The following is a 576716-nucleotide window of genomic DNA, read 5'->3' as shown; positions in this document are numbered from 1 at the left end:
CACAAGTTTAATGCGGCTAAGAGAAAAGTTCAAAGAGAGGTCCAAGGACAATGTACCACCTACATTCAATTTTATTTATAATAATTGTAATTTTTGCTAGGAAAGATAAAAGTAAGTTTCACTGGACATGTGTGTGTATGTGTGTAAAAATGTTGGGAATATGGAACTCCTCCTAGTGATTTCAATACATGGCTATGAGATTTTAAAATAAAGTCATAATTCTTCTGTTTCCACTTGTTAATTTAGAAATATTTGAAGAGCAATAAAATTGAGAGTCTAAGAACATGATATTTAAAGGGAAATGAGAAAACTACTAAAGAGACAATGGTTGTTCTCTATTTTTGCTGGACAAACTGGAAATATCAGTCAGGCCAATGGAAACTTTGGGTGACAAGTAGATAATTTTGTAAAATCAGCATATAAGACTAAAATATATGTTTCCTTTGAAATTATAAAACATGATAATGCTAGCACTAAGTCAAAATTATATCCTCCTTTTGTCCTAGGATTTGATAAAGATGCTAACATTTATAGGCATGCAATAAATATTCACTTGCTAAATTTGTTGAATGATAGGCCCAGAGAGCCAAACCTTCTTTAAGGATTGGAACTGATTCATAAGGTCTTTATTATCTATTGTATTTAGAGTTCTCTTAACCTAATTAGTATTGGAAGTTACCCATGGGTCAAATTCCCATGGAGAAAACAATTGAATTTTGAGCTGCTGTAAAAAACAATAGTTTTATTTTTTATTAAATACACTTGGGCAACATAGATTAATAAGATTATATAAACTTCAACTGTACAATTCTGTAATCCATCATTTGTGTTTTGCATTACCTGTTTACTACCCAAAATTTAGTCCTTTCATCAATATATCTTTAACCTCTTTTACTCTCTTCAACCTTCCCCATCCACCTATCTCTGCAGTAACCACCATACTGTTTGTTGTCTGTGTCTGTGAGTTTTTGTTTGTTTTGTTTGTTCATTATTTGCTTTCTGTTTTCTATCCCACATATGAATGTAGAGCTCTTGTCCTTTTCTAACTTATTCCACTTAGAATTGACCCACTCAAGATTCATTTAAGTTGTTTTGAATGGCAAAATTTCAGGCTGTCCCAGTAAGAGCCATACAATATTATTATACAGTAACGAATCCCACAGAAAATGGTATAGTGAGTTGAAAACAGTATTAAATGTCCTATCCACTCATAGCTTTGAAAGAACATATTGTGGGACTGTATCTCTAGCATCGTTATGTTTGTCATTCATATATATTCATCAAAATTCATAATAAACCACAGACTAAATTTATTAAGAATTTAGTATGTGATAGGTATATTGCTAGGCACTTTTAATACATTATCTCATTTAATCTTTAACATACAAACCCATAAGACAGATATCATTTTTATAATACCTATTTTACTACTGGGAAAACTAAGTCATGTAGAGGTTAAATAACACCCAGGAAATGGGAAAGCTGGGGTTTGAACCTAGATTATCTACCTCCAGAGATTTTATCCTCTGAACTATGCTTATATCTTAGAGTCCTGAAGGGTAGAGACAAACCATACTTAGTGAAATCCAAATCCCTACTTCCTCAGACTTCCTTCTGCATTCTGAAGTTAAGCATAGAACACATATGTATACATGAGAACACAAATATTGGAGTGAGGCTTCCTAGATCCTAATTCATGCTCTTCCATTCATGAGCTCATCAGCAGGATTTTGCCTTCAATGAGCTTCAGGGTTTTTCCATCTAAAGCACATGTAGCAATAAGAACTCTTCACAGAATTGTTTTAGAAATTGAAAGGGATCTTGCCCATAGAGCACTTGGCATGGTAACTTGACACATAGTAGGCTAACAATGTATTTTTTTAAAATATCAACATGGTCAGAGAAAATCTCTACTTATAATTTTAAATTTAAGCCACGCTTATACAATGATCTTTCTTTGATGTAGCTTTAAGTATTTCTTCCAAAAAGCAAAAAGTACTTATTGCTGCCAAATCACTGCTATTTTCTAACTTCAGACTCTCTGAGACTCTGAAAGCATCTTCAAGAGTATCTTCAGATGATTTGCACCCAGTCCAAATCTAGCTTTCATTAGCCATTGAAATCAAAGGCAACTTTAAATACAAGAATGAAAAAGACCTTTCCTAAATTTAAACTTATATTAGCATGTAAGAGATTCTGAATCAGCAAAAATCTTTTTTTAAAATCAACCTAAACCTCTGACTAAATTAATAAGAGACAAGTTTGACCTTTAAAATACTAAAAAATACAGTACTCAGTATAATTCTTATTCATCCCCAGAACAAACCATTCTCATAGTAAATTATAGCACTAACAGCTGGCTGCCAATAAAGTGAACTATTAATTCTATGCCTTATATAAATCAATATAAGTAATGAGCAATTGTCTTCAACCTATAGGTACATAGATCCTACATTGCAAAATAATTTAAGGATGGCTGTCAGCCCTCTCAGACTACATGTCATTTGGTCTTCACTAAAGACACAAAAAAATGAATGCACATTGAAAACCATCTATCCAGTGTCTATGCAGAAAACTTCTAGTCATCTCTATGAAAATGGCAGTAGGAATAACTTTTATTGTGTATTCCAAATAAAAACCTTCTTTATTTTTTACAAATCCCAGGGGAATCTGTAAAATGGGCTTCAGGGTCTCACTATTTTATGATCTCAAACTCACAAAATTCCCTCTCTGTTAATCACCTTCTGCTTTTCCTACTCTCTCCTTTCTACCAGGCTTGCTCTCCATTAAAGCCAACAGGCTTCTTGTTTTCTTTGTAATGAAGTATATTTTATTGATTTTGCTATTACTGTTGTCCCATTTTTCCCCTTTTCTCCCTTCCACCTGGTACCCAGATTTCCTCCAGGAACCCCTCCTGCCAGTTTACATCCATGGATTGTGCATATAAATTCTTTGGCTTCTCCATTTCCTACACTATTCTTAACCTCTTCCCTATTTTGTACCTACCAATTATGTCTCTTAATACATATACCTTTCCCTCACTTTCCCCCTTCCCTCTCCCTGCTGGAATTGTGTTGAATCTATAGATTGCTTTGGGTAGCATGGGCATTTTAATGATATTAAATCTTCCTATCCATGAACACGATATGTGATTCCACCTATTTGTATCTTCTTCAATTTCTTTCTTCAGTATCATAATTTTCTAAGTACAGGTCTTTCACATCCTTGGTTAGATGTATTCTTAAATATTTTGTTCTTTTTGGAGTGATTGTGAATGGGCTTGCTTTCTTAATTTCCCTTTCTGGTAGTTCATTATTGGCATATAAAAATGCACCTGATTTCTGGATATTAATTTTTCATCCTGCTACTTTGCCAAACTCATTTGTTCATTCTAGTAGCTTTTTGGTGGAACCTTTACTGTACCTAGAGTTTTCTATGTACAGTATCATGTCATTTGAAAATAAAGACAGTTTTACTTCTTCTTTTCTAATTTGGATGCCTTTTATTTCTTCTTCTCTGATTGCTGCAGCTGTGATTTCCAGCACTATGTTGAATAAGACAAGTGAAAGCAGACATCCCTGTCTTGTTCCCAATCTTAAGGGGAACACTATAGGGAACCAGTCTGCCTGACAATGGCAAATGCAGCATAACCCTATTGGAAAACCAGCAGATGTGAGTCAGCACTCAGGAGCCAAACCCACAGATCAGTTTTCTCGTGGGAAACCAGGCCTGCATTATACCTAGTCTACTTTGAGGCTTGCTTTTGCTAAAACTCGCTCACCCTGAATTGAAGCTGCAATTGTTTACTGCATATCTTTAAAGTGACTTCCTAAAGTCTGTGCTAATTCTCCCAAGGGCAGAGTGTAACCAGACCAATGACTCATATCATTCCCTTGCATTTGCAACATTTTTTCTTGTTAATCTGTACAAAGTAATCAGTAACATCCTTTCCTTTGTTAATCTGTAAAAAGTAATCACCTAAAGCAAACCTGAGCATAATGAATGAGAACCCCCTTTGATGTATGCTATTAGAAAGCAATAAAAGCCTCTCCAGGCAAGAGTCAGGTCACTCTCTCACCCAGAGAGTGGCCGTGCCATCCCTTTTTCTCCACAGGACTTCTGCAGTCTGTGTGAATTTGTTCATTTCATCCACAACATAGAGATCCCACTGGATGGAGTCCACATCAGAATACTTATATTTTTTGCGTTTTGAGTATGATACTAGCAGAGGGTTTGTCATATTTGACCTTTATTATGTTGAGGTATATTCCCTCTTTTCCCACTTTTATGAAAGTTTTAATCATAAATAGGTGCTGGATTTTATCAAATGCTTTTTCTGCATCTCTTAATATGATCATATGGCTTTTTATTCTTTGTTTTGTTTATGTGGTGAATCACATAAATATTATGCAGTATTGATTTGCAAATGTTGTGCCAACCTCACATTTCCAGAAAAATCCTACTTGGTCACAGTGTATGATCTTTTTGATGTATTGCTGGATCTGATTTGCTAATATTCTGTTGAGGCTTTTACCATCTACGTTCATCAGTGATATTGACCTATAATTTTCTCTCTTTTTATTTGTAGTTTCTTTATCTGCTTTTGGAATTAGCATGCTGGCCTTGTAAGATGAGTTTGGGAGTCTTCTCTTCTCTTGAATTTTAGGAAATAGTTTGAGAAGGAGAGGTGTTAGTTTATCTCAGAATGATAAAATTTATCTGTGAAGCCATCTGATCCAAGGCTTTTGTTCGTTGGGAGTTTTTTTTTTTTTTAATTACTGCTTCAGTTTCATTAAATGTAACCTGTCAAGTCACATTCTCTGTTTCTTCCTGATTTAGTTCTAGAAGATTGTGTTTTTAGGAATTTATTGATTTCATTCAGGTTGTCCAATTTGTTTCTATACAGTTGTTCATAATATTTTCTTACAATCCTCTGTATTTCTTTGGTGTCAGTTGGTATTTTTCCCTTTCATTTCTGATTTTATTTATTTGGGTCCTCTCTTTTTTTTTTAATGAGTCTGGTTAAAGTTTGTCAATCTTGTCTACCTTTTGAAAGAACAAAGCTCTTGGTTTCACTGATCTTTTGTATTTTTTTAGACTTTTTTGTTTATTTCTGATCTGATCTTTGTTATTTCCTTTCTTCTACTCACTTTGGGCTTTGTTTGTTGTTCATTTCAAGTTCCTTTAAGTATACAGTTAGATTGTTTATTTGAGCTTCTTCTTGTTTCTTACAGTAGGTCTATAATGCTATGAATTTCCCTCTTTAGCTTTGTTTTCTTCTTGTTCCACAGATTTGGGGTTGTTGTGTTCTCATTTTTACTTGTTTCATGGTATCTTTTTATTTCTTCCTTGATATTGTTATTGACCCATTGACTGTTTAAAAACATGGTATTTAGTTTCCTTATTTTATATTTTTGAGTATAGTGATGTAACCAAGCAAAGTGGGGCCCATGCACATGGTGCTTTGATGCATGACCCAACAATTAGTGTTGGAAGAAACAGGATTTTATTTACAGGACTGAAACTTTCATGGGTGGGGGGACTAGGAGCACTTTTTCTCAGAGCCCCATTCTCCCATGAGACCCAGCACTTCCCTTGCTCCCCACCAGGCTATAAGGCAAAACCAAACCCATTAGTTCCCCATATCCTTATCTGTTCTTAAAGGAGCTGTGCAAATAGGTCTCCGTGCCCTCTGGAAATACACTTGTGGGTTTCAAAGTTACCATTCTCTCACAGCAGCTCTTTCTTCAGGATCTGGGTTATGTTGTCCTTACCCCAGATCCTGGGGAATAGTCCAAGAAGACATGAACCATGTTACACTGTGTTGTGGTGAAGTTCAGGAGTCACAAGTCCCAATAAAGTGGCTTCTCTGTATGTTCTTCAGAGAAGCAAATGTCCACAGTCTCAGCATTCCTAGTCATAGTTCAGCATTCCAGGCATCTGCCACTAATCTGTGTTTGGTTAAGCAGGCCTTTGCAATTCCCAGCACAACAAGCCACGCCACCATGTTCTACAGGCAGGTTTCCCAGCAGGTCTCCTCTTTTTTACTCCAGCTCCCTCCTCATACATCAGGCTGCATGGTAGAAACCTGACTACAAACTGCATATCTGACTGCTGCTTTCTCTCTCAGATCTCATGGCTGAATCCCTCATGGCTCCTTTCTCAGGGTTGCATGTTCAGAGGAGCAGATGTAGCTCCTCCCTCACTACCAGCAGTATGGCTGAAACTCTCTCACATGGCTACCGTCTTCACTACATACCAACACAGGTGCTACCTACTCTTTCAGCCCTCATGGCAGACCAGCCTTCCAAATCACCTGGCTGCATTTTTATTTCTCCCATGATGGGCCAGCTCTCCTATCCCTGCTCACCTTTATTTTAAATCCTGACCCAGAGCTTCCTACATGACCTCCTATCCGGCTCTTCCCACAATGTGCTGCATTTGCCTGTTTCCCAGAACTTCTACCTTCTCTCAGCTGCCATCTTTAGTTAGGGCAAGAGTTCCCATGATACAGGGGCTTCCAGGGAGGGCATTCACCTCCCCTGGCTATGTCATGAGTCCCTGAGTGCTCAGATTCTTATAGACACCTTTCATGTTTTATTATGCAAAGTATCTGAAGCCATATCATCTGCTTCCCCCATTCCCCACCCCCAAACTATGGGCTGTGGGGAATTTTAGGGCACCCTCACTCTGCACCTCATTTCAGTGATATAAGTGCTTTAAAATCTCTGTTGAAATTTTGATATCTGAGATGTCTTATGATTGGTCTCCTTTAGTTGCCTCTTCCCTTGAGAGTTTATCATATATTCTTAATTTGGGGCATATATTGAGTACTTTTGGATTGCCTTCCAAATATTGTAGATGATACATTCTAGAAACCCTGAATTTTATGTTCTTCTGAAGACTATTCACATTTTATCAGGTACTTTACCTGGATGAACTCAAACTTCAGCTTCTTTTTCTTTCTGTTGTGGTGGCAGATTAAATTGCTATTAAATTTTCTTAAATGGGCTAAATGGAGTCTGTCTCAAATAGATATTGGCTCAAGCATCAGTCAAAGATTTTTAAATGTTTACACCAGATTTTGGGAATAGGGGTCCCCATTCACTGGCTCTCACCTCTCTGAAATTTCCCCTACCACTTTCCAGAAGGTATGGTTGTGCTGATCCTCATCTTCTGTTTCTTGAATCCAGCATGTCTGGGGGTTCCCATGAGTTTTAGCAGTTCTGTCTAGTGTAGACTGTGTTTGCTCTCAAGTTAAACACAATTTAAAAATGGGAAACTTAGTGCTATAACTTTCTACTAATTAATTAAATATTCCCATTTTCTGCTTATTTTTGTTCACTATTTCTTTCAGGGTTTTTTGTTATTATTTGGCTCATATTTATAGGAGTTATTTGTAAAGGGTTTTTTATGGTAGTTGTTCACTCATACCAGAAGTCTTTCACTCAAATCATTAATAATTGCTTATCTAAAGCAAAATAGTAATCATATATTGTGAAATTCATAACACCAAATTAAAATCTCGACTGTAGACTAGAGGATGAGATAGGCGAATTTTAAGAGTCTTTAATTACATATGAAGTGTAATAGTACTTGAACAGAAACTGTGGTAACTTAAAGATTCATGTTATAAGTCATACAGCAACAACTAAAATGATAAAACAAACAACTATAACCAATAAGCCAAAGTTGAAGATAAGATTAAATCTTATAAAATACTCAATTCATCTAAAACTAAAACAAGAAAAAAGTAAATATGGAGAAAAAGATGTGACAAATAGAATAAAAATTGCAAGTGGGTTGACTTAAGTTTAACCATATTGACAATTGACTTAAATGTAAATGTCAAAAGGCTGAGATTAGAAGAGTGGAAAAATAAAACCCAATTACATGCTATCTTCAGGAAACACACTTTATTAAATATAAAGACAGATAGGAATAAGGAAAAGGATACAGTGCAAACAGTTAATTGTAAGAAACTAAGGTGACTATGTTAATGTCATATTAAAAAAAAGAAATCAGATCAAGAAATATTACCTAAGATAAAGAGGGATATTTCATTATGAAAACATCAGTTCATCAAGAACGTATAGCAAATGTGCATCTAACTGCAGAACTAAACAGAGAAATAGGCTATCCATAATTATATTTGATAGAAGAAGCAGATGGAAAAATCAATAACAATAGAGAGGACTTGAGTAAATACTTTAACTGTCAACATAAGAAACATTTAAACTTGTAGAAAATTTTTGAGTTTATTTGAGCCAAACTGCCAGAATTTCTGGGAAACAAAATCTCAATAGATTGAGAAAATGCTCTGAAGAATGTCATTTTTACTACTTATTTTATGCATTACAATCAAGGGAAAGAGGTATAAGGGATTACATGAAATCCATTGGTGATAGATTAGGAAGGCAGGAAAAAACAAAGGAGGGGATCTTTTAGATTGGATAAAAAGTAAAATTAATAGACATGTACTTCTTTTATACTTATAGATATAAAAGAGTTAGCAGTTAACAATTAACACATTAATAACAACAATGAGGCATTTCTGTAATCTTGTGCTCTGGTGGGAGTTTGTGCCCTGAGGGGTCTGCACAAAGAAAATTACCCGGACATTCCAAACATATGTTATCAGATGCAAAAAGACAATAGACAGGTTCAGTTAAAGTAAATATTGACTTTTGTAAGGGAAGAAACTTACCTAGGACATTACTACCCATCATGATTCACTTTTAGTTAGGAAGTTTTCGTTTCAGACCATCCTCTATGATTACTTTAGGACTCTGAATTTATAAAACCCACCATGCAGGCTTCTGCTGAGTGTGTCAGGTTTAGTGTGTGGCCTCTCTTTTTTCCACATAACCAACAGTATTATCCATCAATTGAATTGATATCTGTTGACAATTATGCCACTTAAGGAATAGGTGAACATTAATTCCATTTAGTGGAAAAAGTCAGATTAGTGATTGCCTAACTGGGTAGACTAACTGCCAAGGGTCATGCGAGGATAGTGTAGAGTCATGAATTGTTATACCTCTAGATTATGGTGATGGTTGAATGAATGTATATATTTGTCAAAACTCATTGAAGTGATTTATAAATTATTACTCAATAAAGATGATTTTAAAATTTCAACTGAGACTTTTGTCAAAGATGGAGGCATAGGTAGATACCCTTCACTTCCTCACACAACCAAAAGAAGGATAACAACCAATTTAAAAACAAAAAAACAACCAGAACTGCCAGAAAATCAAACTATGTGGAAGTCTGACAACCCAGGAATTAAAAAGAAACATTCATCTGACTTGTAGGAGAGGCAAAGACTGGCAGCTGGGGCATAGAGGACATGCACCAAAGTGGCAGTTGGCAGACCAGTTAGCCCCACACTTGTATGCAGATAAACTGGGGGATGGGGACAATGAGGAGCTAGACAGACCACCCAACCCAGAGATCCAGTATGGCAAAATAAAGCCTCAAAACCTCTGACTGTAAAAACTTCTGGGGGCTGCAGCAATGGGAGAAAATGGCAGGCTCACAGGAGAGTATGTTGCAGGGATGAATGGGATCCTAGAATACACACAAACACACCCATTCAGGAATCAGCACCAGAAGGGCCCAATTCACTTGTGGGTAGCAGGGGAAGAAACTGGAAGCTGGGCAGGAGCTGAGCAAGTGGCATTGTTCCCTCTCTGACCCCTCCTACACAAACAGCACCATAAGGCAGCAAAGTGAGTTGCCCCACCCTGGAGAATACCTAAGGCTCCACCCCTTATGACATAACAGGTACACCGAGACAAAGCAATATGGTTCAAGTAAAAGAAAAGATCAAAACTCCAGAAAATGGCCTAAGTGACAAGGAGACAGCCAACCTATCAGATGCACAGTTCAAAACCCTGGTATCCTCACAGAAATGATTGAGTATGGACACAAAATAAAGGAAGAAGTAAAGGCTATACAAAGTGAAATAAAGAAAAATATACAGGGAATCAACAGTGAAAGGCAGTGGAACTCAAATCAATGATTTGGAACAGAAAGAAGAAATAAACATTCAACTAGAACTGAATGAAGAAACAAGAGTTCAGAAAAATGAGGAGAGGCTTAGGAACCTCCAGGACAACTTTAAATGTTCCAACATCTGAATCATAGGGTGCCAGAAGGAGAAGAGGAGAGCAATAAATTGAAGATTTATTTGAAAAAATGATGAAGGAAAACTTCCTCAATTGGCTGAAACCCAAGCAAGTCCAGGAAGCTCAATACCAGGCAGCTCAGAGTCCCGAAGAAGTTGGACCCAAGGAAGAACACAAGATACATCATAATTACATTACCCAAGATTAAAAACAAAGAGAGAATCTTAAAAGCTGCAAGAGAAAAGGAGACAGTTACCCACAAAGGAGTTCCCACTAGACTATCAGCTTACTTCTCAAAAAAAACCTTACAGTCAAGAAGAGGCTGGAAAGAAGTATTTAAAGTCATGAAAAGCAAGGACCTACAACCTAGGTTACTCTACCCAGAAAAGTTATCATTTAGAATGAAAGGGCAGATAAAATGCTTCCTAGACAAGGTCAAGTTAAATGAGATCATCATCACTAAGCCCTTATTACATGAAATGTTAAAGGGACTTATCTAAGAAAAAGATCAAAACTATAAACAGTAAAATAACAACAAACTCACAACTATCAACAACTGAATCTGAAACATCTAGAACAGGAAAAGAATCACAGAAATGGAGATCACATGGAGGGTTATCAGGAAGGAGGAGGATGGGAAGAATGGGAGAAAAGGTACAGGGAATAAGATGCATAAATGGTAGGTACAAAATAGACAGGGGGAGGTTAAGAATAGTTTTGGAAATGGAGAAGCCAAAGAATTTGTATGTATGACCCATAGACATGAAGTAAGGGAGGGGAATGCTCAAGGGAGGGAAGGTGCAGGACAGAGGGGGATAAAGGGGAGAAAAAAATAGGACAACTATAATAGCATAATCAATAAAATATATTGTAAAACATTTCAATTGAGCCTCTAAGATATAAAACAAAAAAGAACATGGTGGGTATCAGAGGAATAGAAGCAAAAGAGGTCCTATTTGTTTGGCTTGGTTATAGAATGTTCTAGGGTGAAATGCATTTGAAATGGGAAGATGATAATCACAGCTAAGCTTAATAGTATGAACAAAGACCTGGAGACAAGAAAGTATGGAGCACATTCAGGAAATAGGTTTGTCATGCCTAGAGTATAGGAAGGAAAACTGTGACAGGTCACAGGGAGTTAGATAGCTGGTTGAGAGAGTTTTCATGCTGGGTAAATGCTGACATGTTTGTGCATACAGGGAGTGTAGGGGAACTCACTTTAGATGCAATATGGCTCCAGTAACAAAGGCATCTGGGAAATGTTGGACTCTGTTTAATTATCTGATAACTGCCTGATGTTATCTGTTAGCTTAGGAATGCATTGTTCTTTCTGGCCGTCCATGTGATTATCCACCATATGGTTTTACTATTAACCCCCTATAAAAAGGGATGCTGTCCTGGGAGAGGTGTGGATTCTTCCTCGCTGGCCAACACTGGGAGTAGCTGCTATGCCAGTGAACATAAGTTTATCCTATTAAAGCTCTTATGAATTTGAAGAAGATGGCATGTCTGTTCTTCAGAATTAATCCCGAATTTAGATTTCTTGGGTTTTCCCCCAACAGGAAGGAAACCATGAGAAGGGTGTCAAGTGTAAGGAAGTGAGGGTGGCTGATGGAGGTTTCTGTAGATCAGATGATGGAACAGGGTCTCTAGATATGAGAGGGTGACTTGTCAGTGTGTACTTCCAGCACTTCCTCACTTCAGGAAAGGAGAAATAAAGAAATGAAAAGGGAAAAGCAGGGGAGCTGAGGAGTTCAGGTGAAAAAGTTATCAGCCTCCATGTAAATTAAGTCACTTGCTATAGCAGAAGAGGCAAGAGTTTTTTGGGTAGATTTCTGTGATATTGCGATTTATAAAAAAAATATATGTATTTGATCTTTGACCCTATTTGTGTCACACAGCTCCTAAAACCCCTAGAATTTTCTCAGCGTTGAGAGCAATAAAGTTATCTTTTGTTATATCAAGGAGGTGACTTTTGGAAAGTGCCTAATATTGGGAGCTTGTTGCTAATGGAGTTAATCATGTAATTAGAGGGTTGGAATTTTGAGTCTCAGTCCCCCAACCTCTGGGAAAAGGAGAGGGGCTGGAGGTTAAATTAATCACCAATGATCAATGAACTAATCAGTTATGACTATGTACATGAAGCCTTCATAAAAGTAGATGGTTTGGAGAGCTTATAGGTTTGTGAACATATAGAGGTGCTAGGACAGTGGCACATCTGGAGAGGGCACAGCTCTGTACTCTTTCTACATACCTTGCCCTATGCATCTCTTCCATCTGGCTCTTCCTGAGTTATACCTTTTTATAGTAAACTGGTAATACAGTAAGTAAATCATTTCCCTGAGTTCTGTGAGCCACTCTATCAACTTAATAGAATCTGAAGAGGAGGTCATGGGAACCTCTGACTTACAACCAGTCACTCAGAAGTATAGGTAACAACCTGAGCTTGTGACTAACACCTGATGTGTGTGTGATGGAGGCCATGCCATAGGACTAAACCCTCAACATATGGAATCTGATACTGTCTCTGAGTAGATAGTATCAGAACTGAATTACATTGTGGAACACCCAAGATGTCCAAGAATTTCTTGTTGGTGTGAGTACCCCTAGCTTTGGAATTGGTACCAGAACCTATTTAACATGGTTCAGAACAGCTGTGTTAATAGTTAAGAAGAAATGAGCTAATATAGTTTGCCTCCAACTTGTTTCACAGTTTACTACAGTTGTGGTTGTACTGTGAAAAAGTGGCTCACTAGGCAAAAATTAATCCCTGTCTGGAAATCCACAATGTACACCAGGCTCTACTATGTTCTAAAGAAAAGGGCTTGTTTAATCTTATTTAAGCCAGTGTTTTCCAAGTTACTCATATTTTTGTGGGAAAGGAATGTTCATTAAAGTTACCTTACATTAAATTTATAAAAGATATTTGTAACACTCCCATGAATATTGTTGTTAAAATTGTGTCACCATGTGATTAATGGGAAAAGATAAGAAATTAACTCAGAAGAAACAGGAAAAATGGGTGGGAATTGGTAAGTATGCCTTCAGTGAAACAGTTAGAAAAACATTAGGGGCATAGAATTCCTACAATATGAAACACCCAAGTTGTTGTAGTCACTATGAATTTTAAAATAGTGAAATAAATAACTGTAGAAAGTGTAAAAACTTTAGAATGATATCAGTGCATGAGTCAAAAGTGTGAGAGTGAAAGATAAGCTTCACTACAGCAAAACATCTCTATCATCATTTCACATGTTGAGGTGCAGAAATCCAGCATTCAACAGGCTGCTTGTTTTCCCTGAATACTCTCCAATTAGAGTAAACCTGATCTAGAAGAGAAGCAGTACTTCCATACATGGAAGTCGAACTTTCAATTATCTAGGTAACTAGAGCAACATTATAACACTTTTCATTTCCATTTAAATATAAAAGTAACTATCAAATTATTGATATAACAATGCTAAAGAATATTTTAAAGCATATATAATGCCCCAAATTCACATATATTAAATATCTAAATACAATTTAGTACTTATGCATTAATTTGTAACTGTAGTCAACTACTTTAGTTTATGCATGAATTGAAAAAAAAGATCCTGTCTAATTCCAGGTCATTAACTAGGACTCCTGTTCTTTCCAGGGGGCCAAGTCCATGGGCTCCAAGGCCTTAATCCATTTTGATAACAAATGTTTGTGAGTTTTTTTCTTTGATTGTTGTTGTTTTTCTCTATCACAAGAGAAAAGAGTCGTTTATTCATGATTTTTAAAGATAAAATAGTGGTTCTTTGACACCTAATTACCCTACTTTATACGGGAAAAAATCAAAAAAAAGTCATAGCAATGTAATATGTGTTCTTTTATATTTAACCCAATAATCTCTTTTTTTATTCAGTGGATTTATGTTTCCTTACCCAATTATCACTGCTCAGGTAGCTAGATAGCCTGCCTGAATCTGTCACTTGCACTTTCGAGGCCCCAGTTTCATCTCTAAAAGAGGAATTGGAATCAAATTACCTTTAAGATTCTCCCTTAAAGTTAATTAAAGTCTATAAAATACCAACCTAACACAAAACCTGATTTGGATCTCTAAAAATATCAGTTTTACTAGAAATTGTCCTCTAAAAGAGCTGTTACCTCTTTTAGAAAAAGATCACTTGCAAATAACATTCATATATAATATTTAACCTGGTTTTAAAGTGTATCGAATCCTATTATCACAACAGTATGTTAGGAAAAAGTTTAAATATACACAGAAGATACAGGACAAAGGGTCACCATCCAGCAAGTGAAACTACAAATCATTGTGAGCTTTTCCCATGATCCTGCTGCTGTCAAAATCAGGATAAATGAAATTAAGAAGCAGTATCTTACTTTTATATAAATTACAAATTATGTACAAAGTTCTGGTTTCTGGAGTTAAAAATAGGAGAGCCTTGGAGAAAGACTATTTCAATAATAATAAATGGGATAGCTGAAGCTGTACTCTTTAAAGTTAAACTTTTTAAAAGTAAGACTCTTTAGTTCTACTGACAAAGGATGAAGGGGACACAATAAAGTTATTATTGTTTTAAATAGAATGGACAGCTTAAAGATGAACTCATTAATCAAGTCCTAAAACACCAGGGTAACAACTACAATTGGAAATAGGTTTTTATAAAGCAAAGGAAGGAAGAGAAATAACATGGAAATTCCAGCTTTTAAGAAATGAGGGACTGTCGCCCAAGATGTAGGTGTAGGTAGATATACTTTGCCTCATTGCACAACCAAAAGAAGGACAATAAAAATTTTAAAAATAAAAAACAACCAGAACTTCCAGAAAATCAAGCTGTATGGAAGTCTGGCAACCAAGGAGTTAAAGAGGAAACATTCATTCAGACTAGTAGGAGGGGCAGAAATGGGCACCCCAGGGCAAAGAGGACATGTGGCAAGGCAGTGGCTGGCAGACTGGGTGGTCCCACATTTTCATGCAGATAAATCAGGAGGAACAACTGGGGAGCAAGACCATGCAGCCCAGGAGTCCAGAGCATGAAAAGAAAGCCTCAAAAACCTTTGGCTGTAAAAACCTGTAGAGGTTGCAGTGGGGGAAAAAACTCCCAACCTCACAGAAGAATTTGTTGGAGAGACCCACAGTGTCCTAGAACATACACAAACCCACCCACTTGGGAATCAGAAAGGCCCAATTTGCTTGTGGGTAGTGAGGGAAGTGATTGAAAGCCAACCAAAGGCAGAGTAAGTGGCATTGTTCCCTTTCTGACCCTTCCTCCACATACTGCGTGTCGCTGTAATGCAGCAAGGTAGGTTGCCCTGCCCTGATGAAAACCTAAGGTTCTGCCCCTTACAATGTAATAGGCATGCCAAAACAAACAAAAAAAAAAAATACTGCTCAAATGAAAGAACAGATCAAAGCTCCACAAAATACACAACTAATTGATGAAAAGATAACCAACCTATCAGATGCACAGTTCAAAACACTGGTAATCAGGATACTCACAGAATTGGTTGAATACGGTTGCAAAATAGAGGAAAAAAATGGAGGCTATAAAAAATAAAATAGCCCTGGCTGGCATAGCTCAGTGGATTGAGCGTGGGCTGCAAACCAAAGCATCGCAGGTTCGATTCCCAGTCAGGGCACATGCCTGGGTTGCAGGCCAGGTCCCCAATGGGGGCCATGTGGAAGGCAACCACACATTGATTCTCTCTCTCTCTCTCTCTCTCTCTCTCTCTCTGCCCCCTTCCCCTCTCTAAAAATAAATAAATAAAACCTTTTAAAAAAAAGAATGAAAAAAATGAAATAAAGAAAAATAGGGAACCAACAGTGCAGGGAAGGAAACAGGGTCTCAGATCAACAGTTTGGAGCAGAAGGAAGAAATGAATATTGAACCAGAACAGAATAAAGGAATAAGAATTCAAAAAAATGAGGAAAAACTTACAAATTCCCAGGACAATTTTAAATGTTCCAACATCCAAATCATAGGGGTGCCAGAAGAAACAGAGGAAGAGCAAGAAACTGAAAATTTACTTGAAAAAATCATGAAAGAGAGCTTCCCCAATTTGGCAAAGGAAATAGGCTTCTAAGAAGTCCAGGAAGGTCAGAGAGTCCCAAAGAGGTTGGACCCAATAACTAACACACCAAGGCACATCATAATTACATTAGCCAAGATTAAAGATAAGGAAAGAATCCTAGAAGCAGCAAGAGAAAAGGAGACAGTTACCTACAAAGGAGTTTCCATAAGACTGTCAGCTGATTTCTCAAAGGAATCATTGCAGGCAACAAGGGGCTGGAAAGAAGTATTCAAAGTCATGAAAGGCAAGGACCTACAATCTAAGTTACTCTATCCAGCAAAGCCATCATTTAGAATGGAAGGACAGATAAAGTGCTTCCCAGACAAGGTCAAGTTAAAGGAGTTCGCCATCACCAAGCTCTTATTATATGAAATGTTAAAGGGACTTCTCTAAGAAAAAGATAAAAAAATATGAATATGACAACAAACACAACTATCAAGAACTGAACTTGAAAAAAAAAAACAAAACAAAAGCAAACTAGGTAAACAACTAGAACAGGAACAGAATCACAGAAATGGAGATCACGTGGAGGGTTATCAGCAAGGAGTGAGGGGTGAGAAGAATGGGGGAAAAGATACAGGGAATAAGAAGCATAAACAGTAGTTACAAAATAAACAGAAGGAGGTTAAGAATAGTATAGAAAATGGAAAAGCCAAATTATATGTATGGTCCATGGACAGGAACTAATGGCAAGGAATGCTGATGGGAGGGTGGTACGTTCAGGGTGGAGGGAGAAAAAAATGGGACAACTGTAACAGCATAATCAATAAAACATATTTAAAAGAAAAAAATAAAAGCACCCTTATTTTTCTTAAAAAAGAAAAGAAATGAGACAGGCCATGTGTGTGTCTGTGTGTGTGATTTCAATACAGCTTGAGATAAATACAAATATAATTTAGTAAAGTTGTGTCTAGGATAGTACTAGATATGAAAGAAATGTTAAAAAATATAGACCTTCTCTTAAGAATGATAATCTATCTGAGAAAACTGTACATTCATGGATTGACAATTCAGTGTAAGCTGCTAGGGGAACAGTTATTCTGGGGACATAAATCTAACCTGAACTTTTAAAAAGGGATTATTAGAGATAAAAGTCTAATAAATGAATGATACTTGGCCCTATGATACTGTTCTTTATGTTATCATATTCTCAATGACTATAAAGAATATAAACTATAATTTCCTGTTTACCAATGACTTTATAATTCATGAGTCCAAAAAGTAACCTACATGGGAAAACAAGAAACATTAGCAAAAATGTAATTTAATATCATAAAACCTGAAGACATACATAAATCATAAAGTGACATGAAGCAGAGCATAAATGTGCACTTACAGCCAGTCCTTCCAGAAAGCCAGAAAAGCATGGGAAACAGTTAGCTTAGTGATAAAGAATATGGAATTTGGAATTGAGCTGCCACTGGTAGAACCTTGGCTTTACCATGGAAAAGTTGTTTAACCGTGATATCTCTCTATAAATGAAGATAGACATAATAGCAACCTCAGAGAGTGTTATGAAGATTAAATCAGACAATCCATGTAAAACACTCAACACACTCCCAGTTACATTGTGAACATTCCTTAAAAGACTAGCTATTACAGAACAGATCCCAGAGGCTAACTGGTATAATGTAAAGAGCAGTCCCAGCTTTTCCAATGACTGGCTGTCTGAGCTTGTGGAGTCCCTTCATCTTTAGGATAGGAGCATCAGTATGCATACCTACAAAGAGAGAATAACAATATCTGCCTCATAGTGAAAACTTGAGTGGGAAACAGTAAGAACATGTATGAAAATTGCTTTGTAAGATATAAACACATATGGATTATTGTAATACTTTCTTTTTGCTTCCTTAAGAGATTGACTGTCCATATTTTTGTCTGCTTTGAGCATGAATGTATCTCCAGCACTCAGAACTGTGACTGGCACATAGTGGTCAATTAAGATTATTGAACGAATAAATAAATATCATATTTCTATAATTCTGAAGTTCATTTGGTTTGATATTTTATCTCCCCAAAATCAGTATAGATGAAGAATCTGAAGGCATAATAGTAATCACCTCCACTGTATTAGTTTTCTATTGCTATATAACAAATTATCACAAACTTAGTAGCTTAAAATAACACCCATTTATGAGCTCGTGGTTCTGCAGGGCAGAAGTCTTCAGTGACATGGCTGGGTCCTCTGCTCTGCATCTCACAGAACTGAAACCAAGGCATCAGGCAGGCTGCATTCTTCTCTGGAGGCTGGGGTGGGAAAGAATCTACTTCTAAGTCCATTCAGGTTGTTGGCAGATTTCAGTTCTTTATGATTGCAGAGCTAAGGTTCCCATGACTTTTCTGGCTATCAGCTGAGTGCTCTCAACACCTGGAGGCTGCCTACACAACTTTTTCATGTAGCCATGGCCCTTCCATAAGCAGTTCACAACATGGCAGTCACTGAATTCTTCAAGGCCAGTAGTAATTCTCTTTCACAGTGAACCCTTCTCATGCTTCACATCTGACTTCTCAGGCTCATTGACTACAGAAAAACTCTCTACTAGAAAGGAAAACCTACATAATCTCTCTAGTGCTATATAACGTAACATGATCAAAGGTGTGATAGCTTATCATATTCAGAGATTCCACTCACACTTAAAGGGGAGGGATCTATACAAGGGTAAGTATCATTGAGGGTGGTTCTCCACACACACTATGTTGTACAAACAGGCATAGATTGGCATAATATGATGTTGAATTTTTTAAAAGCTCTTGATAGACCATATGTCTAGGGTAATTCTTTATTTTTTAATTAGTGTGTTTAAATATGCAGAAGAGCATCTAACAGCCTATACACTAAGCAGTTCATAGTGGTTATGCCTGGAGAGTGAGAATACCACAATAAGCACACACTGTCCTTAAAATTAAAATTAATAGAAAAAAAGAACAAGAAACTGACCTTTCCACTTTGTTTTTCATCTTTTTAAATGCAAATTTAAACTTGTTTCTCCTCCACTTTAATTCAGCTCACCAATAATGCAAGAGTCAAGTAAAATAATTTCTCCCCTCTTTAGGCACCTTTCCTCAAGAGTTTTACAGTAATTTCCTTACTAATCATCCCCAAGCTCTTACACCATACTTCTTTAGATTCTTTCCTTGAAGTTCACAAGGCTCTGACTTATTGGTCCTGAGGCAACAGGAGTTTCTCAGCTCTCTGCAAACCACACTATTCTACACTATGGACTCAACACCATCATTTCTATTAAGATAGGTCTCTTACTTTTTTCTGCCCAAAGAAGGAAAATAAAACCTCCAAGTCTAAAAAATAAAAACATTGTGCTGTAGCCAGGCATAGCTGCACAAACCATGTTTGCAGCAGTAAAATGGATTAGCTGTATATTGTACAGTAAATGAGTTAAAAATCCAAGCAGTAGATGCACTGATATTTAGTTGTAAAATGCATGTGTCAAGAAGTCTTTGACAAGCAGCATTTCCACACTTAAATTGAACAATAGATTGAAGCCTGAGAAAAAGCAAAGGATTAGAATGCATTTTGTTGTCTCTTAAATCGTGTTACCTACTGATAGTTCATTTTTTCCTATGGAAAAAGCAATCCCTTGAATATAGAGATCATAAGCCATGAAAACAAGTTCTAATTAAATCAGTTATGTTGTATTATATCATGTGAACAATGTGCATCCACAGAAATATTTCTGTGAAAAAAATTAAATGAAATATATTTATAATTCAAATGTATATATACATAGGCTACCTCATACATTGTCTACATTTGTTCAAGAAAGTTCTGAATTCTAAATATAATGGATTCTTGGCTGAAGCAAGAGATTTTGAAGAGATTTTATAACATATTTAAACTTGATCCTAATTTCTAACAGCCTCTCAAATAAGCTAGAAAAACTCCAGAATTACTGGTGTTTTGTGCATCAGTACCAATCTTACCTGATTATTTACTCTTATAGTTCAATAATCATTTTCTCATTGTGTCCTAGTATTAATCAATTTGTGTCCACAAATTTTTCACATGGCCATGGCCCCTCCACAAGCAGTTCTTTAACTGCCCACAGAAAACCTGATAGCTTCACATTTCTTGAAAACACCACAGCACCATCACATATAAATCAAAAGCAGTGTTAGCAGAGAAGAGCTAAACACCTTGACTAACTTTCCTAGCTCCTTACTAAGGTTAGGAATAAGAAACGTTTTTCAATGTGTTAGCAGTGTGCGATTTTTGTTGCTCTTATTACTGTGATGCAGATTTTTTTTATTTAAAATTGAACGTTTCAACTTTCAGTCAAGATTGAGGCATAGGTAAACACGCCTCCCCTCCACACACAACTATAGCAAAAAAAAAAAAAAAGGCTATGAAACAAGTATATCAGAATTATCAGAAAATTGAGCTGTCTGGAAGTCCAACAACCAAGGATTTAAAGCCACATTCATCCAAATGGGTGGGAAGGGTGGAGATGAGAAAGAGGGGTCCCACATTCACAAAGGTGGATAAAAAAATGGGAGGGAGCTACTTCAGGTCATGATGTTGGCATAGGCAGACATAAGGTGGCCCGGGTTCACCCCTTCACACAACCACATCAAAAATTACACCTAGGCCCTGGCCGGCGTAGCTCAGTGGATTGAGCGCGGGCTGGGAACCAAAGTGTCCCAGGTTCGATTCCCAGCCAGGGTACATGCCTGGGTTGCAGGCCATAAACCCCAGCAACAGCACATTGATTTTTCTCTCTCTCTCTCTCTTTCTCTCTCTCTCTCTCTCTCTCTCTCTCTCTCTCTATCTCTCTCTCTCTCTCTCTCCCTCCCTTCCCTCTCTAAAAATAAATAAATAAAATCTTTAAAAAAAGCTGGCCCTGGCTGGCATAGCTCAGTGGATTGAGCGCAGGCTGCGAACCAGGCATCACAGGTTCGATTCCCAGTCAGGGCATATGCCTAGGTTGCAGGCTATGGCCCCCAGCAACCACACATTGATGTTTCTCCCTCTCTCTCTCCCCCTTCCCTCTCTAAAAATAAATAAAAATCTTTTTTAAAAAAAGAAATCCAGCTGAATAAAAATCTAACAACTACAGGATTAAAGAAACCACATCCATACAGACAGGTAAAAGGGGCTCAGATGTGGAACAGGCGTCCCTCACCCACTTGTGCTGGATAAAAATTTGGGAGGGATATGTCAGGAGCAAGGAATCCCAGCCCAACACCAGTTGCCCTAGACCAGGGTTCGAGTGCCAGGAAGATAGGTCCCAAAAAAATCTGTCTGCAAAGACAAATGGGGATTGAGTTGGTGGAAGAAACTTCTGGAGCCCCAAGCAGTTCCTCTTAAAGAATCCATACATGGACTTACCTACTCAGATTCACTCCTCTGAGCTCCAGCACTGGAGTAGCAGCTTGAAAGGCACCAGTGGTATACAGGGAGAAACTGAAGTATCTGGATTCAAGGAAAGCAGAGACCACTGTCCCTTTTCTAAATACTCCACCAACAGAGAGGGTAAGCTGACATCATATGTGAGACTCCATTAAGATGACTAAACTGTTTGATGTGACTTTGAGATCCCCAGAGACATTTGCCCCACCCAACTTATGGACCCACCGAAGCTGCTTTTCCATATGAATGGCTGGTCTTGTCTCATGCTTTAAAACTTCCTAAATCCTATCGAACAGACAACAGCTGGCTTCTGTGAGTCCCACACATGGCACTAGCAGCAACCAGCCTAGATTCATAGCTTGGCTTCACCTGGGAATCTCCAAGCCCAGTACAGGTAGCAGCCATCTCAGATTGCTTTATAGCTCAGGATGCCCTGGGTAAAACAAAGTGGAGGCTGACCTTGGCCTGCACCACCTGGAAAATCCCAGGGCCAGCACACCCAGTGAACAGCTACAGATCATGTAGGAGCACCACCAACCTGCCCCTTCACAGCTGATCCTCCACAGAGGGTGGAGATTGACCTAGGTAAATCCCTCCCATTGATCTGCCAACAGCAACCAAGGCTCAACTACAAGAGGAGGGTGTACTCAGCCCACACAAAGGGTGTACCTAGAGTACCCAGCTTGGGTGATAGGGGAGGCTGTGCCCCTGGACCCTACAGGACTCCTACTATATTAGGTCATACTACCAAGACACAGAGTCAAAGCAGCTCTGCCTAATTCATAGAAAAAAACACAGGAAGCTGCCAAAATGAGAAGACAAAGGAACATGACCCAAATGAAAGAACAAATCAAAACTCCAGAAAAAGATGTAAATGAAATGGAGATAAGCAATGGTTATAAGGATGCTCAGAGAACTTATTGAGGATCTCAACAGCACAAAAAAAGATTCAGTCAGAAACGAAGTATATACTAATTAAAATAAAGAACAACTGTAGCGTGGATGAAGCTGAGAATCATCTCAATGATTTGAAACATAAAGACCCCAAAAAATCTATTGAACAACTAGCAGAAAAAAAGAATATACTGTCCTAAAAAACAAGGACAGTATAAACAGCCTCTGGGACAACTTTTGTACCATATGGGTGCCAGAAGGAGAAGAGAAAGAGCAAGAAATTGGAAATCTATCTGAAAAAATAGTGAAAGAAAACTTCCCTAATTTGGTGAAGTAAGTCCAATAAGTGCAGAGAGTCTCAGACAAGATAGGAGCAAAGAGGTCCCCTCCAAAACACATCATAATTTTAAAATCTCAAAAGTTAAAGGTAAAGAGAGAATCTTAAAAGCAGCAGGAGAAAAGCAAATAGTTACCTAAAAAGGAGTTCCCATAAGACTGTCAGCTAATTTCTCAGAAGAAACTTTGCAAGCAAGTAGGGACTGGCAAGAAATATTCAAAAAGTGATGAAAAGCAAGGACCTACAATCTAGATTACTCTATCCAGCAAAGCTATAATATAGAATTGAAAAGTAGATGTAGTGCTTCCCAGACAAGGTAAAACTAAAGGAGTTCATCTTCACCAAGTCATCATGAAATGCTAAAGGGAATTATATATATGAGAAAGAGGAAAACCAAAACAATGAACATTAAAATCACAATACATTCAAAACTATCAATAATTGAATCCAAATAATAAACTAAGCAAAAGAACAGAATCATAGATATGGAGATCATTTGGAGGGTTGGAGGAATGAGGAAAATGAGGGGAAAGGTACAGGGATTAAGAAGCATAAATTGGTAGGTACAAAATAGAGAGGAATGTGTTAAGAACAGTATACGCACTTCCAGCCAAGATGGAGGCATAGGTGGATACACCATACCTCCACGCACAACCAAGATTGGAACAACAACAATTTAGAGGCAGAAAAATGCCCAGAACTGACAGAAAATTTATTTGAATGGAAGTCAGACAGTCAAGAAGTTGAAATAGACCCATTCATCGAGACTGGTAGGAGGGGTGGAGATGAGCAGCCAGGAGCGGGTTACGGCTCCGAGAGCAGAGACAGGGGCACATAAGTCAATCGGGGGCACATAAGGCATCTGGGGCATGCAAGATCACAGCGGGTGGACCCTGAGTACACAAGTGGCAGCTGGCAGGCCGAGTGAGGTGACGATTGTGGAGCAGAGCAGAATGCACAACCCAGGATCCCAGAGAAGGGACTGAGGTCCCACGGAGAACGAAGCTACCACCATTGTTCCCTCTCAACCCGGCCCCCACATATAATGCCACAATCTAGCGACTGGGGTGCCCAGCCCTGGTAAACACCTAAGGCTCCACCCCTCACCATAACAGGAGTGACCAGACCAAAAACAAAAAGAGAGAGATGGCTCAAACAGAAAAACAAATCAATTCCCTGGAACTCATCCTGTTAAACGACTGAGAGATAGCTAACCTATCAGATGCACACTTCAAAACACTGGTGATCAGGAAGCTCACAGAATTGGTTGATTTTGATCACAAACTAGATGAACAAATGTAGTTTACCATAAAAGAAATGAAGGAAAATGCACGGGGAACCAATAGTGATGGGAAGGAAACTGGGGCTCAAAACAATAGAGTGGACCAGAAGGAAGAAAGAAACAACCAAACAGGAAAGAATGAAGAAATAAGAATTCAAAAAATGAGGAGAAGCTTAGGAACCTCCAGGACATCTTTAAATGTTCCAACATCCGAATTACAGGGGTATCAGAAGGGGAAGAGAAAGAGCAACAGATTGAAAACGTATTTGAACAAATAATAAAAGGAGAACTTCCCCATTCTGGCAAAGAAAATAGACTTCCAGGAAGTCCAGGAAGTTCAGGGAGTCCCAAAGAAGTTGGAACCCAGAAGAAACACACCAAGGCACACATCATTGCATTAGCCAAGGTCAAAATGAAGGAGAGAAGCCTAGAAGCAGCAAGAGATAAGGAGACAGTCACCTACAAAGGAGTTTCCATCAGACTATCAGCTGATTTCTCAAAAGAGACCTTTCAGGTAAGAAGGGGCTGGAAAGAAGTATTTCAAGTCATGCAAGACAAGAACCTACATCCAAGATTGCTCTATCCAGAAAAGCTTTCATTTAGAATGGAAGGGCAGAGAAAGTGCTTCTCAGATAAGGTCAAGTGAAAGAAGTTCATCATCACCAAGCCCTTATTTTATGAAATGTTAAAGGGACTTCTCTAAAAAAAGAAGATAAAAAATAACATGTATAGTAAAAGAACAGCAAACTCACAATTATTAACAACCACACCTAAAGCAAAACCAAAAGAAACTAAGCAAACAGCTAGAATAGGAATAGCCCCACAGAAATGGAGATCACATGGAGGATTAGCAACAGGGGAGTGGGAGGAGGAGAGAGGGGGGAAAAGGTACAGAGAATAAGTAGCATAGATTGTAGGTTGAAAATAGATAGGGTGAGGGTAAGAATAGTATGAGAAAGGTAGAAGCTAAAGAACTTACAAGTAGGACACATGGACATGAACTAAAGGTGGGGAGGTGGATGGGAAAGAGTGTACAGGGTGGAGGGGAGTGAAGGGGGGAAGTGGGACAACTGTAATAGCATAATCAATAAAATATATTTTTAAAAAAAGAACAGTATAGGTAATGGAGCAGCCAAAGAACCTATATACCTGATCCATGGACATGAACTAAAGGGGAGATTGCTGGAAGGAATAGGGGTACTGGTTGTAGGGGAGCAAAGGGGAAAAGATTGGAACTACTATCATATTGACTATGATAGCATAATCAATAAAATGTATTCTTAAAATAAATAAAAGAAGTGATTTCTATAAAAAATTAAAAATTAATAAAAATTCTGGTTTCATCTTCAGAAAAATATCTTATCTAAAATTTTCAAAGAACCAAGAAAACACGTATTATACTGTACATTATCATGTGGAAGTGTTTTGAAAAGTCAAAAGTGCTGTATAAGCTTTTTAAATTATCAATATTCCTAGTGTTTACTTCTGAAATAGATTGGGTGCTGAGCAAAGTTGACTTTTCTTGTTGTCTAGCTAACTAATAGGTTGAGTCCAGTCTTCTGTCTAGTATGAATATGCTCAAAAATATTTTCCTCAATGCTTAATTTATTATGAGTGATTAAAGAACTGGTTTGGATAATTGCAAAATGTCCCTTCAGGGAATATAATTTTATAGTAAAAGTGAGTCACAAAGAAGCCAAAAGATATAGCCATAAAAAGAAAATAAAGCTAACAGCAGAATGAACCATATATTTCAATTATTAAAGTCCCATTTCTCATGTTAAATAAAAATTTAAATAATAGCAGCTGAGTTTTTTAAACAGCACAAAATCTGGATAATATATGCCATTGAATTAGTTAAGATAATAGTTATTTATTATCTAGCTGCTTTGACCCTAAAAGTCTGAAATATCAGTGGGTTATCACAAAAGACAGTTATTTCTCAGTTAAGTTCAGGGAGAAATGGAGAGCAAGAATTCCATGCAGTCATTCAGGGACTCAGGCTCAGTCTGGATCTGGGCTTTGTCATCAACCACTAGCTGCTAAAGTTGCCCTAAGGGTACACATCCTGCCAGTAGATGGATCAAGAGGAGATTAGAACATCACATTCCACCTGCCTGAACTCAGTACTATAGCCACACCTAAATGCAAAGGAAGGTAGAAAACATGGTCTAACTATGTGCCAAAGCTGGAAGAAAACTAGCTTGGTGGACTGCAAGCCAGCTTCAAACTACAAATGCCCTCTTAACTCCCACCCAAAGAAAAAAAGAAACATAAAAAAATAATATTCTCTTTAGGCAGGGCAGTTTAGTCTGGCTTTTCCAAAAGTTTCAATTTTCCAAGCCACTCAAACCCCAATTCTTATTCTTCTATTGCAAGGCATATGTTCATTCATATAACACTCAATAAAAGAGGTATCATAAAATAGCCCTGGCTGGTGTGGCTCAGTGGATTGAATGCCAGCCTGGGAAGCAAAGGGTCACCAGTTGGATTCCCACTGATGAGGGCACATGACTGGGTTCTGGGCCAGGTCCCCAATTGGGGGCACATAAGAGGCAACCACACATCATGTTTCTCTCCCTCTCTCCCTCCCTTCCCCTCTCTCTAAAAATAAATAAATGAAATATTTTTAAAAAGAAGTATCATGAAATATGGAAATAAAAGGCAGAGCAAAAAACTTATACAATGTAGTGCTCAGAGGTTTGTGGACTAACTTAATTTGCAAATCCACAGTCTGTGCTTCTGGAGAGAAGAAGAAGGGGTAGTTCACAATCCGCAAACCAATTTGTGTTGTTTCTGCAACACTGCAAAAGTACGACTCATGAATATGCTAATAAAATTGCAATGAGAGTTTTGGCACTATTTCATCACCTCAACTAGATTAGAGAATAATAACACTATGAGTTTACATGACTTCAGAAACTGCTGTGGTAGTAGAAAAAAATTAAATCTTCAATGTTTATAATGTAATGAAAATTACAAGCATGCTACAGTCAAATAATGATAATTATTTTGCATGTAAGTAATAGTTTGTTGCACACACACAGTAATTCATTATTAAGGCTATTCACTGCTTTAGATGTTTCTGTTTTCTGGTGTTAATGTAAGTAAAGTAAGCACATGCCTACTTTCAAAGAGAAAAGAGATAAAAATGGCAATATTGGAAGGAAAATAATTTTTTAGTAAAGCAAGAATTTCCTTTAGAATCCTTTAGCACTTTTTTGATCATTAATTAGGGATCTAAGAACATAAAAGAACACAGAAAAATCTATTTTTACCTTTATATGCCAATTACTAATATAATAGTCAAGCTATGTCCTGGGACTGTCCCATGAATTCAAGCCTACTTAAGAGTTCATAAATACATTGTTTTAAGGCAGTGACCCATTCAACAGGTAGGAAATCATATAAAGGCCAAAAGATTGGAGATTAACTGAAGTCTTCAATGAAATCATTAAGGAGCCTAAGCCAAAAAGAAATGTCTGAGCATTTCTTCCAAATGGCATCCAGAGTGCCTAACTTGATAGTTCAGCCAAGCTCACTCCTCTGAAATATCAAAAATATACTTGGTCCCAAACTTTCCAGTGGTATTCTCATTAGGAACTACAAGAAGTAAAAGAAGATATGGAAAATTAAATCCATAGCCTCCCGTGTTTGGAATCCTCTCTGATCCCTAAGGGACAAGGATGCTGTTGGGCCCATAAACTCAGACAAAGCTGCTGCTTTTTCTCATTGTGTTCATGGGCTCACTATAAGAAAAGAAAATTGGGATTTTTCTTACATTTGTATAATCAAGAAAAAAGAAATATTTTTCCAGATTAGTGAGTAGTGACCATCTTTGTTAAGAGATATGTGAAGGCTGAATACTTTCACACACATTATCTCAAATAATGTCATCTGTCCCTCAGTAAAAGCCTAGGCAACCACAACTTATGGAAGATAATTATCCCAAAATAATAAAATGATAAGGCTATTAATATAAATCCACCATCCTTCTGCCGTGTCCATTCATTTTATAAATTTTTTAAATATTTTATTGGTCGTGCTTTTACAGCTGTCCCATTACCCCCACTTCATTCCCCTCCACCCTGCACACCCACTCCCACCCACATTCCCCCCCTTTAGTTAATGTCCATGTGTCACAAGTTCTTTAGCTTCTACATTTCCCATACTATTCTTGCCCTCCCCCTGTGTATTTTCTACCTACCATCTATGCTACTTATTCTCTGTGCCTTTTCCCCCTCTCTCCTCCTTCCACTCCCCTGTTGCTAACCCTCCATGTGATCTCCATTTCGTGGCTCTATTCCTATTCTAGTTGTTTGCTTAGTTTGCTTTTGTTTTTGTTTTAGGCATGGTTGTTAATAATTGTGAGTTTGCTGTCATTTTACTGTGCATGTTTTTTAATCTTCTTATTCTTAGATAAGTCCCTTTAACATTTCATAAAATAAGGACTTGGTGATGATGAATTCCTTTCACGTGACCTTATCTGAGAAGCACTTTCTCTGCCCTTCCATTCTAAAGGAAAGCTTTTCTGGGTAGAGTAATCTTGGATGTAGGTTCTTGTCTTGCATGACTTGAAATACTTCTTTCCAGCCCCTTCTTGCCTGCAAGGTCTCTTTTGAGAAATCAGCTGACAGTCTGATGGAAACTCCTTTGTAGGTGACTGTCTCCTTATCTCTTGCTGCTTCTAGGATTCTCTCCTTTATTTTGACCTTGGCTAATGTAATTATGATGTGCCTTGGTGTATTCCTTCTTGGGTCCAACTTCTTTGGGACTCTCTGAGCTTCCTGGACTTCCTGGAAGTCTATTTTCTTTGCCAAATTGGGGAAGTTCTCCTTCATTATTTGTTCAGATAACTTTCCCACTTGTTGCTCTTCCTCTTCCCCTTCTGGTACCCCTATACTTCAGATGTTGAAATATTTTAAAATATCCTGGAGATTCAGAAGCCTCTCCTCATTTTTTTGAACTCTTATTTCTTCATTCTTTCCTGTTTGATTGTTTCTTTCTTCCTTCTGGTCCTCATTGATTTGAGCCCCAGTTTTCTTCCCATCACCATTGGTTCCCTGTGCATTTTCCTTCATTTCACTTAGCGTAGCCTTCATTTTTTCATCTAATCTGCAACCAAATTCAGCCAAATCTGTGAGCATCCTAATCACCAGTGCTTTGAACTGTGCATCTGATAGGTTGGCTATCTCTTGGTCGCTTAGCTGTATTTGATGTGGAGCTTTGATCTCTTCTTCCATTTTGGTCTGGTTGTGCCTGTTACATATGAGGGGTGGAGCCTCTAGGTGCTCACCAGGGTGGGGCAATCCAGTCACTGGGTTGTGACGCTGTATGTGGGGGTGGGGTCCAAGAGAGAACAAGGGTGTTTGCTCAGCTCTCTGTCAGACTTCAGTCCCTTCCACTGTTTCCCCTAGCAAACTGGGCTTTTCTGGTGCTAATTCCTGGGTGGGTGGGCTTGTGCACATTTTAGGACCCCACAGATCTCTCTAATGAACTCTTCTGAGAGGCTGGGAGTCTCTCCCTGCACCTCAGCTCCCACAGGTGTTTTCAATCAGTGCCCCGAGGCTCTATTCCTGGTGCTGGGACTCTGGGTTGCCCACAGTGCCTTGCTTCACAATCTCAGCCTTGCTGGGTCTGCTGGTTGCCATTCCCCACCCAGGGTCTGCCAGCCACAGCCTGGGCACCCATGGTCCACCCGCTTCAGTCTTGCGGGCCCGGGATGCCTTATGAGCCCGGTGCCACTGCTCTTTGTGCCTCAACCCCTCTCTGCCCAGCTATCTGATTCTGCCCCTTCTACTGGATGAATGTGTCTGTTTTAACTCCTTTGTTGTCCAACTTTCATATCATTCAATTTTCTATCAGTTCTGGTTGTTATTCTATTTCTAAATTGTTGTTGTTTCTATCTTGGTTGTGCGAGGAATCACAGTGTGTCTACCTACACCTCCATCTTGGCCAGAAGTCTTCTCCCATTTTATAATTTTATTTAAAAATTGTGGCCAACTCTACTTAAACTTTCAGAGTATCCTGACCTAGAATACCTTCACTTTAAGGGTGATTAGATACTGTTAAATAAAGTAAATGATTTTTCTTATAAATTTCATTGAGATCCAAGAAGAGGAAATAATTCACTCTAACTCTACAGAAATAGCACTTTACACATTTGAGTTTTATGTACTTATATTTGTGTGTGTGTGTGTGTGCACAGAGACACACACAATCATAGGATAAAAAGGAAACAGACAAATTGAAAATTATCATTGAGTTAGTATGCATTGTGAATTCTGTGCTTACTTTGGTCCCAAACACACATCTGATTGCCTTTGGTGACATGGTATAATGAATAAGCTCTAGGTTGGGCCTTGAGTTCTTGTTGTCTTTTTTTTTTAATGTGGTAAAGAATAACTCAATAATGTCAAAAATCCCCTCCAGCTCTAAAATTCTGACTCTCTTGCCTTTGCTTTGAAAACCTGGCCTCTGTGGCCATTACATGTTTCCTCAGATTTATTTTGCATAGCTGTAAAACTATCTTATGTGTGTCTATCACATAGGGATAATCTAGACACATTAGTGTCCCTGTTACATTTGCCTATCTGAAATATTTGAGTAAATATTAGATTGATTCAAGAAGCCTATAATCTAGATAAAAAGACATTAGGAAGAAAATTAAAAAAAGGATGATCTCTATATACATTTATTTTTCCTTGTTCCTTTTTAGTCCTTTCCAGAATTATTTTATTGGACCAAAGCTTTCTGTGGCTTGATATCAAAAGTGACTTCAAGCATCAGCCTGTACACCAAAATGTTGTGGGTTCAATCCCCAGATGGGGCACATACAGCAAGCAGCCAATTATTGTTTCTCTCATCAATGTTTCTCTCTCTCTCTGTCTCTCTCTCTCCCTTCCTCTCTCTCTAAAATTAAGAAACATACTCAGGTGAGGATAAAAAATTATTTGAAGAAATAAAGATAGAAAATTTAAATTTCAAAAGCTACTGAAGGTAAAAGAGTAGTCTGGAATGGAAAGCAATGTAGAAAAGTTCAGGCATATAAAAGAGTAGGATTTTTTTAATTGATATACCTACAAAGCAAACTAAAGGATTCATTAAAACATCAAGAACTTTTAGTTCTCACTGGATCATAAATAAGTAGCAGATTTTTATTCTAATTAAGTAACACTTTCTGAAAAGCAGAGACTGTAAATGCAATTCAATATAATATACCCATCTAGAATATTTATACTATGTTATGGTGGTTAGACACTTTTGGTGTGAACCCCTTTGAGAATATAATGAAAATTATGGAGCTTCTCTCTAGAAAAATACACAGGCATACAATTTTGCATATAAATTCGGGACTCTACTAGGCCATGGACCACAGGTTAATAACTCATGATTTATAATGTTAGTACTGTTTATAAAGTACCATGCATGGCTCTTGGATCAGAAGAGTCTGAATTTGTAGGGTTATTTACATACATTTGCATTCTCTATTTAATCTGTTCTACCTCTAGGTCTGTAAGATAAATTATTTAGTCTAACCTACTACAAAATCAATATCAGTGACATGATATAGATAAGATCTTTTAGCAGATTTTTAAGCCAATCAATTTAATCACATCTAATAACCAAGACATAGCTAGGAATACCCTGGCTGCAATGAAAACTATTGCCCAATGGGCTTTCACATGGTGAAGCCAGGCACAGCTTAATTTGGTATTAGCACAAAAACAACACAGCTCCTTCTTAATGTTGCCTGTACCCCATGCAGCCCTAGAATGTGATCAAACTGCGGTTGGTAGTTTATTTACTAACCATCAAAGCTATTCTTCCATTATCTTCAGAATGTAATGGTTATTTTATGAAGATTCATTAAATTTAATGAGATACAGCCACATTTATGGCTGCTCCATAACAGGAGTGAGATGTGGGGAACCTGTCTTCAAATGACTCCTGCTTCTGTGGAGTGCCAAAATCAAGTGTCAGCCATTGCACTGCATTCAGAGCAAAGTGCTTCAGAATTCAGAAGTCATTCCCAAGACTCAAAATGGATTAGGATCATTATGCCTATTGTTCTTATTACAACCTGGCCTTATTTACAATAACAGCAAACTCATTGAAGGGGAACAAGGCTATGAAAAAAGAACTTCGTGTGATACCGCCATTTCATCTGCTTTTGGTTCCTCTGTCTTTCCCAGGGCTTCCAACAGCAGAACGCTGAGACAGAGCATTCAGAGGTTCACAACCTCTGTGGTCCGAAAAAGCCACTATGAGGAAGACCCAAGGAAGAATTTGCCATTTTCAGTGGAAAAGAAGTAGTTGTCACTAACTATGAAGACTTCATACTTTGATTTGGATTTGTCACACCTTTCTTTATAGTAAGACACTAAATGCTTAAAACATAGAGATATTTTAATTAATCTGTAAAACAGATATGGAGAGGAGCATTTTAAGAGGTGCAATTTCTTTAAAGAGTGAATTAAACTGTTGAACTCAACAAATGAGATGTGTTTGTAAATAAACTTATGGCATAAAAAAGCAATAACAGCAAACTCATAGAATGTAATATTATTCAGCCATAAAAAAGAAGGAAATCCTGCCATTTTGAACAACTTGGATAGAACGTAAGGTCATTATGCTAAGTGAGATAGACAAAAACAATGGTGTATGATCTTATTTATACATAGAATCTAAAAAAAAAAACAAACTCTGAAGCAAAGAGTAGATTGGTGGTTTAGGGGCTGAGAAGTGGGAAAAATAGAGAGATATTGGTTAAAAGGTACAAACTTTCTGCTATAAGATGAATAAATTCTGGGATCTAATGTACAGGATGGTGACTATAATTAACAATACTGCATTGTTTATTTGAAAGTAGCTTAGAGAGTAAATTTTAAAGGTTCTCACTGTAACAACAACAAAAAGTGGAAATTATGTGAGGTGAAAGGTACGTTAACTGGTCCTATTGTGATAATCATTTCAGAACACATACATGTATAAAATCATCACAATGTATACCTAAAGTTTACATAATTTTATGTGTCAATTATATTTCAACAAAGTTTGAAAAAACAAAACAGTGATAGTCATAGCAATAATAACATCAATAACAATAGGTTCCAATTATAGTGTCCTAACTTTCTTCAAGCATTATTGTGGCCACATTACATAGTATCTCAATTTATGTATGCCATGTCATAGAGCCAGTAGATGCTACATTTCCATGTGCCATCTGGACCCTGGGTACAGTTTAAAGATTGTAAAATGGAACATGGTACACGGCTACAGTACAAAACTATTGGGAACCACCCTGCCTGGTATCAGAAGCTGTAACCCCCGCCAAGGCTAAGGCTGAGGGAATGACCTTGGACTGTAAGCCAGCAAGGAGACAAAAGCTTATCTCCCTGGCAGGAGCACCGCTTCTGCTCCTTTTACTTCACCCTGCCTGGCCCCCAATGCTTGGTCGGTTAGCCAATGACAGGTAATATTCCCCAAGGAGGGAACTACCTAAGACAGGCACAATCATGTGGGAGGCCACCAAAGAAGGACTCTGGGGGCTACAAGCAAAAGGGGGTGATAGACCCTCGCCTCTCAGCTTTGGACAAAGCCTGAGTCCTCATTGTCTGAGAGAAAATCTCCTTATCTCTTGGCTGCCTTACTTCCTTTGCTCCACCTAAGCCTGAAACAATGTCAGGGTGGTGTAGCTCTGTGCTGGAAAGGGCAGGTTTCCAGGGTGGTCAGGCCTAAGAAAGAATATGTAAAATCCTGTGAAACCTGCTTTGTTTAGAATGCTCTCAGTTGAATGATAAGGGTCCAAGGAAGAAGTAAGTTTGTTCCTTAAAGTTTTAGAGCTCTTTGACTCTGACTCAAAATAGGCCCTCATACTTGCTTGTTATCTATTGTTTGATCCTTACTTCCTAGCAATGAGTAATGAGCTTTACCTGAATTCTTATGCAAACAAACCCAATAAAAAGCCTCTCCAGCGGGGAACAAGACGCCCCCCCCTAGAGAGAGTGGCCATTCCATTGCTACTTCCCCACAGGATGTGGTTGTCTCTGTGTATGTTTTTCTCGTGTTTCGAGGAGCCATCCGCAGTGTTCCACGGTCACTGCCAGTCGGTGGCCATGTCACAAAACCCCATAGGAAAGGCAAAAATGTAGGCCTATATCCTAAATTAGACCAACAGAAAAATCTAAGAAGGGACTCCAGACCCATTCTTAGGGGCAAGTCCTACCTTGTAACTTTATGGTCAGATCTCACAGTTGAAGCATGTTGCTTTAGAGGCATTCAGCCTGCCAAGTGTGACCAAGAGTTGAAAAGTAGTGGCCAAGAACCACTTAAGTAGGGTATGAATACATGGAATTTGGAGGTAGGATTTTCTGCTTCTGTGGCCCATCAGGTTGGAGCTGAAATCTTTAGCTGTCAGCAGTGAGTGGGAGATCATAAATTTTATGTGGCAGCCTTCATATTGAATTTTCCATTTTATCATATTCAATTTATGAGAATTAGATTCCATGTTAGAAACCATGATAATTCCAGATTCCAAGTGATAGGTACACTCATTACATTATCTTAATTTTGTCATTAATAAAGACAAAAAGAAAATTCCCTGGGCCCTGAAATTGTTATTTGTCTGACTGACCTTGCTTGTCTTCTCTTAAATATTTTTTTTAATGCTGTCTCAGAGGGTGTCCAACTTTTCAGGCATTCAAAGAAGGGCAAAGCTATTTGGAAGGCAGAACAGGGAAATTCCATTACTCTCTGAGCCCAGATTCATTCCGCTAAAAAATCTTCCACTCTGTATAATAAATATTGAGCATCTTGAAAATAGAAATATATCTATTTTTTATTTCTAAATATAATTCTAATTAATTCTAAATATAAGCTCATAAGAAGAATATCCCTGGCCTGCAATCTGTGGCCTGCAAGTATCCCAGCAATAAGCATTTCAGAGGCCAGGCAGCAAAATAACCTGGATGAAGAAAGACTAGAGGAGAATATGTACTTTCCCTTCAAAAGATTTAGTCTAGCTTACATGGGGAAAGCAAGTTAATAACCAAATGAAACAAATAGAAAACAATACAGTGCTGAGGTATAGAATCTGAATAACAAATTGTCCCAGCTACTAGAAAAAGGAAAAGTACCTCTAAATAGGATATTTATTTGAAAATCTCTAACTATTCCTAAATCACATTGAAAGTTACTTCTTGTCAGGGTTTTGCTCTGGGGGATCCCTCATGAGCTAATGTGATATAATTTACAGTCTGCCAGTCAATTTATTAGGAAAGAGGCTTCTATCTAGGAACTAGAATCCCACAAGAAACTTTCTCACAAATCTTTTTCTTCAGGAGCAATAAGGAATTATTCAGTAAAGTGCTTTTCCAGAGCATGAATAGGCATGCTGTAATCTGCTCTTACATCTCACTTAGTTGCCAGAAAGTAGTTCCTAATGGCGGAGACCAGGCAGGCCATTTACATTTTGTAGTGTTTACTCCTATACACACCATGGGACAGTTTTAATTAAACACCACTGATTTATCACTTTAAATAAGTGTTGAGACACTTGTTAAAGTGTTATGTGAGGTAAGGAGAAAAGTTGATTGTTTTTAGGCACTCTCCTTCTGTGAAACACGATAGCTACAAATTAAGGTAAGAAAGTGTCTGCAGTTTTAAAATATGTAATATGTTTCATGAAGGCAGCATGGCCCAGCAGTTTAATTTAGAAGCTGAGTTTGAATCCAGACTAACACGCCTCTTAATCTTAGTCAAGTAAGTAACCCCTCTGAGCCTCAGTGTCTTATCTGCAAAATGGGAATCATAATAATCGTACCTACTTCACAGGGTCATTGAGAGAATTATAGCAGATGATTTAAAGTATGTGAAGCTATGTAAAATATGTTACCCAATGCCTGGTACATACTAAGCACCCAATAAATGACAAATATTATTAAAATTTGGGAGAAAAACTTAAAAATTATAATTGCAAAAGTTACTTTTACCATTCCAAGAAATGAACTAGAATCTCTAAGGAAACGTAAAAGGTAAAGTAAGCTTTCTATGCTTATTTAGATGAAAGTGAGTATAAGTTTATTTCTGTTTTAATGCAGTAATCTAATTAACCTTTGCCAATATGAAAATGACCTTGAATTGGTCTTGTGACCTCACATGCTTCATGTTGTTGACTTTGAACAGGCTTTTTGGGATGGTCAGAAATAGCATCTGGTGAAATGGGCAAAAGGTCAAATTCATTTACTTTGTAATAAATAGTAAATATATTTGGCATTAGCTGCTTACAAATAAGAAGAAAAGCATAAATTCATTTGTCAAAGCAAGAAGGTAAGGCATTACATAAAGAATTTAGAATAAATGAAAAAATTCCAAAAAAGATCCAACATTGATTTTTTGTCTCATGCCACTTATTTTATACCAAGAAGTGATTAAATTATTCATTTTTATAAACTAAAGAAATACATTGCCAACTAACATTAAAATGAAGTAAAGATGAATCTAATTAAACAACACTGATTTATCATCATAAACATTCCTGTCTCAGGCAGAGAAATCACTGAGCTAGAGTGAAAGGGAAAAGATAAATGTACCTTGTGAAATGTCAGAACTGTACAACTGTATGATTTCTAAAACTCTTTCTTGTTTTACAAATTTTTATGCTTCAAAAATCAGAACTCTAATGATATCTTCCACTTTCTCCGTGTACTTTAAGATTAATAACTCAAAAATAGCCTATTCTACCAACAGAACCACGTTGGGAAGATTAGTTTCCAAAGAGAATCCCAACCATGAGTAATATGATATTATTTAACCAAATCAGCAAATAATGCAACCACATCTATATCTTAACAAAATATCAGTGGGTCTTTATGATACTATCCTTATAGCAAGTTTCTGTCCATTCCTGTCACTCTAAGCTGAATTTCATTGGTACCTAACAGTCATTATTACTCTTGTAACAGCAGAAGTAGCTGTATGTTTTTTTATTTACATACATCAATTTAATATCCATTTCCATTTCAAAAGGGCACCAAATGGAGGGCATGAAGCTGTTCAAATACATGTGTGCAGTCCAGAGTCTTTTTTGAAATGAAATCAAATTCAAACAGCTGCCTGTCCAGCATTGTTAAAAAAGACTTGTAAAGCATCTCCTTTTTGAAAATATATCCAGCTTCTCCCTCTTTCTTGTACTAATTGTTAAGCTATTTAATCAATATTTGGCTTCTGTGCATAGTTACCCACATTATGCAGACACACTTTATGCCTGGAGTGATCATGTAGGGCCATCACTCCACCTTGTATTCCTCTAAGTGCAAATGTTTACCTCTGCAGCAGTCTCATTCAGTTATTATTTATATCAGTTATCAGTTACAAACTGATCATTCCAATCCCTCAGTTATTAATTTTTTTATTGCACTTCATATCATGCCCCATTTTTCAAGTGCTGTGTCAGAGCCTAAATCGTTTCTTTCTGCAAAATCTCAAGCCATAAAAGCCAACTATTTGTAGTACATTATCATTTGTAATGTCCTAATTATTTTTACATAATCAATAACATCAAGTCCCTTTTCTTGGGCACTTTCTGTTTATTTACATTTTATTCTACACACGTCAGTTTCCATCAAGAGCAAAACCAATTTCCTTGTCCTGCATCTGCTCTCAAGACAACCTTAATTCACCATAAATCTATTTGTGTTCACTACCTAGTTAGACCCAGTTGGTTATGTTGCTATAATTCTGGGGCTAAACATGGCTTGCTCTGCAAAACAATACCTAAGATAACTCAGAATGCTACCCAGATGATGACAATGGTGACTGGAGGTAGCATTTTATTCCATTGTTGTTCTTTTTTCAGAGGTCTCTGTTTATGATGTGATGCATTTGGGCCTGAGCACATTAGCTGCATTATTCATTGGGTACATTTGTCAGAACATGCATGTGTATAAAGAACTAATGATCCATATTAAATTAATGGCACTATAAAAAAGAAAAATACTCCATACAAGCAGCTATGTCAGAAACTACAGACTTTGATAAACCATAGAAAGGACCTAATCAGATGAAGCATTGGACTGTTCTATCTCTAAAATTACATTTCTAGAAATATACTTGTACACAATGTTGGTTTTATTAAAACAAATTAATTCAGTCATTAAGGAATCATAAGGCAAGTGTCTCATAAGTCAGGACCTCCAGTGTAACAAATTGATTAAATGACTGTGTAATAGTCTCTTTAAACAAATCTAGTGTAACAAGTTAATAGATCTGCTCAATTACCATGCTGGGGTGATGAGGATGTGGGCGACTCTCTCATTAAATCCGAGAGATTGTTCGTAGTTTTTTTCCCCCTTTTCTCTCTATTTTTCTGAAAGGGCTGTGTTGTGTTTTGGATTTGAGGTTTATTTGGGGGCCTCTGGAAATTGATTCTTTTAATAGCAATTAAAAATAAAAACTAAATTTGGTGCTGCTGACTTCTCCAGTGGATTTGTCAGCTGCGGTTTGGGATGGCACTCTCCCCACCCATCACCTCAAACGAAGGCATCGGCAGAAGGAATGGCTGAAGGGATACCGACACCACCACCACCCGCACTCAGTCCTGTAACGCAAAATAGAAAAGTCGCTGTGAGATTAAACTAGAGCTTTTTTTTCCCCTAGTTAAGCCAAAGTTATAGCAAAACATTATAACCAGAGAAATGGGCTGCCCCGGGGGAGGGAAGGACGAAGGGCACCTATGTTTCTTCTCACCGGAGGGCGAAAGGAGACTTCTTAACTATTTAACCGTGGACTGATTTCAACAGAAAGTCTTTCCCCGCACCACCGCCATCCTCACCCCCCAGGTTTCAACATTTGAGGGGTAAATTTGCCAGCAAGTCCCCGGCCTTCCTGGGCCTCCTTCATTCTTCTCAATCTTCCAACAGAGAGAAGAGGATCTCACAAAATGCTCCAGGTGGGGCAGGGCTCCTGGTTCGCCTAGCAAGGACTGAGAAGTGGCCTGGATTGGGGTGGAGTGGGGGAACAGGGAGGGAGAGAGGGAGGGAGTAAGCGGGAGAGACAGAGAGGAGGAGAGAGAGAGAGAGAATAGTTTCAGCCATAAACCTTTCGTTGACACATCTCTGTGAAAGCTGAAATATTGGAACGGAAAGATGGAGGCCAGACACAGAGGAGCTCCGAAGCTGTCCCTCTCCCGACTCCGAAGCTGTTTCTGGGCTTAGGACAAAGCGGACTAACTTCGAGCCTCTCGCCTTTTCGGAACTGTTGATGCCCATGACACCCTCTAGCCAAAGGCCCTGGGAGAAAAATCTATTACCCTACTGCCATTTTGTTAAGTGTTTGCTCCTGCGATGTGACCCTGCCACTTTATCTGTTGGTTTTTATTTTCTGAGTGCATGTTGCCCATATGTTACTCTAATAGTTGCTATAATTCTTGAGCAATGGGGCTCGTATTTTACAGAGCTGAATTAAAAAGAATGCACTTTAATAAAATCCTGAGCAATACGCTAATGGCCTGACATTGATGTATTTGCATAGAGATGAATTATACAAGCCTGCTTGACACGACTTTTAATAAATGATTGAGGAGGTTATTATAGGGATGCACTTCGGTGTGTGTTAACAGGTTATTTTAGTACATCTGTAGCCAAAACTGGATACAATACAGTCCTGCATTCAGTTGTAGGGTACTTTTTTGTCTCATGTCTTGTGACATTTATTGGGACTGCTTCATCCCCATACTAAGGTTGCAAACTACATTTTATTAACCATTAGTAACGTTCACTGAGAATGGAATCCGGGAAATAAAAATGAAATATGAAACCTCCCCCTCCCCCAAATACTCTTTCCCCCATTAGCCATCAAGGTAGGTAGTCAATAATGAGCGTCTGATACAAGGAGCCCTCACTTCGGAAGTCAGGCAGGAAAGAGGGCTGCTCTCCCAGGAACGCAGGGCGAACTGCTGGTGAGCTGGGACGCCGAGAACCACCCAGTGAGAAATTGTCGACAGATGTGGATGACTCAGGAAACAGTTCTCCCGGGTCTGCGAGCACATGCCCCGGTGCTCACACGTGCCCAGAGATCAAAGAGCTCGTTCTTTCGGCATCCAAGAGGACATATTCAAATACCTATTTGCATGTGCATCCTTTTGTCCTGTTTGACTTTCTTTACACCACATGCAGTAATTAATACCTAGCAAAATATAAATAAACCACAAAAAGTTTATTTGTAAATGAAGGTGGCCTAGCCTTCCCCCACCCGCCCCGGCTCCCCTCCTTAGAAAGACGGCCAAACGCGCTGGTTTTCTGGGTTTCCGAGCGTGGGACGCGGACAGTGTGTGGCCGGCAGCGCCCAAGCTTTGCGCTCAGTGTGCAGCCACAGCGCCCGCCCTTCTATCCGCACCCGGCAGCCTCCTCCAGGGTCGGGGGCCAGGGTGCCAACCTTTTCCTCAGGCGGGCAAAGAGAGTGGAGGCGGAAAGGTCCCCACCCCGAGTCTAGTGGGGGTGGGGAGAGAACAAAGGGGGGGGGGCGCGTAGGACTCGAGGGACTGCGACACGCCCTCGCCGCCCTCATTTCGGGCAGCCTCACCTCGCCCTTCAGCCAGGGCCACTTGCTATCCCGAGCTCCGTTTGTGCCGGGCCGCGGTCCCATCTCCTGGAGCCTCGTCAGGGTGCGGGGCTTCCCCGCAGAGAGACACCCGCAGCGCGACACACGCCGCCTCGGCTTCTCAGCCTCTGCCCGAACAGATGTTTTTGTCCCTAGCGAAGATCTGTAACTGATGTTCAGGACAGCTGGTGGACGGCGCTGGCAACCTGTATCTGTTCTAGAACATAACCTGAAGGGAGCTTCGGAGGAAGGGGGAGAGGTGGGACCTAGAGATAGAATCAGGTGTATGAGGCTGTGTGTGGATACAAGTACACACGTGAGCACACACTTCTCTAAATATATCATTTAATACCTTTTTCTTTTTAATGGTGATGTTCGGCATAGCTGTGTTTGCCTTTACGGTTTCATGGTAATAACCAAGCAAGGAGAGAGTAGACGGAAAACTACTCTGCGGAAGAGAGCGCAGTGGCTCGGCGGGCTGGTGCCAAGGAGCTCAGAGAGGAGGACCCATCCTCTTCTACGAATTAGGAGACCGCGAACCGACCTCCGCTGTCACCGTAATGCAACTCTGAGACCTGGGAGACCCAACAGAATACACTCTTCCCAGCAGCGTGGGTGGAGGCGAAGGCACAGCGCGCTGGCCACGCCAGAGTCGCAAATTATCCCCCAGCCAAGGGACGAAATGCTGATGCCCTGTGCTCGCCAACCGAAGCGCGCGTGGGCGTCCGAGGCCCCTCCGGGCCTCCAGGGGTCACGCTGGACCTCTGTGCGCGCAGCCAGGGCTTGGAGCCCGGGCGCCAGAGCAGGTCCCGCCCGAGCTGCAGTGGGCTGCACGGTCAACCGCGGGCCTCCGAGGCTCAGCCTGTGATCTCGAAGCTCAGGCTACAACTCGGGGAGGTACGGAGGGAACGCAGAGAGGGCTATGCTCGACTCTGGCCTGGGCACTCGAGCTTCATTCATTCCTCAGCTAAAACGCGCGGTCACTTTCCATCAGGGTTGGCAGACAGCTTTGAAGGCCTCCCTTCCAGGGGCGATGGGAGGGGCTTCTCGCGCCCTCGACTTTCTAGGAGGGATGCAGTCCTAGGGTGGGGAGCCCGCCTGCCCCTCCCCAGCGGCAGCTGTGAGTGGAGCCTACGGGACCCCACCGGGCTTGTGCCAGGCGAGCCGGGCAGAGGCCACGGAGCCCGCCATTGGCCTGGAATCTGGGGACGGGACCGGCCTCAAGAAAGAGAGAAATGGGGCCAGATGTGGTGACAAGCGTCCTGAATCCTAAACAGACTTCGTTGGCTGGACTCAATAAGGAAATGTGCCAAAAAGCAGAACTAGGACTAGAGAAGGAAATAGGGTGCTTTCACGTCCAAACTCTCGAATTTCCTTCTCATCCCTTAAAGAAAATGGAGAATGTAGTAGGGAAATTATGATGGTGTGTGGAGATGAGTTCCTTGAGCCTCGCTGTACAGTGACAGGATTTTAGCTCAATGCAAACCGTGGAAGAGTCGCGCAGAAAAGAACACGAAAGGAGGGGTCTATAAAGCAAGGGGCAGCTGAACAGCCCTTTCCCCGCACTAGAGGGACCTTCTGTTCCTCTGTGGGTGTGCGCGCTCCCTGGGCAGGTGCCACGTGTGATGCAGGTGTCCGCAGAGGAGCCACCCTGTGGGCTTAAAGCTAAGCTGTCAATAAGCTAGAAAGGCAAACCCACTCTGTGGGTTCTAACGGCTTCAGTCCCGGCCTCGTCCACGCAGCGAGTATCACCTTGAAACTCACCCTACAGACAACGCTCTTGGCCTCCAGTCCCCATGTGCAGTCCTAGAGCCGAGGACTCAGACTTTGCCCACCGAAGAGAGGAGAGAGGACCCAGCCTGAGCCTGTACGTGGGATTCTTCTGTGACGAGACCCTTTCGGAGCAAACGATTTGACTCGGGCAAACAGAGTTTTTAACTCTTCTTCCCATTTAATCAAGATTAATTCCAGTTTGTCTCGTTGACCTTTGTAATTCAAACAGAGCTTCAGTCCCCCCAAATCCACATCTTTTCTTTCCAGGCCCTTTTTGAGCCGGGTGGGACTTCTGAGAGTGGCCCCACCTTCAGGCCCCGCAGGGAGTCCCCTCTCCCCTCACCTGGGCCGAAATTTCTGGAAGGCCGAAGCCAGGCGCAACCTCTCCAGACTTTGGGGAGATCATTTCAGTACTGCCTGTACGTGGAACCGCAGTGTACTTTCCGAACTTCGCCCCTAAGAACAGTTGTCCCGGTTCAGGAAATCTTCCCGCACCAGATGCGGGCCCTCTCGCCCAGAGCAGGCCGCGTTTCCTCATTCTCTGCTGTTATGCACACTCCGCTCTTTAAAGAGGACCGCCTTTGTGCCAGTATTACACGAGACACCGCCTGCCGGAAACAGACCCTTGAAAGGGGAGCGAGTTTTCTGCCCGGCTGAATAAGGCCAGGTAAAATGAGAGAACTTGGACTTTGGCTGTGGAACTGAGATCCGGGTGGACCACCACAACACTCCCGGGTGAAGGACACCCCGATTTTGAGGGAGCGAAGGCACAACATACGGCGGCCCTGGCTCCTAAGGGACAGTGGGTTTAGCCGTCGCTGTACAGAAGAAAAGGCGTTGAAAGATGAAGCCTTGACAAGTGGAAGACCTTGTACTCTTTGGGGAAAGGGGAGGTATTGCTAGTTTTATCATCCTATTTAAGAGGACTGAGGTCCCTTATCCATTCCTCCTGCCTTCTTCAACCCTAGATTTGTTCATGACCCTCTCTCTGGGGGTGGGAGTGGGGTGACATGTTTTTGAAACCTTGTTGAAAATAGAAGAGGTCATTAACAGTTGCCTTTTACAGAGACTAATTGGGAAGAGAAAACAAAGACAAGAACTTTTCCCTGATGTTCTAGCGGCAAGGAAAGGGAGTGGACTAAAGAATATAGATTAAACCTTGGCCAACAAGTAAAGGGCAAGTTGACTCCAGCCCCACCACTAGCTACCTGCTACAATCTCTGTGGCAGGCTTCTCAGACCTCACACAGCCTCCAACAATTGGTTCACCATAAAGGATCTCTGAAGATGCACAGGTCCCTCCACAATGCATCCAGATTTTTTAAGTACTGAGAGTAGCAGGAGACAGACATGGAGGGTGGGCAAGGGAAATGCTTCCAATTCTTAGAAATAGAATCCTGTAACAGGAGGAAAGCCCAGTTAAAACATGTAGCAGTTAGTTGTATTAATTTACATCCTCCCAAATTTTTGTCCCAAAGAAAACATTGCTGGAAATCTAAGTTCCATATTGAAGACTCTCTAATGGGATCAGTGAAAGAGACATGAATCTCAGCTGCAATGAGTATTTTAAATAGTCAGTAAGTCCTCTTCTTACTTATTTATTGCTTTATGCATAATTATAACTCACGTGCCTTGGAGAGTGACACATATTACTACAAATGTTGATTATGCTGAAGATTTTATTTCAAAGTAACTATGTTGTGAGGTGATATATGAATTTATTATAAACCTTTACTTGATCTTCCACTTCACCCAGAGAAAATCTTTACATTGAATTCACCCATTTGCTACTTAAGCTGTGCATAGTTGTTTTTACAGTAATTTATCAGATGTTTACATATGTACTCAGAATTAGAAGAGACTCGTTATAGCCTCTAAGCTTGGAAAAGGGAACTGGTTGCACTAAATATTTGTAATTTTCTTTAAAACCTTCATGAGAATGCAGTTCATTGTATGGTGTGTGTGTGTGTGTGTGTGTGTGCGTGCACATGTGCACACATGCACACATGTGTATGCACTTTAAAGAAATATTAATTGAATAACCTCTATGTGCCAGACACCATGCAATGTCCTGGGGATGCAACAGTAAACAAGGAGCATACAGTCCTGTGCCCTTGCAGTCTGACTATTTTGAGTTTCAGATGCAGCTCTATCCAAACTGTCACCCTCCTGGCACTGAGCCACTGTAACAAAAGGAGAAGAGTGGGAAGAGAAGGGAGGGGAGAGAGAGGGAGTCAGAAGTGAGGGAAGGAGGCAGGCAAACAAGCAAACTGTCCACCTGGAAACCATCATTATCCTTCCAAGTAGAGCATGGATCCCTGGCTGACGGAGTCACCTTAAGTATGCTGAAGGTGAGGTCCCTTGAAGTCATCAACCTCTGCCTTCCTCCTTATCTCATGTAGATTAATGACAATGTGCTGATTTCATGTTTTCATTTGAAGTCCTTTTTCTCTTTTCAATCACCTTTATCAGAATACCTATGCAGGCAGTGGGATTGCTTCCTACACCAGAGGTAAGGAAGCCCAAATCTTCAACTGTATTTGCTGTTTTTACTGATTCCATGGTGCACTGGCTCCTCTTTGCTTCTGCTGTATTGTGAGGAATGTACAAAAGTTAAGTAGACAAGCCAGGTAGAGAAGCCTTCTGCCCATCAACTTCAATTGGCAAGTATGTAATACCCAAACTCACACTGGAAGGAGCAAGGTCTACAGGAGCTTTCCTCTTAATTAAGAATGAGCTCTCCTGACTTTTTTTTAGGAGTTTGCTGCCTCCCTTTCTTCCTTCATTCCAAAAAGTCAATCACATATCACTCACTGCTTCTCTCTCCTGCCTACTTGCCCCTTGACTCTCTTGGAAACAAAGTCATGTTCCTATTTATCAAAGGAAAGTTAAAGGGAGAAATTCCAAACCCCAGTCCTAACTCTAAATCTAGGATTTCTTCACTCCTTTGTACATTTTTTCTTTCTCTGGGTTTTTTTCTCTCAGCTTTCCTAGCATCCAACCAACCAGAGTAAAGTTGGAAGTGTGTCTGTGGCCATGTTCTATGGGGACATAAATAATACTGTCCTGTGAAGCCAGATCCAGGTTCTTTCTATTTCTGAAATTTCTAATGGGAGAAAAACAGAATGACATGCTTAGCCAAACTATACTTCCCTAGTACAGGATACAGTCATCACCTCACACATTGGTGTGCTGCTTTATATTTTATGAAGGCCTTTTGCTTTTGAGTTTCACAACAACTTTGTGAAGCAGGAATTATTATTAAGATAATTTTATAGATAAGGAAATGAAAGATTATCCAAGTTAAGTTACTTGCCCAAGTTACCAGCAAGAAATGGAAACCAGCTCTAGAATGCAAGTTTTCTGACCTTAATGAAGTTAACCAGTGCTCCCTTCACACAACATGGGATCATCCTGTTATCATTTTCAAGTGACTAAGTAATCATGAAAAATGCCTTCCTCAAGAGTCTTTACCCTCAATGTGTAGGAGACCATTCTGTGTGGCATGGGCCCAGCTCCCACTCAGATATGCACAAGGACCCACACCCACGGATAGGTTCTCCTGTGGGAAATCAGGCCTGCAATGTACCTAGGCCGCTTTGAGACTTGCTTTTGCTAAAATTTCCTCACCCTCATTTGAGGCAGCAAACATTTGCTGCAAATTAACTTCCTAAAATCCATGCTAAACTTTCCAAGGATGAGTGTAACCCAGTTCAACTACTTTTCCCTTTTCATTTGCAAATATCCTTCTTCTGTGATGTGATTAACGGGCTCTGCTCCTTTGTTTTCTGTAAAAGGTAACCACCTAAAGTGAACCTGTGCATAGTAAATGAGGACCATCATGTAAGGTGCCCAGAAAAAGAAATAACGGCCTGTCATGGCGGAGGCCGCGGCTTTTGCTCCCCTTGAGAGAAAAGCCATGCTTGCCCTTTTCCTCCACAGGACTCAGTAGTCCATGTGAATGTCTCGTGCCTCATCCACAATGTGGCCAACCCCACGAGCCGGGGTCTCCATTATCAATGCACAGCTCTTAATCCGGAGAACAAAAGTAAGGTGTTAGATACTGTATCTAATACAGATACTTGTCTATGCTATGTAACAAATTACCCCAAATGTAATGGCTTAAAACAAACACTGATTATCTCACACAGTTGCTGTGGATCAGGAAGTCTGGAGAGTTGGAAACGTGAGTGATTCTGCCTCAGGGTCTCTCATAAGGTTTCAGTCAAGACATTGGCCAGGGCTGCAGTCACATGAAGGCTTGCAGAGTTGACTTACACTCCTTGCAAATTAGGACTGATTGTTGGCAGAGGCCTTGATTTCTCACCAAACAGATCTATGTCCCTATAAGGCTACTTGAGTGTCCTCACAAAATGGCAGCTGACTTCTCCCACACTGAGCGATCCAAGAGAGCTAACAAGGAGAAAGCCACAATGCCTTTTATGACCCAGTCACACACCATCACGTCTAGTGAATGCATGTAATGAAGTCACTAAATATAGCCATATTCAAGAAGAAGGGTATTAGGCTCCATCTTTTAAAGGAATATCAAAGATGTTTTGGAAACATTTGAAAACTACCACAAGTAGTTAAGCATTAAGTTTCATATAAAAAAAGCACTCTCGAGGAATTTAATTATCCCAACAACCCTATGAAATAGGTACCATTATCATCTTTATTTTACAGATGAGAAGATGAGGCACAGAGAGGTAGAGTCATTTGTCCAAAATCACATAACCAGTCAGTGATAGATCAAATAATCTGGCTCCACAGTCCTGCTCTCCAATGCTGTAAGATCTCCTGATTCTGGCAAAGACAAAAGATTTCTCAAATCTACTCATTCACTTGGAACTTTTCAGTTTTGGAAGAAAGTTAGACCAATAATTACAGACCAAGTAAACAGCACAGAGAGGGAAGAAGACAAACCCAGGGAGGAGAAAAGTTTTCAAAATTATTTTCAAGAGCTGAGCCACTGCTTCATGCACAAGGGTCAAAGCTATTGACGATGACTAGCAGAATCACTAAAAACCATGGACCCGCATATGGGGCTCAGATTGGAGGCATGAAAACTTATTGGATGCCCTTTGTTTGAAGGTGATTAGACCATCTGATAATAACTAAGTTAATGAATTTTCAGCAACCTTGACTTTCCGTGGTCTGTACAAAGAGATTGGTCCCAAACAACCTATTGATGACTGATAGTTTTTCATAACTTATGTACCTCCCAAAATAAAACTATATTATAGAACTATGTTGGTTTTCCTCCTCAATTTGATATATTTGTCTCCATTGTAATAACTAAATATGTAGCATAATTATAACTCGACATTTCTTTTGACTTTGCCAAGGTAGGCATAGGTAATAGCATAAGATAGGGGGTAGACTCCTCTATGACAATTATGTGCACCTATATAAATCATGTGGTAAAAACTCTTTCTTTCCCTAGAATGAAGGAGGGATCCATCTTTGAATATATCTTCCCCCCAACTAGCCATGATCATGCAAAGTATACTAAAATAGAAGCTCTGGATGAGGCTTGTACTTCAGAATTCTGGTCAGGCTCCAGAAGATACTAAATCCACAGAAATACAATTTCACTTATATGTCAAACACAAAAAAATAAAATAAACAAACAAGCAAAACAGAAACAAACTCACAGATACAGAGAACAAATTAATTGTTGCCAGACTGATGGGGAGGGTGGGAGTTAAAGAGATGGATGAAAAGGTAAAATGTATTAAGAAGTACATATTGCAGTAATAAAAATAGTCATGGAAATGTGAAGTTCAGCACAGAGAATATAGTCAATAATATTGTAATAACTATGTTATGGTGTCACATGAGTACTAGATTTATCAGGTATATCACTTTGTAAGGTATATAAATATCTAACCACTATGTTGTACAGCTGAAACTAATCTAATACAGTATGTCAACTCAATTTTAGAATAACTTTTAGAATAAATAACACTACAAAGACAGTATGCTCTACTTTTAAAATCTTTAAGTATGATATTCCATGGAAATGTCTGGTTGAGGTGGAGAACACATGATGCATATCTAGACATTTCATCTTGGGGTTTTTGATCTATTGGACCAACATGGAAGACAAGAGTGAACTGAGACTCTCAGTTAAACTTGCAGTCAATCCATGGAATGTCAAAGGCTAAAATTCAGGAATATACCCCATCTCTTTGGTCATCTTGCTCACATCATCACTCCATTTTCCAGTCAAGCTTTACATTTATATGGGGGGGGAGGGCTATATTATTGTTTTCTGCAGATCTTAAGAAGGACTACAGGGAGAATGAATTTCTATGTTAAGATCTCAGTGCAAATACTAGAGAACAAGATGCACAATTTCTTGTCAATAAAGGAAATGTACTGAGAAACTGGCCTTTCAAAAAGAGTCACACTGTGGAAGGAAGGAGTACTTTTTTGGAGTAATTGTGTGTGCATTAAGAAGGACAAAATCAGGGGGGAATGGGTAGGGATTACAGGAACAAATTTGGAGGACACATGGACAAAAACTAGGGGTGGGGGGTAATGGGGGGAAGGGGGGAGGGTTGGGTGGAGGGGCTGGAACGGGAGTAGGGGGGAGAAAACTGTACTTGAACAATGATTGAAATAAAAAAAAATAGTAAAAAAAAAAAAAGGACAAAATCTAGTGCAGAGAAAGCTATTCAAATTAGCCTAAAATAGAGTTTATAGATGAAATCTACCACTTCTGTTGTTATTATATGATCCTATTGTCAGTGACTACAAAATAAGTCACAGTGTCTTTAAGCTATTAGTTCTAGGCGCTCCCAAGCAGAATTTCACCTCTGCTGTGTATGTGCATGTCCCTCCCAGATGATGACCACCTTAAAGGACAGGCCAGTATGAATCTATTCAAGTTGGTACTGATCTAATAACATTCTCAAATACATGATATCAAACTCTAAATGGTTTCAAATGCACTTTCAGACTCCATTGTCTAGGATAGTATTTCCAAGAAGAGTTGGCCTTCAGTCCAAACTGCTTACACACTGAGCAATGAAAAAATACACATTTCTTCTCTTTCCAGAGAAGAATGAGTAATTTTCAGTTGCTCCTCTTCCCACTGTCTCCCAGAAAGGTAAAGGGAACATAGATTATAGTGTTTACAAGCTTGGAAAGATGCTCGATAAACCACAGCTTCTGGGAAAGAAAGTGTATAGCTTTAAGTTTCAGGATCCTCTGAATGTCAACCAAAGAAAAGGTTAACCACCAATTAGAACTGAGCTTGAACTGTGGGGTCTGGGAAGACATCAGAGTAGGAAGCTGCACATTGTGAATGCTGCTGGGCCATCTGAGAGACACACACACATGGCCCTTTCCTTTTACTCTACAGTCCTCACCCAACCTCCTTTTTAGGAAAGATATACACACACACAGTAAAACAAAAATTAAAAATTAAAAAACAAGCATTTTTACCCTTCCTTCACCACACACACACACATCTTGTTTTTCCCCTTTTGTTTTCCGTGTTGACATTTTGCTGCCTGTAAGTATTTTTAAAGTAATGGTTGAGTGCGAGGGGGCTTGAATCGGTAAAGGTGGTCAAAAGGTACAAATTATCTGGTGATGTCTTGTGTAGGATTGTCACTATAGTTAACAATACTGTACATATATTAGAAATTTCCTAAGAGAGTAGATCTTTAAAGCTCTCATTATAAAGAAAAAGTTAGAGCTGTTAACTAAACTTATTGTGATAATCATTCACAATACATACACATAATATATCAAATCATTATGCGGTACATCTTGAACTAATACAATGTTATATCAATTATACTTTAAAACTCAAAAAAATTAAAAATGAAAGCAGTGGTCCATCGGGTCATTTGCTGTTATTTTTTTTTTGTTTTAAAATTATGACCCCTTTATCTATAAAGACTGGCTGACAGCCTTAATCATATGCTTATGGCTGGTTAATGCCAAAAAATTTTGAGCCAAAATGAAAAATGATTCTTACTCTCTCTTGCTTGAGCTACATACAATGTTTCCTCAGCTTCCCCACCATGCTAACTCTTGTGAAAAACATCCTTCAGAACTAAACCAAACCAACCAGGATAAAGGGACACCTAAGAAAAGTATCTCCCACCCACTTCTACCTCACTCCCAGTTTTATGGGGCCAGCTGCAACTGGTGGCCAGCTGGAATCCTGGGTGGAAGTAAATTAACTGGAAACCTCAAGTCACTGCTGCAGTCAACTGGAAAAAAGGAGTGAATGCCAGTGCAGTATGGTCCCAGAGCCCAACTCAGGCTGCTGCCCACACAACTCAGAGCACTTCAGTGCCCAGACTGGCAATCATGCAGACTCTGTCTGCCCTCTGTGTACTGGCCTGCAGGGTGGAGGCCAGGCCACCAGCATTTATATTCCTGAGATGTGTATCTAAAGGTAAAGGTGAACAGTACAGAGGGAATTTTTACTAAAGGAATCAAAAGAGGTGTTGTTGCACATTTCTAACTTGAAATAAATACTCTAACTTTATTTACTTGAGAAAAAGCTTTAATCTCAGTTCCAAGTTTTCTATGAATGACACTACTATATTACTGCTAACAACAATTATAGTAATAATAGTTATTATTCCAAAAGTAGCATTCCTAACTACATTGTGAATTTTTCACAATTACATTGTGAAATTAAAAAAAAAAAGTCGTTTGCCTTTTCAAAGCAGAAGAAAGGTGGGTGAAAGTTAATAAAGTAGGTGAAAGACTTCAATTTTTTTAAATTAATAAAATTAAAGTGAAATATCAGGCTGGTAAACTTGCTCTTTCCCAGATTCTTTCATAGAGAGAGGGAAAGAGGAGGACAGGAAGAGAGGAGAAGAAAGGAGGAATAAAGGAAGGAAGGAAATTAGTTCTTAACATTCACAGCTAAGATTTAAATTATATCACTGCAGCAGAGCAAAGCCTCTTTTGAAATAGCCTCTCTATAGGACACAGACTTTAGTCTTGCTAAGAACACAGAATTTTTAAAGTCTGTTTATTGGGAACTTTACAGGTAACCTAGAGAACAGAAATAAGGAAGATTTGCATCCTTTATTTCCACTAAACAATGCCATCAGGAATATATTTTACAATAATTTCCTTCAGGCAGTTTCATTCTCAGTTTTCATGATTTTATTCCAAGTTTTTACAATGTTTTTTAAAATTATTTTCAAGATGAACAAAACAGGTCCACACTTTACTGAACACTAGCCTGAAGAATCTACTGAATTCTATTGATTTTTCTGTCTTTGAACACAAGCTCATTAACCTGAAACACTAAAGAAGTAACTATATTTCACTGAACTTAAAATTGAGGGTCTAAAAACTAAGGATCCCAAGAGAGTGATACCTCCCTCTCCCTGGGATTCCTAGTTCTCTCTCTCTCTCTCTCTCTCTCTCTCTCTCTCTCTCTCTCTCTCTCTCTCTCTCTCTCTCTCTCTCTCTCATGCAAATTTATCTGTAGAAGACTTTGCATTGCTTCCTTCGTCCTACAGCTTTCACATTAGTTAGAAGAAGCTTTCTTTAAATTCATCCTTTTTAATTGTAATGGTTAGCAAAATCAGAGTTCCTGTCTTTCCAGCTCCTGCATTATTGCAAGCTATAGCTTGCAAAATGTTAGCAACAAACAGCAGTTGCTGCTGGATCATCAAGCTTCGCTGCCTCCTCTAAGCTAAGAGATCTAGGCTTGCCTGAGGAGCTACCTTTGATATATGGAAATGAGGTCTTCCCAAAACTCCCTAGGGACTTCCTTGCAAAAGACAAAGCCATCAGGAAAAAAATTAGACAACACAGACATCAGATCAGTGTTTGAGACAAGTTTCTCCAAGAAGCCCTATGAGTGAGTCTGCATTTCCCACTTCCCAATCCAGGAGAATGAGAGATATGATGCCAGTCTTTAACATCAACAACAACAACACCAACAACAATGCAACTATTTTTATCCAAGAAACCAGTGTAAGATTTTTGTGGTCTTGACTTTTATTTGAGATCTCTGATGAGATCAGATTATCTGTACCCTTTCATTCAAGGCAACAGACATCTTCAAACTTTTTTTTAATTTGATTTATCCTTTGAAACAAAGTGCATTACATTTAACTGGTCTTGCGGGGGGGGGGTCTTTTCTCTTTACAACCCAAATTTCTTATATAAATTAATAAAAGTTAAAGATGCTAATATATCACCGTTATCAGCTTTAAAAAGAAAACAATTTACATAGTCTGTAGTATTCTTATCATACAAAACACTTCAAATTCAATTATAGCAACTAAATGGATTTTTATGTTTCTGACCCAGAGCAGTTGTAACGATTCCCACCATCTACTTTAACACGCATTTTTATCAGAAAGGAGTTAAATTAAATACAAGCTATGTAGCCCCTCCCTTCCCAATACTTTCTTTAAATCACTAATAAATAGCAACAAACGACTGTGCAATTTCAGAGAGGAACCCCCTTTCCTAGTTCCACGTCTTCTACTTCAAGTCCTGGAGGCAAAGAGGCTGGAGGCGGGCGGGGGGCCAGGGGTGGTCGGGAAAATCGAGAAGGGACGAGGGGGAAATGAGATACTACAAACCCAAACCCGGCAGAGTAGCTGGAGAGGGAAGCTGAGGATATTCTTTTCTATGCTTCTTCAATGACGTTCAAAATAAAAGGGGAACGTGTGGTTTGAACAGCTCTTAAGAGGGACAGAGAGAAGGAAGGATGTCCATCTTTTTATACCAAATTCCAAAAAAGCGTTTTACATTTTAAATATTAACAATAAAGTAATTTCTTGTCAGTGTGACTCACGATTTATTTACAAAGGGCCTTCAACAGGTTACTTTAGTCCGCACAGCAGTTTGTAGGGGAGAGAGAAACGTCCCTCTTCCCATCTGAGGCGGCTGCCCGCACGCTTAGCTCCGAGGTCCCCAACACAGTGGATGTCCGTCCTTCGAAAAGCCTTCCCTGAGCCCCCACCCCCGTCCCTGCCAAGCGCTGGGGCCTGGACACGTGAGTGGGCAGGGATGGAGGCCGCTCCCGCCGCGGGGCGCGGGGTGCGGGGTCGGGGTACCCAGCGGGCCTGGGAGAGGGGTCCAGAGGCTAGCTTCCGTTGCGTTCTTGACGCATCGCATCTCGTTGTCTTTTCTGCCTTCTCACCAACCCCAAGTCTCTCCTCCCCTCCTCCCTCAACTTCTAGGTTAAAAAAATAGATATGTACATCTCAAAATAGCAAAGGGCCCCGCAGGCGGGGCGGGAAGGCAGGGCTCGCGAACTCGCGGCCCCGCGGCCCCACGGCCCCCGGCGGCAGCAGGGCAGTGGCTCTCAGGACGCGCCGTCCGTCTCGGACCCGTGCAGCAGGAGGCCGCCGCCGCCACCGGACTTGTGCTTCTTCAGCAGCTGCGTGATTTTCTCGTCGTCCGAGTTGGGGTCCAAGGGCTTGTTGTAGTCGTCGTCCTCCTCCTCGTTCTCCGAAGCCCCCTTGAGCCGCTCAGTCTCGGAGTCTTGCTTCTTCTTGGCGGTGGCCATCTCCGCCGCGTGCTTCTTCCTCCACTTGGTCCGGCGGTTCTGGAACCAGACCTGCGGGCCGATCCCGGGGAGGAGAGGGGAAACAAAGGCGGCAGGAATTTAAAACGAGCAGATCCGAGCAGTGCTACTTCTCCCATATCCCGCGGGCTCTCCTGCGGGCCCCTGATGGCTTGCACCCTCCCTCAAAGATCTCGCAGGTCTGAGCCGTCAAAGTCAGTCTCGAAAGCCCCAGGTTCCTCTGAGTCACCCGCGCCAACAAACGGACTGCTGTTGCCATAGCGATAGTAACACAACTGTATTAAGGTTGTCTGTGAGCCATTTCTCAGAAGAGAAAAAACTTGGAAATGTAAAATGAATGTCCCTAAAAATAAGTGCACTTTCTTACTTTCTAGTTTAAAGTGGAAAAGTTTTCTCCTTTCAGAGCTGTCCCATAATGACTGTGATTTTATTCGTTATTTACTTTCTTAGATTAAGATATTCCAAATAACCTAAGTGTGCTGACACTCTAGTGTGATTTGTGGGACAAGGCAGAGCATTTGTCCTCCCCCCCTTACCTCCGTTCTCCCATTCACTTTTGGATCTGTGTCTGTTTCACTTGTCTCAGGTCTGAATATACACAAACATGGTAGTTAAAAACAACCCTCCCAATTTACTCTAGCAATCATGTAGTTTTTTTTAAATTTGCTAAAACTGAAACCTCAAATCACTAATAATAAGCCAACATAAATGCATGAACATATTTAATAGTTCAGTCAAAATCATCACAGTGGAGTGTGCGTGTGTGTCTGGTTTAATGTTTTGCATAAAATGAAAGTCAAGGTTAGAGCTTTCATCAGTTATTTTTTTAAAATAAAATGTTGCCAGTTACATTACTTCCCACTATTAACACGCCTAGTCTTTGAAATATTATTTTAACATTGTTCTTCCCCCATGCATTTATTTTATATAAAAACATTTTAAACATATTCACCATGTTTGACACCATACTTGATATACATATTTAAAGCATCAGCAATGAACAACCAAACATATTGTATGATCCTCTCTTTATGCTTCTCAGCCATTTTCTCATTCATTATGTATTTAACTAGAGAATCATCAGATTGTTATGAAAATGATTTTGATTTTCCTTATACAGCTATAATAATTCACTTCAAGCCACGCAGACATATTTACAGTGACAAATGAAGACCTCCAGATCACAGTGGCAGGCTCTGTACCAGTCGTTGCAAAAATAATCCTAACTGTGATGGTGTCCTAGTGGTCACACACAAAATCACTCCTGAAGTGTATTTCATGATGTGCGTCCGAGGGGAAACACACTCTAACCAGCAGGCACAGTTACTCCTGCTTAAAGAGCAACGACATTACTAATGAAAACAGACTTATATACAAACACACATACCCCAAAACCCAAATACAATGAATAAAAAAGAGGCTCAAAAGAAAATATTGGAAATATAAGAAGCCACTAGATTTAATTAACCTAGCTGGATCCCTTTATTTTTCAAGAAAGGATTTCTAAAATTTGAATCCCTGGAAATATGCTATACAACTCAATTATAACCTAAGTGACATTTTAAATTTAAGTTGTCGTAAACAGTAAAATATCTCACATGTATTGATAAACTTATTTAAAAGAATTCAATTGCGTAATAAGGCAATAATCCTATCAATTCATTTTAAAAATTACTATGCGAAAGTGATTGCCTTCAGCTAAACTAAAAGCAGATTCATCCATGCTAAGTGGTTACATCCTGTGGATTTATGTTTTTAAACCTGCAAGTCACTATACAGTAGCATTATAAAGATGTAGCTAAACTATATCAGGAAATTATATAATTAGTGAAGCCTGAATTACCAAACAAAAGCCTGAATATCTTTACAAATAGAATAAATATAAGCTATCTAACTGGTCTTATCTATTGTCGGGGCTGATATTTCGGTAATGCTTTTTACTCTCTAATAATCATGAGTTTCCCTAGCACATGCTGCTATCTAGATTAACCTAATTTCAAAGGAGGGGGCTTTATTCCTTTTGTTCAGCAACAGTTTGCCCGGCCCGGAGATCCCAGAGCCTTTACCGCTCCCCCTTCACTGACCCCATCTGCTCCGCAGACCCCTCAGACTCGCACCTCAAGAAGTTGTTTGTCAGACGAGGGGAGGAGCACTAACCCCTGAGCTGCGAGATCCACTCACCTTGACCTGACTCTCCGTCATCCCCAAAGAATAGGCCAAGCGAGCCCTCTCGGGCCCCGCCAAGTATTTCGTTTGCTCGAAAGTCTTCTCCAGGGCGAAGATCTGCTGGCCGGAGAACGTAGGTCTCGTGTGTTTTCTCTTCCCGTCTTTGTCCAACAAAATGGATCCTTGATCTGTGAGGACAAAAAAACAAAGGCAGCGGAAAAACAATCGGTTGCAAGCGGCTCCACCAAAACAAAACGAATTCACAAAACAAATGTTTGGTGGAAAAGAAAAGCTTATTCGGTGCGGGCTCTAAAAGTGTCGAGGCTCTTCCAGTCCCACCGCGCCTTGCTGCCTTTTGATGCGACCTGTGCTTCAAAAGCCGGATGTGTTTGGAGCAACAGTAAATAACCTTCTGCCTAACACCTGTGTCAGGTAGTCGGGCACCGCGTCGCTGAAGTTTGCAGAAGCCCTGCAGTCAGGCCCCAGTGAGCAGAGAGGGGCGCGGGGAAAGGCCGCTGGGCCCGGACCCTTGGCGTGAGGATGACTACTTTCTTGCCATGAACGCTTCCCTAACCTGTGTCCGCACAACAATGGGCTCCTTGGGTTTTGCATACAAGCGAGCGAAACCTCCCGCAAGTCCAACGCCGGTGGGCTGAGGGGGAGGAGGCGCCGCCTTTGTTGGCGGCCCCAACGTGGCCAGCAAAACGCGCACAATAGAGTCCCCGCACCCTCACGCGCGCGGGCCGCCCTCCTCCCCGGCTTCCCACGGGAGCCTCCGCTGGCTCCCGAAACTTCTCTCGGTTAGCGCCGTTCAGCCACACGAAAGCAGTCGGCAGACGTAGAGGAAACTTAGGGGACTCGGTTAAAAGCAAAGAACTGAGCGAGAAAAGGACCCGGGGCTCGGCCCTGGACGCCTCCTGAGAGGCTGGGAAACTCCAGGGCGCGGTTGCCAATTACACAGACTGGAGGGATCCCGGGGCAAGCGAGTTGGTTTCAAGCAAGGTTCCTGCGAGATGTTGCATTCCCCTGGTCCTTGTCCCGTCATCTCTTTTCTCCTCGGGTTCTTTCTTGTGTTAGCTCGAAGAGGGACACCACACCCTTCGCTATGCGTGGGCCCAAGGAGTCGCAACAACCCTCTGGGGCCAAGGCGGGTGGGAAAAAGCGAGGGACAAGCGGCGGAGAGCGGCCCGAAGTGAGGCTGCGCTTACCCTCTTCCGCAGGCCATGGGCCTGTCTTCAACGGGTTCGTGCCGGCCGAGTGTACTGGGGGGAGTGGGGACGAAGAAGTGAGGTGGGGACACCCTGGGCTGAGATGTACGTGCAAATACACGCGCCTCGGCTCACGGCTGTGGAGGGCTCGCGGCTGCCGGTCCCCACCGGTCCCCATAGAGGAAGCCAGTAAGAATGGCGAAGGCGGAGTGGAGGCCTGGACAACAGGCAGGAGCGGGAAAGTAGGGGTGCAGGTGGAGCTCAGTGGCCTCTCCTGCACTCCCACCTCTTTAACCCAGGGCCGGCCTGAGGTTCCGGCCGAGCTGTTCCCGGAGCAACCCGGGCCTCAGATGATACATACACACGCCCCGCACCGCGGTGCGCTGCACGCGGACGCGTGCTCACCCTCTCCGCGAGGCGTGCCCAAGGCTGCCGGAGAGGCAGGCGCTTGGACGCAAGCGCGGGAGCTCAGGAAGGAGAGAGTCCCTGGCTGGATACCCTGGCCTGGCAGCCTAAACTGTGAGGTCCTGGCGTTGCCAAACTACTGGGGAGGCGACAGCCACCAGGACCGACTCTCAACCACCAGAGGTCCTGACCCGAGAGCCGGCAGAATGCGCTCAACTGGGCGCGGGCGATCGTACTCACGAGGGGTGCAGGCCAGGCGCGCGTCCCTCCAGGGCGGACTCTGCATCACTCCCGGCCAGAAGATGGGCGTCCGGCCGGGCAGCTCGGCTAGTGGCTTGGGGTACCGGCCCACGGCGGCCACGGCTGCGGCACTGGGGCTGAAGTAGAGCCCGGGCGGAGGCGGCGGCGGGCTCAGGCTGCTGAAGCGGGGCAGGCCGGCCAGCAGCCCCGCTGGGGACGAGGCGGCGGCCGCAGCGGCTGCAGCCGCGGCCGCCGCGGCGGAAGCTGAAGAAGCGGAGGTGGACGAGGAAGAGGAGGAGGAGGAGGAACCCGAGGGCGAGGCGGAGGGCAAGGCCGCCCCTGAGCCCACGGGCATGGAGGGCCGGCTCAGGATGTCGTTGATGCCGTGTGGGGTGGCGGCCGAGAGCTGCTGCGGGGGGCTGCCCAGGGAAGAGAGCCCCCCCGCGGCCGGGGGCTTCAGGCCGCCGGGGTTGTGGGCGCCTAAAGGCGGGGAGGGCGACGACGAGGAGGAGGAGGAGGAGGAAGAGGAGGGGGGACCCGCGGGCAGCGGGGGGTACGCGGCGGGGTAGAGCGGGGTCTTCATTTCGGCCATGCTGTGGAGGGCGGCCAGGGGCGGGCTGCTGAGCAGGAAAGCGCTCTGCCGAGTGCCCTCCATCGCCCCCACCGCTAACATCCCACGGCCAGGCCGCAGCCCGCAGCCACGAAGCGAGGGCGCCGGCCGGTGCCCCCGGCGGGGCTCAGGGGAGGCAGAAGCGCAGAGGGCGCGAGCAAGGAGCCGCTCCACGCACCCGGAGGCGACCTGCCAACTGGGCCGAGCACGCTGCCGCCGAGAGTTGCTCTCGGAGCTGCGCGAACGAAACGCGCCACTCGAGAGGTGGCGGCTCTCCGAGACCTGCGGGCGTCCGGGCGGGTTTGGCGGTCCTTCCACTCCGGGGCTCTGTTGCGGTCTCTTCGCTCTTCCTCACTTTGCCCCGCCGCTCAAAGCGCGCTACTTCTCAGCTTCTCCCCCCCGGAAATAAGCAAAACAAACCCACGCCGGCCCCAGAGAGTTTGTAACAAAGTTAAGAGTCACCAAATATGCACTCTGATGTTGGGGGCTGGCTGGCTCTCTTTAGAGACGTTCAAAGGACGCCGGGTTCCGCCCGAGGAGCTCCTCTAATCTCCCTCGGAAGCCCCGCTCCTTCGGTCGCGAGGCGGCGGCGCACTCGGCGCTCGCCCGAGCGCACCCTGCCCGCGGGCGGACCTCGCCTCTGGGCGCTTCCTCCGCCGGCCAGAAGCCGCAGCGCCACCAGTCTCCACGGCTCCCCTCGGGCGGCGGGGCACTAGAGTTGCAATATTGAAAAGAAAAAAGGGGGGGGGGGGATACAGAAAAACAAAGACTAAGTGTGAGAAGTCTGACGACTTGGGTTACGGCTCCGCTGGACGGTCCACTTCAGCACAGCGGCCCGGCGACCCCGCCCCACCCCCCGGCGTCCTCTCACTCGCCGCTCCCGCCTCTCCTCTCTCGCATTTTCTCCGCGGCTTTGGACCCGGCTCCGCTCTCCTAAGCCCTGTCCGCCGGCCCCGCCGACCCTCTGCACCGGCCTCCGCTCTCTCTCCTCGGCTCTCTCCCTCCGGGCCTGACAGTTCCGATGAAGCTCTCAAAGGTAATAAAACATTTGCATCACTCCCTACCGCTCTTTAGAGGGGGGACCAGAGGGCGGGGGTAGTGGGGGTCCAAAATAAGAACTTTGGGGGACGTCACTCCGAGGCACCCAAGAGGGGCGGGGCCGACGAGTGGGGTGCCGGCGGGGGGCGTAACCACCAGCTCCAATAGCGCTCAGCCTCCGGCCTCGCGTTCCTTCTGGGGCGCGTCCGCTCCGGAGCGCCGCGCCTTCTGATTGGCTGAAGCAGCGAGAGGTGAAGCCGCGCCCGCCAGGTCTCCGCCCCTCCCACTTCCCTCCGCCCCGTGGGTGGGTCCAGGGGGCGGGGCCTGGCTAGTGGTGCAGTTCCGTAGGGGTGCCGGTGGACTCCTGGATTAATTGTGCTAAATAAAATGGGAAAGCTGGGGGTGGGGGGGAGCAGAGATGAAGAGGGTATTACTTTTTAAAGAGAAGAATAATGAAAACCCAACCCTTTTATGGAAAAACAGTTCATAGTGCTCCCGTGCCCCCTCCTTCTTCGGTTCCCGTCGCCCTATCCCCTTCCCCCACGCGCTCGCGGCGCCTCACCACGAGCAGAGTCTGGTCCCTTGTAAAACGGAGCTAATGGAGCAGGCAGCCGGCGCAGCCCTGGCCTAGCTCCTTCTTTTGAAGGGATTAATTAAAGGCCATCTGGGCTCTCCCAGAATTGTGCAAATTAATTTGTTGCTCCTTAAGCCTATAGATGTCCTTAATCCCCTTGTAGGCCGAAGGAGCGTCCTCTTCCATCTTTGCCACCTTCCGCTTTCTCTTTTCCTTTTCATTTCTGAGTTCCCTCTTGATCGTTAACATTCATAGTTTTACATAATTCGTTGGGAACAGAATCAGCTTAATGGAAATACTTATCTCTCGTGTGATATTTAGACTTGAGAGCAGTGAGCTTAAAAAAAAAAACTTTTCTCCCTTTTGACTATTATTATTTGTTTTGAGTTTACACGAGGGCAGAATCACCAAAATTGAGGAGCCGTTTTTTAGACACTGAAGTATCTGGGTAGGTGTCTCTGAAACTAGCCCATGCCCTCAGCTGCAGGGTTGTTTTGGAAGATGAAGATGTCCTCCCTTGTGGGCGGTGGCGATGGGATGGACGCCCAGGGGTAGGAGCTGGAGGGTGGTTTCCTCGTTCCCTCCCAATGTCTCCCATCCCTGGCGGGCCTTGAAATTTCTGCCGTGTTGAGCTTTGTGAGGAGGAAGACTCTTGCAGGTATTTTGCTTTTCAGGATGTTAAAGTGGCGCACTGTAGGGGGGTAGTCACTACAGCAATTTGGATGAGATTATCAAGTCCTAACTTGATTTACAAAAACAAAACAAAACAGAAACAAATTGCTCCAGAATAAAACTTGAGCGGCACCACCCATGGATGGAGTTTGTCTCTAAGTGCCAAAGCACTCACATGAGTCCAAGCACAAAAAGCTGGGAGGGGTGTTTTTTTTTTTTAATTTTCTTTGTTTATATTTTGCCACTTTTATTATTCACTTCTGAGATTTAAACATGTTACTCTTATTTGGTCTCCCTCTTCCCTCTCCACCTTTCTTCATTAACTTCCAGACTGGGCTAAATCCATCACTTCAATAAGACCTTCCATCTGACCTGGGAGAAGGTGAAGTCCTCCATCTGCGAGAATTATGCTGAGTCGGGCAAGAAGAGAGTTCCTGTGGGGACCATCCGCATTTTCCCGCAAGGGTGCTTTGCTGGGCTATGGGTGTAAAACCCAGCGCCCTGACACTTCGGCTGAAGGTTGCAGTAGGAGGGTGGTGCGTGGCAGACTGGCCCTGGCCTGTGTGCTGGGATCCCTCTGCCTCTCACTTCGTTGCAAACGAAACCTTTTCTCGCCTCGCCCTGGGAGACTCCCGCACTGCGGTGGCGCAGAGTCTCCCGCCTGGACCCCGCGCCGGGGCCACGAGCGGCTTCCTCACAAGCCCAAGACACCGCATTCTCGAGTTCTAGGTAGGAATGGAAAGCGAAGGAGGCTAGTGATCCCCAAAGATTCCAGTTTCAAAAAGCGACCCCCCCCCGCTTTATTTCATGTAAGTATTATGACCCAGGGAAGAATCGAGCGTTTTCTTGTTGTAAATTTAGTATCTGATATACGTTGGGGCGGGGACAAGAGACAGGGACTGGCTGATTGCTAAATACTTGGCAACTCTGCGTGTAAGAAGTCTCCGTCCTTTGCTTTTATTCACATTGCGAATTTAAAATAACAGCATTGTTCTCTATGGTGACAATAAAAAAAATTCTGGGCTCTATGTTCCTCAGTTTCCGGAAGTGAGCCCCAGGTGCCGGAATCCCGCGTGGGTCGGCGTGTGTTCCCGACACAGTGCGCGGCGCTGAAGGAAGGCCAGTGCCTCCGGCCTGGCGCTGCAGATCCTCGATCCATTCTGTCTGTCCACAGCTGGCAGCCGGGAGAGGCACGGGCATCCTCCGAGGGGTGGGGCAGGGTTGCCCCCGTCACTCCCCGGGTGAGGTGGCCCTGGCCCTGAGAGGCCTAAACCACCCTCGAGAGCCGAGTTCTGGAAGTGCAGATCTGTGTGCTGAAGCGGGAAGCGGGGTTCGGGCCGAGGTCTTACACCCCGCTTACAAACACCCTGGAGAGTCAGGACTTACTCTTCCTTCAGAAACCTTTAGCTCTCAGGCTTTTCTGTCCATAATCTAATAAAGGTGGACATTTCTAAGCCACCCGCCAGGAGTGGAAAGTGTAACAGCACGTGGTCGCAACGCCCGGGTCCCACTTCTGCACAGTACACATACTTGGGCGGGAAGGGCCTGTGTTTGAAAGCGAATGATTTGCATTTTAACTAAAAAATAAAGTGATTTGGCAAATTGTGAGACTGCATAAGAGACTAAAAGGTGGGGGTAGGAAAGGCAGAGCGCCCCTCAACTTTCTTGGAGCCTACGAACAACGCACCTGTTTGCAAGTTCCAGCTTTCTCCCTCGCGGGCCGTGTGACCACCTGCCCTGGGCTCACCCTTGACTCGGAACCGGCCAACCCTTTTGGATATTTATTTTAAATGGGAGGGACATCCACTGAATTCGGGGTCACTCATGGAAGAAAAGCAAATGAAATCTCAGCTAAATATACTAAAATTCAGAGGTCTGGGATGGATATTGTTTCCCCTCAAATATATTAACGTCAAATATCGGGATACTTAAATGCAGCCACAGGAAGCTAGTTCCTTGCTGGTGCTCGCAGAAAAAGAGTAAGGGGTAACGAGAATTACGCGGATGTTTCAGGCCAAAAACCTCTCCAGAATGTGTTCGCTTGAATTGTCTAGATGACCTGTTTAAATACCTCCACTTCTGGAGGTATTACTGGGGCCCACTTGGTGGAACCCAGAGGCCGGCTAGGTTCACACTAATGTTATAAAAGAGAGGTCCAGCGGGCGGCTAAGTAGAAAGTCAAGGAAGACGAGGGAATGTCCAGAAGCGCGGAAGAGCCCAGTCTCGGAGGAGAGCTGGGGAAGGGAGCGTGTCTGCCCTTTGCCTCCTGTGAACGCCGGGAGGGAGGAACTGGACCCTTGACCGCTGCTTCTTCTGATCGGAAATTAGTAAAACGATGTGGGAAGGGCTGAGGCAGAACCGGGAGAAGTTCTTCCTGGCGAAGAGACTGTAGGGTCCTGTGGCCGGCGCTCTCCCACGAAAGGCCCACACAAAACCTGGGCGGGAAGCGACAGCCCCGGCGGTTCAGCCTCGGAAAACATCTCCAACCTGAAGCGGACGTCCCTCCGCGGCGTCCGAGCGGCAGCAGGGCGCCCCGCCGCACAGCGCAGAGTCCCTGCCGAGCTTCTCCTGGGGACACCTGCCCTCGGAAGGGAGGAGTCTGAGAAGTCCAAGAAGATGGAAAATACTGAAGTCCAGAAATGCCTCCCATATCACAACCCGGATTCAGGAATGACAGCGAATGCAAGAAAGCACCAATAACCTACTAGAGAAAACTGGTCCTGAGTTTCAGCAAAACACACAACTTCAGCAAAGGATTCCCCCCAAAACACACACACACACACATACACACGCACGCACGCACGCACCAACTACGCATTTTCTGCAGAGATCCATTCGCTTCCAGAAAACCGACTTGCTTTAAAGTATATTCTGGAAAACGGGATCTGGCGTCGAATCAGGCGCTGGAAGGGGTGCCTGTGAGTTGCTACAACTTCTTTACAGAATACAATGCCAATCCAGTTTCATTCACCGAATGAACAGTATCTGATAGGAATGGCCATGAAAAACTCATACTCGGACGTATAAATAAGGGCCATTGAACATACTTGAGGTAATTTTTAACGAATGTGTGAACTAGTTTTCTTTATGCCCTGCTAAATGCTATTGCTTCTGACGTGAGTGTGCGTGAGTGTGTCAGTATCGGTTCTTCTGGCCGCCGCACGTGTGCGCCTCCTAATTCTTCGCTGAGGAAAGTTATTTTATTTGCCTCTCTGCTTCGCTTTCCTTCCGCCCCGATTCCTTTGTGGAGCATTTTAAAGAAAGCCCGAGCAGTTACCGCCCTCTTGTGGAAAAAGCTTTTCAGCGGTTGACTTGGGTCTAGGGAAGACAACCCTGCTAAGTTAAAAGTTATAAATTCTGTATTTATTCTCTTAATGAGGTGGTCGGCCTTTGTGTAACTGCCCTGCTCTTTAATTAACAGTTGCTTAATTTTAATATGAAATGCAAGTTTCAGAAAGTGAATTGTGGGCCTGACAGTTCTTGCTTTAATTCAGACAACAAAAGCTCTATAACATGAATGTTTAGATTTTAAATCTTTCTTCATCACCTATCCCTGGTTATTATACTCTATCATTTGATTCAATTGTGATAAAGCAAAATTCAGTTCTTATTGAAATTATTTTGGCTTTCTACTTTTGTTTGCTGATTATTAAAACAATACTCAGTACAGAACATTTTGAAAGTACAAAGATTTATAAAAACAGTCACCAAAATCCTACCGTCAGTGGCAAAGCTTCCAATATTTTGGGACATTTGTTTGCTGTCACTTCTCCAATCTTTATGTTTGTTTTAACCATTGACCTGATATTGAGTATATAATAATGTATCTTGAAGCACATTTTTCAGCCTGTTTTTATACCCTGTTTCATTCACTTATCGAAGCAAGTACAGACCTGGCATTGAAATCTCCCAGACTTAGCCTCCTATAACAGGAAAGGGGCCCCGCACATGTGTCGGAATACCTGTCTTCAATTTACTCCAATGAAAGGTGAGGTTGCAGGGAGGTGCTATGCTCCAGTGCCAAGGTCCTTGCCTTGATTTTTCCACTTACAGTTAACCCCTTTATGTCCTCACATACTTTATCACTAGTTCTCAGAATTTTATGACACAATAACAATAGCTAACACTGAGTGTCTACTGTTCTGAGTACTATACAGTATTAATTCAACAATTCTGAATTAGATAGTATAATTGTCCCCTTTATAAGAATGATGAAATTAAAATAAATTGCTCAAGGTCATATAGCTACTAGCTGGACAAGCTGGGATTTAAACCTAGGGTAGTCTGGCTCCAGAGGTCTTACTTTTGACCACTATATTAAACTACCCTTCTAATAATTGAAAAAAAATCAAATGACTATGAAAGCAGTAGGAATAAACACAAAGTGAATCTTTGCATATTCCATTATAGAAAAAATGCAGTTCACATTTTCTTAAGTAAAAAAAAAAAATGAAAAGGATCTTTAAGCTTTTTGATCCTTTATTAAATTATTCAGCTAAAAATGTAATTTCTAAAGATACTATTAGGCCTCTTTTGGTTGGAATTAGCCTGGATTAGGATTTAGGAGTCCTAAAATAGTATGGGTCCAGGTCAACTGGTTAACCTGCTGGGCATAATTTTTCTCATTTTCAAAATATTCATGGGTGAAGGAGAGAGTTGATTTAGGTCATTTCTGTGGTGCTTTTCAAAGCTCATATTCTGTGGGTCTAATAATTGACCACTCACCAGTGGCATTCAAAAGGGCAACCTAAAGGCAGTTATGAACCAGACTGTGGGGCTAGAATTTGGAAACCAGTGAGGAACCCTAGCAGACCCTGAAGAAGGGCACAAATGAAAACATTATTAACCAGCTGCTGTGGGTTGGCTTACAAAGGACTGGCTTTCTGGGATGTTGATACCTGCTGGCTGTATACAGTTTCTGTACTCGGAGCAAGGCAGCACACTTGTGATCACAGCCCATTTAGGCACTCAATTTTAATTTGACATAGTTTGTGTTATGTTCATTTATTATCACCAAATCATTTTGCACAACATCCATTTCCTCAACATTTTAAGACCCATAACAAGGGGTGGTTCATTCCAGAAGTCTCAACAGATTTTCTTCACAATTATTTATTATTTAAAAAGGTTTTATTACAGGCAACATATCACAAAGACTTACTAGAAGTATGGAATCATTGCCTATCCACAATTTGGATTATAAAGAGATATACTAGCAGATACAAAGATATTGAAACTATTTTGAGGAAAAAAATAAAAGTATATTCCTATATTTTGGATGCAAACTGAGTCCAGAAGCAGAAGCAATATGTGATACTGGAGTTTTAAAAATAACTTGTATTTCTAAAATTTCTGAAGAAAGAGTGCTTTATTAGAAATCAGAAGCCCAAGTTCTAGTATTCTAATTTTCCTCATTCTTAAAAAAATAGATTAAAGCATATGTCTATTTAAAAGTTTTACACTAGTGTTCTCAGCAGCATTATTCAAAATAGCCCCAAAATGGAAGCAACCCAAGTGTACATCAACTGATGAATGGATCAATAAAATGTAGTATATCCATATAATAGAATATTATTTGGCAATAAAAAAGGAAGTACTGATTCATGCTACACTATGGATGAACCTTGAAAACATTATGCTAATTAAAGAAGCCAGTCACAAAAGACCACATATTGTATGGTTTTTATTATGTGAAATGTGCAGAGTAGGTAAATCCATAGAACAGAAAACAGATTAGTGAATCCTTGGACATGGGATGGGGATGAGGGGAGAAGGAACAGGGAATGATGTAATTAGTACCAGAGGTTCTTTTGGGGATATTTAAAATGTTCTTAAATTATCTTATAATGATGGATGCACAACCCTGTAAATATATTAAACTTTACATTTTGCTCATTTATTTTTTAAAAGATTTTAGTTATTTATTTTTAGAGAGAGGGGAAGGGAGGGGGAAAGAGAGAAAGATAAACACTGATCAGTTGCCTCTCGCATGCCCCCAACTGGGGACCTGGCCCACAACCTAGGCATGTGCCCTTCCCAGACAACCTTTTGGTTTGCTGGCTGGTGCCCAAACCATTGAGCCATGCCAGCCAGGGCTAAACTTTACATTTTAAAAGGGGGAATTTTATGGTATATGAAACATATCTCAGTAAAACTACTTTTACAAAAGAGAGTATGAAAAAGCATTGAGAGCAAAATGCTCTATTGAGTAGGAAGAGGCACTGTGATCTTCACCTAAAGAAATTTGCTGGCAAGGAAATGACAAACTGCCAGGCATTATAGGAATAAGATACCAGAGGCAAAGACATAGTAATAAAGGGATGATTAAATTAAAGCATAATAGGGCAATATGAAAAAGATGACACTGATTTACTTATTTTTCCCTCCAAGTTTACCTTATGTTTCTTATGTAAGCACAATGTAATTGGATTGTAGAAAACAAAAAAAAAATATGCATTTCAGATACTTTTTATTGTTTCAGAATCATAGAGCCCATAAATTATTTCTCGTCTGTCCAAGAGAGGAAGAATAGATATGTAGAGGATTCAAGCCAAAAAAAATTTGATGTCCTACTGGGTGTTAATTCTACCTCTTAATCAAGATTCAATTACCAAAAAAGAAAACAGAACATAAAAATGCTATAAAGATTTAGAATTTTTTCACCCTTCTCCATAACTCACACTGTAAATGTGTTCATTACGACATTCACTAGAGCAAGAAAATTGAGATGTTGCAAGACTCCGTACAGCAGAATCTGCCAATTATGATGAATAATCCAAGTCCATATGCTTGCACTATAAAGCTCTTTAATATCAAGATACTCCAATCCTGCTCTGCTTCCTCAAAACACTATATCTAAAGAACAGTAAAAGGTAATTAAAAATTCTTAATAGCTTAATCACACTTAGTCTTATATATGTCCAATGCAGACACTGGTTTGCTGGTGATATAGCTATAAGGCATTATCTTGAGCCAAGAAAATGAATCAGATACTTAATGGATATGTGGAAACGGAAATTTTCTTGTAAAATTACAAAAATGCAAGCCAATGATACACTAAACTATAATAAAGTTTGTCATTTAAATTCTGAGCAGGGATATTAGGCACTGTATCCTTTTTCCCTGAAGGATTAGGTATTTTGCCAGAATGCCTGAATACCATGTTTGTTCTTTTATAGAGAAATACACCCCATAGGCTGCTCTGCAAGCAACAAAACAAATTTCCTCCATTTCATTATTTCTATACATTAAGGGCAGGGAACAAGAAATTAAACTCTAGTTGCCAACTAACCAGTTCTGTCTAGATCTGTAGATCAAAATTTAAAATGCCCCCATAGCAGACTATATCAGGTCAGAAACTTAAATCCCTATACAGTCAAAAGGAGTAGTTTATATTCTATATAGCACTGCACTGCTTTATCAATTATTTCCCTTTAAAAGTACATCTTGCCTTTGGTTAAAATTATAAATCCTTGGAAAGTCTGAGAGGTATGCCTCAGCAATCATAGAAGTCCTGATGCAATGAGTTTATCAGATCCTTACCTAAGAGCAAACTTTGATGATGCGAGCAGGGTATAGGACTCTGTGCCTACATTTAACATCGAAGGGCCAGGAAAGAGGACCATGATAGAGCAAGAGTATATAGCAAAAGATGGAGAAAGAATAAAGGAGTGGATTTCATAAGCTAAGATTCCAGAATAATAGAGTAAAGAATATAATAACAGAGCCTCCAGGTGCCACATCAGCCCACGTAGTAAAAGGTATACATAGGAATTAAGAATACAAAACCTGGACAGATGGAGGTGTAAGTAAATGTACTTTGCCTCCTCACACAACTACAGCCAATATTACAACTAGACTACAAAACAAATATCACCCAGATTCATCAGAAAATCAAGCTGTATAGTAGTTCAACAACCAAGGATTTAAAGAAGCCACATTCATCCAGATAGGTAGGAGAGACAGAGATGAGAGGAGAGGCACCGGGAAGTGGAAAGGTGGTAGAACGGTTGGTCCCACATTCATGTGGTGGATAAAACTTGGGAGGGATACCTCAGGAGTAAGGGATCTCAGCCTCAGACCAGACCACCCAGCCCAGGGTTCCAGCACTGGGAAGATAAGTCCCCATAACTTCTGGCTATAAAAACCAATGGGTGTTGGGGCAGCAGAAGAAACTGCAGGATTCTCAGGAGACTCTTCTTAAAGGACCTGCAAAGTTCTCAGGACTTATATAGATCCACTCCCTCTGGGATTCAGCACCAGGACAACAGCTGGAAGGGCACAAGTGGCAAATAGGAAGAAAGCGAAGTGACTGGAAACAGGGAGAGTGCCAAGAGACAGCTTCTGCCCACCCGAGCAAATCTCCAGAGGCTAAGCAGCAGCATTTTCTCCTCTCAAAGCCCTCCCCAACACATAGCCACAAAGTGGTAAAACAGGCTGCTCCACCCTGGCAATCACCTAAGGCTCTGCCCCACACAGTTTACAGTTGTGTGTTTCTATAATAGGCCACACTACTATGACAGGAAATCAAAGCAGCCCTACCTAACACACAGAAACAAACAGAGGGAGGCTGCCAAATTTAGGAGGCAAAGAAATACGGCCCAAATGAAAGAACAGAACAAAATTACAGAAAAAGAACTAAACAAAATGGAAATGAGCAACCTATAAGACGTAGAGTTGAAAACAATGATTATTAGGATGCTCAAAGAACTCACTGGGTATTGCAACAATAGAAAAAAGACCCAGGCAGAAATGAAGTTACATTAAGTGGAATAAAGAAAAATCAACAAGTAGACAACAGTGGATAAGATGAAGCTGAGAATTAAATCAACAATTGAGAGCATAACGAAGAAAAAAGCATTCAATCAGAACAACAAGAAGAGAAAAAGAATTTTAAAAAATAAGGATAGTCTAAGACGCCTCTGGGACATCTCCAAATATACCAACATCTAAATCATAGATGTGTCAGAAGAAGAGGAAGGGCAAGAAATTGAAAGCTTATTTGAAAAATTAATGAAAGAAAACTTCCCTAATTTGGTGAAAGAAATAGATATGCAAGACCAGGAAGCACAGAGTCCCAAACAGCATGGATCCAAAGACCATCACATCAAAACACATCATAAGTAAAATGCCAAAGGTTAAGATAAAGAGAGAATATTTTAAAATATATTTTATTGATTATGCTATTACAGTTGTCCCATTTTCCTCCTTTCACTCCCACTCACATTCCCCCCCTTTAGTTCATGTCCACTGTCACACATATGAGTTCTTTGGCATCTACATTTCCCATACTATTCTTACTCTTCCCCTGTCTATTTTCTACCTGCCATCTATGCTACTTATTGTCTGTACCTTTTCCCCCTCTCTCCTCCTCCCACTCCCCTGCTGATAACCTTCCATGTGATCTTCATTCCTTTGGTTCTGTTCCTGTTCAAGTTGTTTGCTTAGTTTGCTTTGTTTTTGTTTTAGGTGTGGTTGTTAATAATTGTGAGTTTGCTGTCATTTTACTGTACATGTTTTTATTTTCGTTTTCTTGGAGAAGTCCCTTTAACATTTCATAAAATAAGGACTTGGTGATGATGAACTCCTTTAACTTGACCTTGTCTGGGAAGCACTTTATCTGCCCTTCCATTCTAAATGAAAGCTTTGCTGGGTAGAGCAATCTGGGATGTAGGTCCTTGTCTTTCATGACTTGTAATACTTCTTTCCAGCCCCTTCTTGCCTGCAAGGTCTCTTTTGAGAAATCAGCTGACAGTCTGATGGGAACTCCTTTGTAGGTAACTGTCTCCTTTTCTCTTGCTGTTTCCAGGATCCTCTCCTTCATTTTTATCATGGGTAATGTAATTATGATGTGCCTTGGTGTGTTCCTCCTTGGATCCAACTTCTCTGGGACTCTCTGAGATTCCTGGACTTCCTGGAAATCTATTTCCTTTACCAGATTGGGGAAGTTTTCTTTCATTATTTGTTCAAATAACTTTTCCACTTGTTGCTCTTCCTCTTCTCCTTCTGGCACCCCTATAATCTGGATGTTGGGATGTTTAAAGATATCCGGGAGGTTCCTAAGCCTCTCCTCATTTTTCTGAATTCTTGTTTCTTCATTTTTTTCTGGTTGGATGTTTCTTTCTTCCTTCTGCTCTAAACTGTTGATTTGAGTCCCAATTTCCTTCCCATCACTATTGGTTCCTTGTATATTTTCCTTTATTTCACTTAGTGTAGCCTTCATTTTTTAAATCTAATTTGTGACGAAATTCAACCAATTCTGTGAGCATCCTGATTATCAGTGTTTTGAACTGTGCATCTGATAGGTTGGCTATCTGTTTGTCACTTGGTTGTATATTTTCTGGAACTTTGATCTGTTCTTTCGTTTGGGCCATTTTTTTTGTCTTGATGTGCCTGTTATGTAGTGAGGGGTATATCCATAGGTGTTCACCAGGGCGGGGCAGCCCACATGGCTGAGTTGTGATGCTGTATGTGGGGACAGAGTCCGAGAGGGAACAATTGTGCTTGTTCTGCTCTCTGCTGGATTTCAGTCACTTCCCCCATTTCCCACCAACAAAATGGGCCCTTCTGGTGCTGATTCCCTGGTAGATGGGCTTGTGTACATTCTAGGACCCTGTGGGTCTCTCCCACAAACTCTCCTGTAAGGCTGAGAGTTTCTCCCCCTGCGACCTCAAACTCCACAGGTGTTTTCAATCAAAGGTTTCAGGCTTTTTTTCCCCTGTGCTGGGGCCCTGGGTTGTGCAGTCTGTCCCACTCCCCAGTTTTTTCTCCTGGTTTATCTGCAGGAAAATGTCTCCACCAGCCACCTCCTTGCCAGTCAACTGCAGCCTTGCATACCCTGTGCCACAATCTGCCACCTTGCTGGGTCCTCCAGTTACCGCCTTGCCCACCCCAGTCTTCCATCCACCACGGTGCCACGAGTCTTCTTTGACAGGCCACGCTTCTCTGCCCCTCCTACCTATCTGGATGAGTGTGTCTTCTTTAACTCCTTGGTTGTCCGACTTCCATACAGTTCAATTTTCTGTCACTTCTGGTTGTTATTCTGTTTCTAAATTGTTGTTGTCCCTATCTTGGTTGTGTGAGGAGGCACAGTTTGTCCACCTACGCCTCCATCTTGGCTGGAAGTCAATGAGAGAATCTTAAAAGCAGCAAGAGAAAAGCAGATAGTCACAGGAGATTTCCCATAAAACTGTCAACTGATTTCTCAAAAGAATTTTTGCAGGCTAAAAAGGACGGGCAAGAAGTACTTGAAGTGATGAAAAGCAAGGACTTACAACCTAGATTACTTTATCCAGAAAAGCTATCAATTAGAATTGAAGAGCAGAAAAAGTACTTCCCAAACAAGGTAAAACTAAAGTTCATCATCACCAAGTCATTATTATATGAAATGTTAAAGGGAATTATATAAGAAAAAGAAGATCAAAACTGAACATTAAAATGGCAACAAATTCACAACTATCAACAACTGAATCTAAAAAACACACTAAGCAAATAAGCAGAATAGGAACAGGATCATAGATATGGAGATCATTTGGAGGGTTATCAGCTGGGAGGGAGGAGGGGGAGAATAGGGAAAAGGTGCAGGGCTTAAGAAGTACAAACTGGTAGGTACAAAATAGACAGGGGAATGTCAAGAACAATATAGGAAATGGAGAAGCCAAAGGACTTATACACATGACCCATGGATGTGAATGATGGCAGAGGGGATTGCTGGAGGGAATGGGGGTATGGGCTGTGGGGGGGGGGGTCAAAAGAGGAAAAATTGAGACAACTGTAATAACATGATCAATAAAATATATTTTAAAATACAAAACCTTTGTAAAACTTCCCAAAGTTAATCATTTAAGCATAGTGGTTTTTGTTTCCCCCCCTCAAAACCTAGTGGTCCTATGTGCTTATATTCAGGGAAAGCAAGAAAAGGTGATATGTGGGAAATTTCCTACCACTCTTTTTTTTTAAATATATTTTATTGATTATGCTATTACAGTGGTCCCATTTCCCCCCTTCTCTCCCCTCCACCCTGCACCCCCCTCCCACCCACATTTCCCCCCTTTAGTTCATGTCCATGTGTCATACTCATGAGTTCTTTAGTTTCTACATTTCCCGTACTATTCTTGCCCTCCCCCTATCTATTTTCAACCTACATTCTATGCTACTTATTCTCTATACCTTTTCCCCCTCTCTCCTCCTCCCACCCCCCTGCTGCTAACCCTCCATGTGCCCTCCATTTCTGTGGTTCTGTTCCTGTTCTAATTGTTTACTTAGTTTCTTTTGGTTTTGCTTTAGGTGTGGTTGTTAATATTTGTGAGTTTGCTGCCCTTTTACTATACATGTCTTTTCTTTATCTTCTTTTCTTAGATAAGTCCCTTTAGCATTTCATAAAATAAGGGCTTGGTGATGATGAACTCCTTTAACTTGACCTTATCTGAGAAGCACTTTCTCTGCCCTTCCATTCTAAATGAGAGCTTTGCTGGATAGAGCAATCTGGGATGTAGGTCCTTGTCTTTCATGACTTGGAATATTTCTTTCCAGCCCCTTCTTGCCTGTAAGGTCTCTGTGGAGAAATCAGCTGACAGTCTGATGGGAACTCCTTTGTAGGTGACTGTCCCCTTATCTCTTGCTGCTTCTAGGATTCTCTCCTTGGTTTTTACCTTGGCTAATGTAATTATGATGTGCCTTGGTGTGTTTCTTCTTGAGTCCAATTTCTTTGGGGCTCCCTGAGCTTCTTGGATTTCTTGGAAGACTGTTCCCTTTGCCAGACTGGGGAAGTTCTCCTTTATTATTTGTTCAAATATGTGCTCAATCTGTTGCTTTTCCCCTTCCGATTCTGGTACCCCTATAATTCGGATGTTGGAAAGTTTAAAGGTGTCCTGGATGCTCTTAATCTTTTCCTCAACTTTTTGAATTCTTATTTCATCATGCTTTCCTGCTTGGTTGATTCTATCTTCCTTCTTGTCCACTGTATTGTTTTGAGACTCAGATTCCTTCCTTTCACTATTGGCTCTCCTCCACGTATCTTCCTGCATCTCTTTTATGGTAACCTGCATTCTTTCATCTAAATTGCATCCAAAATCAACCAATTCCGTGAGCTTTCTGATCACCAGTGTTTTGAACTGCACATCTGATAGATTGGCTATTTCTTAGTCACTCAAAAGGATGAGTCCTGGGGGACTGATCTGCTCTGTTGAAAACATGGTTTTCCCCTGTCTGTCCTTTTTTTTTTTTTTTTTCGGGTCTGGTTGTTCTAGTTACGGTGGGGGGCAGAGCCTTAGGTGCTCACCGGGGCTGGGCACCCCAGTCGCTAGAATGTGACGTTATATGTGGGGGTGGGGCGGGAGCGGGAGCGGGACGGGAGAAAACAATGGCGGCAGTTCCATTCTCCTGGGCCCAGACCCTTCTTGGGATCCTGGGCCGCAAGTTCTGCCCTGGTCCACAATCGCTATCCCTCTGGGTCTGCCAGCCGCAGCTTGCGTACTCAGGGATCACCTCTGCGTTCTTGCACCCCCGGATGGCTGTAGTGCCGATTTCGCACCAAACTTTCCCCGACCTCCTTGCGCCGCCGACCCGAGCCAGCCCCACGCCCGCCCAGCTCGTCTTCTCCTACCAGTCCGGATGAATGTGTCTACTTCAACTTCTTGGCTGCCCAACTTCCATTCAGATAAATCCTCTGCCAGATTTGGGTGTTATTCTGATAGTAAATTATTGTTGTAAATTATTGTTTTTCTAATCTTGGTTGTACGAGGAAGTACGGTGCGTCCACCTATTCCTCCATCTTGCTGGAAGTCCTCTTTTTTTAAAATATTTTATTTATTTATTTTTTAGAGAGGGAGGGGAGGGAGATAGAGAGAGAGAGAGAGAAACATCAATGTGCAGTTGCTGGGGGTTATGGCCTGCAACCCAGGAATGTACCCTGGCTGGGAATCGAACCTGGGACACTTTGGTTCCCAGCCCGCGCTCAATCCACTGAGCTATGCCAGCCAGGGCTTATTTCCTACCACTCTTGATCAGGTCTTGGGGGGATATCTCCAACAGAGCATGTCACCTGGCATGTGTGTCATTATGTCTGTGTGTCTGTGTGCACTTGAGGGAAAGGTGTACAGTACTGGGAGGCTATTTGGCTGAAAGTCTCCAGACACAAAGGGCCTCATATTTAGGTTTTGAAAGTTACTTCCAAGAAAGGATGGGCACACAATCACAAACAATCACATACACTGGTCAATAGGAAGACAAAGACAACTAACTTTCAATATTAATCCCATATCTCATTATACAACCACATAGCCTATATAGAATCTACATTAATATTGTAATAAATACTATAATTACCTTGTGAATAACAACAATGCATATGTTAAAAGTGATAAATTATTTAAAACATACAGATCAGAATTTTCATAATCATACTTTGGAATTAATTTATCTTTTACTATACCAGGAACTCCAAAAAATGGAAGCAGCTTAAGACCTTCTCAGTTCTTCATAGGCTCTGATTCTAAGCAATTGGATGGGTGGTGGTTAATAAGAGAGGCAAATAAACTTAATTCCAAGGACCCACAGAAAAACGGGCACAAAGGACTGCCTTGGTCCAAGAAGGGACCCTGGAACTCTTCAGGAAGAGGTTCTTATGAGAGTCCCTGGTGTTACTGTTTTAGACACTCCATCACAAATCTACTTCTGCTTAAGGTATCCTAATATTTTCAATAAAACAACTTTTTTTTCTATGTCATCAAGTCCCTCTTGACTTTAAAAACATAGAATATAGCCTCGCTCTGAAATCAGTTAGATGCTGAGAGGTACAACCAAAAACTACTAAGTTCCTTCTTAAGGGATCCTACTGATAACTTGGTTCTTCCATGTAAAAAGATAGTGCGCAGTGCAAGGCAGAGAGACTAACTGATAAATACCATGCCAGTGACTGGGTAGATAAGAACTATGGCTGAAAGTTCATCAAGAAGTGAACCTCTGGTCAGAGAGAAAGCTGTGGGTAAGCCAGCATCTAATCTAAACTTGGCCTTTTCACTTCTGAGTATGTGTTCTTGTCTTTTCCCCTAGACCAGATATCCTTATGCCTGTTTGTACTAAGCCAGCAGGAAGAAAATGCAATGGAAGAGACTGGAGATTCTAAAGAAGAAGAGGATGAATGAATAAGAAATATCTAAGAGAATGAGAATAGGTGGAAAGGTAAGCCTTTCTCTATGGACCATGTAGGCAAGATTAGGTATAAAGAAACACAGGTATTTAGGGTAGGAGAGTAGAGGAGGTAAGGAAGTTTCTATCAGGTAACCTGGGAATATTTATTTGATAGAAAGAATCAGGGAAGAGTTGGTAATGTGAAAAGGAAGAAAAGTCCAGAAAGTTGTCACGATACATTTGTGATTGTATCAAGAAGAGGATTACTTAGTAGCAAAGTGGAGCTACCCAATTGACTACATGAACTTCTCAGGATTGGATGGCTATGACTCCAGCGGTTTCCACAGCATCACTCTTCCTTCACTGGGAGCTGACTGTTGAGTGATTCATAAATGGTGATACTCCAAAAGCAAAGAGGCCGGCTTTTGACTTCTTTTCCTTTTTGGTTCACTATTTGATTCCTATCTTCTTAGGGTGGAGACATGGGCTTGCTAAAATTAAAAAACAAAAACCAAAACCAGCATTTTCTGTGTCAGCTTGGCCATACCTCAAGCTTTATGGAGACTAAAGATAGCCCAATAAATGTGATTACTTTTATCTGCACTTCTTATAAGATATGTTTTGTTAGCAGCTTTATGGCTATGACCACCTTTTCCACCAGTTAAAGTACAGTTCTTATTTCTCACTTTCATTATATCAGCCTAGTTTAAAAGTAAAGGTGTGCTCCAAATTCAGAATGGCTGATAAAGAGTTACATTTAAACATTACTTGTGGCGGGGGTGGGGGGAACCTATTGGTTTCTCTTAAAGAGCTTTTTTACAATGGTGAACTGAGTTAGAAATTCCTAATATCCTCTCTGACTCATAATCAAGAATCAATTGACAGGAAGGAAGATGAAACATAAAATAGCAGCTCTATAACAGACTTGCATTGCTTTAATCTCTATACTTCATTGATGTGTCACATAATTTACCTCTTTCAGGCCCTGAATAGTTTACCTGCAAAAGAACGCCCCTGGGTGCTATGTTTGCTACACGGATCAGGATGCACAGAATTTTTTTAAACTAAAAAGAAACAGATTTACCCATTCTGTGTGACTGAAGCGGCCTCCTCTGAGATGTCCATTTACATAATTTCTTCTTGAACTTTTCTTCCAAGACCTGACTAAGAAAGCAGCACCCACCAATGGGTACTCCTTTCTACAGTTTAGGAGAAATAGCAATTATATGAAAAGACATATTTTCCTGTCAATTGATTCAAATGCATAAAAAATAGAGTCACCCAGATGACTACAGATGCCAAGTCACAAATGTGATTAAATTCTGAGTAAAGTGAAGTATTATTCAGGCATAAAATACACAGAGTCGAGGCCAGTCCTACTTCCCCCATCAATAAGTAGAGAACTATCACTGGAAATTTTACCTGGAGCCCTTGCTAGAGTCTCCAAGGAGAGGGTGATGTGATTTATAGTTTTAGCCCAGACTAAATGCCACAATTACTTGAAATATGGTATGCTTCCACACAGCATATAACTAATATTTTCCCTTAACAAAGATAAGATATAGTTCATATCATGTAACTCAGTTTAATGTTAGGCTTTGAATAAATTAGTTTTACAAATGGAATTTTAAGTAAGGGTAAAAGCATTGTAGGGGGGAAAGCACAAAGAGACTCCTGTACCAATAGAATAAAATTTAATAAAGGCAAGTGTGCACAACACACAGGAGGAGAAAAGCAGACAATATATACATATAGTGGTCCACCCTTATCCACTGGGGATTTGTTTCAAGACTCCCAGTGGATGCCTGAAACCATGGATAGTACCAAACCCCATGCACACCATTTTTTTCCACATACATTTCTATGATAAAGTTTAATTTATGAATTAGGCACAGTAAGAAATTAACAGCAATAATAATCATAATAATAAAGTGGAGCAATTACTGTAATAAAAGCTATGTGAATGTGGGTTTTCTTTCTACAAATACCTTGTTGTACTGTACCCACATTTTCAATTAAAGGGAGAAATTTACAGATTCTCTTTGGCATATCTGAATTGTCAACACGACTACTCTTACACTTTGCAGCCATTATTAAGTAAAATAAGGGTTACTTGAACATAAGCCCTGGGATAACCGTGTAGTTGATCTGAAAATGAAAGTAGCTACCAAGTGACTGGACAGGGAGCCTACACAGAGTGAATACATAGGACAAACAGATGATTCACATCCTGCGGGGATGGAGTGTGTAGTGAGATTTCATCACACTACTCAGAAGACCACACAATATAAAACAGTTTATTTCTGAATTTTCCATTTAATATTTTTGGACCACAGTTCACTGTAGGTAACTGAAAACCAAAATTGGTGATAAATGGGGACCACTATATAGACTAGCATGGATCAGAAAGGCACAGACACAGCCAAGACAGACCTGCAGGCATGAACTACCAAGATAACTCTGGTGCCTGCGATATACACACAAGGACCCTTGAGTAGCAGGGAACATGACAAGGTCACTCAGATTCATTTTTCCCACTTTTTTATTTTTGATTTTTAGAGAAAAGAGAAGGGAGGGAGAAAGAGAGGGAAAGAAACATCAGTATGAGAGAGATACATTGGTTGGCTGTCTTCCATGCGCACCCAGTCCAGGGATTTGCAACCCAGGCATGTGCCCTGACCAGGAACTGAACCAGTGGCCTTTTGGTTTGTGGGATGATACCCAACCAACTGAGCCATACCAGCTGGAATCATTTTTCCCATTTTTGAGTAGAAGGGGAAACAAGCTGCTCTCCTTTGAACTTTTCCTCAGTCCAAAGTCCAAATTCTCAGCTTTAGAAATTTTAACTGTTAACATTTTACATTGCAACCCAGGACATACATATATATACCCATAGAAATGATGTCCTGTGTTTTCTATTTTATCCTATCCTATTTTATTTTTAAAATTATGATGAAGACACATGTTATGGTTGAACTGTGTCTTCCCCAAAATTCATATATTGAAGTCCTAATCCCAAGTACCTCAGAAGTGACCTTATCTGGATATGGTGTCTTTACAGAAGTCCAGTTAAAGTGAGGCCATTAGAATGAGCCTTAATCCAATATTACTGATGTCCATATAAAAAGAGAAAATGTGGGCTGCTTGAACATGAGTTTCAGTGTCTTGCCTTCCTCCTTGAACAACATAAGCTTCAGCACCTGCTCCAGCTTCTTCACAAACTATTGCCCCTGGCTGGCCAACAGTGTGGCCAGAGTCTATGCTGGTCCTGGGGGTTCAGGCTCCAGGAATTCTATGTCTCATTTCACCAGTATGTGGTGTGTCTGGGGGTCTGGGGCCTGGCTGTGGGGTTGACCCAGGGTCTAGAGGGCATAAGGGACATCCAGAGCAAGAAGGAAACTATACAATGCCTGCATGACCACCTAGCCTCTTACCTGCGGAGGGTGAGAAGCCTGGAGGCTGATAATTGGAGACTGGAGAACAATATTTGTGAGCACCTGGAGAAGAAGGGATCCCAGGTCAGAGACTGGGGGCATTATTTCAAAACCATTGAGAACCTGAGGGCTCAGGTCTTTGCAAGTTCTGTGGGCAATGTTCACATCATTCTGCAGGTTGACAATGCCTTTCTTGCTACTGATGACTTCAGAGTCAAATATGAGATGGAACTGGCCATGTACCAGTCTTTGGAGAGTGACATCAATGGGTTCCGAAAGGTCATTGATGACACCGATATCACTCAGCTGCAGCTGGAGACAGAGATTGAGGTTCTCCAGGAGGAGCTGCTCTTCATGATGAAGAATCACGAAGGGGAAGTAAATGGTCTACACAACCACATTGCCCAATCTGGGTTGACCATGGATTTGAATGCTCCCAGATCTCAGGACCTCAGCAAGATCATAACGGACATCCAGGATGAGTATGACGAGCTAGCTCAGAAAAACTGATAGGAGCTAGACTGGTCCCAGCAGATTGAGGAGAGTGCACCACTGTGGTCACCTCACAGACTGCTGAGATAGGAGCTACTGAGATGCTGAGTCTACAGTCCTGTCCTTGGAGATCTACCTGGACTAAATTAGAAATCTGAAGCCCAGTTTAGGGAACAGCCTGAGGGAGGTGGAGACACTCTATACCATGCAGATGGACCAACTCAACAAGATCCTGCTGCACCTGGAGTCAGAGCTGGCCCAGACCAGGCGCAGAGGCAGGACACCAGGCCCAGGAGTATGAGATCATCAAGGTCAAGGTGGAGGCTGAGATCACCACCTACTGGAGGATTTAGAACCTTAGCTTTGGAGAACAGCCACTCCATACAATCCATGAAAAGACCACCATCTGCAGGATTCTGGACAACAAAGTGATATCTGAGGTCAATAACACTAAAGTTCTGAGGCAGTAAAGGCAGCCCCTTGGGAGTAGGAAAAAGTTCAGAAATCATTGAACATTTAAGAAAAAGAAAGCAAAAATGTAGATGCAGGACATGCACAGAGGGTAGACAATGTGAAGACGGCCACCTACAAACCAAAGGCAGAGGCCTGGAACAGTTTCTTCCCCCACAGTCCTTAGAAAAAACCAACCCTGCCAACACCTTGATTACAGACTCCTGGCCTCCAGAACTGAGACAGTACATTTCTGTTGCTTATGCCACCCAATCTGTGGTGCTTTGTTATACAGCATCCCAAGGAAAATTAATACAATACACTAAATTGATTTCATGACCCATAAATGGGCTTTGAAGAGCACTTTGGAAAAAATGAATCTGGTCCCATTGCTCTCTCCAGCATCATCTTTCCACCTTGAATAAGGCAGTAACAAGGAACTCAGTACCTCCCAAGGCAGGACATTCCACCTCTGGTCATCGATGGTAGAGCTAAAACCTGATGAGTGTAACTTTGTCCCACAATTTTACTGCCATATATAAAGACTCCTATATAGAGAGAAGTCAAATTCCTTCCCATCATGACAGTCTTTCAACCTGACATTTATATTCTGCAGCCCAAACCCTCTTCTACAAACTCTGTTTTCTTCCATATTGTCTTCCCTCAGTCCCTTGAACAGATACAGATTCCTTTCTTTGCCTTTTTGCTGACCTCTTTCTCCTGAAAAATGAAATTGCCTTCCCTTCCTCTGCTGCTGGCTAAACCTGTCCTAATTCCTACCTTCATCTTTGATGAAGCCTACCTTCGTCTTTACAAATCACTTTCTGATCCTGACAACTTGGAGCATTCTCTTCCTTTTCAAAATACCTAACACACTGTGCTGAATAGTAATTAAAGATTGGCCCAAACTTATTAGTACTTAGGAAAACTGAGTTGTTTTTTTAAGATTCTATTTATTTATTTATTTCTAGGGAGGAAAGGGAGGGAGAGATAGATAGATAGAGAGAGAAACAAACATCAGTGTGCGGTTGCTGGGGGTTATGGCCTGCAACCCAGGAATGTACCCTGGCTGGGAATTGAACCTGGGACACTTTGGTTCCCAGCACGTGCTCAATCCACTGAGCTACGCCAGCCAGGGCTAGGAAAACTGAGTTTTGACAATCTTTACTGAACTTCTCATTTAACACAGGGATCTTAATGAGGCACTAGTTTCAAGTGTCAGATCCCTGGTTGACATGCCTGAGTTGGTATCTTTGAAACTAACATCTAACTTTTTTCTTTCGTTCAAACTAGTTTTCCCCAAATCTCTTCTAACTGGTCTCTTCTTGAGGTTATAGGACCTCTGAATAAAAAGGTCAGGATGAAAACTGTGGATTCTCATCAATCTGAAAGTAGGCTGCTGACAGAATTTTGTAGTCACCCCAAAAGCCACTCTTCCCTTCTATATTTTCTTCTCTATTGCCTCCTCTATCTTTATTCTACACTCCACTTTGGAGGATCTCTGACATTTGTATGGTTGTAAATACCAAGAAGACTCTGATGATGCTCTTGCAGACTTTTTCAGCCCAAATCTCTTTCTTGAGCTCTACAGTTACTTAGCCAATAGCTGCAGTGAGAAGTCTCACAGACTTCTCAAAATCCATAGGGCTGAAATCAAAACCATGATCTTCCTACATTCTCCGGTATTTCCCACCTCCACTCACTTGTCCAGTCTCTGTCCAGTCTCTGGACAGACACAGTCAGACACAGTCAGACTCAGTGCTCCCACTCAATTTAGTACTCCTAGCTGCAACAAATCAAATGCAGAAGCAGACATGAGAGTCTAGCAGTCAAGCCAGAATTTAAAGAAATTTACAAAAATATAGAATAATGCCATTCTTCTCACTTGTTTTTGAAAACATGGTTATTCTTCATAAAAATATACTACCTATGTTAACATGTAATGGATTTATTATTCTTTCATTTATTTTAAGCATATTTTATTGATTATGCTATTACAGCTATTCCAATTGTTTTCTCCCCTTTATCCTCCTCTGCCCTGTACCTCCTCACCCTCCAGCACTCCACCCCTATTAGTTCATGTCCATGGGTCATACATATAAGTTCTCTGGCTTCTCCAATTCCTATACTATTCTTAACCTCCCCCTGTTTATTTTGTGCCTACCAATTATACTTTTTATTCTCTGTCCCTTTTACCCCCATTCCTCCCCTCCCCCTCCCCCTGCCCACTGATAACCCTCCATGTGATCTCCATTTCTGTGATTCTGTTCCTGTTGAACTTTCCCTAGTTTTTTGTTTTTGTTTTTTAGGATCAGTTGTTGATGTGAGTTTGTTGTCACTTTACTGTTCATAGTTTTTTATCTTTTTCTTAGATCATCCCTTTAACATTTCATATAAAAAGGACTTCATGATGAGGAACTCCTGTACCTTTACCTTGTCTGGGAAGCACTTTATCTGCCCTTCCATTCTAAATGAAATATTTGCTGGATAGGGTAATCTTGGATGTAGGTCCTTGCCTTCCATGACTTGGAATACTTCTTTCCAGCCCCTTCTTGCCTGTAAAGTTTCTTTTGAGAGATCAGCTGATAGCCTTATGGGCACTCCTTTGTAGGTAACTCACTGTTTTTCTCTTGCTGTTTTTAAGATTTTCCCCTTATCTTTAATCTTGGGTAACTTAATTATGATGTGTCTTTGTGTGTTTCTTTTCTGATCCAACTTCTTTGGGACTCTCTGAGCTTCCTGGATATGCATGTCTAGTTCCTTCACCAGATTGGGGAAGTTTTCCTTCATTATTTGTTCTAATAAGTTTTCAATGTATTGCTATTCCTCTTCTCCTTCCAGCACCTCTATGATTTGGATATTGGAATGTTTAAAATTGTCTCAGAGATTCCTCAGCCTCTCCTCATTTTTTTTTAATTCTTATTTCTTCATTCTGTTCTAGTTGGATGTTTATTTTTCTCTTTTGTTCCAAATCATTGATTTGAGTCTCAGTTTCCTTCCCTTCACTGTTTGCTCCCTGTATAATTTCCTTTATTCACTTTGTATTTGCAACTGAACTCAACCATTTCTGTGAGCATCCTAATTACCAGTGTTTTGAACTCTGAATCTGATAGGCTGGCTATCTCTTTGTTGCTTAGTTTTTTTTCTGCAGTTTTAACCATTCTTTCATTTGTGCCATATTTCTTTGTCTCGGAGCACCTGTCACATTGTAAGGGGTGGAGCCTTGGGTATTTATCAGGATGGGGCAACCCACTTTGCTGCATTGTGGTGCTGTCTGTAGGGGAGGGATCAGGGAGAGAACAATGCTGCTCACTAGCTTGCTCGGCTCTCACCCCACCTTCTGTCACTTCCTTCACTTGCCACAAACAGATTGTTCCCTTTCAAGTACTGATTCCCAAGTGGGTGGGCTTGTGTATGTTCTAGGATCCCAGGGTCCTCTCCAATGGACTCTCCTGTAAGGCTGAGAGTTTCTCCTGCTACTCCAACCCCCACACGTTTTTACAGCCAGTGGTTTTGAGGCTTTATTTCCCCATGATGAAACCCTGGGGTGCATGGATTGTTTCGCTCCTCAGTTGTTCCTCCCAGTTTATCTGTACTTGAATGTGAGAAATCCAGCCTCTGCCTGCCCCAGTACATTGCTGCCTTGCTGCACATCCTCTCTACCCTGGCTCCCCATCTCCATCCCTCCTACGACTCTGAATGAATGTTTCTTTTTTAACTCCTTGGTTGTCAGACTTCCATGCATTTTAATTTCCTGACTGTTCTGGTTGTTTTTGTGTTTAAATTGGTTGTTATTCTTCTTTTGGTTGTGCAAGGAAGGGAAGCATTCCTACCTATGCCTCCATCTTGGCCAGAACTCCCCTTAAAAGTATTACTGTTACCTTTTAATTGTTACTATTATTACTTGTAAAATTATAATTATTATCTTTTAAATGGACTAATAAATTTTTAAAATTTATGTACCATTTTAATATCTAATATGATATATTTTGATAGCTATAATTCACACAAACAAAGTTTTTTAAGGTCCTCAATAAGGTCCTGAGATCAAAATGTTTAAGAACTGCTAAAGTGGAGTAACTAGTGTTCCAGTGAAACAGATTAATATGTGATCTTTAAATCTGCACTCTGTTTATTGAACAGTTTGCCCCACCCTCTACTTACATTGGTCTTTGTTATGATTGTGACATTCTTGTGAGTGTCACTGGGTTGGTCACATTCCCGAGAGGCAAGTTTACTGGCTGAAGAGGAAGTCCTGCCACTTCATCAAAGCAGCAGAGGTGCAAAATAGATCAATTTTGTTCACAAAGTATACTAAGGGCATAAGAAGGTGAAGGGAGTAGCCTGGGTTACCTCTTGTGTCCCCAAAACGGTATGTGCAGGAAGAGGGCTACACCTACTGCCTTGCCAGATTCTTTTGGAGATTAAGATGGAGCACGAACCGTGAAATGACAGCATGACCGAACCTCTGCAGAACGGGCATCTCCCAGAATGAAAGCCCCATTTTAAAAAAGTGATCATGTGTGCAATGTGTCATGCCCATAAACCAAATGGTTCATATAAATACTTATTGTTGGATACTTGTTGTGTGATAGGTTCTTCCATATTTCTCACTCATTAAGTAGAAGATCAACCACAGTGAGCATTTTTAAACATGAAAGCGGATTGCTCAAGAAGACTCTGTGGAATTTTCTCTCATTCTAGAGGCTGTCAAATATATACATACTAGTTTCCCATTCCTCTGTGGTGGCCCCAATGTGGTCTGTATAATAAAGGGTGCTTTTTTAAAATTTTATTTTCATTGTTGTTGCAGTACAATTTTCTGTCTTTTACTCCCATCCCAGCCCACCCACCCAGCCATCCCCTAAAGGGTGCTTAATAAGTTTAATTTTGTTATTGTTGTTGCAGGCCTGTCAGAAAAATATCTGAGATAAACTACATGATATCTTGAGTGCCCTTGTAAAAATGTGATGGAAAATTCTATGGCTGCCTTCTCATCATAAGAACATAATGGATCAGTAGAATAAAACTACCTAGCCATAGTACAGGCAATATTTTGGTGTGATTTTTCATTTTCATTAGGGTTTGATAATGTCAGATATGCAAACCACATTTTTACCAATGCCTTATGGTATTTTAGTAATGCATTTTCATAGATAAGGACATAGAACTCAATCCCATGTTCTCTGTCGCAAATGCTGGGCTCCTTTCTTACTGTCTCTCACACCAACTATATGAAGTCTTGGGTCAATTCCTTAAACTCTCACAGCCCCAATTCCTTGTTTATCACTTGGGTACAGGAATACCTATCCATAAAGGTTGTTGTGAGGCTTAAAAGCAGCAATAATGTATATGGAAGGGCTCTTGGTAAACTGTCATGCACATGACAGAGCCAAGGAGGAACTCGATAAGGTGACTTTATGTCTCTCTCCCATCTTCCTTATTCCCACCCTCAATTCAACCCAAATACAACCAAAGTAAAATCATAAATTTTGTTATAAAAATTCAGAGTTAGCCCTGACCAATGTGGCTCAGTTGGTTGGGTGTCATCCTGCAGAGCAAAAGGTCGCTGGTTCTATATGCCTGGGTTGCAGCTTTGGTCCCAGATGGGGTGTGTGCCAGAGGGGATCTGTTCTATATTTTATTTATTAATATTTAGCAACATGATATTTACACAAGAAGAATTTGAAATCCTCAGTGACTGACTTGTGTGATCAGTTATTCATTCATTCCAGATTTAAGTATTCACTAAATGTCAAGTTCAGAACTAGGCCAGGAGGATATAGCAATGAAGAACAAACACAAATATATTTGCCTACATAGAGCTTATATTCTAATGGAGGGTGGGGTGGGAGTGAGATGATAAAAAATAAATAGGTAAAAATTAACACTGTGCCAAGGGTGACATGAGCTATAGGAAAAAATAAGAGGAGGAAGGAGGTAGAGAGTGCAGGCCATTGGTGAAAGAGTAGAGCCTGCAACTTTATATAGCCAGGGCAAGGCTTCACTACTATGATGTTATTCAAGTGAACATCTGATGTAGTTATTATGGAAAAGAAGATAGTTCAAGGTAGCAAAGACAGCAAGCACAAAGGTCCTAAGGCCTGGTATATTTAAAGGACACCAAGGAATCCAGGGTACTTGGGGAGTAAAGGAGTAGGAGAGTAGCAGAAAATGAGTAAGACATAGTGGTGAAGAGGAAATAGGCAAAATCCAGTGACTTCCCATATCACTTCAGAAGGGCTTTGAGCAGAGGTCTGCATGGCTGGATATAAATATTTAAAAGAACTACTTTGACTACTGGTTGGAGGCTAGACTCTTGAGCAGCAAAGATGAGTAAGGAAAGATTAGCTAGGAGGCTTTGGAAATAATATGAGGGAGAGAGATCAAAGTAGTAATCATGGAGATTGTGAGAGGTGAGAGGTAGACAGAGTTTAGATATATTTTGATGGTAGAAACAACAGGATTTGCAGAAGGGTTGTATATGGGTTATAAAAGAAAGAGAGGATGACTTTAGGATTTGGTCTTAACTACTGGAATAATGGAGTGGCCTTTCACTTAGATGAGGTGGACTGCAGATGGACAGGGTTGGGGATGGATGGAAAGATTAGAGGTTGTTTTGGATACATTAATTTAGAGATGACTTTTTACAGCCAAAATGTCAAGGAGGTAGTTGAAATTGATGGGGAGAGATCTGAGCTGGATACAAATTTTGCAGCATTTCTATTTATCTGACATTTAGAGCTAAGTTGAGGCTGAATAATATTATGAAGATAATGAGTATGGAAACAGAAGAGGAGGATTTCATAAACTGAGACCTGAGCCTTTAAAATCAAGAATCTGAGAATAAAACCAGCAAGAAAAACTGAGAAGAAATGACCAGAAATATAAGGAAAACCTGTAGACTATCATGACCCAAAAGTGAAGTGAAAAAGTTTATCAGTGAGCACTGAATAGCCAACATGGCAAATGCTTCTCATAGGCGAAGTCAGATAAGGACTAACCATTGACAGCTGGATATAGCAAAGGGGAAGTCATTAGTGACCTTGACAAGAATAAGGTGATGGTGACAAAAGTCCAAATGAGGAGAATTCAAAAAAAAAATACAAAGAAAGGAACTGGAGACAGGAATTACAGAGGATTTTTGAGAAGTTATATTGTAAAGAGAAACAAAAATAAAGGGGAAAAAGGAGAATATGAGGTTGAGAATTTTTGTTTTCTAGGTTTTTAATGGAAATGTTTGTTTAATGGAAATATTTATAAACATTCATTGTATTCATAATTCTTCATACGCAAGTAGACAAAGAACCCAGGCTGAGCATATATGGGTTCTGCTCTTGATTGCTCTTTTGATGAATACATACAACAAAAAAAAGAAAAAAATCCAAGCCTTACAAAGAGACAGATGCCCTGTCCTCCAACATGCAGTTAAAAAGCAGATCTTAATTGGCTTTAGACTTTTGAGTACAAATGAACCCAAATGGATTCAACTTCACTGAACTATGTATCGTTTATTTTGTTACTGAAATAAGAGTATCAGGCAACTGGAAATCAATGAATTGATTTAAATATTATGCAAAAGATGGAGCTATTACTATGGGCACATTTTTATGATTTAAAAATCACATTTCAGCATTTTCCTTATGTCAGGGGCTATGACAGGGCAGCATTGATTAACACATTCAGACCCAATCATCAAGAAAAAGACTTGGAACTGCAAATTTCTCTTGTAAAAGATGTCTTCTTAGGTCCACACTAAGTTCAAAGTTATTAAATAATGACAGTTGGGTTTGGCAGTTGTTTTGGCATGTGATTTGTTTTTAACTTTTTACTATGAAAAATTTTTTATTACGCAAAAGTAGAGAGAATAGATCATGATTCTCCCTCTCCCCTCACATACCCAAAACCCAGCTTCAACAATTAGCACCTCACAGCTTAGCTTATCTCATCTTTATCCTCAACCATTTCTCTTTCCCGTGCATGTACTGGATTATTTTGAAGCAAATCCTAGACATCATGTCATTACATCTATAATTGTTTCATTCTGCATGTCTAAAAGAAGAGAAGGATTCTTAAAAATACTCATATAACTTTATTATCACTTTCACACCTAAAAATCAGAGTACTTTCTTAATTCCATTAAATATTTTTCATATGTCCCATACATGTCTTTTTACATGTAGTTTGCTTGAATCAGAATCCTAAAAAGGTCCACAAATGTACATATCATTTTTGAAAGAAGCAAATGGGAGATTTAAGGTAGTTTTAGTATACAAGTAAATTACCAGAAGCTCTTTAGTATTATGGTATATTTTGATTGAAATGGGAACAGTGTTATTTTTAAAATGTAATTGAATAGGATCTGAGATATCTCCCAAATACTGAAAAACATTTCTCAAACAAAATATAGAGTAGAGATATGGCTCTGGCCAGGTGACTAAGTTATTTGGGGCATTGTCCAATACACCAAAATGTTGCAGGTTCAATCCCTGGTCAGGGCACCTACCTAGGTTGCGGGTTCAATTCCTAACACAGGGGCACATACAGAAGGCCACCCATTGATATTTCTCTGTCACATTGATGTTTCTCTCTCTTTCTTCTTTCTTCCTTCCTCTCTCTAAAATCAATAAACATATCCTTGGGTGGGGACTTTTTTAAAAAAGCATAAGGATATTATTTGCAGCTGCCAATTACAAAGGCATTCACAATTGATATGGGAGATGCAGTTGAAAATACCAAGTCTTATTCAAAGAAATACATATTTTTCCTATTGGGTCACCTGACTTTGTGTTGTAAATAAACCCCATCCATTCTTCCAGCCGTACTAATATAGCCACCTTAGACATTCTTCAGCTCAGTCCATCCTAGGAAACTATACTCTTACTCTCCAGAAAGAATCAGAACAAAACAAAAATTAACAATTACATGTTAGGTATTTTGCATAAATAATGACTCTGATTCTGGTTCCATGGGAGATTTGGCTAGAGCAAAACAAAGTCCATGTGACTATAACATTTAAATATTAAATGTTAAGGAAATAACTACCTTAAATATAATTACACTAATTTCCTGCTTTTTATTGTCAGCATCATAGCATATCAGAACTCAAAGGAGCCTTGAAGCTCCAGGTACCTCCCTTGAGAGGCGAAGCAACTGAGGCTGAGTAACCTCCCTGGAGTCAGAGAGCAGGAAAACTGGTCCCCACAGCCAAATCCCCCAACTACCAGACTGATCCTTTCCCCTGCTGTTACATCACACTAAGTCCCAACCTACCAGATTATTTCATTCAAATCCACTCCTTTTCTGTTAAAAGTCTCCCCTCCTCCTATCATTTGTCTTTATTTTACTTTCTACAGTCATTTCAGAGAATGTTGTCAACTACTTTAAATGGTTTCTTTTGTTGCACTATTTAATGGGAACCTAAATAACTATATAGCCCTATTGATTATTTAGCTCTTACAATTTCCAACTTTTGGCCAAGATACAATGAGATCTTAGCACAGTTTTCAAAGTTTAATTAATATTTATTCTCTTCAGATTATATTGTTTACCTTTTAAAACGGTTGTCATATTTATAGTCTGCACAAAAGTACAGTGTGATACTTATCACTTTTTATTTCACAGCAAAGACACATTATCAATAAAATATGAAAAGTATTTTTCAAAAGAACACTACATAATTTGTTATAATAGCTCCCCCTAGTGAACGTTTCTACTATTGTTTTCTGAACATGCTTTAGGATTATTCATTTCAATATTTGCTATAGTTTCTTGGAAATTTCCCTTCTATCTTACATGTAAAAAAAAAGTCATGCCACCAAAGGATCTTTTCAGTTCCAGATACACTCACGAGACTTAACTTCATCAACAGAATGGTTTTCTTTTTTTAATATATTTTACTGATTATGCTATCACAGTTGTCCTATTTCCCCCCTTCTCTCCCCTCCACCCTGCACCCCCTCCCACCCACATTTCCCCCCTTTAGTTCATGTCCATGTGTCATACTCATGAGTTCTTTAGCTTCTACATTTCCCGTACTATTCTTGCCCTCCCCCTATCTATTTTCAGCCTACATTCTATGCTACTTATTCTCTATACCTTTTCCCCCTCTCTCCTCCTCCCACCCCCCTGCTGTTAACCCTCCATGTGCCCTCCATTTCTGTGGTTCTGTTCCTGTTCTAATTGTTTACTTAGTTTCTTTTGGTTTTGCTTTAGGTGTGGTTGTTAATATTTGTGAGTTTGCTGTCCTTTTACTATACATGTCTTTTCTTTATCTTCTTTTCTTAGATAAGTCCCTTTAGCATTTCATAAAATAAGGGCTTGGTGATGATGAACTCCTTTAACTTGACCTTATCTGAGAAGCACTTTATCTGCCCTTCCATTCTAAATGAGAGCTTTGTTGGATAGAGCAATCTGGGGTGTAGGTCCTTGTCTTTCATGACTTGGAATATTTCTTTCCAGCCCCTTCTTGCCTGTAAGGTCTGTTTGGAGAAATCAGCTGACAGTCTGATGGGAACTCCTTTGTAGGTTACTGTCCCCTTATCTCTTGCTGCTTCTAGGATTCTCTCCTTCATTTTTACCTTGGCTAATGTAATTATGATGTGCCTTGGTGTGTTTCTTCTTGGGTCCAACTTCTTTGGAGCTCTCTGAGCTTCTTGGATTTCTTGGAAGACTGTTCCCTTTGCCAGATTGGGAAAGTTCTCCTTTATTATTTGTTCAAATACATGCTCAATTTGTTGCTTTTCCCCTTCCGATTCTGGTACCCCTATAATTGGGATATTGGAATGTTTAAAGGTGTCCTGGATGCTCTTAAGCTTTTCCTCGATTTTTTGAATTCTTATTTCATCATGCTTTCCTGCTTGGTTGATTCTATCTTCCTTCTGGTCCACTATATTGTTTTGAAACTCAGATTCCTTCCTTTCACTATTGGCTCTCCTCCGCGTATCTTCCTGCATCTCTTTTATGGTAACCTGCATTCTTTCATCTAAATTGCGCCCAAAATCAACCAATTCAGTGAGATTTCTGATCACCAGTGTTTTGAACTGCACATCTGATAGATTGGCTATTTCTTGGTCGCTCAAAAGGATGAGTCCTGGGGGACTGATCTGCTCTGTTGGAAACATATTTTTCCCTGTCTCTCCTTTTTTTTTTCCCCCGGTCTGGTTGCTCTAGTTATGGTGGGGGGCAGAGCCTTAGGTGTTCCCTGGGGCTGGGCACCCCAGTCGCTAGATTGTGACGTTATATGTGGGGTTGGGGATGGGAGGGAACAATGGCGGCAGTTCCGTTCTCCTGGGCCCAGACCCTTCTTGGGATCCTGGGCCGCGAGTTCTGCCCTGGTCCACAATCGCCGCCCCACTGGGTCCGCCAGCCACAGCTTGCGTACTCAGGGATCACTGCTGCGTTCTTGCACCCTAGATGGCTATTGCGCCGTTTTCACACCAAACTTTCCCCAACCTCCTTGCACCACCGACCCGCGCCAGCCCCGCACCCGCCTGGCTTGTCTTCTCCTACCAGTCAGGGTGAACGGATCTACTTCAACTTCTTGGCTGTCCAACTTCCATTCAGATAAATCTTCTGTTGGTTCTGGGCGTTATTCTATCTGTAAATTATTGTTGTAAATTATTGTTGTTCTAATCTTGGTTGTGCAAGGAGGTACGGTGCGTCCACCTATTCCTCCATCTTGCCGGAAGTCAACAGAATGGTTTTCAACTAGAGAATAGGTTTTTTTTCAGTCAACTTGAAACAGGAAAAAAAATAAAAAACAAGGAATCCAGCAAATATTGTTGATAAAGACAGCTGTGATTTCTTGAGCATTTGCTGTGTGCTACAGATTCTATTTAGTATTTACATGGACTATTCAATTCTTATGTCACTTTATGCTGTTAAAATTATTACTGATCTCATTTCACAAATAAAGAACCTAGCCCTGGCTGGTGTGGCTCAGTGGATTGAGTGCCCATCTGTGAAATGAATAGTTGCAGGTTTGATTCCCAGTCAGGACACATGCCTGAGTTGTGGACCAGGTCCCTAGTCAGGGGTTTGCGTGAGCCAACCAATGGATGTTTCTTTACACATCGCTGTTTCCCACCTCTCAATCTCCTTCCCTCCCCCTGTCTAAAAATAAATAAATAAGTAAATAAATAAATAAATAAAATCTTTTAAAACTTATTTCAAAAAAGAAGCTAAGTCTTTGATCTAAGGACATACAGCTAGCACGTGACAGCTGAAATCTGAATCCAAGTAGTCTGACTCCAGAGTCCATGCTCCAAGCTGCTATTGTATTGTTGACACAGCCAAGGGATAATATATGTGACAGATCTGTTTTTTCTCCTGATAAGAAACCTGTTTGCCAAGTTACTACATTATTTATCTGCTCTACTTTTCTTATGTCACAGAGAGACCCAAAGTCTTCAATGCTCCAGAGTTGTAATTCCCTCTTTCTACATAGCCACCTGAGTCTATAGCTGCCACCTACTAAAGAAGTCATTGTAATCAATTTCAGGGCTGGAGCAGGAGTGATACAAGAGGAGCCTGAAACAGCTTGTTATGTCAGAAAGTAAAGAGGTACCTCTCCTCACCAAAAAGGGAAAAAAAATAAGAGCAAGTCACAAGGGCACAGTTGCCGACTTGAAGAGACTTATCCTGGTCAAACCTGAGTTAATTTGAGCACCAAAATGATTCATTACAAACCACTGAAAAATTGAGAATTCATGAGTTCATACTAATGTTAGATCAATATATAGATAGACAAGCAGATAGATAAGAAAAAAGAGGCCTCCTGCTGACAGAAGAATGTTGAGAGAAGACCAAGAAATGTGGGGAGAACATAGGAGTTTTTTAAAAAAGATTGTTTTGCAACCATCACACTGATATTGCATCAGGCAAGAAATATCAACAGGTCTTAAAACTAGAGACAAATTTGATGAGGAATAAGATATTTACATGTTTTTAATTGTTAGTAAAAATATTAACAAATATTTTTAACATATTTGTTAGTTGCAGAGGAGAAAAATGCCAATTATGCAGTGGAGAAATAAGACACCTTGATCTGGTGATCAAATGTAACATCACCAATGAGGAACAGCTGGACGTGAGGTGTCTCCAGATGTGAGACCCTCAGAAGAACATATCATGTATGTAGTACTCCAGCTGAGAATGTATGATCTGACAGCATCCTTAAGGAAACATCAGAAAAAAAAACAAAATGATAGATGTTCTGTTCTTAAAAAGGGTAGGGGTATATACATTCTTTAAAATAGTCAAAATCATAGAAGACAAAGAAAGGCTGTGAAAACAATTAAGATTAAAGGGGCTAAAGAGACATGATGACTAAATACAATACCTGTTTCTAGACTTTATTCTGATGAAAAAAAATGTTACAAAGGGCAGTAGTGAATCCACTAACACAACTGAAATACAAAGGATACACTAAAAGTATTGCATTATTGCAAGCTCACTGAACTTGAGTTCTATATTGGGATTATATCAGATGATATGCCTCTTGTTGGAACATATACAGGGAAATTTCTAGGGGTAAAGGATGATGACATAATTTGCCCTGTCAAATGATTCAGATATCTGATAGGTGAACAGTTTCAATATTGCGAGATAAGATTTCTGTGGATAGATAGCGGTGGCAGGACAACAACATGAATGTACTTAATGCCACTGAACAGTAAACTAAAAAATGGTTAACATGAAAAGTCTTAAGTATTGTGTATTTTATTTCAATTTTCAAAAATTATATATATACAATAAATTGTTAAGAAAAGGTGAATTTGGATAAATAGCATTCAGGTGTTCTTTGTACTATTTTCATAGTTTTGAAATTTTTCTGCAACATTAAAATTTTTCCCAATAAAGTTTTATATGTAAATAAGTAATGATGACCAGTTATGGCCACCATGTGGCTCTGCCCACTTCTCCAGTAGAGCCTTCTCTTTGAGCAGCGGCAACTGGTCTCTGGAGGTTGCCATCTGTGCTGTCACTCTTGAACTTCATTCAAAGTCTCAGATGTGAAAAGCTGGGAGGGGATAATGGGTGGGGGGAAGGGTTGTCAGGAACATGTACAAAGAACACATGGACAAAACCAAAGGGGGATAGGATCAAGGGTAGGAAATGGGGATGGCTGGGGTGGGGGAAGTGATAGAAGGAAAGTGGAAACAACTGTGTTGAACAACAATAAAAAAGTGGAAAAAAGAGAATAAATTAAACTTGTGTTATAACAGAAAGAAAAAGTCTCAGATGTGAGATTTAGAAGACCCAGTAGACTACATTCTTTAATGAACTGCCTGGGGCCTGAAAAAACTCAGGAAGTGGGGGGCTGTTGAGGGTGTGTGTCAAGAGTGCTGGACAAGCAGCAGTAGAGCCTGCATATCTGGTTCTGGCTCTGTGGGTTAGCTATGTGGCCTGAGGAAGTCACACCACCTCTGAGAGATGAACACTCTGACCTGGAATTTATGTCAGGTCTCTTCTAGTGTTACCATTTTATGTGTTACATCTACTATTTCTCAGAACAAGGCCACTGACTAAGAAAGTAAACAATATGCCTCTAATGATATAGCCACAGCAGACCTGAAATCTTCCACATGTTACTTTTTCCTCTTGCTACTTAACTTTGGGTATTATATTATGTCGCATTCTAGGGCAACTAAAGGTAAAGATGTGTGTGTGTGTGTACAGAGAGTGAGAAGATAAGTAAAAAAGGAAGGGGGAAGGGAGAAGGGAGGGGAGAGGAAGGAGGGAAGGGAAGACAGAGTTGTTATTCTTTCTATCAGAAAGAACACATATAAATGGTGACATTTATTTATTTATTTATTTAGATTTTATTATAGTTGTTCTAATTTTTCCACCTGTTTCTCTCCCTTGCCCTGCCCACCACAGTCAATCCCCACCCCACTGTCTATGTCCATGGTTCCTTCATACATGTTCCTTGCTCCTTTCCCTTCTTTCCCCCCATCCCCCTCTTCCCACCCCTCTCGTCACTGTCACTTTGTTCTTTCTTTTCATGTCTCCAGTTCTATTTTGCCTGCTTGTTTGTTTTATTCATTAGGTTCCTCTTATAGGATAGATTTGTCTTTCACCTCCTGGCTTATTTCACTTAGCATAATACTCTCCATTTCTATCCATGCTGTCCCAAAGGGTAGGAGTTCTTTCTTTCTGCTGCATAGTATTCCATTGTGTAAATGTACCACAGTTTTCTGATCCACTCATTTACTTAGGCTGTTTCTAGCATCTAGCCATTGTAAATTGTGCTGCTATGAACGCTGCGGTACATAGGTTCTTTTGAACTGGTGTTTCAGGATTCTTAGGGTATAATCCCAGCAGTGGAATCACTGGATCAAAAGGCAGTTCCATCTTTAGTTTCTTTGAGGAAATTCCATACTGTTTTCCACAGTGGCTGCACCAGTCTGCATTCTCAACAACAGTGCACTAGGGTTCCCTTTTCTCTACAACCTCACCAGAACTTGTTTGTTGATTTGTTTTTGAGGGCCATCTGACCAGTGTGAAGTGATGCCTCATTGCCATTTTAATTTGCATCTCTCTGATGGCTAGTGATACTCAGCATCTTTTCATGTCTCTGGGCTCTCTGTATGTCCTCCTTGGAGAAGTGTCTATTCAAGTACTTTGCCCATTTTTAAATTGGGTTGTTCATCTTCCTGGAGTGTTGTCATGTGAGTTCTTTATATATTTTGGAAAACAAACCCTTGTCCAAGGTGTCATTAGCAAATATGTTTTCCCATATGGTTGTTTCCCTTTTCATTTTGCTGATGTTTTCTTTAGCCATGCAGAAGGTTTTTAATTTGATGTAGTCCCGTTTGTTTATTATTTCCTTTATATCCCTTGCTCTAGGGGGTATATTGGTGAAAATATTATTGCACTGAATATCTGAGATTTTCCTGCCTATGCTCTCCTCTAGGACTTTTATGATGTTTCGACATGTTTAAGTCTTTTATCCATTTCGAGTTTATTTTTGTGTATGGAGCAAGTTGGTGGTCAAGTTTCATTTTTTGCATGTCAGTAGCATCAACTCACAACTTAAAACAATACCTTCATTTTGTATAATGCCTTGCAGTTTTGAAGTGCTGACCCAGAAAAGAAATATACCTGTCAAAAAGGACTTTTTGTGATTAACTGTGTCCAAATTCTGCATATAACATCATTGTCTAGGTAGAAGCCTCACACACACTGCATATCTGGAAGAAGTTGCAGATAAAGCAGCCAAGACACCTGCACTGCTGCCCACTCTGAGCCCTTTCTCCCTTCACTGCACCCCAGGCTGGTGGCTCCTGTTGGCATTGAATCGATAGCAGTGAATTTTCATTGGCAGAAGTAATTCCATACCCGTTGTCTCATTTTACTTCACAAAGAATTCTGTGAGACAACCTGGCCAGGCAACATTATGCCGTATTTAAAAATGAGTAAACTGGTTCAAAAATTGCAAATGAACCACAGCTAATTTCTGGTGGGTCATCAATGAGAATCCCAGTTTTTGACCTTCTTTTAATGTTCTTCCCAATCAAAAATTTCAAAACCTATGAGACTTTTACAAAACAACAAGCCTGTGTACTTCAAAAAGTCATGATCATAAAAGGCCAAGAAAGGAGACTTCTGGACAAGATGGAGGTGTAGGTAGACACACTGTGCCTCTTCACACAACCAAGATAGAGACAACAACAATTTAGAAACAGAATAACAACCAGAACTGACAGAAAATTGAACTGTATGGAAGTCGGACAACAAAGGAGTTAAACTAGACAAGTTCATCCAGACTGGTAGGAGGGGCGGAGCCAGGCAGCTGATAGTGGGTCTCGGTGCAGACAGCAGAGAGCATTGGCACGGACCACATAAGGCATCCAGAGCATGCAAGACCACAGCAGGCAGACCCTGGGCATGCAGGCGGTAGCTGGCAGACCCTAGGCGTGGGGTGACAACCAGCAGCCCCAGCAAGGCCGAGATTGTGAAGCAAAGCACTGCGTGCAACCCAGGGTCCCAACACCAGGAAATAGAGCCTTGGGGCACTGATTGAAAACACCTGTGGGGGTTGAGGTACAAGGAGAGACTCCCAGCCTCACAGGAGAGGTCATTAGAAAGTCCCACAGGGTGCACAAGCCCACCCACATGGGAATTAGCACCAGAGGGGCCAAGTTTGCTTGGGGGAAATGGCGGAAGGGACTGAAGTCTGAAGGAGAGCTGAGCAAGCTCCATTGTTCTCCCTTGGACCCGGCCCCCCACATACAGCATCACAACACAGTGACTGGGTTGCTCTGCCCTGGTAAACACCTAAGAATCTGCCCCTCATATGTAACAGGCGTGACAAGACCAAAAAAAAATGGCTCAAACAGAACAGGTCAAAGCTCCACATCAAACACAACTAAGCAACCAAGAGATAGCCAACCTATCAGATGCACAGTTCAAAGCACTGGTGATCAGGATGCTCACAGAATTCGTTGAATTTGGTCACAAATTAGATGAAAAAATGAAGGCTACAATAAACGAAATGAAGAAAAATGCACAGGGAACTAATAGTGATGGAATGAAAGCTGAATCTCACATCAATGGAGTGGACCAGAAGAAAGAAAGAAACAACCAAACAGAAAAGAATGAAGAAATAAGAACTCAAAAAAGTGAGGAGAGGCTTAGGAACCTCCAGGACATCTTTAAATGTTCCAACATCCAAATTATAGGGGTATCAGAAGGAGAAGAGGAAGAGCAACAAGTGGAAAATTTATCTGAACAAATAATAAAGGAGAACTTCCCTAATCTGACAAAGGAAATAGACTTTCAGGAAGTCTAGAAAGCTCAGAGAGTCCCAAAGAAGTTGGACCCAAGAAGGAACACACCAAGGCACATCATAATTACATTAGCCAAGGCAAAAATGAAGGAGAGAATTCTAGAAGCAGCAAGAGATAAGGAGACAGTCACCTACAAAGGAATTCCCATCAGACTGTCCGCAGATTTCTCAAAAGAGACCTTGCAGGCAAGAAGGGGCTGGAAAGAAGTATTGCAGGTCATGAAAGGCAAAGACCTACATCCAAGATTGCTCTATCCAGCTAAGCTTTCCTTTAGAATGGAAGGGCAGATAAACTGCTTCCCAGATAAGGTCAAGTTAAAGGAGTTCATCACCACCAAGCACTTATTTTATGAAATGTTAAAGGGACTTCTCTAAGAAAAAGAAGATAAAAAACATGCACAGTAAAATGACAGCAAACTCACAATTATTACCAACCATACCTAAAATAAAAACAAAAGCAAAATAAGCAAATACCTACAACAGGAACAGAACCACAGAAATGGAGACCACATGGAGGGTTAGCCACAGGGGAGTGGGAGGAAGAGAGAGGGGGAAAAGGTACAGAGAATAAGTAGCATAGATGGTAGGTAGAAAATAGATAGGGAGAGGGTAAGAATAGTATGGGAAATGTAGAAGCCAAAGAACTTATAAGTATGATACATGGACATGAACTAAAGGGGGGAATGTGGTGGGAGGGGGTATGTAGGATGGAGGGGAGTGAAGGGGGAAAATGGAACAACTGTAATAGAATAATCAATAAAATATATTTTTTTAAAAAGGCCTAGAAAGTGTCTTCCAGCAATCCAAGTGCTTGTCTACACTTCTTTGTGCCCTGAGGCCTGCGGGAATTCAGTCTGCATTCAATTGCCAGTGCGGCAACCCTTAACTGATGAGGGGTCGTTTCTGGGGGATAAATACTCCCTCTTCCAACCTTAAGCAGATACATACTACTGAGGCTTCTCCATAGAAATCCTCAGAAGCTTCCAGAGGCATCAAGCCCTAGTCCAGTCATCTAGAACAGGGACTCAAAATGCAACTTAGTATCTGCTTTTCTTCACAGTTTCATTCTGACAGTGCCCCATATCAAGGGTCTGTACTCAAGCCCTTGTCTCAGGCTGTGAATCTGGGAGGTACCAGGCTGAGATTCCTGCTAACACTGGATGTTACATAGAAGGCTGAAACCAGCCTTACATTTTCACTACTTTGTGCATAACTACATTTTCTGGATGCTCACAGGATTTTTTCATCGTTTATGTTTTAAAATTCTGTCAGAATGCATTCAGATATGTTGCTTTTTTCCTGGTAATTTGCCTGGTATGTGGTACTTGCTCTTAATTTTCAGATTGGGATCTATCTTTGGATCAAGAAATCCATCTTCTTTGATTATTGTTTCTGCTGTGATTCCTTTGTTCCTTTTAGAAATTCCTCTTGCTAACCGATTTTATCTCTTCCATGCATTCCACTTAAAACTTGCATAATTTTCATTATTTTGTCCTTTTCTTCTGAATTTTGGACAATCGCTCAAGTTTGTTTTCTGCTTAACTAATTGGATTTTCAAGTAGTTTTTAATCTCATGTCTAATAAACCCTTTGGGGTGCGGCTACATTGGTTCTGGTTTCCTCCTCACTCTCAAAAGCAGAAGCGCAACCTTATAGATAACACACCACACTCTTGTACTTAGTAATTTTCTCTGCCCAGATGGAATTCTCTTCAGTGCCCAGGTGTTTGCTTGGAGTGGCCAAGCACCCTGGGAGCTCCATGGTGCTCCACTCCCACTGGTAGAATTGAGATGCTATAGGTGAGAAAGAGCTAGAGGTAAGCACATTCTCCACAGTCCCACAGATTGTTCTCACTTCCAGGCCTCAGGGTTGATGACATTGGCCTCACAGTGTTGTGAAGGTTACAAAAATAACATACATAAGAGTGCTTTGTAACATAAAAAATGCCCTTTAATTTAGAATCACCCAGTGGTTAAACCATGAAAACATTCCAGTTATGTAACAGCTTTGTCATCTATCTCCTCAGTACGATTTGGGAGTGGGCAGATTGTCCGAATGGCTGAAAAAATCTGGGGCATCGGTCCCCTCCCAATACATTTTTCTGAATTTCCCGATTCCTTGTAAAGACTGTGTTGAGAATACCTGCTGCCTTTAATCTATCCAGCCTTATTTCCCCATTTTTTACTAGTTCCAGCCCCCAAATTTCTCTTTCTAGATGAATGTCCTCATTACAAAGTGGTCACAGTACAGAGGGGACTAACCCCAGACTCACTCTAAGAGTAGACATTTTCCTCTCAGTTGGGGCCCATCAGTGTGAATCTCTTTCTGCTAGAGTTGGTAACTGGTAGAATATAACCTTGGAGTTATATGTGGCCATATTTTCCACCAGTGGGAAGAACTTGTCAGAGAATCAGATCAAAAGAAGAGTACAGAACCAAGACAAAAATCAAGAGAGAGATTTCTGCCTGCTAAGCACCTGGGTCCTGCAGTGTCTGGGCATGACCTACCCCTGCACCTTTCTATTTCTTAAACCTGCAAATTCCCCCTTTTCCATAAGTTTATTTGAGTTGATATTCTGACCTTTAACTAAAAGATCACTTATAAAGGCTAATATAAATTTGGTACTTCTTTGAGACTGTGCTTGTTAGTAGAAAGAAAAGAGGTACTTGAAATTAAGACCAGTTTAAGTTTAAGCTTTGCCACTTTTCAGTTGGTTGATATTGTTTTATGGTCTGAATGTTTTTGTTCCCTCTCAAATTCATACATTGAAGTCCCCCCACCAAGGTGATGTTATTTTGAAGGTGTTAGAATGTGTGGCCTTTGGGAGGTGATTTGGTCATGAGGGTGGAGTCCACCTAAATGGGACTGGTGCCTTTATGAAAGAGGCCTTAGAGCTTGTTAGGCCTTTCTGCCAGGTGAGGGTACAATGAGAATTCTGCAGTCCTGAAGAAGGCTCTTACCTTATCAGGGTGGGACACTGACCTCAGGCTTCCAACTTCTAGAACTGTGAAAAATAAATTTCTGTTGTTTATAAGCTACTCAGTGGTATTTTCTTGTAACAGCTTAGATGGACTAAGACACATTAAATAACTCATTTCTGAACCTTATTTGTTATCTTTAAAACAAAGTAAGTTCCTACTTACTTCATAGATCTATTTGAGCATCAATTGTGAAATCTATTTCAAAGTGATTTGTCATGTAAAGCACTCTGAAAAAGTAATTAATATTCAATTGTTATTTTGCTTCATTCGAAAGAGAGATACATTGCCTGTTTCTTTTGTTGTGGAAATGGGTGGCAATTGACTATTCTTCAAAAATCAATTTGTTTTCACCTTCTGGCTAAAATTTAGGTATATTTTTAATTTTTCCTCATTTGTTTCCCACTGATGTTTCTAACCAAAATAACATAAAGCATCATTATCAAAACATTCCTGAAATAAATGGTATGAAGTCTGGGGTTTGCAAGATATGGGGAGTGAGTGGCAGGTAGTAAGCAGGAGTGTAGATGCAAGGAAATTGCCTGTGAGCTGATACCTGTTAAAGCTGGACAATAACCCTATGGATGCCCAAACACTGTCTCCTCTACCTCTTTGGAGTAATCAAGACATCTCAGCTGTGCAGTATGTTTGTCAGACTGTGACAGACAAGTTCTTTCAGATGTTCATAAGTGTTTTACATAAAAGGGTTCAAGAGCTAAATTTGTAAAATATCATATAATTTGATGTTAATCAGGATTGTGTACCAAGAGACTTCTCAAACCTTTGCACCATTATACTATTATATTAGAAATTTAAGAGAAAGCAAAATGTCTGACCATAAAATCCTTATTTTAGTACACACACTCCACAGCCAGATGGCCTTTGTTCAAGTGCTCTCTGTAACTGTGTCATCTTAAACCAATTATTTAATTATCTTATGCCTTAGTTTCTGTATGTGAAAAGTTGAAAAATTAAAGTACTTACTTTACTGGGTTATTAGGAAAATTCAATGAGTTAAGAACATATGTGCACTGTTTGGAACAGTGCCTGGCTCATAGAAAACACTAGAGAAAGGTTTGCTGTTATTATTATTATTTTTATGTTGTTGTTGTTGTTGTTGTTGTTGTTCCAGGTGTTGTGCTAGAGGACTACAAATTAACCTTTCAGTGACCTAATCAGATGTAGCAACCTGAGAAAGTGCTCTGGGCCTGAAGTTAACCAACCTGGTGGATCTTTAAAGGACAGATCACCAGCCCCACCCCACTGAGATTCTGATGCAGTCGATCTGCAGTAGGGCCCAGGAATTGGCATTAATTTTAAAAGCACTTCAGATGATTCTGTTCATCACTCAGGTTTAGGATCCACTAATCATATCAGTGCCATTTCTTTACACTTTTCACTTAGAGCCTCTACTTCAAAACTCTAGAAAAGATCCCCCTCAACATGTACAAGACTTTGGAGATTTAATGGGAGACAGGAGAGACAGGCTAGAAATCCAGCATGTCTAGTGGACTTGTCTCTGGCACCATTGAAGCAAACAGACTTTTAACAACCTACTTAGGTATTTTAGTGGAGTAAGGCAGCATAAGGAAGCCTGGGTGAGGCCTCCCAAAAGGCTCTGCCTCTCACAGTACAGAGCAGTACAAGGAAGGGCAAAAAAATGAGTCAGGGTGAGGGAAAAAGGCAAAAGTAAAATGATTTGCAAAAAAAGATAAGTGCAGTGAACTGTTTGAAGACATGTGCAGTTTCCCTGCCACAAGTGTCAATTTTGCAGCCCAGCAGCAATGACTGATGGTAACAGTTTCATTAAAGTCTCTTCATAGGATGAATTATCAAACCTTTGGATTTTTATCTATCAAGGTGAAATATGGTGTGTCAGCACAGTTTTAATTTGCATAGTCCTGTTTTGCACATCTTCATATGCTTAGGGACATTTGTATTTTTTTGTTGTTGTTGTTAACTACCCAGCTTTGCATTATTTCCTTGGTCATTAGGGTAAGCTGCTCTACCTTACATTTACAAACCAATGAAAAAGTTACAGGAACAAGAACAAAGTGCACCTATTTCCATGATCACCTGCCCTTCCTGAGCCCAAAGCAAGCACAGGGCACCAAGGAGACCTTACAGCTGTTCCTAACTGCAGCAGATCAGGCTGTTCCTGGTTTACTCCAGGAACAACAGCAAATGTTTCTTCATCAGCTGAGCCAAAACGTTATGTTAAATCCCCTTGTTTGGAGAAATACACTTGGTCTTCATCTCTAAGGAATCTCTATTACCTTTTCTGTCATTCCACTAATCTTTGATGGGACTGATATGAAAATGTTATTTTTGTTCCCACACATTAACAAAAAGAAATGTCATATTGCTTCAAAAGACTGGCTTCACACCATTATGCTGTTTGGTAAACCCAATATGGCTGCTTCGCCTATTGTGAAAATTAAATTGATTGTGGCATATAGATATTGAATTAATTGAAATTACTCTAGTTCAAAAAATATTCATCAGCAAAACATATCATGTTTTTTCAAGGTTTAAAAATGATTGTCTTTGTTTTTAATTCTATTTTGTCATTATTGTGCTAATTACATTGCCCAACAAAATTAACACTCAGTTGTCAAACTTTATGGAGGAGCATATATTGTTTAAAGCATCACTGGAATTGAACCCAGCATCGGAGTAGTCACTGGCTTCTGCTAATATGGAATTACTTTATCCTCTGCAAAGCTTACTAACTAGAAGGTACTTGAAAATTATTATATTGATTATAATATCATAAATAACTGTAAAATAATGGATTTTTTTCCCTGACCACACACATATTTTCTCTCCCTTTTATTCCTAATGCTAGGGCAAGCAGAAAGGACACTTCCATTCAGCCACTCCATGTGGGCTCTCATCCAATAAAAGGGACACAGACACTAAAGAATGATCATACAAAACACTAAATATATCATTTCCCATTAGCACAGCACACATCCTATTCCTGGTAGTGGAAATTAGGCCATGCTAATGTAAGAGCCCACTAATGAGAGCATAAAAATTAATACTCATCTCTAAGATGAGCCACAAGTTTCCAAGAATCAACCTAATTCTCTTTTTATTATGCTAACTGGTAGAAGAAGTCAGGCAGCTTTTGGTGAAAGAAGAAAAAAGAGTGTGGTAGTTAATTGTACAAGTCTACTCGGTTAGTTCTTGACACCCAGGTATTTTGTCAAATATTATTCTAGATATTTCTGTGAAAGTACTGTTTAGATGACATTAACATTTAAATCAGCAGACTTTGTGTAAAGCAGATTATTCTCCATAATGTGGGTGGGCCACATTTAATCAGTTGAAGGCCTTAATTAAGAAAAAAGATTGTATTCCTCCAAAGTAAAGGCAATTCTGCCAGCAGACTACTTTTGTACTTGAACTGCAGCATCAACTCTTCCCTGAATCTTCAGTTGCAGATTTCAGACTTGCCAGCACCCACAAGCCTATGAGTCAATTCCTTAAAATAAATTTCCATCTATGTATCTAATCTGTAGCTGTAGCTAATATATATCTATAACTATCTATCCTACTGATTCTGATGATAGATTTTGTTTCTTCAGCTTAGTCCTTGGCAATCTTCCATGAATATAATTTGACATGTGTCCTCTAGCTTTATCCACTCTTGATATTTCTCCTAACAGATTCCAATTTCCAGCCCCATCCTTAGGATGCTGACCATTCATTAAGGAGAGACAGATCTGCTCACTTAATCTTAGCAGCAGGTCATTCTTTATAGTAGGCTGGCTAGGCACTCTCAGTTCAGGGTTCTCATCTTTAATAATACCCATAGAGATTTTATAAAAGAAACAAAGATATTACTTCTAAAGATGTAAAGCTATAAGAGGGTATTCATAAAATGTTGGGAGCCACCCTGCCTCACTCCAGGAGCTGTAACTCCCCATGGCTAAGGCTGAGTGAGCGACCTTCAGACCAGAAGCCACTAAGGAGACAAAGCTTATCTCCCTGGCAAGAGCGCCATTTCTGCTCCTCTTTTCATAACTGGGCCCCAGTGCTTGATCAGTTAGCCAATGACGGGTAAGATTCCCCAAGCAGGTAACAACCTAAGACTGGCATGGTCACTTGGAGGCCCCAGGGAAGGACTTGGGGAGCTAAGGAGAAAGGGGGTGGTGGACCCTCACCCCTCGGCTTTGACAAAGCCTGAGTCCTCATTCTGCCTGAGAGAAGTCTCCTATCTCCTGGCTGCCTTACTCCCCTGCCTGACTTAATCCTAAAACAATGACACAGGGCAGTGCAACCCTGTGCTGGAAAGGGCAGGTTTCCCCTGGTGATCAGGCCCGAGAAAGAATACATAAACTCCTGTGAAACCTGCTTCGCTAAGAATGCTCTTAATTAAATGATAAAGGTCTGGGCAGGAATGAGTTTGCTTCCCAGAGTTTTGTAGCCCATTAGCTAACAGACCCTGACTCAGAAAAGGCCCTCAGAGTTCTTTGTATTCTATCTATTGTTTGATCCTTACTGCCTGACAATGATTAATGAATTTTACCTGTATTCCTGTGCAAATTAAAAGCCAATAAAAACCCTATGAAGGAAAGATCAGGGTGCTTTCCTTTGAGAGAGTAGCCAGGCTGCTCCGAGGCGCCCTCCCCTGGGGAGGGTAGCCATGCTGTTCCTTTTCCTCCACACAGGACTTGGGAGTCTGTGTGAATGTCTCATGTCTCATTCATGACGCCTCGGACACTGTGGGCGGGTGTCTGCGTCAATAAAATATAATTTACTAGATAGCTAACTAAAGTGTGTGTGTGTGTGTGTGTGTGTGTGTGTATCAGATTCCCGAGCTGATATTCTGAAACACTATAGAAAACTGTCTTCTCAGACTCTTTACAAGAATGTGATTAAAAAAACAAATGAAAACACTCCAGTTATATTAGAGAGTTGAAGGGAATTTGGTATCCTTATAAGCTCTTTTGGATGACTCATGGAGATGCATTTCATTGTGCAGAATATACAAGGCATTTGTTAGTAACAGATAAAACCAGAAAAGCAAAAGCAGTCACTTTTTCATAAGGACTGTCACTGCTGATGTGTTTAATTGTATTGAGAGTCATGTGATGATGAGGTGGATCATATGATTTAGTGCAATTTGTTCCCAGTATGAGTTCTGAGAAACAGCAATCCTGAGAGATTCTCCTTTCCAAAAGAATTCTAGGGTTAAATACAATTGGAAAATATTTCATGTTTTTCTTTTAAATTAGAAAAGCACTTCAGTATGCAAATGATCTTGAGAAGTTCCACAATAAGGGCAGGCATTTTACTGTTAATCCAATATGTCCCAAATTTATCTGACTGTGAAATTTTTTAATAACATTTTTTTCCTTTTTTTGAATCAATATTTTATTGATTATGCTGTTACAGTTGTTCAATTTCCCCCTCTTTATTCCCCTTTTCCCAGGCCAGCACACCACCTCCTACCTGCATTCCCCCCGTTTAGTTCATGTCCATGGGTTGGTTGTACATATAATTTCTTTGGCTTCTCCATTTCCTATACTATTCTTACCCTCCCCCTGTCTATTTTCTACCTACCATTTATGCTACTTATTCTCTGTACCTTTTCCCCCTCTCTCCTCCTCCCACTCCCCCACTGATAACCCTCCATGTGCTTCTCCATGTTTGTGATTCTGTTCTTGTTCTAGTTGTTTGCTTAGTTTGTTTTTGGTGTTTTTTTAGGTTCGGTTGTTATACTTGTGAGTTTTTTGTCATTTTACTATTCATATTTTTTACCTTCTTTTTCTTAGAGAAGTCCCTTTAACATTTCATATAATAAGGGCTTGGTGATGATGAACTCCTTTAACTTGACCTTATCTGGAAAACACCTTATCTGCCCTTCCATCTAAATGATAGCTCTGCTGGATAGAGTAATCTTGGATGTAGGTCCTTGCCTTTCATGATTTTGAATATTTCTCTCCAGCACCTCCTTGCCTGCAAGGATTCTTTTGAGAAATCAGCTGATGGTCTTATGGGAACTCCTTGATAGGTAACTGTCTCCTTTCCTCTTGCTGCTTTTAAGATTGTCTCCTTATCTTCAATCTTGGCTAATGTAATTATGATGTGCCTTGGTGTGTTCCTCCTTGTGTCCAACTTCTTTGGGGCTCTCTGAGGTTCCTGGACTTCCTGGAAGTCTATTTCCTTTGCCAGATTGGGGAAGTTCTCCTTCATTATGTTTTCAAATAAGTTTTCAATTTCTTGCTGTTGTTCTTCTCCTGGCACCCCTATAATTTGGGTGTTGGAATGTTTAAAGTTGTCCTGGAGGTTCCTAAGTCTCTCCTCATTTTTTTGAATTCTTTTTTCTTCATTCTATTCTGGTTGACTGTTTATTTCTTCTTTCTGTTCCAAACCATTGATCTGAGTCCTGGTTTCCTTCCTGTCACTGCTGGTTCCCCGTACATTTTCCTTTATTTCATTTAGTATAGCCTTCACTTTTTCCTGTTTGTGACCATACTCAACCAGTTATGTGAGCATCCTGATTACCAGTGTTTTAAACTGTGTATCTGATAGGTCAGCTATCTCTTCGTTGCTTAGTTGTATTTTTTCTGGAACTTTGATTTGTTCTTCCATTTGGGCCATTTTCTTTTTTTCTGTTTTTGGTCTCAGCATGCCTGTTACATAGTAAGGGGTGGAGTCTTAAGTGTTCACCAGGGCAGGGCAACCCACTCCACTGCATTGTGACACTGTATGTGGGGGAGGGGTCCAAGGGGGAACAATGCGACTTGCTTAGCTCTCTGCTGGCTTTCAGTCACTCCCGCTGCTACCCACAAGCACATTAGGCCCTTCTGGTGCTGAATCCCAGGTGGGTGGGTTTGTGTACATTCTGGTATTCTGTGAGTCTCTCCAACGATCTCCCCTGTGAGGCTAGGAGTTTCTCCTGCCACCTCAGCCCTCACAAATTTTTTCAGGCAGAGGTTTTGAGGCTTTTTTCCCCCATTCTGGAATCCTGGGTTTCACGGTCTGTGTCACTCTCTATTTGTTCTTCCCAGTTTATTTGCATTCAAATGTGGAACTGACCATTCTGCCAGCTGCCACATCTCCCGATTCTCCAGTCACTGCCTTGCCTCAGGTCCTCTCCACCCGGCTGCCCGTCTCTGCCCTCCTACTGGTCTAGATGAATGTTTCCTCTTTAACTCCTTGGTTTTTGGACTTCCATACTGTTCGGTTTTCTGTCAGTTCTGGTTGCTTTTTGTTTTTAAATCTGTTGTTGTCCTTCTTTTGGTTGTGGGAGGAGGCAGAGTGTGTCTACCTTTGCCTCCATCTTGGCTAGAAGAAGATATGCCCTCTTTTATAACATTTGTTATTCATTTTTTGTCTTATTTATTTATTTTTTAATTTTATTTTAATTGTTGTTCAAGTACATTTTTCTGTCCTTTACCCCCATCCCAGCTCACTCTGTTATCGTCTTTTAGGATTCGTGTCCATCAGGCACATTTTGGAAAATATGAAATGAAGGAAACAAAAGCAACAATGAGTACTGTCATTCACGTTACTTAATCCTCATAACAACCCCAGGGCTGGAATTACTGGATTTGGGCTAATCATTTCTGCTTGAGATTTCATTAAATGATCCTTAAATTTTCTACTCAGGTAGCACCTTCACCACTTGAGCATTATACATATTGCTATAACTAATTGCTTATGCAAGGATTTGCTTCAACTGCAGTTATGGTAATTGAATTATTATCAAAAGTTTGGAGACTCTTCCTGGCTGGCGTAGCTCAGTGGATTGAGCGCGGGCTCTGAACCAAAGTGTCGCAGGTTTGATTCCCAGCCAGGGCACATGCCTGGGTTGCAGGCCACGGCCCCCAGCAACCGCACATTGATGTTTCTCTCTCTCTCTTTCTCCCTCCCTTCCCTCTCTAAAAATAAATAAATAAAATCTTTAAAAAAAAAAAGAAAAGAAATTGATAGTTCTTTAAAAAAAAAAGTTTGGAGACTCTTAAGGCAATTCAAAGAAATTTTGCAATGTCTTCAAACAAAACTAAAGAACAGCAACTAGAAGTCTCATAGCCTTGGGGTTGATATTGATGGCTGTTATGGGTTATAATAACTGGATTCTTATCTTTATTCTTTATCATGTCTTTATAGAGAGCCTTTGGATATCTCTGTCATAACAATTCCATGTTAACATTTTCTCCCCTTGAAGTTTTTGTTCTCTCTCCTTTCCTTCAAAATCAAACTTCTGAAAGGAATAATCTCCACTCCTCGTGCTCATTTCTTATCTTTTCTCCTCAACCCACTGCAGTCTGGTTTCTGTTCTAAACCTCTAAAAAATTCACTCTGACAAGTCACCCATAATCTCCTAAAGCAATTTTATTATGGCCATTTTGAAGCTTTTCAACATGAGATATTTCAAACATGCACAAAATAGACCAACTAATATAATTTACTATTTGTCACATACACCGACCCCCCAGTTTCAACAGTCAACCATTCATGGTCATACATGTCTCATCTATACCACATTTCTTTCCCCCTTATAGTATTTTGAAGCAAATCTCAGACATTGTGTCATCTCACCCCTAAATATTTCAGCATCTACCTCTGCAATATAAGAACACTTTTTAAAAAGCATCCCATAGCATTAATGGCCATTTTCTATGTCTTCTTTTGCTCAGACTCTCAGCAAAATTTGATAATATTTCCTTTCTTCTTGATGATTCTATTAGTCATCTACAGCTGCACACAAATTACTCCAAAATTTAGCAGCTTAACAAAGAATGTATTATTTCCCATAGTTTCTGAGGGGTCAGGAAACCTGGAAGCTGGATGGTTCTGTCTCAGATCTCAAACAAAATTGTAGGTAAGTTCTCATCCTCTCAGGACAAGATACAGTGCCACCATTTACACAGGTGTTCGAGTAACGAATCTGAGTCAATGACTCCTTCTGCATCACCTTTATTTAACTGATCAGTGCCCCAGTCCTGCATCTTTTGCCTTCTATTTCCCTTCCTCACCAATCTCATTGTTCTGTCCTTAGAAATAAACTGATTAGCCTTAAAAACAATTTTTCTTAATCTAATTCAACTGATGCTCAAATTATTTGCATATTCACCTAAAATTCATTTTTAAAGCATTCTATATATTGTAGGAAAGTGTCAGCTCCTTTTAAGAATTTTTGCATACTTTCTCTCTGTTTTTTCTATTTCACCTACTATTTAATATTAAGTATTTTTTAAAAACACATTTGTCTTTGGTCACTCCTAATGAATATCATTCTTCTGTTATAACTGTATCATATTAATGCATTGTATACACACTATGATGTTAACTTCATTCTCAATGTTTATAGTTTTGTTCTATTTTGAAAATTTCAGACTTGTAGCCATCCAGTGGTACTTCTATTTCATTTTCAAATTTTTCATGCACTTATCAAATCTATGGTGCTCGAATCTGATATCTCAAATAGTATTAATATTCTTGCTTTTTAAAACCATTTTTCTTTCTGATTGTGCATATCTCTACCCACAAAAAAAAATGGATTTATTTCACAAATTTTCACATGCTCAATGTTCATTCCTGGTCACTTCAGCCTACTATTCTGAGAGTAAGAGTAAGAAGGTATTATGGATATATCCAGGGCAACTTTCATGTGTTCTATTATTCATACTATCTAAATCATAAAGTAATGCTGAATTTGAAATTTCTTTTTTTTAATTTTATTTTAATCATTGTTCAAGTACAGTTTTCTGTCCTTTACTCACATCCCAGAGAATCTGAAAATTCTTACCAATGTAAGTAACAGCATCTTTTAACCTAGCTTTAAAAAATATTTTTTAAAAATAAAAGTATTCAATTTCTTTTTTAAAATTGGAGAAACACACACATGGTAAAAAAAATCAGTCATAATTGGGGTCAGATTATGAACATTAAGAGCTCCAAGCATTGAAAAGGTTACTTATTCACTCCCCATCTAATTATATCTTAACCACAAAAACAAAACTTACATATCCGTTGATATTGAACAGGTTATTTCTAGATTTTTCTGAAGTACTAATTTGAAGCTGAATTTATCTCTCCTTCCCTCTTTCTTTTTTAAATATATTTTATTGATTATACTATTACAGTTGTCCCATTACCCCCTTCATTCCACTCCACCCTGCACACCCTCTCCCACCTACATTTCCCCCCTTTAGTTCATGTCCATGTGTCATAAGTTCTTTAGTTTCTACATTTCCCATACTATTCTTGCCCTCCCCCTGTCTATTTTCTACCTGCCACCTATGCTACTTATTCTCTGTACCTTTTCCACCTCTCTCCCCATCCCACACCCCTGTTGCTAACCCTCCATGTGATCTCCATTTCTGTGGGCCTGTTCCTGTTCTAGTAGTTTGCTTGGTTTCTTTTTGTTTCTGTTTTAGGCATGGTTGTTAATAATTGTGAGTTTGTTGTCATTTTACAGTACATGTTTTTTATCTTCTTTTTCTTAGATACATCCCTTTAACATTTCATATAATAAGGGCTTGGTGCTGATGAACTCCTTTAACTTGACCTTATCTGAGAAGTGCTTTATCTGCCCTTCCATTCTAAATGAAAGCTTTGCTGGATAAAGCAATCTTGGATGTAGGCCCTTGCCTTTCATGACTTGGAATATTTCTTTCCAGCCCCTTCTTGCCTGCAAGGTCTCTTTTGAGAAATCAGCTGACAGTCTGATGGGAATTCCTTTGTAGGTGAGTGTCTCCTTATCTCTTGCTGCTTCTAGAATTCTCTCCTTCATTTTTGCCTTGGCTAATGTAACTATGATGTGCCTTGGTGTGTTCCTTCTTGGGTCCAACTTCTTTGGGACTCTCTGAGCTTCCTGGACTTCTTGGAAGTCTATTTCCTTTTCCAGACTGGGGAAGTTCTCCTTCATGATTTGTTCAATTTCTTGCTCTTCCTCTTCTCCTTCTGGCCCCCCTATAATTCGAATGTTGGAAAATTTAAAGATGTCCTGGAGGTTCCTAAGCCTCTCCTCACTTTTTTGAGTTCTTATTTCTTCATTCTTTTCTGTTTGGTTGTTTCTTTCTTTCTTCTGGTCCACTCCATTGATGTGAGACCCAGCTTTCATTCCATCACTATTGGTTCCCTGTGCATTTTTCTTCATTTCATTTATTGTAGCCTTCATTTTTTCATCTAATTTGTGACCAAATTCAACGAATTCTGTGAGCATCCTGATCACCAGTGCTTTGAACTGTGCATCTGATAGGTTGGCTATCTCTTGGTTGCTTAGTTGTGTTTGATGTGGAGCTTTGACCTGTTCTGTTTGAGCCATTTTTTTTTTGGTCTTGTCACGCCTGTTACATATGAGGGGCAGATTCTTAGGTGTTTACCAGGGCAGGGCAACCCAGTCACTGTGTTGTGATGCTGTATGTGGGGGGCCGGGTCCAAGGGAGAACAATGGAGCTTGCTCAGCTCTCCTTCAGACTTCAGTCCCTTCCGCCATTTCCCCCAAGCAAACTTGGCCCCTCTGGTGCTAATTCCCATGTGGGTGGGCTTGTGCACCCTGTGGGACTTTCCAACGACCTCTCCTGTGAGGCTGGGAGTCTCTCCTTGTACCTCAACCCCCACAGGTGTTTTCAATCAGTGCCCCAATGCTCTATTTCCCAGTGCTGGGATCCTGGTTGCCCACAGTGCCTTGCTTCACAATTGCCACCTCAGTGGGTCTGCTGGTTGCCACTCCTTGGCCGGGGTCTGCCAGCTGCCACTTATGCACTCAGGGTCTGCCAACTGCGGCCTTGCATGCCCCAGATGCCTTATGATCCCCATGCCAAAGCTCTCTGCTGTCTGCACCGAGACCCACTATTGGCTGCCTGGCTCCGCCCCTCCTACCAGCCTGGATGAACTTGTCTATTTTAACTCCTTTGTTGTCCGACTTCCATGCAGTTCAATTTTCTGTCAGTTCTGGTTGTTATCTGTTTCTAAATTGTTGTTGTCTCTATCTTGGTTGTGCGAGAAGGCACAGTGTGTCTACCTATCCCTCCATCTTGGCTGGAAGTCTCCTTCCCTCTTTCTCCCTTTGCTCTCTCTAGTTTTTGTGTCCTGTTTTGCTGCTATCCTAACTTTGGATTTACTTTACCTATTACACAACCACCACATTCCATGGCTCCACTCCTTCATTTAATAAGTGTATATCAAGCATCTGCTATAAGACAGGCAGTGTGTTAGGCACTAAGAATACAATGGTTAGCAAAAACAAACAAACAAAAAACTCAACAAACAAAACAAACAAAAAAAACAGTGCCTGTGCCTGGAACTTATAATAAGAAGAAGGAATCTGTTGTTTAAGTAATGATCTCCTGAATAAATATAGAATTTCAAAATGTGATAAGAGCCTTAAAGGGACAAGGCAGGGTTCAATGACAGCTGACTCCAGCTAATTTAGGGTGTCAGAAGACTGTGCTGTCCTGAGAAGGAGAAAATTTTAAGGAGAGGTCTTAATAGTCAGTAGGAGCTAACTATGCAAAGAAAGGAAGGACTGAGAGCAGCCTGGCCAAAAGGAACTGGATGTGAAGCCCTAAGGCATGAAGGAGCATGTTGCACTTGATGGTCAGAATGGAGGATGGTGTGGCTGGATGAAATGGAGGGAGAGCTGAGAGGCAGGGGTACAGAGTCTTCCACAGCTTTTAGGTCTCAAAGAGGATCTTGGTCTTTATCCTTCATTAACAGTTGAGAAACTGTGGAAGAAGTTTAAGTAGGGAAATGAAAATAACTGTGTTTTTAATGTATGGTTCAGGCTACTGTGTCATGAATGATTTGGAGAAATAGAGAATCAGAGGGACCCTTTAGGTCCATACTGAGCAGACATGAAGGCAGCTTGGGCTAGGATGGCAGCACCAGAAGGGAGATGTAGGACACGATGTCTTGTCAGGAGATACTGTAACATTGGATAGTAACTGATTGCATAGGGGGGTAGTGAAGAAGGAGGAGATCTCAGGGCATAGAGTAAAAGAGTGGTCAACTGGGGAACAGGGTTTATCAGAGTCTAGTGTGTAAATATAACAATAATTTGAGTGTCAATTATGTGTGAAGCATTTTCTCAAATCTCTCACACTTTGGAAAGTAGGTATCATTATTTCTTTCTTCTTCTTTTAATCAGATTGTCCTCTGATTTGTTCACTTTCTGAAGATGACCTGATGACCTCCATCTTTGAGAAAACAGAGGGCATGATTTTTGAGCTCTCTAAATTTGCTTCATGTCCTCCAATGAAATACCTTTCTCCTTTTTTATTCCCAAATCCCTTCTCTCCTTCCCTTGGGCAGCCATCAGCTTGTTCTCTACATCTATGTGTCTGTTTTTATTTTGTTTTGTTTATTATTTTGTTTTATTATTTTTAGATCCCACACAGAGGTGAAATTATATGGTATTTGTCTTTCTCTGTCTGACTTATTTCACTTAGCATAATAACCTCTAGATCCATGCATGTTGTCACAAGTGGCAAGATTTTATTTTTTATTATTGCTGAATAACATTTCATTCTAAATAAACACCACATCTCTTCCTTTCTTAATGAGTATTTATTGATTCTTAGAGAGAAAAGAGAAGGAGAGGGGGAAACATCAATTTGTCGTTCCACTTATTTATGTATTCATTGGTTGATTCTTGTATGTAATCTGACCAGGGATCAAACCCACAACCTTGGAGTATCAAGATGATGCTCTAACCAACTGAGCTACCCAGCCAGGGCCCCACAGCTTCTTTATTCATTCATCTATCAATGGACATCTAGATTGCTTCCATTTCTTGACTACTGTAAATGGTGCTGCAATGATCACAGTGGTACACATACCTTTTTGAATCTGTGTTTTTGTTTTCATAGGATAAATACCTAGAAGTGTAATTGCTGGATCATATGGCAGCTCTACTTTTTTTTAAGAATCTCCATACTGTTTTGCATAGTGGGTGCACTAATTTACAATCCTACCAACACTTTTCGAGGGTTCCCTTTGCTCCACACTCTCATCAGCATTTGTTATTTGTTGATTTATTGATAATAGTCATTCTGACAAATGTAAGGTGATGTCTCATTGTGGTTTTAATTATTTCTGTTTTTAAGAGAGGAAACCAAGGCTCAAAGATTTTTTGTGCTGCTCAGTATAGTAGCTATTAGCCACATATGATTATTTATTTTAGATTAAACACAACTAAAAATCAAGTTCTTCCTTCAGCCTAGTCCCACTATAAGTACTCAATAGCCATATGAAGTTAGCAGCTATTTTTTTTGGACAGTGACAAATTACAGAACATTTCCAATATTGCAGAAGTGCTATTGGAAAGTCTGCTTTAAGTAACTCCACCTGATCCCGTAACTGGTAACTCATGGAGAGGTGGTTGGAAAGCAGATCTGTTTGACTACAAAGCTTGCTCTTTCTGCCAACATGAGAATGGGCACCAAGAGCACTGCCTGATTCTCAGCTAACAGTGTCTTAGACAAAGACTCACTGAGGATGGCCTGATCAGGCCATAACCGACCTGAGAATGCAGATGGATTTAAGACTTACTTAAGGGGCCAAGTAGGTAGCTGTGGTTGAACTGGAAACTGATGTAGGACATACGCAGTTACTAATCTGTTGTCTTGGTCGACCCACAATGGACATATAATTCATAGTCTACTTTTGAGAGTGAAAAAGAGCATTATTAATAATTATGCCGACAGCAGGCAAAAAGCAGGACTGCACAGAGCATACCTGGTCATCCTCCTATCGAGGCACCATGTATAATACAGATACACAAAAGTCATTCTAAATTTATCTTATTTTTTAGCCCTAGCTGGTGTGGTTCTGTGGATTGAGCACTGGCCTTCAAACCAAAGGGTCACCCGTTCGATTTCCATTCAGGGCACATGCCTGGGTTGTAGGCCAGGTCCCCAGCAGGGTAGGGGGGTGCTCAAGGGGCAACCCCACATTGATGTTTCTCTCCCTCTCTTTCTCTCCCCTTTCCCTTCTCTAAAAATAAATAAAACCTTCAATAAATAAATAAATTCACCTTCTTAAAAAACATCTTATGTAATTATTCTCTTAGAATAATTAAAACTGTAAGAAAACTAAAAACACATCTGTCCTTCATTGTCTAAGGAATAATGAATAACTTTAAAAATTAAAGGTATAACAAGAGTCTTTTTTATGTCATTAACCCAAACAAAAAATGCCATTATAAAGCAACCAAGAATATGTGCTACTGATAAACAATATAAAAATTAGAAGAAAATATACTATGATATTTACTTAATAATGCCACTTGTTTGCTGAGTATTAGTGGATGACTCACTTGACTTGTCAGTACCTCAGTTTCCTCATCTGTAAAAGTAATTTCCTATTGCCACTCAACAAATTACCCCAAACCTTAGGTGTGGTTTAGCCATGTAGATCTAACCCAGGGTCACTCAGGAGGTGGCACTCAAGGTGTCAGTCGGGGCTATCTCAAGCATGGCTTGGCTGAAGGATCTGCCTCTAAGCGGGAGGCTTTAGTTCTCACTCCATGGCAGGCCTCTCCACAGGGTTGCTCTGACATGACAGCAGACTCCCCCAGAGCAAATGATCCAAGAAAAAAATAGATCAACCAAGATGGAAGGCAGAGTGCCTTTTTAACACAATCTTGGAAGTGATACCATATGATTTCTGCCATGTACTGTTGGCTACACAAACCAACTGGCACAGTGAGCAAGGGAACTACAGAAGAGTGCAAATACCAAGAGGCAAGGATCGGGTACTATCTTGGCAGCTGGCTATCAAGTGCAAATTTGTTTTGTCTGGCCTTTTGCTTGGCCTCAAAAGTATAGAAAAAGCAGAGTGGAGAATTACCAAATGATTGATGAGTGGATTCCAGATAGATGTCTGCAGTAAGAGGAAAGGGTCCTGATAAATTATACATTATGTTCTGTGTCTTAGAGAAAGAAGTCATTGCGTGAGAACAAACTGCCACTGCCATTCAGTTATAAATCATACTTTGAGGAATCATTTGGGGATGCAAAAAGGAAAGAAAAGAAGTAAAGCAATATATGGTACTTGGACACATTTCATTTAGCTAAAAAGTTAACTCAAAATAATACCTCAAAAGAGCCTCACAGAAGGCTGGGCCTGTCTCCTTTTGAGTGAACATCACACAGAAAATCAGAGAGATGACCAGGATCCAGAAGATAATCTTGTGCTGGTCCAAACTCATGATCATCAGATTCAGAGAGTTTATGAGGCTTATTCAAATCATATAACTGGTTCACAGCAGAAGCAAAAGGAGAACACAGCCTCCTAATTCCCAGTGCAGAGCTTATGTACCTGTTACCAGAAGGTAAACTTGACACATTTCCTTCACTTCTGCTACCCTAGTGTCTTCATCTACGAAATGGAGATAATATTAAAGCTTACCTTCTTAAGGTTGTTGTGAGGATGAAATTAGTCAAGGCAAGTAAATGTATATTCAAAAATACTTCTCCTCACTAATATTATATTATCCACCATTGCAAATGTAAAAAGAGCAAACAGAATTCTTCCTTAGCAAGGAAGTATATGGCCTGGCTTACTTCCAAGCCTGTTGTCTGATCCTCTGTAGGGACAGCTGAGCAAGGACCTTACCTGGGTCAGTCAGGTGAAGTGGAGGCTTAAAGGAGGTTAAGGTCAAGCTAGAAAAGCATGTCCAATGCAGGACTCCAAATCAAAGGAATCTGAGAATATCAGGAGGCATATAGGATGATGAAGAGAAGCAGATTCAAGTGGGCAAACAGGAGGTAGGTTTGTAATCATTGCTGAGATGGGTATAACTTTCTGCAACAGGCATTGCATATTTCCCATTCATGCTTTTGTGGGAATTATGGGGGGTTTTCTAATTAAAAAAATTATTATATTTGCACTCCTTTTACTTTTTCATAAATAAATATTATATGTGAAGATATTGGTTTTTAATTTTGAGTAGTGATATTAAAAGTGATTTCTGATTTCAACTATATGATGTTCTAGAAAAGGCAAAAGTCTGGAGATGGTAAAAAGATTAGTGATTGTCAGGGGTTAGTGGGTTAGAGAGAGACATAAGTTGGCAGAGCACAGAGGATGTTTAGGGCAGTGAAATTATTCTGTATAACATTATAATGGTGGATCATGTCATTATACATTTGCCCAAACCCATACAATGTACACCAAGAGTGAACCCTAGTGTAAACTATAAACTTTGGGTGGTAATAATCTGTCAATGTAAAAAATGTACCACTCTGTTGTAGGATGTTAGTAATGGGTGAGGCTCTCTGAGGATGGAACAGGGGAGACAAGGTATATATGAGAACTCTCTGTATTTTCCACTCAATTCATACCCCCAACTGGGGACTTGACCCGAAACCCAGGCATGTGCCCTGACTGAGAATTGAACTTGTGACATTTTAGTTCACAGGCCGGTGCTCAATCCATTGAGCCACACAAGCCAGGGCAACACATACCCAGTCTTGTTACTCAATTCCCTCTACTCACTCCACTGGGCTCTTTTTAAAACCAATCACTATTTTTTTAAATTTATTGATGAGAGAGGAAGCATCGATTTGTTGTTCACTTATTTACGCATTCATTGATGGCTTCTTGTATGTGCCCTGACTGGAGATCAAACCTGCAACCCTTGGCATATCAGGACGATGCTGTAACCAAGTGAGCTATCAGGCCAGAGTCCCACTGGGCTATTTTGAAACAAATACCAAATATCAAACCATTTATCAATCCAGGTTAATTTCAAGGAGCTGAGAAAGACTGAGCTAAGCAGAGCAAGAATGCAATGTAACAAAGGGTCTCAAAAAGCTTCATCATTTTCCTAATTATATAATAGTGGAAAATGGAAATTTCATACATTCAGTTCATATTCAGTCACCTAGACTAATTGTGTGAATCAGTTGGACCTGAGTTATTGCACTGTTTTTGCCTTTAGATTTCTTTCTTTTATATCTAAACATTTCTGGATAGTTTTCCCCTAAATCCACAATATCTCCCTCATTCCCAATGTTTAAATTTAATTTTTTTCTATGTCCTCTAAATAAAATCTGTTGATAAAAATTGGGAAATATCATGACTACTGTACCAACAAAGTGAATAATTTATAAAAATTCTAAAAGAAAAAAAAAGAACACTACAAAATAGTGTCTAAGTTTTCTTATGACTCCCTAATAAATTTTAAGAAGTAAAGCCCATGTTTTTATCACCATACTTTGTTTGACATCAGGACATCTCTTTACAGACAGGGTTCTTGTTTATCACACAATCGAGCTATTATAAGGCATGGCTTGGCCAACAGTCCTGGAATGAAGTCAATGACTTTAGCTTCCTCAGGGACTAGCTAAGTAACTTCATATAATATGCTTAGGAACATTAACAACAATATCACTTGCTAAAGGTGGGCAGAGCTGGAAATCTTCTTTTTGATAAATATTATTTTAGGTCATATTGCAATAGGGATCTCCCTTTAAACATGGTATTTTAACACATGTTTATCACCAACCTACCGGACTCCATTAAAACTACAGTAAGGGAATCAAAAAGATATATAGCCAAAATAATAAAGAAAACAGGAGATTAAAAAACAAAAAGAAAGAAAGAAAATTTAGATGAAAAGACAGTAGCTGAAATGCCAACAAAATTTTGGAAGCTAGAAGGGAGATAGATAAATAATTGTAGCAGATCAGAGAAAGCTGAAATTGAATTCATGGCAGAGAGAAAAGCCAATAAAAATAAGGTATTTCTCATTACAAGGCAGCTAGGCACCTTCCAGCTCTTATCCTTGCCACTGAAAAGGCATGGAAGCACCAGGACCATCTGCAGGGGAAGATATTAGAAGTGGGGCTAAAAACTGGAGGATTAATTGAGATTCCATATGAAAAGCAAACATAATTATAAACATCAAAACCCCCATGCTCTGTGGAACCAGGCTAGTACCATTCCCCACTCTGGCAGAAGGCAGGTTGTATCTCTTTGGACCATAGAGTCCATGGACTTAGAGACATTAGACACAGCTGTAGCAAGGGACTGAACTGATAACAAATATGGAAATCTTCATCCTCAAAAGCGAGACTTCCAAACCTGCTCCCCTCCACCACCAACCTCCACATGGCTTCCACAACAGGAGAGGAAGACTTAAACCAATAAGAAGATTGGAGAATTTCTGCCTGGAGAAACTGATCAAATTGAGAGGAAAACAAAGAGAGGATATTGATATTCTGGAGCCTCCCCTTGATCATGCAGAGATGGAGTCCACTGGTGTGCAAAGCCTGGTATGCACAGGCATTCTGAACAGCTTTTTAGGAGTGCTGTTGCTGGCTGCAGAGCTTCAGAGACTGGCTCTTGGATTGTCCTGGTGATTCATTTTTTTAAATTTTTCTAGACTATATTTTATTGATTATGCTATAACAGTTGTCCCAATTTTTCCCTTTGGCCCCCTCCACCTGGTACCTCCCTTCCCTCCAGCCATCCCCCCCTTAGTTCATGTCTTTGAGTTGCACATATAAGTTCTTTCCCTTCTCCATTTCCTGTACTATTCTTAACATCCCCCTGTCTATTCTGAACCTACCAATTTTGTTTCTTAATCCATGTACCTTTTCCCCCATTTCCCCCTTACCCCTCACCCCTGTTGATAGCCCTCCATGTGATCTCCACTTCTGTGATTCTGTCCCTGTTCTAGTTGTTTGCTTAGTTTCTTTTTGTTTTTTAGATTCAATTGATAGTTGTGAGTTTTTTTGTCATTTTACTGTTCATATTTTTCATCTTCTTTTTCTTAAAGAAGTCCCTTTAACATTTCATATAACAAAGTCTTGGTGATGATGAACTCCTGTACCTTTACCTTGTCTGGGAAGCTTTATCTGCCCTTCCATTCTAAATGATAGCTTTGCTAGATAGAGTAATCTTGGATATAGGTCCTTGCCTTTCATGACTTTAAATACTTCTTTTCAGCCCCATCTTGCCTGTAAAGTTTCTTTTGAGAAATCAGTTGATAGCCTTATGGGCACTCCTTTGTAGGTAACTGTCTCCTTTTTTCTTGCCGCTTTTAAGATTCACTCTTTATCTTTTATTTTTGGAATTTTAATTATGATGTGTCTTGGTGTGGTCCTCTTTGAGTCCAACTTGTTTGGGACTCCCTGTGCTTGCTGGACGCGTATGTCTATTTCCTTCACCAAAATAGGGAAGTTTTTTTTCATTATCTTTTCAAATAAGTTTTTGAATTCTTGTTCTTCCTCTTCTCCTTCTGGCATCCCTACAAATCAGATATTGGTGCATTTGGAGATATCCCAGAGTCTTCTTATTCTCTCCTCATTTTTTTTTGGAATTCTTATTTCTTCATTCTGTAGTAGTTGACTGTTTATTTCTGCCTTATGTTCCAAATAATTAATTTGCATGCTAGCTTCCTTCCCTTCACTATTGGTTCTCTCTGGATTTTTCTTTATTTTGCTTAGTGTAGTCTTCATTTCTTTCCTTATACATTTGCTATACTCAACAAGTTCTCTGAGTATCCTTATTACCAGTGTTTTGAACTCTACATCTGATAGGTTAGCTATCTCCACTTCACTTAGTCCTTTTTCTGGGGTTCTCTTCTATTCTTTCATTTGGACTATACTTCTTTGTCTCTTCAAATTGTCAGCCTCCCTGTGTTTGTTTCTGTGTACTAGGTAGAGCTGCTTTAACTCCCTCTCTTGTCACACCTGTTGCATTGTAAGGGGTGGAGCAACCCACTTAGGTGTTTGCCAGGGTGGGGCAACCCACTTAGCCATGTGGTGGTGCTGGATGTAGGTAAAGGGTCAGAGAGGGGACAATGCCACTTGCTCGGCTCTCACCCCATTTCCAGTCACCTCCCCACTATCTATATGAGACTGGCACCCTTCTAGGTGCTGCTGTGGTGCTGAATCTCAGTAGGTGAGTTTGTGTACATTCTAGGACTGTGTGGATCCTTTGAACAGACTCTCCTGAGAGACTGGCAGTTTCTTCCTATGTCCCAAACCCCAGTGGTTTTTACAGCCAGAAGTTATAAGGCTTTATTTTTCTGGCACTGGAACCCTGTGCTGTGCGATTTGGCCTAGGGCTGGGATCACCCCCTCTCCAGGTGCCCTTCCCAGTGTTAATGAGCCACATGTGAATGTGGGACCACCTGTTCCACCAACAGCCACGGCCTCACCACTGCTGCCTTGCCACTGCCATACTTTGTCCTCTCCACCTTGGCTCCCCAGCTCTGTCCCTCCTACCTGTCTGGGTGAATGTTTCTTCTTTAATTCCTTGGTTTTTAAACTTCTGTAAACTTCACTTTTCTGGCAGTTCCAGTTGTTTTAGTTTTGAAGTTAATTGTGATTGTTTTTATAGTTGTGCAGAGGTGAAGTATGTCTACCTACACCTCCATCTTGGCCAGAAGTTCTGTCCTGGTGATTTATTAAGCAGCTCAATAAACTTCCACAGATTTTCTTCTGTTTAAATCAACCAGAGGAAGTTTTGTTGTTCACAACTAAGACTTCAGACAAATACTATGCAATGCAAAATAAAATACTACCCAGATATTGAAGTTATGAAGTTCATTGATGTGTCCTCATATACAAAGAGCTCCAAGGTATATTGTTAAACAAAAGAGAAAGATGCATACTAGTATGTGGTATTCAAAAATAAATAAAATATATAAGAAGATCTCTTGATTTTAAAGAAATAAACTAACTTGATAGGCCTCCAAAATCACCACATATTGGGAGTCATATCGTCATAGTAGAAAGAACAAAACCTTAACATGAAATAGACCTGTGTTCTAACCCTAGTTTTGATGATGACAAGCTATTAGGTCTCTGTCAAATCTCTTATCCTTACCTTCTCTGAAGCTCAGTCTAGGTGTATTTACATAATGACAATATCTGGAACTGTCACCATAAGAACTAAAAGAGAATGTGGGTAAAGTTCTGAGTGCAGTGCCTGACCCGAAGTAGGTTCTCAGTAAGTGGCACTCCACTTAGCTACTGGTATTCCCTCCTCTCTTACATGGATGGAACACCCTAAACCCTCCCTTCTTTGGTTTGAATTGTAGTGTGTGTGAAAGAAGTAGAGGAAGCCTGGAATAAGTGATGGGAATGGTTGTCCATCCTGCATCAAAGCAGTGTGTGGATAATTGGCCATTATGTTCTGAGCTGTGGGGCCTTAATATTATGGAGGAAAAAAGAAACTTGGCTGGCATACCTTTCCTCCATTTTCTTCAGCCCTAAGAAGATCTGGCAAACACAACAAAATGGACACTCCCACCCAATAATGTGGGTAGGCATGGATGACTGGTCCAATGAGGATGGAATAGCCAAGCCAACCAGGATTGAGGCTGTGTGAGTCTAGTGCCCATTTAGGATGTCAATGTGTCACTGGATAATCTGGGAAACCAGTAATGAGTGAGTAGGTCCCACAGATACTAACAGACTCCCTATAGCTGAGCCACAGATTTGACACTGCCACATCAATCCAGCTGCTTTTGAGTCTGCTTCACAGGCAGGTGGACTTAAGAGAAAAAAATTCTATGTACTCCAATTCTTAAGATTGTGCTTGGAAACATGCTTATGAAATACTATGAAATGAAGGGGAAGAGAAGATTAAAATGCAGTGAATAGAGATGTACATGTATATCATATATAATCTCCACAAAAGACTCAAAGGGAATATGCCAAAAAAAACAGCAATAATTTGAAGTTGAAAGCAAGATCTCAAAGAAGTCCAAATCCTGGGGAAAAAAATAACCATTATGAAGGGTAAGAGGTAATAAATAAACTAACCAAAACCCCACAAAATTCACTTCAGTATTGGCCAGAAAAAAAAAAATCAAAGTAACCATCCTAACAACACTGAATAAATTACCCTAAGTCTGCTGATTGGTAGAGTTTGATTCTTGGTTTAGATAAGGATCTTTAGGATTGTTTCTGGGTGTGTCTGAAAAAAGACAGCAGGGTAGTGAAAGTTTGAACTCCAGAACCCTACAACTCTTACTTTTGTTTTTCCTTTACACAGAAAGCTGATACTCTGGGCTCAGTCTTTCTCTTTGAATTGCAATGTTCAAGAAGAAGAAAACAAAGAAAAGTTTTGCCAGTGAACATATGGAAATGAGGTGGGAGAAGTTAGGCTATCACTATCTGCTTTTAGCTTGCTCCTGGAAAGAGATGCTGTTTGTGCTTAAGGATTTTTTCAGAGCAGCAAGTTACTTGCAGTATTGTAGGCTGCCCGTGAAAACAGGAATTACACATTTAAGTGGTAATATCTTACTACCTATAATTAAAATGACACATTCTTTTTCTGCCCAGAGGAGCCAATGATATTCATAACTGGAATGCTTGAATAAAATTGCTAGTGAGAATAGTAACAAGTCTTAAATACTAGAAGAATATTAATAGAAAGTATTATTTTATAAATTTCACAACAACTCTATGAGATTTATAGCATTATTCATTCCATTTTAGAGGAGGAAATGGAATTATGGGGATAAATAGCTCACCCAAGCCACACAAACCAAGGCAGCCAGACAGGGAAGCCCAGGGTCCTAATCACCAGATGATGTGGACTCTCCACAGCCAGCTGTATGACTTCAAACACCCCAAATGGCTGAAATTGTCAGGTCACCTCTTCTTCCCACTTCACAGTCTCCCGATCCCCGCCCTCCACCAGCTCCACAATTGACTGCTACACACTGATCATGATGGCCAGACAGGGCAAGTTTTATTCTGCTGAGGTCAGACAGACTGAGGTAAGAAAATAGATACTTTCTTTAAAGAATTCATATTTAGAACATGATTTTAAGTAAGCCAGAAAGAAATTAGTCTTTAAAGTAATATTATTACTTAAAAATGGGCAGAGGACCCACACAGATATTTCTCCAGAGAGCACTCACAGATGGCCAATGGGCATGAAAAGATGCTCAACATTGTTAGCCATCAGAGTAATACAAATTAAAACAACAATGAGATATCATCTCATACCTATTAGAATGATTATCATCAATAAATGAACAAGCAACAGATGTTGTGAAGATGTGGCAGAACAGGAATTCTCATGCACTGTTGAGAGGAACAAAGATTAGAGGGGCCACTGTGGAAAACAGCACAGGTGTTCCTCAAAACACTAAAAATGGAACTGCCTAATGACCCAGTGATTCCACTTCTGGGCATATACCTGAAGAAATGCAAAACATTAATTTGAAAAGATATATGCACCCCTGTGTTCATTGCAGTGTTATTTGCAATAGCCAAGATATGGAAGCAACCCAAGTGTCCATTAGTAGATAAGTAGAGAAAGAAGATGTGGTACATACATATAATATATATTACTCGGCCATAAAAAGGAATAAAATCTTACTATTTGTGACAACATGGATGGACCTAAAGAGTACCATGCTATGTGAATAAGTGAGACAGATAAAGACAAATACTGTATGATTTAACTTATACATGCCATCTAAAGAACAAAATAAATGAACAAACAAGGTTGAAACAGACTCATAGACACAGAGAACAAACTGATGGTTTCCAGATGGGAGGAGGGGTAGACAACTGGGTGAAAAAGGTGAAGAGATTAAGAAGCACAAATTGCTAGTTACAAAATAGCCACAGGGATAGAAAGTACAGAATAGGGAATATAGTCAACAATATTGTAAAAACTATATATGGTGTCAGGCAGGTGCTAGAATTATCAGGGGGATCACCTTGTAAATTACATAATTGTCTAACCACCATGAAACTAATATAATATTGAATGTCAAATAAATAATAGTAAAATAGTAATAAAGTAATGCCATAAATAATTCACTTATAAGGCAATATTTGTGAGTGTGTGCATGTGGGTGTACTCATATGCATTGTCTATTTGGACAAATTTTGCTTTCCTGATATTCAGTTTGGATTGGTACATAGAATACATGCAAAGTACATTTTAGAATTAGGCAGTCAGAAAATACAGAATGAAAACAAAATTAAAAAACCCTGTTGGACTTATTATGAAATAGAGAATATTTTATTTAAAAAGAGTAAATGGAATGAGACAAAGCCTAAATTTACCTATAAATAAAAAACAGGAAAACTACTTTAAAAGGTCTTGATACAAAATGTACAGGGGCATCTGACTAAGATGGTTATTCTGAAAGGGATGAAATGAATTCTTCTGTGTAGACAAATAACCAAGTAGTTATGCTGTATGACACATCCAGACAGGCATTCAGTCCACCAGTTCAGTTGCTTTGGAATAAGTGGGTTTCTGAAAAGTAGAGATATGAATTCTAAGAATCCTTAGCATGGAAAACAAGTGGGTAAGTGATAAGTTATGATTTAGTAAATTACCTTAAGCTTTTAACTCACAGATATTTGTAAAATGTTTTTTTTTGCAAAGGTTCTGCAACTGTAAGAACAGTTTCATAAAAGCTCAAATTGATTTGTATTCCAATATCTTTTTAGATTTTTGTTCATATTTTATAAATAGGCATAATCAAGTGTAAACATGTTAGACTAGACTATATTTGCTGAGTATTTTTATGAATATCTGTTTTTTAAAACATTACTTCTCCATAATGAGATGAAAAATAAATGCTTGCAAACATATATTCATGTGCTTTGAAAGTTACTGGGTATATTTGCCTTTTTTTAATCAATGTTAGATTTGGCACATAGCATATATATGTTAAAGAAAATAACATCTGAAAATACCATGAGCTCTATAAGAGCAGGAACCATGCCTGTTTTGATCACTGTTAAGAGAGTTGGGCTTTAACACCAACTGCCTGAGTTTCATCCCATCACTGGCACTTTTTACAAATGTGACCATGGGTGAGTTATTCAACCTTTCCTTGCCTATCCAGGTGTGATTTTCAGATTACCCATTTGTAAAATGGGTGATGATTACTGAACTATCTATTCACAAGAATGCTGTGAGAGTTAAATGACTGACATGTAAAGCACTTGGAACAGTGAATGATGCAAATAAAGATTAGCTACCATTCTTCCCAGGGGTATTTCTAGTCAGATTCAAAGTAAATATTTGTGGGCTGAATAAATTAATGACCACGAATTTATTTCTCTTTTGGATTTGTTAACAGGTATAAACTCTACAGCAATTCCAAGGTGCTGACATACAGTAGGTACTCTTTACTATCAAAATGTATAAAGATATTAAACCTACCAGAGTAAAAGATGCCTGAATTAGAAAAATCACACATGAGCACATAATACTCTATCTAACTCAATTGCAATTACATTTGTTTCTGATCAGATATCTTTAATAATTTTACAGACAAGAAAATGGCCTGAAGTTAGTACAGTACTATAGAAAGTGAGAGAGTGGGTAAGCCAGTAGACAAGTAGGTTACCTCAAAACATACACCAGACATTTAATACTAAACAAGAGAGGATTTTTTGGGGGGGGTACTGTTCATAGTTATTTATTTTATTTAAATACACTTGAAAACCACAGAATTGACACTAATTTTCAACTGGATAGAGGTTTAGCCAATGAATACTCAAATTCAGTGTGATACCAGATGAAACACCTAGACTCATATTACAGTATAAACAAAATTTCCTTCAGTGTTAGTACGGCTTCATACTCCATTTCCTGGGGAGTGTGGACATCCCGTCTCCTGTTGCCCATAGTATCAAAGTACTCAGGAAGTCTGGTTTATAAACATCTTCAGGTGAGTTCAAATGGGACAGATTCAGGGAACCTTTATCTACTGCTGGTAGGGATGTAAACTGCTACAGCCACTGTGGAAGAAACAGCATGGCGGCTCCTCAAAACATTGACAGTAGAGTTACCATATGACCCTCTGATCCCTCTTCTGGGAATATATCCAAATAGTACAGATTCTCAGCAGAAACAATTGGTACCATTTCTCATCTTGTGTCACTGAACTCACTTGAATTGTCAAGTCAGAAAAAAGATGATGTGAACTCAGTCTGGTACAGTCACGTACATATATGGCTGTATATTTAATAGAAAGGTCACTAATCGCTTTACTAAAAGGAAGAAAAATACATGTAATTGGGACCGCCTGAAAAAATCTAAGACATGTGATCTTAGGAAGCTAACCAACAACAGTCAATCCTTAAAGTGCTATACTACACTGACTCAATTAAGCCATCATTTTAAAAATGTGCCATCAACTTCCTGCCAAGATGGAGGCATAGGTGGATGCACTGTGCCTCCTTGCACAACCAAGATAGGGACAACAACAATTTAGAAACAGAATAACAACCAGAACTGACAGAAAATTTATCTGAATGGAAGTTGGACAACCAAGAAGTTAAAACAGATGTGTTCATCCAGATCGGTAGGAAGGGCGGAGTCAGGCAGCCAGGTGTGGATCACTGCACAGACAGCAGAGAACATTGGAACCAGGTGTGTAAGGCATCGGGGCACAGAAGACCGCAGCAGGTGGACCCTGAGCATGCAAGTGGCAGCTGGCAGACCCTGGTCTAGGGGCGGCAACCAGCAGACCCAGCGAGGTGGCAATTGTGAAGCAAGGCACTGTGGGCAACCCAGGATCCCAGCACTGGGAAACAGAGCCTTGGGGCACTGATTGAAAATGCCTGTGGGGGTTGAGGTGCAGGGAGAGACTCCTAGCCTCACAGGAGAGGTCCTTGGAAAGTCCCACGGGGTGCACAAGTCCATCCACATGGGAACTGGCACCAGTGGGACCCAGTTTGCTCAAGGGAAGCAGTGGAAGGGACTGAGGTCCAATGGAGAGCAGAGCAAGCACCATTGTTCCCTCTTGGACCCTGCCCCCACATACAGTATCACAACGCAGAGACTGGAGTGCCCTGCCCTGGTGAACACCTAAGGCTCCGCCCCTCATACACAACAGGCATGACCAGACCAAAGGTGGGGGCAGGGGGAGATGGCTCAAACAGAATTAAAATTTCCCCACTCTGTACTTTTAAGCAACCGAGGGATAGCCAGCCTCTCAGATGCACAGTTTAAAGCACTAGTGATCAGGATGCTCACAGAGTTGGTTGAATATGGTCGCAAGTTAGATGAAAAAATGAAGGCTACAATAAGTGAAATGAAGAAAAATGCACAGGGAACCAATAGTGATGGAATGAAAGCTGGGTCTCACATCAATGGAGTGGAAGAGAAGGAAGAAAGAAACATACAACCAAAAAAGAAGGAATAAATAAGAATTCAAAAAAAAATGAGGAGATGCTTAGGAACCTCCAGCACATCTTTAAACGTTCAAACATCCAAATTATAGGGGTATCAGAAGGAGAAGAGGAAGAGCAACAAGTGGAAAACTTATTTGAACAAATAATAAGGAGAACTTCCCCAATCTGGCTAAGGAAATAGACTTCCAGGAAGTTCAGGAAGCTCAGAGAGTCCCAAAGAAGTTGGACCCAAGGAGGAACACGCCAAGGCACATTATAATTACATTAGCCAAGGTAAAAATGAAGGAGAGAATCATAGAAGCAGCAAGAGATAAGGAGACAGTCACCTACAAAGGAGTTCCCATCAGACTGTCAGCTGATTTCTCAAAAGAGACCTTTCAGGCAAGAAGGGGCTGGAAAGAAGCATTCCAGGTCATGAAAGGCAAGGACCTACATCCAAGATTGCTCTATCCAGCAAAGCTTTCATTTAGGATGGAAGGGCAGATAAAGCGCTTCTCAGATAAGGTCAAGTTAAAGGAGTTCATCATCACCAAGTCTTTATTTAATGAAATGTTAAAGGGATTTACCTAAGAAAAAGAAGATAAAAACATGTACAGTAAAATGACAGCAAGCTCACAATTATTAACAACCACACCTAAAAAAAAAAAAAAAAGAACCACAGAAATGGAGATCATATGGAGGGTTAGCAACAGGGGAGTGGGAGGAGGAGAGAGGTGGAAAAATTATGGAGAATAAGTAGCATAGACGGTAGGTATAAAATAGACAGGGGGAGGCAAGAATAGTATGGGAAATGTGGAAGCTAAAGAACTTATGACACACGGACATGAACTGAAGTCGGGGAATGTGGGTGGGAGAGGTTGTGCAGGGTGAAGGGGAGTGAAGAAGGGGAAATGGGAGTGAAGAAGGGGAATTATTGAGTAATAGCATACTCAATAAACTATATTTTAAAAATGTACCATAATTATATGTACTGCTAACAAAAATAAAATGGCCAGGTAAAATATGACAATGTTTATTTTTAAATATTTATTTATTTATCTTTAGTGAGGGGAAGGCAGAGAGAAAGAGAGGGAGAGAAACATCAATGTGCGAAATAAACATCAATTGGTTGCCTCTTGCACATGCCCTGATGGAACACTGAACCTATAGCCTAGGCATGTACCCTGACCAGGAATTAAACCAGTGACCTTTCAGTTCACAGGCTGACACTCCACCAATTGAGCCACATTGGTCAGGGATGACAATGTTTCTTATCACATAGTAAGATACACTATGATTTCAGAGAGGTTAAACTGTGAATAAAAACGGGGTCTATGATAGAAGAAATATGTATTTGTTGTATCTTCCAACAGACATGAACTATAGCTTTTATTTTTCTAATCAGTAAGAATTTTTTCAAAAGAGGTTTCTATGGCTGTATTGCATCTTATAAGCAAACTATTCCTATTGTTAGAGTATAAGAAAACAAGAGTTTGTGAAGAAAAACTTCAGTGGAAAAGGGTCTGCAATGGCAAATGTGGCATGCAGTGGCTTGTATCCCCACAGTGATGGTGCAAGCTGTGGTGGCCTGTCCCCAGTTGGTCTGGCAATGGTGGCCTCAGTTGGCTGGTTTGAGTGATGACTTTCACCATGGTTATGGGTTTCTAACAGTTTTCCATGCTGGGTACTACAGCTTTCTCAAGAGTTCTGTGACCTTCTTATCAATCTTTGAATAAATTCCTGTCTGCCTACGTCAGACAGATTTGTATCCAAGAACTTTGACTGATATCTCTGGATTTCAGCTGTTTGTTGATCAGAGATAACTGATATAATTTGAAGCAAATAGTGATTCAGTGCTTCTAAGGACAGTCACCAGTCTCTTCCATTTCTCTAAATGACCACCTCCAAACAGATATAAGTCCAGCTTTGTTTAACATTAACAAAATAGTTGATCACTCAGTACCAAAAGCACACATATACCCATTTTTAGAACATAATTTATAAAGTCATAGAAGGACAAAACTGCCTATTTTACAAAGGAACTAAATCACCAAAATACAGTTTGCTAAGAATTACTATGATTTTAGTATATTTTATTGATTATGCTATTACAGTTTTCCCAATTTCTCCCCCTTCACCCTCCCTGCACTGCACTCCCCAACCCTCCAGAATCTCCCGCTTAGTCCATGGGTTGTACATATAAGTTCTTTGAGTTCTCTGTTGCCTATACCGTTTTTTATCTCTTCCCCATCTATTTTATGCCTACCAATTATGCTTCTTCTTCCCTGTACCTTTTCCCCCAATTCCTCCCTTCCCCCTCCCCACTGAAAACCCTCCATGTGATGTCCATTTCTCTGATTCTGTTCCTGTTCTAGTTGTTTGCTTAGTTTTTGTTTTTGTTGCATGTGTTTTTTTTAGGTTCATTTGTTGATAGTTGTGAGTTTGTTGTCATTTTACTGTTCATATTTTTATCTTCATTTTCTTAGATAAGTCCCTGTAAAATTTCATATAACAAGGGCTTGGTGATGATGAACTCCTTTAACTTGACCTTATCTGGGAAGCACTTCATCTGCCTTTCCATTATAAATGAAAGCTTTGTTGGACAGAGCAATCTTGGATGTAGGTCCTTGCCTTTTATGACTTTGAATACTTCTTTCCAGCCCCTAGTCACCTCTAAGGTTTCTTTTGAGAAATCAACTGATAGCCTTATGGGCATTCCTTTGTAGGTAACTCTCTCCTTTCCTCTTGCTGCATTTGAGATTCTCTCATTATTTTTAATCTTGGGTAGCTTAATGATGATGTGCCTTGGTGTATTCCTCTTTGGGTCTAACTTCTTTGGGACTCTCTGGGCTTCCTGGACTTCCTGGAAGTCTATTTCCTTCACCAGATTGGGGAAGTTTTTCTTCATTATTTGTTCAAATAAGTTTTCAATTTCTTGCTGTTGTTCTTCTCCTGGAACCCCTATAATTTGGATATGGAAATGTTTCAGGTTGCCCAAGAGATTCCTCAGCCTCTCTTCATTTTTTTTGAATTCTTGTTTCTTCATTCTGTTCCAGTTGGATGTTTATTTCTTCCTTTTGTTCCAAATCATTGGTTTGAGTCTTGGTTTCCTTCCTGTCACTGTTGGTTCCCTTAATATTTTGCTTTATTTCATTTTGGGTATCTTGCATTTGTGTTTTCATTTTTCAACCAAGCTCAATCAGTTCTGTGAGCATTTTGATTACCAAGGCTTTAAATTCTCCATCAGATAGGCTGGCTATCCCCTCATCACCTATCTCTCTTTCTGAAGCTTTGCTCTGTTCTCTCATTTGGGCCACATTTCCTTGTCTAGGGGCACCTATTAAATTCTAAAGTGGTAGGGCCTTAGGTATTCACCAGAGCAGGGCAACCCTCCTTGCTTCACTGCAGTGCTGCCTGTAGGGGAGGGGCCAGTGAGGGAACAAGGCAGCTCACCTGCTCATCGCTAGCCCACTTTCCAACAAACTCTCATATGAGACTGGGAGTTCCTCCAACCCTGGCAACGTAGTCCACAGTCAGTTCTGAGTCTCAGTTTCCCATTTAGCCAGCCCTGCCCACCTGGTCCGCTGCCTCACTGCAGTCTCTTACTGGTCCATTTGTTCTGGTTGACTGTTTCTTTAATTCCTTGGTTCTCAGAGCTCCATGCAGTTTGATTTTCTGGCACTTCCGGTTGTTTATTGATTTTAGATTGGTTGTTATCCTCCTTTTGGTTATGCAAGGAAGTGAAAGGTTTCTACCTATGCCTCCATCTTGGCCAGAACTCCAAGAGTTATTATGATTTAGTGGATGAATTCTGTAGTCATCATATCATATACAAGATATATGGTAGTAATCAATTCTATCTAATAATAGGGAATGCCAATTTCTCTCATCTTACTACTGCTAGCAAAAATTAATTTGATTGGCTGATGATTTTATTGTACTGATTTGCAAAGGTGCCCTACCCTATTTCATAATTTCAGAGCAATGCCAGCATATTCTTTTTTCTTCAAAGTTTTGTGGGGTGTTGTAGCTTCAGTGAGTTTAGAAGTTGAATATCATTCTCTAAAGAAATGAGGCTTTCAATAATATAAATGGTTGCATAGGTAAACACAGATTGTCTCTTTGCACAACCACATCAAAATTACAACTAAACTATAGAACAACCATCACTCAGAACCATCAGAAATCGAGTTGAATGCAAGTTCAACAACCAAAGAATTAAAGAAACTATATACAGCCAAACTGGTAGGGGGGAAGAAGATGCTGAGGTGTGGATATTTCCCACACCCACATGTGGTGGATAAAATTTCAGGAGGGATATTTTGGCCCTGGCTTGTGCAGCTCAGTGGATTGAGCGCGGGCTGTGAATTATAGTGTCACAGGTTTGATTCCCAATCAGGGTACATGCCTGGGTTGCAGGCCATGACCCCCAGCAACCGCACATTGATGTTTCTCTCTCTATATATATATATCTCCCTCCCTTCTTACTCTAAAAATAAATAAATAAAATCTTTTAAAAAAAGAAATGAATGATACTCTAATTGAAATAAAGAACAATTTACAGGGAATCAAAAGAGTGGATGAAGCCAAGTATCAGATCAATGATTCGAAACATAAGGAAGCAAAAAACAACCAATCAGAACAACAAGAAGAAAAAAGAATCCAAAAAAATAAGGATAGTATGCCCTGGCTGGCATAGCTCAGTGAATTGAGCATGGGCTGTGAAACAAAGCATCACAGGTTCAATTCCTAGTCAGGGCACATGCCTGGGTTGCAGGCCACATCCCCAGTGGGGGACACGTGAGAGGCAGACACACATTGATGTTTCTCTCTCTCTCTTTCTCCCTCCCTTCCCATCTCTAAAAATAAATAAATAAACATCTTATAAAAAAATAAAAAAAAATAAGGATAGTATAAGGAGCTTCTGGGATATCTTCAAGCATTACAAAGATTCATGTTATAGGGGTACCAGAAAGAGAAGAGAAAGAGGAAGAAATTGGAAATCTGCTTGAAAAAATGATAAAAAACATCTTCCCTAATTGGTGAAGGAAATAGACTTGCAAGTCCTGGAAACACAGAGTCTCAAACAAGATGGACACAAAGAGGCCCATTCTAAGACACATCATGATTAAAATGCCAAAGATTAAAGATAAAGAGAGAATCTTAAAAGAAGCGAGAGAAAAGCAGTTACCTACAGGGGAGTTCCCATAAGACTGTCAGCTGATTTCTCAAAAGAAACTTTGCAGGCAAGAGAGGACTGGCAAGAAATATTCAAAGTGATGAAAAGCAAGGACCTACATCCCAGATTACTCTAACCAGCAGAGCTATCATTCAGGATGGAAGGGCAGATAAAGTGCTTCACAGGTAAGATCAAGTTAAAGGAGTATATCATCACTAAGTCCTTATTATATCAAATGTTAAAGGAACTTATCTAAGAAAAAGAACAAGATTGAAACAATGAACAGTAGAATGACAACAAAATCACAAATACCAACAACTTAACCTAAAAATAAACCACAAAAACAAAAATGAACTAAGCAAACAACTAGAACAGGAACAGATTCACAGAAATGGAGATCCCATGGAGGTTTACCAGTGCAGAGGGGGAGACAGAAGAATGGGGAAAAGGTACAGGTAATAAGAAGGATAAATGGTAGATTCAAAATAGACAGGGGAGGTTAAGAATAGTATGGGAGATGGAGAATCCAAAGAACTTATATGTACAACCCATGGACATGAACTAAGGTAGGGGAATGATGGTGGGAGGAGGTGTGCAAGGTGGAGGGGAATAAAGGAGAGAGAAAAAATGGAACAACTGTGATAGCATAATCAATAAAATATATTTAAGAAAAAGAAATACAAATAGGCAGTTACAGAATAGACATGGGGGTGTAAAGTACAAATAGGAAAAGGAGTAGCCAAAGAACTTATAGCCATGACTCATGCACATGAACTTATATGTATGACCTTTGTGGGGATTGCCTGAGGGAGTGGGGTGTGCTGGATGGAGTAGGGTAAAGTGGGAAAAATTGGGACAACTATAATAGCATAATCAATAAAATCTAATTAAAAATACGTAATGATAACAATCACAATATTTGCATGGTGCATAACCATGACTAGGCACTAGGTATTTTATGTATATTAACCTTAATATTCATAAGAATTGTGGGAGGAAAATATCATTACCCTTTTTCCTAATTTTTTATACAAGGACACTGACACACTGAGGGGTTAAGTTACTTGACGAAGGCACAGCCAGTAGGTGGCAGAGCTGAGTGTTGCACGCGGACAAGTTGGCCCCAGAATTCCTGTGATTAGTTATTATCACAAGTTGCCACCTCTTAGAAGTTATGTGTTTTGCTAGATTTGCAGAACATAATAGACTGGCAGAATTTGAGGTAGAAAAATGCAGGTTTCAATTTCCTCTGCTAACTTGGGCAGTTTACATACTGATGTTTAGATTTTTTTCCTTGTAAAACAGAAATAGTATTTGTCCAGCCTACCTCATCGGTTGTTGAATAAAATGAATAAAACAATGTATGTGAAAGTGCTTTGTAAAGTGTCATGTACAGAGTCACTACATAAACTTTGAACAGGTGTGTCAGCTGGGCTGTCACTTCAGCTGTGTGTGATGAAGTGCTCCATAAAGTAAACTGGGTCATAGCTAGAAGACAGCAAAGCTCAGACTTGAACCAACCCAAAGGTTGCCTGTGTATAAAAGCTGTGCTTCTAACTACACCAACGCACTCACTCCTGTGAGAGTTGGTTACTATGATATCTGATAGTGCACCATCCTGTGCAGTTTCATTAAAAATAATGTAAACATAATTTGTCCTTCAAGAATTTCCCACAAAGTGTTTTTCTGGTAGGACTAAATCAGAAATTCCTACCTCTGACTTACAAACTGAACTAACTGAGAGCAGCAGAGAAAGATAGGTCAAGTGATTAAAGGTATCAAGTGGGTGTCCAAGCAACCAGAAATGCTTGTCGGAGGAAGATTTCTTCTTACCCTGGCACGGTGGGGACATTCCAGACAGGCGCCTCTGAGACTCTGATTTGGAAAGCAGCTCAAATTCCCACACAAGAGCAGAATGTTTATCAGTTTGGAAACATTCAGAGAGTACTCAGGGAAGAGAATGATAACAGGTCTCTCCATCACATATTTACTACTTCAAGCAAGGTTTCTCCATCTTGGGGCAAGAGATGGTTAAAATAAATCAAACAAAAAGAAAAACCATTATAAACAATAATGTTAGCACTGTACTTCTTTGTCCTCTAGCAAATCCCTCACTCAGAGTTATAAATCATTGCAATATTACTAAGGTAGAAAATCTATTAATCAATCAAGAAGTATTGGCCAGGTGTGTGCCATGTGACTAGCCTATGCTTGAGCCTGGGGTTAGCAGATTAAATGCTTGTAGAATCTGCAATGTAGATCTAACAGATGAGGTTTTAGAAACCACTATGTGCCAGATTTTGTGTCACTGAACATAAATATAACAAACTTCAAGAATGCAGGTTCCCTGAAAAAAGACTAAAGAAAGGTGAAAATGAAAAAGAAAGAATAAAAAAAAAAGACATTGAGAAAGTCTGAGAACACAGAGCTCAGTAAGGCCAGTATGGTCAACTATATCATAATATATCTAAAGTAACGTGCAAGTCATTACTAGAACCTCCTTTTAATACATATTAAAATCAATCTTTATTTCACATAAAGTAAAAATGAAGACAGTGGATACTGAAGTCTAATACAGACCTTTTAATTTAAAAATCACAAAATTATATATCTTCCCCTGGTTATGCTGTACCTCTGCCATTCTCCCATTTCTTCCATCACTTCCTCATGAGTTGATTGTGGGGATGGGGTCCAGCACTGTGACAAGGGCTTGGCTATTGAAGATGAATAAACTGGAACCTGCTGTCTGGGCTCAGTGTAATCACTCAACAAGCGGCAATGACTATACTATCATGAAGACAGAAAGAAATTACTACCTTTACTACCTCAGCTGAAACATAGGAAGCAGGCAGAGCTTAAGGTAGGGTAAGGAAAGTAGTAAACCACTCTGTTTTGGCAGTCTCTGCTCTGATCCCACTTTTCTCGGGTCAGGGAATATTTCTTCTGTCATGCATTCATGTCCTCTCTTGTTCCCTTCTTCCACTTCTCTCACTATCTTTTTTTTCTCCTACAGCAAAGGAAAAGAAAGTCAAAGGAACTACGGGGTTGACTAGGGGAAGGAAACAGAGGAAACCATTCTAGCACCTTGCTATGCTACATCCCCTTTTCTTGAGTCATGGGGGAAAGGAAGGGCTGGCTTCTGATAAAGTGAGGTTTTTGTTGCAGTCGTGTGTGAGCTGTAAGAGGCCAGAGAAGCCATCCTCCTTCCTTTCTATTTTACAGTTGGGGACATTGAGGTTTAATGACTAACCTAAGGCCACAGAGCCAGGTAGTGGCATTGGTAGGACTAGAACTCTGACTTAACGTCTACGAAGGTTTGCATGGACCAATGGAAAAGTGCCCCTTTTTTATGCTGAATAGGTGAGGCAGCCAGAGATGGAAATTCCACTACCTTCAGCAGTCTCTTCAAACATGTTTTCAACAATGAGGCAGTCCTTAATTTCTGGTCCTCCAAAGAAATGGAGAACAATTGATTAACCTAGTCGTCCCACAGCCTTCTGTTCCTTAAGGCAAACCACACCATGACCATCACTCAGAAGACCTATATTCATATCTTTTAACATCTTTGTTACTCTTCCCCAAGCCTGACTTGTTTCTCTATATCCTTCTCAAAATATGGAGACTCAGTCTGAACCTAGAGCTCTAAAGATTTGTTTGGGTGGAGTAAAATGATGTCCTCGTGCTCTGTTTTTTAATGCATCCTACTTTGATTTTTTTGTTTTTGCTTGTTATTACATTTTCAAAAAAACTGATTTTCCATGTGTTAGTAACGACTTGAAGATATTTATATTATTGATTTAGTTTTTCTTTTCCTTCTTTTTCTCCTACCATTTTTCAGCTTCTTTCTAGTGACCAGGTGGCAGATGCGTGTCAAGAAAACTAATCGCCTTCTAACAGGATTTGGAATAGAATTAATGCGGATCTTGGGCCCTTCCTGTTCCAGCTTTAGCAGCCCAAGGTCCATGACTCTTCAGAAAGATTAGCTGGCTGGGAAACTGAACCTCACGGTATCTCAGGGCCTGGGTTCTGTCTTTGAACCCTAAGGAAGTGAATTTTGTGAGATTTAGTACTCTAGTTTATCAGAGACAGAGCCTGGGTTTGTAATCGACGCTGGCCAACCCATCCCGGGACGTCTAGTGAGGCAAACGCATCTCTTATTTTCAGTGTGATGCCTCGAACTCAGCCAGTGCATCCTGCCAGACAAGTTCCTGCTTCTGGACGCCTCCGAGCCTCTGACACGCCGCAGTCAGTGGAGCTGGTGCGGCAGCGGAGTCATTTGAAGGGGTACTGCTCACTGCAGTCACTACATGCCAGGCGTCTTCCAGTCCTACCAGCTGTTCGGTGACAAGTCTAGCTCTTACCCGGCACTTCGCACTTCCAAACTCAGAGCTCGTCCCTCCTCCACCTCCCTCCCAGTCTCCAGCCCGCCCAGGTCGCACCTTAGCTCTACTTCCCCACCTTTGAGCTCGCAGAGATGGGGCGGAGCCTTGGGGGGGGGGAAGGATCGTGACGTCACTCCTCGGCTTGGGAGGCGGGGCTGTGGGAGCCGCAGTGCAGCGCAGAGGGGCGGGGCGGGGAGGGGCGGGGCCTGCGGCGCGTGACCTGGCCGCGGTGGGCAGGGGCTGCGAGAAAGGTGTCGGGGGGCCGGGACCGGCGGCGTCCGGAGGCGGGGCGGGGAGTGGCCGGCCCCGGCGGAGCTCTAAATCGGGTCACGCTTCCTTCTTCTCTCCCCTCCCCTCCTTCTCTTCCCACCTGGGCCTCTGCGTGGAGACGCGCACCTGGCAACCAGCGGCCGCGCTCCGCCGGGTCTCCGCCTTCTCCGCTCGGGCCGGGCGCCCCGGAGTCTGCCCCGCAAGCACCGGAGCCGGTTCTTGGCCCTCGGAGCCCGCCCCTGGCCCCTCTCCCCTCGGCCGGCGCCGGGCTCGCCGGAGGCGGCCTCGAGCGCTCGCTCGTTGATGCCGTTTTGGGGGTGACCCGCCGCGGCGGCCGCGCCTCCAGGGCGGGGGCGTGTTAGTGGTCTCGGCTCTGCTGGACGTTGAGCGCGCTGCTGCGGGGTGAAGGGGGGGCAGCCGGCGAGACCTCGCGCGCAGTTCGGGTTTCGGGGCGCTGGAGGCCGCCGCGGGCGCGCTCGAGCGGGAGATGTTGGAGCTGAGGCACCGGGGAGGCTGCCCCGGCCCCGGGGGAGCAGTGGCGCCGCCACCGCGCGAGGGAGTGGCGGCCGGCGGCGACCACGAGAACGAGAGCACCAGTGACAGAGTGAGTAGGCGCGCGGGAGCGCACACCCACGCCGCAGCCGGGTCCCGGTTTGGGCGGGACGCCTGGGAGCGAGGGTGGGGCGCTCCCAGTGCAGGTGAAGCTGTGGGCTGCCCGCTGCGCCTTCCTCCGGCCTGGCAGTATTTCCTCCTTGCCGGAGTGGGGTGGAGAAACCGGACCCGGGATGGTGCGTTTCCCGGGATGACCGCGGTCGTTGCCGGGACAGCTGAGTGATTCGAGTTGGCTAAAATGTAGATTCTCCCCATTCCAGCCCCTCGCCCTCCCTAGGGTCTGGGGTCGACGCTGCAATGTGGATGGAACCTGCAAGCACCCTGGCAGCTGGAGTTTTCTAGTAGCCGCCACCTCACACCTCTTCTCGGCAGAGAAACAAAGTTACCAAGGACTAAACTTAAGACGAACACCTTCGGTTCTAACATGTCATTGGATCCTGACGCGGGAGGCTTGGCTTTCTCGCGCTCCCCCATCAGCACTTTCGTTTCCTTGTCCTTTTTCAGTGTGATAGATTTTGAAGGTTGAAGAGTGCCATACACATGACACAATTGAATCCTCCTGCTTCTTTTGAGTCCACGGAAGACGGTGCAAGTCTTCTGTCTGCCAGTAGATTTTATTTGACCTGACAGGAGACTCCTTGAGGACTTTTAACTCCCATTTCAATGGATTACTCTTCTTTCACATTTAAGAATAAGGAGATGTAATACCCCTATTCTATTTAATGGTAGAAAACGTTAACGTTTAGCTTATTCATTAATACAGTGGTGCAGGTAGGGATTTTGGAAAAAAACAAACAAATGCAGTGTTATGACCTTTTAGACTGGATGATTTAAGTAATTGGGCCAGAGAATAAATTGTTCTATAAACTGTTCTGTAAATATAAGTTCATTTTATTTTAGAAGCTCAAAACACTTAAACTGTTCCTAGAAGCATTCGTTTTGGAAGTAGGTATTGCAGTTTGAATTACAGAAGTGAAATGTATTCCCCAAGGTCAAGTCAGTGGCCTTTTGGAACTAGAACCTGTTTCTTGATTCCCTTTCTTGTGGTTTGTACTGTTGCTGAGACTCACTGGCAGTTCTGATTTGGGGAGGACTCCACCTGGAACTTGATGTTGATGTTGATATAATCCAAATTACAAAGTCCTGGTAAGAACATATCACATGAATATCATGAAATAATTAACAGTGATTTCAGGAATGAAATTTTAGAATCAATGGATTCTCCTTTATTTCTTTTCTACCTTTTATAACTGGTGGAATAAGATGAGAGTCAGTGATAGAAAAAACCTACATGTCAAGGAATTACACAAAATACAACAGTTTCCAGCTTCTGCAGATTGATGTTACAAAGCTAGAAACAGTAGGCTAAGAATAGTCTTTGTGAAAACTGCCTTGGAAACTAGACCAAAAATAGAATTAATTAGGTTGGGATTTGTTTTGTTTTAGCACTGGTATAGTTTAGAATCAAGGAAATACCAGCTCCCCCTGTGTGTACTTCCTTAACAAGAAGAAGCTAACAAGCTTTTAATAAGAGAAAACATGTTCAGGAAGCCATGGATAAAATAACTTTTGAATAAACTTAGTTTCTTAACACCCCAATATATTTAATGTGGAAACTATTTCTAGGGTTTGATTTGACTCATTAGCACTGTTGTCTCAGTGACTAGGTCACCTCACTGCTTATTTATTTATTTATTTATTTATTTATAAACAGTGCACTGTTGGTTTTTATGAACACAAAGCCAGCTGCATTTTCTTTTCTGAGAGTAGATGTTGCCATATGTAATCTTGTAAGATTTCTTCGACAAGGATGAGCATTTTCAAATTGTGTCTAAAATATTGCTGTATTTTTAGGCTTTATCATAAGGAACTCTTGTCTTAGAAAGCTTTGTTTGAGACATTGAACTCTACTGTCTCTCCTCTCTTATCAGGATGTATATTTGAATGCACCTGTATTTCCAGGTCAAGGGCTATTTTAAAATCATTTTGCACATCAGAGGCTGGTTAATATTTGGTTCATTTAATTTCTTCTCCATTCAAGTTGTGGTAAAGGCAAAAACACTTAGAGAATTAATGAAAAACGTGGAGAAAAGTGCCTTGTACTCTATTATGGTACACTCCCATGCCTTTTGTAGTCTTTTACTAATGGTGTTATTAATGTGACATTCTCATTGTTCAGGACCTGGTGACTTATGCTGGGCGAAGGCTCTGTGCTCAGGAGAATTAGCAGGTGAAAAGTGCTTCTTACCTGCAAGGGGATGTTCCCTATGTTAAGTGCTGGAGAAATACTTGAGAGATGACAAGACCACCCCTTCAAGGACTCCTCTTCCCCCGGGAGACATGTATAAGTTAGATTTATTAGAAGTCTGAGCAAGGTTCATTGTTCACATCAAGGGCATAGTTGGACTCTACATGGAGACAGCAGAAAAAGCTTCAAAGAGGAGGTGAGAGTTGAGCTTGGAACTGAAAGATGCCTGGGGACTCACTAGGTAGACAAATGTTGGGCAAGGACATTCTAGGCAAAGGGCATGAGGAGCTGTTTATTTTGAGTCAGCATTGTAGGCACAGGGACCTGAAATTAGTTTGGTAATCCTGGATCACATGCTGTGAATTCTTGGGAGGTGGGGTTTGGGGGTTGAGAGCTTGAGAATCTGGTAGAATCAGTTAGGCTTTATTCCATAGACTTTGGGAAGCCACTGAAAAGTGTTTGCAAAGGCAGTAGCTTATCACTCAGCAGTCTGGAGAAAGTGTTGGAGGGTGGAGAGACCTGCCACAATGAAACCAGATAGTGGAATAGTACAAGTGTTATAGATAAGAAATGATGAGGGCTTGGAGTGAGTCTAGTAGGGGAAGAAGGGTTGGGAGAGAAAATGTATGTGTTTGATAATGCCAATAGGACCTAGACTAGGATGATCAAAGTAAGACTAAAAAGAAGAGCCTGCCAGGAGACACATTTTAATCCACAACTTAAGAGTCTTTTAGGAAAGAAGCAAAAATTACTGGGGATTTTTGCAGGGAAGAAGTGAGCATGCGTGAGCTGGATTGGACAGGGTATGTCATTCTCTAAAATAGAAAGGTGGCTCAAGGAGGTGGTGGAAACTGAAATGAAAGGCTAGGTGTGGAGATGGCAACTTTTGACTATGATGGTGGGGCTGGGCGGAGAACTAAAGACAGAACCTTTGGAAGGTGGCCATGTTTAGAGAAGGTTTGCAGATGTAGGGAAGGAACTAACATTGTGAGGTCCTGGGGGCTAGGGGAGAGGGAGTGCTTAGAGGATGTCATCAGGAGTGTTTAGGAGAGAGGGTGAGTTTGGCAAAGATCTTACTTAATAGAAGCCAGGTTTTAAGGCGAGGAATGTGAGAGGTGAAATACTGGTAGTTATTGTCAAGAAGGTCCAGCAAAAGGAAATGCAGGATAGAAGCTGGACAGGACTGTAGGAACGTGAACATTTCCTTTATCATGGGAGGGAAGATGAACATTTGTGTGAAAGAAGTCAAGAGGGAGTGAAGATGCTGATGAGGATGGGCAGGACCCAGAAAAAAGAAAGCAGACATGGTGTGAAGAATTCAGAAGATTGGGGTATCTAAGGAAAGGAACAAGGAGTGGAGGGTGGATGCAGAAACATTTTGAAAAGCAGAAGAGGGAAGATCAAAGTGTTTGACTGATGCTTTCAGTTTTCTCAGTAAAGTGAGGTCTCAGAACTATAGAGCTGCAAGGGATCTTAGAAACAGTGTATTAATTGTTTAACGCTATATATATTTAAAAATAATAAACTTGCTGTAGAATGTGGTTGTTATTGCCCAAGATGATCAGAGCAAGTGGCAGGACTGAAACTAGAACACATCTCTGCCAGGATACTTTCAGAATGTTGTGTTAGGGAGTATGATATGAAATGACAAAGAGGCAACTAGTCCTTAACTCAGTAGCAGCAACAGTCATAATGGTTGATGTTTGTAACGATTTAGAGTTCAGAGAGTACTTTTACATCTTACTTTATTTGCTCCTCATAACAAGTATGTGAACACGGAGAAGTGTTCCAAAATGAAGAAACACAAGTTCAAAAATTAAGTTTATTTTAAAAATATTAGAGTATTGATGAAAGGAAACTACACACATCTGAAATGGGAAAGGACAGAAATTAACTGACTTCTGAATTCTTTCACCCTCAATTTCACAAACCAAACTCTGTGTCAAAAGAGCGACCCCGCATATAAGCACAGCAGGGACACTGTGCTGAGGTGTGCTTCCCTTTACTGGCCACAACTTCCATGTGTACCCACTGTTCTCTCACTCCGGTCCATTGAATAAGTTTTTAGCATCATCTGCAATTGCTCAGGCCCTTTAAGTACACACAGAGCTTCAACAACCCACTCTGGGCTTCAGTACTTCCCTGCCCACCTTAAGTCATGGTCTGCCACTTCAAACCCAGCCTCACTGACTCCCTCATTCCTTTGGCATCCTTCCTTGCCTTGGAATTCCCAGACTGAAATCACTCCTATTGCCTTTCTTATTTTCATTTATTAAATGGTGAATATTCCTAACACACATACTTGTTATGAGGAGCAAATAAAGTAAGATGTAAAAGTACTCTCTGAACTCTAAATCGTTACAAACATCAACCATTATGACTGTTAGTGCTACTGAGTTAAGGACTAGTTGCCTCTTTGTCATTTCATATCATACTCCCTAACACAACATTCTGAAAGTTTCCTGGCAGAGATGTGTTCTAGTTTCAGTCCTGCCACTTGCTCCAGATCATCTTGGGCAATAACAACCACACTCTACAGCAAGTTTATTATTTTTAAATATAGATAGCGTTGAACAATTAATACACCGTTTCTAAGATCCCTTGCAGCTCTATGGTTCTGAGACCCCACTTTACTGAGAAAATTGAAAGCATCAGTCAAACACTTTGATCTTCCCTCTTCTGCTTTTCAAAATGTTTGTCTTGGTGCCACCTGCATGTGTAATAAATATTTTCTATAATTTTTATATAAACCTAGGCCATTAATAAAACACTAATGTTTATACCTAGACTTCTAGAATATCATTTTGGCTGATACTTCTGAATTGTTGATCGATTGCCAGTCAGTATTAACACCTAAACAATTGTCCATGATTCTTTGTCATTTGCAGCATATTCATTTTGTTATTTAACAACATGTTTTGAATGCTGCCTCTCCAAATACCACCAACCATCCAAATTATAAGACAAAATTCAGTTTATGGCTTCATGTGGTGAGAGAGAACACCCTGACAATTTTGGCAGAGTCTTGGAGGGAGAAAGGCATTGTTAGATTTTTTGAGAATTGGAAATAAAATTCTGGGGTCTTTCAGTGCAGAGGCTTGATTGAGATTGATTAAGGATCACAATGTAACAGTTTTGGATTGGTGGCAATAGCCAAGCAAGGATTTTTAATCTTTTTTTTAAAAGATTTTATTTATTTTTAGACAGGGAAGAGAGGGAGAAAGAGAGAGAGAGAAACATCCATGTGTGGTTGCTGGGGGCTGTGGCCTGCAACCCAGGCATGTGCCCTGACTGGGAATCAAACCTGCGACGCTGTGGTTCGCAACCCATGCTCTATCCACTGACCTACGCCAGCCAGGGGTGGATTTTTAATCTTTGGAGAAAACTTATTTGTTGATGCTTCCTATAAAGTGGTGATGTGTCTTTGACAAGTTTTTGTGATGAACCATGCACTCCAAAACAAGACTCCAGGAATAGTAAAGTTATGCTAACAAGTCAGTCAAATTCTAAAGTCATATTGATTTAGGCTGTCAGCTATGTGGGGGTAAGGGTAAATAGTTTTTTCTCCTGTCTTTAAAGTATGTTTTATATTATACTTGAAACTTATAAAAAATATTCAGGTGTTACTGAGTTTTTACTTACTGTTTGTGATCTTGACTTTAAAGAGTTTGTTTTCTTAAAATTTTGAGAAATTTTACCATAGGATGTCATCAGCTAGATCAAGCTTTGGTCTTTTGAAGTTTTTGCAATGGGCTTTTTGATGCAAACAATATGCATCAAAATAAATGTACTAGGGAAAAGTGGGACAATTTAAAGTGGTACTACTATGGAAAATGATATTGTAAAGGGAAATTATAAAATATATATGTGTAGTGTGATGATTCTTTGTATTTATGTCTATACATAGATACTTTTATGCATTTTTGTAAAACAGACTTTTACATGTTTTTTTCAGGTGAGCACAGCTAAACACTGAGGTTTTGTGTTTGTTTTCCTTTAACTATTATGTGTTTGAGTATCTTTTTTATGCAAATTTTAATTCAGTATAGGGAAAATAGGTCATTTAAGAATTTATAGACAATTTGGGGGAGGCTTGACTTGGTTCTGTGCATTCAGTAAATGCTTGTTGGGTGACTATTATATCTGAAGTTCTGATTGAATGTCACCTTTTTTGTGGCTCTTTCTACAATATACTAGAGAAAAGGGTTGAGACCAGGATATGTTTATTGCTACTATGTTTGTTGCAACAACTAATGAAAGAATGTACTAATCATCATGGATTATGGACCTTAACTGCATGGTGTTCAATAAAAATTTTTAACGTTCATAGCTGAAACTCTTTTTAAAAGAAAGGTTTATTAGGCCACTGCTAGCAAAAAGAAGGAAGACTGGTCTTCAGGTATGGAGTCTAAACCACCAGCAGCATGGCTAGGTAGGAAAGACAATATGTGCATCCATGTCCTTCACCTGGGAGTTTGCAGGTGGCTTTTATACAATAAGTAGGGGGAAGGAGGAAGAAAGAAGTAAATTATTTGAAAGAATTAACATTAGCTGTAGGCAAAGGGGTGGGAGAAGGTGAAGCAGGCTGGGCCAGCTCTGGAATAGGCACAGGGTGTGCACAAAGAAAAGGCCACTCCTTGGTTGGCTGCGAAGCAGTCTGCCAGGTTCATGTGTAAACAAGTGGAGGACCCTAGTTTGATGGAGCCTGGCTAAAAACAATCTCTGGAAATAGTCACCTGGGGTTAATCTGAAGTTCTGATAGATACACAGGAATGTGAGCAGTCTGGTCTACAACTATTAACAGGCTGTTGATTCTCTCTCCATCCCCCTCCCTCTCCTTCTAGTCATGGTAATTTTAATTTTGAACATCTAAGAGTTTTCTCCTTGTCAATGGAATAAAGATAAGAAACTAGCTAATAGTTTGCAAAATACATGTATATAATAACAATTTGAATCTCTTTAATAATTGTGTAGACAAGGGGAAAAGCCAGTTTACACTTGAGAAAAAAGGTTTAAAAACTGTCTACATAAGAAACATCCACACCTGTAAGAATTTTTATGAGTTTATTTGAGCCAGAGAATGGCAGTTTTGCACCTTATTTTATACATTAGACATTAGAGTAAAAGGAGAAAACATAAGGGGAGTCACATGAAATCTATTAGTGATAGATTAGGGAGGCGGTAGAAAGCAAAGTGGGGGGAGGGTGTGAATCTCTAGGACTGGATAAAAAGTAAAAGGAATAGACACATAGTCCTTGTACCATGGTAGGTATAGGATACTTAAAAGTCAACAAATTAACATGGTAACATACAATGAGGGATTTCTATGGTCTTGTGCTCTGGGGTGCCCTAAGGGTTCTGAGAAAAGGAAATTACCCTGACACACCCAAAGGTGTGTTATCCTAGATGCAAAGAGAAAATAGACAGTTTCAGTTAAGATAAAGATTGAACTTTGTCAAGGAAGGTACCAGCCTAGGACGTGATTACCCAAGATGACCTGTTTTTGATGAGAAAGTTTTAATTTCAGACCATCTGGGGTGGTTCCTTTCAGTCTCTGAGTTTGTGGGGCCACCATGCAGGCCTCCCCTGAGCTTGTCAGCATTAGTATGTAGCCCCTTTTTCCTCCACAAAACCTAAATTCCTTTCTGACTAAAATAGTGTAAAGGAGAAGTTAGGTATGTGGTCCAAAATTTATAAAATTAATGAACTGTTTACTTAGAAACTTTTAAAAAATTCATTACTATGTGTGATTTTTGAACTATTTTGGCTTTTCTGAAGTTGGCTAAAAACTTTTAGCTGGAAACTTCTGTGATTTCAGGCACTTGGATTTAAATCAAACAAAATTGTTTCTACTATTCCCTTGATTATTTTATGATTGATTAGGATGAAATAGCATTGGTTTTTATTTTAGAGCTGTTCACATTTTGATTAATTTAGTTGGGAGGTGTTTCAGAACCTGTTTAATGAGAATGACATCACATTTAGAAGTGACTCCAGAAAAGCAGAGGAACTAATTTCCTTAATGACCCGTTGGGTTGTTGATTGTTCCTGAGATATGCCAAGTTTAGTTACCTTTCTAAATGTTTTCCCTCTTATCTACAAGGAGAGGTCCAAGTTATTTTTCATGTCATGTCTTTGAATGCTTCCTTAAGACTTTGTGAGAACTATAAAGATTTTTAAGCTTTCTTTTAAACAGAAAATTGCGGTGCACAGGAAAGGAGAAGCGAGAGGCTGGCACAGTGAGAGAAGGTCGCCTCTATGGAAGTTGAAAGCTGATGTTTGCAAACTCGGTGGCTAGGAAAGCACTGCTGCTCCTCTGCTTCCTGGCTGTGCTTGCGATTCCTTTTCATCTGCCAGGACCCATGTCCGGCTATTTAACAGCTTTATGTAGCACCTGGCTGGCTCCAGCGGGGCCAAACACTTTGGTGGTTAAGATCGGGCTTACCGCCTGTTCCAAGCAGGTGATCTGAAAACAACGTGGTGGTGTGGTTGGGGCAGCAAATGTTTAATAAGCTGCCCCATGGGCAGCTTATCTGAGGCTTAGCATTTTATCTTGAAATACAAAAATTGAGATGTGGAAAGCAAAATTAGACTCATGTCTCTTGAGGTTTTGGTTTTTATTTTATTTTCACCCCACCCGGCCACTGCCACTGTGTTTGTACATGAACTAACTGTTTCTGTTTCTGGGTTGAGGCTTTAAACGACTCTGGTACACCACACTCATGTAGAATTCAGTGTAGCTGGTACCCCTGGAATTCTGCATGTGGTAGTACTACTTATAATAATTTATATTGCTATTAATAAATATGGATCGGTACAAAAGGATCATGATACAATGAACTCCTCAGGCACCTAGGTAATCATAGCTTGAATTTTATTCTCAATATTTCCTTCCCTCTCTTGGTAGGTTTATAACATATTTGTATTCCCAAACAATGTATTTGTAAGCTTTAAATTTTTCCTGAGTGTCATATTATAAGAGTTTTTAATAACAGAATTATCAAAAGATTTAGTACATCCTGCACTTAGATTTGACAAATGTGAAGAATATGCCAAATTTGCTTTATCTTGCCATATATGTATATTCAAATATTTTGCTGGTGAACCATTTAAAAATAAGTTGCAGACCTCAGCATTAAGTTGTAGGCCCTTCATTCCTAACACTAAAGTATGCATCTTCAAGACATTCTCCTAGGGAGCCACACTGACATTTTCCTATCTAAAAAAAATTGTAACTTTCTTATCTACAAACAATCTATATTTTAATTTTCCCTATTGCTGCCAAAATGTCTGTTGGAGATCTCTTTGTCTCCCTCAAACTAAGATCCAGTCAAAGTTCACACATTGCAGGTTTAATCATTCTTAGTTCATAAACTTGTTTTTCCCTCCAAACTGGGGTATGGCAGAAGAGCAGTAAGCATCATTTCTCTTTGCCCTGGAAAACTGATGTACCTACCTGTGGAGAACCCAGCTCTCATAAAATCTCAGATAAAACAAATTTGTGATGACAGTAGTATTTCACAAACGAATATAACTTCAAATTTCTAAGTTTTTTTGTATTACCCCTTGTATTTTTGCCTTCAGGGTTCTTTCTTTCTAATTTGGAATTTAACGCTTATTTACATGAAACTGTAAGACACAGTACAATTTTAATATGTCATAGAATTGTGTGTCACTGGGGAAAGATCAAAAGGAGCCCCCAATTTAGGAAAATTTTAAAACAGGCTTTGAAATCAGATAGGATTTGAATATTGTAGTCAGCATTAAGGATTGGCCAAAAAAAAAAAAAAAACCCAAAAACAAAAAACCAAACAAAAACAGTAAAAGCAGTAGTGTCACAGATTGGGAGAGTTAGCTTAATTCCATTTGGGGATCAAGGGATGGCTGGTCATCACTCAATATGTCACAGGTGTGCACAGGTAACCAGGTTCTTAGTGATTGAGGACAAAGAATTGAACTGAACACACAAAGTTTATAGCATAAAGAAAGAGGGAAGATTTATTAAGTGATAGTACACTCCACAGGACATGGGAGTGGGCCAACTCTGAGCAGAGAAGAGACACGTGGGCTGGGGGGATTCTATTCTTATAGGGCAGAAGCCCCCTTGCTAATCTTTGGCAGGCTTTTCCTGCACAGGTACAAGGAGTTGGATTTCAAAGCTACTGCGCATGTGTGGTTTCCCATGATTTTCTTGATTGGCTACTGGAGAAGGGAGTCCCACAATGTTATTTCATTATAATGATATTATAATGAATCAGGGGTAGTGCGCAGGTGCATGCCATGATTTCAGAGTTATCCCAGAAAACAGGAACAACCCATCTTAGGGGGTCTTTGTCACGTATAGATGTTTTCTACCTCAGCCCTGCGGGGCCTCTGGAGCTTCCTTCCTGACTATCTCCTGCCTCAAATATATACTACTTAGTGAGCTCCATGGAGGAAGAGTGTTACTAACTCTAAACTGTAGAGATGTTAAGACTGTTTTCACTCTGGGTAGTCCAGGAAGTTCACTTCTGCAAAAGACAAAGTGTCAGGGTGGGCATGCCAAGAGCCCTGGCTGGAGAGTAAGAGGAGGTTGGATTTGAGCAGTGGGAAGCTCCTGGAAGATTTTAAATGGATGATTAACTAGTCAGGTTTGCCTTTTACAAAGGTATCTTGTGTACCACTGATGCACATTGGGTTTCTTGGATCCCTGCATTGGACTCCACTATATAGTGTGATGCCTGACAAGAATAGTATGGTGGCGGACTATACAGGAAGTCACTCTTCACTCGGTGGGGATTAGAAGAGGGCTGCAAAGGAAAATTTAGAGGACCAATTTTTTTCCATTTCAATTTAAATTTGGAAAAGATAAAAAGGCTTTATCAATCCTTTAATCAATAAGCAAAGGATAGGATCTGATTATCCCTGAGATAATCAGATTTCTATCTATAGAAGTTAATTATGAATTCCATCATCACAAAGGTCTTGAAGACTCCTGTGCCTTACTCTTGGTGCACAACATGGTTGACTCAGTAGTTAGTAAACCAGCTTAGTCTCCCACCCCAGCTCAGTCAGAGTTCTGCCCTCTGTTCACTTCCTGTCCTGGGAGAAAGAGAAGGAATCTGTGTCTATATGAAAACAAAGAAGGAATGGAGAGAAAATGGAATCAGGAATATAACCTAGTGTGCAAGTAAGAACTGTTTAGCTTGAGATTTTTTAAAGGCTTCCTTTTTTTAGGTACAGAGCTATGTGTCAGTTGAGGGTTTTCTTTTGCTCCGTTGCAGTTTTAATGTTGAATGAGGTACAGGGATCAGTGTGAACCAAAAGGGACTCACAGTGGGGAACATGACCCTACTTGTCTGACTCAGGTTTGTTGAATTCTAAATGACTGCTTACTTTCACCAGCTTAGGAACTTTTCTTTGGAGCCATCATCTTGAGTGGACTAGAGCCCCATGCCTATGTTCCTATCTTTACAGTATCCAATATTGGGAAGCACTTCCATCCTCTTACCCTGATTACTGGCTCCAGTCACTCTTCAGGAGTCACCATGAGCTATAAGTGACTTACACGGCTATACACTGTGCAATTTGATAAATTGTGATGTATGTACATTCATGAGTTCATCCCTAAAATCAAGATAATGAATATATCCATCACCCCCAGAAGTTTGCCCATTTGTAATTCCCTCCTCATTCCCAGATCTGTTTTCTGGCACTATAGATGAGTTTGTATTTTCTAGAATTTTATGTAAATGGAATACTATGCATACATGTATGTATATGCACATGTACATATATGTATCTATACTATATGTACACTTTTTCTGTCTTTTTACTCAGCATAACTATTTTGACCTTTATTCGTATTGTTGTCTGTGTTAATAGTTCACTCATCTTTTTTGCCGAGTAGTATTCCACTGTATGAGTGTAGCCCAGTTCATCCTGTTCCCTGTTGAACATTGAGTTATTTCCAGTTTGGAGCTATTATAAGTAAAGCTGCCACAAACATTTGTATAAGTCTTTGTATGGATATATACTTTTATTTCTCTTGAACAGATATGTAGGAGTGGAATGACTGGGTCATATGGTAGATGTATCTTTAACTTTTTTAGAAACTTGAGAAAAGGTGATTGTACCATCGTACATTCCCACCAGCAGTGTGGAAGAGTTCCAGTTTCTCTACATTTTCTACAACACTTGGTATATTCAGTTTTTAAATTTTAGTTGTGCTAACAGATACATAGTATCTTATTGTGGTTTTGTTTTGCTTTTTGCTTTTCCCTAGTAACTAATGATGTTGAACATTTTTTCATATGCTTATTTGCCAGATTTGTATTGCCTTTGGTGAAAAGTCTTTTCAAATATTTTGCCCATGTATTTTTTAATTCCTCACCCAAGGACATGTTTTCATTGAATTTTTTAGAAAGATAGGGAGGAAAGAAGGGAGGGAGGGAGAGAGAGAAACATCAGTTGGTTGCCTTCTGTACACACAGCTGACTGGAGATCGAGCACGGTATGATGCTCCAACCAACTGAGCCACATGGCCAGGGCTGCCCCTGTATTTTAATTTAGTTGTTTTTAATTGAATTTTAGAGTTCTTTATGTGTTCTGGATGCAAGACATTTATTTGATATGTGACTTGAAAATATCTTTTTCCAGTCTATGGCTCATTTCCCATTCTCTTAACAGTGTATTTTGAAAAGCAGTGATTCTGATGTTCCAGTTACCAATTTTTTGTTTTATGGGTCATTCTTTTGTTATATTTAAGAAATCTTTGTCTAATACAAGGTCACAGAGACTTTATGGAAGTTTTATCATTTTACATAAATGCCTATGATCTATTTTAAATTAATTTTTTTGTAACCAATGTGAGGTATGGATCAAAGATATTTTACTTCCTTATTTTTGCATATGGATATCCATTGTTTCAACATTGTCTGCTGAATTGCCTTTTAAACTTTATTGAAAATCAGCCAACCATATTTGTGTGGGTTCATTTCTGGACTCTACTCAGTCTATTTTCCATTGATCATTTTTCGTTTTACATCAGTACTGCAGCTTTACTGTAGGTAGTGTAAGTTCCTCAATTCTGATCTTTTTTCCACTGTTTCAGCTCTTCTGGGTCCTTTGCATTTTCATGTATTTTTTAGAATCAGCCTGTACATTTCTACAAAAAAAAAAAAAAAAAGCCTATTTATTTATTTATTTATTTATTGCCATTGCACTAAATCTAGAGATCAATTTGGGGGAGAATTGTCAGTCATTTTAATCACGCTCCTATGTGGTTTCAAATCCCAGCCACATTGCTTAGAGCTCTGTAATCTTGGGCACTTAATCTTTCTGAGGCTTAATTTTTTTTACCTACAAAATAGAGGTGATTATTTAACTTATCAACACAGTAAAATGAGGAATAAATAAATCAATATTTATCGAGTGCTTTTGCTCTTATTTTCTAATCGCTTTCCCTTAGGGATTTGATTTGTAGTGTAATACAGAAATTTATTTTTTCGGCTTTCAGCCATTATTTACCAGACATTTTAATTTTATATTTGGACAAGAATCAGTAATCCCTCACTTTACGTAAGTGGAACTAAGGTCCCAAACCAAAAGTGACTTTGTAGAGACTACTCAGGAGCAAGAACAAATGAGAACTTCTAATTTTAATCTTAAATGTTATCATGAGTTGACAAACTCAATTCATTTGTCACATTTATGTTTGCCTCATAAATGCCAGCCACTGTACAAGGTCCTCTGCTGATTTCTTGGGATTCAAGAGTGAGGCCAATGGTCTGTATCTCCTCTTGTCACAAAGTTTGTGGACTACTGGAAAATACAGATAGCAATAAAGCAAACAGATACCTTTAATATACACTAATAGGTAAAAATTTAGGGAAATTGTGGAAACACATTTGAAGAGCAGCTAACCTGAAGCTGAGGTTCAGGAAAGACATTTGTAAAGGAATTGACCTTGAAACCAGGGCCTGAGAATGAGTGGGCAGTAGCCAGGTTTTAGCAATGAGGTAGGGAGGATTGGAATTAGAATGTGGGCAACAGAGGAAATGTACAGTATGCATTTTATAGAGAACAAACATCTGGATGCAAGAGCAAGAATGGTGTGGTGTAAAAGCAGGGGCCAGAAGAACAAGGTCTCATCATGAACAACAGTAAAAGCAGTGTTGAGTAGTTTGACTCTGTCCTCTGGTTTTAGGCTGAGGAGTGTTAAGGTCAGATTTGCAGTTTAGAAAGATTCCATCTATGTTGAAAATAAAGTAGAAAGGGCAGGAGGATGAAGTACTCAGGTACCAGAGAGAGGATGGTGCTCAGGAAAGGTAGAAGCTGTGGGTGAGGATGGACATGGGGAAAGATGAATGATAGCTGATGCTAAGTGGATGTGTTTTGGTGGAAAGAGATGAAGTGTTAAGTTGACAGCCAGTTTCCTGACCTGAGTTCATTGGTTAACTGTGGTTGTGGTGGTGTCTTCACCTGAGTAGGAAATACAGCAGGGGCAGCAAGTTTGGTGTGGAAAAAGAGAGGTCAGTTTTCATATGTGAGTTTCATATGCTAGTGAAAAATCCACCTGGAGATATGGTGTGTTGGGAGCTAGAGACCCAGGTTTATGGGGAGTCATGAGTGTATAGAGATGTGAAGGGAGCTATGAAAGTGTTTATCACCTGGCAGGTGGTGGGAGAACATGGGCTTACAATGGAAAGTGGAGGATTATTGTATTTAAATTATGGCCTGGAGAAGAAGCTCCTAATTTGATTTCCTTAAACATTTCAAGTACCTTCATTCAGCATGCACAATGCTGCATGGCTCTACTTGCTCATTAAAGTACTGCTTCCTTCTTTCCATTATCTCCAATCAAACTCCTGTCTACTTGTCTGATCTGGCATCTTTGTAACAGGATCCATATGAGAAATGCAGGAACACAAGTTTCTGCTTCTAATTCCAGTAATTGAGTAAAATTGCTCTAAAATGCCACTTTTTTAAAGATTGTATTTATTTATTTTAGAGAGGGGGAAGGAGGAGAAAGAGGGAGAGAAACATCAGTGTGTGGTTGCCTCTCACATGCCCCACACTGGGGACCTGGCCTGCAACCCAGGCATATGCCCTGACTGGAAATCAAACCAGCGACCCTTTGGTTCGTAGGCCAGTGCTCAATCCACTGAGCCACACCAGCCAGGGCCTAAAATGCCACTTTTTAAGAATTATCCTTTATTCCGTAGTTAGTAGCATAAAATGAAGAAGTTCAGTTAAATCTTAAGTTTTTCATTTTGTTTTTCCAGGTGTATAAAATAGAAAACAGAAGCCTGAGTAATAACAATAAAAGCAGGACCACCTTCTTCAGGGTGTAGAGAGAGGGGTCTTAATACATCACCATTATTTCCAAGTGGACTTTGAAGAGGCTTTAACATTTGGAGAAGCGCAATTTGAATTCTGGTCCAATGCTTTTATTTTATGAGAAAACCAAAGGCTGACTTCTTTTAGGGTTAAGTGATTTACCTTTTGTTACTCTGCTTGGCAGAGTAGAGGTGGCACTCTGGGTTATTAAGGTAGAAAAAAAGAGTAGTAGGGAAAAGGGGAAAAAAGTGATGTGTCCCATTGTTCTAGAAGTCAAAGACTAGGTGGTGGCATGTCACACTGACAGTTGGTGCCCCAACATTCTCAGGGCATGTTTTGTTTGGCGCTTTATTAAGTCAACATCTCTTTCTGTTTAAGCTGTTTTGGGGCCAGCTGACTCTCAGTGTCATAGTGTCATTAGACATGCCTGTTTCATTTGTCATTTTTTGGTATAATGTCATTTAAATTCATGATTGTAGAGTTAGAAAGTTACAGTTAGTAAACAAAAGTTTATCATTACTTTATGAAAACTGAAAATATTTCCTCAAGGCTAAAATTTTAATTGGTAAGCTACTTATGAGGAATTAGAAGACTTGCTTCAATCATGTAATAGCTCACTTCTTTGATTTTACTAAGTCCTTGGCATTATATTAATATTATATATTGATATTAAAAACTCCCGTTTTACGGATAAAGAAACAGTCAAAGGGGGTGATGAAATCTGCTGATACTTTGGCACTAATATGGACTGTTTGGTTTGAGATTCCTGAGCCTTCTGAATTCCTAAGCACTTTCATTTCTAGGGTCACTCCCTACCCAATGTTCTGCTCAATGCTCTGCCTGCCTGTACTCACCTTCTCTGAACATTCTCATTCCTGTCCTCCAGTTCAGCACCCTTGCCCCCAAATTTTCCCCCTCTGTAAACCACTTTCCCAAAGTCTTGAGTTGGCCAAAAGTCTGTTTCGTTTTTTTCTGTAAAATACAAGACACCTTTTTCATTTTCAACAATAACTTTATTGACTTGTATATTTTGAGTATGTCAGCTATCTCCTGCTATTGGCTTCTAGTGGGTAAAGGCCAGCAGTGCTGCTAAACATCTTCCAATGCATAATACAGTCCCATAGCACAGAATTATTTGGCCAAAATGTCAATAGCGCCAGGAAACTTCATAAACCACTTTTGACCATTTGATCAGTCACAGCACCTTCTCCGCATACTGCACAAATCTTTTTGTGCATTTTGATTATATTTTTACCTTTCTTGAAATAATAAAGCATAAGATGCTGAAAATGTTGTATACTGTCTTCAATCTTCAGTATTAAAATGGCTGCACAAAAATTCACCGATTTTGATAGGTTTTTGTTAATGCATGCTGATAAGACAGCTGTCACAATACAATCTAACAAAATTGTTTCCAATGAAGTTTAAGATAACTAAGCACTACTAGAGCCATCCCATAGAAAAAAAAACTAAATGAACTTTTTGGCCAATCCAGTGCATGTGTGTGTAGCATTCTTTACTGAAGGTTGCTTGTGTGGTGGGTTAGGGAGGGGAGGACATAAGAGTGGAGACTGTTACATGACAGCATAGTGAACAACTTCAAAACTGAGTTATATGTACTTTATATAAAATGTTGTGCCAGTGTAAGATATTACTCTTGTTGATGTTTGATGGTAATCAAATAAAAAGAGGGAATCTGCATAGCTGATCAGAATCTACATGGAATTAACATGATGTTCTCCCAGTTAAGTAGCAAAAGAATAAATATTTGCCTTTTGTGGTAAATTTATGATTTAGACAATATAGGAATTTCTTTTTGTATCTCTTCTAAAATGAATTCCTTATATTGATAGATTTTAGCAAAGATAACCAAACTTTCCTAATAAGGAAGTACAACAGAGCTGGGGCAGTCAAGGTAAGCTAATAGTTGTTTCTTTGTTTCAAGTTATGTAACTGAGATTTCACACACATCAATAAATAAATGCATTGGCAAGTGTGTGCTTTTTTTTTTCTGTTTTACAAAGTGATCTTCTTGCTCTTTAATTTTAGGAAACAGATATTGATGACAGATATGGAGATTTGGATTCCAGAACAGATTCTGATATTCCAGAAATTCCACCATCCTCGGATAGAACCCCTGAAATCCTCAAGAAAGCTCTTTCTGGTTTATCTTCAAGGTATGATTGCATGAAGATGAATGGGGGCACAAGATAAGGTGTGATGTTATCTGGGTCCATGTAATAAGTTTTACCAGTTCCAAGTTTGGGGGCTCTGAAAGAGAAGGCTTATACTTTTTCATTGTATATTAGACATACATGGTATTAGATGCTTAATGTGTATCCTTTTATTTAATCCTTAAAATTTTGTGAAGTATGAGAAAACCAAATTAGAGAGGTTAACTGGGTGAAGGTTACAGAGCTAGTAAGAAAGAAACCTGGGATTCTTGTTCCAGTATGTCTGATTTCCCAAGCCAGTGATCTGTGTACCACAACAGATTTCCTTTCCTGGTGTTAGAACATTCTATATCCTCTGTTGCCTTTTTTAAAAAATGCCAGACAGAAATACGTCTTTTTTTTTTTTTCTTTTAACTGAGTTTAAAATAATTGTCCAAAACTCTACAACCCTTTACCATTTCATATTTGTCCTATATTTTAAAATGTGAAATCACCAACAAATTGAACCTAGTTTTATATTGCCTTCCATTATATACTTTAATAATATAAACTATAACATTTATAGAAGCAATATAAATGTAAGCTTTTATTTAGATTAATATGAAATCTTAAATATTGGTATGGAACAGTTTTTACATCTTTTTTGATGGTGCCACGCAGTAAAAGATACATTTTACACCATTTCCCAAGAGATGCATGAATGTCTATTTTATTATTTTTAATTATATTTTATTGATTATGCTATTACAGTTGCCCCAATTTTTCCTCCTTTACCCCCCTCCACCCAGCAGCCCCCACTTCCTCAGGCATCCCACTCCCCCCCACCATTGTTCATGTCCATGGGTCATGCATAGTTTCTTTGGCTACTCCATTTACTCTACTGTACTTCATATCCCATGGCTGTTCTGTACCAATTATTTGTACTTCTTAATCCCCTCACCTCTTTACCCATTCTCCCCTTTCCTCCTCCTATCTGGCAACCATCAAAACACTCTCTGTATCCATGATTCTCTTTCTGTTCTTCTTGTTTGCTTAGTTTGTTTTTTTAGATTCACTTATTGATAGATATATATTTATTGCCAGTTTCTTGTTCATAGTTTTGATCTTCTTTTTCTTAATTAGTCACTTTAACATTTCACATAATAATGGTTTGGTGATGATGAACTCTTTTAGTTTTTTCTTGTCCAGGAAGTTCTTTGTCTGCCTTTTGATTCTACATGATAGCTTTACAGGGTAGAGCAATCTTAGCCATAGGTCCCTGCTCTCCATGACTTTCACTATTTCTTACCAATCCCTTCTAGCCTGCAAAGTTTATTTTGAGAACTCATCTGACAGTCTTATGGGGATGCCCCTATAGGTAACTAACTGCTTTTCTCTAGCTTCTTTCAAGATTATCTCTTGATCTTTAACCTTTGGCATTTTAATTATGATGTACCTTGGAGTGGGCCTCTTTGCATCCATTTTGTTTGGGACTCTGTGCTTCCTGGACTTGCATGTCTATTTCCCTCACCAATTAGGGAAGTTTTCTTTCATTATTTTTTTCAGATAGATTTCCAATTTCTTACTCATTCTCTTTTACTAATGGCACCCCTATGATGTGAATGTTGGGATACTTGAAGTTGTCTCAGAAACTGCTTACACTGTCCTCATTTTTTTGGATTCTTTTTTCCTCTTTTGTTCTGATTGGCTGTTTTTTTGTTTCCTTATGTTCCAAATTGTTGATTTGACTCTTGGCTTCATCCACTCTACTGTTGATTCCCTATAAATTGTTCTTTATTTATTAGTGTATCTTTCATTTCTGACTGAATCTTTTTTATGCAGTTGAGTTCCTCACTAATTTCCTTGTGCATCCCAATTACCAGTGTTTTCAACTCTGCATCTGATAGATCACTTATCTCCATTTTGTTTAGTTCTTTTTCTGGAGTTTTGATCTGTTCTTTCATTTGGGCCATATTCCTTTGTCTCATCATTTTGTCAGCCTCCCTGTGTTTGTTTCTATGTATTTTATAAAACTTCTATGACACCCTGTCTTGGTGGTCTAATGTAGTAGGTGCCTTGTATGGTCCAGTAGCACAGCTCCCCTATCACCCAAGTGGGCTGAGTATACCCTCATTTTGTAGTTGAAGCTTGATTACTGTTGGCAGGTCAATGGGAGGAATTACCCAGGCCAGTCAGCTGCAGTGACTGGCTGCGACCATTGACCCCCAACTTCTGTGGTGGATCAGCTGTGCAGCGTCAGGGTGGTGGTGCTCTGATGTGGTCTGTAGCTGTCCACTGGTGCAGAGGATCTGGGGTTTCCTGGATGGTACAGGCCAACATCAACCCCCACCTCTGTCTGCTCAGGGCTACCCTGCATGAGCTATAAAACAATCTGCAGCTAGCTGCTACTTGTGCTGGGCTTGGAGGTTCCCAGCTGAATCCAAGATGTGAGCATAGGTTGGCTGCTGCTAGTGTCGGGCCTAGGGTCACTTAGCAAGGGATATGAGCACGGAGTGCTCACTGAGACCAGCTGTTGCTTGTTTGAGGGGTTTTAGGAAGTTATGAAGCATAAGCCAAAACCAGCCTTATATATGGAAAAGCCACTATTAACAGCTTTGGTGGGCACATAACTTGAATGGGATAGAACATCAGGGCATCTCCAGGGTGGGGCAAACAGTGTTAGCCAGGTTGATGGAGTCTCAGATATGGCACCACCCACCTGCTGGCTCTGTGGCTCTGTCGGGGAAGGTCAGAAAAGAAGCAATGGCGTCTGCCCGCCATTCTGTTAGGGAGAGAGCTTTCCCCTAGGTCTCTCCTTTATGTCAGACACTCTAGTTCCTCCCTGTATGCTACTGGTGCCTTTTAAGCTGCTTCCCTGGTGCTGGAGCTCAGAGGGGGTAAGCCTGAGTAAGTCTATGTGTGGATTCTTTAAGAGTAACTGCTTGGGACCCCAGAAGCTTCTTCCACTGATTCAGTCACTGCTGGTGTTTTACAGCTAGAAGTTATGGGGATCTATCTTCCTGGCAGTGGAACCCAGGGCTGGGAGACCTTGTGTGCAGCTGGTACTCCTGGTTCCCAAGATATCCCTCCCAAATTTTTGTCCACTACACATGGGTGTGGGACCAGCCCATTCTGCCTCTTCAACCCTCCTACCAGTCTGGATGGATGTGGTATCTTTAATCCCATAGTTGGACTTCCATTCATCTCAATTTCTGATGGTTCTGAGTGATGGTTGTTCTTAGTTTACTTGTAATTTTGATGTGTTTGTATGAGGAAGCAAGCTGTGTTTACCTGTGTCACCATCTCGACTAGAAGTCCACAAATGTATGTATTAAGTGCTGCAAAAATGTTATGAAGCAATTCTTGCCATTACTATGTGATGTCCCTTAATTTCTTTACTGTTTGATAATATTGTTATTGAACAAAATATGTTGGATGTAACTTACTAAATTGGTTTTTACTACCCCTGAGTCATAACAAAAAAGATGGTTTACTCATATCTACTGAATGTAATATGAGTTTTTCTATTTTTAACTTCTAGGAGATAACTATATTAGAATTAATTCCTTCAATGCAAAATTTTTATAGTTTTTAACCAATAGAACATATTTTGTGTCCATTATTAAAAGCATGATTATTTTAATAGTCTTGATCCCAGTTGTTTTCATGACCTAATTGACAACTGTATCTTTGCATTAAAATCTTATCAGGTCTATCTCAGTTGTGAAAATTTCTTATATATATTTATATTAAAATGATGCTGGATTCCTATGTTTCCTTAATAATAATTCCTTCTTTATATAATTATGTTTTTAATAATGTTTTATTATTTATGCTGTTATAATTTTTCCAATTTTTCTCTCTTTACCCACCCGGCACAGCCCACCCCCAACTTCTATACTCCACCCCCACACCGTTGTCCGTCTCCATGGGTTCTTCATATAAGTTTTTTGATTAACCCCTTCTCCTAAATTCAAACAGTCCCTATATCCCTCCTTCCCTCTTATCACTGTTAGTCTATTACATGATTCTATGCCTTTGGTTATATTTTGCTCACTAGATTTCTCTTATAAGTGAGATCATATGGTATTTGTCTTTCACCAACTGGCTTATTTCACTTAGCATAATGTTCCAGTTCCATCCATGCTGTCACAAAAAGGAATTCCTTTTTTCTGCTGTATAGTATTCCACTGGGTAAAAGTACTACAGTTTTTCAATCCACTCATCTGCTTATGGGCAATTAGGCTCTTTCTGAAGCCCTCCTTTCTGCATGTAAAGTAACAATAGCAAATAACATCAACTGATATTTATTGAGCTCTGTGCTGTGCACTGCTCCAGGCCCTGTGCATGTATAGACTAACTTATCCTCACAGCAACCCTGTAACACAGATATAGTTACATACATATTTTAAAAATAAAAAAAGCAAGGCACAGAAAACTTATATATCAAGAGGCATGTAGCTATTAAGCAATAGAACTGCATTCTGAACCTAGACATTGTATAGGCATGAATTCTTATAAAAGAATTCATTTTTCAAATTTAACAATAGATGGTATGTAACTGCTTTCAATCTTCTCATGAAAATTCACTATAAAGACTACATGAATGTTTCAAAATGTGTATCTTACTCATTTTAGGCTCTTTATTACCTCAAATAATCTGCCTTGCAGTGATGTAGGAGTTGTAGATACATAAGATTAAAAGTACTCGGCAAGATGGAGGCATAGGTAGATACACCGTACCTCCATGCACAACCAAGATTAGAACAACAACAAGTTAGAGGCAGAATAACACCCAGAACTGACAGAGATTTTATCTGAATGGAAGTCGGACAGCCAAGAAGTTGAAGTAGACCCGTTCATCCAGACCGGTAGGAGGAGCGGAGACCAGTGCGGGCCGCAGCACTCGGAGTGCGGGGAGAGCTGGGCGCCTAAGGCAACCGGGAGCGAGTAAGCCATCCGGGGAGCGCAGTGGGTGGACCCTGAGTACGCAAGTGGCAACTGGCGGGCCCAGTGAGGCTGCGATTGTGGACCAGGGCAGAGCATGCAGCCCAGGATCCCAGGGAAGGGACTGAGATCCCAGGAGAGTGGGGCTGCTGCCATTGTTCCCTCTCGCCCCCGCCCCCACATACAACGTCACAACGACTGGGGTGCCCAGCCCCGGTGAACACCTAAGGCTCCGCCCCTCACCATAACAAGAGTGACCAGACCGGAAAAAAAAGAGAGTGATGGCTCAAATAGAAGAACAAATCAGAAGAACTCATCCTTTTGAGCGACCAAGAAATAGCCAACCTATCAGATGCACAGTTCAAAACACTGGTGATCAGGAAGCTCACAGAATTGGTTGATTTTAGGCGCAAATTAGATGAAAAGATGCAGGTTACCATAAAAGAGATGAAGGAAGATACACGGAGAACCAACAGTGATAAGAAGGAAACTGGCACTCAAAACAATAGAGTGGACCAGAAAAAAGAAAAAAGAAACCAAACAGGAAATAATGAAGAAATAAGAATTCAAAAAAACGAGGAGAAGCTTAGGAACCTCCAGGACATCTTTAAATGTTCAAACATCCGAATTATAGGGGTACAAGAAGGGGAAGAGGAAAAGCAACAGATTGAGCATGTATTTGAACAAATAATAAAGGAGAACTTCCCCATTCTGGCAAAAGAAATAGACTTCCAGGAAATACAAGAAGCTCAGAGAGCCCCAAAGAAGTTGGACCCAAGAAGAAACACACCAAGGCACATCATAATTACATTAGCCAAGGTAAAAATGAAGGAGAGAATCCTAGAAGCAGCAAGAGATAAGGGGACAGTCACCTACAAAGGAGTTCCCATCAGACTGTCAGCTGATTTCTCAAAAGGGACCTTACAGGCAAGAAGGGGCTGGAAAGAAATATTCCAAGTCATGAAAGACAAGGACCTATTACCCTAGATTACTCTATCCAGCAAAGCTTTCATTTAGAATGGAAGGGCAGATAAAGTGCTTCTCAGATAAGGTCAAGTTAAAGGAGTTCATCATCACCAAGCCCTTATTTTATGAAATGTTAAAGGGACTTCTCTAAGAAAAGAAGATAAAGAAAAAACATGTATAATAAAAGGACAGCAAACTCACAATTATTAACAACCACACCTAAAGCAAAACCAAAAGAAACTAAGCAAATACCTACAACAGGAACAGAACCACAGAAATGGAAACCACATGGAGGGTTAGCCACAGGGGAGTGGGAGGAGGAGAGAGGGGGAAAAGGTATAGAGAATAAGTAGCATAGATTGTAGGTTGAAAATAGGGGGAGGGTAAGGATAGTATGGGAAATGTAGAAGCTAAAGAACTTATGACACATGGACATGAACTAAAGGGGGGAATGTGGGTGGGAGAGGGTGTACAGGGGGGAAAACAGGACAACTATAATAGCATAATCAATAAAATATTAAAAAAAAAATTTCCCATAAAGTGCTAATTATATAAGAAATGTCTGTAACTTATAGGAAAAAAACCCCTATAATCCTCTCACCAAAATGTTTATATTTAAAATATTGTGGTATTCACTCTGAAACATTTTTTCTTCTATGCATTGTGTGTGTGTGGTGTAAAATAGTGTTGTGCCATTCCCTGCCTTTCTATTTTTATTATAATTCTTTCATATTATGAGTAAATACCTTTAAATATATTTAAATATTTTGAATGGCTGTATGATATATTCCTTTGTATAATTGTAGTTCAATTTACTCAACCAACCAGCTGTTGCTGGGTATTTAGCTGATTTATAAATTCTCACAATCAAAAACAACTCTGCATTAAACATTTTTCTTTACAGATGTTTTCATTTAGCATCTATAATTATTTCCTTAGGATAAAATCTTAAAAGTGAAATTCTTGTTGAAGATTTAAGCTCACTTTTGAGGTTTTAATATATAATGTCAAAAAATCTTAAGTTGTAGAAATCAGAGGGGGTCTGAAAGGTCTTCAGTCACTTGGCAAGTTTTCCCAATCTGTTTCTTGACCTGTGTGTGTGAATATTCATTAGCCATTTAAGCCTGGCTTTATCCTTTAGTGCACCTCTTTAGCCACAGTCTAGTTTAGAAGTTTTCATCCAGAGACAATGCCCTGGATTTTGTCCCCACCTCCCCTGTAGACACTTGGCAATGTCTGGAGACCATTTTTGGTTGTCACAATGAGAGACAATACTGCTAGCATCTAGTGGGGTAGAGGCCAGGGAGGATGCTAAGCACCCTGCAGTACATAAGAACAGCTCCTCACAACAAAGAATTATCTGGCACAAACATACTAGTTCTGAGGCTGAGACACCAAGGAAATATCCAGGTATGTAGCCTTACTGGTGCTCTTATACTGCATGAGCCATCTTCCTTCTTTTCTGGGAACCTGCAGACTTCCTGTCCACCTTCTCTAAGGGCGGTGGATAGACATTCTCAAATCGCCCTCTATTTGCCAGATGGCCCGCTGAGCTCTTGTTTACTTTTGAGGCATGCCTCTGCATCACAGTTCTTAGCTCAGGTGAACTGCTTGCCAGCCCAGGTTCTTGATGCCTCTTGATGCTTTTGGCAGTAGTTTTTTGTTGTTGTTGTTGTTGTTGTTGTTGTTTTAACTTGTCATTACTTTTGAAATAGAAACTAATTAATAGTGGTAGTCACAGTAAGTCATTGTACATATCCAGATTGATTTGAACAATGTGTGTAACCACTTTTATGATCACTTTTAAGGGTATTGCTTAATTATATACTTTTTGGAAATGTCATTTCTAGCTCAGGTAGCTCCTGGAGACACGAAACTTGAATGAAATTCTCCTCTACTAATTCTAAGTTCCTTTTTATAGAAACAGTCTGTGAGGCGATGACTTGGAATCAAAATTGAGGCTTTTTCTAATGTAATCATGGAAGTGTGGTAAAGGAAATTGAGAATTTTAAATTCAGACTCAGACTCTGATTTTTAGTAACAATGATTTTATGTTTTTTTTTTTCATGTTGTGTCAAATTCAGTGCTTCTCTCCTGAAAGATGACTTTTGGCTACTATATCAGTGGATACATATGTTATGTTTAAGTATGTGTTTAACTTTGTAGTAGGTATTTTGGGGGAATTTGGGGAGTCAGTTAAATTAAAATAAATAAGGAAAGTAAGTCTTTGGTCTTATTCGGGGAAGGAAATTTTTCTCAGAAGGGAAATATCCATATCAAAGACAGCCAGACACAATATGTTCCTCTAGGATCCCCATTTTCAGTTATTATGGTATTTTGGGTGATATGAAGAGAGTAGGTTCCCTGTTTAAAATCTCTGGTTCTCGGTGGCTACCATTTTCTGAAGATCAAAGCCAGGCATCTAAGATAGGTAGACTCAGACATTGGCAACATCTACATAGGGGCTGATTTCCAATATGCCGTGTCCTCTTGACTAGAATAGGTTCTCGATAATCCTGAGTCTGAGGATCAGTTATAAAGAAGGACTAAGACATGTCTGGATTTTGTGCAGGCAGGTCAGGATTATTATCAGGGGACTGGCTTATGGTCCTTTATTTACCTCTGATCAGCTCTGTGACGTAGCCCAGTTTCCTAATCCATTCATTAATCAATAGAGGGTTATATCTGTAAAACTAAATAGAACCTTTCAGCTAGAGAATTTTTGACTCTACATTCATTTCAGTTCAGCCCAGTTCAGTTCAGCCCCAAAGCTTACAGTCTGTGAGAAATTAGGAGTCTACACAGTTTCTTAAACAATAGAGGGAAATAAAGTTGGGTAAGTACAATTTGACCACCTCTTGAAAAATCTTGGAAGCTAGATAAAAGAGTTTAGACTAAATTTTGGCATTTTAGATCTTGAGTGCAGAAATGACATGACAAAAGGGATATTTTAAAAGTATCTGGACTATGTTGATATTTGACAAATAGATAAAATTGGCAAATATTTCATGGGAAGGATAATAACAGACTTGCTTAAATATTGTACGTATATGTTATATTTAAAAAGTTGAATACAGATCTTTTGTAACTAATTTAGATACTATCATTAGTATTAATAGAAATCAGAAAAGTCTTGAAGAAAAAGACTTCATTGTGAGTGTAATATAAAATGCATTTAGAATGAATAAAAGCAGACGGGCAGCAATTTTACATTCAGAAATCATCATCCATGTAGAGGTATTATTAGAATCATTTTAAATGTTTCATACAGCAGCTGCTGGTGACATTTTTATGACATGGCCTCATAAAGAGTGACAGTATTTGTCAGGTACACTGGAGATTGACATGAGAGTCTCTCGGGGGTGGAGAAGCAGTTGGGCACCCCAGGCCCTGCCCAGGGATTGGGGGAGATCTGTTCTCAGCTGGCCAGGAACTAGTTGGGTGTACCAATAGGGTTGCTCTGCTCTAAGGAACAAGAAAGGACCCAAGAATAAACCTAATCAACAAAACAAACAAGCAAGCAAAATATAACCAGAGACATTGAAATTAAGAACAAACCGACAGTGACCAGAGGGAACATGGGAGGGGACAATGGAGGGAAAAGGGGAAGGGCTGTCAGGAACATGTATAAAGGGCACATGGACAAAACCAAAGAGGGGTAGAATTGAGGGTGGGAGGTGGGGATGGCTGGGGTGGGAGGGAGTGATGAGGGGAAAATGGAGACCACTATACTTGAACAACAGTAAAAAAAAAAGAAAATATTTTTCTGCTTCTGTCTCTAATCAAGGAAAGTAGGCAGCACACTCAGCAATAGAAGGAAGTGACTTTCAATCTGGCCTTGTCCTCTGGGGCTGACCTCTTTGCACCTTCTTCATTTCACAGAAATCGCTCTGTCCTCCAGTTTAGGTTCTGTGTCAGCCTCTCCTGAGTTTTTCTCATTAAAAGGTCATGCTTTCTTTCTATACCTCCTTAAACTCATCTGGTACCCCAGATGATTGGCCATCTTTATAGAGGGCTTTTGCACCCTGTTCTTTCTTCCCTTCTGAATCACCATGACAGAACACATATCCACACTAACCACTTCATTGCCTAGCCTCATGATTCATCCTTATTCAGAATAAATAAAAATCAGGGTTTTATTTTTCTTTAACTAACATAATTTTTACATATAATTTAGCTCTCAGTGAGTGAACAAATGTTCTTTGGTTGGTTGGGTTTTGTTTTTTGTTATAAGGTGAAGTAAGGGTCTTAAAGTATAGTTGGGGAAAATCCTTAGGTCTAGCAACTGGATACTGAAACCACACACAAAAAAATACTGTAAGAACACATTAAGTGCTGACTTTATGACTTTATAAACATTTTCTTTGCAGGTGGAAAAACTGGTGGATTCGTGGCATTCTTACTCTAACTATGATTTCATTGTTTTTCCTGATCATCTATATGGGATCTTTTATGCTGATGCTTCTTGTAAGTGTTTTACATTTCCTTAAGCGTCTCTTGCATTGTTTTTCAGCATTGATATTGAAGTGATTTGAGCATGTCATGAAAAAGAAAGTAGTTTAAGACTTGGTAACAGCAAATTTAGTTCCTTTAAGCATTTTCTAGTTCATGAAATGAACTGGGCTAATTTTGTCTGTTTGAAAAATGTCCATTGAATGTGTTCATTTAGCAGAGATCAAGTTAATGTCTCTTTGTCAGACATTGTGCCAAGCATGAGATTAACACATACATGGCTTCAACATATGTGACCGTTAGCTAGGTCCCCAACTTCAAGGAATTCAATCAAATGGAAGAGGCATACAACCAACCACCAACCTTATAAATCAATAGGATAGCCAATAAATGAGGTAAGTCTCATGATAGAACTTGGGAGAGCACAGTAAAAAGTGCCTAAAACAACGTGAGACAGAGATGAAGGAAGACTTTCAGAAGAGGTGATGACAAAGCTGAGTGCTGAAGGAGGGACTGGGCAGGGGAAGGCCATCCAGGGTGGAGCATCCTGGGCAGGGCAGAGGCAGAATGAGAGCATGTGGTCTGTGTGGGGATCTGCTAGTTGTACATGTGGAGGGCATCTAGGGATGAACCACAGAGGCGAGTAGAGGCTGTTCTGGGAGTTGGAGATTTTGTCATGTATGGAAAGCCCAAGAAATCTGAAAGCCAAACAAGTATTTTAAGCTTTTAATTCATTCATTTTGCAGATGCTTCTAGGATGCCTGCTATGTGCCAGGCATTGTGCTTGTTCTGGGGTGTGGTACAGTGGTGCTGAGAAAAACGCAGCTGCCTGTGCCATTCTGGAGCTCATTATCTACATTACAAACAATTGATCAGACGTATAATTACAAATTGCTTTGAGCATTTAATTTTTTAAAAAAAGGATTCAATGAAAGCAAAGCGTGATCTGGGAGACTTCTCAGAGACATGAGCCCAGCATGTGCATTGTGGTCTGAAGACAGCGTGGTGACAGAGGGAGCTTGGGGGAAGGAGGGTCACAGTGGAGGACTCCTGTGTGTAAAAGCCTTCTGAAGCAGCATGAAGCATCTGAAACCCCAAGTGGCAGGAGTGGAAGGAGAAATGCATCTGTTTAATAGATTCATTACCGGGTGCTCAGTGTGTTTAGCGGTGAACAGTGAGAGCCTGCTCTCAGAAATATGCAGAGCGTATCCCTTTATTATTTCTTTTTCTTCATCCCATCTCCGTTAGGTTAGCCTCCTCGTATGTACTTGCCTTCCTCTTTCCTGGTTGCTCTTGCCCACTTAGAAGTCTGTTTACCTATTTCACCTGGCTAACCCCTCCCCCACCATGCTCAGTCCTGTTCAGAGCACTAAGCTGCAGGCAGTATGATATGGTTTTCTTCTTAGTCTACGAAAGAAAACATGTTGAACTGAAAATAGACACTATTAGAAACAAATTCTGTCAAACCCTGAAACCACTTAAAAACCACTTAAAGTAGCTCTTCTAAGCACCACAAAGCCCTTTCACTTTTCTTTTTGTCCTGTGATTAACTTTGTACTTCCTTGGGATATCAAGGTCACAAAAATGAGTAAGAAATTTCTTTGTGTTCTTTTAATTTGATGACATCTTGAAGAGTTGTTTTTTTTCTAACAAAGAAAAGTGAATAAGGGATAAGGATGAGTTAATATGAGGGCAGAAGATGCTAAGTCCGAAAGGCAGGTAGGTAGTGTGAGCACTGTGCATACGTGATGGGAGAAAAGGGCCCCAGCTCCCAGTCTTCTCAGTCTGAACCCACTGGGGGCTATGCTGAATGACTGCCACTGGCCCGGGCATAGGCATTTAAAGAGTGAGTGTGTGCAAAGTGCATCTCAGTGCTGTGTGAGTGGTGGAGCTCGGGGAAGAAGGGGTTAGATAATGGCAGGCAGCTCATAAGGCTTTGTGTATGAAGGAACCTTTGAGTGGACCTTGAGGCTCTATCAGGGTGGAGTGAGTGCCTGGTGTGAGCAAAGGTCCTAACAAAGGTCCACACAGTGAGGTGTGTCAGGAAAAGGCAGGTGATGCCCTTTTCCTAGAGCATAGGGCCTTTGAACCTGGAAGAATAATTATGCATCAGATTCTGTAGACCTTACAATGCTACGTGAAGAAGCTTGGAATTTAATTGTAAAGTATCGAGGAGCCATTGAAAATATTATGGATTATTTCAATTTTGATTCTCCTTTAGAAGATCATTTTGATCAAGATATTACAAAACACCCACATCCTTGATACCCTGGCACAGACTGATTTGGCAGGCTCCCTGTGAATGAATGACATTGTCTTCCAACTAAACTGTCTGGTGTGGTAACTAGGGCCAGAATTTGTAGATAGAGGCTAGTTTTTAACTACTCTTTTATGACGAAATTCAAAACACCTTTAAAGACATCCCTGCATGTTTGGATTCTGATTTTTTAAAAGAGAATCATAAGTATACCTAAAGCACTTGGGCTTTTTTGTTAATTTTTTTCTACCGTGAAAGGAAAATACTATTTTATTACAAGTTATTTCTTTGACCTTAATCAGAGAAGAATATAAGAGTATTAAAGCATATATAAGAATATTAAAGATTTGAACATTTATTGCTCTGAGGTTTATAGCACATGCATGCACACACATGTCTGCACACACCTACACCTGTATACATACATGTGCTGTATTTATGATATTATGTTAAGGGAATATGGATGCATATACACACAGACACACATGCTATGAGTACACAGTTGACATTACTTTTCTGTGTTTTAAAGCCTTATTTACATTTATATCCCTAACTACGTCACTTATATTTTGAGTCATATACATTGTATCTAGCTTGCATTTGCTTAGTAATATTGGCACTTAAAAATGACTAATTCAAGAGAATATTATTAAAAACTTACTTCTAGGAAATGATAGCTACTATTTTAAGATGGAACTCATACTCATGTTCCTTAAAGCGAGCTTTTTACCTTCACACTTCTGTTTACAGCACTTTGATTATTGTATTCACAGCTTGGAATCACACTTTCTAAATGACGGAGTTATTAAAGCATATTTCGATTTAAAGCAGATGTGCAGATAGAGAAGATATTGTAGAAATCCCTCCCCCACACCTTCTTAGAAATTCCTATAATAATTATTTTAATATATATTATATAAATTACTTTTTAATAGTATATTTAAATTTTTCCCCATTGCAATAGTATAAAAGTATATTAAGCTTACTTTGGAAAGTAGATAATTTTTAAAAATCACCCAACCCAATCATTAACCACCAAAACCCAATTAATACTGCCATTTGATATGCCTCTTTTAATCCTTTTTTCTTTTGTGTTTTAGAAACCATGGTTGTAGTCATAATATGACTAAAATTTTGTATCATGCTTTGTAAATTATGTGTTGTATCAAATATTTTGTGTTACTCTACAGTTTTTACAACCATCAGCTTTAGTACATTAATCTGCTCAATGGAATGGAGCCCTCATAAGTTATTTAAGCCATTGTGTTATTTTTAGATATTCAGGTTATGTGCTGGTGTTTCTTTATTGTGACTAACACTATCCTAAACATATTAGAATGTAAAACCTTTTCATATGCGGTATAATTTTCTTTGAATAGATTCCCCCAAAGTGAAAATAGGTACTTTTTAAAAGATTTTATTTATTTATTTTTAGACAGGGAAAGGGAGGGAAAAAGAGAAGGAGAGAAACTTCAGTGTGTCTTTGCCTCTCATGCACACATGCCCCTAACTGGGGACCTGCCCTGCAACCCAGGCATGTACCCTGACTGGGAATAGAACCAGCAACCCTTTGATTCGCAGGCCGGTGCTCAATCCACTGATCCACACCAGCCAGGGCTGAAAATAGGCACTTTTATTTGGATAACCTTCAGGTACCATACATAGTTCAGACTCAACATATGCAGACCTGAACTTCTATTCCAACCCCAGCCATTCTGCATAAATCTATTTACCAAGCCTTTCCTAGTGTTATTCTGTGCTCCTCTCTCTCCTTTAGGTCCCCAATTTCCTCAACCACCAAAGCCTGTTGGTTCTTCCTCCTCAATGTCTCCTATTCCTGTACTTCACCCTACTGCCACTGTTCCAGTAAGATGTTTGTCCACATTCCTCCAGATGCCGGGATCTTGCCTCTCCAGTCAGTTCTTTCCACTTCTGTGGTCCCCATACACTCACGTCTAATCGTGTCCTTTCACAATCAGCACAAACTCTTTTGTGCTATTTCCTGATTCTGTGACTAGGTTTGTCTCTCTCCACTTCTTACCCCACCTCAGTGTGCCAGCAACTCTGAACCACATGCCTTGTCCTCTCCTACAAACAGAATTCTGACCCTCCCCCTGGGCCCCAACTGGGGCCTATCCCCACCCCCTTCCACAGTTTTTTGTTTGCCTGTGCTCATTTATACCCATGTGCCTGTTGCCACATGGTGTTACTTTATAGTTGTGTGTGTCCTCCCGGACAGACAATGCCTCTCTGAGAACGGATGTCCTATATTATTTCTGTGAATTGTCAGTAACTAGCAGAATAGGCACCTATGTAATAGTTGTTGTTTTTAACACATTAACTGGGCCAACAGAGTTCTATCAATATGCATTGCTACCAGTATTGACGGCATGGAGTGTCGGTTTCTGTGTATTCACCCAGCCCTGGAAAACATACATATATTTTAAGGATTTTAACTCTAGTGTTTGAGTCCTCTTTTCTGTTTTGCTAGCAGTTCTATGTCAATTCTACTTGTAAGCTATAGTTGACAATCATATAAATATATGTATGTGCTATTAAAAATACTTTTTTTCCTCTCCGTGAAATACCACATATAGAGCTAATGGTTTTTGAGCAAATGTATTCATAGAAATTGCATCAGTGTGTTTAATATTTTAATAGTCCTTATTTCTATAAACAGCATGGCTTTGCTATTTTATCTTAACATCTAAAGTTGTCTGTGATTATTTTGTTTAAAAATTATTTTGGTGTTATGTACAAAGTTTATTTGAAGGACAGTATTTAAATTTCCTCTTGTCTTTATAACACATTTATGGCTTTTTCCTTAAAATAACTATTTATAGTAGTTCAGTATAATTTCTTATCGTGTGGCTGATGGGACACAATGACTTTTTTATGTATGTGGTTGAACATGTAGTAGGTATAGTGGGGGAAATATTCTGAGCAGTAGGTGTGGGGATGCTAATTTGTGGAGATCATATAAGAAATCCCAAAGTATGTTCTTGGGCAGAGTTTGGTAAACTTGTTCTGTAAAGGACCAGATAGTAATATTTTAGGCTTTAAGAAACTACATACAAGAAAGACCAAAAAAAGGTACAGATGTCTCTGTCACATAATCTTTGATTTTTTTTGTTTAAATTTTTTTAATTGTTAAAAATATTTTATTTATTTTTAGAGAAAGGGGAAGGGAGGGAGAAAGAAGGGAAACATCAATATGTGGTTGCCTCTCGCATGCCCCCTATTGGGGACCTGACCCACAACCCAGGCATGTGCACTGACTGGGAATCAAACTTGCAACCCTTTTGGTCACAGGCTGGTACTCAACACACTGAGCCATACCATCCAGAGCCTGTTTGTTTGTTTTTAACTCTTAAAAGATATAAAACCCATTCTTAGCTCCAGCACTGTTCAAAAAGCCCTTTGGTGTACTCTGTACTCTTAAAAGTTTAAAAGAGTTAGTCTGCTATATTCCCAAAGATTTAATCTTAGTTCACGAGAATAAGCCTTCCACTTACCATTTACTCTGAGTCTTGGAATTGATTTAAGCCAAGCATTGTGTATGCTGCTACATTTTCAGGACTACGTTTACCCAGATTGGTGGATCCAGCAGTTTGAAGGACTATTAAATAGACCATCAAAACAAGGGACTCATAAATATAAACTGATTTAGTAGGCATTTATATTTTAAATTGTGCAAATAGAACAGCATAGACATGATTAATTGGCCAAAGTGGCTGCAAATATACAAAGCTGCTCATAATTTGCCAAGGTAGCAATGCCTGGTGATCAGAGATGTGTGTGGCTGGCTATGGGAGAGTCAGCACAGCTGGAAGAGTGAAACGACCATGCCAAGCCCCTGGATGACTGGGTAAGTGTGTCAGCCATTTTTCCTGACAGTACCTTTATCCTTGGTGAGTATTCCAGAGTGTATGGTTCAACATGAATATAATCAGGAAAACTTTCACATATGATTTTTTTCCTCGGGTAGCTCAAGAAACAAAATGGACAAAAAGATTGTCCATCTTGAGATGGACAACCTTAAGAAACAAAGTTGTGATGAGTGATAAAGCCTAGTTACCTGTGACCAAACAGATGATACCCCTCACCTCAACCTTGAACCACCCTGCACATCCGGCCCCAGGAAGGGTCTCTCAATAAAACTTGTTTTGCTTACCCCTATGGGGCATCACTTGAGTTCAGGGATGTTGAATATTGAATTTTTGCTACAGACATTTAGAATAATCAAAAATGGATAGGCTAAAACACATACAATAAGCTACCTACTAAACAGTTAAGCACAAATGTAAGCTTTGAGGAATGCATGTCAGTGCTTTCTCTTGTCTTCAGGTTCTAGGCATCCAAGTGAAATGCTTCCATGAAATTATCACTATTGGTTACAGAGTCTATCATTCTTATGACCTACCGTGGTTTAGAACACTAAGCTGGTAAGTAACTTAAGACTCTCAGGTATGAAATGTGACTCTTTTCTAAAGTTTATAAGAGTGGCATCTGATCAAAGAGTGTTCATGTAGTTGACCTTATAGATTGATTTTGGAGAATGATAAATTAAAAAATGCAACTGAATTTTGATAAGCAGAAAATCACTTTCAACTCTCCATTCCAACACAACTATTTTTATATCTCATCTTTCACTTTTTATAGAGATAGCCAGTTTATATTGAATATATACACCATTTCTGTCCAGTAAAAAAAAAATCCCCTTATATTGGACACATTTTATATCCTTTGTAGTTAAAATTTTAACAAAAGTTTAATTTTGTAAAATGTTACAATTGTGTGATGTTTTGCTTCCCTCCTTCAGTTGACATGAAACCACACACAAAATTAAATATCTACAAAGAATGAAAGATGAGATATAAAGATAGTTGTTTTTTATTTTATCCTCATCCTAGGACATGCTTATTGATTTTAGAGAGGGGTCAAGGGAGGGATAGAGAGCGGGAGGAAAACATTGATGTGAGAGAGAAAAATCCATTGATTGCCTCTTACACACCCTCAACTACACCCCAGGCACGTGCCCTGACTGGGAATCGAACCAGCAATTGCCAGCGGGATTTGCTGGGAATTAGGTTTGCAGGATGACTCCCAAGTAACTGTGGCACACTGGTCAAGGCAGTGTTTTTGTTTATTTTTTGAATGATCAGTGGTTTATTCAGGAAGAAGAAGTCCAAGCTGAATGTTTGGACTTCCTTCTGCAGTCGGGCCCACTGTCTCCACAGCCATCATAGGCCCAGGGTGGGAGAGGGGAGCAGTGGAAGGAGGGGTAACCCCACCTCTGTTGCCTGGTTCAGTCTCCTCTCCAGGCCCTTGGCCCCATGACTGGTGATACGAGAGTAGATGGGAGAGAGGAGGGCTCTGATGGGAGCAGTGTAGAGGCACCCTTGTAAACAGTGCTGGCCGAGTTACCTGCCCACGACATATTGCATGTGCACAAATGCATGTAAAAATTAGTAAAATAAAATATGTAATGGTTTTAATATTTAAACTTTTATATATTTTACATACTTTTCAGGGACAATCCTTAGTTATCAAGAACTTGACCAGGAAACATGATAATATGACATCACATGATCATATGATTAGCCTAATTAGCCATGCATTTGAATATAGTTCCTTGATTGGTATCAGCCAGAGGGGCCAGTGTTTTTTAAAACAAATTATTGTTTTTGTTTGGAATAGGCAAAAATAGTTTCTTGATTTTTGGTAATAGCTGATTTTCATGAGTGGCAAAGTATATGGGAAATGTTAGGTAGATTAATTAGTTGGAGAATAATTAAGTGTGAAACCATTCAGGACTGATTGTAAATGTAGGGGAAAACCATTCAGGACTGATTGTAAATGTAGGGGAAAACCATTCAGGACTGATTGTAAATGTAGGCTCCAGTGATTGTAGAAGGCTTCATGGAGAAGATGAGAGAAACCCTGTCATTTGAAGTAAAAGCAAGCTTTTGATTGAGGAGTGTTCTAGTTGGGGAAGCAGCCGTCATCACACTCTAGGCATGGGACTGAGGAGGCATGTGCCCCACTTGGTGAGATATTCCTGGCCCTCCTGAGCAGAAGGTATTCATTAGGCAACAGAGGGCAAGAAGTTGTATTGGTGGGTTAGAGTAGGCCCGGATAGCCTTACAGAGGAGTCAGAGATAGTTTCCAGTGTGGGAGAATAGAAAAATGATAGCACAGCTGATACAAGTAAAAATACTTACCTCTTTACTTTGAGAACAGTAGGACCTGATTCTGGCCGTGAGATTCGAGGGAAGCATCCCTTTCCTCTTTTGCTCTCCTGGCTACCTAGGAGCCTGCCCTTCCAAGGACACACACCTAGGAACTCTAGGACAGTGTTCCTCAGCCTTTTTTCCAGGCTCACACGCACTCGCATCAACAAAATCTTGTGGTTCCAACCTTTCCCTGGGGGAAGAGATAAGCCAGAGCTCTCTTGGAGGAGGGAGTCCATCTGGGGCACTGAGGAGAGGAGAAAGATGTCAATATGTGCAGGGCAGGTGGGAATTTGGCTTAGGATCTCTACTATGAAAAAGCACTAGAGCAGTGAGTAGTTAAGAGACTGAGAGAAAATATTTTCTATATAGTTTTTTAATTATCTGTCTCTGGCATTAGATTTTGAGCTAAGTAAAGGCATGAACCATATTCAGTAAACTTTTGTTGACAGATAATTTTTAAATTAAGTGAAAAGCATTTGGTGGAATATATCCTGACCAGTCTTCTGAATTTGGTTTTGATCTTTGTATCATCATCAAAGTGTATAGTTTTAAGGTATTTGAGGGGAAAAAGAACACATACTTAAAAAATTCATCATTTTTAAATTACAGGTACTTTCTACTTTGTGTAAACTACTTTTTCTATGGAGAGACTGTAGCTGATTATTTTGCTACATTTGTTCAAAGAGAAGAGCAACTTCAGTTCCTCATTCGCTACCATAGATTCATATCATTTGCCCTCTATCTGGCAGGTAAGTTAAGGAAAATACTTTGTACTGATAATGCAGCTAATATATTTTACATGTTTATTTTTACTATGTTATTTAAATTCATAACATCTTATATTTGTTACATTTTATTTTTTAATTTTATTTTAATCATTGTTCAATTACAGTTTTCTCCTTTTTACTCCCAATCCAGCCCCCCTATTTGTTACATTTTAATCCAGCTTCTTTTTTTTCATTTTCCCAGGTAAAGAGCTATTCATTTTCATTAGAGTCTTAAATAGCAATTATTCTGCAATGGTGGTTTTAAAAAATACATTTTTAATAGTCATTCCATACATTTGAAAGTTGTCTTAGCAAATTGTAGTAAAGAAACTTCTATAAATATGTAGATTGATACAACCAGGTATAATTTACAAAGAAACTTTCACATTTATATTGCTTTATTTGTTCCTAGTTAATAGGGTTTTCACGTAGAATTAGTTGGGGTACTTGGTTTTCCTGACATGATTTATTATATATTCACAATATGTATATTTATATGTATTATCTTTGTTTATAGTATGCAGTGACACATTTTTTAATGATTTTTATATTAAGAATCAGATACTTAGGATAAAGTTGGAATTATAGATTTAAAGTTCCTCATCATACAAAAACTTTTAAGAAATTGATTTAGACATGTGCTTTTTAAAAGTTGGATTTGCATCATTAAACAAGTGCCTAAAATATCACTTTCTATATAGCATTTGTGATTAAATCTTCATTCTTGTACAACATATTATTTTTCTAGAACTTAATAACTGCTTTACCTTTTCTCCACATTTGTAAATTTTTGTGCAGCAGTCCTTAATTTTTCCATTGGATCTGTTTCACATCTGTTGGTAGCTTTTTCAAATGTGCACACAAATCAGATAGCATATCAGTTCTCTCTTTTTTCCTAGACGCCTCTGTTCTGGAGACGTCTGTGGTCCTGTTCCTATTTGAACTGGCTGCTCGCAGGCCTACTGCTTACCTGCCCACACGATTTGGCCTCCTCATTTCTTCTGTCCTGTGCCTTCCAATTTCTGGGTTTATACCCTCATTTTGTTGTAAGCATGGCCTCCAATGATTTACTATGAAATGTGATTAGAAGGTAAATATAAAAATACATTTATTCTACTCACAATTTACTACTCTGGCCGGGGCTCCACTTAGTAGATTTTTTTTCAAACTTATTTTAATTTTTAGAAAGAGGGGAAGGGAGGGAGAAAGAGGGGGAAAGAAACATCAGTGTGCCAGAGATACACCACTCAGTTGCCCCTTGCATGCTCCCAGTTGGGGACCTAGTCTGCGACCCAGGCATGTGCCCTGACCAGGAATTGAACTAGCAACCTTTGGGTTCACAGGCTAGTGCTTAACCCACTGAGTCACCCCAGCCAGGGCTATTAATAGATTTTTATTTAATACTCTAGTTTAGAAGCCCAGGCCTCATCCTTGCCTTCCACTGAGCCTTTTCTGCTCAGTTTTCTCTGGAAAATACTACTAGCTGTCCCTGATTTCTTAGGTCTGCTAAAAGTTAGGCAATCTGTTTCCCAGCTTCCAAGTTCTGCAGCTATTTCTCCTCTGTTTTCCTTGACATTTCTGCAGTTCTCTTTGCTTTGTGGGTTTTTCTTTACTGTTTTCTTGCTCTGTGGGTTTTTACCTTAAAAAAATTTTTAATGTTATCTTAGTGGGCTACCAGAACAGAATTAGAAATCAATGCATGAGGTCAAACTGACATTTTAAGACAGAAATCCTAACTAGTTTTATATTTTTTTCCTGTGACTTTAAACAACAATTTAATATTTTCTCAGATAGTCCTGGGAGTTGACTGGGCTTCAGTGGGCAGTTCTAACTGAAGGCCTTTCCTATGGTGGCAGTCAGATGGAGGTAGTGCCAGTCATTTCAGTCTTGGGTGGATGGCTTGCTCTCAGGCCACAGTCAGTGCTGGCTGCTGACTTGAGCATATACGTTTGGCCTCTTCATGGGGCTTGGATGTCTCCAAGCTCATGGATGGGTTCTAAGTGTGACAAATGCCAAGTGTTTCAAGCATCCTTATCTAGGGTTACTTTTTTTATTACTGGTTTTCAAAAATGAAAACATGATACACGCTCATAGTAAAAATTATTGCTAAAAGGAAATATTCAGTGAAATTTCCCTCTTACCTCAAAGCCTTATTTACTACCTCTAGGGATTCACTAGAACTATTACAGGTATATTTTTTATTGTTCAAGCTTACAGGTTTTTATCTTCCATTCCTCCTCTTTTTTTATACAAATGAGAGCTGATTGTTCTGTACCTGCTTTTTCCCACTTAATGTAGCTTATGGATGATTTTATCTTGACACATCTAAATCTATCTCATTTCTTCTGTATGTAGAGTTACATCTATATTAACATACATACAAGAACCTCTGCTGGGTAGAATGCCAGGAAATAATGTGACTACCGTTGCCATGGCTTTCTTTCCCTTTGTTGTTTGCTATAACTTATACTTACGAATAATTTCTCAGTTGAGTAGTGTAGAAGATGTACTTTGTTTTCTTTACTGTTCATTTTATACATTATATGCATGACAGCCTCCCAAGCAACCTTTTTTTAGTAATTGTTCCATACACTACTTTCCAACTCTTCTTTTTAAAATAAAACCAATATTCCTTCTTTCTTTTTTTCTGACTAACTTCTGTCAAAGAAATAGCCTACCACTTGCAATGTAGGCTCATGGACTCAGAGCCTCATTGAGGGTCATCAGTGCTATTCTTCCAACAAACACTGGAGTGCTTTCCAAATGCTAGGTACTGTGGATGGTGTTGAGGAAACAAAAGGAATTATGGCTGCTAGTGTGCCTTCCAGAATTTTAAAACGGGTGAGACATGAGTCCCCTTGTGCATTGCTAAAGCATCCTTAAGGACCCCCAAGAGCAGGCAGATGGGGAGGAAGGGCTTTGCTCTGCTAGGGGATGGGAAGGTCTTTGAGAAGAGAAGACAGGAGTCATGAAGAGTAAAGAACAAGCAGGCATTTGCCATGTGGATAGTGGGCAAGGCATTCCAGGCAGAGGAAACAGTTGTGCAGGGTTTGGAAATGAGAGAGAAATCATATTCTGGGCTGGTGGCAGACATTAAAGGTTAGAAAGGTAGGCAAGAGCCACATCTTGAGAAGCTTTATATATAGGGTTTGGAAACCATTGAGATTTTAATCTAAGAGATGATATAATCAAATTTTTAATTAAATTATGAGTTGGAAGACATTAATAGATTGACTGTAGGAAACTGCTGCTGTCATCCTACTAAATGGAATGAGGACCTGAGCCATTTAGATTTGTATTTAATTCCAAGAGTGTTATAAATTACATAAAAAATACTATGGGCCGATCTTAGACACAATTTCTGTTTGTGGCAGTGCATGAAAAGTTGTTTTTTTATCTAAGTTAAAGGCTCAAAATGTATTCTTTTTTGACATAATTACGTCTTTACCTGCAGATGTAAGAAATATAGAGATATCCCCTACACACTTTGCCCAGTTTCCACCAATGTAATAATTTGCAAAACTACAGTATAATATCATACCTGGATATTGATGTTATTACACCCCTACAAATGTACTTTTAAGATGCAACTGTGTAGTAAGCTAGGAGCTACTGGGTTAACTGACAAAACGTCCAATATCAGTCACCAGTAGTATTCTTTATCTACTATTTTACATGTGGCCTAAATATGCTCCTATTAGACCACAAACACCAACTTGTGTCTCTCTTGTTTTTCTAACTCCCAGTGCCTAACACAGGGTTTGGAGTTTAAGTTCCCAATACAGATTTACTGGATGAATGATGCAGAGGCTGAGAATATGCATATGCACACACAGTGCTTCCTAGAGGTGTTTTCCCAGCACCGGCATTTTGTTTGCTGAGTTTTGAGGCCTTATCGGTGATGAAGTGGTTAACAACATTTGTGAGCTTGCTCTAGCAAATGGTGTTAGACTTTAAAACAGGAGTGAGAAAATGGAAAGTGTACTGCCAGTATATTGAGAATTGTGTACCTTTCTCTCAAATTTTGCTTTGAAAACTTTTTTTTTTAATATTCCAAGGATCCTGTGAAAATTTTAGTTCTGACTTTGAAAAATATAGGTCTTAGCAGATTTAAAAAGTAGAGACAGCCAGTCTATTTCATTGACACTAACTTTTATTAAAATAAAATGTAGGTATCTCAGGCCTAACACCCTCACCATAGCTCAGGAGATTAATGATGCCTTAAAATCCAGGAAGACATTCTGACACTTACATACTTTTGTTGTAAAATAAATTTAACTGATAACAAAGAGAAAATTGGTGAGACAAAGTAATAGGACAGACATTTTTCTAGAGTCTTGATATATGTTTTTAAAATCTTGCTGATTTGGATACAGGGCTCTTTAGAAACCAGAGCAGCTATGTGATTACATGTCTAGTAATGATGAGTGAATAAGCTTAAGTTGTTTGACCCCTAATATAATTACCTTACCATCTCTTTAGCCAACCATCGATTTTGTGTGTAAGTGTATTTGTATTCATGTGTGGCTAAATCTTTTTTAAAAATTTTATTGATTTTCCTATTGCAGTTTTCCTGATTTTTCTCCCTTTACCTCCCTCCACCCAGGCACTCCACTCCCTCAGGCAATCCCCACACCATTGTGCATGTCCACGGGTCATGCATAGGTTCTTTGGCTACTCCATTTACTATACTGTACTTTACATCCCCATGGCTATTCTGTAACTACCTATTTGTACTTCTTAATCCCCTCACTTCTTTACCCATACCCCCACACCCCCTCCCATCTAGCAACCATCAAAATACTCTCCATATCCAAGATTCTCTCTCTGTTCTTGTTTGCTTAGTTTGCTCCTTTAACACTTCATATAATAATGATTTGGTGATGATGAACTCCTTTGGTTTTTTCTTGTCTGGGAAGCTCTTTATCTGCCCTTTGATTCTAAATATCTTTGCTGGGTAAAGCAGTCTTGGCTGTAGGTCCCTGCTTTTCATGACTTTGACTATTTCTTTCCAATCCCTTCTAGCCTGCAAAGTTTATTTTCAGAATCAGCTGGCAGTCTTATGGAGGTGCTCCTGTAGGTAACTAACTGCTTTTTTCATGCTTCTTTTAAGATTGTCTCTTGATCTTTAACCTTTGGCATTTTAATTATGATGTGTCTTGGAGTGGGCCTGTTTGCATCCATTTTGTTTGGGACTCTGTCCTTCCTGGACTGGCATGTCTATTTCCTTCACCAATTAGGGAAGTTTTCTTTCATTATTTTTTCAAATCGATTTCCAATTTCTTGCTCCTTCTCTTCTCCTTCTGGCACCCCTATGATGCAAATGTTGGAACACTTGAACTTGTCCCAGAGGCTGTTTACATTATCCTCATTTTTTAAATTCTTTTTTCTTCTTTTGTTCTGATTGGTTGTTTTTTGCTTCCTTATGTTCCAAATCATTGATTTGATTCTTGGCTTCATTCCTTCTCTTGTTTCCCTGTAAAATGTTCTTTATTTTAATTAGTGTATCTTTCATTTATGTCTGGATCTTTTTTATGCTGTTGAAGTCCTCACTAAGTTCCTTGAGCATTTACATAACCAGTGTTTTGAACTCTGCATCTGATAGATTTCTTATCTACATTTTGTTAAGTCTTTATCTAGACTTTTGATCTGTTCTTTGGGAAATATTTCTTTGTATCCTCATTTTGGCAGCCTCCCTGTGTTTGTTTCTATGTATTAGGTAGAGCTACTTTGACTCCATGTCTTGGTGGTGTGGCCTAATGTAGTAGATGTCCCGTAGGGTCCAGTGGCACAGCCTCCCCTATCACCCAAGCTGGGTACTCAAGGTATGTCCTTCATGTGGGCTGAGTACACCCTCCTTTTGTCATTGAGCCTTGGTTGCTGTTGGCAGATCAATGACTTACTCAGGCCAGTCAGCTGCAAGGACTGGCTGTGACCACTGACCACCAACCTCCACCCTGCGTGGAGTATCAGCTGTGTGGGATCAGAGTGCTGGGGCTCTGTTGTGGTCTATAGCTGCCCATTGGGTGTGCTGGCTCTGCGATTACCCAGGTCGTGCAGGCCAAGGTCAGCCACTACCTGTGTTTTGCCTGGGGCTACCCTACCTGAGCTATAAAGCAATCTGAGACGACTGCTACTTGTGCTGGGCTTTGCAATTCCCCAAAGAAGCCAAGCTGTGAATCTAGGCTGGCTTCTGCTAGTGCCATGTCTGGTGACACTTAGCAAGAGGTACTGGGTCTAGGAGCTCCCTGAGGGGATCTTGCTTGTTTGAGAAATTTAGAAAGTTGTGAAGGATGAGGTAACACCTGCCATTCATATGGAAAAACAGTTTGGTGGACCCACTTCACCAAGGGAAGTTGGATGGGACTGGGTCTCTGGGTATCTCCTGAGTGGGGTAGCGTTAGCCAGGTTGATGGCATCTCAGATATGGTACCCACCTGCTGGCTCTGTGGCTCTGTGTAGGAGGGTTTCCAAAGAGGACAATAGCCTGTACCTGCATTTCTGTCTGGTAGAAAGCTGTCCCCCAGCTTTCACCTTAATGTCAAACACTTCAGTTCCTCCCTGTGTGCCAATGGTGCCTCTCAAGTGGCTACCCTGGTGCTGGTGCTAAGGGGGAGTGAGTCTGAATAAGTCTGTCTGTGGGTCTTTAAAGGGAACTGCTTGGGACTCCAGAAGTTTCTACCACCAACTCAGTCCCTGCTAGTTGTTGCAGCCAGAAGTTATGGGAACTTGTCTTCGTGGCACTGGAACCCAGGGCTGGAGTTCCTAGTCTGGAACTGGGACTCCTCACTCCTGAGATTTCCCTCCCAAGTTTTTATCCATCCCATGTGGATGTAGGACAAGCCCATTGTACATCTCTGCCCCTCTTACCAGTCTGGATGGACGTGGTTCTTTAATTCCATAGTTTTTAGTCTTCTCTTCTGAGTGATGGTTGTTCTATAGTTTAGTTGTAATTTTGACGTGGTTATGCAAGGAGGCAAGCCGTGTTTAGCTGTGCCGCTGTCTTTACTGGAAGTTTATCACTGGCTAACTCTTGATTTCCTTTTTAAAGCCCTTGAAGCTTGAGTGTGATATTTTGAATTCAAAAAAACCAATGGACATATAAAATTAAATTATAGAAAAATTGATGTGTAATTAAGAATTTCCCCCCAAACATCCTGAATATCTGTTATCTCAAAGGATGTTGATGAATCCTTAAAAGATGTCACATCTAAGATGGCGTCGGAGTAGGAAGGAGCAGATTCGGCTTTCCTCTGCTCAGGGGAGAAAATCCTGACCGATCTATGGAGTAGAAAGGCAAGCAACCAACATATTTCAGCATTTTTGAAAACAGAGGACCAAGGATTGTGGCAGAACCGAAAGAACAAAGAACAGATCCTAAGGGGAGTGCTGCAGCAAGGTAGGGTCCCAGGACTAGTGTGTGGTCCTGGGGCTGCAGCCCCAGGCCTGGCCCAGGGCCGCTGCTGGGTTTACCATAGGGTTCTTGGGAGAGAGCCAGGTCAACTGCTCCCTCCCCAGCCAAGCAAGGTCTGAGCGGCTCTGGGAGGAATCCAGGTGCTGGCAAACACACAGGGGCGGTGAGCACCTTTTGGAGGCGGTGGACACCGGAGGGGCCGAGTCGCGCAGCGGACCCGGACTCCCACGGTCACCAGTCTGGCTGGACCTTTGGCGGTGGGAGAAGCCAGGCCACGGTGGGAGAAGCCAGGCCACTGTGGGGAGCGGCGGGCTTGAATGGGAGGAATTTCTCAAGAGGAAGGAGTGAATAGGCACAGACACTGTGTGGGGAATTCTCCTAAAGTGATCAGTGGCTACAGCCTGTCTGCTACCCAGCTGTGGGCGCACCGGCAGCCGGGCGCGCCTGCAGGGGGAGCATCCCGGCACACCAGCCCACAGCAGTAACCCTGGGGAAAGACCTGATTCCCATACCCAGGGCCCAAAGCTGAGGAGCCAGTGCGAACTCCACTGGCCAAGGAAGAAAAGCCAAACAAATCATCCTTCAGCGTGCATCAACCAGCAAGAGCAGAAACCGGTTTGGCCACTTTGAAATCAAGAGACTTTTTAATTTGATTCTATTTTTTTTAACAATTTTTAATTTTTTAAGTTTTATTGTTTTTATTCTCTTTTGATTTCTTTTTCCTCTCTTACCTGATTTCTTGTTTTATTCCTTCCTCCTTCCTGTCCTCCAATTTTATCTCTTCTTCCTTCGTCTGCCTTTTCTATTTTTTACTTTTTTAAATTTTTTCCTAAATACCTACAAGTGAGACAAAATCCTGGATCTGTGAAAAGACCAAAGTTGAACCCAAAGAAGGGGCATCACAACAGCTGGGACAGTGAGATAAATGTCACTCTGCTATTACAGAGAACCTGCAAGTTATTGCATATTTGTATCATTACTATTTTTCCAGTGTTCCTACATCTTTTTTTAACAGTGTTTTTATATCCCTCTTCTTTTTGTATAGCCTGCTTTGCTAGGCTGGATATATTGTATGACCTGACAGCTTTCCCCTGATATCTCTTTCTATACTGTATTACTAATCTACTGTCCTTTAACTCATCTGTGTCCCATCAGCACACTACTCGATGTTCTGTACTCCCTATTCTTGTTACCTAGATCTCATAGACTCTGCCATATGAATGTTGCCATAATATTATTGTAAATAACTGCTGTTCCATGCAATTGTAATTACTTCACAACACCCCCGCCCCCAAGATCTTAGCCCATTTCAAAGTTTCCTGAACTCTATTACTGTAGTGGTTAACTCTATTCTCTCACACACTACACCTATTTACTATCCTTTACTCTCACCTTACCCCAGAATCTGACCACCCACAACCTCCCTGCTTTATACATCCAACTCACAATCCTTCCTCCCCCAACAAGAGTCTTATCTTCTTTCCATCCTTTCTAAAAATCAGCTAGCTGGGTGGAAGACCACGGTTAACACTATACATAGTGAAAGGATCTCCTATATCTTCCCTACTTGCTACTACTGTAAATAGCATAGAATTCTCTGTTGCTGTCTTAAACCATTTTGCCTTCCCCCTCCAACTGATGACAAAAAAGAATAGGTGGAGGAGGTGAACACCAGGATACCCACTGGAAGAGGAAACCCAACAACTAAGGAACCACTAACAGATAACAGCAGAAGAAGGTGAAGGAGGGAGTAGTAACCACACAAACCTCAATCCAGGACTTATCTGGAAATACAACTAAACAGTAGAGACAGTACCCAATACAAGCAACTGAATAAGATTTCTTTAAACCTTGTACACACAGAAGAACCAGCTTCAACACAACCTGCCCTCACCAGCACAACAAAATACAGAAGGTGGTGGACAGAGTGACCCACATTTAACCAGCTGGTGGGAAGGAACCACCAAAGAAAGACTCAACAACAATCAAAATCCAAAGGCAAACACAAAGCCAACTTAAACGACAGCCCAAGACCAGTGATCTTGGGAGATCAAGGAAACAGCACCACTGAAACTCACTGCTATTCTACTAAAGAAGTTCACAACATAAACCCAGGGAGCCAGAACAGATCAATATAAGAAGCTGAGGCGAACAAGAAGAGTCTCACAAACAATGGGAAGACAAAGAAATACTCCCCAAATGAAAGGAAAGGAGGAAGCATCAAAAAGAATGCTAAATGAAATAGAGGCAATTCAACTATCAGATATTGAATTCAAAGCAGTGATTGTCAGGAAGCTCAATGAGCTCACAATGAGCTACGAGAACCTACAGGGAAGCTACAATGAACTCAATGAAAACTACATCAGCATAAAAAAGGAAATAGAAACTCTCAACATGGGCCAAGAGGAAAAGAAGAATACAATTTCTGAACTGAAGAACACCGTAGAAGGAATGAAAAGCAGGATCGATGAAGCAGAAGATCGGATCAGTGAGCTAGAGGACAAAGTAGAAGAAAACACCCAGAAAGAGCAAGAAAAGGAAAACAAGCTCAGAAAAAATGAAGAGGGATTGAGAGAAATGCAAGGTAATATGAAACATAATAATATCCGTATAATAGGGATACCAGAAGGAGAAGAAGAAGAACAAGGGATAGAAAACCTAGTTGAACAAGTGAGGATGGAAAACTTCCCTAATTTGATGAGACAAAAAGTCACACAAATCCAGGAAACACAGAGAGTCCCAATCAAGAGGAACCCAAAGACACCCACCTCAAGACACATCATAATTAAAATGGCAAAATTTCAAGACAAAGAGAGAATCTTAAAGGCAGCAAGGGAGAAACAGGAAGTAACATACAAGGGGGCCCCAATAAGGCTAACAGCTGACTTCTCAATGGAAACACTCCAAGCCAAAAGAGAATGGCAAGAAATAATCCAAGTAATGAGAACCAGAGGCCTGCAACCATGACTACTTTACCCAGCAAGGCTCTCAATTAAGATAGAAGGCCAAATAAGAAGCTTCTCAGACAAAAGAAGTCTAAAAGAATACACCTCCACTAAACCAGCTCTGCAAGAGATGCTAAAGGGATTGCTTTAAGGAAAGAAAGGAAAAGACAGAGTGAGAGAGGATCACACGTACATAAAAGGCAATGAATAAGTATCTATCAATAATAACCTTAAATGTAAATGGATTAAACGCTCCAATCAAAAGACATAGAATAGCTGATTGGATAAGAAAACATGACCCACACATATGCTGTCTACAAGAGACCCACCTCAGGATAAAAGATCTGCACAGGTTGAAAGTGAAGGGTTGGAAACAAATTTTCCAAGCAAATGGACAGGAAAAAAAAGCCGGGGTAGCAATACTCATATCTGACAAAATAGACTTCCAAAGAAGGTCCATAAAGAGAGACCCAGAAGGTCATTTCATAATACTCAAGGGAAGAATCCACCAAGAAGACATAAATATTGTAAATATATATGCACCCAACATAGGAGCACCCAAATACATAAAGAAAATCTTAGAGGACTTCAAGAAAGATATGGACAGCAACACAATTATTGTGGGGGATTTTAACACCCCACTATCAAAACTGGACAGATCTTCCAAACAAAATATCAACAAAGATATTGTGGCATTGACCAATACCCTAGACGAAATGGGCTTTACTGATATTTACAGAACCCTCCATCCCAGAGAAGCTAAATACACATTTTTTTCAAATGTACATGGAACATTCTCAAAGATTGACCACATGATAGGACACAAAACAAGCCTCAACAAGTTCAAAAAAATTGAAATCATATCAAGCAATTTCTCGGATCACAAGGGACTGAAACTAGAAACCAACCCCAAGGAAAAAAACCCAAAACACTCAAATTCATGGAGATTAAACAGCATGCTATTAAACAATGAATGGGTCAAGAATGATATTAGGGAAGAAATCAAACGGTTTTTGGAAACAAATGAAAACGAACTCACAACAACCCAAAACTTATGGGACACAGCCAAGGCAGTCCTGAGAAGGAAGTTCATAGCGATACAGGCCCACCTAAAAACATTAGAAACATTTCAAACAAACAACCTAACCCTACGTCTACAAGAACTCGAGGAACAACAACAAAGACAGCCCAGAGCAAGCAGAAGGAAGGAAATAACCAAGATCAGAGCAGAATTAAATGACATAGAGACTAAAAGCACCACATTTCCAAAGATCAATGAATCCAAGAGTTGGTTCTTTGAAAAGATAAACAAAATCGGCCAGCCTTTATGCAGACTCATCAAGAAAAAAAGAGAGAAAACTCAAATAATCACAATCAGAAATGAAAAAGGAGAGATTACAACAGATACCACAGAAATACAAAGGATTGTAACAAATTACTACAAAGAGCTGTATGCCAAGAAATTTGAAAACCTAGACAAAATGGACAAATTTCTAGAAAAATATCTTCAAAAACTCAATAAAATGGAAGCAGAAAGCCTGAACAAACCAATAACAGCAAAAGAAATTGAAGCAGTAATCAAAAAACTCCCAACACACAAAAGCCCTGGACCAGATGGTTTCACAGGAGAATTCTACAAAGCATTTAAGGAAGAACTAACACCTATCCTTCACAGACTATTTCAAAAAATCCAAAAAGATGGAAGACTCCCAGACTCCTTTTATGAGGCCAACATCATCTGAATTCCAAAACCAGATAAAGACACAACAAAGAAAGAAAACTACAGGCCAATATCGCTGATGAACATTGACGCTAAAATCCTCAACAAGATACTGGCAAACCGCACCCAACAGTACATTAAGAAGATCATACACCATGACCAAGTGGGATTCATTCCAGGTATGCAAGGATGGTACAATATTCGCAAATCAGTAAATGTAATACATCACATAAACAAAAGCAAAGACAAAAACCACATGATCATATCAATAGATGCAGAAAAAGCATTTGATAAGGTACAGCACCCATTTATGATAAAAACACTCAGTAAAGTGGGAATAGAGGGAGCATTCTTCAACATAATAAAGGCCATATATGAGAAACCTACAGCCAACATTATACTCAATGGGCAAAAATTAAAATCTTTTCCACTAAGAACAGGAACAAGACAAGGATGTCCACTTTCACCACTTCTATTCAATATAGTACTGGAAGTTCTAGCCACAGCAATCAGACAAGAAAAATAAATAAACGGAATCCAAATCGGAAAGGAGGAAGCAAAACTGTCACTGTTTGCAGATGACATGATAGTGTACATAGAAAATCCTATAGACTCCACCAAAAAACTGCTTGACCTAATAAATGAATTTGGCAAAACAGCGGGATACAAAGTCAATATCCAGAAATCAAAGGCATTTCTGTACACCAACAATGAAACAGCAGAAGCAGAAATCAAGAAAAAAATCCCATTTGAAATAGCAAAAAGAAAAATAAAATACCTCGGAATAAACCTAACCAAAGAGGTAAAAGACCTGCATTCAGAAAACTACATAACACTGAAGAAAGAAATCAAGGAAGACACAAACAAATGGAAACATATACCGTGTTCATGGATTGGAAGAATTAATATCATCAAAATGTCCATACTACCCAAAGCAATTTACACATTCAATGCAATACCTATTAAAGTACCAATGGCATATTTCACAGACATAGAACAAACACTTCAACAATTTATATGGAACCATAAACGACCCCAAATAGCTGCTGCAATTTTGAGAAAGAAGAGTAAAGTAGGAGGGATCACAATACCTGACACTAAACTATACTACAAGGCCACTGTAATCAAAACTGCCTGGTACTCCCTTAAAAACAGGCACATAGACCAATGGAACAGAACAGAGAGCCCAGAAATAAACCCAAGCCTCTACAGTCAATTAATATTTGGCAAAGGAAGCAGCAACATAAAATGGAATAAAAATAGCCTCTTCAACAAATGGTGTTGGGAGAACTGGACAGCTACATGTAAAAAAATGAAACTCGAGCACCAACTTACACCTTATACAAAAATAGATTCAAGGTGGATAAAAGACTTAAATATAAAGTGTGACACCATTAAAGTCCTAGAAGAGAACGTAGGTAGGGAAATCTCAGATATTTCACGCAGAAACTTTTTTACTGACTTGTCTCCTAGAGCAAGGGACATAAAGGAAAGAATAAACAAATGGGACCTCATCAAAATTAAAAGCTTTTGCACAGCTAAGGAAAACAGTATCAAAATAAAAAGAGAACCAACTGTATGGGAAAACATATTTGCCAATGATACCTCAGACAAGGGTTTAATCTCCAAAATATATAAAGAACTTACACGACTCCACTCTAAGAAGACAAGTAACCCAATTAAAAAAATGGGCAAAGGACTTGAACAGACACTTCTCCAAGGAGGACATACAGAAAGCCCAAAGACACATGAAACGATGCTCAATATCGCTAGCCATCAGAGAGATGCAGATTAAAACCACAATGAGATACCACTTCACACCATTCAGAATGGCCATCATAAACAAAGCAACAAACAACAAGTGTTGGAGAGGCTGTGGAGAATGGGGTCCATAGTGCACTGTTGGTGGGACTGCAGACTGGTACAACCACTATGGAAAGCAGTTTGGAACTTCCTCAGAAAACCAAAAATGGATCTGCCTTTTGACCCGGCAATTCCACTGCTGGGACTCTATCCTAAGAATACTAAAACACCAATTCAAAAGAACCTATGCATCCCAATGTTCATAGCAGCACAATTTACAATAGCTAGGTGCTGGAAGCAACCTAGTTGCCCATCAGTAAATGAATGGATCAAAAAACCATGGTACATTTACACGATGGAATGCTATGCAGCAGAAAGAAAGAAGGAGCTCCTACCCTTTGCAACAGCATGGATGGAGCTGGAAAGCATTATGCTAAGCGAAACAAGCCAGGCAGTGAAAGACAAATACCACATGATATCACCTTTAACAGGAATCTAAACAACAAAACAAAACAAAACAAAAAAAACTAGCATAATATAACCAAAGACACTGAAATAGAGGATAGTCTGACAGTGACCAGAGGGGAGAGAAGAGGGAATTTCAGGGGGGAATGGGTAGGGTTTACAGGAACAAATTTGGAGGACACATGGACAAAAACTAGGGGTGGGGAGTAATGGGGGGGAAGGGGGGAAGGTTGCATGGGTGGGCTGGAATGGGAGTAGGGGGGAGAAAAGTGTACTTGAACAATGATTAAAATAAAAAAAAGATGTCACAAATAACTTTAGACTGTATCTCCAAAATCACTTGTAATTTTTGATATAAAGGTTATTAGAAACTATATACATGCTACTATTCACCATGAAGATTAATAGAAAACTGTTCTTAGCTGATATATCTTAGCTAATAAGTTTGGTTTGTGTGACAATTTTTACAATGCAAAATCACTTAGAATCATTTTTAAATAATTTAGATGTAGCCTAATGTCTGAATGTGGGTACACATAATGTGTGCTTATGAGTTTATTTAACATAGTGTTTGACACATTTCTGGCATATGGTTAGTTATGTAAGTTTAATGAAAAATACAGCCACATGAAAGAATGAGGGATGAATCAGTGGGCTCCACCATTTAACCCTATGTCTATCTTACTGTCTGTGTTTTGAATTAAGGACTGTGTGTGTTTACTGAATTGGTTAATTACCAATAGTAAATTTAGAAACAACTTTATTATTTCTTTTGTATTTTCTTTCACTTCAACTAGATGATGAGCTCCTTGAATGGGAATGCCTCTTAATTCAATTTTTGTATCTTATATCTAGTTCATTTTAAGTGCTCAACAAATATTGACTTAGAGAGAGAAAGAGAAATTGACTGAGATCAAGATTGAGATTGATTGATTTGTTGTTCCACTTATTTGTGCATTCATTGGTTGATTCTTGTATGTGCCCTGACCAGGGATCAAATCCACATCCTTGGTGTGTTGGGATGATGCTCTAACCACCTGAGCTATCCGGCCAGGACCTCAATAAGTATTTTTTGATTGTCCATTTTTCTGAAATTTACTCTATCCCATCTTTTGGACTTTTTGATGTCTTTTTTCCCCTTTATTTCTCTTGACTACTTTAGAAATCTCATCCTCTTTTGTTCTTTTTGAATATCCCTCCCTTTAGTCCATTGGGTAGGTGGACTAACCCCCAGAAACTCCTTGAATACTGTGTATCAGGATGTACACACATTTATGTGGACAGCACCGGGCACTGTGCCGTGTGCATACGTGGTGCTCGATCAGATAAACATAATTATGTATGAAGAGCTGTATGTTAGAAAGTGTTTTTTAATGAATACTTTTATTTATAATACTGTAATAAATAGTATGATTTTAATTGGAAGTATTACTATACAAATACTCCTTGTAATGAGGGGAAAAGTAAACCTATGGATCCAAGTGTACAAAGTTATCCTTCCATAGATTATTGAAATATAGTGTATATGTATTTTTAGCCATTTAAATATAAAATATACACACAATTTTATTATTATGAATAAGAAAGTAAATTCATGTGTTTCTTTTTCAGGTTGTTTTCTTTTTCTTCTTTTTTTGTCCTTAAAGGAAGAGTTTTTTTTATTTTATTTTAATTTTTGTTACAGTACAATTTTCTATCTTTTACTCCCATCCCAGCCCACCCACCCAACCCTCCCCTCCTCCTTCCCATTTCCACTTTCCCCTAGTTTTTATCCATGTGTCCTTTATACTTGTTCCTGTAAACCCTTCCCCCTTTCCCCCTGAAATTCCCTCTTAAAGGAAGGGTTTTGAGCCATATGTTAGCCTGGAACATGCAGTGCAGTCTGCACCACCTGCAGCAGGGCTAGATCGGGAAGACCACCATGTCCCCAGATTGCTTTTCTTTAAAACGAATATTAACCTTAGCTATGCTAGGAAAACATTTTCTATCATCCCTCCCCATCCCCGCAAATTGAGAGAACTGTATTACCTTAATATATCTAGGAGTTATATAATTATGTATTCTATTAAAGCACCCTGAAAAGTGGAATGTTACCAATTGAGTTAATGGTGAGACTGGATCAGGTGAAAGTGAATTGCCAACAGTGTCCGGATAAACTCTCTATTAGGACAGTATCAAATGATCTTACTGGTAATTTTGTTTGAAGAAACACTTAAGAGTGAGTGGTAGTATATAACTTAAAGAAAGAAAAATACATGCCATGCATGTTGCAGTAGTATTTGTGAGGAGATAAATCAGAGTTAATGATGCCAAGAGGTTCCAAGGTTTTGCTGGGAGAGTCAGAGGGGTCCATTTGAACAGAACATCTGTCTTGTCTCTGCTGTTACACCATTAGGCTCTCTCTGAACTAAGTCTAATCTAACCATGGACCAATGGCTTAATACAACATAGAAATTACATTATTACTTAAGCCACAAAATAAGTCTACCTGCTATAGAAGAAAAGCTTAAAAGCAGTCATTTTGAAAAGGTCTTTTAAACTGCTGATTTCAATGCTATGAATTCCATGTTTTAATCCCTCCTCTTCCACTTTCTCTCCTTCTCTCAAGAAAGTGACATAATGGCTTTCAGTTGTACCTCTACACACAAAATGTTTCTGTATTTCTTTTGTAGTTCAATCAGTCAGACTACTCTGTAGGTGTTGAGTAGGAGGTGTGGTAAGGTCTGGGAGCCAGTACAAATTCTCTTCCTTTATCACCATCCTTTACACTGATGTCATCAAAGTGTACTAAAGGCAGCTGTGGTTCAGTCCATGGCTCTGGTCAGAGTAGTGTCCACCTTGCTTACTTTAAAGTGGGTAGACTTGTCTTGGTAGGTATAACTCAGATGTGCTAAGTATAATATTTATTTCAAATAGGATGGGCCAGTTGACAATTTTCTATTTCAGAATTTACTTTCTAAAGACATTGCAGAATAGAATGCCTTAGTGACTATTTATCTGAAATTAAACTTGGTGTGTGCATTGCCAGTATCTGCCTCTGTAAAACAAAATAGTTATCTTTAGAAGCTTACTGATATATTGGGCAAAAGGTGTTTCATATTGCTTCCCATTATTTGATACATACTAGATTTCATTTGATTAGGTAGGATTTTTATTTAGTAAAATTTTATTAAAATAAATTTGCTCTTTGTAAACCTTGAAATTATTATTATGTTTTAGTGTAATTATTATAATATGGTTCTGAAAAATTTCAAATCCCCTCTTAACCTGACTCTTGCTGATAATGGTTTGTGGAACCACCAACTTTTAAGGGTCATTGGGATCTGAAGATTTAACTACTTTTTTAGCCCTGTGTAGATTAATAAAGTCCTCTGTGCATTTTTCTTCATCTGTAAAATTGATTTAGTAATTGGTACCTGTATCGTAGAGATCCTGTAAGAATTAAATGAGTTAATACGTATAAAATATTTAGACAAGAGCCTGGAACTTAAGAAATAGTTAGATGTTAGCTGCCATAAAAAGAATTAATTTTTATATTTTGTAGAGATTAAAACATTCTTTACATATAGTTGATGGATTGGTTTAGCAAATAAATTTTATTCAACTGAAATTCAAGATCTATTTTTCCATGTCTACATATTAGCAAGAGGCTAGTACACTTAACTAATTAAGGGGATGTTTACTAAATTCATGCATTGGAATGTATTAGGCATTTTGGAGAATACAAGATCATTTCTCTCAAGAAACTTTTACTCAAAACACTTAATGTAAGAGAAGGAGAAATGCCATATGAGTAAGTGGCTAGAGTATATCAGATGTGGTATGGAAAACTGGCTTATTTGAACTCAGTGAATCTGACACTTGGTAAAAATTGTATGACAAGCACATTATTTTTCTTGAGCAGGTTTCTGCATGTTTGTGCTAAGCTTGGTGAAGAAGCATTATCGACTACAGTTTTATATGGTACGTATTAATCATTATTCTGTAGGTATCATAGAAACACTTTACTTTTTTCTGTAGTAAGAAGATAAAATGTAACCAATTTCTAACACCCAAATATGAAGGATATTTCAAATTTTGGATGACTGTTAAGTATAAAATGTTGAAGATGAAACATTTTTGAGAATTTTAAAAGTTTAACTGTTTTCAAAGTTTCCTTAAAACCTTTTCTTTTAAATATTTTTAAAGGCTATAAAATTAAAGCCAAGTATTTGGATTCCTAAGTTTGTAGAAATATAGGAACCCAGAGATTCCTAAATAGTAGATCTGGGAAGCATTTATTTCTTGCTATGGGAGGTAACTATGCTTGACTTTCTTTTAGTTGACTACAACAAGGAACTAAGCATTTATAATCTTAGTAGCTATGGTTAGTCATAAAACTGAGTAATTCTTTTTGGCCTAAGGTATTTTATCCAGTTTATCATGGAACAGTGTTCAGTGTTTTTTGAAATTTATCATGTGTATGATGAACTTTTCTTATTTTCTTAAAAGATAGATACTTAAATGACTAAAATGAAAAATATAGCATTTAGATGTGAATTCATGTATTAGTAAGGCTTGTTTTGGTTTTGGTATATATTCCCTATTCGTTATGCTTTGTTTTTCTCCATTAAGACTCTCTGCTGAGCATTAGTGTTGAGAAATTGTAATGTATCTTACCTTTCTAATTTCTGGAGATCTTGAGAGGAAAAAGTAAAATTCTCAATGAAAAATCTAGCAACCATCAAGACAAATTAGAAATAATAGGATCTCCTATGAAAATGGAAATGGTGCCTGTTGGAAAAATACCATTTTTGCACTTTTAAGCAACCAGGATAAAAGACAATTGGATCCTGTAAGCAGATAAATAAAATGAAACACCAATATAACATATTATTTGCTGAAATAGAAAAATAGGTTTATTTTGAAAAAGCACTTTATAAATTCCAAACTTATGACACTAGTACATAGAAATGTTAGCCTTTTTTAATTCACATTCTACTCATACCTGTGACGCTAAAAGTCACTGAGGTGGTATCTCTCGGGCTAGATGAAACTGAAGCACAGAGGGCTTTGAAAGTTTGAAATTGTACCATTGAACAGAGCTGTGAGGATCAGCCTTCAAGTATCAAAAGATGGAATTGAAGGGCAGTTGATTTCTGCTCATTTGAATCATTTGAATTTAGAAATAACTCTTTATGGGAAGAAGTTACCATACCATAATGAATTTGGAAAGAAAAATAGAGTTTCACATTTTTAATAACTGGAGAATGCAGCTAGAGTAAAATGTTCTTCCCTAAATGCCATAGCAGCACCAGAGATTTCTCATTATCATTTTAATCTGATGGTTCAAGATTATAGTTTATCTTTATATGATTTTAAATTTATCTCAGTGTTATAAGTATTCCATTTGTATATAAATTAAGATTGCTTTTTAAGATGTTTTTATGGTTTTAAGGTTCTAGTAGACACCAAAATGAATATAATTTGCTAACAGCATTTATTTTGTATGACCTTATCTTACAAAATTTAACCAAAAATCATGCTAGAAATTCATGTTTAAAAATTGTTGTTGCTTCCGGAGCCATACTGATCAGTCGTGTTCACTAACTGTTGTGTTGTTGGGCTATTAACAGTTCGCATGGACTCATGTCACTTTACTGATAACAGTCACTCAGTCACATCTTGTCATCCAAAATCTATTTGAAGGCATGATATGGTAAGGGAACAGAATTGTGCTGCTTTATATTTATGTCATAGCATTTTTAAGGCTCTTTAGCATTGAACAGTGTCATAAAGATTTCTATTAAACTGTGCTATTTGTTGTCGCTCTATTCCATTAAAATTCCTTACTAACTTTTGTTCATTTTAGTATTTGACATCCAAAGACAAATGGATAGTTAACTGGGAATACTCCTTATCAGGTTCCAAATAAAATGAAGAATGTCCTTATAAACATTCCAAACAATTAATTACATTTTCAGGTTTTACTACATTTTAATGTGACCTTTTTTTTTACAAAGTATAGCTTATAAAAGAGCATATTATTTATGTGGAATGCAGAAAGAATGTGAAAGTTTGCTTGCCAATAGTGTGCTGGCAATGCATTTTCTCTAAGTGAAAGTTGGGCAGGCTCTCCTCTGCCTGCAGGAGTAGCTGTTCAGATTTCAGATGTGTGGAGTTACTTGCTGTATAGCAGTGGCTTGCAGATTCAGAAAGCATTTTTGTAAGTTAAAATTTAGTTTAAAATTATAAAAATTATTACTAGTTTAAAAAATAGAGTGGAGAAAATGATTTTAAGAAATCTGGCCATATTTTCCCCACATTTTAAGAAAAAGACATTAATTAAAACTCTTTACGAGCGGTTTTGTAAAAATAGTTTCCTTAACAGCTTCATGATTTTTAGCCAAGTGTGTGTGTATACACACTGTTAATCATTGGGTGCAAGTTACAAGATTTGTGGATTCTGTATAATCAGTAGGGTTTAATGCAACAAAAGGCTAATATAGAATTTAAATTTTTCCTGAAATAGAATTTGTATTAAGAACTTGGTATTAATTTTTCAGATTACACTCTATCTAAATCAGATGACTCATTTCCATTTTGAAAGGCTGCTTTTAAAAAACTCTTTATACTATATACCTTGGTCCTCATAAAACTGAAATTTAAAAGTCCATTGCTATAGAAGTTAATTATTTAATATTAAAATTAGGTTGACTAATGTCTCTCATAGTACTATTCTTCTACTGTGTTTATTTATAGATTTTGCTCTGCTTCAATGCTAAATGAGCAAATTTAGTTGATATTTGATGTTTTTAGTAATGCTTTGGCAAGTGTTACATTCTGAACTAGTATACAGTGTAATTCAAAGGGTTATTGTGCTGGTTCATTGTGAGTCAGAAACTGTATATCTATCTATTTGCCACTTAATCATATGAACTTTTCTGACTTTTTTTTAGGTTCCTTGTCCCAATATCAAGTGTTATCTGCAACGACATAACTGCTTATCTTTTTGGATTTTTTTTTGGGAGAACTCCATTAATTAAGGTAATTAAAAAATATCAGAAGCAAGCCACTGCCTTAACCATAAAGATTAACCACAGGAGAGAATTTCCAACTTAGAGCTGATGTTCATTTTCTATTTCCAAGGGGCTGGGATTTCCCTGAGCTGTGATCAGCAGTCAGAGGGCAGGGCCACATTTCCTGTGCTGTTGCCTGGGTTCTCCAGTAAGCTTTCTGTTGGCTCCTCAATGTGCCCTCGACACCATCAGTTACTGTCTCCTATGAAGGCCCAGTGCCTCTTTCCGCTGGCGTCTTCCTTTAGCTATTGTGTGGTTCTCCAGAAAAGCCTTTCTTTGATTCTGCTTCCCCTCAGCTCTCTCATCCGTTTGCTCCTTTACCAAACTTTTTGAAAGTGTACATTATACCATCTATACCTATTCATGTCCATCTGTAAGACTTTTACACCCAAACTTCAAAAAAAAATTGAGGCTCTACAAGAAAATATTGGTAACATAAGTAATAAGGAAAAGTACACGTGAGGAGACCATGTTGTTTTGCTTTAGATTTATTTGGTTCTTTTGACAGGAGGCAAAGAAGGAAATGAATGAAGTTATCAGTTCTCATTTGGGGGGAGAAAGAAACAAACCAGTTCTTTAAAACCCTTCCATAAATTCTTTACCACAGAGCAGCCCAGCACACGGCCTCACGCTGAGCACTAGGGGTACAAGGAAACTATTCTCTCAAGTTTAACACTGCTTCAGCGCAAGAGCAAGTGATTAAAGACTTCTGCACCAGCTGTGCAGAGTTTGGCTTAGGAAGCCTTTGGAGAGGCTGTTGACAGCTGTAGAAGACTCTCATTGTCTGGTTTTGAACATAGATTTCTAGTGAATTTACAAGGCTGGATTAGTTGCATAATATCTTCTGATGTAATTAAGTAAGTTCACCCCTAAATCAATATGCTATGGAACAATTTAATTTCATAAACTATCTTTAAAATAATCAGACACTTTTGAATTTCAGTGAACACTCAGTTCATGACAATAATACTGAATTGTGTTAAGAGAAAGTCTATGCCATCCCTTTGCGATGTCAGGATGTCAGGAAACCATTTCTGCCAACCCTCTTGACTAGGAGTGTTTTGAACATCACAGGAGGTCTAGAAAGAGCTCATGTAGCTCAGCTATTACCCATTTCTGTTTGCAGAAACTTCCCTGGGATATTCATTTGGCTTCTGCCACTCTTGTTCCACTGAAAGGTTCGTCACAGGAGCCGTCAGTGATCTGATGACCAGCTGCCTGTGCATCAGTGCTTAGGCTTTTCCGGGCACCCGAGGCAGTTATGCCGCCACTCCTCCATGTTTTCCTCCTGCCCCTGCATCACCAAGTTCCAGGCTTCTCTCCAGATTTCTCTGCCTGAACGCCTCATTGACTGAGAAACAGTTGCTCTAATCTGAAACTAACAGTCTCTATTCTTAGAAATACATTTTATTTCTTCATGGAGACATAGATTGTGACCAAAGGAAGGATATGCAAATACTTGTGGAGCAAATCTGTATCTGGGCCTGTGGACCGTTTTGCCATTTCAGAAGGAACTCTGTTGTCCGCATGATCTTAGGAATACATGGAAATCTATGTGTTGCAATGTCTGTGTTTAGTTACCCTCATTCTATTTTTGCTGTACGTCTAATGTTTGAGGGCCTACTATATGCTACGTACTACTAGAGAAACTTGCAAATAAATTAGCATCATGGAAAGAGGGAAAAGGGTTGCAAAGCCATTCCAAGGAGAAAAAAGCAAAGATGTACAAGGTACTGTGGGAAGTCACTGAACAGAGCTTGCCATGAGGATTGTGTGTTTTGTAAGTGCAATAACTCTTTTTAACTTTATTTGCCTTTTCCAGTTGTCTCCTAAAAAGACTTGGGAAGGATTTATTGGCGGTTTCTTTTCCACAGTCGTGTTTGGATTCATTGTGAGTTTAAGATTTTTATTTTATTTACATTTTGAAAAATGTTAGTAAGTTTATCAGTCTATCCTAAACCTGAAAAAATTAAATCACAAAATGCTAATGTATTTATTGAAACCCACTACACAGTCTATTCTGTACCCCACTAACTCTCCAAATGAGAACCACCTGGGGAGCTTAGTCAACATCTCTGTTCCAGCCCTGGCCCAGGTCAGTCAACTCCCCCAGGTGGTTCTAATGTACCACTAGGCCTGAGGACCTTCTGCAGTACTGTTGGGTTTTAGCAGTTTTGAGCAGCTGTTCCTCCTTGTGGGGGACACAGGTACTGGGCCAGGTGGTGGCCTTGAGTAAAAGGAGAGAATACAAATGATGGCAAAGAGCTCTACCTCCTTTACACCTGGTATTACTGACTTAGCAAGTGTTTCCTGCTGTGAGACCAACATGCAGGAAAATTGATTAAAAATAATTGATACTCACTTTTAGCCATGAATAATAGGTCTTGTTAATGTTTTAAAAATTAGTTTACAGTTATGGTGTGTAGGTTTTTGTTAAAAGGCATCTCATAAGACTCAATAAAGTAAAATGACTGGATATAAGATAAATATATATTTTAAAAATTACTGTTGGGAAGTTTAAATTTTTAAGAGTGTACTCCCTGACAGTTCTAGAATGTACGCCATAGCCAAATACAGAGTAACTCAAAACAACATGGAGTTCTGAAAGAGAGCAATTATACAAGTAAATGAAAATGTATCAGGTTCCTGGATGGGAAACTGTCATAATTTCTCTTTTTAATTTGCTAGTTTAATTCATTCTCAATGAAAATTCCAATAGGATTTGATAAAGTTAATCAGTGTTTATGTTGTAGAATATTGATAGATTAATATGTTTATACATTACAAAACAGGGATAATTAGAACATTATTAAGTTAAATAATACTATAAGAACTTGGTATTATTAAAGACTAACTTAGAAATACCACAAGAATAGCCATATCATTGGAAAAAACATGAATAGCTACCCTGTAAGAATATAATACATGACAAAAAATATGAGGAAGAACATGATACATTTTTTAATAAATAATTTTGAGGAAACTGGTTAGAAGCAAAAATCAGTTTATTACCCTTCCTTGTGTCAGTTTGCACTTCTGTTAACCATTCTTGAGCAATATAATGGGGTGAATGGCTACAAATGGAGAGAGAATAGACTGTTGTCTAACAATTTCAATTTAAAATAACATATTTTGATTTATGTATTTTCTTCCATGGCTAAGAACAGCTACATTAAAAATTTCAGTGATATGGTCAGGAAAAGAATAAAGTTTAGTCAAAGTTTTCTAGGTCAGGTAAGAACAATGGTGTAAGAACTTCAGTCCTTACTCTCCCATACCTCAATAATTGGTAGCTTCTACTAACATTAATGATGTGTGCTTTAGAAAAGTCAAATCTTGCTGTAATCCTTGTTTGAATGTTTAAGTCAGCATCTTTGTCTCTTTCCCTTTCCTTCTTTTTGTTATGGTCGCATAGAGATAATCTCATTGATTTCCAAAATGCCTTTGGTTTTCCAATGACTTTTCATAGTCTTTTATTGGATCAGGTTTCACTGTTGAACTTTGAGAATACATAGCAGAATGTGAATGCAGAGAAACTTTGGCATTCTATTTCTGACCTTTGTGTTGATGCAAAACACACACACGTACTTTTTCATTTAATGTTTCATGAACTCTTGCTTTGTTATTCAGGCCGCCTATGTGTTATCCAAATACCAGTACTTTGTCTGTCCAGTGGAATACCGAAGTGATGTAAACTCCTTCGTTACAGACTGTGAGCCTTCAGAACTTTTTCAGCTTCGTAGTTATTCACTTCCCCCCTTTCTGAAGTCAGTGTTGAGACAGGTAAGATAAATATGGGTATGGATCCTCTATCCCCCAAATTAAGATTTTTATAAGAAATTGATTTCTGTAGAATTTTTAATTATATAATACGTAAGTAGTTTCACTATCTGCTTAGCATCAATAATATATTTTAGCAGTTTGTAAATTCCCTTTCTTGAACATAAAATGAATATTACTGTCATAAACCTATTGTTTATTAAGAATTTACTTGCCTAATGGTTTGAATACTGATGATAATTTATCTTGTATTTGTTTTGAAAATATTTAAAAATATTTCTTAGATCTCTAAAACTTGAATGAATTCCAGTAAGTTTCACATGTAACTGGCAAGAATTGACTCAATTTAAAAATTAATTAAACTTCCAGCCAACAGGGAGGCATAGGTAGACACACTGTGCCTCCTTGCACAACCAAAAGAAGGACAACAACAAATTTTAAAACAAAAAACAACCAGAACTGACAGAAAATCAAACTGTATGGAAGTCTGACAACCAAGGAGTTAAAGATGGTAGGAGAGACAGAGACAGGCAGCCAGGTGGAGAGGACTCTTGGTAAGTCTGCAGCTGGCAGACCCGGCCAGGTGGTGGATTCCGGACTGAGCAGTCCCACTTTCCCTTGTAGATAAACCAGGAGGAACAACTGGGGAGTTAGACAGACTGCACAACCCAGGGCTCCAATGCAGGGAATTAAAGCCTCAAGCCTCTAATTGAAAATACCTGTGCGGGTTGAGATGGCAGCGGGAGAAACTCCAACCCTCACAGGAGAGTTCGTTGGAGAGATCCACAGGGTCCTAGAATGTACACAAGCTCACCCACCAGGAAATGAGGACTAGAAGAGCCCAATTTGACTGTGAGTAGTGGGGGACGTGACTGAAAACCAGCAGAGAGCTGAGCAAGACCATTGCTCCCTCTCGGACCCCTCCCCCACATGCAGTGTCACAGCTCAGCAGTGTGGGTTGCCACCCATTGGTGAACACCTAAGGCTCCACCCCTTACTACATAATAGGCAGGCTGAGACCAAAAAAAAAAAAAAAAAGTGGCCCAAATGAAAGAACAGATCAAAGCTCCAGAAAAAAATATAACTAGGCGATGAAAAGATAGCCAGCCTATCAGATGCACAGTTCAAAACACTGGTAATCAGGATGCCTACAGAATTGGTTGAATATGGTTGCAAATTAGATGAAAAAATGAAGGCTATGAAAAGTGAAATAAATGAAAATGTACAGGGAACCAACAGTGAAGGGAAGGAAACTTGGACTCAAATCAACGGTGTGGACCAGGAGGAGGACAGAAACATTCAACCAGAACAGAACGAAAAAACAAGAATTCTAAAAAATGAGGAGAGGCTTAGGAACTTCCAGGACATCTTTAAACATTCCAACATCTGAATCATATGGGTGCCAGCAGGAAAAGAGGAAGAGCAAGAAAGTGAAAACTAATTTGAAAACATAATGAAGGAAAAATTCCCCAATCTGGCAAAGGAAATAAACTTCTAGGAAGACCAGGAAGCTCAGAGTCCCAAAGAAGTTGAACCCAAGGAGGAACACACCAAGGCACATCATCATTACATTAGCCAAGGTTAAAGATAAGGAGAGAATCTTAAAAGCAGCAAGAGGAAAGGAGACAGTTATCTACAAAGGAGTTCCCATAAGACTGTCAGCTGATTTCTCAAAAGAGACCTTACAGGCAAGAAGGGGCTGGAAAGAATATTCCAGGTCATGAAAGGCAAGGACCTACATCCCAGATTGCTCTATCCAGCAAAGCTATCATTTAGAATGGAAGGGCAGATAAAGTGTTTCTCAGATAAGGTCAAGTTAAAGGAGTTCATCATCACGTAGCTGTTATTATGTGAAGGGTTAAAGGGACTTATCTAAGAAAAAGAAAATGAAAAATATGAACAAATGGCAACAAACTCACAGTTACTAACAACTGAACCTGACAACAAAGCCAAACACAAATTAAGCAAACAACTAGAACAGGAACAGAATCACAGAAATGGAGATCACATGGAGGATTATCAGTGGGGGAGTAGATGGAGGGAGAGAGAGGAGGAAAATGTACAGAAAATAAGTAGCATAAATGGTAGGTAGAAGATAGACAAGGGGAGGTTTAGAATAGTATAGGAAATGTAGAAGCCAAAGAAGTTATATGTACAACCCATGAACATGAACTAAATGCGGGCAGGAGGGGAATAAAGGGGAGAAATGGAACAACTGTAGTGACATAATCAATAAAATATATTTTTAAAAAATTAATTAAAATTCACAGCTCAAAAATTTCCTTGATTTTTTTCTTTAGGGGACCTTTACTAGTATAGAAAGCTACTGCTTCTAAAAATCAGTTTCCCAGGTAAAGGGATTAAACAAAACAAACAAACAGAAGGAAAAATCTAAACTCATAAATGGACACAACAGTGTGGTGATTACAGGAGGGAAGGCAGGTGGAGAGGTAGAAGAGGGTAAAGGGCGGACAAATGGTGATGAAAGGAAATTTGACTTGGGGTGGTGAACACACAGTACAGTGTACAGATGAGGTATTATAGAGCTGTATACCTGAAACCTATATAACATTTTTAACCAGTGTCACCCCGATAAATTCAATAAAAAAGTCATTTTCCCTTCCAAAAGCACACCGCTGGCTGCCATTTAAAGGCAAACTTGAGGTCTCTCACTAAGAATGGCAACATGCTGACCTGCAGAGCCCTGCTGAGGGATGCTGTCAAGACTGGAGGGCACTTAGAATGAGGAAGCAGATAATTGTGTGTACACATGTGTACATGTGTATATCTGAAACATCTTAGCTAAAGTCCATAACTTTTGAGAAGAGGTTAACCAAAAATTTTTCTCTCCTTGAGTACTCTGTACATGGATCCTAAGAATTTTCTTTTAATGTCCAAGCCATCTGCTATCTGCTGTAAAACTTGATAGTGCCAGTCTTTGGTTAGGTCTGGAAACAGGTCCAAAGATTGGTGTTCTCAATAATGGTTATAAAACCACACCCGCTGTGCACTGTCTACACTTTGTAGTTTCAGTTTATTTAAAGTGGAGCAAGAAAAGAAAAGTGGAGGAAGAACCAAGAATTTAGAAAATGACTGCAGAATTCTCAGTTTTTATGATCTCCACTAGTCTTTCATAATTGTCTTATGGATGCACATTTTGGTATACTTTTAAAAGCAACTAATTTTCCAACTTATTTTCATGTGTTTCCACAGCACTTAGTATTAAGAGAAAGATCAACTTTTCCCTCACTTTGTTGTATAAAATTAAAGTGAAATAAAATACAAAATTTAACATATAATTACAAAAACAAAGTGCTGCTGGTAAAAAACAAATTCAGAAATTGACTTAACTGATTCTTGATACGTGTACAACCCAAATGCTGTAGAAATTTCTGGGTGAACTGGGAAGCAGCCTGTGGGCTGCAGGCTTTCCGGGCGCCAGGCCCTGTGAGCGCGCAGGGGAACACAGTGGAGTGCTGGCTGAGGGGAGGGGGGCTGTGAGAGCTCCTGCTGTGTTTTTCTCCCATGATCCTGAAAGGTTGTGAAAGTAACAAAAATGTGGTAAACGCTTCAACTGACTGTTCATATCATGGTTCCTACTGGAGGTGGCATACTCAAACAAATCTTAATGCACTTACCCCCAAGCCCTCCCCTCTTTTGTGCCCCTTTAGGAAACAGTGAGCCTGTACCCCTTCCAGATCCATAGCATCGCTTTTTCAACATTTGCGTCTTTGATTGGTCCATTTGGAGGCTTCTTTGCCAGTGGATTCAAAAGAGCTTTCAAAATCAAGGTATATTTTTTGTTACATCATTAAAGAATATAATTAGATAATGTAATATAGTTAGAATTTGGTTCTCTATTGGTCTCACACATTAAGCCTCTGGGCAAAAACCATTAGTTTCAGCCTCACAGAAATGCTTCCTGGTTGATTTGAGTGTATTCTTTCTTGTTAGGTGTTGGTCAAGCTATGTCATGTCAGCCTCTTTTATAGAAATGGCAAAATGGCATGCGTTACTGAATGTTGGGACAGGCACACAGTCTTGGTCCTTCAGTGCTCAGCCAAGAATCCAGCCAAGAATTGTCTGAAGATTAGTGCCAGTGTCACTTGGAGGGACGGACAGGGGAACCTTTGAATATGTAGTCTTCCATCCTCCTAGATCAGAGGCCAGCAAACTTCTTTTGTAAAATTACATTTATTAATTATATCTTAACTACTCAACTCTGAACTCTGCCATTGTTGTATGAAAGCCTGGCAGACAATGTGTCGATGAGTAAGTGTATTATTTACTTTGTAAATAGGTAATAAAACTTTATTTATGAAAACAGGCAGCAGACTTAATTCAATCTGTGGGACATAGTTTGCCGATCCCTGTCTCAGATACTTAAAATTACCCCCGTGTTCGTCCTGGCTGGTGTGGCTCAGTGGGGTGAGTACTGGCCTGTGAACTGAAAGGTCTCTGGTTTGATTCCTAGTCAGGGCACATGCCTGTGTTGTGGGCCAGTTCACCAGTTGGGGGTGTGCAAGAGGCAGCTGATCCATGTTTCTCATACATCATCGATGTTTCTCTCCTTTCTTCTTCCCTTCCTCTCTCTCTAGAAATGAATAAAATCTTTTAAAAATTAAAATTGCCCTATGTTTTAAGTTAGATTCTCATAAAGTGACACATGTTTACCCTATTATCTCAGCTTTCCTCACGTGGCTTCTTTAAGTTGACTCAATGTTGTGCCATTAGAAGTTAGAGAGGGCAGGCCTCTCTGAGGTGGCATTTGAGCAGGGATCTGAGAAAAGGAGGAGAATGAGTCCTGCAGAGAAATTTAAGGAAGAGCATTCCAGTGAGTTGCAAAGGCACAGAGGAACTAAGTTGCATGTTGAAAGGAGTAAGAACAGTGGTGCTGATCAGACTGCAGAAGCTGGTGGGGCCAGATTACGTAGGGCCCCAGAAGCCGGGGAAGTAAGTGAACTCAGTGAAGACTTGAAATGGGGCAGATAGTATGTAAAGTGAGATGCAAAGGTGTGTAAGATGATGTCCCTGTTCTCAAGATGCTCACTGCCCACTAGGGCAGTTAAGACTCATCTACAAAGAACCACAATAACAGTCATGCATGGCTGGTGTCCCATAAGGGCTGCACACAGCAAAGGGGGACTGAGTTACCCTGGCTCTCTGTGCTTTGGTTAGTAGAGAAGAGAAGGAAGAAAATGTGTTGGCAAAAATTAACCAAAGATTTCTCAGAAATTGTTTTAAACAGAAAAGTATTATATTTAGAATGGTATTTTCTTTAATGGTCTCTAGTCCAAGGTTTCCTGTTGAATAGTGAGACTTTTTTGCATGTCTGCAATGAAGGTGTAATTGCTATGGAAGTTTAGATATATTTTCAGGTTGTCTGAGTAAACTGGAAGAGGGAATTAGTCACAGCCATTTCCTGGACACTAAGAAATGTGCATATATCTGTACAATCAATTTGCAGAAGCTTACTAACCATTCCCTCAATTTAATGGACTAATGTGTCCCAAATGAATTATCTATTTTGATTTTCTTTTTACTTCAACACTTAAAAAAAGAAGAAACATTTATCATAGTAATAAAGTATTTATTTCAGAGTCAGAACTCTTAGGGTAAATATGAGTTAGAAACAGATGTACATCTGTCAATAGCATTAAAATAGCTCCCCAAAGACTATCTGCTTAAACAGAAAATAGACCATAAAAATATTAGATTAGTAATAGGTGATGGCTCTTTTGATTTAGAAAAAGTTTTATTAAATAAGTGCCAGATTTAATTAATATTTAATTAGTGTTATTTGAATGTTTCTGGTTAATTCAGTAATTATTCTAATGTGGGCACGTATTCGTAAGATGTGGTTTTAATTTGTTAGACATGTTCTAAGAAGTTTGTACTTAGTGGGAAATTCCAATAGTAAAGTATTTTCCTTAGTGTCCATGATGCCAAAAAGACATTTTCAGCTAAGAGTTTTATAGCAATTGATCTTTTTGAAAATTTGCTAATCTGTTGGTTTGTTTTTGAAGGATTTTGCAAACACCATCCCTGGGCATGGCGGGATAATGGACAGATTTGATTGTCAGTATTTGATGGCAACGTTTGTGCATGTCTACATCACAAGTTTTATAAGGTACTTTTAGATTTTTAAAAAATGTTTTCATACTTGGTTTCTTGAATCTCTCATTACATAGGCATCAGTTTGAATGAGTTATTTTTTCTGTTAGTGCTGATTGATAATATTGAAAGGGCACAGTGACCCCTGGAGCTGTGCCAGTCACACTGGAGCCTGAGCAGCATGGCTAAATTATAACTATTTTATGTACATTTGAACTGAAAAAAGTAGTATGTCCTATGGTCTGTATAGGGCCAAGTTAAATCCATTTGCTATGGATGGTACTAGATTAGAACATCAGAAGATTTAATTTCTTAATTGTGGGTATGGCAATGATGGTGAATATAAAGAATTAAAAAGGCAGATATAGTACTTCACGCAGTTCACAAATTATTGCTTGAGGGCCTGTATATGTTGAGTAATGTTCAAGACATGAATATAGGTAAGAGGAAAACAAACCAAGTCCCTGCCCTCAGAGCTTACATTCTTATTGGAGAGTTGGAGAGAGGGGACAGAAGTGGTCAATAAACAAATAAATGTAGCTTCTTATGTGGTTACAAGTGCCACAGAGAAAAATAAAACCAGCCAAGGGATTATGGTTGTGTGGGTGGAGTGGGGTAAGTGGAGGGGTATTGCTATTTCCCTAAAGGGTGGTTTCTTCTTGTTTTTAAAACTTAATATTTTAGGTCTGCCCTGAAATGCCCCTTTGGGGTGTGGAAGCTAACCACACATTAACTTCATTTTCTATGTTTTCTACTAGTGCCTAAGAAACCATGGATTTTCTTCATAGACTCATTTGAAATGAAACCCATATTTATATATCTCTAAATACACATTTTAAATATATACCGATAACAGCATGTAAATTTTTGTATTAAAACTTCTTATTTTCCATGAGTAGTGTTTTTAGGAATTTATGTATTTTTGCATAGTTGTTAGTTTATCTATTTCATTAATCTTTTCAAAGAGTCAAATTCTGGCATTGTGAACTTTATTGTATGTTTTTCATTTCGCTGATGTCTGTTCTCATCTTTCATTCCTGAATCTTTCTTTAGGTTCAATTTGCTATTCCTTCTCAAGATTCTAGAGATGAAGCTTACATTATTGATTTTCAGCCTTCTTGTCTAATATATTCATCTACGATTATAAATGTCCTTTAAAGTACTGCTTTATTCTCATCCTAGATGTTGTATTTGTATTTTCATTATTCCATTACAAATGTTTTCTGATTTCCAGTATTATATCTTCCTTGACATGTGGATTATTTAGAACTATATCGATTCATTTCCAAACAAATGGAGATTTTTCTCATTCTCCTTCCTTTGTTGGGTTTTGCCTTAATTCCACTACAGTCAGAAAACACTCTATTATTTCAGTATTTACCATTAGTTGAAACTTGCTTTACACATCAGTATATCGTCTATTCAGGAAGTTGTTCTGTGCGTACAGGAAACAAATGTGCATTCTGCCGTTTCTGGTCTGTGCATCATGTGTGTCAGTTGGGTGAAGTTTAGCAAAATCCATACTGATCTTGTGTTTTTTTTTTCTGTCCTCTTACTCTCTCAGTTTCAAAGAGAGAGAGCTTTGTCAAAAAATCTCCCACAATAATTGTAGATTTACCTATTTCTACTTTCAATTGTTTTTACTTTATATATTTTGAGTTTGTATTAAATATATACACATTTAGGCCTGTCATATCTCCCTGTTGAATCACTCTGAATGTCATTATAAAATGTCCACCTCTATAAACTACTTGCTTAAAACTATTTTGTTGGCTATTAGAGTAGCTACATCAACCTCTTTTGGTTAGTGTTCGCATATATTTCTCTGTCCATCATTTTATTTTTTAGCACTCTTTTATCCTTATATTGAAAGTATGTTTTTCTTCTCTAACAAGCATACAGCTGGATTTTATTTGCTTTTTTATAGCCCAGTTGACAACCTTTGTCTTTTTATTTGGAGTATTCAGTCTGTTTCTGCTATGTATTAACTGATATATTTGAGTATTAGCCATTGGTAGTTAAGCCCTCAGGACTCTTCAGCAGATGTCCGCTTTTAGGGCATCAACTTACACCCTTCCCCTCCCCGCCCCTCCTCTCCTCTCCTCTTCTTGAACCTTTGTTTCTCCCAGGAGAGAGAAGTCATGCTGAGCCATGCTGTGTGCCATTTGAAAGCAAATATTTAGACTATTAGAAATACAATGCTAGTGCCAGAATGCAGCCAGCTGGGAGCACCTGCTGACAATTTTGCATTTAGCTGAACTTGCTAGAAAAGCCTTCCTTTTCTCTGTGGGTCTTTACTTGGGGTTTATGTTATGAAGTTGCTGAGTCTTTTAAAGAAATATTAGACAAGCTGTGTCCTGACTTGAGAAGACTGGGTCTGTGAAAGACACGAGGCCACAGTTTCCTGGCATCTGCAGGAAGGTGGCCCCTGGGATGGCTGCATCTGAGTCCTGTGAGATTTTTGAAATCCAATATCCTCCTTGTGAGATCACTATGTAGCAGGCATTTCTGTTTTGCTAGGTAGTCTACTTCCCATGATTCCATTTGAACTGAACAGTTCTTATTATAAGTCATAAATTTAATTACCCGTGTAAATGCCTTTCTGTGTACCATTCTGCAAATGTTACTTACGTCTTTTTCCCATTGGATTTTACAAGCTGCTCTTCACAAAAAAGTAAACCATACTCTTCTATTCCAAGTGAACTGTAGACATGTCAAAGGATAATGCACATACATTGAAATCTGAATTAGGTTCATTCTGAATTTGACAAAATAGCACTTCAGAAGATCACACAAGTGATCTCCAATTTATAAGTGGAGAGCCCAGGGGGTGTCGTAGCAGGGAAAGGTGAGAGGGTAGGAGTCCTGTTCTGGCCTTTTCTGACTCAGAGTGCACCAGTGAAGGGTGGGAAGACAAGGGCTGGAGCAGGAATACTGGAGGAGCCCACCTAAAGGGAACCCTCAAGGACAGGTCCCTGTGCTGGCTGCAGAGAGTGCATCACATCACTGGCCTTGGACACTTCGATTAACCTGGGCTTGTCTCCTCCCCACCGGGACTACTGGGGGCAATGGGTGAGGAAAGCAGACTGTCCTCCTCCTTTCATTTAGAGCAGAGCCCTGTTCTTTTGTTTCTTATAATGGAGTTTACCTAAGACTCTCTTTGAACATTGGTTGTGGCACCTGCTGGCGATGCCAGGTAGGAATTCAGGGCCAGGCTCAGAATCCATGCCTGCCTCTTGAATCTTCATAGTTCCCTGGGGTGTTTCTTCAACAAAATACCTTCCACTTCTGAAATTTCTTTTAAGCTAACAAGTGAAAGAATATTTTCATACCAACCTCCCCACTCCCCATGCCCCCACCCCCCGCAGAAATTTCACTCCTTTCCTTACAGGATAGTTTTTGTGTCTTGGTCAATTTCAGGATTCGTTACCCATCCCCACCTCTAATTCGCAGGTTGCCCTTCTAAGGCTTTTTGTAGAGCCCAGATCTGCACCCCCTGTATTGCCTAGTATTGTTCCTGAGTTTGTGTTTGTGCATTTTTACCATATCTAGACTGTGTGCCTCTGAATGGAGAATCATTTGTATTTACTTTCCTGCTATTGACACTATCATTGGGCATTCAAGTGAGCTCTGGATCAAGAGCTGTTTCAATTCTGTAAAGACTGATCCTCTACAACTTAAATGCAGGGTTTATTTTAAATTGTGGGTATATGCTTTCTTTGGCTCTTTTAAAGTAGCATGAACTTTCCTTTTTGCTTTGTTATCAGGGGTCCAAATCCCAGCAAAGTGCTACAGCAGTTGTTGGTGCTTCAACCAGAACAACAGTTAAATATATATAAAACCCTGAAGACTCACCTCATTGAGAAAGGAATCCTGCAGCCTACCTTGAAGGCATAACTGGATCCAGAGAGGGAAAGGCTGAATCGATAATAAAGAATTCTACAGAAAAGCTCTGACTGATGAAATTTTGTAAATATATGGAAAAGGGTTGAAAAGGAAATAGATTGAAGATTTACAGATATGAATGTTTCTTCTCTGAAATGACTGTGAATACTGAACAAACACTTACTTGATCTAAGTTATGAAATATGTAGCAAATCATCACCAAAATATCCTGTACTTTTTCTAAAGTGTATTTTCTGATGTGAACTTCCTTTCCCTTACTTGCCATTTTCATAATTCAAAAGACTTGTTTTAAAGAGTCAAATACTATAAAATGAGTACATTGAAGAGGTCTTAAGAGTGCTTCTGGTAGTGTGGCCTTTGCACAAATATTTACTTTTGCACTTGGAGCTGCTCTCAACTTTAGCAGAATGTTTTACCTAAGGCACAATAGGAAGCTAGCTCTCCTCTTTTAGTTTGAAGTATTTTCTGAAGGGCTGAGTTGTACCCCCCAAAAAAAAAAGTTGTCTACTTTTCAAAGTAAGTAAGTAATCATTTGCTGAAGGAAAACTTTCCACTTCAAGTAGGTTTGAAATTCAAGGGAGGTAGGCTGAAATTTCTAACTTTATTGGCTGACATCAAACTCTACCTCTGATAAAGTTGTTTGCAAATGTAACATCACAAAAACTTTTCAAGGGGAACAAAGGAGAGCTCTGCTATGAAGAGCGTAATGTATGTATCCTCCACAGATTATCAACAGATGACAGTAGCTCAGGAGACAGCATAAGACAATGACATATGGCACAGGCTACCTCTTGGTCAAGTTCTGCACTTTTCCTTATGAACTGGTTTCTGTAGGTTTTGTAGCCACGAGCACAAAAGATCAATGTATAGGGGAGTAAGTAGGGGTGCGGCTGAGGCAGAGAAGAGGGTGCTCAGCTCATCGAATAACCCATCTCTGGATAAGGCTCTGCATGTTGGTGTCCTGGGTGCCTCCCTCCCAGTTTCCTATGCAGCCCATGGGACACTCACCTGGCAAGAAGGGAGACCCACCTGGAGACCCAGCCTCAGACTCACTCCATGGTAGCTGCTAATCTCTGACCCTTTCCTCTCTCTCATCATGTCATAAAACCTGAGGACATCAGCTGATGATATTTTTCTTCCAAGAATGAAAATCAAGCAGGAAGTGATACCCACCAAGAACAAAAGCACACGAATGCCAAACCCTTCTCTGATGGACTGGACACTGTAACTGGATGAAAACAAGTTTCTTGGCAGTGAATGTAAATAAGCTAATGTTGCTGTGCATTCTTTATAACCATACTTATTGTATTGAAGAGTCAGCAATAAACCTTTGAAAATTGCCTATTGTTCCTTAGCTAAATGTTCAGAGGAGAAATAGATATATTTTAAAGAATGTTTTACTAATGAAAAGAGTAAATATTTTTGTTTAAATCAGAAACAAATTTCAATTATTTTATATTTCCGTTCTACTATACCTGCAATCAAAGATTGTAGCTATGCCTGGGCTCCACTATATTCCTGGGTTGTAACTATAACTAGCAGCTTCATCATGTGCAGTACATGATTATAGTAGATATAGTTAAACTCAGTACCGAGAGTCTGTTTTCTTGGTTTGGCATGCATTCAGTCAATTCATCACAACTGGATGTATTTAGTCAGCATTATTTCACACTATTCCATAAAAACCTAGAATTGACATCAGAAATGTTATTACAAGAGGAAACAATCACTTTTAAAATTAGGCTACCAACAAGTTAATTTTCATCATCTCCCATTATTTGCCTCATAAAAGCTGCACATGTTGATCATAAAAGAATTTAGCATACCAAAGTTTAAAAGTAAAATGAAAATTTTGTAATAGTAGCTCACGTTGAAAACTTGGTGATTTGCACAATAAGAGCTCTTTGGAGATACACAGTTTCCTTGCATTTTCTTTAGAGTAATTGGTGAGACACTGCAATGCAGAATTATCAGAGAGCATCACTGAATACATGTTCAGTGATAAAATCAATATTATAATCTAGAAATATTTGGGGTCACAGTAATAGCTTTCCTCAGATGTACTTTTAGAGTTGGGTGTACATTATTCTATATGTAAAAAAAGTAAATTCTTTTAGCAGAGCTCTAAAGTAACTTTTTAGTGTACTTTTATAACATGTATATTAAAATAGAAGATATTTTATCAAAGATAGCCATAAAACCCTGAATCCTTTCAGGGTTTTGAATCCTTTTTATATTTGCACTGTGAGGAGGGCTTGAATTCTAGTATAGCAACATGGTGACAAAAATGAAAGACTAGGAACTTCCTTCAAAGTAATGACTAGTTGTTCCAAATTTGCTATTTTCAAAGGGACTCTAATGGTACTAATCGCTTAACATTTTAATCTGTGGATGAAAATGTTTCCTCGGTGTTTTTCCTTTTGTGGTGGTGGGTATACATTTACTGTCTGAAAATAAAAAGACCACACCCATCCACCTTTTTTTATTTACTTTGATTTGAACAAAGATAGTATCACCTTGTTCAGTGAAAAAGTCAAAACAATGTACATATATTGCGTATGGACAGGAGATAGCTTATAATATGTGTCAATCAGTTCTTGAATCTTTTACTGAAACAGGAAAATAAAACAAGTAAATCACATTTTGACTTTGTTGTGCCATTTTGTCATTGGAGAAGAAATGTTTCAAGCATTTACAAAATAATGATGGATAAATATAAATACTGTATATTGTATATTTTCCATCACCAGTACCTACAGTGACATCTTCAGGGATGGGGATAACTAAGTTCTGGTGAGGACTGAACATGTGTGTTTTTCGAGAGGTGACATTCTTTTAATAGAGTAAGTACTGATTTTTTTTTGAAGATAAGAATTTTATTTTTTAATTATATTTTATTGCTTATGTTGTTACAGTTGTCCAGTTTTTCCCCCTTAATCCCCCTCCACCCAGCACTCCCACTCCCTCAAACCATCCCCACATCATCGTTCATGTCCTTGGGTCATGTGTGTAAATTCTTTGGCTACTTCATTTCCTAGGCTGTACTTTACATCCCCATGGCTATTCTGTAAAGAGTAAGTACTGAATTTCTATGTCATTTGCCACAGTTTATACATGTTTACTTTTGTGACTCCGATCCAGTCCCCACTAGATCCAGTCCCACTAGAGCTTTAAATTGTGTGGATGCCAAATGGCACCTGTTTTGACTGGCTATTGCGTTCTCTGTGTCTGGATGAATCCCAGCACTCCCTAGTCCCTCAAGCTTTGGAACAAACTAATGGGTTTGGAGTCTGAAGACTGTGCACATTCCCACTTCTGTCTCTTGAACAGCCTTTCCCTGCCCAACCCATTTTTTTTAACAAAGCTTTGAGATTGGCTTCATAATTCTGATTGTAGGAGTCACTTTAAGGGTTAAGTAAAAACTTATGAGTGGGCCTTGATTTGCATCCAGCCTAGAGGAACTGATTAGTAATCCTGAGTTTCCTTTCTTGCTCTCTCCTCCTCTCTTTTTGCCCATCTGCTGTGGGAAGTGGCAGGTTGGTAGAACCGAACAGAAAGGTTGCAAACAGAGGGGATGTAACGGTGCAGCCAGCACCCCCCTCCCAAACAGGGATTTGTAACCAGGTCTAGAACTTGGTATCCTGGAAATACAAAAAATGTAGGATATCCTCACCCCCACAAATCTGAACCGAGAGATGGGATACATGTAGCAGGGCCATTGAGAGTTATTTTGCGTATCAGCAGTTGTCCAGCTTCCTACCTGACATGCAGAAATGGTTACTGTACCTATCTAAAACAGCTGGCTAGCTTCATAGGTATGTTAAGTAGATGTGGCCATGCTTTGAGCCAGGGAGATGGAAGTGACTTGGACCTGTGATATAACTGGGAGGCAGCTCCCCCTGGTTACAGAGCCTGCATAAAAGCTTGGCGATCGTTGGCTCCATGCCACAGGGCCAGGCTTGCCCGGACTTACTATGGCAACCCAGAAAAGCTGGAATAGTATGGGAATGCTGGCAGGTATAGGCAATTGTGGGAGGAGTCGGAAATGGGGCTGCAGAGGAAGATTTGTGCTGGAATTTGTGCAGGCATGGCAGCCATGCAGGTGGGCCACATAGGTTTGGGGGAACCATATGGTTTTGGGGCTCCCTTAATTGTGCAGTTTAGGAAGCAGGAAAGCAAAATGTAGTATCCATGCAGAGCTCTCTCTCTCTCAGCAGTTAGGAAAAATCCAGGAGAGAGTTGCAGGAAGGTAAGGGGTGAAAGGACTCATGCTGGTGGGCCATGAGAAAGTGCCATGTGGTGTTGGACTAAGAACTAGAGATCTCAGTGACACAGCTAAGGGTGCTGGGAACTACAGGAGGCCTGCCAGCCAAGCATGGATTACTGAGAAGAACTGTGGGCTAGGTGAACCACAGACTTCCATTTTTTCCCTGAGATATGGTACCCTTGACCAGGCAAAGTGGGGAAGGAAGGACTGTGTGTTCCTGGGTGTTTTAAGGGACTTTGGAATTATAACAAAGACATTAAGTCATTACTCTAAGTCTGTGTAACTTTTGAATAAATAGTTCCTTTTCACCAAACTCTGACATTAAAAGCTATAATTCCTAAGGGCAGTGGGCAAGGTCAACCTAGTACAGGAGAACCCCAGGATAGAGCGGGGTCCATTTGGTAACAGTATCTTGTCCCCCCCTCCCCATGGGTCCATTCTGTAACAGGGAGAACCTTAAATAATCAGGTAACATTGAGATTCACTGAGTGAGGGTTGACGAATGGGTAATTATCTGATGGTGATAAAGGTCGTTTTCAAAAGCAGCAGAGAGAATACAGCCTGGTTCTCTAATGTGTACAAAGGACGTGGATGGGTAAAGTAAGAGCCATGTTGCTCAGAGGGAAAATCATTGAGGGGCAGTCCAGCTGAAGGTATCTTAGTGAGTGAATGAAATCTCAAACTTATAGCACAACAGGGTATGGGATTTGGAATTTAAGTCCTCAGACCCTCCTCTCCACTGTGCACTCAGCGGGAGTTTAAGGAATCCAGGTGGTTTTCTATTCAAGAATGTACAATACCAAACTTCTGACAGAACCTAGAAGAGTAATAAGTTTGAAGAACATATTTGAATAATCTAGTATATTTTTACCAGTTTTCATAAACCTCAAAATCTTATGAAAGTAAACCAGAGGCTTCCCCTAGTATAGTAAGACACATTTGAGGGATGAGTCCAAGATGGCAGCATAGGTAGCCACCGAGCTTGCCCCCTCCCAGGAACACGTCAAATGTACACCTATAGTTAGAGGAATTCCTCCAACAGACAACTGGGAGTCAACTGAACAGCTGCACAAGAAGCAAGAAAAAGGGGTGCATAGAGGTCGGGAAACCACAAGAGCTCTCCTGGAGTTGAGGGACCCAGGGTCAGAGGAACTGGTGAGCACCACTGTTTACATTTCCCTGGCACATGGATAAAGGGCAGGAGCTGCATCCAGTTTCTCTTGCCAACCTGCAGGGCACTGTAGTGTGTCCCCAGCCATCCGTCTGTAGCTAGAAACAGGAGGGAGCCATAGTGCACACAAGGTGCCCCTCCACCTGAAAACTGATTCAGCAGGCACAGCAAGGTGCTGCTGTGTGCACAAGGAACTCCCCAGCTAGAGAGAATGTGGAACTAGAAAAATGCTGTGATGCTTGCAGGGGATACCCTGCCCAGATAGTACAGAGATAGTGGGGCCCTATGTGCTTATGTGGGGCTGACCCTCCTAGAGAGAGTGTGGAACTAGGAAAACTTTGCAGTACCCACATGAAGGGCTACCCCTTGTAGAGTAAGTGGGGTATTGCTGTGTGTATGCAGGGTTGCCCTGTCTGGAAAGCATGAAAAACTATCACAATACAGTTTAGCCTACACTCAAGACTGCTCCACCCAGTGAAAGGGTGGAGCTGGTAGGGCATTGAAAGGAAGGCACTCAGAGTGGCCTTGCCCATACCCTGTTCTGACTGTGGACATTTAAAGCAGCGCAGCACTCACACAGGGCTGCTACTGCGGACAAGGGCACAGCTGAATGCACGAGGAGCTGCAATGTCCAGATGGGGAGCAGAGGTGGTAGCATGTTGAGAGGCAAGCATACAAAGCAGCCCTACCCAGACCTTGTTCTGATCACAGACAGTTAAAGCAACAGTGCATGCCATGGGCAAACCAAACAGCTCCATCTATACTAGGTAGTCTGACCCAGATTAGAGGGCAAGAAAGCATGCACACACCAGACTGCCCCACAGAGTTAAAAGCCCCAGAGCCAATTTTGTTAAGCAACCGAGAAATAGCCAACCTATTAGATGCACAGTTCAAAGCACTGGTGATCAGGATGCTCACAGAATTGGTGGACTTTGGTCATAAATTAGATGAAAAAATGCAGATTGCAATAAGTGAAATGAAGAAAATGCACACAGAACCAATAATGATGGAAAGAAAACTGGGTTTCAAATCAATGGAAGGGACCAGAAGGAGGAAAGGAACAAACAAACAGAAAAGAATGAAGAAACAAGAATTCAAAAACATGAGGAGAGGCTTAGGGACCTCCAGGACACCTTTAAATGTTCCAATATCCGAATTATAGGGGTACCAGAAGGGGAAGAGGAAACACAACAAGTGGAAAAGTTATTTGAACAAATAATAAAGGAGAACTTCCCCAATCTGGCAAAGGAAATAGACTTCCTGGAAGTCCAGGAAGCTCAGAGAGTCCCAAAGAAGTTGGACCCAAGGAGGAACACAACAAGGCACATCATAATTACATTAGCCAAGGTAAAAATGAAGGAGAGAACTCTAGAAGCAGCAAGAGATAAGGGGACAGTTACCTACAAAGGAGTTCCCATCAGAATGTCAGCTGATTTCTCAAAAGAGACCTTTCGGGCAAGAAGGGGCTGGAAAGAAGTATTCCAAGTCATGAAAGGCAAGGACCTACATCCAAGAATACTCTATCCAGCAAAGCTTTCATTTAGAATGGAAGGGGAAATAAAGTGCTTCTTAGATAAGGCCAAGTTAAAGGAGTTCATCATCACCAAGCCCTTATTACATGAAATTTTAAAAGGACTTATCTAAGAAAAAGAAGATAAAAAATATGAACAGTAAAATGACAACAAACTCACAGTAAACAAAAGCAAACTAAGCAAACAAAGAGAACAGGAGCAGAGCCAGAGAAATGGAGATCATATGGAGGGTTAGCAACAGGGAAGTGGGAGGAGGAGAGAGGGGGAAAAGATAGAGAGAATAAGTAGCATAGACATTAGGTAGAAAATAGGGGGAGGGCAGGAATGGTGTGGGAAATGTAGAAGTGAAAGAACTTATGACACATGGACATGAACTAAAGGGGGGAATGTGGGTGGGAGGGGGTGGGCCGGGGGAGGGGAGTGAAGGGGGAGAATGGGACAACTGTAATAGCATAATCAATAAAATATATTTTTAAAAAATCTTAATGAAATGGAGATAAGTAATTTACCCAATAAGGAATTCAAAGAAATGGGACTTCTGTTGAAGATGGAGGTGGAGGTAGATACACTTTGCCTCCTCACACAACCAAAAGGACAACAAATTTAAAAACAAAATTAACCAGCACTACCAGAAAATCGAACTGTACAGAAGCCTGACAACCAAAGAGTTAAAGAAACATTCATCCAGACCAGTAGGAGGGGCACAGATGGGCAACTAGGGTAGAGAGGACTCATGGTGAGGTGGTGGCTGGAGGACGAAGAGAGGCAACAACTGATAGACTGGGTACTCCCACATTTGCATGCAGAACAACTGGGGAGCATGACAAATCACACAACCCAGGGTCCCAGTGCAGGAACATAAAGCATCAAAACCTCTGACTGAAAAAACCAGTGGAGGTTGCAGTGGTGGGAGAAACTCTGAGCCTCACAGGAGAGTTTGTTGAAGAGACCCACAGGGCCATAGAACACACACAAACCCACCCACCTGGGAATCAGCACCAGAAGGGCCCAATTTGCTTGTGGGTAGTGGAGGAAGTGACTGAAAGTCAGTTGAGAGCTGAGCAAGCAGCATTGTTCCCTCTCTGACCCCTCCCCCACAAACAGCGCCACAACACAGGGATTGCCCCACCCTAGCAAAGACCTAAGGCTCTGCCCCTTACTACATAACAGGCATGTCGAAACAAAAAAAATATGGCCTGAATGAAAGAACAGATCAAAGCTCCAAAAGTAGAACTAAGTGATGAAGAGATAGCCAACCTATCAGATGTACAGTTCAAAACACTGGTAATCAGGATGTTCACAGAATTGGTGAGTATGGTCACAAAATAGAGGAAAGAGTGAAGGCTATGCAAAGTGAAGTAAAGGAAAATGCATAGGGAGTCAACAGTGAAGGGAAAGAAACTTGGACTCAAATCAATGGTTTAAACCAGAAGGAAGAAATAAACATTCAACCAGAACAAAATGAAGAAATAAGAATTTAAAAAAAATGAGGAAAGGCTGAGGAACCTCTGGGACAACTTTAAATGTTCCAAAATCTGAATCATAGGGGTGCCAGAAGGAGAAGAGGAAGAGCAAGAAAATGAAAACTTATTTGAAAAAATAGTGAAGGAGTACTTCTCCAATCTGGCAGAAGAAATAGACATCCAGGAAGCTCAGAGAGTCCCAAAGAAGATGAGCCCAAGGAAGCACACACCAAGGCACATTATCATTACATTATCCAAGATTAAAGATAAAGAATCTTAAAAGCAGCAAGAGAAAAGGAGAGAGTTACCCACAACAGAGTTCCAATAAGACTCTCAGCTGATTTCTCAAAGGAGACCTTATAGGCAAGGAGGGGCTGGAAAGAAGTATTCCAGGTCATGAAAGGCAAGGACCTACATCCAAGATTACTCTATCCAGCAAAGCTATTTTTTAGAATGGAAGGGCAGATAAAGTGCTTCCCAGATAAAGGCAAGTTAAAGGTGTTCATCATCACCAAGTCTTTATTATATGAAATGTTAAAGGGACTGATCTAAGAAAAAGAAGATAAAAAATATGAACAGTAAAATGACAACAAACTCACAAATATCAACAACTGAACCTAAAAGAAAAACAAAAACAAAAATGAACTAAGCAAACAATTAGAACAAGAACAAAATCAAAGAAATGGAGATCACATGGAGGGTTATCAGTGGGGACAGAGAGGGGAGAGAATGGGGGAAAGGGTACAGGGAATAAGAAGCATAAATGGTAGGTACAAAATAGACAGGGGGAGGTTAAGAACAGTATGGGAAAAGGAGAAGCTGAAAAACTTATATGTATAACCCATGGACATGAACTAACATGGGGGAATGCTGGTGGGAAGGGGGGTGCAGGGTGGAGGGGAACAAAGAGGAGAAAAAAATGGAACAACTATAGTAACATAATCAGTAAATATATTTTAAAAAGAAATCCAACTAAAGGTTAGAGTTTAGTTACTAAAAAAAAGAATTCAAAGAAATTATCATAAGGATGCTCAACAAATTTGAGCATACAATAAAAGAACTCAGAGAACACTTCAACAAAGAGATAGAAAAATGTAATAAAGATCTAATTAGAGATGAAGAATATAATAACTGAAATGAAGAAAGCATTACAAGGGATCCACAACAGACTAGTTAATACAGAAGAATAGATTAGTGAACTGGAAGATAGAATAGTGAAAATCATCCAATCAGTACAAGAAATGAAAAAAAAATTTTTTTAAACAAAGATAGTAAAAGTGATCTCTGAAATAACATCAAGCATCCTAACATTTTTATTATAGGAATTCCAAAAGGAAGGGGAAGTGGATGAGGAGGAAGACCAAGGAGGAAATCAAAGAGAAAGTGAAATACTACCTTGAGACAAATAAAAATGAAAACATAACTTTGCAAAATTTACAGAGTGCAAAAAAAGATGTTATAAGAGGAAAGTTTATAGTTATACAGGCCTACCTCAAGAGACAGGGAAAATCACAAATAATCTAAACTTATACCTGAAGAAACAGAAAAAGAACAAACCCCAAAGTAGAAATAAATAACAAAAATCAGAGCAGAAATAAACAAAATAACAAAGGAAAATGATATAAAAGATTAATGAAATTTTGAAAGGATAAATAAAATTGACATGTCTTTTACAAGTTTCATCATGCAAAAAACAGAACAGAAAATCAAAAATGAAAGAGAAGCGATTACAATCAACACCAAGAAATACAATGGATTGTTAAACAATGCTATGGACAATTAATTATACACCAACAAATGAAACAATCTAGAAGACATAAATAAAATTTGGGAAACATGCAACCTTCCAAGGCTAAACCAGGAAGAAGCAAAGAATCAATTAAATTGAAGCAATAGTCAAAAAATTCTCAACAACAAAAGCCAAGAACTGGGTAACTTCACAGGTGCATTCCACCAAACATTTAAAGAAGATTTACCATATTTTGCCATGCATACTATAGACTTTTTTTTGCCCAAATTTTTGAGGGAAAAATAAGCATGTGCATTATACATGGGTAATACTAATTCTGTATCTATGTAAATGTTTTTAATTCTTTTATTTATGCTTATGTGTTAAAAGTGTAACCCTGGAAAGCAATAACAATATCCACATGAAAAATAATAACCTGTAATATGATCATCAGTTTTGTTTCAAAATATAAATAAATAGTTGAATTAAAAATTAAAACAAGTTTTTTCCTTAAAGTTTGGGCCCAAAATGTCGGTGCACATTATACACAGCAAAATATAGTAGTACCTGTCCTCCTTAAAGTATTCAAAGAAAAATAGAGGCAGGAGAAACATTTTCAAACTCATTCTATCAGGCCAGCACTACTCTGATAACTAAACCAAAGACTGTAAGAGAGAGGGAGAGAGAGAGACAGAGAGAGGGAGAGGGAGGGAGAGGGAGGGAGAGAGAGGGAGAATTACAGCCAATAACTTTGATGAATACAGATACTTCAATTCTCAAGAAAATACTAGCAAACAAAATATTGAATGAAACATTAAATGGATTATGTACCATGAGCCACTGAGATTTATACCAGGAATGCAAGAGTGGTTCAATAAATGAAAAATAATAACCTGTAATTAACAAAACAGTTAATGTGATGCACCACATCAACAAAACTAAGGATAAAAATCATGATTGTCTCAATAGATGCAGAAAAACGTTACACAAAATTCAATATCCATTTAAGACGTAAACTCTCAACAAAGTAGGTAAAGAAAAAAATTACCTTAACTTGACAAAGACTATGCATAACAAAGCCCACGGTTGATACAATAATTAATGGTAAAAAGCTGAAAGCTTTTTCTCTAAAATCATGAACAAGACAAGGATGCCCACTCTCACCACTGTATTCAATATAGTATTAGAAATCCTAGCCACAGCAAGCAGGCAAGAAAAAGAAATAAAAGGCATTCAAATTGGAAAGAAAGAAGTAAAACTCAATATTTGCAGATGACATAATCTATATAGAAAACCCTAAAAATCTACCAAATATTCATAGAAGTAATGAAACAATTCTGTAAAGTAGCAGGATACACAGTTAATAAACAGAAATCCACTGTGTTCCTACACACTAATAACAATCAGGAAAAATTAAGGCCCTGACTGGTGTGGCTTAGTGGATTTGGCATCATTATGCAAATCAAAAGGTCACCAGTTTGATCCCCACTCAGGGCAAATGCCTGGGTTGCAGGCCAGCTCTCTGGTTAGGGGTATGTGAAAGGCAACTGATTGATGTTTCTCTTGCACTTCCCCTCTCCCTAAAAATAAATAAACACAATCTTTTTTTATTGTAAAAAAAAAGGAGACATTAAGAAAACAATAACATTTATAATTACTTCAACAATAAAATACCCAGGAATAAGTTTAATGAAGGAGATACTCTGAAAACTAACAGGGGTGTCCAATCTTTTGGCATCTCTGGGCTTCACTAGAAGAAGAGTTGTCTTTGGCCATTAAATACATTGCTACATGTAATCACAAAAAAATCTCATAATGTCTTAAATAAATCTACGATTTTGTGTTGGGTCACATCCATAGTCATCCTGAGCCACATGCAGACTGCAGGCAGCAGGTTGAACACCCCTGCATAGGACATTGAACAAATAAATTGAAGAGGACACAAATAAATGAATATCTTTAAAATGAACATACTACCCCCAAAAAATCTACAGATCAATGCAATTATTATTAAAATAACAATGACATTCTTATCAGAATTAGAACAAGTAATCCAAAAATTTATATAAAACCACAAAGACTATGAATAAGCCGAAGCAATCTTGAGAATGAAGAATAAAATGGGAGGTATCATATATCCTGGTTTCAAGCTATACTAAAAAGCTATAATAATCAAAACAATATGGTACTGGCCCAAACAAAACAAAAGACACATTGATCATTGGAACAGAATGGAAAGCCAAGAAATAAATGCTCACTTATATGGCTAACTAATCTGTGACAGAGGACATAAGAACATACAATGAAATAACAGTCTCTTCAATGAATGGAGTTGGGAAAACTGGACAGATACATGCAAACAAATGAAACTGGACCACTCTCTTACACCATATATGAGAATAAACTCAAAATCAAAGACTTAAATGTAAGGACTAAAAGCATAAAACTCCTTGTAAACAACTTGATATCAGTCTGCGTAAAATTTTTTGGATATGTTCCATCAAGTAAGGGAAACAAAAGCAAAAATAAACAAATGGGACTTCATCAAACTAAAAAGCTTCTGTATAGAAGGAAACCATCAACAAAATGAAAAGACAACCTACTGAATGGGAGAGTATATTCACAAACCATTTATTGGTAAGGGGTTGATATCCACAATACAGGGGTGAGCAAAAGAAAGTTTACAGTTTGAATGGAAAAATACTCACAATAATTAATTAATAATACAAGAATAATCTCTGTGTTTCACGTACTCACAACTGAAAGCCTACCTTTGCCCACCCAGTATATAAGAAAGAAGTCTGGTTAAAAAGTGGGCAGAGGCTATGAAAAGACATTTCTCCAAAGAAGACATATAGATGGGCAACAGAAATACGAAAATATGCTCAATACCACTACTCATCAGGAAAATGCAAATGAAAACTCCAATGAGATGTCACCTCACACCTGTCAGAATTACTATTATCATAAAGTCAACAAATAGATAACACGTGTTGACAAGAATGTGGAAAAAAGTAACCTTTGCGCACTGTTGGTGGGACAGTAAATTGTTGTAGCCACTATGGAAAACAATATGGAGATCCTCAAAAAATAGAATAGGTCTACCATATGACCCAGGAATTCCATTTCTAGGTATTTATCTGAAAAAAATAATATCCCACACTAATTCAAAAAGATATATGTACCCTTATGTTCTTTACAGCATTATTTACAATAGCCAAGATATGGAAACAAGTCATCTGTCCGTTGAGATGAATGGATGAAGATGTGATACCCACGTACACCCATACACACACAATGGAATATTATGTGGCAATAAAAAATGAAATTTTGTGTTTGACAACATGGATGGACCTAGAGAGTATTATGTTAAGTGAAATAAGTCAGACTTAGAAAGACAAATACCAATTCTGCCATGTATAATGTGCACCCATGTTTCTGGCCCAAACTTTCAGGAGAAAAATCTTTTGTTCTAATTGTTTAAATTCATTCATTTATTTATTTATATTTAGACACTTGTTTTCTGTATTATAAAGGAATGTTAGCATTTATTTTTGAACAAATTGTGTTATAAGAAATTTTATGAACAAATAATTAGAAAACACAAGAACAGTTATATTTCAGGTACTACCCATATATACTACACATCCTTATTTTTCCCTCAAAAATTTGGGCAAAAAGTGTGCATTATACATGGCAAAATATGGTACCTTATGACTTCACTTATATGTGGAATCTAAAAAACAAAACCAGATGACAAAACAAAAAACAAAACAAAGACTCATAGGAACAGAGACCAAAGGAATGGTTACTGGAATGGAGTCAGGGGTGGGGAGAAGTGAAAAGGCTAAGGTGAGTATAGTTGATAATGTCATGACAAGTTTGCACAGTGACGGGTGGCTACTAAAACTAGTGTGGGGGTCACATTGCCTGGCATAAACATGTCGAATCACTATATTGTGCACCTGAAACTAATATAACTGTATAATATTGCACAGCAACTGTATTTAACTTTATAAAATTAAATTAAAAAGACATATATTTGAACTGTTGGCAGCTCTATGTTTTCAACAGTTATACTGAGAAAGAGTTCACATACCATTACTTTGTGCAGTCACCACCACATCTAGTCTGAGAGCATTTCCATCATTCCTCAAATTCCCTGGGGCCCATTTGCAGTTAATCTCTACTCCAACCCCCAGCCTTAAGGCAACTACTGACCTGCTTTCTGTCTCTATAAATTTGTCTTTTCTGGACAACTCATATAAATAGAACTATACAATATGTAGTGTTTTGCATCAGGCCTAATATTTTTAAATGTATCAGTACTTCTTTCCCTTTTATTAATACCATATTTTGTTGACCCATTTACTAGATGATAGACATTTATTTCCAATTTTTGGGTTTTATGAGAAATGTTGCTATGACTATTTGTAGTCATGTCTTTGTATGGGTATGTTTTCATTTTCTCTTGGACAGAGATCTAGGGATGGAATTGTTGGGTTATGTGATAAATTTATGTTTAACTTTATTTATTTTTGAAAAGATTTTATTTATTTTTAGAGAGAGGGGAAGGGAGGAAGAGAGGGAGAGAAACATCAATGTGTAGTTTCCCCTTGTGCTCACCTGCAGGGGTAGGGGGAGGCTCTGCCCGCAGGCCCCCCACTACTGCCCCCAGCCACCCCAGGTGAGTGTAAGCCTACCAAGAAGTGATCTGCTTGGGGAGGAAAGGTGGCTGATCTTTCAAAGGAGAAGGGCCAAGAGACTTTTCCTCAATGGGCTTTTCTTGGGTTCATTTGCACAAGACTACAGGTAAAGCTCATTAATCATTGTCAGGCAATAAAGATTAAACAACAGATAAGAAAGAACTCTGAGGGCCTATTTTGAGTCAGGGCCAGATAGCTAAAGAGCAATAAAACTTTTGAGGAACAAACTCACTTCTTGCTTGGACCCTTATTTAATTGAGAGCACTCTAAACAAAACAGGTTTCACAGGATTTTACATATTCTTTCTTCGGCCTGATTGTCTGGGAAACCCACCCTTTCTAGCACAGGGCTGCACCACCCTCTGTCATTGTCTCAGGCTTAAGTCAGGCAGGGGAAGTAAGGCAACCAAGAGATTAGGAGACTTCTTGCAGACAGAATGAGGACTCAGGTTTTGTCATAGCTGAGGGGCAAGGGTCCATCACCCCCTTTTTCTGTACACCCCAAGTCCTTCCTTGGGGGCCTCTCACATGATCATGCCTGTCTTAGGTCATTCCCCCCTTGGGGAATCTTATCTGTCATTGGCTAACCGACCAAGCATTGGGGACCAGTTATGGATGAAGTAAAAGGAGCAGAAGTGGTGCTCCTGCCAGGGAGATAAGCTTTGTCTCCTTAGTGGCTTATGGTCCAAGGTCATACCTTCAGCCTTAGCCTTGGGTGGTGGGAGGGCGGGGCGGTGACAGCTGCTGAAACTGTTACAGGGTGCAGCCAAGAGGGGGGACCCCAAATAGGCATTTGAAATGGGGTCCAGAACTTAAGGTGTCCAGGAGATTTTGAGATTTTGGGATGTCTCCAACCGCCCCCCCCCCCACCCAGGGTGTGCATTGGGGGGAAGGGACAAATGGAGCAGGGCCATTGAGAGCTGTTTAGCATAGCAACAGCCTTACAGCTAAGCTCTGGCATGGTCGTTTGGCATATCTATAACCTTTGACTGGTTGCATAGATATGTTAAGTAGCTGTGATCAGCTCTAAGCCAGGGGAATGGAAGTAACTTCCCCACCCAGATGTAACTGGGGGTGGGGGGTGGGTCCCCTGAGTTACAGCGCCTGTGTGGGAGCTCAGAGAGGATTGGCTCCAGGACATGGGGCCACACCTGCCCAGACTCATGATGGTAGTCCAGTAAAGCTGGAAGGATATGAGTTCTGGCATGTGAAGCTGAGTGTGGGAGGAGTCAGAAATGGGGCTGCAGAGGAAGATTGGCACGGGGATTTAAACTGAGATGCAGCAGCCATTGGAGAGAGAGAACCACAAGGCTTTAGTAGAGTGAGGACTCCTGCAGCCCTGCGAGAGAGAACCACACAGCTTTAGCAGAGTGGGGACTCCCGTGGCCCAGGGAGAGAGGACCACGTGCCTTTGCCAGAGTGGGGACCCCCGCAGCTTTAGGAGATACGGTACTCTAGACTGGGCAAAGGGCGAAGGAAGGAAGGACTGTGTCTGTTTGTGGGTGTTTTAAGGGACTTTAGGATTTTGGTGACGACATTAGGTCACTACTTTAAGTCTGTATAGCATTAAATAAACATTTCCTTTCCTTTTCACAAATCTCTTGCATTGAGAGACGTCTTTCCTCTGGTGGCAGACATAATGGACCTGGGGGCTTCTTTCAATAATAGTATATCGTCCCAGGCCCCCCTTTTTTGTTCTGTAACAAGATCACGTGGTATTTGTCTTTCACACCACCTGGATTATTTCACTTAGCTTAAAATTTTCCAGTTCCATCCATGCTGTCACCAAGGATAGGAGTTCCTTCTTTCTCTCTGCTGCATAGAATTCCATTGTGTAAATGTACTAGTTTTTTTGATTCACTCATTACTGGTGGGCACTCAGGCTGCTTCCAGCACTTAGGCTGTTTCCATCACTTGGCTATTGTAAATAGCACTGCTATGAACATAGGGGTGTGTAAATTCTTTTGAATTAGTGATTCAGGGCTCTTAGGGAATAAGCCCAGCAGTGGAATCACTGGATCAAAAGGCAGTTCCATTCTTAGTTTTTTGAGGCAACTCCATATTGTTTTCCATAGAGGGTGCACCGGTCTGCATTCCCAACAACAGTGCACTAAGGTTCCCTTTTCTCCACACCCTCTCCAGCACTTGATTTGCTAATGATGCTCATTCTGACTAGTGTGAAATGGTACCTCATTGTGGTTTTAATTTGCATCTCTCTGATGGCAAGTGATGCTGAGCATCCTTTCCTATGTCTCTGGGCCCTCTGTATGTCATCCTTGGAGAAGTGTCTGCTCAGGTCCTTTGCCCATTTTTAATTGGATTGTTTGTCTTCCTGATGTTGAGTCATATGAGTTCTTCATATATTTTGGAAATCAAACCCTTGTTTGAGGTGTCACTGGAAATTATGTTCCCTTTTCATTTTGCAGATATTTTTTTTGGCTATGCAGAAGCTTTTTAATTTGATGTAGTCCCATTTGTTTATTTTTTCCTTTATTTCCCTTGCTCTAGAGAATGTATCAGTGAAAATATTGGTTCTTGGGATATCTGGAATTTTCCTGCTTATGTTTTCCTCTAGGACTTCTATGGTGTTGTGGCTTATGTTTAAGTCTTTTATCCATTTTGAATTTATTCTGGTGTGTGGTGTAAGTTGGTGGTCTAGACAGCCATTCCAGTTCATGTGTAGAGGTACCACAAGGTGGTTTTAGTTTGCATTTCCCTCATGGCTAATGATGTTGAGAATCTTTTTGTGTGCTTATTTGTTATTTGTACATCTTCCTTAATGAAATGTCTATTCATATCTTTGTTCATTTGTACATGGGTTTTTTTCTCCTTGTTGAGTTATAAGAGATCATTATATAAGCTAGGTACAAACCCCTTATTAGATACAGTAAGTCTTCACTTAATGTTGTCATAGGTTCTTGGAACTGAAGTGAAACAATGTATAACAGAACCAAGTTTATCATTGGCTAACTGATATAAATGAGACTTAATTTCCTCTGGTATTTCATCAACATTATAACAAAATGACACTGAACAAAACAACTTTATTTGAGAACTTGCTGTGTTGACTTGCAAATATTTCCTTCCAGGTTGTAGCTTTTTTTTTTTTTTTTGGTCCCATTCTTAGACTTTTTTTTTTTTTTGTTAAGAACAATTTCACAGCAACACTGAGGGAAACATACAGCAGATTCACATATACCTTCTGCTCTGGGACCCCCTACCCCCAGCCACATGCTTAGCCTCTTCCACATCCTCAACCAGAGGTGTACATTTGCTACAATTGATGAACTTATATTGACACATCTTAATAACCCCAGGAACATAGTTTCCATTATGGTTCATTCTTGGTGGTGCACTTTTTGGGGGTTTGAACATATGTATAACAAGTATCCATCATTATGGTATCATACAGAGTATTTTCACTGCCCTAAAATTCCTATGTGCTTCCCCTATTCATTCCTCCCCCTACCGCAATACCGGATCTTTTTATTATCCCCATAGTTTTGTCTTTTCCAGAATATAATATAGTTGGAATTATATAGTATATAGCTTTTTCAGATTGGTTTCTTTCACTTACTAACATGCATTTATGGTTCTTCCATGTCTTTTCATGACTTGGTGGCTTAGTTCTTCTTAGTGCTGAATGATATTCTATTGTCTGGATATATCACAGTTTATTTATTCACTCACCTACTGAAGGACATCTTGCTTGCTTCCAAGAGTGGCAGTTATGAGTAAAGCTGTTGTAAACATCAGTGTGCAGATTTTAGTGGACATAACCTTTCAACTCGTTTGGGTAAAATTCAACAATTATGGTGACTGGATAGCCATACATAGATGGCAAGTTCATGTTTGGTTTTGATTTTACTTAGCTATTTTTAGCTAATTATATGCTGGCAAGCTATTAGCTATTTAATTAGCTATTTTTAAAGATCTTTTATTGATTTATTTATTTTTAGAGAGAGGGGAAGGGAGGAAGAAAGAGGGAGAGAAACATCAATGTGTGAAAGATATATCGATTGGTTGCTTCTTGAGTGCCCCCAACTGGTCACCTGGCCCACAACCCAGACATGTGCCCTGACTGGGAATCAAACCAATGATTTTTCAGTTGGCAGGCCAGCACTCAATTCACTGAGCCATACCAGCCCCAGCTCATGTTCAGTTTTGTATGAACTTTATCAAATTGTCTTCCAAAGTGGATATACCAATTTGCATTCTGACCAGCAATAAATGAGAGACCCTATATTTCCACATGCTTGCCAGTATTTGATTTTCTCAATGTTCTGGATGTTGACCATTCTTATAGGTACCTAGTGTTTGAACTTGCATTTTCCTGATTCCATATGATATGCAGCATCTTTCATATGCTTAGTTGCTCTTTTATATCTTCTGTTAAGATCCTTGGCTCATTTTTAAAACAAAACTATTTCTTTACTTTTGAGTTTTAAGAGTCCTTGGTATATTTAGAGTAGCAATCCTTTCTTAGATGAATCTTTTGCAAATATTTTCTATAGATCTATAGCTTGTCTTCTCATTCTCCTGACATTATGTTTCATAGGACAGGAAGTTTTAATTTTAATGAATTCCAGTCTATCAATTCTTTCTTTCATGAATCATGCCTTTGACGTTGTAATGATGATGTAGTTACTATGGAGTATGTAGTTACTATGATGGAACAACTTTGATGTTGTCAGTCATTGCCTAACCCGAGGTCATCTAGGTTTTTTTATGGTCTAGTTTTATAGTTTCACATTTTACATTTAATTTATGAACTGTTTTGAGTTATATTTGTGAAAGATGTAAGTTCTGTTTCTAGATTCACTTTTTTTTGAATATTGATATCTAGTTATTCTACCAAAGTTTGTTAAAAGACTAATTTTAGCTCCATTATATGGCCTTTGTTCCTTTGTCAAAAATCAGTTAACTGTATTTATATGCTTCTATTTCTGGGCTCTGTATTTTGTTCCATTGATCTATTTGTCTATTGTTTTGCCAATACCACACCGTCTTGATTATTGTAGCTTTATGGTAACTCTTGATGTTGGGTGGAGTCAGCGTTCCAACTTTGTTCTCCCACAACATTGTGTTGGCTCTTCTGGGTCTTTGCTTCTCCATACAAACTTTGGAATCAGTCTACCAGTTCCCATGAAGCAACGTGCTGCAGCTTGATTGGGATTGAATTGTGTCTGTGGATATCATGTTGGGAAGAGCTGACATCTTGTTTGACAATTCTGAGTCTTTAACAGAAATATCCAGGAACATAAAATACCTGTTTATTTAGTTTTTTTTTCATTTCATGTATCAGAATTTTATAGGTTTCCTCACAGATATCTGTACATATCTGGTTAATTTATAGGTAAATATTTCATTTTGGGGGTGCTAATGTAAATGGCATTGTTTTTAACTTCCAATTCCACTTATTCTTTGATGTTACTTAGGAAAGTGATTGACTTTGGTATATCATGCTTTCTATCCTGAAACTTTTCTGTAATTAGTTTGAGGTTTTTTTGACAAAAATTTTAAAAATGTCTTGCCTAAGATTATGTCAGCTGTCAAAAAACATAAGTTTGTCTTTCTTTCCAAGCTGAATACAAACCGTATACTTCTTATTTCTTTTATTTATTTATATTTGTCTTACTGCATTAGTGTATAGAACTGTCAGTATGATAATGAAAAGGAGAGGTGAGGACATCCTTGCTTTGTAGCTAATCATAGTGGTAGAACTTTGAGCTCCTCACCAACGAGTGTAATGCTAACTGTAATTTTGTGTAGGTAGTCTCCATAGAGTTGAGGAAGTTCCCCTCTATTACTAGTTTACATGAAGGGGTTTTGGATTTTGTCAAATGTTTTTTTTTTTTTTTTTTTTGGCATCTATTGATATGATCGTGTGACTTTTCCTGTTTAGCTCATTGACGTGGTGGAGTACTTTGATTTTCAAATATTGCACCAGCCTTGTATATTTGGGATAAATCCCATTTGATTGTGGTATAGAATTATTTTTATACATTGTTGGACTTGATTTTCTAACATTTTGTTGAGGATTTTTGCATTTATGATCATGAAAGATATTGCTCTACAGACTTTTTTTTTTTTTTTGCAATGTTTTAGCCCTGTATTGGTATTAGGGTAATGCTGTCCTCATAGAATGAGTTAGGGAGTATTCCCTCTACCTCTATCCTCTGAGAGATTGTACAGAATTGGTATAATTTCTTCCTTAAACATTTGGTAGCATTCACTAGTGGACCCATCTGGGCCTGGTGGTTTGTTTTGGAAGGTTATTTATTAGTGATTCAATTTCTTTAATATATAGAAACCTATTGAAACATTTTATTTCTTCTTGTGTTAAGGCAAATTGTCTTTCAAGGAATTTTGATTTATTTCATCTAGGCTATCAAACTTATGGACATAGAGTTTCTTTATTATCTTTTAACTCCCATATAGTCGATAGATGTCTCTTTTCTTTTCTGATATTAGTAACATGTGTCCTCACTCTCTTTTCCTGTCCTTTTAAATGTAGCTTGGCTAGAGGCTTATTGATTCCATTGACCTTTTCAAAGAACTTTTGGTTTCACTGATTTTTCTGCATTGATTTCCTGTTTTTAATTTTATTGATTTCTGATCTAATTATTTCTTTTCCTCTGTATACTTTGTATTTGTTTTCTTTTTCTGGTTTCCTAAGGCGATAGATTATTGATCTTTGATCTTCTTTTTCTTTTCTGTAAAGGTTTTATTTATTTTTAGAGAGAGAGGAAGGGAGAAAGAGAGGGAGAGAAACATCAATGTGAGAAACATCTATCCGCTGCCTTTCATACATGCCCCAACCAGAGACTGAAGCCACAAACCAGGCAAGTACCCTGACCAGGAATCAAAATGGCAATCTTTCAGTTTGCTGGATGGTGCCCAATTGAGCCACACTGGTCAGGGTGATCTTTCTTCTTTTTTTAAAGATGTGCATTGCTTTCCCTGTATTCTGCAAATTTTGATAAGTTGTGTTTTCATTTTCATTTAGCTCAAAATACAGTATATGGAGATTTTTTAAAAATATATTTTATTGATTATGCTATTACAGTTGTCCCATTTTCCCCCTTCACTCCCCTCTACTCTGCTCACCCTCACCCACCCATATTCCCCCCTTTAGTTCATGTGTATGTGTCATAAATTCTTTAGCTTCTACATTTCCCATACTATTCTTGACCTCCCCTATTCTATTCTACTATTCTATTCTCTTCTATTCTCTTCTATTCTATTCTATTCTATTCTATCATCTATTCTACTTATTCTCTGTACATTTTCCCCCCTCTCTCCTCCTCCCACTCCCCTGTTGCTAACCCTCCATGTGATCTCCATTTCTGTGGTTCTATTCCTGTTCTAGTTGTTTGCTTAGTTTGTTTTTGTTTTTGTTTCAGATGTGGTTGTTAATGATTGTGAGCTTGCTGTCATTTTACTGTTCATATTTTTTAATCTTCTTTTCTCAGATAAGTCCCTTTAACATTTCATGTAATAAGGGCTTGGTGATGATGAACTCCTTTAACTTGACCTTATCTGAGAAGCACTTTATCTGCCCTTCCATTCTAAATGAAAGCTTTGCTGGATAGAGCAATCTTGGATGTAGGTCCTTGCCTTTTATGACTTGGAATACTTCTTTCTAGCCCCTTCTTGCCTGAAAGGTCTCTTTTGAGAAATCAGCTGACAGTCTGATGGGAACTCCTTTGTAGGTGACTGTCTCCTTATCTCTTGCTGCTTCTAGGATTCTCTCCTTCATTTTAATCTTGGTTAATGTAATTATGATGTGCCTTGAAGTGTTCCCTCCTTGGGTCCATCTTCTTTGGGACTCTCTGAGCTTCCTAGACTTCCTGGAAGTCCATTTCCTTTGCCAGATTGGGGAAATTCTCCTTTATTATTTGTTCAAATAACTTTTCTACTTGTTGCTCTTCCTCTTCCCTTTCTGGTACCCCCTATTAATTCAAATGTTGTAATGTTTCAAGATGTCCTGGAGGTTCCTAAGCCTCTCCTCATTTTTTTGAATTCTTGTTTCTTCATTCTTTGGTTGTTTCTTCCTTATGGTGCACTCCATTCATTTGAGACCCAGTTGTCTTTCCATCACTATTGGTTCTCTGTGCATTTTCTTTAATTTCACTTAGTGTAACCTTCATTTTTCCATCTAATTTGTGACCAAATTCAACCAGTTCTGTGAGCATCCTGATCACCAGTGCTTTGAACTGTGCATCTGATAGGTTGGCTATCACTTTGTTGCTTAGTTGTATTTACTGTGGAGCTTTGATCTGTTCTTCCGTTTGAGCCATTTTTTTTTGTCTTGTTGCACCTGTTACTTATGAGGGATGGAGCCTGAGGTGTTCACCAGGGCCAGGCAACCCACGTGGCTGGGTTGTGACACTATGTGGCAGTGGGATCCAAGAGGGAACAATGGCACTTGCTCAGCTCTCTGTCAGATTTCAGTCCCTTCCACTGCTTCCCCCGAGCAAACTGTGCCTTTCTGGTGCTGATTCCCATATGGGTGGGCTTGTGTACGTTCTAGGACCCTATGGGTCTCTCCATCGAACTCTCCTGTGAGGTTGGGAGTCTCTCCCTGTGCCTCAACCCCCACAGGTGTTTTCAATTGGTGTTTTGAGACTTTATTTCCTGGCACAGGACCCTGGGTTGCACAGTCTGTCTCGCTCCCCAGTTTCACTTAGTTTATCTGAGCACGAATGTGGGACCGCCTGGTCGGCCAGCTGCCTTGCGTGCAGTGCCTCTCTTCACAATCACCACCTCGCTGGGTCTGCCCATTGCCACCCTGCACCCGGGGTCTGCCAGACATGGTCTTGCGTGCCCAGGGTGCCTTGTATGCCTGGTGCCACCGCTTTTTGTGCAGTGACCCCTTTCTGCCCAGCCACCTGACTCTGTTCCACCTACTGGTTTAGATGAATGTGTCTTTTAATGCCTTGGTTGTCAGACTTCCATACAGTTCAATTTTCTATCAGTACTGGTTATTTTGTTTCTAAATTATTGTTGTCCTTATTTTGGTTGTGTGAGGAGGCACAGTGTGTCTACCTATGCCTCCATCTTGGCCGGAAGTTAGTACATGGAGATTTTGCACCATATTTCTAAATAACATGAGTCAAAACAGAAATTTCAAGAGAATTTTTAACATTTTTCTGTTACCCATTTCTATTTTGGGTCCTTTCTGATAAGATAGCAGACATTGTATGATTTCTATTCCTTTAAATTTATTAAGATGCATTTTATGGCCCACAATCTGGTCTGCCATGGTGACTGTTCCAAGTGAGCTTGAGAAGAATGTGCATTCTGCTGTTGGGTGACGCTGTCTGTAGATGCTAGTGACATCCAGTTGTTGAGTTCAGCTCCTCGCTGACCTCCTGCCTGCTGGATCTGTCCATTTTTGATGGTGGTGTGTTGAAGTTTCCAACTATGATAGTGCATTCATCTGATTTTCCTCACAGTTCTTTTCATTTTTTTCTTTGTCTCAAGTAGTTTGATACTCTGCTGTTAGGTAGGTGCATGGCTTGACTGTTTTCTTAATGGTGTCTTTTGAAGTCTGACAACTTTTAATTTTGATGATATTTGACTTACCGGTTTTTTGTCTTCTGAGGACTCTGTGGGCAACCTCAGGGTTGGTGGGAAGCATGTGGGTCACTCCGACCGCCCTCAGATCCCACTCTGTATGTGTACCACCTGTCCCAGGAATACACTTGTCTAATCACACATTGCCAGGCCTATGGGGCATTAGCCCACCCAACTCACTCCCTGCTGAGACTGTCACTTCTGCTGACAAATTCTCTGTGTACAAGTGTCACTGTTTCCAATCAAGTGAGCTCTCTTTGATTGTTGAGGTCCTCACAGTCCTGTCCTGCCCAGACCAAACGAACTGGCAGGGGAATGAAAGCAGCCCAGGGGAAAGCTCCCCACAGACACCTACTGTGCAGCAGCTTTCTGAGCATAAATGCTTCTGATGTTGCTGTGCACATTTCCTGGATTTCTAGAGTACTGAAATGACTAGTGTTGTCTGGGTGTAGAGACCCTCTTGGGAGAGAAGCTGTGTTAACCTCTTCCTTTGGCCATAGCTGGGAATCCCACCTTGGCAATTCTATTTTATAGGAGGAAGAGAAGGGATAATCATCCTTAATCCAAATATGCCACCCTCAGCTGAAGAGGCATGACCAAGTGCACACACTATCAGAAATATAAAAATAAAACCACAGCCAGAAGAACTTCATGGAGGTTCTAGGTGAGCACCTTCAAATACACCTTCCAGTCCTCAGAATTCCCAGGCTACCTGGGGCCACATTGTAGAAGTTGCTGTGACTGTGGTCTGTGCAGAAGAGCCCTTGGGTTTGGCTGGAGCTGGAGCTGGAGCTGGAGCTGGAGAGGAGGGAAAACAGGCGGGAAAGGCCCCAGCAGCACCCTGAGGCTGCTAGTGCAGGCTGTTCCCATCACAGCTACCTTACCAGACACCTTTTTGAAAGTACATATATTGGAAAGAAGCCTGTCTCTAAATCGAAAAGGCATTTTAATAGGAGCCTGTAGGTGACACAGAGAGGGAACATGAGTTGGTTTGTGCTGTTCCCTGAGAATAAAAATGGACTGGATACATTGCTGGAGGGAACATAAAGTTGTGCAACTATTCTGGAAAACAGTTTCGCAGTTCCTCAAAATGTTAAACATAGAGTTACTATAGGATCCAGCAATTCCACTCTTATTATATATCCAAGAGAAAGAAAATGCTCATCCACACAAAAACTTGTACATGAATGTTTATAGCAGAATTATTCACAATAGTAAAAAAGGTAGAAACAATCTCTATGTCCATCAAGTAGGGAATGGATAAAAACATGGATTGTCTAACAATTGACCGAAGTATTGTACTTGGTAATAAAGGGAACAAAGTTCTGATGCATATTTCAATATGGATAAATCTCAAAAATATTCAGTGAAATAAGGCCACCATTATAAAAAAATGTCCCAGATAGGCAAATCCATAGGTAGAAAATAGATGAGTGACTGCCAGGGGTTGGAGATGGGGAGAAAAGTGACAGCTTGTGATATGGATTTTCCACTGGGGTGATGAAAATGTTCTAGGATTAGATTGTGGTGATATTGCATACCTATGTAAATACACAAAACCCTAGTGAGTTGTACACTTTAAATGGGTGAATTTTGTAGCATGTTAATCATATCTCAGTAAAGTTGCTAACAATCTGACAATCTGAGCATCTATAACAACGGGATCAGCAGGGGACAATATTCCGGGCTTGTGGAGGGTCAGGGAAGGGCTGCTAGCTGACTCCACAGCCAGGGACCCCACAGCTGGTCCAGCTGCACTTATTTAAATGGTCTGATGGGCACTGTTGAGGGGTGGGGCTGCGCTGGAATATTTAAGCATCCTGGGTGGGGTAGACTAGAAGGAGGACAGGCTTTCTTCTCTGGCATTGCTGCAAAGACCCTACAGCTTCTGTGCAGGCCTGGCAGGCAGGTGGTGCCCCTGTAAGGAGAGGATGCCTTTCTCAAGGGTGCCCTCAAGGGTTAATTAAGCAATGGGATGTTTAAGATGAAATCCCAGTTAAAGTTCGAAACACAGGTATATGTGGTATATAAAAGCCCAAATTCAGCACAAGAAAGAGGATGTAAGATTCCCACAAAAACATAGTTCATTAATGTTGAAGATCCATTACATCATGCAAAGTGAAATGGGTAAGCACAGAAGAAAAGACACTGTATGATTCCACTCATGAGGCATCTTAGTGAGTCAAACTCTGACACAGAGAGCAGAATGGTGGTTGCCAGGGGCCAGGGGTGGGGGACATGGGGGAGGTGTTACTCAATGGGCATAAAATTTCAGTTGTGCAAGAAGAGCAAGTTTAGAGATCTGCTGTACAACACTGTACCTAGAGTTAACATTATATACTTACAAAAATCTCATGCTAAAAGTTCTTATGATGATGATAATGATAACATGAAAGTGGAAGCTTAGTAAGTCCAGGGGTCACCTCTCATTCCTTCCCTCAGCATATTCATTGAGCAGCTACTCTGTCAGGCACAGTTGTGACCAAAATAGGTACAAATATCAGCCTCCAGTTAGCCTGCACTTTACTGGGGAGACACTGCAAGCAAACATTATATAGTATCTCATATTATGGGGAATTGATAGGCAGACAAATTGCAATTGTCAATGGTGCAGGGTGGTCAGGGGAGGCTTCTCTTCTAGGTGACCAAAAGCAAGAGAAAGAGGGAGAGCACACTTGTGTTAGGCTCTTCCTGGGCAGAGGTAATAGTCAGGGTCAGGTCATGTAAGCATGCATGCAGAGCAGACTGTAGGAGGGGGAAGAGGCAAGGAGCTCTGTGGGGTTGTAAGCAGGGACTGGTAAGATCTGGCATCTGCAAGCTCACTGTTGTTGCTGAGAACTATCACTGGCAACAGCAGAAGTACGAAAATCCCAACAGGAGTCTTCAAACTAAGGGTGAACACTGTTAAGGAGAATTCACTCCACCCTACCTGAGTAGATATAAAGTCTAGGTAGCAGTATCCACTTTTAGAAGGAAGATGAAAATGGCATGTCACCTATACAAAAAGGCAGGCAAGAGGGAGGCAAATATTTGCAAAAGGACCAAGAGGCCAATCTGGGGGAAACAACCCATATAAAAGAGAATTTCTGGGAAGACTTTGTAGAATATAAATTAGTAAGAATAAAGGATCAAAAGTAAGATGATAATATACATATTGCAGAGCTAAGAAAACAAAATTGTGAATTAGAAACAATAAAGAATGTAATAGATTTGCTGATAATTTAGTTACAGATATATACAGGAATGCAAGCCTCTCATTTACAGGCTAGAAAGTTCTTGAAGAGGGCAGTTTTGTCATTTTTGTATTACCCTCCTAAGGCCCAGCAGACTATGTATCAGCATGGACATATTAATTACTATTTCAAAAGGAGAAAGAATCCCTGGCTGGTGTGGCTCAGTGGGTTGAGTGCTGGCCTGCGAACCAAAGAGTTGCTGGTTCAATTCCCACTCAGGGCACATATCTGGGTTGTGACCAGGTTACCAGGAGGGGGCGGCGCGTGAGAGGCAACCACACATTGATGTTTCTCTCCGTCTCTCCCTCCTTTCTCCTCTCTCTAAAAATAAATAAAGATCTTAAAAAAAACAAACAAACTTGAACCACAAGCCTACTCAATTACATCAGCCTGCAGAACCTGACTGTGATGATTCTAAGTTTATAGCCAAAGACTCCTTACGTTGACCTTTGCTCCCTGATTTATTTCTCTCTAATTTGTGGCAGAGCTTGAGGGCAAGATCCTAAAGGAGTTGTTTTCCTTTAAATACCTCTGTCCTTTGCTCTTAAACGCAACTTTCCCTTGTCTTTGTTGAGCAGGAAGCATGATAGCTGAAACCCGAGGTTGAAGTTCTAATCTTTATCTTCTTGATAAAGCAGAGCATAATTATGCATAGATGGTACAGAAATAACAACCTAAGTACATTTTCACTGTAGTTGCAGGGCGGGGGGGGGGGGGGGAGGGAGGGAGAGGGAGAGAGAGAGAGAGAGAGAGAGGCAAGCTCACTGAGCAGCTACTGGAAGCTGTAACAAGCATTGGCCTGGGAGTCATGGGGATTCAAGTTAATGGTGATAAGCAGCATGGCTTTGGGATCACCAGATCCCATTTGCTTTTGTGTTAAATGAGGGTTTGGGTGGGATGATTTCTCAGGGCTCTTTCCAGACTAACATTCTGCCTATTTTGTTTTTGATGTAGATGAACTGTGTGAATGGCTTTATTAAATGTTTTAGTGTATCATTTCTATTATATTCACTTCTAAATCAACACTCCAGTATATCGAGAACACACATTTGAGGAACCTCAGATAAGAACAAGTTGCCCAGAATCACACATATTAATTGGTAGAAGGGGAACTTAAACTCCACAGCAGCTCTCTGCAGCCAAGCTCCTGACCAGTGTATAGCAGTAGGAAGAACTGTACCTTATATAAAAAGTTTACCATTAGTAGTTTTTTTACAGCAGCAAAATTTTAGTCTTGAGTAGAACAACGTGATTTAAAAAAGACCATAAGATGCACTCTTGCTCTTTGCATGGCTTTGAGTGTGGAGTTGGTATTCCAAGAGCTGGTGTAGCCACCACCTGTGAGCCAGCCTGGCAGGGCCTGCTCCAGCAGGTGGCAGGTGCCAGGTGGCAATGGAAGCCCAGCTGAAACCTAAGGGCCCATGGTTAGGAATCTTGTTCCCAAATGAGGTTGTGTACAGGCTATGTTATACTTTAGAAGGCATGTCACACACCTTCTCCTTGGAACATTGCTTCTCAAGGTCTGGTTCTCAGACTCCTGGGAGGCCTGAGACCCCTTCGTGGTCTATGACTATGAAGACTATTTCCATAATAATACTAAAATGTTATCTGTCTTTTGCTACTGCACTGATATTCATACTTAACTGAAGTACAAAAGCAATGGTGAGTAGAACTGCTGGCATTTACGCATGAATCAGGCCAGTGGCACCAAACTCCTGGTAGCAGTCATGATATTCTTCATTGCCAAGTACAAATAAAAGACCTGTTTCACTTCAGAATGTCCCCTGAGAAGCAGTAAAAATGACTACTTTTATTAAATATTAAACATTAAGTTGTGTGACAAAATGCTAAGTGCCACAAGGCTCCCGCATCCTGTAGTTCTGAGCAGTGTCTCAGAAGAAAGCACTGAGCTGTGGGCTGAGCAGCTGCCTTGTGGGGCGCACCATCATTGCCTGAAAGCGTGACGGACAAACTATGGTTTTTGGCAGCGATGTTCTTGAAATGAACAAAGTGAGCTTCAAAGAAAACATCAAACAGTATTTATTGCCAGTGATAACATCTTAGATTGGAAGCAAAATTTCTAATTTTGAAAAACTTGGATCCACCACTGTGAATATGACTTAGAATTTCCTGAGACTTCTGGTGACATTTTGATACAAATGATGTGATTTTCTGACATGACACATAATGAAATATGTCAACACTTGTGAGATCTACATACACTACAGTAGTGACGTAGCTCATGACTACATTAAGGAAGCATTATTTTCTACATGACCAATGCATACTATAAAATTATGCATGGGTAAAAGATACATACAAAATGCAAGACGGACCAATTGATTTTAAGGTAATAGAGTATGAAAAAGTCATCAATGTAGTTTCAGATGCCACATCATAGGCAATCTTTAAGAAACTGAAACTATTATCTTTAAGAAACAATGACCTGAATAGGCTTTTAAAATATGCCCCCCTTTACCAACCACCTACCTGTGCAAGGCTGGATTTTCCTCATATGCTTCAACCAAAGCAAACTGTCACCAGATTAAATGTAGAAGCAGATATGAGAATCCATCTGTGTTTAATTAAGCCAGACATTAAAGAGATTAGCAAAACTATGAAATAATTTCACTATCTTCACTAATATTTTGGGGGGGTTTAGACAAGTTTCTTGCTCATAGACATATGTAATTGATGTTAATATATCATCAATTACATCATTATTTAAAAGTGAATATATCTATTTTAAAATGTTTTGATTTCTAATACAATGACTATTTGATGGATGCAAACCACACAACAAAAGCAGTTGGGAGTCCTTGATAGATTTTAAGGATCCAAAGGTCCTGAAACCAAGAAGTGGGAGAAACACCACCTCGCACCCTCACAGGCAGCTCCAGACACAGGCAAACCTGGTGCCCTCAAGGCGGAAGTTCACAGCTGGTGACTGCCACAGCCTCAGTCTCTTCATTTCCATTCCAGAGCTCTGTGGAGCACCATGCTGTCCCTGGGTGTGACAGGCCAGCTTGGTGCCATTTCTAGCAAAAGTCAAAAGGAACAATAAATAACGTTCCTTTTTACCATGGGTGGGGGAAAATGACCATACTGATAAAGTGAACAGGACTGCTCTAATGCTGCACTAACTCCATTGTACTGCTCCCTGTCTGAGGCCTCAAATGGACCCAAGTGAGGGGCAAAGAGGAAATTTTAGTGGTGATGGGGAGTAAATGGCAGAGAGGGGACTTACTTAAGATCACTTTGTCTGTCTGTCCTTCCACACCCCTCGGCAACGCCCCGCATTGACTGCAGCTCTCCCTGAGGCCATCAGGCGGCAACATTACATCCAAGTAATAGGAACTGCCTGTTTTCTTACCACTGTTTTCTTTTTTTTATTTTTGAAGAAACAGCTATTGTCTTAAAAGTTCTTTTGGCATTCTTGTATCTTCTGACTCTAAAGTGGAGTTGTATTTAGGTGGAATTTGTAATAAGCACAATGTGCTCAAATTTGGGGCTTTGCTGTTCAAGATGAAAATGAACTTTTTTTTAAATTAATACAATACCTTTAAAAAGAGGGAAAGTCAAGTCACTGAAGTACTGGGAAGGCAGTTTACAACCAAAGAAGCTAGTAACTGTGAACAGGGGCTTGTGAATCCCAACTTCTCAGATTGAAGTCTGTGATGAAAGACTAGCCAGTTGATGCCAGTGGGGGCAGTGCTCACAGAAAAGGGGCAGGGCACCAGGATATCCCTGGTGTGGATACAGCGGGGTACATAATTTACTTTGCTCACTTCTCACAGTATGATGGATACAGAACAAGGCTCAGGAAAAAAGTCAAAAGCCATCGTGTCTCCCAAAAGTCACTTGCTTCTCCCTGAGGGCTGTCCACACACACTCCCTGGCCCAGCCATCCAGCACAGCAGGGGCACTCAGAATGCAGAAAGGCTGGTGTGTACAGATGGGCCAAACTGGAACCTGAGCCAAAATTAACAGCCACTATCTCTGCAAGCAGAGATCTTAAGCAGGTGCTTCTGATAGATATACTGAACACTATTAAAAAGCTAACAAAGTTTAGGGAATTATTAGACCTCAGTTTTCCTTTCTTTTTCCTTCCCTGAAGAACTGGCTTAAAAACTTTTTTGGGAATGATACATAGTAGGTATTTATTTGAAATGAAAAAGAAAAGTACCTGGACTATTGCATTTAATCATGTATTGTAATTGTGTTACTCTACCTTTTTGCATCAGAGACAGATATACAATGAACATTCGGTTATCACAGATTGCACACTAGGTAGTAATTCTTCAGGCCTTTACATAACCACCAAAGAACAGATATTGGATTCTGCAATATAGTACAAAAGTCCACAATGAATCCAGTCTTAGCCAGTATCTTCAATTTACTTCTGTTGCTGTACAAATAATTAGCCAATTTCTAGGGCTTACAAGTTAATAACAGGACAAAAAAAATATACATTGCACTGACACAAAAAGTCAGCCATGTTAATAATAGTCATGCAACAAGTAACCAAACTTGCTGAAATTAAAAATACTTTCTAAAAACAGTTTTAACGGCATAAATATTTTATACACAGTTCATTTACCAAAAACAAAATGTATTTAAATGATACAAAGAAAAAATAAGTTTCTACCAACTTTATACATAAGAAAGTGCAAAATAACTTATCTAGAGTGTTTTGCTATTATCCAGATGGATGGCTGCTATGGGCAGCTGTTCTCCTCTCCTGAAGCGCGGCATTACAGTGGCACACTACACACACGTTAGAACATGGGGATGAGGAGGTGAATAGGTGGAAGGATGAACAAAGGAACTACAAAGGTCAGCCAGGAGCCCTGTGAGGTACTCTCAGAGAAAGAGTCAGACCACACGAATGTGGATGTACATGCTGAGAATATAGGTTGGTAAACAAATTTACATGGACCAAAGAAAGACATTCAGAGCAACAATTAGTTTATGTATATGAGTGTACTTGTATGTGTGAGTGATTGTGATTTCTGCATTAGAAAAAAACAGAAAACCCCACTAAACAAAACAGTTGCCCACAGCACCAGCTGCCAGAGGAAATACTATCATGAGGGTTTTGGTTTCCACCTTCTGGTCATGGAGGTTGTGTCGGAAGTTTAAAAGTGTTCATCCCATGTAACTTATTACAAAGAGGAATTGAGGAATTACCTTTAAGTAACTACATAACACACATTCATATATTCAAGTCTTTAAAGAACACCTCTGCCACTGGGTTTGGGGTAGACATGGTTCATGGACACAAGGAGGACGCTTCTTTTCAAAAGTGTAGAATAACACTGCTACAGCTCATCTACAGGGCTGGACAGGGGCAGAGCCCACGGCTGTGTGACAGCACAACTCCTGCAAGTGCCGAACACCCAGTACTATTTATCAGAATTGAAGAAAGATGGGGAGGGGCAGGGAGAGCGTGGGGAGGAATAAGACACAGAAAGGAAAACAGAACACAACTTCTCTTCAAGTTAAAGTATTAATGCCAATAATCCTTTTATTAACAAGTATATTTGAACTTTTAGAAATGGAAGTGTCTTAATCAATTTTGATATGTAATCATAAGAGACTGTAGGCTCAAACCTAGGTAAATAAGGTTTAAATTTAGTAAGCATAAGGCACTAAAGCAGCCTTTATATTTTCTCTTGGAGACCTAGTTATCAGGAAGAACGTATTTGTTCTTAAGCTGGTTTCAGCCCATTAGGTACAAGATTACTATTGTACCATTGCCTATTTTTGAATGCATGTGCATATATGTGCATTTTAGTGCATAAGGGTGCCTGTCACCAGGGCCTGAAAATGCACGGTGGGGAGAGCCAAAGCCACTGTCCTGTGTGTGGGCCTCCACGGGCTGTGGAGGCCTGTCCTTCCTTTCTGGGCCATCAATGATTCTACCTTTTTCAATCACCGGGCTTTTAGAATTGTTCATAATATTATCACTAAATATCTGAAAATGTTAAAATCTAGATTAACTGTTTCATTTGTTTATATATATATATACACACACATACACACATATATATGTACATTACACACATTTTAAAAAATCCCTTCACCAAAGCCATTTTTTCTGTAAACTTATCTCTTAGACTCTACCAGCTTTAGTCTCCCTGGATTTGTGTGTTCTGTTACCAACTAGTAGAACAAATTAAATAACTAAATATTAAAATACTGTAATTATATTCATAGCAAAAACAAAAAAATAGACATTGATACAGTATAAATCTCACTGTTTTCAGGTAGATGGCATTAAATGGTAAAGGTTAATTATAAGCAGTTCTGACATGTTCCAGTTTTATAACAAGGTTTATATGTTAACTCTGTACATTGTTTTTTTTTTCACCCTTTTTTGAAAATAAGCTATAGTAGAACTTTTAGTGTCAGCAAAGACACATACTTACTATGTTCTATGCAAGAGAAGCTAATTTGGGTTACATGCAATTCTATTTCCCTTAGTTGAGGCAGAGCTGCTTCCTGCATTGCGCTGGTCTCCGGACCACCTCCGTGCAACGCTGAGAAGGTATGCTATGGCCAAATGGCAGTCCCGATAGCAGTTTACAAGGGGCCCTGTGACACCAGAACATTGAGGTGGTGTGTAGCCAGGTGCAAGATGCCCAGATATTTCCAGGGTATCTTACGGCTGGACTCTTATTCTCCCACGCTGTTTCTGAAGAAGGTCTGCATTATTTTGGTTACTAGCCTGGTCGGAGTGGAGATACTGTGGGCAACGTAAACAAAAGAACATCGGGCACATGGGCTGGGTTTGGGAAGGGGTGGGGGAAAGACCACATATAATGTCTTTGAGGATTTAAAAAAAACATATTTATAATTAATTGGTGAGAGATGTCAGACAAACCATAAGAAGTTCATTGAGTTAGTGGTTAAGTTTGAAGTCTCATGTTACAGGCGGTAAAGTCCTTATTTAGAAAAAAGGCCTTTAACCTATTACAATATACACAGTTACTTGCAAGAAGTCTGATTCACAACCATTTTCTCAAAGCCTTTTGTTGTTGTTGGTTTTTCCAAATAAGGATGAGTAGCTCTACAAAAATGAGACAAACATACACAAAAAAGATGGTTAATAAGTGAGGATTTTCTCTTGGAGACAGCTATTGTTAGCAGGGAGAATCGGATATTGACACTGTTGCTGAGGAACCACCTCATGTTCTTCTTGTGCTGTTCACCCGAATAGTGTCTGTTCCATTACTGTACTCTACACCCATTTATTCAGTGATCCCTTTGAATGCAACACTGCAAACACGCGGCATGAAGAGATGTGTAAACGGAGACTGATGCCTTCCGAGCTCTAACAGGGAACTGGGAATGGGGTCTGGAGACCATGGTCTCCATCGGCTTCTGGAATCTTCAACAATTTCGAGGCCCATCTTCTGAAGCCCTCTCGTGCTGTAAGTTGTAGTAACAGTTCTGACAAACACGCACTGGGGACGAGATTTTCAAACGTTTGATTTCTGACTGAAACCGACTGCACCTAAAGGAAAGGCAAAAATCAAGCAGTTACAAGTCCTCTCCATGTTTGACCACTGGCTGAGAAATACTCATTCGAAAATCAAAAGGGAAGCTTGCAGCACAGTGCCAAAGGCCACACTGAGGTACAAAAGGAATGCCGTATTTCTTGTTTCAGTCTATGAAGAAAAGGAATATTAAACGAGGCAGGCTATTTATTTGACTGTAGAAAATTTAAAACAACGTCGAGATTCCCCTATAGGATGAAGCCACGGGGTCTGGACAGCCATGGCCACCCTCCCTGTGCAGGCCGGCTCCTCAGGCCCTACGAACTCATGGGTATGCCAGCATCTCTACTGGAGCTTGACTTTTTTCTCTTGGCAGAAGACTTATTACACATTTCAAACAACATGCTGGTCACTACCAAGTTCCTCTGGGCTTTTATGCTTTTGTAAACACTTGGTTTGATCCTCAGTTGTTTCTTAAACAAGTAGTTTGGGTCCAACGTTTTCATTTTGTTTATTTTGATAAATTCCTTGAAGTAGACAATACTTAAGAGATGTTCAAATTCTTAAAAAGTACTCCTATTACTGGAATAAAGCAGGGTGCAACCTTGGACACAGCACTTAATCACGTTAAGCTTGGCTTCTCACAAGACTGAAATAGAGAATTCTATCTCTTTGATTAATCTACGAGTAAAAGTGCTCAGCGAATAAATAAGTGTTCAGTGAAATAATAAATCTCTTATGCTACCAGTGTAAGAGATTTAAAGGACTGTTATTGACTTTGAGGAGACCCTCAGGAGTGCTGACCAGGTGTTTCTGGTGATTATTACTGCACTTTTCAGTATGACAGAAATATATCACAATTGTAACAAAAAAGGACAGAAGTGAAGACTGATTTAGACTGACACAGCATTCTGGAGTGGGGGCCCAGAGCAAATCAGAACCTATGTGTTGGGCATAATGAATATCCTTAGAGTTTAACCACAAAGAAACTCAAAAAGCTTGCATCTCATCTACTTTTGGCAGAAGAGCTGACCGCAGTTCCTGCAATGGTGCGCCTTTCTGTGAGAGAAAACCGCACGGATCAGCCTGAGCAGTCTGTCACCTCCTTCGTCCTTCACCCAGTGGTCTGCAGCAGAACGGCCTGGCTGGTCACTTACAGACCAGCTGAAGAAACTCGGCCTCGACTGTCGCCAATGAGGATCCTACTGTGATCCCTGCAGGAGACACAACAGAGTCACCTCAGGGGCAGCCTCAGCACAGCCTTCTGCTGAAGGGCTCTTTCCGTTAACCCTTGAGGGTCTCCAGTTTTCAGTGGGGATATGTGCTGGAGTGGGGGTTGTGTCCATGAAGATACAAAAGGAACTGAGCCCGAATTTACACTTCCATCTCAACTCTCTTTGGATCAAACCTTGCTGTATCTCTGAAGTAAGAGGAAGGCAAAGTTGCTTTTTTTTTTGTTTAACTTGGAATTAAAATCTACACACTGCCAGGTCTTTTGATTTGTCTGTTTGAGACACATAAGAAAATGAAATCTGTTTTCCCCAAAGACAGGCTTAGAGTATGCGGCCCCGGGCATAGCTGATGGATGACTCAGTTGTAAGAGTAGCTGGAGAAGGTCTGACACTCACTTTGAGACGCCCAGGGCGGTGATCTCTGCCGGGTGTGCGTTGTCCTTCCGATCGAAGGCCGTGTGCATAGTTAGCTTACTCCTGAACACCAGCTGCCGTTCCCACCGGTACCCTGGAATGGAAAAGTGCAAGACATGGCAAATGGAAGTGAGGGAAGCCAATGTTTGGTAGGTACACCCTAATATGGTGCTATCCAAAGTTGGGGTAAAATAAGATACAGTTATTACAACTTTTCTACTTCTCAGCAGCTGCTGCCTCAGTGGAAGGTAAAGCAATCTAGCTTAACATTTACCATGGGCCAGGTGGGAGAATGTCTCCTACCATGGCCAGGCGAAGATGAATACTGACAAGGGGAAATCATCATGCAAGAACATAAAATTTTTCCAGTTGAGAACCTTGCCTCTATCTCAAAGTTACCTGTGAATAGTTTATTTTTATCTGTAAACAATAATTTGTCTATTTTCAAAAAACTTTCATGATTTGTGAGTGAAGTTATGGTTTTGAGGCATCTCTCTTTAAAAAATGCCAAACATATTGCAAAGACTATTGTGGGGTATAATCTCTAAATCCACTTTACATAGAACATTTCCAAGGCTTTCTCTGTGGGTGGTCCAGGTCACAGGGATAGGCTCAGGGAGAGCTAGAGCCCTTTGCCCCCTCCACCAACCTCACACCACCCACAAAGGACCCGAAGGACACCATACTCCAAGTTACCAGGCTTCAGTCTGCTGTAATTCCGCACTTCAGTGGGATTGGGGTGAGGGTGGTTAAGGGGACCCTGCAAATGGGTTCTGGTCTGCCCCTCTGAATAGTTCACGAACACGAAGCCATCTTTCTCATCTAGACTGAGCTGGTCAGACCAGCGCCTGGAGTCATCGGAGCCACTGTCAGTACACCAGGGGGCTGTGGCTCGGCAGGAAGCTGCCCGGGGCCTGTGGCCGGCGCTGCTGGGTTGGCTGAACGTGTCCTTGGGATCCTGGCTGCTGCTCTGCTCATCTGCCTCTGAATCACTGCTGTCCTCATCCTGGGCTTCCTGTCCTGGGTAATGCATTGGGAGAATCAGAAAACACATCTACAACACAGATCTAGCTTTGTTCCACTGGTATTTTTCCTCTATCAGTTAAGACAGATTAGACATAGTATTTTAAGGTAACTATAACAATAAAAAATTGCCAGAATTTTCAGCTAGATTACATGTAGAAAAAAAAACAGCAAAATTTCTGAGTTCATAAAATGCTTTGGCCAAAACATTCATTTTTTCAGAGTCTGGTCACAACCGTTGCAAATCTCTCACTATCTGCCTCACTACCACTGTTTAGCTAGATGGTGCCAACTCTCCTCCATGTAGCCTGGCCCCTTCTCATGGAAAATTTTGTGCATGCTGTTAGTTCTACTTAGAGCCAACTTCCTAATCTCTGTGCATTCCCATGTTACGTATCTTTCAAGGCACAGCTCAACTACTTCCTTCCCTAAACTCTTACCTAGTTCCTGCAGCAGAAAGTAATCCTCTCTCGTGGACTCCTTCAATAGTTTAATGCCTTTTGTGTATTTGTAACTCTCACCCAAACTTACTTTTGGACAGTCTTTCTAAAGACAGAGGTCAGCTTGAGGGAAGGGGCCCCAAACACAGTGCCTTCCATGTAGCAGTCAATATAAATGATGACACAGATGAATAAATTACTGATGAAAACTTTAATTTAGGATTTTGGGTTTTCTTTCTTCTTTCCATTGTTACTTTGTTATTTCCTCACATGAATCCCTACTCCCCTACAATAGTGGTAAGGGAAATTATGAAAAACAAACACATATAATTGGAAAAAATGAGAGTAAGAACAAGGGTGCAAGCACCAGCCCACTAAGCATACATATTTTTTAGTAAGACCAACACTTCATTTGCCTCCCTCTACTCAGTAACACTAGCAGTAGGTGACTAATTTGAGTGGACTTTTTTCACCCTAATGGCTTATGAGTATGAGCTTTAAGGTCTTCACACGAGCAGTCTGGGAAACAGTTCTAATTTCTGAGGAACTGCCGGCTTGTTTTCCCTTTCACCCAGGCAACTGCCCTCAACCCCAACGTCCACACTGCCCAAGGTCAACCCTTCCTGGGGGCTGCCCTCCCGTCTGCCACTTCTGCCAAACCCTGTCGACAATATGAGTGCACAAGCAGGAAGAAGACCAACAAATGTCTCTCCTCCCGCAATCTGACCCCTTCTTTGATCTCACTTATTCAGCTCATCTTCCACTGTTATTTACTTAAAATCTTCGTTAAAGGAAGGGAAAGTGACCCACTTCTTACTGGAATTAATCCAATGTCTGCCAAACAACTGAACTGTTACATCCTGAAACACCCAGATGACCTTTTCAGTGGAGCTACAGTGGACAACGTAGAAGTTTACACACATTAAAGTAACAGAAGCATTAAGATGCCCTGTCCATCAGATCATTGCTATTTCATGGCAAAGTAAACACCACTTTTGGCTTACAAAGAGAAGCTATTTGTGCCTTTCTGATAATAAGTCTTTTCCCTTAGTAATCCCCTCTTAACTGTCCAACTCAGACAGAATTCTCAATGTACAAAAATTAATTACAGAGAAACAATCAAAAGGCCAAACTTAAAACCCTTTCCAGGAAGACTCTTGCAAAAACTGTTCTAAATCAAATGGAGTTAAGTTCTCTGTACATCAGCCTGGTTTTATGGCCAATCATTCTGTACAGAAACCAGCTATCTCTATAGTTCATTTTGAAGTGCTTCACAAATAACAGACACCAGGCTTCAGTTTGAATGATGCCCTTCTTGAGCAGGCCCAGGGTGGGGACACTGGCCCATCTCTGAAGAGTTTACAAGCACGAGGCCAGCCTGTCATCCACACTGAGCCTGCCAAGTGATGGGCAGACAAGCCATGAGCCTGAGGTGCAGGCCATCTGACTCATCCAACACTGTGCCCTCCAGATTCTGCTTTGTATTTTTACAACTGAAAGTCCTAGCCTTTGATACTCAAAGAAGCTAGTAACTGTGTTTACAATGGGATGTGGAAGCCACTCCAAGATGCTCACCCCGCCGACTGCTGCTCAGTGAATCAGAGAAAGCTCTGCACACCCACCCAGCTACTTTACATACCAGGTGCCTAGCAAGCTTCTAGCAGCAACGCCCAACCAGACTTAGGCTCCGGTTTATTGTTTGATGTAAGTTTATACATAATGACTTAAAAATATGAAAACTGTCAAATAACATTTTAGAAAATATTAAATACCTATTTGTGCTTCTGGACAGTCTTCCTGCATTTCTAGGGCTTCAACGGGCTCAGGAGCTGGTGTTTCAGGAACTTGCAAAAATTCCATTCTCCAAAACTGAATTTAAACAATGGACATGTTACTGGATAAAAATGAGTTGTCAGGGTTAAACAGGTAACTTGGTTTCTGTCACTACGTATAATTAAATTTCCCTGTATCTTGAAAAATGTGTCCAGGGACTGACTACACATAAACAGTGCTTCCCACACTGTGTTCGAGGAGATGCCTATGAGTGTTTCTTGGTGGAGGGAAAAGGACTGTGGTTGAGAAAGTTTGGAAAACATGGTCTAACCTAAGACACTGTTTTGCTTCTACAAAAACATCTGACAGCCTCATATATACCAATACATACTCGGGATCTCAGAGAAGGCATTCAGGGAGCGGGATCCCCAAACGTATTTGGCAATGGAGCTTTTCATGAGGCCTCAGAGATGAAGCCACCTCCCTCTGGGAGAGCGGCTCTGGCTGTGCCTACTCTCTAAGGTGCCGGTGTGGTGTGGGAACAGCTGCACTGTGGCTCTACTACATGTCACTGTGACTAACATGGTAGCAATCGGCTGTACTCTGCCTTCCACTGGAAGCAGAAAACTTGGTGCTACAGAAAAGGAGCACCAAGTAAATCTCAGAGAAAAATCTCCAAATATTAGAACAGACTACAAAGTTAAACACTCTGTGGATTCCATTTTCTGTAGCGGCCCCACAGAGAAAGCTAAAACAAGGGTAAACTATCTAGGATTCAGGGGATCACCTAGGACTGTAGCGAGGGAATGAATGACCTCAGGCCTCAAATGTTTTCTAGCTCTTTGATTCTAGGTAGAAAAGAGATAGTCCCAGTTTTCTCTAAGAAGTCGCTTGGTAAGCCGAGACCCATTACATGCACATTTATATTTCTACCAATCCCAAGGTGACATGGAAAATCATGTGTAAATGACTTGCTTGTGTCCAAGCTGCCAGGTGCTTAGTAGCACTAACAGAGCTACCTGATGGGAAGAAAAGAGGCTGAGTCACTGACGTGCTCCACGTCTGAGAACACAGTGGCCGAGGTCTGTCTGAATATGAGAGAGAGTTTGACGAACAATATGACAAACCTGTTCAGGTGTCCTTCAATGTGGACAGCTGCACGAGTTTCAGGAAAACTAGGGCAGTGGATATCTTGTGTGTTTCTCATACAGCTGACTTACCCGAACCACACCATCCGAGTGTCCTGTTACTATGACGTTCTGTGTGTCCCACTCGTTCATCTCTGACACGCAGCAGCAGACAATCTGCTGGCTCCTGCCTGTGAATGTGTTCACACTCACGACAGGGTTCCCGTTGATGCTCCATACGTGGATATACGTGGCCAGCACAGGACACAATGTCCCCCTGGGGAAGGCAGAGAAAAACTCCTCACTCACTTTGTATTCATTCCAGTTTCAAAGTAAACTGAATCCTTGGCCTGGCTCTCAAGGAGAGAGAGTGGGTAATTTCTGAGGAAGCCTGGAATTCAGTGCTTGCTAACTTAAAAAATACCTGAACAGAGGCCTCTTTAAGAATTCAAGGTTGAGAGGAGGCTGCAGCCAAGGTGATTTCAAATGGTGCCAAAGGCAGGACTTTCATGTTTTATGCTTCCGCATCTTGCTGAATAATGGAGTAATGGTTTCTTCCATGTCAAAGCTGTCTGAGAAGTGAACTACTCTTCTTCTCCCCATCATTTACAAAATCTATTTATACCCTTCATTTAGAGGAGAACCCACCTCCACTTCATTTTACAAATGAGTCTAAACACAAAAACCATAGGTTCAAAGATAAATTCTTCAGTTCAGTTGCCTCTCTCTTCAGTAAAAGAAAAGATGAGATCTTGGTAAACATTGTAATATCCTATTTTAAAGTTTGTATTCACAGGAGGTGGGGGAATGAGATGGCAAAAAAGGTAAAACCTGGTATACAAGTCACTTGGTAAAGAGAATAAACCCTAAGTCTCCTAGAAGTTATAATTCAGGTTTTCATGAGGTCCAAATACAGTAAAGAATGAGCTTTCCCCTCAAATTCTACCAGGCTAGGCTCCACCCAACCTAGTGAGACTATAAGTCCTACTGTTAAGGGAATTAAGATGCTTCCTGAAGCATCTACTGTGTCAGTTCCTAGCTACTGTGGTGGACCCTTAGACTCTCCATTTTCAACCTTGTGAGGTTAGCTAGTAGAGGTCCTGCTTTAGAGAGGATGAAAGTGAAGTATAAAAAGCTTAAGTAACTTGCCTAATATCAGAGAGAGAAGATCTGAACCCAGCTCTTTCTGGCCCCAAAGCTTATATACCATACCACAATGCCTCTTCTTATCCCTAAGACAGCCTGCCTGTCATGATGCTAGCTACTGAATTTAGAAACCCTCCTGCCCTTCTTCTTTCTGCTCTTCTTCCACCAAGATGGCAAGAATCAAACCAAAACCCAAACAAAAACAATACCTAGCAAAGCATTAGTATGTCTACCTCTATTGGTCACTGAGTCATGTCTGACAATGAGTATCAGCAGCGGAGCTTTAATTAATAGCCTCAGTTTCTGCAAGAGATGAGAGACAGCCTGTCCATCCTGCACTGAGCAAGACTTTCTTCGATGGCTCCAGGGAGCCTCCATGAGAGTGCATTAGAGAAAATACACCCTCCAGTGGACGTGAGGGCTGGGCAGTAAGAGGAGGAGCTGAAGGGCAACAGTGAGGTTCCTTAGGCCCAAAATGTAGGCTGAAGTAAGCAGACTTAATATTGGCTGCAAAAATATAACTGAATAGAAATCTTTTCATGAGGCTTTTCCTCATGTGTTATTAAAAGATTACAAAAGCATCTTACCAGAAAAAAAATCACTTTCCATAGTGTTTGCAGCAACTATTGCAATCCAATGGGTGTATACTGGCTCAAATAACAACTAGCAATAAATAAAATCCTCAGTAGTTAAATGAAGAACCCCAAACAAGGTGCTTGAAAGAGTGATCAAGAGCCTGACTCAGAGCAACACTGCATCTGAGAGGTTCTGTTGCACTGACATGTTGGTAAGGCTCTCTGCACAGACATTTGCATGACCAGCCCTATGTGCTGTTCTGAAAATATCTTAAACCCTTCAAATATACCAAAAAGCAAATTTGACTCTTTATCCTGCATAAACCCATTCACTGCCAACTCTGATTACACTTACTGTAATCGGACAATCTAAGCTCCATTCACTAGAACTGAATCTGTATCTTTTTCTTTTTTCTTTGAATGACTACAAGGTATCTGACTAAAAGCATCAGACTTAATATCTTCTGGTAGAAATAAAAGATGTAGCACCCCTCAAAAGGAAAGATGTCTGTGTGGGTGATGATATGACGTGGCTAGAGCTACTCTGTGTCATGCAAGATTGATCTTCGGGAGGGGCTAAGGGTAGGCAGGGGTGAGAAGCAGGTACAGCTAACAAGTGAGGAGGCTTGGGGACCTCTGGTTGGTTTGCAAGACTGGTGTGTCTATGTAGGCATCTTCCACATATGGAAGTGATAACTTGTCCCTTGGACACAGAGACCTTGACTTTTATAAATCTACACCTATCTTCTCTACTTATCAACATACCTTATGGCAACAATGAGTATCCTCGCCTGGCCCCTCCCCAGGTGGGCTTGGTTTGCACAAGGGGCTCCTAGGCTAGTACATTCATTTTATCTGTCTGTATATAAAATATTAATTTTAGACAAGTGATAATATCCTTTGATAACCTTGAGATGTTTTAGAAATAGTTCTGTCACAATTTCTCTCTTGTTTGGGTACCCAAATGTTACTTTTTTCACTTTACATAATAAACAAACAAATAAAAATGTATTCAATGCAATTTTTTCCTGATTTCTGTTTCTGATATTTCGATGTTGGTGTAAATCAAAATGCCTTTGATTTCTGAATACTGACTTTGTATCCCACTGTTTTGCCAAATTCACTTATTAGGTTGAGTAGTTTTTTTGTGGAGTCTATAGGATTTTCTATGTACACTATCATGCCATCTGCAAACAATGATAGTTTTGTTTCCGTCTTCCCAGTTGGATGCCTTTTATTTCTTTTTCTTGTCTGATTGCTGTGGCTAGGACTTTGAATACTATGTTGAACCAAAGTGGTGAAAATTGGACACCCTTGTCTTGTTCCTGATCTTAAGGGGAGAGCTTTCAGTTTTTGCCTGTTCAGTATGATGTTGGCTGTAGGTCTCTCATATATGGCCTTTATTATGTTGAGGAATGCTCCCTCTATTCCCACTTTGCTAAGTGTTTTTATTCAATGCCATTTTAACATCCTGAAGAAATCATACAAATTCTGTTTTTAAAAATGCCTATTCTAGAATGTTTTGTTTTGAACCAAATTTTGCTCATTAAAGTATGCAAGTAGTGAATGAATTTTAAGACAAAATGCTGAGTTACAAACTTTAATAGCCATCTGCTTTTGCAAACAACACAAAATTCAAAGAAATGAGTCTTTATCAACTAGTCATTTTGTTCTTATGTTGGCTAGACCTTCTTGTTTTCCTAGACATAAACCAAAAGGGCAATTTACTACTTACTGTTAATTCATTGATACAAAGAGCAGAAACTGGAGCTCGATGGCCTCGGAGCTGGGTTAGAAATGATAGCTTGTTCAGGTCCCAAATGATGCAGGTTCGGTCACGGGACCCGCTGACAATTATGTGATAGGCTAATGAAGCTGTGGCACAGGTGACAGTATCAGTGTGGCCAAGTAAGGCCTACAAAGTAGAACAGAAAAACCCACGCTGATCACAGTGACAGTACTGGTTAAGGGACAGCAAAGATCCTGGATGCACCAGGAAACAAGGGGTATGTGCACTGGGTGTACGTGCCTCAGGCAACAGTCTGTGGGGAGTTTTCACTCTCCTCTTCCCAACTGTCCTTGCCTCACCCCCTGACTGAAGGAGCAGTCCTAGAGGACTCTGGAGGCTCTAGTCTCCATTTTTTAGTACTTCTGTCTCTGTACTTGGGCCAGTGTCTTAGAAGGAAGAGAACAGCAACTGCTACGCAGCTTGGGTTTCTTCCTACCATTTCTATGTGGAGATGTGTCGATTATGGCCCCCAAAATATAGACTTTATACTCTGCATCTATTCATTTATGCCACCAATTCCTGTTAAGTCCATTGTAAGGAGCTACGATTGGATGGATTTTTTAAAGTGCACATACTGTGAGAGCTGCATGTCTGTGGTACATGGTCCTGGGAAGATAAAGGGAAAATGTGGTCCTTATGTGTCTGTAACCTCCTGTCACTGAACTGGAGACATCAGGACATTTGTGTCCAAGAGGGATTCTTTCTTCAAACTAGAATAAGACCTTTCTTGCTAGAGTATGAAGAGAAACAGGACCCTTGGAAATGGCAATGAGGGAAAATAAGTATTTTGAAGAAAATACTGTTAGGAGTTCCTAACAATAATCTGAATTTACTATTTAAATAGTGAACTGACTTAAAATTTGGGACATAGAGATATCCTTGTTGTTGCTTAGTTAACTCTAGAAGGCTGTTCTTAATAAGAAATACTTTCTAGAGTTACTGGCACACTAGCTTCAAAGTCCATTTTCTAAATGGACAATATTGTATGCAGGAGTTTGGATCAGCAAGCGCACCTTTGGCCTTATATGTATCTGCTCATGTCAAGACCGTATCTCTTTATGTGACTTACCTTTGGACCTTGCACCCAGTGAAGTTCCTGGCCTACAGAGATGGTTCTTGGTATGTAAGTACAAGAGGTTCAATTCTTTCCAGAGATATTTTGTTTGAGTTTGGCTTTGAAATAAACTTTGTAGTCACACAGAACTCAATTTATATCCTCACTTTACATCTAAGTGTGACGTCGCCACGTATCTTAACCTCTCTAAGCTGTGGTTTTTTCCAAGTGTAATTAGAGCTAATAACTATCTTGTAGAATTCTGAGGACTGTAATTTTACATTTCTAAATCTTCACCACAGTTCCCTAAACATAGTAGGTGCTCAATAAATGGAAAATATTGTTGTACCAATTTTCAAATTTGTATAACAAAAGTATATGTATAGTCCACTAAAAAATTGTATAATAAATTCACTCACAAACCAAATACTAAAAGGTGATCACTTAATCATAAAAGGATTTTTGCTTTAAGTAAAAATTTATAATAGAGTTGGCATGTAAGTGATGAAAAATACTTGTTAATAACATCATCAATGGTTCTACTGAATATATACATGAATTTGTTATATCTTTAGGGATATGATAAATGAAAAAAGAGAAAGACAAAAGAATAAAAGATTTCATGTTTAGCTGAATGAAGATCATCCAGAAAGGCAATTAATATGAATCAACAGCATTAATATAATCTCGTTTGTAAAAACTCAATTTACATATAACTTTATAGAAACATTTATAGTACTTAAATATAATTTAAAATGTATTTCCTAAAGACAGTTTGCTTCAGATTTTTAAAAAAGACCAGCTTCCGTCATTTTTAGAAACAATATCTCCTGATTTCATTTCTTTTACATTTGAGACCCTTCCTAGCAAAAGAACACATATTTTTTGGTTTTGTCCATTATGTCTCAAGCACCTTGAAATTAAGGAGGTTTTTTCATTTCTCTAGAGTGTGGGCAGCAGAGACGGAATATTTTCCACCTGTTATGTTACCTGTTTGAGAGAGAGGGTCTTGGCCTTTTCCTTTGAGGTGCCCATCTCCCACACACACACAACTGTGCTCGTTCCACCTGTGATAACCAGCTTGGGATTGGGGCAGATTGCACAGAGAATCTGGCCCCACTCAGACAAACATTCATAAACAGTCACTGCCTATAAAATAAAACAGATGTGAGACACACATACCATCAAGTACTAAAAGTCTGAAATACAATGAGCATACTGTGTGAAGAACAGAGATCTCTATGCAGGTACAAATGACTGAGTACATTCTGGGCTGGTTCCAATTTAGCAACTTTTCCACTGAAGCTCTACTCTGAACTACCTGCTATAGACCCCTAACTATGGTTGCTGCTAAAAACCTTAATGGAGGTCTCCGCTTTCTCTAGTCCAGGTAAATGGGGTTCAGATTGTATGATGCTCTGTAAGGTGCAGTGGGATAATTCGGTAAAAGGATGTGTTTGCCACAGCCAGTTAAAATATAAAAGGAAAACATGACTGCTGCTGATGAAAATGTTAACTAAATTTGTTACAGTACAACACAGAGACCTGCACAGACTACATCCATCTTGCTTTCAGGAGGGGAGTGTCAGAGGGCAAACACAGGGCACTAAAGGATCATTACACAAGGTCTTGCCCAAGAGATACTTACGGGGCTGCTAATACTTGGGGGATGGGGTGACAGGTCTTCTGTTAGCCATTTAAGAGTCCTAAAATAATAAATGGGCCAGGTGATGACTCACCAAAAGGAGGCTCTTCTGGTTGGAAGAAATGCTGACTACTGGCTGGCTAGGTTCTTTTGGAGGAATTCTCCGAGTAGGGGGGAAACTGCTTGCCCTAGAATACAACTTCCCAAAAAGCTTCTTTCTTTTATAAGAAACGGGACTTGTCCATTAGCTCCTTTATCCTGATCTAAGCAGACAGCTCTCCCTTCCTCTGGGCCTTGGAGAAACAGCTGACAAGCCGTTGACCTAGGCTCGCCCTACCCTCTTTTTAAGCAGGATATCCAGCCACGCAAGGGTGAGACAAAATGAGTGAGAAATGATTCAAACCTTGTCTGACTCATAGGGGCCCAGCCTGCAGCTGAGGTCTGCGTAGCCCCCAAGCGAAAGTTTATTCCAGGTGGTGGGATAAGCCCTTATTCTGTTCTACTTGCAAGAGGCCTTTAATCGGTGCACACTATTTGTCCACAGGTTCTTTGAGTTCTACACAAAACAAATCATCACATACAACAGGGACAGGGAAAATGAACTTCATTATTCTGTGGGGGATAGTAAAGTAATCTCAGATATTCATACAAATCAAGCACACTGACACCCACGTTAAGACATATAACCTTAGTGGCAGAGCTTGGCTTTTCAGTTCCCACAGCCCTGCTGGAGTGATGGTGACCCTGACCGGTGTTCTCCAGGCTTCCCTCTAGCCTCACTGTCTCCGAGTACTTGCGTTTGGCTCCTAGCAATCAGGCCTGCTTTCCTGATCTCTGGAGCTGCACAGAGTAACATGGGTGCTCCCCAGCATGCCACACAGAGACTTTCCACCAATGTAGTCCTTCAGCACCTCTCAAGTTACAGCCAATCCTTAGACTTCCAGACTAAAGGCCATGATCTCCTCTAAGAGGCCCAGATTCCCTGCTCTGTTCCAAATCTCTGCCGACCAAAACAGTCCTCCAGCACCACGGCTTGGCGGTGACTGTAGCTAGCACAGGTGAAGTCTGTGTAACAAGGCAGATGGCCTAGAGCTGGCACCCAGTCCAATTTACCAGACTCTGAAGCTCCAATATTGGGATTTTTTTCGATGTCAACTTCAACACTTTGCAAAAATACATTTTTTAAAAAATTCTAAGGGGGAAAATACACTTGACAAAGTACTTTTAGATATAAATGCTTTTAATTGGCATATTAAAAATACAGTCTTATCACTATTTCTAAAAAGGCAGAATATGTATAAATGAAGGCGACAGAAGTTTTTTACCTATATAATATAAAAGCTGAGCTACAAGATTTGGTATTTAGAGTTTTTGTTATCTTAGTGGGGAGAAAATGTTTCAATTCTTTTTGATACAAAACTCAACAATCAAAAAAAATCAGAACAGAAAGTAAAGAAGACAATCTAATGAGTATTTAGTGATTTAACACAAAAAATACAGTACCTATTATAAATTACATGAATATAAAAACACAGTTATGACTGCTCAATTAGGATTAATAAATGATCCCACAGAATCATGGATCAGAAGTTTATTCCCTATCTTCTTACCTTTTACAGGTGTTAGAGAAGGCCTCAAGTTGTCTAGGTGATGGAAAAAGATCTTGTCACTTGTAGATCCTGGTGGGACAGAGATTCCTGCACTGTCTCCATTGAGTCTACTCCTTACTCGCTTTGGTGGATGAGGTTTCTTAAATAACTGATATGAGAAAAGATGACACATTTTATAATGAAAGCTAACATTTATTAAGCCCCATTATAGGTCAGGTATTACGTTATTTCACTCATGCATCATAGCAACCAGTCGGTGCAGTATAACTGCATTCTGAGGGAAGAAATCCAAAGCGGCTCGGAGGCTGCCCGGTATCTCAGACCTTCATTTAAGTATGGACAGGGCTACACCATCACAGCTTGAATTACTGTGTTACACTGATTTCATAATAGCTTTGACAATGAACTCAGACTATAGTCAATTGACGATCATTTTCCAATGATACTTAAAAATTAGCCAGGCTGTGCCACTAAGGGAAAGCAGACATCCTGTTTAATTGGGCTATTTCTGGCATCAACATGGCCTTTCTTTTTCTCTGCAACATCATTTTGGTCTCTTTTAGGTGTTACTAATTTGGTGCAAGTCTGAACTTTGTTGCCTTTTTACTTTGCCATGCTGTAAAGAAAAATAAAACAAGAAGAAAGTCTTTGGCATCTCTGTTCATTATTTCTACAGGGCTAAAAAGTATTATTGTACATTTATGATTACTATTTTTCAAATATTGTTCACCTTCAAAATACTCATTGAGTTATTTCTGTTGGAGAACTGAAATCAGAGGAAGATATTTGGGAAATCTTAGACGAAATAAGCTTTAAGATGAATATAATACAATCATACTTTGTGAATCTGACATTCTGGATTTCCAGGAGGAAAAAAATGCTATGTATAAAGAAAGACAGACATTTTAGTCTCCCAAGCTTCTACACATGTTCCATATTGTTCTTATTTTATCTACCTATCAGAGTTCTGTTATTTTCTACAAAAGTTAATAATGATATGAGCCTCTGAAGTTCTATAAAAAGACCCCTACATTTTAAAGCACGTACATGGATGAACACTCACTGAAGAACTTTTATATGAGGGCCCAATGGGAGCCAGGACAGGGGACAGAGAGGTGTGGATATGGTGGCCCTGAGGCTTATATTTTTCTACGGTTGCTATACTTGGCAGTACTCTATATTAGTCACTGGAATATTCTAGGAATATATTATTATCCAGACTCTTATCTTCCAGACTGCTTGTCTCTTATACTCAAAAGTGGAACAAAAACCCTGCAATAGTGTATGCATCTTGACTTTTCTTATTCAGAATATTTTTCCCCAAGGGAATGAAACAGTTTCTGTGCAGGTAACCCTTGGAAAATAGAAAGGTTTAACTAAGATCCTTCAGCCTGTGATCAGTGTTTATCAATAGCATATCGTCCCTCTTTAATTCAAACCAGTATCTGTTCAGTGAACTACTTACTGTACGAGTTCATTAGGTGTTTCTCTGCTCCTAATTTGGCTCTCCTACAGATAGTGTGTGTGTACGCACATGACTACATGTGTGTACATGACTTAGCCAGAATGATCCTTAAAGTCTAGATACGGCCAGGAAGTTTCTCTGCTTTAACTCAGCAAGGTATTACTGGCCTCAGGATGGAACCCCACCTCTGTGCATACTAAGGCCCCACAGGTACCATCTGCTTTCCTGAGTGTGCTCTTGACCCCCTGCCAGGTCTTGTGCAGGTGTAGGAAAGCACACCCTGCACTAGTCTGCGAGGGCAAATTCTCTTTGAACGACAACATTTCATTTATTTAGTTGTATGTAAAGGAAGGAGAAAATAATACTCTTGTAACCTGCTGGGTGATATTTACAGCTCTTCATGGAAAACTCAGTCTAAATTTAAGTATTATATGGTCACTGATCATCTAAAGAAATATTACAGTGTTTAAAAAAATGAAACAGGACAGTGATCATAAGACTATCCATACCTGTTTAGGGATCTGACCAAAGTTATTAATGAACCCTATGGTGGCTGTCTCCTTTAGTGGGTCATTTATGTTGTAGATATCCACTTGACCCTCGTAAAACAGATGATGGAAGACATTTACAGCTTCTACTGCAGCAGGACCTTGCTGTTTATAGCCAAAGATCAAGTCAATCCATTCATGCAGGTGGGCACTCACATAATCACATTCCAAAGCCTATAATTTCAAAACAAAGGTTCAATCACTGCCTGACATTGATTAATTCCTCAGAAAATAAAGAACTGGCCACAGGTTGACAGGAACTAAAATAACTAAAAATCATAAAAATCGTATTAGTAACTTGACCAAATGGGTGACACATTGCTCAGGGTCCTCTTTGTATTGCACAGTCAATGACCCAGTGAAATCCAGTTCAACTGCAAAGTGTACTCTCATTACCTCTCGGTGGACTCTGATGAATTCTCTTGGGTCCCCTTTTGCCCAGGGTGGAAGGATAACATCTCCAAGCTTGGTGCCATTTTGTTTACAGCCTGTGCAGTTGGATACATGAAAGAAAATGAAAAAATGTGATAAATAATAAGTTCATATTAAGTAACAGGGAAATAGTGGGTTTAAGTGCACTGTCAGAACTATGAAATCTTACCACCTGGAAGGACCCTCAGAAATCATCTACCCTGTTACTTCCCTAACACTTCTTAGTTCACTTCCTCAGAGAGATTTAACTACATATAAGCAAAACTGAGGGGTGCTGATAGTCAAATGACCTCAGAAAATGATGACTTATGCAAAGTTGAACATGTTTCTTTCCTGCAAGACTCCTCAGAGGTACTGCTAGGAGGTGCATTAGACAAAATGCCTGAAATTTAACTGACCACAGGAGTCTTTAATGAAACATTTTATAGGGCTACTGTTTTGAGTTTCAAAAAAACCCCTCAGATTCAATCCCCTTGGGATGGGTGGCTCATTTGACGGACCATTAGCATTTCTCTAAACTCTTCCTTTTGTAGGCTTTTCCAGAAAGCTTACAGTTTGGTGAGTCATCAACAGTTAACTAGTACCAAATTTCTATCTTAATGTTTTGACAAAATTTGCCATTCACATGGAGGAGGTTATTGAAAGAGTACCTAACTCCTCAGTAACTTTCAGTTTGTTCTCTTTGCATAAGAAATGAAAGTACAAATGTCTTCTTGACATATTTGGAATATATGTGGTTTCTCGTATTTCTGATTACCTTAAATTCTTCAGAGAGCACTGTAGAACTGATACATATTTTGCTGTAAAGATTTTCATTAAAGAAATAAAATCTAAAACCTAAAGAAACAAATTAAGGAAGACACAAACAAATGGAAGCATGTATTGTGTTCATGGATTGGAAGAATTAATGTCATCAGAATGTCCATATTACCCAAAGCAATTTACGGATTCAATGCAATCCATATTAAAGTACCAATGGCATATTTCACAGATATAGAACATTTCAGAAACTTATATGGAATCATAAATGACCCCAAATAGCCACAGCAATTTTGAGAAAAGAACAAAGTAGGAGGGATCACAACACCTGACATCAAACTGTATTACAAGGCCACTGTAATCAAAACAGCATGGTACTGGCATAAGAACAGACACACAGGCCAATGGAACTGAATAGAGAGCCCAGAAATAAACCCAACCCCCCAAAATGGGCAAAGGACTTGAACAGACACTTCTCTTAGGAGGACATACAAAGGGCCCAAAGACACATGAAAAGATGTGCAGCATCACTAGCCATCAGAGAGATGCAAATGAAAACCACAATGAGATACCACCTCACACTGGTGAGAATCACCATCATAAACAAATCAACCAAAACAACTGCTGGCAAGGATGTGGAGAAAAGGGAACCCTAGTGCACTGTTGGTGGGAATGAAGACTGGTGCAGCCACTGTGGGAAACAGTCTGGAGCTGCCTTTTACTCAGCTTCCACTGCTGGGATTATACCCTAAGAACCCTGAAACACCAAGTTAAAAGAACCTCTGCATCTCAATGTTCATAGCAGCACAATCTACAACAGCCAAGTGTCAGCAGCAACCTAAGTGCCCATCAGTAAATGAGTGGATCAAAAAACTTTGATATATTTACACGATGGAATACTACGCAACAGAAAGAAAGAAGGAGCTCCTACCCTTTGTGACAGCATGGATGGCTCTGGAAAACATTATGCTAAGTGAAATGAGGCAGGCAGTGAAAGACAAATACCACATGGTATCACCTGTAAGTGGAACCTAATCAACAAAACAAACAAGCAAGCAAAATATAACCAGAGATATTGAAATGAAGAACAATCTGACAGTAACCAGAGGGGAGGTGAAAGGGGATAATGAAGGGGAAAGGAGGAAGGGTTGTCAGGAACATGTATAAAGTACCCATGGACAAAACCAAAGCAGGGTAGGATCAAGGGTGGGAGGTCCGTATGGCTGGGGTTGGGGGGAGTGGCGGAAGGAAAATGGAGACAACTATACTCAAATAACAAAAAAAATTGTAAAAAAAAAAGGGCAGTTGAGACAAAAAAAAAAACCTTACTCTCATAGTAAAAAAAAAAAAAAAAAAAAAGAAAGAAAATCTAAAATGTAACATTTTTGCTGTTAGTGTATCATTTAACAGAAAAAATGTTTGGGAAGACTATGGGGCTACCTGGCCGAAACAAAAACATCAAGTTGTGATAGCGCACATCAAGGGATATTAATTCCACACAGTTTTGTTATTTTAATGTATTATTAAAATAATGTATTTTGTTATTTTAAGTCATAGCCAAAGATAATCTTTAAGATATTAAATAAATCATTTGCTATGAAATCTATCCACAATGAAACACATTAAATGGGACTGGCATCTAAGGAAAATATGTTCTTCTTTTTAAAAATAACACCAAAAAGTTAACTTTAGCATACAATTTTCTTAGGTACAAATCAGATGATCATTGTAAAAAGTGACTCTATAAACAAAAATGTTGTCTCACTAGCTTAACAGTAGTTGGTTAGATAAATAGATTAGAAATTTTCATAGAGAAGTGCAATTGTTCAAATTTTGGAACACAAAGGCATTCCAAGTAAGGGCCAATAAAAATATTTCCCTTAGAAATAATCTTGTTTTCATCACTGTTATTTCATGGCTTATTTGCAATGTGATATTAAGTGAGAGATATAAAAATCAGTTTATTGTTTAAAGGAATGTCCTGACTTGGTTAGAAAAATGACCATAGGATTTTAAGAAAAAAAAATAATCAAGTTATTGTAACCACTCCCCTGATCATACCCTTACTCCAGCCCTGCTGATGTGCCCTCCAGGACTAATTTTTTGAGAATGAGGAGTGAGTAATAATTTCCAGGCTATTTCAGATATAATCTACTCTTCAAAATTTTGCTCATAATCCCTACATAATTATGTGACATAATTGTATTTAATGAGCACTATCTGCAGTTTTAAAATGTCTCTTCAAGGAAAAAGGTCGACAGAGAGCCTGTGGCCTATCTAATCCTGCCGCCCTGCAGCTCCCCTTCATATATGTCTACAGGTCTGAGGACAAGACAACCAGGGGTGAATGCTCCTCACTCCAGAAGTGGGGAAAAACCCAAGTGCTTTTTCTTTTAAATCATTTACTATCTTTTCTGTGAGAAGAGGCAAACAGTGTTCCAATGCTTTGTATTTTATTGGGGCAAAATCCACATAACATAAAATTAACTAATTTGAAGTGTACAACTCAGTGGCATTTAAGTATGTCGACAATGTTGTGCAACCATTGCACCTCACTAGCCCCAACATTTCATCACCCCAGACAGAAACCTTATTAACATTAAGCAGTTGTTGCCCATTCCTCTCACCACCCCCCCACCCCTGGAAACTACCTATTCTGGATATTCCATATACATGGAATCATATATTACATGACCTTCTGTGTCTGGCTTCTTTCACTTAGCATGTTTTGAGGTTCAACCATGTTGCAGCATTTATCAGTACTTCATACTTTATTGCTGAAGTCCTTTATTATACATATATTCCACAATTTGTTTATTCATTGACAGGCAGGTGGGCTGTTTCTACCATTTGGTTATTGCAGACAGTGCACCTTTGAATGTGCAAGTACATGGACTTAATTCCCTGTTTCAGCTCTTCTGGACATGTACCTAGGAGTAAAACTGCTAGGTTATATGGTAATTTTGTGTTTAACTTTTAGAAGAACCACCAAACTGCTGCCCACAGAAGCTGAACTACTTTCTATTCCCATCAGCAATGCACAAGAGTTCTAACTTTTCCACATCTTTGCCAGTCCGTGGTATTTTCTGTGAGTGTGCATTTTTTTTTCATTCTAAGTCATATTTAGATGTAAGGGACACTTCATTGTGGTTTTGATTTGCATTTCTGTAATAACTATTGATATTGAACATCTTTCATGTGCTTATTAAACATTTGACTAATTTCTTTGGAGAAATGTCTTTTTGGGTCCTTTGCTCATTTTTAAATTGGGTTATCTTTTTGTTGTTGAGTGGTAAGAGTTCTTCATATTCTGGACACTAGGCCTTTATAAAATATATCATTGCAAATATTTAAAGGTTTTCTTTTCAGTTTCTGCATAATGTCCTTGAATGCAGAGGTTTACATTTTGATCAATTTCAATTTATCTTTCTTTGTTTCTGTTATTGTAGCTTGTGCTTTTGATATCCTATCTAAAAATCCATTGCCAAATGCAAGATCATGATGATTTAACTCTGTTTTTCTCTTAGAGTTTTATGGCTTTAGCTTTTATATGATTCCATGGGAGAAGGATGATTTGTTATGAAGGTGAGCATGACAAATACACATCCCTTATTGCTTTCATTGCTTATTTAAAAGTGGAGCATTTGGTTGGATTTGTCAGTAGTCTGGCTAAAATATTTCTGCAACACAGATTATTTTAACAAATCTAGTGTTTCTGAAAGATTGAGGGTATCTTTTCCTTTCTGTACCTTTCTATATTTGTCTCTCTGAAAGTGGTGTCTCTAGGGAAAAGAGTATATTCTCCAAAGAAAAACTGTAAGTGAACGTAATGCAACACTAATGTGTAGCCATATTCATATGCTGTGTACGCATTCGTTGTTTTTCCTTGTTTACCATATATTCTGCTCCTTCCAGGAACCATCACTCCTTCCAACTCTAAATCCTATACTTTGGTGTCTTTAGCTACTGGAGGGTGAGCTCCAGGTCCAACCAGAGGTAATAAAACTCAATTTCAGGACTTCTGCTGGGGCTACTGAGAGAATCGTACTGTCTTTCCCATTAGATCTGCAGCTATAACTTCATAAGGTTAGGACTGCTGATGGGTAAACTAAGGAAAAAATATTTTTAAGAAATTTAAAAAGAAGAATCACTCAAATGATTAGACATGAGTAGTTCCTAGAAGTTTCTATTTATAAAACATCTTGAGGTAATGCTGTAATGATTTATATGTTGAACTCTAACTACAGTATAAAGTATGAGGTATAAAAAATATAAAACAGTACTGGCTGGTGTGGCTCAGTGGATTGAGTGCCGGCCTGAGAACCAAAGGGTCCAAGTTCCATTCCCAGTCAGAGCACATGCTTGGGTTATGGGCCAGGTCCCCAGTTGGGGGTGTACAAGAGGCAACCACACACTGATGGTTCTCTCCCTCTCTCTCCCTCCCTTCTCCTCTCTCTAAAAATAAATAAATAAAATCTTTGGTTACAGCATGACACTCCATCCAACTGGGCCACACTGGCCAGGGCTGAAATTGTAATTTTAAAACATATTAGCATATAAACTGAGAATGCCTCAAGCAATACATAAGATTAAAACAAAACATAAAAATCTGGGTACACCACTCGACTACTAATGGGTTTCAATTGGAATAATTTTCAAAGAAATTTTGCCTCACATTTGTTTTAATTAAAATAACAATATTCTTTTTTTTAAAGATTTTATTTATTTATTTTTAGAGAGGGAAGGGAGGGATGGAGGGAGGGAGAGAGAGAGAGAGAGAGAGAGGGAGAGAGAGAGAGAGAGGGAGAGAGAGAGAGAGAGAGAGAGAGAGAGAGAGAGAGAGAGAAACATCAATGTGCGGTTGCTGGGGGTTATGGCCTGCAACCCAGGAATGTACCCTGGCTGTGAATCGAACCTGGGACACTTTGGTTCCCAGCCCACGCTCAATCCACTGAGCTACGCCAGCCAGGAAAATAACAATATTCTAACCAGTAGATGTAATGTGTGTCAGTTTATAAATGTTTCCCAGATCTAGGTTTGAAACAGCTATTTCTCCATTTTTTAAAAGTTGGATTTCAAACTAGTAAAGCCTTTTTTCCTTTAAATTTACATTTTAAATTTTATTGAATTTACTGGGCTGTGAAACAGCTATTTGAAAAAAATATTTAATCGCAGACATCCAATTATAGTAACTAGCAGCAGCTGAAACCACAAGGACATCTTGTCAGTGTACACTGCAGACAATCTTCAGAAAAGTCACTTATTTCTACCTGTCTCTTCTTGGACAACATTTCTAAGATAATGACATAGCTCTACGTACCCAGATCAAAGTTGTTGGAATTCAGCAAAAACTCTGGTAAGTAAAAAAATTCTGGGATCAGTTCTTTGACATCTGCCATGTTGTGCTTTGATGCAGAATACCAGGCTTCCCGGACACTGTGGAACATCCGGTCAGCCAGGTCAAAGTGGCCCCCCTGTGGACAGAATGAGAAGGCACCTCTTTGTTAGAGAACCACTCCCACCTCACAGCTTCTGTCAAGCTCAAGCAAAGGCTTGAACACCCTGAAGAAATTTTGGGTGATATTTCCACTTCCCATCATCCTATGTCAAATATGCAACATTTTAAATGACCAATAAAAGAAAATTCTTTTTGGGATATTCCTTACAAAGGGTACTCAGTGCATTTGCTTTGTAATCAAAATAAAATGCAAATGTAAAGTCATTTAAAAAATAGTTTTTAGAGAGAGAAAACACAATAAGGAATATGAATTCTTCCACATTTTGATGATGCTCTCCTAAAGACTGTACTGTAGTCATTTATAGTTGGATATGCTCAAGTTAGATATGTGCTTGACTGGTTTAATAAATAATATGACACTGAAGTTCTCATACCAGTAAGAATTAAATGGAGAACCTGAGAGGTGACAGAAAAGATACAGATTGATAAAACAAACTCAAACAGAAATGGGATTTCTTTTGCTAACACAGCTTCACAGATACACCATCCTCTTCCTCAAACTCCCTGTGCTATGTTTGAAGAGAAGGCAGAGTATTTGTCTCTATGATGCAGTTCACTGTGGGAAAATGCCAACCTCCACACGATGGCCATCAAGGCTTGCCACAATCCTGACTTTTCCCCACACTTACTCTGTTCCACACACTCTGGCCTTTGTGCTGCTCCTCATACATCTCAGGCATACACCACACTCAGGGTGGTCACATGGGCTGGTGGTCCCTTTGTCTAGAACACACTTTCTCTAGATATTGCCATGAGTAACAACCCCCTCACCTCCTTCCAGTTTTTGTTCAGATGTCACCTTTTCAAGGAGACCTACTCTGACGACTCTTTAAAACTGCATCATAACCTCCCTCACCTCTAATTCTTGTACTTTCCATTCCCTTTTCCCTGATCTATAGTGTTCTGATAGCATTTACTGTATTTTAAAACGTTTGACAATATATTTATTTATTTTGCCTGTCTATCTCCCTCAATCAAATAGTATGTAAGCTCCACATGGCAGGGCTTTTGTCTTTATTCAACGGAAGTCCTCTAAGCACCTAGAACACTATCTGAATAAATGAAGGAGAACATGGAGGAAAGCAATTACAATAAAAAAGACAGCAAATGTCTTTTTAAGAACTGTTTATTAAATCCAACCAGTTCAGGCTGAATTCCACACACATGGTGAGAAAGCATATGAGGTCCATCCAGAAGGTTTCCAGCTATGTACTATGAAAAAGAGACATTTACTGAAGAAACAAGAAACATTATACATAAGACAATGACACTTTAGTCCCCTTCAGAGGCATTTGCGGACCTCAGCTGCCCCATTGTATTTTCTTGAATCTCACTGACAGCCTGAAATCTCTTCCCTTTCAAAGGTGATTTTAGTTTTGGGAAAAGCCAGAAGTCACAGCGTGCCAAATCTGGGCTGTAGAGGGCCTGAATCACCTGGGTGATTTTATGTTTCTCTGTCGAGTTTTTGGTGCTGCATGAGTGGGTACATTGTCATGATGAAACTGCCAATTGCCAGATGCCCATAGCTGTGTCCTTTTCAATTATCTTAATAGTTTCCATGGAGGAATGTTCAAGCCTAATGCAAAATTTCATGCAGATTCATTACTCTACTTGCTCAGTCATTTTGACTGTGATGGCCACACAGCACACATGCTCATCACTCAAGGGCATCTACTGCCCCCAGTGACTAGACAGTGAAGTTGTCATTGTTGACACATGTGCATCCCAGTCCCCTCTTTGGCTCCCAGGCTACATCGATGTCACACAACCTATTCTCGTTATATAAACAATAGCTGGACATTTTCCAGACAGACCGCACGTACTACTTGCTTTTTTGGCTAAAGGACCGTGGCACTTTATTATAAATAAATTCTAGTTCATTCATTAATTTTGGCCCAGCAATGTTTCACTTTAATTATATTTGATTACTTTTGAGATTGAAACTTCACAAGCCTTCTTGTGAAGCAGGATAACAATATTTTAAAATAAGCAACAATTTTAAATAGAAAGAAGGCTTGTATAAAATGAAAAATTCTAAATTCAGAGTTCTACCTGTAGCCTTAAGAAGATCTGTGTGAAAGGCTCCATCCTCACTAGGTATGAAGCCACAATCATTGCAGATGAATAGTGGGTCCCATAGTGGTAGGCTGGAGTTTCTCCTGCTCAAAAGAAGATTAAAGCATAATTGAAAACAACAGAGTAAATATTAGAAAGTCGGTATTAATAGGCTTGAAAATGCTAACATGTGTGGTAACTGTGACACTAAATACAGTAGTGCTGGCATTTGTACCATGAAAACTTTATGCTGACACTGCTACTGCTCACATATGTGGTAGTAATCAGAAGTAAATATGATTCAATGCCTTTCCCCCAAAACTAAGCCTATCTAGCAATTCGTGTTTTGAGGCTTTTATATAATAAATAACTCTTAAAAGCAAACCATCTCCACTGAAGCAGAATATTTATTGACTTACAGATACTGTTCACTAGGTTCTGGCTTTGAAAATCTGTATTTCTCTAAATTGTCTACAAATATTGTACAAGTTTTATACTCTCCTTGACAGGGGGAAAAGAGTCCACATAGGGAATACTGTTAGGCTTAGGGTTTTCTTTTCTTTTTCTTCTTTTCTCTCGTTGTTTTGCTTGTTTGTGAGGCATGCATGACAAACATTAAATATAGTAAATTTAAGTACACTGAATAGTATTTCAGAAAGTAGTCAATTAATTTTTTGTAATGCAACAGGGTTTGAAAAAGAGCGTTAATAAATGAAAAAGTATAGTTCCTGGCCTAAATATGATTCATATTAAAGACATGTTATGATAGAAAATTTTGGCCCTATATGAAGCATACATACTTAGATTTCTGTCAGTACCTGACAGGCTATCTAAAAAAATCCCTTCTAGGCAGGGCCTTAAGTCGTCATATAAAACCTGATTTTCTACTCTGATAGTTGTATAGATATATGGATATATAACATAGACGGATGTAATGATATATAAGCAATTTGTGGAAAGATGCACAGATGTCAGACCACTAAATAATGGCTGACTTTTGAAATTAGGTACAAAGTCTAATGACAAGAAAAGTTATTTACCATTAGGATCTTCCCAGTCTTTATATCGCTTCTTATATTGAGCTAATCGTTCATCTGTCTGTGCTCCCATCGGCTTAGCCAGGTTTCTAAATGTCTTGGGGTTAGTAAGATCTACCTCCTAAAATACAGAACAAAACACAGCACTATACATCCTTTATCCTTACCATCATAGATACATATGGCAGCAACAGCAGACTATGGTGACTCATAAATGTGCTAGCATATGTGAGGTCACCTTGGCAGAGCTGGACTCCAAAACAAGGCTATGTACCTACTGGTCAGTCTCACTTTACAGAGAGGCACATGGCAATTTGTGAACTGATTCAATTTGGAGGCAACTACTTTGGAAATTAAGTGTTCACAGAGGAAGGCACTCAGGATCCATGTTTGGAGCAGAGGAGGAGGAGGGAAAATCCTTCCCATGCTTGGCAAGGACACAGGAGGAGACTCTGGACACAAAAGCTCCAATTCATCTTTATCCCCCATCACCCGCATAACTGGAGGATCAAATCTCCTTGCTGTTCTGTTCCCCTCTTCCTCTGTTTCACTCTAACTTCACTTCTGAGCATTTCCTTCTTAGAGGTGATTGGGAAGTGAAAATAGAGCAGTCAGTAGTTCGTTCACATCTAAAACACAGCATCAAACAAGATCAAGTAACTTTCCAACAGAGATGGAATCTTTCAGACTACCCTGCCACGGATTATTTCAAACACTCATCTCTAGTTGACGTAATTCACATATTTGAAAGGAAACCGAAATTTACCTCCTGAAGGATTTAAAAGTAGAAATTTGAAATATGCACCTGTGGGATATTTAATTTGTATTCCTTTTATAAGGCATAAGGCTGACCAATTTTGCCAAACTTGTATTTTAAAAGCCTTGGGCAGGAGAAACTGATCCACATTTATGAATATAAGTCAAGTTAGTACATTTGTCCCCTCAAATTCCATATGCAAAATACTTCATTAATTGTTTTTGTTAATTCAACAAACATTAAAGCATATACTAAGTACCAGGCATTACTCTAGATGTTGGGAATTAAGAGACACAAAAAATAGTCTTGGCACTCAAGGACCTCAGTCAAGTAGGGCCAGACACAAGTCATGATTATGACATGCTATGAAACAAAATACCACAATACATCTTCAAGGCAGTGTGTGAATCCAAGAAGAGGAGAGGACAGAAGGCTCCCCAGAGGTGATACTTATGTGTGTCTTGCAGGGTGAAATGGAGCTTAGCCAGGTGAATCTGTAAGTGGGAGAGCTGTGCATGAGCACTGGGGAGAATTCCACACCAGGAGCATATAGCGGCTGCAGAGCTACTGGGGGCATACATCAGGAGACTAACAGGGGAGCCCAGAATAGCAATCCTGGGAGTAAATAAAGGATAGATTTGTAAGAGCTACTTTGTAAAGGGAATGCTACAGAGGTTTTTAAATTCTCTTCAAATTTCGATGATGACTCACTGAATTAGTTTAAACAGGAAGATGACAATTAGATTTGTGTTTATGAAACTGGCTGCAGTGTAGATAAGAGAGAGGCATCCACCAGTGGATACAGATTGATTAGCACTTAAGAAACCAAACAGAAGTTGTGAATTAATGCCCAAGAAGTTTGTTAATTATCCACATTCTGTATAAGCCCAAGCTAAAGTTCTTCTCATCCTCTTGGAATAAGTGCTGCTGAGAACTTTAAACTATAAAGCAAATAAAACACTGGAGCCACTGCATTATCTCTTAATTACTTTCAAATGTGTTCCACTTGCACAAAATGATTTGAGATTTACCTCTGAGTCGTAATCTGCCAGGATCCAAGGAAAAACAGGATATTGCATGAGATCATTATATGATCTGCCAGCCAAAGTGTTCAAGTGCATCAAATACTGGAAGTTACTTATTTCACCTCTCTTGAGAAAGATAAATAGAGGTTTATTTTAGAGCAATCAATGATCTCCACTATGTTCACTTTTAAAAATGATATGCAAAGTGAGGTAAAGGACAATTTCTTTTCTTATAGATTTCAGAACATCAACATTTTTTTCTCCAAAGAACAAACACTTTTCTTTTTGCTATGGAACATATTTTATGGGTTATTAAAGTGCTTTTAACTATATGATTTACACTATCCAACTATAAATTATGAAGGAGGCTTACCTCCCATCTCTGAGTGACAGACTTTTCTCCAACCAAAGTGCTAAGCAACCCAGATCTGAAAACAAAAAATATTAAATTGTAGGCAGCAGCATTTTATTTTTAAAAAGATTTTATTTATTTATTTATTTTTAGAGAGAGGAGAAGGGAGGGAGAAATAGAGGGAGAGAAACATCGATGTGTGGTTGCCACTCATATACTCCCACTGGGAACCTGGCCTGCAACCCAGGCATATGCCCTGACTGGGAATCAAACTGGCAACCCTTTGGTTCTCAGGCCAGCACTCAATCCACGAGCTACACCAGCCAGGGTGGCAATAGCATTTTAAATCTGACTAATGATAATGTTGAAAATTTTAAGTCACCATGTCCTGGAATTTTTCAAACTATGGAGGACCTGATTTTATTAGGTCATAAAATCAGTTTAGTGGGTTAGTTAGCATTTGAAATATGAAATGACATGGAATCAAACAAAAGGAAATAGAATATTGGAAGGCAACACAGATAGTAATGGAAAGTATTTTCAGCACATTTCATCTTAGTTTTTCTAATTCAATTTGTGTCCTGGGATGCATTGTAGAATATACAAGGTCTGTCCGGAAAGACTCCAGCCATTATTTATAAAACGAGAATGGTTTGCACAACATTGATGTAAATTGGCAGCCAAGGAGAGTGGACTGGGATGTGCATGCAGACAATGATGACCTCACTGTACTAGTGAGGGGGGGACAGTAGATGCCACTGAGTGAGCATGTGTGCTGTGTGGCTGTCACATTCAAAATGACTGAGTAAGTAGAGCAAAGAATGTACATCAAACTCTGCATTAAGCTTGAGCATTCCTCTGCGGAAACTATCTGGATGATTCAGAAGGCTGCAGTTATAGGCAACTGGTGATTGGCAGCTTCACTGTGGCAACACAGCGCTCACACATTATGTCTCCTGCAGAGTTTTTTGGCGAAACATCAAATCACCCAGGTGGCCCAGCCCCTCTACAGCCCAGATTTGGTGCCCTGTGACTTTTGACTTTCCCCAAAACTAAAATCACCTTTGAAAGGGAAGAGATTTCAGACTGTCGATGAGATTCAGGAAAATATGATGGGGCAGCTGATGGTAATCAGAACTACGTGAGGTCCCAAAGGTGCCTACTTTGAAGGGGACTGAGGTATAATTGTCCTGTGTATGTTTTTTGTATCTTGTGTCTTGTTTAATAAATACCTCTATTTTTCATATTACATGGCTGCATACTTTCTGGATAGGCCTCGTATTTTTTACTGTGGGTTATGGCCAGAGTTTGAAAAACATCCATCTAGTCCAACCTTCTACCTTTTCCAATAATCATTACGTAAAAGGATTTAAATACATTATGTTGTAATAACTGAAATAGTACACAGTATTTTGTACATTGTAGTTGCACTGCATATTTCCTGAGATGTCGATAAGTGAATGAGAATATGAATATACTGACAGAAAAGTCATTCCTGCTCATGTCATTCAATATTAAGGACTTTTTTTTTAAGATTTTATTTATTTTTAGAGAGGGAAGAGAGGGAGATAGAGATAGAGAGAGAGAGAGAAACATCAATGTGCGGTTGCTGGGGGTTATAGCCTACAACCCAGGCATGTACCCTGGCTGGGAATTGAACCTGCGACACTTTGGTTCGCAGCCTGTGCTCAATCCACTGAGCTACACCAGCCAGGGCTAAGGACTTTTTTTTGATAGTAGCCTTTTCTAGAATGCTATAAAGCCCTTCTTTAGGCTTAACAGCTCTATAATACTGCTAATTAATATTTTGAAGATTATAAAGTAGTTACTGAACCAGTAGGCAAACACTTAATTATATATTTTATTGTCTGAAAGGAAATTAATAGACTCAGCTCAATGGTAGAGACACTCTTTGCACTCCTGGACAAATTGTTCCCATTAGGAAAAGCGGAACAGAGGGTACTTTCCCTTAAAAAAAGAGCTACGATCACTCCTCAAGTTTATAACAAAGGGAACAATTAGAAGATTAAAGCTGGAAACAAATATCTGCTTCTTGCCTCTGAGCTTTTAGAAGTTCTTTAAGAGCTGCCAATTCACCACAAACAGTAGTAGAAATAATATAGCAAGCTAAGATTATCCAGGCAGTAAAAGTACTAGCAATTTGATCACAAGTAGAAAAAAGGCTCACTGTGCTCTAAGGGAACCTCCACTTTCTGTGTTTATATTAATAATGCAGATGACTAGAAACAGAACATGTTTCTGAGGCTGACAAAAGCATATATTTAGCATTTGTATTTGCTAAATCTCAGCTAAAGAAAAATAAAAGTAACAACCTAAAGAGAAATATACGAATTTAATATTTTTAGACATAATACAGACCAGGACTCAAATTTTATGTACAAATTGCAGAATCTCCACTAATGTTTTAAGTCATTTTCCTGCATGCTGCAATAATTCATTGTAGCCAAAAGCAGTGCTTCTCTTCCAGTGGATTATAAAGGACATGAAGTCCTGAGTGACTGTAAATTGAAGTGGGTATATGGATTCTTAAAATGGCTGCATTACCTAAAAGGACTTTCTAAAAGCAGCAGCAGCTGAAAACAGCAAAAGGATCCATTGATAGGTTTGAACACATAAAAGTGTAAGTTTAAATTTAAATGTTAAAAAAATTAAGAGGAAAACTAGGCAATTTGCAACAAACATGACAAGCATAAGAGTAACACATTATTTTAGAAAAATTCCATAAAAATTAATAGTAAAAACTCAAGAGGAAAGGTTAACTATCTAATTACTGTGGTGGTTACTTCAAAATATACAAAAAACATCAAATCATCATATTGTATACCGAAACTAATCAAATGTTGTATGTCAATTATATCTCAATTAAAAGAAAAAGTAATCAAAGCACCATCACCACCACGAAACTCAGAAAAAAAAAGGTCAAAAGTTATATATAATTCACAAATGATGATTTTAAGTGGCTAACAAACATTTATAGAGCTCTAGTACTACTAATAAAAGAATACACATTTAAAAACTAAAGAAAAACATTTTATAAAATCAGTAAAAATTTAAAAAATATAAAAATTTGACAAACATGTTATGGAAATAATTAAACTTATTCACAAATAGTGGAATATAAACATGTATAATTTTTATGGAAATTCAGTTGGTTTTATGTACCAAAACCCTTCAAATTCACACCCCTTTATTTTACTAAGGGGACTTTCTTTACTCTAAAAAATAATCAGGAATCACATTTCCACTATTATAAAAAAGGAACATGATAAAAATGAAATATCCACAAATAAAAGGATGTTTTATACATATGATGAATAGGCAGCAAATACAGTAATATTTCTGAAGAATTTTTTAAAGCAGGAGAAATATTTACATAAAACACTGAATGGAAGAAGCAGAACAGAAATCTGTATAGTAAGTACTCAATTATGCATATAGGCATATATGCATGCTTAAAAGACTCCAAGGAAATCGATCAAAACATTCTAATTTTACTATTAAATCGACCTACCCCTGCTCCACACTTGTGTTCGGTCGTTGTCCAGACACTGACTCTGAACTGTCCGTTAGAGATGGCACTACAGCCAAAAACCTGGGAAATTTAAAAACAGCATAAAATTGGAAATGAAATCTCAGTTAGAATCTAGTGGGAGCTTAAGAAAGGAAGACTATTTATTAATGATGGCCACACTGGCAGTTGTGGGGTGATATCTCATTGTGGTTTTAATTTGCATCTCTCCAAGGGCTAATGATGCTGAGCATCCTTTGCTGAGCATCCTTTCATATGTCTTTGGGCCTTCTGTATGTCCCCCTTGGAGAAGTGTCTATTTAAGTCCTTTGCCTATTTTTTGATTTGATTGATTGGATTGTTGAGTCATGTAAGTTCTTTATCATTCTGGAGATTAAACCCTTGCCTGATGTATCATTGGCAAATATGTTCTCCCATACAGTTGGCTGCCTTTTCATTTTGATGATGGTTTCTTTAGCTGTGCAGAAGCTTTTTAATTTGATACAGTCCCATTTGTTTTTTTCCTTGATTTCCCTTGCATGGGAGATATATTGTCAAAAATACTGCTTTGTGTGCTGGTGAGGTTATGGAGAAAAGGGAACCTTAGTGCACTGTTGGTGGGAATGCAGACTGGTACAGCCACTGTGGAAAACAGTATTGAGTGCCCTCAAAAAACTAAAAATGGAACTGCTTTATGATCCACTGATTCCACTGCTGGGAATACACCCTAATAATACCAAAACACCAATTCAAAAAACTTATGCACCCCAATGTCCACAGCAGCTCTGTTTATAGTAGCCAAGTAGGAAACAGCCTAGGTACCCATCAATAGATAAATGGATGAAAAAACTATGGTTCATCTACACAATGGAATAGTATGCAGCAGAAAGAAAGAATTTCTACCCTTTGTGACAGAATGGATGGAACTGGACAGTATTATGCTAAATGAAATAAGCCAGTAGATAAAAGACAAATACTATATGATATCACTTACAAGAGTAATCTAATAAAAAAAAATAAACTAATGAGCAAAACAGAACCAGAGACATGGAAATAGAGAACAGACTGACAGCTGCCAGAAGAAAGGAGTTGGGGGGAATGGTGAAAAGAAGGGGAAGGGACTAGTCAAAGAGTATGTATGAAAGCTCCATGAACACGGACAATAGGGTGGGAATATACTGTGGGAGTGGGGGTGGAGAGGAATGGAGGAGGGCAAAAGGGGAAAATAGGGACAATTGTAATAGAATAAACAAGAATAAAATAAAATAAAATAAAGGATGGATAGTTCATTTACATCTTATTTGTTGCATTTACCTCTCCATTTTCCAGTAAATGGCAGGCAACAGGGATACATGATAGTTAGAATACTGTTACAAAAAATAGATAAGATGGTGCCTTCCAAAGCCAAGTAACAAAGGTCCACAGCAAAACCAGTCATTAGGGATTTTTACTTATGCTGCCATGTTACCAGAAGAAAAGGCCTTGCAACACTAATTCACAGGAATTGAGCCAACCTAATGAAGTCCCAGAGTGATTAACAGCTAAATATGCACAAGACATGAAAAAATCATGATAGCTAAGCAAATGACAGAACAGACATGTCATTGAACAAATGAAGGTACACACAGATAAGAAACTTATGTGATACTCTAAAAAATTTTTTCAGTTGCTTACAATGTCAACATCGATTTTTTTAAATGCAAAGAGAATTATGTGGAAATTCTTGGAATGAATGTGGACACAAAAATTTCTCAGAGAAACTTATCTCCTTGTAATGGTGTCTAGTTATGAAGAGTAAATAATTTCTTAGCGTTGAAAACAGTATCTCCTTTAGAGATTAAAACCAGATAATTAAAATTTCAGTCACTTTATTAGTTCTTCCCATATGTGAGCTACCAATCCACATGCACAACCCCTTGATTCAAAGAACCACCCTACCCCCAGGTGCTTGCTGGTAATATTACTGTAGTGTAATGATAAGCAATGTTGCTTGATATAAGTCATTCCTCATGGCAATCACTTAAAATACAAAACTTCCCTTACTAGAGGGCCGGCTGCAGCATCTATACCACCCTTCAAATAATAAGAGAAGGTCTCTCATATCTATAATCAGTTCATAAAAGCCTTACTATTCATACATCTAACAGAAATATCTTTGAGTGCTATGGATATATACTGCTTTTTACAATGTAAAATTGTAAATATATTTTACCAAAAGTAAAATATGTTTACATTAGATTGACTGCTTTATTTTGCTGTGCTACTTTTTCAGTGATGAAGGCATCCAACTTCCCTTCCAAGTTCAGAGAAAGTCTCATATGAATGTAGTTTCCAAGGAAACTCAGTCCCTTTATTCAATGTGAAGAAAGCCTATTTTGAACCTAGAGTATAATTTTTAAAGCTACAGTTTCAGCATCCATTTTTACATCTGTAGACATAGGAGTTAGTGATGAAAGTAGCTTTTGATGATAACTATAGTTACCAGAAGAAAAAAAGGCATTTCAAAATAAAATAGCATCATTATAAAGCTAGTTAGAAAAACATTGTTTTAAGAGGTTGGCAATAATGAAACATTTTTTTCAAAGAAGTTAATTCACTGATCTAAATTCTAGATTTTTAAAAACTACCTAAACTAATAATAGTTTCCCTTGCATCTCTTCCCAGCATAGCATTATGAAGTATCTGTAATAAACAATACCTTTGATAGACTTTATTTCTAATTCCTTTTTGAAAAGCAAGGAGGTAATTTCGTCCATCTCCAGAGAAAACTTCCACAGCAATAGGCTGAAATGATCAGAGAAAAAAACATTAAGAAAAACAAAAATAAGGTTATATATTAACTTTTCCACTACCAATTTCTACAATGTTGAAAAAAATTAACTCACTGAAGAACACTGAATCATAAATTCCTAGCAGATTCAATTACAAAATAAACAGAGACAATTTGTTGTGAATGCGTTCTCAATTTGCTTCTAAAATATTTAATAATAGAATAATGGTAAAATAAAATAATTATAAAGTTATAATTTTGTAAAATTATAATGAGGGTATAAATTTTAAATTAAAAGGCAATTATAATGTTTTAAGTTGTACTTTTTTAAAAAGATGCATTATTCAGAGTTATGTGTCCATGTAATATGAATTTGCTAATCACATAACCAAATTTAAGGAATAACCTAAGAAATACTCTAGAGGATAATGCAGGTCCTATAGAGGGTTTTCATGGCATGTGCCAATTTTAAAATAATACATCCTCTGAATGAAGGAACATGACAAAACATTTAGTAATACTAAATCAACCCACCTGCAGAAGATACCTCCTCTTATGTACCTCCTTGATATCTTCATATGCAAAAATGCTGCATGTTCTCTTGAGCTGACTGGGGCCTTGCCTGGCTCCTCTAGGGATAATGGGCTCATGCATACTACAGGCAGCCAAGAGAAAGGATGTAAACAAAAACACAGCAAGAGACAAATTTGCAGTCCAACAAAAGCTGTTATTTTCAACATATAAACACGGGAATATATTTAACCTATATACTAGGGAACAGTATATCAGAAATTTCAGTTCAAAAAATATGTTTAAGAGAATAAGTTGTCAGCTACTCCGCATATAAACCACCTCCTTTGATGAAGTTAATTTAAAAAAATCCCATTATTGCTATCAGGGTCAACTTATCTTATCAGGCAGAGTGCCCAGGTCTAAGTACTAGGAGCTCAAGAAAATGTTTTAATGTCTTTAAAATCAGAAAAATAATAACTAGGCGAAAGAAAATATTTTAATATATGATATAAATATATTCATCTTTAAACCAACAGTCATAAAATACAGTTTTTATTATTTTTATATGGAGAAGAGGCCCATGAAAGTCATATGTGGCCCTGATTGTTGTTGAAAGTAATTATTTGAAATATATCCTGGGAATGAACTGCAGTGCCATGTCTACTTCAACAGTGTAAGGTGTTCAAAATGTCAAAGGAAGAGAAGAACATGTTGACTTTCTAAGCCTTTAGCTTTTTATCTTCCTTCTAGCTTTGTCTGGCAGAAGAAAAGGAAGATGGATAAAACTTACTTAATTCCTGCCTGTGCTGCAGTCACACTGTTTGTAGGGCACTCAGAGGACATGGATGCTCTTTCCTCTGTTAGAATATTGTGCACCTACCTGCATTTTCTTTATAACTGTGTTTGTACTGACATTTTAGTGCTGGCGAGGATGTGGAGAAAGGGGAACCCTTCTGAACTGTTGGTGGGAAAGCAGACTGGTGCAGCCACTGTGGAAAGCACTATGGAGATACCTCAAAAAATTAAAAATAGATCTGCCTTATGACCCAGCAATCCTACTTCTGGAAAGTTATCCAAAGAGACTCGAAACACTAATTTGAAAGAACATAAGCACCCCTATGTTCATTGCAGCTTTTTTTTAAATAACAGTTGAGATTTGGAAGCAGTCCAAGTGTGCACCAGCAGATGAATAGCTAAAACAACTACGGGACACTTACACAATGGACTACTACTTGGCCATAAAAAAAAAAAGAAGTTTCACCCTTTGCGGCAGCATGGATGGATCTGGAGAACATTATGCTAAGTGAAATAAGGCCAGTCAGAGAAAGCCCAATACCACATGATTTCACGCATTGTGAATCTAATGAACAAAATAGAGACAGACTCACAGATAGAGAGCAGGCTGACAGTTCTTGGTGGGTGGGGTTAGAGGGTGGAGGGAGTGAGCAAAAAAAAAAAAGGATTCATGGACGTGGACCACAGTGTGGTGACTGTGGGGGTGGGGCAGGTGGAAGTGGAAGAGGTATAAGGGGGATAAATTGTAGTGGAAAAAAGGCAACAACAAAAAAACAGGTCCAAAGGAAAAAAATGAAAGAACAATTTGAAATATAAGGAATTAAGTGTCTAATGTTATTCAGCCATAAATTAGTTTTCATTGATATAAAAGGAAATTTTTTTCTTTATTATCAGTAAATAACAATTACCCTTGTGAATATTTGATAACAGATGCATACCAACTGAGAGGTAATATTATTTAAAACACAATTTTTGGATGAACAAATCTATTTGAATATGTTGTTTTCTAGGGATAGCTGTACTTTGTGTCTCTTCATTCATTTACTTACTTTGGAGGTAAAGTCTCAATATCTCTTATTTCCCTTGTTGCTGTCATTGTAAATCCATCAATCACATAAAAATGCTCTTTACCAAAAAGAAGTAGCCCCTCACTAGTATCTAGGCCTTGTACTCGAGCACAGCGGTACATGTGTTGGATCTAGAAAGAAAACCATATACATTCATTAATACAGATTTTTTAAAAATCTGAGATAATTTCTTTTTTGATATAACTGAAGCAAAAGGTTTCATGGGTAAACAGGTCTTTACTGAGTTATTGCTCTGTGATGGCATCCCCTGAGCTAAGCATATGAAATCTGAGTTTAAGCATATTGGGAAGAATCTGCTAAGACAATAGTCTGATTTGCAGTTGATCTCAGTAAAAGGAAACAACCAATCACTCCTATCCACCCATGTGCATCCATTCATCCTTTTCTTTCAATATTCACTGAGTACTCACTATAAGCCGGGCACATATGTTTGAGGTTCTACAAGTGATAAACAAGTTAGAAACTTGGCAGGAAAGGGTATTGAGGCATACATGTAAACAGATCAGAATTGTGCCTTTTGTGAGGCAGGAGGATACAGAGTGAAAAAGGTCTGCAACCCTGGCTAGGAAGCTCAGTTGGTTAGAGTGTTGTCCCCATATTTCAAGGTTGAGGGTTTGATCTACGGTCAGAGGACATACAAGAATCAACCAATGAATGCCTAAATAAGTGGAACATCAAATCAGTGTTTTTCTCTTTCTTAAATCAATAAATAAAATTAAAAAGAAAAATGAAAAAAGAAAAAGGTCTGCAGAGCCTAACAATCCTGAGTGAATTAGCAGTTGTTACTTATAGATTTAACCAAGTTTCCTAATTTCTCTGGACTTCTGTGTCTTTGTAAATTTCAAATGTACACTGGTCATGAGAGCAAGATAATGTACATAACCATGTTAGCAGTTGTTGTCTGTCTTGTCTTCCACACAGCTCACTTCCTTTTCCCATAACAATATTTGGAACTAGAGCTGGGGCATTTGTCCCTCTCTGCTCCAACCTGGATCCTGCCTGCCTGGCAGACTGTTTGCTGTGCCTTTATAACAAGCCCAAATTGGCAGTAGTAGTCTTTTCCTCACAGAAGGAAGGAGTTGCTAAACTTCTCAATGTAAGTATTGTCTTCTTTCCAATGAGCAGGACATGTCCTTAGTAACAATTCTTTCTTGTTTAAACTCAGTTCAATATGAATCAAGGAAAAAAATCAACAACTAATCCAGAGGCAAACAAATGTCAAATGAATGTCAGTTTGAATACACTTCCTGCACTATTGAAACTTAAAGCAATTAGAGAAAAAAGTGTACTCATGAGATTAAAAGTTTAACAAATAACAGCACTAGAAAATAATTTTCTCTAAAATATACAAATATGAGTCAATTTTCATAGCCACATTTGAACTACTTCTATAATGAAAATGTAGAATGTTGCAGAAAAAATACTGATGTGCTTTTTAAATAGCTTTATCATAGTGTAACATACATAAAGAAAAATGTTTTTCATAAATACACAGCTTGAATTTTCAAATGCTAAATATAATGCAACCAGAATCTAAATCAAGAAACAGAAAATTTCCTAAGACCCCAGAGCCTTTCTTGTGCTTCCTTCATACCTAATATACTTTTGATTTTTAAAAATATTCTCATTCTAGATTAACAAGGCCATGCATTCAGACAGAATTTTTGAAGTTATATTCTGATTTCTGGTTACTACTTCTTAGTGGGTAAAATTTCAAGGGTTATTCTAAGATCTAATATAACTGGCAAAAAGACCATCCTTTATAAAGAGGATAATCACTATACATTTAGTCATTCCTTATTCATTTATCCCTTTATCTACTCAACCAATCACTCCTTCATTCAAAGATTTATTGGTGTCTGTTAGGAGACTGGAGCTGTGTGAAACAACAGGACAGAAATAACAAACAGCGCCTGTCTGTCAGAAGCTCTCTTTCTATGGGCAGAGACAGACACAGGAACAAATCATCATGATGTGATAAATCACAGTATATACGCAAGGTATTATAAAAGCATACAGGAGGGGTAGCTAATCAAGACTGAGATGGCAAAAACAGTCAGGAAACACTTTTTACATTTTGAGTATTAAAGACATTCAAATCAATGAGGCTGCATCAATGGGAGTTGCAAGGAGAGGTTATGCAAACAATGGAGAGAGGGGCATTTTAGCAAAGGTGACAATGAGTTAAGTACAGAATGAGGAAATAAAGATGCTGGAAACTGCAAGACACACAATACTGCAGGGGGCACAGGCTACAAAAAAAGAGTCAATAAAATGAACTTGGAAAGATGGGCAAGGTTTAGGAGGTTGAGAGAAATGGGAAGGCAAGGTAATATTCTATGAGTGAAGGAGAGTAGGGGTCAAGTACAAGGCTGCAGGAGATAGTACAGACTGGATGAAGCTTCTTGAATGTGTTTTCTGGAATTACAGAGGTGTAGAAAAAAGTATTAATACAATGCCAGAATGGGATGTGTACATGAGTTTGGAATAGAGAATTATAGCAAGAACTGCAGCCTAATAAAGGCTGTAGAGGAAGATAGTGAACTACGTGCCAACTGTTAATATTGTATCTGGTGAAACTTCACACTGTTTACTGTGCTCTGCTAGGTCAGACAATCCTGAAAATGGCATGAACAGAGTACTGAACCCAAAATGTTGTTTAATATTGTATTTCATCACAGAGGCTGAAATATTCATCTTCTGCCACCCTATCAACTAGTCTTGTAAAATGGAAACAAGTTACTTAAATACAATCCTTACTTTTTAGAAGCACAATACCTTTTCTCCTTCCTCTAACAGACGCAGGAGGGTGGCATTATCTGTCTTCTCCTCCTCTTCTATCGAGCTGCTCTCAGCAATCTGGTCTTGTAACTGCTCCTGGTTCTCCTCATCTCCTCCATCAGGTGCAGATCGAGATCGTTTTAGAGGAGGCTTCACCAGACCTATAGGACAATGACCAAGGAGGCCGTGTGAGCTTGCAGGAGCCATTTGGGAAGCATTTCAGTCTCATGCGGTCCCTTGTATACAGTTCCCATCTGATAACTCCACAAGGTAGATGGAGACAGCACAGCTCAGCAGTCTAAACAATACAGACTCTGGAGTTAAACGATTGTGTGCCCTCGGAGAATCATTTGCCATCTCTGAACCTCAGTTTTCTTATATATAAGACAAGATAAAAATACTATCTTAGAGAATTGTTGGAGGTATGAGGTAATTATGTAAAAAACACTTAGCATTATGGTTAATGAACAGTAAATTCTAAATAAGTATCGGATAATGATGATAGAGAGTTTAGCATAATTAATGGTAAGAATGGTGTTGCTTATGGACAAATGTCACTGAGGGGGTACCATGAATAAATGATCAGTTACAATCAGAAACAAGTAAAAATTACAATTTACAAACATGACTCCAAGAGAACCCACCTACTTAGAGGGCCCACAAGGGCTATTTTAAGACTAATGTCACAAGCAGTAGTATGGTCATTCATACATGAATGAATCTGATCATATCATCAGTTCATAAAGAATACGAACAGACCAGTCAGGACACATGCCTGGGTTATAGGCCATGGCCCCCAGCAACTGCACATTGATGTTTCTTTCCCTCTCTCCCTCCCTCCCTCCTTCCCTGTCTCTCTCCCTCTCTCTCTCCCCTCTCTAAAAATAAATAAATAAAATTTAAAAAAAAGAATAAGGACAGATTTTTTTTGTAAAAAAGATTTATTTATTCTTAGCGAGAGGGGAAGGGAGAGAGAAAGAAAGGGAGAGAAATATTGATGTGTGAGAGATACATCAATTGGTTGCCTCTCATATGCTACTAACTGGGGACCTGGCCCTCAACTCAGGCATGTTCCCTGATTGGGAATCGAACAAGTGACCTTTTGGGTCACAGGACAGCAAGCACTCAATCCAGAGAGCCACGGCAGCCAAGATAGAACAAGAACAGAATTCTTTATGTTACAGGGACAAATCATTTAATTTGCAGATTAAGGAAACATTTTACTGCCTACATTTTGATAACTTTATTAATAGTCACAGGAGATGACATTAAAATCAGCTGATGAGATCCTAAAATATAAGCAACACTCAAAATACACTCTAAATCCCACATTTCATTAAAGTAATCATCTTAGCTGTACCAAAAAAAAGTCATGTTACACCTATGAATGACAGTTGCTCTAAGAATTTTGACAAAGTGTAAGTCAGCCTGTTAGAATCATAAGCTTTGAATATGTGTTACCAGATGTTCTGCTTTACCATGGGAAGAACCTTATTTTCACATATAAAAGAGTATAGTCAGTAAACAAGAGAGATTGAGTCCTGCTGAGGACATCCACAATGGGGGAAAGCTTACAACTACATTACTTTTGTCTGGTGAATCAAAACCTCCAACTCGATGTCTAACATAACACTTTGAATATCAGAGTAGTGACACCAGTATTTGTGGGGTTAGCTCAACTAGAGAGTGGGAAAATGAGGCCCAGAGAAGTGAAGCACCAATGACCCAAACACTGGTAAATAACGTGACCCAAACACAAGTCGTCTAACTCTGGGAATTACACTTGGGGGGTTTCACCCAGTTAATACAGCTTTGGACCCATCTCAATAATTTTGCTGGTGCAATGGTCAAGAAAATTCAAAAGGTCGTAAACTCTGTTATATCAATTATGAAATGTTTAGTAAGTCAGAGTCATCATGAGAGGACAGGTATACTAGAATAATAGGAGAAATGAATCACAATTTTCAAGGTATATTTTGTTGAGATGGTCATATACTATTAATTTAATCTACAGAATGTAGAACTCATTTTTACTTTACAGTTCTTAATTTATAATCTGGGGCTTTATTTATAAAATATGCCAAGACTTTTGCATTTATGGTGAATCAGAGAATTAAAAAAGTTAAAACAATGGATTGATTTATTCAGTAACAACTGAATCTCCATTTTCAGATAGCCAAGTGCCAAAAGCTATAAAATGAAATGAAAAATAATCTCTGCCTCTGACAAACTTATAATTCAGAAAAACATGAAGCCAAGAAAAATCACTGAAATTGCTGTAAGTAATATGAGCAAAGTGCTATTTTTGGTGGACAGAGAAGTTGGAAAGGCTTCAGAGAAAGATGATTGATTATTTACCAGTGTCTTTAAGACTGGGGAGGGGTTAAGGTCCACATCATGGAGAAGCTGTACAAAGGTGGCAGAAAGCACATATATGTAAAAGAATCAAAAAGCCCATCCATGGTGGAGGACTCAAGAGGTGGAGAAACAAGTAGAAACTACACTAACTTCCTCCTAGGACCAAATTGGAATTACAACTAAATTACAGAAAAATCATCCTGAATAACCAACCAAACACTAGCTGCAGAGAAGCCTTATAACCAAGGACAGGCAGAAGAAACCACTTTATCGCAACATGACTGGTAGGGAGTGTGGAGGAGACAAGAGAGGGCTGGCTGGGGTCCCAGCAGCTGAAGTTCTAGAGGGATATTTCAGTGGCCAGGGGTTTCCCCCTGAAAAGCATGGGGTTTAAATCCCAAACTGGGTTCCCCAGCCTACAGCACCAGAACAAGGAAAGGAACCCAAGTATCATACAGCTATGGAAAGCAGCAGGGTTTCTGTCTATCAGGGAGAGACGGCTGGAAATGGAGAGCCTTTAAAAGGGCCAAAGCACAAAAATTCCATTTCCAGCCACTTACCCTGGACTGTGGCAGAGAGAGGGAAGAGTAGACCAGAGACATGTGAGGAGAGTCTGAAGCTGGTGGCTCTGGGGAGAGAACTGAAGGGTCAGTGGCCAGGATCCCTATGCTGAGTCATTTCCATACTGCAGGAGCCATCTTTCTCAGGCTGAGCACTCCTCTCTGAATGGTGTGAGCCTGAGGGGAAGCAGCAGCCCTGACTACAGGAATTATTCTGCCCCACCCTATGGGGCTAAAGCCCTGCTGCTGAGGAGTACAGCTGAAGATATTCACTGATTAACCCTACAGAAAGCCTGTAGGCAGAGGTGGATTACTGGGAGCTCTGAGACTTCAGCTGACACTCTCCCAGGCCTGGTGCTGATGAAAAGCTAGCCTTGGTGGGCAGCCTGGTTCTTTCTGCGCACACAGGCCCACCAGAGGGAGCCACACACTATGGATCGCTGATAGCTCCAAACAGGTTGCTCAGGGCTGGTTACAGGCAGGGTTTGACTTAGGCTTGTACTAGAGTCTTGTAGATCTACTTAATACATAGAAACAAATACAAAGAGGTACCCAAAATGGGAAAACAAAGTAATACGGCTCAAATGAAGAACAAGAAAATTCTCCAGAAGAAGAACTAGATGAAATGGAGGCAGAGAATTTATCAGATTTATGAGAGTGTTTAGGGTAATGATTCTAAGGATACTCAACAGCATGAAAAAATACATAGAACCCATAAAAAAGGACAAGTCAGAAATAAAGAATGCAGTATCTGAAATAAATAATACACTGGAAGGAATAAACAGCAGGTTAGATGAAGCAGGAGATCGAGTCAGTAATTTGGAAAACAAGGTGGAAAATAAACACTCAAACAGAGCAGTAAAAAGAAAAAAGATGAGGAGAGTTGAGAAACCTTTGGGACAACATGAAGCATAACAACATCTGCATCATGGGAATACCACAGAGAGTGAGCAAGGGACCAAGAACCTATTTGAAGTAAGGATCAAAAACTTTCCTAATCCGGTGAAGGAAAAAGACACACAAGTCCAGGAAGCTCAGAGAGTCCCAAACAAATTGGAACCAAAGAAGCCTACCTCAAGACACCTCATAATTAAAATGGCAAGGCCTAAAGACAAGGAGAAGATCCTAAAAGCCACAAGAGAAAAACAGGGAGTTACCTATAAGGGAGCACTAATGACTATCATCTGATTTCTCAACAGAAACATTTCAGGCCAGAAGGGAGTGGCATGAAATATTCAAGGTGATGAAAAACAATGACCTACAAAACCAAGACTAATTGCCCAGCAAGGCTATCATTTAAAATTGAATGAGAAAGAAGGAGCTTCCCAGGCAAGAAAAAGCTAAGGGTGTTTGTTAATACCAAACCAGTACTGCAACAAATGTTAAAGGGCTTGCTTTAGGAGAAAAAGAGAATGGAGAAAAAAAAAAAAAAGAAACAGAGGAAAATAGTCTAAGAAATAAAATGGCACTAAATACATATCTATCAATAATCACTGTAAATGTAGATGGCTTAAATGCTCCAACCAAAAGACATAAGGTAGCTGAATTGATAAGTAAATGAGACCCATCTATATGCTGCCACCTAGAGACCCACCTCAGATCAAAAGATACACACAAACTAAAAGTAAAGGAATGGAAAAAGATATTTCATGCAAATGCAAAAGAAAAAAAGCTGGGGTGGCAATACTTTTTTATGACAAAATAGACTTTAAAATCAACGCTATAGTAAGAGACAAAGAAGGACACTATTTCTTTATAATGATAAAGGGAACAATCTAAGAAGATATGACCCTAGCAAATATTTTCATACCCAACATAGCAGCACCTAAATATGTAAAGCAAATCTTTTTTTTAAAAGATTTTATTTGTTTATTTTTAGAGAGGGAAGAGAGGGAGATAGACAGAGAGAGAGAAACATCAATGTGTGGTTGCTGGGGGTTATGGCCTGCAACCCAGGCATGTACCCTGGCTGGGAATTGAACCTGGGACACTCTGGTTCCCAGCCCGAGCTCAATCCACTGAGCTACGCCAACCAGGGCTGTAAAGCAAATCTTGATGGGCATAAAGGGAGAGATTAGCAGAAATACAATCATAGTTGGGGATTTTAAACACCGCTTTAACTTAAATAGATAGATCTTCTAGACAGAAAATCAACAAGCAGACAGTGGCCTTATATAATTAACTGATATTTTCGGAGCATTTCACCCCAAAGCAGTAGAATATACATACTTTTCAAATGCACATGGAATGTTTTCTAGGATAGACCACATTTTTAGGACACAAATAAGTCATAATAAAATTAACAAGTGTGAAATCATATCAAGCATCTTCTCCGACCACAATGCTATGGAACTAGAAATCAATCACAAGAACACTGAAAAATGCACATGGATGTTAAAGAATATGTTATTTACAACAATATAAATAATATCTAAATAAATGGTATGTAACATAAATAATATGTAACAACGAGTGGGTCAACAACGAAATCATAGTAGAATCAAAAGATACCTCAAAACAAGTGAAAATAAGAACACAACCAACCAAAAAAATTTGTGGGTCATAGGAAAAGAAATTCTAAGAGGGAAATTCATAGCATTACAGGCCTATCTCAAGAAACAAGAAAAAACTCAAATAAACAATCTAACATTACACTTAAAGGAACCTGAAATAGAACAACAAATAAAGCCCAAAGTGAGTACAGAAAGAAAATAATAAAGATTAGAGCAGAAAAAAAAAAACAGTCTGAAAAAATGATACAAAAGATCAATGAACCCAAAAGCTGGTTCTTTGAAAAAATAATCATGATGGACAAACCTTTAACCAGATGCACATACAAAGGACCCAAATAAAATCACATATGGAAGGGGAGAAAATACTGACACCGAAGATATACAAAGCATTATAAGAAAATATTATGAACAACTACATGCCAACAAACAGGACATCCTGTACAAAATGGATGAATTCTTAGAAACATAAAATCTTCCAAAACTAGGTCAGGAAGAATCAGAGAATATGACTAGCCAGATTACACCTAGTGAAATTGAAGCTGTAGTAAAAAAATTCCCAACAAACAAAAGCCCTGGGCTAGATGGCTTCACAGGTGATTTTTACCTAACATCCTGAGAAAAACTTACACCTCTTCTTCTCAAACTATTTCCTAAAATTCAAAAGGAGGGAAGGCTGCCAAGCTCATTTTATGAAGCCGGCATTATCCTAATTCCAAAACCAGATAAAGACAATACAAAAAAAAAAAAAGAAAGAAAATTATAGGCTAAACTGCTGATGAACATAGATGCTAAAATCTTCAACAAAATATTGGCAAACTAAATACAGCAATGCATCAAAAAGATGATACACCATGATCAAGTGGGATTTATTCCAGGAATGCAAGGTTGCTACAATATTCCCAAATCAATTAAGTGTGATTCACCACGTAAACAAAATGAAGGATAAAATCCAACACCCATTTATGATCAAAACTCTCAACAAAGTGGGAATAAGGGAACATACCAAAACATAATAGAGACTCTATATATGACAATACCACTGTCAGCATCATACTTGATGGGCAAAAACTACAAGCATTCCCCATAAGATCAGTAACGATACAAATATGCCTGCATTCACCTCTTGCACTCAACATAGTTTTGGAAATCATAGCCACGACAATCAGACAAGAAGAAGAAAATAAAAGGCATCCATACTAGAAAGGAAGAAGTAACACTGTCTTTATTTGCAAATGACATGATTCTGTACATAGAGAACCTCAAAGATTCCACTAAGAATCTACTAGAACTGATCAATGAACTTAGTAAAGTAGTAGGATACAAAATTAATATCCAGAACTCAGCTGCATTTTTATATGCCAGTAATGAACAGAAAGGGAAATTAAGAAAACAATCCCATTCACAACCTCTCTAAAAAGAACGAAAAAGCTAGGAATAAACCTAATCAAGGATATAAAGGACCTATCCTCTGAAAATTATAAGACACTGAAGGAAGAAACTGAAGAAGATACAAATTAAGTAGAAGCATATACCATGTTCATGGGAAGAATTAATATCATTAAAATGTCCATACTACCCAAAGCGATCTATAGATTCAACACAATTCCTATCAAGATTTCAATGACAGAGTTCATAGAACTAGAACAAATATTTCAAAAATTTATATGGAACCACAAAAGGACCCACACAGCAACAAGGATCCTGAGAAAGATGAACAAAGTTGGAGGAATTCAGCTGCCTAATATCAAACTATACTATAAGGCCAGAGTAATCAAAACAGCATGTTACTGGCATAAAAACAGACATATTGATCAATGGGACAGAATGGAAAGCCCAGAAATAAACCCACACCTTTATAGTCAATTAATATTTGATAGAGGAAGCAAGCACATACATTGACTAAAGATAGGTTTATTCAATAAATGGTGTTGGGATAATTGGACAGATACATGCCCCCCCTCCCAAAAAAAGACGCTAGACCACCTTCTTACACCACACACAAGAATAATGGAGTAAAGATTAAATGTTAGACCTGAAACCATAAAAACTCTAGAAGAAAACATAGGCAGCAAAATCTCAGACATAGCTTGTAGCAATATTTTATTAGCTATATCTCCCTAGGCAAGGGAAACAAAAGAAAAAATAAACAATTAGGACTACATAAAACTAAGAAGGTTTGCACAGCAAAGGAAAACATCAACAAAATAAAAAGACAACCCACAAAATGGGAGAATATATTTTCCAATACATCTGATAAGAGGTTAATATCAAAAATTTATAAATAATTTACAAAACTCAGCACAAAACAATAACAAAAAATAAAAAATGGGCAAAGGACCTGAAAAGACACTTCTCCAAAGAAGACATACAGAAGGCCAACAGACATATGAAAAAGATGCTAATCATCTGTCACCAAAGAATGAAAATTAAAACCAAAATGAAATATCACCTTAAACCAGTCAGAATGGCTATCATCAGTTAATCAACAAACAACTAGTGCTGGAGAGGATGTAGAGAAAGGGGAGCCCTTTTGCACTGTTGGGAATTCAGACTGGTGCAGCCACTGTGGAAAGCAGTAAGGAGACACCTCAGAAAATTAAAAATGGATCTGCCTTTTGAGATAGCATACACTTCTAGGAATATACTAGAAGGAACCCAAAAACTAATTCAAAAGAACATAAGCACCCCTATATTCACTGTAATGTTATTTACAATTGCCAAGATATAGAAGCAGCCCAAGTGTCCACCAGCAGATAAGTGGATAAAACAACTATGTGGAATTACACAATGAAATACTACTTGGCTGTAAAAAAAGAAAATTTTAACCCCTTGTGACAGTATGGATGGACCTGGATGACAGTATGCTAAGTGAAATAAGCCAGAGAAAGCCAAATACCATATGATTTCACACATATGTGGCATCTAATGAACAGACTGAACTCAGATAAAATAGAGACAGACTCATAGATAGCAGGATGATAGCTTAGCTGAGGGTAGTACAGGGAATGGAGGGATTGAGCAAAAAGGAAAAAGACTCATGGGCAGGGACAAACAGTGTGGTAAATGCAGAGAGGAGTGGTGGTGAGGGGAGTAGAAGAGGACTAAATAGTAATTGGGAAAAAATACATTAAAAAACCCAAAATAACAACTAAAAAAGCCCATGGCCATTTTAGCACTATTCACCACCGTATGTTTGCTATACTAAGCTCCATGAAGTAGAGATTTGGAATAATCACAGGAAGAAAGACCCTTATTGCTCACTGTTGGCTAACATGCACTAAATGGCACATATTTAGTGGTTGTTTAAATTTTACAAATATTTACATACTTATTAGGGCCTTATTAGGGCACTGAAGTATCAGGTGCCACTGAGAATTCTGCACAATACAATAAAAAATTATCAAGCCAACGGGTATAATACATTCATCTGTAGGCAATAAAGAAGAGCCAGTAGCTTTAATTTCAGTACATAAATTAATTTTTAAGTAGGGTCATAGGGTATAATATTTATGGATACCTTTAAGGGTTGGCCCCACCATTTACAGCTGCTCACATTTTCCTGTAAGTTCAAATACAAGGACTGCTCTAATGATTTTAAACTAAAATCAAGAAGGCTGACCTTTGACTTTGGCAATGGTGTCTTCACCATGCTCTGGTTCTTGCTGAGTAGCTTCACCTTCTGAAGTCTCTACGATGGCATCTTGTACAATGGTTGGATTGCCAGAGGCTAGTCTCATGTAGTATTCTTTACTGTCATAACTTATGGCTCTTCTGTACCTAGCAGGTTTCTAAGAAGTAACAAGAGGAAAAGAACTCAAATAATTATCTTCAAGAATTAAAATATAAAGTTTCCCAAGGGAAGGCATGGTCTCAAGACCTCTTGTGTGTCACCTTTTTTTTTGTTATGGGATTTTTAATAAGTTTTTAAATACACAGTAACTCCATAGATTTTGGTGTTGTGTATTTTTAAATTCCCTTGATTTGGAAAAGACATATAAAACAATATTAGCAGTTTTGTTCTTCTTGAAATAGAAATAAGTCATATCTAGCCAAATAACTTCATGTTAGTATAGTACCGCCTCACTGCTGTATCAGAAAACTTCCCTATCCAGGAAAGTGAAGAAAATGCCCACTATCGGAGAGCATCAGGTTCCAAGGAGATGTTTAACCTGTGGGGGGCCTGGAAGTTTGCTTCCACCCCAGTAAAGTATGTAGGTCAGGCCTTAAGGGCCAGCCGTTCAGTTGGAGTCATCCATATGACTGTATATTTCAGATATTTGGAAGTACAGATGCAGAATTGCCCTGTTCTTTCGCATATTCCCAGGTCTCTCTGGAACTCTGGAATGGTCCAAACCTTCAGAGAGTCCTGACCTAACATGGAATCAACAAGCTTCTAGCCAGATGGTGCTCTCTGGTTGGTCTGCCATTCCGAGGTGGTATCTCCAATTTGTTAAAACATCCTCATTGTTTATTGTGCAGAAGAATGTGACCCATAATCTTACTAACTAAAAGTATATCAAGAACATATGCACCATATTTTTCGGACTATAAGATACACTTTTGTACCACATATTTTGCCTCAAAATTTATTTCCCCTATGTTCCTTCTCTGAAACCTAGGTGCATTTTATGGTGTGGACCCCAGACGCACCTAGGTTTCAGAGGAGGAAATAGGGGAAAAATTTTGAAGCAAAAAATGTGGTAAAAAAAAGTGCTTCTTATAGTCTGAAAAATATGGTATAGTTCCATTTCAAAAATAAATTTATTACCTAGGAACATTAGAAAAAATTTAACTTTTTGGCATGCTATAGCATTTTTTTCAGAATAACTAACATTTACCCCTAAAAACAGTTTCCTCCCAATTGACCTAAGCCTGTTTTTTAAAAATATAATACAATAAAAAAATTGTCTAAAATTTCTGCAGAAACATAAAGCCAGAGGAAAAAGTTTATATGTACAAAAACGTTCCTCAACCAGAATTAGACTCAGATTTAGGATTAACAATTTAAAAAAAAGATGGAGTTTGAAACAAGCTTTAAAATGTTGCCTTTGTAAACATTATTTTACTTCTCCTTTCTTATGAATAGAGCATGTAATTAAAAATATTCTGTCGGCCTACTCTTCAAGCTCAGGTAGTCAGTATGTATTGTCTGTGACAATGATTTCAAACCGGAAATGGAGCACAAGTGTCCAGTTGGCTGGAATATAAAATAATAAATCAGTTTTGAGATAAAAAGATACCTATCTAGAGCTACAATGCCCTTCTTTTAACTTCAGGCAGAGCCAGGGAATAAAGAGCGCCACAAGCTAACTAAAGAGTAATATGCCCAAATGGAAACTGAAATCTATTACATAACATAGGAAAGTATTAAGATGATATAAAATAATATTACAATTGTGGAAAGATCAATCTGATGAGCAAACTAGTAAGAATATTGTAATATCTGTAAAGTGAAAGAAAGGTAGTAAACTTTATACTGTCACAAATCTCCTACATAAGGTATAACAGTTATCTTCAACTCAAAATTATTCATTTTTAAAAAGATGAAAGCAGAGTTAGTGATGGGCAAGACAGTGAATTAACACTTGGGACCTCTCCAGATTTAAACTTGGAACCATAAGCATTTTACCCTAAATATTTTGTGGTATATTTCTTTGTTTTAAAGGACTGTACTTTGCCCCCACTGAATTATATATAGAATCTTCCAGAAACAAAAAGAAATTATAAATTTTTTTAACAAATTAAAATAAACTTAAATTGTATTTTGAAAAGTGATTATTATTCTTAGTATATAATTTTAAAAGACAATACTCTTGCATTCTCAAAATATATAGTTTGTTATCTAGAAAAATGAGTAATTGAAAAAAAGTTGAAGGTGTTAGGCTGCCCATTACTAACATGCGTCAGAACTTGTTAGTGTACGTATGAAGCCATTCACATTTTACGGTGAGAGCAGTGAATATTCTGCCTGTTAGTGAGCAGCACAGACCCTAGGAAGCCAATTAGAGCAAAGCCAAGAAAGACTACAACTGTTCTCAGCATGAATGAAACCAACTTTTCAATTCTAAGAAATTTACAGGAAGAGCAAATTCGAAGTCAATCTTTCAAGTTAGTCTAATCTACCATGCACCAAAACAAAAGGAAACAACCCCCAAAATAAAACTGCAAGTGGTTTGCATTCTTTTATGGTAATTTGTATTTTACCTTTTGAGGAATGATATCATCAGGTGTCTCAGGCTGTTTACTTGGGATCTCAGACTGAAAATAGGGTATTAAGTATAAACACATCAGAAAAAAAACAAAGAACAACACAAAAAATAAATTCTTCTTGAGGATTGTATGGAATATGGAACATGTACTTGCTCAGATAAAATGAACAGGATATCCTAAGCTGCTTGAAATAATCACTGAGCATCCTGTGACTGTTTCAATTATCAAGAGTAGTTTTAGAGTGAAACTAAAATACAGTAAAATTCTCAAAGCTACTGAACAAGACATACGTAAAAATCACACAGACATGACTTCTGCGCATGTGCCACGGTAATAAATGATTTACAGGCAACTCTTTATATGGCTTCAAAAGGAAAATATTGGACAACAGAATCTAATGCTAGCTATTATCTCCCACCTACCTCTCACTGTGCCTATCCCCCAGCTCTGTTTTGTAAGAGAAGCAACTGGTGGAATTATATATGGTACCCTCACACCACAGAAATCACTAAATGCTTGTTGTTAAAAAAAACTCCTCCCATAAAAGCCTAACATCCTACTACTTCCTTCAGTACCTGCACAGCTGTAAGCCCAGAAAGGCTGAAAACAGAAGGCAGACTGGATCATCAGCCTCCAAACCAAAAGTTTTTCATAAAGAGTACCTTTAAAGATTTAGGCAGCTGCTTTATATTTTATTCTCAGAATAAAATCCTGATTAACAAGAAGGAAATTTCTATTGAGCTGTAGTGTGTGGCATATGCAGGTAAACACACAGAGAGCTAAAGATAGACAATAATGCACCGAAGAACTACTGCCAATTTTTCTTGCTTTTCATGGTTTCTATCTGAAGATGACTTCTACCATCTTTCCCTACAGTAAACATGAGCAGGCAAAATATTTTCACAGATGTTTGCTTCCCTGAGCAAAACAAACACTAGACTACTGGGCATACTTTGAAATACCTCACATGGTTTTAAGCAAACCCTCTGTTTTCTTTCAAAGCAAACTTTTAAAAGCATATCTTATATTGAAGAATAATCTTTAAAATATACATGCATGTTCTCTATCTTGATTAAGAGTTTGGGTTACACAAGTGTATACTACACATTAGTTAAAACTCACTGAATGGTACACGTAAGATTTGTGTGTTTCAATGTATGTAAAATTTACATAATAAAAAATTATAAACAAATATTGAACTCTACTGATATGCATGTGGAGGATTCTGCAACTCATTTGAAATTCCCAAAAAACCAGACAGAATGCTGGATAGATGTGTGATAAGCCAATATAGCAAAATGGACCAATAACTACTGTCAAAACCAACACTGATATCCACTATATATCCCCAACCTGACTGTGGGCAAGGTCTGATTTGTATGCTCTTATATTTTTTCTGCAGCATATGATTCAGCGCTGCTGGTTCAATAACATACGTGTTCATTGACTCAATGATGAAGTAAAATTCTTATTTTACTAAAAGTAGTAAAGCATTCAATAGCTTAGATATGTGTTATGCCAATAATTTTAGTATTTCCACAGCTCTTATTTTATGTATTGTTACAATTATGTTTATATAGAAATCTCAATTTCTCAATGTCAAAATTTCTAGAATAATTTTTCAGTTCCTTTACTTCAAATTTTTCTATAATGCTGGCAACAGAATTTCCTGAATGAGTTGCTTAATTTCTGAGTCCTATGACATCTATATGTCATATAAAAATGTATGTGGAGGCAGCCATAACAGACTCCCTTAATTAGAAAAGGAACCTTCCAGTAAGTTTTTTACCCTTCTGCCCCGAGAAGCCCAACATTAATAGGTAGACGCTGAGGATTTTATTCCAATGATATTTGCAAGAATAATAAATTTTGTACAAGATTATTATTCTGTGAAAATAAGGGGGTTACGGAATTAAAACCTGGTTTTAATGGTTAAATATTTTTTTAATTGCAAGACATGTACTCTTCCTTCCTTCCATAGGATTCAAGGTAATAAGACAACTGTTTTAAAACAACCCGATTTTATATTTTCATCATATCCAAGGCTCACATCTTAACAATATCTATAACTGATATTACCACTTAAATGTGGAATTATACTGTAATTTCACTTAGTTGTTTCAGTTATGAAAATATCCTCCAAGGAAAGTCATGGTGCAAAGAGGATAAATTATTTTCATGTAGAATATAGGATTTTCCACATATGCCAATTCTTCTCAGGACATAATCATTATCACTGTTACTTTTTTAAAAAAATAGTTTTAGTTGAGAAATTTCCAAAGCTTTTGAATCTGTGGCAAATAAAACACTAAAATATGTTCTATATTCTATAAACAGACATCCAATTCAAAAATAAGAAATGAAAGTTCAAAACTTAGAATAGGTACGTTATTTTTTATACAGTTTGTAATATTATCAAGGTTTATGAAAAACTTTAGTGACTAAAAAAATCCCTTGTTTCATTTCTAACACATCAAAGATTTTAAACAAGAAAATAACTTTTTAATCATCATTGTATTCTTTCAGCTTAAGCAACAGAAGTATGAAAATTAATGTTACTTAGAAACAGTAATTATTGTTAATCAATAAGGCAAATAATCAAACCACTTGCCCTTACTCCAGATAAAGCCTACTTACCCATCAAGAGGCTTCAAAAGAAATTTTTAGGTTGGCACATATCCATTACATTGCAAAAAGTACGGGCTATATTTAACAAAGATTCATGCAGGAGGACACCACATTTATAGAAGCCGATAGGCAAGAAAGATTAAGCTGTCCTCTGGGAGGCAATATTTTAATATAATACAGTTCAGGGTGGAGGTGGATTTATTATGAAGCAAATAAAGCTTAAACTTAACAGCCCTCACTTCCCACAGGCTCCCTTCAAAACCTTGGAAACAGGGCTGACCCTAGTAACTTTGTACTCATACCTTTGTACTCCTTTTCTCATAGAGCCCCCCCGCACAGTTGTATAAACATCAGGCCCCATAAAATCTGGCTTTAGCTCTTTTTAGTGTAAAAATTTCAGAATTAGAAAAATTCTACAGAATGAACAAGAAGCAATGGATAAAATCTAAAACTCAGGAAGAGTGAATGCTGGTAGTCAACTCAGTCAAAATTTATTAAGTTCTAGGTACTCTGCTAGCATCAGAAAGACAAAGCCTAATATGTGGTTTCTGTGAAAGAAATTCACTATTTACAGATAATGTCACAAAACCGAGAACATCAGACAGAACCTTTTCTTTTTCAAAAATTATTCAACTTCTGAAGAATTGTCAACCTACACTCATTGCATATACTACTCCACTACTTGGTAGCTGTGACCTCGAAAGATTCCCTTAACTTTTCTAGGTTTCTACTCTTCATTTGTAAAATTGGGATAAGAATATTGACTATAGTTCAAGGGCTGCTAGGGATGTAAATAAAACTGCATCTTTAAGTATTCGCTCTTCTTTTCTGATTTCACAACATAAGTCAGTGGGATAGCAGTTGCTTCTAGTTTTTGGAATTTCTTTGCTGTCAATGTTGCCAGATTGCATATTCCATAAAACAAAAGTGCATATTTAATGTCATGTTATAGCTACAGAAGTTTTTAAACTAGCAAAAGCAAACTACTCTTTTAGAAAACTTCATCCTAGCAGACAAACCTAGACTTGGGCATGAATTCTGCGTTCTGTAGTAATCTCCTCTGTCCATTTGCTCTTTCCTATTTCAAAATGTATCTCCTACCTTGGTTCTCCCATTATGTAACCCATCTGGTTAAACACTAAGTTCCATACGGTACATGCCTATTTCTGAGATTGTCTGTTTAGATTTCATAGGCTGGTGAACTCCTTTGCATAGGTAAAATGCTAATGATATATTAAGGTTGTAAGTGTAAACTCTACATAGGTCATTTTGATTTTATCTGATATAGAAAATCAAATGTATGTCTGTAAAGTAAATGACACTATATAGGACTGGGTACAGTAAAAAAATACGGTTATATAACTTAGAAAGTATATACTTCAGTGAACTATAAATAGTTATTCACATATTTAAGAGAGTATACTTATACAGGGTTTGGCAAAAACAGGTTTACAGTTGTTCATATGGAAAATAATACAATAATTAATAAGTACTAATACCAGAATAAACTGTTTCACATACTCGCCAAATGTAAACCTACTTTTGCTCCACTCTGTCCTTTAGTATTCTTGAATAGATTCACCTTAAACAAGTATCAATTCAATAAGAAATATGTTATCAAATCAGGCTTAAATTCTTAATGATTTATTTGGGGGGAAAAGATTAAAAACTAGAGAAAATAGTGCTGGTTTGCTCTGACTACAAGTAGGTGCCAGTAAAAAGCTGCAAAAATATGGGTTTAGTTTTCTCACAATTATAGTTTTCTGGTATTAGAAATTATGTAGCATTTTAAGCTATAGCTGTACAACATATGACATTCTTGACAACACTGAATAGCTTCCAGAACAGTAGACTTTAGGGAGCTATCTTGAAAAATTAGAAGTGACTATATATTAGCAGGTCTACAACCTACACTGGAAATAGCATCAGGACAGAGGTGGAATCAGTGAGTACAAGTAAATGAAGCTAGGGCTTTGGCAGAAGAAAAAAATTGGAACAATGCAAATTGCCTCACATTAGATGATCTGAGCTACTTATTAAAAGACCCATGTTTCAAGTCACCTTTATAAATCTTAGTTTTGAAATGAAGTTTTTAATAAAATATAATAAAATGTTACACTGGGCAAGTGACTGAACTTTATCTCTCAGATTTCTATTAACCAAATATCCAAGAATAACCATTCCAATATGTTCTTCAGTGGATGATTCTTTGTAGTGATATGAGTTCCTAACTGGGAATAGGAGTTGCACAAGATTTATTTAGAATACTTTGTTTTAGAGCCAGCTAAAAACTAGGGCTGAAACAAAATATGAAAAATATTCCCTAGTAACCTTCTGTCTAGGGATAGTTAAGCATAGGGTGTGGTCAAGTTCTTGGGGAAGGGGAGAATCTTAAAATATGTTTTTCCAGACTTATCTTTTTGAAAAGTCAGATTTTTTTGAAATTTTAAACGACTAAAGGAAAACATGAGAACCTTATGTTTATCAATAAGAAATATGGATTTTAAAAAGAAACCATGAGACACTAAAGTCAGGACGTTCTCTGGAGCAGCCCTGTCCATGACAGTAGCCACTCTGAACAGAGAGTGCAGTTAAGAAGGAAATACACAGACAAGGTACAAAAATGTAAAATGCCCCATAAATGATGTTTTCATAATTCATCACACACTGACAGGATAGAATTAGGAGACTGGATGAAATTACCGGTGACATCTCCTTCCAATTCCCAAAGCTGTGATTCTATGACAAAAGTGAATTCTAAGGAGGGAGCCACTATTCATTTTGTAGGCAAAGGATTATTTTTGGACACTGACGAGCTGAATTGCTACTTAGAACTGCTATGATGATTCTCACAATTAAATTCAGTAGATGTTATAGTCCTGTGTTTTCTCTTCTTAAATTTGTAGTGACTTTATTGGGAAAGACAGTGTTTTCTCATAGGTAAATACATGACTCCTGTATCATTATCAGCTTACACAAATGTTTTTTTGTGAAAAGTACTAAATGAAGGTTTGGGAAGGGTAATTTGTCTGTGTAACAAGGAACTTGGGCAAATACTGTCTTTTAAACCCATGGAGTTGGTGATGAAGCTTCTTAACATAACTGTAAAGATCTGTATGTTCAGACTATTGTTTATTAGCTGCTCTTGACATTTTGTCCAAGAATATTGCTTAGTACCAATATTCATTTTATTCACTTAAAAAATCCTTCATGTAGTGATCATTTTATGCCAGGCACTATTCTAAGTACTTTACTAATTTTAACTAACTCAATCCTCCCTTCTAACAGCTTTTGAGATGAAACCCTTATTTTCTCCCCATTAGGCATAAGGAAACAGAAACTGGAAGAAGCTGAATGACCTGTACTAAGTCACCTGGCAGGTGGATGGACAGAGGAAGGTTTTAAATCCAGGCAGTCTGGCTGCAGACTCTGTGATCTAAACCACTCCACTATGATGTCTCCTTCTTTCACTGCTGCATCTTTTATTCCACTGCCACCACCCTGATGTTATCAATTTAACATAATATATTGAATTTTCAAAATTTGATATTTTAGGTAATTGACCTAATAAGGAAAGATGCTTACAAAAAAGAAAAAAATAACTTGAAAGCACGATTACAAACATTTAATTCTGCATACTCACCGCCACATTTGTCTCTTGCTCCGTTTCTGGCATGTAAGGGTAATGGTTATAAAACATATCATTTCGCACCATTTTCTTCCTCATCCTGCAGGGCCCTTCTGTCATCTCCAACATCCATTTGTCTAGATGGGAACCGATGGGGGGCCCCCACAACCCTCGCTCCCGCAACAGCTCATACTCAATTTGGCACCACTCTTCTGTCACGTACTTCAAGGCATTTTGCTGACGCTAGGAGGAAAGGGTCCAGGTTGGTTTTTGAGTAAAAGCAGGAGTAACAATTAAAAGTCTACAAACACCTTAAAACCAAGTTAATATCTGTAAAACCAGTCCTTATCATTTATACTTGTTCATGGTTAAAGCACACCAATTTTGTGAAAAGATGGAGTTTTGTGGTTGTACAAGGTGATTGTTTTAGCACCAAGTAAACGACCAGGCATGTATGGGGTCGGACGTGAGTGCAGCTGAACTGCAAGTTGAAGGAACTGAGTGACCAGTGCACAGGGAGATGGCAATATTACCTATGAACATATGCTGAAGTGGTTAGTCCAGTGCGAGTAACTAAAAAAACATGGCAATTTAAGGATGAGTCCACTCCCACCCCAAAACTGCAAAGCAGTTACCAGAATAGGAGAAAATCTAGGAAATCAGATTAAAAAAAAGTATTGCCAATACACTAGATTATTGACAAGCTTTGTATCATTTCCAAATATTTTAGGTAAAGAATATAAACATGCAGCTCTGATAGGGAACTTCACCTCAAATTTTTTAACAGTAGATGGTTATAACTTATTTAATGATTTGTTCAATATATATATACAACCTAAGTCTAAGGATAAAGATCTCTTTATACAACCAATAATAAATCTTACTGAATGAATAATCATAAAATTATAAGACAACACAGTAGTACTTATGCATTCAGGTTGGGTAGTGGAATTCCCTATAATAATTAATTTAATGTTATGACCATAAAATGTTAGCACTTTATCATTCAGAAATCTTTAATAGACCCCACAAACAGTGGTATTGGAAATAAAATATTTAGGATTAAGTTGCATACTAATAATCAATTCACCAACAAGCTTTCATTGAATTTATTTTTTACTGACATTATCACCAAGTCCCTGCAATAAAAAAACTTTATTTTTAGTACTTTAAGTTATTAGAATTTTAAGAGATTTCTCAGTAACTTTGATGTATATTTTCACAATCTCCTTGATAAGTCTGAAAGACAGGGATCTGTATTTTATTTTACTATTTATTGGAACAATGCTGTATGTCACTCTTGAATGTCAACAGGATCCAGCTGTGCTGATTTCAAATTTGCTGATTTTTTTTTAATGCAGTTTGCCTTTAGGAAATTCAGAATTTGTTTCTTAAAACCAATAGCCACAGTAGCTATTGGCAGGGGTAATTAAAATCATCTAACAATGAATGCAGTTTCACAGCTTATCCTTCAAATGGGTAGGAAAGTATCAGGAGAAACAGAGTCCTGACCCACTCAAGCAATGCAAAACAAAACATTATTGTGATTCTGAGTTCTTACCTCCTGATATTCCTTATACTGCGTGTCCACTAAGTCACGAACAACAGCGATATGTGTAAACATCCACTGAGAAATCTCCTAACGATGGATGGAAAGAGAAGTTTAATAACACATGTATTTCCTGGAAAAAAAATAAGTTAACTGACCTTGAAATTAACGCTGAACAATTAGTTAAAAATTCTGTGAAAGGCACCACTACAAATAAACACAAAAAACTCTGGAAGATTACTTACATGATGAAACTAATGGAGAATGTGTGCTGAACACAAAAACTCACACTCTGTCCCCATCTCAATGCCCCTTCAAGGACATGCTTGCTGCCCAGCTTGCAGGAATGCTGTCAGTACCTTCAGGGATCATCTCAGCTGCAGAGAGCTGCGGGCCACCCCATATCCGATGATTGCTTCATTTGGGGGTAAACAGGATCAGCCATTTCAGCCCAGTCCAGATCAAATAGGTCTGACCATTTTGACACCTAAACATCTATTTAGGGTGGCTGAGGCTGCCATGGACCTGCACTGTAGCTTGACACTTCCCCATGACCAACCCTGCTTCCATCTTCCTCACGTAATGACCACAAAGGCACCCCTAATCAACTCCTGCACACTAGACTCTGTCTCAGAGTGTGCTTCCCGGAGAACTCAGGCTGACACATGGAGTGACAGATACATACTGTTTCTCTCAGGCCCTTTCCCACTAAGACTCTGGGATGGCAAAGGAAGTATGATGAGGAAGAAATTAACACTGAAGTAGATGAGTTAAAAAAAATCAGTCAGAGGTATACACAATTAGATTCCTTTTTGAAAAGCCATTTTGTTCTGCCACTGCTTTAAATGATAATTATCAGTAACAAATTTAGTGCAAGTTTGTAAAAATTATCAAATAGTCTGATCATATATCAATATCTGAATCTCATCTTATGTCCATTTATAAAAGGGATGTAAATCCACAACACACATCATGCAATTTTTTCATAATAATATGGGAGAAGTTCCCACAATTATTTTCTTTTAAAGCAAAAATGTAGAAAAGTTCATTTCAAATCATTTGCTTGTATATGTTAAGTGTATTCTAAACAATGTACCTGGGTGGAAAGACTATGTTTACTGAGACCACTTTCTTTCCGGTTCCTTCTTGATCCTGTCAACTTGGAAAGACCAAAGCCACTGCTGACGCGGGACAGCTTGGATTGGGTGGTGGGGGATTAAAGCTTCTCCTCGACTTATGCATTTCTTTTCATGGGCTATGAAAGTAAAATTAGATTATTTTACAATTTATCCATGTATTTATTAGTTTTATTTTTAATTCTTTTGTATCATGGTGACAAACTACAATTCTGTAGTAATCAAAAGCAGCTTATAGCACAGACGCAGACGGTCTCTTAGCTATTATACATTTACTTAGCTATTATATATTTACTTATTGGTGATCTTGGATAAGGATAGCTGCTTGACAATTATTATAGCAGTTGAATTTACACTTGGTTGCAACTTAGCTCTCCAGTAATATGCAAATTTAATGAAATCAGTTTCTGTATTCATAACAATTCACAGTCCCCTGACTAAAATCTTTGGTGCTGGGTATGCTTTGGAATTTAGAATGGTTTGAATTTTAATAAGACAATATGGTACACTCCTAAATATTATATAATACTACCACAGGGTCTAAAGTGGTGAACCATAATTTAACATGTTAACATTTCTGTACAAAATGCATGAATATTCATACCAAGTAGAATAAATAAATATAGGTGAATTTTTGCTACTAAGTGAATTTTGGGGCCAAAATAATGAAAAAATTGAGTTTTCGGGGTTTTTTGAACTTGAGAATTAAAGATGGGGAACTGTAGACTTTATAGCCAAGATGGTGAGCATACTAAAGCTGCACAAGCAGTGTATTATTTTCCAAACTCATAGATGCCTAATATATAACACACCTTAGATTAAAAAAAAATCTAAGAAAAACCCTGTCTTGGTATAACCATTCTACAATGGATTATATTGTATTGACTTTTACTTCTGCTGTCAAAATAGCCTTTCAGAAAGTTTTCATTACAAATCCAAAGTGCACCCATATATAACAGCCATGTGTAAATTTCTTGGTCATAAGATCTCTATAGACTTTCTCACCCAAATGATTCTGCCAGCACTTCAAACCAGCCTCTTCAATGAGTGGCCTTGCCATAGCTATGTCCACATGGCCCCTTTCATTCACAGGTAGAGTGACTTTGAAAAGCTCCTCCAAGGCTTGTTTCTTACTATGTATCAATTCAGTCCAAACTCTGTTGACAGCTTTTATGAGAAGCTGACGCCCTAAGAAGTGGAAAAAAAAAAAAAAAAAAAAAAGCAACTGATCAAAAACACAATATAAAGTTAGTATTTTTCTTCATGAATTTCATCTAGTATTTATAGTACTTGTTAAAAGAAAGAAGAAAGAAAGAAAGAAAGAGAAAGAAAGAAAGAAAGAAAGAAAGAAAAAGAAAAAAAAGAGAAAAGAAAGAAGAAAGAAAGAAAATGCTTCATATCCTATCCAGATCAGTAAAAGGGATTATTCAGGAACCAAAAATGTGGCTGGCTATTTGGACAACTAAAAAAACCCAAAAACAAAAAAAATTTTATGTTCATGCAAAGACTGTATTTTTATTTATAAAATTGGAAATTTATTCATATTCATTATCTAGCTTCTTTTATATAAAGAAAAACATATCCCTCATTAAAAATTTTTAGACCTCAATATTTAAGCTCAAAACTAAGTTGTTCTTTTTTTTTAATTTACTTTTTTTGTTTCATGAAGGAATATAATTAAAAGGGTAAAAGGCTTTAAGCTGAAGGTTCGTAATGCATTAATTCATAACAGTGTATAGTATTATGATTAAAATAAAATACCTAATGAAACCACAGAAATTTTCATTCTCACCCTTCTCATTATATGTATGGGGAGTTCTGAGACCTTGGTGGGGTGCAGCACAGAGCGGCTATCGCAAGTGAACACTGCTTAGGAAGCTGCAATGGGAGTTTTTTTTTTAAGTTGTTCTTGAATATTTTCCAAAAGGAAATAAATATTTTTAAAAAGTTTTTACTAGTAAATTCTCTCTTGCTTTGGACTCCTTGCTAATTTACCCCTGCTCTAGACCAGTCAATCTTCAGCAAGCATCAGGGTCAGCTGGAGGTCTGACTCAGTAGTTCTGAGTGAGGTCAGAGTCTGCTTTTCTAACAAGTTCCCAAGTGATGCTGATGTTGCTAGTCTGAGAACCTTGCTTTGAGAACCAATGTTCTTAACTGTTAATTCCTTGAGGGGTACAGGGGAGGGGGTGAAAATAATCACTGTGTCCTCAGTGTCTGGGGTTCAAGAACTTTTTGTGAAAGAAGACAGAATAAGTTAATGCTTAAATGATTGAAAGAATGAGTGCTGGACTGCCAAAGCATAAAATCATATGCAAAACTACCACACTGTATTGCTGCAAAGACAAATACAACTGTAATGATCTCATCTGTTTTACTAAACAATGTGGTAATAAGAAATCAACCCACCCAAAGACTTTCATGCATAATACAAAATCAGCAGAAAACTAAATGAAAAATAAAGAGAGAATAAAAATAAAAATGATAGTACTGACAACCTGTCTCAGGCAACATTTACCTCTGATGTAATATGACTAACTCTACCAATAGGCAGCTCTCTTCAGGGTAAGTGCCAAGTTAGTATCTGCACTATTAATTGTGCAAATATGAATATCATTAAGTCTCCCAATGTTACTACAAAATGTTGAGGTATAGCAAGATCAGTGGTTAGTGGTTTTACCACCTTGGCATAGGACACACACAGCCACATGATGGTATATGTTGGTAGGCATATCAGTGTATGTACAGGTATGTTCTACTGGGAGACTGGATGTCAATGTTGTTAATTAATGAGTGAGAAGGAAAGGGGAAAAAAGTTGAGGTACTAACCTTCACTAATATCTTGGCTGTACCCACCATCTGGTTCAATGTCGGAGGGGATCATAATGTGCCATGTAGTCATGCGGGCTTCTGCTTCCAGTCCAAATCCATCCACGTTGCTGAAAAATTAGTCAGTTTAAACTGTATGAAGAAAATGACGGTAGCTAAAAAACTCTAATAACTATTCTTTGCAGATACAAGGCTGGCTCCCTTACAAAGCTCCATAATTGACAGACATACACTCAGCAGATGCACAAAATGTCCAGTTTTTAATAAAAATGCCATGTTTAAGGGGTGTGCTCACAAATCCACTTGACTAAAAGTAACTAAACTATAGCATCAAGATGAACACCCTAATATTCAAGATGCTTTTTGATGAACATTTTTACCTAAAAGTTACAAAAAGTTCATTTAAGAACATTCTCCTCCTAGGCCGGTGCATCCTGCCCCCTCTCGTCTCCCATTGCAGCACTCTTGCCTCCAGCAGCAGTGAAGTACTTGCAGTTTCCCAAACATGCCACATACTTCCTTCCCTCTGGGCAATCACATAGATGGCTCTTTCTTTCTACATCGCTCTTCCTTGACCTGCTAAGAGGGTTAACCACCTCCTTGACCATTTTCAAGATGCAACTCAGCAGGTGCTTCTTCCAGGTTAGGGACACCTGTTACAGGCTCCCAAAGCACCTTGCTTCTAGCTTCTAGCTTCTAGCAGAGCACTGAGCACACCTGACTGGGCTTGCTTAGTTAACTGCCCTACCCTTGAAGACTGCATGCTCCAAGACCCTGACACAGGGTCCCTCTTGATCACATCCTGGTCACTAATTCAATGCCTAAACACCAGCAGACACTAAAGAAGTATCTGTCAAAACAATCAATGGAAAAATACTCATTTCATTCAGTTAGTATATGCCATTGTGTTTATTCACTGCATTCTTTTCCTTTTAATCCTCTTAACTTCTAACAATGTGTATGTTATTTACTTTAAAAGCAAACTTACTTTTTAAAATTATAAATGTGACATATGGTGACTAATGAAAAATTTAGAGATACAGAAAATTAAAGGAAAATGCTCATTTCATTGCAAAAATGCAACACTAGTCTTACTTTTTGCATGAAGGTTTAAATAAAACTGAGATTAATGGAAAAAGAAATGTTGCTATCGATAAAAATAAAACAAAGTTCTGGTGAAGTAACATCAAAGACAAATTCAAGGTCACAAACTGAAACTAAAGGAATTACCTTCCAACATGAAGATTAATAAGGCAGTGAGCTAGACAGCTGATGAATTCTTGATCATGGTTCCCAGGTCCCAGGATTAAGTTCCTGTTTACAGTCAGGACCCTGAGTGAATCAAGGAGAGCTACTTGCTGTGGGACAGTTTTGTGTGCCCGTGAAAACTGGTACAAGATGGTCCTATTGAGGCAGTGATAAACAGCATCCAGCGACAATCCCTGTGATCTTCTCTTTGACTAAAGGTATGAAAGATATTTTATTCAGTAAAATGGCCAAACACAAAAGATCTGCTTATCATTCACACATGAATGAGGTGTGAAATTAGGGTGAATAATCTACTAAAAATTACTAAAAAAATTACCTAAAATTTTTAGTAAAAAACTTTGGATATTCCAGTTTCATCCCTTTACTTGAGAGCTTTTCTCTTTAGCTTCAATATAAATTTAACTCTTAAAAGAATTCTTAGGCGACACACAAAAAAACCTATGTACCACATGCTAATAAAACATGATAATAGTATTGCCTACTTTCTAAATTAAGTATTGAATAATATTAATCACTCTTGCCAAACCAGGCCAATATTCCTTAGTCAAAACTACCACCAACACACATTAAAATAACATCTTTAAAGGAACAAGAACCACATGGACTTTGTAAAGATTCCATTACAAGAGAAGATTCCTTTGACATCAACTCTTTCATGCTGTTAGCCTTTATACACAGATGTATCATTCAGTAAAAAACTTACCAAATTTTATTAACTTAAATTATTTAAATTAAAAGGAAACTAGCTATCTGGGCAGCAAACAGCAATACCTGTGGGGAGATAATGAGAGCCCACAGCTTGAGAAAACCAGACACTGTCACAAAGGACACACTGGTGCCAGGTATAGTTAAGGGCAAAAGGGTTACAGGTCTACCATTTTTACTCACTTTTAATAAGCTGAATTTTTTTGTTAAATGTTAACATTCATTATCTTATTAATTTTTCAATCAGAAAACATGTAATCTATAAGTAATAGTGACAATCGATTACCTGTGCAATTAGTTGAATTATAAAATCTATGAGAAGTTTAGATTCTTTGTTGAACATGCCTTGCCAAAGCTTGTCCACCACACGTTGTGTGAAGTAAAACACATTGTTCACCAATACCTGGTAGCTTCCTCCACTGGTAATAGGTAGAGATGCATCTTCCCCTAAATTCCAACAGAAAAAGGATGCCTAAGAAAATTGGTATCTACCAGCATAAGGCCAGATCCTCAAACAAATCAGGCTAAGGCAAAATGAGTATATCTACTACACTGAGAAGTACACAGTTCTTATGTACTACTCTCATAAATGATGTTCATGGCTAGAAATCATGATAAATGTTGGATGAATAATGTCTGCAGGATAAAAGTGTTATAGATTGAGACAGTGAAGTCTATTGCCTTAAGACAGTCTATGATAAGCAAACAGTCCTTCAACTTAAACTGTGAGTGACAGATGATCTTCATTTCAGAGAAAAGTTAAGGCAGTTTATTAGCTGTAAATTGATTTTGTAAACTAATAAAGGGTAAAACAAACCATTAAACAAAACCCTTGATTTTGCAGTAAGTCTTTAATAGTGATGAAGCAATGTAGGCAGAAGAGAGGCTCAGATTTGTGAATAATGAAGTGTAATTAGTGTGGTGGTCCAAGGGCTGCCTTTCACCCCCTCCATGTCTGCCACAAGCAATGTCTCTTTTGTAAAGCTATCACAGCTTCTTCAGGTTCTTGCTAGTACACACTGCTTCTACTGCTTCAGGACTAATTCTTCAAGCTTCTCTCCCTTACCAGAATGCCCCCTCTAAGCCCATTGATTCTAGAAATTCTAGAGCCTCTGATAAGTCCTCTGATTATTTCTACCACACTCTAAATTACCACATTATGCAAAACTCTTCATTTTGTGTCTTGACGTAGTGAAATAAAACTACATAAATAGTATCACAAGTGATAAAAACAAAGGTTGACTTCACACAATGATTTGAAAGTTGCATGTTACATCAATACTAAAGATTTCTTGGCAAATTACTTTGCAAAAGACTAGTAATTTAATAACATGGAGGTTCTATGATTAATATTATTACCAGGAACTCAAGTAACAAATACACTAAATTGTTACTTTTCCTTCTTTAAATTTAATCCTTATTTTACATATAAATATTAGCTCCACTGTAAATGTACAGATTTTATACTTTTATTGTAACTAGATAGAGACATTGAGAAAAAAATTAATGTGTTTTCAATTTATGTCCTGGAAGCTATCCTAAAGAATTATATATACATAGTTATGACTCAACAATTCCATTCATAGATATATACTCAACAGATATTTATAAATGTTGTACATGCAGAGTGGGGAAATATAGGTTTACAGTTGTTCATATGGAAAAGAACACAATGATTAATAAATAATAACACGAGCTTAAAGTGTTCCACACACTTGCAACTGTAAAGCTATTTTTGTCTTGCCCTGTAGATGTAACCCATATGAACAAGAATGTTTACAGCAGCTTTATGTTTAATTGTCTTAAGCTGGAAACTATCCAATATCCATCAATAGTAAAATGGATATATTTACTATTTATAGCAATGAACTCTTGCCATGTGAACATGAATAAATCCAACAGATACAACATTGAGTGTAAAAAACTAAACTAAAAAGGATACGTACTTTGTGATTCCATTTATACAAAGTTCAAAAGCAGGCAAAAATGAACCTGTTCTAGAAGTTGGGACAATATAGTGAGTTGTAACTGGTCAGGGAGAAAGGGAGTTTCTGAGGGTACTGGTAACACATTTCCGAGAGGTTTTATATAGGTATGTTGTCTGGGTGGTAATTCATGGAACTCTACCTTTTATAAGTATTATAATGAAAAAGTTAATCTAAAGTCTAAATGAATGAATGAATGAGTCTATGAATGTCTAAAGTATTAGACATTCATAAAAATTTAACAGTTCATGTAATACTGTTTTTAAAACATTTTTTTCTCCTTGTCCTCTTCCTGCCACCTGGGAGTGCACAGGTGTATGGACAACCATCTTAAGTACTTCCTAATGTTGACCTTTATCCCAGACTCAAAGGAAAGAGCTGTATGGGCCTTTTCTTCATTATAGAAAAATATCAATAAGAGTTGAAAATGAATAGAAAATACATAAACTTAGAAAGGAGGTACACTTGGGGTTTAGAGAGAGAAAGTGGTTATAAATACTTTTAAAGTGAAAATACAACATACCCAGTAACACATCAGCTGCAAGCAAATGGTCCATCACACTATCCAAAATGTAAGTCTGAAATTCTTTTTGCTGAGTTCTTGTAGATCTTTCAGGGGAAGCCTAATCAATTAAGTGTAGAATTAGAAACAGAACCAACTAAATAAAGATAAGGGCTCAACCATAATTATATTACTAAAATGTAACAAAGGATTAAAAATCTTACTGATTAATAACAACATAAATATTCTTAATCCCTTTGTCTTATATTTCTGTCCATAGAATAAAAATAAAATGAAGCAAAGATGAAACATCATCTTCTTTTGAATCAGTTCTTCCAAAAGTAGTATTCTAAATATTACAAATATAGAATATCTGATAGTCTATTACATCTTACTTTATTTTTAAAGAATAAGCTATCACTAAAGAGTTTTTCTTTGAAGATTTTATTTATTTATTTTTAGAGAGAGGAGAAGGGAAGGAGAAAGAGGGAGAGAAACATCGAAGTGTGGTTGCCTCTCATGCACCCCATACTGGGGACCTGGCCCGCAACCCAGGCATTTGCCCTGACTAGGAATCAAACTGGCAACCCTTTGGTTTTCAGGCTGGCACTCAATCTACTGAGTCACACCAGCCAGGGCTCCATTTTAGAAATAAGGTAATTGAAGCTTTGAAAGGTTAAGTTACTTGGTCAAGCCACAAATAGGATTTCAAACCTCAGTTTCTTTGATGTCAAAATCCACGGCCTCCCCTGCTGTACCATACTCTTTTAAGACTACTAAAAAAATCTCCATTTTAAAGTTAACCAATACACAAGGGCAACCGTGCTACAATCTGCTCACAAGTTTTAGATAAATATGCTTGGTCTGCCTGACAACCAGGATGAGTTCAGAGCAGCATGAAGATGTGGTAAACACTATGATCTGCTCCGGCCTCTGGCTGTTAGACCTGTCTTCCTTGTGAAAACAGTGAAGCCAGTCAACATTAGTCCGCAAAGAATCAAAGCCTCCTTTCTGAGGCCTGGAATACTATGCAGAACCTTCCTGTACACAGTCCAACAGCCCATGGGTGTCTTCTGCCCACGGGAGAGCACTTCAACTCTTGGAGGAAGGGTCTTTGATATTCTGGTTCCGTAATGGGCTGAAGCCTTGAAAAAAGAGGGTGTTGAGCTTTTTCATTCTGATTCCAATATTGCAAACTCCTCAGGCTACAGAAGCTTGCTTATCGTATCAGATAGGACACCCCAACTTGGCCCCCTTAGTTTATCTTTCCTTTGAATACTTTGTGATCTGTTTTTATGCACTTTCCTTCTGCTGCCATGGTGGTGTTCACATGCAGCAAATCCATTTGACCCTCCCTAAGATGCCTGGTGGTGACAGCAGAGGATGATGGTGAATGGAAGCTGGGAGAAGACTCCCTGAAACCCTTACAATAAGCTAACACCAGCCACTTGATTGTGTATGTCTTATATGCCAGGCACTGTATTAGAGCTCTTACATGTATCACCTCATTTCATTCTCCCAACAGTCCTTAGAGACAGGTTCTATTTTTATGCCTTTTAATGATGGGCAAACAGTAAGGGATGGAAAGAACTGATGTTGGCCAAGGTCACACAGCTATAATCAGCACACATTCAATTTCTCAAAATAGTTTTTGCTGGGTAATTTAGACATATTTAACTTTCATAACAATCATGCAGAGAAGATGGCATATAGTATCATTTCCCAGAGAATGAGTTTAGCTCAGTGAGATTAAAACACTCACATAACAAACAGGGCCAGAATTCAGACCAGTCATTTCTCACTCCAAAACCCGTGCTTTTTCCGTTAAACACACCGCCTCTGAACTTTCTTGTTATTTTCATTCTGCATAGAATGCTTTAAATACTTACCTGATGCACTAAGATGCTGGCCATCTCTTTTCTTATTTTTAAAGTTTCCAAGGGCATGTCCTATTAGAAATGCTTTTAAATTCTACCACAGGGATTACTGATGAAACTGACTATTTTTCTGACAATATTAAACACTGTGGTCCTAGTTAAAATACTTAACATGATGGAATCTAAGTTATATTAATGATTTCTTTTAATTGACCAGATTTTTTCCCATGAATCAGATAAAACATCTGCTGTGGTTTTAGTGTTTCAAATAAAGAGTTAACTGTATCAGCCACTAGAGGGAGCACATGAAAGTGCTGTTTTAGTTGCCATTCTGCTAAGAGCCAGTAGGAAGTTCCTCAAACAGAAAAGCAGTTAGTCTTCTGCACTGATTGTATCTTTCATAAAATGTGTTTTTTTTTCAGAGCCCTGGTACACTAAAACTGTGCTGGGCCAAATCCAGCCTCTGCCTGTTTTGGCAGATAAAATTTTACTGCAGCATAGCCAAGCCCATTCGTTTATGTCTGTGGCTGCTTTCTAGTGCCAATGGCATCGTTAACTAGCTGTGATGGAGACTGTACAATCTGCAAAGCTTAAAATCATTACTAAGTCATAAAGGGAAAAATCATAAAATTGTAACAGGAAAAGTCTGTCAATTCCTGGTGTAGGGGTACAATGATGAAAAGTGATAAAGGGACACACCTGCAGAGATGAAAAGGAGAGAAACAAATTGATAGGGTATATAGCCCGTTGAAATTAAAAATTTTCATAGCCCATGACATGTTCTATCTATACAACCCAGAAGAATTAGAAATCTGAAAGGCATTTGGCATAAAGCTTTCTTGGTTATTCATGTTCTAATTATAAAAACAATGCAAAACAGATGTGAATGTATTTCTTTGTATTTACCTCCAACAAAAGATCAATTAATGGAGTCTGCTTGCTCGCAGGGGTAAGACAGAGGTTGTCTATTATTAAGACCCGCATGAAGTCAAACACAAACTTTTTTGCTGGGTGGTTGGTCAGATATGTCTTGGCGCCCACATTGCAGTACTCAGACTGGCTTCTGTTCATCCCTGTGTCTGCTGCAAAGGCTTTAAACTCTTCCGCTGGAGATCCGACTTCATCATCTAGATCTGTCACCTAGTAAAATTAAGTGGAAATATATGCTAGTCTCATTCAGTTTTATTTGATGTTTTCACTTCCACGTTTCTAAAAAACTAAACTGTAGCAGCAATGGTATTTTTCTTCAACACATACCTCTTATTAAGCTATTCAACCAGCACTTCATTTTGCTTTACTCGGCCCCTCTTTCAAAGGCAGTGGTGATTGGGTGCTATGTGTCACCATGGGCCATGGCTACCCTACACATCTCTTTCTAATATGAAACTACTCACTGCCCACTAGCTGTGTACCTGTTTTACGCTGAATTTTATCTCTTCTGTCGATAACTGCACTTAAAATAAATGAAATAAAATGAGAATAACCACATTTGCATATTTAAACAAACCTGAGAACTCAAACATCATAAAGTTTCAGATAAAGACCTGGCATAATGGTGGCACCTAAAAAACCCAAATAAATAAAAATACAAAACAATGAAACTAGTGCCAATTTGAGCCAAAGAAAAGAAAAAGGGGGCTAGAATACACTGTACGAGATGCTGGACGAGGCAAGACACTGAGGTAGTCGCTTAAGTCTATGTTTACCAAAAATGAGGATTTTAAAATTATAAACAAAGCCATGGTGGTTAGTCATGTGCTATACCTGTGTTTATCCTACAAATCCCTACAGTTGTAGAATGAATAGTTCACCTTTATACATGAAGAAAAATCAGTATGAAGAACTTAGTTTATTCCAGGCCCAGAGTAAGGGGTGGAAGTAAGAGGAACATCAAGAACTTTGGAACCACTATGGAGGAATAACTGTCTTTTGGGCTTGTTTAAAAGGACAAAAGAAGTATCTATATTATAAGTGATTACAGTCTAATAATTTTCTATTAAGCTCAGTACAAAATATGAAAACTAAAAGTTGAAAGAAATAAGAAAAGCTGAACAAAAAGGACAAACATGGGATTTCCCGGCCAAGATAGAGGTGTAGGTGGACACACTGTGCCTCCTCGCACAACCAAAATTAAGGACAACAAAAATTTAGAAACAAAAAAAAACCCCAACCAGAAACAGACAGAAATTTGAACTGTACAGAAGTCCCAAAACCATTCATCCAGACCGGTAAGAGGGGTGGAGTTGGCAGCCAGTGGAGAGGGGTTGCAGCAGGAAAAAGCAGTGGCTGGTGGTCCTGGGTACGCAGGGCACAGGTGGTGACTAGCAGACCACAGTGGCAGACCCCAGGCCATGGGTGTGGGAGGCAACAAGCAGACCCAGTGAGGTGTCCACGGCAGCTGGCTGTCCGCAGTCACACATTTGTGCACAGATAAACAAGGTGAAAATGGGCAGCGAGACAGACCTCGCAACCCAGGGCCCTAGCGCTGGGAAATAAAGCCTAAAAACACTGATCGAAAACACCTGTGGAGGTTGAGGTCCGGGAGAGACTCCCAGCCTCACAGGAGAGTTCGTTGCAGAGGCCCAAAGGGTCCTAGAATGTACACAAGCCCACCCAACCGTAACCAGCACCAGAAGGGCCCAATTTGCTTGTGGGAAGTGGCAGAGGGGACTGAAATCTGAAAGAGAGGAGCAAGCGCCATTGTTCCCTCTCTGACCCTGCCCCCACATACAGCATCACAACCCAGCAACTTGGGTTGCCCTGCCCTGGTGAACACCTAAGGCTCCGCCTCTCACTACGTAACAGGCGGGACCAGACCCTAACCCCCCCAAAAAAGGCTCAAATGGAAGAACAAATCAAAGCCCCAGAGCCAATACTTTCAAGTGGCCAAGAGATAGCCAACCTACCAGATGCATAGTTCAAAGATGCACTGGTAATCAGGACGCTTACAGAATTAGTTGATTCTGGTCGCAAATTAGATAAAAAAAATGAAGGCTACACCAAGTGAAATGAAGAAAAATGCACAGGGAACCAATAGTGATGGAAAGGAAACTGGGACTCAAATCAATGGAATGGAGAAGAAGGAAGAAACAAACACCCCAACAGAAAAGAATGAAGAAATAAGAATTTTTTTAAAAGTGAGGAGAGGTTTCGGAACCTCCAGTGTATCCTCAAATGTTCTGACATCCGAATTATAGGGGTGCCACAAGGAGAAGAGGAAGAGCAACACGTGGAAAACTTATTTGAACAAATAATAAAGGAGAACTTCCCAATCTGGCAAAGGAAACAGATTTCCAGGAAGTCCAGGAAGCTCAGAGAGTCCCAAAGAAGATGGACCCAAGGAGGAACACACCAAGGCACATCATAATTGCATTAGCCAAGATTAAAATGAAGGAGAAAATTCTAGAAGCAGCAAGAGATAAGGAGACAGTCACCTACAAAGGAGTTCCCATCAGACTGTCAGCTGATTTCTCAAAAGAGATCTTGCAGGCAAGAAGGGGCTGGAAAGAAATATTCCAAGTCATGAAAGGCAAGGACCTACATCCAAATTGTTCTATCCAGCAAAGCTTTCATTTAGAATGGGAGGGCAGATAAACTGCTTCTCAGATAAGGTCCAGTTAAAGGAGTTCATCATCAACCAAACCCTTATTATATGAAATGTTAAAGGGACTTATCTAAGAAAAGAAGATAAAAAATATGAAGAGTAAAATGACAGCAATCTCAGTTATTAACAACCACACCTAAAACAAAACAAAAGCAAACTAAGCAAACAACTAGAACAGGAACAGAACCACAGAAATGGAGATCACATGGAAAGATAGCAACAGGGTAGTGGGAGGAGGAGAGCGGGGGAAAAGGTGCAGAGAATAAGTAGCATAGACGGTAGGAAGAAAATAGACAGGGGGAGGGCAAGAATAGTATGGGAAATGTAGAAGCTGAAGAACTTATGACACATGGACAGGAACTAAAGGGGGGGGATGTGGGTGGAAGGGGGTGTGCAGGGGGGAGTGAAGGGGAAATGGGACAATTGTAATAGTATAATGAATAAAATATATTTAAAAAAAAGGACAAACATACTTCATTTTTTATGAAGACAAAGAACCCTCTAACTAACTTGTATAGCCTAAATCTAGAAAATGCCTTATTTCTGAGATAAAGTAGAGATAAATTTGGTTTGACCAGAGTTCTGTAACCTGGAACAACATTTCACAACTACATAGCTATATTATCACATAAAATAAGAATTGGGTTCATAGCTACTGGGAGAGGGAAGTTACTAATAAGGAACTTACAAAATACGGTAAATGAGAACAGGAAGCAGAGTTCACTGTTATTTTGGGGAAAGCAGGAGAGTGTGGGGAGCTAGACACCACATAATGATGTAAGAGGTAAAGTAGAAAAGTTATGAAACTCTAACTCAGCCAGAAGCTTAAAAGATTGGCAGAAAAAAAAATCTGCTAACCACTGAAACAGACTAATTCCACTTTGACATTTTCCTCCCCCTTTCCTACCATCTCGGAGTAAGGGCGAATGTTGAAGGGGAAGACTGTGGCTGCTAATGCACACAGGAAGTCCGGGCTCATCCACATGGAGGCCAGGTCTGGAACGTTGTGATATAAATATCTAAAGAACTGCATGAGGGTCACAGGATATTCTCGGAGCCAAGATCCCTCTTCTTCTGATTGCCAAGGCTATCATAGGGACAAGAAAAAAAAACAGTATGTTAGAAAAACTGACACTATTAGAAACTACTTTTACAAAATGCACTACTCACTACTCTTCTAAAACTAGATATGATAGTTCATAACTCTTTTACAAAACACACACAAGAACAAAATTTGAAATAAACTAAAACAACCCCCCCCAAACAATACCCCTAAAAATGACAGGATGTTTGTCTCATCATTGGAGTGCTCACAGCACAGTAATGAGTCAGTGGTTTAGATTATTCACCACTTATCAACATGAACACGGCTGCTGACAATAGTGGCTGAATTATCAAGAGTTGTCCCACTCTCCATCATGTCAGAGTTGGGAGTAAGATACAAGATGGGGAAGTTAAGTTGCTTCACCTTTCTGAGCTTCTTGCTGTCATAAGTAAAATGATAATTACAATGCTTTTAACCACTATACAACTGTGATACTGTAATTTATAATAAGATACATATATTAGGTCTTCATTCCATTCTTGGCACATCGCTTCTAAAACCCTTGGCATGTCCAAAGTGATAACAGGTGTAAAAGTGTTCTGTTAATCATAATAAGGCCCTTTCAACCACAGCTGAGTTTATGTTAATGAGGTGCCTTTTGGAAAGGCTCTAAGGATAGGGGCTGCAAAGGGAACCAACCACATGATGAAAGGGTGGAACTTTCAGTCCTGAAGCCCTCCACCTCTCAACTTCCAGTGAGGCTGCAGACTGAGCTCATCACCAGTGCCAATGACTTAATCAATTGTGCTATGTAATAAAGCCTCCCTGAAAACTCAAATTCCAACAGCTGCTGGGCTGGGGAACATATAGAAGTGCTGGGGGAATGGCAGGGCAGATACAGAATAAAGCTCTATGTCCCTTCCCGCATATCTTGCTCTGTACATTTCTTCCATCTGGATGTTCCTGAGTCATATCCTCTTATAATAAACTGGTAATCTAGTAAGTAAAACATTTTTCCAAGCCATGAAAACCTCCAATTTATAGCTGTAGGTCAGAAGCACAGGTAACAGCTTGGACTGGTGACTGGTGCCTGCAGTTGTGGGGCCCATCTTGTGGGAATGATTCCTTAACCTGTGGAGTCTAATGCTATCTCCTGGCAGACAATGTCAGCACTGAATTAAATCGTGGGACAGCCACCTAGTGTGACAAAAGCCCCCACATACTTGGTGACTAGAGTTAGAGCACAGGAGACATACAGAAGTGTGTTTTTTCTTAACAGCAATATAGTAACAATAGCAATAATGATGATAAAAAGTAACAAAAACATAATATACCTGAAGAATGCCTATCCTTTGATACTTCCCCAAAGACTTAGAAGTTTATATTTGTTTATGAAGAGGAACCAAAACAAAAATCCCAAAGCATTCTATATTAATACATGTGATAGTAATGTTCTTTTCTAAAATGACATGAGTAGTTTTGACTAAAATTAGACCTGTTATATACATGTAATCCTAAGATTCTCATTAATAATTCTTCTTACAGTGTGATCCTAAATTATGTAAACAAATTAAATTACTATTCACAGTATTCCTGTTAAGACAGACAGAAATATACATTTTGTCATTTACTCTTTAAATTCTTCATATCTAAGATAAAAATAATTAGAGTAGGAAAAACAAATACAAACTTGTACTGATTTTTAACCTCTTAATAAAAGTAATTTTAAAATTTTAAATAACACTATCATAAGGACATATTACAATATATATTATATTAAATATATAAAATGCACACATTGTAATATATATTTTAGCACTAATAATATCAATTAACACCTATGAAAGACCTACTATATACCAGCCATTCTTATAAGTGCTTTGTGTATACACTGTATTTTTGCCACATATAATGTGCACTTTTTGCCCAAATTTTTGAGGGAAAAATAAGGATGCACATTATAAATGGATAGTACTAATTCTGTATTTATGTAAATGTTTTAAATTTTTTATTTATGCTTATGCATTAAAAGTGTAACTCTAGAAGGCAGTAACAATATCTGTATGCAAAATAATACCCTGAAATACAATAATCATGTTTTGTTTCTAATATAAAGAAATAAAACATTGAATTAAAAAATTGAAATGAAATATTTTCCCTTGAAAGTTTGGGGCCAGAAACGTGGGTGCACGCTATACACAGCAAAATACAGATAAATCATTATATCCTCATAATGACCCTAATAGATATATTCTATTATCAGCAGCAATTTATACTGAGGAAAGTAGGGTACACAGAGGCCAGTGTAACTTAAGTATCAAAGATGGGATTTGAACCTCAGACAGAGTTCCAGCCTTAATGATCTTAACAACTGCATAGTTTGTTTATTACACTAAAGATAACAAAACAGAAAGGCTGAGGTTCCAGAGACCATGCTGTAAATACACAGCTATGTTTCCAAAAGATCCCTCCATTTTTTAAAAAATATCACAAGCAAGAGAACTATCAACAGGTGTATCTCAGTAAACTTACTGAATTCAGCATCTGCGGAGCATTCCCGTAATAAAAAAGCAGCTTCAGTGCACACATTATGAATAGAAGAGACCACAGTTCCACTGGAGGCAGGAACTCCAAAGATAAATGTCCAAATGGAATCTAAATCAAACTGCAGAAGTGAAAATGAAGAATCAGCCACCAACAATTTTTTCAGCAGATATCCTCAGAAGTTCTAACATTCTATATTCTTGAAACTAGTTTTTTCAAAGTGAGCAATGATGAAGAAATAGAGACCTAGCACTTCTCCTTCCTATATTTTTAAAACTCATTTTTACATTTACAAAGAAAAGTGAAATTATGTATCTTCTCTATCTTAGGTCCCTATGTTAAAAACGTTGTTTTTTACTTTTTTCTCCATAGGAAATTAAAAAAAAAAAAAGAACACATGCTAATTAGCCAGGAGATCTAATTCACTTTTGGATGATATACAGATAAGATCTGACAAAATAAAAATCAGTTGAGGAGATTTATTCATAGCAGTTTTATATAACACTTTATGACTATGGTGTCATGGTTATTTTGAAAAAATTATTAATCAACCAAAACTCTGCTAAGTATAAATCTTATCTTGACTTAATGTAAGGGGTATAGATATAGGACTCAGTGGTTTCACTTAAAAGGTTTTGTCAATTACTGGAATTGATTTTAACTGCACACGGCACTATGACACACATACAGTTGAGTTTAAAACTAAATTCCTAAGTCTTGGCAGTGCTACACACATAGTCTGTATATAAATATCCATAAGTCTTTGACTAGAAATAAAGCAAAGCCTTACTGTTTGCCTACCGTGGATGTTTTCACCATGAAGAAATCAAAAATAGTTTTCTAATCAGACTTGCACTAAGAATCCTGCCATGCCTACCCAGTTAATTTATGGTATACATATCACTCCCTTCTTTAATTCTACAGAAATGAACTCATATTTTTAAATAAAATCACACAACTTAAAAGAATTCTTTATATCACTGTTAAAATGTCATCTAAAGTCTTTACGCATATATAATCATGTAACCATAATGAAAAAAAAAAAAAAAAAAAAAAGACCAAGTAGAGATAATGGATTTCTTTTTTGGACAGTTTTCTATGATACTTGCAGATTATTTGGTCCCTGAACCCTAAATGTGAAAATAATATGGAATCAGTGGTGTTACTGTGACTAACCCATTGCCCTGTGGTGATTTGGGGGCACACATAATTACGCTTACACCTTACTAGGTAATTCCTACCTGGCAACCCTGCTTACATCGGCTGCTGATGACAGGCGCACTGACCTGCAGGTTCTCAGGCAGCTCACTAACTGGCTGCTGCAGAAACAATGCCATGAGCAGAAAATAGAGGGCAGGGACATTAGTGTGTTTAGGAAGAAATGACTGCAGAACTGGAAAACCAGGAAAATGACAAGCATCCCGGTTAATCTCCCTAACCGTCGATCTCCCACCAGCACTCCTGCCCACATTGAATCCTAAGAGAAGAGGAAATAAAACAATAAGCACAAAATTAATAATTGATTACTCTGCTACATTAACAAAGACATGAGTAATTCAGTATGTGTGACATTTCCACCAGAACATTCATATTAATATAAGCAATTAACTGTTCAATAAATTAATCTTTCAGTCAAGTTCTACTTCCCTCTCTTTGACTTCAGCAAGCCCGCCTATTAGGATCCAGGTCTTGAAACATTGCTGAGATAATCAGATACAAGAAGTAATATAAACTCTGCTCATTAAAAGAATGACTTCAAAAGAGCTCTAACATTTCCATAAGAAGAAAGTAAAATTTAAAATACAGCCTGAAGTGCAGGATGTTACAAAAATGTAACTTAAAAGTATAATTGCTGTCCTGCCTGGTGTGGCTCAGTGGACTGAGTGCCAGCCTGGAAGCCCAAAGGTTGGGGGTTCATTCCCCATTAGGGAACATGCCTGGGTTGCGGGCCAGGTCCCTGGTAGACAGCGTGTGAGAGGCAACTGATTGATGTTTTTCTCACACATCAATGTTTCTCTCACTCTTTTTCTCCTTCCCATCCCTTCTCTGTCTCTATACAATTGGCCTAATTTAGATAATATATTATTTGTCATGAAAATCATGATAAACTACTTAACCTTACATTATCTACAACTTCAGAGGTAAGACTAAACAAAATAATCTTTCCTTACAACATGATCTGTAATTCTGCAGGGAAGTTGCCCAGCAGCAGGGCAGCAAATCTGAGCCTGCTTGTACTGTGGCTATTTGAACATCCAGAGTCCTTTCTAGAAATAGGGCTCTGCCAGGAGACGGTCATTGCTTATTAATGTAGCTCACAGCATCAGCCTTCAGGATATAACTCAAACACTTATTTCTTTTGCCACCCCAAACCCAAAACAGTGCGCAGCACAGAATGAATGTTAGTTGGCGTTTCAATGGAAAACTTTTGCGAACAGCAACCAGGAGAGGAAGGACTGATTTTACTCTGAACCAATTTCATTTCAATGAATATACAACCTTGTTTTTCTAGGATTAAGCAAGCATATACCTGCTTCTATTTATAGTAAAAAAGAAATCTGTCTAGGTGGTTTTTTTAAATATTTCATACTAACTGCCTTTTCCGTATGATATGAGTTAATCTTCTGAAGTATGCTATTCTAATTAACAAAAAATTGTACAACAATTTACCAACCCCTTTAATACATCTCATCTCATTGCTGAAACACAATGAACATGTGGGTCAGAAATGGCTATTATCCTTTTCACGACACAGAAAATATGTGACATGCTCACAGTTATAAAGGTACTGGGTGGTGGCACTAGGAACAGGAGCCCCATGACTCCGTTTTAGGGCCTGTACAGTCACGTCGTCTCTCTGGGCTTTCTTAATGGCATTGCCACATTTCTGAAAGACTGTTTGCATTAGGAAACTGGGTGAATTTTGTTTATAGTGAATTCTAAATGAAATTATGAGTATAAAATCTTTAGCTTTAAGAAATCAAAAGATATAAAATGAAATTTTATATTTTAATAGGAAAATAAATTTTGATTAAACTACAGCTCCTAAATGAAAAGCAATACTAGGGATCATTTTCCTTTCTACATTCTCACACTCTCTTTTTCCTTATAATTGACCTTAAGGAATACTTAATATGTTATTAACAATTAAGCATTAATTTAGGTTCAAATTACAGCTACATAGATATTTTCATAACGAAAAATTTGATATAAATAAATGTGAATAAAACACTCAAAAACATTAAATTGCTCATCAAAGAGAAACAGAATCAAATGAGATTATATATATATATGTATCTGTATGCATATACATTTATATGTATCAGAGAGATATTCAGGAAAAATTAAAAATTAAGTTGAATCAAATTTAAATATAAATACCTAGCTTTCTCTTTTAGAACTAAAGCAGCCTGTGCTATGCATAAGCAGTTATCAGTGAAGGATATACTAATTCTAAAGCATACACTCGGGTAGGTCAGATGTGCTACAACCACCTGTTCCTGACATCACCGAAGTCACACAGGACAGAAAAAAGCACAGGATCAACAGTCAAGAGGGACACTATTACCGTTTTACTCAGGAACCTTGAGCAATTAACAGTCTCACTTTCTTAATTAGAGAAATTAATCCTTAATTTATACTTATTAGGTTTATTTCCTATAAAATGTACCATATATACCATAAAATATGTATCCGTCTCCAGAATGATGAAGGTCAAATGAGATGATATTAAAGAATTTTGCAAACCACAATGTGCTACACGAATCTTAGGTGTCATTACTACTGGAGTTCTCGGCCTTCAGCGAGAAGCAGGGCTGAAGACTAGCATTAAAAAACTCCCATTAAGTTGTGTCTTTCATTATTTATTCCCTTAGCAGCTATGAGTAAGGCAAATAAACTAAATTTTTTGCTACCAAACGATTTCTAATAATAACATTTGTTGGCTATATCCCTTCCCTGGAGTCAGTTCAAAATAGTGATTATTTTTTTAGATCATAAAAGTATCTAATGATAATAATTTAAAATTCATATTGTAAAGCAGAAGTTCTCTCAAGAAATCATTTTACAGTGAATTTCGTTCTTCAGCACACACAAAGTTTCTTCAGACATTTTCCACATGTAAAATTACAAAAAAACCCTATGTAAAGCTGCCTTCTTGTCATTTGCTTTAATATTTGAGAAATTAGTACAGGCAAGGCCTACCTATTGATATTTTACATTTCTTAACAGATAAATTACATACTCAATTCTGATCTTGAGAGTGTGCATGTGGTTTGCTGTGTCTGTACACACTGAGTTGTAACCCTTTCTTTTTCTCGAATAAATCCTATTGGGTGACAATCAATCAATCAATCAATCAACAAACAAACAAATTAATTAATTCTGGTCCCCAATTTCGCCACTTGACAAGGTAAATAGATATTCTTGATGCTTGTTGCAGAATACAATTACATTGTTTTAAAATAGAATGTTATCAAGACATATATTTTTTAAAACTTTAAAAATTGAATGATTATAATTGTCAATAAAAACATTATCTTGAAAATGTATTTTCCAAAGTAAGATCATTAATACCAACAGAAATAAAACAGTTTAAATTAATCTAGCATAGCAAACTATAACTTTCTAGTATTACTTATATGCTCAGTTCCACATTGAAAACAGCATAAAACTGGTGAGCAAATAAGAAGCTTTGGATAAAACTCTGAGCTTAATTTAAATCTTTGAGTGGCAATATAACATAGCTGTTAAAAACAGGGGCTTTGGCTCTGAGTAACCTGGATTCAAATTTTGACTCTTCCTGGTTGACACATGTCTTCTTCGCCCCTATGCCTTGGCTTTCTCATCCATAAAATGGGTATGACAGCATTTATACCTCATAGGGCTAGTGTGAAAATGAAGGTTTTAGTTAACTGGCACAGAATAAGCACTCAAAATATTATTGTCATTGATTCCGTTCTGATAACTTGCTAGTTATTTACTTACAGATCATAAAGGGAACTATGCAACAAGCAGATCATAAGGAAATCCCTTGAGTTTTCACATCTCAATACTGTCCCTGACTTCAGTTTAATTTGCAATTAAAAAAAAAACTAAGTTTGAAACCTTCTAAGCTTTTAATTCTGTCATTAATTAAAATTCAGACTCTTCATGGTTAGTATAAGCTTACATTAAGATTCAAAAACAAAACAAAAACAAAACAAAACACAAATAGCTTATTTTAAAGTAGTTGACTACAAAAGTCTCATACCTAATACAGTTCCAATCTTATTAGTCAAGACAGAATCTGTTTGTTCCAGCCACCCTCCACCACTGAGTCCTTCTTTAAACTTGATGAGAACAGACTGATTACTCAGTAGGACAACAAGAATTCTCATGGCTGCTGTAACTGTGCTGGAATGCAAGTGCTCTTCCATAAACATCATAATCCAGTCAAAACCCAGTGTCTTGACCAGTTCTTCACAAGCTCTATTCAAAGAGAGATGGATCAGAAAGAAAACATATTAATTTCAGTGATTAGGATTTCAAGTTATAAAGAAAAATAAGACTAAGTTTTATTCTTGAGATACTATAAATTTCAGGTTTTAAAAAATATAAAAGTCAGTGGAAATTCTTTCTTTTGTAACTAGTAATAGGAATCGGTACCATCAACTCTAAAAAGATTTTACTTACTGCAAATTAATGCTTGTTTTTTCTTTAGATGTGTAAACTAGTTTTAGCAAGATATCTAGAAGTCTGTTCCTCAAAAGTATAAGATTAGCAGATACGAGACCTCCAAACTCTTCTTCAGTTCCTACAATAAAAATAAATACATTAAATTGCCCTAGCAGATAAATCAGGATAAAATATCCAACACTGTTGGACAGAAAATCTCACTGAAATGTGTATCTTTTAGAAAACAGTTTCTCCAGAAGTACTTGCCACTAAAGTGGACAAAAATAAAGAAAAGAATCTGTTAAATCAGCTCTTTTTAAAATCCTGAAAATTGTTTATTTACATTTGATATAATCTAAACAAGTGATAATAAAGGCTGTGAGTTCTTTTTTACATTAATATTTCCCTACCTTACCAATGGGGGGAAGTAATCAAATAATGATCACATGAACAAAAATAACAATCAAATTCCTTAATTTCCAGTTTCTTTTTGATGGGCATAAACAGTTAAATTAACCCGATTTAAAAATGGAAAAGAATAAGCATACACTATTTAATAAACATAATACCTAAAGAAAAGTTAAAACTAAATAGCTTAGAAAAGAGGCAAAGGCACACAGATGCACAAGAGAAACTGGAAAAGAAAGGGCAGAAAAGAGAAAGCTTATGGTTCTCAATAGATAATGCTGGGCACACATAAGACTGGGCATCAGTGGCCTAGTGTTCTGGGTGCAGCTCTGCTACTAATGAGCTATGAGTTCATTAAGTCACAAGCCACATGATTTTCTTCATTCCAGTGTTGCAGCTCAGGCTAAACTTTAACTACTATGGGTATATGCTTTTACTAGTTTGGGTAAGGGACTATTTGTCCCCTTAAACATTGTTCTTTTAAACATTAACTTAGTGCTTAATCATTGGGAAGGGTAATTCAAGCTTACCAAGGGGAACGAAAGATTTGCTCGCCTTCTCAGAGGCACAGGGCTGGTAACTCACAAATTACCAGTGTGTCTCAATGAAAGCATGACATACAACTGAAATTGATACAGGAGTTATTTCCTTTCAATTATTTCTTTTCACTAAAATGACAATCCACACAGAAATTTAAAATTCTCCTTAATTTTTATATCTCATTTTCTTGCGGTCAGTAATGCTTCCCCTAATTTTCAAATATAGTTTAAAACAATGAACTCTGAATTTCCAGATCAACTCTTCCCACTCGCACTGGTGCTTTATTTATTCCACACTGCACTGCCCTTCCATGCTTCTTATTTTGCATTGATTATTATATCACTGTTTAGCATTATTCAAGCCATTTTCTTCTTTGTAGCAGTATCCTGTATACTGTGTAAACTATTTGAAAGAAAAAAAAGTATGTTTTACATTTTTTGGAACATATTATACTTAATACAGTCCTTATCCATAGCAAATACACAATGAATGTACTAATGTCAATACTAACAAGACCAGTAAGGCGCTTCTAACTTTATTATTTCAAACAGCAATGAAGTGATGAGAATACGAATGAACTTCGCAGATAATGGAAAAATTAGCTAATTTATACATCTCTACTACTGTGTTCTTAAAGTTTACATTAGTTATGATTACTGAATTCAACACCAACCTAGAAATATGAAGACTAGAAAAATATTTTTCCCATGTCTTTTATACTTGAAAAAAATGTTATGCATTTCCAAAGATTTTTAAAGTACTTTCACTTCTAACTCCTATTTACTTAGCTTATATTAATTCAGAACCTAGAAATAATCCCGGTATATGATAGAAAAATATAGTGGTTAGAAAGTTAATAATGTTTGTTTGGACTATCTGGGTTCACATGCAGTAATATGACTTCAGGTAATTTTCTTTTACTTAAGATTAAGTTCTGGGCCTCAGTTTCCCCCCTTATAAAACTGAGATAACAATAATACCTATTTTATAGGGTTGCTATAACATCACATAAAGTGCTTACATAGTGCCTAGCAGATATAAAGCACTCAGTAAGTTATTTATTCATTTATCTTCCTGCTTCTCATCCACTACTAATTTGATTTACCAAAGAAATCAAATTACTAGTAGTGTTCCAAATGACCAGCAGTAGATAAGTGGTCAGGGTCTTATGTTCTGCCGCTCCGTGATTCGCAGGAAGTCACTTAATCTCTCAAATCTCTTGGCTTCTCCTTTCAAAAACATGACTGTACACCACTTTCTCTTCTTATTCATAAAGCACTGGAGAGTCTGTGCTCCAGATGGCAGAACCAACACGGACACTTCTCTGTGAGACAGTGATACTGCAGATACTGAGAGCATTTCTCCCTCTACATTCTAGGTGGATGTTGTAAGGGTTTGAAGGAAATCATTTATGTGATATGACTTTGGAATAATTTAACAGGATAATAATGTAATAATGTTGGACCAATATAAGATATTGTAAATTTGATTACAGGTCCATCTAAAAGTTTCCTCCAATGCTTTGCAAACAAATCTCCTGTCGTAGAATATATAGGAGAAAAAAATATTGAAACAGAGGTGAAAAATATGCACCAAATGAGAAAAGTTAAAAAAAAAGTTGCTGTCATGGGCCCAGAATCTCACAACTTATGAAACTGTTTTTATTTTATATTTACACAAAATGATTCTGGTGAAAAGTTCCTTCCCTAAGTCATTACTAAATATTTAACAGGAAAATGAAAATAAAAATAATACAGATATAATTCACATTAGCAAGCATCTGTGTTTCTTAAGAGATATACATTAATTTAAAAAAAAAATCAAACAATGTTGCCCTGACCAGCATGGCTTAGTTGGTTGGACACTATCCTACAAAGCAAAAAGGTCACTAGTTCGAGACAGGGCACATGCCTGGGTTGTGGGTCTGTCACTGAATGGGGCATGGAAGAGAGGCAACCAATTGATGTTTCTCTCCCTCTCTCTCACCTCCCTTTTCTTCTAAAAATAAATAAATAAAATCTTTTTTAAAAAATCAAATAATGTTAAAATATCACCCTGGAAGAGTTTGCTGTTTGAAAGGAACGATGTTGTAAGTCCTCTAAAAATGGGAAATACTTTATTTTTAAAGTAAAAGTCACATCTTATTAAATTCTGTGGGTAATTCTGAACTTCTGCATATTGTATAGGCTTGATTTAAGGCAAATACAACTGTAAAAGACTAAATACAGTAATGTTAGGAGACAAGAAAAGCATCAGACCTCATGCAGGCCTAACCTATGCCAGAAGAAGAGGGCACAGTAATTAGCGGTCAAGCTCCAGAATCCACTCACCAGTGTCAAGCTTCTCTTCATTGTTTATTTCCATAACTACAAATTTCTCACAAACCGCAAAGGTTGGCAAAGTAGAAGAAATAAACTGGCCAAACCTTTAAGTACAAGGAAAAAAGGTTATAAGTTTTATTTTTTCTCTACCCCAAACAACAAAATACACCCCCCCAGAAACAAACAACCCCCCCCAAACAAACAAAGGAAAAACGAAATAGTACTTCTTTATTTAAGTAATCTATAGACCTGCAGGTGATTACATTCGGTTTACTTCCCCTAGGACCTTTGCAGTGAACATTATGCAGGGTGAGGGAAAAGTAGGTTTACAGTTGTGAGTATGTAAGACACAAAGTTTATTCTTGTATTATTGCTTATTATTATATTATTTTCCATACAAATGACTGTAAAGCTGTTCCTGCCCTACCCTTTATATGTTAAAATGCTTTAAAATATACTTCTCTAGAACGGAGCCCTTTAATGCACTAAGCCAAATGATTTCATGAATCAAACAGCATGATCCAAATTAAAATGTCCTAATATCTATATGCATACACTGTAGTAGTTAAAAATTCAGGTTTTGGAAACATAAGTTAAGGTTAAAATCCTGGCTCTTACCAGTTTTTAATTGTGGAACAAGTAGCTTACCCTTTCTAGGCCTCAGTTTCTTAATTTGTAAAGAAAACTAAAAGCTTAATAGGTTTCAGTGATAATTTTAGCAAAGAGGTCATTATAGTACCAGGATAAGATTGAAATAAATATTGTTAATAATAGCAACAATCACAAAAATAATTTTTAAACTTCAGTTTTAAATCTGTCATTAAGTTTTAAAAATGCTTTCAAGGTAAACTAATATAAACATGAGTGATTTATATGTTACACAGATTAGAGATTAGTTTACTGGGAATACTTGAGTAAGCAGGCATGATTTCAATGCTGCCTAGAAGATTACATGAAATGTGCTGGCCAAGATCAGTTTAAGTAATTCTTTACTTGGAAAGTACTTTAACGGGGTAGTTTTTTCCTCCCATTTTCATTTAAGATGGGAATTCTCATACAAATGTTAGAACATTTCTAAAGCCCATAAATAGGCCTTAAGCCATATTCTCATTAGCAGCAAAATAATACTCACATCATATAAAAGATTTGAATAATGAAAAAAAAAAACCCTATCATCTGTTTTGGATAATAGTGAATAAATATAGGATGAGAAGACACATACTCATTATGGGGGGGGGGGGTGTTTGTACACAGAGAAGTTAACAGGGCTTGGGGAAGAGGGACAGAGAATCCCTATACTGAACACTGTTATGTCCAGGAAAATCAATCCACTGGATTCTTTCCTATATCTTTTCTCAGCAATATTATATTATTAACTAGTGGCAACAATTGGCTTTGTGTTACAAAGGCAAGACACTGAGACATCCATGCATTCTGTACCTTACAAAGATCTTGAATAATATTAATATTACAGGTATTAATATATACACGCATAAGAACCCATTACAATCATTTCATTCATTTTAAACTCACTGATATTTTCAGTTAATAAACAGACAAATACAGAAGTTTTCCCTACCTGAGCAGATCATAGCTGCTGGGAAAACCTTGCAGTAAGAAGCTCAGGACATTACTAATAGCAGCAATGGTAGGCTGGGATAAAGACATATCTCGAAGAGTCAGTAGCAGCTTTGGGATTAGCTGGAATTCCCTCATTAATTTGGCATTCTTTGAAGCCTCACTGTAAGAGAAAGAAGACTTTATACACTACACTTTCCTCTCTCCTATAGGCAAACAACTGACTACACAGGTATTAACTAATACCTGGATTCTGTGAGCAGTTCAATGAAGTGTTCAAATAAAGAAAGATGAAGTTCATATGGTGCATGGAGCCAGACCTATAATAAAAATAAATAGTAGTATACTTCGGGTTAAAAAACACACCAAATGCCAAGTCAACGAACATTGCAATACAAACGCAGCACATAAAAATTATTTCATTCATTAACTGAATTAACCACTTTTATTATACTTTTTATTTGGGGAAGTCCTTTAAAACCGCTTTTGTAGCCCTGACCAGGGTGGTTCAGTTGGTTGGCTGTAGTTCCCCAAAACAAACGGTCGCTGGTTTGATTCCTGGTCAGGGCACATGTCTGGGTTGTGGGTTTGGTCCCCAGTTGGGGGTGCATACAAGAAGCGATTGATTGACGTTTCTCTCTCCCATCAATGTTTCTCTCCCTCTCTCCCTTTCTCTAAGAATAAATAAAATCTTTTTTAAAACCTGCCTGTATATATGACTTCTGCTTCTGTTTATAAATAAAGAATTCCTATTGAAATCACCCTACTAGAGTAATCAACTGAAAAGACGAGATTTACAGAAAGTTTCTCTGGAATCAATGACTGGATATTATTTTGTCAATACTGAATACAAAGACTGAATGACTGGAATCTTGTGTGGGGTCCAAAACTGCAATTAACCAGTCTAAACACAGTGTACCAAAGAATTCCTGGAACCCACACAGAGCACCCCACCAACGAGACTGTAGAGATTTCCTCATACATAGGGAATTAAGAGTCTCAGAAGTGTAATATTTTAGTGTGGGGCTAAATCAGTTGTAGACTAAAGGTTTTTCTAGGTTCACCCTAACAAAGCTTAAAAGCATGTCTCAAAAGGATCAAGATAAGTGCAAAACCAGAGCAAAGTTCAATATTCTTTAAAAGGAATACAAATGAATCTAACACTCACTAATGTAAAATTTATCATGCAATCAAAATTTGCCAAGTACTCAAATAAAAAGGAAAATATGACTCGTAAATAGGAAAAAAATCAATTTTTATAAATAGCCCAGAAATGGCAGAGATGATGAAATGATCAGAACCTTAAAAAAGCCATTAAATATGTGATCCATATGGTAAAGTATATAATAAAAAATATGAGCATGATGAGGAAATAGAAGATAACCAAATCCAAAATACATTTCTACTGATGAAAAACAAAAATATACTAGATGAAACTAACAGCAAGTTAGACATTACAGAAAAAAAATTCAGTGAACTTGAAGACTTGAGAACACAGACTGATCAAAATGAAGCACGAGATAAAAAAGGCTGAAAAGGAATTAGTAGACAGAGCATTAGCAACTTTGGGACACTATCAAGCAACCTAAGTTATGTGTAACTGGAGTCCAGAAAAGGTGGGGGAAGGCACCAGGAAAAATAGTTAAAAGAAATAATGACTAAAAATAAATATCCAATTTGACAAAAATGACAAATTCACAATCTCAAAAAACCAACAAATTCCAAGAGGAAGATACTAAAAATGACAATGACTGATATCTTTAAAGTATGAAAATAAAGTCAATGAGACTTATTGTATATGCAAAAATATCCTTCAAAAAGAATAGATAAAGAGTTCTTCAGACACAGAATTTAGTATCAGAAGACAGCACTGCAGGAAATGTTAGAACAAGTTCTTTAGGCAGAGGAACTGTACCCAGTGGGCATCTGGAGCTACGCAAAGGAGTAAAGAATGCTGTAAAAACTACATATGTGGGAAAATACAAAAAAATTTTTAAAATGTCTTTAAAAGATAACTGTTTAAAGCTAAAATAATACAGAGTATTGTAGGGATTATAAACAACAGAAGTAAAATGTCTGATAACAATGACACCAAGAACAGGAGGGAAAAATGGAAATATATGTCACAAGGTTTTTACACTGTAGGTTAGGTAGTAAAATATACATTGAAGATAGACAAAATTGTTACACATGTATGTATATTATAAATTCTAGAACAACCACTAAAAGGGAAAATGCTTGATGCCATTTCAATTATTTTACTTATATTTGTCAAATTGCTGTTCTAATAAAATAGGATGAATTATATATTTATAGATAACTGTGGTTTGAGCTAATTAGGAATGCGATATAAAGCCCAAAAGTGGGCAAGGTAATATAAAGAAAGCCAACATCTGTCAAGCACCTGAAGTTCTGATGTTTACGTAATAGATTTTAATAAAAAATCTGAAACTAAAGATAATCCGTGATTTAAATGTCAGTTACTAGATAAAAACAAAGCTAAACTTGGTTAAGCGGGGCGCCTTAGCTGTCCCATACTTCTTTCTGCATAGCTTTGTCTGTTTCACAAGTTGTTAATTGTTTATTGATTTGTGTTTCTTTTCTAATGGACTAAATGCCTTGAGGCATGAACTCTATTTTTACATCCTTAGTACCCAATACAATGCCTAGTTCAAAGACGCTCAACAGACATTTGTTGAAAGAATAAGAGGTTTGTTTTCAGAACTTTGAGGGTCAGGCTGAGAAATGTATACTTAATTGTGTAGGAAGGAGAAATCACTGAAAGTTTTTATTTAAATAACTGATATAATTATGTCTTAGAAAAAATGAGATAAAAAAATATAGGATGGAATGAGGAAAGGGAAAGCAACAGATGTGAGATAAGGAGAATTGATTAGGACCTAGATTAGTTAATAACAGTAGAAACAAAAATGGTGGACTATATAAAATATAGAAGTAGAATTTATACAACTTGATATTGAACTGTTTATAAACAGTGAGGAAGCAAGAAGCTGATTTTTCAATTTCAGGCCTCTGTGACTGGGGGAATGGTGCTGTTAATAATAGAAACAGAAGTTAGAGGGAAGAATTAATTTAGGGAAGGATGTTAAGGTGTTGCTGGGACATAAAAATAAAAATGTTGAGCAGGAAGTCAGAAATAACTCTGGCATTCAGATGTCAAACTACAGACTTAGATTTGAGAAATAACTAGAGATGAGGCTGCAGAACTGGGTGAGAATCTAAAGGAAAGAAAAACAACAAATAACAGAAAAAATAAGGGTGTGAAATTGGACACTTTTATCTAAAATAATAAAATTTTCATGCCATGCAATTGTGGGGAAAGTAGTGAGAAAAATTAGAACCAGGATAGTGATACCTGAAAAGGAGCAAAAGAACTAGGAAATTCAAGAAGAGGGAAACAGGCTGCGTCACATGTACCTAGAGCTGTGCGTACTGAGAACTGAGTCCATTGTACAGAGTACAAAGGCCAGGCCGCTACAAGCTTTCAAAGTAAAGTTTCAGCAAAGCAATTAGGGCACACAGCCTTCTTGTGAAGGATTCAAAATAACTGTCAAGACAGAGCTTACAGATAGTATGAGAAAGAAGAGTTAGGGCCTAGACACTATAGTTAGCCAATATTAAGTACGAGATACCATTCTGGATGGTAGGAATATAAAGAAGAGAAACTAGATATGATCTCTGCACTCACAAAGCCTATTGTCTCATGGGGGGAAATACATATATATACAAGAGGGGCAAAAATAGGTTTACAATTGTTCCTATAGAAAATTATACAATAGTTAACAAATAATACAAGAATAAACTGTTTCACATACTCACAACTGTAAACCTAGTTTTGCTCCACCCTGTACTTATAAAATATATAGTGATGGGAATAAACAATGCTGGGAATAATAAGAACTTAATTGACAAAGGATATGGCAAGATTAAGTGTTGCTTTGAGAAGACAGGGTAGAAGTGGTTTATGATAAGACAGCAGAAATAAAAACCTGTTACTTTGGCAAAATGAATGATGTTTCACTATGGAGCTACTATTAACCAAAATTCTACAACTAGGTCCTATTTTTTAAGGAAAAGTTTCTATCAGAATTATTTGATGAAAATATGTCTGCCTTTTGTAATGCCAGAGGAAGCAGCACATTAGCTCAAGTTAGGTCTGTGTGTTGTGCCATTTCACTTCTCCTCTAGTTGGGAAGGTCGTCCTCTTCGACCGAGCGCGCAGCTTCGGGAGGGACGCACGTGGATCGGTGAGGGAGAAGGGGGCACCGGCCTAGCCAGCCAGATCAGCCGAATCAACCCTGGCGATCAATGGGGTGACAGATGTCGCAGCCAGATCGCCCTCACATCCCCATTTCACTTCTATACTGATTGTAAAACTGAATCTCCTCGGGGAGAAGGAATCCCATCACTACCCCATTTTTCATATTTTACTAATGATATTAACATGAGAATCATAAAATTATAGAACACATCTAAGGGACAAAACTGTTTAATAGTTAACTCTGTCAATATACAGAATAAGAAATGGGTTCACTGATTATACATTAGCAGTCAGTATTTAGGTACATACTTCAAAATCACAAAGTAGGTCCTGGAAAGCAGTTGAATTGGGAATGATGGAGGTCTCATGTCCACTGTCAACAGTTCCCACCAAGGAAAAAGTTAGATGAAGAATATGGCTGTTAAGAAGGGAACGTTTCTTCTTAAGCAGCATTGCCAGCAACTAAAAGAAAGCAATACCAAATGCTTGTTATCAATCAATCATACTATATATACATAAACATACACATCAATATACATATATCCACTTTTACATAAACCCTTTTAATCTACTTATAAATTTTTAAACTGTTGTTGTCATCATATGTATAGTTTTCTATTTTTTGTACATAATGTTGTAGCAAAAGAATTTTTTCTTTTGTAACATAGTTTTCATAATTACAGTTTTAAAAGGTTGAATATGTTGTTATATGGAATGGTTACAGTATTATTAGTCATTCTAATACTACTGCAACATTTAGGTTGTTCCTATTTTTTTATGATAAACAATGCTGCAATGAATTATTATAAGAGTTTTACAAAACAAAACACTTATCAAAACGGTGTGATTAAATCCACAGAAAACCCATGTAATAAATAGTTCATCCGCTCCCAATCACCTATTGGCTAAAGCTAGAGAAGGCATTTGTACTTCATTTACACCAGAGGGATTTAATCTTCTCCAAATACCTGTTTCTCTTCTTATAAGTAACTTGCTGCTTAAACTTATTAGCAATCATGGATATATGAACATTGCATATTTTTAATCCAAGACTAGCATTGGCACACCTATTACACGGGGGCTCTCAACTCCTCTAGGTAAGTGAGGGACTGGGGGTAAAAGATGACTGGGTGTGGGGGCAAAATAAGGAAAATGGGGAGAGCTCTGGATCTATTACTGATCTGGCAGTCTCTAGGGCAGGTGGTAGTATGACCCTATTTAATTTTATTCTTATTTCCATAAAGAAAAATAATTCCAAACTACCAAACCATTGTTCTGAAAATACATTCAAATATATCAAAGTTATAGTGAAATATCATGGCCTATTACAAAGGTTGAGTGGGATTTGATGAGACAGGAGAACAAGGATAAACCACAATAAAGAAAACAATTCATATACTCATTTAATAAAAATTACTAACTTTTAAAGGTTACTTGGTAACATAATTCTTTAAGAGTTTGAAAAAATAAGAGTAATAAAAATTAGATTTTATTTGTATGAAAAGTAAAGTGAAAGAAAAGCTTTATGGTTACAAACCTGGTAGCCCTTGATTCTTTCCATTTCCTTGCTGGCTAGTGGGTTACTCTTGACCACACAAACCAGGGCCTTGACGGCTGCATAGAGCCCTTCCACATCAGAAGCCATGGCCACCAGGCCCAGGATGGCTGCAGCTCCACCAATGTACTGCAAAGTAGTGGCAACAGGCTTAGGGACAAATGTTCTTACTCCTGATTAAAAGACAGTGAAAAATAATTAAAACAAAATCCCCAATTAAACAAGAACTGAATAAGTCATCTTAAGAAAATTTAATTAATTATAAATGATACTTAAAAAAAAACAACTATTCAATCCTAAAATAAAAATTCTAAAAAAACCTTCATGGTAGAATTTGGGAGAAGGCAATAAACGAACACTTACACTCTCAGAGAAGAGTGGGAGTGAAGGAGCAAGTAGAGAGGAGCTGGGTTTGAGAGAAAGCACAAATGTTTCTACGTGGTGTTGGTAAACCTAAGACTCAAAAGCACAGACGTGTTGGGAATGCATTTCTGAGAAAAGTAAGAATGCCTCACAAGGAACTGTTGGGGAATAAACTTGAGGGGAACAAAGCACTTTAACTCTGTGAACTGGGCAATGGGATAGAGAGGCCATCCTTGCAAGGATGATGTATTCTCTACAGATAAGCCATGCGAAGCACATTACTGACCATCGCTCAGGGCTTCTCCCAGTTATATAATCCAAGCAGTGTCTAACAGTGATCCCAGAAGAGCATAATTGTGAGGAAACAGCACTGGAACTAACTTTTTGTCAATTAAAAAAAATTTCACATCTACATTCCTAACATTTTTTTAGAAAGTCACTGTTTGAATGTTGTTTGCTGTCTGATCAAGATTGAGATTTTTAAAAATAAAACTAATATGCATTTTATATTTCCATGTGCTTTGCAGTATTCACAGTACTTTCATACCTATAGCACTGGGTTTTGAAAACTACCTTCTAGGGTAAACAGGGCCTGAATTACTAGTTTGTAGGTATGAAAACTGAGGTCTGCAGAACACAAATGCCTGGCATAATGCCAGACACTGATAGAGCAGGGGCTGGAACCTTAATCTTTGAACTCTTCCATCACTGCTCTTTCTGCTGTACCATAGTACTGCTGTCATTCTGCAAAGGACATGGAGCAGAGCTCAGTAAGGATTTGCTGATGTGATAAAGAAACCACCATGTACTTCAGCATAAAGGAAACTGTTCTACCAGTATAACATGATCAGAAAAGAAAAACAAAGTTACGTGCACATCATTGGGACAATAAAATTTCATAAGGATTGCTAAACAGGTAGGATTCTGGCCCGCATAACACTAGCTCATTAACTGTTCTTGTTAACCTAAAAAGGAACCAATATTATGAACTGATGTGCACATTAAAATGTATAATCACTGGCTTTGAATTTTGGAAGGCGTGATTGGATTATGTCTCAAGACACTATCTAACCAAAGAATAACCAACTCTTTTTAAGCAGACATCAGGTACAAGGCTCTGCAGAATTCCTACCAGTTCTGATTTTTATTAGAGTTGGATTCTCAGTGTTTTCACTCTGAAGCTCTTACTTCTAGCTCATTTCCAAATAACAGAAGCACTCATGGGCGCTACCATGGCTGCACCAAATCTTGGAACGACCATCAATATCTGTCTCTAAATGTACTTATTACATTTACCTTCAAATTATACAGAACTATGTAGTCAGTGCTCATCAGTGCTGATAAGAGAGGAAAAGTTAATGGGATTTTATAGAGGTTACAATTTTTTTAAGCAGACTGGAGTTTAAGATAATTACATTAGTGTCTAACTATTGCAAAAACAGTATAGGTCAGCACTGTAGAGATGAATCACCCCTTAAGTGAGGAAAGTGAACGCAGATTTGAAGGTAAATAAAGCAGTTTGGAACAATAAAGGTCATTACTCACCCAAGTATCCAATCAGAGTAGCTCCAATTGTCCGTGCAGGCCCATTAAGATGCCCTGCTGAATTGTGTATCAGCTTGACAGGAGTGGCGTTTTCATGGGAGGAAATGCCTAACTGGAGAATGGGAAAGGAAAAGGAAATATAACTATAGAAGAACAGTCTGAACATTTTTAAAATTTAAACTTAAGTACAGCTGACACACAATGCTATATTTAGTTTCAGGTATACAACAATGACTCGACGTTTATATAACTTATGATAGCTCACTACACTAAATCTAATAGCCATCTGTCATGGTGCAAAGTCACCACACTATTAATGACTATATTCTCCCTCACCTTTTTTATTCACCCTCCCGACCCAGGCAGCAAACATCAGTTTGTTCTTGTCTCTATGAGTCTGTTTTTGTTTTGTTTATTCATTTGTTTTGACTTTAAAAAAACTCAACATATAAGTAAAATAATGTGGTATTTGTCTTTCTCCCTCTGACTTAGTTCACTTAGCATGATACCCTCTAGGTCCATCCATGATGTTGCAAACAGCAGGATTTCAATATGAACATTTTGATTGGAAAAAAAAAAGAAATGAATGATAATACATATTCTCTCTCTCCTCTTAAAAACATAAGCATTCTTTCTTTTAATGTGCAAATACTTTCAAAAGTGTGTCAATTCACAGAAACTTAGCTACTGAGAAGATGGTGAGGGGGTCTTGGGAAACACAGCTTCAGGGGTCTTTTTGAATGAAACTCAATTGTGGTTTAAAGGTTCTGATCACTTACTGCTGCTGCACAGTATTTCTGATAAGTGAACATAATTAGCTTTACTCCATATCCAAGTAAACGTCACATAAATTATCCAAGACATGCACATACACAATGTGCTTTCAAGCAAATGCAATCCTAAGACTTTAATTTTATTGGTACCTGTAGAACTAAATTTATGCACTGTTTGTGTTCCTTAGAAGATGGTAAATATATTCACACACAAACCTCAACACAAGAGTTGTCAATAACTACTGTTCCCAAATCCCTGCCTTGATTCCCTTCCCTTTGGGCTTTATCTCCCCTTATCAACCAGAACAGCTGGTGAAGCACACACACTGAGAAAACCCAGCTTATGAAATCCAATGATCAGTCCTCCTAAGTTTTCCTCCTTTTTTGCTGGCTGCTACTCTTTAGTTTTCTTGGCTGGTTCTTCTTCAACTCTCCAACTCCATAACACAGGAATATCCAGGTCTCACTCTGAAAACCTTTCCTCTCTTCTGTCTACATCTGCACTTTGGCAAATGTACCTAGTCTCATGGCTTTGAACAGCATCTATGAATATCCAGGACACTCAAGCCCCTCCCCTCAGTTCCAGATTCCTATGTGTCCAATGTCCTTTAAGATGTTTGATATGCTTCTCAAACTTTTCCAAAATACAATCTTCAATATCCCCTCCTATTCCCAAATTACTCTTCCTGTAGTTTTCTCCAAATCAGAAAAAATGACTCCATCTTCCTCATTGTTAGAGCAAAAAACCTTGGAGTTATCCTTAACTCCTCTCCTCTCACAATTAAGAGCCAATCTAGCATAAAAAAGTCTAAGCTTGATCTTCAAAATATACCTCAGATCTGCTCATGGCTACTGCTATCACCCCAGTTCTGACCACCATCACCTCCCACATAAATTATTATTGCACTGGCCTCAAAACTGGTCTCCCTGCTTCTATCTTTGTCTCCCTTCAATTTATTCTCAATAGAAGTCATAGTAATCCTGGTTTAAAAGTTGTAACATTTCATTCCTGTGTCTGGAACCCTACAATGCTTTCTACCTCACTCAGTTAAAGCCAACACCTTCACAAGTGCCTATACATTCTAAACAACAGAATCCTCACTACCTCTTTGAGTTCCTTCCCTGCTGCCCATGCCTATTTTCACTATCTCTAGTCACCTGGGCCTCTGTGCTAGGCATCCACTTTCCTCATGGCATTAGCATTTGTATTTCTGGAACACACTACATCCCCACCCTACACTTACATTATATCCATTACCCATATTCTCACTGCATGCTGCCTCATCTTTTTCCAAATCTGTTCAAATTTCGCGTCTCCGTGAGGCCTGCCCTGGCCATCCTATTTAAAACTATAATCTTATTTCTTATTCCTTCCCTTCTTTGTTTTTCTGCATAGCACTCTTTTCCTTCTAACATACTCTATCATTAAGTAATTTCTTTAGTTATTATTGTCTCTCCCATGAGAATGTAAAAACCATAAAGGCAGGACTCTTCTTTTTATCCACTGCTGTGTTCTGAACAAAATAATGCACATAGTAGGTGATCCAGAAAAACCTTAAGTTGTAGTCTTAGAAATAGCAATTGTGTTCTTTAGTTTTCTAAGTTCAATTTCTCAAATAACCAATAAGAACATAAGAATATAAACCATGCAGTTAGAAGACTATTCTTACTTTCCCAAATTAAGCTAGTATCTAAACATGTTTTGGCTTAAACTCAAAGCCAAAGAAACCAAATACAAACAATACATGAAAGGCACTGTTTTCAGCATCCCCTCATCCTTGGGTGGGACTCGTCATGAAGTTCTGGAACATCTCTCCAGAATCAGGCACAGCTTACTGGGAAATCATTCTACTTACCTGCTTAGCAATGGCTTTGCTGTCCAATTTGTTGTACACCTTCCGGATTCTTGCCACCGTTAGGGAAGACACAGAGAGTGCATAGAGGCCAAATGACACCTTCTCCTCTGGTACTAACACCACAGGAGATGGGACTATGCCTTCGGATTTTGCATCTTTACCTTTAAAAGGAAAATAAACCTTTTCAAAATCATTATTCTAATAAGTATTTATTTTTATTTTTAAATATAAAAAAATATTTATTTTTATTTTTAAATCCGCTTCTAAAATGGAACCGAGCTAAACTGGAAAACTTTTATTTAATTTTCAGCTCTTCATTTATTTCTTTAACTAGAAAATCACATAGCCACAGAGCTTATACTCCAAGTTTTACTCTGAAAATATGCTTAACATATAGCATAGTATAAAGGAAGAGTTTTAATTGGTACAAAACAAATCACAAAACACTTCCCCTAGTTTCAAAGGAAACGAGAATTAAGATGAGTGTAATGCCCAAGAGCTCTGTAGTGCTAGGCTTCCTCCCCATTGAGAACCCTGATTTATGCCTCTCTGTGTTCTTATACAGCATAGCAGTATATTGAGAACACAAGTTTTGGAGCTGTATGGCCCAAGTCTGAATCTCTGCTACATCACTTAAAAGCTGTGTGACAGCCCTGGTTGGGTGCTTCTGTTGATTCAAGTGTCGTCCTGTACACCAAAAGGTTGTTACAGGTTCAATCCCAGCAGCGGTATATATGGGATGCAACCAATCGATGTTTCTCTCTTACATCAATGTGTTTTTCACTCTCTCTTTCCATTTTCTCTCTCTTCCTAGCTCTTGCTCTAAAAATCAATCCTCAGGTGAGGATTGAACAAAAAAAGCAGTGTGAACTATATATTCCCATGCCTCAGTATCCTCATCTATATAAAACAGGAATGATAACAACAGCACCTAACTCCCAGTATTTTGAGGAGATGAATGTGAAAGGCTCAGAACAGCTATGTCCTTCATGCGTATTAACTTACCTGGCACATATTAAGTGCTCCGTAAGTGTTAGCTACTATAGTGCTATCTAAATCAAGGGCATGAGTGAAAGACAAATTACTTAGCCATAGGGTTATTACCATTTACAATATACTTATTCTAACTTCTGAGAACTTTGGTAGAATGAGAAAAAGGGGATGGAAGACATTATTTGAAAAGAATACTACAAAGGAACTCTAGCTTCACATCAGTTCCTTTGATTTTAAATTCTTTTTGGGAGAAAGGATAACAAGAAGTGAACAGCTGGAATAAAGGGATGAGAAAAACTGATGTTAACTGCTCAAACCTAAAGAATATATGGGTGTGTTTTCTGGGTACACTTTAAACTGTTTCATGTAATAGGAGAAATTACAGAAAATAGAAGGCTGAGGTTAGACTCTCAAATGAGAATGTACACCAACATCTTAGAATCAATAAGAGAAACTGGAAAATTAGTGATTAGGTAGGAAAAATAAAAACCAGGAAAGTACACTGTGACTGGTAGAGGAGAACACTATTGAAGAGGAGTGAGTGGTCAACAGCATCATGTTAGAAATGTGGAAGAGAAGGTCCCTTTTATTCTTTTTAGAGAAACAATGTATAACCTTATATACAACACACATGCACTTAATTCATCCATCTACACTGTAGGAGTTCAGTTTTATACAACTTTAAGAAGGAAACAAAGTTACTCACATGGCATACATACAGCCTGAAAGCTTCCAACATAATTTGGTCCTAGCTCATAAATGGTGGTAACACTTGAAGAAGGTAAAACTTCTTCCAAAAAATGCGTGGGTCCTAGGCGCCAAACCAGTGCAGCAATTTGGCGCTGGGCAGGTGGAGTACCAATGTACCCATAGACTGTGCTGACCACAGGTGGATTAGCAGAGCCTGAACCCCCAGGAGTACTGTGAACATAATGAAGCTAGAAAGAAACAAAAGCCAATGTGTAAGCTATGACAAAAAAAATTCTCCCCCAGGAAAATAAGCATTTTTGGTATTTTCATTATCTCAAGGTCATACAACCTTATAAATGTACAAAAGCAGTTGGGTCAAGAAACACAAGGGCAGACCAATATTCTGGAACCTGACGTGGAAGTTGGAAATGTGTCACTCAACTCTCTAATACAGATAAACTAAATAATGCTACAAAGGGCGATATTCAAAAGGGATACTGTTACTGGTTACTTCAGCTCTTGCCTCTCTCCTGACTACTTCAGTATAGCTATCTAAAGTAGTATTTATATACTCATTCATTCAACATACAATAATACCTATTATTATTAATAGGGACTAAGCTGGGTGATCTGAAAGCAAAGATGAATAAAAACAACTCCAGCTCTTATCTACTGGACTGCATAAAATAAAAACAATGAAGTGACAAAAAATAGTGTATTCCCAGTTTATTTAGGTATGCTTCAACTGGTTTCTCTATTGTAAAAAAGCACTTTGCAGCCTGGCTCAATCACTGACACATTCACTAATTCTTGGCTATTTTGTAACCCCTCCTTTTCATTCTTCTCTAATAAAGTGATACGAACTAGCTAGCCGCATGCCTCTAACATATTGTCTGAATGGGTACTGAAGGTCAAGTTAAAATGAAGACAATTTAAAAAATACCCCTGCAAACACACATATGTACACACCCACAAACACACCCTCTACTTCCTTGTAAAGCAGGTTGAGATTTCTAAGCACAGGCATGCTTACCTTCACAGTGCTAACGAGCTGTCCATCAAGGTAGAGGGCTGCGGTGCTGTTTTTCAGCATGCCTTTGCTCATCACCAGGACCAGGTGGTGCCACTGCCCCTCGACTATAAGTTCTCCACATCGAAAGCGAGCACAGCATGGGAGAATCTCATAAAAAGAGGATTCTTCACTAAAATCATCAACTAAAACAAAGGAGGAAATTAAAAAAAAAAACACCTCATCATCCTTATTGTAACAATTCATCATCTGTAGACCCTGACTTTATGTTAGGATAATATGATGATGGTGTAAATGAAAATACCCTATCTGTTCAGTAATTTTACCTGCAGTGAAAAGTAAAACCTGGGATATACTTTTGCTTTCTTCTGCTCAAAATACATGTAGTTATAACCAAACAATAGTATGTAAAATAAAAATAAATAAAATTAAACAAAAAGAGACTAGTCCATTATTACTTATTGTCTGTTAAAAAAGGTCTTTCTAAATTGTACTTTGACATACATTTATTTATAGCATTGATGAGAAAAAGAACCAAGAAAATTAAATATGTGATTCTTGCTATATGCACTGCTCAGTGATACCAGGGGGCAACTGTCTGTTCTTCGCTTATGCCTGTACAGTCCTGACCCTCACCTGACAACAGTTGGTAGTAAGAAGGTGATATGGAATGGAAAAGTATTTGTTTATCCAAGTTTCCTGCTTCTCCAGATAATTCTGGTGATTTGCTAACATTCTGCAATCACTTCCTGACTCCAATCTGGCTTCCCTGAGCTACCCAGCATGTTGCCAGATCATGCTAGGAAATAATGGGTTATTATTAATTTAGTTGTAATGTTAAGTTAACTAAACTTAATTTACCTTTCCTAACTATTCAAGAAGGGGCAGGGTAACACTGAAAATCCAGATGTTAAAAACTCATTGCCCCTCAAAAATTTTTTTTTGTAAAAGGGCGAATCCATAACCATGTAACTTAGAGAAGACCCATCATTTTTCAGTATAAGTGGCACATACAAGTAAATATACTGGAAATGAAAAGTTTGAATTATATGCATAAAAATACTAATTTCTATTTTTTAATCTTAAAATATCTGCATATGTTAAAATGCCAAGATTATATTTTAAAAACAATTCAGAATATATATCTGTTGATGAGTTAAGACTAGTAAAAAGACAATCTTCTCTGTAGGTGACCTAATATAGGAACAGAATTAAATAAAGTAGGTAAAAATCAGGGTCAAACAGCCTTGAAAGGTCTAATTGGATACACCAAAGGATGCAGAAAAAAACAAAAGGCCAAAAGTATAGACAAAACCAGGAACCCTTCCCTCTCCCACCCCTATTTAACAGACTGTAGAAAATATTACTAATAAAAATTTTCTCAGTTCCATTCTAAATAACAGCTTTGCTGGATAGAGCAATCTTGGATGTAGGTCCCTGCTCTTTGATATTCTGACTCAGGCTTAAACTAAGACATATCCAGCATTCAGTGGTATCAGGATGTCTTGGTGAGCCAACTGGTTTCTCACAACTCTTAACTATCTAGGCATCTCAAAGGGCCACAGCTGTTCAGAGGGTGGATCCTGGTAGTAGTAAGATGATATGTATAACTAATATACATGTTGTTATAATTTCTAGCAATATATGGACTACAGAAGTCTTGTAATTTACATTTAATGAAAATACAACAGAGTGAGAAAACATTTTCCTGGTTTACTGAAATATCCCTATGTCTACTCTTTAATTTTTCCATTAAATTTTACAATTTTTCCAAATCATTCATGTATTTTTCACATCTCTCCCCTTATAGCTATCCATATTTTTGAAAATGTTTTATTCATTATGCTATTAGTTGTCCAATTTTCCCCTCCTCCTTCCACAACCCCTCCCAACTGCATACCCCCTGCTTTAGTTCATGTCCATGGGTCATATATATAAGTTTTGGCCTCTATATTTCCTATACAATTCTTAACCTCCCCCTGTCTATTTTCTACCTACCATCTATGCTACGTATTCCCTATACCTTTTCCCACTCTCTCCCCCTCCAATGCCCCCACCAATAACCCTCCATGTGATCCTTATTACCTGATTCTGTTCCTGTTCTAGTTGTTTGCTTAGTTTTGTTTTGTTTTTTTAGGTTTGGTTATTAATACTTGTGAGTTTGTTGTCATTTTACTGTTCATATTTTTTACTTTTTTCTTAGATAAGTCCCTTTAACACTTCATATAATAAAGGTTTGGTGCTGATGAACTCCTTTAACTTGACCTTATCTGGGGAACACTTTATCTGCCCTTCCATTCTAAATGATAGCTTTGCTGGATAGAGCAATCTTGGATGTAGGTCCCTGCTCTTGATGACTTTGAATATGTCTTTCCAGCCCCTTCTTGTCTAAAAGGTTTCTTTTGAGAAACCAACTGATAGTCTAATGGGAACTCCTTTGTACATATCTGTCTCCTATTCTCTTGCTGCTTTTAAGATTGTCTCCTATCTTTAATCTTGGGTAATGTAATTACAATGTGTCTTGGTGTATGTTTCCTTGGGTCCAACTTCTTTGGGACTCTTGAGCTTCCTGGATGTCTATTTCCTTTGCCAGATTGGGAAGTTCTCCTTCATTATGTTTTCAAATCAGTTTTCAATCTCATGCTCTTCTTCTTCCCCTTCTGGCACCCCTATGATTAGGATGTTGGGATATTTAAAGTTGTCCTGGAGGTTCCTATGCCTCTCCTCATTTTTTGAATTCTTGTTTCTTCATTCTGTTCTGGTTGAATATTTCTGTCTTCCTTTTGCTTCAAACCACTGATTTGAGTCTCAGTGTCCCTCCCGTCAACTGTTGGCTCCCTGCATATTTTCTTTATTTCACTTTGCCTAGTCTTCACTTTTTCCTCTATTTTGTGACCATACTTAACCAATTTTGTGAGCATCCTGATTACCAGTATTTTGAACTGTGCATCTGATATGCTGGCTATCTCTTTGCTGCTTAGTTGTATTTTTGTGGAACTTTAATCTGTTCTTTCATTTGGGCCATTTTTTTTTGGTCTTAACACACCTGTTACGTAGTAAAGGGCAGAGCCTTAGGTGTTCATCAGGGCGGGGCATGTCACGTTGCTGTGTTGTGACACTGTCAGTGGGAGTAGGGTCTGAGAGGAAACAGTGCCACTTGGTCTGCTCTCTGCCAGCTTTCATTCACTTCCCCTGCTACCCACAATCAAATTGGGCCATTCTGATGCTGATTCCTGGGTAGGTGGGTTTGTGTACATTCTAGGACCCTGTGGGTCTCTCCAATGAATTCTCCTGTGAGGCTAGGAGCTTCTCCCGCCACCTCAACTTCCACAGGGTTTTACTATCAGAGGTTTTGAAGCTTGTTTCCTCATTCTGGAACCCTGGGTTCTGTAGTCTGTCTCGTTCCCCAGTTGTTCCTCCTGGTTTATCTGCACCCAAGTGTAGGACTGCCTGCTCCGCCAGCTATCACCTTGTCCGAGCTGGTCCTCCAGCTGCTGCCTTGCTGTGAGTCCTCTCCGCCCTGACTGCCTATCTCCACCTCTCCTACCAGTCTTGGTGAATGTTCCTTCTTTAACTCCTTGGTTGTCAGACTTCCATACAGTTCAATTTTCTGTCAGTTCTGGTTGTTTTTTGTTTTTTAGTGTGTTGTCTTTCTTTTGGTTGTGCGAGAGGGCACAGTGTATCTACCTCTACCTCCACCTTGGCCAGAAGTCTATATAGCCATCCATATTTTTTTTCTTTTTCTTTCTTCTTGTCCATTCATTTGTATATTTAAATAACACTTATGGGCCTAACCTGTGCTAGGCACTGCTTTAGGAGGCAGGGTGGCCTAGATTACCAAGGTAATATAGCACTGTATGCAGGACCTTATAGTTCTTGTAAGGTAGACAGATAAAAATGAAGAATTAAAAATCTATGAAGACCAGATAATTGAGAACCGATCTTTAAAAAAAAAATACCAAACAAGCAACCTGCTTTCCCTAGCAAAAGCTGTGATTTCTTGGCAAGTAGAGATGAATCCTTATATTAAGGATTCTCTCCATTGTTTTTTTTTTAAGATTTTATTTATTTATTTTTAGAGTGAAGGGAAGGAGAAAGAGAGGGAGAGAAACACCAATGTGTGGTTGCCTGTAGTGTGCCCCCTACTGGGGTCCTGACCTGCAACCTAGACATGTACCCTGACTGGGAGCTGAACCAGAGACCCTTTGGTTTGCAGGCCAGCGCTCAATTCACTGAGCTACACCAGAAAAGGGAGATTCTCTCCACTGTTTTTCTAAGTCTCTTTTATAAGTGCCTTAAAATTCACTGGTAAACAATACGTTCAAAATTTCATATAACCTGTTCCATAATTTAAATTGGAAAAGAATTACCAGATGAGCCTTAAAAATGAATATTTTAATGAATTTTAATACTTTTAATGATCACAAGAAGCAATGAGAAAAAGACAGATACTGACCATAGCTTTGGAGCAGTTCCTCTTTGGTGGAAACAATCAGAGATCGGTCTTTTGCTGATAGAACTATGGCAAGGCACACATAATGCTGCTCAGAAGAATTTGCTCGACGCACAACTGTCAGAAGTCTGACAGGATGGTTATTTGGAGGAGAACTAAAGTGTTCAATACAAAACCAGCTGGAGTAGCTTAAGCCAGATGGAGGGGGAAAGAATCTTTCACCTAAAATAAAAATATGAAAATAACAGTGAAAGAGTTTGTGTTGACTCATGTTTACAGTTAAAAACAAACAAACAAACATTAAAAGCAATCAACTTGAACTACAACGTAATCTACTGGAAAAAAAAACCCCAAAAAACAACATTCTTAAAAACAAAGGAAGTAATACTTACCAGAACCAATGCCACTGACCACAGCCCCATCCGTAAGGCCTGTTGTAACAGCACTGTTTGTAGGGGCGTTATGAGGGGCCAAACTGGGCAGGAACAGGCAGCTATTACAAAAAGATGATGTACATATTAGAGTTCAACTGTTTTTTCGTGTGTTATCACTATGCACTTACCACAATGAAATAAACTGCCATTATTTAAGGAGTACCTAGGGATAACAGATTAGGGAATAAATCTGCATGCCTAACAAACTTCTTCCCTTCTTTTAATTATGTGAGAGCATGGAAAGATACACTTTAAAAATCTTCAACAGCATCATTTTTCATTTAAACTTTATAAAAAAAACAAGTATAAATTGCATATGGTAAAGGTGCCAATATATACCCCTGTTCAAGACACTGAACAATTTCATTACTGGAGAAAAATTCTCTTGTGTCTCTGTCCAGGGAGTCACTCTCTTCTGTTGCCACTGTTGTGGTTCATTTTGCCTATTCCCAAATATATTTTAATACACTGTTAAATAACCCATTACAATCTTCTTAAAAGATAATTTATCATTTTAGATCAATGTATAAGAATCCCACAAATAACTGGACAAAGATCTATTCTATTAGTATGTGTGTCCATTTCAAGAAGACAGACTTTATAAACTCTTCTATATTCTCTATAGTTTACTTATTGTTGCTTCTGCTACTATTGCCTTTTCTGCCACTTGAAAGTATTCACCCACTGGATGTGAGAGTCATTGGATATTATTAATGCATAAGAGACTAAAACCTAGGTATTTTGAGGAAAGGATGATGATATAACACCCAAAGAGCTTCTACCTAGATTTTAATTTGCATATTATCTATACATTTATTATACTAAATCAGAGGTTGGCAAACATTTTCTCGAGAGGGCCAGACCATAAATATTTTATACTCTGCAGACCAGACAGTCTCTTTCACAACTACCCTACTCTGCCAGTCTAGCATGAAAACAATTGAAAATACATACATAAATGAGTTGGCTACACTACAGTAAAACTTTATTTACAAAAATAAAATTTACAAAATAGATCTGAACTTTGGGCTTTAGGTTAATGATTTTAATACCATATATATTTACTTGGTATAATAAGTAAATCTAAAAATCTTAAAATAACATGGTCAAATAACTCAATAATTTGAAAATATATAACAGGTAGTATATTTTAATCAAGTAGATTTAAAACCAAAGATCTATTTTTCAAAAGCAAGCGAGAGTCATAAAATAATACAGTAAGGCTTGACTATCTTACAAATTCCTTACCCAAACCCCTCAAGGGATGTGTCAAATTCAACAAAAGCCGGAGTAACTGATGACCCATGAAGTCTGATGTCATGTGGAGTTGTCATGGAGACCAGACACTTTACCCGGGTCAGAGGTACAGTACTTCCTTCTGCACATTTTACCAGGCTCTTGCATATCCGGTAATGATTATCTTCATGTAAGCTGAAAACATTATCAGAACCCAGACCATCCACAGATGTGATCATACTACCTGTAAGTCAAAGAAAAATAGCATGTATGTTTCTATAATAATGACTTTACAAGGCTGATTTATGTTTAAATATCACACTTCAGTTTATATAATTTTATTATAAACATCAAAGCTTTTATCCAGTTAAAGTACTTATTTTAAAACTTAAATAGCATGTATTTCCTTTTTTACTTATTATTAAAGTAATAAACATATTTATAGAAATGTTGGAGACTAGAATATAAATAAAAACAAAAATCACCAACAACCACTATCTAAAGCCACTGTTACATGTAATTTAATTATAAATTATAATTAATAATTTTTATAAAAACAGGTTATACTTTTATGCCACAAAATTATTTATTATTTCTCTTTAAGAAAAGAAAGCAAAATATGCTAAAAGCATTTATAATAGAAACAAGTCATCTTATGAAAAAAGTCAGAGATAAATAGCAGAAACTTCTCTCATTTTCTGTCCCATTTTTAATTCTTTTCTTACAACTATTAAAATTAAATATGTCACCCTGACCAGCGTGATCAGTTGGTTGAGGGTTGTCCTGTAAAACAAAAGGTCTCCTGTTTAATTCCCAGACAGGGCACATACCTGGGTTGCGGTTTGGTCTCTGCTTGGGGCACATGGGAAAGGCAAACAATCAATGTCTCTCTCCCTCTCTTTCTCCCTCTCTTCCCCTTTCTCTAAAAATAAATAAATAGCCCTGGCTGGCGTAGCTCAGTGGATTGAGCGCGGGGGCTGCAAACCAAAGTATTGCAGGTGCAATTCCCAGTCAGGGAACATGCCTGGGTTGCAGGCCACGACCCCCAGCAACCGCACATTGATGTCTCTCTCTCTCTCTGTCTCTCTCTCTGTCTCTCCCCCCCTTCCCTCTCTAAAAATAAATAAATAAAATCTTTAAAAAATTAAATATGTGATCATAAAAGTACTTGAATTGAACAATTCCTATATGAATGGAAATAATTTCAAGAAGGAAAATACAAATTTTAAACAAACTTCTATTTTTGAGAAATGCATTATAAATGTAATGAAAAAGATATTCTCTTGAGATAAACTACATGAATGTAACTGTTACCCTCTTAAATATGCTAAGCTTAGGCAACCATAAAAACAGTTCAATATTCTCTGAGAAAAAGAAACTATTTTTGTTTTTATTTTTTACAAAGGAAATCACAACTCAATTCTAAGGAACTGTGTAAAGTACAATAATAACTAACAAAAATATACATACACGTCTAGTATATTAATTGATATAAAAACTGCAATACTTTTTGTTTTCCAATAAAATTATGCTGAAACTCAGAAGATCTTAAAGTTTTATAGGAGGAAAAAATCCAGATTGAAATAACGATTGTTTATTCTGATTCTCACCTGGAAAAAAAGGGCTGAACTAAGTGATCACTACATTCTTGCACAGCAGCCATTCTACTAAGTTTTCTAAGTTTTATTCTTTCCTGCTTCAATAGTAATGGTCACTTCAATCCATGCCTTATCATTATGGCTAACAGGAATACCAAATAAATTATAAAGTGATGGACCAACAAAACTACAAAATTAGCAATGGGAGGAAATCTAGTGCAACTGAGGTGTCAACTGAGAACACTGCCCATACCCTTGAGTGGATGGAGTCTGTTGCTTCTCCAGGATCATGCCAGATGAGTCAGCAGTGCCTGCATTCTGCTACACCTCAGGCTGCCGTCATCCTTCCATTAGCCTGATGCAAAACTTCTCCCTGGAGGCTCCCTCATCAGTTGCCCCCTCTCTGTATGAAACTGCCAGTTCCTATTGCTGGCACTTCCTTCTCAGTCTTCTTCTCTGTATGAACTCTTGCAGTGCACTGAGGATATTGAGGTCCACATGAACAAACCACCTAAAACCTCACTTTCAGTTGTATGATTATGTTTCCTCCAATGAGCTTCACCTCTACTTAACACCAGTCACAATTTGGGCACAGTCCTCTTTGCTTGTTTCACTGCTCCAATTCTGTTTGCCATCGTCCCACCCCATTCCTCCAGTTTTCTCATTCCTGTTCTCTGACTACATTTGCTTTTTGACTGAGCCATTATTCTCCAGTCCAGTGATCCGTCCTTTTCCTCCCAGCCTATCACTAGCTGCTTGGCTTCACTTCTTTTCCTATCTAGCCTATACTGCTTGGTGTATCTCAACTACTTTTATTAGCATTTTAAAATTTCCTGCAGCAGCTGTCTTGCAAACCCACGGCCTATTAATATTCCAATCAACCACTCTTTAGTCCAGGCAAGAAGGACCACTAGAGAAATGCAAAGTAATTATGGACCCTCTGGGAAAGAATACTATCCTATCCAAGCCCAGGGTTATTCTGGAGACAATTCTCATCTCCTCTGGATCTCACTTATCACATCAGTGAACCCTTCCCTACCTACATCAGTTAATCAACCAGCTCTTGTGTCTCTCCGTTAAGCGACAGCAGATAACAACAAACTCTTCTACTTTCTTTTATCACAGTCAAACTTCTTGAAATAATATTTATCCCTTACGGGATTTTCATTTTTAAAATAAACCAAAAGAAGGAAGTTCAAAGGTCAACTTACTTCTCATCTCTGGCTCATAACTCAGGGAACTTGGTTTGTGGACCCTATATTGTTTTAGCAATTTTTTGTCCCAGGCACCACAATTTAATGGACTGGCCAAACGCAAAAACTCCCTAAAGAAAAAACAAAATTATTTCTTGATTGAGAATGTTACATAAATCATAAACCAAATATACAAAATATTTGATTTAATAAACCACAACACATTACTTAAAATACAAAAGTAATCCCAACAATTATTTTAAAATAAAATACAATGTTAATTTTACGTATTAAATACCAAGACTGAAAAAACAGAATATTGTGAAAGGCTAGAAAATGAAATCTAAGGAGCATGTTTTTCTGGAATATGACATGTCCTCTGCTAGCTTTTCATGTAGAATGCAATGACATGCAATTAGTTTATCACCTATGGCTCACTAGCACTGGGTTACCAGTACCATCATGTGACCTTCTGAGAATTCACTAGCTGTGAAAACTCAGCAAGTCCAAATGGCTGCTTTCCGTTGCTTGCTGTTTATCTAAATAGGCAATTTAAGTCACTTAGTAAAATACTACAACTGGGTATGAGACAGTCTCTCTCCCACTCATTCTCTACTTTTAAAGTAGCAGATTACCAAAAAGCATCAGAGGAAAATACCCATGCTATTTTCAATATTTTAGGATTCTGATCATATCCATAACACGATGGAAGGAGTAGGGACTGTCTAATTCACCTTGGTGTTATCAAGGCCTAGCCAACTAGCTGATACAACATAGTTTAATTGTTTACTGCATAAGTTTTTAAAAAATCTATCATTAGTTTGGAGTTACTTAAAAAACATAAATTACATATAAAGTACAACCATTTTTAAGGAAGTTCCTTAAAAAACAATGAAAAAGATGTACTTTGGTAGCAGAAAAAAATTTATCTTACCAAGAGAGCTACTAATATTTTAAGTGACAAGATATGTAAGTGGTAAGTGTATTTTTATAAGGAGGGACAAGATGACATACATTAAATCTGTTTGGCCAAGTAATCTTAAGAAAAATACTTTTAAAAATGTTGTTTCATCCCTTAAACACAGAATACTGTTTGTCTTCCATTTAAAGGTTATTTAAAAATCAATATTTCTTGAAAGCTTAAACTACATAAGGTTTATCTATACCATGGTATACTACTTGGCTACAAAAAGAAACAAACTATTGGTACACAAAAAGTTAGATGAATTTCAAAGGTAGATCAGTGAAAAGACAACCTCAAAAGTCACATACTATGCTTTTATTTGCATAGCATTCTCAAAGTGACACAATTATGGAGATGGACAACAGGCCAGTGGTTTGTGGGGGCGGGGGCATGAACATGACAGTAAAGGGGCAGCACCAAGGAGATCTCTGTGGTATCTTGTGTGGTGGTTACATAAACCTACACAGGTAGTCAACATCAAGGAACCAGAGCATACGCGGTTACATTGTGCCAATGCCAATTTCTTGGTTTTGATGCTGTGCTATAGTTACATAAGCTGTAAGCACTGGAGGAAACTGGGTGAAGGGGACACAGAACCTCTCTGAGCTGACTTTACAACTTCCTCTGAATCTATCATTATTTAAAAATAATAAAGTGAAACAAGTATTTCTTAAAGGAGTTCTTACATATAAAAAGTTCTTAAAGTAGATGCAAGTCATAGACATAGTATGACTTTATTTTTAAGGCAAAGTGAGTTTGCTGAATTCAAGTGGAAGAAAAAACCAACAAACAGAAACATCTTCTGTTCATTAACAACTAGACTTACCTGTTTATATGTGCTATTCTTTGAGCATTTTGCCCATGTTTGTTGTCTGTTGGTTTTTCCCACAGATACTTGAATATATGTCTATTAAAGCAAGAACTCTTGCATATAAAGGCCCTAAGAACTACTATTACTAATGACTAATTGTGGATATTACAATGTGAAAAAGAGAACTACTGACCTCAGCACCATGGGCTCCAGAGCCTGAGAGGCTAATCTTTCAAACATCCGCTGGAGGGGCGGGTGCAGTGCATGGTCCTCATCAGCCAGTGCAGCACTACACCGCTGCAGCAATCGTGCATGAAGACCAGCTTCACACATGACCTGCTGATTTCTTTCTGTGTGCACCAGGGATTGTAAAATATTTGCCACAGCAAGTTGAAGGTCCAAAGCATGCTAAAGTTAAAGAAATCCACACCACCAGGGCATTCTTAATAAGAGAGGTGACAGTTCTCTGCACACGAAGTGCACCTTTTACTATGAGGTCTCAACATGATGCAAATCACATTCAGATGCTTTAAGCAGCTGGCTTAGAGATACAGCAAGTCCAGAGGAGATCGAGGCACACAACTCCTATCCACATTTTACAAGCACAGCCAGCTGGACTCCATTCTATTTCAAGTCTTTTATATTACATGACCATATACCTAATAATAGTATTTTTATTTTTACAGAAATAGTGGCTGCAGAGCCCTTCCACAGTGGGTAAATAATCAGTATAAAGGAAGTCCTATTATTTACATTTGTGACACTTTAAGCCTTAGAGGCCATATATTTTAACAAAATTTGTCAACCAAACTCTAGTTCATCCAAATTCTTGAGTGCTACAAGTCAAAACACATTAAATAGCTTTAAAGTGGTATCTTCAATCATTTTTCTTTCTGTACTACTTATTAATGACTTCCAGTGTGAAGCAGGATTTACAAGGAAAAACACAGTAATTTTCACACTAGAAAAGAATTATATTCTAGAACATTCATAGCTATCATTAAGACAAGTAATAAAATTAATATAAATTAATGAAAATTAATAGAAAAACTCTCTATATTTTTTCCTTAACCCACTTTGGTATATGAAACAGATGGCTTCATATTACTTTCCATCTTTCTGGGCCCCGATCCCTTTCTCATGCAGTCACACTCACAGCCTGTCACTCAATGAGATGTAAAGGAGCTAACATATACAAGCTTACTTCTGGCTGTGCCACTGACCCCACAGAGGCCAGGAGGTCCAACATAGCAAGCATGGCTCCAGGATGGATGATGACAGCATCGGAACTCTGGAGAGATGAAGTTGCCACATGTAGTTTCGGGTCATTTTTAGGAGGGTATATGGGAGGAGTTGAAACACAATGATATGCATGCCTATGACAAGAGAAAGAAGGGTAATTTGGTATTTAATTCCAATCACATTCTCCATTCATTTTCTTCATCTGTTTCCTTTATCCACTGATAAGCAAAAAGCCTTGTAATTCAAGGCTGGGCTATGACATGCCTTAAGTTTGGGATATAAAAAGGCACTATACTGTCAATTCCCAATGAGTCACATATAGACAATTCATTGGTCACTTTCTTTAGGCTCTTATATGTGTTTACCATTTACTCTTTGGATAGTTTCATTAAAGAATGGCACATGGTGACTAGAGTTAACACTGCTCTATGATATATTTGAAAGGTGCTAAGACAGTAGACCCTAAAAGTTCTCATCACAAGGAAAACATTTTTTTATTGTATCTATATGAGATAGATGTTAACTAAATTTACTGCGATAATCATTTCACCATATATGTAAATGAAGTTATGTTGCACACCTTAAATGTACACAGTGCTATATGTCAGTTATATCTCAATAAAGCTAAAAGGAAACAAAAAAAGAATGGCACCTGTACCAGAAGATGTAAATAGGTGAATCTATAGTGAATAGGTGAAATCATAGCTCTAGGAAAGGTGACAGTTCTGATAATAGGTGAGGAGAGTGCAAGTTAAGTTAAATCCCTCAATAAAATTGTTACCTTTTGAATGCTTATGTTTTTTTAACCTGGCTTTAAACCATAGGTAACAGAATCAAGAATAAGACCAAACTGGCCTACTCCATAACTGGGTCAGTGGAGCCAGGGTTGGCTCAGAATCTTAGCCACCATTAGCATCAGGGAGTTTTTTCCTTTAGCTTATTGGGAACTATACTCACCGTCTTTTACATTCTCTCTCCTTCCACTGAAAATAAGTTTTTAATTTTTAAAAACTTAGAATCATACTTTATATAACAAGCTCCTGTGAATTAGAAAGCCTAGCCATGTCCTAAATATACAACATTTCTTCTCATCAATGATCTCTACTTTCTATTTCGTACTATTCTCCTACAATTCATAAGTCTTGTACATTTTGCATCTCGGCTCTAGAAAATAGATGCTTGTGGCTTTAGCCTATGGAAGCTCTTTGTTTCAATGAATTGGTTTCAGCATAATCTGTCTAGTGCTGAGCTGTGTCACTGAGAGCAGTGCAGTTTCAGCTCTCTGGCACAAGAGCAGCTTGGGAAACAGATGCTTTAAGTCAGTGATTTAGAAGCAAAGAATTGGCACTGCCAGGTTTCTTTCTTTCTTTTTTTAAAGTGCCATTTTCTTTTTAATAGAGACTACGAAAGTATTCAGCTTCATGTATAAAAAAAGCACAGGGACTCTCTTAGTTTATTTAAAGTCAGAATATCTTCCACCCACTAATTTTTTCAACTCCCTGTTTTTTGGATTTTGTTCAGAAAGATTTAATTTCTAAGTTAAGATACATTACTAAATGCTTATTATCAATAGTTATCCTCCTATGTTACTCCTTTTTGTCTTTAAAATATTTTGTCCCATCTAGAAAAAGATTCCTAATTCCTCTATAGTATAATAAGAATTCCTAACCATTAAGAATTTTCATAAAGACTGTTTTCATTACACATAAAACAATAACCCATACTTGAGGAAAAACATAGATTCTAACTGAATATTTAAGCTATAGGCCTTCCAAAATTATTTCTGAATTTCCAGATTTAATATAGATTTGAGTTTTAACTATGAATATACTCAAACTCTTTACTAATACATAACTATTACAGTAGTAAGCCTTTAAAAAAATCTTACATGAGGAAACAATATTCTGATACAGAAATCCATCCATTTTTCTCAAACTAGAAACATATTTCAAGTATTGTATAAATCTAAAACATGGTATTTATTAACTAAAATTAGGTCTATTTTTTTAAAAAAGACTTTATTTATTTATTTTTAGAGAGAGGGGAAGGGAAGAGGAAAGAGAGCGAGAGACGCATCAACGTGTGGTTGCCTCTCATGCACCCCCTACTGGGGGACCTAGTGTTCAACCCAGGCATGTGCCCTGACTGGGAATTGAACTGGCAAGCCTTTGGTTTGCAGGCCCAGGCTTAATCCATGAGCTACACCAGCCAGGGCTAAATTAGGTCTATATTTATAAGAATTACATAGCATTAATTCTTACTAAGTCACTTAGTTATCAACATAAGTATTGCCACTTTTTAAATTTAGAGATTATAGTAAGCTTATTAAATGGATAATTTCCAAGCAAGACCTAATAATTTTCAAATACAGAATAAAATGAGTTACTTAATTTTTATGTTGCAGTTTCCTTTAAAACCTACAATAGTTGATTGCTGTTTCATATTTCAAACTAAGCTCATACACGCATGCACGAGCACACACACACACAAATGATCATTTAGTGTGCAGAGGCACTAAGTAATGGGTACCATGTTTAATGATAACTAGTACTTGCCACCTCTTTCTCCATTCCAGATAATTCTGGAGTGTCTTGGTTATTATTCTGCATTTTGTTTGTACTTCCTCTAACTCTGATAAACACTGTTCAACTATATCCTATTCCATTATTCCTTCTGGATAATAAAAAAGATTATGAGTTTTAGTTTTCAAAATATATAGTTTCCTAGTTCCTTTCCCCCCAATTCTTAAACTAATTCGAGAATATTCTCTTTGATTTTATATGTCAGACAAGTCTCACAAGCTCAAAACTTCCGTAGTATCTGAATACTCCACAAGCCATAAAAACTAATACAATGTTGGTTTCTCCTTTTGCCAACAAAAATATGTTTTGCCACAAGATACCCATTAGCTGATGTAATTTGTTATGTTCTTGAAATGTTCTAATTTGGAAAGTTACTATATTGTATTTGTAAGATAAAAAAACTGTTTTTTTATTAGCTTATGGTTCTTATCACTGAACAAAATTTATGTAACCTAGCCAGAATGGCAAATGTAAAATGTCAACACTGGTCTTATTAGCATGAACATTTTCAGGAGCTTCTCTGAGGTGACATCAGCGTGTAAGCCCGATTAGAATTCTAATAGACAAGATCCACTCAACCACTGATGCTGATTCAGGGACAGTTTCCTGTTACACCAAAGACAAAGAATCCTTACAGATGGCTATGTTGCAAATGATGACAAATGTTTTTGATCTAAGGCTTTCAATAACTCTTTATGGTATGAAATAAAATGCTGTTTTCCCTTTATCAAATTACCATTTACATAAATGGCAAATTCTGATAGATTTCTTTTTTAATGTGTTCCTTTAATCTGTAAATTGCTATTAAAATATTGTGTATTTTTAATAGTTTAAAAGGATTAAATATTTTTAAACAGTGCTTTGTAAGCCTTTACATTTGTGACAGAATTATATATGTGATTTTTAAAAATTATAACTAGTAACAAACAATTTTCTAACATTCAGTAGTTCTGTGTAATAGTGAGAACACATGAATCTTCAAACCTGAAGAATAGCTTTTGCCTCATTCATTTTAGCAACACAAGAAAAACACTAAATCAACTCATATTGATGTTATGGTCTCTTGAATTAAGAAGAGCTCTTAAAAAAATGAAAAGTAGTAGGTTTAAAACACAAATATGTTGAACAATACTAAATTCACTTAAAACTATTCTGAATTATGCCATGTTTTACTGGAAAAAAATGAGCTGTAAGTCCCAGTGTAAATTTAACAGAAGGGAAACATTAAGTCTATATACCTAATGAACATTACTACTGATATACATTAAAATACAGAATCTGTAACAAATACTTTTAACATAAATACTCCAATTATATTCAAGATCAATGTCAGAACAATAGCAATAAAATTAAACAACACAGGAGAACTTCAGGATTCATTTTTAGGAAGCCATATTAATGCAAGCCTTGAGGACTTATATATACTTCGTCACAAGGAAAAGAGGAGAAGGTAGAGTACTTGGTTCCAAGTGCACAGAATATGATCATGGATCGTACTTACGGAATATGGACCTTAATTGGACTCTTGCCAATCAACTGCTGGTTCTTTATACCCCATAAACTTTATATATGAGACTTTAGTTAGAAAGAGATTTACACAGAATTGATGAAAGCAAGAGCTGGGACAGGTTTTTTATTGTCTTTTTCACTGGTTAGCTGTGACAAATCTCCATAATAGCATCACATTTCAGCTGGTTGAGAAAACACACATTTCTTTGCCAGTGCTGTGATGTTCACTGGAGAGCAATAGTAAAAACCAAAAAACCTGATCCCATGGCACATTTAAAGTAAAAAGAAAAAGCAGGAAAGTACTCTATGTAAAGAGGCATTAAACCCTCATTTCTACAGTGATTTTAATAAAAAAATGCTGCTCTATAGCAAAATGCATATTTTAGTCTAAATAAGAGTTGGATGACATGTCCTCCCTATCTTCTCAGCATCAACACAGTTTACTCTCATAAATATCCTCAGAAGTTGAGTATTTTGAAACCTAAAAACAATCAAATAGCCCCCAAAATTGTTACAAGGTACAATCACACATTAACATATAATTAAGCACAAAAGAAAAAAGCCCATGTAAATAAAGATCAACTTCTGTTATAAGATCAGTACCTTTTCCTGGACAAGGCTGGTGTACCCCAAGGAGAGGGGAGAGAAGACTCACTTGTCAGGCAAGGAGGGATCTGTTCTGCACGACTACAGACAACAAAACAGACAAGGTGGTTTAGAGAGGTTAGAACAGAACACCAGGTGGCAGTCGGTTAGTTTCACAAGAAATACCAGTAAAAGTTTTATAAGGAACATCCTCCATACTTAGCAGGAACAAGGAACAAGACTACCACACACACACTGAGAGAAAGCATGCTTAAGGCCGATGCTTATCTATTAATGTTAACATTTAATGCATTTGTTAAACAGGGTGCTATAAGCCTTGTTTTTGACAAAGGAAACTAAAAATGAGGCACATCAACTAAGAAAAGTAGAAAACAAGGAAAAAGAGGTTGAATCTAAAATGTATAAAATTCAATTTTAAATAGCTTATTCCATGAACACAACTATCCCGTGTTTCCTATGAATATATATTATATGAATTTTTACTTTCAAGATAGGAAAAAAATTGAAAACCAATTTTTCCTAACATCACTTTTATTTTCTTATTTAAACATTAGGGTCTAAAATATTATTAAGAAACAAGAAACAGCTAGTAGACATTTCATAATAAAGACAGTAAAACCTAACAGAAACTCTATCTATAAAGCAAGAGTTACTTGCTTTATTTATGGGGGCAATATAAAAACAATTCATTTATTTCATGAAATAAAACTATGGTAACTGTCAAAAGTGATAATGCTTGGGACAATTTAGCAGCATGATCACTCTTACATTACTCTCAAAGTGAGGACTTAACTGAAAACACAGTTTAAAAACTGAAGTGAGTGACTAGGTAAGTGGCACTCCTATGATCTCTCTTAGACTCTGGGTTTCCCTCATAGATTTCCCCACGCTCTATTGTAATTATTTATGTGTTTGAATTTAAGCTACAGAATGGCCATGACCTCAGCAGTCTTGTGTTGAGCTGAACCCACAATGCCTAGCACAATGACTTGGCACTTGTTTAACGAAGAATGAGTAACTGAGTCTGAATTATCTCTTAACCTATCAATGACTCTTAGGGAGCTTTCCTCATTTTTTCAAGGAGTATGTTGAGAGTATACCATGTGCCTAGAAATAAATACAATCATAATCATATTCTACTGTTGATGACTAATTTCACTCAGTCCAGATGTACCTAACATTGTTGACAATAGATGAAAAACAGAACAATAATAAACATTACCATTAAAGAAAACTTCATAGAAACTGTTTCATTAAGTGCTTCAAGAGTTAACTGACCCTAGATTTACAAATAATACACAGATGTCCATGTTGAAAAACATAACATCAAAGCAACAGTAATATTCACAAATAAAGTGACAGACAAGTAATTAAGAGAGAAAATTCATTTGTTTTCATCTTCCTTCAGGTTACCTTATAAGTCAAGCCTTAATGATGAAGTCATACATAGTATACCCTTTAATTCAGAGCACAGCAGAGCCATACCTGTCAAAAGAATCTGTGGCTACTTTGTAGAGATAAATAAAGAGTTTACTGCAGTGCCGTAAAGTGGGTGAAACTGAGTCCACTGAAATTATGTCTTCCTCTAAAAGTCTTTGAAATGGCTGTGTATTGGAGGGGAAGACATTCATTGGACTTATTTTTCTTAGGTCTGAGAAGCAGCCAAGAAATCGAACAGCATCTGCCAACTTCTCATACTGAATCTCTGTTTTGAAGAAATGAGAGTTGGCTGGCTCATATCGCATTGCTGCAGTCAACGTACAGAACACAGTGTGGAGAAGTTCAAATACTTGATTCTGGTTCACTTTCTCCCAGCCATTCTTCGGTGGCAAGCTCAAAGATCTTTCCATAGCAACAAGCAAGGACGTTATGTACACAAATCCTCCAACTTTCCTGAAAACTGTTCTTGACCGATGGCTTTCTCGAAGGACTGACAGGAGGGCCTATGGGGGACAAAAAAAAAAAGAAACAAAACCAAAAAACCCACATAAAAAATCTTATAATTCAAATAAAAAAATAGCATACTGGAATATCCAAAGGATACAACACCATTCTGTGAACATCTGACATTAATGTTTTTGTCATTTAACCAATACACAGTCCTGTGAAGCATATCAAATAGTTTCCTAATTAAAAACTGCCATAAAATCAGAAGATATTTTAGGAAACACTAGACACATTCCTTTTGATAAGTCTATATCCAAATCATGGTTGAAAAGATTTTCCTATATCTTTGATAGCATCAATGAATTCAGTAATTTTTACAAAGTTGCATTGGTAAATCAGTTAAAATACTTAATCTAATTTTACACAATCATGAAAACTTACAAATGTGTGTGTACATAAACTGATTTATTTTAGAAAGGGTCAGGGCAGGCAAGACCTTAAGAATTTCAATTCATATGAAGTTGCCATATACTGATGCTCTGGAAAGAGGAGTCAACTCACATTTCTTATCCGACATTCTTTCTTGCAAAGTGAAATGAGCCTGAGGGCCCAAAGAATTCTTTTTTCTGTAACAGGTGTAAGCGCTAAGAAATAAAACCTGAAGTTCAAATAAATAAAACCTATTTTATCACCTATTTTCTGAAATGTCATACTTTTCATCTTAGTTTAATATTAAAAATAACATTTTATAAAATTACATAACAATTTATGGGGCACTATGAAGTGCTGGGCCCTTACTATGTACTAGGCACTTCTTGAGTCCCACAAACAATGGGAAGACAAAGAAATAATCCCCAAATGAAAGGGAAGGAGGAAGCCTCAAAAAGAATGCTGAATGAAACAGAGGCAATTCAACTATCAGATATTGAATTCAAAGCAGTGATTGTCAGGAAGCTCAATGAGCTCACAATGAGCTACGAGAAACTACAGGGAAGCTACAATCAACTCAACGAAAACTACATCAGCATAAAAAAGGAAATAGAAACTCTCAACAAGGGCCAAGAGGAAATGAAGAATACAATCTCTGAACTGAAGAACACAGTAGAAGGAATGAAAAGCAGGATCGATGAAGCAGAAGATCGGATCAGCGAGCTAGAGGACAAAATAGAAGAAAACACCGAGACTTCCGGCAAGATGGAGGAATAGGTGGAGGCACCGTACCTCCTCGTACAACCAAGATTAGAAAACCAATAATTTACAACAATAATTTACTATCAGAATAACACCCAGATCCGGCAGAGGATTTATCTGAATGGAAGTCGGGCAGCCAAGAAGTTGAAGTAGACGCATTCATCCGGACTGGTAGGAGAAGACGAGCCAGGCGGGCACGGGGCTGGCTCGGGTAGGCGGCGCGCGGAGGTCGGGGGAAGGTTTGGCGCGAAATCATCGGCATAAAAGCCATCCGGGGGCGCAAGAACGCAGAGGTGATCCCTGAGTACGCAAGCTGCGGCTGGCAGACCCAGAGGGGTAGCGATTGTGGACCAGGGCAGAACTCGCGGCCCAGAAGCTCAGACAAGGGTCTGAGTCCAGGAGAACGGAACTACCGCCATTGTTTTCTCCCGCCCCGCTCCCGCTCATGCCCCGCCCCCACATATAACGTCACAATCTAGCGACTGCGGTGCCCAGCCCCAGTGAGCACCTAAGGCTCCGCCCCCCACTGTAACAAGAGCGACCAGACCGGAAAAAAAAAAAAGGAGAGACAGGGGAAAAAAAAAAACAACAACCATGTTTTCAACAGAGCAAATCAGTCCCCCAGGACTCATCCTTTTGAGCGACCAAGAATTAGCCAATCTATCAGATGCGCAGTTCAAAACACTGGTGATCAGAAAGCTCACGGAACTGGTGGATTTTGGACGAAATTTAGATGAAAGAATGCAGACTACCATAAAACAAATGCAGGAAGACACGCGGAGGAGAGCCAATAGTGAAAGGAAGGAATATGAGTCTCAAAACAATACAGTGGACCAGAAGGAAGATAGAATCAACCAAGCAGGAAAGCATGATGAAATAAGAATTCAAAAAATTGAGGAAAAGATTAAGAGCATCCAAGACACCTTTAAACGTTCCAATATCCGAATTATAGGGGTACCAGAATCGGAAGGGGAAAAGCAACAGATTGAGCACATATTTGAACAAATAATAAAGGAGAACTTCCCCAATCTGGCAAAGGGAACAGTCTTCCAAGAAATCCAAGAAGCTCAGCGAGCCCCAAAGAAGTTGGACCCAAGAAGAAACACACCAAGGCACACCATAATTACATTAGCCAAGGTCAAAACGAAGGAGAGAATCCTAGAAGCAGCAAGAGGTAAGGGGACAGTCACCTACAAAGGAGTTACCATCAGACTGTCAGCTGATTTCTCCAGAGACCTTACAGGCAAGAAGGGGCTGGAAAGAAATATTCTAAGTCATGAAAGACAAGGACCTACATCCCAGATTGCTCTATCCAGCAAATCTCTCATTTAGAATGGAAGGGCAGATAAAGTGCTTCTCAGATAAGGTCAAGTTAAAGGAGTTCATCATCACCAAGCCCTTATTTTATGAAATGCTAAAGGGACTTATCTAAGAAAAGAAGATAAAGAAAAGACATGTATAGTAAAAGGACAGCAAACTCACAAATATTAACAACCACACCTAAAGCAAAACCAAAAGAAACTAAGTAAACAGTTAGAACAGGAACAGAACCACAGAAATGGGGGGCACATGGAGGGTTAGGCAGCAGGGTAGTGGGAGGAGGAGAGCGGGGGAAAAGGTGCAGAGAATAAGTAGCATAGACGGTAGGAAGAAAATAGACAGGGGGAGGGCAAGAACAGTACGGGAAATGTAGAAACTAAAGAACTCATAAGTATGACACATGGACATGAACTAAAGGGGGAAATGTGGGTGGGAGGGGGGTACAGGGTGGAGGGGAGAGAAGGGGGAAATGGGACAACTGTAATAGCATAATCAATAAAATATATTAAAAAAAAAAAAAAAAGGTTTCCAAAAAAAAAAAAAAAAAAAGAAAGAAAACACCCAGAAAGAGCAAGAAAAGGAAAAGAGGCTCAGAAAAAATGAAGAGGGATTAAGAGAAATGCAAGACAATATGAAACGTAGTAATATCCGCATAATAGGGATACCAGAAGGAGAAGAAGAAGAAAAAGGGATAGAAAACCTAGTTGAACAAGTGATGATGGAAAACTTCCCTAATTTGATGAGACAAAAAGTCACACAAATCCAGGAAACACAGAGAGTTCCAATCAAGAGGAACCCAAAGAGGCCCACCTCAAGACACATCGTAATTAAAATGGCAAAATTTCAAGACAAAGAGAGAATCTTAAAGGCAGCAAGGGAGAAACAGGAAGTAACATACAAGGGGGCCCCAATAAGGCTAACAGCTGACTTCTCAATGGAAACACTCCAAGCCAGAAGAGAATGGCAAGAAATAATCCAAGTAATGAGAACCAGAGGCCTGCAACCACGACTACTTTACCCAGCAAGGCTCTCAATTAAGATAGAAGGCCAAATAAGAAGCTTCTCAGACAAAAGAAGTCTAAAAGAATACACCTCCACTAAACCAGCTCTGCAAGAGATGCTGAAGGGACTGCTTTAAGGAAAGAAAGGGAAAGAGAGAGTGAGAGAGGATCACACGTACATAAAAGGCAATGAATAAGTACCTATCAATAATAACCTTAAACGTAAATGGATTAAATGCTCCAATCAAAAGACATAGAATAGCTGATTGGATAAGAAAACATGACCCACACATATGCTGTCTGCAAGAGACCCACCTCAGGATAAAAGATCTGCACAGGTTGAAAGTGAAGGGCTGAAAACAAATTTTCCAAGCAAATGGACAGGAAAAAAAAGCCGGGGTAGCAATACTCATATCTGACAAAATAGACTTCCAAAGAAGGTCCATAAAGAGAGACCCAGAAGGTCATTTCATAATACTCAAGGGAAGAATTCACCAAGAAGACATAAATATTGTAAATATATATGCACCCAACATAGGAGCACCCAAATACATAAAGAAAATCTTAGAGGACTTCAAGAAAGATATGGACAGCAACACAATTATTGTGGGGGATTTTAACACCCCTCTATCAAAAATGGACAGATCTTCCAAAGAAAATATCAACAAAGATATTGAGGCATTGAACAATACACTAGATGAACTGGGCTTTACCGATATTTACAGAACCCTCCACCCCAAAGAAGCTAAATACACATTTTTTTCAAATGTACATGGAACATTTTCAAAGATTGACCACATGATAGGACACAAAACAAGCCTCAACAATTTCAAAAATATTGAAATCATATCAAGCAATTTCTCGGATCACAAGGGACTGAAACTAGAAACCAACCCCAAGGAAAAAAACCCAAAACACTCAAATTCATGGAGATTAAACAGCATGCTATTAAACAATGAATGGGTCAAGAATGATATTAGGGAAGAAATCAAACGGTTTTTGGAAACAAATGAAAACGAACTCACAACAACCCAAAACGTATGGGACACAGCCAAGGCAGTCCTGAGAGGGAAGATCATAGCGATACAGGCCCACCTAAAAAAGTTAGAAACATTTCAAACAAACAACCTAACCCTATGTCTACAAGAACTCGAGGAACAACAACAAAGACAGCCCAGAGCAAGCAGAAGGAAGGAAATAACCAAGATCAGAGCAGAATTAAATGACATAGAGACTAAAAGCACAATTCTAAAGATCAATGAATCCAAGAGTTGGTTCTTTGAAAAGATAAACAAAATTGGCAAGCCTTTAAGCAGACTCATCAAGAAAAAAGAGAGAAAACCCAAATAAACACAATCAGAAATGAAAGAGGAGAGATTACAACAGATACCACAGAAATACAAAGGATTGTAACAAATTACTACAAAGAGCTGTATGCCAAGAAATTTGAAAACCTAGATGAAATGGACAAATTTCTAGAAAAATATAACCTCCCAAAACTCAACAAAATGGAAGCAGAAAGCCTGAACAATCCAATAACAGCAAAAGAAATTGAAGCAGTAATCAAGAAACTCCCAACACTAGGCACTTCTTTAACTGCCTTTATGCATTAAATGTATTAGGCAGTACTATTATCCCTGCTTTATATAAGAGGAATTGAGGCTGAACATGGTAAAAGACAGGATAGCTTACACAACAGCGAGGGACGATTTAAACCCAGCAGTCTGACTGCCCTACTTAAGTACTTAACCTTGACCTTACTGCACCCAACAGTAATCTGAAATGTTTGCAGATACAGGGGCTCCTTTCCCCCCTGTTTAGTCATTGGAACACCATGGGTATTTAATATTATTTCAGACCAGTTTATAATCATTACATGTGAAAAGTCCATTTCATTAATATCTTTCACACATTTCTAATGACATCTGAAGAAAGGAAAGGCTATACATTAATATATATGATTATCTTTTTTTGAAATATCCTGCTTTAGAAATTATTAACACTTCATTATACATACCTATACTTTATTATTTAAAAGATAGGAAATATGTGATCTATATATGTAAATAAAACTAAAAAACACAGTGTATTTCTTCCTTTACTCTGCAACTAATAAACTTCCATTTTAACAGGATATGGTAATAATGAAGTTTCCATATCATGTCAAATTTAATTAACTGTACTCATACTTGTAATATCAATTCATATTGACACAAGATTTTATAACTTAAAAAAATTGTATAACCAAGCATGGAAATTAAATAAAGGCCAGAGTAAGTAATGCTTGGGTTGAAATTGACTCCAACATTAAAAAGTATTTTGCCACGGTCAGTTACTTAACCTTTCTGTGCCTGAATTTCCTCTTATGTAAAACTAAGACAATAAACAAGATGATAGCAACAACTTACTTCACAGGAAATTCATGTAAAACCCTTAGCAAAGTGCCTGGCATATAAACCCATCACTATCATAATCTTCAAAAACACATTGGTGGAAACCAAGTATTATTTTATACATGAAGAGGAATGAGTTCAGAGCTGAAGTAAGATGTATGAAGTCATATCACAGGTTAGAATGATGACAGGAGTTAGAAAAACTGTGCTTATTAATCTTTAGTCCAATGCTCTATATACTATGTACTTCCTAGGTAAGTCCATCTCCTACCACCTCAGAACTGGCACACTTAACATTATCAGAGCATAATCTCAATATTTGAAAAATTTCAAATACTGTGAATAATTTAACATCCTGCTGAAATCTGTAACTAATGAGATGTAGCAAACACCAAAGTTAAAATGAGCTGTGGATGCTAGGTGGTTAGACAAAATCATGGGCTATATATTACCTACATTTGCACAAATATAATGCATACAATTAAAATTTGTGCATTAGCAGAATTATAAAATACTACATCTCATGAAATGTTGGGTTTGTGCACAAACAGCTGCAAACTAAATTACAAAGGTCTGTGTCTGTCTATGGAATGGGGGGTACGGAGAAGCAGTTCTAAATGTAGCAAAAATGGAAACTGAAATTGGGATTCCCCAAATGCTCCACACTGTCTCCCAACTCTACTTCATGCCCTCATAGCAGTGGAATGCTGGAACTAGCTCATACTGACTCTTGAGAACGAACTGTTTTATTTTTGGAACTTTGCATGCCAGTTGTTAAAACACAGCCATAAATAAAAATTAAGTTCTATAATTTCACAACTAAATAACTTTAAAAACAAAAGTAATAAATACCCAAAACTCCTGCTTCCTAGTTATTTTCCACATTTTGCAATTAACTGTTTTCTTGATATTGCACTGGTCAAAAAGTCCGTTACACTTTTTCCATAAAATAAGACACCTTTTTCATTTTCACCAACTACTTTACTGATTTGTATATTTTGAGTATGTCAGCTATCTCCTGCTATTGGCTTCTAGTGGGTAGAGGCCAGGGGTGCTGCTAAACATCTTCCAATGCATAAGATGGCTCCACAGCAAATACTTGTTTGGCCAAAATGTCAATAGTACCAAGAAACTTTGCAAATCACTTTTGACATGTTTGATCAGTCACAGCACCTTCTTCATACACTGCATAAATCATTTTTTGCATTTCAGTTCCATTTTTACCTTTCTTGAAATAATAAAGCATAACATGCCAAAAATGTTGCATATCTTCTTCCATCTTCAATATTAAAATGGCTGCACAAAAATTCACCAATTTTGTTAAGCTTTTTTTAATGCACACTGATATGACAGCTGTCACAATATAATCTAACAAAAATGTTTTGAATGAAGTTAAAGACAACTAAGCACTACTAGAGTCACCATACAGAAACAAACCATGGACTTTTTGGCCAAACCAATACTATATAATGGGGTGCTATTGTGTATCTTTTTTCAATCCACATTCAGTAACACATTAGTTGCCTGAAACATGTCATAGTGTAAATATTTACACCATAGAAATTAATAAATGTAACACATCAGGAATTCCCCCCACCCCTAATCTGAGTCAGTTATTATCATTTACCAGAACAATACTGCCTTAAAAGTACAGGGCAGCCAGCTAATTACCTCTTAGTAACTTAGCTACTAATTTTTGCAAATCCAATCAAAAAGGAAAATCCAATCCAAGAAAAGAGGAAAATGTATGTTAAAAACACTGGCAACCTTAAAATCTTTTGAAGACACTTGTTTTGTTCCCCCAATAATCCTTTCAAATACATGTATGTTCCCTAATATTAACACTTATGTAGATTTCCTTCTTGTCTAAAAGAAAAATTGTGGTCAGATTAATTTTGCTTTAAAATAAAACACACACCCAAAGTGTCATTATGCTCCATCAAAACAGGATAAAATATATAATAGCACAAAGAAAAAATGCAAACTTCTCATTATTGACGAGAAAGTAACTGACTAAAGCAAAAGTAAAAAGAAATACATGATCCTCAAAAGTAGCTATTACCATATTTTGCTGTGTATAGTGCATTCCTTTGTGTAGTGCACACCCGTGTTTTTGTGCGCATTATACATGGGATTAGGGTGCCCATTATTATACCCATGGCATGTAATCATTATACCCATGTATAAATAATGCATATCCTTATTTTTCCCTCAAATATTTGGGCAAAAAGTGTGCATTATACACAGCAAAATACAGTATTTCTGTGATGTCTGTGGCAGGGATGGTGTGAAGATACAAGAAGAGGGTGTCAGAGGGGAGGAAGACGGCATCCTGAGGTCCTTAGAGGCAAAGTTAAAGACACTGCCTTTTCTTCTGCTATTATGCCAGTATACTGACATAATTTTAGAACAAAAATGGCAAGAATACTTCACAATAGTTTTAAGTCACTTAAAAATAACCATGGATTTTAGTAGTAAAAGAGTAGTAACAACACACTTATCAAACTTACCTTTAAAATGTCAGTCTTCAATTGTAGTTCTGTTGGTGGGGCTGAATGCATCAACCCCAGGAGAGTGCCCATGTCATCATCCCCGTTTGGAGAGAGCACCAGCTGCTGGATAATCATCAGGGCATGCTGTCGGCACTGAGGGTACTTCACTATATTATGTGCACATCTTGCACCTCCAAATTCTCGGAAAATTCCTGGAGAGAAAAAAATTAAGTTTGATATTTTTGTATGAAGAGTAACTCAAAAGAATGCACACAAAACCTATACAGCTATTTTACCTGTTAAATTATAATAAAAAATTCTACTAGGGATAGTGTCAGCAGAAAAAAAAAAGCACATTTTCTCTAGATTTCCTTAAATGCAAAATTAATATTCACCATGTCCTTATTCTCCAAAGCCAGAACATTAAAAAATTCCAAAGGTAACAATGAAGAGACCCATTTTTTTATGTTAAGTCTTTAAGCTGAATAATACTTGAAATCAATTTTCATAAAAAGCTTTCAAATGAACAATACCCTCAAGTAAATGAGATTTAAATTGAACAAAGCTTCTAAAATAGTATTAAAGAAATAAATGAAATATAATTATTCTATGATGAGAAAAATTACAGGGAACCAAATTTTTTAGTTAGGCAAAGCACTCAAAACATCACCATAATGCTCCAAATGCTTTATGCAGTTGATTTACTTAATCCTCACTACTGTACAGATGAGATTTAAGACATATAGAAGCTGAGTAATGTGGCCAAGATCACACAGCTAACAAAGGACAGAGTAGGAGTTATGCCTAGAAAGCCCAGCTCCATAGCCTGTGTTCCAGTCCACAAGTGATACTGTTCTCACATCAGATATCAAGTATTAAAAAAAATGGACCAACTGATCTAAATCACCAATTAATATTTTCTCCAAACTAATCATTCTATCCTTTATGCTTTTAGGATACCTTGTATATGCCACTATTATAATACTTTATATATCAAATAGTCTTAGTATTATTTGTTTATATGTTTGGTCTCCCTTTAAACTTCTGGCTTGTGTTTCATAAATATTTCCTGAGAAAATAAATGTCAGCATTTTTTGCTGTAGCAGCCACTGACCTCTTTATTTAGTGACTTTCTATTTCTTAACTTTTTAAGAATTTTATAACCTTGAACTACATATAAGTTATTACGTGCTTGAGATTTTGCACATGGAAGACCATGTTTACTTCCTGGTTGCCAGTTGGTGTCCATGAAATAATCATAATCACTAATGTTTTTTAATAGTTCTATGAGCACAGCATTGTTTTAAGTGCCTGAAATCACAGGGCTCATAACATCTTTTACTTTTAAAACTGATCTTAGAGAGAAAGGGGGATGGAAGACAGGATGTGGGGAGAGGGGCAAAGGGGGAGAGCGAGAAAGAGAGAGAGACAGAGAGAAAGGGAAAGGGAAACAGAGAAACATCAATTTCTCAGTCCACTCATTGATTCTTGTGTGTACCGTGACTGGAAATCAAACCTGCAATCCTGGCACATCGGCATGACACTCTAACCAACTGAGCTAGCCAGCCAGGACAGTAATATCTTTTGTAACAAGAAGATAGTTGATGACAAAAGAATTTTGTGAAAATGTCTGGTGGTCTGAGAGATAAAGTAAGTGACTTTTAGTCATACAGAATAAGCTCTTCACTCTCTTATATTAGAACTATTCAGGCCCTCCCTGTGGGCCATGCCACCAAAAGCTAAGTTGTCAATAAATTCTTGTTAGTATACCCTTATTATGTTTCTGATTATTTTAGCCAACTAGACCTAGTTAGTGGAAATAAGGAGATTATGCATTATATCTTGAACGAACTGTTAAAATCATGCCCATTAAACCTCACCATACTCACTGTTTGACTTAACTATTAAATTCATTCAACTGTATCTTGCTTGGCATTTGCCCCAACTGCATTTACAGAATTACTTATATGGTTACGTTTCCATCTTTCCCCCATCAGTTTGTAATTCCTTTGGGGCAAAAATTATATCTTTGTAGCTTGAACACCTGGTATTGTGTAAGGAACACAATATATTTCATTTTTATTATTATTATTATTCTTAAAATATATTTTAATCATGTTGAATACTGAGTTCTTCTGCATTCAGGCAAACAGGCATGCACTTGTACATTTGCTTGTTTGATCAATCATTTCCGTTCATTTGTTTGTTCATTCTTGGCTATCCAAAACTCTTAAAATACAATTCAAATTCCTCAGCATGGCCTAGAAAGCTCTCTATGACCTGTGCACAACCTACTCATCTGGACTCACCTCCCTGTCACTTACTCCTCTCTCAAGTTGTATTGACATTGTTGTCTGACAGTTTTCGGATGTTGGTGAAAATCTCAAGTATCTTTCTTCAAAGCAAGAGTGATATTTTATATAATACAGTTGGACTGTCTATTAATCACAGGTAGAAAAGGACTGAAGACAAGTTGAGCCCAAATATAAAGTAAAAGACTTAATAAATCCAATTTACCTAAGAGAGGCAAGCTTTATTAGAGAATCATTTTTCAATATTTCCCAAGGTTGTAAATTGTAATACTCTAACCTGAATATTAAAAAATTAACAAAACCACCATATGAAACAGCTATGTTGGAAACCATTTTTATTTTTTAAAGTATATTTTATTGATTTTGCTATTACAGCTGTCCCATTTTTCCCCTCCCCTTTATTCTCTGCCCCGCACCCCCTCTCCAACCAGCATTCCCCTCCCTTAGTTCATGTCCATGGGTCATACATTTAAGTTCTTTGGCTTCTCCATTTCCTATACTCTTCTCAACCTCTCCCTGTCTATTTTGTACTTACCATTTATGCTTATTCCCTGTACCTTTTCCCCCATTTCCTTATCTTCACTCCCCGATGATAACCCTCCATATAATCTCCATTTCTGTGATTCTGTTTCTGTTCTAGTTGTTTGCTTAGTTTGTTTCTGGGTTCAGTTATTGATAGTTGTTAGTTTATTGTCATTTTACAGTTCATATTTTTGATCATTTTCTTTTTCTTAGATAACTTCCTTTAACACTTCCCATAATAAGGGCTTGGTGATGAACTCCTTGAACTTGACCTTACCTGGGAAGCACTTTATATGCCCTTCCATTCTAAATGTTAGCTTTATTGGATAGAGTCATCTTGGATGTAGGTTCTTGCCTTGTATGACTTTAAATACTTTTTTCCAACCCCTTCGTGCCTACAAGGTTTCTTTTGAGCAATCAGCTGATAGTCTTATGAACGCTCCTTTGTAGATAAATGTCTCCTTTTCTCTTGCTGCTTTTAAGATTCTCTCCTTATCTCCAATTTTGGATAATGTAATTATGATGTGCCTTGCTGTATTCCTCCTTGGGTCCAACTTCTTTGGGACTCTCTGAACTTCCCGGATGTCTATTTCCTTTGCCAGATTGGGGAAGTTCTCTTTCATTATTTTTTGAAATCAGTTTTCAGTTTCTTGCTCTTCCTCTTCTTCTTCTGGCACCCCTATGATTCAGATGTTGGAAAGATTAAAGTTGCCCCAGAGGTTCCTAAGCCTCTCCTCATTTTGTTCAATTCTTGTTTCTTCATTCTGTTCTGGTTGAATATTTATTTCTTCCTTCTGCTTTAAATCATTGATTTGAGTCCTGGTTTTCTTCCCTTCACTGTTGGTTCCCTGTGTATTTTTCTTTATTTCACTTTTCATAGCCTTCATTTTTTCTTCCATTTTGCGACCATACTCCACCATTTCTGTGAGCATCCTGATGACCAGTGTTTTGAACTCTGCATCTAATAGGCTGGCTATCTCTTCATCACTTACTTCTAATTTTGGAGTTTTAATCTGTTCTTTCATTTGGGCCATATTTCTTTGTCTTGGTGCACCTATTATGTTGTAAAGGGTGGAGTCTTAGGTATTCGCCAGGGCACAACCACCCAGTTTGCTCTATATGGGGGAGGAGTCACAGAGAGAACAATGCCCCTTGTTTAGCTCTTGGCTGGCTGGCTTTCAGTTACTTCCCCTCTGCCCTACAAGCAAATTGGGCCCTTTAGGTTCTGATTCCTGGGTGGGTGGGTTTGTGTATGTTCTAGGACCCAGTTGGTCTCTCCAACAAACTTTCTTGTGAGGCTAGGAGTTTCTCTGCTGCTACAACCCCCACAGGTTTGTACAGCCAGAGGTTTTGAGACTTTCTTACCCTGCGCTAGAACCCTGAGTTGCTCAGTCTGTCCTGCTCTCCCAAGTTGTTCTTCTCAGTTTACCTGCAGGCAAATGTTAGACTACCCAGTCCTCCAGCTGCTGCCTCTCCTGCCCTAGTCCTCCAGCCGCCACTTTGCCACGTGTTGTCTCTGCCCTGGCTGCCTGGCTCTGCCCTTCTTATGGGTCTGGATGCTTCCTCTTTAACTCTTTTGTTGTTGGACTTTCATAGAGTTTGATTTTCTGGCAGTTCTGGTTATTTTTTGTTTTTAAACTTGTTGTCCTTTTTTTTGGTGTTCAAGGAGGTAAAATGTATCTACCTACATCTCCATCTTGGCCAGAAGTCGGGAAATATTTAAATAAGCAAAGTTATTTGACTAAGAGTCTGTATTACCTAAATAAAAAAATACAGAAGAGAATACTTCAAACACAAGGCACATTATAAAAAGGAATAAAATATGAGAACATACTTTCAAATAATAGCGCTGTTATATATTTTGTCATTAATATACTGATAAAGGTCAAAAGCACGGCATTTCTAGAGATATGATAATACCATCACTAAATCAATACTGTTTTTTCTTACACGATAAGAGTATTTTAGAAGCAAGAATAATTAGAGAAGATATAACCAGAGGTATGATCCCCCCAAAGCACTTGCTAATAGCTTTTCTAGTTACCTGCATTTGTGTTGGATCCTTGAAGAAGCACTGTCAAGGTTTCCATAACCAACAAAGCCAGGTGTTTTTGGTCTTCAGTTGAACTATTATTTCTTGTGTCCCCTAGAAAAAAGGAACAAAGATCCAAATCACAAAGTTATAAGCTTGTATTTTGCTTGGTTCAGTTTTCTTTTAATAATTTAAAAAATATTGGTTTAATGTTCACTTTTACCACTAATACAACTGACATAATACAACCTTTAAAAATGATACACATGTCCGCCAACTATCAAAACTAAGGTCAAATCCATGTTTACATATTTTATTTTGATGAGGCTAGAAAGTTACAATTATCTAACAAATACTAAAAAGGAAAATGTCAATCAAACTTAACTGTATTCTTTTTACTACAATTTTCCTTGCAAAGAGGCTCAATAATAGAATGCTAGGTTATAATGCACCAAAGATAAAGAAAAGTTTAGGAACAGTGCTATCTGTTTAACTTGTATTAATTCATTCAATGCACTTAATGCTTAACTAAGTGCCAAGTACTACTGTGCTTTTATCAGCTTTATCAAAAAGGACAAAAACCATAAAATTTGATAATACTGTGTGCATACATATCACAAGAGATATATCTACTCACTCTCTGTAATTAATAAAAACATTTTGAGACACCTAAACATTCCAACTGTTTCTAGAAGCTTTTTGAATTCGCTCTAAAAAAACTAGTAGACACTAGTCATATGGATCATAAATGTCTTCCTCAGCTGTTACCTTAAATTTTCTTTCACCATGGTGATACATTTCTAGGTGCTACCCACTCCTTCCCCAACTCCCCAACAGAGGTTAAATGAACAAGTCAACTCTGGGAAATATTCACAAAGATGTCATAAAACACACATCAGTAAGTCATTCAAGTCAATAACCAAATGAAAGGCAAAACATGAACAAAACAACCTGCCTAAAGCCCTCTGTCAAATGAAAATAAAATTATGGAAAATGCTTTACCTTGTTCATTTAGTGCCTGAGCTGGATCCTTCAGGAGGGCAGCATATTTGTGCAAAAGGTTTACCATGACCTCTAGAAGGCCCACCTCCCTGAACACATCCTTAAATATGTAGTCATGTCGTGTAAACTTAAGAAGTGTTTTCATTGCAATAATGCTACACTGGTAAGAAGAACTAGATTTTAAGAGAATACTAACACTAATAAGTTCTTTACAGGGGATATAATTTAAGCTAAACACGACAAACTCCAACATCTCAAAGTATTTGTTTTGTACTTCCGGGAGTTTAGAAATCTTCTCTGCAAATTGTGACAATGTGTGCTGTGACTCTAGGATGAAATAATTGGCATTGTCAGCCATGTAAATATTTGTGATGGCATCAAGGATGATTTGGGCAAGGAAGCTGGTTTTTGCTTTCAAAAATGCATTCTGAAGAACTGCAAAGGCCTGAACGTTTCTCACACTGTGACCTAAAATAGAAAAAAGAACACAAAGTAGGTGCTATGTGATATTTTAATCATGGCAACCTAGTCTATTTAGACAGATCATAACATTTATCCACTATTTACTGATAACACATACTGTTTTTCAAAAAACTCTATTTTTCTTCATCAGGTTCAGTCATTTATTAAAAATAAGTAACAATACTGAATAAACTTTCAATGCATCACTGAAAATATTCTGGTTCAAGAATAGCATATGTTGAAACAATAGTTAGTTTTAGAGAATAAAGCATATCATATAGGTCCAGGCTTCAGACTATGAATGTTTAAATGCTCCAATGAAAAGATATAGAGTAGCTGAATGGATAAGAAAACAGGACCCGCACACATGCTGCCTATAAGAGACCCACCTCAGAAGAAAAGACCTACACAGACTGAAAGTGAAGGGCTGCAAAAAAATATTCTAAGCAAATGACAGGGGAAAAAAAGCTGGGGTAGCAATACTTATATCAAACAAAATTGACTTCAAAACAAAGGCTATAAAGAGAGACACAGAAGGACACTTCATAACACTCAAGGGAAGAACTCATCAAGAAGACATAAACATTATAAACACATAGCACCCAATAAAGGAGCACCCAAATATATAAGGAAAATCTTGGAGGACTTCAAGAAAGACACAGACAACAACACACTTATACTACGGATTTTAATACCACACTGACAAAATGGATAGATCTCCTGAACAAAATATCAACAAGGACATTGCGGCATTAACGTTCTAGATCAAATGGACTTAACTGATATATATAGAACCTTTTATTCCAAAGAAGAAAAATATACTTTCTTTTCAAATGCACATGGAACATTTTTTAAAAATATATATTCTCTTTTTAAAAGATTTTATTTATTTATTTTTAGAGAGGGAAGGGAGGGAGAAAGAGAGAGAGGAACATCAATGTGTGGTTGCTGGGAGTCGTGGCCTGCAACCCAGGCATATACCCTGACTGGGAATCGAACCTGCAATACTTTGGTTTACAGCCCGTGCTCAATTCACTGAGCTACGCCAGCCAGGGCTGAACATTTTCAAAGACAGACTACATGATAAAACACAAAACAAGCTTTAACAAATCCAACAAAACTGAAATCACAGCAAGCATTTTCTTAGACCACAATGGTTTGAAACTAAAAACCAACCTCGAGGAAAAAATCATTAACACTCAAGTTCATGGAGATTGAAAAGCATGCTATTAAACAATAAATGGCTTAAGAATGAGATGAAGGAAGAAATAAAAAATTTTCTCAAAACAAATGTAAATGAACCCACAATAGCCCAAAACTTATGGTAGATGGTGAAGGCAGTCCTGAGAGGAAAGTTCATAGCAATACAGGCCTACCTAAAAAAGATAGAAACATTTCAAACAAACAACCTAATCCTACATCTATAAGAACTGGAGGAACAACAACAAACAAAGCCCAAAGTGAGTGAAAGGAAGAAAAAAACAAGATCAGAGCAGAATCAAATGACATAGAGACTAAGAACACAATTCTAAGGATAAATAAATTCAGGAGCTGGCTCTTTGAAATGATAAACAAAATTTGCAAGCCTTTAAGCAGACTCATCAAGAAAAAAAGAGAGGGGGACCAAATAAACAAAATCAGAAATGAAAGAGGAGAGATTACAACTGATACCACACAAATACAAAGGACTGTAAGAAAATGCTATGGACAATTATATGTCAAGAAATTTGAAAACCAGGGTGAAACAGACAAATTTGTAGGAAAATATAATCTTCCAAAACTGAATGAAGAAGCAGAAAGCCTGAACAGACTAACAGTGGATGAAATCAAAGCAGTAATCAGAAATCTCCCAGCACACAAAAGCTCTGGACCAAATGATTTCACAGGAGAATTTTATAAAACATTTAAGGAAGAGTTCATCCTTATTCTTCTTAGACTATTCAAAAAAATCCAGGAAGATGGAAGACTCCAAACTCTTTTTATGAAACCAGCATCATCCTAAACCCCAAACCAGATAAAGACACAACAAAGAAAGAAAACTTCAGGCCAATATTGCTGATGAACATAGACGCTCAAATCCTCAACAAAATATTGGCAAACCACATCTGGCAATATATTAAAAAGATCATACACATGACCAAATGGGATTCATCCCAGGAATGCAAAGGAGGAACAATATTTGCAAATCAGTAAATATAAATACATCACAACAAAAGCAAAGACAAAAATCACATGATCATATTAACAGATGCAGAAAAAGCATTTGATAAGGTACAGCACCCATTTATGATAAAAACACTCAGCAAAGTGGGAATAGAGGGTGCATTCCTCAACATAATAAAGGCCATATATGAGACACCTATAGCCAACATCATATTCAATGGGTAAAAACTAAAATTTTCTACTAAGATAAGGAACAAGAGAAGGATGTGTACTTTACCACATCTATTCAACACAATACTGCAAGTCCTAGCCACAGCAATCAGGCAAGAAAAAGAAAGAAAAGGCATCCAAACTGGAAAGGAGGAAGCAAAACTGTCACTGTTTGCAAATGACATGATAGAATGCATAGAAAATCCTACAGACTCAGCCAAAAGACTGCTTGACCTAATAAAAGTGAATTTGGCAAAACAGTGGGATACAAAGTCAATATTCAGAAACCGAAGGGATTTTTTGTACACCAACAATGAAATACCAGAAACAGAAATCAGGGGAAAAAAATCCCATTTGATATAGCAAAAGAAAAATAAAGTACCTAGGAATAAACCTAACCAAGGAAGTAAAAACCTGTACTCAGAAAACTACACAACACTGAAGGAGGAAATTAAGGAAGACACAAACAAATGGAAGCATGTATCATGCTCATGGATTGGAAGAATTAACATCATCAAAATGTCCATACTACCCAAAGCAATGATAGATTCAACGCCATCCCTATTAAAGTACCAATGACATATTGCACAGATATAGAACATTTCAAAAATTTATATGGAGCCATAAACGATCCCAAATAGCTGTAGCAATTTTGAGAAAGAAGAATAATGTAGGAGGGATCACAATACCTGACATCAAACTGTATTACAAGGCCGCAGTAATCAATACAGTTTGGTACTGGCACAGTACAGACACACAGATCAACAGAACAGAACAAAGAGTCCAGAAATAAACCCAGGTCTCTATGGTCAATTAATATTTGACAAAGGGGGCAGTAGCATAAAATGGAGTAAAAATTGCCTTTTCAATAAATGGTGTTGGGAGATCTGGACAGAGACATGCAAAAAAAAAGAAACTCAACCACCAACTTACAACATATATGAAAATAAACTTAAGATGGATAAAAGACTTAAACACAAATCACAATAAAATAAAAGTCTAAGAGGAGAACACAGGCAGGAAAATCTCAGATATTCTACACAGCAATATTTTCACCAATATGTCCCCTAGAGCAAGGGATATAAAGAAAAAAGAATAAACAAATGGGACTTAATCAAAACAAAAAGCTTCTGCACGGCTAAAGAAAACATCAGCAAAATGAAAAGGGAACCAACTGTATGGAAACATGTATTTCCAAATGATATCTTGGGCGAGGGTTTAATCTCCAAAATATATAAAGAACTCACACAACTCCACTCCAGGAAGACAAACAACTCAACTGAAAATTGGGCAAAGTACCTGAACAGACACTTCTCCAAGGAGAACATAGAGAGTGCCCAGAGACATATGTAAGGATGGTTAGCTCAATAGCCATTAGAGAGATGTAAATTCAAACCACAATGAGATACCACCTCACACTGGTGAGAATGGGCATCATTAACAAATCAACAAACAAGAGCTGTTGAGCATGTGGAGAAAAGGGAACCCCAGTACACTGTTGGTAGGAATGCGGACTGGTGGAGCCACTGTGGAAAACAGTATGGAATTTCCTCAGAAAACTAAAGAAGAACTGCCTTTTGACCTGGCAATTCCCATGCTGGAATTATACCCTAAGTATCCTGAAACACCAATTCAAAAGAACCTATGCACCCCAATATTCACAGAAGCACAATTTACAATAGCCAAGTGCGGGAAGCAACCTAAGTGCCCATCAGTAAATGAGTGGATCAAAAAACTATGGTACATTTACACAATGGAATACTATGCAGCAGAAAGAAAGAAGGAGCTCCTACCCTTTGTGACAGCATGGATAGATCTGCAGAGCTTTATGCTAAGTGAAATAAGCCAGGTGGTGAAACATGAATACTATATGATCTCACCTATAAGTGGAACCTAATCAACAAAACAAACAAGCAAGCAAAATATAACCAGACACATTGAGATAAAGAAGAAACTGACAGTAACCAGAAGGGAAGTGGGAGTGGGGGGGGAGAAAAGAAGGAAGGGTCATCAATGAACATGTATGAAGGACCCCTGGACAAAGCCGAAGGTGGGTAGGATTGAGGGTGGGAGGTGCAGATGGCTGGGGTGCGGGAAATGGTAGGGGGAAAATGGAGACAACTATACTTGAATTGTAGTTAAAAAAAAAAGAGAGAGAGAAAAAACCCAGTAAGTCTTATAGTACATGTAAAACTCAATCATTCTGCAACTAATCCAGAAAAAGAAATTTTCTATTTGTAATATTTTTAAATTTAGTAGTTCTTATATACAATGGAACCAAACAAAATCTGATATTTTGGGTTTCTATCATAAAATGCACCTAAAAAATGACTGAATAATAACACCAAAATAAGTAGTATACAAATTTGAAATACATTTTGAATGCTGTTGTTATTCAGGACTGTCTTAACCACTAAATTCGTACAATATTTAATTGGGGAAAGAGATTAATAGTTAAATCTAAAAGATAATTAAGATACTGCTCTACCTATATGAATGAAAAATATCCCTTAAATATTAACACATAAAGGTTCTAATATTTTACCTAAACAATCTATCCTGTATAAGTTTCAAATTTGGCACTGACTTCAATCTGTTTAGTACACAAATAACTAAAAGAAATAAAGGTTAAGTGAGAAAGTCATTCTAAAAGATGACACCATCTTATTACTTTCAAGTCTATACAAGCAGAAACAAACCAAAATGAATAAGGTTTGAAAGGATGTAAGTATATATAGCAAAAAAGATCTTTCTTATTTTCAGAATATGTTGTAAAAGTTGCGTGTTTGAAAAAAAGAACCAAAAGGATACAGGTATAAGCAAAATAAAATGAGACTGAAGGTCTAATTAAGAGAATGCAAGTATTCATTCCCCAGTGAGACACTAAATATCACTATTTTTTTTTTTAGATTGGAAGTCACCATAATCATACAACTCTGTCAAGGATGGATGTGAAGAGGTGAGATGAACAGTTAACAAGACACTTAATAATCCAGGTGAATGATCTATAGAATCTCAACTAAACCTGTGGCAGCAGGGCTGGCAAAGAAGGAAAGAAATCAATCAACATTTAGATAGTATAAAACACTTAGAAGTTATGAATGAATGAAATTTGCGAATGACCAGCAAGAATGGAGAATGGCTAAACCATCTACAAGGTTACATTCCAGCAAGCTGATGTCAGCCCTGGCCACATGTGCATTCAGTACAGATAAAGTGGACCAAGGGCTCTTCAAAGTAAGTTCATGATAGGGACTGCAAGGCATTTCAGGTATAAGCTTTAACAAAAACACATACACAAAAGAAAACAAAATATTCTTAAGAAGAGAAATATCCTTTATTAAAAACACTTGCTCTATTCAGCAAACAAATTTAGAAGCTATGGAGAGCTATGAATTATGAAGCACAACCTCACAATGGTGTTTCTGGAATAATTAAGATAAAAAAATCACCATTGAGTTGTTATTAAACAGTAGGAATATTTCTTACTTAAAAGAAAGGACTGCTACATTTTTCTTTAATTTCCTTTAGAAAAATCTCTCTGCTGGTAAGGATACAAAGTTTTATAAAAGCTTCTGCTATTAAATATAGAAACAGAAGTCATTTTCAAGCTTTAATATATAGAAACAGTAAGTTTACCACCCTCATTAATAACTTAATTTTTTTCTTTTAAATTTTAGATTTCTATACTCTTTCACCTGATCTAAAAACAGCACTAAAAATAAGGTTGGTAAATTATATCTCTGTGGAGAGAGCAACTAAGGTACATATGTTCATGTTTCCTTTCTTAAATGTAATTATCAATAAATGGGTAAGAATTTCTTGGTAATAGAAAATTTCTTTTCATAGATGATAAAATCAAACAAAATATCTCTCAAAGTACCCTAAACAAATAGCTGACAGAAACATAAACAGCATCAAATATATCACAATGTACACAGTTCCAACTTATAAGTAGTCCAAACCACAGTTGAAATTTGTAAAAGACTCACTGCCTCATTGTATCAATGCTCCACATGACATCATCACTATTGCCCTCCTAATTTTCATTCCTGTACAAACAGTCCATCATATCTTAACTAAAACTAGACTGATAAGAAATGTACCCTCCCAAAACCCACTAAAACTAATAATGCAACTTAACAGTCATAGGTAAAGAGATATTTTAAAAACAACTGTATTTATATAAATTAGCACCAAGCAATCCAAAATAAAATAAGGAAAACCATTTCATTCACAAGAGTATCAAGAAAATATTTTAAAACTTTTTACTGTTGTTCAATTACAGTTTGTCTCCATTTTCCCATTGCTCTCCCCTGCCCTGCCTCATAAAAATATTTAATAATACATTTAACAAAATAACTGAAACGCTTGTGCAATGTACACTACAACACATTGCTGAGAGAAAAAAAGACGACCGAAATAAATCAGAAGCTGTATCTTTATGGATTGGAGGACTTACTGTTAAGAAGTCAATTCCCTCCCCACCCAAAACATTGTGATCTACAGTCAATGTACTCCCAATCAACATCTCATCAGGCTCTTTATGTTTTCAATCATTCCATAATTAAATTTATACTGAAGTCCAAAAGACCTAAAATAGCCAAAAATAATTTTGGAAAAAAAGGAACAAAATTGGACAACTTGACTTTATTTCAAGACTTACTTTAGAGTAGTTAAGATTGTATGGTATTGGCCACACACATTAACCAAATAGAGCAGGGAAAAAAAGGGTCCCAGATTTATGCTCATATATGGTCTTTTCAACAAAGGGACCTGGCACAATTGGATATCCGTATTAGAAAAAACCTAGCTTCTTAGTATATATAAAAATTAACATATTTAAAAAAAAGATATTCTATATTCCCTCTGTAGAATAGAACTATATCCTTTAGTCCATGCACTACAAAATAGGCCATGAGAAACACTACAAAGTAGGCCAAAGTAGGCTATAAATTTTGAGTTTCATTTATAACTCAAAATTATCTAACTTTATCTAAATATTTATTCTACAGAAATTACATCAATTTTTCAGAAGAAGAAACTGATATTTAGAAAGGTTAGGTCACTTGTGGTCCCCTGAATTCAGACTCTTAGGGCAAGACCCTTTTTAGTTAACCTTGCTTCCATTTACACATGTCACTGAATTCTCAGAACGAGCCCAGGAGATGCTAGGTCATACATTTATCATCCCTGTTATGGATGAGACAACATCAGGGTGACAAACAAGGAAGGGTAATTTTGCTGCATTGATTCTCTCATTTCAAAATTATACCTTTGTAACTCATTATGATGCCAGTGTCATGATCAAATTGACCAAATGAAAGAACAAAAGTCTAAAATAGGAAGTACACTGCTTAACTATTTTTAAATCAACGCAAAGAAATAGTTAATTGTGGGTACTCAAACTAGAGTCTATAAATTAGAAGTTTTTTGAGACCCCTATGTTTTAATATTAAATAAAATGAAGCTTAAATTGCTCAGAAGATATTCCTGGATTTCTACTTCTTGCACAGATTACAACCTACACACTGAGGGTGCATCTTACCTCAGTAAGTCTGATGACACCAATCTAAGTCATGACTTCTCAGTATAATTTTCTCCAGTAAATCACATTTAGGATTTTGTAATAAATTCATTGATTCTCAAAGACTTAAAAACTTGTGACCCTGGTTGGTGTGACTCACTGGATTGAGCGTGGGCCTGTGAACCAAAGGGTCACCAGTTCGATTCCCAGTCAGGGCACATGCCTAGGTTGTGGACCAGGTCCCAGTGCGGGATGTGTGAGAGGTAACCACACACTGATGTTTTTCTCACTTTCTCCTTCCCTTCCCCTCTCTCTAAAAATAAATAAATTAAATCTTTAAAATGACAAAAAACCCTTTTAACTGCTAACTCCCATGTCATAAAATACATAGATAACTTACTGCGAAATTTAAAGACATGCTGTTTTCTTTACTAATTAAATTCTACATGCACATATAACTGTACTGAATATTTACTTAGTGACAATCATGTAAAATAAACTATTAGAAGCTCCCAGGCTCAGATTACTTCAGAATGGTTATTACACATTAAAAAAATGAAACAGCAAAACCAGCTTGTACCCTTTTTTAAAGTTGACATTCAATTACGGTTGATATTTGATATTATTTTATATTAGTTTCAGGTGTACAGCATAGTGGTTAGACATTTATGTAATTTTTGAAGTGATTCCCCCCAATAAGTCTAGTACACACCTGGCATCATAGTTATTACAATACTAAAGACTATACTCCCTATGCTGTACTTTACATCCTGTGACTATTTTGTGACTAATTTGTACTTCTTAATCCTCTCACCTTTTTCGCCCAGTCCCCCAACCCTCTACCATCTGGCAACTATCAGTCTGTTCTCTGTTTCTGAGTCCATTTCTGTTTTGTTTGTTTATTTTGTCTTTTTAGATTCTACCTAAATGAAAATCACATGGCATTTAAAAATAGCTTGCACTCTTAATATAACTAAATGTTATTAACTATGCAATAAGTATTCTTAGTAAGAGATCACTAGATGAGAAGCCAAAGTTAGGAAATTTGAATTACAAAATTTATTTTCTGACATGTAAGAAATAATGTAACTTATTTGTACTTAGGTATGCTGAGTTTTAAATAAAATATAAACATTTACACTTTGTGAGATGTACACACACACACACACACACACATACACAAACACACAGAGAAAAGCATAGAGAGTGTGTGACTCTCAAGGTCCACCCATATAAAGTGGAAATGCGTAGAGTACCAAGATCAAAAGAGGAATGTTTGGATCATTACATTATTTATATGTTAACATGAAATATTAAAATATAAATTTCACTGTTTTGATATATTTTAATATCATTTTCAGTACTTGATCTGTAAAGACTGTCACTCAAAAAATTTATACCATAAAAAGCATGACCTTTTTAGTGAAAAACAGTAGATTACCTATATAGCTGAGTAAAAATGGGAAAAAAAAAAAAAAAGACTCACCTTTGCCTGCAGGCTGAGGTACTGCAAATCCAGGTAATAGAAAGGGTGCCCCTGTGGTAATCCCAGCTGGTTTCAGTTCACTGACACCATATGTTGTTAGGGAAGTTATCAGATTAACCAGATCTTTCAAGGCATCTTTGGATTCTGCCTCTTTTGCTTGTTCCAATCTAGGAAAAGAATAATGTAGCAAATATTTTTTGTAGTTATAGTCTCAAATTTAACAAAGAAATTTTCAGTATTTATATGCAGTAAGTAAATGTATAAAGTGCACCAAGAAGTTTCTTCTTACAATTTTTCCCATATAAAAACATTTTTTTCAAACCTACACATTTTAAGACATTATGGTATATTTGAAAAAAAAGCACCAATAGTTAGAACACCTTATTGATAGTAAGTGCTGATTTGGGCACTAGCAGTGTTATTTTAGGTAAATAAATGAATGATCTTTGATAGACAGTCTCTATAAAATAAAAGAAACAGATTAAATGTCTCTTAAATTCCCTACACGCTCTAAGGTCAACAAAAATCCTTATTAACCATTTCTTTCATAAGACATTTTCTGTTAATAATTTTTAAAAATGAATTCCTTGAGGAGGGTTCTAACAGTTTTATCTGTATTTTGTTAATTTATTCAGATACTCATTAGAGTACATTTAAATAAAGCTCTGAGAGTCTTAACAATTTTTGGAAACAATCTTAATTCGTTTAAAGGAACACTGTAGTTATTATGGAATCATCTTTCGACTGTGCTTTACTGAGAATACAAAATGGGGTGCAAAAACACATTTTTAAAATAATATGATATACTGGTGTTTTCCTCAACAGAAGTAATTACTCCCATTAAAATAAATTTTGAAAATGAACAAAGTAAAATAAAAAAGTATGGTTAGCTTCACAACTCAAAGACATGGTTAATATTCTGTTATATTATTTAAACTTTCTTTTTTTAATGTGAAGGTTTTGTTTTAATAAATTTTTCATACCATACCCAGAATTTTGTAAACTGGTTTTTTTTTTTCATTTGCTAGTGTTATACGCATTTCTCCATGTTAGTGTAACTCTCTATAGATATGCTTTTAATAGTCAGGGAGAGCCAACCACAGATTTGGGGATAGGGAAGTGGGAAAGCTAGAGGAAATTGTAACACAGGAGCACTAACATACATAAAATTTCATCTAAATTTAAGATTATAGTTTTATAATATAACCAAAAGTGAAGCTGTTGTGTCAAAGTATTAACATTTCTGAAGCTCTTGATAACATCTGGTCAACCTGTGTTCTCAAAGGTTTGCACCAATTAATATCCACCTAGGAATGTGAAATAGTTTCTTCATCAACTATCATATGTTGCTTGTAAATTATGAAAAAATATGCAAAATTATATTCTTGGGGATTGCCTAGTACTAAATAGCAACTAGGCTAAACTGGTGTTCGAAATAAAAAGTTTAAAAATAGTGCTGGTTTACAATACATCAAATGACTTAAAAATAACTGATTGCTCAGGGAACAACTAGTGAGGCATGAGCATCTTTTTCCTAATAAATCTGTAACCAGCCACTTTCTGTACATGCACAAAACATTTGGGATAGAAAATGGGGCTAGTGAAACATTTTAGAATAATTTGTTTTACACGTACATTTGTAAGGTCTCAATAAATCTACATAATTATTCTTGTTATTAACTACATTAGTAACGCTACTGAATTACTAATAAGTAAAACCAAAAATACAATTAAACAAGAAGACCTTGTACTTTCAGAGATATTATTTAGTAGATAAACTCTACTTCCTCATCTACTAACTGTTTCACATCTAACCTCTGATTCCACCACATCTGCAGCCTGCATTTGACAACTTAATTCTAAATTCACTATTTGTACTCTATTGGCAGAACAGGAATAAAAAGAAGTGATTAAATCCAAGAGTAGAAAAAGTATACATTAAATAAGTGATTGCTTCCTTTTTTTTTTCTAACCACAAACTACACTGTTTCCTTTGATGTAAAACACCGAGTAGACATTTAAAATATATTCTCGAATTGTGGGATTTTACCTAAGCAAGAGATCACAAAGGAAATTATATCCTTGCCATATCCGAAAATCATCCAAAAGAGTTTGGGAAACATCACTGGAATCTTTGAGAAAACAAGAAAGCCCAGCAAACATTTCAACAATTTCTAGGGGAGACAGGTCATCTGATTGCTGCATATTCTGAACACATGTAGATAAACATTCTTTTTCTGTAAGAATAAATAAATAAATACATATTATTTATGTCAATTGCTTAAGAAAACTTTCTTGAGTTTCTGAACCATTGTTTAATGAAACATCAAATTTTAATATATCTATAAAATACTGTAAGATAAATGTTACACATTCTTAAAGTAAATGTAAAATTCAAATTCCTTTGGAAAGCTCTGCCACTAAGTAGTAAACAAAGGGCAATGAAGGAAGTGTGGAAAGATAGCTGCATTTTATTATATTTTTACATCATTAAACAAAATGCCTGTCTGCTGCCAAATGATATGTTTGATATTTTTACATTAATACAGTAAAAGGATGTAAAGAAATTAAAAAACTCTTAAGTTTAAGAAGACAAATCCAATAATTAGCTTACAGTTCAAATTAGAGTGAATATAGACCAATGAGATACAGAAATACTTCAGGAAACAAAGTTTTAAACATTGTGTTTGTGCTATATATTACTAGTTTAAAACACAGTCAGACATCACCACTGACTTTGGTGACTTGAGTCATTTGAACTTTTCCTCGCCTGTAACGAAATGCATTGGTCTAAAGTAACCCAATTTCACATAACAAATGCAACAAAGACTGAACACAGGAATGGAGGCAAGAATCACAATGGACAATTTCTCTTTAGTGATGCTAAAGAATCCACCTTATTTCAATTATACTGCATTAAACAGACTATTATCTGTCTACTTATGAAATATCTTCAGAAAGACTTTTAACTATAGCATCTCAAAAAACCTTTTCCTTCTCTTCAGTAAAAGAGAAGGGAAGAATAGGATGTGAAACAGAATTTACATTACAATATAAATGAATATTTATACAAAAATGAAATTATCTTTATTTTTGTATCCTTGCTTGGACAAAAATTTCTGACATTTGAAATGCCTCACAATAAAAAATAAATATTTTTCTCTTGGTAAATACAGTGTTTAATTTAAAACAGAATTTTTGGAAAAATAAGAGATAAAAAGAAACATGTCATCATATGAGGAAGAGAAAAGTGAAAGAAATTTAGAGCACCTAAATAAATAAAGAGATATTCACCATGAATATACTTCACTACATTGACACTAAGACCATGGCGGGATATGGTCATAAGGACTTCCCCAGCACTCTTCCTCCAAGGCAGGTTGTAGGGTGGGCACCAAGAGGTTATTGCACTGAATAAAAGCTGGAGATCATCTTTCTGAGCCAGCTCCTCCGCTGGGGAAACAAAACTGCAGAGTTTCACTAAGATCTAAAAAATAAAACACAACAAATGTGTATATAAATGAAAGGTTGGGGAAAGATAGGAGCCAGAACAGGACTACATCTGATCATTGAAAATTCTGAAAGTTTGGGGTTAGTACTGAGTGATACCATTAAACCCACAATGATGAGTGCTCTACCTTAAGCAGCATTAACAATAACAACTATAATTTAGAAGTGGGTTATGCTAAGACAGTAAACCAGACCTACTTTGATCAATTTATTAAAAGAAATATTCTATGTTTACCATACTCTCTTCATCCTGGTATTTTGCATACCTTATCCTAAGTGGCATAAATCAACAATAACAATCAAGGTCAATATTTTATATTTCTAATTTAGTTCTCTAATTCTTAGTTCATCATAGGTGAAATGTAACTGTCTGCTCTAAAAGGGCAGTTTTAGAGAAAAGAGAAAGTGAAAACAATAAAACTTAAAAACGAGTATTTTCAAATTGGTCCATTTCTCTACAAGTAGAAGGGGATATTAGAATAACAAAATCATCTTAATTCATAAGTAACTTTTAATTATGTCTAGTGGCCAACATTCTTCTAAAGTCTAGCTTTCAATACTTCCTAAACTCTGGAATGAGAACTCTTTTCTTAACTGTGAATTGCAAGATATATAGTGCACAGTGCTCACAGCACCAAGCGCCAGCTATTTGGGGAGTTCAGCTATGGTTCCTATACCTCAAAGGGTTTTCTCTTCAAACCTCAAGTCAGTGGAAGGAAAGGTTAGCTTTTCTTCTCTGTGGTAAATTATCTCATCTACCTAAATATTTTAAAATATATATAATGTAAATAAAATAACTATAATTTATTAAGTAATTTTATTCTCTTGAAAGAAAATGCTTCAGGAAATTTAATTATTTCATTATCTGCGGGGAAACTGCTACATAGAAAAAAGTATTTGGTACAGCACAGGGGATATAATCAATAATACTGTGATAACTATATATGGTGCCAGGTGGGTAACTGAAGATATTGCAGGGAACACTCTGTAAAGTACATGACTGTCTAACCACTATGCTGTACACCTGGAACAAATACAAAGCAATACTGAAAGAAAGTTGTAACTGAAAAATAAAAAGTAGTTGAAATATCATGTTTTGTCTGAGAAAGCTAAGTCTTGCTTTTTACTATCTCCTTCAGTGCAAAAATTTAATTAAATATAAGAGCTTTCTAAATCACAGATGCCAAATATCAGGAAGATAAAAAAGGATTAAGAATTCAGACAAACAACAACACTTACAAAGTCAGTAATACAGGCATTCCCTCTCAAAACAATGCCTGGAGATCCTACTGGATACTTAATGTGCATTAACATGTGTAATATGTGTATTTTTTCTCATATGTATCATATGCAACATATAGCTATAAGAAAATAGTTGCAACAAAAAGATATATGCTCAGAAGAGTGTCTTGATTTTACTTTTCCTGGGTTCTCACACTTTTTTCCAAATCAAATCTGTGTGCTCAAAAATAAATTGAATTTAATTTCTTGAATTTACTGACTCTTAAGATAACCATTCTGTTCTTAATCTTTCGAGGCAAAAGTATTCTTATAAATAACCTAGTATAAATCTTTCATTCTATAAACTAGGAAACTGAAGCATGCATCTCATTCCTCTTCTGCCCATCTACTACCACTTCTACTTGTAGGGGCTCTATTACCAAGTCCAGTCAAGTGTGGCAGGGCAACAACTGGCCACATCAACACAAATGAAAAATAAAAATAAAAACCAAGAACTGAATGTCTATATGACACAATACCGACTGCTAAGGTCCCAGGAAACCATCTGTCACATAATATAAACACTGGGATTTCACCTATCAAAAACACTTTGTGTTCAGAAAACACTAAAGTTTAATTTTCTAGACAAAATGATGAGAACAAAGTCCAGCCTGTGCTGAGAAAGTAAGAGAGAGATGATGTGAGGCACTGAAGGAGAACAGGGAGAGGCAGTGGGAGAGCTTGTTTTTTGTTTTGTTTTGTTTCCTTTTGGGTTTTATTTATTTTTGGAGAGAGGAGAAGGGAAGGAAAAAGAGAGGGAAAGGGAGCAAAAAAGAGAGGGAGAGAAAGATTTATGAGAGAGGGAAACATCGATTAGTTGCCTCTAGCAGGCACCTGGACCGGGGACCAAACCTGCAACCCAGGCATGTGCCCTGACTGGGAATCGAACTAGTGACCTCTCATTTTGTGGATGACTTGGGCGACATCCAACCAACTGAGCCACGCCAGGCAGGGAAAGCCTGGTTTTTTAATCACTGCCCTACTTCTGCTGTGCATCACAGCCAGATTACCAACTTCTTGTAAATGGGGAGTTTCATTTAATTCTCTTGGAATTCCTCTTGGCTGTCACATTCAATGATTCCAATATGCTAAAATGAATCTTACATTTACTCGAAAGTTAGTACTCACTGTTTTCAAATACAGAAAAAAAACCTAAGTTTTAGAAGAATTCTTTGCTATACTTATTTAGAATTAAAAATATACAATTCAGCTTCCATTTATTGCCTAAATATTAATTACTTCTTGAGAAAGGCTTTATTGAAATAGGGTTTCTAGTCTAATCAGCAATGTCCACAAGCAGCTTTAAATCCTATGAGATTTACTCCTTTACTTATTCCCATTGCTTTTCTCATCCAATCTAATTCAGGAGTCTGACAAACCTGAATTCTAATCCTATTTCTGCCATTTGCTCACATCACCATTTGAGGGAAAAAGCAAGTGTTTTAAAGTCTTGGGTTGTTTTGAAATAAGAGGTAAACCACTTAGGTTAACCACTAGCACAAAGGAATCCAATAAATCAAGTGTTCAATAAGTATTTGCAAAACTAGTATTTTATTGATTAACCTGCCTTTTCCTTTTTAAAACTGCCTTAGGCTCCTTCTACCCTCCTTTCATTGCCAGCACCTCTACAGAGTTGAGTCCTTTCTGCAGAAAATGTCCTGGTTACAGGAGGTGCAACTGTTACCTGTACCAACTCCACCTCATCTACTGTCCCCTCGCCTGGTGACGGCAATGGCGGCAATCACAGCCACTTCATTTCCTATCTACTATCTCCTAAGCAGAAAGCTGTAGCTTTGTATATTATTTCATTTAAATCCCCATAAAAACCCTTTAGGTAATTATGATTATCTTCATTTTAGAAGTGAGAAATCTGCATCTTAGGTTACGTAATTTCAGAGACTGTATTTAAGGAGTTTTTTTTTACTGAGGTGAAAACACGTGACATAATTTACCATTTAATCATTTTTAAGTATAGAGTGTATTAGTGTTAACTGTAAGCACACTGTTACACAACAGGCCTCTAGAACACTTTCATCTTGCAAAACTGAAACTCTATACTAACTGAAAACAATTTCTTTTTCCCCACTCCACAGCCTGTCAACCATCATTTTATTCTCTAAGTGTCTGACTACCTTAGATACACATAAGTGAAATCATACACTATTTGTCTCCGTGTGTCAAATGTGTTTTCTAATACTTTAATAGATCTGATAGGTGCATTTACTTTAATTATTTTTAATTTGTTTGCTTTAAAATTTTTCTCCCCCAAAAAGGATTATCAAAATGATGACAGTATTTCCAGGCTGGGTAACAAAGGTCTATTTAAACTTTTGTTAACTGCTAATGCTATTAAAGGAATGGTGCAAGGGTGGACAAGAGGGATTTACAGGCAAGGAACACAGGAGGTTGCAGCAGCCACTAAAACCATCTTTTCTAAGTGAATTATTTATAGACTAGGGGCTTCCTGTATATAGATAGCAACAGAAGAGAATTTCTTGACATTATAAGAAATATTACTCCAAACTTAATGATTATCAATAGTTTTCCTTGCTTAGATCATTTCACAAATGTTATTGCTATATCCAAGGTAAACTTAATAGTTAAATCTGTCAGAGAAACAAACTCAATGCCTCACTCAAATGTTCCTCAAAAGGAGTGTGCAAATTCAACAAATGTGACAATTACATGAGATAAGGACAATTTATATTAAACAACATGAAATACTATAGAAAATGGAATAGGGAAGACATCTATTTAAGGAGTGCACCTGTCTCACTTTAAACAGAGTGGTACAGATGGCCAGGTGAATAGCACCATCCATACCTGTACAAAAACTTTCTGGAGTAGTCCACGACGTTCTGCTAGAGGTAGCTCATTCTGTGCACCTCCCACTGCCTCAGGCACATGTGGAAGGTCAAAAAACAGATACAAACATTTAACCAGGGTGGAAGGCACTGACATCGTTGTCATGCAGTCCACAGTTTTCTGGAAAACAAACCAATAAATAACTGAATAGGTAGATAAACAGAAAGACAGACATAACTGTAATTGATACAGCTGAGTAAGCTCACAAATTTTAAGCCAGAAGCAAAATCACAAACTCTAATTTTAACCCAGAAAATTATGTATCAAAATAACATTGTAAGTGCCTGAAAAAATTAAAAATGAACACATGCTGACAAATACTCATTTCTCATTTGGACAAATTTGCTTTAATTAAATATTAAAATGTGTCTGTTATTAATTATTTCATAATTTGCTATTTATTTATTAAGAGGTAACATGTTTCAAAGAACATAAGCTTTAGCATTTAGAATAAAGGAACTTAACGATGAATCTGGCAAACTAATTTTGTTGGATCTTTTTTCTCCTATAAAATGGATAAAATGGTACATATTTCTTAGGTTAATATGAGGATTATATAAGATAACAAATGCATAGACATATTAAAAACTAAATTATATATTAGTCATCACTTTACTATCACTTTTATGTTATTTTTAGTATAGATCTGTGGGGCAAGAAGGGCATTTGAAGAATATAGCCATCACTGACACACACACACACAAATCTCTATATTATTTTCAAGGATTTCTAGAGGAAGAAATTCCTGACCTTCTTATGGTGAACATCTCAGTATTTTTAAGAAGCAGGCTATAATAATTATCCATTTTTTTCCATGGTACAATTTGTAATAAAAAGTTTAACCATGCTGGAGGTCAATAGGTTGGCACTGTCTGTTGATTAATTTATTAGCTTTTTCAACATTTACTGATGCGTAGTGTGTACCAGGCAGTGTGTTGCAAGCTGGGCATGCATCCCTGTCCTTCAGAATACTGTAGTTTCCCAACAGAAGCAGGCTCATCAATAACCAATTTAATCTCTTAAGTGTAACAGTGGTAATGTAAAAGGGAAGCATTAACAATGCTAGGGGTGGAATGAAAAAGTGTAAAAATTAAAATAAGAGAGGAAGGTACAAAGAAGGTTAGGTCATATGATACAGTATGTTTCGGGAACCTGAATCCAAAATTGCTGACTCCCAAAAAGTCGTAATAGTAACGTGTAAAGTTTAGTAAGTGTTCATTATATATTGTAACAGTCATAAGGCTAAACATTTTATACTATCTTATCTTCTCCTCAAATCATCCCTATGAGGCAGATTCTATTACATCATGATTCTTACTGTACAAATAAAGGGATTGAGGCTCATCACTTACACATCCTGCCTTATTTTAGTGTTGGTTAAGTGGTTCACAGTGAGGTAGGCATCCTGTCCCCCATTCTGACTTAATTTTTATTTTGCTGGCATCGGAGACTCAATGAAGTGAAACCAACAAAGAAGTAACAGAACTAGATTTCAGAGAATTAGCGGTGGTAATGTAGATCACAAGTTAACTTATACAGAGAAGGAAGGCTGGTCTTATGATTAAGAAACAAATACGAAAAACCCTTTGAGACAGGGACTGCACTAATGCAGTAGCAAGATGGAGGAGACAGGGAGCCTGAAGAACAATCTGTCACAAACTCTGGCCCCCTTCCACAGAGTCAACATCATTTCCTATCTCTAATATTCAAAACCCTCTGCTTTTCCTACAATTTGTTCTTTAGACATCCATGTCTCCACACACATCTAATGTTTGGTTTAAATGTCTGCTCATGTCCGAAATTTTTGTTTATTCCTCATCTTTCCTCCCTCCCATCTTCACCTACAACATTTATAACTCTCACATTTCTACTTTCACAGCACTACATATACCCCACCACTGCATTTTATAGTATTATCTTCATCCACTTCATCTGTCTGTCATCTACATGTTGACGCAGAACCATGTTTTATTTGTCTCTGTATTTCACAGCTGCCAACACAAACAAAAATGTCTGCTCAAGACACAACACAAAATTTTTTTAAAGGTCTCTTTTTGCAGTTAGATTATCGGTAAGCTTTCCCTTCCTGTTAAGCAAAAAGGTATAATTTTTCAATTCTCATCTTATAACTGATAGACTGAAAGTACAACTTGGAATTCGAACTGGTAACTGGCAACATTGTAATTTTATTTTATTTTTATTTATTTTTTAGAGAGGGAAGGGAGGGAGAAAGAGAGAGAGAGAGAGAAACATCAATGTGCTATTGCTGGGGGTCATGGCCTGCAACCCAGGCATGTACCCTGACTAGAAATCGAACCTGCGACACTTTGGTTCGCAGCCCACGCTCAATCCACTGAGCTGCGCCAGCCAGGGCTGCAACATTGTAATTTTAAAAGAGTGATTAGGTTTCTCTCCTGATTCTTTTCTTATACTTTTAAGGCAATCTATCCATTCATGCATATTTTAATTAAACCACATTTAATTATTTTCTACTATGTGTTAGGTATTATGGTTAGGACATAGTCTTGGCTCACAATGAAGAGAGAAAAACATAGTATCTACAGAAATAATGAATAAAACAGAAATATGCCAATTGAAATTATAATTTTATATTTTATATTTAAAATATTTAAATATTTAAAATATATAAAATATATTTTATATTTAAATATAAAATATAAAATTATAATTTTATACTAAACCAAACCAAATTTTGGTACAGTAATATAGAAGCATTTATAACTATCATCAACAGCAAATAAAATTGGTATATTGATAGTCGTCTGATATGGTCATAGCTACATGAAAATAATGGGCCACTTTAGGGCTATCTGAAAGTTAGCTATTTAGGGTGAATAAACATCTCCATTTGCCCAGGACTGAGGGGGTTTCTTGGGATGAGAGGTTTCTATCCTAAAACTCAGAAAATACTAGGTAAATCAGGACAAGTTGTTCAGATTCTTTTTCTGATTAAAAAAGAAAAAACAAACCAGCAAACAAAAAAGGGAAATGATGCATTCCAAATGGGAAAAAGTCTAGTTGCTACTTACTCTGAGCTAGTGACTAATTTCAGAATATGGTTACTAAGAACTATACATTGTTTCTGTTATGACAGAGTCACAGTCACCTTCATGGAGTCCATTATGAGATAAAGCGAGGTATATAAAAGCCACTCTAATTTAGACAATAGCCATTCTCAAATGTATTGACTTTGATATGTAATTAAACTCTGAAGGTTAATTCAGAAGGTTGAAAAAATTTCCTTCATCCCAAAAATATCACAGGTCAAAAATCTGGTATCCAAACAGCTCATAAATGAGTAAAAGCAACATATATCCTGACAGATGTTAAAAGCAGACTGAGAGGGGGAAGAAAAAACAATCTCCAGAATAAATCAAGTGGTAAGTGGCTATATATTATACTGAAAATGGCAGCATTTGATTTTCCTTAAAAATTAGAAATATTTAAATGTATTTTCATTTATTTATTAGCTAAGTACCCTAAGCTGAACCTTAGATGATTATTCTAACTCAGAGCTTCCCTAATATGAGTAACAGGATTCTTGGGTTGGGCCTGATGAAGTCAGAGTCCTGGGCTATTTATCTCCAGCCACAGGTGGTCCATCCTTTGCCCAGTGTGCTGTAGAAATGGTATCATGCTCTACGTGTGTTATGATATGACAAAGGTAAAAAACAGCATTCTAGATTAGGCATTTCCTCATGTGTAAAATGTGTTAAGACATCAACCTCCTCACATGGGTATTGTCAGAAGCATGAAATAATATGTAATAAGAATTAGAAGAGTATAATGATTATCATAAAATCTAATTTGGAAATTAGAGTAAGTTTAATTTTACAAAATCCTGAGAGGATAAAAAAAGAGTTTGAGTTATTAAACTTGAAACCAAAGAACTCACCTGACCAGAGGATGCTAACAAATTAATTGTTGTCAGAAGCATCCAGCCTCTACTGGCTTCTTCACTCTGATTGATTTCTAGGAATTGGACTATAGCCCGACTTGCAGCCTCTATAAAACCAAAGGAAAGCTTTAAGTGGGGGTTGGGGAATCACATATAAAGAGGGTTTTTGTTAAAATCTGCAAAGAAATGATCATTCACTAAGCACGTCCTTTAAATCAGACTGCTGCATGCTCTATGTCAAACATGTTAAAAAGAGCAATGTTCTCATGGCACACACAGATCTTTATAGTACTCATATATCATCATATCAGTAGGGAAATGTAAAAGTCAACCCATATATTCTAGGAAAAGGTATGTCACAAACTAGTCAAAAGAGACATGGAAAAGGTAAAATTTGAACTAACCCTGCCTGGAAAAAAAAAGTACAGGCATACTCTACTTTTAAAGTTGATATTAGGCTACTTTGCTCTTATGAAAGACCTGCATTAATTATCTGCTGTTGCTAACCAAAAGAAATCAGAAAAAGACTTTTGCTTTTATAAACAAGGGCAAAAGTAAACACAGTGCTCAGCATTTGTTTTTCAGGGGGCCATTATAAAGGCCAGGTCACTGAGCCAGGAGCAGTGAGAATGGCCCTGCCAAGCTCCTTCCCTGAGAACCACACTCTGCATCTCAGCATCAAGCCCCATAGCTTTGAACTGTGTCTGTGAGCAACTGTGCTTTATCTCCATTTACTCTGTGCACGTGTTAGCAAGATGTGTCTTAAGACATTGGAAAAGCCTAAGAGAGCTCTTAAGGATGTTACGCTTAGTGTAAAAGTGGATGTGGTTAAGCATTCTGATCATGGGGAACAAAACACATTGTGAGTGTGTGTGTGCACGCGCACACGTGCTGAACTTGCCTGCATCCAATATTCATACTATTTGCATGCAGAGACAAAGAATCTAGAAAGGTACCAAAGTTACTATTGGTTCTGCTAGGAGTAAAGTGGTCTTTTTTAGGTGGCATCCAGTAATGAATAAAATGGGAATTCTGTTGCTTGAGTGGATTAATGGGTACAAAGCATGGTATACATTTATCATATCATTCCTGCTTTTACTGTGTTTTAGTGTTATTTTAGGTTTTAGGTGTGATGTGGTATGATTTGAAAGGTTATTTTTTGGTTCTAAGAATAATCCATTTTTTTCCATATAAATTAAAGGTGACTGTTTCTTCATGTTATGCCATTTCAGCTTACAAAAGGCTTCACAGGCAAGCTCTACTTTTGGAAACGGGGAAACCTATGTATGCTTGTCTAGGAAGTGGGGGGTGGGGTAGAAAGAGAACAGACAGACTAAGAACACAGTATTAAAACAGAAGTGTAGCTAGAGGAAAGAATATAACATGTACACATCAAGATAAAGAATGGTAATAACATTGGGTTAACATTCTACATGATCATATGTTGAGAATTAGATTCAAATATCAACAGTAGTGATAGAAAATTGATACCTATTCATGAAGGAAGGTAACTAAGGTGACTCTTTAGGTAAGAGGGATAAATGCAGTTTCTTGAGCAAAGATGATGAAATAATTACTCTAAGACTATTAACTTAGTAATGTGTATATATATGACAAACTGGGAAGGCAGAGACCAGTGATGGTGATGGGGCCAAAAAACTGGAAGGGTGCCTTTGTGATACACACAAGTGGTGATGTGAGCAGCTGACAGCAAGAACAGAGAAATAGGGAGAGAATCATTCACAGAACTGTAATGTTTCAAGAATCTTTGAAAGTAAATTTAGTTGATTGTGTTTTTAGAGATAAGGGAAAATGGATAAATCCCCAACCATATGCCTAATTTCATAAGCAGAGTTCATCAATTTTTATATTGATAACCAAGATGAATTAAAGTTGTCAGAAAATAAGTCCTATCTGTTTACTCTAAATCAACTGGTAAGTCACTGATGTACACTTAACACACTTCATGGAGATGTAGAATGCAGAACAGAACTGGATTGCATTAGAGGAATTTTTTTCTTTCATTTAATGCAAATGAGATAAAAGTGTTTTATTAAAGAATTGAATGAATACAAAACTTACATGTGGTACTGTGCTGGGCATATTTTATCTTTATATACTTTCATTTGAAGGAATATTTTAATAAGAAAAAAATTTTGATTGCTTATTTTTACTGAATCTTAACTATATAACAAACACTGTTAAGTACTTCTAAATGCAACTTATTTGTTACAAGAATCTTGAGTTACTCTCTATTATTATACACCTTATAATATATAAATTAAGAAATGGAGAAGGAAAATAATTTGCCTAGAGTAACATAGCTAGTCAGTGAGAGAACTTAGATTTAAGTCCAGACTGTCTAACCTGTAAGAGACAAAATGTAGTGATAAAAAGAATTTACTGGAAATGAGAGATGCCAACAGAAGCCTGGCTTATTTTAATATTTTGTATCTCAAACGTTGAAATTATATTCTTATGTTCACTGATTTACCGTTCCTAGCCCCTCTCTAGAAAATAAACGGCAAGAAAGCAGTCTCCTTGGCTATTCACTGATGATCCTCAGTATGAAGTGCATTGCTGCACTACGTGGGCACTTAGTAAGTACCTGTTACATGAGGGAATAAACCAACCTAAGTTGGTTAAAGGACACACTGAGCTCAACTTCTAATGAACATTAAGAGGTTTGGATTTATTATGAATAATAGAGATTCCTGGCAGTTTTGAAAAGAGGAGTAATAAAAAGAAAGCAATATTTAAGACTGATTAAATTCTGAAGGTTCATGAGAGAGGGGGAAACCAAATAAAAGAATAACACTAAGAAAAACTTCTTTACTAATCATGGTTTGAGACCACTGGTAAAAGGTGACCTGCAAAATTTTTGCAAGCTTACAGGGGACTCTGCCATTTGATACATTACATGAGCCCTCTTTCTTTGATAGGAATTAAATGCTCATGTAAGGAAGACAACTCCTTCCCAGTTAGCTACAGTGATCAATTGAAGGCTGACATGTGATGCTTTCGTTTCCTAGGCTTCTTCATAATTAGGCAGCTTTGGTTTTAAATTGTATATTTCTAATTTTGTAACGTGACAGCTCTAAAAAACTACCTGGAATCTTCAAGTGATAACTTCATAGTTAAATCAATGTAATGAAATTTTATATCACGAAAAAAAATCATTACTAATTGAACTGGTCATTACCACCTATGCTTCTCACAGACTGAGAAAAAGAGATTTTCAAGAACTAAAGTTACTTTAGGAGATAATTAAAGTTATTTTCCTGGTACAGAAGCTAGAAACCTATAGATAAGACCATTCTGAGTGAATATGATTTCCACCCATATTATTACTATTAAAACAAAATTGGACAAATACATATTTTCACTGCTATTGAATAAGTTGCCAATTATACAATGAATGCTAATGTTTATTTTGGGAACCAAAACACCAAAAATGTACTCTTGGCTTGAAGAAGTTCTTATTTGACTAATGGCACTTACAGTACTGTTTTGGTTGACAATGAACATTAAAGTATTCCTCAAGAAAAATAATGGATTAAAGCTTGCTCTCTTTGGGGCACATCTACTCGAATTTCCATTTCCAGTGAATTTTCCTTCTCCTAAACTCTGAGGGTCCTCACAAGACTTGGAACCAGGGGAGCAACAGGCAGTGGCAGCTCATTCCAGGCTAACACCCTGATCCTGTCTCCAAGGCCCCCTTTCTCTGACTCTCCAGTCAGCTGACAGCAGCCCCACGTAGGCTCTCCTACCCTTGCTTCTTTACCCTTAGCCCTTCCTTGTTTCCACTGTCCTGAGCTTTAATAAAGGTACTGCCAAAAAAAAAAAACCCTGAAGAAAAACTGTTCTGTTTGTTATTAAATATTACAACAGTTCAATCACTGTTCTGAATAAATAATACATGTGAAAAAACTCTGAACAAGATCAAGACAGTATAATTACTGACAGTATCCCTTTAACAACTTTACCAACTAAATAAGTACTCTTTTTGAGGAAGTGGAGAAAACTTAAGTTACTTTAGGAATAATATAAAATTTTATTATTTGGCTTTCAATGATATGCTTATACAGACAAAGAAATCTGGATAAGTAGTTGTGGTTGAATGATATGGAACAGATCTAAAACTGTAACTGACAAATCCTCCATATGTAACAAAAGTATTCAGAAGAACTAATTTATTTTCACCTACTAATTTCAGAATATTGCCATTCAAAACACTTTAATGGGATCTCCCACTTTCTATTTTAAATAAATTAAGAAGCTGATTATAAAAGTATATAATATTTAGTGGCAGCTTAAAAATATATGTACTACTAAAAAGAAATTTTAAATTAAATTTCCATAAATCAGTTTCTTAAAACTTAGAAAGAAAAACATTCCTAGTCAAAAAAATATTGCATTAGGATCTTTTAATTTCATTTACATTTAACAACTACAAATTTAAATGATGGTTTAACTTAAAGTTATAAGTTAATGTAAAAATGTTATTGTCCTATATTGCGAACTGCCAATCATTTGATTCAAGCTTTTGCTCTCACAACTGCATTTTAGTACATATAGTTAGACTCAACAATGCAGAAATGGAGTTAGAACTCATTATTAGATCAAATAAGAATAGAATGTAGACAGTTTTAAAAGAATCTTAAGTTCCCAGTCTACATTGAGAGAATTTAAGTGAATTCCATTAGCATTCAGAACAATTTGGAAAACAAAATTTGTTAATAATAGATGCAACGCAACATTTTTTCCTTTGCAAAGTCCATTTAAAGCATAATCATTTTCCAACTTATGCTTCAGGATGAGAATGTAAGACATGTTAATAGTATTATTACACTTAGCTCATTAACAAAGATACCCAGCCCTAAACAACCCTTCCCCATCCTCCTCCTCCACTCCCCCAAAACCTTCTGTAAGTTAGTCAGAAACACAGGATTAGAATCCACAAGTTCCATGCTTCTTTTGATTTGATGATGCATAACTACACCTTGGGAATAAAATTACCTGAAGGTGTTGTGGCTTTGAAATCCCTGGAGGACAGTGGGGTACAATGTTCTTCTGTTTAAAAAAAAAGGCTAGGTTGTCCAATGGGGATTCACTACAGTATACTAATCCCACAGCAACACGCTACATGAGACACCAACCGTACTCAGCATCACCTGGCTTCTCCATCACTGCGCTGCTGCCCACTTTTTCTTCCACCGCTGGGTTTAACAGTGGAACCTCACATGCACCAAAGTAATTAATCATAAACTAAAGATAATTTTTCACAGGTGGGAACTTTCTGCTTCAATGACATAAACTGACTGTGTCAGCTTAAAATTAAGCAGATTGCATGTTTGAACTTAAAACTACATAAGAAGGGAAAAAATCTTAAGCTACTCCTCTTAAACAATATAGCCACAAAATTATGTGTTTTTCTCAAATTAGTTTAGAGTTACTATATATTTAACAAAAGCCACACAGAGGCAACAGTGAAGACAGAATTAAGAAAGAGAACTAGAACTGTGAAGTTGCTTTGTGTATTACAAATCAGTCTATGTACCATGTTGTATATTGACATTTCCTAAAAGTTTCCATTTTTAGTAACTTCTGATAAATAGATTTAAACAAGAGAATTGCAGATAAACATAGTTCCTACTAAGATATCTATAATTCATATTGGAGGTGATCTGATAAAAAGACTTGGTATGTGAGTAGTGACTAGGTAACAAACAAAATAATGAGTATTCCACACCAAATTCAGGAGTCCTGGAAAAATAATCTTGTTCTGATGCCCAACACATATAGCTATTTTTTCCAAAGGAATAATAGAGGGCTCATGTCACCTGCTTTCTTGGAGAAAAATTTGAATAGTAATTGTAACAATTACCATCAATAACTTCCTATAAAATAAAAGGTTATGTGAAGAATCAAAAGTAGCCAATTTCATGGCAACAGAGGGTATACAGAATGGTGATTCCCAAGGCCTGGGAGGAAGAGCAAACAGGGAGTTGCTGATCAATGGGTTCAAAGTTACAGTTATGCAAGATGAAAAAGTTCTAGAGATCTACTGTAGAACACTGCTTATAGTTAACTGTACATTTAAAAATCTGTTAAGAGGGCAGATATAAGTTAGGTGTTTTTTACTACAATAAAAATCAATCAAACAATTTAGAAAATAAGGAAGGGGATATGAAAGAGTGAGATGATTCAGGATATACCTAGATCTTGAACACACAATTTTGTGATTTTTTTTTTACCCACAAACGAAAAGAAATCTTGCCCTGGCAGGTGTGGCTCAGTGGATTGAGTACTGGGCTGTGAACCAAAGGGTCACTGGTTCGATTCCCAGTCAGAGCACATGCCTGGGTTGCAGGCCAGGTCCCCAGTAGGGGGCACACAAGAGGCAACCACATACTGATGTTTTTCTCCCTTTTTCTCTTCCTTCTCCTCTCTCTAAAAATATATGAATAAAATCTTTAAAAAAGAAAAGAGAAGAAATCTCCATGATACATCTGGCCCAGGTAGCTCAGTTGTTTAGACCACTGTCCCAATACATCAAGGTTGCAGGTTCAATCCCTGGTCAGGGTACATAAAAGAAGCACCCAATAAATGGATAAGTGGAACAACATATCAATGTTTATGTCTCTCAAATCAATAAATAAAAAAGAAAAATAATCCCCATGAAGGTACTTGTGATAACACTGACCAAAAGAAACTTCCAATGATTAAAGACTAAAAGTAAGAGAACAAGGATTCCCAAAGCCAAGATAATTCAAGGCAGGTTTAGGAGATATTCCAAAATTATGCTTTTTTCTCTTAAACATCAGTAAGGCTGGCTTTTCTAACACTGCTCCAATTTTCAAAGCATTAAAGTGAACAAGGAGCAGAGAAATCCTATGTCAGTCAGTAAAAATTTATTGAGTGCCTAATCTGTGACAAGCATTCTTCTAGTTCCATGGTTTCCAACAGGAGTACCACAAAAAATTTTAAAACATGCAATACCTGACTATCTAGTCAGAAGCACTGACTTCTTTTCCTGTAGACTGTCAAATAAAAAAAATGATAATAGCCAAGACAGCAATAACCATCAAATGTGAATGAAATAAAAATTATACAGTTTTTTTGTCAGATCAACAAAAAATATTTTTTTGGTATGCCGCAGAACTTTAGTAATTAGTTTATGTGTGCCATCAGATGAAAAAGGTTGAAAATCTCTGTTCCAAATTATACAGAAGTCATCATGACAGACAATAAAATTAAATAAGTAAATGAACAAGATATTTTAGATGATGACAAAGCTCTAAAGGAAGTATTTTCAGTGACTAAATAAAACTATACTAACTGGTATGCAGATAGAATAGAAATGATCTATTTGAGACAGGGAGGTCAAGAAAGGTTCCTCTTACAGAGGTAAAATTCATACAAATTTAATTTAATTCCGCTGGATTCTAAAGTTAATAAATTTCAAAAGTTTAAAGCTAAAAATTACATGGAAGAACCTAATATGAAAAATGCATCTAAATATAGCTGGGAAATAATATGTTATCGATGAGAAGGGTAGGTAAAGGGCACAGGGGGCTCTATGAGTTAGGTTTATAAATTCCTGGGAGACTGTAATTACTTTAAAATGAGAAGTTTTAAAAAACATATATAGTTATTACTATAAATTGACATCTAAAAGTGAGACATCTACTTCACTTAGGATACTTTTCATTATTTCTCAAACATTGCCCTATGGAAATGAAATTATAAAGGAATTCAGGAAAACAAATTTCTGACACAGAAAAAGGTTTTCCTACAAATATGCAGGCTAGGTACTCACAAACAGAGCAACAGAGAAGTAAATAAAGTTCTGGGAATTTTTTTCTAATCTAGGAATACCATTGAAGAAAGAAAATGTAATGACAGGAATCAACCTGTGACAGAGAAATCTGCCTTATTTAAAATAGCCGAATCAGTATAAAACACGTATCTTCTGTTTCAGACCACCTTATCATTTCCACAGAAGGAACTAAAATCAGGAAAGAAAAAAGGATGCAACGCAATTTGGAGACGAGACGGGAGAAGACAGGGCAGGAAAGTATCTCGACAACTTTCATTAGACCTCCTTCGAGAACTGCAAAGATAATTAAAACTGTCACACTTGAAAATCCATACATCAATTCATATAATGTAATGCTTCTGAATAAGGGATTTTGTCCTCAATCTAAAAACATTTAATGGCTGTTGCTCCAAAGACCTCATAATTGGCTCCAGTGAAAGATAAAACATTGAGACAAGCATTTACCTGTTTTCTCCTGAAACTCCACAACTATGGCCTGAAATGTGTCCCTCCCAGAATTCATAGGTTGAAGCCCTAACTCTTAATGTAATGGTATTTGGTGATGGAGCCTATGGAAATTAATTAAGTTTAAAAGAGGTCATGATGGGACCAGTGCCCTTGTAAGAAGGGAGGCCAGAACTGTCTCTCTCTCTCTCCTACATGTGAGGCCACATCCAGAAGATGCCATCTGCAAACCAAGGTCACAGCAGAAACCCATCAGCTGACACTGGGATCTAGCCTTTCAGACTCCAGAACTGCAAAAAAAAATTTCTGTTGTTTAAGCCACTGGTCTATGGTATTTTAATGTCAGCGGGAGCATGCTAACACACCCACTAAAATAGTTGTAGAGGGATTTTTTTAAAAGCATAAACCTGTAAAGACAAAGAGAATAGTAAAGATAAAAACAATTTTGAATACTAAAATAGTACAGAAGCTAATGGTAATTGACTTAGTAAATTCTAGAATCTTAAATTAAATGCAGGAAAAACAACTAAACTATAACAGAACTACCATGCAGCTCAGGAATTGGTGGCACTAGCTACCTTTCTTTGGAAGCAGAGGTGATGGGAAACGGTACACAAGAGGATTGGGGAAAGTACTTTTATCAGCAGCCGGGAACACAGTGCAACATACAGATCATGTATCTTAGAAATTTACACTTGAAAATTGTATGACCTTGTCCACCAATGTCACCCAATAAATGTAATGAATGAATGAATGAATGTCATTCTGTAGAATGAGTAAACAGGTTTTTTTCTTTTTAAAAAGCAGCTAGACCCCAGATCCTCACTACAAAGAGGGCACTAGACTGGAGGTTTATTCACTGCAAAGAGTAAGTGACAGTGTTTGGGGTGGTGGAGGGATGATAGCACATCAGGCACAGCTGTGGGCTCAGGGAGCTAAAGCAGAAACTCATGTACTGAATGCTCAGGGTCCTCAGACCTTTCCTCTTCCTGGCTTCCAAAATGTTCAGAATCATACATATATGGTCTAGGTAAAGACTAGATATTCTTCTCTGGGGACTCTGTCTAGCCAGGGAAAGATGGCCAACAAAATGGCCCAGCAGGATCACCCTGGGCTGATGCCCAGAGTTGCAAATTCTACCGATAATTACAAAGCTACCCAGCAGCTTTCCATCCATTCTTATACAGGAACAGATGGCCAAGGATGAGATATGTGAGGACATTCTCCAACATAAGAAACAAGGTACAGAAACAAATTAACAAAAAAGGGCAACCTTAAACAGACTACGCAGGGACATGAAAATATGAAAACAAAAACCGAAAAACAAAAACTCAGCTAAGAGAAGGGAATCCATAACAAAACAAAACACCAATAAAAAAGAAAAAAGTCTTAGAAATTAAAACTATAATGTCATAAATAAAAAAAATTCCACAGAAGGAATGGATGGTAAAAACTGAAGAGCTCTCTTAGCAAGCAGGGTAAAAAAACAAAGATAGAAAATAAGCAACAAAAAAAAGAAAATGAGAGTGTCTTAGAGGTACCTCTGACTAGAGAGAGAAAGTAGATGGGAGAATATTATTATTTAAACAATTCATGAAACTTCCCCCAAATTAAAGGATATGAATTCTTAGATTAAGAAGTACGGCGCATAGTGCACAAATACAGGTCTACTCCAAGGCAGGCTATCATAAAATTTTAGAACCAAATGGCCAAAAAATAGATCCTAAGTGCTTTTATAGAAAAAAAAAAAGGACACAGAAAAAGAATTCAGTATCCAGGAAGCTTCATTTCTCAACAGTAGCATAGGCATCTAGAATATGCTGAGAAATGATTTTTAAGTTCTGAGAAAAAATGATTTCCAACCAAGAGTCTGATACCAGCTGAAAGGAGGATAAATATAATGTAAGCTGCAAGATTTTCCAATATGACCCTGAGCATTCACCCTGGGCTGCCTGGAGAAAGACCTAGATAAGGCCCCCTCCACCCCCTTCACTGACCATGTCCCCAGAGGTGCTGCACCTGAGCTCAATTTCCCATGACACTGGTAGCTCCCACTCCCTGGTAGGAGGGTCTGTAACTTCCCCTAGACCCAAAGTCTTCTGGGGCTAAATACAGCCAGCATTCTCAAACAACTCCTATAAACATTCAGCAAGTGCTCAAGGAGTCTAGATGACAAGCAGTTTGTTTTCTCACTGATAAAACTGCATTCATGTTTGTACTTTGTGTTTGGGGAGACCTCCCAAGCACACTTTTCTGTGAGATAGTGAGGGTGGTGGACTTGTGCCTTCTAGTTTCCACTTTCTGCAGGAAAGCCACAGTACACGATGTGATGGGATTCGTGCCAAGCCCTGGTATCTGAAAGGCTGTTAGCCAAATGGCATCACCTTCTTTAGTGACAATGAAGGAACTCAGCTTACTCAGCAATAGTCAAATTTTCATTCATGGGATTTCTGTAAACAAACGAAAAAATCCCCAAACCAAAAATGATAATTCCCCTGCATCCTTTCTCAGGAAGCTTCTGGAAAAGATGCTTTACCACTTAATTTGGAAAAAAAAAAAGATGACATCAGATTCAGGAAAGAGACACTCTATCTCAAAGAAGTGGTAAGGCATCCCAGGATGATGTGAGTGGGAATGTAAAATGACAGCTGTGCAGCTGGCCTAGAAAGCACCTACTGTAGACTAAAGCAGCCAGGAGGTTCTGCAAAAGCTGTGTGCAAACAGATGAACTGACAGAATGTCTCATGTCTTCAATCCTATTGAGGAGAGATTCACAAAAAACGGGAATAAGAGATGAATGTGTAATAAAAATGTAGAAAAGTAGTAAATAACTAATTGCTAAGTCTGATGGAGGCAAGGGAGAAGTTTTCAAGGACAGAAAAGTAATCGTAGCATACTGCATGGCTCATCTTAGAATGGTGTTTTCCCATTCCCAGCCAGGAATCCTGACCTAACCAGAACTGGGGCACAGCAGCACTGCAGTGCAGGGGCACAGGAAGTGTCTGTGGGGCTGCAGCAGTGAGCTGAAGACAGTCAGTCTCCTTCTCCTGTGAAAAGTCAGAAGACAGGATCAAAATGTTAATCAAGAACACACACTATAAATGTTATTTAGAGAGCGAAATAAATATCGAAAAAAAAAAGTGTTCAAAAGCTACTTCCTGTTAGGAGTGAAAAATGGAGATGAACCAGGATGATAGAAGGGACACGCTGTTTTTAATTAACCCTTTAACTACTTGGCCCTCAAAACTATGTGCCTATATTAATTTTAATAAAAATAAAAACAAAAGATTTTATAACAAAGGCAATTATCATTACTAGTGAAAAAATAATAATTTGATGGGTTGAAAAGATAAGTGATTTTCCCAAAGAGACATTAAAAACAGAACTTAATCAATTTCTCGGCCTAATGCTTCAACAAGAAAGCTATCATTCAAACAACCAGCAAAAAATCCAAAAATAACAAAATAAGATAAAATAAAGATAAAATCCCTCAAACATATTGCTAATTTAGAAAATGACTAATGGTAATTAAAATCAAGAAAGCTTATTTTAATCTTGGGCAGAAGGAAAGATACTTTGTAAGTTTAAAATGAACTAGTTATAAAAAAGAATAGTATTCAGGCAGCATTCATAAAAGGCCTAGTGTATGTGAAGCATTGTGGTCAAGACTAGGTCACATAGACACCCCTAAACAGTTTATGGTCAAATAGGAAAATAAAGACACATACCCAAATACTACTCATGGGAGCTGAGAAACAAAAAGTAGTTTAGAAGAGAAAGTTGTTTTTTCTCTGAATAAGGAAAACAAGAGACAGTCAATCAAAAAGGTGTGACTTAATCCAAGCTGGGAAGATTTAGACATGCTGAGATGGGAAAGATTCTCTTTACTGGGTAAAGCATCCTAAGAAAAGAATAGAAATAAGAGCATAGATGAGTTTGGGACTCCAAACAACTTGGTTTGGTTGAAATATAGAAAAGGAAACAAATTAAAAAGTGCAGGCTAGAAAAAAAACACACATATGGCCAGTTTCTGGGTTTGCCTTAAATGTCATGCTAAGAATTTGGATTTTGTTCAGAAGAAAACAGAGTATTGTTGAAAGGGTTGGGGAGAGGGTGGTAGAGGTCCAAGGAAAGTAGCCTTGATACAACTAATCTACTTAAAAGATGTTGAAATCATAAGATATTGAAACCAAGAGAAGAATATAACTTTAAGAATGTGAATGAGACAAGTAATTCTAGTATCAGGTCAACTTCCTATTTAATTTAAATAACACTTTTACCAAACTGCCCAGTCAAATAAATCAGTTTTTGCTGGTTTCTGTAATAATACCTGTAGATTTGTTTGATGCTCTCCTTCGAATTTCTGTTACCATCAGTCGTGAAACTTGTGTTGTGAACTGCAGAAGATCAGAAAATTTTTCTGTCATTGTATTTGGCGGAGCATTTCCAAAAACCTGTGAGTGGGGAAAAAAATGTTAATAAAGCATTGTCAACTTTTTTCTTTTATTCTGTGCATCTTGAAGTATGGTATGACTTGAAAGTCAAGTTACAAAATATATGCTTAAATAGTTTCTTTGGATCTGAATATATGTTTAAAAATACAACTCTCAGTAAATCACATCTAGCCACATTTCCTAATACATATTAATTTGTTGAATGATTAAATAAATATAATCTAAAAGTCAAAGACTAGTTATCTATAGAATTTGAATCAATCTACTTTAGAAGCTTTAGAAAATACAATGTTTCTATGAAAAAATCTAAATTAGGAAATTAAGATTATTTGATGGTACACAGATAACATTAGATAACATAGTGAAAAGCAAAGACTTACTTACTATTTCTAAGTTCTAGGCTGAGTAAATAAAGAATTCACTAACCTCATCTTATATCTCAGAATTTCTAAATCTAACAGCAATTAATTCCCAAAACAACACTGGCAGGGCAAAGACTAGAATGAAGAGAATGAGAGGGTCAGAATCTTCCTCAGCTGAGTATGTCCAAATCTTCCCAGCTTGCAATAAGTCACACCTTTTTGATGGACTGTTTCTTGTTTTCCTTACTCAAAGGAAAAAACCTTTCTGCTATGAACTACTTTTTGTTTCTCAACTCCATAAGTGGTATTTGGGTCATGAAATAAATTTCTCTTCCTCAGAAATCTAAGACAAATGAACTTCAGAATAATTCTTAAAGATAAACCAATACAGATTCAATAAGAGAATAAGAAAATAAAACCTGGGCCCTGGCTGGGTAGCTCAGCTGGTTAGAGTAAGGTTGTAGGTTTGATCCCCGGTCAGGACAAATACAAGAATCAACTAATGAATGCATAAACAAATGGAACAACAAATCAACATCTGTCTCTGTCTCCCTTCCTTCCTCTCTCTCACAAATCAATAAATAATAATAAAAAAAGAAAACTAGATGGACTGTCATAGGAAAAGAGATGATACTACAATGGCTATGTAAGTGGATATATTCTAAAATAGTTTCAATAATGTTTTTTATAATTAAAAGGAAATTCAGTGTCTTCTAAAAGTATTATGATAGCTCTCTATTACAAAACAAATTGCACCATGTCTTTTATGTTCATATGTGATTACAAAGGGAAGAAACCTCTCTCATTCATCTTTGTATTCCCTACCAAGCTAGCAGCACTCTGCCTTTCATATGTTCCCTAAATATGGTTGTTCATTTATGTGTTCAGGTAGCATTGAAGGACATGAACTATGACATGAGAATATAAACTAAAAGAAAGGAAAAAAAAAACAAGCAAATAAAAGACCAACACTTGGGAATGAACTAGAAAAAAACATTAAATAAAAATCTAAAACTAAAAAACTATATTTGCCATGTTTTAGTCATGAATTTGGTTTATAAATACAAAAGAGAAAACCTAGTCAATCATATGGCTCACAATGTCCTTAGGAAAGAAAAATATGTATTTAAGGAAGTACCTCTATTTTTCATACTATGTAACTTTTCTTCCAAAGAGCCTAATAAAAAGATATAAATTATAATGTAATATCTTGTAATAGAAATGTTCCTTACATTCTTACAATAGGTACTGTGTTTCTTATAACCTCCTTCAAATTGAACTGCAAGTACTAAAAACATAAAAAACCCCACAACAATTCAATTCTACAGGGTATACTTTTGTCCAGGTATGTAAGTCTGTTCACTAACATAACACAGGGGTAATTATAAATGATTTCAAAGAACAAATAAACAGTTCTTTTCTTATAATCCTTGTCCTGGGACACATCTATTAATTTTAGAGAGAGAAGATGATGGAAGAAGAAAGAGGAAAAGGGAAGGAGGGAGAAAAAGGGAGATTATTTGATGGTAATAATCAAATTATTGATTTGTCTAAGGGAGGAAGAGAGAGACATTAATCAGCTGCCTCACACATGCGACCCAAAGAGGAACCAAACCTGCAACCTAGGGTATGTACCCTGACCAGGAATTGAACCCTCCACCTTTCAGAACATGAGACAACACTACAACTAACTAAGCCATAGCAGCCAGAGCAATAAGCAGTACTTTTCAAGATCTCAATAAATTGTTTTTCTTCTGATATTTTGATAAATGTTGTAGGTTTACAGTTAACCTGTGTGTCACCTGTTAAGGAAGATCCACATTCTTTAACAAACTGTAGATACATTAGAAACTGAGAGACCAAACAATGACACTTGCATGAACTGCCATTTTACCTCTACTCACAGATGAGTGTGTAACTGTTTAATGAAGGCATTTATAAAACAAATGTATATTTTGCTCAGGAAATTATTAGGCCTTTCATCAAACTGATTTAGACATATAGTAGGTAAACATTTCTATTACCAAGAATATACTGATGTATATTTTGCTCTTAAGAATGAAGAGCTATTTTGTTCCTAAGCATTATTAAGACAACTTCATAAATTAATAGATCATGTCTTAGAAGATATGAGGATATGGTTATTCAAGCAGTCTTCATGCTGGGTGAGTAACAATGCTGTTAAAAATGCAGGTAACTTTTCACACAAATCCTAACATTTACTGCTTTATTTTTATATGAAAATTTTTTCAAAAGGTAAGTCTTACTTGAATCGACCAACTCAAAATCAAATATTACGGAAGACAATGTTGTATTTGCTAATCTGAAATGACATAAACAATTTTTAGTCTAGAGATCTAACAGTACTAATGATTGATTCATTCTGTCATTTATTCAGTCATAAATATGTACTGTCTCCTAAATATGTCAGGCAATGTTTGGAATCATAATGTTTGGGCTCTGGGTAGTGAGAAGAATTGTGCTAAGACCTCAAAGTGGACATGAAATTTTTAGGGCAGTTGAGGAATCGAAAGGCTGGTGAGGCTGGATGTTTTAAATGAGAAGAAAAATGATACAAGATGAGGTTGGAGAGGTATAGGGACTAAAACACAGATCTGACATTTTAGATAATACTAAATACATAAGGTAGCAAAGGAAAGTGATTTTTTTTGTGATTGAAATCAGCATTTAAATCTAAGAATATTAGGTATGTATATACCACCTTTCACAAACAGTGGTATTTCTTAAAAACACACAATGCTTCCACCATGTAGTTAAGTGTGCGCCGTAGAGGATGGAGCATGAAGCTGGGAGTCAGGAGGCTTAGATTCTCCTCTCCTCAGGGACTATGGGTCAAATTTTGGGGTTTTTTTTTTCCATTTCTTTATCTGTCAAGGGAGAGAACTGAACAAGAGACTGGTAGGTGATATATTCAACTCAGAAGGGATAATTCCATAAGAGATATGTGACATTCATAACTCAGATGAAAATAAAAACAGTACTGAGGAACAAACATGCATTCTAGCAAATTTAATAAAAATAATTACCATATAATGATCATTTGCCATCTGCCTAGCAGTATTCAAATACTTGACATGTGATGTCATGTGAAACTCATAAAATCTTATACAGTATCCTCATTTCACACATTTTAAAAAAGTAAGTGTTAGAGGAGTTAAACAATGTAAGCCTGGAGGTGCTGGAGCCAGAATTTTAAACTAGGCCTGTCTGGTCCAAAGTCCTGCTCTTAATCACCCAGTACTATATCACCTCAATTAAACTTCACCTGAACCCTACCACTGTAACTCTGCAATGTCCACCTTAAGAGAACAACATGGTTTGATTTGGTTTTAGAAGGGTCATTTTTAATATGCATTCAAATAAATTTCAGAAAATTTCCTGGCACCTCCAGTAAACATTTCTGGTGTACTCAGAAAGGACAAACTAATGGTGATATCTAATGTAGCATGCATAAAGTAGAGGCTTGATATGCATTTGTTACAGAATGAAACCATTCAATAAAAACCAATTAACTATGACTAACAAAAAAGGTTGGAATCTTAAAAGTTTTCTAAGTGTCTTTTGTTTCCTAAATACGGTGTATGTCATATCTAAAATAAGTTACACAGTGTGACCTCCATGAGTTCTTAAATAATTGCAATATAAAACAGACTTTAAAAATTAACAAAGTGTAATTGTGTTATTTTTATCTTGTAAATGAACTAAGGTTTCTTATCAATTAATATAAACAATTAGAGAAACATTTATCTTATACTCTTCCTATTTCTCAGAAGGACCACCGACTTAGGGGAAAAGAAACAAGACTCCTTCCCTCAGTTGCCTCTCTCCTTCCTCTCTTTTGGGATATGCCTGCCTCAGGAGAACACACATTCTCATTTGCTCTGGGTGTGGCCTACAACTGTCCCTTTCTATTTCAAGGGTAAATTTAGTCCTTTGTTGCACAGACCTTTTCTCCAATATCAACTGTACTGGTATTATGTAATAAGTATTAAAGCTGTATATAAGTAAATAGTTCACCTTCTGACTCCTATCTTGTCTCTCATTTGGTTCTAAACTTGAATTTCCTTTCTCTAAAGCCAACAACTTAAAAAGTAAAGGTCATTTGTAAGAGACAAAAAAAAAGTATCTAAGTTGAAATAGTATCTATTCCAACTTAGATACTTCTCAAATATAAATTAGAATTTAAAAAGGTAGGGGGGTTTCTAAAAGAAGATCTAATTAGCAAAGAGTACATTTTAAAGTACACAGTAAAGTATGATAATATCCACCAAGGTAATTAAAACAATAGCAGTTAATATTTAGATGACTAAAATGCTATTCTTTTTTAATAAGTTTAAATCAAGTATTTTCTTTGTAAGCTTTTGTTCTTGGGACTAAGGGTTAATTATTTTTTAACAATGCTGGGTTAGTACTACTCAGCTATTCTCAGTCTCCACAATAACCCTTCAGTTTGAGAGGCAGGACAGCAGCAGTCTTCTTGCAGGACTGTGAGGGAGATCACAGGAGGCAGCTGAAGAACCCAGCATGAGATCTGGCCCAGAAAAAAGGCTCAACATATGTCATTTCTCAACCTGTGCCTCTTCAAAGCAAATACCACACACTGAAATAACACTACTGACCACACTTTAAAAATAATTCTGGAGATAGATGCCTACGTCTAACGGTAATAGTAATATGACTTATTTACTATTTGGCATGAAACAAGCAAAGTCTCAAAAGTGAACAGTGCAATTCCTTTTTAGCAATCATAGTTAAGAGCTTTTGAGCCATAATGAGCTACTCATTTATCAAAGCTATTTCTTACTAGTAGAGAATGTTCATATATAAATGGTTAAATATTGAATAAATATGGCCACCTATTTAAAAAATTCAGTGGATGTGAGGGCTTATATAAGTATTCTTTTAGGTTAATGATAACCCAGTGAATATATATCTTTTTAATTGGTCACAATGCCACAAAAATAACTTCCTATCTTTTTATTAGTTAAGAGATGACGGAACCTTTATGGTATTTCACTCATTATATTAGAGATGAAAGGCAATACACATATGTTTTTCATCAGCCAATTAAAAACTTTTGATTTAAAAGAATTTAATAGTTAATGAGACTTATGACAACTTAGAATACAAGAAAACGAAGTCAAACTGTCTAAGCAAGAGAGGATAATTACTAAAGCATCTCAAATATACTCTTTAAAGAAACATATCTGTACAATTATTCTATCCTAATACTCGAATTGGCTGTAGAAACCTAACTAATGAAATAGATGGGACATGTATCTAAGATATTACTTATTAATTTATGTTAATAGAACAAAACAACAGTTGTCCTAACCACTCTAAATATCACCTTTGTAAATGTTTGTAAGTTTGAGAGAAGGAGATTATCTAAAAATACTCAGCCAACAGTACATAAACAAAATGGAACAATAGAAAAACTTCCTAGAATTCCAAAAAACTTAATGACTGGTTACCTCAATGGGGCTTGAAAAAATGTTTTTGTCCACAATCAGTTCTCTCCTGTTTCCAAAAGTGCTATTTTAAATCTTACCCCCCCTTTCCTCATGTTCCGATTCTCTATCTCCTCCCTCTACCATTCTTAGTCTCTTATTTTATAGATTAAAAAAATGAACATCCTCTAAATGGATTGTTTCCATCCTCTATTCTTACTCTACCCTATCTAACCCCATAGGTGTCTTGTGAACTAGTCTCTCTTTTACCATGCTCCTTCCTTCTACTTCTGCCCTTCTGCCTTACCAGCCCAGCAAAACCTCAATCCCAATAAACGTCTGCTTTCTCCACTCTTTAATGTATCTATCTGTCCTCTCTAACTTCTACACACAGCTTGCTGAGTCCCTGGCAAGAGAAAAATCACACACAAGATTGGATAAGATCTGTTGTAAATTTATTATCGCCAACTTCCACTGGACCCTCTTTTATCATTCCTTTTCAACTATCTCATTCCCTTTCATTAACATTCCAAACCATCACAATTTCTTTAAATCCCTTAGTCAACCTACTTCCTCAAGACTCTTAACAGACCACATCTGTTGACAACTACAGGAAACTGAGGTTATTAAGCAAGATCTCATTCAACTTCCCACCATCTTAACTACAAACCCATGTTCACACCCAACAAAATACAGGGTGAGGCAAAAGTAGGTTTACAGTTGTGAGTACTCAACTCAGAGTTAATAGAAAGTAAGTTTACAGTTGTAAGTACTCAGAGTTAATAAAACTATTGTAATAATCATAGCCTGCATGTCTTTTTCAATACAAACAACTGTAAACCTACTTTTACCCCACCCTGTATCCTTTCTCCAGGATGAGGGAGGTCTCTTTTTCCCACTGGAGGCTCAACCACCCATCTCAAATTTGAGTCCATGCTCTCTTCCCTCAATCAATTTCAATCTCTCTTGAAAATTTCCAAACTTTCCCCCCTGCTGGTTTCTTCCCTTCTCTTTATGAGCATGACTACATCTTTCCCACCTTAAAAACCAAAGTGAAACACTAGAAACATACAAACACCCTTTTATTGCCAAATTCACTTCTACCAATCTCTTTTGCTCTACTTTCTTTCAAATTTCTCTGAGCCAAGTATATATTTACTGTCTCTTTTTATCTGCCTTTGGCTCCACCATTCTAGTAACTTCTAAACTGGCAAATCTCAAGAACATTCTTCAGTCCTCATTGTACATAACAGTGTTAACTGCTCTCCTCCTTGCAACTTTTATCTCAAGCTCTATAACCACCCTCTCCTGATCCTTTTTGTACTGCTGGGACCAGCTCCTGTTCTGTATCCTTTATGGGTTCCCCTTCTTTCATTTAACATTCATATTCTCCATGGTTCATCCTTACCTTGCTGCCCTTCTCACTTAGCAGTATGAACCATGAGTAATCTTTTGTCCCCCTCCGGGGTTTCAATGACCACATCTTTGCCAATGAGTCCCAAAAATATGTGCCCAGCCAACTCCTTTCTAACTGTCTATTGAATACCTTTGCCAGGGAAGCTAACAAATCATCCAGACTCCATGCCCCATACTGAATCTATCCCCTAAAACTTTCTTTCTCAGATACTGGGAAACATCTACCCAGTTTCCCAAATTAGAAACCACAGAGAAAACCTTGTCTTGGCCCCCTCTACTTGCTTATTCTATTGCTTACAATACTTCATTGGCTCTGCATGCCTCCAGGGAAAGGATGAGTAAAAGTATACCTCCTATCCATCTTGACAGTCTTATTTTTTGCCCCTCCCTGACATAAAATCAACTCCTTGGCATACTTATAGACACCAGCACATATTAAAATGTTTGTTGCCTTTTACCTTGACTCATGCTTTAACTTCTTTCATAATTACCTTCTTGGTTAATTTAGCCCAGTTAATTCCAATCTGGCTAATGCTTAGAATTCTATCACATTCTTGAGGGAAGCTTCCCTTCCCTGACCCCCACACTTTTAGACAACTCTCTTTGCAAGGCTGCTATATCCTCCCGTGTCTCTGATGCTACATTTCTTTGTTGTTGTTATATTATCCGTTGTTGTGCTTACTTCTTCTCCAGCACAATTATATGTTTATCTTCCTCATTACACTTTAGCTTTATAAGATTAGACTATGTATGGACAATTATCATCACACAGCTGAAGGTTACTGTGGCATGAAAGAAAATAACATACACCAAAAAAGAAAAAAAGGAATTTGGAAAAAGAACAATGTAAGAACCTTAAGAAACATTTTAAAAACTTTTAATATTTTCAGAAGGATGTCCTACACAGTTTCAGATACTACACAGTTTTAGAAGAATAAAAGGAAGGATTCAAGGAAAATAAAAATATAACATAAGGTTAATCTAGAAGAATTAACATGACTGATAAAGAGTTCCAGAAAAGGAAACATAAAACAATGGGGAGGTTAACAAAGAAGTATTTCAAAATATTTCCCCAGGGTTAAACTTTTTTGATTAAGAAGAGTCATCATGCAGCCTCAGTAAAATTTTAAAATACTAAGAAAAAAAAAAGCCTAGAAAATTTCAGGCAAGAACACTAACACATAGAGAATAAACAACATAGAGACCAAGTGAGACTGGAAGGGAGACAATGAGTCAGAGATGGGGTAGAGACAAAGGCATCATCACAGGGAGAGAAACAGATTCAAGGGAGGCCGGGAGTGAAGGGAAAAGATAGAGATGGGGAGAGAGAAACGGGAATTAGAAGAGACAACAAAAGAGGGGGAGCAAGAGAGACAGGGAGAAAGACAGATAGTGGGGGGAGCAAAAGACAGACGTGGGATAAAGACAGAAGGCACAGAAAGAGAAGGAGAGGCAGCGTTGGGGATAGAGACCGAACAGGGAAGGTAAAGAGAAGCAGAGATAGAAGGAAAAACAGACAGAACAAGAGCAAGAGAAATAGGAAGATAGATAGGGAAGAGAAAGACGGGAAAGAGAAAGAGGAATGTGAGGGAGAGAAAGACAGAGATGGGAGAGAAAGAGAAACAGAGACATGCAGAAAAGACAGAAATGAAGACAGTTATAATATGAAGTCTAGAGGACACAAATTCTACAAAAGTGGAAAAATAATGGTGGTATACTACCTGTAGTCCATCCATGAATACTATTTACTTCATGATCAGTAAAAGATAAACACAAAATACTGTTTAAACAAATGGTATACTATATGGAAAGGATAAGGAGGGTGATATGTACTAGTTTTTATATTCCTCAGTAGGAAATCAATTAAGACTGAATAATCAAGAAAAAAAGCAGTAAAATATGTTATTTAAAAGCTGAAAGAGCTCAAAGTGACGGCAGCAATTAGCAGTGGAGAGCGGTAGGGCATCCATTAGCCTGTGGAACTACTTGACTTTTTAAACTCTGTACTTGTACACCTTTGTTAAAACTTAAAAATTATTTTAAAAATCCTCACCAAGATGGCTACCTATAATCAACTAAAATACAATAAAACATTAACTCTATTTTAGATTCTCCAGGGCCTATAACTATCCTTTTTCAATTTCTGATAGAAAACCTGCCTAACAACAAAGAAAACTGAGATGATTCTTTTTTTTTTTTTTTATAACTATGTTTTTTTTTTTTTTTTTTTAAGATTTTATTTATTTTTAGAGAGGGAAGGGAGGGAGGGGGAGAGAGAGAGAGAGAGAGAGAGAGAGAAACATCAATGTGCGGTTGCTGGGGGTTATGGCCTGCAACCCAGGAATGTACCCTTGCTGGGAATCGAACCTGGGACACTTTGGTTCCCAGCCCGCGCCCAATCCACTGAGCTACGCCAGCCAGGGCTTGAGATGATTCTTTAAAAGTGTACAAAGCCCTCGGGCAACTGCACCATTAGTTGGGATAAATGGTCACTTCAAAAAATGAATGGCTCTCTGCCTGGTGTGGCTCAGTGGACTGAGTGCCAGCCTACAAACCAAAGGCTGCTTGGTTCAATTCCCAGTCAGGGCCCATGCATGAGTTGCAGGCCAGGTCCCTAGTAAGGGGAGTGCAAGAGGCAACCACACATTGATGTTTCTCTCCTCTTTCTCCCTCCTTTCCCCTCCCTCTAGAAATAAAGAAATAAAATCATTAAAAACTAGAAATAACAAATGATAATTTATAATCTATCCATTCTCCCAAACTCAATCATTAGAGGAAACTTTTACAAAGTGCTCAGACTTCCTTTTGTCTGTTAAAGCTAAATAGAGTTCATTTTGACTAGGTCTCACATCAAGTCACACTGCTTTATAGCAAACTGAAAGGAGGGAATGAAAACATCAAGTTTCTTAAAAAGTAATTCACTGTATCATTTTTCCTACCTGTGACTTATTATAACCTTAAGATTCTGGCAGTGCCACCCAGTCCTGGAAAGTGTGCTTGCAACCTAGACTTACCCTGTTAAACACTGGCAGCATCATGTACAGCTTCTCTTCTTGTTCCTTCTGAGTCATGTGCCGAGGAGGGTGGCACAGCTCAGTGAAGAGACGGCGGAGGTGCATCAGTCCTAAGGCGTTGTCTTGAGGACTGCACTCCTCCTGCCTTGGCCGACCCATGATCCTCTTCACCATGTTCATCTTGGCAGGTTGGTGGTAAGCACTTCTAATCCTGTTGGAAGATGTTAACCAAGAACAAGTCACAATGTCATTATCTTGATCAGGTTAAACATGCATAACGAGCTCATAAAAAGTCTAAAAAATAGGAAATTTTGACTAAAATATTTTTTCTACTTCTTTTAAAAGAAAAGGTAGAAAGGCAAAGATAATTCTGATAAATTTCCCTAAAAGATAAATTATGATATGACACTCAAGTATCCTACTAGCTTTGACACAATTTATATAAATGCAAACCATTAGGACTTCCAGGCAAGATGGTGGCATAGGCAAATATGGCTAGCTTCTTAGCACAACCACAACTAAAGCACAACTTAGCACAACTAAAATATAGAATAATAATCACTCAGAACTGTCAGAAATCGAGTTGAATGGAACTCTGACAACTATAGAATGAAAGAAACCACATCCATCCAGATTGGCGGGAGGGGTGTGAATGCAGAACAGGCCCGTCTCTTACCCACATGTGGTGGATAGAAATTCGAGAGGTATATCTTGGGAGCGAGGAGTCCCAGACCCACACCAGTTCCCCCATCCCAGGGTTCCAGTGTCAGCATGATAAGTACCCACAACTTCTGACTGTAAAAACCAGTGGGAGTTGGTAGAAGAAACTTCTAGAACCCTAAGCAGTTCCTCACACACAGACTCACTTCCTCAGACTCACTTCCTCTGAGTCCTAGCACCAGGGTAGCCGCTGGAAAGGCACCACTGACGTAAAGGGAGGAATGGAAGTATCTGGCATCAGGGAGAGCAGAGGCCATGGTCCCTTTTCTAAACCCTTTGCCTACAGAGCCAGAAAGCTGGTGCCATACCTGAGACTCCACCCCACCCAACTTATGGTCCCACCCAAGCTACTTTTCTATATGAAGGCTGGTCTTGTCTCATGCTTCACAACTTCCTAAATCAGGAGTGTCAAACTCCTTTTCCCTGGGGGCCACATCAGCCTTGTGGTTGCCTTCAAAGTCCGAATGTAATTTTAGGACTGTATAAATGTAACTACTCCATAACAGTTAAGTGAGAGCTCTGCACTGCAGCTGGGTAAAAACAAGGTGGAGGGCTGGATTCGGCCTGTGGGGTTGGTGTTTGCCACCTGTGTCCTAAATCCTATCAAACAGGCAACAGGTGGATTCAGTGAGCCCCAGGCCTGGCACAAGCAGTAGCCAGCCTAGATTCACAGCTTTGCTTCCCCTCAGATTTGCTTCCCACAAGCAGCAGCCATCTCAGGTTGCTTTGTGGCTCAGGCAGGGAGGCCCTGGAAAAAACACAAGTCGGGGATGACCTTGGCCTACACACCCAGTGGACAGCTACAGACCACACTGGACCACCACCACCCTCCCTCTGCACAGCTGATGCTCCACAGAAGGCAGAGATTGGTGGTACATGGTCACAGCCAATCCTTGCAGCTGACTGGCCTATTCACCTGCCAACAGCAACCAAGGCTCAACTATAAGAGGGCATGTACTCAGCCCACACAAAGAGTGCACCTTGAGTAGTACCCAGCCTAGGTGATAGGGGAGGCTGTGCCACTGGATCCTATAGGAAATCTACTACATTAGGCCACACTACCAAGATATGGAGTCAAAGCAGTTCCACCTAATACACAGAAACAAATACAGGGAGGCTGCCAAAACAACGAGACAAGTCTGAAATGAAAGAATAGATCAAAACTCCAGAAAAAGAGCTAAACTAAATGGATATAAGCTATCGATCAGATGCAGAGTTCAAAACACTGGTTATAAGGATGCTCAAGGAACCAAGTGAGGACCGCAATAGCATAAAAAAGAGCCAGTCAGAAATAAAGGATACACTAACTGAAATAAAGAACAATTTACAGGGAAGCAACAGTAAAGTGGATGAAAGTGAGAATCAAATAAATGATTTAGAACACAAGGAAGCAAAAAACAACCAATCAGAACAACAAGAAAAAAGAATCCAAAAAAGTAAGGAAAGTATAAGCAGCCTCTGGGACAACTTCAAGGGGGACAACATTTGCATCATAGGGGTGCCAGAAGGAGAAAAGAGCAACAAATTGGAAACTTATTTGAAAAAATAATGAAAGAAAGCTTCCCTAATTTGGTGAAGGAAATAGACATGCAAGGCCAGGAAGCACAGAATACCAAACAAGACAGATTCACAGAGGCCCACTCCAAGACATATCATAATTAAAATGTCAAAGGTTACTGAAAAGCAGAAAGAGAAAAGAAGTTAGTTAGCTACAGGGGAGTTCCCATAAGACCATGAGATGATTTCTCAAAAGATGCTTTGCAGGCTAGTGGGGATTGGCAAGAAATATTCGAAGTCATGAAAAGCTGAGACCTACAGCCAAATTGCCCTAGCAGCAAAGCTACCATTTTGAATCAAAGGACAGATAAAGAGCTTTCCAGAGAAGAAAACAGTACAGGAGCTCATCATCACCAAACCATTATTATATGAAATGTTAAAAGAGATTTAAGAAAAAGATAAAAACTATGAACAATAAAATGGTAATAAATACTCATCTATCAACAATTGAATTAAAAAACTAAGCAAAACAAGAAGAACAGAGAGAGAATTATGGATACAGATCATTTTGATGGTTGCCACAGGGAAAGGGGGTTTGGTGGAATGGATGAAGAGATGAGGAGATTAAGAGTACAAATAGGAAGTTACAGAATAGCTATGGGAATGTAAAGTACAGTATGGGATGGAGTAGCCAAAGAACCTATACTCATGACCCACAGACATGAACAGTGTTGTGGGGAGAAAAATCAGAACTGTAATAGCGTAATTAATAAAATATAATTTAAAAATTATAAACCATTAAATGTAAAACAATAACTGGACAAGTAACAAATGTTTCCAATTAGTTAGTCCAATTAAGTTAGACTTCCAATTAAGTTAGTCCTATCAGGTTCAACAAATACAGGGATCACAAATCTTACTGTTACTACATTGCTTAATAACCAAGCACATGTAAAATAATAAAAGAACAGAAATTTCACCCTTGCCTCAAAACATACAAACCAAGAACTCCCCCCCGCAAAAAAAGCCCACAAAGTTTTTCTATTTTTAATTTATTTTACTTCTAGATGCAGGATTACCCTTTGGTACCTGCTAAAGAGCTTATGTTATAGTTTAAAAATACATAAATTAAATAAAACAATATTCCAATATTCTACAAATCATAAGACGACATGGAAAATTATATAATTGAAGAAGCAATTTTCAAACTATAGTTTGAAACTCTTTGGTAGGTCATGCAAATTCATTTAGGAGGTCATGATGAGTATTTTAAAAATGAAATAAAAGACATTGCAACATATATAGTAAGCATAATTATTATTTCATAAAACATTTTGGGTAAGGTGGTTTTTTGTGTGTACTGCATCAAAATGTATCCCTGGCCGGAGCTGAAGTTAAGAAATAAATAAATAAACAAATCAACCACTGGTTTAGAATATATAACAGATTCAATAACACTATGTTTTCAAAAAGCATCGTCAGTCCTTTTAAACTATCACTAATTGTGCCATCAGTTAGCTAATTTCAGATGCAAAAATAGGATATCTTACAAAAAAAATAAGGAAGGCTGGGTGGACATTATGGATATAAAGAATCTAGAAGAAGCCCTGGCTGGAATGGCTCAGTGGATTGAGCGCGGGCTGGGAACCAAAGTGTCCCAGGTTCGATTCCCAGCCAGGGTACATGCCTGGGTTGCAGGCGATAACCCCCAGCAACCACACATTGATGTCTGTCTGTCTGTCTCTCTCTCTCCCTCCCTCTCTCTCTCTCTCTCTCTCCCTCCCTTCCCTCTCTAAAAATAAATAAATAAAATATTAAAAAAAAAAGAATCTAGAAGAAAAGCAATTTGCTTTTTTAATCTGTAGAAAAGCAGGAATAACCTGATGATAGTTCGTTAAGTTTTTCTGTAAGATGCACTTAGTTGTCTTTAATTTCATTCGAAAGAATTTTGTTAGATTGTACTGTGACAGCTGTCATAGCAGCATGTATAAAAAAAATCAAAATTAGTGAATTTTTGTGTAGCCATTTTAATATTGAAGATGGAAGAAAATATGTAACATTTTCGGCATATGGTACTTTATTATATCAAGAAAGGTAAAAATGCAATTGAAATAAAAAAAATAGATTTATACAGCATGTGGAGAAGGTACTGTCACTGACTGAATGTGTCAATGGGGGTTTGCGAAGTTTTGTGCTGGAGATTCCTCATTGGACGATGATGCTCCATGGTCAGGTAGGCAAGATGAAGTTGATAGCAGTCAAATCAATACATTAATTAAGAACAATTAACATTATACCACATAGGAGATAGATAGCTGACATACTCAAAATGCCCAGATCAATAAAGTTACTGGTGAAAATGAAAATGTCTTTTATTTTCCAAAAAAACCCCATACAGACTTTTTGGCCAATGCAATATATAACCACATAAGCCAGTATGCCATTTCTATAAATAAATAAATAAATAAATAAATAAATAAATACTACAAGGCTCTAGCTTTATTTACTAAACATCTATCTATTATTTGTTTTTTTTAACTATAAGAAGAACTAGCATCTTAAACATGCATCCTTTGGAATTTTGAGTGAATTACATATTTGGCTACAGGCATGTGCTCATACACTGTACCTTGACTGCAACAGCAGGCCATGATGGACTCATCACAGACAAGCAGCAGAAAGACTGATTCTGTTGAGAGCTCTGCCAAGGGCCTTTCCATGACTGGTGACTGCTGTGCAAAGAGCACCTGATAGGCTCTAAGGGGTCCAACTGCAAGGGAGAATGCTTAGATACACAGGCAAAGGCCGTGGGGAACCTCTGAACTACAAAATGGCAAATAAAAGTTGGTCTAGTTCAAGGTTGTTTTTGGAAAACAGGCAAGTCTTCCAAATATTTTTTAAAAATAAGAGATTTCAAAAATACGTTCAAATAGCCTGCTATGTGCTGGTATGTATAGTCCTGAAAATCCCCAGAACAAGAACAAAATTTGAAATAAATGACAAAATGTAAATTAACATTTTAGATTATGCATAGCTCTACTCTTTTTCCTTGGCCTGCAACTAGAGTTCATAATATGGAGTCTGTGGTTAGGGATTAGGGAATTCAAGATCCTCCAATATTTCAAAAAGGTTTTTCTAAGAGATTCCCCGGCTTTCAAAGGCATCTATGTCATTAAAAAAAAAAATCAAGCATCACTCTATATCCAGAAAACTTCAAAGCACTTTCAGACTACCTCCCTTTGCTCTTCATTGCAACATACATAAGTGGGCCAGCTGAACATAGGATTAATTTGCCTTTAAGTGAGGCCCAAGACAAGAACAATAAGGAGGAATTGTATGAGAATCCAAACCTTTAACTCCTGGTCAAATGCCCTTCCCCATTTTACTCATATTTATTGCTTATTTTAAATTACAGAATTCTTGGAAACTCTGATGCTAGTATATTTATTATTTAGCACCAAGTAGCAACTAGAATGTGAAAGGAATCTTTCGGATTTTTCAGAATATACACTAATCAATTTCCATCCCAATTAAAAAAAAACACATGATTACATATTGACAAACATCAACTAGATGTAATCAAGCTATTGCACCGTTGTTATTTAATATTTACCAGATACAAAACCATAGATATCAACCAGCAAAATGGGTTTAGTTACTTCACAATTACTCAGACGATCTCGGTGACAGAAAAAGATCTCCCACTCTCTCCTAAGAAACACATAAACATACCAGCTGGCTGAATCATTGCTTTGTTTGCACTTCAAAATTTATATTTAAAGCATAGTCAGAACAAGAACTACCTGAAGAGTGAAAGACTAGGAAAAAAACCAAAACAAAACCAGGCACTTTTTAGTCAAAGCTGTATAAACATGTCCATATAAGATAAGTAAATTCAGGTGAAAGGCTCTTAAGCCCCCTGAATCTTTGGTGTCTCTCATCTGAAAATCTTTTTTCACAAACTCTTTGTAACGCACACAAAAAATAACATCAATTCTATAAAGTGTCAAACACATTAGTTGCATTCAATAATTTTTAAATTTCTTTTTAATTTTTTTAGTTACAGTTTTAGTTAGTATCTAAGCAAGAGAAAGGAAATGGCATAAGCCCTTATAGTACAATACTATATTTGAGACATACAAAATAATAAAAAAAACAATTAAGGGAAAATTTATTTCTTAGTTGGATGCTCAACAAGAGGTTTCTAAAGCAATACAGAAGAGATATGCAAAATATAATGAGGACAAATAAAACGATTATTTTGGGGATAATGTTATTAGGGATTTTCAAAATATTTATGAAGATTATTGTGTATAAGAACAGCACTTTGTTTCACAAAAGTGTTTGTACTGCCAACAGGGGGTTATTTAAATAGCAATGAGATAATTACCTCAATGAGCTAGGCAGTATTTCTTACTCTAATATCTTGTGTTAATGACTGAAAATTCCAGACACTTTAACCATGTCCTCCCCAAATCCTTTAAACAGTTTGTCATTATTTAAATTACAGAAGGATATAAATCAAGTAAATAGCCTAAATTTTAAAAATGTATTTGTCAAGCTGCCTTTGAGTAGCTTAGCTAAATACTTAATTTTCTAAGTATCTCCTTAATTCCATGAGAAAAGAAATAAGATTAAATGGCTAAGGGAAGTCTTATACTTTCATTAAAGAACTATAAGTAATTGGTCAGGTTTTAAATTTTTTCTTAAACTTTCTGGGGGAAAATCCTATTATTTCTCATACTATGAAGAATAAAGGCAAAACTTCTTATATTTTTTAAGCATAAAGGCAAAACTTTGAGAGACTCCCAACAAACTGGGCTTATAATGCAGCAATCTAACATATACACTGAAAAAGAACTGTAGATAGTCCTGAATTAGAATTTAAAATTTCTACCTGCTAAATATTGCTTTTTGCCTTTCAACAAGAGTCATTATCAGATTTTAGCCTCACCTATGTGTGACCCCACCCTTACCCTTCCCACCCCATGTGTGACCCCACCATCCTATATATGGGGCCTGTCCAGAAAGTATTCAGCCATGGACCACGAAAAAATAAGAGACATTTATTGAAGAAGGTAAGAGACAAGAAACATTGTACATAGGACAATGACACCTCAGCCCCCTTCAAAAGTCACCTTGGGACCTCACACAGTTCTCCCCATAGCCATTAGCTGCCCCACTGTATTTTTCTGAATCTGATCAACATCTGAAATCTCTTCCCCTTCAAAGGTGATTTTAGTCTGGGGGCAAGCCAGAAGTATCAGGGCACCTAATCTGGGTAATAGGGGGCGTGGGTCACCTCAGTAATTTGATGTTTTGCCAGAAAACCTCTGCAGGAGACATGATGCATGAGCAGGCATGTTGTCCTGATAAAGCTTCTAATCACCAGTTGCCAGTAACTGCAGCTGTCTGAATCATCTGAATAGTTTCCACAGAGGAATGTTCAAGTTTAGTGCAAAATGTGATGCAGATTTGTTGCTGTACTTGCTCAGTCACTTTGAATATAGTGGCCACACCGTACACAAGCTCACTTCAATGGCATCTACTGTCCCCACTGACCAGTACAGTGAAGTCCTCATTGTTCACACATGTGCATTCCAGTCACTCTCCTTGGCTGCCAGGTTACACTGATGTCACACAAACCAATCTTGTTACATTAACAATGGCTGAACTTTTTTCTAGACAGAACTTGTATACCAAACTGAACAATTTCTCAAAGTATCTTTTCCATGTGCTTATTTTTCCATCTTTATAGATAAAAATTTATTCCAAGTTCAAAAGCAATATGCCTTCATTTAAAAACACTTAGTTATGATTTCCGAGTAACCACTTTTGCCATCTGACACCTTTTTAGAACCCCTCCTTCTTGGGCCCCACTACTGGTTTGGGGGCCCCTAACAGTTAAATGGCAGTTAGGTTATTTGATATGATTAACATACCACAATTAAATTATATTATGGAATAAACTTATTGTAAGTTGACCTGAAAGCTCTACTATTCTCTGAAAATGTATGTTCACACAAATTGTGTTCGAAATTCTGTATAAGACCTTCAAAAGAGTTTTTGTAGCACAATGTTCCTTTAATTTGTGACTGCCTAATATAGTGACACATTTTGCATTCTCTGCATGTCTGCTAACCTCTATTTGGAGTCCATCAGCTCTGTGATCACTTATCAGTATCCTCAGTGGATGGCAGTGGTGCAGGGGAGACCCACCCTCAGGAGTGAGATGCATATTAGCAGGACTACAAGTCTCAGGGCCATATCCCAGACCTTTCACCACTATGTATTTCTCTATTTTCAAACCATCAAGTTCTGAAATCTCCCTCTGAGTTATTTTCAATCACTCCACCTTTCATACTCCCTAAATTTGTGATCTGTGCTGGAATCACCTATTTTTCTTGACTTCTCCCAGTTCGCTTGTTCTTCAGAATAGATCAAACCTCCTTTAATCTCTTCAATAACAATCTCAATGGGGCCTTTAATTCCCTTGGCCTCCTGGGCTATACACATTCCCAACCATTATTCATGCCTGGATGAAGCCCAACACATAATTTCTCCATTTCTAACTTTGGGTTGCTGGATACTGTGGAAAAAATTCTACAACTCCGCAGACTGGTTACAACATCAATTTATAATTTTCTAAAATTATTATTTCCATAAACAAAAGCTAATATTTCTTCATTTGGAAGAAAAATTAATTCCAAATGGTTTAAAGATCTAAATGTAAATATGATAAAATGTTCAAAGCAAATATAAATTACTTTTAATTTAGGATGAATTTTTCTTAAAAGATAAGAAGATAGATATATTGCTAAAAATACCACTAAGTAAAAAGATAGGCAACAAATAAGCAAAAATATTAGCAATCCTTATAACAAAGTATTAACAACTATACTATCCATGGAACTCTTAACATCAACAGCCTGATAGAAAAGAAAGAAATAGAAATAAGACTATTCCCAGTAAAAATGCTACACATATGAAATGCAACACAACACATATATGAAAAAGTACTTAAAATCACTAATAATCAGAGGAATGCAAATAAAAACAACGTACAACTGTCTGCTAATCAGTTTGGCAAAAACTAATAGGATTTATAAAATACTAGTAAGAATAGGAAAAATGGAAATGTACACACTCTTGATTAGAATGGAAATCCAGTCTTTATTTGGGGAGATCTGATAGTATCAACATACTTACTCTCAATCTAATTAAGACATCTTCCAGGAAGTTATTCACAGCAACACAGTATAAAGTGGTTTACTGTATTGTACGTTACTTGTTTGTAGTAATGTAAAGTTAGAAATAGGCTAGTCCTTTAACAGGTACATAGGTAACTCGTGGTATATCTGCATTATGGAATAATACAATTCTTAAAATTTAGGAGGAAAAAAGTTAAATTTTAAAAATCAGGGTTCCAGCACCAAAATGTAAAGAGCTTAGAAGTCATCACTCTGGTCCTTAAACAAGAGTGAGCTGAATAAACCTGGAAGCAAAGATCCTTCCTGAACCCATCAGAGAACAAACACTGGAGGGCAAACCCTCCCCTGAAATCTGAAAAGACATGGAATCTAGAGATAAACTGGTAGGAACACTTCCATGGTAACTGATGAATTGGAGACTGACAGGGGGCTACCGTGTGAGAGAAACTCCTGGGGGCCAGTCCTAGGGCCTTCCCCCAGCTTCCCTGGGTTGCATCTCCAGGCACCCCGCCAGAGATTCTCACAGAAAGGAATCTGAGAAAGATCCTCTGCTGGCTCTGGCAGGTAGAGGGGAAGAGTAATCATTGTGAAATGCTCCACAAGGACCTTCTTACTCTCCCAGGTAAAACACTTTACCTTGTCTCCCCTGAGGGAAGGGCATTGTCCCAACCCTGCCCCACCAGCCTTCCAGTCTCACCTAAGAGGGTTGGGGGGATGGCAATAGCCCAGGGTCACAAGCCCACTAAAACACTGAAATTTAATCAAATGATTATAAAAAGTTTCCCTCTCCCACACTTTGCAACCACAACAACAAGGCTCTAAGAAACAAAAGAAAGTAAATACTAGAAATTAAAAACAATGTTAACAAAGACAAAGAATGTTTTGATGGGCTCAATAACAGATTGGACATGGCCAAGGAAAGAATCAGTAAGCTTTAAAATAAATCAACAGAAACTTCCAAAAGGAGAGAAGGGAGAAGCGGAATATTTGTAGTAATAATGGCTTAGAACTTTGTAAAATTAATGACAGGCACCAAACCACTGATACAGGAAGCTAAGAGAATATTAAGATAAACACCTAAAAGACTACTTTTAGGCATACCATATGCAACAGAAAATCAAAAATATTGTTTCCCGTACCCTTTTTCAGAAATCATGAAAAGGGGTACGGGAAACAATAGGGGAAGGGAAGCACTGTATCTAGAAAAGAACAAGGATAAATATTACAGTGGATTTCTGATCCAAACATGCAAGCCAGAAGAGAATGGAAGAAAATATTTTAAATGCTGGAAGAAAACCCTATCAGCCTAGAATTCTATATCCAATGAAATTATCCTTCAAAAGTAAAGAACAATAAAGATTTTCTCAATCAAAGGAATAAATGAAGGTAAAATAAAATCTTTCATTATCCTTAACTGATCTAAAAATTGTTTTTAAAGTAATAATAGTAACAATGTATTGGGCGATCACAGTTTACAAATTAGTAAGATGAATAACAGCAATGTCGAAAGGATGAAGTAGAGGAACTGGGAACCTAAGTGTGTGTGTGGGAATGCCCACACACATTATACCTCAGTGATAAAGTGTTATTTGAAGGCAGACAAATACTAGTAAAAATTATTGATATTATGGAACATTCCAATGAACAACAAAACACATATTCTTTTCAAACTAACATGGAACATTCACCATGACAGGTCACACCTAGGGCCATAACCACACCTTACAAATTCAAAAGAATAGAAACCACACAAAATATGCTTTTAGATTACAATGGAATTAAACAGGAAATCAGTAACAAAAGATGGTTGGAAAAGCCCCAAATATTTGGAAACTAAACAACACACAGCTAAATAACAAATGAGTCAAAGATGTGTCAAGAGAAATTTAAAAACATTTCAAAGTAAGTGAAACTATAACTTAACAATATGTATAATATGAAGTGAAAGGTGTTTTTAGAGGGAAATGTGTAGCTATATAAGGGTAAAGGAAGCAGAAGAAATAATAACAAATGAGGGCAACAAATCAATGATGAAATCACAAAAACAGAAAAACCAAGAAAACCTAAACCTGGTTCTGCAAAACAGTTGATAATATTAGTTTCAATCTCACTAGAATATGACTGGCATCCTTGTCTTGAATGCACTTTCCCTACAGTTCTTCAGTTTTCTCCTGCAAAACAAAACAAGTATCATAGCACTTCTCCAATTTAAAATCTGTTGATTCCCTATTGCCCAAGAACAAATTGAAGCACCTTAATCTAATACCTAAGTTCTCAGACACTCTGGCCCCATTTGTATCTCCAGCCTCCTCTCACTAAACCACCAATTTCACTAAATTATGCATTGTACACAGGAAGCATCTCCCAGCCTTACTGAGTTCTTGAGCTTTCTGTGTGCTTGTATATGCTGTTCCTTCTGCCAAGGATGCCCCACTCCTTGGCTTTTCCTACTGACTAAGCAATAAGTTGCCTCAGAAAAATCTTTTCCAAACTTCCAGGCAGAGTTTGTAGTCCTATCTTTCATCCTACCACAGTACTTCAGTCACAGTCTGTCATAAAATGTTCATCATTCAGAGAGATGGTCCAACAGCTTAGTGGTTATACAGGCTTTGCACCCAACTACGTGACTTCAAAGCCAGTAACCACCAGAATGTATCCTACAGTGTTGTAGTGTTACTCACCAAACGAGTTACTGCATGGAACTGGCACAGGTGCTCAATAAGTGACAGCCACTACTGCTATTATTCTACTGCAACCAACCAACAAACCTATACCAGTAAATCTTCCACTTATAATTTCCTCAGTGGTGGGAACCAAATCTGTTTTTTAAAGTATTTTTATTGATTATACCACTAAAGTTTTCCCAATTTTTCTCCCTTTATCCCCCCTCCGCCCTGCACCCCCAACCCTCCAGCATTCTCCCACTTAATTCATGTCCATGTATTGTACAATTAAGTTCTTTGAGTTTTGTTTCCTATACCATTTTTTTATCTCTCCCCATCTATCTTATGCCTTCCAATTATGCTTCTTCTCTGTACCTTTTACCCCCTATTCCTCCCTTCCCACCTCCTCACTGAAATCCCTCCCTGTGATCTCCATTTCTCTGATTCTGGTTGTTTGCTTAGTTTTTGTTTTCATTGTTTTTCTTTTCTTTTAGGTTCATTTGTTGATAGTTGTTAAGTTTGTTGTTATTTTACTGTTCATAGTTTTTATCTTCCTTTTCTTAGATAAACCCCCTTAACATTTCATATAGTAAGAGCTTGGTGATGATGAACTCCTTTAACTTGACCTTATCTGGGAAGCACTTTACCTGCCCTTCCATTCTAAATGATAACTTTGCTGGATAAAATAATCTTGGATGTAGGCCCTTGCCTTTCTTGACTTTTGAATACTCCTTCCAGCCCTTCTTGACTGTAAGGTCTTTTTAAAAATCAGCTGACAGTCTGACGGGAACTCCTTTGTAGATAACTGTCTGTCTCCTTTTCTCTTGCTGCTTTTAGGATTCTCTCTTTATCTTTAATCATGAGTAACTTAATGATGATGCGCCTTGGTGTGTTCCTCTTTGGGTCCAACTTCTTCAGGACTCTCTGGGCTTCCTGGACTTCCTGGAAGTCTATTTCCTTCGCCAGACTAGGGAAGTTTTCCTTCATTATTTGTTCAAGTAAGTTTTTAATTTCTTGCTGTTGTTCTTCTCCTTCTGGCATCCCTATAATTCAGGTATTGAAATGTTTCAGGCTGTCCCAGAGGTTCATAAGTTTCTCTTCACTTTTTTTGAATTCTTGTTTCTTCATTCTGTCCCAGTTGGATGTTTATTTCTTCCTTTTGTTCCAAATCACTGCTTTGAGTCCTCGTTTCCTTCCTGTCCCTGCTAGTTCCCTGAATATTTTGCTTTATTTCATTTTGGGTATCTTGCATTTGTTTTTTCATTGTCTGGCTAAGCTCAATCAGTTCTGTGAGCATTTTGATTACCAGGGTTTTAAATTCTCCATCAGATAGGTTGGCTATCTCCTCATTGCTTAGCTCTCTTTCTAAAGTTTTGCTCTGTTCTTTCACTTGAGTCAAATTTCTTTATCTTGGCACACCTGATAAGTTGTAAGGGGACAGATCCTTACCTAAGGGTATTCATATAATAAGGACTTGGTGTATTCACCCAGGCAGGGCAACCCTCTTTGCTGCACTGCAGGGCCGCATGTGGCAGAGGGGCCAGAGAGAGAGAACAGTGCAGCTCTCCTGCTCGTCCCTAGCCCACTTTTCAACAGACTCTCCTGTGAGACTGAGAGTTTCCCCCACTGCAGCAACCCCTGTCCACAGTCAACTCAGCCTGTTTCACCTTTGGCCAGCACGACCCTCGCGGTCCGCTGCTGCGCTGTGGGTTCTTACTGGTCTAGTTGTTCTGGTTGACTTTTTCATTAATCCTGTGGTTGTTGGATTTCCATGCAGTTTGATTCTCTGGCCCTTCTGGTTGTTTATTGTTTTTAGATTGGTTGTTAATCCTTTTTGGTTGTGTGAGGAAGCAAAGGGTTTCTACTAGCCTCCATCTTGGCCAGAACTCTCGGGAATCAAATCTTACTAACTTGGTATCCCTAGTTCATAGAACGTGATGGGCACTAAATGTTAAAAGACTTAATCTATGGTTTTGCAGTGGCAACACATTTTCTACACAGATATTCTACATTCTGGATGTGCTAGTTTTACTATTCCTCACAAAACTTACATATTATACATAACATTTTTTAAAAAGATTATAATTTCTGTATCTTAGTTCATATCCTATAGAAAGTCTACATAGTTTGTAAACACTGAAATTCTTAAACATGTCCAAAAATTATATTCACAACCATATATTCTAAATTAAAAATTAACAACTTGCTCAAGTAACCATCATTTCTTTCTGTATCTCTCATTGAACTGCAAGTAGACTGTGCTCTCCAAATCCTTAACACCTAGCTGAGGATTCATTACACAGCAGAAACAAGTGAATGTAGGAGTGATTACCATAGCTTTAAGGGAAAGCACAGATTCAAGGCTCTTGATTACCAGGCCCAGGCCTGAATCTAACTCTGTTCATCTCCCACCTTTCCACTTTCCTCTACCCACACCTTGTCTCACGCAGGTTCCTTTGCATTGTCTTCATATTTGTTCTTTCACATACCCTGAACCCTCTTCTTGGGGGCTCCTTCCCCTCTAGCAATTCTACATTTAGTGGATTACTACTAATCACCCTTTAAATCTCAGCTCAGCCCTGACTAGTGTGGCTCAGTAGGTGGAGGTTCATCTTGCAAACTGAAAGGTCACAGGTTGATTCCTGGGCAGGGCACATGCCTGTGGTGCTCGCCAGGTCCCTGGCTGGGGGGTGCAAGGGGCATGGATCAATGTTTCTCTGGCACAAAGATGTTTCTCTCCTTCCCTTCCCCTCTCTCTCTCAAAAAAAAAAAAAAAATCAGTAAAACCTAAAAGAAAAATTAAAAAACAAAAATCTCAGCTCAACTGTCCCTCTTGTAGAAAACATTCCCAGATCTTTCCCTTTGTTCCCATACAATCCTGTGCATATCTTTATCATAGCATTCCTCACATTGGTACGTAACTATTTTGTTTGTCTTTTTTCAACACTGGACAAATACTATGAGATTATGAAAGGCAATGATCATGCCCTAGTCACCTTTCTCCCCCAATATCTATTGCAGTACAGTACTTGGCAAATAAAATAAGAGACAGACAATAAGCGATTAATAAAGAAATAAGAAAATGACCAATAAAAGTTTAGAAGATGAATTAATTACAGGCAGCTCAATCCAAAGATAAGGTCATTTAAAACAAGCCAAAGAGGGGGAGAATTTTCTTTAAATTCTTTATTTTAAAACAAGTAGGCTTAAAAGACAACTTTGTTACTTATGGTTTGTTTAAATTCATTTTTTTTTACTGAAAAAGTAAACAACCAATACTGTATGATCATTTTTGTTGGGAGGTGTTAGATATCCCATAGTGTATTTTTTAAAGTATTCAGCAAAAAGTTAAGTATAAATTCAGAAAATAAGGACTATGAATGTGAAGTCAGGGGCAGAAAAGAAAAACAACAACATTACTTAATGGTTAGTTTTGGCTAGTAAGCAGATGATGACAAAACAAAGGTAATAAGCCAGCATCTTCCAGAGGGAACTGATGCATCAGCAAAATGCTGAGAACAAGAACGTATGAGAGGAAGTCAGCTTCCCATCCCAACAACCTATCATTACTGAAAAAGCTGGAATATGTGCTGTGATCTGAAAGTGATAAAAGGAAAATGACAAATGCAAAACATTGTGTAGAACTGTATTAGTGAAAGCTCACAAGTGGAAAAGGTAATAAAATAATAACAACAAAAAAACAAGACTGGTAAAGTAAATGTTGGCTTCTGCACAGATTGATTGTACAGTAATGAAGGCTTTAATTATGAATTTTTGTACTTTTTGTTTTCTCAAAATACCAAAATGTATACATTCATATAAATTGTGCTTTAACAATTAGTGATCTTAGAAGGCTATGTACACATAATGTGCTGACATGGCTCAAAACCCTTTTTAAAATTCCTCTTTAAAGACTGCTTTCAGAGCATTCTCTAAGATACATCTGAAATTCAGTGTCATCATATATCAGGTTTTACCAAAAATGGAATTACTCAGCTTGCTCATTTGTCTAGTTTCTAAACTTCCTCCAAAACTTCTGCCTATTACTAAACATCAAGTCCTTTCAAAAGATTGAGAATTCACCACTAATAATCAAAAGTATGCATTGTAGACTGCAGTTGATTACGGGGAAAATATTCTAAATAGATTCTGAACAACAGCATTATTGAAATTTAATTCCTTAAGTATCTGGTGCGAGAGAACCAACTCCAGTTTTTAGCCCCTCTGCAGTGTAGCTATATTCATTTTTCTAAAATCCCAAACAGATCAGTATATAGCTGTTCTTAAAAGTGACACAAGTGCTTGAAGTGGGACAGAATCAAAACACTTTTCAAGGCATAAGAGGCTCCTCAAAATCTGCTGTGTATCTAATTCTGAAGTTATCTTCTGCAGTCCCACTCCCCTGATTCTATGCTCACACTCCACCACCTAAACTGCTGTTCCAGAATACACCGAGGGATTTCACACCCTTGATGCTTGTCCCACATGGTCTTTCCTCTCCCTGAAATAGCCTCCTCTGATTTTTCACTGCCCAGCAGCCAACCGTGGATAATTCATGACCTCACTTGATCCTAAAACAATCTAAACATTTCCCCACAGTAGTAATTGATTACTGATTTAAAGAAATATTTATCAAGGCATCCCTACCCTCCAAATTTCTTTGTTCCACCTAGCTCTGCTTTCAGTAGTTTATATTCAACACATCATTGCATCAAAGCAACTAAGACATTAATTTGAAAAATAAGACATCTAACCTGGCTGGTGTAGCTCAATGGATTGAGTGCGAGCTGTGAACCAAAGCATCACAGATTCAATTCCCAGTCAAGGCACATGCCTGGGTTGCAGGCCACGGTCCCAGTGGGGGCCACATGAGAGGCAACCACATATTGATATTTCTCTCTCTCTTTCTCCCTCCCTTCCCCTCTCTAAAAATAAATAAATAAAATATTTTAAAAAAAGAAAAATAAGACATCTAAACTATTTAGAAGAATATGTTGGGAAATATTTTTATGACCTCAGGTTAAGGAAGAATGTCTTAAAAAAACTAAACACACACACACACACACAAAACTGACCTTACCAAAATTAAAAACTTCTGTCCATGAAATCAACAGAAAGAAATTAAACACAAGATAAAAATTGGGGAGAAAATATCTGCAACATCTATAATGAACAAAAAAATCATTGGATTTAAAATATGTACAGAATGATTACAAATCAATGAAAGAAAGGCAAACCACCAAATAGGAAAATGGACAAAAATAAAAAACAAAAAAAAATTCACAGGGAAGGGAAAGGACTGAGCACACATATATAAAAGGCTGCACAAACTCATCAGTAATAAAGGAAATGAAAATTAATATATAATTTTCTGATAGCACTTTGCTCTCTGTTGTAAGAATGTGCATTTATTCACCCTGTGGTATGTCTGTGTCATTGCCTATCACCAGCCCCAAATCCACATACACTCATTCTCATGGTCTGTGGTATGTCTGTGTCTTTCACCTAGAAAGACAAGCACTAAGTATCCACATCAAGTCCCTCCCCATCAGGGCTGTGCTAAGAGTCAACAGCCAATAACCTAGTCTGATTCCATCTGAGGCTATTTCTTAACCTACCCCAGTCATGGTAAAAGCACCTTAGAATTCCTGGAGGGCATCGCCAGTAAACAGGCAGCTATACCATCATTCCCTGAAATTGAATTTAGTGTGAGGTCAGTGACCTAAGGGTTTCATACTCAAGTTTTTAGTGTTTGCCACAGTATATGACATATTGAAGATGATTAATAAATGCAATATAGATGGCTAGATGGATAAAGGCAGGAAATCTTCCTGCTGACACTTTATTAGCTTCTCCATAAATCCTCTATCCAATTTATTTTATACTCTTTATTTACTTAATAGAATTATATGAATGAAAACAATTAGAACACTTATGAATTCCTTAAAGAAACATATCTTAAAATAAAGGTGGTACTAATATGAATCTCAAAAATTTAAAAAAATGACTTGTTATTGGATATAACCTTTTGATAATTAGAATATTTCATCCTTACAATTTTTGCATCATATATTTTACAAATGAAATATAAAAATATATTTGTATTCTGATGGCTCAGGCATACATTTTCACTGAAGGGGTTGAGGGATGGGTGTTGAAGAGTGAAAGGGTAGAAGGAGAGGAGAAAGAATAAGAAAACTACATGTCTCTCTACCTTCCCTCTGTACCAAAACATGAGGACAATTATCACAAATCGGAATGTCCTAATTACATCATTTCACTGTTGATCACATGTAGCCTATTTTAAAAAATGCCTCTGGGAATGAGAGGAAAAATGCTATTCTGATCAGTTAACTATTTGATACATTTTATAAATCCATTTGAAATATTAACAATAATGTTTTAAATATACTGCCTTTTATTCTAGGGAAATAAGTTTTCAAAGTACAAATGAGTTTACCCTATTTTTTTCATAAGTCTCAACCTCTCAGAAGGAATGCCATGTAATTTATAAGAAGCTACCCTGGATAAAATGGCACAGAGCCTCCTAGTGGTAGAAAGATAACAGTTTCCCAGGTCTATTTATTTTTTTAACAAGCCATAGTAAAGCCTCACTCTTAGTTTGTCAGGTAGGGAGGGAACAATCTAAAAGAGCACTGACTTTATTCCAGGACAGGAGGATCAAGCACACTTAGCAATTATTCTCACTCTGTTTTGTCTCTTTTTACACTTCACAATTAAAACCTCAACTAGAGCTGGGGTTGGGGGTGGCAACAGTAAAGGCTGATGTCTAGTTCAAATATGTGCTTACAGGATTAGAATTTGAAGGATGAAATTAAATAAATAAGCTACATATTTTATTTCAAATATCTAGGTTTTTTAATCTAATTGTTTAAGAAAAAAATATAAGCTATAAGAAATAAATTTTTCCATAGATTAAGGGTATAAAGTTAAGTTTTATTTTGCTACCTAACTTCCCTCTAGAAAGTACATACAACATTCTAAAAATCATAATTTGGATTTAGCAAATTTTCTAGGTAGGAAACAGTAATATGCAAAGACTTAGAATTCAAAAAATAAAAATTACTTTTCAGCTTATTTTTCTTTTTGAAATGACAAAAGAAAGACATTCTATAGTCAAAACAGTCATTCCAAGACATTTCAGTTGATTTTGGTTTATGCATGCATTTATATCCCTAGTAGAGCATATGCTAATTCATTAAAAAATAAGAGAGCTACACCAACTTAGATTACTTAAAATACCTGAACTGGTTTTTCAAAGTAACCTATTCCTACAAGTTTTAAAAAAATTGCAGTTGCCCTTAATTTTTTTAATGATCTAAAAATTTTATACCATTTAGTATATTCTCAAACCACAAACAAGATAACACATTTAATTAAAATTGAAATTTGAAATTCAAATCTGGCAAAATTTAGTATTTTAAGAAAATGGAAAAAAGAGATCTGTAAAACAATTATATTTAATTATATTTAAATAAATTAATTTAGAATTCTAACATAATTATATTTAAAGAAACAGATGAAGAATTTCCAAAACATATGTTTCAAGGATCATAATGGTTATTAAAGTGTTAAAGATAATATAAATGTTCTTAAGGAAGGTAAGAGTAACAAAGATCACGAAGCTGAACTATTAAATTATATAATTTTTAGATTTTGAAAATAATCCTCTACCAAATCATGGTAACAAAACCAGTGGCTGAATGACATAAGAACACACCAAGGCACAGATGACAGAGCTCAGAAACAGACCCATGTAGGTACTGGGGACCTAATGTATGATTAAGGTCACAGCAAAGGGGGTGCCTGTTATATAGGTGGTACTGAGAAACTAACTGACCTTTACAGAAAAATAAAGTAGGTTCCTACCTAAAGCTGTATACAAAGATGGATTCTAGATGAATTAAAGACCCCAAAATAAGGAGTAAAACAATAAAGTTAATAGAAGAAAATAAATGAGAATATCTTTATGAAGTAGGTAAGAATTTCTTAAGCATAAATTCCAAATCATATACCCTATGCAAAAATAAAATGAATGTGATAACATCAAAATTAAACCTTTTGGCTCAGGAAAGAAGTGTGAACCAAGCAAAAAAAATGAGATAGCATAATGGAAAGAGATATTTGAAATGTCTAAAACTGCAGGGATCACAATTTAGAATTTACAAGGAATTCCCACATCAATAAGAAAATACAGCAATCCAATGAGAAAATGAGGAAAAAGAAATGTAGAAACTGCAAGGCCACAAAACATATCAAGGGATGTTTTAATTTAATTAGTAATCAAAGAAATACCAATTATAATAAGGAAGTGCCACTTTATATTTATTACACTAGCATAAACAGAAAGCTGGAAAATGCCCTGTATTCTTAGACCTGCTGAAAGGACCCACATACTAGTGGGAAAACAGACCGGCAGAGAGGATCTAAAGGCATTTTTGCATGCTGCTTCTCAGTAGACATCCAAAAGAACTTCTTGTGGATAAGGACTTGTAAATCAGTTTTTAGTGTACTGTGATTTTACTGTTATTTGAGGTAACTGGGGACTTGGAAGCTACTAAGGCCAATCATTGCACATCACTATGAAAATCAGTAAGTAAAACAGGGTTGATGGGTATCATCCATATTCATTTACAAGTATATACTCCACATGGATGTGTCTTAAAAAACTGTGATGAGTGAAAGGAACTAAGAAATATAATGAAATATATATTGCAATCACATTTTTAGATATCAGAAATACACACACTCAACACAAATATTTTGCAAGAAAACATACTAACAAAACATAATACTCAATGCTTTAGAAAGGCTGTGCTCATCATTCATTAAATTTATAGCCCTTTAAAGGAAACAATACTTTGTAATTAGTCAACTAAAATTATTTAAATAATAACTATTTCATTTTTTTAAATTAGTCTCAATTGAACCACATTTGAATTAGATAGTAGGTAATTTTTTTTAATTAAAAAAAAATCCCCACCCAAGGACATATTCATTGATTTTTGAGAGAGGAAAAGAGAGACAGAGAAAAACATCGATGTGAGAGAGAAACACTGATCAGCTCCCTCCCATACACACACAGGCTAAGGATCAAACCTGCAACCTTTCGGTGAAAGTTTTTTAAAAAAAACATTTGTGACTGTTAGGATGACACAAACAAAATAGAGTCTGGATAGACTTCTCCATCCTCTTCAGGAGGAGAAAATGACTCCTTTGGCCAATGATGAAAACTTGGCATATATAATAAATCTTGATGGAAATTAGGACCTGTTTCAGAGAGGAAAGAGCCAGGCAAGTCAACTTTCCTCAGATTCAGAAAGATTTCTAGTATCAGAAAAGGAAAAATAAAACTGGGTTCTTTATCGCATCAAAATAAATTGTGTGCTTTTAATGAGAAAATAAATCTGAGCTTCTTTCAACCTCCAGAAAAGCCTATACATGGTCTCCAACAATAAAAAATTCATATTGGGAATGCCAAAACAGTTTTGCAGTGTTTGATAACCTAGATTTGGCTTGAATAAAAGCAAGCGACTTCCTATTAGTATTTTGGAGTCATTACAATTTGGGCATAATTTCTCATCCTTTCTATGGCTATATAATAATTAATGGCTCAGAATGATGACTTTGGCACTATAATGTTCTTAATCAAGAGTATATTATAAAATATCAGCCACTGTGTGAGGTAGCTGCTTGGGATACAGTGGTGAATATCAACAATTAGCACATGTGGCATCTACCATTTGTTACCAAATGACAAGTTTTCTAAGACAGATACAATATCTGACCTTACGGAGCTTAGAGTCTGGGTAGAATACAGGCAATGTGTGTTTACCAAGAACACGACACTAGGAAAAAGTATAGCAAGGAAACCTGATTTAGCTGCATTACTGTATGGAGGAAGGGTATCAGGGTAAATAAGTACATATTAAAAAGATTTTCAACAATAGAGGAAAACAAAAAAACTTCACTTTGTTAGGACTTCACTTTATCTACAGACTCTTTTATTTTAACCAATCAGATTTTAGCAGCTTTGTTCTCTGCTTATGTTAATTCTTTACATGCAAACTCTTCTACACATTAGTTTGTGATCAGTTTTTTCCAAGTGGAAAACACCAGCCATTCTGCCCTTGAATAATTTTAAGAGTCTGAAGGGACAGCAGAAGCAATTAGTAGCTAGGGCTGGAGTTAATTAATCCCTTAGGAACTTTTGTTTCCTGACTCTAAGTCAGTTTTTGGAGGAAATACAGACTTGAGATGCATAACTAAGTATAATGGTAGGTATTTACATACAAATTCATTCATTTATTTCCTACCACAAAATGGTATAAAATGCTTACATTGTAAATGAAGAAACTGGAGTTCAGAAATGTTAAAGCAATTTGCCAAAAAGGTCCAATAACTACAATTACCTGAAATCTGAATTCAACACACACAATTCCAAGTCCAGTGCTCTTCCTATTAAATGGAAACTGCCATCACACACAGTTATTAGAGTATTAGAGACTGTATTTCCTAAGCTGTACTTTACATGCCCATGACTATTCGGGTGTTAACAATCAGTACTCAATCCCTTCACTTTTTTTACCCAGTCCCCCAACCCCTCTCCCATCAGGCAACCATCAAAACGTTCTCTGTTATTTAAGGGTCTGTTTCTGTTCTACTTGTTCATTTATTTTGTTTTTCAGATTCAACTGTTGACAAATATGTATTTATTGCCATTTTATTGTTTATATTATCTTTTTATTCTCTTCTCCTTTCTCCTCCTCCTTCAACACTTTAACAGTTCAGATAACACTGGTTTGGTGGTGATGAACTCCTTTAGATTTTTGGATCCTTTAGATTCTTGTCTGGGAAGCTCTTCATATACCCATCTAATCTAAATGATAGCTTTGCTGGGTAATCTGGGTTGTAGTTCCTTGCTTTTCATCACTTTGAATATTTTGTGGCAATCCCTTCTGCAAAGTTTCTGTTGAGAAATCAACTGACAATCTTATGAGAGCTCCCTTGTAGGTAACTAACTGATTTTCTTACTGGTTTTAAGATTCTGTCTTTAACCTTTGACATTTTAATTATGATGTGTCTTAGTGTGGGCTATGTGTGCTGTTAGATGGGTACAGGTTTTATTGGGATGATCACTTAGTTATACGATGTCTAATTACTGGGGTGCACACCTGAAACTAATATAATGTATGTCAACTGTAATTGAAAATAAGAAATGATTAAACATGCTGTACATAATTTTAAAAAACTGCCTCTGTCTTTATGAAATAATTTTATTTAGGAAGGCAAGCGTGATTTTATTTTCTAGCCATCCCTGGCAATGACAGCACTAATTGTTCTATTCTAAGAACAAGTATTTTTGTCCTCAAGAAATTAGAAACACACACAGACACAAAACCCATATTTACTTTGTGTATCTTCCACCAAGGGTGTAACCAGAATGGCAACAAGTAATATGATTCATGAGCAGTATCTTGGCAGAGAATTCTTAGTATCTCTAGACAGATCTGACACAGAAGGAAAATGTTGCATACACCCAGCTACATTTTCTTTTCCTTTGAGTTTCCTGTTTTCTTTAGTTCAAGTCTTCCCCAGTCCTCACACCATGCACTCAACCACATAATCCAAATATGGAATAATATTCAAAATATTAAGAAAATAATTTCCTGGCAGAATTCATCAAAGAAACACAAATAACAGCTATTATTAGCAATTAAATACAATGTATTACATAACAGCATGTTCTGAGCAATTTTTTTCATTAGAGAAAGTGAGGTAATTAATCTTAGAAAAATTTATTCCAACATCAATAGAAATTATCTTATTCTTTTGCAAATAAAATACTTTTGTAGTTTTATAAAATGATCATTTTTTATTTAAAAGGAAAACTCAGTATTTTATTTATTTCATTTGTCTTTTTTTCTTTAAACTCTGATTTTTAAATTTTATTTATTTTTTCCCCACCTCTAGCATAGAAAATATTTAGACTTAACCTCAAAGAGTTAGGATACTATGACTAAGGATCTAAATTAAAAATAACCTTTCACCAAAATATTCTCACAGGAAATGTTTCCTGAGTCTCAATCTGATTGGCCTGATTTATCATAGTCTGCAACTTTAAAGTCAAAATCTCTGTTCTTTGAGTGGTGGCTAAGAACAATTTTATTACCTAACATGAAGATTTTGTTTGAAGATTATATGTGTTCTTCAAAAAAAATTAAGGTATATTGTCTTAAAAAATAAATGTCTACAGTCTTTTGCCTAAGTACTAAATTATACACAGTACTGCAGATTCAGAGACCTTCTTGTATGAAGTAGAAATCAATATTATGGTAAAAAAGATAAAATCTATTAGACCACTTTTACTTAAGAATAAATGAAGCCAAGAGGTTGTAAGTTCTGCCAAGGCAATGAGAACTGAATGACAGGTGTTTGAATTTTCTCAACATGTGATGAAATTTTCTGGTTAGATTCATTAAAATGCTGCACTTTAGAGACAGGCAATAGACTAGCAAGAGTAGAAGACAGTAGTGAAAGTGTTCTGGAGTCAGGAAGACACAGGTTTAAACTCTGCTCCTCCACTCACTCTCTATGTGACATTTGGCAACTAAGTCAAACTACCCTAAGCCACATTTTCTTTAATTGTAAAATGGGCATAATAACTACAGTCCTGGCTTTATAGTGTAAAAAAGGAATGTTGGGATACATGCAATGTGACTGTCTCCTAAGTAGATAATCAGTCTAACTATTACATGATTAGCAGTTACAGCTACACCAATCCATGACTTTGAATTAGGAAAAATTATTTTAATTTAAAAAGTTAAGACACTATCTGTTTCAAATTCTTATAGCCAGTACATGTTAAATATGGAGGGACTGGACTTAAACATCCATTCTACCCTGCTTCTTAACCTGCAACATTACAAAGTTTGTAAAGCAAACAGCAGGGTTTCCACAAACTCCTATGCAAACAGGGGCTTGCTGCAACATAGGTTCAGTCAATCAAACTTATTTGCCCAAGTTTGAAAAGGCAGAAGCACAACACAGGCCCCAGTCTTACTAATACTATGTTATTTTAGCTGGAGTGCTAGCAGGGATCTGAGTGTCCAGTAATTATCCTGCCGGTTGTGGAGAGGCTGGCAGCGTGGCTGCAGACCAAGCAGCTGTGGAGGTAGCTTCCTGAAATGGCACTGAGAATGTGTATTCTAGAGTAAGGGTTGGTAAACTTTTTCTTTAAGAGCCATGTGGTTTCTGCTGTACTGTGAAACAACCTATCCAACAGGGAAATGAATTCATGTGGGTGTGTTCTAATAAAACTTGATTCATGAATATGGAAATTTGAATTTCATATAACTTTTAGCTGCCAGAAAATATTTTTCTTTTAATTTTTTCAACTATTTAAAAATGCAGAAGCCATTCTTAACTGAAGGACATACATAAAAGTTTAGACCAGATTTTGCCTGCAGGTCCGAGTTTGCTGCCCTCCACAACCCTATCAGGACCCACAGGAAAAGCAGCAGCTCCCCTGTGGGCCTAGCTCTGTGACACAGCACCAAGACATGTCTATAAAAGGTCAACCATGAGCCTAATACCTCTTTCTTTTGCCCCTTCCTTCCCTCTGCAAGTAACAAATACCCTGTAATAAACATCTGCTTAAACTGGCTAGAAAGAATCCTTATTTTTCCCAACTAGATTCTGATTCATAGTGTTATTATACATTCTTTAATATCAAATAGCCAGTGTTTAAATGTCAATTATTTTACCAATGTCATTATTGTTATTTTATAGGAATCAGGATCAAATTTAGAACAATTATTGCTATTTGCTGATAATGTCTCTTAAGTCTCAACACAGCTCTGCCAGTTCAGAGTCCGGAATTAATTCTTTGTTGCCTACTAGAGGGCTGTTTGTTTGTTTGTTTAATAACATATTCAATAAATATTTATTAAGCAACCACTATGTGCCAGACAGTGCTCTAGGTAGGGAACAGAAGCCGCAGTACATGTCCTTTGGAGCTTAGATGCCAGTGGGGAACAGACAAAAATGTAAATGACCAATATACAGTTCTGGTGGTGAAATGCTTATGAACGAAATTTAAGTAAGCTTTAAAAATAAAATGTTCCCAGGGCTGCTGTTTGACTCTTCACCATCAAGGAATGCCTTTCTAAGGAGTTACCACCAGAACAGAAACCTGAACAAATGTGGGAACAATCCACAATAAGAATTTCTAGGGGAAGAATGCTCCAGGCTCAGTGACAAGCACAATCAGAGGCTTGAGGTAAGAGTGTGCTTGGCATGACTGAAGAATTGTAACAAGCCAGTATGACTGAAGTAGTTAAGAAAGAAGAGGAAAGTGTTAAGCTGTCCAGTGTCTCTGTACTGTGATTCAGTACTCATTTCTTTTAGTTGCTTTGCATCAACTGCTGCCAAGGGGACAGCTCTGTAAACTACTTCTTCCACTGCTGCTGCTTCTCACTGTTTTCTGGATAAAAAGGTGTATCTGTTTCTTTCCCTGTAGCCTCATCTTGCCTTCTACTCTGTAGTCCCCATGCCACCTAATTTGGGAGAGCTCTGTTCCACTTTCAGGATGTTTGCACTCTTCCTTACTTTGTTCTCCATTTCACTGCCTGGTTGCTATTCCAGCACTCCAAGACTCCTCATTTCACTCAAGTTAAAAGAGGTCTTCCCTATTCGTTATTCTCTTAGTTACGTTCAGTTAGCCTTAGGAAGGAGAATGGAATACAAAGACTTTTACACATTGATCTTGAAATGGAAATCCTTCATCTTACCTACTATAGATAAATTTAGACACTCATTAAGAGTACCTTCATCTATATAGAGGCATAGAATTTAAATTACTCAATCCCTACACTTTTTATTTCAATCAACATATTTTCCTACTTGAAAACCTGAGAAATTACAGACCTCTGAAATTTGTAATCTGATAACTTATTTTAAAAACTAGCATACAATCAATTTAAAAGGTATATGAAAGTATTTAAAAGGAATATAAAATTGGAAGCTAGAGTAAATTTCTACCATGATACTTTTAAACCAAGAATAAAAGGCAAAGAAATATCAATATTCAACTGAATACGCAGTGAGAATAAAGTAAAGCATCGATACAACAGAATACATGTTAAATATAATATTATTACTTTTAAGAACATGAGCTCTGGTTATGTTAATAAAAGCCTACTTTGGTAAACATCTTGTACTTACCATGTAAATGGTTTACATTAAAAGTATTCTGGATTGGTGTTTCAGGGCTCTTAGTGTATAATCCCAGCAGCAGAACTGCTGAGTCAAAAGACGCCAATCCAAAAGAACCTATGCACCCCCAATGTTCATAGCAGCACAATTTACAATAGCCAAGTGCTGGAAGCAACCTAAGTACCCACCAGTAAATGAGTGGATCAAAAACTATGGTACATTTACACAATGGACTATGCAGCAGAGAGAAAGAAGGAACTCCTACCCTTTGCAACAGCTTGGATGGAACTGGAGAGCATTATACTAAGTGAAATAACCCAGGTGGTGAGGGACAAATACCATATCATATGATCTCACATTTAACTGGAACATAATCAACAAAAGAAAAAAGCAAACAAAATATAACCAGAGACATTGAAATTAAGAACAATCTAACAACAACCAGAGGGGAGAAGACAGTGGGGTGAAGGGTTTTCAGGAACTACTATAAAGGACACATGGACAAAACCAAGGGGGAGAGTGGAAGCAAGGGAGGGAAGTGGGTTTGCTGGGGTTAGGGGGGAGTAGTGGGGGGAAAATGCAGACAACTGTAATTAAACAACAATAGAATGATGTAAAAAATAAAAGAAAGGGTTTGAAACAAACAAACAAAAAAGTATTCTGAATCATCCAAAGGTAGTTAAAAATGTCAACTCTTTTAAATATGTAAACATCTTCCCCAATCTAGTAAACCCTTCATAAATATAAAATTTAGCTTAGTTCATATGAAATTATAAAAAATACTGCATTAGTGAGTTTAAATGATTACAAAGGACACAAAAATTCTGTATGTGTTGACTTTTATTTCCTGTTAATTTACCAACACTTTTTAAATCAAGGCACTCTGCTAGGTGTTACTAATAGAAAGATAAGCAGGCCACGTCCCACCCGCTGCAGGGGTATCCAACCTTTCGGTGTCTCTGGGCCACACTAGAAGACTTGTCTTGGGCCAAACATTAAATATACTGTGACACATAATCACAAAAAAAATGTCACAACGTTTTAACTAAATTTATGATTTTGTGTTGGGCCACATTCATAGCCATCCTGGGATGCATGTGGTCATGGCCACAGGTTGGACACCACCGATAAGGGCTCATCGTTATTACAGAAGTAGTGTGATAAGTTCTGTAATAAAAAATAATAAATAAGTAAACAAGATATTACAAGAACGGAGCAAGAAGAATTTACCTATCAATAAAGAGGGTGATATTTGAACTTTGTCTTGGAAAATGAATAGTTCATTCAGCTGACCATGGGCAAGATCTCATTTTTAGCAAACACACTGTATGTATACAGAAGAGAAGGCACAAGACATGCCGCTCTGTCTTGCTAGTAGTTTGGCATAGCTGGAGAACAGGGTGAATGTAGGGAAAAGGGGGAGACAAGGCTTGCACAGAAAAGGCAGCTATGCGCAGGTCATAAAAGGCCTTACAAACTAGGTTAACAATAAACACCTATTAAACAGTATGATATGTTTTAAGAAAATCCTTCTAGACTTCTGGCCAAGATGGAGGTGTAGGCAGACACACTGTGCCTTCTTGCACAACCAAAAAAAGGACAACAACAATTTAAAAACAAAAAACAACCAGAATGGACAGAAAACTGAACTGTATGGAAGTCTGACAACCAAGGAGTTAAAGAAGACACATTCATTCTGACCAGTAGGAGGGATGGAGACAGGCAGCCAGGCAGAGAGGACTCACGGCAAGGTGGTAGCTGGAGGACCAGGGCAAGCAAGGTGGTGGCTGGTTGGCAAGGCAGCAGCAGGCGGATGGTGAGAGGGTGGAGACTGGCGGACCATGTGGTCCCACATTTGCAAGCAGATAAACCAGAAGAAACAACTGAGGAGCAGGATGGACTGCACAACCCAGGGACCCAGCTCAGGGGGAAAAAAAGCCTCAAACCACTGATTGAAAACACCTGTGGGGCTTGAGGGAGCAAAAGAAATTGTCACCTCTCCTCTTGGAGAGACCCACAAGGTCCTAGAATGCACACAAACCAGCTCACCTAGGAATCAGCACCCAGAGGGGCCCAATTTGGTTGTGAGAAGCGGGGGAAGTGACTGAAATCCAGCAGATAGTGGAGCAAACGCCATTGTTCCCTCTTAGACCCCACCCCCACATACAGCATGACAATCCATAGACTTCGGTTGCGCCCCCCCCCCCCCCCGTGAATGCCTAAAGCTTCACCCCTCACTACATAACAGGTGTGTCAAGACAAAACAATGTCTTGGCCCAAACAAAACAATGGCCCAAACAAAACAATGGCCCAAACAAAACAACAGATCAAAGCTCCAGAAAAAATACAACTAAGCAACAAAGAGATAGCCAACCTATCAGATGCACAGTTCAAAACACTGGTAATCAGGATACTCATTGAATTGGTTGAATTTGGTCACAAATTAGATGAAAAAATGAAGGCTGCACTAAGTGAAATAAAGGAAAATGCACAGGGAGCCAATAGTGATGGAAAGGAAACTGGGACTCAAATCAATGGAGTAGACCAGAAGAAAGAAACATCCAACCAAAAAAGAATGAAGAAACAAGAATTTTAAAAAATGAGGAGAGGCTTAGGAACCTCCAGGACATCTTGAAACATCCCAACATACAATTTATAGGGGTGCCAGAAGGAGAAAAGGAAGAGCAACAAGTGGAAAAGTTATTTGAACAAATAATAAAGGAAGACTTCCCCAATCTGGCAAAACTTCCCCAATCTGGCAAAGGAAGTAAGACTTCCAGAAGTCCAGGAAGCTCAGAGAGGCCCAAAGAAGGTGGACCCAAGGAGGGACACACCAAGGCACATCATCATTACAGTAGCCAGAGTAAAATTAAGGAGAGAATCCCAGAAGCAACAAGAGAAAAGGAGACAGTTACCTACAAAGGAGTTCCCATAAGACTGTCAGCTGATTTCTCAAAAGAGACCTTGCAGGCTAGAGGGGGCTGGAAAAAAGTATTCCAAATCACCAAAGGCAAGGACCTACATCCAAGATTGCTCTATCCAGCAGAGCTTTCATTTAGAATGGAAGGACAGATAAAGTGTTTCTCAGATAAAGTCAAGTTAAAGGAGTTCATCATCACCAAGCCCTTATTATATGAAATGTTAAAAGTACTTATCTAAGAAAAAGAAGATAAAAAACATGTATAGTAAAATGACAGCAAACTCACAAACAAAAGCAAACTAAGCAAACAACTAGAACAGGAACAGAATCACAGAAATGGAGATCACATGGAGGGTTAACAACAGGGTAGTGGAAGGGGGAGAGAGGAAGAAAAGGTACAGAGAATAAGTAGGAAAGATGGTAGGCAGAAAATAGAAAATGGAGGAGTAAGAATAGTATAAGAAATGTAGAAGCCAAAGAACTTATAAGTATGACCCATGGACATGAATGAACTAACGGGGGAGGTGTGGAGGGGAGGGGGTGTGCAGGGCAGAGGGGAGTGAAGGGGGGAAATGGGACAACTGTAATAGCATAATCAATAAAAATATATTTTTAAAAAAGAAGTACAACTTGGTAGTTACAGAATAGTCATGGGGATGTAAAGTACAGCACAAGGAATAGAGTCAATAGTATTCTAATAACTATGTGTGGTGTCAGATGGGTATGAGATATATTGGGGTGTTATATAATCACCATTTCAGTGTTATACACCTGAAACCAATATATTGTATGTCAACTATAAGAGAAAATAAAAATTATTTAAAGTAAATAAAAAAGAAAATCTTTCTAAATATAGTGTGAAGCGTAGAATGGATATTTTAATGATTCTTCAGTGATCAAGGCAGTGCCAGTGGAAGTAGGGGTGTGGAGCAATGGTATGAGAGAATATGAGAAATGTCAACAATACAAAATTAAAAATCTGGGAATAGGATGTTTGTTAGGGTCAAGAGGAACAGGGTCAAAACGAACAAAAGACAACTAAGATTTCTACCCTGTGTGAATGGAAGAATGGTAGTGTCATTAACTAAGTTAAGAACTAAAGAATAAAAATTAGTAGGAAACATAAAAAGAGACAGATTTGGCCCTGATGAAATAAAAGGGCCATGAGAAAATATAAAGCAAAATAAAAACCTACAATGTGGGTTCAGAAATGAAAGAAGCAGATGTGTACTCATAAACAGCATATCCAAAGCAAGAAGTAATGTACTATCGTGGCTGGTGTGGCTCACTGGATTGAGTGCTGGCCTGTGAACCAAAGAGTTGCTGGTTCGATTCCCAGTCAGGGCATATGCCTGGGTTGTGGGCCAGGTCCCCAGTGGGCAACAGGCAAGAGGCATCCACACACTGATGTTTCTCTCCCTCTTTTTCTCCCTCCCTTCCCCCTCTCTAAAAATAAATAAATAAAATCTTTTTTTTCTTAAAAAAGTACTAATGTACCAAGTAATAGCAGAGCTTTTTGATTTCAATGCCTGTAAGGTTGTTTTATATTTTCTAAACAGGAAAAAACAAAAAACTGCTTGACCTAATAAATGAATATGGCAAGACAGAGGAATACAAAGTCAATATCCAGAAATCAAAGGCATTTCTGTACACCAACAATGAAACAGCAGAAGCACAGATCAAGGAAAAAATCCCATTTGAAATAGCAAAAAGAAAAATAAAATATCTAGGAATAAACCTAACCAAAGAGGTAAAAGACCTGTATTCAGAAAACTATATCACACTCAGGAAAGAAATCAAAGAAGACACAAACAAATGGAAACATATACCGTGTTCATGGATTGGAAGAATTAGTATCATCATAATGTCCATACTACCCAAAGCAATTTACACATTCAATGCAATTCCTATTAAAGTTCCAATGACATATTTCACAGACATAGAACAAACACTTCAAAAATTTATATGGAATTATATGCCCTGGCTGGCGTAGCTCAGTGGATTGAGCTCGGGCTGAGAACCAGGCATCGCAGGTTCGATTCCCAGTCAGGGCACATGCCTAGGTTGCAGGCCATGACCCCCAGCAACCGCACATTGATGTTTCTCTCCTTCTCTCTCTCTCTCTCTCTCCCTCTCTCTCTCTCTTTCTCTCTCACTCTTCCCTCTCTAAATAAATAAAATCTTAAAAAAAAGAAACAATATTAAAAAAAAGGAATTATAAATGACCCCGAATAGCTGCTGCAATTTTGAGAAAGAAGAGTAAAGTAGGAGGGATCACAATACCCGACACTAAACTATACTACAAGCCCACTGTAATCAAAACAGCCTGGTACTGGCATAAAAACAGGCACATAGACCAACGGAACAGAACAGAGAGCCCAGAAATAAGCCCAAGTCTCTATGGTCAATTAATATTTGACAAAGGAGGCAGCAACATAAAATGGAGTAAAAACAGCCTCTTCAACAAATGGTGTTGGGAGAACTGGACAGCTACGTGCAAAAAAATGAAACTTGAGCACCAACTACACCATATACAAAAATAAATTCAAGGTGGATAAAAGACTTAAATATAAAATGGGACACCATTAAAGTCCTAGAGGAGAACATAGGTAGGAAAATCTCAGATATTTCACAAAGAAACTTTTTTATTGACTTGTCCCCTAGAGCAAGGGACATAAAGGAAAGAATAAACAAATGGGACCTCATCAAAATTAAAAGCTTCTGCACAGCCAAAGAAAACAGTATCAAAATTAAAAGAGAACCAACTGTATGGGAAAACATATTTGCCAATGATACCTCAGACAAGGGTTTAATCTCCAAAATATATAAAGAACTTACTCAACTCCACTCTAAAAAGAGAAGCAACCCAATTAAAAAATGGGCAAAGGACTTGAACAGACACTTCTCCAAGGAGGACATACAGAAGATCCAAAGACACATGAAACAATGTTCAATATCGCTAGCTATCAGAGAGATGCAAATTAAAACCACAATGAGATACCACTTCACACCAGTCAGAATGGCCATCATAAACAAAGCAACAAACAGCAAGTGTTGGAGAGGTTGTGGAGAAAAGGGGACCCTAGTGCACTGCTGGTGGGACTGCAGACTGGTACAACCACTGTGGAAAGCAGTATGGAACTTCCTCAGAAAACTAAAAATGGATCTGCCTTTTGACCCTGCAATTCCACTGCTGGGACTCTATCCTAAGAATACTAAAACACCAATTCAAAAGGACCTATGCATCCCAATGTTCATAGCAGCACAATTTACAATAGCTAGGTGCTGGAAGCAACCAAGATGCCCATCAGTAAATGAATGGATCAAAAAACTATGGTACATTTACACAACGGAATGCTATGCAGCAGAAAGAAAGAAGGAGCTCCTACCCTATGCAACAGCGTGGAAAGCATTATGCTAAGCGAAACAAGCCAGGCAGTGAAGGACAAATACCGTATGATCTCACCTTTAACAGGAACCTAAACAACAAAACAAAGAAACAAGCAAAATATAACCAAAGACACTGAAATAGAGGACAGGCTGACAGTGCCCACAGAAGAGAGTAGAGGGAATTTCAGGGGACATTGGGAAGGGTTCACAGGAACAAACTTAAAGGACATATGGTCAAAAACTAAGGGGAGGGTGGTAATGGGAGGGAAGTGGCGAGGTGTGGGGGGGCTGGATTGGGAGTAAAAAGGAGAAAACTGTATTTGAACAATGATTAAAATAAAATTACAATAAATAAATAAATAAATAGGAAAAAAACTAAGGGCATATTTGTAAAACTTTTTTAAAAAACTATTTTCTGCTGTTGAAAAAATTTCTGCATGGAGTTAAAATAAAATATATTGAAAATAAAATGCAGTAACAACAAATATCCAAACACAGGACTCCAGGTAGTCCCACCCAGAGTCAAACTGTTATTAACTTCTTAAATATCTTTGCAAAGATGTTATATGTTTGTAAGCATATACATGTACATATAATATGCATGCTTCAGACTATTAAAAGTAATTCTTGAGATATTTTGTATTTCTCAAATAATATTAATCAAATTTATAATGGGAGCACTAAACATCTAATCAATTAAAATAGCGTTTCAACTCACTAGCAATTTACAATCTTAATCTGCCAATTAATTTAATGGTAGTGAAGATTAAAAACTAAGTTCCGCTAGTTTCTCTGCCCACACTGACCTTTAAAGGACTTCCTTAGATAAAAAGTTCTGCATGTGTGAGCACAAAAGGGCCCATTGCCCCAATGGTTCTGTACTGAATACTGGAGACTTGTAATCTGGGATCCACCTGGAACGGGTGGAACGGGGCTATGAATTAGTCTCGAATTCAGAATATTTTACTTGACACAGCTAGCCCAGGTCCATTAATAATTATCCTCCTATACAAAAGGGATTTTCAACCCTGGTTGGACATCGGATCAACTGGGGACCTTTCAAAAAGATTTTGATGCCCAGGGCCCACCCCATTCAAATCAGAACCTCTGGAGCTGCAGCCCAGGCATTGATTTTCTTACATTCCTCCATTGATTCTACTGTTCCTCTAGAATTAAGAACCACTGCCACTGAAACCTAAAAATGATGTTTTATGTAGGTCAGCCTTAACCCTTTTTAGTTGTTACTAAATACTACTCAAGTATGAAAAATGCACTTTAAAAAATTCGTGGATGAAGGTGTCTCTAAATCATCAGAGTGTTCCTAAGCAGGACAAAGTGACCAGGGGATCAATCCCACAGTGCAGCACTAAACAGTTCTTCAACTCACCTTCTTTGGACAAGCCTAACAGTCCAGGACAAACCTGCTCTAAATACATATAGCATTATGTAAGAAACAGGATCAAAGGCTGGAAATGCCTTCAAATCTCCCTGAGTAATAGAGAAGTAGAGACAACCAAACTTGTGTTTAAATTTAATACAACCAGATATACTGACTACTGCTTGGCTACAAAAAAAAATTAGAAGCAAAGTGAACAAAGTAAACTCCCAAAAAGCAGAATACCCAAGTCCTCTTTTACAGGGATTCTAATCGAGGGGGCACAGAACAGCTTAAGTCTGTGTTATCCAAAATGGCAGCCACTAGCCACATATGGCTATTTAAGGTCAAATTAATTTAAATTACATTAACCCTTAGTTAAATTACTTAACCCTCGGTTGTACTAGCCATATTTGAAATACTCAATAGTCAAATGTGGCCAGTGGCTACCATATTAGACAGAACCAATACAGAACATTTCAATTATCACAGAAAGATATATTAAGCAGTGCTTGCTTGAACTAAGTAAATCCTTGAAGCTACATATTAAATTTGTGGAGATATTATATATGTAAAACATGTGTATGTGTTTTACATTTTGGGAAGATGGCCTATGACTTATTTGATTCTTAAAGGAGACCATCTTTGATAGAATTGCACAGTGCTGAAGTCCACAGAAGGTAGAAAAGAGCTTTTCCAAACAGTCACCCTTACAAAAAGCATGTATTATTAACAGCAGCACTTTCCACCCATAGACATAACCTTTCAGCCATAAGGTGGGCAAAAACGTTCTTCCAACTCTGTGATTCTGTCATGGTCCCGGGGCCTCACTGCTTTTCCAGAAGAGCAGAACTAATTGTCAACCACAACCAGAAAGACATACCTCCTTTGCTTTATTCACCATTTGCACCATTAGCTAGTGGTATATTCAAGAAGCTCTGCCTCCCTTTCCTTGCTTTTGCGGCATGGGAATCGCAGCAAAATACTGTTTATGGAAAGCTAACTGTGCATCCCATAGACAAAACAAAAAGAACAGCAGCTATTATGGATAAACAGTCTGGGTTTGGTATTGAAAAAATGAATAAACACTTCCAATCAGACTGTGTGTCATGGTGTAATGGCCACTTATCCAGTTACATTCGGTATCTAGGATAAAATCAACTGTTTCATTGATTTAAAAACCTAGCAGCTCTCGCTGTGATTCTTTGCTCCTAATAACCTCCCTAAAATGCCCCACTATATCTTCAGTAAGTCAAATAAAAATGACTGAAAGAAGGATATACACTTCATCTGGGAAGAAAAGATCCATCCAAGCCAAAAGACCTCACTTGAATAGAATTAAAGAAGGTAAAATAGATCCTCAATTTAAGACAAGATCAAAGCTTGTCTTATCATAAATTATGTGAGCCTGATATATGAACCAGAAGGTATGAGTTCATTAACATTCCATAATTCAAATGTTATTAAACTACTTAAAAATAAACTGGTAATTTCTTATCAAGTTAAACCTATATTTACCATGTACCCACAATCCCATTCCCAGGTATCTACTGTAGAACAAGGGCTGGCAATTCACGGCCACATGCTATGTCTGGCCATGTGCTGTGTTTTGTACATAAAGCTTTATTGGACCAGCCACACCCATTCATTTATGTTTTGCATATGGCTGCTTTCATACTACAACAGCCAAGTCACTGCCCCAGAGACCATATGGCCTAAAATATAGCCTACCTAGTCCTTGAGAGGAAACGTTTGCTGATTCTTGCTCTAGAGAAATAGCTATGATCACACAAAACCTATATACAAAGGTTTATACCAACTCTATTCAACAGATGGAAACAACTGAAATGTCCTTCACCAGGTTAATGGATGTACAAACTGTGGCATGCGAGGCGGCAGAAGCAGACAAGTCAATAATAAAAGTGAATAAACTATGTATATATGCAATGACTTGGATGATTCTCAAGGGGGTTACACTGACTGAAAGAAACCAGTCTCAAAAGTTTACACACTGTGTGATTCCAGTCATATGAGATTCCTGAAAAGAGAAAACCACAATGATGAAGACAGATTAGTGGTTATCAGGCTTAGAGTTGGAGGGAGAGTTCGACTACAGAAAGATGGTAAAGAAGTTTGGGGGTGGTCATAAAACCGTTCTAAATCTGTACTGTGGTAGTAATCTGACAAAAAAACATTGTTTATATCCAAGTTTACGGAGCTGTATACCAAAGAAAAATACATTTTACTGCATAATAATTTTTAAAAATAAAAATTTTATCAAACAGTTTGATAGTTTAAAGAAATACAAACTAACATGGAAACCATCTCTAAAAATTCAGGACAAAGAATGAGAGTTTGCAGAGGAGATCAGATCAGAAAGTGTGGTTTTGGTCACTATATTCTTGGGTTTCATTCCAGGTTGTACCATTGATTCTCTGTAAGTCATTAAATCAATAACCCAACTCAGTATTTCTCTGTGATTTCTGTGTACACAGTTTGACACGTGATATCTAAGGGTAAACATAAAATCCTCAGAGGATATTTCCTGTCAAATATGACAAACTTTCCTGAAGAAATATTGTAACTGAAGTTACCTCAGCATTCTGCACTCCAGACTAGCCATAAATATGAAGGTGTGGCTCACCATCATAGTTCTCAGCCCTTTCTACACTCATGGTTACTCATTCTGTTCTCAAAGCTTTTTTACAAGTCCAAGCTGTCCAGAACATCCCAGTGTTATTCCATACACACACCGAGAGACTCTGCCACGTATATCTTACTTCTGTATGTGGTCTGCAATCTTTCAGGCAACCAGGCTGGAGATTGCCTTTGCCCATGTGCACTAAGTAAATAAACTGTCACCAGAATTAATAAAAAGACAATTCTGGTACATATAAAATAATTTTCAAAGAAAATAAGAGGTATGGTTTAGTCTTTTAATAGGATCGATAAGAAAACAACCTATAAATTCATTATATATTTTGTAAACCCAGTAAAATAGGTTTTTAAAAGATCAAACATAAAAAAACTGGAAGATTAAGATCCTTGTACCAGCAAGAACATTCAGAAGAATTGCTTGCATTGTGTACAGACCATGAACTAATGTTAACAGGTCATGTCTCAAGTTAAAATCTAAAGACAAAGAACTCAGGAGTGACCACTAATCTGTAAATTATTTACATCCACATCAAAGAGAAAAAAATTTTAATGGACAAAATAAAATTTTCATCATGACAGAAAGCATATCCAGTCTCTAGCTTTCTGTGGTGATTTTAAAACGTCAACGAATTCTTTGCCACTCCTACCTTCCAAAGGAAGAGCCTATCTTACTTCCTCCTAATTGGGACTCAGTTCTTACAATAAAGCATGACACCATGTAACCTCTAAGACTAGGTCATTAAAGAGTCAAATCCTAGTTCTGCCATTTACATAATTCCTCTCTCAGGTCCATTGTCCAGATTAGAGATTGAACATATGTGCAGCCTTTTATTTGGTGTCAGAGCTTTAAAAGCCTAACAAATAGATTCTAACTAATCACATAGTCCTCAAGGTCTCCTATATGACTATTATCAACATTTAAAGATGAAAAAAGTTTATTATGTTGTGAATGAATGAAAATCATAAACTGCTGAAAGCAAACCAAACAACAAAGAACACAAAACTTTTAAAAAAATTCTTACTTTGTATTAGGCTGAGTCAAAAGAAATTGCCATTTTTGTTTAGGTCAAAAGGGTAGATAACCAGCAATTTTATATGGTTAAACATAATTGCTATAAAAAGAAAGTATAGGTGAGCATGGAAATATTATTGAAGAGGCATTTTCTTTTATTATTAAAACTGAAATATGGCCCCAGACAAGTAGTTGTTAGAGCATCATTCCAATATGCCAAGGTTGTGGGTTTGATACCCACTCTCAATACATACAAGGATCAAAACAGTGAATACAAAAATAAGTGTAACAACAAATCAATGAATTGATGTCTCTCTCTCTCTCAAATCAAGAAAAACTGAAATAAATTTATATCTCACAAGTTATAAGAAAAACTGAAGCCAAGACTGCTATATACTGATATAGTCAGTTTCCTAATAGCCACTTCAATGTGTCAGTTATTAACCCAACCTATTCTGAGACCATACAAAAGTTAAATGTATTTGTGCATAGTTACAGCATACTCTATCAGAAGGAGATACTGAAAGTGAGGGAAATTATGTAAAAGAAAATTCTTAAAAACAATTCATGGATTATTTTAGTTTATAATAGAATACAAAACATGATTTTCAATGAATAGTCCACCACTTTCTCCAAATCAGGGGAAAAAAGAGATCCTATAAAAATTAGGAGAGTGACTAGAAAATTAGCACCTCGAGACAAAAATACAAATTCCTACTCATTTAATTAATACACACTGAGAGCCCGGATACTAGATAGTTGCCATGGGGTAAACAGAGAAGAAAGACCGGTGCTTTAAATATGTCCCTGGTAATAGGGAAAAATACTATTCGTTGTAAGCTCTTCCTTTGTCATTTTAAATGGCAAATTATTCTGGTTTGATTAAATTCAGTAATAATGGAAATATTTCTAAATGTCACATGTTGTATTTGAAATCTTATTTTTATTTATGACATTTAAGTTGTAGATATTCATCTGATCCTCAAAACAACAGTAAGAGATAAGTGCAATTATTATCCACATTTGAGGAAAGAGGAAATTGAGGCATAGAGAGGTTAAAATAACTAACCCAAGGTCACAAGAGTAGTAAGTGGTAGAACCTAGATTTAATTAGGCTGTCTTACTGAGATTTAGTGCTCTTAATGACTTCATAGTCAACTTCATTAGGTTACCTCTAAGATTCAATTTTATTAGCACGGATCCAAAATTGGTCAACTTTCTAGTACCAACCCTGACAATCAAGTCAGGCAACTGAATTAAAGTAAACAAGCTATTATTCTCAGACTCAGTATTAAAATATCTATGACCCATTACTCTGTTAATAGTTTTCACTGATTTTAGGTATCTGTAGAATAACAAATAAACCACAACTGACAAATAATTTTTTAGAGTAGGTGGCAGACTTGAACCAAAGATCGCTAACATGGAGAAGAAAGACAAAATATCTACTGGTTCATGAACTTAAGGACATTAACCCTGAGCTAGACACAGGCAGATGGGATGAATCAAGCAATAGGTGGGAACAAAAAGAAAACTTGAAATACAGAAAACATGGGGGCAAAGGCTCAAAGATGATCCTGGAGATGTATTTTCGGAAATAAAGGTTTCATAAGTGATTTGATCATTATAATGTTCCATGAGGCCTTGGCAAACTACAGCCTATGGGCCAAATTTGGCCTGCAGTTTATTTTTGTAAATAAAGTTTTACTGGAACACAGCCATGCTCACTTGTATTGTCTAAGGCTGCTTCTGTGCTCTAAGGGAGTTGGATAGCTGCAACAGAGATCACGTGGCTTGGAAAGCCTAAGGTACTTACTATGTGGCCTTTTACAGAGAAAGTTTGCTGACCTCTGTGTTAAACTGAATACCAAGCAGAAAGGAAATACAAATGTAAAGAACATGGTCTGATCTTAGAAAAGAGATTCTTATTTTATATAACATAAATTAATATCAAGTCTATTCTATGCCTAGAGCCCTGCAGTTGAAGGGCTACCATAATTCATCAAATCTAAAACACCATTCATTGTAAGACAATTATCATTTTATGTTCCAACACGACAAATTAAAAAGTAACATGGTAATTCCCTATCCTATCTACTGTAAAATGCCTCCAGTTTCAAAATTCTGCAAATAAGAAAAAAATGTGTACCTAGAATTGATGAGATACAGTGTATCATTATACAATGATATAAATTAATAAATAAAAAGTAATCTAGGACTGTGATACATACACCCGACAGGGTTTTCCATTTTATCCCAGGTACTGGGCAAAGGGGTTTCTCTGTAACAGTTTGCCAGGACCTATAAGAACCAAGAAATATTAATAGAGAACAAAGGACTAAAGTTTTGTGGCCTTCGCACATGTAAGGCACCAGATAAAGAGGTTCACCGTAAGCCCCATCCTGCAAAATAGGTCAGTCTTTGCAAAACACTGGCAGCTGTACTGGGTACATTTAGGTGTCAAAAAACCTGAAATAACACCTGTGGAATAAGTGTTTTTCCCTTTGGTATTAGACACATGATCACATGTTTCAAAGTAAGGGAACGCTTCTAAAATATCTTCCACAACAGATCATACATAAAGAGAGACTTTGTCTGAGTCACTGCTTTTATTTGGAAGAAGCAGGGGAGGGGAGGAGGAATTAGAAACAGACCTCATGGATTTAAATTTAACAGTTTATCTTTACCTTCAAAGTACTACATTAGTCAATTTTATATCTGATATTGAACAATTCAATATGCAGCTGAGAATTTTATATTAATAACATTAGCATTATATTAATATATAACATTAAGTATAATGTTATACTTAACATTAAGTATGTTATATATTAATATAGCATTAATATAGATATTAATATTAATATAGATGAAGCTTTGATACATGAGTAGAAATAATTTTTATAATGCTGTTTTAATTCACTCTACTGAAAAAATATTTCAAAATAAACCTTTATCTTAGTGTTTCGTTATTTAAGAAATAACCTTCTTCAAAGACAGCATAGTTATGACAGTCTAAGAAAAGCAGGACAAAACAGTATTAGTGGCAAAAAATAGTTTTCAGATATTTGAAAAACTACTCTATACACATCTACATATTTATGTTATATGTCTATACTGGTCAGTTGATCTTTCTAGCACCATGTAAGAATAGGAATATGTGCATTTAAAAAAGCCTCTGTTTCAACATAGCTCTCCTGCTCACAATCACATAAATAAATTAATAGCAAGGACAGGGAAAGTAAAAAAAAAAAACAAAAACTGAATGTTTACTATGTAACAGACACTGTCCTAGGTAAATTAATTTATCTGATCTGCAAAACAACTCTTCTTTTATTCCCTTTAGCAGATAAGGAAATTGAGGCTCAGAGAGGTAAAATTCCAAAGTCACACAGCTGGTAAGTAAGTGTCTTCATTCATTTCACAAGTGGCCGGATAAAAATTTAAATGTCTTTCTTATGTACCATACTGTTTGCAAATTTTAAAAAGTATGTATGTCTTTAATCTATATTAAATAGAAGTAAGCCAAACTTTCTGCATTGGAGTTCTGTCTTTTAATCTTTACCAATAAAGCAAGAATGCTGCCCACACAATATTGCAATATTCCTTTAGAATGTTGCAAGTTCTAAAAGCTAGAGTTCCTAGGGCATTCCCTCCTGAGAAAGAATCTCATCCATTCCACAACTTTAAAAACCATCTGTATATATCCTCTTAAATCTCTGGGCTTCATGATTGCATAACTATGTGTCATCTGACAGGTCCACCAGATGACTTCCAGACATCACAAAATTCACAATGTCAAAAATACACTGTTGATTTCCCTTGTCACTGACCCCCAATATCATTTAAGGATATTACCTTTCACCTACCTGCTGAACTCAAAACCATGGATATCGCCCTTACTTTCTCCTCCCTCACAGTTCATGTTAGTCCCATCAGTTCTACCTGCAAACTAGATCTCAAATCCATCCTCTCCTCTCCCATTACTCTAGATCAAACTGCCATGATCTTTCACATGGACTATTATTATAGCACCATTTTACTACTTTCTCACTTACAACCAAAGGGCCTTTTCTTGTGTTTGTGTCTGTTTAGCACAAACCATAATATGTAACTTCAAAATCCTTCAATGGTTTTTAATGTGTTGAATAAAATCAATACCCCTTACCTTGGTCTCTTAAACTCTAGATAATATGATCCCTTTCTACCTCTCAAGCTTCATTCCACTCTCGCTCCTGACATCTCCAGACATCTTTTCAACTCTTCATACACCAACTGTTTATGCTGCGGGGCACTCCCTCTCCCTATAAGCTGATGGCAGGGATAGTTTCTTCTGATCCCAGCTTCAAGGCCACCTCCCCAGACAAGCCTTTTATGAAAGTGCAGAAGTACCTCTACCTTCCCATAACCTTGTGTCACTTCACCTCTTCATTTATTCCATAGATAGCACTTGTCAATTATTGGTAAACAGATCATAAACTCCAGGTGGACATGAATATGTCTGTTCTGTTCATGAATGTATATACTCAGCAATGAGTAAAACTCCCTGGCACATATCTAGTACTCCAATTTTTCCTGAATGAGCAAGCTAGTACATTAGGCTAAAGAGGCTTTAATTTTTGTACAATTAATTTAAACTGTGCTGCTTTACCCTACAAAGTTTAAAATACTATGATTTTCTCTCTCTTAAAAGTATGTAAATACACCTCACAGATGTTTGATTTTCAAAACACCTGTGATAAGTTTAAAGCAGTGAACTCTGTGTCGATTTTCTACATAGGCAATACAGAACCTAAAAGATGATTTTTTTATTTCTATGATAGAAGTGAAAGAACTGCAATGGAATTATGAATATCTAAATAATTAATTTAGATAATTATATTTATGTAGAACTGGATACTTTGTATCATCAAAAACAAATGTAATATTTTAATAAAAGTATGCTTTTAAAACTTATTTCCATTTGGACAAATGTATTTTTATAAGGAGGGTCAGGTCCAAGAGAGAATCATAAATTACTGTTACATTCTCTGGTGTTTATAACATATATCCACAAGTTCTTTGATAGAATCTAATTACTTTCTCTTAACTGTGAGCTATATTTAGTGACATGTTTCTAAGGAACAGAATATGGTGTCAGTGGCTGTGTGTGACCAGACACAAAAGTCACTGCAACTTCTTCCTTGCTCTTTCTTGGATGGCTTGCTCTGAAGGAAGCCAAGTTCCACTTTGTAAGGATACTCAAGCAGCCCTCTGAAGGGTTCCACGTCAATAAAAACTGATGCTTCCTGCTGACAGCCGGCAAAAACTGAGGCCATCCACCAATTACCATGAGTGAAGGGTCCTCCAGGCCACTCAAGCCTGAAATAGCTAACCCAACATTCCGATTATAACCTAATGAGAGACCCTAACCCAGAATCATCCAGCCAAACCACTCCTGAGTGTGTGCCCCACAGAAACTGAGTTAATGAACGAACGCTTGCTTTTCTCTAAGCTCCAGTGTTTTAGGGTATTTTATATTACATCAAAAGGTAAATAATATACATTCGTTCATTCAATAAACATCAATCTGTACCATGTCATAGTCACCAGAATTCACAGACACAGAGGAAAAATAAGACATTAAGTATAACTATAATAGAGGGGACAGAAATTAAGTAGTCTGGCAATCTGGTAAAAGTGCTATTAAAGGGTAAATATAAGACTTTACCTGAATACCTAACATGCAAAATCATGTTTCAAAAGACAAAGGGTGGGGAGGATGAGAGCTGGTGCAGGAGGCAAGAGCATGAAGAGTGAGTCAGGTATGTATGAGCACACAGGAAGGGACAGGGGATGTAAGTGCCAGTCGGGTAAAGAGAGGTGTTATACGCCATATTCTGCGGGTTATCTAAAGGCAATAGGGAGACTCCGAGAATTTCTAGAAGATGAGAGTAAGAAAGTCAGATTTGCATTCTAAAGAGGACTCTTGTTGCAATATGGAGAAGAGCTCCAAAGGCTCTTCCTCCAGTACAGACAGTGAAGAGGAAATTCTAGCCATTCAGTTTAGGCAGGACAATGGCCTGAAATATGTTACCAACAAGGAAATATAAAAGTAGTAGGTGAAATCCACAGATATTAAGAAGGTATAAAGATAGGACTTTGTGACTGTATTACAAATTAAATATCATCAATAATTCCAAAACTCTAAAAGGAAAATCACAGTAATATAAAAATATTTAGAATAAAATTAAATCTTAATTAGTATATATGGTATTCCTTTTAAATTAGAAAAAGAATCACCAATATATTTTGAAAATGAAAATGAATTTTTAAATCACAACTCTCAGCCCTGGCTGGCATAGCTCAGTGGATTGAGCGTGGGCTGGGAACCAAAGTGTCCCAGGTTCGATTCCCAGCCAGGGTACATTCCTGGGTTGCAGGCCATAACCCCAAGCAACCGCACATTGATGTTTCCCTCTCTCCCTCCCTCCCTCCCTCTCCCTCTCCCTCTCCCTCTCCCTCTCCCTCTCTCTCTCCCCCCTCTCTCTCCCTCCCTCCCTCCCTTCCCTCTCTAAAAATAAATAAATAAAATCTTAAAAAAAAATTTAAAAAAAACCACAACTCTACAAAAAAAGAGGTTATAAAGTCAGTATGATAAAGGTATAAGTGGTTTTGCATCACTCTGATTCACCGAATCTGAAACTTTAATAGACATTTATAACTGATAGGTCCAATTCTTTTGTACATTACTAACATTTTTTATTGATGATATCAAGTACAGTTCTATTTTTTTCCCCTTTTAAGATAACAAAGATTTCTATTACCTCTCATTGAGCATGTGAGTCAGGTGTCAGAATGCAATTTACTGTTCTTATTTGGGGTAAAATGAACTAATTTACAACACATTTTAAAAAGCTTAAGTTATACTATCTTAGAAGCTTTTGCTTTTAATTTATAATTCAGTGTTCTTGCTACAAAATTTAGACTAAGTTAAAATATTGGAGGACATATTCTTTTATAATTAAGGGAAGGGGGTGCAAACCCACTTTGAATAAAGTGGTGAAAATAAAAATTCGTGTGTCAACAGAGAAAGAAAATAATATCTGACATTCTAATTTTCTAATCATTAAAGCAGTCTGAAAGGACACAAAATTAAGTCAGATATCTATAACATAATTCAGCCTAATAGTCATTCAGACGTGACTTAATAATTAAAGAGCCTGCCATTACTAGCTAGATCCTTATTGAAAATGTTCCTCACAAAACACCAATATTTTCTTTTATAAAGTTTCTGAAGAGTTTCATTAGAAAGACTGCTTCTGAAACTAAAATAGTGACATTTAATATGAAATTAATGACCCACTTACTAGATTATATAATTGGCCTTTCCCATTTTTTATTCTTTCTGTGAGCAAGTATAAACAATGTTTCATTTTTTTGTCTTCATGATTTTCCCTCTATTTTCCAAAGGAAGTAAAATTTCAATTAAATAACTCCACATCTGCTTGCTTTAATATTAATTTTCCTGGTATATTAACTCCAACAGTATTCATCTGATATTTGCAGTTCTTTTTGGAGTACTGTCAACTATTAAATGTAACTATTAAAAGCAAAATTTAAAGGTATGCAATAAAAACATTTTAAAATGCATACATTAAAAATGATAAAACAGTCAATTAAAAACAAAACATTCCACATACTAATCAAAACAATGTTGTTCTGGCATAGGATGGACATATAAAACAGCGATTTTCAACCTCTTTCATCTCATGGCACACATAAACTAATTACTAAAACTCTGCAGCACACCAAAAAATATGTTTTTTTATGATCTGACAAAAATTTTGATTCATTCACACTGGATGGCTATTGTTTTGGCTGCTGTCATTTTTTTCTATTTGACAATCTAAGGGAAAAGAGGTCAGTGTCCCTGACTATTTAAATAGGTATTGCATGCTTTAAAAATTCTTGTGGCACTGGTTGAAAATCACTAATATAAACCAATGGAATAAAGAGCCCAGAAATAAACCCTCACATACATGCCCAGTTGATTTTCAAAAAGGGGCCAAGACTAATAGCTGGGAAAAAAGTTTAATTTTTTAAAAAAGTGGTACTAGGAAAACCAGACATCCACAGGCAAAAAAAAAATTTAAAAAATGAAGTTGAACTCACCTCACACCACACACAAAAATCAACATATAATTTATCACAGACCTAAATTAATTAATTATTTTTTCCTTTTTATTGAATATATTGGAGTAACACTGGTTAACCAAAGTATACATGGGTTTCAGGTGCACAATTCTAAAACACATCATCTGTACACTGTGTGTTCACCACCTCAAAGTCAAGTCCCCATCCATCACCATTTATCCCTGCCCCTCCTGCCCCATGCCCTCCTCCACCTCCCTCCACTTGCCTTATCCCACTGCTCCCTCCTACCCCCACCTCCTGGCAATAATTGCACTATTGTCTGGGATCACGGATGTAAGTTAAAAGCTAAAACTAAAACTCTTACAAGAAAACAAAAAAGCAATTCTTTTTGACCTTGGATTTGGCAATGGTTTTTTAAATATGACACCAAAACAACAAGCAACACAAGAAAGGAAAACAGATAAATTGGATTTAATTGAAACTAAAAACTTTTCTGCATTAAAGGGAACTAATAAGAGAGTGAAAAGTCAACTCACAGGAAAGAGAAAATATTTGCAAATCATACCTCTGACTAGGGTTTAATATCCAGAATACATAAAGACTTCTACAACAGCAAAGACAACCCAATAAAAAATGGGCAAAGGATATGAAAAGACATTTCACCAAAGAAGAAAAACAAATGGTCAATAAGCACATGAAAAATGCACAATATCATTAGTCATCAAGGAAAGACACAATGACATACTATTTACATCCACTTAAAATGGCTATTATTAACAATGTAAAATAACAAGTGTTGACAAGGATGCAGAGACTGGGAAACCTTGTGCAGTGCTGGTGGGGATATAAAACGGTGCAGCCACTATGGAAAACAGTATGTTAGTTCCTCAAAAAGTTAAACGAAGAGTTACCATATTCTCCAGCAATTCCACTCTAGGCATACAACAAAAAGAATGGAAAACAGGGACTCATATACCTGTACAGCAAAATTCATAGCAACAGTTTTCACAAGAGCAAAAGGTAGAAATAATCAGTAATCCCTCAATAGTTTAAAAGATAAATAATACATGATATACATATACAATGAAATGTTACTCAGCCAGAGAAAGGAATTAAGTTCTGATACATCCTTTAACAACCACTGAACTTTAAAAACATTATACCAAATGAAATAAGTCAAATACAAAAGAAAGGACAAGTATATGATCACACTTTACAAGAAATATCTAGAAAATGAACATTCAAAAGAGACAGAAAGCAGACTAGAGGTTACCAGGGACCACGAGAAAGAAGAAGGGGGAATTATTGCCTAATGTGTACAGAGTTTTACTTGAGATGAAAAAAAGTTCAGGAAAGACAGTGGTGATAGTTACACAACATTCAGAATATACATAATACCAGTGGAAAATGGTCAGAATGGTAACCTTTAGGTTATCTATAGTTTAACCACAATTTTTAAAAACACAAAGCATTTAAGGTTCAGTATCGTTCCTGAAACACAGAGTTTAAGTAAATTTAAATCTAAAGTCTATCACAACAAAGTTTTCAGAACAACATAAACTGATGCAGTGCCACCTTCAAAGTATGTATTCAATGTTAAACTCAAGCATCCAATCCCACTACCCAAACTAAAAGAGAAGCCTATAAATTAACCCAGTTGAAGGAATTTTGGTTTTTATAGCAAGAATTTGGCATTCAAGACAAGCTAAACTCACACATGGAAATAAAAGTCAAGCTCATGCAGGCCTGAAGTTTTTAGCTATTTTTACTTTGTTTCTATTTCCACATCTAGAATTTTCTTTCAACTAGTTTAAAAATTGAACGTCCAAGAGAAAAATATGTGTAAATTTTTAACAAACTGTAGAACTTCTAGGTAGTGGAAACTTTAGATGCATAAACCTCGATTACAAATAGGAATTGAAAGAAAGGTGTTAATTACACACAAATACTACAATGTGTCTCATGCTTTTGGCAAGTAGCACAAAACTGATCCCTTACCATGCTGTTTTCTAATCAAGAATGCTATTTTCCAAAAATCAGTAAAGAACCTGTTTCATAATAAATTTAATCCTGACATCCACAAATGTAGCCCCCTTTGGCTTTGTCCATGGGTCCTTTATACAAGTTCCTTGACAACCGTTGCCCTTCTCATCCCCATCATCCCCCCTCCTCTGTCCCCTCTGGTTACTGTCATATTTAGAGATAAGATATTAGTGAAAATATGGTCATGTTTTATCATCATGTGGGGCAGCCAATAAAAAAACCATTTATTAGTGGACAAGCTGTAATTTTAGAAGAGGGTTGAACACCACCATAACTAAAACAAAACAGAAAGACACAAAAATGACAGGTTTTAATTTATGAAAACAATTATAATCATGAGATGAAGAATTCACTGAGTCATTTTTCCTTCATGCCTAATAAAGTTTTTGTTGTTGCTGTTTGTTTGTTTGTTTTTCAGAAGAATGCTGATATTCTCAACATATGGTCATTGGCAAGTGACTGGTCCACTTCTACCTGAGGAGGGAAAGCTATTCTAAAACTCTCATGTTGTGCTTCAACTGGGTTTCAATGTCATCAAGAATGTTGTTTTAAATAGAATACAGGCACTTTAAAGGAAAGAAATTCCAGAGCTCTTGTGATCTCTAGCCATTCTTTCAAACTAATCATGGCCTCTTAATAAAGTGAAAATTAATATACTAAATTAACAAAACAATTTCCATGCAGGCTATCAAATGAAAGCAATATTATTTCAGTTTAAAGTAAGTGTAGTGCAAAGAAAATTGAATTAAGCACATGAGAATTTTTTTAGTGTTTTCTCTGTTGTACTTGGATTCTGGCTAGCAAACACCTGCAAGTTGTATCCTTAGACTCACTGATACCAGATGCTGGCTGGTTCTACTCTACTAACATTAAACCATGGAAAACAAACAGCTACAAATACAAACTAACATGTGTATATACAAGTAAATAGTATTTACTCTGACCTGAAATAAGAGATATAATTTTTAATTCATCAATTAGCCAGACCTCCTTTGAGTATCACATTGATCCATGGCAACATTATTAGTCTCTTACCTATTAGCTTCCTCACTCATTTTTCTAAACACTTCCGATTTATGGACATGGTGGTTACAGAAGCCTGAAGAGGTCAGGTCTTGTGCCAATATTATTGAAAAGAGGCCAGAGAGCCTGGGAGACCAGTTGGCAAAGCCTATAAGGTTAGTTCAAACCTTCCTCTTTACAAAGATAATTTGCAATAACTGAAAAATTATAAATCTAGGTTATTTGGCACAGTGTTGAGGGGAAGTTAGGGGGTGGAGGGACTAAGGAATAAGGACTCACACATGGACAACAGTGCGGTGATTGCTGGGGGAAGGCAGGGTATAAGGTAATATAAAAAACTACAATAAAGATTAAATTTAAAAATAAATAAAAATAAAAAGAATTGATAATTACAGAAGCTAGATGATAGGTATAAACATGGTAATTTCAAGGACGTTCAAAATTTTCTGTAATAAAAATTAAAAGATCAATAAATAAACTGGCATACTCTATATATGCAACAGCAGACTGATATGGTTCAGGCTTTAGATGTAAGATTGGGTGCCAGTGATAGAGTACAGAGAATTACTTCTACTTTTCTAGTATATATAATTACCTCATTCCTTTACTCTTAAATATTACAAATTCATTTCAAATTCACTGTGTTTTTTAGCTAAAATGCCTGGGTAATAATGGAAATCATTAATTACTTTGAGAACATAAAATTAAAAAAAATTACATAGCAAAAAACACCATAAGCAAAACCAAAAGACAAGAACGCTGAAAGAAAATCTTTCAATACACATTCTTTCTCTCTCTTTCTCTCTCAAATCAATATACATAACCTTAGGCGAGGACTGATTTTTAAAAAAAGGTCTGAACTCTGTGTGTGTGTAGGGGAAAGGGAGGGAGGTTCAGGAAGGAGGAAGAAGAGAAGGAAAGAGAATCAAAGATCAATTTACAGATGGGCTCTTTTGCTTGGATTTCTATAGGTTTAAGCATGTAAATACAAAGCCAATAGCATAGCAAGAATTTTTATATGCAACAAAATTGTTTTATTTACTCTCCAAACATATTGCTTAAAAAAATTAAATGACAGCTAAAAATGAAAGTGTTTGCCCTATCTTCTATTCCACTGGCAAATGTATTCAGAGATCTTTAAACTTACAAAGACAATTTGGCTGCCTCTATAGGTTTTTTAAAAACTGGGAGAAGGGGAAATCACCGGAGTCTTTTGGTGAAAAGATAATCAGATCCTTAATGAAGTCTTGACCAATCAGTAATGGTAATAATACATATTCTTACTCGTTAGTTCCATATACAATGTCCCAAGGTATCAAAAATAAAAATTCTGATTGGATAACATTAATACTCCTTAACTCTATGAGTTATTGTTTTTTCTACCATCAAACTGCAAAATCTTTAATCAGCTTTTGTTCTTTTACAAAAAGTTTTAAAAACAAAACAAAGTCCTGTTTGCTACATCAAAAGCATTCAAGCTGCAAAATACTCACCTAGATCCACTGACTTTAGCTCACAGCCCTAAAGGTCAATAATTTTTTCTATAGGCAAAATCATAATCACAAGTTTTTACTAAACTTATTCTACTTTCTTAAAATGTAGATTTCTTTAATGTTATAACATCTACATAGTATTTATGTAACCATCATTGCAGAGATCTTAGCGTATAATAAATGGAAATCACCACATGACTCTTTATCCATATTCTACTTCCTAGGCATTGGCTAAGTTTCCTGCATAGGCTCTTCATTCTTTACTAAGGGATTTCACTACTTAACTGAATTCTCAGGAAAATTCTGTGAAAGAAAGCCAACATATATCAAGTACTTCTACATGACAGGCTCCACATTCAGCATTTTGCATGAATTATCTCTTTACCCTTAACAATAATCACATGAAATTCTAATTATTAATAATCCCTTTTTACAGAAGAGAATGTTGAGAATAAGAGAGGTAGCCCAAGGTCACATGCTAGTAACCAAAAAACCAGATGCATTAGAACCAGGTCCGCCTAACTCCAAAGCCTCTATTCTTTCTCTTACTATGCTGCTTATCATCACAAAGGAGAAAATAGCTGGTGTCTAAGGTACTTGAACAACACTGTAAAGCTGGAATGTTGTAAAATAAGATTTCGACTTAAGATCTTCTGATTCTGTGTCCCTGTATAGTACCTAGACATTTCTGTACAAAATCTTTTTTTTTTTAAGATTTTATTTATTTATTTATTTATTTAGAGAGGGAAGGGAGGGAGAAAGAGAGAGAGAAACATCAATGTGCGGTTGCTGGGGGTTATGGCCTGCAACCCAGGCATGTACCCTGGCTGGGAATCGAACCTGTGACACTTTGGATCGCAGCTCGCGCTCAGTCCACTGAGCTATGCCAGCCAGGGCCCAAAATCTTTATAAAATATAAAGATATAGCCAAAGTATAAAAGCTGGTGTTACAAGGAGGGGGGTAGGGTTCTGGTGAGATTGCTGGGGAGCAGGAAAACCTGCCTGCCTGCCCCAGAGAAGGGAGGAATCAGTTATGTGCGGGGGTGGGGGTGGGGGGGTTGGGCCGGGGACGATGACACAGACACATGGACGGAGGACACAAGACATGGGGGACAGAATGAAACCACAGTGGCCAAAGCAGCTTAAGTGTGATAGATTCCCATACCCCAGGTAAAAGGTAAACAAACCATGTAGGCAGAGAAGGAGACCCTGTCCCTGGACAGAGATGCTGTGTATGGCTAAAAACCCTCCTATGCCCCTTTAGAACATGGCAGCAAGGGAGACGGACCTGCCCATCTAACCAGGTTTGGCTAGAAAAACAGGTAGCTTCAGAAGTGCATAGGATTTGGGGCCTGGTTTTTTAAACAGAAGATGGGCAAAATCTTGCCCTTCTGCGTCCCCTCACTTGCTAGGTCATGGGTTTTAAGCTTACCGGCCAGTAGGCCCTGCAGCCCTGCAGTACAGGCAAAGTGACACTGTCTGGCCCAGGCCTGTATGGACTTATTGGCCAGTGGACGGCCAAAGGGACGAGTGCCTGTGGTGGGCAGGAGTGGAGGAAAGGGCAGAGTGTAACAAGTAGGGCTCTGGCAAGTGCGCAGACTCCAAAAAGGTGCCTGAACCCTGATTGCCACTGAAAGCCGCCAGGATGATCATGCTGCAGCACACGCACTTCCCCAAGGACAGTATTTTAAATGGATAAAGGAATTCCAGGTGCTGCTTTGAACTAATCTGGTAAAAGGCGGTAGGGTAATTTGTCTGGTTGTTTCATAGAAAATGGGCTCTGAGACAGAAGCCCGTCATTCTTCCAACATTGTGTAACCTTTGAATAAAGGATCCTCTTCCTCGTCAGCCCCTGCCCCCCACCAAACCTCTGCCTCCAGAGTCTGCCTATTGGGCAGCAAGCAATAGAACCCAATATGCTGTTCAGTAAAAATGGCTCCAAATTTTCCCCTGAAAATTTGCAAGAAGTAGCACAATATGTTAATGTGGTATTTGTACTTCCATAGAAGACTGTAACATACAAAAGGTCTAATGCACACAACCTCCTTTGTTTTCCAATAGCGGCTAAGCTGATCCAGACTCACTGTGCCTCTCGACAGCACAAAAAACTAGAAACACTTCTAAATTTGTTCAATCTCTTGGCCAACACAGAATGAACATCTAACCCAGTAGGTGCTGGGAACTGTGATTCCCCAACCCTCTCTTCTGGTTATCAAGGAACTCCCCTGAAACCATCTCTCAGTGCCATGACTGTTCCTTTTTATTTCTTTCTTTTCCTATTCTTTTCCCAACTTCTGCTCCATTAACCAGAAAGAAACCTTTCTTACCTCATTTGTTAACTTCGACTTAGTAATGACAACTTTTGGCAACTATTGAACTCCCCTGTAAATTTTTCTTGTATAGCTCATGTGAGAAAAATATTTCCCAGCTTCACTAAGCAGACACCAGGAAGCAACAAATGCAGAATGTGAATTCCTACAAAAGAATTGTCTTAGACTGTCTTCAAAAAGTTAGTATTAAGAAAAGAAGAGAAAAAGACATGAGGAAAAATATAAGGGAAATTAATCTAGATTTTAAAAGGATAGAGTGAAGCAAATATAATGTGTGAACCTTAACTAGACTGTTGTTTGAAAAAAAGCTATAAATGAAATTTTGACACAACTGGAGAATTTGGATATGGCCTAGATTTATTATGACAATACAGAGTTGTTATTTTACTGATATATTTATGAACCAAATGTCATGATGGCTGAAATTAGTTTCAAATGGTTCAGCAACACTAAACCTCTTCTTTGAAATGTATATAAACATGAGAATGTCTGTGGCAAAACATTGATTATTGTTGAGTCAAGGTTGAAAGTATTTAGACGTACAATGTAAATTCATCAAATTTTTCTGTATGTTTTACATTTTCAAAATGCAAAGTTGGGTTAAAAAAGAGAAAGATTAAAAACCATTTGACACTTTCCACTTGTTTTTTGATTTCTAGTTTTTTGATGTGGCAGATATAAGAAATTTCCCCTTTTGGTCTACAAAGTGCTGACTGCTTGCTAACTCTTGGAATGGGTTACCACCCTAGTTAGACTGCAGAAAAGTATACAGAATTATGACACTGCTCTTTCTTCTGTACACACAATGTATTTTACATCACAATACTTTAAACATAAAACCATACAATTTTCTCATGTTGCCAAAGATGAAAATTTGTATTGCACAAATATGTCCTTAAACTATACGGTTTACAGTCTCCATTAGAATCTCTTACACAAGGGCAGAAATAAGATAAAGGAGTAGCAAATTACACTTTCGTAAAATCTTTTAAGTTTTTGCATATACCTTATACACTCTCACAGATGTTTTTTCTCTGTTAATTCCATGTCAAATACTTTTATATTATTATTATTATTACATTTTTACTCTTAAAAGGCCAAACCACTCCCACAGACCCAGCTCTCATGCAAAGCATGCAGAAAGGAGGGGTATGATGAACTTTATAAAAAAGAAAAAATGCTAGCTAAGGTCACCACATAGTTTTTGCTGGAATACATGACTGGGAGAACACTGTTTAAATGTTTTAGAAACCCATACTTCTTCAAGATACAATTATAATGTATGACTAAAACCTCATTCACATAGTTCTCAGACCATTTTCCACTTATAATTAGACTTAAAATTTATTACTATTCCAGACTTATGAACTACTGAAAAATGTTTACCACAAAATACCCATAAAGGTAAGAAAAAGAGTTAAGTGAAATTCACTTGAAAATGTATCAAAACTTAAAAACCAAAAAAAAAATTTTCATAAATAATTGTTTGCTTCAGTTACTATACTAAAGATATTTTCTTCCTATACATGGAAGTAGTCCTTTTCCCACTTGCTGGATAGGCAACTCTTGTGAAGGGTCCTTCCAATGACAGTGACCGAATAGTGCTGGACATCCTTCCTAACATGAGACAAATTAATCCTCTCTTCCAGCAAGTTATAATTTAGAGTAATGATAATCAAATTAACTAGCTATGGGGGAGAAGGGCTAGCTAATCTTATCCCCAAGCAACCACTCTACATTGCTAAGAATGTTGGGAAAACCATTTGGCAGAGAAACAAAAACAAGAGTAAAGGGGAAAACCGAAACAACCGTAATAGTACCAATAACAAAATATTAAAAAAAAAAAAAAACCCACAAGAGTACAAGCAACACCAGGAAAAGAAATGGAGAATAAGTACCTAAAAACATTCAGTTCCACAGAAGTCTGATTGTACTTCCTATACTTGAATTCTATAGTTTTTGGTACCAGGATAATAATTCTCAAATAATTTCCTTAAGAAAAAGGAAACAGGGACATCTACTTAGGTCAAGAACTTCCAAAGAAAACAAGTAAGTTAAATTAGTATCGTAAATACCAAAAAATCATTAGGCCATAGCAAAGCCTAGGATTCAATTACAAATCAATCGATTCTTCCCCAAAAATAGGATGTCAACCTTATACAGGGTTACCTGAGAAGACAGAACAAGTCATTCTGCTCCAAACTTGCTTTATTAGTATGTATTTGCTTACTTTTCTCAGAAATAGGATAAAACATTTGCAGTCCATGTTAAATATAATGAATATAATCAAATATATGTTCTAATATATTTAAATGTATCCTATTCTTTTAGAGAAAAAAAAAGTAAAGAGGCAGGATAGAAGGACAGTTAAATTCTTGAGTCCTCGGACCGACTCCTAGGTTTGAATCCTAGGTTAGTCCTGCCATTTCCTCATCCTATGACCTTGGGCAAGTAAGTTCTCCTGACTGTTACTGACAGCACAAAATGAATATGGTAACAGAATCAATTTTATAGGGTTGTTGTAGAAAATAAATGATGTAATATATGCAAAAACCTAGGAAACAGTAAATGTTCACTATTAATATTATTTTCATTATTGTTAGCTATCACTCAGGGGAAGAGGGCAGATTTCATAATCTGTGACATCAGAAAACTAAATTCCTTGAACAGGGTCATTCTCTTGGCATGTGCAGAAAATGAGAAACACAAAGATGTATTTATGATCCAAAAAAACCCCAGGAGATAATGGTAAACTCACATTAAGAAAAATCATAATATCTGGTAAAACCATACCCAACTGGTATGGCTCAGTGGATTGAGTGCTGGCCTGTTTGATTCCCAGTCCGGCCACACAACTGTGATGTGGGGCAGGTTCCCCAGCTGGGGTCGTGAGAGGGGCAAGGGATTGATGTATCTCTCACATATTGATGTTTCTCTCCCTCTCTTTCCCTCCCTCTGAAAATAAATAAACAAAATTAAATTTATAAAAGAAAAGAAAGGAAGAAAAACCATAATATCTATCACGGGGCCTCGCAACAATAAACTAAGAGTTTTTCTTTCATGAGGGATAGCTTGCTTTTTGAAACATTTTGTAAAAGCCTTTATTCAATAATCTGACTAAAACACATAAACAAACAAACCCCCCCAAAACCCAAAATCCTTATTCCTGAATGACTATCCAGATACAGCAAAGCCTCAGGATAATCTATTGATGTTAGAGGGAAGTAAAAAATCTGTAGGAGATTTGACCAAAAAATAGGGCAAATCTTAACTCTGATCTCAGAAAGTTTAAATTTTGAACCACAACTGGTTCAGAGGTAACTACAAAAATTCATTGCCATGGGACTTTTTGAAACATCTTCTGGAATAGGCAATTATATAGTTAAGAAAGAATTCAAGCTATTGTAAGGAGAAAAACAGCTCTTGCATCATGAACACATGATACATAACTTACAAAATATGAAGATCAAATATAAAAGAATCAAACTAAAAGTCAAAAATTATGTGGTAAGAAACAAGAAAGGGAAGGAAGCTAAGGGAGGAAGGTCACACTATTATAAATAATGTCAGCTATTTGGAGGGGAGAAGAACCAAAATGTCCTAATTTTTATAAGAAGTCCCAAAATGATTAAGTAAAAAATAAAACAGCAAACAAAAATTTTAAAGGGCTTGTACTTCCTTCCCTATACATTTTGAAATCAAATAACTCTGTAACTCACATTCTACTTCAGCATGTAGACATACACAACAATACTTCATTAAATTAAAAAAAATACTGTTTACTTTCAACATGTGATTCTAGGCTTTTTGAGGTTCCTCACTTACTGTATACATGGAAGACAATAAAACAGCATGAGAGCTTGTATTTCTGATGCCCCCCACTTCTTCTCCTTCTGTACCATTTGTGTTGTATTAACACTTTCAAAATTACAAACTCTTAGGAGAGCAGCAGCCTTCTTCATTTTCATTTACCTAAAAGCACACACATACAAAAATCTGCTCAGGCAAAGGTGAAGCAGATGCCTGACCAAATTAGGAGCAAAATGTACATGAGCAGACTTCCTCCTAAATTCCATATTTCCCTCAACTTACACATAGATCCTTTTTCTAAAAGGAGATTAGCTTTCTGAGGGTGCTATGTGGCCACAGTCATCTCGCAATCAGATTAACACATGTAAAGATGCCTTTTAGTAGAGGTCTTTATAAAACTGAGGCACAAGGAGCAATCCTACCAGGAATAACCAACGTGCCTTGTCCTTTACAAGACAAAGGAACAGGATTCCCTTCTCCCACTCCCTTCCCTGAGGTGAAGACAAAACCCATAGAGAGGCTAGAGGCTAAAGTTTAAAAAAGAAAACAAAAATAGAAAGTTGACATCCTAGTGTTACCAATTTCAAAAAAAAGTATTTAGTAACTACAAAAATATCCTTTCAGACCTCCAGCAGAAATAGCACATTCAGTTCCTCTGTTCCCTTTTTTCCTATCCTTTCTTAGTCAACAATTTAAGCAATGGCTCCAAACTCATATTCTTTTATGCAGACTCAATTCTACTTTTCAAAAATAAAATCAATATGTTAATCAATTGTATAATCAATCAACTAAGCACTAAGAATTATAAGTTATCAGTGTCCCAGGTTCGATTCCCAGCCAGGGTACATTCCTGGGTTGCAGGCCATAACCCCCAGCAACCGCACACTGATGTTTCTTTCTCTCTCTCTCCCTCTCTCTCTCTCTCTCTTTCCCCCCCTCCCTCCCTCCCTCCCTTCCCTCTCTAAAAATAAATAAAATCTTAAAAAAAAAGAATTATAAGTTATCATTAGCAGGACATCATTTTAGTTATATTCTAATATTAAAAAATTCACCAGTAAAAACAACTTAAGGCCAATGCTTGTAACAACAAATGGCAGCTAACATAAATGTAGCTTTTAATTACTATGTGCCAGGTACAGTGTTAAGCACTTTACACGCATTATCTCATTTACCTCTCATGATTCTTCTATTAAATATCATTAGTAAACTCATTTTATAGATGAGGACATTACAGAGAAGTTAAGAAGTATGTCCTAGGACAAAGAAGTATAAGCAATGATGCCACGATCTGAATCAGGAAATATGACTAAAATATAACTAAATACATATATACTGTGGTTTGTTACTTTTATATCTGCTTTTAATACTTTATACAATGTTTTAACCATACTGTCAATAAAAACTGATGCATAATTTGTCCTCAAAACAACAGCCAAATAAGGGATATCGAAACCAAAAATCAACTCAATCATGTAGGCACAGGAACTGCAGGCCCTAGTCAGTAAACCAAAAATCTGAGGAAAAGAGTTTCACAACAGTGTGATTAAAATGAAAGTCCCAAACTTTAAGTTTCATTTCTCGAAATAAAGCACAATTTAGTTAAATCTGAAAATCTGAATACTTTAATTAGTAATGCTATTTTACTTTTTTACATATTTTTGCCAATTATAGAAACTTTTTAAACTTTGTAATATAAGCTTCACATTAAGTATATTTGCACTTTGTATATTTTATTGAGTTCCCTTCCTTGAACTTTTTAAACTTTCTCAATACATGGTTCTAGAAATAATAGATTCTACTATATACATTTTCATTCCTGGTAACATTTTTCTAAACCATAAAACATACAACACTATTTTCCTCACAGAGTGTAAAGCCCAAAAATTTGCCACAATTCTATCTATTCCTAGAAGTTTTCATTAAAAAAAGGGCAAATTATTAAAAAAACAAACAAACAAAACAAAAAACCTTTCAGGTCAGTGTCCTAGCAACACAGAATCCTAAGAGCCTAGGGTTAAACTTCTTCTTTGCCATAATCAATGTAACAGGCTTTTCTCTAAAGGGGAAAACAAATTACCATTCGTTCAAATAGAAGAATGGATTTCCCAACCTATTCTGTCTTACCAAAAGAAAGTCTTAAATTTAAAATTCTGTATGGTTTCTGTTAAACTACATCTTGCAACAAGAAGGCATGTCACACAAAAATTCTATTGAATTAATAAATACTCATTGAATGTCTGTACAGTATGAAATGACTTAAACTTCCAAACGTAGTGAGAGTTAATAAGTCCCAAAATGTGTGATATATCTAAAATAATTCACAAATAATTATAGTCAGCCCTTTAGTAATGATGGCATTGGGGTGCTGATCCCCCAATGCAGGTGGAAGACCACATACAACTTGTGTCTTCCCCAGAACTTCAGTCATCCCTCGGTATGCACAGGGGATCTGTTCCAGGACACGCTGCAAGTAACAAAACCCAAGAATGCTCAAGTTCTCTATGTACAATGGCACAGAACAATATATACAGTGGTCCATACAACTGGCCCAAAATATTGTTTTTGATAGGCCATTAGCTGAATCCATAAATGTGAAACCTCAATACAGAGGATGCAGAGGGCTGATTGTATATTTATCGAAAAATATAAAGGTATATAAGTGGCCCCAAGGACTCTAAACCCAAGTTGTTCAAGAGTCAAATGTATAATTAAACAACTCCTTAGAAAATTCAGTCATGTAATCAGATGCTTTACAGGTATATAACCAATCTATTCTAATGAAATTGTTTAAAACAATCTTTTCTCAATAAATTTTAAACCTTTTTAGACTAAATTTACTGAAATGTTACTCTATGTGCCTGCCATACACACACACACCTCTACCTACCTTAAATTAACTTGTAAAGAAACAAACAAGCAAAATAAAAAATGAGCAGAGGATCTGGTTGTGTACTTCTTGAAAGAAGGCATATATGCCCTGGCTGGTGTGGCTCAGTGAACTGAGTGCTGGCCTACAAACCAAAGGGTGGCTGGGAATCGAAATTCCCAGTCAGGGCACATGACTGGGTTGTGGGTCAGGTCCCCAGTAGGGGGCGCATGAGGGGCAACCACACACTGATGATTCTCTTCCTCTTTTTCTCTCTCCCTTCCCCCTCTCTAAAAATAAATAAAATCTTTAAAAAAATAAAAATAGAAAGGACATACAGATGCCCAATATACATATGAAAAGATGTTCAATATCACTATTTGTCAGAGAAATGCAAATTAATAACATAGTGAGATTATCACCTTACACCTGTCAGAATGGCTATCATCAATAAATCAAGAAATAACAAATGCTGGCAAGGATGTTGAGAAAAGGGAATCCTTGTGTACTGTTGGTGGGAATGAAGATTGGTGTAGCCACTGTGGAAAGCAGTATGAAATTTCCTCAAAAAATTAAAAATGAGTCTCCTTTATGACCCAGTGATTCCCCCAGTGAGTCTACTTCTGAGGACTTATTCAAAGAACCCCAAAACACTAATATGAAGAATACAAGGTTTGTCCAGAAAAAGTCCAGCCATTGTTAATATAACAAGAACTTGTTTACGCTACATTGATGTAATCTGGCAGTCAAGGAGAGTGGACTGGAATGCACATGTGTGAACAACAATGACTTCACTGTATTAGTCAGTTGGGGCAGTAGATGCTGTTGAGTGAGCATGTGTACTGTGTGGCCATCACATTAAAAATGACTAAGCAAGTAGAGCAACAAATCTGCATCAAATTTTGTAATAAGCTTGAATATTCTGTGGAAACTATTTGGATGCTCAGAAGGCCACAGCTATGGGCAACTGTTGATTGGCAGTTTTATCATGACAATGCACCTGCTAATGCATCACTTGCAGAGTTTTTGGCAAAACATCAAATCACCCAGGTTATCCAGGCTCCCTATAGCCTAGGTCTGGCACTCTGAGACTTCTGGCTTTTCCCAAAACTAAAACTACCTATGAAAAGGAAGAGATTTTAGACCATTGATGAGATTCAGGAAAATATGACAGGGCAGATGATGGCGACTGGGAGAACTGTGTGAGGTCCCAAGGTGCCTACTTTGAAGGGGGCTGAGGCGTCACTGCCCTATGTACAATGTTTCCTATATCTTGTACCTTCTTCAGTAAGTGTCTCTATTTTTCATAGTACATGACTGGATACCTTCTGTACAGACCTCAAATATGCAGCCATATGCTCACTGCAGTGTTATTTACAACAGGCAAGCTATGGAAGCAATCCAAGTGCCTATCAAGAGACGAGTAAAAAAGCTGTATACACAATGGAACTTGGCCATAAAAAAGAATGAAATCTTACCATTTGCAACAGCATGGATGGACCTAGAGGGTATTATGCTCTGTGAAATAAATCAGTCAAAGAAAGATAATTACCGTATTATTTTACTTATATGTGGAATCCACAGAACAAAATAAACAAACAAACAAAATTAAAACAGACTCCTAGACACAGAGAGTGAACTGGTTGTTGCCAGGGGGAGCAGTAGCTGGGGCACTGGGAAATAGTGGTGAAAGGACCAAGAAGCACAAATTGGTAGTTACAAAATAGTCACGGGAAGTAAGTAAAGCACAGGAAATATAGTTAATAACATTGTAAAAACTATGTATGGTGTACTGGAAACATCAAGAGGAATACTATATAAAGTATATGATTGTCTAACCACTAAGCTGTACACCTGAAAATAATACATAATAAAATTAGACAAAAAAGAAAAAAAGAACTGGGACCTCTGGCCCAACAACCAAGGAGGAAATAAATGCCATGTGAGTGAAGTGGAGGCAGATCCTCCTCTGGGATCTTTAGATGAGACTGAAGCCCTGGCAGACATGCTCAGTGAAGCCAAAGGACACAGCAAAGCTACACTCAGATTCTTGATCAACAACAGGTGACATTTGTTGTTTTAAAGTCACTAAGTTTTGGGGTAATTTCTTATGTAATGCCATGGGTTAAATTGTACTCCACCTCAGATTGTGATCTTATTTGGAGACAGATGCTTTTAAAAATTAATCAAGAATTTTACAGAAGCGTAAAGGTTAAACTGAGATCATCAGGTTGGGACCTAACCCAACATGACTGGTATCTCTATAAAAGGGAGAAACTGGGACAAAGAGACAGACACCCACGCAGGAAAGACTATGTGAAGGTACACTGAGGAAAGATGACCAGCTACAGTTCAAGGAAAAAGGCCTGAAACAGATCTGCCTCTCAGAGTCCTCAGAAGTAAACAACTCCTACTTACTCCTTGCTTTCAGACTTCTAACCTCCAGACTATGAAGCAATAAATTTCTATTGTTTAAGCCACACAATATGTGGACACTGTTATGGCAACCCTAACAAATTAATACATGCAGCAATAGAGAACTAATACATATACTTCATTCAAAATAACTTTTACTGGCAGTACCAAAATTAGTCTCAGTGCAGGACTCATGTAGATAACAAAAGCTTCCAAGTTTTTATTCTGGAAAAAAGACATTAGTCCAGATCAGAAAATCCTAGACCGCATATTTTTTTTTCCCTTAGTTAACTGGGACTCCTGCAATCATATAATCTAATCTACTCATTTCAAGGACTGCTGCTGCCCTGGCTAGTGTGGCTCAGTTGGAGCATCATCCCATAACCAAAAGGTTGAGGGCTCAATTCTGGTCAGGGCACACACCTAAGCTGCCAGTTTGATCCCTGGTATCGTCACGTATGGGAAGCAACTGATCATGCTTCTCTCTTGTCTTAACTTTTTTCTCCCTCCCTTCCTCTCTCTAAAAGCAATGAAAAAATGTCCTCGGTTGAGGATTAAAAAAATTGCTGCTGCTGCTGCTAATGTGCCAAGAGCTGTTTTAAACACTTACCATATATTAATTCCTCATAAGAACCATATGAAGTACCACCATCATAAATTCTACTTTTAAGACAAAGAACTGATGTCCAGAAGTTAAAGTCAAACAGCTAATAAGTGGCCAGGATTTAGTAAATTGAGTTGCACAGAGAATTACTGATTTATAACTATCCAAAATCATAATTAGTAGTTGAGCTGGGACTAAATCTAATAGTACTTTCTTCTACCTTCAAATCTTTTTCTTAAAAGTTAAATACAAAAGCTTTTCTTTTAGGTGTTATATTCAAGCTTTGTACTTCTACCTTAAAAATGTGTGTGTATTTGATTATCTGCCCCCCTCCTATACCCACATACCTATGGTTACCCATTATCTTCCACTGCCTGAACCCTAAAATGCTGTTTTCAATTCCTGGCACTATTCTTGCATCTATGTTAATCACTTTTATAGATTGGAACACAAGATTTCACTTCCACAGTTTGGAAAATATAGCTTAAGCTCAACATTTTATATCAATTAAAATACAAATGCACCTGGACAGAGTAATACATTATTAGCCACCTGCATTTTGGTAGGAATAAGTCAGAGAACAGGCTTTGAAACACAGACAGCAAGAAAACCAAGGCAAATTTTTTAAAATGGCCCTGCCCTAAGTCACAACTTGTCCACAAGGATTGGTAGTTTAGGGGTTAGCCTTTCTTTGGGAGTCTGAACTACAAAATATAAAGCTCAGGAGGTGAGCGGAGGCGGCAACCAGGCTTCCCCTAACAAAGGAGAAACGTGAAGGAAGCCAGTTTCCAAAGAGCAGCTCTCCCCTGCGCGCTGGAGGGACACCTAACTGCATTTGGTCCCTGGGTTCTCTTCAGACAGCCCTTCTGCACTGCTGTCCCTGGGTCCTTTGGCATATCCTCTGACATACCGAAAAGACTGATAATGTCCTCTTTAGCCTAAGTTAATTTGAATTAACTCACATGCAATCAATAGAAAACCAACATGGTCAGAAAGTACCTACTCCAAAGCTTCAGAACATTAATGAACTACTAATAACCTCATGTAAAAAAATAAGCTTTTCGGTAAAAATAAAACAAAGTAAAACACTACAACTAAGGCCACTAGGTATCAATAGTTCTTTAAAGTGACTCACGACATAGTTGATCATTCAAACTAGCCACTTGAAGTAAAATACAATAGACTTCCAAAGCCTGTACTTACAACAAGATTTTCCCAGGAAAGTAATAAAGGAAATAATGCGTTGAAAACATGATTTTATTCTATGTAAGTGACAACAATAAAAGTAACAATGTTTTAAAGCCAGAATTGAAACTGAGGTGATTTACTCTAACATACCTGCTTCTAGTGCAGAAAACTAAAAGCCATCCTAGAAAGGAGGGTTACCCAAGTTTACCCAGCAATCAGTGCTAAAGAATGACTGAAATTCAGCTCTTCTGAGTCACAGTTAAGAGGTCGTGCTACAGTGCAGTGGTGCAGCAAAGACTATCATGATTCTGTTCCTGCTCCTGGTTCAACTGACAAAACAATCCTAAAACTAACCTGATACTCTGTTCTGGGCTGGCATGAACCTGCGCAGAAACAATAGGAGTGGCAGGCACCCTCCTCCAGAAGCAGATGTGGAGAAGTATTATATCTATGATGAAAGAAAAAAGAAATATTTTCAGAATATTTTTATCATCATGAGTCATTCATTTTTTACCGATTCTCTCTTTTTCTCTTTCTGTGTCACCAATGGTTTAATAATGGAACACATGATACTTCATTTAAGGTAGATAAAATTTGCTATTCAAAATCCATAAAGATTATAGAGTCATTTAATGATGAATTCTATACACCATCTAGTTCAGCCTCTTTATTTTTAGGGGTGAGGAAACTGAGACCTGGAATAGTTATGCAAAGAATCAATGTCAACACAGTTATTTAGTGGCAAAGCCAGGTTCAGAACTGAATTCTTCCCACTTCCAGTTCAGAATTCATTTGTACATCACAGATCACTGTCTCTTTTTGGAAATACAAATGAGCATAAAAGAAAAGAAAATTCATGTTATTTCTCTAGGTGTATTTGTAGATGTGGTATAGAGTTGAACTAATTTGCTGTAAATTAAAATCAGAAAACACTGCTCCCTCACTCAATGGTTATAAACCAACCTTGAGTTATTTAGCATGCCTTATGTAGGATATTTAAATATTTATTTACTATTCAGTATTTTAATATGAAAACACTAGTATTTGAATCATGAGATCTAGGTTCTGGTTCTTCTTATCTCTGTTCTCATCAAGTTCTATAATCTTGCTCTGGTTGGTGTAGTTCAGTGGATTGAGCAGGGGCTGCAAAGCAAAGGGTCACCAGTTCGATTCCCAGTCAGGACACAGGACTGGGTTGTGGGCCAGGTCTCCAGTAGGGGGTGAGAAAGAGGCAACCTCACGTTGATGTTTCTCTCCTTCTCTTTCTGCCTCCTTCCCCTCTGTCTAAAAATAAGGAAAATCTTAAAAAAAAAAAAGTTGTATAATTTTAATTCTTTTTTTGGTCCCAAAGTTCCTTTATTCTAAAATGAGGAGTTTGGACTAATTCCCATGGGCCTTCTAACTCTCCAATGTTTTGCCTAAGAATAGTTTCTTCTTTTTTTTTTAAAGGTAAAAATGTAAGATTTTTATTTTTCATTTTATTTTTTCCACTACCATTTATCCCCTTTATATGCCTTTCCACAGTCACCACCCTGCTGTCCACATCCATGAGTCCCTCTTTTCTTTTTTTGCTCCACCCCTCTAAAGTGACTCACGACATAGGAGCTGTCAGCCTGCTCACTATGAGTCTGTCTCTATGTTGCTTGTTAGTTCAGTTTGTTCATTGGATTCCACATATGAGTGAAATCACATGATATTTTCATCTTTTAGCAACATCATGCTTTTCTGATCAACTATTTTTATGTTAATCTCTTTGACAATGTTACTACAATAGTTTAAATATAATCAGTAATACTGCCTTCAAATATAGTTAATTATCATTCAAAAGCCTATGCAACAATAACCTAGTTTTGCTGCCTATCTCACTTTTTAAAAAAATAAGAACCCAGCTGGAAGTGGAAGGAAAAGTGTTTTTTAAAAATCTACCTCTTAGGTAGTTTCTGAGAAACATCCTGAATTATTTTCCCAAATTGGTTACCCATCCAACAAGATGTCACTGAGGGACTTGTCAGATGGCAGACACAGCCTTAATTAGACAGAAGACTTTAAAACAAGATTCCCCTAGTGAAGTACTGAGTGACACTAGGAATTCAAGTGACAGTGACGGAGTAGGCAGAAACAGCGAAATGTCTCCTAAATTGTAACCTCAGAATATGCCTTCTCTATTTTTAATATATGAATTGCTACATACAACAGTTATTTGTAACATGCCTTAAACTGAAAGCAAAATACCAGAATGAACATCCAGGTACCTGCTACCCAATTTAGGAACCTAAATATAGGTTATTGGTAATGTTCTACTGATTTGTTCCTCCCTACCCCATGCCCCACTTCTTTTATCCCTTCTGTCCCCTGTAACTGCTATCCTGTATTTTGTGTTCACCATTCTTTTGCTTTTTAAAAAGTACATCATATATGTCCCTGTACCCCAACAATACAGTGCTTTCATTTTGTTTGATTTTGTTTCTGTAAAAATTAAGTAGCTCCTATCCTCTAGGATACGTCTCTTCCATTCAGTATTATATTTTCAAGATACCATCCAGCTTGTTGCATGTACATGTAGTTCATTCATTTTCACTACAGAAAAACTCTGTATTGTGTGATCATACTGTAATTGAATATTTCATTCTCTTTACAACAGCATCTTGCTTTCCCCTGGGTTTGTTCTTTTTCTCCTTGCTATCAGGAACAATGTTATGAAAACTCTCATATACACATCTGTTGTTCTACAGATGCCAAGGTTTCTCTTAAGTATGTGCCTAGGAGTTGAGAAATATGCCTATATTCAATTTTTCATGAGGATAGCAATTTTTATTTTCTCAAAACTATTTTTAGAATTCATAATCCACCAGCAACAGGTAGTTCAAATTGATCCATATCCTCTCCAACATTTAGTCATGTCAATATTTTTTATTTGGGGGTATAAAATGGCATCTAATTGTGGTATCAACTTGTTATTTCCTGTTAACTAATGATACTGAACATTTCTTCAAGTTTATTGGCTAACCTGTGTTCCTTTTTTATGAAATGCCTATTCATCTCTTTTGCCCAAATCCTCAGTTGTTCACCCTTTACTTACTTTTTTTTTCATAGAAATTCTATGTTCTGGATGCTGATTATTTGGTTTTATAAACGATGTATTACCAGGTTCAGGCACGCAATGAGATAGAGAAGCAGATGCAGAAACAGCAGGCCAGACAGAACTGAAAAGAGCAAGCTAGAGTACCAAGGTTTCTCTAGCCCATTTTTGTAAATTAATGCACCACAGATGTCTGAAAGTATCAGAAATCTAAAATAACATGTAATTGATCCTATTAGAATATTTTATTGTAATATAATTTCAGCCAAGGGTAAATGCTTTGATGAGATTTCAGTGCACTGTAACTGCAATATAGTATAATTCTAGGTATCAGTTTTAAATCACAATTCAGACAGAGTTCTCATTTTGACCCTTACATTTTACATTTTTTATTTCATGCTTTCGTTGTCTCCAATTTAGAATGTCAGTTTTATTGCTGAAGGGTAAGTATGAATGTATATGAACATAGGTATGAAAATAAATTTCAAAAGTAAATTATGTAAACCAAAACACCACAGAGACCTGGATTCCAGACTTGCCTAGACAATCAGCTGTGCCACCTTGGACTAACCATGTCTTTAAGTTGGTTCTCTTATACCTTACATGGAAATTGTGCTGGGTAAATTTTAAGGACCTTTGAGTCATGCTTTCTGGCTTGAAAATCAATGAGGAAAAACGTTTCTTGCAGACAGCCCTGAAAGTGTTTTAGGAATCTCTTTCTGAGAATTACACAAACTAAGACAGATTAAACAGTAACAGAAAGCTAAATGTCTGGGAAAAAATTAATAAGCAGGGCTATAGCCGTCCTATGGCTTCTCAGGACTCCTAGCAGATCACCTGACAAAGAGCATCATACAGGAAAAATATCAAAAACCACCTAAGTCCCAGCTGGTGTGGCTCAGTTGGTTGGGTGACCTCGAAAACTGAAAGGTTGCCAGTTTGATTCACAGTCAAGACACATGCCTGGGTTGGAGGTTTGGTCCCCACTCAGACAGTATACAGAAGGCACCCAATTGATGTTTCTCTCTCATATCCGTGTTTCTCTCCCCTCTTCCCCACTCTCTAAAATAAAAATAATAATTAAATAAAAAAGTAAAATTTAAAAACCGCATAAAATCTGAATCCTCTATATTTTGTCTTTGATTTCTATATAAGCACTCAGAAAGAGCTTCCAGATCCACACTCACCCACTTAACTTCTACTAAAGTTACCAATTACCTGGATACTGTTAAATCAAAAAGCCAGTCAGTTCTTATCTTTCTTGACCCATCATTTGGCACCAAGCCCTGATACACTTTGTTTACCTGGCTTCCAAAAAACAAAGACTTTCCTGGTTTCATCCCATTTCACTGGCTACTCCTTCTCAGCCTCCTTTGCTATTTCTCCTCTCCTCACTGATTGATCAATGAAGTTCAAGCATTTACCCTCTCAGCCATCAGCAAATATATTGCTCTATCTACAAAATGTATCCAGAATCCAACCCCTTCTCATCACCTACATCAATACTTTGATCGTAATAGTAATTTGGTCATCTCTCAATTGGATTTCTTCCATAATTTAGTAACTGGCATCCCAACTTCTACCCTGCCCAATTTCAGTCCTTTCTCATCAAAGTAACCAGTGGTCCTGAAAATCTTACATAAGTCATATAAGGTAACATCTGTGCCCCAAATCTCTAATTGATTCTTCATCTCAGAGTAAATGCCAAAATCTTTAAAACAGAATGAAAGACCCTACATAATTTGCTCCTCATTACATCTCACCTCATTCCCCACTGACCTCCTTTGCTATTCCTTAACAAGACAGGCATACTCCTGCCTCACAGCCTTTATACGTATTGTTCTCTCTGCCTAGTTTTCCAAGAGACAGTTCTATCACTGCGTGTCTCACTCCCTTACTGCCTTTAAATCTTTGTTCAAACGTCTCTTAAGCTAAGGAGACAAGCTAAGTCTTCCCTATCCACTCTATTTAAAGCTATAACAACTCCGCTACCAGAATCCCTAACCCACTTCTCTGATTAATTTTTCTCCAATGTTACTAACATTCAGTTATTTCACTTCTATTCCTGTTCATCTATTTCCTCCAACAAAAACATAAAATCCATGAGAGAAAGAGCTTTGTTTGATTTGGTGCTACATCTTCAACGTCTAAAAAGGGGTCGGGCACACAGTAATCATTCAATAAACATTTTTTGAATAAACAAATGAAATATTACTCTCTTGGAGTTAAAAATGACAAATCTAGGCCCTGGCTGGTGTGGCTCAGTGGACTGGGTGCCAGCCTGTGAGCCGAAAGGTCGCTGGTTCAATTCCCAGTTAGGGACACATGCCTGGATTGTGGGACAGATTCCCAGTAGGAGCATGTAAGAGGCAACCTTGCACATGTTTCACATTGCTGTTTCTCTCCCTCTCCCCCACCCTTCTTCCTCTCTTCCCCTCTCTCTAAAAATAAATAAATAAAATCTCTAAAAAAATACAATCGGAGTTAACAAAATAACCTAAGTAATCATGGGACGACAGCTAGATTCTTCATGTAAAATAATCATTCTACTATTTCTTCAATAGATAAATGGAAACAGTAACTCTGAAGACTTCAGTAGACATTGTAGCTAATACTTCCATACACTTAAATAAATCACTATAATAAATAGCTCCTGCACTCCCCCAGATGTATTTTGACTCTGGCCATCCACAGCGTGACTCAAGTTATTTTCCACTAACTACTGTCACATTCAACAATGACTGGTTTACAGAGCCACAACACGAACACAAAGGCAAATATTCTAAGTGTTCATTCCAAACTGGTTCCTGACAAAGAACCAAGCTCTTTCTAAGTAAATAAAGTCTAAAAGCAAAGGGCAGGTATTTTTTAAAGCTTTAAATATTTTATTTGGAAATAATTTCAAACTTACAGAAGAGTTGCAAATATAAGAATACAAAAATCACCCTTACACCCAAATTACCACTTGTTAATGTCAGCTTATTATTTGTGTTCATGTGCTCTTGCACTTTCTTTCCATTCACACAGACATACTTTTTCCCCCCTAAACTAGCTGAGGACAAATTATATATAGCATGGCCCTTTGCTCCTTTGCTTTACTGTACATTTCCTAAGGACAGAGATAGACTCATCTGTAACCACAGTACAGGTATCTTCAGTAATGTGAACACTGTTAAATATATTAACTTATGATTTATATTCAATTTTTCCCCAATTGATTATAGTATTTCCCCCACTTGGTATGTGATCTAGCCTAGGATCAGATATTACAGCCAGTGGTTCTCTCTTAAACTTCTTTTAATTAAACTCCCACAGCCTTTCTTTGCCACTTACTATAGTTTTTTTGGTTTTGTTTTTTTGAAGAACACAATCCTCCCTACCCACTTTTAAGTAGAATGTTCCTCATTTTAGAACATTCTGAAGTTTCCTCATGATTAGATTTAGGTTCTACGTGTTGGCCAGAATGCTACACAGATGATAATGCATCACCTAAGGGTGCATTATCTGGAGTTACATCATATCCATCTGCCTACACTGTTGCTGGATTGTGACGTGCCTCCAGTTTTTTAAAAAATTCTTATTTTCTAGTGTAAAATAAGAAGTTCATGTCATATGTACCCTGACTGGGCCTGCAATCAGCCTTTTATTTCTCTAAAGAACTCCGGTTTCTTTGTGTTGGGAACAGTATTAGAGGCCAAGATTTTGGAGGTATGTGTGTCCATTGCTCTTTGTTTCTTAGCCTTCCTGTTGAACAGAGCTATTAGGAAATGAACACACATATATATTCATAAACTTATGTACACATACATGTTCATATATGTGTGTATATGCACACACATATAAACATGCATATGAAAATGATTTTAAAAATAACATATTTACACTAATACCTTCAACTGCAACCCATTCCTATAGGATTCATTTCTGCTATCTTCCATTCCATATTTGTTTCTTCGTCCTGAAGTCCTGGCTCCAACAACCTCAAAATATTTACTGAACACTCAAATAACCTCGAGTTGCTTTGTCCACATCACAACAAAAAATAATCTCTAGTAGAAAGAGTTAAAGAATAAAAAGAAAGAAAGAGAGAGTTCAGGATTTGTTTGCAATCCCTCCCTCTTACCTCCACACAAGATGAGGGTAAACAGTCAACTTCTGTGTCAATAAGTTACTTGGAGTCACTCTTGCCCTTCGACATAGGTACAGTACAATTTACATAGTTTGTTTCCGTTGATTAGATCTTCCCCATCCCCATCCTGATTTTGAATATGAAACACAACAGGCTTTGAAAAGTCAAAACTATGTGAAAAGGTATATTTTGAAAAGTGTCATTCCCTCCCATAAATCTTTGGTTCCATTACCTCCCACCATCTCTTCTTTTGGTAAAGTTAAGCAACACGTATGTTTTATTCCCCCTGTCCTTTTTTAAACAAAAGATAGCACACTGTGTCTGCATGTTAACATAAACCAGCTCAATCCAGAAGGGAGGAAGCTCTTCCCAAAGCATTTTATGAGATCAGAATTACCTTACACCGGAACCAGACAAAGACATTAAGACAAAACATCCAATATCCTTTGTGATCACAGATATAAAAATTTTAATGAAATATTAGCTAGCCAAATTTGTAATGTTTAAAAGAGATATTACATCATAACCAAGTGGAGTTTATCCTGAAAATACAAGACTGGTTCAATATTTTAAAAACTGATTAATATAATTCACCATTTAATAGACTAAAAAAGAAAAACCTTATGATAATCTCAATAGATATAAAAAATTGACAAATTCAACAGTGAATCATGATTTTAAAAACACTTAGTAAACTAGGAATAAAATGAAACCTAAACAGATAAATGGCATCTTTCAAATAAATACAGCTAACATCGTATTTAATGGCAAAAAAACAAATGCTTTCTGTCTTTAACATTACTGGAAGTCCTAGCCAGTGCAAAAGTATGAAAAAAAGCCCAAAACCATACATTACAATAAAAAAGTCTTTATTCCAGAAACATGATTGTCTATGTAGAAAACCTCACAACATCTACAAAAACACCTACTAGATTTTATAAGGGAATTTAGCAAGGCTGTAGTATACAAAGTTCAATACACAAAAATCAATCATGTTTCTACATGTCAACAATGAAACTAGAAATTTTATGGATATAGAATGTCATTTATAATAGAACTTCAAGAAACATGAAATGCTTTGGGATAAAGTTAACAAACTAGGCACAATTTGTATTCTGAAAACTCCAAAAACATCAATGAGATAAAAATCAAAGATGATCTGAGTAAATGGAGAGGTATACCATATTCACAAACTGGAAGACTCGGTACAGCGAAGATATATGTCACATGTCTCCAAATTTATCTGCAAATTCAATGTAATCTCAGTCAAAACTCTAGTAGACTTTTTAATTTAGGAAACTTAAAAATGATTCTAAAATTTACATGGAAAAGCCAAAACAACTTTGAAACAGAACAAAGTGGGAAGGCTCATATTATTTGATTTTCAGACTTTTTATAAAATTACAGTAAACCCTGGCTGGTGTGGCTCAGTGGATTGAGCGAGTGCCTGTGAACTAAAAGGTCTCTAGTTTGATTCCCAGTCAGGGCACATGCTTGGGCTGCAGGCCAGGCCTCCAGTGGGAAGCGCGTGTGAGTCAACCACACATTGTTGTTTCTCTCTCTTTCCTTTCCCCTCTCTCTAAAAATAAGTAAACACAATCTTTTTAAAAATTTGCCCTGATTGGTATGACACAGTGGATTGAGCTCCAGATTGTGAATCAAAGGGCCGTGGGTTCAATTCCCAGTCAGAGCACATGCCTGGGTTGTGGGCCAGGTCCCCAGCATGGGGCGTGCAAGACGCAACCACATATTGATATTTCTCTCCCTCTCTTTCTCTTTCCCTTCCCCTCGCTACAAAAGTAAATAAATAAAATCTTTACAGATTTTATGTAAAGCCTAGAGATTTAAATGTAAAACCTATGAAAATTCTAGAAGGAAACATGTGAAATCATTGTGACTTTAAGTTAGCCAAAGAATTCTCTGATAGGATATAGAGTATAAACCGTAAAAGAAAAAACTGACAAACTATTTCATCAAAATTAACTTCTGCACTTCAAGACACTGCTTTGAAAATGGGAAAAAACCACAAAAGTGGGAGAAAGTATATGTAAAACACATACCAGAAAAAAGATGAGTATATCCAACATATATGAAGAATTCTTGTATCTCAATATTAATAAAACTAGCAATCTAATTTTAAAAAAAAACAGATGCCAACACTTAAAAAAAGATATAGGTAACAAATGAAGCACATAAAAAGATGTTCAGTACAGTTAGTTTTCATGAAAAGCAAAATAAAACCATGTTGAATAATGCTGCTATGAACATTAGCCTTTTTATGGGTAAGCACTTTCACTTCTCTTGGGTATATACACCTAGGAGTGAAATTCATAGTTCATGAGGGATAATTTTAACTTTATAAGAAACTAACAGTAGTTTGCTAATGAAGCTATACCTTTTCACCAGCAATGTACGAGAGCAAACTTCTAGTTGTTTCATATCCTCACCAAATTTAACACTGTCAGGCTTTAAGATATTCTAGTGAGTGTGTGGTGGTATCACTCTATGGTTTTCATTTTCATTTCCCCTGATGTGTAGTGATGTTGAACATCTTTCTATGTGTCTGTATCTTTCTGTGTTAGTCTACTGACCATTTGTATACCCTTGCTGAAATGTCTGTGCAATTTTTTTGTTCATTTTCTGACAGGGTAAGTTGTCTCTTTACTGAATTTTAAGAGTTCTTCAGATGTTCTGGCTCCAATCCTTGCCACATACATGTTTTGCAAAGATTTTTCCTAACCTATGGCTAGTTTTTTTTCATTTTTCAAGTGGTGCAGCATGTTTATTCTAAGAAAATTCATTAGGCTGTACACTTACAATTTCACTTGAAAATTTCACTTTTCTTTATGTATATATATTTGAAGGAGTAGGATTATTTAAAAAGGATAACAGACTGCTCTTTGGAAGGTGACAAAATCTTTATCAATTAGTAAATAGCCTGAAGATGAGGAGATCAGGCTTGCACATACTAAAAACTGGAAAATATGTCTTTATACTTCTAATTTTAAGCTCTTCATAGCATTGGATCTCTATCTGATGCCTAGACATGAAACCTAAAATTAGCAAGGGAGAGAGGAACATGTTAAAGGCCTCCTTCCTGCAATTCTGTATTGCAATGTGACCTCTAAATTACAGACATTTCAGAAGATACTTTTTGTTAAGTACAGAGTAAGTTTTAAATGAAAATTCTTAGGTTGATAAAAAAAGATATTCAGCCTAAATGTAATTTTGAAAAACCAACACATGCAATGACTTTCAATAAGCATCTGATTGTCAAATACATATGCTAAAACATAAAAATAAAAACCACTACATATGTTTGCTTTTGTTGACAGCACAGAATAACATTATATATTAGATTGGCCAAAAAAGTCCATTTAGGTTTTTTTCTGTAAAATAAAAGATACCTTTTTCATTTTCACCAATAACTTTATTGATTTGAGTATTTTGAGTATGTCAACTATCTCGCGCTATTGGCTTCTAGTGGGTAGGGGCCAGGGTTGCTGCTAAACATCTTCCAATGCATTAAGACAGCCCCACAGCAAAGAATTATTTGGACACAACGTCAATAGTACCAAGAAACTTCACAAACCACTCTTAACACGTTCCATCAGTCATAGCATTTTCTCCATATGCTGCACAAATCTTTTTTTGTGTGTTTCAGCTGAGATTTTTAGCTTTCTTGAAATAATAAAGCATAATATGCTAAAAATGTTGTGTATCTTCTTATATCTTCAATATTAAAAGGGCTGCACAAAAATTCACCAACTTTAAGTTTTTTTAAATACACGGTGATATGTCAGCTGTCAACATACAATCTAACAAAATTGTTTTGAATGAAGTTAAAGACAACTAAGCACCCCTAGAGTTATTGTACAGATAAAACTAAATAAACTTTTTGGCCAAGCCAATATATAAGTATCGCTTATTAGTCTATCAATCAGAAATTCTGACTTTATAAGAAGCAAAAATCATACGCTGGCATTTTTAAAAGTATATTTTATTGGTTATGCTATTTCATTTGTCCCATTTTTTAACCACTTTACTCTCCTCTGCCCTGCACATCTTTCTTACCAGCATTCCCCCCTTTTAGTTCATGTCCATGAGTCATACATATGAGTTCTTTGGCTTCTCCATTTCCTGTAGCATTCTTAACCTCCCCCTGTCTGTTTTGTTCCTACCATTTATGCTTATTATTCCCTGTACCCTTTTCCTCCCATTTTCTCCCTTCCGCCTCCCCAATGATAACCCTCCATGTGATCTCCATTTCTGTGGTTCTATGCCTGTTGTAGTTGTTTGCTTAGCTTGTTTTTGTTTTCTTTTTTTTCCCTCAGGTTCAGTTGTTGACAGTTGAGAGTTGATTTTCATTTTACTGTTTGTATTTTAAAATTTTTTTTTGGATAAGACCCTTTGACAGTTTACATAATAAGGGCTTGGTGATGATGAACTCCTTTAACTTGACCTTATCTAAGACACACTTATCTGCCCTTCCATTCTAAATGATAGCTTTGTTGGATAGAGTAATCGTGGATGGAGGTCCTTGCCTTTCATGACTTGGAATACTTCTTTCCAGCCCTTTCTTGACTGCAAGGTCTCTTTTGAAAAATCAGTTGATAATATAATGGCAATTCCTTTGTAGGTAACTTGTCTCCTTTCCTTTTGCTGCTTTTAAGATTCTCTATCTTTAGTCTTGGGTAATATAATTATAATGTGCCTTGGTGTGTGCTTCCTTGGGTCCAACTTCTTTGGGACTCTCTGAGCATCTTGGACTTTCTGGAAGTCTATTTTCTTTGGCAGACTGGGGAAGTTCTCCATTATTTTTTCAAATAAGTTTTTAATTTCTTGCTCTTCCTTTTCTCCTTCTAGAAACTCTATTTTTCAGATGTTGGAATGTTTAAAGTTGTCCTGGAGGTTCCTAAGCCTCACCTCATTTTTTTGAATTCTTGTTTCTTCATTCTGTTCTGGCTGAATGTCTATTTCTTCCATCTGCTCCAAACCACTGATGTGAGTCCTGGTTTCCCTTCCCTTCACTGTTGGTTCCTTGAATGTTTTTCTTTATTTCACTTTGTATAGCCTTCACTTTTTCCTCTATTTTGCTCAATCATTTGAGCAATCATTTAAGCATACTCAGTCATTTCTATAAACATCCTGATTAGCAGTGTTTTGAACTCTGCTTCTGATAGGTTGGCTATCTCTTCACCACATAGTTCTATTGTTGGAGTTTTGATCTGTTCTTTCATTTGGGCAATGTTTTTTTTGTCTGAGCACACTTGTTAGGTTGTAAGAAGAGGAGTCTTGGGTATTCGCCAGGGTGTGGTAGCCCACATAACTGCATTGTGGCTCTGTATGTGGGGGAGGGGTCAGAGAGGGAACAATCCCGTGCCAGCTTTCAGTCACTTGCCCTGCTACCCACAAGCAAATTGGGCCATTCTGGTGCTGATTCCCAGGTGGGTGGGTTTGTGTATGTTCTAGGACCCCATGGGTCTCTCCAACAAAGTGTCCCGTGAGGCTGGGAGCTTCTCCCATCACCACAACTCCCACAGATTTTTATAGCCAAAAGTTTTGAGGCTTTATTTCCCATGCTGGAACCCTGGGTTGCCTGGTCTGTCTTGCTCCCTAGTTGTTCGTCTGGGTTTATCTGCACACAAATGTGGGACCGCTCAGTCCACCAGCAGCCGCTTTACCTGTCCTGGTCCAAATGCTGGCCTTTTTCGTATTAATGAAAAGTATGTGTTTAGTAGAATATAAAATATCAAGCAGAACATATTTTTTGACATCAAACAATAAAAGTTGCTCTCCACCACAATACCAATTCTTAGTTTCCCTTAACTCATTACCTAAAGATAATCACTATTTACAGTGTGGTATGTACCTTTTTAGACATTTTCTATACTAAGCATATACATATGTGTATATAAATATATACATGCTTTCACAAACACAGCGTATATGGCATTTTAGAACTCTTTAAGCCAAAATGTTAAAAATATTTAAATGGGCCTTTATAGTTGAGGAACTATAGAACATGAAATCAAAAAAAGGAAAAGAGCTGAGTTAAATAAGGAAAATAAGTTAAAAGTTAAAATATAGTTGTTAAATGTGGCTTGAAAACATGCTTAAGTTTGGGGGATTTACAGAATATAATAGTAATTTGTAGAAGACACTTCTTAGAATCGTACAGAGCCTACAATCCTTCCTTTTTTTGTTACCATGAAAGATGAGAGGATAAATAATAGGGAGATTTATGGAATGACTATTTGAATGAATCTCTCACAACCTGGTGAAGACCTAAAAAATTCCTCTCTTACGTGTTCACCAGAATCCTGCCACTGCCAAAGCAAACGAACCAAAATATAAAGCTTCCTAATGAACAGGTGGATAAGATTACCCACGTGACAAATCAAGTCAAACTTCTCCAGCCAACCTGGTCCTTGCTCAATAGGTTCATGAAAACAACCGGGTGGCAGGAGAAGCAGTTATGTAAGGTATCACTTACATGGATACTAGGACTGACCTCAATGATACTACTGTTTAGAACTCAATTGCTTGAGTCCCCCCTAAGCACTACCTCTTGTCAAATTACAAGCGCTTCTGCATTACAGAAATGGTGATGACTGGTCCTTACCATAAGATATACCAATTCTGAATTTGCCTCTGCCAGCATCACTATACAAATTAAGTTGGGGTGCTGTCCTGCAGGATATAAATAGGTTCTGAATCATTAACCAATACTCAATGTCTCCCATCTCCAAGATACACTGGATATGGGAACCAAACAATGATAGCATTTTGTTTCTTGTCTCGAGAATTCTTGTCTCAAGAACTCTGTAATCTGATCTACCAGTTTTAATTCCCAAGGGAAAAAAATACTTATACCAGGAGACAAAATAACTGTTTCATTATATTGAAAGCTGAGCTTACAGTGTTCAGCTTGATTTCCTCATGACAGTAGGAAAATAAGCAAAAATAAAGACTACAGAATTGGGTGGGGATAACTGTCCCTGACTATCAAGGAAAAGAGAGGTTGCTACTATACCTTTGGGGGAGGAGGTGGAAAGACCATGAGAAGAATGCAGGGGATTCCCACGGAATACTTTCTGGTGGTACAGTGCACAGTGTTAAGGTTAGTGGCAGACCATCACAATCTGACCATCACAATTCTATACAGTTGGAACTACCAGAGCAGACCCTTTCATGAAGGAAGCACTGGCTCAAGTTGTTTGGAAGGAACTTGCTAAGCCAAGAAACTTGATGAGCAGAAGGTAACAGAAATACAAAATGTGAAGTAAAATAGATTAGGTTATGTACACTCTTACAAAAATATGGACTGTAGTCACCATTTATTTCCTTACTAGTCACTGGTGTGTAGTAAGTACCCTCATCTTTCTCTTTAAATACATTTTATTTCCTTTTCCTTTCCCCTAATCATGTAGATGCCAAGTCAGCAGGAATTAAATTTAGGCTGTAAAATATCAAGAAAGAGTATCAAGTGGAATGAAGGGTGGCGTATCACCCAGAATCAGTAGCCCTATAGCACTGCTTCTTGACTGGTACCTTAGCTTGTATTTAGATTTTTTCTTCCACTAGAAAGTGCACATATGCGGTAGCAGGGTTATCTCTACCTTTATGTAAGGGGGAAAAGAGGAGGTAAAATAGATGGTTAAATTACAAAGGATGGGATCATCTAGACACCTCCTAGGAGGGATCAAGCTTTGATTTCTTCTTCTTCGGGGATGGCCCCCAGCACATGGAGTAGATGCCTAGTGCTGTAACTACACACCAAAGCCCTGGGTCCCCTGGTTCTGGGAAACAGATACCTGATCTAAACAGGACTAATCTCAACCTTTCTTGTTGGAATATAAAAATTGAAAAGGCAAAGCAGATACTAAATCTTTAGAGCACAGTCACATTTATGGCAGGGGTCTAGAAATTAGGTATAAAAACTCCTGCTGAAATTCCTAGAGCTCCTCTGGTTTCCTCTGTGCAAGCAGGGCTTGTTCAATTTATCATTCAGCTTCCAGTATAGATCCCATAAATGCCTTTTGTCACCCCTTATGCTAGTAAGCATCAGCTAACTAAAACCCCAAAAATGCTAACACGATTTCTTCTAGGAAGTAAAAAAAGGTGTGAGAAGGTTCTAATTTTAACGTCAAATTATCATTCATACAGTTTTGGTGCTTCCTCTTACCCCACTCAAAAACTAAACTCAACATAGTGTGCTTTTGCCTTCACAATTGTGACATTAGAACCCTCATGCCTAACGTGCTATTTTACATCCTCCTATTCTGCAAGAAAGCATATTTACTCTGAAGCTTCAGTTTGTTCATTTTAGCAGCAGTTCAGCAGCAGCTTCCTGTTAAGACATTACTGTGAAGCATCAGCAATTCTCTACATCTCGTGATGCCACACCAGCATCAGTAAAGCAAACTAAATGATTACTGATTAACCATGGAAATGAATTTCTTCCTTAAAATATAAAGAATGTCAAGCCCAGCCTGTTTCTGCTCTCCATGTGCCTTGCTTCTTCTATCACTTAAACCCTGCATCACCAATACAGATTTGTGACGAGATACGTAAGCAGTTTCAGCCCCAATCTTTGATTCCAGATCAAGTTATCATTAACATATATTCATCCAGCCTTTATGAACAGGTTAGATGACTAGCGTTCCCAGCTTGTTCTCATACCTACTCTATTCTACTCCTGCCCTTTCTGCTGTTCTAGCCCTGTCTATACCTAAGTAATTATAACTAGGCTTCTGTTTTGACACTTTCAGAAGTTCCTGGTCTGGTTCCTGCTTTGTCTCATCCTAGGACTGGGATGCCTCTTTTTGATTACCAGTTCCAACCCCAAGGACTGGTACTTGGCCACTATTTAGAGCCCAGTGACCAAGATCACACAGACAAAATCCTCCAAAGGCCATTCAAATAAATATATGTATACATGTATGTACTCATTCATTCTGATTCTCTCCCCTACTCTCAAGATGCCATGTACTTCTCTACCTTGAATTCCCATTTACAACTGGTTGCATAAATGGCTCTATGGCTATTCCACTCTTGACATGGCCTAGCAAAGAGAACCTTTCCTTAACACCTGCAGAGTAGGGCATATTGGCTCTAACATGCAGCACTATTTCAAAGTGTGAACTCATTCTAGTCTGCCCTAGACAACAGTAACTCTGCCCTAGTCTTAAACTTGACCATACTCTGTCATATCACAAATGCCAACAAAACTTTATCAATTACTGAGATGAGGTAAAAGTAATCAAACTTACAGAATTTAAAAGCAAAGGAATTAAACAGATAAAAGAAAAATATTTTCTGAATGGTATGAATCAGAAACTTTGTAAAACAGTAATATTAAAATAACATAATATTCCGCCCTGGCTGGCGTAGCTCAGTGGATTGAGCACGGTCTGGGAACCAAAGTGTCCCAGGTTCGATTCCCAGCCAGGATACATTCCTGGGTTGCAGGCCATAACCCCCAGCAACCGCACATTGATGTTTCTCTCTCTCTCTCTTTCTCCCTCCCTTCCCTCTCTAAAAAAAATAAATGAATAAAATCTTAAAAAAAAAAATAACATAATATTCCTAGATATATATGTGCCTATTTTTTAAATCACCAGGTTATATTGTTAAAAGTAGGAAAAAAGAAAAGGACTACATTTTATTATGTAAATATATTCTACTATAGCATATAGAAATAACCATTTAATTCCCAAGAGTTCTAGCTGTAATTTCTTGACACAAAACAAATAAGGTACCTTAGAGCAATAAAACAGCACATATATCTAGTCATATAAATTAGTATCTCTTTTCATCAATGCTGAATTCTTTTTTGAAACTTAAATTTCTAATTCTACTGAGTGCCAAAAATGGGATTCCCATCACCTTATCCAAAATCTAGCTTCGTTATTAATACTACCCCCTTATAAAAGCTGTCCCTTTCCTGGATTTGTCTACTTTGATTCCTAAAGATCAAGTCGCAAATGGGATCATCATGAGATTAAGGAGAAACTGAAAAGTAGTCCAAGATTATAGGGAAAAGGTATGTGTATGTACCTTCTAAACCAAAGATCTACAATAAGAACAAGTACAATGGGCTTATACTGGGGCTAGGGAGGAAAGAATGTCATTACCACATTATTTAATAACTATCTGTTCCTAAGTTAAACTAGCTCTTTGAAAGGAGGATTGGTATCTTATCTCAATATTTCAACACACAAAGCAGACAGTTAATAAAAATCTTGTTGAATGAAAAAAAGAAAAAAACAAGGGATTCAGATGGTTAGTAAAGGAGTGTCAACTGTATCCAGCTCACACTGCAATACAGCCACCATGGAATGATACTGCAAGGGATAACTGCAACCTCACTCGAAGAAAACCAAGTGTGAGTTCTAAGTCCCTTTTCCCAAAGATAACTCCCTACTGAATAATAATCATAATGCAAAATGTATCTCATATTATGGATTAATTTAATTTGCTCTTACCCTTTCACAAAATGATTATTTTCCTCTATTTTTACATTACTATAGGTCTTTCCTTAATTTAACACTATGTTCAATATTTAACTTTCAAAAATCCACTTCACTACTTGTTTATTTTGGTATGACTTTTCTATTTCAGGCACCTAGAAATGAGTCACTACCCAATGTATTTAGCTTCTAAATTGCTGTTCATGGAGATGTTATAGTGACCTGAGTGCTCATGAAGAAAACAGACTGAACGGGAAACTCTAATAAGCCACGGCAACTCTTTACTAAACTAGTCACTTTGCGATCTTCAAAGTTGTTGTTTTTTTTTAAATAAAAATAGAATTTTTTATTGATCTCTGAATGATAACAGATGAGAAAATAGAAAAGTCTAACTCAAAAATTGTGTATAATACTTACCACTGCTACTTAGATAAGACAAAAATTTTAGAAATACTGAAATCAGTGCAACCAACATATATGTAAGAGCATTTCTAAACTTTAACAAAACTGAAAAAGGCACACACAGGTGTGGTTGCTATCTGTAAGCTTAACAACACCAAAGTCACAATTAGGTATAGGAATGCAACCAATCTTCCATTAAAATAGCACTTCCTGAACTGTACGGGAATGATGCTTTGTCAGATGACATTACGATATGCAAAACAACTCTTCAACTTTGCATTACAGTAGATGTCAACAAGCACTGTAGAAAGAAAAAAGGCTAGAATATGAGGATCTTTTTAAAGATCTTTTAACACTGGCATCCAGCAGTCAAAAGTAAATCATTTTTTATGAAAGTATTAGGCTGAGGAAATTCAAAGTGCATGAAAATCCATAAAGAGAAAAAAATAATATACTGTCTATAAAAATACAATGCTCTTCTCCAGGCTATGAACAGAGATCACTAATACTGTCGTCCTAGCAAGGCTATTCTGCATATTTCCCCTGCCCTGCCCCAGCTGCACAAGTACACATCAGCCACAATGGCAGCCTTAGTGACTTTTCAGCAGCTGCCATGTCTTTTCCAGCTTCCATATCTGCTCCTGAAAGTATAAACACCTAGGCCAACCCATGTGGTGGTTATGCAACCTACCACAGGCTGGGAATCACTGAACTTATTTACTCTAGTGACTCAGATTTAAATCCAGGTCTCTACAGAAAGGAGGTGGAAAACACAAACACACGTCATGACACCATTTTTCATTAATATTCATTGTATAACTAAAGTAACATCAAGATTGTCTGCTCTTTATATAGGTTTGATGAAGAAGCTAGCTTTCAAAATGCTTCAGGTTTTACCAGGCACAGGTCAGCCTCTGCTAAGACTGAAAGACCCACAGCAGAACCATTCCCCTTTGCAGAGAACTCTTATTTCTTCTCCCTTTCTCCCCTGCCCCCATATGTTTAACCCATGTTGTCCTTTCCCTTTTTCTCCACTCTCTTCTTTAAGCCACCTTCAACAGCCACTCCTTAACAATGCTGAAGTTCGCAAAGCCAAGATAACTTTTTCAAGTGTATTTCCCTTAGCAGTGGTAGAAATACTTTAAATATCAGAACTTCAGAAATAATAAAACAGCAATAAATCAATTTTCATCCTGACCACAAAGATAACTCATCAAATTTATTTAGTAAATAAAATGCAATCTATAAAGCACATCTGTCATTGATCCAACAGATGGAACTATCTTTAAAAAGAATACATGCTAGAGAAGTCATATTTAGTTCAATTTTCATGGTGACCTAGTGTAAAATGCCTCAGATGCAAAAGTTTCTCGTGTTAAAAGTATGGTCTTCTCTAAGAGTTTTACTTTATTTCTAAGCCATATCTTTTTTAAATTTCTAATTTAGTGCTTTCAAAGTGAGAGAGGAAGTGAGAAAGAGGGAGAATGAGAGTAGCGGGGGAAGAGGGAAAGAGTAACCAATCTGTAGGTCCACTTATCGATGCATTCATTGGTTGACACTTATATGTGCCCTGACAGGAGATCAAACCTTCAACCTTGGCCTATTGGGAGGACATTCTAACCAGCTACCTGGCCAGGGCCCTAATCCTTACCTTTATTACTTAAACAATAAATTCAGACAAACATTTTTTCCATCTGATTCATTAATAGTGAAATCTACTGATTTATAATTTTCTATAACTCTTGACAAGTAAATTTCAGTTTTTACCAGAAAAATTCTATCAATCACCCTGATACAGAGATCAAACACCTTAGCTGTCCTGTAATCACTTCAACTAAAACTATTTTTCTACTCACGAAATGTCCACAGAACTTCAGTACTTTTTAGACTAATCACATAATGTTCAAGTATTTATACACTTATCTTATCTCCACTACATCATCAAGTTATTGAGAGCAGAACTACCCATGTAGCTCCCACAGTACCCAGTACAGCACACAATAAGAAATTTCATAAATACTTAGGAAATTTTTTTAGGATGATTAATACACATTATAGCATCATTTTAGAGTCTAATCACAATGTATCATCATCTGGGTAAAAAGAACTAGGTTCCAAGAGCAAGTTTAATCCCTTATACTTGATCTAATTTAGTCACTAGTTATTACATAAATAAATGAAGTGAAATAAAATTATTAGGCAATCAATACATGATTTTTCCAAAAACAACTGACACAGTTTAATTTCATACTTGTTTACTGAACTATGGCACTTATCATCCACGTCACCTAACACTGTGTTTTCATGAGCAATGTGCCACAGAGAAAGAACTTGGGCTTCAGAATCAGAAAGACCCAGGCTTTAAACAAGGGAATCTGAGTATTAATTAACTCAAGGTTTTCTAGGGTGAAGAGAATAAAGAAACATAATAAAACATTGTATTGTCATTCTTTTACTCCATAAAGAGTAGTTTTAGAATTCCTAGGAATGACAGTAAACATTTATTTTCTTGACTTACAGATTTTCTAACAACATGCTTATTACTTTAAGTATACTCATTCACTCAATGTTTATTGCTGGCCAATTACACGCCTATTTCTATGTTAGAGAGAGAATAAAATTTGTTGAAATACATTATATAACACATGGTGATGTTCTACAGCTGTTGATTCAACTACACTATAAACCTTTCTTCTACTTTTCCAATGTGTCCTCTATAGTCAACACAGTAATAGCAGGTACTTAATAATTATCTCTTGACTAACTGCCCAATATTTTTTCTTTATATTCTCTTACATGCAAGAATAAAAGGTCCCAGCAAGCAATGATTAAATAAAGAAGTCTAACAAAGAGGAATTAAGAAAATGCCATGTAACTGAGATTTTACATGACGATACCTAAGGCTGTGAATGAACTAACTGTTGGAAAATAATCAGCCATCTGCCTGGTTACCTGTGACCCTTTTCATAGAAAGTACAGGGAAGAAACAATAGATTGATGAGCTGCCTACGGAAACAAAGCATGGAACATCTTCACTCTCTGAGAATAAAAATAACAACATTCTTGTATTTGTCAACATTTTTTAAATGGAGCAAGATCATTAGAGTTTTAGCAATGAAACACGTCAGTACTGTGCTACAGTTATGTAAGACGTTACTACTGGGTAATGGGTGAGGGTGATGGTTCAGGGTTACATGGGACTCTACTGGTAATTTTCAAAACTTCCTGAGTTTATAATTATTTCAAACTTTAAAAATATATCAGTAAAGTAATGCAGTTTGAATAAATGTTAGATAAAACAAGTAAGCTGCTTTTCTAAACACACTCAAAAACGTACTACAAGATTTGGATATATTGAGAAAATACTTGTGGGATCCTTTTCAAGTGTTGATCCTATATACAATAATTAATCACCTCCTAAGTTATGTAATTTATAAAGCAAAATTTATGCATGTGGATGCTTTACTTAGGGCAAGGCAATAAATCCACAGGGTTCTCTGCAGATAAACAAATTAGCTGCCCTCCACTAAAGAAAATAGCAGATTATGCAAAATAACTTTGGCATGACTTTTAATATTAGCTAATGGCTATGTAACAAATTCCTATTCTTCCTAGGCTAATAATTGATACTGAGGAATTGAGGTAAAGGAATTGATATTCCTTTAAACCCATACTGGCTGGAGAACAGAGGGAAACAAGTTAAGAAGAAACATTATATAAGAAGAGGAAGCTAGGCCTGATATTTTAAAATATAGCAGATTCATCAAGTGTTGAAGATACATCTATTACACATGTCAAAAATCACCCTGTAACATGATCCCACTCACAACCTAAGTACCAAGGGCTTAAGAAACAGAGGAAAGCTAAAAGAATTAGTGTCAAAATACAGTAAGCACTATTTTCTAAGGAACCCGGTGTAGAAAGGACTGCCAACAGATGAAGAGCCAGAGGCCAGATAGGATGGGTGACCTGCTGAAAGTAACACAGCTCTCTAGCAGCAGACATACCAGAATTCAAATTGGGTCTCTGAGAGTGTCATTATAAACAGCCACTTATCTTTTATAAGTAGTACGAATAGATACCTTAAAGAAATTAGGCCATGCACAGAAGAATCAAACAACTGTAGTTCGTTATTTTTCATTCAGAGTAGTCTTCTAAACCCCAAAATACAATTACAGTTCTTTAAACTACTGAGGCTTCACATCTATCTCAATGATTTAAAGTTACTGATCTAAGCTTACAACCTCACCAAAGTGCATGATTACAGTACCTCTCTACATAGGGATCCAGTCCTCTCAGGGCTTAGAAGTAACTGCTGATGAGTCAGTATACCTAGAGAATTGGCACAGTACACTCTCAAGTCTCAAGCTTGACCACCATCATGCTCTTTTGTGGAATATCACATAACAATGATATATTAAACTTAAAATAGCCAGATATACTAGCATTGTGCCAAGTCATATAATAATTAATATACTATATATAAATAGAAAGTGACAAAAAGTTTTAAAACTTTATGGGAGCAAACTCAACCCAAGTCATTAATAATTTTCCTTGACTTAAAAAAGCTATGTGCAAATTTAATAGTAAGACCATGCTATTAAGGAAATAAAACCAAGGACCTACTCACATGTAACCATTAAAAAACAAAAAAAAAATCTAAACCAAAAACAAACTTGGCACTTAGTGAAACTGCAGTGTAATTGGTCAAATTCAAATAGTACAGACATTGAGTGGGCTAGGATATACAAAGTATTTCATATAGTAAAAATATCACTAGGCTTGTCACAATGGATTACAACACTATGGAAGATCAATAATCTAATATGTATGATGTATTATACACAAGACAATCTACTGCTCATAATGATTTTTGGTTAACCAAAAATGGAGGAAAATGGCTCATATCACTAACAGACATTACCTTAAATGTCTTGCTTCAAGTCTTACAGCTTCTGCAAATACAATACTTAAGGATCTCTCAATGTCCTTCCCCTGTAGGGGTCAGGCAGGTTATGGAAGCCTGAGACAGAAGGACTGAGGGACTCAGAGTTACAGAACAGTTCTATGCTTAAGTTGATATCTAGAGCTCTGAGGTTCAAGGGTGTGTGCTGAAGTCTGACACTTCTACAGACTTGGTGGAGCACCAAAACACCCCTAAACGCCTGCACCAGCAGTCAGGTAAGTAAACCAACTACAACTGCTTGCTCAACCAATGAAACACACTAAGAAATTTCTGGTACTTTATTTTCAGTACTAGACTTTTCATGCTATGCAGGGCTCCTACTGAGTTGTATATAGAAATGATAATCTAGACCTATCCAGTGTCTTGTTTATTAGTGATTATGAGGCTAATAAAGTAACCTCAAGAAATATCCACCAATAAAAGGAAAACATAAGTGTAAATAAACCCTATCTATTTAGCTTGGAAGAAGTTATCTACATTTATTATTACATTTGTTTATAAAGAATGAATGAATGAATTTCCTAAGTATTTGGCATTTCTTAAGCATGAAATTAGAGGAAGGATAAGGACATTAGAGAAACATGTTAAGGCAGGGGTGTCAAACTCATTATCACTGGGGGCCACATCAGCCTCATGGTTGCCTTCAAAGGGCCAAATGTAATTTTAGGATTGTATAAATGTAACTATTCCTCAACTATGGGCAAGGAGCTTAGTGCTGCCACCAGGTAGATACAAGGTGCCAGGCCGGATTCAGCCTGCAGGCCTTGTGTTTGCCACCTCTGTTAAGGGATTGGGGGGAAGCTTGCCCATGTGTTTAAGGGAAGGAAAAGAAAAAGCAGAGGCAGTCACACAGATGTGCACTCAATCATTGACTGGGCACTTACTGAGCACCTGTTATGCATGGTTCATTGTCCTGGCATTAAATGTACACTAGTCAGCAAAACAGAATCCGCATCCATATGAGCTAGCAGTCATTACACAATACTGCTGGATTATCTCCTACCCAATATTCAATGATTAATCTCATTTTCAGCAACCCCATAATTCAACAGATATTAATTCAATGAAAGTGGAATTCAGGGGTAAAAAATAAAACCTTGTGAAGTTCAGTCTAGGGAGGAGAGACAAAAAGTAAGGCAGCTAATAAGCAGCGGTACAACAAAGGGTGCTAAGGGAACACAGCACTATGCTGGGTAGCAGGAAAGGCCCAGGGGCACTATAGGGTAGCATATTTAGAAACTTCAGGTAGGAGACAGGAATGCATCCCTGTCCATGCCCAGGGCAGGCACACTCTAGGCTCAGAGTCACTAAGTTCAGAAGTTAAAGTCCTTACACTGGACTCCACCATCTGCCAGTGCCTCCACCACCCTGACCTCAGCTCTCACCACCCGACAGCCAACACTTGGCTGCTCTCCCTCCTGCTTCAGGGTCTCAGCACCTGCCCTTCTTTCAGATGTAAAACTCTCACCCATCCCCTCAAATGCTTCACGACTCTGCTCACATGTCGCCTTAACAGAGAGGTCTTCTCACAGAGCCTTCTAAATGACAACCCCACCCCCACCTCAGGACCCTAGTACTCCCTTAACTCCCACACCCAGCCTAGCTTCTCCATGGCACTTACTAGCAACTGACAATACAGACATCTGTTATCTGTCCCCCCACCAGAATTTAAGCTCCTTGATATAACTCCATCACCTAGCACTGTGCAGAGCAGATAGCAGACATACACAAATCCATTTTTAAAGAATGAACAAAAGAATAGCTGCCATCAGGGATGAGACTGCAGAAGCTGAAGCCAGGCCACACAGAGCTCTGCACAGACCAAGACCCAGTGCTTTAAAGGCTCTTTGATAACAACTTAGGATCTATTAAAAAGTTTTAAGCAGGAGGAAAAAAAAATGCATATTGGAAACACCATATTTTATATTTTTCAAAATTAAAACAGAAAAAAGAATCATTTTGGAAAGGGTGTGAGGGGAACTGATGAGAAGGGGTGAGGGTAAAGTTAAAGAAGCATTTAGAAGACCACTGTAGTAATTAATCAGAGGAATACAGGACTTAATAAAAGGCTTTTGAGGAGTAAGTGGTGGAATGAGTGAAATATTTAGAAGATAATAAAAGCAACTGGACCTGATCTGATGCTTAACTGTATGTGGAAACTGAGGAAGATTAAGGAGTAGAAGATGACTGCCCAGCTTCTATCTTGTGACAGGGTAGATGACAGTCACTCAAACTGAGAAGAGAGGAGGAGAGAAGACATTTGGGGGGAAAGATTATGAGCTAAGTGTTGGTCATGTTGAGGTTGAAAGGACTACGGGAACATTTCAGAGGCTATCTCTAAATCAGCAGTTGGATATGTGAATCTACAGCTAAGTAGTAAAAGTTGAAAAAATACTTTATAATTTGAGAATTTTAATTCTAAAATTTTCTTAAAAAAAAAACAAACAAACCAAGGTTTACATAGATTTTATAAAAGCCATATTTAGGCCCTGGCTGGTACAGCTCAGCGGACTGAGTGTGGGCCTGCTAACCAAAGTGTTGCCAGCTCGATTCCCAGTCAGGGCACATGCATGGGTTGCAGGCCAGGTCCCCAGTACGGGTGTGCGAGTGGCAACCACACATTGATGCTTCTCTCCCTCTCCCCTTCCTCTCTTCTTAAAAATAAATAAATAAAATCTTTAAGAAAATAAAATAAAATAAAAGCCACATTAAAAAATGTTAAAAGCTAAGTATTAAAATTCCTTTATGGTGAATTCCATATAGTGAATTGCTTTTTTCTAAAAAAGCAATTCTAGTAATATGAAAGACAACTGCACAATAAGAAACTCAAAAAACATTCTTTAAGTGCCATAGTGAATGAGATCATGACTGATGATTAAGTCAACAAAGAATTATTTAGTAATGCCTATCATAAACTTCCTACGTTGGTTCAAATACTGAAACTAAAACTTAAGTAAAAAACATTAAAGGAGATCATTGCACATATAACAAATGTGTTATGTGGCTATAACAGCAATTTTCAACTGGTGTGCCACAAGCACTTTTAAAACATGCAATACCTGACTTCATTTTCCCTTAGATTGTCACATAAAAAAAAATGACAACAGCCAACTCAACAATAGCTGTCCATTGTGAATGATTCAAAATTATACCTATTTTTTTCAAATTGGCAAAAAAAATGCATTTTTTGGTGTGCTGTGGAATTTTAGTAATTAGTTTATGTGTGCCATGAAAACGGTTGAAAATTACTGGGCTATAATTTTAATAACTGAGAATACTAAGTGCTGACGAACATGCAAAACAACTGAAATTCTTATATTGCTACTGGTAGGAATGCAAAATGATATAGTCATTTTGGAGATCAGTTTGGCAGAACAACATAGAGTTACTGATATCGATAAATATACATTTATAGGACCCAGTAACCTCACTCCTAGGTACAACTCAAAAAAAAAAAAAATCTGCCCACACACACACCAACCTCTACATAACTGTTTACAGAAGCTTTACTCATTGCTGACCAAAACTGGGATTCAAATGTCCAATTCACGAACAGATGGACAAATTGTGGCACTGCAATAGAATAGAATGCTACTCAACAATAAAAAGGAACAAACTCAGTGGTGTGCTAGAGTGGGCTAGTACCAGCTGGTGAGAGCCCACTGTTAAAAATTTACAGGAATTTTGCCAGCTGGTTTAGGTAGCTTAATACAGGCCATGATTAGAGTATTTACAGTGCAATGATTACCAAATGCTACAAATCAGGGATTTTTGTTTCCTTTGGAGAGCAAGTTGTTAGCAATATTTATCAGCACACCACTAAACAAGCTACTGATACATGCAACAACTCATTAAAAACAACTTTTAATAAGTATCAAGAGCATTAAGTGAAAGAAGACACATAAGACCACATATTGTATAATTTCAATTGCATGATATTCTAGAAGACAAAACTATAGGGGCATTAATTGGTTAATGGTTGCTGGGGGATGGGGATTCAGAGAGAGGACTGACCACAAAGCACCATGAGAACTTTTTGGTGTGATGGAAAAGTTTATATATTGATTGTGGTGATGATTATCCAACTGTATACATTTATCAGAAATTTTACTGCATGTAAACTACACTTCAATAAACCTGACTACAAAACAATTAGAGGAATCATTTATCTTTTACTTATTTTCTGGAAGATGAATGCATCATACACGGGGGGACTGGAACTTATCAGTGGAAATATCAGGAAGTCAGGTTTTAACTCACATAAATAGAAAAAGATGAAAAATGCTGAAAGCAGTGAGCTTGTAGTCACAGGGAGTATGAATATCAGAGTCTGGATGATCCTCCCAAGGATGCTGTAGAAATGGCCGTACTTTGGGTTCAATTTCAGACTAGCATCATCAAGGGTCGTTTAATACTAAGGTTTCTTCTTTCTTGCAGTTGGTGCTTCTAAAATTCCATGATATTGTGTGTTTGATCATCTCAAATTCACTTTTCAATTTTAACAAAACATCAATTACCAGTTTTAACATCAAACAAATGCTACCATTGACTCAAAGCCTAGTACAGCCTTCCTTGTTGTTAGGAGTGCTAGTTTTGACTTTACAAAGTCTGGGTTTAAATGTTGGCCCTCCCAGTCTCTGTATGACTTTGAACAAGTATCTCTAAAGATTCTTCATCTGTAAAACAAGAGTAACACTTTCCTAAAGTTTCCATAAGAATGCATGAAAAATGATTTCTCTGTGCCAAACTGTCAATACCAAACATTTCTTAGAAATAAAAAATACAAATTCTCAAATATAATCCTAAGAATTTTAACACTCCAAATATGAGATCTATTCTTTAATTATATATCCAGTAGTTCATAATCTTTTGTAGAAACTGATCTTGAGAATAAGATGACTCCAAGGCTTCTGTACCCCCCAAAAAAGCATATATAGGTATTGTTCATTTTTTTGCACTTCACTTTATTGTGCTTCACGGACATTGGTTCTCTGTTGTTGTTTTTAAACAAATTAAAAGCAAGATTTTCCACCAGGAAAAAGATTGTGATGAGCTTTCTTATGGTAATGTGGAACCAAACCCACCATATCTCCAAGGTATGGCTGTATATGCTACATTCTGCACATAAACTGAAGATTCAAGGACCTTCTGAAATACTGGTATAAAAATGCCTGATGTAAACTCTTAAACTTGCCAAGTTGAGCAGTGTAATTTAGGAATCTTCAAAACTGGGAATCCAACTAATATTGAAATGTGTCATTTACTTCTTTAAAACAGATATTACAAGAGCAGAAAGAACATGTTTTCTAATTCATCTCATTTTTGCAGAAAATTTAAATTAGAAACAAATTTTGTACATGAATCAATTTCAACTCCGAAAAACTAGTACAAACGTGTATTTCTAGCTGCTTGAGAATGAATGGTTCAAAGTGTAACATGCAATACTGATGCTCAAAGATTGTAGGTAGAGTTTTCAAGTCAGTCTAATGCATTATATTTTTAAATATAAAAAACATACCAAGCTAATTCCTATTCTTAGGGTCACATGATAAGGTTTTCTTTTTTTCCAGCTGGATTTATTTTTCCTAGACCTATGCACTAGTATGACATCTAGTTTTTTTATTAACCAATATATTTTGGTTCTGTTTTAATGTTATGTTTATTTGTTATAATGCCTGATAGTGGAAACTAATTGTTCTCAACCTCCTATCAAGTGATTCCAACCTGGAAATATGCTATTTCAAAACAAAAGGTTTTGTTTTTCTTTAATTGTTTGGTGTTCAGACTACAATACCCAGTTGGCACTAACCAGCTCATGCCATTACTGAACAAGAAATAGTTTTTCCTATGCATTAGCACCATTTTCTCACAGGAAACAATTTTTAAAGAACTGGAAGTCGAGGCAAGGGTTCACATATACAGTAAACATCCTTTCAATCAGGTTTCATCAGATTATTCCAGTGAAACGGAATCCTAATACTGGAGATCTCAGAATTCAAGGGTAAAAAATCTATGAAACGCTGCACCTGACGATCAAACATTAGCTAGGTGGGCCAAATGCTTTTTCATCTGAAAGGTCACTTCTGCTTTTAAAACCCCACGGTAACAGGGAATGATTGCGAGGCCACTGCATCCCCTGTACAAGAGAATAAAAGGGCAAAACACAGAACACAGATACATCTTTGGTTCCTTCCATAAACCAAAGGTTTCCAGCACAGGGTGTGGGGGGGGCGGGGGAAGAGCAGGGCCAGAGAATAAGCCAAGAGAGGCCCGCAGCCCTGGGGACAGCGCCCGAGGGATGGAGGCCTTGTTCGACTGGCTGCGCCCGGACGCTGGGGGCTCCAGAAACTGAGATCCTGCGGGGTCTGGCGGAGGGGCGCAGGGCAGAACAGGCCCCGTCCCCCCGCCCCCCGCCAGTCCTGGGCCGTCAGGTTACGCCCCCACTGCTTACTAGCTGCAATATTCAGTCCTCTCCTCCCCCACCTCGAAACACCCAGCATCACTCCCCACCACCAGCGGCGCGTGACCCAGACCCTGACCCCACCGTGATGGCGCCCTCTCCAGGCCGCAGTGGAGGACACAGGCCAGGCCACCAGCTCAGATGGCAGCGGCGGTGGCGACCGGGGGCTGCGGGGTCCCAAGGGAGGACATCAGCTGGGCCGCGGCCTGTCCCCAGGGGCAGCGGGCGCAGGGCCGCTAGTGGGCAGCGCCTCAGACCCGCTCGAACAAAGCGGCCGCGGCGGGCCGGCGCGGGCAGGGCGGGGGGCAGGGGGGCAGGGAGGCAGGCGGGGGGGGGGCAGGGAGGCAGGCGGGGGGGGGCGGGGGGCACTCACCGAGGGCTGGCCGGCCCGGCCGGCAGCGGGGACCGCGGCGGGCCGGAGCTTCGCACCGAGGGCGCGCTGGCGACGGGGAGGGGGCGGCGAGCGCCGCGTTGCGCCCGCGGCTGGGTGCCGGACCTCCGCTTCGGGGGACTGGGCTGCGGGCCGGGCTAGATTCTGCGGGCGCAAGTGCGGGAACCGGTCACCCGGGGCGGGCAGCGGCGCTAGGCGGTCGGGGCAGCGACGCTACCGCCTTTCCCTTTTCCTCTCCGGGCCCGTGGTCCCCTGCGTCCTCCTCCTCGCTGGGTCCCCACCGCCGCCTCAGCCTCGGCGATCCTCCGGCTTCTCTTCTCCATCAAGGTCGAGCCGACCCGCAGAAACCATCCCGAAAAGTGAGGGGTTGTTGCCGTTTCCCGCAGCTGTTGGTGGCCATCTTTAATCCTCCTCCTCCTGCTCCCGTTTCCCCACCTCCCGCTGGCTGCCTGACTGACTGACTCTGGATCCTCCTCTTTCCCCTCTTGCTCCTCCTACTGAGACGGCTACAGAAATTGCAGCCCTCTTCCTCTTTTCCCTCCAGTCTTTCCTTCCTCTTTCCTTACTTCCTTCCCTTCCCCCGTCTTCCCGCTTCCCCCTCACTCTGGCCGGTTTCGCCCCCTTTTGTAGGTAGTGAGCGCTGGATGCTACAAGCTTGAGTTGGGCCCCAGGTTTCAACCTTGCCCCTCCCACCCCTTCCCATCCCTACGCACACACCAGCTTCCTTCCCCTCGCCCTGCACTCAGCTGCCGCAGGTTCTCTTTCCAAGCCTCGCGTCGCCTCCGCGGTCCTCCTCGTCCTGGATTCCAGTTTCTCCTAACACAGCTGAGAAAGGACAGCTGGGTTCTGCTGTTCTTAACACTGCACCCATTTGCTGGATGCTGTCAGACAGCGATGGAAGACTGCGTTCATTTCACTCGAGCTCGAGTACAGAAGCACTAACCCCGCTAGCTGTTTTACTACGCAGTTTTGAAACTCTGTCCCGGCTGGTGTTGGCGTTTGGCTTCCGTCCATTCATTATCGGACCCAGGAGTTGAAGAGCCCAGTTTCAGATGTAGCGTTCCCTCGGTGACCTTGAGCCGGTCGCCTTCAGTTTTGCAGGTTTTTCTTTCCTCGCTGTAAACCTTTGCAAACCCAACAAACACAGTTTTTAGACCAAATTAGCACGCTTTGGTAAACCTGTGACCAATAAGTGATCATCAGTTTGTCCCTCTGTTGTTTGTTCCTAATCAATACAGTGGGCAATTACAGGGAGGCTTCAATTCTGGCAATGCAGGCAAACTGAGTCAGCAATTACTGAGTGGACTCCCTTAAACAGGCTTAAAAGTGGGGAAGTGGTCATACCGTGCAAATGACAAACTTGTTTTTCCTAACACTGCAATCTACAGAGGCTCGTGAATTTCCTCTAGTAAGGATGAAGTAAGCTGGACTTGTTTCTTTTTAGATACTGTCATATTGGACCCATTTGAAAGAATTCAACCACTGATTACTGATTATTTCAGCACTGCTGACAAATACAGGGGATATACGTGAGCCCTGCGTGAAGTAACTGTGGGGGGGGGGGGCGGGGAGTCACAGTTTCTGCTTCTTTGGGACAGTGGCTATCAAAAAACACCTTGCCCTTTCAGAGTAAAATGACTACTGGTAGATGTGTTCAAAGGTCATTTTCAACAAGCCCAGTGTGAAAAAAAATGTTTTAAAATGTAGTTTTAGATGCTACTTCAAACTGAGTCATTTTTTAGGTTTAAATCTAAAATTCAGTTATAAAAATGCGTTTCAGAGCACTTAAAAAGAACACATCAAAACAAACCTAAAATATATTTTAATGAAAGATATTATTATACTTTGCGGGGCCGGGATGTGGGGTTCTGATCTTTTTTTTTTTTGATCCAAAGTACCCTGTACCCAGTTAGGTTCCAGATCTCGGTTGCCATCTTGCATTACCAGTAAATATTCTATTTGAAATTGACAGCCTGCATTAGCATCTAAAACTTTTAAATCCAAATAAAGCCTTTGAGACAGCTTTGTATAAAACATTTTGGAATAAATTATAAAAAACAAAGCACCTATATGGTGTGGGGTGTGTGTGTTTCAGGATGTGTGGGGGTTTTTTGGTCTTTTAATATCTATTCTTTAGATTTTGTGCTTCTGCAGTCAAAATTAACACAAAATTCTTAACTTATAAGGATTGCCTTATAAAACTATATTTGCAGAAAAATAAAAAATATTGAATAACATGAATTCAATATTCATGTTATAGTGAGTGAGAAAAATCAATTGACTTCTTTTAAACACTTGAGACGAACATGCATTTTGAAAGGGGGGGTTCAGTTAAATACAAGGTTTCAGTAACTTTATCATTGTGATTTTATTCACACTGACAAGTTCTATTTTTTAAATTAACACTGCAAATATTTGTCTTGAAAAACCTATTGCAATAAAGTTCGCAGGTAGATTAATATACAAATGCAGCAGTACAAACTGAAAATCTTACAAAGGTTTTTGAGTGATATACACAAAAATGTAGCCAGCTTCTTTCTTTTTTACTAAAGCTATATTAACATAGGCATGTAATAGTGGATAGTTTCCAGAGAAATCAGACCCTTTACATTTATTTTTGGCAGCTCTGTTTCAGATCTGTCAGCCTTTACCTTTTTCTAGGCTTTGTTGCTGCCTAAGTGTAGTTTCTTTGTCATGTTAAGGTACAGGTACAAAAGAAGGTCAGACCAGGTTCTCCCACAACAAGGTTATTGTTTCACTGTATTCACTCTCAGATAAACTCAAGGTCCTCCATAAAACAAAGGGTTGTGTTAGCATGGGATAAAGCCTTTGTGCAGAGGCCAGATGGAAAGGGATGGAGGCATGTGCAGGAAACTCCCCTGGGAACACAGAGGAGCAAATATGAACGGCTATTGCTAGGCAGAGCCTGGCCCCTAACTTACACTTCATGAAAAAGGTGATTGTGGAGAATAACAGAGTATCTGTGATAATAAGCAAAACCCATACTGGTTTTTATCATGATTGAAAATTATATGAACATGAATAAGCAAAGAATCAGTCTGAAGGAAGATGGAGATAAAAGAATCATGAAAAAATATCAAAAAACAAAAGGAAGAAAATTTAAAAATAATAGAAAAGAGCAGTATTAGAAAAGTGTTAGGATTGATTATATATATAGACAATTTGTTATTTAGACAAATATTTTCTTTAAGACTAAGTAAGTAATTTAAACTTGGGCAGATAAAATAATCCCAGAGAAAAGTATAAGTAAATTATAGAATTTTAAGATGTTTATTATCAGAGTATAGATTACTAAATTATGCTGGAACACAAAAATTAAAAGAAATTAAAGTTTTGGTTCACATTTTAAATTACATAACTATTATATTTAAAGTATACTGTACATCAATTTTCCCAGGCTATTAGGAACAACAATAGAGATGCCATATTGTTTTTCTTTGTTTGAAAGAGCCAGATGGAAAATAAACTGGACAAGCAAATGAAAGTCTCTGGGGATCATGGGGATTCAATGACTATAAAAACCATATTCCAGACAAGAATATAGTCTTGGATAAATGTTCAGTTTTTATCTCATACTCTCTGTCTTTTTTAAAAGGATGATTAATATTTCTGCTGCACATGCTTCTCTTTAGATGGACTGTCCAAAATATCAAGTGAATAATGACAAGCCATATTTATCTGCACTGATTGAAATTTAGTATCATTTTTCACTCCTCAATTTAGAGAACTCCATATAATTAACTGATGAGCTGTCCTCGAGACAGTGCCATTTAGAGTCATTACTGCACTCTAATTGGGAAGAAATGCTTTTAGAAAGTTCCAATTACAGATTTTTTTTGTTCTCCTTATAAATACATTCAAAGGAGGTACTGAAGCATTTTTTGTTTTGTTTTGAGAGGGTAGGAAGGAGGTTGTAGCTTGGTTATTGTTTTTGTGTTTTTACTTAAGTAAGTAGTACAAGATTTTAAAGGTTCTTTAAATTTTGAAGAGTAACATGAAGACATGAGGAAACTCAATAGCAACAATTTCTGCTTTTGCGCATCATAATAATGATTATTAGTGTTTTTTGAACGCTTCATTATTAATAAATTGTATTCCTAGTTAATGTCTGAAGGACTTCTTGATTTTCAATTGCTTTATATTTCTTTTTGAAGAGTCCAGACCTCTAAAACCAGTATCTTGACAATGCTTTTACAAGTTAAATATAAATACAGACTAAATTTAATTCACCCAACAAAAAATTTGGGCAAAAAACAAACTCAAATGGCTGATGGTCACTTAGTGCACATTTTGTGGCACTCAGGGTAAAACCTTGATCTCCTAACTCACTTGCAAGTTCAAAAACTTCAGAGTTGAAAGGGTTACTCTTACAGGTGGGAAACTGAAGCCCAATAAAACTTTTAACTGTGCTACGTTAGTTTAAATATAATTTAAATATGATTTCCAGTATTGTTTAGCATTGACCTTGCTTGGAAATAAAGCTATAAAACAAGGTAAAATAAACCGAGCTTTCCTGTTATTTACAAAAATGAGAACAATTGTTTGCAATAAACCAAGAAGCAATATGAAAAAAAATTTAATTAAGAAAGTTCAAGTCAACCAAAACAGTGTATGAATTTTTAAAATCTAGACCAATCCGTGTTCTATAATATTTGTAAGTCAAAAAGTATAAAGTTAATTCTCAAAAATACTGTATTATTTAATAGAGTGAGGCTGAAGTCTCAAGAGTCCAAGGGCCCAGGAGAATCCTCTGTTAACTAAATAAAGTAAAACAGTGCCATCTGCTGACTAGAATGTAAAAAGTAGTTGGTCTGACACACCTATGTAAAAAAATTCAAGAAACTGCTACTAATTCATTCCATATGTCTTTTAATCATGCTAAAAATGTACTATGCTGCGTAATGTAAAATTAATCAGTCTCTTGTACTAAAATTTGGGGTTATATTCTATACTAGCATGTAATTGCTGTTAGCATTATTTTAAAGCTGGCCAACAGTTAAATCTCATTAATAATGTAGTCATATTGGCTAAAACCATATTTCATTTTATGGCTAAAATATAAATGAGTAAATGAAGTTATTAACTTGGTATTTTGGATTTGGTGAGTTTTATATAATTTTTTTTTATTAATATATAACCATACTAAAAATAGCTGGGAAAATAGAGAATTTTAAAACTTGATTCCTGACATCATGATTTCCCTTTGCAAATATTTGAGTGGCTGGTGTGCCAGAAACTTGGTGGTCTGCAGGAGATTTAAGTAAAACCTAATGTCTGTCTCTGTGTGGTTCCCAATGAAGGAGACAGATGTAAACCATAAACTATAATGTCTTAAGAAGTGTAATAGCATACACAGAAAGGTGCTAGAGTACTTCATTCTGCTCTATTGGAGCACAAACATCATTATCAACAGTTCATATAAATTAAAGCCCAACAACCATTTGCTCCTGTTCTCAATTGCTGTAAGAAATCCTTGGACTTATATAAGAACTACACCTTACAACTTTCTTCTTTATGGGGATTTTTCTTCTATTGCTTTATTTAGAAACCTCAAAAGGTAAAATCCATAATGCTTCCATTTCTCTCATCCCCGGCTTAAAATCCATTACCAAGTACTGTTCATTTTAATCCTTAAATAGGTCTCAAATATTAACACATATCTATTTTCTCTGGCACTACCCTAGTCTCACTTTCACAACTACAAAAACCTCTTATCTGGTTTACCCACATTCACTTGGACCCCTTCCAATCCATTGTTCCCACTTACAATTTTTCAGTGGCTCTTGGGACCTGGCACAGTTGGTCCACCACACACCTCTCTACATCAGCTCGCATCATGATTTCTTGCACTTTCTCTGCTGCTGTCAACCTGCTCTGCCTTCAGCTCCCTCTGCCATGGGCTCTTTGCCCTGTCCCTTCATTTGACCCTTATCTTCAGCAAGTCTTCACTGCCAAAGTCTACACCTAAGTCACAAAATTCCACCATGAAAAGCTTTCATAGAACCAGTCAACCTTTATTCATAGCACCCATCACAGATGCAATTTTAAGATTTTATGGTATTATATAACTTATTCATATAATTTTAATGAGGATAGTGACTATTTGACTCCTTATTGTTCTGATTTTGGCAAAGCTGTTTGCTTTGCAAAGATTTTCCAATTCATACAGAAAAGTTTTGAATCAAGGAATTAAGAACTATCATAACTTAATCAAGTGTACTGATAATAGGGATGAATAAATTAGCTGGATTATTGATGATTCCAAATGCATACTATTTTCTCTTATTGGAACACTAATTTAATTTATTATTTTTACTTGCTTCTTTCCTACATGCCACAATAAGATTAGAACACATATTAGTTTTCTTTAATACTACCTACTGCATCTGGTTATCTCAATCAGAATGCTTGCTAACATGGGGTGCATTATCTTCAGAACAATGTTATATGGTAGAGAAACTATAAGTAATGCTAAACACAGAGGTAATTTTTTCTAAATCTTCTACATCACTGAAATCTTTGTTCTTTTTTTTTTTGTTCTTCCATATCTCCAGACATTTCTGCCATTATTATATGCTTTTAAAAGTCAATTTCATGTTTTACTGTAGTTTAGACACTTTCAGTTGGTGGAATGGGTTAGAGAGATACAAAAACAAATCAATCAAAAACACAGCCTACACTTCCTTTGTTTATTTAAAAAATTTTTAATAGCTTGGATTTCCAGATAGAACTAATATCAGTGACTATTTCCTTGCCTTGTCAAGAAGTTAAGTCATTCTGGATTCAAATTGAGGTTATATACAATTAATTACATTATACATACAATACCCAAAATTTGTTAAAAACATAAATCCAAATTTAGTTTAATGACACACTCTGATGGTTAATTCGATGTGTCAGCCCTATCTGGACCACAGGACACCCAGACAGTTGGTTAAACATTATTACAGGCATGTCAGTTGTGAGTGTTTCTGGGTGAGATTAGCATTTGAATTAGTAGACTGGGTTAAGCAGATTGATTTTCCTAATGTGGGTTAGTCTCACCCAGTATGTTGAAGGCCCGAATAGAACAAAAAGGCAGAGTAAGAAAGAATTTGCTCTCTGTGTAACTGTCTTCCCACTAGGACATGGGTCTTCCACCTCTGCACTTGGACTTGGACTGGAACTTACACCATTCACTCTCCTGGGTCTCCAGCTTGCTTACTGCAGATTTTGAGACCTTCCAGCTTCCATAACTGTGGGAATCAATTCTTTATAATGAAGCTCTGTAGGCTATCTATGTAGTGATTCTCTATATACTCTATTGGATCTGTTTCTCTGGAGAACCCAGACTAATGCACATACAATGACAAGACTGACTATAGGTGCATGACTTTTACACTACTTAAACATTTTTATGTTGATTGCTTTGGTCTTAAATTCCACCCCAATTTTATCTTGTATACTCATCTATTCATAAAATAAGAATTAACACACACACACACACACACACAGTCCTTGGTCCTTTAAAAAATTTCAAATCTCTTCACTATTTAAGTGGGGCCAGGGGGGAATCTTCCAATCTTTTCTTTTTTTCCCTCAAAACTTTTTAAAGAAGTGGTGTGTTTGTACTCCATTTATATTCAATTTCTTCACTCATATCCCTAATAGTCATTCAATTGATTGTTACTTTTCAACTCTGTTGAAATTGCTCTTATTAAAGGCACAAATTATCTCCTAAGGTAACATCAAATAATTTCCATTTTTTAACTAGAGGTCCTCTATTCTTATTTCGGAAATGCTGATACTTTCTTTCCTTGATACTCTCTACTTCCTTACTGTGTATGACATTGCTTACTTCTGTCCCTCTCAAATTCTCTACTCATTCTTTCATTTTCCTTTACTGAATCTGTTTCTTCTGGCTGATTCTTATAGTCATTGCTCTCCAAGGTGGGACTGTCCATTGCTCCTTTCAGTAATTCTTACGAATTCAATTGTATGCACTGGTTAAATAACTTTATATCCCCAACCTAGACCTTTCCCCTTGTACTCAGCCTCATATCCAATTATCCACTAGATAGTTTGTACGCAGCTATTTAAAACTAAAATTATCATCTTCCCCTAAACCTATTCCTACTCTTACTTCTTATGTCTTAGTTGTAGTAGCCTTCATTCAACCTTCTTACTGAATGAAAACAAATATTAGCATAATGAAGCAACGCCTGTGACATATGGAGAGTATAGTAAATTGCATTATTGTTTACAAATATTTGTTGTCCATCCCTGGGTAATAGTATAAATTTCCTTGCTGTATTGACACCAGGTTCAACCATGTGCCTTGCTCTGGCCAATGAAATGCAAGCATGACTTTGTCACTTCCCATCAGATGCTTAAGAACCAGAACATCGCTTCTATGCTCTTTTTGCCCTGTGCCAGGGTAACCAACGATATTCTAGATGCTCCATCAACTTCATGCTGGCATGAAGATAAAGGCAACCTGCCAAAAAACAGCAGCATGACTGAAAATAAAGCTTCATGATTATTGCCATTGAAGTTTGAGAGTCATTTGTTAAACACAACACATCCTAGCCTATACTTACTAATCTGGGACTGGAGAAGTTTCAACTGAAGAATTTTATATCCATCTATGTAATTAATAATGTGTAATGCAAGGGAAAGGTGTTCTCAGTCCTATCAGACAATTTTTATACCATTTATAAAAATAAGTCTCTTAAGCTTTCACCAAAAGTGAAACAGGAAACAAAATTTAGGGCTACTGGGAAAAACAGGGTTTGAAAAGACTGTCTGCAAATACTGAAACTTTGTAAAAGAGTGATATCTGAAAAAATGGTTGAGAATCTCCTTATAAACTGAATGCAATGTTCATAAATAATTTCTGCAAGAAAAGAGATATAAACTATTAGTATAGTAACATCTTAGCTCTAAATTCCATTGTATTTTAGCAAAGACTAATAAGTTGGAAAAGGGAAAAGTTTTACTAATTTAATTGTATCAAACAGAATTAACAATTATATCATTTACTCTCAACTTTGATTATTATAGAAGTAGTGATTAGATAATTATATTAAAATTTTAAAAAATAGTTTAGTAAAGCCTGTTCAAAATGGCAATATGATATTTAACTTTATTTCTCTCTTTGAAACTTACTACTAATAAAACAAATTAAAAAAACAATATATATAGAGAAAAATCCCATCTTCAATGAAACAAGGAAGTGATACAACCATAATTTGCAAAATAGGAAGCAGGTTTACCAAACAATGAAGTGAAATGAAGGAAGAGGCTGAGTACTGAAAACTAAAGCATGACCTTCTTTCTCTACCCTTGAGCAGCAACAGATTTCTCTCAAAGGAAGAGGTACCATCCTGAAAGATTGTGATTTGAATGGTAAGATCTGGGCCTGGAGGAGCCTCAGAAAAAGTGGAATGTCTAGTTTGAAGGGGTGGTAGATTGAAGAACACACCAGGCAGGCATGCCATCTTTATAGCCCATTCTCTGAACCAAGGAGATTTCTAGAGCTAAAGCAGAGTGAGGCAATGAGGAGAGGAGCCAGGAAGCCCACATCATACCCCATTCCTAAACAACTTTTTGCCAATAACTCATTGACAAGTACTGTGTGTCATGGTGATGACTAGTTAAAAGGAAAGCAGAGAAAACAAATAGCTATTTCAGCTTCTGTGGTAGAGAGAGGAAAAGGAGAAAGGTGAGTGAATTTACAATTTCTGCCACTACAAAAAAAAATCAGGATGTAATTTAGCATAAAGCAAATAAAAACGAGAAAAATTAGGTAAGTGAACATAACGATAGCATGGAGTACACGATAAATTACCTAGTAGACCAAGAGTTAAAGAATATATTTCCTCATAGTCTTTTTAGTGGTTTTTCAATAATGTCCCCAAATTTATGTCTACTCAAAATCTCAGAATATGACTCTATTATGAAAGAATTCTTTGCAGGTGCAATTAGTTAAGACAAGATCAAATCCAATGACTGATATCCTTATAAGAAGAGTAGAGGACACATAGAAAGACACATGGGAAAGAAGTCCGTGTGACAGTGGAGGCAGAGCTTGCAGTATCTATTGCAGAAGCCAAGGAATGCCAAGAATTTCAAGAAGCCATCAGAAGATAGGAAGAGGCAAGAAAAGATTCTTCTCTAGATCCTTCAGAGGGAGCCTAGTTCTGCTAATACCTTGCTCTCAGACTTCTAGCTTCTAGAACTTTGAGTCAGTAAATTGAGTCAGTAAATTTCTGTTATTTCAAGCCACTCAGTTTGTGGTCCTTTGTCATGGCAGTCCTGGGAAACTAATGCCATCTCCAAGGAATTATAAGCAACATGAATGTAGTGGGCACACCCCACAGTGGCCACCATGATTCTGCCTCTTGATGTTTATGTCCTTGTGTTATTTTCTCTTCTTGAGTGTAGACAGGACCTGTGATTTGCTTCTAACCAATTGAATTCAGTGAACGGGATAGGATGTGTATGATTAGGTATATATATTACATTACGTAAGATTATAACACATCTCTTTCAGAGACTCTCTCTTGCTGGCTTTGAAAAGCAACTTACCATTTTGTGAGCTCCATGTCATATGGAGAGAGCCACAAAGCAAGGAGGTGAGGGTGCAGTGGTCAGCAAGAAAATGAGATTCTCAGTCAAGTAGCCTGCAAGGAACAAAGTTCTGCAAGCAACTCTGTGGAGTTGAAAAGCAGATCCTCCTCCAGTCAAACCTCAGATAAGATAACAGCCTTGACTAACAGCTTGATTACAGCCGTGGATATCTGGAGGCAGAGGAATTGAGGAGGCTGTACTCAGACACCTGACCCACTGAAATCAGGAGAAAACAAGTATGTGTTGTTTTAAGCCACTAGATTTGTGGTAACCTCATTATGCAAAAATAGATAACTAATACAATGTTCCCTGTAGAAGACAAGCTTAAAGAAAAGAGTCAAGAGTTTATAATAATAATTTAAGGCATTAGAGGATGGAAATATTGAGATGGAAAACCTCAGAAAATAAATGAAACAGATTAAAACCTGCATTGGAAAAATATAGTAAAGAAAAAAATCTTGACTGAATGTGCAGTTTAAAGGAATCTCACAATGTGCTCTGGCTGGTGTGGCTCAATGGATTGAGAGCTGGTCTGTGAACCAAGTGTCACTGGTTAGGGCATTCCCAGTCAGGGCACATGCTTGGGTTGTGGGCCAGGTCCCCCCAGTGGGGACCACGTGAGAGACAACCACATATTGATGTTTCTCTCCCTCTATTTCTCCCTCTCTCTAAAAATAAATAAAATCTTTTTAAAAATAAATAAAAAAGAAATCACACAATGTAATGAAAAATACATCAATACAATAATACATAGATTTGATATTTTTAAAATATACTACTATATAGGCATGAGAAGAAAATAGATTTGAAGAAGAAATTTGATGAAGAACTAAAAATTTAGGAAGAAAACAGAACAAATGGAGTTAAATAAATAATAAGAAACACTTAGATGGTACTTTCTGGAAATAAAGACCAGAATTTAAATATTGAAAGAGCAAACAAATTCTGTCCAAGAGAATAACTGATGAAGAATGGCATATACCAAAAAGTATCCTGGCACCCAAAATATCCAAATTGTTGAATTTTAAGAATAAAGACAAAATTTTATGAAAATTATCTAAAGAAAGGCAAATAGCATTCAAAGTTTTAAAAAATCAGACTTTATTTTTATTGTTCCATAGTAATACTTGAATACTAGGAACAGAGGAAAGATGTCTACATAAATTTCTCAGAGAAAAAAGTATGACTCTAGGATTTATCCCTAGCCAAGCTATCCTTCAACAATAAAGAAGAGACACATTTTCCCAAGGGTACAGAAACCCAGGGGACATACATTGGCTATAGGTCTTCTTAAAAAAAAAATGTCAATCTAATTTAGCCAACTAAGGGGTATATAGAAACACAGAACTCAAGAGAAAAGAAGCTGAGGTAAAAGAACTGATAATGAACAGTGACTTCCTTTAAGTACAAAGCCACCACTAAAATGTGTTAAAAATTTTGACTGCAGAATAAAATGTAAATGTTATCAAATTTGACATTATAAAATAATTAAGAAAGTAAATACTCATCTTATGGAAGAAACTATAAGTGCAGAAACCTCCCTGTCTTCCAAACAAAAAGGCCGTGGTTGCCATGGAAAGTTGCAACATGTAGTTTAGAAAGTCATGTCTTTACCTAATAGTATTCTTGACTTCAGAGAAAATTGTTAAAAATATATTATTTGTATTAAAGAAACATTTACTTCAAGTTCACCAGTTCCTTCCGCTTCATTTCAGGCAAATACAAGCAAAATGAAATATAAGAAATAACTACACTTGAGAAAAAAGTAGTATTTACTTTTAAACAAGAAAAGAAAGGAAGGAAAGGAAAAGAAATGAAAGGAAATGAAAAGAAGGGAAGAAAGGAAGAAAAGAAGAAAGAGAAAGAAAGAAAGAAAGAAAGAAAGAAAGAAAGAAAGAAAGAAAGAAAGAAAGAAAAGAAAAGAAAAGAAAGGAAGAAAAGGCAGGAAGGAATGCAGGAAGGAAAAGAATGAAATACTATATCTAAGAACCACGAAAAATAACAATAGGTAACTATATAAGGATATAGAATGATTAAAGATAAATCAGAAATTTTCTAAATAAATTAGAAAATAGTAGGACTATTAGCAATAATTAGCTTAGCAAACAGAAACTATTCTATTTTCAGTAGAAATAGCTTTAATACAGTACTTTTGGTTACAAGGAGATGGAGGTTTAGGTGGCTACAACTGAAATGGTTGAATTCAAGAAAAAATTATCAGAAGTATTATACAGGAATCAGGAATTTTAGATCAAAGACTACCACTGCTATGGTTGCAATGTCCTCTTCACTACTCACAACTGGGCTTTCCTCTTGTAGAAAAACTCAATTTCTAAGATGGGGACAGACAACAGCAGCAGCTGAATTAGATGGGACCTATTTCCTATCCAGTACCCTGTATCAAACAGACCTGGAAATGTGGTTTTTAAGTTGTCAGATGCTAGAGAACAGAAAATGACATCAGAAGTCGACTGGAATGGATGCCGAGTACCAGTTACCAGACTCTACCACAATAGCTATTACTTCCTGAGCAGTAATGCAAGGCTCTGTTTTAAGCATTTGACATATTTAACTGAGTTAATCTATATAATATCCCTACAAATTTGGTACAATTATTGACCTCTAGTTTACAGGCAAGGAAAATGCATATAAAGATCAAATAATTTACCCTAAGTCTCATGGTGAAGGGCTGAGTCAGGATTCAAATACAGTCACTTCCTGAACTGTAGGTCTTGTACTCCTAACTGCCACGTTGAACATCCCCCCCCTTTTGTAAAAGACCAATAACAATTTTAAACTTCTGTAAAATTGATGGAGAAAACTCCCCCCAAACATAAGCCTTTAGGAATTAGTGTTTCTACCCTGAGACATAGGAGATGACAAATGTTACATGATGGTTCCAGTGGTACCTTTTGGTATTAAGTTCATAATTATTAATGATATAGATATTTCTAGGAAAATATGATAGTCCAAAACTAACACAAAGTGAATTGGGAAACCTGAGTGTGTCAATAACCACAGTGGAAAATAGCCATCTCCCCTAAAATATAAGACCCAGGTAGTCTTTTGTGCCACTACTGTAAAATCCTAAAGCTACGGATAATTTCTATAACATTGTGCTATTTATAAAATTTCTGAGCTATATTATCAGGTATAGTGAAGATCAAAATGTTTTTCTATAGTTCTGTGTGAATAGTGAGATTTATTGATTGTGAGTTCAGTGTATGCTTCCTTCACAATAGTTTAAGCCCCCAATATACTTCCCCTTGACTTTGTCCCTCTCAAGATTTGGCTGCAAAAATGATAAAGTCTTCTGTCATCTACTTTACTCTATTTTCTCTACCCAGTCCCTGGATTCTTTTAATTGTCCATGTTAAGGTATACTCAATCAATCTAAAATGGAGATAAAATTGTTGCTAAAAATTATACAGAAGAAAAATCATGAAATGTTGACAAAATAGACTTTAAGCTGGGGAGGAATAACTGTGCTGTATTGAATGATTTTTTTGTTGTTGTTGTTTTCTTAGGTAAACATGAACAGATTTTCTAATTGGGTGTGGATTCCTTGGAGCTCAAAGACTAAGTTCTTTGAGCTCCAAGTATTTATAGTTCTTTGTGAATCCTCTGTGGTTACTGGGAGCTCCACCAACAGTTCCAGAGACAGAATCACTCAGCTGGTTTAGATGGGAATATATAGCAACTTTATTTCTCTGTTCATGAGTACTGACAGAAAAATAATCCTTACCTGTTTTTAGAATTTGTTGGCCACTGTCCTCATTTTCCACCACCCTCAGCCCCCTTTTGGAAGGCCCTATATTCTTCCTTCTTCTTCTGATGCCTATCAAGTCTCTAATCCAACTGCTTTAATCTCTCATTCAGGCAGATCTTGGTGTCTAGCTCTTGAATTTAAACAAAGCTTGCTTTTTCAAGGTCATTCCACTTTGCCTCAGCTTCTTGTACCCTATTCCAGAGGGCATTGCAAAAACATCTGTCTCTACACTGCATTTGCTTCACCTCTGGTATCTCTTCACAGTTTCCAAATTCCCTTCTTTGTTATTATTCCCAACATATTACATTTACTCTCTAAATATTTGTTGATTGATTGGTTGGTTCTGCATAAATTAAAAGGGTTACTGACTCTACTTAAAAAGTAAAGAGAATTGTAACTTCCTGTAAGAATGAGAAGAAACAATAAACTCCAACATGACATATTGAGAAAATAAACACTTTGTGCAATTAGATTTTCTACAGAGATGCAAATGAAGCAAGTGATAGAGCACCACCATCAACCAAATTACAAACACTGCTTAGGCTTATAACAAACATTATTATATCTACAACCACTTTATTTTTTTTAAATGATTGTCTTGGTAAAAGGGAGCATGAAACATGTCCATTGGATCAATAATATGTTCTTTTAACTTGATCCCAACTCCTAACGGTGGTTGCAGATATATTAAATGTTGGTTAGTGTGGGAGGTAAAGGAGAGTTTGGGGGATAAATGGTAATAGAAGAAGGCTTGACTTGAGGTGGTAAATATACAGATGATGCATTATAGAATTGTACACCTGAAACCTATAAAATTGTATAATTTTATTAATCAATGTCACCCTAAAAATTCAATAAAAAGGTAAAACTCTAGCCTTTTTCTTCCCTCCACCCCCAAAACAGGCTGGTTAGTGTAGGGCTGCATCAGGAAGGGCTTAAAAGCTGAAGTTCTGCAGAAAGAATAGCAGTCATGATGTAGCCACTCTGCCTTGTATCCCACTGGCCATTCCATTAGTAGATAGATGATGGGCTCAAAATAGTTGAAACACCATATAATTTTTTAAATTATGTTATTGATTATGTTATTACAGTTATCATAATCCCCCCTTTGTCTCTCTCCACCCAGCACCCTCTATTCCCTCAGGCAATTTCCACATCATTGTTCAGGTCCATGGGTCATGTGTATAAGCTCTTTGGCTACTCCATTTCCTATGCTGCATTTTACATCCCCATGGCTATTCTGAAACTATCTATTTGTACTTCTTAATCACCTCACCTCTTTTTTTCTTTTTTAAGTATATTTTATTGATTATGCTGTTATAGTTGTTCCAGTTTTTCCCCATTTGACTCCCTCCACCCAGTATCCCCTTCACTCCATCAATCCCCCCCCCACCTTAGTTCATGTCCATAGAAATATCTTTGGCTTTTCCATTTCCTATACTGTTCTTAACATCCCTCTGTCTATTTTGTACCTACCAATTATACTTCTTAATCCCTGCACCTTTCCTCCTATTTCCCCCTTCCCCTCCCAGCTGATAATCCTCCTAATAATCTCCATATTTATGTTAACCCTTTCACCTCTTCACCTAGTCCTCCAAACACTGTTCCCATCTGGCAACCATCAAAATGTTCATGCTCTCTGTATGCATGATTCTTTCTCTGTTCTTCTTGTTTGCTTAGTTTGCTTTTTAGATTCAATGGTTAATACATATTTATTGCTATTTTATTGTTCATAGTTTTGATCTACTTCTTTTTCTTAAGTAAGACCCTTTAACATTTCATATAATAATGGTCTGGTGATGATGAACGTCTTTAGTTTTTTCTTGCCTGGGAAGCTCTTTATCTGCCCTTTGATTTTAAATGATAGCTTTGCTGCGTAGACAAATCTTGGCTGAAAGCCCTTGCATTTCATGACTTTGAATATTCTTGCCAATCCCTTCCAGCCTGCAAAGATTCTCTTGAGAAATCACCTGACAGTCTTATGGGAACTACCTTGTAGATAACTGCATTTCTCTTGCTGCTTTTAGGATTCTCTCTTTATCTTTAACCTTTGGCATTTTCATTATGATGTGTCTTAGAGTGGGCCTCTTTGCATCCAACTTGTTTGGGACTCTCTATGCTTCCTAGACTTGCATGCCTATTTCCTTTACCAAACTAGAGAAGTTTTCTTTCATTATTTTTTCAAATAAGTTTCTAATTTCTTGCTCTTTCACTTCTTCTGGCACCCCTGTGATGCAAATGTTGGGATGCTTGGAGTTGTCCCAGAGGTTCCTTACACTATCCTTGTTTTCTTGGATTCTTTTTTCTTCTTTTTGTTCTGATTGATTTTTTTGTTTCTTTATGTTCCAAATCATTGATGTGATTCCCAGCTTCATCCACTCTATTGTTGTTTCCCTGTAAATTGTTCTTTATTTCAGTTAGTGTATTCTTCATTTCTGACTGGATATTTTTTATGTTGTTGATGTGCTCAGTAAGTTCCTTGAGCATCCTAATAACCAGTGTTTTAAACTCTGCATCTGATAGGTTGCTTATCTCCATTTTGTTTAGTTCTTCTTCTGGATTTTTGATCTGTTCCTTCACTTGAGCCATATTTCTTTGTCCCTTCAATTTGGCAGCCTCCTTGTGTTTTTTTCTATGGATTAGGTAGATTTGTTGTTGTAACTGGAAAAGCTTGTGTTTGTGCTACCTGTCACCTACCAGACTCAATAAGCAGAGACAGGTATTGAATATTTATGAGTGCTTTATTCACATGGCCAGTGATCTGAGGAGATAGCAGGTTTGTATCTTAAGAGACTGTCTTAGATTCCATTTTAAAATGGTCCTTTTTATAAGGAGAACAAAGTGTATATAAGAAGTTTGAAACTCAGGGGAAAGTTAATTAGATTAAAAAACTGCAGCATTCTAACCCTGGGTGGTGGTCTTTAGCAATATCCTGGGTGGTGGTCATCTCACTCTTGAGAACAATGGCTTAGATACTATCTTGAACTGCCTGCAGTCCTCCTGAGGCACAAAGGTGAAATTGCTTATGGTCTTTTGGAGTCAGAGTGGGTCATACCTTCAACTCCTGGAGCAATAGCTTTTACATGTACTGATTACTAAGCTTATTAGTTATTACTTAAGCTAAAATTTTCCAACTTTTATGTCCCTCATCACTATGACTCCCTGTCTTGATAGTGTGGTCTAATCTAATAGGGTGCCCTGTAGGGTTCAGTGGCATAGCCTCCCCTATCAACCAAGCTGGGTACTCGAGGTGCACTCTTTATGCAGTCTGGGTATACCCTCCTCATGTAGTTGAGGCTTGATTGCTGTTGGCAAGTCAATGGGAGGGACTAACCAAGACCAGTTCAACTGCAAGGGCTGTCTGTGACTGCTGACCCCTTACCCCCTCCCTCTGTGGAGGATCAGCTGTGTAGGGCCAGGGTGATGGTACTCCAATCTGGTCTGTAGCCATCCACTGAGTGTGCAGGCTCTATGTTTCCTGGGTGGTGAAGGCCAAGATCAGCCCCCTCCTGTGTTCTTCCCTGGGGCAACCTTGCCTGAGCTGTAAAGCAATCTGAGATGGCTGCTACTTGTGCTGGGCTTAGAGATTCCTAGGGGAAGTCAAGCTGTGAATCTAGGCAGCTGCTACTGTTGCTGGTCCTGGAGCCACTTAGCAAGAGGTACAGGGATGGGGGCTTACTAAGACCAACTGTTTTTTGTTTGATAGGATTGAGGAATTTGTGAAGCATGAGCCAAAACTAGACATTCATGTGGAAAAGTCACTGTTAACAGTTTGGGTGGTCCCATAAGTTGGGCGGGATCCAGAGTCTCAGTGAATCTCCAGGTGGGGAAAACAGTGTTAACTAGGTTGATGGAATCTCAGATATGGGAGCAGTCTGCCACCTCTGTGACTCTGTGAAGGGAGGGCTTAGAAAAGGAACAACAGCCTTTATCTACCTTTCTGTTTGGGAGAAAGCTGTCCCTAGTTCTTACTTTGATGCCAGACACTTCAGTTCCTCCCCGTATGCCACTGGTGCCTTTTAAGCAGCTATCCCAATGCTGGAGCTCAGAGGGAGTGAGTCTGAAAAAGTTTGTGTATGGATTCTTTAAGAGGAATTGCTTGGGATTCCAGAAGTTTCTTCCACTAACTCAAGCCCCACTAGTTTTTGCAGCCAGAAGTTATGGGGACTTATCTTCTTGGCACTGGAACTCTGGGCTGGAGGGCTTAGTGTGGGGGCTGGGATCCATTGCTCCCGAGATATCCCTCCTGAATTTAATCTACCACTCATGGGTATGTGACCAGCCCACTCCGCATCTCCACAACCATACCCCTCCTACCCATCTGGATGGATGTCTTTTTTTTTTAATTCCATAGTTATAGTTGGACTTCCATTCAACTCAATTTCTGGCGGGCTTGAGTTATGGTTGTTCTATAGTTTACTTGTAATTTTGATGTGATTGTGTGAGGAGGTGAGCCATGTTACCTACACCTCTCTCTATCTTGACTGGAAGTCCTCCTGAATTTTTTATTCACTTTGAATAATTTGGTTTTTCTCAGTTATGATTTACTGGCTTCAATCCCTCCCTCCCTGAATTATGTGCCCTGTCCTTACTTTGGCTTCATGGTGGACAATGTGGACTCCCAAATCAAAAGTGTGAGGCATTCTTACCAAATATAAAAATAGAATAAAATCAGCAGAATAGCTAATTTTATGTGAGCATTATTTCATTTGTTAATGCCTCCATTATAGGGTTATTATATTATCTATTTTCTTGTTTTGTTAATGCACCAGATTAAAAAGTCAGGGTCCATGGTTTGCTCACCTCTATATAGAGTCTGGAACATTGGTGATGCTGAGAGTATATTTGATTAATGAATAAATCAGTGGCTATGGATGGAACAGCCAGGACAGAGGCTGAAAAAAGGCATTTCCACTGGTTTATGATATGACAAAATAGGCAAAAATCAAAAGGAAAAAAGAAAAGAAAAAGAAAAGCATACTTAGCATAAAGCATTTTTCCAGCTTGCTTGTCAGTTGTAATATGTGTGATTAGGAAAGATTGAATGTGGTCAAATTTGAATCCCATTTTGATTGCTAGATTTAGGAGTTTGGGTCTTTGTTATATAGGTAGTAGGAAGTTTGAACTATTGGTAATAAAAGAATGACATGGGAAAGCAATGCTTTAGAAAGATTAATCTGTCGGTAGAATGCAAGGTCTGCTTTAGAGAGGGATTGGAGGTTGAAATGTGAGATATAAAGGAAAATAAGTCCTGGACTTGAGTGATAGTACCAGAATAGCAAGGTAGAGATGATGGAAGAAATGTTTTGAAGGGAAAATGATGAGGATTTTTGTTATGTTTGGGTTTGGAGAGCACAGGTGAACTGCTTGAAAGATAACTTTCTCATTCAAAGTCAGGATCACAAAAACACTGTTCATTCCATTGACAGTGACAGAGGAACTTGTATCAGATCTGGAGGGGAAGGCATTAGAAATAAATTTAAAAAATGTAATTTTAAGGAGATTGTCAATTATATAAACAAAAATATCACACACACAGTTTAAGATGAGGAACTAAACCTAATCAAAACTAAACATTTGCTAGTAATGTGTATAGAATAGATGATTTTTAGAGAATGGAAGAAATCTCTAACAGAAATACTGGGAGAAGAACAGTAGCAATAAAAATTATACTGCTGGAATGGGAGTAAAAGGGAGAAAACTGTACTTGAACAATGATTAAAATAAAATTTAAAAAATATTATACTTTGGGATTATCTATGTTAAATTTGGTCATTTGTGGACAATGTAGAGGGGAAAATAAGGTTATCAAATTAGTGTTCACAATTATTTCCCACATTACCAAAAAAGTCAACTTGGTTGTAACCTCTTTAAATAAATGTATTAAATAGACATGAATTATATTTATGGAACTAAGGATGAGTAAAGGCACTCCATCCTTTCCTCATTGTTTTCAAGGTGGGATAGGTTTTGAATCTTAGACATGGAATCTTATTTATTTTTTGAGTCTACTCTTATACATATGTTATATGAATATAACATCACTTTCTTTGAGACAATTCATTATTTGCCATGTTTTGGCATTCCATGATATATCAAACATCTTCTTCCACCCCCACCTCCAGTTCTATTAACAATAAAAGGACATCTTAATGTCATTTTTAAAAGTCTTAGAAACAGTTAAACTTTAACACAAATAACATTATACAGATCATTTCATATAATACTTTTACTCACCTTATGCTTTAATACCTGAAAGGCTTTTTTAACTCTCACTGAAATGTTTATTAGTATTAACTAAAATTAATAATGTTTTATAATATACTTTTACATAATGTTTAATTTGATGTTGATAGTAAGTCTGCATGGAATTATTATTAGTATTATTATTACCATCTTAAAGAACAATAAATAGAGCTAAGAGGTTAAGTAACATTTCTAAGTTTTTTTTGTTGTTGTTTCTTTACTTTTACTCCAAAGGTTCTCCACTGGTCTCTACCCAATGGAATCAAGGGGTGCACAAAAAATCCACTAAATGTGAGAAACAACAATCACTTCTATATTTTAAGCCTGAAAGTAAGATAAAATTAAATTTTACTGACAATACATAGACTGACCCTTGCATGCTGACAGTTTGTAGGTCAGGTGATCATGCTCCCTGCCTGAGTACAAGAGGTTTCTGAAGGGAGGTATGGGAGCTGCACATGCAGATGACTTCACAGAGGTCCTTTCTGGTTTGCTCCTCTTAGTGGATCACAGCACAGAGCAGCTTGCATGTACCTAGTTGAGAGGATTAAAGGCCCATTTTTTAAGCAGACTCATCCTCACAAAATATGCAAATGACATACAGAGATTATTTTTTAGAAGATTTTATTTATTTTTAGAGAGAAGAGACGAGGGGGAGTAAGAGAGAGAGAACATCAGTGTGACAGAGAAACACTGATCATTTGCCTGTGCAACATGCCACAACCAGGGCCAAACCTGCAACCCAGGCACATGCCCTGACTGGGAATCAGACAGGTAACCTTTCAGTTTGCCCCACCAACTGAGCCACACCAGTCAGGCCCATCATGTTAATTTTAATTAACACATTTAAAAATAGTATTTAATATACAGTCCACATTTAAATTTCTCTAGTTGCATCAAATAACTTTTTATGGTTGATTTGCCATACATATTATTTGCTTTATTTTAATCTAGATCAGTCTCACTTTTTTCATTTTTAAGTATATTTTATTGATAATGCTATTACAGTTGTCCCATTTTCCCCCTTCCCTCCCTTTACCATGTACCTCCCCAGTCTCCAGCATTTTCCCACCTTAGTTCATATCCATGGGTCGTAAATGTAAGTTCTTTGGCTTCTCCATTTCCTATACTATTCTTAACCTCCCCCATCTATTTTGTACCTACCATTTATGCTTCTTATTCCCTGTATCTTTTCCCCCCATTCTCACATCTCCCCTTCCCCACTGATAACCCTCCAAGCGATCTCCATTTCTGTGATTCTGTTCCAGTTCTAGTTGTTTGCTTAGTTTGTTTTTGTTTCTTTTTTAGGTTCAGTTGTTGATAATTGTGAGTTTGATGTCATTTTAATATTTACAGTTTTGATCTTCTTTTTCTTAGATAAGTCCCTGTAACATTTCATATAATAAGGGCTTGGTGATGATGAACTCCTTTAACTTGGCCTTATCTGGGAAGTGCTTTATCTGCCCTTCCATTCTAAATGATAGTTTTGTTGGGTAGAGTAATCTTGGATGTAGGTTCTTGCCTTTCAGGACTTTGAATACTTCTTTCCAGCTCCTTCTTGCCTGCAAGGTTTCTTTTGAGATATCATCTGGTAGTCATTGATCCATTGATTTATTGGAGAAACTGGGTCATTTGTCGTAGGTCTTTGTTTTAATAAATTATTTTATGGTTGTTCAATTACAGTTGTCTGCATTTTCTCCCCTCCACCCCTCCCTCCACCCCAGCCAAACCCACCTTCCTCCCTTGCTTCCACCCTCCCCCTTGGTTTTGTCCATGTGTCCTTCATAGTAGTTCCTGAAAATCCTTCTACCCACTGTCCCCTCCTCCCTCTTCTCTGGTTATTAACTTTCTGAATTTGTCTCATTATTTACTTGTGCTGTTGTTTAATTTGTCTTCTATCCCTTACACTTTTTTAAAACCAGAAGTTGGTTTTAAAGCCTTAATTGGGGGACTTCTGGCCAAGATGGAGGTGTAGGTAGACACACTGTGCCTCCTCGCACAACCAAAATAATACAACAAAAATTTAGAAATAGAAAAACAACCAGTACTGACAGAAAATTGAACAGTATAAAAGTCTGACAACCAAGGAGTTAAAGAAGACACATTCACCCAGACTGGAAGGAGGAGTGGAATTGGGCAGTTGGGCAGAGGGTGCAACTTTGCTTGCAGCAAAGTGGCGGCTGGCAGACCCCGGGCACCCACAGCAGCAGTGGGCAGATTGAGCAAGGCAGTGGATTGTGGAGGGGCCTGGCACACAAAGTGGCTGGCAGACCTGGTGGTCCCACATTCCCGTGCAGAAAAACCAGGCCAAACTGGGGAGTGAGACAGGACATAGAACCCAGGGCTCCAGTGTGGGGAAGTAAAGCCTCAAAACACCAATTGAAAACACCTGTGGGGGTTGAGGTGCCAGGAGATACTCCCAGCCTCACAGGAGAGTTGGCTGGACAGACCCACAGGGTACCAGCATGCACACAAACCCACCCACACAAGAATCAGCACCAGAAGGGCCCAGTTTGCTTGTGGGAAGTGGGGGAAGTGACTGAAATCTGGCAGAGAGTGGAGCAAGTGCCATTGTTCCCTCTCAGACGCCTGCCCCAAATACAGCATCACAACCCAGCCACATGGGTTGCCCTGACCTGGTGAACACCTAAGGCTCTGCCCCTCACTATGTAACAGGCATGTCAAGGCACACACACACACAAAAATGGCCTAAATGAAAGAACAGATCAAAGCTCCAGAAAAAATACACCTAAGCAACAAAGAGATAGCCAACCTATCAGATGTGCAGTGCAAAACACTGGTAATCAGGATACTCACAGAATTGGTTGAATTTGATCGCAAATTAAATGAAAAAATGAAGGCTACACTAAGGGAAATAAAGGAAAGTGTACAGGGAATCAATAGTGATGGGAAGGAAACTGGGACTCAAATCAATGGAGTGGACCAGAAGGAAGAAAGAAACAATCAAACAGAAAAGAATGAAGAAATAAGAATTTTTTTAAAAATGAGGAGAGGCTTAGGAACCTCCAGGACATCTTTACATGTTCCAACATCTGACTTATAGGGGTACCAGAAAGAGAAGAGGAAGAGCAACAAGTGGAAAAGTTATTTGAACAAATAATAAAGGAGACCTTCCTCAATCTGGCAAAGGAAATAGACTTCCAGAAGTCCAGGAAGCTCACAGAGTCCCAAAGAAGTTGGACCCAAGGAGGTATACACCAAGGCACATCATCATTACATTACCCAAGATTAAAATGAAGGAGAGAATCCTAGAAGCAGCAAGACATAGGGGGACAGTTACCTACAAAGGAGTTCCCATCAGACTGTCAGATGATTTTTCATAAGAGACCTTGCAGGCAAGAAGAGGCTGGAAAGAAATATTCCAAGTCATGAAAGGCAAGGACCTACATCCCAGATTGCTCTATCCAGCAAAGCTTTCATTTGGAATGGAAGGGCAGATAAAGTGCTTCCCAGATAAGGTCAAGTTAAAGGAGTTCATCATCAACATAGCCCTTATTATATGAAATGTTAAAGGGTCTTATCTAAGAAAAAGAAGATAAAAACATGTATAGTAAAATGACAGCAAACTCACAATTATTAACAACCACACCTAAAACAAAAACAAAAACAAAACAAACTAAGCAAACAAGTAGAACAGGAACAGAACCACAGAAATGGAGATCATATGGAGGGTTAGCAACAGGGGAGTGGGAGGAGCAGAGAGAAGGAAAAGATACAGAGAATAAGTAGCATAGATGGTAGGTAGAAAATAGACAGGGGGAGGGTAAGAATACTATGGGAAATGTAGAAGCTAAAGAATTTATAAGTATGACACATGGACATGAACTAAGGGGGGGAATGTGGGTAGGAGAGGGTGTGCAGGGTGGAAGGGAGTGAAGGGGTAAAATGGGACAACTGTAATAGCATAATCAATAAACCAAATTTTTAAAAAAGCTTTAATTAGATTCAGATCATCATTATTATTTTTGCAGGACTACTTGTGCTGTATATTCCATATCGCATTGTATCTAAACACACAGTGTATGTTGTTCTCCAACTTTGAGTGTTGCTTGTGTTGGATGACTGGTTTTAGGTGGTGACAAATTGAACATTCCACTGTGAACGTTTCCCGTTAAATTTTGTTTCATGTCGTTTACTTGCTCTGAACACAACAAAAAAATAAGCTGTGTAGAGTTAAATGAAGATCAGCTGCTGCCCCAACTGCAGCTTTAATTTGGCAAAGACTGAAATCAAAGGCAGGGGGTAGGGTGAAAAAAAATCATGTATTAATATTTCTACAGGACACAGGTATCAATATTCTAAAAGTGGTGTGACCTGCATTTTTCATGTACATGAAAGAAATTTATATTTAAGGTACCTCTATGTGTTATTTATAAATGATATGCATAAATAAAATCAATGACAAATGTTATTACAACTACTTACCATGCACCTCTAGTCGGTCTTCCATTGCTTTCCTATCAATTTTTCTCCAAATGGATTTTTCTCATTCCATCATTTCTTTTTCTTAAAAAATATTTTATTTATTTATCTTTAGAGAGAGGGGAAGGGAGGGAAAAAAGAGGGAGAGAAACATCATTGTGAGAAATGTCAGTTAGTTGCCTCTCAGACACGCCCTATCCAGGGACTGAATCTGCAATCTGGGCATGTACCCTGACTAGAAATTGAACTGGTGGCTTTATGCTTTTCAGAACAATACCCAACCAACTGAGCCACACTAGTCAGAGCCCCTCATTTTTTTACATTTACTTTCTGGAATTTTTCTCTGAATAACTTTCATTTATTAGCTAGGACTATTTTATACAGGAATGTTAGGATAAAAGCTTAATTCTTTTTACTTAATTGTCATTTTTAAACTAATGTCAGTGTTCTAACCTCCAGTGATTTTTGATGGATTCTTCTTAATATTTTGTTTTTGGCTCTCTCTTTTCCTCTTTTGGAATATATTATGACTCACACATTTTTATAAAAAATATTTTCAATGAATTGATTTTATTGTTTTTTAAAAATTTTCATTCAATTATTGAGGTGATGGTTATTACATTGATATGTGTTCCAAGTGTATAAGTCTATATTACATCATCTATATATTGTATTGTATGTTCACTACCCAAAATCAACTCTCCTTGCATTACCATTTATATCCCCTTTACACTCTTCTACTTCCCACATCACCTTTTCCTCTCATAATCACCAGACTTTTGTCTGTTTCTATGAGTTATTTTTTCTTAATTCTTTCACCTTTTTCACCTAGCCCCACTCCCCTCCCCTCTGACAGCTGTCAATCTATTCTCAGTATGTATGTGTCTGTTTGTATTTTGTTTATTCATTTATTTTGTTCATTAGATTCCACATATAACTGAAACCATATGGTATTTGTCTTTCTCTGAATAGCTTATTTTACTGAGCATAATACTCACCAGACCCATCCATGCTATTGTAAAAGGACCCTTCCTTTTTATGACTAAGTAGTATTCCATTGTGAGGAGTTATTGTTTTTATACTCAAAGCATCCTATCTTTGGCCAAGCTGGCTCTTACATCCTTTTGGTATAACCCCATTACAGTTTGATGGTTTGTCTTTGTCTTTGGTCTCTGCAGAATGTCTACAGCTCATTGTATAAATTTCTCTACCTGGACCAGAATCTGACCACTCCCCTAAGGAGCCTTAGTTTCTTTTATTGGAGAATATAATTTAGCACTCACATTCTGACACTAGCTGTGGTCATTGTTTTTAGATGTTTTCAGTAGACAGAGCTAAGCTCTTACAGAAAATTTTAAATATACAGAAAAGATGGAAATAGCATAATAAATCCTTCATGTGCCAACATCCAGTTTTAACAGATATCAATGTTTGTTTATCTTGTTTTATCTAGTTTGTACACATTCTATTAAAAGCTCTTGAAAATATATGATACAAAAATGGGCAAGGACAGGAAATAGAACTCCATAAATGGGGAATCACAAGTGATTAGTAAACCTGGAAAGGTGTTCAAATTTCACAATAATTCATTTTCAAATTATAAGAAGTTAAGGTCCAAATAACTGATGGCCCCATTGTGGAATAGGTTATAGGAAAATGGAACTTCCATACAATGCCAAAGGGAATACAAAGTGATATAAGCTTTCTGGATAGTAATTTAACAAATCACAGTAGAAACCTTAAAAATATTATCTCTTCAGTAAAAAAGATACTCTACAATGCAATGAGTTAAATAAGCCAGATTAGCAGGGAGCCTCTGCCACAATACAAGGCATTATTGTCATGTGCATGGTCAAAGCTGTCACCACTACATCCAACTGCCAGCTGGCAGCAAGGGGAAAAGGAACACTGAGGAGGCATGACCAATGTTGTCAGGATATGACTTGGAAGTGACACATATCACTTCCACTTATTTTATTGGCAAAAAATGTAGTTACATGGCCACAGCAATCTGCACGGAATGCTGGGGAAGGAGATTTTCTGGGCAGTTAAGTGCAAGGAGGAGAAACAGATTTTTATGGATACATACTAATCTCTGCCCTATTTTTGGCTCAGCAATTTTTCTTGTAAGAATTTAATTTTTAAAATTATGAATATTCTCAAAGATTTACTTGCAAGTATCCCAGCTTTGTGTATAATTGCAAAAATTGGAATCAACACTAGTATCTAATAAAATAAAAACAAACAAACAGCAAAACATAAAACAATGTCCAAAATAGTGGATTATTTAAACATTTTATCTATTATTTAAATATTTACATAAGATAATTATTATCATTGTATATTAATTTGACAGAATATTCTAAATATTGATATTTGGTGACTTCACTATCCATGGGCACATTGCTCCGCCCCTGTTTCTGGGTGTCACTCCCATGAGAGAAGCTCTGGCAGAACTTAGAAGAGAGCAGTTTAAAAATTACCATATGGGAAATTATACACTCTGTATTTTATGAATTTATTGAAAATAATATAGGGAATATTTATACATTTTAATTTAATGTTTTTGTAAACCTCAAGGTGGTATTTGAGGGATGAGATTTTCATGGAGGTGTGACTGGTATGGAAATCAGATATCAGTGCAGCATTTGTGCTTGGATTTGTCTGATACACAGAGGGAAAATTTCTTAAAGAGTGAGACTTGTAATGAGAATGTGTCAAACTTGAATACCATATGCACAACATGCAACCATTGTTTTTGCATAATCTGCATGAACCCTCCAGCTAAAGTAATAATCTGAGCCTCTCCATTGAAAGGGTATGTTATGTTTTCGGCAAAAATAGAGCAAGAAGAAATAAAATTAGAATAAGAATAGATTATACAGAAAGAAACATTTTTAACAGCCATAGCACTGAAATTTCAACAGCCATTCTGCCTCCTGTGCAATATAAATCATGTATCAGACTTTCAGCCTCCACAATAAATTCATTATGATCATTCATGAATTTAGAATATATACAAATATCAGCACCATTATTTTGCATGAGAGGTATAATACTTTGGTTCAGCTCTCATGACTATGTTGTTCTGTAAGAGCAGCTTTAGAAAATCACCAGAACAAATCAATAGTATTGTTTAATAGAAGGCTTTATGAAGGTATAACATATTGTTTTAGGGAGTAATACTTTGTTTCCACTTTCAATTATGAATGGCCCAACTTGTCTAAAATCATCTTCCCTTAATATTTCCTTTCATCAATTTCATTTTCCTTGTTTCTACCCTTTAGGTTTAACATAGCAGCAGCATCTCTGATTTGTTCCAGCATTAAGACTTTACAATTTGCAAGGCACTGGCTAGGAAATGGAAGGGATACAAAAATAAAATTGCATTTCTGCCCTCAAGGGGTTTGTAATGTGGATACAGAACAAGTGCTAAAATGTAAGTAACTAATGCTTTTAGGAATAAGGTGACTATTACATTTAGAAATTATCCATCAAAATTTTTCTGGTTTATTATATTTGTAATTTTAGCATAAATGTTGAGAACTTATTCTTGTCATAAGGTAAAGGCATGTTCTTCTTTGTTACTCTCTACAAAAAGCATCACAAATCGTTTATTATATTTTAAGACAAAAATGTATGACAGTTGACTAAAAAATTAAAAGTTTATTGACTTTTTTAATTAAATCAAAGCTGTATTTCAAAAAAGCTTTGGGAAACACTAACTTTTGTCTCTGGTTATTTTGATTGAGCATCTACAATAGTCATTGCACTTTAATACTCAAAATTGAGTTATTCTCTCATGTCACATAGCAGGAGAAATATACAGATTACCCTATTTTTGGACTATAAGATGCACCCCCCCAAATTTGGGAGGAATAATGATTGTTAATGCCGCTGTTGAGTTCTGTTTACATTTACATTGTTGAAATATTATGTTATTTATGTTATTAAATATTTTACCACTTTTTTTGCTTCAAAATTTTTTTTCCTATTTTCCTCTAAAACCTAGGTGCGTCTTATGGTTTGAAAAATACAGTATTTCTCAATACCTTCTGTAGAAGGCAAACTTTATAAACCTACTAATGTCAAAGAGCAAGGCTGATGAAGGTGGGACAGCAGGTAAGTAGGCAGTTTTGCTGCCCTCTTCTTGTATGTTACTTTTCCCCTCACCATTGTATTGTGTTGGAGAAGGTTATTCAGAGGCTGTGACTGACCGCTGGTTGACCTGCAAGTTGAACACAAGCAAATGGAGGCTCCTTACTGCCTTCTCTGTTGATGGAAAGTAAGTTTTGCCAACTCTTCTTATTCTAGTGTGGTCCAGTTCCAAGCACAGACTTGGGAAAGTAATGTATTACTCTCCTGAACCTGGATAAGGCCTGAACCTGGATAAGACCTCTATATAAACTCAAGATTCCACTGGCTCTGGAGATTTCTTTGTTTTGTGAATGCACAAGATAAGCCTCTTATGTTAAGTTCCTTTTCTGATTAAACATGTCTCCTACCAAGTGGCCTGACTCTCTGTTCTCCTCTGATTGCCATCTATGTATCTAGACTAATTTCCTATTTCACCTGGGAAGCTCCTGAGAGTATGAACCAATAATTGGCTAGCCAGCAAGGAGAATTGGCCTCTTTTTTCGGACTCTCCTTGCCTTTACTGGGTCCAATTTCAAATTTCACTAGGGGAGGTTGCAAGGTTGTGAACCAACATTTGGTAAGACAGACATTTTTTTTATTTGTTTCATTTTCTTTCTTTTTTAAAAAAGGTATTTTATTGATTATGCTATTACAGTTGTCCCATTTTACCCCTTCACTCCCTTCCACCCTGCACACCCTCTCCTACCCACATTCCCCCCCTTAGTTCATGTCCATGTGTCATACTTATAAATTCTTTAGCTTCTACATTTCCCATAGTATTCTTACCCTCCCCCTGTCTATTTTCTACCTACCATCTATGCTACTTATTCTCTGTATCTTTTCCTTCTCTCTGCTCCTCCCACTCCCCTGTTGCTAACCCTCCATATGATCTCCATTTCTGTGGTTCTGTTCCTGTTCTACTTGTTTGCTTAGTTTGTTTTGTTTTTGTTTTTGTTTTAGGTGTGGTTGTTAATAATTGTGAGTTTGCTGTCATTTTACTATACATGTTTTTATCTTCTTTTTCTTAGATAAGACCCTTTAACATTTCATATAATAAGGGCTATGTTGATGATGAACTCCTTTAACTTGACCTTATCTGGGAAGCACTTTATCTGCCCTTCCATTCCAAATGAAAGCTTTGCTGGATAGAGCAATCTGGGATGTAGGTCCTTGCCTTTCATGACTTGGAATATTTCTTTCCAGCCTCTTCTTGCCTGCAAGGTCTCTTATGAAAAATCATCTGACAGTCTGATGGGAACTCCTTTGTAGGTAACTGTCCCCCTATGTCTTGCTGCTTCTAGGATTCTCTCCTTCATTTTAATCTTGGGTAATGTAATGATGATGTGCCTTGGTGTATACCTCCTTGGGTCCAACTTCTTTGGGACTCTGTGAGCTTCCTGGACTTCTGGAAGTCTATTTCCTTTGCCAGATTGAGGAAGGTCTCCTTTATTATTTGTTCAAATAACTTTTCCACTTGTTGCTCTTCCTCTTCTCTTTCTGGTACCCCTATAAGTCAGATGTTGGAACATGTAAAGATGTCCTGGAGGTTCCTAAGCCTCTCCTCATTTTTAAAAAAATTCTTATTTCTTCATTCTTTTCTGTTTGATTGTTTCTTTCTTCCTTCTGGTCCACTCCATTGATTTGAGTCCCAGTTTCCTTCCCATCACTATTGATTCCCTGTACACTTTCCTTTATTTCCCTTAGTGTAGCCTTCATTTTTTCATTTAATTTGCGATCAAATTCAACCAATTCTGTGAGTATCCTGATTACCAGTGTTTTGCACTGCACATCTGATAGGTTGGCTATCTCTTTGTTGCTTAGGTGTATTTTTTCTGGAGCTTTGATCTGTTCTTTCATTTAGGCCATTTTTGTGTGTGTGTGTGCCTTGACATGCCTGTTACATAGTGAGGGGCAGAGCCTTAGGTGTTCACCAGGTCAGGGCAACCCATGTGGCTGGGTTGTGATGCTGTATTTGGGGCAGGCGTCTGAGAGGGAACAATGGCACTTGCTCCACTCTCTGCCAGATTTCAGTCACTTCCCCCACTTCCCACAAGCAAACTGGGCCCTTCTGGTGCTGATTCTTGTGTGGGTGGGTTTGTGTGCATGCTGGTACCCTGTGGGTCTGTCCAACCAACTCTCCTGTGAGGCTGGGAGTATCTCCTGGCACCTCAACCCCCACAGGTGTTTTCAATTGGTGTTTTGAGACTTTATTTACCTAAGCTGGGACCCTAGGTTGGGAGGTCTGTGTTCCTCCCCAGTTTCTCCTGGTTTATCTGCACGTGAATGTGGGACTGCCTAGCTGGAGAGCTGCCTTTTGGACCACACCCCTCCACAATCTGCTGCCTCACTGGGCCTGCCGGCTGCAGCTTGGCACGCCTGGGGTCTGCCAGCTGCCCTGCCGTCAACTCTCTCCATTCCAGCTCCCTGTCTCTGCCCCTCCTACTGGTCTGGATGAATGTGTCTACTTTAACCCCTTGGTTGTTGTACTTCCATACAGTTTTCTGTCGGTACTGGTTGTTTTTTGTTCCTAAATTGTTGTTCTTAGTTTGGTTGTGCGAGGAGGCACAGTGTGTCTACCTACACCTCCATCTTGGCCAGAAGTCCTGTTTGTTTCATTTTCTTAATTGAGGTATTCAGATAGATATCCTAAAGAAGTATAATATTGGAAGGTGGGAGTTTTTACATTAATTAGTTGAATCTGGTCCTGTGTTCCACAGAAAAGTGATGAAGCCTTATTCTAAGACCCATCCTCATCTTCATTCCCAATTTTTTCTCCTCTCATTGTCTTCTGCTTGCTGTCCCTCTATTGAGTACTCCCCTTTCCCTTGTCTTCATGTCTCCTTGGGGAGAATACAACTCTCTCTGTGTAACAGAAGAATCATAAGGGACTCCTGGCCTCAAAGCCATTCATACCTCCTATCAGCTCTCCTGTCATAGGTTTCAGTGGGCAAGCACTTCCCTTCTGATTACAGTCTCTCAGCCTGCAGGCACAGGAGGGGTGCTGTTTTCTGGAGCAGCAGCTGGGTTGGTGGGTGTTTGAACTTTGCTTCAGGCTCTCTACCAACAGTGAGGTTGATTTCCTCTTGAATTTACCTAAGCAAAAACACAACTTACCTATCTTAGTTTTCTTCTAAAAACCAGCTTATTTCTGGGTGAATGAAGGTGAAGTGATTAGCCTAAGATCATACATGTATGATCCATGGACATGGACAATGGTGTGGCGGTTGCCTGAGGAGTGGGAGGGCTGGGAGGAAGAGGGTAAAGGGGGAAAATTGGGACAACTGGTAGCATAAATAATAAAAACAATAACGACAAAAACATAAAACCAGTCTATTCCCAACATGAAAAATTTAGATTTTTCCTCTTACAATTACTCCAATGTGAAGCTTTAGTAAATAGTAAGTAGGGTTAAAGTAATTAAACAAGGAGGCCATGAGACCAAGGTGGCTCTAATGCCTTGGCGGCCTATGTGAACAAACCAAAACCTAAGCCACAGTCAATTCCTATGAACACCTTAGGGTTGAGAAATTGCAACTTAAGGACAACCAATAACAAACAACCAAGCTTCACCAAATAAGGCAACTGCTTAAGCTATAGCCAATCAAGTAATTTCCCTGGTTTGCTTGTGCCTCTGCTGTGTAGAAGTCTTTCATCTGCCTCCTGTTGGTGGAGCACCCCTAGACACTTTGAGGTTGATGCTGCCTGATTAAATTGATGTATGCTCAAATGAACTCTTCAAAATTTTAATGTATGTCAGATTATTTTTTTTTAAAGTTATTATAGCTAACTTTTTTTTTAAAGATTTTATTTATTTATTTTTAGAGAGGGAAGGGAGGCAGGGAGGGGGAGAGAGAGAGAGAGAGAGAGAGAGAGAGAGAGAGAGAGAGAAACATCAATGTGCAGTTGCTGGGGGTTATGGCCTGCAACCCAGGAATGTACCCTGGCTGGGAATCGAACCTGGGACACTTTGGTTCCCAGACCGAGCTCAATCCACTGAGCTACGCCAGCCAGGGCTATGTCAGATTATTTTTAAACAGTAGTGTGTTACTAGATTTAATAATGTGCTATAATCACTGTGCTAAGGGAACAAGCCCCTGGAAGGCAGAGATGATATATTATTTATGTAGTTATTTAACAATGCTAGATTGAGTCAGATATGATACCAGTGCTTTAAGCCTGTGTGCAATTTCCCTCCTGATAGTAAATGATAAATTCCAGGTCATCTCACCCCCAAAATATTAACCTCATTCAATATCTATAGGATATTCCCAAGACAGGAATTTTAGGAACCAAGCCTCTTTTTTATCAAGTCTAATTTGCCATTCTGACCAGTTAATTTTTCAACCCCTTTCTTACACAATAAGACCAAAGGTATGAATTCTAAACTTTGTAGCACTTGAATATAAGGTACTTTACATTTAACCCTTACTTACCTACTTTGTGGCCTCCTTTGTAGCTACTCCTTATTTGTGGTCATGAAAATGCAGCACTCAGGATTCCTACTGCAGGCAGCACAATTGACTTATGGCCCCAGGTGATGCCCGTATGGATCCACTCTTGTGTTCACATAAAAAGGTTGCATTTCCTGCAGGCTTATCTCAGCCAAAGTCTGAGGAGGATGCTCAAAATTTGGCAAATTCTTCATCTTTTTGAGATACAACTTCAGTTCACAACTACAAGTACTAGTGCCATTTCCTTGTAATCAAAAATACTTTATTCTGTATTTTTTGGTATTTCTCAGAGATCCTGGCACAATGGTTAAACACAGTAGTTTACAAATTCTTGTCTATTGAGTCTGTTAAAGGTAGCACTATAGAAATAAATATGTATCTTAGTTTTTAGTAAGATCATTACCTGTATTTATTTTATTGGAAAACTATTTTCCAAGTGAAAAGCAAGTAAGCTTTTCTCATATGCTTGAGCCCAATAGAGAAATTTCAATTTTTCAAAATAACAGTAACACTTAATATCATGTTTACTGAGTAAGCATGCTCTTAAATATTTTCATGTCATTTTCAATAATGGCATTGAATTCCATAGCTAGGTTACTCTCTAAATTATTTAAATTGGATGTTTAGATTGTTTCTAATGTTTTGATATTAGAGACAATAATAAAATGAACATCTTTTACAAAGTTTAATAGTTTATGTTTATTAGTATTGCTATAGGTTTCTTGGGCTTTCTTGCTACCATATTCTCTTGATTTTCCTGTTCCCTCTCTGATTGTTCCTTTTACCTTTATTATGCTGACCTCTCTTCATCTACCTGACACTGTTTACATTCCTAAACTCTCATACCTGGGTGTGCTTCTCTGCTCATTTTTTATAATCTCAGTATGTGGTTTCATCCATGACTTCAATTATCATCTTATTTGCTAAATTCATTACTTTGGGCAAATATTTTCCTGAACCATGGATGCTCATATCCAACTATGAATATTTAGGTTGTTTGGTTGTAAGCAACAGATACTAAATATGGCTAACTTAATCAAAGGAAACATTGTTGGCAGAATATTAGGTGTTGTGGAATTTGGTCAAAGTACAATGGTAGGAACCAGGCAAGGATTCAGAAAAGAAACCACTAAAAGTAACTTAGAGCAAGAACTCTACTTATATTTAACTGTTTCCGCTCAAGATTCACATTCTGGTAAGATAGCATCCAATTGTCCCAGGTAGGCTTACATGTCTCCTCCCTAACCAGAAGGGCAGGATTCTGATGATATTCTTAGTGGATTTTGTTTAAAGATGAAGACATAAGTCCTTGAAGTGAAAAACCTGGGTGTTATCAAAAAGGCAAAATTGGTGTTAGGTAGGCAAAAACAGCAAAACAAAACTACCCCCCCCCCCCCCCCCCCCCCGCCATTTATCACCTTTTCTCTTAAGCATTTAAAATTCCATTTTTCTTAAAAGCAAAGCCATCATTTTCCCTTCAGAACCCTCTCCTATTCTAGGGTCCTGTATTCAGTGAAGTATATCACTATCCACCCAGAAACTCAAGCCATAAACCTGGAAGCTCTTCCTGATTCCTCCTTTTTGTTACCTTTCTCTTCTTGATCACTCATTAATTTTGTTATACCCATGATCCAAATATCTCTCTAGTCCATCCAGTTCTCTGATTTCCACTGCTACCACCCTAGGGAGACCAAGTAAACATGATCTTACCTCAACAACTGAAATGCCTTCAGAGTGGTATTTTCTGATATTTCACAACTGCACTGACAGAGTAACTTTAAAAAATGAAAACCCAATCACACTAGATAGTTTCCACAAAAGCTGTATTAATTTTTTAAATAGCAGTGTGTATAGGTTTATAAGTCCTCATAATCTTGCCCTGTGAATTATGAAAAAAAAACTTTTCTCAAGTAGATAAGCAAAATATTCTGTCTTGATTTTAATAGGAATTTCTTTTAATTTGTTTCATAGGAAGTTGTTTTAATAGGAATTTCTTTTAATAGAAGTTTCTCTGATGAATAGTGATGTTGAGCACGTTTTCATATGTCTATAGGCCATCTGAAATTGTGCCAGCTATATGTCCTCTTTGGAGAAATATCTATTCAGGACCTTGCCCACTATTTAATTGGGTTGTTTGGGTTTTTCTGGTGTTGAATTGTCTGAGTGCTTTATAAATTTTGGATATCAATCCTTTTTTGGAAGTATCATTGTTGAATATCTTCCATTCAGTAGATTATCTTCACTTTGTTGATTTTGTTGATCATTTTACATGTTGTGCAAAATCTTTTTGGGTTTATGTAGTTTAATTTGCTTATTTATTTTTGTTTCCTTTGCCTGAGGAGATATATCAGAAAAAAATATTGCTAAGAGAAATGTTTGAGATTTTAATGCCTGTTTTCTTCCAGGAGCTTTCTAGTTTCTGTATTCTGTTTTGTTCAAAGGACTGTTAGTTTTGTTTTAGTGGAGAATTTATCTTGCCTAGATACAAAAACAATGACCTTTGTCTACTCTGTGGTATGTAGAATCTGCTATCTCATCCTGTTCTTAAGTGTTTTATAGCTTGGCCCCTAGAGAGTCTCTCTTATGTTTACACGGTCTGGTTCCTCCCTACTTCAACTTTGCCTCAGAGTAGTTGCATAAAAATCAGGTTATTCATTCTATGAATACTTACTTATTGAAAGCCTACTGTGTGCTAGGTACCTGGAACACATTAATAAACAAGAAAGAAAAAAAGAGGAAAAATGTCCTGCCTTTGCAGAACTTAAGTTGTAGCTGGGGGAGACAGGCAATTAAGTAATTAACATAATATATATGTTAAAGTAAAATATGTAAGAAGATGATGTATATGGTTCAATAAAATGTGCAGGGTAAAGATATCTGGGGTATGTGAGATGGTATGAGTTGCAATCGTAAACACTTTGGGTCTCAGCCTTCCACTCAAATCCTTCAATTGCCCCATAAAGTTTAGCATTCACCCACATGAATGGTCTTTATAGTTTCCCTGACCTCATCTCATGATACCATCTTTCTCTTCAATCTGACCACACTGGTCTCCTTGCTATTTCTAGAACAGTCTAAGTATGCTTCTACCTCCTGCTGGAATAAGTTTCTCCCAGGTATCCACTCAACAGATTCCTTATCATGTTTGTATCCTCAAATGTCACTTTCCTGTGATGTTGTGTACAACCACTTCATTTTACATTTCTGTTTTATCTCCTATTACTTGTCTTCCATCTCTGATTAGATTATTTCTTCTCATTTGCATGTATATGTAATACACCTTGTATTTATTTGTTTATTGTTTGTTTCTCCTTACTGGAATGTAAACTACATGAAGATAGTGAATAATAAAAGAGGAAGGGTGAAACTGATTCAAAATGAACTAGAAAGGTGGTTGCAAGTGGGCTAGTATTTGTGCAACTCGAGACCTATAGGATAAAGTCATTTTAGATAGTCTCCTTAAACTCATGTTAATCTGATTACTTCCTGTAGCCTCAAAAAACTCTTGTTAGCATGTAGTAACTGTAAATAGCCTGGGTAACTTAGGTAATCTAGATGTATTCTTACTTTGGTGTGCTGCATCTCAGGAGCCAGCTTGTTGTGATTTGCTAAGAGATCATAAAATATATTAAAAAATCTAGGAAGAATTTTTCTTGAACTCGTAACTATAGAAGTGAAAATGTACTAGCTATTAATTTCTCTCCCATATGAAGAATACTGGCATTGGAATTTTATTTATACTTGCACATGTTAATTTTACCATTTTCCCCTAATTATGGAATTCTAGTTTTGAAATTCATCAGAGTAAAGCTAGAAATTCACACACTGTAGAATCTCAGTTATAATTGATACTTTCTCTCACAAAGTGGGATTACTACTAATATTGAAGTTACATTTATCATTTAGGCTTATACCTGCCCATGTTGTTTTCATCACTTTCCTACTAACCATGGAATTTTGGTTTTGGAATTTATCACAGTGGAAAGAGGAATGTTCACACACTATATAGTATCTCAGCTGTAATCAGCTGATCACTGCTACAAACCAAATGTTGAGAACAGATGCTGTATGCTGATTTTTATTTCTCTTATCTCCTATAGATAAGATTAGGTTGTTATGAAGAATATGCAGGTCTTCCTTCTGGGCCTGAAATACAATAAATTGCTCTATCATAAACATGATAAACTCAAATACAAGATACAGGCTTGCATAATTTGATGTTGTACTTATGAAGTTTTAGAGTATATTAAAATTCTACCATTTGTGCCTACTGTATTTTAAATATTATCAAGATATGTAGATCATATATTGTCTATTTCCTTGGTTTATGACTTAGTTGGTCTATCTTGTAAATTAGGAATTTTAAAGATGTTGCTTAGGAACAATATGTTATTCTCATAATTTCCTCTTTACTTGTCATCTTCCTAATGATATTTTTCTTATGCTGTAGGTCCCTGTATCTTTCTAAATGAAAACTATTAATCCAAGTTTCTAAGTTCTCTAAGAACTTGATTAATATGAAATATATCATTTTGTTGTTCCAGTTCTTTTATAATAACATACCAGTGTGACGCTTATTGCATTCCCTATATTGCTTTTCTCAAAATGCCTACTTTTTTGAATTAGATTACTTGGCAATACACTTATTTGAATTTTCATTATTTTCCATCTGGGTGGATGAATTTAAAAAAGTAAATTTGCATTGTAGCCCTTACAATGCAAATTTGGTTAATGTTAACAAGTCTGGGCACAATAACAGATAAGAAAAGGGGAAGCTCTGAATTCAATTGAGTTATGGTATGATTTACAGCAATGTTCAAATTGAACCTAAGCATCAGTATTAATAAGGCTTAGTCTTTCTAAAGCTGAGTTTTTCTGTCTGTCCTTGTATTGTAATTTTAAAACACAGTGAAAGACAGGAAATTCTTATTAGTGTTACTATATTGTGTCATTAGAAGTTTATATATCTCAAAAAATGCTAGGCAAGATGGAGGAATAGGTGGACTCACCATATCTCCTTGCACAACCAAGAACAGAACAACAATAATTTACAGACAGAATAACACTCAGAACTGGTAGAGGATTATAAACTTTCCAGAAAAATATAATCTTCCAAAACTCAATGAAAAAGAAGCAGAAAGCCTGAACAGACCAATAACAACTAAAGAAATTGAAGCAGTAATCAAAAAACTCCCAACACACAAAAGCCTGGGACCAGATGGTTTCACAGGAGAATTCTACAAAGAATTTAAGGAAGAGCTAACCCCTATCCTTCACAGACTATTCCAAAAAAATCCAAAAATATGGGAGTCTCCCAAACTCTTTTTATGAGGCCAACATCATCCTAATTCCAAAACCAGATAAAGACACAACAGAGAAAGAAAACTTCAGGCCAATATCACTGATGAACATTGACGCTAAAATCCTCAACAAAACACTGGCAAACCACATCCAACAATACATTAAAAAGATCATACACCATGACCAAGTGGGATTCATTCCAGGGATGCAAGGATGGTTCAATATTCGCAAGTCAGTAAATGTAATACATCACATAAACAAAAGCAAAGACAAAAACCACATGATTATATCAATTGATGCAGAAAAAGCATTTGACAAGGTACAGCACCCATTCATGATAAAAACACTCGGCAAAGTGGGTATAGAGGGAACATTCCTCAACATAATAAAAGCCATATATGAGAGACCTACAGCCAGCATCATACTCAATGGGCAAAAATTAAAATCTTTTCCACTAAGATCAGGAACAAAGCAAGGCTGTCCACTTTCACCACTTCTGTTCAATATAGTACTGGAAGTTTTAGCCACAGCAATCAGACAAGAAAAAGAAATAAAAGGCATCCAAATCGGAAAGGAGGAAACAAAACTGTCACTGTTTGCAGATGACATGATAGTATACATAGAATCCTATAGATTCTGCCAAAAAACTGCTTGACCTAATAAATGAATTTGGTAAAACAGTGGGATACAAAGTCAATATCCAGAAATCAAAGGCATTTCTGTACACCAACAATGAAACAGCAGAAACAGAGATCAAGGAAAAAATCCCATTTGAAATAGCAAAAAGAAAAATAAAAACCTAGGAATAAACCTAACCAAAGAAGTAAAAGACCTGTATTCAGAAAACTATATAACACTCAGGAAAGAAATCAAGGAAGACACAAACAAATGGAAACATATACCATGTTCATGGATTGGAAGAATTAGTATACTCAAAATGTCCATACTACCCAAAGCAATTTACATATTCAATGCAATTCCTATTAAAGTACCAATGGCATATTTCACAGACATAGAACAAACACTTCAAAAATTTATATGGAATTATAAACGACCCCGAATAGCTGCTGCAATTTTGAGAAAGAAGAGTAAAGTAGGAGGGATCACAATACCTGACACTAAACTATACTACAAGGCCACTGTAATCAAAACAGCCTGGTACTGGCATATAAACAGGCACATAGACCAATGGAACAGAACAGAGAGCCCAGAAATAAGCCCAAGTCTCTATGGTCAATTAATACTTGACAAAGGAGGCAGCAACATTAAATGGAGTAAAAATAGCCTCTCCAACAAATGGTGTCGGGAGAACTGGACAGCCACGTGCAAAAAAAATGAAACTTGAGCACCATCTTACACCATATACAAAAATAAATTCAAGGTGGATAAAAGACTTAAATATAAAACGGGACACCATTAAGGTCCTAGAGGAGAACGTAGGTAGGAAGATCTCAGATATTTCACGAAGAAACTTTTTTACTGACGTGTCCCCTAGAGCAAGGGACATAAAGGAAAGAATAAACAAATGGGACCTCATCAAAATTAAAAGCTTCTGCACAGCCAAAGAAAACAGTATCAAAATTAAAAGAGAACCAACTGTATGTGAAAACATATTTGCCAATGATACCTCAGACAAGGGTTTAATCTCCAAAATATATAAAGAACTTACAAGACTGTACTCTAAGAAGACAAGGAATCCAATTAAAAAGTGGGCAAAGGACTTGAACAGACACTTCTCCAAGGAGGACATACAGAAAATCCAAAGACACATGAAACGATGTTCAATATCGCTAGCTATCAGAGAGATGCAAATTAAAACCACAATGAGATACCACTTCACACCAGTCAGAATGGCCATCGTAAACAAAGCAACAAACAGCAAGTGTTGGAGAGGTTGTGGAGAAAAGGGGACCCTAGTGCACTGTTGGTGGGACTGCAGACTGGTACAACCACTATGGAAAGCAGTATGGAACTTCCTCAGGAAACTAAAAATGGATCTGCCTTTTGTCCCTGCAATTCCACTGCTGGGACTCTATCCTAAGAATACTAAAACACCAATTCAAAAGGACCTATGCATCCCAATGTTCATAACAGCACAATTTATAATAGCTAGGTGCTGGAAGCAACCAAGATGCCCATCAGTAAATGAATGGATCAAAAAACTATGGTACATTTACACAATGGAATGCTATGCAGCAGAAAGAAAGAAGGAGCTCCTACCCTATGCAACAGCGTGGATGGAGCTGGAAAGCATTATACTAAGCGAAACAAGCCAGGCAGTGAAGGACAAATACCATATGATCTCACCTTTAACAGGAACCTAAATAACAAAACAAAGAAACAAACAAAATGTAACCAAAGAAACTGAAATAGAGGACAGGGTGACAGTGACCACAGGAGAAAGTAGAGGGAATTTAAGGGGACAGTGGGAAGGGTTCACAGGAACAAACTTAAAGGACACATGGTCATAAACTAAGGGGAGGGTGGTAATGGGAGGGAAGAGGAGAGGGGTGGGAGGGGGACTGGATTGGGAGTAAAAGGGAGAAAACTGTATTTGAACAATGATTAAAAAAAAAGAAAACTATGTGAACGTAATAAATCCTTAATTAATAAAAAAAGTAAAAAAAAGTTTCTATATCTCAGAGAAAGAGCTTTACAGTGAAAAGCTTGGTATTTGTAAAAGATGGCATTTATTATTCATGTGTTCAACAAATATTTATTAAAATATTATTGGTAGTGGAAGGGGACCAGGCCCAGAGTGAGTCTGCCTTGGGCCAGCCAGTAGTGTGTGTGTTCTTCACTTCATGCAGGAAAGATTTTACTACACAAGTTCCAGTGATTTTTAGAGTATGTTTGTTAAAGCTGGGGACAGAGAAACAAGGAGGGGTTAGGACAGAAGAAGCAATAAGAGAGAGACTAGGTGGGGCTGCTTTTTCTCTCTAGAAACATTATGGGAAAGAAGTGAGCCAAGGTGGGGCTGCTGTCAGCTCTCTGGGAAGCCAGAGAAAAGGGGGCCTTCGAGACAGGTTCTGGGGGTTAGCTTGGGGATAAGCTGCCACTGCCCATTGCTCCTCTGGTTGCAAGTCTTGTGTGGACCTTTAGAATCTAGAAGAAAAAAAATTGACTTGAAAGGGAGATTCGAATCAGCATGCCCCAACAAGGGCATGCACTGGCTTCTTTCTCTAGAGGGGTTTTATCTGCTTTCCAAAGGTAAGGGTTTTAGGGGAGGTCTCAGACCTCAACAGAATATTCATCAGCTTTCCCAGGTGTGCCCTTTTGGGGTTGTGCTCTTCACTGATTGGTTGGCACCAGGGCAGTGGGGCATTCATCATTGCAGCTGACCCTGGCCTTGAAGGCCTGGTTTTGCTGCTTTTCTGGGCCTGGAGTTAAATATACAACTGAGGCCTAGATGTTGTCTCTAGGGAGGAGAGGTCAGGGGAGAGTCCACGCCTTGCCTGTTAGGTATCTGGGCTTTCTGCCCCAGTGACCTTCTATCTATCCATCTCAGTCTTCCCATTCCACTTGCCAAGGAACTTTCCTAGCTTCTTAATCATGCCTCATTATGATATGTTAGGTAATCATCTAGGAACTGATAATACAAGGAGTCTTGGTAATTATGGAGCTAATAGGTGAGGACAATGAAGGAACATACAAATATAAAGTCATTCTGATAAAAGTAGGTCCTGTAAAAACACTAGGAAATGGTACATAGAGTAACTGGGACAACTTTGAAGGACTGCCAGGGAAAGTTTCTTGATAAAATGGCATTAGAGCCAAGATTAAAAACTAAAGAAAACAAGGGGTGCAAAACCCCCAAATAATAGTGATATGGCTAGATTAAAAGCATGCATGGTGCAAAATCACTTTGGAAAGGTAATCAAGAGCCAGATCATGGATGCCCTTGTGTCTTTTTTTTTTAAATTGTAATTGAAAGCCACTGGGGGCATTTAAGTAGAGGAGAGAGAGAATCTAAAGAATGCTAAAAGATCACTCTGGCTTCAGTACAGAACATGGAAAGGGGAGTAGTGAGAGGATTCATTTCTCTGCATCAGCAGGGGAAAGCGTACTATAGCATAGGCAAGATGGAGGGTCACCACACCTCTTTACATACTGGAAAATCTAGAAATGCTGATTCTACTGGTAGTCGTTGCTCCTTTGGACCATATTGGCTTTTGCTAAACATGCATTCATAAACCTACACACATTAGATTAGATGAATGTCTAGAACTCATATTAATGTGATTCTTTTTGATGACTTCACTCATTTTTCTAGTTTCTTATCTGCCATGTCCTTTGGAGGTTTCTTATTTCCCTGTATCTCATCTAAATTAGAAAACATTTCCCTCGTTAAGGATTTCTCTTTCTTTAAACCTCCTGTCAAAGTCTATTGTGTAGATTAAATCCTCTAAATGAGAACAGGTAAAGGTGGAAATGAAAAAAAGTACAGTAATGTATAAAATCAAATAACAATGAACCATTAAAGAAAAACTAGAGCTTCATTGTAACAATAGATTTTATTAAGCTGGCAAACATTTATTCAGGCATTTTTATAATAGGGAAAAAGAGATGTCAGTCTAACACCAGGCAGTTCTGAGTACAATAAGGACAAGTTGGGATTTAGAGCCAAGAAGCAGGGTGGGGGTCACTATGGTAAATTACTAAGAGGAAATATCAAGCATAAAGGAGAATTCTGGCTAAACCAACTTGACAAGAGTATTTCTGAGAACAGGCCAGGGTGTTCAAATAGAGGCTTTGTCAGCCAGGAAGAAATAATCACACATATATTGCTATCTTTGCATTACTAACATGAGTAAGAAGGATTATTCTTGTGTAGACTGCAGGGTCCAGGAAAAAAAAAATCACACTATGATTTTTATTCAGAGGCAATACTATTAAGAGGATGTTAAAGGCAGTCCTAAGGGTAAAGGAAAATGTTATAGAAAAGCCACATGCATTTTTTTCAAAGGAGGCATAAGAAGCAATAAACCAGCTAAACCTTCAATACCTTAATGACCTGGGAAGGAGTAGATAAGTGTTATCAAAACCACTAGGGGCTTCATTTTATTCTAGAAAAATGAATTATGGTGCCTGCTGCATTCACAATCCTTGCACAACTCTATCCATGTCCTTTATATCAATACCTCAGCATATATGAAAACGATGAGACTGAACAGCCATATTTTATATTATATGACCCTACTCCTTTGGCTACAGTTATGGGATCAGGAGCACTTGATCTAATGGTCACCAATGCAGTTCTGTCTGACTTATGACATGCATAACAGCATGAAATGATGATCTGGACTGCCAATTTCCAACCATTTTCATCTCATGGCACACATAAACTAATTACTAAAGTTCTGCAGCACACCTAAATATATAATTTTTTGCCCATCTTACAAAAAAATAGGTATAATTTTGATTCATTCACACTGGATGGCTGTTGTGTTGGCTGTTATCATTTTTTTATTTGACAATCTAAGGATAAATAGGTCAGTGCCCCTGACTAACTAGTCAGGTATTGCATGTTTTAAAAACTCTTGTAGCACACCGGTTGAAAATGTTGATTTGGGACAAATATACACTTAGTACAATTTATATGAGTTGAGAAAAGAGAAAATCAGGCAGTTAATGGTGGCTTGAAGCCAAAGATACATAGAAAGAAGCCCTGAAGATATATTTGGAGCCATGGATAAGGGATTAGGTTTAGATTTAAGAAGGGGCAGGAGAATCTGAATTATAAGAAGGAGTTACCTGGTGAATAAAAGTTCTAGAATACAGAGAGAGAAAACTAGGTTATTTGGTGTAGTAGATTAAAGATGGCTGCAAATTCTTGGACACTGTCTTATCTAAAGGTGAGGCCTATATCTTCTCCTTTTTCATCTGGTGGACTTTTTTTTTTTGACTGCTTGACCAATAAAATACAATGGAAGTGATCCTATGCCAGTTTGAAACCTCAAGAGATTGTTAGCATTCAATTCTAGTCTCTTCAAATACTTGCTCTAGGAAATAAGTAACATACTATGGCACCAGGAAGGTTCATGGAAAGGCTCAGGTAGAGAGCTAAGGCCCCTGACTTTAGGCCCCAGGCCCCTTGACAGCCTGGGATGAGCTCTCAGCCAGTGGCAGCACCCATTTGCCAAGCATGTGAATAAGCCATCACAGAGGTGGATCCTCCAGGTGCAGTTGAGCTGCTACAACTGACACGCCACACAATAGGGCAGAGCCACTCCCATCCAGTCCTGCCCAAACTGTGGGTTTATAAGCAGAGTAAATGACTATTGTTGGTGTTTTAATTTTTTATTATTTTTAATTGTGGTAAAACACATAACAAAATTTATCTTAACCATTTTTAAGTGTTGTGTAACCATAATCACCATTCATCTTCAGAACTCTTCATCTTGCAAAACTGAAATTTCATATGTGCTGAACAATGACTCTCCATTCCTCCTTCCTCCTTATCCTGGCAACCACCATGTTACTTTGTGTTTCTATGAATTTGACTATTCTAGGTACCTCAAATGAGTGGAATCATACAGTATTTATCTTTTTGTGATTGGCTTATTTTACTTAGCACAATGCCCTCAGAGTTTATCCATGTTATAGTATGTGTCAAAATTTGCTTCCTTTTTATGGCTGAATAATATTTCATTGCATGTTTATACCATATTTTATTTATTCATTTATTGGTTGATGGACACTTGGATTGCTTCTTCTGCCTTTGGTTATTGTGCATAATGCTGCTCTGAATGTAGATGTAAAAATATCTGCTTGAGCCCCTGATTTCAATTATTTTGGATACTCAAAAGTGGAATTTCTCACTGTCATTTGTTACTGAAAAGTGAAAATCAATTAAACTAAGGAGTATTATTCTATTTGTTATGGGTATACCAAACTATACTATACTGACAAACTATAAATATTGTCAAAAATAAGCAATTCCTTTAGCATAGGACACATAGCAAACAAATAACTAAATATACAAATATAAATTTTCTAAATAAAATATTTGACAAATATTTTTACTGGATATTATGATCACATGTTCCACAAATTAAAGTTCTTATGCAGCATATGTGGTCAAAATGAGACAACTTTAAAAAAAAATCATTGAAAATTCAGTGAATTCCTGTAAGTGCAGATGTTCCAGAGCTTTGTAATATTATTGTAAATACATATTTGTGGCAGACCCGGGCCAGCAGAGTCCACCTGTTGTGACTGGAGATGAGAATAAATGCACAGGCAACAGTAATCCTGTGGAGAAAAGGGGGATGGCGCAGCTACTCTCTCAAGGGGAGAGTGTCTATGAGTGCCTCGGCCACTCCCTCAAGAGGAGAGTGTCCCGACCCTTGCCTTGACAAGCTTTTATTGTTTTTCTCAGGTCTTACATCAAAGAAAGATTTATTATCTATTACATAGAATATTATTGTCTACATTTTAGGTACAATCAAGGAGATGAAAATAACATGTGGAGGGGAATGGCAATGAGCTGATTAGCTCTGTCCTTGGGTGAATTCACACAGGCTTTGGAAATTACCTTGAATATAGACAATACACATTTGTTGTTTTAGACCAGGGTGATGGAGTTTTAGCAAGAGTAAGCCATAACAGTCAACATGCATTTTCTAGGCCTGATTCCCACTGGAAAACTCCATTTGAAGATCTGGCTTCTGCCCACCACTTTGCTTCTGTAGGTTTTCCATACAGAGCTGAGTCACATTTGCCAGACTGAAACAAACTGGTCCCCTATACATGTTCATAAATTAGTTTATTTTCAGGTAATGATCACTTTAAAAGCACACTTTATTTTGTCTCTGACTTCTATGAGTCTTTTGATATTTATGTGATTCTCTTAGGCTTCACAGGTTAACAGATCTATTGATTTTTAAATACTAGCTTTAAGCCCCTATTCCAGGGGTATCAAACTCATTTTCACAGGGGGGCACATCAGCCTTGCAGTTGCCTTCAAAAGGTTGAGTGTAATTTTAGGACTGTATAAATGTAACTACTCCTTAACTAGGGGCAAGGATCTTGGCGCAGCCACCAGGGAAAAACGAGGTGTTGGGCTGGATAAAACAAAGTGGAGGGATCAGTTCAGCCTGTGAGCCTTTTGTTTGCCATCTGTGCCCTATTCTCATCCATAGTAAAGTCTACTACCTTCCATTTGCCTATATGCTGACCTTGATAGACTCTCTGAAAGGGGAAATGAGGGGCATTGAAATAACTAGAAGATAGAAAAGATCTCAAGTTATAAGAGAGAAAATTGTCATAGATAATTATTCTCTGAAGATTTGAGTTGAATATGAGAAGGGTTATGAAAGTGTTAATATGTGAAAGGGTTTAATGTGTGTGCACAGTATGTGTGTCTCTGGGTATTACTTAGACTGTAGGATCGCAGAGCAACAATTCTTAATCCTGGTTGCATAACATTAGCATCTCCTGAGGATCTTTTAAAATATCAGTCAGGTTTCACTGACCATCTTGACCGGTGGTTCAGTTGGTTGAGCATTGTCCCAGAAAGCAAAAGGTTGCAGGTTTGATTCCTTATCAGGGCACACACCTAGGTTGCGGGTTCTCTCCTAGGTTGTAGTATATGAGAGGCAACTGATCAATGTTTCTCTCTTATATCAATGTTTATTTCCTTTCTTTCTCCCTCTCTTCCCAGCTCTCTAAAAATAAATAAATAAAAATATTAAAAACAATAAAATACTCATGAGGTCTTAACCCATTGCACCATGTCAGATTATCTGAGGATGTGATTCTGTCAAAATTATTTTTTAAAGTTCTCCAGATGACTCTAATGAGCACCCAGGGTAGAGAACAATTGGGCAGGATAATAAAAACTCTGTACAATTTGCACATTCTGCACAAGGCCAACTACACTTTGAGTGCATATTAGATATTAAGGATGCTTCTGTTGAACCAGGTCCTTTAGCAACAGATGAGGCCTCAATTAGAGAGCTAGCCACTCTATCTACCTAAGTGCTTTCAGGTTTCAAGTTCACTCAGATAAGATGAACAGTATCCATGACAACAGCAAATGTGATTCATCCATTCCCTAGCTTTCTATTTCCTTTGAGACATTCTGTTTCCTAGGATGACATTTAGGGCAGCTCATATACTCTCTTAGCCATGTGGCAAAGCTAGTGACTTGAGCACTTCTTCATCTATACCTTTTTAATATCATAATCCTAAGGCTATGTCTAATGCATATTAGTTTACATATACTTTTTAAAAATAGTACAATATGTGCATGATTATGATAAAAATACTGATTGATTAAATTCCTCTTTAAGTATTTACTGAATTTTTGTTGCATAGTCAATACTTAAAAGCTGATCTTTGCCCTCAAGGACCTTGTATTCCAAGTGATAATAGTACCTATTTTATGACATTAAATCTATTTTATTATTTAGGTTCTCAAGCTTGTATATGGTACTATATTGGTCAAGGCTCTCCAGTGAAGCAGAACCAATAGGATGTATACATAAAGGAAGAGTTTTGTTATAAGGAACTGGCTTACATGATTATGTGGAGGCTGGCAAGCCCAAATCTTGAGGAGGAGCCAGCAGGCAGAGACCCAGGAGAGCTGATGTTCTGGTTGTAGTCCAAAGGCCAGTAGGCTGGAGACTCAGGAGAGCTAAGAATGCAGATGAAGCCCAAAGAAAAACTGCTGAAAAATTCCTCTTGTTTGGGGAGACAGGTCTTTTTGTTTTATTTAGGCCTTTAACTGATTGAATGAGGCCGAATTGGAGGGTAAATCTGTTTACTCAAAGTTCACCAATTTAAAAGTTAATCTCATTCAAAATGGCCCTTCAATTGGACACATAAAATTAATCTTCACAGGTGCTTAGAGATGATGATGATGATGATGATGATGATGATGATAACGATAAGTACACTAAATTGAGTGCTCACCATGTGCCAGGCAAGGTACGACTCAGTTTACACTCTAATTTTCACATTCACCCTGTGAGGGAACTACTGCTATTTTCTTCATTGTATAGAGGAGGCAAATGAGACTTATAAAAGTTAAATACCTTGCCTAAGTTGCACAATTATTAGGAGTTGGTCCTGTGAATTAAATCCAGATCTGCCTGGTTCATAGCCCTTGCACAATCCACCACAAAGCTTCACAAAAATTTTTGGGGGTAAGTTTTCTTTCTGCTTTCCTCTGAGGTTTACTATTAAGGAGGAATGATGTTTTTTTCATTCCTTACAAAGGGAGCTCTTTTGTTATTTGCAAGGTTTTATTTAATACTAATTTGAAATACTGTGGGTAATTTAATTATGTTCTAATGTGTTAAAGTCAGAACAAACATCTATCTTTTTCTATTGGAAAATTTTTATTAAAATGAAGTGTGCCTCTGTTTCTCACTATTTAAAGTGGAGAGAAGATAGTTTTCACTAAAGGTTTATAAAGTACCTTGAGATCCTCAAATGACAGATTCTCCAAGAAGAGGTGTTGCTCTCTTAACTTAAGTAATTAAGTCAGTAAAATTTAATCTCTGATCAATATAAAATGTTAATATAGCTTCTTGGCTTTTCTGACTTAATTGCACAAAAATTTGGGAAATAGTTATATATGGCTAGAATAGACAGCCCATGAGTATGTAGGGAAATAAAAGGTAGTTAAAAAGGTAGATTAGAGCTAGTTTGTAATATGGTCCATGTGCAAGTCTTGTAGGAAAAATGCTGAATGCCTCAGACTTTGGAATGAGCCTTCACAAGGCCAGTACCTAGCAGACGGTAGGTGATTATTACACTTTGACGGGAAACCGACTTTGGTAAGACAACAAAGTTTTAGTAATAGAACATTATTAAGAACAATAGCTGATTAATGATGTTAGTCTTATTTTTAGTAGAGATATTGGTTTTGGGAAGAAAGTATAAGTATTATTTAAGAATGATTAACTACATATTAATATAAGGAAGAACAAGATTGTTTCTGGAATAACAGTGTAGTGCCTAGCGCACAGGGAGTGGCTGAAAAGGTATCGACTAAACGAAATGTGCATTGTGTTATGTGTGTGTGTGCGCACTCAAACTTTCATCACACTGGTAAATGATAAGTAGGTAAAAAAAAGTTTTATGTATTCAAATATATTCACATAGAACTAAAAAGTTAATTTTGGAAAAACAAATGGGAAGCTGGGTTTGACAAAGCTTATTCTTTATTTTTATCTCCATTGTTAAGCCTTTTGACAACTTCTTTGAAACCTCAAGCTCCCCAATGCAATACTATGATAATTTAGGAAAGAAAATCCAAAAGATGGTGTTGAAGAATAATTAACATTTAACTGGATGTGAACACAAGTATGAAACAAAGTCCCAGGGGCAGCAGGTATGAAAAAGCATGAAGAAAAGTAATGATGATCAGAAAAACAAAAAGATTACACTTTTTAGACTTCAGGTTCTACTATTTGAAATACATTGGAAGGTTTCCATGACAGACTGATCTGTGGTCATCTGAACACATCTGCTGTATTTGTTTGCTTTTGGAAAATTTAAAAGTAAACTTGGGGCAAAAGAGTGAGTGTGGCCTTTTAAAACTATTACTTTAAACCACACCATTCTTTTTTTTTTTTTTTAAAGATTTTATTTATTTATTTTTAGGGAGGGAGGGGAGGGAGAGAGAGAGAGAGAGAGAGAGATAGCGCGCAAGAGAGAGAAACATCAATGTGCGGTTGCTGGGGGTTATGACCTGCAACCCAGGAATGTACCCTGGCTGGGAATCGAACCTGGGACACTTTGGCTCCCAGCCCGCGCTCAATCCACTGAGCTACGCCAGCCAGGGCTTAAACCACACCATTCTTCTACTCTCTCTTCCTTGTTTACCTGATCTCACTCTGTGTTACTTCCTTCCCCTGTGTGTGTCTCTAGCCAATTGACGCTAGAGGCTGAGCCTAAGGTTGAAGCTCACATGGACAGAACTTTGTAGAATCATTGGGAGTAAGCTAGAGTTTGCTTTTGTTATAATATTCAAAGGAAAAGGAGGCAACCTTTAATTTTTCTAAGCTATGAATTCATTTTAAAAATTATATCATTCTGTGGAGAAAAAATACTCAAATGCTCATCTCCAGCTTAGGTCTTTTGTGAATACTTGTGCCTCATTTTTTGGGTGTATCTACAGGACTTTTCTATTTAGGTCTTCTGCTAAAACTTTGCCCTCTATTACAAACCAAATTTTGTACCCTCCCAATCAACTGACACCCTGGTTACAAATTTTGGAATAGTTTTTTCTTTTTTTCCCCCTCTGTTCATAGTCTGTTACCATATATTATTATTTCTCCTTTGAAAAATTAAATACTTAAATATTAAAATAAAATATCTAAATACTTTTACCCTAGCCAGTTTGCTCAGTTGGTTGGTGCATCATCCCATACAGCCAAAGTTTGAGGGTTTAGTTCCCAGGGCACATGTCTAGGTTGTGGGTTGGAGTGCACATGGGAGGCCACTCATCAATGTTTCTCTCTCTCTCCTGCCCCCCTTCCTCTCCCTCTAAAATCAATAAACATAACCTTGGGTGAGGGCAAATAAATAAATAAATATTCTTATTCTCAACTGTCTTTACTAATTGTTTATTCAAAATATTTTCCAGGAACATTAAGATAATAATAGGGTTGCTATAAGTTTTAAAGAGATAATGTATGCCAGAATATGTAGCATATACAAGATGCTTAGTAAATAATCTTTCTTAAAGTATATTTTATTGATTATGCTATTACAGTTTTCCTAATTTTTCCCCCTTTATCGCAACTCTTCCCTGAACCCCCCAACTCTCCAGCATTTCCTCCCAACTTAGTTCGTGTCCACATGTTGCACATATAAGTTCTTTGAGTTCTTTGTTTCCTATACCATTTTTGACCTCTCCCTGTCTATTTTATGCCTACCAATTATACTTCTACTTCCTTGTACCTTTACCCCCCTATTTCTCCCTTTGTCCTTCTCACTGAAAACCCTCCATGTGATCTCCATTTCTCTGATTCTGTTCCTGTTCTAGTTGTTTGCTTAGTTTTTGTTTTCATTTTTTTAGGTTCATTTTTGCTAGTTGTGAGTTTGTTGTCATTTTACCATTCATATTTTTGATCTTCTCTTTCTTAGCCAAGTTGCTTTAACATTTATTTCATATAATAATGGCTTGGTGATGATGAACTCTTTTAGCTTGACCTTCTCTGGGAAGTACTTTATCTGCCCTTCCATTCTAAATGACAGTTTTGCTGAATAGAGTAATCTGGGATGTAGGTTCTTGCCTTTCATGACTTGGAATACTTCTTTCCAGCCCCTTCTTGCCTGCAAGGTTTCTTTTGAGAAATCAGCTGACAGTCTGATGGGAACTCCTTTGCAGGTAACTGTCTCCTTTTCTCTTGCTGCTTTTAAGATTCTCTCCTTATTTTTAATCTTGGCTAATGTAATTATCATGTGCCTTGGTGTGTTCCTCCTTGGGTCCAACTTCTTTGGGACTCTCTGGGCTTCCTGGACTTCTTGGAAGTATATTTCCTTTACCAGATTGGGGAAGTTTTCCTTCATTATTTGTTCAAATAAGTTTTCAATTTCTTGCTATTGTTTTTCTCCTCCTGGCACACCTATAACTAGGACACGGGAACATTTCAAGTTATATGAGAGCTTCCTAAGCCTCTCCTCATTTTTTGAATTCTTGTTTCTTCTTTCTGTCCCAGTTGGATGTTTATTTTGTCCTTTTGTTCCAAATCATTGCTTTGAGTCCTGGTTTTCCTTTCCATCACTGTTGGTTCCCTGAGTATTTTGTTTTATTTCATTTTGGGTATCTTTCATTTGTTCTTTCATTTTGCAACCAAATTCAATCAGTTCTGTGAGCATTTTGATTACCAGGGCTTTAAATTCTCCATCAGATAGGTTGGTTATCTTCTCATTGCTTAGCTCTCTTTCTGAAGTTTTGCTTTGTTCCTTCATTTGGGTCCTATTTGTTTGTTTGGGGCTCCTGCTATGTTTTAAGGCGGTGAGGACTTAGGTATTCACCATGGCAGGGCAACTCTCCTTGCTGTACTGTAGTGCTGCCTGCTGGGCAGGGGCCAGAGAGGGAACAATGCAGGTCACCTGCTTGTCTCTAGCCCACTTTCCAAAGAACTCTCATGTGAGACTGGGAGTTTCTCCCATTGCAGCAACCACTGTAGTCCACAGTCAGCTCTGAGTCTCACTTTCCTGTTCAGCCAGCCCCGCCCACATGGTCCGCTACCTCATTGATAGTTCTCTCCATCTACTACCTTACTGGTCTGGTTGTTCTGGTTGACTATTTCTTTAATTCCTTGGTTGTCAGAGTTTCAGGAAGTTTGATTTTCTGGCACTTCTGGTTGTTTATTGATTTTAGATTGGTTGTTATCCTCCTTTTGGTTATGCAAGGAAGCAAATGGTTTCTACCTACACTTCTGTCTTGGCTGGAACTCTCAAAGTCAGTAAATGATCTTTACCAATATGTTTTCACGTTAAAAAACTTTTCATTGCCTCCAGGATAAAGTCTGGGAATTCAGACTGATATTCAATATCATAAGAGTTTGGCTCTAAATACCTATATCAAATTATTTTCCACTAATTTCCAATTATTATTTAATTACACAAATCTCTTTATGCCACAAATAGGCCACATTCATTCTAATATCTCTGCCACCATTCCTGCTCTCTGTTCTTGGGGAATACCACTTCCTCTATTTGATTAAATGTTCTGATTTTCAAGTCCAATCTTGCCACCTTTATGGAATTTTTGGTTTTTGACTTATTTTATTGATTATGTTATTATAGTTGTTCCAATTTCCCCCCCTTTGCTCCCCTCTGCCTGGTATCTCCTTTCCCTCCAACAATCCTGCCCCTTAGTTCATGTCCATGGGTCATGCATAAAAGCTCTTTGGCTTCTCCATTTTCTATACTATACTTTATACCTCCCTGTCTATTTTGTACCTACCAATTATGCTTGTTAATCCCTGCACCTTTCCTCCCCATTCTCTCTCTTCCCTCTTCCAGCTGATAACCCTCCAAATGATCTCCATATCTATGATACTATTTCTGCTCTAGTTGTTTGTTTAATTATTTTTTTAGATTCAGTTACTGATAGTTGTATATTTGTTGCCTTTTTAATGTTCATAGTTTTGATCTTCTTTTTCTTAAATAAGTCCCTTTAATGTTTCATGTAATAATGGCTTGATGGCGGTGAACTACTTTAGCTTTACCTTGTCTGGGAAGCATTTTATCTGTCCTCCCATTCTAAATGATAGCTCTGCTGGATAGAGTAATCCAGGTTGTAGGTCTTTGTTTTTCATCACTTTGAACACTTCTCACTAGTCTCTTCCTGCCTGTAAAGTTTCTTTTGAGAAATCAGTTGATAGTCTTACAGGTATTCCTTTGTAGGTTACTGTAAGTGGAGTTTCCTGATAATTCAGCAGTTTTTTCCACTTCTCCAACCCACACTGGTTTTTATAGCCAGAAGTTAGGGGGACTTATCTTTCCAGCATTGGAACTCTGAACTGTGCGGTCTGGCCTGGGGCTGGGATTGCTTACTCCCAAGGTATCCCTCTTGATTTTTATCCACCACACATGAATGTGGGAACACCCATGCCATTTCTGCCACTGCTGATGCCTCTCCACACCAAACAATGCCTCTATGCCCATCCTTCCATCTCTGCCCTTCCGACCTGTCTGGATAAATGTGACTTTTAAAAATCTTTTGTTCTCAGACTTACATACAATTCATTTTCTGACAATTCTGGGTCTTGTTTTGAGATTTAGTTGTAATTCTCTTTGTGGTTGCTCAAGGAAGTGAAGCATGCCTCCTTCTTGACCGGAAGTCCTATGGAACTTTCTTTAACTGTTCTAGGTGGAGAAGATACATCAATGAACAAGGTAGACAATGTCCCTGCTCTCATGGTGCTTACAGTCCAAGTGGAGGGGACAGATAATAATCAGATCAACAAAGAAAGAAAATGCAATATATACATAAATGAAATATTGTTCAGCCTTAACAAGGGGCAACATGGATGAACCTGGAGGACATTATACGAAGTGAAATAAGTCAATCAAAAAAGACAAATGCTGCATGATTTCCCATTTATGAGGTCCTAGGGTAGTCAAATTCATAGAAACAGAAAGTAGAATGCTGGTTTCCAGGGACTGGGGAGAGGACGAAAAAGGAAGTTGTTATTCAATGAGTATAGGATTTCAGTTTTGCAAGATCAAAATGTTCTAGAGAACTGTTCCACAACAATGTGCTTGTAATTAAACTGTACTGTACACTTAAAATGATTAAGGTGGTAAATTTTATGTTTTATGTTTCTTACCATAGTAAAAAGGAAATAATTGAGATAATCTCAGCTAGTTAGAAGTGTTATTAAGAAAGTAAAATAGGTCTGGCCAAGATGGAGGCATAAGTAGGAACAACAATTTAGAAACAGAATAACAACCAGAACTGACAGAAAATTGAACTGTATGGAAGTCAGACAACCAAGAAGTTAAAATAGACACATTCATCCAGACTGGTAGGAGGGGTGGAGTCCGGCAGTGGGGCACAGGTTGCCGCGTAGAGAGCAGAGAGCGTTGGGACCAGGTGCGTAAGGCACCCGTGGTGTGCAAGACTGCAGCAGGTGGACCAGGAGCACACAAGCAGCAGCTGGCAGACCCCAGCCGAGGGGTGGCAACTGGCAGATCAAATGAGGTGGTGATTGTGAAGCAAGGCACTGTGGGCAACCCAGGATCCCATCGCTGGGAAATAGAGCCTTGGGACACTGATTGAAAACACCTGTGGTGGTTGAGGTGCTAGAAGAGACTCCCAGCCTCACAGGAGAGGTCCTTGGAAAGTCTCACAGGGTGCACAAGCCCACCCACATGGGAACTGGCACCAGAGGGGCCCAGTTTGCTTGGGGGAAGCAGCAGAAGGGACTGAGGTCTGACGGAGAGTGGAGAAAGCGCCATTGTTCCCTCTCGGACCCTGCCCCCACATACAATGTCACAACCCAGCCACTGGGGTGCCCCACCCTGGTGAACACCTAAGGCTCCACCCCTCATACAAACCAGACCAAAGGAAACAAAGAAAAAAGAAAAAGGTGGCTCAAACAGAAATGAAAGCCTCACAATTAGTACTTTTAAGTGACGAAGAGATAGGGAACCTATCAGATGCACAGTTCAAAGCACTGGTGATCAGGATGCTCACAGAATTGGTTGATTTTGGTCGCAAATTAGATGAACAAATGAAGGCTAAAATAAGTGAAATGAAGAAAAATCCACAGGGAACCAGTAGTGATGGAATAAAAGCTGGGTCTCACATCAATGGAGTGGACCAGAAGGACGAAAAAAACATACAATCAAAACAGAATGAAGAAATTTGAATTGAAAAAGATGAGGAGAGGCTTAGGAACCTCCAAATCTTGAAACATTCCAACATCCAAATTATAGGGGTACCAGAAGGAGAAGAGGAAGAGCAACAAGTGGAAAAGTTATTTGAACAAATAATAAAGGAGAACTTCCCCAATCTGGCAAAGGACCTCCCTTTCTTCCAGGAAGTCCAGAAAACTCAGAGTCTCAAAGAAGTTGGACCCAAGGAGGAACACACCAAGGCACATTATAATTACATTAACCAGGGTAAAAATGAAGGAGAGAATCCTAGAAGCAGCAAGAGTTAAGGAGACAATAACCTACAAAGGAGTTCCCATCAGACTGTCAGCTGATTTCTCAAAAGAGACCTTGAAGGCAAGAAGGGGCTAGAAAGAAATATTGAAAGTCATGAAAGGCAAGGACCTACATCCCAGATTGCTCTATCCAGGAAAGCTTTCATTTAGAATGGAAGGGCAGATAAAGTGCTTCTCAGATAAGGTCAAGTTAAAGGAGTTCATCATCACCATAGACCTTATCATATGAAATGTTAAAGGGACTTATCTAAAAAAAAGAAGGTAAAAAACATGTATAGTAAAATGACAGCAAACACAATTATTAACAACCACACCTAAAACAAAAACAAAAACAAACTAAGCAAACAAGTAGAACAGGAACTGAACCACAGAAATGGAGATCACATGGAGGGTTATCAGCGGGGGAGTGGGAGGAGGAGAGAGGAGGAAAAGGTATGGAGAATAAGTAGCATAGATGGTAGGTAGAAAATAGACAGGGGAAGGGCAAGAATAGTATGGGAAATGTAGAAGCTAAAGAGCTTATGACACATGAACATGAACTAAAGGGGGGAATATGGGTGGGAGAGGGTGTGCAGGGTGGAGGGGAATGAAGGGGGGGATAATGAGACAACTGTAATAGCGTAATCAATAAAATATATTTTAAAAAAAGAAAGTAAAGTAGGCCCTGGCTGGTGTGACACAGTGGATTGAGCCCCAGCCTATGAACCCAAGAGTCACTGGTTTGATTCTTGGTCAGGGCACATGCCTGGGTTGTGGGTCAGGTCCTGGATTGGGGGTGTGTGAGAGGCAGCCAATCAATGTTTCTTTCCCTCTCTTTCTTTCCCCCCTTCCCTCTTTCTAAAAATAAATAAAAATAAAAAATCTTTAAAGAAAGTAAAACAAGATAACAGGATAGTCATTGAGAGACAGTGATATTTTAGGAAGCCCAGGTGAAGACTTTTGAGCTGAGACTTGAGTGATGACATGGACCAGCCATGAGAGTCAAAAGGAGTACTAAGTGCAAAGGTGATGAGATCAAAACAAATTTGGCCTATTGAAGGCATCATTCAGAGGGCACATAGTGAATTCTGAGGAAGGCAGCACTAGGGACTGGTGGGCTACAGAAAAGAGATTGAATTTTATTTAAATGCAACAGAAATTTTAAGCAGGGATGATATGGTCTGATCTACA

The 576716-nt window shown here is 38.0% G+C and overlaps 3 protein-coding genes and 1 pseudogene across 6 annotated transcripts; 2 read left to right on the top strand and 2 right to left on the bottom strand.

Moving 5' to 3' along the window:
• Positions 1-52415: 52415 nt before the first annotated feature.
• On the bottom strand, positions 52416-58688 carry NKX6-1 (NK6 homeobox 1). Its single transcript, XM_028508090.2, has 3 exons — positions 58001-58688; positions 56163-56335; positions 52416-54014 (listed from the first exon to the last, which is right to left on the bottom strand). The coding sequence occupies exons 1-3, from the start codon at positions 58671-58673 to the stop codon at positions 53760-53762; spliced, it is 1101 nt and encodes a 366-aa protein (XP_028363891.1). The 5' UTR covers positions 58674-58688; the 3' UTR covers positions 52416-53759.
• Positions 58689-61301: 2613 nt separating this feature from the next.
• On the top strand, positions 61302-80419 carry LOC114491999 (annotated as a pseudogene).
• A 58683-nt stretch (positions 80420-139102) lies between these two features.
• On the top strand, positions 139103-214896 carry CDS1 (CDP-diacylglycerol synthase 1). Of its 4 annotated transcripts, none has more exons than XM_028508111.2 (13): positions 139104-139696; positions 157322-157449; positions 167709-167805; positions 174395-174492; positions 176893-177032; positions 195302-195360; positions 197013-197095; positions 198336-198423; positions 200278-200346; positions 202086-202238; positions 205907-206026; positions 208262-208365; positions 212117-214896. In XM_028508111.2, exons 1-13 carry the CDS (start codon positions 139580-139582, stop codon positions 212244-212246), a joined length of 1386 nt encoding a protein of 461 aa, XP_028363912.1. In that variant the 5' UTR covers positions 139104-139579; the 3' UTR covers positions 212247-214896. The 4 variants fall into 4 exon arrangements, with proteins under 4 accessions (XP_035882908.1, XP_028363912.1, XP_035882912.1 ...); XM_036027019.1 differs by lacking the exon at positions 139104-139696 and adding an exon at positions 142074-142148; XM_036027023.1 differs by lacking the exon at positions 139104-139696 and adding an exon at positions 157166-157187.
• A 31401-nt stretch (positions 214897-246297) lies between these two features.
• WDFY3 (WD repeat and FYVE domain containing 3) lies at positions 246298-490206 on the bottom strand. Its single transcript, XM_028505686.2, is given in 74 exon segments — positions 246298-247456; positions 248454-248493; positions 248496-248535; positions 248537-248608; positions 248611-248653; positions 249068-249179; positions 249782-250105; positions 252321-252417; positions 253542-253700; positions 253702-253725; positions 256905-257084; positions 259003-259161; positions 260061-260139; positions 260141-260213; positions 261268-261415; positions 263242-263454; positions 263677-263768; positions 269792-269945; positions 272042-272148; positions 273085-273202; positions 274870-274989; positions 275237-275291; positions 278748-278828; positions 281443-281528; positions 282049-282169; positions 283872-284020; positions 286689-286852; positions 295742-295910; positions 298327-298380; positions 304604-304831; positions 306150-306227; positions 307234-307350; positions 307352-307392; positions 308279-308461; positions 310100-310209; positions 311330-311559; positions 312360-312520; positions 314582-314681; positions 317344-317577; positions 320949-321128; positions 323619-323646; positions 323648-323751; positions 324872-325107; positions 328882-329099; positions 329304-329424; positions 332564-332658; positions 334134-334295; positions 334379-334452; positions 338724-338876; positions 339952-340142; positions 341878-341989; positions 344507-344667; positions 346206-346437; positions 347223-347404; positions 351676-351894; positions 352065-352165; positions 353355-353586; positions 356152-356264; positions 358102-358316; positions 359113-359284; positions 363845-363928; positions 365333-365790; positions 374150-374343; positions 379010-379111; positions 380000-380467; positions 389848-390014; positions 391898-392084; positions 393142-393334; positions 397462-397623; positions 401420-401529; positions 406442-406495; positions 414040-414163; positions 424427-424637; positions 489372-490206. Coding segments are annotated over 74 exon segments (10803 nt in total). The 5' UTR covers positions 489521-490206; the 3' UTR covers positions 246298-247332.
• Between the last annotated feature and the right edge of the window lie 86510 nt (positions 490207-576716).

This window comes from Phyllostomus discolor, chromosome 1, assembly GCF_004126475.2.
Source record: "Phyllostomus discolor isolate MPI-MPIP mPhyDis1 chromosome 1, mPhyDis1.pri.v3, whole genome shotgun sequence".
NCBI lineage: Eukaryota > Metazoa > Chordata > Mammalia > Chiroptera > Phyllostomidae > Phyllostomus > Phyllostomus discolor.
Note: the sequence above shows the minus strand (reverse complement) of the source record. Positions and strands in the feature narration are given on the sequence as shown.

Excerpts from the sequence above, each read along its gene's own strand:
- CDS1 (XM_028508111.2), top strand. The coding sequence starts at position 139,580 with ATGTTGGAGCTGAGGCACCGGGGAGGCTGCCCCGGCCCCGGGGGAGCA. Across the intron at positions 167,806-174,394 it reads CTTTTATGCTGATGCTTCTT|GTTCTAGGCATCCAAGTGAA; the intron begins GTAAGTGTTTTA and ends TCTTGTCTTCAG. Across the intron at positions 174,493-176,892 it reads TGGTTTAGAACACTAAGCTG|GTACTTTCTACTTTGTGTAA; the intron begins GTAAGTAACTTA and ends TTTAAATTACAG.
- NKX6-1 (XM_028508090.2), bottom strand. The coding sequence starts at position 58,673 with ATGTTAGCGGTGGGGGCGATGGAGGGCACTCGGCAGAGCGCTTTCCTG. Across the intron at positions 56,336-58,000 it reads GCGCCTGGCCTGCACCCCTC|ATCAAGGATCCATTTTGTTG; the intron begins GTGAGTACGATC and ends TTGTCCTCACAG. Across the intron at positions 54,015-56,162 it reads TGACGGAGAGTCAGGTCAAG|GTCTGGTTCCAGAACCGCCG; the intron begins GTGAGTGGATCT and ends ATCGGCCCGCAG.